General features: G+C 40.6%; 2 protein-coding genes and 1 pseudogene across 22 annotated transcripts; 1 reads left to right on the plus strand and 2 right to left on the minus strand.

Moving 5' to 3' along the window:
• Window positions 1-70,671: 70,671 nt before the first annotated feature.
• Window positions 70,672-147,938, minus strand: HMG20A (high mobility group 20A). Of its 6 annotated transcripts, XM_027570684.2 has the most exons (12): window positions 146,911-147,163; window positions 145,904-145,967; window positions 116,630-116,710; window positions 94,792-94,884; window positions 91,889-92,036; window positions 89,828-90,040; window positions 86,179-86,311; window positions 85,339-85,370; window positions 77,932-78,007; window positions 77,010-77,225; window positions 76,197-76,339; window positions 70,672-73,100 (listed from the first exon to the last, which is right to left on the minus strand). In XM_027570684.2, exons 4-11 carry the CDS (start codon window positions 94,878-94,880, stop codon window positions 76,203-76,205), a joined length of 1,044 nt encoding a protein of 347 aa, XP_027426485.1. In that variant the 5' UTR covers window positions 94,881-94,884; window positions 116,630-116,710; window positions 145,904-145,967; window positions 146,911-147,163; the 3' UTR covers window positions 70,672-73,100; window positions 76,197-76,202. The 6 variants fall into 6 exon arrangements, with proteins under 6 accessions (XP_027426485.1, XP_027426487.1, XP_027426486.1 ...); XM_027570686.2 differs by lacking the exon at window positions 145,904-145,967; XM_027570685.2 differs by lacking the exon at window positions 116,630-116,710.
• Window positions 147,342-486,966, plus strand: PEAK1 (pseudopodium enriched atypical kinase 1). 16 transcript variants are annotated; one of them, XM_027570660.2, is made up of 9 exons: window positions 147,733-147,898; window positions 196,406-196,469; window positions 199,583-199,680; window positions 295,999-296,080; window positions 308,791-308,955; window positions 407,052-410,323; window positions 430,563-430,756; window positions 458,891-459,636; window positions 480,099-486,966. In XM_027570660.2, exons 6-9 carry the CDS (start codon window positions 407,166-407,168, stop codon window positions 481,260-481,262), a joined length of 5,262 nt encoding a protein of 1,753 aa, XP_027426461.1. In that variant the 5' UTR covers window positions 147,733-147,898; window positions 196,406-196,469; window positions 199,583-199,680; window positions 295,999-296,080; window positions 308,791-308,955; window positions 407,052-407,165; the 3' UTR covers window positions 481,263-486,966. The 16 variants fall into 16 exon arrangements, with proteins under 16 accessions (XP_027426463.1, XP_027426461.1, XP_027426458.1 ...); XM_027570657.2 differs by lacking the exon at window positions 199,583-199,680 and adding an exon at window positions 219,278-219,410; XM_027570656.2 differs by lacking the exon at window positions 199,583-199,680 and adding an exon at window positions 219,278-219,364.
• LOC113909479 lies at window positions 211,798-212,382 on the minus strand (annotated as a pseudogene).
• Window positions 486,967-523,939: the final 36,973 nt, after the last annotated feature.

Consider the following 523,939-nt stretch of genomic DNA (forward strand, 5'->3'; position numbering starts at 1 on the left):
AGGCCTCCAACATGTCCTTGACCCCTTTGTGCCCCAGTTTCCCTATTTCTGTACCATGAAGGTGGGACTTGAATCCCCAAAGGATCTTCCTGCTCTAATATTGGAAGATAAATACCTGAGGGGTTCGGGATGTGCAGTGAATGCCTGAGTGGTCAAGGGGTCAAGGATGTGGGTCTTGCTGCAGGAAGGAGTGCACGTGAGCCAGGGCAGAAGAGAAAAAGCTGCAAAATCTGCATGCGGACAGCTGGGCCTCAATTTCAACAAATCCCGTTATTGAAAACACCAACTTTGTTTTGCTTCCAAATAATCTTCACTTAAAAAAAAAAAAACAAAACAAGAAAGAAAGCAAAAAATATAAAACTCCTTCTTGTCTCCTCTACAGGCAACCCTTATGAAAAGTTTGCCGTACATCATTACAGGCTGTTTCCTAAGTGTATCTACTCTCTATATTTTCATATACAGATTTTTTTAAAACGCAAAAATGGGGTCATGGCATCTATATTGATCAGTCACTTGCTTTTTCCCCTCACCAATATATCATGGACATCTTCCAGGTCAGTACATATGGATTGACCTCATTTCTTAATGGCTACAGGGTGTTCCAGCTACCACTGTTGATACCTCCGGCCCTGCATCATCGATGGACATCTGGGTTACCTCCAGTTTGGGGTTATATCGGGTTTTTTAGCACTATAAGTAATGATTCCCTGACAACCCCAAAGCTTAGTGGTTTAAAAAAAAAGAAAACATTTATTATGCTCATGAGTCTGGAAGCCGGCTGAACAGCCCCAGTCTGGGCCAGGTGAGGCTGATTCCTATAGGTGGGGCCACGTGGGCATCTGCAGTCAGCTGGAGGATCAGCTAGGGGCTGGCTGGTCAAAGATGGCCTCCCCTGAGACGATTCTCTTTCATGTGGTCTCTCATCCTGCAGCAGACCAGCCTGGGCTTGTCCTTATGTTGGTAGCAGGTTTCCAAGAGAGCAAATGGGAGCATACCAGGGCTCTTGAGGCCAACACTTGCAACTGGCACGTGATCGCTTCCACCACGTTCCATTGGCCAAAGCTAGTCAGAAGCCAGTCCAGATTCAAGGGGTGGGGAAGCCAACTCCACCTCTTGATGGAAAGAGTTGCAGAGTGGGAATGAAAGGGATACAGGAAAGTATGGGGGAATTGGGACATGTTCTGTAATTGATCTAAGGAAGAAGCTGTCACAAACAGTTCTGTGGTGGACACCTTTGTACCTACTTCTCTCTGCTCCATCAGGCTGGTATTTCTGCAGATGCCAAAGGAGGGATGATGGGATGGAAAGGCTCTCACATTCTTGGGGGAGGGTATTATTAACTACAAAGTTGTCCTCCAAAAGTTTGTACCAATGACCATTCCCACTAACTTTCAAAGCAGATAAATTGAGGGAAATGGAAACCTTTACAGACCCTTTCTGTCTCTACTGATTCACCCCAGGATCTGTTACTGACACTTACTGACCTCTAAATTCCAGGGGAAAAAGTAATGATTATTGTGGAAGACTCAGAGGGCCTGCCTAGGTGGTAATCTAATTCTCCTGCCTCCAGCCCCCAACACCATGGCCTTTCCCAGTCTCAGGCCTTACATTTAAGTCTTTGATCCATGTTGAGTTAATTTTTATGTATGGTGTGAGGAAGGGGTCCAATGGCATTTTTTTTGTGTGTGGCTATTCAGTTGTCTCAGCATCGTTTGGTGAAAAGACTATTCTTTATCCCATTGAATTGTCTTAGTTTTCTTGCTAAAAATCAATTGGTCATAAATGTGAGGGTTTATTTCTGGACTCTCATTTCTATTCCGTTGATCTCTATGTGTCTGTCCTTATGCCAGTACCACATTGTCTTGATTAGTAGCTTTGTAGTGAATTTTGAAATTGAGAAATGTGAGTCTGCCAACTTTGTTCTTTTTCAAGATTACTTTGTCTATTTTGGGTCCCTGGCATTTATTAATAGACTTATTTTTAAATAGACTTTAGTTTTGTAGTGTAGTTTTAGGTTCACAGCAAAACTGAGCAGAAGTTACAGAGTTTTCTCATATAATCCCTGCCCACACACATGCAAAGCCTCCCCCATGATCAACGTCTTGCACCAGAGTAATAATTTTGTTACAATTGATGAACCTACATTGACACATCATCGCTTAGGGTCCATAGTTTACATGAGGGTTCTCTCTTGTGTTGTACATTCTGTGGGTTTACACAAACGCATAATCACAGGCATCCATCATTATAGTATCATACAGAGTATTTTAATTACACTAAAAATACTCTGTGCTCCCCTACTTCCCCCCAAATCCTGACACCCATTGATCTTTTTGCTGTCTCCATTGTCTTGCTTTTTACAGAATGTCATATAGTTGGAATCATACAGTATACAACCTTTTTAGATTTTTTTCACTTAGTAATACGTATTTAAGATTCCCCCATGTCTTTTCATAGCTGGATAACTAATTTCTTTTTAGCACTAATAGTGCACTATCTGGATTACCACAGTTCATTTATCCATTTGCCTACTGAAGGACATCTTGATTGCTTCAAATTTTTGGCAAATATGAATAAAGCTGCTGTAAACACCTGAGGGGTGCCTGGGTGGCTCAGTTAGTTAGGTGTCTTCCCTAGACTGATAGCACAATGGCACATTCAGCAGGTGACATGGGGGTCTGTTGAGTCCTTCTCCCATTCCTGATGCAGGTGAAAAGTGCATCTTTAGGGTGCCTGGGTGGCTCAGTCGGTTAAGCATCTGTCTTTGGCTCAGGTCATGATCCCAGGGTCCTGAGATCGAGTCCTGTTTTGGGTTCCAGGGAGCCTGCTTCTCCTTCTCCCTCTGCCTGCCGCTCCCCCTGCTTGTTCTCTCTCTCTCTCTCTCTGTCAAATAAATAAATAAAAATCTTAAAAAAATAAGCTGCTATAAACACCAGTGTGCAAGTTTTTGGGTGGCCATAGCTTTCAACTTCCTTAGGTAAATACCAAGGAGCATGATTGCTGGATCATATGGTAAGAGTATATTTAGTTTGGTAAGAAATTGCCCAAAATGCCTTTCAAAGTAGCTGTACCATTTTGCATCCCCACCAGTGGCTTTCATATGAATTTTAGGATCAGTTTGTCAATTTTTGCAGTAAAGCCATCTGAGACTTTGATAGGGATTGCATTGAATCTGTACATCAATTTAAGGAATATTGCACCTTAACAATATTAAGTCTTTCAATCCATGAACATGGGATGTCTTTCCACTTATTTCAGTCTTCTTTAAATTTTTTCTGAAGTATTTTGTAGTTTCCAGTGTACGAATCTTGTACCTTCTCGGTTAATTTATTCCGAAGTAAATGTATTTTTTGATACTATTGTAAATGGAATTATTTTCTTAATTTCATTTTTCATTGTCATGTATAGAAATACAATTGATTTTTGTATATTGATCTTGTACCCTGTGCTCTTCATTGTTTAGTCCAATGTTTCCGAATGTATCTGACCATTGGAACTTTTATCTCAAGTAACATTGATCAACATCCTCCAGGACTCATGTTCCTCAAGAGACTGTTGGGGAACACGAAACCAGCCCTACATAATTACCTGTGCTTTTCACCATGATCCATGTGCTTTTAGGCCTTTGTTTATGCTTCACTCTCTCCAAGGAGTATCTCCCCACTTAGACTGCTTGGAAAACTCTGTCTACTTCTGAAGCCCACTCAAGTCTCTCTTGTTCTGTGCCTCCTCCCCTGATGCCCACTTCCCCTCCCCACCTTTGGACCACTATAGACCTCTACTTCATATGCTGCCTTGTCCTTGTTTACACATCTGTCTCCTTTCTGGGCTGTGGGTCCTGAGAGCCAGGCTCAAAGCAGGCAACAGTGTGTATGTGGCCTGAAAGATTGACTGATGCAAAGACAAGCAAGCAATGGGAGGCAGGTGCACAGCCCCTTTCTTTTCCCTCTCCCTCCTGTCCCTCTCTCTCCCTCTCCTCCTTGCTTCATGGCTTGCTCTCAGCCCACAGAACCCATGCAGGGCTTAGTACAGTCCTGCCCAGCTCAGCACCCTGTTCAAATCTGTACTCAGGCCAAACTTCCAGTTGCCTTTTGATCTGATGTCAGCTATCCTTCCAGCCAGCAGAAATAACTTACTGGGAGGGCTCGAGAAGCTTGCTCTTCTGTGACCATCAGTGGCCAACCTGGGAATTTGATTCTGTCCTCCTTGGCTCCTCTGAGCCTGCCCATGACCACTGTCTGCTAGTGTCAGCCTTGCCTGGTCCCAAGAATCTAGAGGGGGGCGTGGAGCACGGAAGATGTTGCCCATATCCATCAGACAGAAGTGGCATTCCGTGGGTGCCAGAGCTAGAAGCCCCAAGGCACAGGGGACAGGTAATGCGCTGGCCACATGCCTGGCACCCAACTCTTATGGGGTATTGGCACCAAATCCCCTCTCTGAGCAGGTTTGAGACCCAGCCTGGGGCAGGCATCAGGCCATCTGGGCCTTGAACACCTCTTCCTCTCCAACCAGGCTAGTCTCCTCCCTACCTCCTCACCATCCTGCCACTACTTCAGGGACCCTTCTTCTAGAGCCTGCCCTGATAAGACTGCCCCATGCACAGCCCCTCTGTCTAGCCTGGCCCATGTGCTTCCAGAAGACAAGGCTCAACTCCTTGCAGCCTCCCATTGATCTTGGCCTCTGCACTGGTCACACTGGAACATTTAGCAGTTACTGGTGGGATTTCATATGCCATTTACTGGTGGGATTTCATATGCCATTTTTGTGCACAACCGAGGATGAGACATTGTTTAGTTTGTATTCCCTGTGGGACAGACAGAAAAGTCTTATACTCATCATCTCATTTTAATCTGCACAACCATAAGTACCACTAGTGTCCCCATTTTATGAAGGAGAAATGGAGGTTCAGCCTTTGGGAGCCACTTGCCCAAGGTCTCACGATTATGCTCCCTTGTGGAGTGTGCATGCCAACCACCGTACCACATTCCCTTGGGACAGCCCATTTCACGCCTGGGATGCAACCAGCTAACACTGGAGGTCATGAAGGACTGTCCTCAGGAGGCACTCAAGGAGGAGAAATCAGATGACCACTTAGGTGAGATGATCTCTAAGTTCCCCTGTCTTTGGACCCTTATTTTCCTGGCACACCGTAGGTGCTCAATGAATGTTGACCAGTGAATGGCAGCATGAATGAAACCCGAGGGCCTGAGGCTACATGGTCCTAAGCCCGGGATGCGATGAGGCATCCAGGGGTGCAAAGACGGTGGGGCTCTGACTTAGGGTGGGGCCTGTACCCTTGCTGGCCTTATCAGGAAGGACACTGGGCTCCTGGGCTGCCTTTCCCAATCCAGATTAGCCCCAGCCAGCCAGCCAGCCAGGGAGATTGGCAGCCACTGAGGCTGGCCTCACTATCTCGCCTCGCTCCTCAGGAAGAAAACCTTTATCAGCAAAGCCTGCCTTTGAAAGCCCTAATTGTCAAGCACCGTCCCATCAAAGGGGTCACAAGGCAAGCTGCCCCTACCCCTCTTCTCCCCAGCAGGCGCTGCTGGCTCCCCACAACGGCTGGCGGGTGTATATTTTAAAATATCTAAATGCAGCTGAAAATAAAAATTATTTACACTCCCCAGCTGAGCTGGCAGGCCACTTTAAAGCGTGTGCTGACGGCGTCTCTCCCTCCCCGTCTCTCTGTTGCTGATAAAGGGCCATAAACAAGGCTGACACATTTATAATAACCTTTTTCTTCCTCTCCTTCCTCCCTCTCCTGGGCTCCCGTCTGGGCCTCTCACTCACACACTATGAGGGCTAATTTTTTATTATTCTGCCATTAGCAGAGAATAGAGAGTTTGATGGGGGGAATAAAATGTCAAATCATTTAGAAAGAGAGGGTGAGAAAACAAGCTGGTGACTTTTATATGGCCACGTCTGCAGCGCTGGTGGGATGTCACCATCATACACAGGTTGTGGAAATTTATTTTTTCATATCTTCCCAGCACTGTTTTATTTCTTACTTTCCTGCCCAAGAGGTCAGACCCACGTCCACTGGGGCTAGCTGGGTTTTCCCACCGGGTTGCTGATGGAGCCTGGGCCCAAGTGCAAGGTGGTACAGGACTTCCCGGACACGAAGCAGGGTGTCTGCTGTTTCTGCCCCAGGGGCCGAGCATGTCTGGTCGGCAGGTGTGGACACTGCGGTGTGCAAGCATCTGTTTCTAGGAGGAGGAAGGAGGGCAGCTGGGGGCTTTGGTCTCGTGGACACCTGGGGGCAGGGCTGATGGCACAAAAGCTGGAGTCCCAGGGGCATGACGGAATGGGAGTGAGGGGCTTGTAGATCGCCTTAGACCTGCCCAGCAACCCCTGGGCCCCTGGAAGGGGGGCAAGGACAGCTGTGGGGGCAGGAGGAGACTAGGTCGTGGGCACAGGATCAGGATCTGCGTTGCAGGGGAGGGGGGGCAGCAAGGTGCAGCGTGATCTTGCAGACTGTGGGCTCAGAGAATGTGAGAGGATCCTGAGTGCAGGAGAGGCCCCAGCGGAATGCTCCAAAACCACCTGAAGAGCATGCTGTGGCCTGGGCAGAGGAGGGGCTACTCCCTTTGCAGTGGCCGGTGGTCACCCACATGCTGGCCAGGTGGGACATGGCTGGGGGCTTGTGTTCTTTTGTTTTTTGTTTTTTTTAAGATTTTATTTATTTATTTGACACACAGAAAGAGAGAGAGAGAGAGGGCTCACAAGTGGGCAGCGGGGCAGACAGAGGGAGAAGCAGGCTCCCCGCTGAGCAGAGAGCCCGACACTGGGCTCCATCCCAGGACTCTGGGATCATGACCTGAGCTGAAGGCAGACACTTAACCAACTGAGCCACGGGGGGTTGTGTTCTATACGAAAAAGGCTTTAGGACGCCTGGGTAGCTCAGGTGGTTAAGTGTCTGCTTTCAGCTCAGGTCATGATCTCGGGGTCCTGGGATCGAGCCCCGCATCGGGCTCCCTGCTCTGCAGGGAGTCTGCTTCTCCCTCTCCCTCTGTGATCTCTCTTGCCATCTCTCAAATCAATCAATCAATCAATCAATCAATCAATCTTTAAAAAAAAAAGAGAGCAAGAAAGAGAAAGGCTTTACCAAAGAGGCTGGTTGAAAAAGGCCATAGGGCCCATGGCTTTCAGAGCCAGGATAGCTACACCAGGGGCCTTTCTAAGACATTTCCTCCTGGTCCTGGAACTGGAATTAAGAGCCAAGTCCTCTTCTTCAGCTAGATGGCCAGCCAGGAGGATGCTCTTCCCACAGGAACAGAAATCCGCCTTGGACCCACCTGTGGCCCAGCTGCTGCCTGTAACCCAGGGCCCCTCCCGTACTGGTGAGATGGGGCTCGGTCCCCTAGAGTGTGCCCTCTCTGCGGTGTGACGGTGGAGTGCAGGGGGCTGGCCCCCGCCGAGGGAGGACGCTGAGCCCTCTGACAGGAAGCACTCCTTCACCCTGGCACCTGGCTCTTAGACAGGACACCCGAGGGCTGCCACTACTCTCTCCAAGAGCTGGCTGCAGGCTTCCCGCCAGGGGCTGAGGCGGCCACGGGACTGGGGGGGGATCAGAGGGCTTTGGGGATAAACAGGGTGGATTTGGGCCACCGAGAGCAGGGGCAGGGACAGTGGTCAAGGCCCCAGTTCATCACAGATGTGCATATTTAGTGTGACAGTTTTCCGACAGGTGGCAGAAAAGCATCTGGAGGAAGTGCGCCTGTGGCTAATTCTTACAAAGTCATCCTAGGGCCTGAAGGTGGTCCAGAAGGCATACCAGGCAGGGAAGCCTTGTCAGCCAAGCAGAGGCAGAGCTCGGAGAAGCCCAGAGACGTACGGGAAGCATGCCTCACCCTTGCTGGACAGAGGGGGCCCACTGGGGCTGCAGGAGCAGGTCCAGGGCACAGCACATTCACTCCTCCGGCTGGCAAGCAGGTGGTGACGCCCTTCACCGAGGTGTCTTCAGGAGGTGTGGAGTGGCCAGTGCCCACTGAACCTACTCTGCTCTAGCTGCCACAGGACACAGCTCTGCCCCCACAGAAGGACTGGCCCACCCCTCATTTAGCCAGCAGGACAGTGGTCCCACTGGGCTTTGGGGGCCAGTGGTAGACCCCTGATTGGACGCCCGACACCACCCCCCTCGCAGGTGAAGACTCCAGTGCTGGCTCTGGATTCACAGTCCATTAGAAATGGAGGGTGTGACATCAGCGCTGGTCTCTCGCACCCCCTGGAGGGCCACAGGGAGGAGACTCCACCTCCCCCTGCCCCCTTCTGCATCCTCTACATGTAACATCTTTCTTCTTACCATCAAACGGACATCTGTCTCTCCCAGGGAGGGAGAGAGCAGCTCCTCAGAACACACTCTGGGCTTTGATGTACAGTTCAGCCAAGTGGCCAAGCCAGCAGCAGCCCTCCCCTCGCCATGGCCCCAGGCCCGCTGGTCCCTTCCAGCATCCAGCCTTCACACACTCTTCATCTGGTTCTCTCCTCTGAGCCCTCACCATTTGCTCTCCCAGCTCTGCTCCCTCTTCAGCCTTAGCCCTGGGATCAGCCCTCAGTCTGGATGCAGGGTCCCCAGCTTGCTTGTCCGTGTGCTCTCACTCTCCACGGGCTGAAGCTGCCCCAGTCCAAAACCCCCACTAGGCCCATTTCCCCATCACCTCACTGTTCTGTGCTCATGGGCATACATGCGTGTACATGCGCGTCTGTGTATAGGTGTGCATGTGTGTGTGTCTGTGTGTGTGTGTGTGTGTGTGTGTGTGTGTGTGTAGTATCAGCTGGCCTCCCACTCCCAGGACAGGGAAACCTCCAAAGTTAGGGCCCAGGGCCTCCCTGATTTACTCCACAGACAGCTGCCTGCGCTGTAAGGCCCCATTTGCTCTCTTGTTCCCCAGGGTGGGAATAAGAGGTGAGGAATCCTCATGAGGTCTCAGGTGGGGGGCAGTGAGTGGTCTGTGTCCACACATGTCCAGGCAGCTGGGGGCCCCAGGGACCCCCCTGGGGGCAGGTCCAGGGCCAATGGTGCTGGGCAGGGAGGTTCAGTGCTCCCAAGCACAAGGACATGTATCTCACATACACCTTGCACAATATGCATGGGAGTCACACACACTCCTTGCATACTCACTAGACACACAAACATGCCATGTGCACATAGACACACCGCCATGCTCGCGCAGATACATACAAACGCACACGAGCACACGTGCATGCCTGTACTTGCCTGCCATACATCTCGAAGCAGCACGATACACTATGCACACGCACACATGCACGCAGACACACAACACACACACAGAATGCCCTGTGCTCCCTGCAGGGCTCACACCTCCTGCCTTTGCCTATTTCCTCCTCACCATTCACTGGGCCTGAAGCAGAGAGCCCCTCTTCTCTGCTCCTCAGTCTGCTCACCAGCTGCTCCTGACTCAGCAGCCCCTCCCCTGCAAATTCCGTCCTCCCCCACCAGGCCCTGCTCAGCTCTGGGCTGCCCCTCTGCCCACACTGTCTCCTTGTGGCCACAGAGGACCAGGGCAAAGCACGGAAGGGCAGGGGCCTGGAGATGGGCAGGACAGCTCTCATTTCCTGAGGAGGCATTGAGGGTCCCGCAGGGCAAATGGGCTTTAGACATCCCAGATGTCTCATCCCAGATAGATGATCTGCTCATCCCAGATCAACCTTCTTTCTCTCTTTCTTTTTTTTTTTTTTAAAGGTTTTATATATTTATCAGAGAGAGAGAGAGCACAAGCAGGGAGAGCAACAGGCTGAGGGAGAAGCAGGCTCCCTGCTCAGCGGGGAGCCTGACTCGGGGCTTGATCCCAGGACCCTGGGATCCTGACCTGAGCTGAAGGCAGACGCTTAACTAACTGAGCCACCCAGACATTCCCAACCTTCTTCCAATGGAAGGGAAAGCCCAGGAGCCTAAATCCAGTAGCACGAGGCCCATGACCCCCTCCAGGAAGAAACAACAGGATGCAGCCATATCTGACCTGGGCCTTGGTGGATGGAGAGGATCAGAAAAGGTGGTGACGGAGGGGCGGTTCCTCCAGAAGGAGGTAACAGCTGAGAGAGGCCAGGAGGCGGGACAGAGCAAGGTACCAGTGACATCAGCAATCCCTGAGGTGTATAGCAGAGGCGCAGAAGGGGGCTTGGACAAGCTGACTGGAGCTTGAGCCTGCAGGGACCAGGAGCTCGGCTGAAACCCCCTCTAGGAGAGAATCCACCTGACAGCCTGTGCCCTTCAAGGCCTCCAAGAGCCAAGACAGGAGAGCAGGGTGTGGCCCGGGGTCAGACTCTTCCCGATGGCCCAGGCACTGCCGGCAGCCCAGACGCTACCCTGCAGGGGAGCCCCGCACAGACCACTCACCCGAGGCAGGTGGTAGTCCCCAGAGCCACCACATGCTTCGATTCAAGGACATCTTTGAGCTGGGCATGACTTTATTATTTGAGGATTGGTCACTGGCCACTTTTTCCATGAGCTAATGTGACTTAAGTGCGTCCCAAGAATGAGCACCAGGGAAGGAGGTGGGTCCTCTCCCTTGCTTGGCCACAGACCTGTTGAGAACCCAGGGTGGGGGGCCAGATGGGGACCCTCATTGGCTGAGATCTCTTATGGGCCTAGGGGTCCAAGGCCAGACCATTCTGAGGTCTGAGGATACTTTGCGGGACCCCGGTTCCCACATGTTTTGTGTTTTGTGTATTTCTTTATTCTCATCACTGATGCTCTGTTTGTGTCAGTCAACAATGTCCAGATCAGAAGATTCTGCAGATGAAGTGCTCCAAGTACAGTGTCTCACCCGAAAATGACCTGAAATGTTGGCACCCAATGTTGCTACCCAACACACACATATACGCAGGCGCATGTATGTGAGATGAGGCACATGAGGGCCAGTGCCCTGCTTCCTGCTCTGTCACCATGACTAGGCCCCAGGAAAGAAGAAAGGCCCAGTGGGCAGCAGGGAGGGAGAAGACTAGGGAATATGGGAGGTACTGAGAGCAGAGTGAGGGCCTGGGCCTGGGCTGGCAGCAGGACTACGCAGAATCCTGAGGGAGAGAGTGCGGGTATGTTGTCTGGATGTCAGAGACTAGCCCAGGCCTCACACGACCTCATGCTTCTCTGGGCCTTGGGCTCCCGAGAGGCCCCCAGTCCCTGGAGGCCCGGGCCTGGCGGTGCCAGCTGGCTCTGCTCTGTGGCAGGAGCTCCTGGGCCCCACAAATCGGCCTCCCTCAGGCAGGCAGATACTGGGGAGGGCCCAGACCAACTGGACAGTAAATGAAGCAGGGAGGCCCTAAATCCTCGTTCAGGAAACCAGCCCCACCTGGCTCCATGACGGCCACTTGAATTAACCACTGCTGTCACAACACCTTTGTGGGCCTGTTCGCCTGAGCCTGTGGGATTTATAGCCCCAGAGAGACCTTCTCAGGCTTCAGGCACTGGCCGAACGCCCAGCCCCTCCCAGCCCTGGACGGACCCAGGGTCAGAGCGAAGAGCCCCGCCTGCCAGTGAGGGTGCTGCAGGCCGGAGCAGACCCTCCGTCCTTTCCCTACCTCCCCCCGCCCACTCCACTTACACATGTCCCCTCTGCTGGTGGGGCAAGACAGGGTCTCGGAGACAGGCACAGATGGATGGCTCTGCCCGGTTCCTGTCCCTCCCTCATCTGCTCTGAGGGTCCCGAGGGGGCCCATCCTCTCCCTTGCCCTCCTGCCTCTCCAGCTTCGCATGGACTTCCTCAGAGGTGGGCGGCCCGGCTCACATCGGGTCAGAGGGCGGGCAGTTCCTTGACTGCCCCGCAGGCCTGGGGCCCGGAGCCGCCTCCTTTGGCATCCAAATGAATTTCTGCTGGGTCTGCTAATCTGGCTGGATTACCTGGGTAATCTCCGTGCCCCGTGGCTCTATGCCTGCTTCTAAATGAAAAATGATGATGTCTCCTGCCCCTGGGGGCCACAGAGAGCACAAATCCCGCTACCTTGCCCTTCCCCCCAAAAGCCGCCCAGACCCCTTACTGTGCTCCGTGCCAGGACCTCAGGCGGAGCCATGTGACATCTTGCCAAGTCCCTCATTATGGGCTTTGAGGCCCAGGTTCATGGGATCCCTTAGGGCTCCTATCTGGTGTGGGCCTGGGCCATGCAGGGCTTCTATTTAGAACCAGGAAAGCCTGAGGCTAACTCTCAGCTCTATCAGTTCCTCACCGTGTGACCTTGGACTGGGTGCTCAACCTCTCTGAGCCTGTTTTCTCATTTGCAAAATGATGACACGCTGGGAGGATCCTGTGAGGTGAGAGTAAAGTGTCCAGCCTGCAGTCGGCACATCAGAGGTGCTCAGTGAACATCGCTTCCTTTCTGAAGTCTCACAGAGCCGCCAGGTGGGCTGCCTCTGAGCTACGAGGCACCAGGGCAAGCGGAGCAGCCATACCTCTTCCCGATTCCCTGCAGCCTGGCTGGCAAGGCGGGCACTGCCACTAGCTTTCTGGGGCAGCCCTCCCCACCTGGGTGCGGGACCTGGGGGGGCGGGGCTGCAGCTGCTGCCAGTTTCCCCTGTGAGGCGGGGTCAGGGCCTGCAGGCCTCCAGGAAGCCAAGCCCTCCCTGGCCTCTTTTTGTCCACCTTCCCCCCATCCCGGTAGCTGGGCCAACCCCGACTGGCCTGGATGAGCGGGCTGGCCCAAAAGAGGCCCCTTGACGCTGCCAAGGCCACCCTGTCCAACTACCTCCAGCCTGGAGCCGCCGCCCCAGCAATCACGAGCTGATCCAAGACCAAGAACCTGAGTCAGCGCGCCCAATGGAGACATTCTAGCCCGGTCCCTACGGCAGAGATGGAGAGGTTGAGGCTCTGAGCAATCGTCCTCAGGCCTGGCACCTATGTAAGGCTGGATCATACCTGTTACCCAGGCCTGCATCTGCCCCAGCAGAGGGTAAGCCCTCTGTGGATGAGCTCATGGGCTCTCCTTGAGCCAACTTCTCCATCTGGCAGTGGACCCTTTTCCCTGTGGGTGTCCAGCCCTGTGCAGGCCGCTGAAGGAGCCAGAGGAAGGAGCAGACAGAATGTCCTAGACCCCCAGGGGACAGGCTACCTCATCCCCTGGGCAGCAACAGAAGCACATGGTGTGTGGGCCACAGTCAGGCTAGAGGAGCGGAAGCATGAGCACCCAGAGACAGACTCCTGGCTGAGTCAGACAAATACGGGGGACCAGAGAAGCAAAGGTTCCCCTCCTACAAGGATGCCAGATGCTCTTCATGTGGAGCCCCCCACCTTTAGGAAGTAACATGTAGTGGCCCCATACCGTGGATGAGGCCACTGAGATTCCTAAGGGTGAGTAGGCTGCCTGTCACACAGCTGGTTAAGGACACAATCAGGCCATCTGAAACACAGCCAGTGCAATGTGACATGTTGGGGTTCAGGCTAGAGAAGGGTCATCATGGGAGATAGGGCTGAGGGAAGGAGCAGAAATGAGGCAGGGGAGCTTAGATTTGCCCTTGGTGGAGAAAGCCTTGGGAAAGACTTTGGGGCAACAGTAGGACCTTATGCCATTGGTGATGGCTCCCTAGGGCCTGGACTCCCACCCCCACAACTCTGGGAGACTGAGAAGGAGGAGTTACCACAGCCCCTCTAATAGATTCCTCTTTGATCATGTTTTTGTGACCTTTGTAAAAGGCAATTTAAATTCTAATTGTCCTGTGAATACCAGAGGAATCAATTAGAGACAGGAGTAGCTAATTGTGCTGGGGAGGTGAGCCTGGGGCAGGAAGTAAAGGGAGGTGCAGTCCCCCAACACCCCCCCAACACCTGGTAGCCTCCAGTCTCCTCTCCCCAGGTTCAGGGTGCAGGTTGTCAGAGTCCTTGGGTCACAGTGCAGGCCTTAGAAAGCTGAGGGGGTAGCCCCCAACCCCACGAGTGCTGCCCTCCTAGGCCTCCAGGCCCACCCACAGCCCAGCCTAGAGGTCTCCCTACCTAGGAAGCTGTCGCCCACCACAGTGGCACTTTCTATCAGCCCCCATGGCCTCTGTTATGAGCCCTGCCCTGCCTGGGGTTATGGGATGGGATCCAGAATGGGAAACCTTGGCCAGCTCTGGCATACCTGCATTCCCAGGCACACACCCTCCACAGAGCTCTCTGGGGTATGTGGCACACTCACAGTCGGTCCTGGTGGTCACAGGTGGGCCTAGGGATGGGGGTGGTCCTACTTTCTCATACCAGAGCCCTGCTTGGTTCAAATATAGAATGATCACTGAGTAGGGCTCCTCAGCCTGGCTTTCAAGGCCCTTGCCCACACCCATGCCTCTCAGATCCCTCCGCCAGGCAGTGCCCTTGGTCCCTGGGTCCCCTGGGGCTCAGTCACACCTCCACTCACACCCCTCCCTCCCACAGAAAGGGCTCGGGCTTTTCGGTCCCACCCTTCCTGAGCAGGAGAGTTACCTATAAGATGGTCATGGTTCTCTTGTTACAAATCATCCTCTTGTGAGAATAAAGTGATAATAATGTGTGTAAAGCTCCTAGAGCAGCTTCTGGTAAACAGTAGGTGCTCAACAAATGTCATTTGTTAAATATGTTCAACAACCCCCCAGTGAATTCATCTGGACCACTTTCCCTCCTACATAGCCCATGCAGCTCGTGTTAGAATGGTCTCTCCACAGACAGTGGGCCCTCTGAGAGCAGGATTGTGGTCTTATACTCCCTGTGTCACCAGTGCCCAGCACAGAGTAGGCACCAATTGCCATTGAACTGTAATGGTCCATCAGGGTCTGAATACAGGCCTCCCTCGAGTGTTATGACCTCACAGTGTCAGCCTAGTATGCACCAATGGGCAAAATGATAGCAACACCTAACCCAAATATAGCACATGCCGTGTGCCAGGCACCAATTACTTCATAGGAATTAACTCATGTTAATCCTTAGAACAACTTCTGGGGTAAATGCTCCTATCGCTCCATTTTTTAAAAAAGATTTTATTTATTTATTTGAGAGAGAGAGATCACGAGTAGCGGGGAGGGGCAGAGGGAGAGGGAGTGGCAGGCTCCCCACTGAGCAAGGAGCCCAATGTGGGACTCTATCCCAGGACCCTGGGATCATGACCTGAGCCGAAGGCAGATGCTTCACCTACTGAGCCACCCAGGAGCCCCTCCTATGACTCCATTTCAGAGATGAGGAGACTGAGGCACGGAGAGGTGAAGTAACTTGTCCATGACCACATGCTGGGGTGGGCAGCCCCAGGATTTGGATTCCAGACAGTCTGGCTCCAGAGTTTGACTCTTCAGTATCACACCAGACTCACAAGGGAGCATAATGTTCCATCTGTGTCCAGCGGAGAGTTGAGCTGAGTGGGTCACAGGACAGAGTGAGACAGGAAATGACATCACAGCTATGGGACAATCAATGGCTCCATTCAAAGCCCACTCTGTCCTGAGGACCCAGAGAGCCCAGAGGTCACTGGAGGGTTTCACAGGACTCTGGGGGCCCTGATGCACAGTGGTGACTGCCAGGACCTTGCCGCTGGAGCCTTTAAAGTAGCTTTGAGTCTTTCGCCTTTTGCAACTATGCCACCAAAAATTCTTGTATTTACACATAAGCCGTGAACTCCTCCCAAAGCTGCTATTCCCTGGGCCTGCACACTGGTTGGGGTTTATCTTGCCTTCATTGCTATAGGCCTGCCCCTCTTGGTGCTACTGAGCTCCCTCACCTTCACCCCCACCCCAGGGGAGAGCCAGGGAAAGGGGAACAAAAAAAGGCCAATAAAACGTGCTCCTCAGACTGGCCAGGGTCGGGGCTCAGTGTGTGTTCAGGGTCGGGGCTCAGTGTGTGTTCAGGGTCGGGGTTCAGTGTGTGTCTGGGGTCGGGGCTAGTGTGTGTCCAGGGTCAGGACTCAGTGCATGTCCAGGGTCAGGGTTCAGTGTGGGTGCAGGGTCAGAGTTCAGTGTGTGTCCAGGAACAAGGTTCAATGTGTGTCCAGGGTCAGGGTTCAATGTGTGTTCAGGGTCAGAGTTCAGTGTGTGTCCAGGCTCAGGGTTCAGTGAGTGTCCAGGGTCAGGGTTCAGTGTATGTCCAGGGTCAAGGTTCAGTGTGTGTCCGGGCTCAGGGTTCAGTGTGTGTCCGGCTCAGGGTTCAGTGTGTGTCCAGGGTCAGGGTTCAGTGTGTATCCAGGCTCAGGGTTCAGTGAGTGTCCAGGGTCAGGGTTCAGTGTGTGTCCAGGCTCAGGGTTCAGTGTGTGTCCAGGGTCAGGGTTCAGTGTATGTCCAGGGTCAGGGTTCAGTGTGTATCCAGGCTCAGGGTTCAGTGAGTGTCCAGGGTCAGGGTTCAGTGTGTGTCCAGGGTCAGGGTTCAGTGTGTGTCCAGGGTCAGGGCTCAGTGTGTGTCAAGGGTCAGGGCTCAGTGTGTGTCCAGGGTCAAGGTTCAGTGTGTGTCCAGGCTCAGGGTTTAGTGTGTGTCCAGGCTCAGGGTTCAGTGTGTGTTCAGGGTCAGGGTTCAGTCTGTGTCTAAGATCAGGTTTCAGTATGTGTCCAGGGTTAAGGTTCAGTGTATATCCAGAGTCAGGGCTCAGTTGTGTCCAGGGTCAGGGCTCAGTATGTGTCCAGGGTCAGGGTCAGTGGGTGTCCAGGGTCAGGGTTCAGTCTGTGTCCAGGGTGAGGGTTCAGTGTGTGTCAAGGTTCAGGTTCAGTGTGTGTCCAGGGTCAAGTTTCATTGTGTGTCCAGAGTCAGGGTTCAGTGTGTGTCCCGGGTCAAGTTTCAGTGTGTGTCCAGGGTCAGGACTCAGTGCATGTCCAGGGTCAAGGTTCAGTGTGTGTCCATGGGCAGGGTTCAGTCTGTGTCCAGGGTCAGGGCTCAGTGTGTGTCCAGGGTCAAGGTTCAGTGTGTGTCCAGGGTCAAGGTTCAGTGTGTGTCCAAGCTCAGGGTTCAGTGTGTGTCCAAGATCAGGTTTCAGTATGTGTCCAAGGTTAAGGTTCGGTGTGTATCCAGAGTCAGGGCTCAGTGTGTGTCCAGGGTCAGGGTCAGTGTGTGTCCAGGGTCAGGGTTCAGTCTGTGTCCAGGGTGAGGGTTCAGTGTGTGTCCCAGGTCAAGTTTCAGTGTGTGTCCAGGGTCAGGGCTCAGTGTGTGTCCTGGGTCAAGGTTCAGTGTGTGTCAAGGCTCAGGTTCAGTGTGTGTCCCGGGTCAAATTTCAGTGTGTGTCCAGGGTCGGGGCTCAGTGTGTGTCCTGGGTTGGGGCTCAGTGTGTGTCCTGGGTCAAGGTTCAGTGTGTGTCCAGGCTCAGGGTTCAGTCTGTGTCCAGGCTCAGGGTTCAGTGTGTGTCCAGGATCAGGGTTCAGTGTGTGTTCAAGGTCGGGGCTCAGTGTATGGCCAGGGTCGTGGCTTAGTGTGTGTCCAGGGTTGGGGCTCATTGTGTGTCCAGGGTCGGGACTCCATGTGTGATGAGGGTCAGGGTTCAATATGTGTCCAGGGTCAAGGTTCAGTGTGTGTAGGGTTGTGGCTCAGTGTGTGTCAAGGGTCAGGGCTCAGTGTGTGTCCAGGGTCAGGGTTCAGTCTGTGTCCAGGCTCAGGGCTCAGTGAGTGTCCAGGGTCGGGGCTCAGTGTGTGTCCAGGGTCAAGGTTCAGTGTGTGTCCAGGGTCAGGGTTCAGTGTGTGTCCAGGGTCAGGGTTCAGTGTGTGTCCAGGGTCAAGGTGCAATGTGTGTCCAGGGTCGGCGTTCAGTGTGTGTCCAGGCTCAGGGTTCAGTGTGTGTCCAGGGTCAGGGTACAGTGTGTATCCAGGGTTGGGGCTGATTGTGTGTCTAGGCTCGGGGTTCAGTGTTGTCCAGGGTCAGGGTTCAGTATGTGTCCAGGTTCGAGGTTCAGTCCTTGTCCAGGGTCACGGTTCAGTGTGTGTCCAGGGTCAAATTCAGTCTATGTCCAGGGTCAGGGTTCAGTGTGCTCCCATTTTCAGGGCTCAGTGTGTTTCCAGGGTCAAGGTTCAGAATGTGTCCAGGGTCAGGGCTCAGTGTGTGTTCAGGGTCAGGTTTCAGTGTGTGTCCAGGGTCAAGGTCAGTGTGTGTCCAGGTTTAGGGTTCAGTGTGTGTCCACGCTCAGGGTTCAGTGTGTGTCCAGGATCAAGTTTCAGTGTGTGTCCAGGGTCAGGGTTCAGTGTGTGTCCAGGGTCAGGACTCAGTGTGTGTCCAGGGTCAAGGTTCAGTGTGTGTCCACGGTCAAGGTTCAGTGTGTGTCATGGCTCAGGGTCCAGTGTGTGTCCTGGGTCATAACTTAGTGTGTTATCAAAGTTGAGTTCACTCTGTGTCCAGGGTAAGTACTCAGTCCATGACTGGGGACAGTTTCAGTCAGGAGTCTGATCCTTAATCTCCTCATTCCTTTCCGTGTTTGATAAGGCAGGGCGTGTGGCCTGGCTCCCAGATTTCAGTGGGCAAATTCGGTATGAATGCTGGGCTCTAATGCCTCCAGTTGTTAATGCAGTGCCTGTCTTTCTCCCACAACCTCCCTGGGGTCCCATCTGTCACGGCGCACCGTGCCACGGGCATGCAGTCTCTGCCGCGCTCCTTGCCCCGCTGATAACCTGCGTCCTGAGTAGCAGGACCACAGACTGCCTTCAGGAATTGGATGAGTCACCTGCCTTCCTTGAGGGCTCCCTTTGTTCTTCTGAACATCTGGGAAAACACCTCAAACTCAACGCTAAAAAATGCACACTCCTTGCAAGGCTGCTTCTTCCTGATATCACCACTATCGTCCAAAGGGGCCCCGTGCCCAACTTGAATGGGCCATTATCCCAGAATCCCCACAAGGAAGCAGTCAATCCTCACACCTCCCCGTCCGGCGGACCACCCAATCCCCTCCCGCCACAGTCCTGAATATTCTCTTGCTCAGACTTAAACAGCCGCCTCGCGGGTTCTCCCGTACCCACCAGTGCCCTCTCCCACCATTCTCCACTCTCGGGGCCAGGCTTTCTTAAGTGTAGACAGAACTATGTCCTGCCCCGGCTTGTTCTCCATGAGGCTCAGGACTGAGGACTGACCCCAAATCCCAAAATGGTGCTTTGGGATCTGTTGACATTCACCATCTGAGAGAGGTGGGCTCCCCCGGAGACACAAAGTGAGAAGAAAGTGGAGAAGAGATACTTCTAGGGTGGGAGGGAAGACGCCTGCGAAGGAGGGTGAGGAGGAAAACCCGGAGCTAGTGCATCGTGGAGGCCGAGGGAAGAGGAGGCGTCAAGGCAGGTCCGGGGCCACAGGGGACCGTCCAAACGCTGCTTGCTGGGTCTGGCAGTTCAGAGGTTGCCGGTAGCTCAGTGAGAATCATTTTACCAGGGAGAAATCAATACAGAAGACAGAGAAGTGGGTCAGAAGTGAGGGACTACAGCAGTGAGTGTAGACAACTGTTTCAAGAAGATGGACTGGGGACAGGCAGAAGGGAGCCAAGGTCAAAGAAAGGTTTCGTTTTGAGTAAGAGAGAGCAGACCCACCCTCCGTCCTGGATCCACGGACCACATCTGGCCTCCACCTCTGTGTGCCTGGCTCACATCCACTTGCCCTTGAAGACTCATGGTGGGGGAAGTAGGAGGGACTGACATAAAACAGATTGTCCAGTCCAGAGGAGAGAGGCCCAGGCCCAGAGAGAGGCCGATCAGCTCAAGGTCATCCATATGTCAGTGACAGATCCGAAGTAGGGATCTTTGTCTCCTGCCCCTGCTCCCCTGCTTGTCCCCCACCTTCGTCGGGCTGGCAGCCTTTTTCGCGTGGCCTCAAGGAGAGGAGGGGCGGGAGGGGGCCAGAAGGGGGGCAACCCCTTAGGGTCGTGGAGAAGAACTATTTCTTCAGCCGTGGAGCCATCAAGGTGTAGCGCTGGGAAGCCGTGACAGTTTCTGATCCCAGACCTGGCCCCGCCTCACCAAGTGATACTGGGCCCTTCCCTGTCATGTCCCGTTGTGACAGAGGAGGCTAAACGAGCTGCCCCCGATGACCTTCCCGCCGCATCCTTGGAGAGGTCAGAGGCAAGGGTCAGCAGCTGCTCTGGGCAGGGAGGGAGCTGGGAGCCAGGGTAGGGCCAAGGTGGCAGGCGTCAGGCATCGCTGCACCATGTTCTAGCCCTTCTGTCTGTGCAGAGGACACGGCTGTGAAATGTAAGTAAAACTCAAGGCTAATTTCCTCGGTCAGAAGGAGGAGGCACTGCAGCGTTTTCAAACCCTAATTAAACCCACTCGGGCAGTGTAACACCAAAATCAGTTCCAAGATCAATATTGCTATTCATTTAGAAGTGTAACGAGGTTAGAGAGGTGAGCAAAGGAAATAATTAACTCATTTGCAGCCTTTTTAAACAGAAACAGTCATTTTAATCTCCAGGGTAATTGGCTATGCTCTCTCCATCAATCATGACCACGGCCATTATTTTAAGTATTTGATTAATCAAGGAGGATGGGGGGTCAAGCTACCCTCCCAGCCCCTGTTACTGGTCCCCTAAGTCAGGCATGACCCCTGACAGGCATGGGGAACGCTTTTCAGAGGGGCGGTCTGGCCAGTGCTGAGAGTGGCCGGCAGGGCAGGGCTCACCAGGCAGGGGCCCCCAGGTGAGGCAGGTCGGGCAGGTGAGGGAGCGGGTCCCTCTCTTGGCAGTCGGGTTCAAGAGGAGTAGCCGCACCCTGGGCTTGGAAGTGCTGGGGCCCAGGAGGCCCAGGTTCTGGTCCAGGTGCTGGCCCCTACTTTTTGCATGACCCCTAACAAGTCCCTCCCACTTTTTGGGCCTCAGTGTCTGTCTGTCCTCAGATGGGGTGGCTGCGCATTGAATGAACCAGAAGCTCACAGTTTCTAAGTACCCGGGGGGGCCTCCGGCCACTGGAGGGCAGCAGAGCCCCAGGGACCCCGAGCCCCAGGGCTGGGCTGTCCAGACCTGGGAGGCAGCTGAGACAGCTGTACCCTTAACAGCCTGGGTTCTGGCCGTTCCTGATGGAACACTCCGGTCTGGCCGACGTCTCCAAGGCTCACAGCACCCTGAAGAGACACCCCAGTGATTATTCTCCCCATTTAGCAGATGAGGAGCTGGGGCCTCCGAGAGGGTCAGGACCTACCCAGGGCCACACAGTGGGTGCTGGGCCCTCACACCCCACTCCCTAAGGCTCAGTCCTGAAACTCAGAGGGGCCACAGTGGGGGGCGAGGAGGACAAAGATGATCTAGATGACACGCTCTGCCTCCTTCTAATAGCCCAGACTTAGTCACCCTCGCCAGCCAAAACAGTCCTCAAAGACGACTGGCCCATTGCCCTCATGTTACAGATGGGGGAAACAGGCTCAGAGAGAGGCAGGGGTGTTGCTATATTGATTATCTCACTCAGCATTTGTGAACAAACTTGAGGCACAGAATCCCCGCCCTTGAAGATCTCATGGTGCACTCGGGAGAAACGTGTATACAGATGGTGACCACTCAGTGGGGTAAGAGAGCTAAACAGGCCGGCATGGGGGCTGGGGAGCCCAGCAGAGGCACCTGATGCGGCCAGGCCATCAGGGAAGTCTTACCGTAGGAGGTGAGCTCTGAGCCAAATCCCAGTGAAAAGGCAGAGAGGAGAGAAGAGCAAGAATCGGCTGGGCGAGTTTGGTGCGGCTGGGCCGTAGGTTATACAGGCCAGGGCAGGAGAGCCTGGAGGTGGTGCAGGGACCCAGTTCTGGAGGTCAGCCCCAAGTGTGAGCTGAGGAGTCTGGGAGGCAGGTGGGAGGCCTGGGGCGTCCTGCCCTGCCCTGCTGCCCCTGTTTGTGTCACTCAGAACTGGCTGTGCTGGGCCCCGGGATTGCCCTGTGGGTGGATGATGTACCCGAGAACCCCTCGCCAGTACCGTCCTGCCTCTCCAAGGCCCAGCTGAGAAAGGTGGAGCCTCCGGGAGGGCAGGAGTTGGGGGTTGGGGGCGAAGCAAGTGGGGATGAAAAGGACCGTGGGCGGAGATAGGGGCTGAGCCCTGGCTGCCTTCCTTCTTAAGCTTGCCAGGGTCAGGCTGCAGGGTCTTCACGGCCCCGGCAGCCCCGGCACGATAGCAGCATCAGCACCATCGGCCCTGGAAAGGCCTCTCCTTGCATGCCTCCAGTTCTGGGAAGCTCACCATGTCCAATAGCTCTGACGAGGAGACATTCCCTTGGCTCCTGAGTCTATGCTCTTCTCTGGGCCTGGGGTGCCCTTCAGAGCCTTGCCTGAGAGTCTTCCCAAGACATCCTATGGGTCCTAGAGCCTGCGGTACCCAGGCCCTCAGGCAGAGTATCGACGGTGCTCATCAGCAGAGGGGCAACCCGGAAAGGCCGGGGGCTTGGCTGGGCCACAGCAGGCACAGGGTTTGAGGGGAGCCTTCCAGCCCTTGGCAGGGTCTCCACAGGTGAGGGAAGGGGGTGGGAGGGAGAAAGGATAGGAATGAGGAAGCAGAAGGAGGAAGAGGAAAAGGCGGGGGGAGGGAGGAGGACCGGGATGTGTCTGGGAGCTCTGTTGCTAGGGGCAACAGCAGTGCACTCTGAGAAGGAGCCAGATGCTGAGAAGGGCGGCCAGAAGAGGGGACCTGGGGTCCAGGTGGCACATCCAGGGCTCTGAGGGCTTGGGGGTAGGGGTTGCCCAGGCAGCGAGGACCCCAGGAGGCCGTGGTGGGAGTTCCTCAGTGGCTGCTCTGACCGTGGGCCTGAAGGCAGGCGGTGGAGTGACAGCAGGGGGTGGGGAGAGCCGGGCCTGCCACATTTGTAAGCTCCCCACAGTTGCTCTTGCTCTCTGGGCTACAATTTGTCTGGGACTCCAGAGTTCAAGCAGTTGTAGAGGCTGGTGCTGGAGCAGTGCTGGGGAGGAATGCTTAATCCGGTGGCTGGCAGCCTTGCCCAGACCCCATGGGGCATGCCGGGGCACCAGCCTGCCCCCTCCTCTCCTCCCCGCCTCTAGGAAGGGAGCAACATGCACTTGCAGAAAAAGTACAAGCCGAAGGTTCCAGACCTGTGAGACTTGGGACACTCCCAGCTCCTCTGGGCTTCATTTTCTGTGTCTTTAAAATAAGGCAAATAACCTTGCCCTTGAATGTGTTTATCAACTGTTAGGGCTACATGCATGTGAGCATCCTTTGTTAACATAGCTAGAAATAGGGGCGCTTGGCTGGCTCAGTCAGTGGAGCATGGGACCTCAGGTTTGTGAGTTTGAGTCCCACATTGCGTGTAGAGATTACTTAAAAAATCAAAATCTTAAAAAAGTTTTTCTTAAAAAAACATAAGAAATAAAAGAGAGAAAAAACTGATTAAAGGGAGTCGTATTTTACCTTGCATATACTATGTGCCAGGGAAGAATCTGTACTCCCATTTTCTAGACCAACAAACTGAGGCTCAGGGAGAGCTGGTTAGTGAAAGCACTGGGAATTAACATAAATCTGTAAGACTCCAAAGCTCTCTATACCTCTTGGTGCTGCTCCCACCACGAGCTCCCTGATGTTGCCCTTGAAGAAACCTCCCATCCCAGAATTATCTCTGACGTTCACAGCTCTGCTCCAAACAACCCATCTTCCCCACTTTCATAGCATGAGCCCCTGCTCAGCCCATCTAACCTCCTCTGCCTGACCTGCATGCAGGGTAAATCTCACCCCTCCCTGGGGCATCTGGGGCCCTATCCCACATCCAGTCCAGTCATCTCCCTGTCCCTGCCACACGCCCACAGCCTGACCTGTTTTCTTCCTGCCTCTTCTGGATACCACTATTATTGCATAAGAAACCACCCCAAAATGTAGTAACATTAAACACTGACCATGTTATTAGGCTCATGGATTCTGTAAGTCAGGCATTTATGCAGGGCGCAGAAGGGACAGCTTGTATGTGCTCTGTGATGTCTGGGGCCTCAAAGGCTGGAGGTGACTTGACATTTGGGGTCTGGAATCATTGGGGGCTCATCCACTCACCTAAGGATTGATGCTGACACTGAGCTAGGAGCTAGGTGGGGCTGGGGGTAGGGGACAGGAACACCTACACGGAGCCCTTTTACAAGGCCTGGGCTTCTTCATAGCACGGTGGCCTCCGTCCTCATAGGACTTCTGACACGGTGGCTCTGGGCTCCAAGAATGAATGTCCCAGCAGACACAGTGGAAGCTGTGTTGCAATTTTATGACCCAGCCTCAGAAATCCCAGAGTGTCGATTCCGCTGTTCTCTACTGGGCCGAGCAGTTATGAGCCTGCTCAGATGTACGAGGAGGGACACAGAGCTGGGACTCCAGAAGCAGGTGGCAAGGTCACACTGGAGAAGTGCCCGGGGCGTGGGGAAGATCGCTGTGGCCATCTTTGGAAACTACAAGCTGTCCTGTGGCCTCTTCATCATTGCTGCCATGAATTCCCTTCCTCTTTAAGCCCTTGGTGCCCGGATACTATCTCCTCCAGGAACCCTGCCTAGATGGAGAGCCATAGCTCCCACACCCTGAAGGACAGAGCCACAACTGCATGTGTGCTTCCAAACGGACATCTGGTCTCCCTCGCTCTTCTCTGGCACTCTGGCTCCTTCTCTTCCTTGGCCACTAAAACTCACCCAAGCTTCCCGGGGCTCCAATATTGTCTTACGGGGGACTCTTCTGGGAGAATCCTTGCAGGACTTGCACCTCACTTTGCTGATGACCACCCTATCAGTATTTCCAGCTCTGCTTCTCCCCAGAAGACCAGGTGCCCTCACCTACCTGCCGGGGGGAGGGGGCGGGGGGAGGTTTCCGCCTCCCTGACACTCAGCACAGGCCCAAGTAAGCTCCTCTCCCAGGTTCTCTCTCTTCTCCAGGAAGGGCAGCCCCAGCCCACCTGTCACTCAAGCTGAAGGCCTTCCCCTGGGACTGCACCAATCCAACTCCAGGTCCCCTCAGCCTGGCTCCCAGGTCAGCCCCTCTTCCCCACTTCTGCTCTCATTCGGATGTTGGCAACTGCTCGTGGGTTTCTGGCCTTCAGGCTTTCCCCCCACCCAGTCCAGTCCCCAAACAAGCTCTTCCAACCAGGAAGGCTGACCTGGCTCCTCCCTGCCGAAAACCCTTCCAAGGCTTCCCAAACGCTCAGGACAAAACCCTAGCTCCTTGCCAATGCATGCAGCCCTCAGCTCCCACTGAGTTCTTTCTCCTTTCCAGCTTCGGTTCCCCTTCTTCCTTACACCTGTGCTCAGGGCTCCTGGACACACTGTGTCTTACTTCTAGGCCCGGAACTGGAGCACCTCTCCACACCTCCCTTACCTGGGGAGGGTCTGTTCATCCTCCATAGTGCTGTCCCATAGAACTTTCTGTGATGATGTAAAGGTCCTATCTCTGTGCTATCCAATATGGTAGCCACTTGAAATGTGGCCAGTGCTACTGAGGAAGCATTTTAAAATTTTACGTACTTTAAATTAATTAAATATAAATAGCCCCATGTGGCTAGTGCCGACCATATTGGATAGTGCAGCTCCAAGATGCCATCTCTTCCAGGAAGCCCTCCTGACTTCCCCAGCCTGGGCTAGATGCCCAGCTCTTGTGTTCCCATAGTATTCTGTTCTCTATCTCTCCACCTGGCCTGTGAGTTCCTTGAGTGGCTGCATCTTATTTGTCATAGTATTCCCAGCTCCTGGTTCTTAGTGTATACTCAATAACTGTTCAGAGTAAGTGAAATCTCTGGATCCAGATTCAGGCACAGAGTAAGCCTTATGTAATGACCAAATCCAAAATGTCTCTACCGTGGATCTGAGCAGGTGAATGTGTGTGTGGGTGTGTGTGTGTATAGTGAGTTCACATGCAGGTGTGTGTGCAGACCCACCTGACCTTGGCAGGACCTGGGCAGGCTCCCACCCAGCTGGGGATAGTTATCTCACACACAGATGTTGGTGTCCTTGGCTGGAGAGGAAGTGTGCTTCTGAATTGGCCTTTGTGAAAATCAAACCCTGTTTTCATTCTTATTTCTAAGATGATTCATCTGCATTGCAGATGAATCTTCAGGGAGTTTAAAAAGAAAAGCTTCCAGTTTTCTGTGTGGGACCACCTGCACTCTCAGCTCCAGACTCTATAAACAAGCCCTTGCAGGCGCAAGGGAATTTGCTATTTAAATGATCCTTCACCTCCTAGGTCCAAGATGCATTTCTTGGTTTATGAGGGTCTTGTGAAAGTTTTTATATTATTGGGATTTCTGCAGACGGGGCCTCAGGCTTCTGTTTCTTCCCCACCCCAAGCCCCTCTCCCCACCCTCCCTCTAGAACGTGGCTGTGCCTCCCCGTCTGGCAGGGAGGGGCTCTTCCTCCCCAGCTGTGCACAGTCCAGCTCTGGGGCTAAGGAGAGGAAGCAGGCATGGCTCCAGCTCCCCGAAGCCCCCTGGCAAGAGAGAGCATTAGCCGTCCTCCTGGCTCGCCTGCAATTCCCTACAGTCTCCTTACACGGCAGAACTTTAGAATTCTGGCCCTAGACAGTTCTCAGAGGCCTGATCCACCTTCCCACGGCACAGAGAGAGTGAGACCTGTGCAATGGACTGAACTCAGCCTCGAGGCCCCCATCCTCAGTCTGGGATTCTGGGAGCCACATGCCCCCCTTTTCTCTATGTGGGCTGCCCCGCGGGGACTCCTGCCTCTCTCCTGGGCACAGGCTGGTGACGAACTGCCTCAGCTACGGCTATGTTCCCCAAGGAGGACCCGTGTTTAAGCAGTAGTGGGAAACTTCACCCCTTCACAGGGCAGTAAACAATTCCCCAACAGGGAATGCAGTCCTTGCCAAGCCAGGCAGCAGGTGCCTCGACTACTGCCATTTTGTGCTCTGAGTCTTAACATGGCATTGAAAGGGCGCGTCAAGATCTTGCAGCCTGCCATGGGACCCCCCAGAGGAGTGAGAGGTAGCCACTACAGCAGATAAGTACATGACTCAGCCGGAACCTTCCAGAAAACTGAAGCACAGTGGGGAGGTTGAGAGGGCAGGGACTGTGAGCAGAGCCCTGGACCAGGAATCAGGACAGCTGGCTCCAGATCCCAGCCTGCCAGGCACTGTCTGTGGCCACACTCCATGACACTATGTCCCTGTTTGCCTTGGGGTGGCAAGAGGGACGGGCTGCCAGTGCCCTACCCGAGATATGAAAGGGGCCCAGAGCCCTCTTCTTCCCGTAGAGGCCCCTGCACCTGTGAGGCGGGCCCTTGTCCCCGAGGGCTCCAGCGGCCACAAGGAGATCCTCTTGCCCTGGGCAGAACTTCCACGTTTGTCCCCAGATTAGCCCTGTCTGCTTGGCCCTACATGAGGGCTCCTAGGAACTGAAATCAGAATGCTCGTTGAAGTGGAAGGAACTCTCAGAAGAAGGGGTCAGTATCTTCGTTTGTTTTAATAATGAGAGTGTTGGGCGAAGCCTCTCCAGCCCTACAGACGTCGGGAATGGTCTGCCGGCACCCAGACTCGGTCTCTCTCTCTCTCTCACACACCACACACCACACACCACACTCTCGTCCTTCCCACACACCTCTCACACGCACTCTCACGCATCCACACCCTCACATACACACCCCAGATACACACCACACACACACACACACACACGCCTTCACACACACTCATATATACACACAGCCTCACGTGTGCACACATGCTCACCACACACATGACACATGTATGCACCCTCACACACACCTCTCACACCACACACACACATACAGAACTCATACTACACACACACCTCACACCACACATACACCTCTCACACCACACACCACACACACACCCTCACACACACACCTCACACCACACACCACACACACACACCACACTCTCGTCCTTCCCACACACCTCTCACACGCACTCTCACTCATCCACACCCTCACATACACACCCCAGATACACACCTCACACATACACACACGCCTTCACACACATATATACACACACCCTCACGTGTGCACACATGCTCATCACACACATACACACATGTATGCACCCTCACACACACACACCTCACACCACACACACACCTCACACCACACACACCTCACACACACACCTCACACCACACACACACCACACCACACACTACACACACACACACCTCACACCACACACCACACACACATCTCACACCACACACACACCTCACACCACACACCACACACACATACCTCACACCACACACACACACACTCTCGTCCTTCCCACACACCTCTCACACGCACTCTCACGCATGCACACCCTCACATGCACACCCCAGATACACACCTCACACACACACACACGCCTTCACACACATATATACACACACCCTCATGTGTGCACACATGCTCATCACACACATACACACATGTATGCACCCTCACACACACACACCTCACACACACACACCTCACACCACACACACACACCTCACACACACACCTCACACCACACACACACACACACCTCACACCTCACACCACCCCCCCACACACCACACCACACACCACACACACACACCTCACACCACACACACACCTCACACCACACACACACCTCACATCTCACACCACACACACACCTCACACCACACACACCCCTCACATCTCACACCACACACACACCTCACACCACACACACACCTCACACCACACATACACACACACCTCACACCACAGTGTGCCACTACGAAAGGGTTCTATGACAAGCAAGCTTGGGAACTGTAGCCTATAACATCCCTGGCTTGACGGTTCCCAAAACTGGTTAGCCTTTAAAGGCTCTGGGAAATCCTGCAAGAAAGACGCTGTTTAACTTGGTATTTCTCAAGCTTATTTGATGGTGTTCTTTTTCTGGATAACACCCTTGAATCTATTAGGAATACATTTGCCTGTTGGTACCAGAGACCCAATTTTAATGACCTAAACAAATTAGTGGTGTCTAATACTCTTCCATATCTGGAGGTCGGTGGCCCAGGGTTGGTGTAATGGCTCCACCATGTCCTCAGTATCCCAGGTTCCTTCTCTCTCTGCTGGTTTCATCCTCAGCCCTGCTCTCTGCAGGGTCACCTCGTGGTCCAAGATGGCTGCTGAGCTCCACTGTGTCTACATTCCAGGCAGGAATAAAGGTGGGGGACACATGCATGCTCTTTGTCTCCCTATGACAGAACTTCCCCAGGGCTTCCACACAATGATTCAGATCTCATTGTCACTCCTGGCTGCAAGGGAAGCTGGGACATGTAGTGGTCTTTTGGGAGGCCACATTGCCCCCAGAACAGAGTATGTGTTCTGTTACCATAGAGAGAGGGGGAAATGAGTAGTAGGTTGACAAGTGCGGTCTCGGTCACTGCTTCTTGGTGTTACTGTGTTCTAGGGACTGGTCGGAGTCAGGAAGAGATGTGCCCAGCCCCTACTTCCTGTCTATGTTTACTGGCTGTGGACCTTGGATAAGCTTCTTTACCTCTCTCAGCCTATATTCTGGTCTTTAAAATAGAGGTTCTCATGCGGACCAAAGGAGACAATGTGCAGGCGTTTTATAAACTATGAAATGCTACAGAAGTGTTCATTTATTCCTCAAAATAGCCTTGTGAGGCAGACGGGCCATACTTCCCTCCCCATTTCACAGAAGAAACTGAAGCTCAGAGATGTGAATTGACTTCTATAATGATGCAGCCTTAGCCTGGTCTTGTTCACGGACGGAACCTTGACACTGGCCTGAGTCTCAGCCCTGACCTTGCTTATAGATGGAGACCTGATCCTAGCATTAGTTCAAGTTCTTTTTTTTTTTTTTAATTTTTTTATTGTTATGTTAATCACCATATATTACATCATTAGTTTTTGGATTAGTTCAAGTTCTGATCTTAGACTGAACCTTAATGCTGGTTATAGACTGAGCCTTAATCCCCACCTAAGTCTAAGCCCTGATCTTCACCTCTGAACCCTAATCAATAGAGGGGCCCTCTTGAACCATTCCGTAGTCCCCAGAGATGTGCACTGGGCTCCATAGGGGGGAGTAGGGATGAGGCTGATCCCCAAGCCCAGAGCTCTAACATCCCAGTGGACCGGGCTTTCTGTCATGTCATGGCTCATCCAGATCTTGCAAATTAGGGGAGAGAACAAACCAAGCCTGTGGGCCGCGGTGGGGAGAAGAGAACGGGTGTCCAGAGAAATAGGAGAAGCACACAGCCTGCTTCCCCCTAGTAATTTCCCCAGCCCAGACAGCTGTAATGGGGAAGGGATTGAAATTTAAATCAGAGCCCAGCCTAACCTCTCTGCCTGCCTGCCGCCCGCTACAACTGCTTCCTGTAATCTCAGGCTGGCTATCTCCTCCCGGGGAGAACGACAGACCAACTCGGGGAAAGTGATAAATTTTCAATTTTATTTTAAAATATACCAGATGGGGGATTTTATTGGAGCCATAAATATGTCAAGAGCAATGTTGGTGTGTGATGGGCAATGGCCCCTCCTTGGGGCCTCTCTCCCTATTTAGAAATTCCATCAGATTCTTAATAAGAGGCTCCAGTTGGACTGCAGCAAAATAGTCTCTATATTAAAGCAATTGAATTTCCATTTGCCAGACATCTTGTGCTTTAAGCTTCCAGGTTCCAGGGGTGTGGGGTTGCTAAGCCGATTCTAAATGAACCTAAACTAATAACTGTGCACAGCACGCTGGGGGCTGTGAAAGGCGGGGGAGGGAGGGCTGGGGGGAGGGCAGGGGAGGGAGGAGACGACAGCAATCACAGACAGGGAGGGGAAGGGCGCGGGTGGGACCACCCTCACCTCTCCTGCTCCAGGGCCAGCCTGGGATGAAAATCCCCCAAACAACTGAAGAGACGGCTCCCTCCATTCGCAAAGGAGAAACTGAGGCCCCGTAAGAGGGGTGATGCGGCTGAACACTGGCCCCTCTTCTCCTACAATTGCTTTCTTTGCTGTCTTGATTGATTTGATATTATGCTGGCCTTTGTGGGAGGCCAGCTGCTGTCGCCTGGGGTTTGTTGAGGGTGGGGCTGGGAGGAAGGCTGGTCCTTGCCCCCAAGACTCTCCCCGGCACAGGGACTCTCACCTTTGGAAGGCTGTGCTCCTGCCTGGGTATTTTCATTTGCTCTTGTCCGTGCCATTCCCCTTGCCCCCAGCAGGCCTCACCTCTGTCAAGTCGTTCCTTGCTCCCGCAGAGACCATAGCCTTTTACTCAGCCTCAAGCACCTGGCTCAGATCATAGACTCAAGGACATTAGAGGTCAGAGGATCCAAAACTGGGGAAACTGAGGCCCAGAGAGGGCACAGGGAGTACAATTCTGCTAGAACCGTCTAGGGTGATGCCTACCTACAATGTATCTACTCACCCCAACTTGAGACAGGTCTAGGGGACACCTGCCCAGCTTGACACAGGCCCAGACAATGCCCCGGTGGTGAGGGATGGAGCACCCCCTGACACACATGTCTTCACACACCCAGAGGGCAGTGACCTGCTTAAGATCACACAGCAAAGATACAGCAGAGGTGAGGCTCTGACCTATGTCTTCCAAGGCTGAATTCCTAGTCCCTAAACAAATAAACGTTACCCTTACTCTTCTTTGAGATGTACTGCATCCATTCATTTGTTCATTCATTTAATCCACAGATATTTGTTGAGCACCTACATTGTTTTTAGGCACTGTTCTAAGTGCTAGGGGGATGGAGGGCAGGATTTGATGTTGAACAAAATAAAATTCCCTGTCCTTCAAGAGCTCATATTCTAATGGAGGAGAAAGAGAAAACAACATTAAAAAGTCAATGACAAAGTTCCAGAGGTAATAAATCTGTGGAGTGGGACAGAGCAGGGTCAGAAGGATGGGGAGGGCTGGGAGGAAGCAGTCTGAAGTTGAGTGGTCAGGGCGGGCCGTGGTGAGAAAGTACAAATCAAGAGCAGAGACTCCAGGGAGCTGAAGAAGTCAGCCAACCATGTGGACCCTGGGGAAGGAGCAGAGTATTGAAGTGTTGCCAGTGCAAAGGCCCTGAGGTCACAGTGGACCTGGTATGCTTGAGTAGAGCAGGGAGGCTGTAGAACAGAGCGAGCAGGGGAAGAGTGGGAGGTGATGAGGTGGGAAAGGTGATGGAGAGAGAGGAACTCATCATGTAGACCATGGTATTAAATTTGTCATGGGAAGGCGGACCTCTATGGGTTAATCTGAAGATCCCACAAATGACGAAGTTGTGGGGTCATCCCAGTCACATGTGAGAGCCACTTGGGACCAGAGTGGGAGTGAGGACATCTAGCAAAATCAGCTGTGAGACATGACTTCTCATCTCCCCGGGGGAATCCCTTCCCTTGCTGCCCCTCGCTCCTGCTCTGCTTGGAATGTGTCCCCAGGGAAGCGAGGGCAGGGTGGGGTGACAGAGGAAAGTCAGGGCCTCTTTGTGGAGCCTTCCCAGCCCGGGAGAGGCTGGCTGCAAGTCTGAGGGCCTTGCAGCTGCCAGGACCTATAAGAGCACTAAAAACCACAGGGGGGCAGACAGAAGGATCTGGAGGCCCATTGAATCCCACTATGGAAACCTGTCGCTAGGTTTGTTTGGGATTTAATAAAGGGCCTGAAGCCCAGCTGCAGCGCCTTACCCACTTTCCACGCCACCCCCTCACTGCCGCCTTCTGCTTATCTGACCCTATCTGACCCACCAGCTCCCGGGAACCTGGCCTGAGCGAATGTGGGCCCCGGGGGGAGGCCTTATTTGTGGCCACAGGGCAACTCAAGGTCAAAGCCCCACAGTTCTGAGGCCCAGCTCAGGCTACCCTGGCACTCCATGGATAGAAGCAGCTTTCTGTGTCCATCACTGTGGGGCTAGCTAGCCACAGCCTAGAAGGGACTGCTCCCTGCAGCCCCAGCAAGGCGCCGTGAGCAGAGCACAAGCCTTACAGGGGAGGCTGAAGCCAGTGAGTTCTGGGCTTGAGTGTCTCCTCCTTTGCTTACTAGCTGTGTGACCCTGGAGAAGTGTCTTGACATTCCTGAGCGCGCGCACACACACACACACACACACACCGTTCTTTCATTTGTAACTTGAGCATGATGAGACTTCTCTCTCAGCATTGCTGTGAGGATGTCAGGGAAAGCCTTGTTCCCTCCCAGGGAGCAGCCCAGGCAGCTGCAGGGGCCTCTGGAGCCAGAATCTCTGGGTTCCCACCCTAGCCCTGCCACTTACCAGCTGTGTGGCTGTGGATAAGTTATTTGACCTCTCTGTGCCTCATTTTCCCAGCTGCAACATGGGGTTAATAACAGCCCTCCTTCACAGGGTTGCTGTGAAGATGAAAAGAGTTCATTTACTGAAAGCAGTTAGGCTACCACCTGGCGCAGGCTGTTAACCCCAACCACAGCATAACTCCAGGGGGGCGCCCCGTACTGCACCCCCCCCCCACTGACTGTTTTGTTCTCCTCTCACTGCCCTCCCTGGAGGTGGGGTGGATGGCTGGGGCGGGGAGATGGGGTTGCGGCCGGGCAGCCCCCGGGACTGGGTCCCCAGGGCAGACCCTGGCAGGCCCGTCCCTGAACTGAGACTGTCCCAGCAGCCATCGATCGCAGAGCCATGGAGGTGGTGAACCAGACGGCGCTTTTAACAGCTTTTTAATGTGATGGAGCTCACTGGGCTTGGAGAGCGGAGGCATGGCAGGGGAGGCCCGGGAAGCTTTCAAGGTCAGCTGGCCTCGGCCTGAGCTTGAAGCCTGTCCCCTCCTGGGGAACAACCCAGCCTGGTGCCAGGAGCGCAAGCCCAGGGGTTTCTGGGACTGGGACCTGGGAGTTGCTCAGTTGTCAAGGAGGCCTTGGGGGCCCGAGCTGAGGACAAGTACTTAAAAAAAACAGCCATGAGGGTTAAATGGATCAAAGAGGCAGGTGGCCAGGACTAGGAGCAAAGCCCAGCCAGGGACAGGAGCAGCGGAGACCTTCCTCCCCAGTGCTGTGTTGGTTTCCTCTTCCTCCCGGAGCAAAGAGCCTGGGAAGAGAAAGGACTTCCCCTTCATCTCCCCTCCTTCTCACAGGCCCCTCAGCAGGACACCGCTACTTCCTTTGTCCTACAGATTAATAAAAATCAGGGTCGGCTCCCTGAGAGATGGCTCAATTATCAGCTCCCCTCGCAGAGAGCCGGGCTAGCCTGGCAGCAGAAATCCGGCCCTGTGATGTGGAGCCACCACCAGCGTTCCCCCCCCCCCGCCCCCCGCCAGCACAGTGCCTCCACATTCCCTAGAGCAGGTGAGAATTCTCCAGGGCAGGCTTAGCACTGTCACCGTGCTCCCTGGGGCCCGAAGCAGGCCTGTCAAGGCCAGACCTCAGCCTCTCCCCAGCTGGGCTCTCTTGTTGGCCATTGGCCTCAGCTCCCATGTGTGTGCTGAGCACTTCACAGCTCACTCACGCTGCTCCCACGATGCTCTGGAAGGTAGGGATGGTCCTAAGTCCGTTTACAGACAAGGAAACTGAGGCATGGGAGGTGGGATGGCCTGCTTAGAGACCCTGGGCCAGGAGGCATGGGAGAGAGGAGCTGGAGTTCAAATCCAAGGGCTGGTTCCCAGACCGGAGCCCACTGGAGCCTGTCTGCCAGAGAGGAATGTGTAGACCTCTCAGCAGTGGGTCAGGTTCCCAGCGACCAGCTGGGCTCTCCAGCAGCCAGGCCACCAAGGGCACCCAAGGGAGAACAAGAGCAGGGGCGGCTCCCTCCCAACCCCCTTCTGCCCAGAGCCTGGGCGACAGGCCAGGGCACAGTGGGGAAGCAGGGCCAGGCCCCTTCCAGAACAAGTCATGGGAAACTCAGGGCTTTAGGAGTCCCTGGGTGTCCACCCCTCCCCAGCGAAGCCCAAAGGGATGAGGGGATCTCCAGCCCTGTGGACAGCTCCCTGAGCTGGGAACCAGGCTGTTTCATTTCAGTCCCTGCCCTGCTGTGGGCTAGGAGGGGGCTTGGACCAGTTCCTGCCCATCTCTGCCCTTAATTTCCCCACCTGTGAAGTAGGAGAAGACCCCTCCGGCTCCCATGCTGGAGGAGGGGGCCATCTATTCACTCTAACCCGGCCCAGGTGACACAGAGGCTGCAGAAGCTGAGCCCACGGCCCACAGTGTGGGAATCCTGGGACTAGGGTCTTGGCGGTGGCTGTGAGCTGTCGGCAGAACCCAAACTTTCCCACAGAAGCAGCTCAGCCCCCAGAGCAGGCCCCACAGTTCCCACTGCAGAACTTCCAAGTGGAAACCACAGTGCGTGCAGAAGCCAGGCAGAAAATAAACAGAAAGCGATGTCCCTAGGACCTTGGGGCCCTGGGCCCAGCCCTGAGGCAGCCCCATGGAAGGCAGCTATGACCAGAGCAGATTCCTGCCGAGCCTATCTGGACTGGCCTGGCCTGGGGCCCTGAGCGGGGTGGGGAAGGAAGCTGGGGCTCCTGCTAAGGGCCAAGGGGTTGGGGAGAGCACCAGGCGCTGGAAAGCAGGGCTGGGTGCCAAGAGATGGCGCTCTGGTCTGAGCCTCTGCTGACTCGCTGGCTGGGGCACCAAGCCTCACTGTCCCCATCTGAACAACCGACACAGCACATCTGCTGCTTTCTCAGGCCCTTCCCAAGTGCTGGGAGGGTGACCTAGAAGATGGCACAAAAAGGGAGAAGAAAGGGGGCAACCCCAGGGGCTCTATCAGAAGGGCCCTGCTCTGGCTGTTTTGGCCAGACCTCCCCACCACATACCGTTTACAGATGAAGAGACCTTACCCAGGCCCGCCGCACAGACACAGGAGCTGGGCTCTAAGCTCTGCCTCCAAGACCCTGAGCCCAGGGCCCTTAAGAAGGAGACTCAGGCAGGCCCTGGCAAAGCCAGACTAGGGGTAGGGAGGGCAAGGGGGTGGGCAGGATGTCCCCACCCTCTCCTCCCCCTCTCCCCAGCTTTTTATCATAGTGCCTGGCCTGGCCTCTGGCTTGGGGCCCCTGTCTGGTGGAGGAGGAGGCGAAGCAGGACAGGGAAGCAGCTGATCTGCAGGACTTGATCCCCTGGGGCAGTGAGCAGAGTGGGTGGGGCAGGATTCCTTCCACCTTCCCCCCTCCCGCACCACTGACATGGGCCCAGGGCCTCCAAGGGGCATACCAGGGACCGCCTTCTGAGTGGCACAGTCCCAGCAAGTGTCCCTCAAGTGGACAACAATGTTCTCGTCTCTCAGTCATCCTGTCTCAGAGGACACTCATTCCCCCTTGACTACGGGGAAGACCAGACTTGCCCATTTCGCAGAGCTTGTGAGTGAAGCCCAAGGTTCAGACTCTGGCTTTCTGACTCCAAGTTCAGGAGTCAAAATGTCTCCCCTGACCTGCCCCCCTTAGCCCAGCCTCTCAGAGAGGGAAGCACGGCCCTCTTCAGACAGCTTCGGGGTGTGTCTGCTTCGGCGCCCAGCTCGGGCCCAGCAGGCACGGAGAATGAGCTCACCTGGCTGTCTTCCCTCTCTCCTGCGGCCAACCTCGGTGTTAGCCCCCATCCGCACGGCCCTCCTCTCCCTCTCCAGCCCCCTCGCAGGGTCCTCCACCCAAGCGGCTGTGTTTCCCGATGAACGCCAAGTGTCTCTACCCTAAAGTCACAGAGCGGGTTCCCTGCCACCGGCACTGTGCTAAAGCCAGGCTGCAATCTGAGAAGCCTGGTGAGGGCCTCTGCCTCGCAGAGACTCCCCTTCCACCCAGGACTCAAAGCCACACTTGCTGGGCCCCGAGGCTCTTGGCCTCTCTGCCTGTGGTCTCCTTTGGCACAGGGCTTGGACACACATCCCTGAAACTGCTTAAGGGCCACCCATACCCCACCCAGACCCGGACTACCCCCCTCCCGCCCCGCCCAGGTGGCTCTCCTGAGGGCCTGCAAAGGCCATCCCACTTCTGCCCTAGACAAAGACCCTCATGCGAAAGGATTCTTGCCGACAGTCTGGATGGCCCGTGACACGGGCCCACCACACCTGTCACAATCCCTCACTTGGGATCTACTGATAACTACCCTCACCCACCCACCATCCCTGTCCAGATGCAAAAGGCTCTTGGGAAAGTTCTCACCTCAGCCTCCCCTCCCTCATCAGGACCCTCTTCCGGGGCTGGGACAGGAGGAAGAGGCACGGCAGAGAGTAACAGGACCTGGGCCCTGCCGCTAGCCTGGCTGGAGCGATCGGTGACTGAGCCCTGGACCAGGAGGCTGGGTTCTGGTCTCAGCTCTGCCGCTGACTTGCTTTGTGACAGTGGGCAAGGTGCCTGCTCTGTTTGAGCCTCAGGCTCTTGTCTGGGAAATGGGAGTGTGAACCGGTCCTCCTTGGGTTTTAGGATCTCTGTGAGACCCCTCCGGCCCCCCTACCTGGGCTCAGATCTCTTCAGGGCATCTCTTCCCGCCCACCTCTGCCCTCCTTCCTCAGAGGCACTCCTTCTTGGGCCCGTCCATGGCCCACATACCCCCCTCTCTAGGGAGGCTGCCACCAGCAGCTCTTATTTCCAGCCACAGCCCCTGCCACCCACGACTCAGGGCCTACGGCAGCCCACGTGGCCTTGTGGACACACGGAAGCGTGGCCACACAGCCACAGAACTGAGCACAGAGTCCTTCTCCCTGCTGAGCAGGCTAAAGCCTTAATCCCCTTACACAAAGCCCGCTGAATCCTTCCTGGGGGGAAGGCGGTGGGGGCACAAATTGGCTTATTCTACTGATCCAGAGAGAGGCTTGCTCCCATGAGGACCAGCAGATCCATCCCTGCGTGCGGCTGCCAGTGTGCTCTTGCCAACACACCGGCTTGCTGCCCCTCCCCCAATGCCTGGGCCTCCAGGGGTCCTTGTACTGTCAGGGATATGGAGACTCCCCAGGGGCCTTCCCCCCCTCCCCCGCCCCCGCTCCTTCCAGGAGAATTGTTGTGAGCAGACAGGGCTGGGATGCCAAGTTCCTAAATAGACCTGATGTGTTAGCCCAGGGATGGAGTGTCAGGTGTGAACTGCTAAGCAAGGCACAGAGGGGACGAGAAATTATATACAACTGGGAAAACAGTGAAATGGGGTAAGTTTCTCTGCATTCCCTTCACCCACTTTCCACAGCCCTATCCATGGACTCTCCTGGCCAGAAGGAAAAATATTTATTTATTTATTTAAGATTTTATTTAGTTGTCAGGGAGAGAGGGCACAGCAGGGGGAGCGGCAGGCAGAGGGAGAAGGAGAAGCAGCCTCACCAAGCAAGAAGCCCATGTGGGGCTTGATCCCAGGACCCTGAGATCATGACCCGAGCCGAAGGCAGACGCTTAATCTACTGAGCCACCCAGGAGCTCCCAGAAGAAAAAAATATTAGTAAACTCCCTTCCAATAAATTTCAGACCAGCTGGAGCTCAGGTAGCCTCAAAAGAAGAGACAGCTAATGGTGGAAACTCAGGCATTTTTAGAAGAGATCATTTGGATCAGGAAGCTTTTCTGGTATTCTTAAAAGCCCACGGTTATATGTCCACCCCTGTATGTGAGTGAGGTCAAGGGCAGAGTTATCTCCAGAGGGAGACAGGTGGTACCATGAAAACACAGGTCCCCACAAAGACTTACACAGGCATACCCATAGGTGCCTTATTCATAATAACCAAAAGCTAGAAACACCCCCGAATTCCATCAACAGGTGACCAGATAAACTGGTACAATGAAATACTCCTCAGCCATCAAAAGGAACGAACTGCTAATACATGCAGCTACATGAAGGAATCTCAAAGTAATCATGCTGAGTGAAAGTAGGCAGACAAAAAAAAAAAAAAAGGTCCATAATGGAACGATTCCATCTATGTGAAAATCCAGAACAAGCAAAACTAATCGTGGTGATAGAAATCAGAGCAGCGTTCGGTGCCTCAGGGTAGGAGCGGGGGATGACGGGAAGGAGGTCTGAGAGATGGGTTCCCACCTTGGTGTGGGCGGTGGGTTTTGGCACAATTGCCAAAACCTATCAAACTGTACACTTCAGGCTTTATGTAAAGTGTACTTCAGTAAATAAGTATGTAAATAATAATACAAACACGACAAATGGTATCATTCAGTCAGTTACTTAAATCTTTATTTTTAAATAATTGTAAATTTATAGAAAAGTTTCAAGACCAGCACAAAGAACTCCCATTTATCCTTCACACCATTTACCAACAATTAACGGTTTACTACATCTGTTTTACTATTCTCTTCGGCTCCCACTCTCTGTATGTTTGTATAAATATATGTAATGTTTTTATATAGTTATATACATACGGGTTTCTTTTTTCTGAGCCATTTGAGAGTAACCTGGTTGCTTTCATTTAACATAATTATCTTGGATTTTTTTTTTTTAAAGTAATCTCTACACCCAACATGGGGCTTGAACTCATGATTCCCAGATCAAGAGTCGAATGCTCTATCAACTGAGCCAGCCAGGCGCCCCTCAGCATAATTATCTGGGATTCATCTATTTAGTTGTATGTATCAGTAGTTCATTCTTTTATACGGCTGAGTAGTATTTCATTGTAGCGACATACCACCGTTTATCCCGTCCCCATGTTGGGGTTGTTTCTAGTTTGGGGTTGTTATGAATTAGCCTGTTATGCATATTACCCCAAAATATTTCAGTGTGTATTTCCCAAGAACGAGGATAAATTTTTTCGTTTCTGCTACCAAAATTGAGATGTTAACGTTGATTAAATATTATTATCTAATCTATAGACCTTCTTATTCAAATTTTGTCAATGGTGCCAACAATATCCTTTATTGAAAAACTTTTCTTTTTCCTGGTCCAGGATTTGATCTAAGATCACAAGTTGGCTTGGGTCGTCATGTTTCCGTATCTCATTTGATCTGGAGTCGCTCCTCAGCCTTTGTCTTTCATGAGCTTGACTTTTAAAAAGACAGGCTGGTTGTTTCAATGAATATTCTTTGGTTTAGGATTGTCTGATGTTTCTTCATGATTAGATTCAGGTTATTGATTTTTGGCAGGATTATCACAGAAGTGACATTGTGTCCTTGGTGTATCATCTCAGGAGTATATGCTGCCTCTTTGTCTATTACTAGTGATACTCACTTGGATCGTGGTGAAGGTGGAGTCTACCACTCTTGTGACTGTTTCCCATTTGTATTAATAAGTACTTGGGGGGAGTCACCTGAGATTATATAAATATCCTGTTCTCCATCAAACTTTTTACCCACTAATTGTCATACCCATTGATGATTCTTGCCTAAATCAGTTATTACTATGATGGTGGCCAAATGTAATTTTCAACCCCATAATTCCCTAACTAATAAATAAGGTATTTATTAGTTTCAATTCCACCATAAAGAAGAGCTTTTTCTCTCCCCCCCCCCCATAGTTATTTGTGCTCATTATATTATATCTGTGTGGACTCACGGATTTTTTTTTTTATGCAATGGGTTATAATCCATTTCTATCATTATTTATTTTGGTGCTTAAATTGCCCCAAATCTGGCCAGTGGGAGCCCCTTCAAGTTACCTCTGTGTCCTTTTGACATTTCCCCATCATTCCTTAGGCATTTGCTTACTTTCAGACTCATCATGTACTTGTCCTGGGATCAGTCAATTTTGCCAAGAAGCCCTTGTTTAGTTTAGCAGAAAATACTCTGGAAGTTAGAATACCCATAACCATATCTATGTTTATTTAAAAACCCATCACCTCTAACTCCTGTCCAATACCTAAAGGTGCATTCTTGTCTTCCCATTGCTATATTTGTAATTCAGTTCTCCAACTGTCAGAAACCTGGATCCATGATTTTCATCATATTTGCTCATTTGCTTGAACCTAGAATGCACAGAAAGTCATTTCAGAATTGCAAATCCATACCACTGCGAAAATCAAACCTGCTAACTAGACTATGAGATTTTCGTAGCCCTTTTTCCACCTTCACCTGGATGTCTATAGCCAAGATACTGTGTTCAAAACTTCCTTCTTTCCCCTTTTCATGTAGTTATGTTATTCCTTTGAAATACAGTCAGGTTTTGTTTATTTCTGTTTGTATTCCATTTAGGGATTCCATTTTAGGGATTTCCATCATATCTTATTATTGTTGTTATTATTTGAGTATAGAAAGCATTAACATGGTTCCAGGGGCGCCTGGGTGGCTCAGTCAGTTAAGCGTCCAACTCTTGGTTTTGGTTCAGGTCCTGATCTCATGGTGGTGAGATCGAGCCCTGAGTCAGGCTCCATGCTAAGCATGGAGCCTGCTTAAGATCGTCTTTCCCTCTCTTTCTGCCCCTCCACCTCTCTCCCCCACTCTAAAAACAAAACAAAACCAAAAACCTAGTTCCAAGAGTTCATACTATAGAACAAAGTTATACTCAGAGAAATAGTCCCCTCCTTCCCACCCCATTTCCATCCAACTTCTGTGGGCGACTGATGCCATCAGTTTCTTTCCCGAGTTTCTTTTTGCAAAGCTTTCCTGTAAATTTCCTCATTTCCCTCTCTTTCTTACACAAAAGGTAGCATGCTATAGATATGGTTTTGCACTTTGATTTTTCACCTAAGAATACATTCTGCAACCACTTTATCAGTTCATAGAAATTGTCCTCATTTTTTTAAGTTTACATTTTTACTGACAAATAATATACACAGAAAATGGGGTTAGAAATTGGGGATTTCTGGGGAGCTAGTTACATGAAGGTGTTAAACTAATTAGTTTTGCCTGGTTTGAATACTATATATAGTGGATTCATTTAATATACACTCTTTGGTGGATGCTGCTTTTGCTCAACATTATGTTTGTGCCACTTATTCCTGTGGTTGTGTGTAGTTATAGTTTGATCATTCGTATTGCTATTTAGTATTCTGTTGTATAAACATATCACAATATTTTTATCCATTATATTATTGATGGGCATTTGGGTATTTCCAGGTTTTTGGCTTTATGGATAGTGCCACTATGAATGTTCTGGTACCTAAGAGCGGATTTGCTGGGTTATAGGGTTTGTGTATGTTCAGCTCTAGTGTATGTGTTACATAACTTTCGCAAGTGTTACTACACCAATGCACATTCTCACCAGTCTTGTATAAGAGTTTTAGCTGCTCACTGACGCTGGATTCTGTTTTGATTTTTTATTACATCCTCACCAACATTTGATTTTCTTGTCTGTCTTATTTCTTTCAGCCATGCTGGTGTGTGTGTGTGTGTGTGGTGTTAGAATTTTAATCTGTATTTCCTTGATGAGCAAATAGCATTTTTCCCAGCATCACCACAAAATTGGCCCCATTCTGAGAAGCAGCCTGGTGTGATAAAGGGACTCTGGCCTTGGAATGAGAAGACGTGGCTCTGCCCACCCTGATCGGCTGAGTTGTGTGACTTTGACTGAGCTAAGCCTCAATTTTCTCCTCTGGACAATGGGACTAAAGCCCCCTGTCCTGCTTTTGCAGCAGGCACACAGTGGCATAGGAAGTGCTAGAGCCCCCAGGCCTCTTTCTGCCAAACCTGTCTCCCTACCTCTTGGGCACGCATCTGTACATAAGACGGGGTATCCTCACCCACACGCCAGTCTTCTCCCTGCCTCTGCCCCGCATCTCTTCCCTCCTTCAACAACATCTGAGGCTCCCTCCACCAGAAGCTTTCCCTGACCGCCTCCATCTTTCTTCTCTATCACCGAGGCAAAGCCTGGACAAGAAAGCCATGGATGGGCCCAGGAGAACGGTCATGGGCATTTGGCTTCCTCCGTTGCTGTGTGATCGGAGGCTGGGTTCTAGAAGGAAGTGGGCGGAGGCATCACCTGCAGCATCTCTGGGGCACTTTGCAAGCTGCTGTTGCAGGGCTCTTTTGGGCAGTGCCGGATGAGGTCATCCAAGCAGCTCAGCAGATGGGAGATAGACGAACTGTCTTTGTGTATTGAGAATGGCCAAAGGGAGGAGCAAACAGCCGCCAAGCTGCCTGTGTGCCAAGGATGAAAGCATAGTATCCTGGAGGGGAGCTCTGGAACTCCCCCCGGGATCCCATGGGAACAGTGCAGCCTCGCTTTTCCATCCTTCGGTACTGCTCCGATCTGGGCAAGGCTTGGGTTTAGAAGCCCAGCTCTTGTTCTCTCCAAGGAGACGTTGAGCCGTGGCCCTGTGCAGGCCACACTGGACGAGGCTCTACGGCGAGTGTCCTGGAGATGGCTCAGGCGTGGACCCTGCCACCAGATGCCTGGAGCCTATGGGGAAACACAGACGCAAACGACTGCAAAGTGTATTCCGGGAGAGGCCCAGATGGCCTCTAACAAGAAGGCTGATGAGTAATGGGGATAAGCCAAGGGTGAGGGAGGGTGTTCCAGACCCAGGTAACGGCCTGGGCACAGACACAGAGCGGAGGGCCTGGGGCAGATTCATGGCATGAATGATGACGGCCGAAGGGGCTAGATCACTAAGGGCCTTGACAGCCTGGCTGACGAGGTGGGATTTTATCCCATGGGTAATGGCTGGTGAGCCACTGGTGCTTTTGAGAGAGGTTGGGATAGGGGTGATATAGAATCAGAGTTGATCACAGATGCTCACCTGTGGAAGGCTGAGCCCACAGGGTCTCCCCGGCTGGCTTCTACCATTTGGACTCCCTTCTTTAGGGACCCGAAGACTTTTTCAGCTTCAAGAGCTTCCACCAAAGTAAAAACTCTGGATGCCAGTTCACACTGTGTTGGGACTAGGTGCTCAGCCCAAGATCCTGAGAAAGATCTGACTGCAGAGGGCAGGGCCAGACCATGTGTTTGTGAGGGGGGCGGAGGGATGGGGTGAAGGAAATATTTGCTAACCATCTATCAGTGCCAGACATTATGCTAATTGTTCTATGTTCAACATCTCAGTTACTGTGTGTAACAACTCTTATTAGAAAGGCATTAGCCTCATTTTATAGATGAAGAAACTGAGTCTCAGGCAGGCTAAATCAGCCACATGGTACATGACTCTGTCCTCGAAGCCTGAGCCTGTTCTCACGGTCCAGGCCACAGGCTTAGAACTTTAGCAACAGAGGCTTGGGGCGGGCAGTGATTAGCTGCTGCAGCTACGTTTATACCACACCCTCGCTTCCGTCCCTCAGTCTGCAGAGCCCTCTGCAGCCAGAAGGGTCTTTAAAATGCAGTGTGGGGGCGCCTGGGTGGCTCAGTCAGTTAAGCATCTGACTTTGGCTCAGGTCACGACCTCGGGGTCCTGGGATGGAGCCTGAGTAGGGGTGGGGGTATCAGCGCCCCGCAGGGAGTCTGCTTCTCCCTCTCCCTCTACCTCCTCCGCACCCTCTTTCTTTCTCAAACAAATAAATAAAATCTTTAAAAATAAAATAAAATAAAATATAATGCAGTGTGATCATGTCACTTCCTGCTTACACCACTTCGATGGCTTCCCATTGCTCTTGAGGGAAAATCCAAACTCCTTACAAGGAAAAAAATCCAAGCTCACTGCAAGGGCCTGGGACCAGGGCCGGCCTCCCTTCCAGCCTCTTTCCGCAAGCCCTCCTATTCTCGCCCCATACCATACACTTTCCTCACATTTCAGCTCACTACCCTCCACATTTCTTTGTGTGTGTTTTTTTAATAGGAAATACGGGTTTTATACAATTTACCATACACATCTTATGCTACACCTTGACTGATTTTTTTCTCCAATTTTTAAAAAATATTTTATTTATTTATTTGACAGAGAGAGACACAGTGAGAGAGGGAACACAAGCAGGGGGAGTGGGAGAGGGAGAAGCAGGCTTCCCACTGAGCAGGGAGCCCGACGCGGGACTCGATCCCAGGACCCTGGGATCATGACCTGAGCTGAAGGCAGACGCTTAATGACTGAGCCACCTAGGCGCCCCATCCAATTTTTTATTGCAGTATGATAGTTAACATAACGTTTACTATAGTGACCATTTCTGAGTGTACAGTTCAGTGGTATTAAATACATTCCTAATGTTGTAGGACCATCACCACCACCCACACGCAGGACTCTTTCAACAGGTAAATCTGAAACCATGTACCCATTAATCAGTACCTCCTCATTCGCCTGAACACCCCAGCCCCTGGCAGCAATCATTCTACTTTCTGTCTCTGACTGTGACTGCTCTAGGCACCTCATCTAAATGGAATCAAACAGTATTTGTCTTGCATGATGGGCTTATTTCATTTAGCGTCATGACCTCAAGATTCATCCAGACTAGAATAGGGATGGCAGAATTGCCTTCCTTTTAAAGCTGAATGATAGTCCGCTCTATGTGCATACCTGTTGCTCTTCCGCTCATCGGTCAGTGCACGCGTGGGTTGCTTCCACATTTTCAGTTTGAGTTTTACACACGTGAGCACCCGTGTGTATGACTCAGACTGAGACAGAGAACATTTGGGTACCCCTGAAGTCTTCCTCATGCTCCTTTCAGGCAGACCTCCCACTCCATCATTTGACAAATTGCACTGTAGTTCAGCTTTTTGTGTTCTTGACCTTCAGAGACATGAAATCATATACTGCGTGTTCTTTTGTGTCTCGATGCTTTTGCTTAACATTACGTCTGTGAAACTCATCCATGCTGTTGTGTGTGTTAGTATTTTGTTCTTTCTTGTTGCTGTGTAGTATTTCATTGTACAAAGACACCACTATGTATACATCCCACTGGTAATGGGCATTTGGGTAGTGCTATCGGCTGAATTGTATGTCCCCCAAATTCATGGGTTGAAGCCCTAGCCACGGTGTGACTGTATTTGGAAATTGGGTCTTTAAGGAAGTAACTAAGGTTAAATGAGGTCACGAGGGTGGGGCCCTAATCCAATAGGACTGGTGTCCTTATAAGAAGAGGAAAAAACACCAGGAATGCTGGCGCATCGAGGTGAGGCTCCCAGGATAGCCAGAAGGCAGCCACCTGCAAGCTAATGAGAGAGGTCTCGTCAGAAACCAACCCTACTGGTACCTTGATCTTGGACTTCCAACTCCAGGCCTGTGAGAAAATAAATGTCTGTTGCTGAAGTCCCCCCAATCTGTGGTTTCTGTCAAGGCAGCCTGAGCAGACTGACAACAGGTAGTTCTTAAACGCGGGGGCTAGGGACAAATACGCTGCTATCGATATTCTTCTACATGACTTTTGGTAGACATAAGCACTTATGTCTATTTAGTATGTCCCCAGGACTGGGACACACAGGAGATACATTGGTCGAAAAAAAGAAGAAAGAAAAAGAAAGAGAGAGAAGAAGAAGAAAGAAATTATCTTGGAACCATTTGAGAATAAGTTATGGCATACACTCTCTCACCAAAACCACATTACGACCAGTGAAATCAGGGCACTCTGTTACTACTGTCTAATCGGTAGACCCAATTCAATTTTGCCAATGATCCCAATCATTGCCCTTCATATCCAAAGGGTCCAATCCATGCTCACATGTTACACTTAGTTGTCCTGCTTCCTTAGCCTCCCGCAGTCTGAGGCAGTTCCTCAATCTTTCCTTTCCTGACTCTGACACTTATGAAGATCACAGTCTGCTTGTTTTGTAGAACATCCCTCAATTTGAGTTTATCTGATGTTACTCGTTTTTGGCAGGAATAGCACAGAAGGGACGCCGTGTGCTTCCCATGCATCCTAACATCTTGTACACAGTCAATATGTCCCATTACTGGGGATGTTAACTTTTAACACTTGGTTAAGATGCTGTCTGCCAGGCTTCTTCACTGTTAAATTAATTAATAAGTATAATGCACTTATCAATTTATAAGTAATTAATAAATATTTTGCAGGAAGAGAGTTTGAGTTTGTGTAAATATCATCTTTCTCATGAAAATTTCACCCAACAGTTTCAGCATCCATGGATGATTCTTGCCTGAATCAACTATTTCTACAATGGTTGCAAAATAATGGTTTTCAGATTCCATGATCTTCTCTCTAGTTTTCAGGTGACATTCTACTCTAAGGAAGAGCTTTCTGTTCTTCTCTTGTGTCTAGTCATTTACTTCTTCTTTTTTTTAAATTTTATTTTTAAGTAATCTCTACACCCAACATGGGGCTCGAACCACAACCCCGAGAACAAGAGTTGCATCAACTGAACCAGCCAGGCGCCCTATTCATTTACTTCTTTATGTTAATATGGACTAATGGATTCTATCACTATTTATTTTGATCCTCAAATTGTCCCAGACTTGGCCATCAGAAGCCTTTCAAGTTGACTTTTGTGTCCTCTAAGAACATATTTTTAATTGTAATAAAATACACATAAGATAAAAACCGATCAGCTTAAACACTTCAGTGTGCAGTTTTAGTGGCAACGAGGACGTTGGCATTGTGACGTCATATCATCACCATCCATCTCCAGATTCTTTTCATCTTACAAAATTGAAGCTCTGTACCCTTTCAATAATAGCTCCCTATTTGTCACTCCCTCGGTCCCTGGCAACCACCATTCTACTTTCTGTGTCTATGAATTGGACTCCTCTCGGCACCTCACAGAGGTGAAATCATTCAGTATTTGTCCTTTTGTGACTAACCTATTTCACTTAGCATACTGTCTTTGAGGTTGATCCATGTTACAGCGTATGTCAGAATGTCCTTCCTTTTTAAGGCTGAATAATATCCAGTTATATGTACAGACCTCATTTTCTGTCAATGGGACACCGAGGTTGCTTCCACCTTTTGGCTGTTGTGGATAATGTTGCTAGGAACATGAGCATACTTTGAGTTTGAGTCCTGCTTTTAATGCTTTTGGGTAGCTACCCAGAAGTGAAATTGCTGGATCATATAGTAATTCTATTTTCAATTTTTTGAGGAACCACCATACTGCTTTCCATAGTGACCACACCAACAGTGGAAAAGTGTTCCAATTCCTTCAATCCTTGCCAACACTCGTTATTTCCTGTTTTTTGATAATAGCCATCCTAATTCATGTGAGGCGGTATCTCGTTGTGGTTTTGATTTTGATTTCCCTAATGATTACTGATGTTGAACATTTTTTCCTGTGCTTATTGGCTGTTTGTATGTCTTCTTTTTTTAAGATTTTATTTATTTATTTATTTATTTATTTATTTATTTATTTATTTATTTACTTATTTATTTATTTATGAGGGATTTAGCACACGCAGGGGGAGCAGCAGGCAGAGGGAGAAGCAGCCTCCCCGCTGAGCAGGGACCCTGACATGGGGATCAATCCCAGGATCCCGGGATCATGACTTGAGCTGAAGGCAGATGCCTAACTGACTGAGCCACCCAGGTGCCCCAGGTGTTTGTATATCTTCTTTGAAGTAATATCTATTCAAGTCCTCTGCCTGTATTTTAACTGGGTCGTTTGATTTTTTGTCACTGTGTGTAGGAATTCTTTATATATTCTGGATAGTATCTTGTCTCCTGTCGACATGTCTCCATCATTCTCTGACTGCTTTCTGTCTGAAATGATAAGATGTTTCAGAGGGTCTACTTCTCCTGACCCAGCCCTGGCATTAGCCCTTTTTCCAAAGAGCTCTGGTTCCTTTTAGTGGAGAATGGCATTTACAAACAGATTTGGCTTCTAGGTTTGCTCATTGCTCTTGGGGAGGTTGTCTTCCCAGGCCCTGTTAGTGGTCAGAGCTATAGAATGGGTGTGTATGTACATATATTTACACATATTTCTATATATGTTGAAAACCATAAGTCACATCAATACCTCTATTTCCAACCCACCACCACAGGATTCATTCTAGCTTCTTCCCTTTCCATGTTTGCACCTTCCTTCTCCAATAGTGAGAAATCTGGCTCCTACCATCCTCGACGAGTTTACTTATTGCTCGATCCCTTTGTAAGTAGCCAATCTCTTGACCTCGTGGCCACCACTTCACTTGGCCATCTCCCTGCTCCATGCCAACCCTCTTGCTGCCTTCAGTATGTATTGGGGAAGGGGAAGGAGACCTAATGGCTTTAGAGTGAATTATTTAATTATTCAGGGAGGAAGGAAGCAAGTAAGCAAGGGCGGTGCTAGGTTTTGTAGAGTATGTGGGCAGCTTCTCTGCATTTCTGCCCTACGTAATTGGCTGAAAGCTCAGGGACTTGCCTTTAATGGCCCCCAGGACTGTGACTTCTGCCTGTGCTTCAGTGTTCCTGGGAAGCTCCTGGGCAGGCCCCTGGTGCAGGGATACACACCAGCCCATAATGAGCCAGTCTGTTCTGGCTCCACACTTGTAAGGCTAGACACCTGCTGGAGGCAGCCTTGCCATGCTGGGACCGCCCAGCACTTGAACCCTACCCAGAGACCCTGCACCTGGTGAGGTCAGGCATGATGCTGGGGCCTCGGGCCTCCCCACGCCAGCCTGGGGAAACTGGGCAGGTCTGTCCAAGGAGGTCAGGCTGGAAACTGGAAGAGATTCATAATTGATGTAGAAGCTCTTAACTGAGAGCAACCTCCTTACCCCCAATACATTTAAGCTGCACTTTAGCAAATGAGTTAGAGGTTTCCCTTCATCTCAGCCACTGGAGTCGGAGGGGTTTTGCCTGCCACTCTGTTCCAGGCCTTCCACCCACTCAGGGACATCCAAAAAGGGGACCGGAGTCTCTGTCCGAACGAAGCCTGGGCTTAGGTGCAGCACTGGGTTTCAGTCCTGCTTGGGCAGCCAGGCGACAAGAGCCCGGCCTGCCTCCCAGCCTGGGGAGGACTTAGGAACATGGCCTGGTGCGGGTGCGGAGGCTAACGTGTCCCCCTGGTTCTCCCACCTGTGCAGGTAACCCCACCTCGCTCTTAGAAACCCATGCCCCCCTGTGGTTCTATAGTGACTGAGGTCAACCCAATTCAGAGTGCTTGAACCGACAGGTATTTCCAGAATGGCTGCCACATAGGTGGGCCTGGACTGGATGCTGGGGAATCAGACCGATTCCTACCCTGGGAGCCTGAACGAACTGCTGTCACATTCAGCAAAGGGTGTCCACAGCCGCAGGAGGCCCAGCTGGAGCACCATGTGTATTCAGAGGAAGGAGTCATTCTGTCTGGTCATGGGATGGCTTCATGTTGAGGCTGGTGGAGAGGAAGAAAGCCCATGGCTCTTGGAAGTGAAGTGCACAACCCTTTACAGTGTATGAAGCATGTCAGTATGTATGATCATTCCCAAGAGCAGATGGGGAAGTGGAAAGTGGAAACTGCTGCATCCCTGATGCAGGGCACAAGCCTGGCCAATAGGAGGTACACCATTCATCTGTGCTAAATGAACAAACAGGTCCCAGGGGCAGAGGAAGATCTTTACTTAGGAGCCCTAAGTCCAGAAAAGAATAAGGTACCCCCCACTTCTCATGTGCAAATTAAAATAAAGCTAGTCCTAAACCACAAAATAAGAGTAAGGAAGTCCTACAGTGGTCTGAGTTTTTCCATTATGACTCTGAGATGATTTTTTTAAATGAATAATTTCTCCAAAACTTCTCATTTGGGTGTGCCCTGCTTTGCTGGTGCCCAGGCAACTACAGGCCTGGCCCACCCCGTCCTAGCTTGGTGCCTCCGCCTCTCACGGACTCCAGCATGGACTCCCACGGAAAGGTCCCAACTGTGGGGGCCCGCAGGCCTGGATCTGAACATGACACCACTGCTTAGTGGCCATGCCCACCAGACACTCGTGTCCTTATCTGAATAAAGGGCTGGTCGTAGCTACACTGTGGGGCGGGGCAGGAGGGAAACGAAATAAGGCGTGCAAAGGGCCTGGCACAGGATCTGGTGCCCCTCGGCCCTCGGGTGCTCAGAAGTCCCTACCGGGTCCTCAGCTTTCTGCAGCTCTCACCAGAAGTGGACCCTGACAGCACAACCCTGGCAGCCGCTGAATCAGACGTGGAACAGCAGTGGCCAAGCCTGGGAGCCAGGGTCTTTTCCCACGTGCAGGCTCAGCCCGAGTGCATGGCCTGAGGTGGGCCCTCTGACCTGGGACCTGCCCCTCTCCTCTGGGCCATTCTGAGCAGTGTAGTCAGGAAGTGTGCACAATGGGCTTATTGTTATTCGAGTAAAACAGAAATAGCTTTGGAACTGGAGACCCGGTGGGGGTGGGGCGCCAGGGCTGGGTGGTACTTGCTTTTTTAGGGAAGCTTTTTCCTGAGGAAAACTCAGACTCACAGAGGTGAGCTTTGGGTGCGCCACCCAAAGGCACTCAACCTGCCCCTCCCTCCTTCTGCCTTCCCGCACCCGGCACCAGCCCCCACGCCTTGCCTCCTCAGTTCTCCCTGCCTTAGTCTGCTCCACCCCCCCCCACCCCCCCCACCCCCGTCCCTTTACGCCCTCCCTGTGTTGGAGGCCAGCCCCAGGCTTCCAGAACCACTCTGCCTGCACCCAGCACAGGAAGTGCCCGGAGATCTACCGCCCCCAAGGACCAGCAGTGCAGAGCTGTCAACACCCCAGCTCCCTTGCCCCTGACTGGGACAACTCTGAGGCGTCCCCGGGGCTTCCCATGGGATTGGGCCAAAGTCACCCTCTGTGCAACTTTGCTGGACGCCACACTCTGGCTCGACTTCCTTTTCTTTGCTTCCCTGTCCCGTCCCACGTCCTCATTCTTCCGCTCTTCTCTTCTCCGTGGAGCGCATCCTGATGAATCACTTTCACACGATCCTTCCCTCAGCCTGCAGCAGGGGAGCACCCGCCCCAGGCCCAGGGAAGGGAGGTGTTGGGGAGAGGTCTGTCGTGGGACTGGCTTCCCCAGAGTTGGTTTGTGCCCCGCCTGGCTGGCTTCTGTCCCCCCGGAGGGGAAGGGGCAGAAGGAGGAGGAGGTGGAGGAAGGGGCCTCTCTGCCTTTGCCCCTCGGCAGCCCTGGCGCGGAGGTGCCCACCGAGCTCGCGGCTGGCGTAGAGTGGGCGCTGACCACACGCCAACGGGGGCCCGAGCCTGGCATCTTTAGAACACTTCCTCCTGCAGCAGACCAGTCCCGCAGGGGCCTGGGGGCCACCGCCTGGAGCGTCCAGCGGGTCACACCCATGCTACGGGTGGAAAATCAGAACACGGAGTGGGGGGGAGGGCACTCCACGTGGAGCTCTGCCTTGCAGTGGCCCTTCTCAAATCCTTGGCTCCCTTCCCAGAACTCCCCCTTCGGGGAAGAGAAGAATAAATTGTGTTCTAGATGTTCAGCAACAAAGGCAAAGTGGCTGAGTGGTGGTAATGAATAGCAAGAAAGAGGAGTCAAGAGGGCAGGCTCCCACTTCAGCCGGAAAGGAAGTGCAGGGACAAGAAACACCGTCTGGGCTCGGAAGCCGGTTCAGAGGTGAAACCTGGCGGGAGAGGCACCCTCTGCCCTGCTCCATCACACACCAACCCCTGGCTCAGAGGGAAGTGATCCTGCAGGGGAGGGCGGACGCCCGGCCGTGATGGGGGTTGGGGCTGCCCATTAAGGACTCCCCGACCCAAACTCGAACCCTTGGGATGTTCCTGAACCTTCTCCAGCACTTTCCAGAGAGGGCTTAGCCCGGATGGAAAGTGGGGTTTGCATAGGGTTACTAGATAAAACATAGGACACCCAGTTAAATTTGAATCTCAGAAAACAGCAAGGAATTTTTTTTAGTATAAACTTGTCCCCAATATTGCATAAGATGTACTTAACTAAAAAATTATTCCTTGTTTATCTGAAATTCAAACTTAACTGGGTGTCCTGTATTAATTAATTAACTAACTAATTACTTTTTTTGGCTATCTCTAGCAACCGTACGTGGGGGCCAAAATGGTTGAAGAAACGGGACATTTATCCCAGCGGCTGGCAGACTCCAAGGGACAGATGCCCTGGCTCTCAATTTCAGGAGAGCCGTCCTGGGAGCCAGTTAGAACCAGAAGATGGAAATGATTGCATTTGGAAATAGCAGCTCTATGGCCTGTTCAGGAAGAGAGCAAGTGGCAGGAAGGAGGTACGGGGCCATTGCCGGCATGGTTCTACCACCTGCTTCCGTGCAACCTCAGGCTTCTGCCTCCGAGCCTCAGTCTCCCCATCCGTGTCCTCCACGGACCTGCCTCAGACCCCACAGGCCCTGCAGCAGCCTGCTTTGTGTCCCTATTCCTATCATGTTTCTCTAGCTGGTGAATCCAGAGGAGTTGTCCTGAGTTTCTGGAACAATGGCCTGGTGAGGATGCAGAGGCCAGTGTGTCTCCCCGGTTCTCCCGTCCTTGGCTGTGGAAGCTGAGGGTGTGCTGGTGCACTGCCTAGCCCTAAGTCTTCGCCCACTGGGCTCACGGTGATGCACAGACATGGTCCTGCCGGGCCCTCACTCCATCTGGCCGGGCATCTGGGGCCTGGGCAGCCCTGAGCCCCTGCTTGGAAGGGAAATGCTTCTGAGTGGCCACTGGCTTCAGGAACCAGCCCCAGCAGAGGCTTCATCTTCACCCTGGCCCTGGAGGGCTCTTCCAGCATCAGCCCTGTTGGGGAAGACAAAATTTCTGGGTAAACTTCCCAACTGAGGCCTTGCTCAGTGTTCAGTGGCCTGACTCACGTGCCCTGTGCCAGGCCCCCCTATGAACTCGTAAGCCTCACAATAACTGGGTGGAAATGTTCCAGGCCCTGTGGCTCCGTTGCCCCCATGGACATACGAGACAACAGAACTCTCAGAACTGCAGAGAAATTGCAGAAGCCAGCAAGTGGCAGGCTAGCACTTACCCCCAGTTCTAACCCCACCTGCGGGTTAGCGGCTTCCTCTGTCCCCTCCTCTGTCAGTACGCCCAGTTCTCTGCTGCCAGTTTTCCCTGAGGCCTCCAAGGCTTCCTGCCCAGAAGTCCTTCTTCCACCCTCGCCCTCGGACGTCCCTCCAACACGGCACCTCCTCGCAGGCCTGCCTGCCACCCAGGACTCCTGGCATTTGCACAGCAATCTCTAGTTTACAGTGCTTTTCCCCGGATATTAGGTCGTGTTGTTTCCCCACCTGAGACTCCAGCCCCAGTGGGGAGCACCTGGGCCTCTCGGGCAATTACCTCTGAGAGGCCAGAGGAAGCGCCCATGTGCAAGGAGTTCCTTGCAAAATGTCAGACTATTCCAAGTAAACAGAAACAGGCCCCGAGCCAGCTCAGCTGCGGCAGGAAGGATCCTGGGAACGAGGCCTCCCAGGCTGCAGCTCAGTGCTCCTCTCGCCCTGCAAACCTCATCCTACTTCTCAGCACCTGCATGGAAAGATGCCCTGCTCATTAGCTGCCCGAGGATCTGCAGAACTGAGAGCCCAGCTGCTTCTCCTCATTCCTCCTGGCCCCGGATGGCCAGTAGGCTACGTGTGCAGTCCCTCAGCTTCTTCTTATTCCCGCAGGGCTCCCACACCGATGCTGCAAAAGGCCCTGGCTGAGGACTATTGGCCATACTGAGACTCCTGACTCAGTTTCTCTTTAGTAAGTCTTATCAAACTGTCTCTCCATCCCCAGGGACCCATGTGCCCTGAATAGAGGTGGTTTTTGCAAGGTCCTGTCTTAGCGTAGAGTACACAGTACTTTGAGCCCAAGACCTAAATTTAAGTCCTGGCTCTGCTGCTTTTGACTTGTGTGCTTGTCAGTGTTGCCATAGACAGCTGCACAGGTTGTACACTACCTTGCTATTCAAAGTGGGGTCCAGAGACCAGCAGCATCCATATCACTCGGGAACTTGTTAAAAATACAGAATTTGGGCCCCACCTCAGATTGACTGAATAAAAATCTGTTTTAACAAGATCCCCAGGTGATTCAAACATTAAAGGTGGAGATCCGTTGACATGTGAGGATCCCAGGGAGCACCATGCCCCAGGTCATGGTGTGACCGGCACTCCTGGGATCATGCGACAAACTGGCCCTGCTCAGGTGAATCCGCTTTAGGTGTCATCGCCTGGCCTCCAAATGGTGACAAGAATGTCTCTTCCTGAGAGGGGCTGTGTGTGAAATGGGGACCGAGCAGGGAGGCCTCGCCAGGCTGGTGCTCAAGCAGGCCCGGCTCGAGGCTGAGCTCGGGGTCTGTCGCCACGCCGATGGCTTTTAGGAGAAACAGGATCCTTATGTTTGGGAGCTAGAAAGAATTTCAGGGACTTCTCTGCTCAAGCGGATACCCAATTTTCCCTCAATTTTCTAGGTGATGAAGCGGATGAAGCGGAGATGGATAGCGGAATGAGGGAGGAGGGCTATGCGGGGGGGGGAGCTGGGGCCTTGTCTGCCTCACTGCCCCCCACCCGCACCCCTGCTCCCCACCCCCTCCCTGTCTTCAACACCTCCTGTAGGTAAACTAGAGGGGACTTATACACAATTTGCTTCTTCCTTAAAATAGAATACCTAAGTAAATAAATGGGGCAGCTCTTTCTCAGGCTTAAAGAGGGGATGTCAGGACAGATGAGAGCATTGGAAAAGAGTACGTGGACACCTACTTCTAAGCACTTACAGCGTTGCCAGGCGTTGTGCTGAGCCCTGGGTGCAAGACGAAGACACTGATCCGCCCTCACCTTGCTCCCAGTCTGGAAAGGACACGTGACTTCTGCTTCAGAAAAGCTAACAGTGAGGACGAGGCCCTGGGTGGGAAGTCCACTGACTTTATGTATTACTGGAGGTGTTGAGAAGAATGAGAAGTCACTGGGTGAAGGAGATAAGGAAGATTCTAGAAGATGCTGTATTGGAAAGGCCTGAGGGCAGGTAGGATTATAATGGAGAGGAACAGAGAGCAATGAGTACAAAGCTGGAAATTGCAAGGTACGTTTAAGGGACAGGGGATGGCTTGATGCATCCAGAGCAGGGGTATAATCCACTGGGGCTGCTACCTATCACAAAATTCCACAGCCTGGGCGGCTTATAAACAACAGAAATGTATTTCTCACTGCTCTGGAGATGGGGAAATTCAAGATCCAGCCACTGGCAGATTCTGTGTCTGATGAAAGCCAGCGTCCTGACCCAGAAATGGTCCTTTTCATTGTGTCTGCACATGGCAGAAGGGGTGAGGGGTCTTCTTTGGAGTCTCTTACAAAGACACTAATCCCAGGTTTCAGCACACACACAAAAACAACAACAAAAAGACTAATCCCATTCATGAGGGCTCCACTCTCATGACCTAATTTCCTCCCAAAGGCCCCAGCTCCTAATACCATCACACTGGGGGTTTGAATTTCAACATGCGAATTTGGGGGGATATAAACATTCAGACCATAGCAAGAGGTCAGCAGTCTTCTTCTGTAGACATCCACAGAGTAAATATTTTAGGCTCTGCAGGTCATATGTTCTCTGTTCCAAGTACTCAGCAGTGCCATTGTAGCTGGAAAGCAACCATAGATCATAAAGTACACCAAGGGACATGGCTGTGCTCCAGTGCAACTTTGAAATTTGAATTTCATATAATTTTCATGTGTCACAAAATGTTATCCTTCTCTTGATTCTTTCCAACCATTTAAAGATATAAAAATCATTCTTTGCTTATAGGCTGTACAAACACATGTGGCAGGACAGACTTGGCTGGTGGACCACAGTTTGCCCGTTTCTGGTCTAGGGGCAGGATGGAGGGTAGGCTGGGGCCAGACCCTGTTGGGCATTGGATCCCAGGTTCAAGAATCATTTTCCCAAGTCAGATGTAAGAAACCAGGATATTTAGACTTCCCTAGACTGGAGCCCTCTTCCAAGGCACCTTCTTCCTAGATAAGTTGCTCCCAAGATCCCAGGAAGGGGGCCCATGATGTTGTGCCTTTTACTGAAAGGGGCAAGACTGAGGGAGGAAAGGTTTGGGGGATAAAACTGAGAATCACTGTTAGCCTTTGAAAGTCCTAGATACCTAAGAATCAGCTGAGTGATTAAATGAAACCACACAGGTTGTTAAATATTTGGATCTGGAGCTAAGAGCTGAAGATGGAGGTAATATTTTATTTTATTTTATTTATTTTTTTTAAAGATTTTTTATTTATTTATTTGAGAGCGAGAATGAGAGGCAGAGAGCACGAGAGGGAAGAGGGTCAGAGGGAGAAGCAGACTCCCTGCCGAGCAGGGAGCCTGACGCGGGACTCCAGGATCATGACCTGAGCCGAAGGCAGTCGCTTAACCAACTGAGCCACCCAGGCGCCCTGGAGGTAATATTTTAAACCATGGGAATCAACATGCCCATTCAGGAATGGAATGTAGAGAGGGAAGAGAATGGAGCCAAGGACAGAGCCCCGCGGCACTCTGTTCCTGGGGGTCAGCCTAGGACCAGCAGGGCCTGGAGAGGCAAGAGGGAACGGCAGACTTCGATGCCAGAAGCCAAGGGGAAAGAGTGACTGAAGGAGTGAGTGGCCGGTGTGCCCAGTGCTGCTGAGCGCGGGGAGGGTGGGCGCGGAGCGTGTCTGGGGATCTGGTCATGGGCAGGTCTCTGGTGACCTTTGTAAGAGCAGATCAATGTGGATGTGGGCGTGGAAATCAGAGAGCGGAGGTGATGCAAACAATTCTTAGGAGACATTCTAACCTTTGCAAAAGGGATGAAATTAAGCATTCGTCATAGGAAGGGTGAGGGATTGAATGAAACTCCACACACTTCTTTCGCGTGCGTACTGTGTCCCAGGCACCATGGCAGGCACTGAGGATACAAATATGGGAAGGGGCAAGGCCTGAGGAACCGCACTCCAGTATGACTGGGGTCCAAATAGCCATAAACCACAAGCGGTGTTGGCGAAAGGGACAGCCGTGCACTCTCTGATCGGGCAGCAGGAAAAGCATCCCAGGGGAGAGGTCATTGGCCTGGTGCTTGCAGATGAGGAAGGACAGAGAGAGAAAAGACCTGCCAAGCAATGGGAAAGAGAATTTCAAAAAGGCACACTCGGGAAGGAGCAGGGGGTCTGGGGGACAGCAAATGATCTGATGTGGCCTGATGCGTGGTGGGAATGACAGGACATGGGGTGTGGCAGGAGACGCTTTTGGAGATATTGGGCAGCCTGATGGAATGGTCCTTTGTACCTTGCTAAAGAGACTGAAGTTTGTCAAAGGGGGAACGAAGGAAAAACAGTGGTCCACCTGCTGTGTGCCAGGCACCAAGCTAGCTGCCCTTTGAAAGTGGGTTTTGCAGTGTAAGACAGACGTGGGTTCAAATCCTGCTTTTGCAAGGCATAATAGCTACCTGGCCTTGAGCCCTTTAAGCTAGCAAATCTCAGTTTCAACTGCAAAATGGGGAGGATAATGCTTATCATCTGGAATTATCACAAGGCTTAAGTAAGACGATAAAAGCAAAAGCAACTGTCAGAATGATTCTTTAAATAGAGTGATAGTTGCAAGCTTAGATTTGCATTCTAGAAAGATTGCTCTTATCATGGCAGGCAGGACAGATGGGGGAGCTAGGGATAGGACTAAGGGGAGACCAGAGCTACCAAGGCCAGTAGGAGCTACTGCAGAACTAGTTAATAAAAAAGAAAAGCAAACCCAAGAGCTATTGTTGGAGCCCAGGGGAGAGCTGAGGGCTGAGGGCCTCACAAAGGCCTGGCCTGGGGATGGCTGAATCCGGGGTGTTCTGTGAATGAGGGAGGTGGGGGCAAAGCCAGGAAGAGGGTTACGATCCAGGGAGAAGCATGCGGAATGATTTCAGGTTCTCTAGCGTGAGTGGGCAGGGGAGATTTTAACTGAGCCGGCAGACACAAGAGAAACTGTGGGTTTGGGGAGACTATATCATTTTGGACAAACTGGGTTTGAGGATTCCGCAGAATGCCAGATGGGGAAGGCCTCAGAGAGCTGGCGCCAGAGACAAGGAACTGTGGATCCAGGAGGGACAGCCTAGCTCCCGGAGAGGGAACACCAAGCCAAGGTCCAGATGGGGTGTGAGCAAGGGGGTGGGGGTGGGGCACACTCTGGAAGGTCCCTAAGAATCCAGGTTTTCGGTCAGGTGGAAATAATCCAAGATGTAGTTCACACAGAACTTTATAGCCTATTAGAAACTGCATGGGCTTTGGGCATTTTGATCCAGACCCAGAGATTCAGAGCTAGAAGGGAGCACCTAGTTTTTTTTTCCTGTGTTCAGTACCTTTTAGGGTCAGGCCCTGCGAATAATAAATGGCAAGAAGAGAAAGCTGCTTCCTGAGAGGAGAATGCCCAGCAGTAAATGTAGCAGGAGTCCTCGATTTAAAGATTTTATTTATTTATTTGACAGAGAGACAGCGAGAGAGGGAACACAAGCAGGGGGAGTGGGAGAGGGAGACGCAGGCTTCCCGCGGAGCAGGGAGCCCGATGTGGGACCTGATCCCAGGACCCCGGGATCATGACCTGAGCCGAAGGCAGACGCTTAACGACTGAGCCACCCCAGGTGCCCCAGGAGTCCTAGATTTAGAACATCCCAGCAGCATAGTGAAGACACAGCCTTATCCGTGGACTTCATGGTCAGTACAGAATCTCCCCCGCCCCAGTTCTAGTGGAGAGAGGGTCGGGAGATGTCACCTGGCTTTCAAGCGAATATAGAAGTGGCCGGGTTGGGAGTCACAGCATGGAGGTCTTCGGAGAACCCACCCGAATGTTTTTGCACCATGTCATGGTTGTACGGCAACGGCCTTCCGAGGTATGTAGGGCCCAATTAAATCCCCATTTTACAGCTGAGAAAAACGAGTGTCCAAGAGATGAAGGGACCCGTCCCCCGTGCCAGCAGCGCCAGCAAGAGAGCCCAGGTCTCCCTGCTCCAACCACGGCCAGGCTTTCTTTGGCCACCTGAGCTGGAGGAGGGCAGGTCGCGAGGGCCAGATGGGCCTGGGGCCTGGAGCCCACTGGGGTGGGGGGTGGGGGGAGAAGCCCCGCTTCAGGTTCAAGTTGCTTGTTTTGTGGGAGTGCAGAATTACTGCACAAGTCCCAGAGAATAAACAGAATTAACACTCCATGAAATACAATGGCGTTTCCCAGAGCTTCAGATGGGCCACGAGTGAAACGAGCCGAGCAGGACATGGCCCAGGGGTGAAATGTATTGCACACACTGCCCGGACACCTTTAACAAAGAAAAACCCCCGCACAGGGAGAAGAAAGCGCCGGCAGTGGCTCTGCGGGCTCAGGGCTGAGGATCCGGTAGTGAAGTCTTTCTGGAAGGTAAGAAAGGGCTGTGTGCTGTGTGCTATTTTTAAACATGCTGGAGCAGCACATGTATCCCTGGCCCTCGCACTTTCTCCAGCAGAGGAGGGGCCCCGGGGGAATGCGGCCAGGAATTTAGATGCTATTTATCGTATTTCCTTTTATCAGTCAAATGATTTTCCTATTTCCCACATAGATAAAGATCTTCTGCTTACAGCTCCAGCTTGTTGACCTTGTCAGGACCGCTGTGCAGCCTGGAAATTGGTCCCAGACTGAGAAGGGCATTGTTGTTAGGGGTTTGCTCGGCGGGGTGGGTTTTTCTTCTCCCGGTAGGGAGGAGCTCGGTTTGCCAAAAATAGAGAAATTAATAAGTAAAAGAAATAAGTTAATTGAAAACCTTGCCCCCCCCCAACCAAAAACAGACAGTTCGGTGCCATTTTGCAAAACCGCAAGGTCATCCAAGCAGTGTTGTGGTTTGCCAGACTCCCCACGCTCCCACCTGAACACGTCCACGTCATCTTTCACCAACACTGCTCTCTGCCTCTCCCCCTCTCCCTCTGTCTGTCTCCCCTGCAGCCCCAGGCCAGGCCCTGGGGCCAGCGGGGGACCCACTGCTGTGTTGCCGCCTTGGCAGGCAGCGAGCAGAGGGGGCGGCAGCTCAGCCTCAGCTTGTAAACGGAGCTGGGCGCTTGGCTGTGCCAGCTCTGGAGGCCCCTTGGGGCTACCAGTATGCCTGAGTGGGGGTGGCGGCAACCTCCCCTCGGCTGAAGCCTTTGGAGCCAGCAAGGCCTCTGGAAGCTGCGTTCTTAGGCAAGGGTGTGGCCGGAGGGCCGTGGATGGGTGGGAGGTCTCTCCTGGGCAGGCTGCCCTCCTTGCCTCGCCTTGCCTGGGCCTGCTGGCCAGGTTCACTGGCAGCAGCCGCACCACTCTTCCGCACCTTCTCGGGAACAGGACCAGCGGATGCTGGGGGAGGCTGGGGTTTTATTATAAATCCTCTTCATTTCTGGCCTGTTCATAACCACGAAGCATAGAGAGAGCCAGCTAGGCGGAGGGAAGCCAGCTCCTTGCAGACTCAACGTTTGCCTAGCAGGGAGCCGCAGGCCCTCCTCAGAGCAGTGCGGGCCGGCTGTGGGCTTGATCTGAGCCGCCAGCTTTCTTGAGCCCCCAGGTCCCTCCCCACTGTTGTGCTGCTTCCTAGCCAGAACAGCAGAGGGCGCCGGTTCTCCCGAGGGCCTTCGTCCCGGGCAGCTCTCCCACACATCTGGAAATGGGCTCTACCACTCTCTTACGAAATGCTGGATGAGGATCTGTCCGTGTGCGACGTTCTGGCACCGATTGAGCGAGCATACACATCAAGAATTCCACTCTCTCATTAGTTCAGTTTCCCCCTCAAGAGAACTGGTGGAATGTGGGGAATTCGCCTTGCCAAGGCAGCCAGCACATTGGAGTCTTGGGCTCGGTTCAGCCTGGGTGGAATGCTTGGAGGGACCACCTCTGGTCTGAAGCCTTTGCCCTTCCCTCCCACGTGGAGGGGGGGAAAGAAAACAGAAGAGCAGGACCTCCCAGGTATTTCCCCCAGGGGAAGAAAGCTAAAGATGTTTGGCCTTGCCCCTGTGGGCTTCCTGAAGGAGCAACTGCCCACATTTCCAGGTCCTTGAGAAACAAAATCTAATTCTAAGAAAGCATCTTCCCAAATGACAAGCGATTAGAAATGCCAGTGACATTTGCCAACAATGGAGCTGGGAGAGGAGAGACTGGCCGGAGGAGGGTAGAGCCGGAGCCCGGGAAGGGACCTGGTTGCTATTCCCAGAATGCTCCCTAGACGTCCACAAGCTGCATGCATTTAAATGTCCACATTTTCCCCGCAGAAGCCAGCAATCTGTACTTCTCTTGGCCAAACAACACATCAGTCTAATATGGTGTGGGAGAAATGTGTTACATTCTTTTATGAACAGAATGTTAACACCACCTAGAATCAATATTTATATCCAAGGACACAATGAACTGGCTTGTTTTGTGCTGCTGCAGGTTTAAGAAAGGGACATTCGGGGGAAGCTGGAGGTTCCCCTTGCTCCTACCCAGAAAGGCAGGCCCACGGCAAAGCAACTGGGGCTCAGGCATCCAGAGGGTGTCCGCCTCTGAGACCCTGCGAGCTCCCTTCCTGCCCCTACTTACTGCCTTCTGTCTCCGGGGACTGTGAGAGGCAGCAAGTGGGGCAGGATGGTGCAGTGGGGGCCAGGACGGGAGACAGCATCCTGTCCACATAACAGTTTGGGGGAAGGAGGGTCAGGCTTGCAGGATGGTGCAGCAGGGGCCAGGACGGGAGGCAGCATCCTGTCTGCATGACAGTTTGGGGGAAGAAGGGTCAGGCTTGCATCCTGGCACTTTCTAGTGCATATCAAAGTGAGAGCTGACACAACAGAAATCCTTGGACGAGAGACTTCTGGGGGCTGGAGACCAAGGGACAGGGTGAGATGGCACTTTTTCTGGTGTCACACTGGTGATGTTTTTTTTTGGCCAGGCAGTCCCCCTCGCTGGAGACAGCCACGGGGACAGAGATGGAAGCCAAGGCTCCTCTCCTCAGAACGCTCTCTATTCCTCGGAGGTTTTTGGGAAAAATGTCAAGCTCCTTAGGCTGTCTTGTTCCTGAATGCTGTTTTTATTTGACTGCCTTTAGAAGTCTCTGGGCCTGCAGCCTGGAGTCAGGGCCTTGCTGCTAATACGTAAAGTTCTTTCCTAATGATAAAAACAAAAACAAACACCTTTCTCCCTCACCCGGAAGATTTCAGTTTTGCCTGCACCAGAGCATGTAGAAATGTGAGTGTCCTCTTCATCTTGTGGACTGAACTGAGGCCTCATTTTGCAGAGCAAGCAGGCCCACGTCGTTTCCAGATTAGATGCTGAAGGTTACCCCTTTAACAATAGCACTTGTCTCTCATTAAATGCCTGCAGCTCATTATGGTATTACCTGCAGTAAAGTCTTCCCTGCTTTAATAGACATGATCTTTAGAAAAGATCCTTCGGCTTATGTATAAGACCAAGACATGATTAATCTTGGCCCAATTTAGCCGTGGGTCAGATCTTCAGGCCGCAGTGAAACGTTTTTTGCATGATCACAATTTCGTTTTCTAAAATTTATAGCGCCTTCCCCTGTGTTGTTAGCATGTTTAGTCGTCGCAATTCCCTTGGTCTGTCCTGTTATTTTCTTCCAGTTCTAAGAAACAATCATATTTGCTATAAAATCGTCCGTGATAAAGAGACAGTATTTCACTGGAAGGCACGAGGCTGTTTAGCATCTTTATAGACGCAAAGTTCCCTCTGCAGAAATCGCACTTGAGAAACCTCTGCAAGGTAAATGGTCTGAACACCTTTAGGGATACTGCCTGATTTAAGCCGACTGGAAAGCTGCACCTGGGTCCAGATGCTGTTTTGGTATCAAGGGCAGAACAAAGAAATAGAGTTGACAGCAGGGCCAAGGATCAAAGAGTGAAATCTTTAGTGGGGATGGTAGAAGTTGGCAGGGTCTGACTTTGTGCCTGGAGCTCCGTGCCAGGATCTGAGAGGAAGGGGCCGACACTGAGTGCCTCCTTAGGGGTCTTTCGTAAATGTCACCCCAAGTCCAGACCCATCTTTAAGCTTTAGAATTGTCGCTATATAGATGCTTATTTAACACCTGCCCTCCTGCATCTCAAAGGAACGTGCCCACAGAGATCTCTGATTTGTAGACACTCCTGCTAGCCCGGTCTGCTCCTCTTCCAGACTTTCCATCCCAACAAATGGCGCCTCTGTGGGTCTGTTTGAAGCTGAGACTTGTGCACAGCTGCCCTCTCTCCCCCACCTTCCGACCTCTAGTTGTCACTCATCTTGTTCCTTCTACCACCCAGAGCTTTGTTGCATCCTCTCCTCCCCCCTGCATTCTCCTTCCGGCCTCAGTGGGAGCTCCCACCACCAGCATCTCTCCTGGGGTTCAGCCACAGCCAAACCTTCCCTCCCTATTTCAATGCTTTGCTCCCTACAACCCACTCTTCCCAGAGCAGCCGGGAGAATTTCTGAAAACCACAAATTGGATTCTATCACTTCCCTCTTTGATATCTTCAGTGGTGTCCCCTTGCACTCAATACCCAAAGTCCTTAGGATGGCTGAAAGACTTTCTGTGGTCTAACTCCTGTCTGCCTTTTGCCACCCTTCCCCTAGCTTCCTCTGCTCACCTCCCCTGATTTTCATTTAGCCCCTCTACAGCACCGACAGAGGCTGGGCTTCATGCTCTTTTCCTGACTCCTTACCTAAGTCCTACTCATTGTTTGATCTCATCTTAAGAGTCACTTCCTTGGAGAGGTCTTGCCTGACCCCACAGTCTAAAATAGGTCCTACTCCCTGCCAGCAGTCTCTGCAGAACCACCACTCTCTTCCTGCTTTTGAGCCCAACGGTGATAGCCTATGGACTTAGTTTTGCTTAATCATGTTCCCTCCACGAGACAGTAAGCTCCATGAAAGCAAGACCCAGGTCTGTTCGGCTGCATTCCTTGTGCTGGCCACAGAGGGGAATAAATACTAGTTGACCCTGTGAATGAAACTCTACGGCAACCTGGATAGTTGATGTGATGGTTTATGCTACTTTAACGGTTTATGCCTTCCTGAGCCTGTCTGGCCAGACCACGTGTTACCCCCAATTCCTCCTTGAGGAGTCCCTCACTGAGGGTTGGGGGAAACCAAGTCAAATTCCCAGATATCTCTTCAACCTGCTCCTTCGCCACCCCCACCACAGGTTCTTCTTGCTTCTTGTCCTGCCTATTTTAACAGCCTGCTAAACAGTCTCTCTCCACACTGCTTTGAATTCAGGAGTCCAGCAAGGACTAAGAACTGCAAACACGAACAGGGGAAAAAAGTTGCTTCTTGATTTTCATAAACCTCTGAAATTTTGCACTTTTTTTGGATTTTAAATGTTGGCAACGGAGCCCGGTAGTATTGGCAGGCCCTGTGACCTTGCCACCAGCAGAAACACAGATATTTTACCACATAACAGCTGTTGCAGATGTTGAAATACCTTTTATGATCATTACTAAAATTATGGTAGTTATTAGAGCTGCTGCTAGATTATGTTATTTAATCCTTTAAGAGACACAAGTATTCCTGTGTAACTCATTTTTAATATTCTGATAGCTGTATTTTGTTATAGTTGGTGTCCTTTGTAATCCTATGTTTTATTTTCTGCACCTAAAAACATTATTCTGAGAAGCGTCCACGGGCTTTATAAGATTGCAAAAATGGGTTCATGGCAGAAAACGTGTTAAGAACGTCTGGTCTAGTTTTTCTTCATCTCCTATCACTGCCTTGCAAAAACAGCCTTGATGTCTTGCCCTGGGCAAATAAAAGCTAAGTCCCTCAGTATGGCATTCAAGGCCCATTTATAATCCATTTTCAAAAAAGTCTTACCATATATATATTTTTATCAATACCCTGGATTCCTGTGTTCTAGGAATTACTTGAGTACAGCAAAAATGCACTCATATCACCAGTTCTACTTTTAGCTTCTCTTAAAGAACTACAGTTGACCCTTGAACAATGCCAGGGGTTAGGGGTATCAGGCCCCCGTGCAGCCGAAAATCCACACAGAACAATGACCTCCCAAAAACAGTTTTACTAATAGCCTGCTGTCGCCTGGAAGTCTTACCAATAACATAATCAATGGACACGTATTTTGTATGTTATATATATTATATGCTGTATGTTACAATACATTTACAGTACTATACTGTATTTATTGAAAAACATCCATGTAGTTCAAAGCCATGTTGTTCAGAGGGCAACTGTACTTTCTTTAAGGCCTAGCTCAAACTGTTATCTTGGTAAAGCTTTTTGACCTCTCCCAAGCACAACCTTTGTATTTTCCAGAACAGTTTGCTTACAGCCATTTGATAATTTATCAGATCCTACTGTAGTCAGCTTTCATGTTTATTCTTTGTTATATTGTGAACTTCTTGAGGAGACGGATGTCCTCAGCTTTATACCCCAAACACATAGTATGTATTTGGAAAATATTTGAATGAATGACTATATGTAAAATATTCATTCTCCTGAGAGGTGACTAAAATCCATAATGACAACACTAGTTTGTCCTCAAAAATGAGAACTTCTTTTGATGAGTGTAAGTCCACTTAAAAAATACAGCAGCCCCGAGGGCACCTGGCTGGTTGGAGCGGAGAGTGAGGCTCTTGATCTCCGGGTTGTGAGTTTGAGTCCCACATTGGGTGTAGAGATTACTTAAAAATAAAATCTTAAAAAAACCCACAAAAACCGAAATTAAAAAAAAAATACAGCAGCCCGAAGGAAAACAGATTATTATCTTACATTCCAGTGCCTGGACCCAGCTGCCTTGAGTTAATGTCTATCCTTGAAGATAGCAAAAGCACCCCTGGCAGGAACCCATTTGCTGATTCCATAAACCTTTTGGCTGTATCACTGACGTCTTCTCCCATTACCCTTCTTTGAATGACGCCAAGCATACTGGCCAGTCTCCTTCAAGCAGACGCTTTCCATTACTTGCCCCAGGATTTTCTAGCCATCAGGTTACGGTATGACTTTTATATCTTAGAACATTCAGCTGCTTTATGCCAACCTTAAACAAATGCAAATGCAAGATTTGAAAAATTGTTTTCCTAAGGAGCTTGCAGAATTAAAAAAGAGACCTTTCCTTAATTTCATTGTTCAACAAACAGCTTATGTAGCTGGATCTTCATGTGCATGCATGTACTGAGGCTAGAAGGAATGTTAGCAAACACTGACCTGAAATTAGACTCTCACAGAACCACAGACTGAAGAGCTGAAAGGAAACATTTAGTGGATAGCAGAGAGATCTAAGTGTCTTGCCCAGGGGCTAATCTGCTGGTTGACTCTCAGATTTAGCAAGTCCCACACAGAACTTTTGCTTTTTCCTCCATGATGTTCCATCCTTAGGCCTATTCCATCTCAGGTAATGGCACTACCCAGTTGCTCAAGCCAAAAAAATCTAGGCTTGATCCCAGGACCCTGAGATCATGACCTGAGCCAAAATCAGGAGTCTGATGCTCAACTGACTGAGCCACCCAGGCACCCTTCTTAGGGAGTTATTCCTAATTATTTTCTTTCCTTTCATTCTCCACATTCTCTTCACAACTTCTGTCCATTACACTTTGAAAATATATCCTAAATTTGTCTGCTCTTTTCTCTCTGCACTACCACCACTCCAGGCCACTTCTGCCTTAGACTCTGGTGCAATTTCCTTCTTCTTTGTAAAGATTTCTTTTGAGAGAGAGCGAGCAAGCGAGCACGTGCAGTGGGAGGGACAGAGGGAGAGTCTCAGACTGTGCTGAGCGCAGAGCCCAATGTGGGGCTCGATCTCACGACCCTGAGATCACGACCTGAGCCAAAACCAAGAGTCAGACACTTAACCGACTGCGCCACCAGGCGCCCCCTGTGCCAATCTTCTAACTAGCCTGATTCTGCTCTTGCCTCCCCAGTTCGGGATACGGCAGCCAGAGTGATGCCTGAGCAATATGAATCAGATCCTGCTGCATACTTGTGTAGAGCTCTCTTCACACACCACTTACAATTTAAACTCTTTACCACACCTTACAAGGCTCTACACGATCTCGATCTCGTATTGCCTACCTGGCAACTTCAAAGCCACTCCTCCTCTCTTGTATTCTGTTCCAGCCTTATGGATTTTTCTCTTCCTTGAAATCCCACAGCTCATCCCTGCCTCAGGATTGTGGCTGTTCTATTCCCTAAGTCCTCACAGGCTTGGCTCCTTGGAATCAGCCTGGTCTGTCTTTAAACATTACTTTTTCAGAGAAGCCTCTCCTCTATTCTTAGTTATTTTGTAGCATTTCATCTTGTTTTGGCAACTAGCTGAGGAGAGTTTGTTAGGCTGTTTATAGTCTCTTTTCCCCTAGCAGGATATAAACTCCATGGGGACAGGGATCTAGAGTATCTCCTGACAAAAGAAAAACATTCAGCAAATATTGTTGGATGAGTAGGTCTAATTCTCGTTCTCACACCCACCATACTACACCACTGCTCTGAACTCAGGTCAGTCATATTAAATAGCTCTAAGACAGTCTGGCTACAGAGGAATGTGGAGGCAGAACTATCTGGGTATAAGTCCATTCTTTGTCTCTTCCCAGATGCAGAGAGATGGCTTACCTGTAAAGTGGGTACAGTAGTCCTGCTCTATAATGTTGTGGTTAGAATTAAATGACATAATTTATATAAAAAGCAGAGGAGAGTGCTTGTCCTATGGTTTGTCTAATTGTTCTCATTTCCCTCGAATCTTTCACAAATTATAATAGTTAACATTTACGTGTATTCTGTGATAGGTACTAAATGTTTTACATGGATTAGCTAATTTAATCCATATAAAACTCTACACAATTGAAACTATAAATATCCCTGTGTAACAGATAAGAAAACTGACTAGATTAAGCAACTTGTCTAAGGTCACACAGTAGAAAACTGCAGAGCCCAGCAAACTGGAACTCAGTGATTCCATCCAATTTCAGAGGCAGTGAAACGTCATGGACTGTCTTTATTTTGACCCCTTGGTAAGAAACATATTTTACATTCTAACCTAGCACATGTGTATGAACTAAAGTGGGGAAAAAATTTTGCAAAATAATACTTACCCTTACTATATGTATTGACAGTTTCTCTTCATTTTAATTAATTTTTAAGTGGGCTCCACACCCAGTGCAGCTTGGAGCCCAATGTAGGGCTTGAACTCATAACTCAGATTGAGACCTGACCTGGCATCAAGAGTCGGACGCTTAACCGACTGCACCACCCAGGCGCCCCTCTGTTCATTTTATTTTTAAAAAGGTTTTTGACCGACTTGATTTAATGACCTATTAATAAGTCAAAAGCACACTTTGAAAACAATTCATCTAAGTTACAATTAATCCAACTACTCTTACTTTCCAGCTATCTCAACCTCTACTAGAAAAACTCTGATGGTTATCAGCTAGACTTTTATATTTATGTTTCAGATAAGGGTTCTATTAGTTAAGATGCAGATCCCTCAAGGCTCAGATCTACTCCCCATTGCCAACCCTCCTGTAATTATGGAAAAATCATCTGTCAGGTGAGATTCAAGCCATTCTTTCACTCTCCAAAAATTATTTACCTGTATCGAAGCTCTTAATACAAGGTGCCCCGTGTTAGAACTTTTTATGCAGTTTCCCCCTGTAGACACACGTTCCCATGAAAACTACACTGAAATGGTTTCTGGATGAGGGGATGAATGGACATTGACATTTTACCTGCTCTCTCAGTCCAGAGTTGGCACATGAGCTAGTGTTTATTTCTATAGATATTCTGAGTGCAGGGTATGTGTCAAAAGGCAAATAAATGAAACAAAGAAAAAGCCCTTCACTGGGAACTCTCAGTTGCAAGGTAGGAAATTCTTTTGGAAGGCAGGAAGTAGCTATGAGCTTTTCCGCCAAGCAATGCTTCAATTCCCCCACCCTCAGGGAAAGTTTATCCTGGTGTTGTTTTAATCCAGCAGATGCTGAGCAGTTAGAGAAAGGGAACAAACAACTGGGGGAAATACTACCACCTGTTTATGTTGACTTTTACCAAACAGGACTGGCCACCAGCTGTTGAGGGGTTTGGGAGAAGCTAAGGTGGCAAGAGGAAAGTTGAAACAGGAAACTCAGACTGAAACTAGTTCTCGGCTTTTTGCCTGTTTGGCGGCGGGGTTGGGGGTGGGGTCCCAAGGAAGTATAGGACCAATTCTCAGATGGCCAAGAGGCAAAGGCAATATAATGCACCCTGCTCACTGATATAGCAGGGCTCGCTTTGGTGCATGCACGGAGTAACACGTAACACGTAACTGTTAGTTGCTTACTCTGTATTCATTTTCCCCTTCTTCAGTGACTGTAACTCGTATATCATTGGGGGAAGTAACGTCCAAGGAAAGGTGACATTTCTTGGCCTCCTTTATAGCGAGCTGCTGTCACGTGACTGAGTTCTGGAAATGTTGAGTGTGATTTCCAGGAAGACTCTTTAAAGGGTGCTGACTCAGCTGGGTTTGCCCATTTTGTCCTCGCCCTCTTTTCTTCTTCATGCTGCCCGGAATTTCAAAGGACGGCTGATGGTCAAGTGGCTATTTTGGACCATGAGGTGACCCTAAGAGAGACGCACTTCTTGTTCAAGTTTTTGCTGATTTGGGTTTCTGTTAAGCATACAGTCAAGGCCCATCCTAACTAAGTTGGCTCAATAAATAATTCTCGGCACTCATGTAACAAAGTCTTTGTATCCTCCAAAGCATGGTCAGTTCTGTTGCCTAATTCTAGCTTTCCAACGACAGTGTGAGAGGGCTGTGGGGCATGTGTTCTGTCAGTTCTGTGAGAGGAGGAAACGAGCTGGAGCAGAGCAAGTCTTGGCCAACGCAACACCACTGGCCACTTGGAGAGCAGCAGGCTTTGAAAGCCAGGTTCTCTCTCACCTCTAGGATTTTAAAAGCATGGTGACAGATTTCCTTTAAAAATGATTTTGATTGGGGGCGGCTGGGTGGCTCAGTCGTTAAGCATGATCCCAGGGTCCTGGGATTGAGCCCCGCATCGGGCTCCCTGCTCGGCGGGGAGCCTGCTTCTCCCTCTCCCACTCCCCCTGCTCGTGTTCCCTCTCTCACTGTGTCTCCCTCTGTCAAATAAATAAATAAAATATTAAAAAAATGATTTTGATTGGTTAAGTAGTGGTTATTTTTAAAAGCAAGCATCTAAGGACAACTCATCTCTTCTGTCAAAGGGAAGAACGTCAGACTTCTTCCACGTTGCCTCCAGAATGCCACCGCTACATTAACATGAATTACGGCTCAGTGTATTGTTATGCCACATTAAAAGAGTTGAACTCTCAAACAGGCTAAGACACATTTTGAATAAGCAATTAGTAAAATGAATGTGTTAATGTTTTAAAAGCATAACAGTCTTGATGATTAATGTGGAGTTGACAAAGTCTTTAAGATGAAAAGGCAGAGGTAGGACTTTTTTTCATTACAATGCAGGGAAAATTGAATGAGGTGGATTCAACATAGAAAAGTTTTAATGAGGCAAGTGTCAAGCAAGCATATCAACTTCTTCAAAAACAAAGAAAATCTAAAAGTTTAATTACAAAAACACTTGTACAGAAAACTTGGCATTTTAACAGTTCCAAACACATGTACACAATTTTTCCCCTAAAATTTAATGTTGTCAGAAATAAAACACTTTGTCTTACTTTCCTCAGCTGCTCCTTGTGTTTTAATGAAAGAGAAAAAGAGATCTGTAACAGAATAGGCAACAAGTTATTTCTTGAGAAGAACCTGTAAGTGTGCAGGAGTATCTACAAGTTTACTGGGAAACATGAATTAGGTACCACGTTAGCCTGTAACCTCACTTACCACCTCCTAGTTGAGCAACACAGACCTGCTTTACAGAATCTGACAGTTTCGTGGCAGCAGAATCCCAGCCACCGGAGTCAGGCGTGTAGTTCCTGGGAGAGGCAGTATTTCAAAAGCAGGCTGCATATTTTGTGAAAATGGTTTCAGAGTGTAGGCTCTTGCAAGATCTGGGGCATTCCTGAATATGCTAATGTTTCAAGTCAATGTCAGATGTCCTAGCCAGAGTCTGGAGAATGATAATCTTCGGACCAAGTTATAGTCTTTCCTGCTCAACAGTGCTGCTAACAAAGGGGCACAAAACTGACACAAAAGAGAAACAAATATCAGGAGGAAAGAAAAAGGAGACCAAGTGTCTGGCAGAAGGCAGATACAAACTTCCAGAACTGGCTTGGCTGTCTTTCTGCCACACACAGGGTGTTCTAGCTTGGACTGAGCAGGCAAGGAGGCTGAGAGAAGTGACAGGAACAGCAGGTGAGGGCAGGAAAACAGGAAAATACAGAACAAAGCAGGCTAGGCTTATGGTGACAGATAATGCTGGGCTCTTATTCTAAGAAGTTGCCAAGCAGTGGTGTGTGGGCTTCAGTGCATGGAAATTCGATGTATGCTCACATAACATTTTTTAAAAAAGGTTGTTTTTGTTATTTTATTTCCTTTGGGCTAATAAAGAAATCAGGTAAGGAGATGCTGAGAAGACAGGATGGTGCAACAACACGACAGGGGGTTTCTGGCTTGTACCCTGGCTCATGAGCAGATTGTGAGGGGGACACACTTCCACCTGCTTCAGTGGCGTGGTGCCTAGACAATGGGCTCAGCATGCCCCACTTTGGTTCCAAAGATCTCAGCTGCAACTGTCAGCCTTGTGCTCTAGAGCATCAAAACAAAACACAACAAAACCCTGAGGTGAGACTCAGAAACCTCTCTTCCCCTTTGGTGTTAAAAGAAAAAAAAAAATCACTTCCTAAGAGGGGAAAAGGAAGGGAAGCCTGTCCTTTTGCCGTTGATTTGCAGTTGTGGCTGCAGAGAGAAGACGAATTCCTCTGTGCCCTTGCTTGTCAGCTCAAGAGACGCTTTTGAACATTCCACCTGTCCCTCTCCTTGCATCAGTATACCTAAAGCAGACAGGGATTCCCTCAGTTCTCACTCATGATAAACTTTGGGGTTTTTTTTTTTTTTCAATGCCAAATGAGAAACTACTTTTCCCATTCTCTCCTGTTTGCCAATGACCTTTTCCTTAGCAAAAATGCTCCACAAGACATCGCCAACAGATGGGAACAGAGAGCCTTGCTGGGGCTGGGACACGGTGTCTGTGCAGGAGCAATGCTCAGGAAACAGCAGGCAGTGGCAAGGAGGAAGGAAAGAGCATTCTCCTTCAAGGCAGCAATCACAAAGCCTTGGTGAGGGCTGGCACCCACTGAGCACTGTGTGGGGTCAGAAACACAGCCTCGCTCCACAGGGCACTGTCGACAAGAAGCTCCTTTCTTTGGAGTCACAGCAGGACAATGATGGGAGAAGCCTGGGCCTGTCCAATGAGAGAGGCTCTCCTTCAGAGCCCTGCTGAGCAACAGACCCCAGAGGTCAGAAAATGGAGATGTCAAACTTGGAGGGGGTGAAGGAAATAAAAAATCACCCCCAAAGATATTAAAAAAAAAAAAAAGTGACAGCTAGGTAAGAAAGCCGGAGCCACTGGGAAAGGGTCCCGTGTGAAGTGGAGCAATGAGAAGGCTTCCCTTCTGCTGCAGGAGTGGTCAGGGTCAGGGTGGCCGGTGGGCAGAATCTATGCAGACCCACTTTATCAGAAGGAAATGCAGATGACAGGAAACCGAAGACCCGGGAGAGTGGGTGTACGCTTTCAAAGCTGCACAAAGACGGTTCCACAGAAGTGCATATCCACGTTCCTCTAGCTGCTCTCTCATACGCTTCCCGGGGTGAAGGCATTGAACTCCTAACTGACAGTGCTTTCCCAAGCAGAGCAATTGGTACCCCCTCTCTGCCTCCACTCAGTTCAAATTTCCATGGATGGCTTCTCATTCCTCACAAGTAAAACCACTTACAGAACATCATGGAGCTCTAAGACCTGTAGGATTGGGAGGGAGAAAAACAATGAAGATACCAAAAAGGTAAGCACTGATCAGAAATGTTAGGGCTCTGGGTTAAAAAAAAAAATGCTCTGTTCTATTTCTGGTAGGGTTGAGATGAGGAGCAGGGTGCGTGTAAACAAAAGAGCTCATAAAGCTGCAAGCAGACAAGCTCACTGAGATGTTTTAGATAACATTTCAATGAAACATGGCCCAGCTCCAGTTCAGCGACAATGGGGAGGTAGGAAAATCGTCAGCCCAACACAGAAAAGCAACTATCAGGGCCAAATCTGATGATAGAAAATTAGTACTCCATTTTAGTCCAAAGAATGTATAACCAATCAAAACCAATTTTCTTCAAGCATAAATCTAAAAATCTTGGCATGTATATAGAAATGTATTGTGTGCACAGGATCAATATATTTTCTTACATTGCTAAAAAAGTAATTGCATAAGAAAGGGTTTTTTTTTTTTTTCTCAATTCCTCAAAGAGCCGAATATTTTTCATTTGGTTAAACGGAAATCAAGTAACATGGATTTTGACAGTTTATGTGACATGGTCACCTCACCTCTCAATGTGAAATTGCCCCCACGGTTTCCTCCCAGCCCTACTTTCTTCCTAAGCACCAGTTAGTCACAGAGAAAGGTGGCAGCTGGGGCAAGTCTTTCATTGTACGTCCATAAAAATGATTTTTAAATGGGCTGACCAAAATTTTATAACATTATAATTGTTGGATTTTAAGTTCTTCTGTTTGCTTCCTATTTATCTTAATGCTCACATTCCAAGGTTTTTTTAGTGCTTTCCCCTTACACCTGCCCCCACTCCTTATAGCAATGTTTTAGAAACCCCACTGAACCAGAATTTAGGTATATGCATTCTAGTCCTGGATTCTGCACTCATCTATTTAGATATTTTTCAGGCAAGAAATTTCACCTCTCTGGGACCCAGTTTCTTCGTATGTAAAATGTTGGGATTTCTAAAGATCCCTTCCAGCTCTAATATGCTCCTAAAACTGTAGGACACTGACTTCCCTTCACTCACTGGCTCCTGACAGTGGATGAAACCTTTGCCAAGCTCACGTCAGAGTAATTAATTGCACCACAAATGCTGGGGACATCAGGCCTATCTGTCTGTACATATTTGTATAATGAGACCAAGCTAGTATTAATCACAGTCTTAATAATTGTTTCATTTGACAGTTTCGAGGGGTGTGGGGAACTATCTACTCTTAGTTATGTTTGCGTGACTAGATTGTAAGAATCTGTAGTAATAAACACGGTTCCCATTTCAGGTATTGCTTTTTTCAAGAGCAAAATATAGGTTCTTAACATTCTAGGCTTTCAACGACACCTCTGAAAGCCGATACTACAGTTTATATCCTGAGATAGGCAAAGCTTTAGGAGAGTCTTACTGGCAAAATGCTCAAAATAGAAAACCACTTTTGACTCAAAACTTGCAATAACTGCCCTATACCTACGTGAGGAGACACATTATCAATTACTGTGTTCTTTCCCAATCTTCCACAGTTTCTCCGGGCTCTCTCTTTTCAAGCCTACAAGAGTGCTAATTGAAAACACCATGTGAAAATGAAAAGGATGATGAGCTTCTGAAAATCCCAGGCCTAGATTTACAAGCTGTTCCCTTCATAAACAGCAGCGGTAATGCCACTTCTTTATCCTGTAGGGAGTCCAGCCATCTCTTAGAAGTGCGGTCTGTTCCATCTGGCTACCCGCTAGAAGGATGGTAATCCTTCCCCCATCAGAACACGGCTGAGGCTAAAGTATAATCAATTGTCTTGCAGGGTTACCGTCCAATGGCATGGCCGAGGAGAGACTACTGCTTTTGTCTCTGCTAGCAGATGTTGCCTCATTAGACAAAGAACCATGGGTTTTATTTATTCTTACACATTTTGCTCAAGGTCCAAACCATGCTAGAATATGAATATGTATATGAGTGCACTCACGTACCTGCGGGACAAATAAATAAAGATTCAAACCCACGACTGGCCATTGTAAGGAGCATATCCTGCTGTCTACTTTTGGTTTTCTACCCATATATGGCCACCTCACCATATGGTCCTAGGATTTCCACGGTTTATATGTCTGTAGGCATTGACCTGCAGACCAAAGGGATGTCAGTTCTGTGGGATGGCATACTACAGGGCACCCTAGCTCTAGGAATTTAAGTGAACACATACGAGTTCTATTTAAGAAATGACACCTGATGACTCACCATTAGTAGCCAAAAAGTTTATATGAGCAGAGACTTTCTAGAAATGTACTTTTTTTCTTTTCTAAGAGGACATAACACATACTGCTAGTCATTTGTTGAATATATTTTAGAAGACTTATTTTCTCTCTCCTCTTTTTTGCTGTTTTTTAAATCGATTTAAAGTCTTTTTAGTTTTTATTTTATAAGTAATCTCTGGACCCAACGTGGGGCTGGAACGCATGACCCCAAGATCAAGAGTTGTGCGCTCTTCTGACTGAGCCAGCCAGGTGCCCCCATCCCCCCTTTTTTTAAAGTCTAAATCTCTTTAAACAGGGCAATAGCTGTTTCACTGTAAGGATACTCCACAGTGACACTGAACATACAATAGTTACTCTGATATTGAGTGCTGAATGTAAAGCTTCTTACTTACATAGGTTTATACACATGTGATGTCTCAGTGACTGCTGTTGTAAGTTATCATCAGTATCTTCCAGGGAAAAGGAAGCTTAACAATTAAGTGATATTTATTTTGTTCTAAGTGCTGTTTTGGGGGTGATTTCCTCTAAGCTTCTCATTCACTCTTCAAAACCCGTTGGGAAACTAACACCGGAGAATACAGCTAATAGCTAACGAAACTGGAATGGAAGTTCAACCACAAAAAAATCATGCTCTTTGCATTAAACCATGCTGAGGCATGCATGAGAAAGAACTCTTTTCTAACATTATTTACTACATTTAGTAACCATGTAACAGTAATTTTAATCAAGTCTCCAACTCATTTATTTGATGTAATGCCAGGGTTTTGGTAGCATTGAGAAAGTCTACTGCCTTCTTATTTTTGATGATGTGTTGGCACATACCTATCGCATCAGTGAGCACTCACCATTCCCTAACGATCAAGCCTGTTCACAACTTCTCGAACTGTAGCTATGAAGTTTTCATTGTCTTGGGGATTAGCTAAAATAATACTGTGCAGTCTGTTCATATATGAGTCAATCGTGTCCACTGTAGGTGTTTCTCCACTTCCTGAAGTGAGATAAGGAGAGAAAGTAAGAAAATCCTCCCTATTCAGTTCAAGCATAGGGCACAAGCATGCCACACTTGGTCTGCTCCACAGATAAGATTTTCATTTCAGAGGAGAGACTTTGAGACCTCAAAGCAATGAAATTAATCCATATATCCTGAATAAAAAGATGGGCTATGTAATTGTTCTACAGTATATACGAGTAGCTGCATATAACAAAAAGTTACACACTCTCCCTGCTTTCTGCTGTGATTATCCTTCACAGGAAAGAGGATATAAAAAATACTAGTGTTTGTTTTCCTCTTCCTTCCCATTAAATAACAAAATTACAAAGCGAGCAAACATATATAAGAAAAATGCTCTACTCAGGATTTATTACTCAGTTTCCATTATTCTGAATATCAAATTAAACTTAATAGAAAGGAAAGTAAATTACATTAAAATATAATTGGAGAAAATTTTAAATGACCAGAGAGCCCGAAATTTTGGATGTTGGCAGCCAATACTGAGATACTATTACAAGACCCACAGAAACCTCTGAGGGAAGAAAACCCTTATTTTATTGATTTTCCTCTTGGTGGGGAGCCTTCAGCCTCACCCCACTAATACCAACACAAGACAGCACCCGCTCCCTTCCCCACCACCGAAATGCTCAGGTAAGGGTGACATTACCAGGCAAGGGCATGCTGGCAAAGCTGCTGGTCAACACCTGCCGCAGGGTCTCCAGGTGCTGCTGTAACACGGTGTTGCGGCTCCGCTCCTGGATCACATCCACCTCCAGCTTCTCCACTGCTGTGCGCATGCTCTCCACGTGCTTTTGCAGGGCTGCATTCCTCTCCTCAAACTCCATGTTGGATTTCCGAAGCTGGCGGAGCTCGGCCTCCCGAGCTGAGGACACACCCCACCGCACAGAACACGTAGCACCAGGAGTCTCCGAGGATTCCCAGAGACTCTTACAAGGAAGTTCTGCTTAGCTGTCTCTAATTAGCTACCCCACCTCATCTCCCTATTCTCATTATAGCCTTCCAGATAGCAATTTCAGCAATAAAATGCCTGGTTCCCCAGAGCTATTTTAATTCTTAAAGCTGGTCATATTCCTACTTAAGATTGCAAGGAACAGTTGTAATTCTCGGCATTTCTGTTTATTTTGTTTTTTAAAACTGTGCAATGAGAAGGCTGAGGGGCTTTACAGGGGCATCCTGGGAGACTGTGCAAGCACAGCTGTGGGTCTCCATCTTTACTGCAATGGGGTCAGCTTTGCTTTTACTTATTTTATATTCTGGATGTCTGTGCAAGCTTTTGTTTATACAAAGGGTTTCAGGCTAAGAGTCTGAAAGCAACTGAATTAGTGATGCACATTTATTTCCCTTGATCCAGAGACTAAAGTAGCTTTGACAAAACTGGCCTAGCTTTCCTTCACTGGTTTTTGAGTAACTACCCTCACTACAGAGTGAAATGGGAACAGTTTTCTCCTTCCAGACCAGTCCTAAGGTCAGGAATATCAATACTGCTGCTTTTGAGCAATGAATCCCTCCTGAGAATGAAACCCCCTGTCACAAACCTGAGGAACACAAAATGATACTTTGGTAATTACCTTTGCTGTGGTTCAAGAATTCCTCTGTAAATATAGGAATGTCAAAAACAGACCGTTCCTTTACCTCTGTTTCTTTCTGTGAATTAAGAATAACAAGACTGTTAATTCTTTTTTCCTTTTTAAAGATTTTATTTATTTATTTAAGAGAAGGAGGGAGAGGCAGCACAGAGGGAGAGGGAGAAGCAGAGACCCCGTGGAGCAGGGAGCCCGATGCGGGAACTCGATCCCAAGACCCTGAGATCATGACCTGACTGGAAGGTAGACACTTAACTGACTGAGCCACCCAGGCGCCCGGTTAATTCTTTTTTCTCCCCTTTTTTATTGAAGTAGAGTTGACACACAATGTTACATTGGTATCAGGTATACAATGTAGTGATTCCACAAGTCTATACATTATGCTGTGCTCACCAAAGGGTAGCTATCACCCGTCATCATACAATGCCATTACAATACCACAAACTATATTCCCTAGGTTGTACCTTTTATCCCTGTGACCTATTCATTCCATAACTGGAAGATTGTACCTCTCACTCCCCTTCACCCACTTTGCCTATCCCTCTGCCCCCATCCCTCTTGTAACCATCAGTTTATTCTCTGTATTTAGGGGTCTGTTTCTGCTTTTTGTTTTTCTTTTTTTTTTAAGACTCCATGTATAAGTGAGATCATATGGTATTTGTCTTTCTCTGACTTATTTTACTTAGCATAATACCCTCTAGATCCATGTGTTGTCACATATAGCAAAATTTCATTATTTTTTATGGCTAAGTAATATTCCACTGTATGTATGTATGTATCTATATATAGGGGTGTGTGTGTATCTTCTTTATCCCTTCATCTATTGACGAACAGTTGGGTTGCTTCCATATTTTAGCTATTGTAAATAATGCTGCAATAAACATAGGGGCGCATATATCTTTTCAAATTAGTGTTTTCACAAAACTGTGAATTTTTGTTTTTAAGTAATCTCTAAGCCCAATGTGGGGCTCAAACTCATGACCCTAAGATCAAGAGTCTCATGCTTCATCGACTGAGCTAGGCAGGTGCCCTACAAAACAGTTAACTTTTTTTTTATATTTATTTACTTATTTGACAGAGAGAGAGAGCCCGCACAAGCAGGGGAAGCAGCAGGGGGAGAGGGAGAAGCAGGCTCCCTGTGAGCAGGGGAGCTTAATCCCAGGACCCTGGGATCATGACCTGAGCCGAAGGCAGACGCTTAATCGATTGAGCCACCCAGGTGCTCCCAAAACAGTTAATTCTTAAATAGAAGCTAAATTAAATAGGTAAGGACTGAAGGCCATGTCTTCCTTACAGAAACAGTTGGGTGAGCAGGAATCAGTTCAGGTGGAGGTGTGAGGGAAATGTATTCATCTTTTCATTGGAATCAGGCTTTCACAGAGCTCAAGCAGGTTAAGTATTCAGTTTTCTCAGGTGTACGATTGCTGTGCAATGAGAAACCTTAAAACAAACCTACATAGGGGCGCCTGGATGGCTCAGTCAGCTGAGCATTCAGCTCTTGATTTCTGCTCAGGTCATGATCTCAGGGTCCTGAGATCGAACCCCAAGTTGGGCTTGGTGCTCAGTGCAGAGTCTGCTTGTCCCTCTTCCTCTGCTCATCCCCCCCGTGCCTGCGCTCTTTTTCTCTCTCTTTCATAGATAGATAAAATCTTAAAAAAAAAAACAAACCTACATAGATTTCCCTAATGGAGAATTTGGAAGCCATTTCTTAACTCTGCTTTGAACAGTCAACAGTATACAGCTGTGCAAGTGGTTGAGGCAGGAATAGAAAAAGGGAATTTCTAGGTGTTTTTTCAGTTGCTTCTGTTATGCATGTAAAATGCTTTGAGATAGGGCTGTCCATTCTAAGTTTGCAGAACGGACAATAAGAACTCTGCCAACCATGAGCAATAATAATGGCATTCTATCGGCACTACCACTTTACTTATTTAGGGGGCAGCCTATATAATTGGGGATCTTTTAGATTTTCTTCAAACATAGGGAAAAACAAAACAAAACAAAATCAAGAAGTCAGAAATAAGTAGGCTTTAAAAATGAGAAAAGTGAGGGATTATGTGAGATAGAAAATAACAAAGCCTAAAATTAATTCGCCAATTTGGTGAATTTAAAATAAAATTTAAAAAATAAGGCCTCACAAAATTACTGCAAAATATATCCCACGATGACCCTTAAGAATAAAGTCAATTTCAAGATGCTTTGGCTGCCATTTCTACAGTGAATTTGAAGTTGAAAGCATTAGGAATATAAATCATAAGTGTACTGGCACAGTGTTTAAAATCTTGCATAATATAAGATGGTAAAGACAACAGTGGAAAAATGAGTATTGAAGAACTTGTTAGTGAAATCTGACGATTCCAAAACCTTTATAACATAAAGAAGAGTAAAAAAGCAAAACAAAACAAAACAAAAACTAAAGGCATTGCTATAAAAATATGTTTAAAGCCAGAGATAGAATATATCTTTCCTACTCTTGCCACCACTAGTCTCTTATCTTTGAACACAAATATGATCTGGTGCCCAGTAGAAAGCTAAGCAGTTAACAGTCTATGAGGGGATTCTGACGGCCAAGCTCCTATTTTCATATTGGCGTCTGCCTTGTCAGGGGGCTGGACTGTGTGAACAGCCTGCCAACAGCAGCTGATCAAGAGAGCCATCTAAGATGTTAAGTCTCAAAAACTATGTATTTACTTGAAGAAATTTTCTTAGCACTTAATTTTTATCTTTTTACCTCTTAAAGAAGGCAAAGTTTCCCAGAGCAATTTAAAAATAAACAATAAAATTATCAGTGAAAGCCCCAATTTCAACATGTAAAGCTCTACCTTGGGCCAGTTCCTAGTGGTTTCAAAGAGAACCAAAGTATGGGCAAGGAAAGTTGGTGCCAGAAGGGATACTAGACATATTTCACGGTGGCTTTCTCTTGATTCTGCAGGCTTACATACGCTTTAACCCTGCTACTGGGTTGCTAGAGGAAAACAGAAAACTTACGATGTACAATTTCAACATGAACAAAGTATAATAAATGTAAGGCCACAAATGACTTCATACAGTCTTCTGACTTTATCGTCCTACCTTTGTCAGTCTCCTACTTAACTGCACAGGCTCATATGAGATCAGTCACCTAGTCCCAGGTCTGAATATCCGCCCCTGAGATGGGGAGGGAGGGATGCTTGGCTCCCATTACCATGGTACCAAGAGCCCTCTCCACGTCCCCCGACTCTCCTCAGACTGGTAATGCTCTTCTCCTCTTTGCCAGAGTGGCCAGACCAAGCTAACTACATAAGCATAGAGAACAGCAGCTTGCAGGCACATTAACACACTGCCCCTTGGTACAAATTCTTAGAGTGCAAAATAAGAAACACGAAAGCAATGAAATGAAACGGTTCAGTCTCTGAAAGGCAACAGAAATTCTACTTAACGGAAGAGTGGTAATAAAAACCATCAGCACTCTCCCATTACTGAGTACATTACTCGGCATGGAGAGGATCCTCCTGGGGGCTCGGATATACTTAAGCCTGTTCCAAGGATCGCTCAAGGGATTAAAATCATAAGGATTTCATTACCTCTTCATTGAAAGGGTCTAATTTGTTCAGGCTGAGTGTCATTTTCTCATTTCTCATAAATTAAAGGAGAAACAGAATTATTGTTTCTATCTTGGTCCTCACTTGGGATGTAGACCCTTTCTTGAGAGTCACACTAGTTGACTCCTGTGTCTAGAGGGCTGGCTTTTGATCTGAGAGGAGCAAAAACGCTCTTCACTTTGGTTTTTCATTCTATATATTGAGTGGAGGGTAAGAGAACAGAGACTCTTTTGAACTGAACCTATTTTGCTGTGATCTAGAATTTCATAGAATGTGACAGGCTTCTCTCAAGTGCCCTTACTTAGGGAACACTCTCAATACCGTGTAGCAGGCTGAGTGCCCCACCGCCGTGCTCGACACCCCAGTGGCTCTCAGGTCAGCATTTCCTTAGCTTTGGCACACACCTGCCAGCACCTGCCGGGGTAGCAGTGTCTTAGGAATCCAAGTTCCAGTTAGGAATGTCATTGGTTTCTTTTCTGTATACAAACAAAATAATCTGTCTTAACTGGCAACAAATTTGGGGACATCCCCAGCAACCAGGCCCATTTTCACTTTCAACACCAGTTTGTTCCATGTAGCATGCATGTGCAACCAAGAATGCCAGACGGGGATACAGAGGCCTGCATTTCATTTCACTCACACTTCTGTCTCTAATTCAGTAAGTGATTCTGTGGAAGTTCTTTCCTGTCTTGGGCAAATCATTTTTCTCACCCGTAAAATGGGAGGGGGGGGTTGGTCAGTTCAGAGAATTTCTGATGTTCTTAGTATTTTGAAGTGAGCTGGAAGACTATTCTATGCTTGTCATTTTACTCCTAATAGGATAAGTAAAGGGAAATAAACACGTATTTAGAATTTGTGACGTTTTAGGCACTTTGCAAGATACTTGCTCTTTTATTAACTTACTCATAACTCTGCTCAAGCCATTTCACCAACCTCAAGGTGTCCCTCACAAAACCTGGGACATCTTTAAGGTCTGATTCAGTTCTTCCTTTCCATGGGCTTCCCTGTGGCTGCTTTTCATTCGTAGCGCTTTCTTATTTTTCTGAACCATTATGCTAAGAAATTATACGTAAGGAAATCACTGTGTAACTATGTTAAAAAACTCCAACTAGTTCTTTTTTAATTGCAATTGTTTTGAAATTACCTAGTTTAGGAAAGACAGTAGTCAACAAAAAATAAAAACTGATAAAGTGAGGGACATTAATTGGGTCAATAACCTTGATAAGAGAGCTTTATCCTGATGTGGGCATAGCAACAGACAGATTTACAGAGCCTACTGTATACACATTTGAGAAACTACTGTTGGCTCTCCATCTACTCTCTCCTTGTTTTCCTTTGATTTCACATGTGTCTAATCCTACGACAGGGAAATCACACAGAGACTGATTCCTTTTCATAAATCATAGGAATTCATACCATGCTAAAATCATGTAAATAAAAATAAGTTTCATTTAATAAATAAAAAGCCTCATTTAATAAAGAGCTTCATTTCTCAAATCATCAGCAGCAGCTTCTGTGACTGAGTAAATCTACTAAATCTTTCCTGACTAAAACTATCAGCCTTACTGAAGACAAAATGCCACATATAATTTGGCCAGCAAAATTCATAGTGATGAAAGGAGTTGTAGACTAGAAAATGTGAGATCTAATGTTTTAGATTATTGTCCAAATTCTCTTCTGTAACCATTAAGGATAGAGAAGTTATAAAGGATGCTTAATAAGGGAAAAAAAGAATATGGAAATCTCATGATATTGGTAGGCGGGCACAGACAAATAAAAGGAGAACTAAGTAATTATACAAGTATCTGGCAATATGGAAAGCTTGCAACAATATTCGATTAGGATTTTATATATAAAGTATACATACGGTTTCTCAAGTAAAAAAAAAAATCATAGTATTTCACCCTAATTAGACCACAGAGATGTCATATATCTACACTTACATAGGATTTATTTGAAGAATAAAATGCTTTTATTGTGCTTCTTACTTTCTAATTCATGGATCGTAATCAATCTATTTAACTTGTGAATCTAAATGTTTTCTCTGTTTTCAAGGTCACCAATGCTAAATTACATATGAGAAAACTACAGACCAAAGATAAATAAGTTATTATTTTGAAGAAATTATTTCTTTAAAAAAGTAAATGCACACAAGAGTACAGCAGAAAATTCTTTTTTGTAAATTTCCACTGATATTTCAGCAAATGGGTTTTGTGTAAAAATAAGTATTTATGGAAGACCTCCCAATGCAAGTGCATCATCCTAGGTGGTATGGGGCAGTACAAGATGGAAATTAGATCATGCTTCCTTCAAAAAGATTACAATCCAAGAGTGTGAATAATAGAAGCACTTGAATAACCTCAACACCTTAGCTAGATCAGCTAAGTATGTATGGGAAATATAGAGAGCTGTGAGGGTTAAAGGAAGTTGGAGGACACAGGAAAAGCTTGAAGGAGGAAATGGAACTTGAAACAGGGCTTGATGGATGGCTAGACTTTTGTGAGGCAGATGATGGGGGAGGGGTAGTGGAAAAAATGAGTGAGAGAGAGAAGTATTTTTGTGAAAGAAGGAATATGAATGCAGGCATGAGCCAGAAACGGATGGGAACTGTGGAAGACAGTGAGCAGTAAAGGTTTGTTTTTTTGTTTGTTTGTTTTGTTTTTTTAAGGATTTTATTTATTCATTTGAGAGAGAGACACATAGAACACAAGCAGAGGGAGAGGCAGAGGGAGAGAGAGAAGCAGACTCCCCACTGAGCTGGAAGCCCAACATGGGGCTGGATCCTAGGACCCTGAAATCATGACCTGAATGGAAGGCAGACGTTTAACCATCTGAGCCACCCAGGCGCCCGAGGAGTAAAGGTTTTTAATTACATAGATATACATGGGAAATGTGAGAGTTAAGGTGTTTGGAAAGGGAAGTTGGGACTTGATTACAGAAGACTCAGGGCGCCTGGGTGGCTCAGTTGGTTAAGTGACTGCCTTCGGCTCAGGTCATGATCCTGGAGTCCTGGGATCCAGTCCCGCATTGGGCTCCCTGCTCAGCAGTGAGTCTGCTTCTCCCTCGGACCCTCCCCCCTCTCATGCTCTCTCTCTGTAGCTCATTCTCTCTCTCAAATAAATAAATAAAATCTTTATAAAAAAAAACTCAGACTGCTGAGCTGAATGGGATTTGGTAAGCAATGAAAAGTCACTGAGCATTATAAAGCATGGAATTACCAAGAGTTTTATTTTCTTACAACCATATGTGAACCTTGGGCTACATAATATATTTAAAACTCTCTTTGCCACATAGTCAAGATGCACAGGCCTAAATCCTATTGGTGATAGGCTAAACAAATTGAGGGGAAAAGGCCAGTAAACAAGTAAGTGCCAGTGAGCTAGGAACCAAGATACTGTCCCTTGTGCTCTGCTGACACTTCAGTTGAATAGTTCATTTTAACTGAATGTTGGATTCCCTAAATCACAACTTTCTGAGAGTCAGAGTGAGGTAATCTGATGACGATAAACTACGACCAAGTTATGGCTTTCAGCTGGTCCTTATTTCTACACCTCACTCCAAATTCCAGCCATTTTTAGCATGTCAAGGCAATAAAATTCTTGGATCACAGGAAAGGACTGGAGTTAGGGGTTGCAGTTCAAGGACAGACTCATGATTAGTGTCTGCCATTTAGTAAGAATCTTTGAGCAAAAGCAACTCACCCCATCTGAATTATGGGGTAGGAAATACTCTGTCATTCATTAAAAAAAAAAGTCCGATAGCATGACAAACAGCAACATTATTCTAAATAGATACATGATACATAGCGAATTACCTCATGATCATGAGTGGCCTGCCGGGCCGCATCTAAAAATACAAAAGAATAAGAGAACGTTAATTTGAAGAACAAAACAAAACAATAACAAACCCAAGCAAATGAACTGTGCCACACTACAGTTAGTTATAGTCAGACACAAGAGAAACAGCAGACGCAGTTCCTACCTCTGAAGAGAATAGAGTGCAAGAGTGGACAGGAGACGCACGCCAAAGGCTGTTTGCACAGCAGACAAGCTGTGGGTGGGGCTTCTTTGGCAATGTCTCCTGAAGAAAGGGAGCTTGAAGCAATACTTGAAGAGTGTGATGAACAATTTTAACAGAGGACAAAAGATCCATGAAGACTGGGGTCTTGGCTATCTTGTTCACTGTTGCATCTTTAATGCCTAGGTGAAAGCCTGATGTATCTCAGGAGGTGCTCACTATGTACTGTTCGAGTACAGGAAATGTGAATGGATGAATGAGAAGGATGGTCACTGTGGGCTGGGAGAAATGGTGCATGAAGGCTTACAGGTGTTAAAGGAAGGCAGGTATGTAGTTTAGTAGACAGACTTTAGAGGCAGAGAAATGCCTAAACTGGGAATTAGAAAAAAACACGCAGGCAACTAAAAAGGGTCTTGGAACACCAAATTGTTTGATACTGGACATGGAAATCTAACTGAAATTTTTAAATGAGAGCAATGTGATTTTAATAAAATTCCAAGGTGCTGTTTGTAAGTGAATGTAGAATAGAGAAATGATGGAAACTTATCTTTTGTATTTATCACTCTAACAGTAGGCTTTGTGACACTCTATCATGCACAACAAACTACAAAAAAACATTTCGTTCTGGTTCTGGTACCTTGCCTATGAGATTTGCCTTTCTGACGGTCCTGGGTTTTCCTACTGAAGACCTTGTAGGCCTCAGTCTTCTGATACTGCTCCAGTTCCTTCATGTAACGCTCCTTATCTCTGTCTGCTTCATCAAGGTAGCGCTAGGAAAGAAATGTGCAATTATTTTCAAGAAACAGATCTTTATTTGGGTAAACTATCAGTGAACTCCTTGAAGACAAGAGAGGACAATTAGAACATGGAAAGTATATAAGGGATAAGTTTTAAGGGAGAATAAAGAAATCATATGGATAGAATAAAATATAATCTCTCAATTATAAAAGAAATAGGTGACTGTGATTCTTTAGACTATTTATTGCCTTTTCTAACTTAATGAAGACAAGTTCTATTGAGATCATTCTCATAAAATATTCACAAGAAGATATTACAGTTAGTCCTCTAATCTACACATGGATACTAGAGTCCTCAAGAGGACTGAAGACCATATAGACACACTTAGTCTTCCCAGGAGAAAGGATGGAATATTACTTTGTTTCTCTATCTCCAACCCATTCGGAGAATGATCTCATACATCATTTGGCCTTTTAAGAGCCAGAAGAGTGGAGCACTAAAGCCGGGAGACACAAAGAACATAAAAAGGAATGACCTCATCCTATGGACCTAAAATGGACTCCTATGAAAGAGCCTATATCTACATACTTTGTGTTATTAATTATTTAAACAAAGTCATTGATCTACCAGGATAATTTTGTTTAGTGTCTTGTCCTTTTCATTCATCAATTACATTTAAGGAATAAAGTATAAAAATAGTGCCTTTAAATGGACAAAAACTAGAGGCAGATATTATGTTAAAAACCTTGTCTTGCACAAGAGCCAGAGGGAGGCAACACCCCAACTGGCAAATCTGGGACAATTTAAGTACCCAAACACTGAAGTAGAGTAATAAAACTATAAACCATTGGGACAAAATAAATTAATATGCTCATACCAACCATAAATAAGTCACAAACAAATACATAAACAGGGGTGGGGCGGGCAGGAAGAGGGCGCTTGCTTAGGTTAGAATGCTAAGCACCAACCAGTAAATATGGAGGGAGTGTTGGAGTTGGAAAATTACCATTCTGCAGCCCTCATGGTAAAGATTAGATCAAGCAAAGGTTATTAATGGATGCTAAATCTAGGGGGAAATCTGATAAGGAACAGACTATTTGCATGTTCTTAAAATGTCTCTCCACAGATTGCTTATTAATTGTAAGGGAGAATAAGAAAACTTTATCAAGTGAGCAAAATTACCATTACCAATGAGGAATAAAAGGACACTGTGTGCCTGCACATGTGATCCTCGGAGAAGGACATAACACCACCTATGCAGTATTCTAAGAATGCATAATCTCAATCTAATCACAAGGAAACATTAGAGAAGTACAAAATGAGGAATGTTCAGTTAGAAGTAAACAAAAAGGAGGTGGAGGAAGAGGGAGGAATTGCATTCTTAAAAAATATCAATGTCATAAAAGACAAAGAAAGGCTGTGGAAACAGTTCAGGTTAAAGGAATCCAGAGATCTGACTACTAACTGTTATTGTGTTAATATAAAATTGTAAAGGTGATAATGAAACTACGGTGTAAGAGAATATGCCTATTTTCAGGTAACACACATTAAGATATTTAGGGGTAAAGGGCTATGAGGTATATAATTTACCCTCAAATGATTCTGGAAAAAAGTGTGTGTGTGTATGTGTGAGAGAGTGCTTGAGCATGAGTGTGCATGCACGTGTGTGTCAGTGGTACAGAGCATGAGCATACATGCATGTCTGTGTCAGTGAGTGATAGAGAGTGTATGGGTGTGAGCATGAATGCACATACACATGAAGCTTGCCCAGGGGAGTGTGGGTGCACATACAAATGGAGAAATGGGGTAAGTGTGTTAACTACCGGTGAATGTGGGTAAAGGATATTGGGTGTTCTTTGTACTATTCTGTGTTTGTAACTCTTTGCACATTGAATTTTTTTCAAAATAAAAAGTTAGGGGTGCCTAGGTGGCTCAGTCGGTTGAGCCTCTGCCTTTGGCTCAGGTCATGATCTTGGGGTCCTGGGATTGAGCCCCGCGTCAGGCTCCCTGCTCAGCGGGGAGCCTGCTTCTCTAGCTCCCTCTGCCCCTCCCCCTGCTTGTGCACACTTGCTCTCTCTCTCTGTCGAATAAATAAATGAAATCTTTAAAATAAATAAATTAAAAAAAAGTTAAAAACAAAAACACAAAAACCCTGCCCTACCTACCTAACAGCAGTTATCTCTGGAGAGGACTACTGTTACTTTTGCTTTTTTCTTTATGCACTTCTGTAACATCTAAAAAAATTTAGGGCGCCTGGGTGGCTCAGATGGTTAAGTGTCTGCCTTCAGCTCAGGTCATGATCCCAGTGTCCTGGGATCGAGTCCCGCATCGGGCTCCCTGCTCCTTGGGAGCCTGCTTCTTCCTCTGCGTCTCTCTCTCTCATGAATAAATAAATAAAATCTTTTTTAAAAAAAATTTAAACAATGAACATGTACTAATTTTGGGAAATTAAGAAATTAAAAAGAAAAGAGTAACCAACTGAGTACGTACAGCTCAGGATCCCTTTATACATTAGAGCTGAAACAAGGGACAATATGCATTGCTTTCTACTTGCTTGCTATCATAAAGAGCTTCAAGTTGCAACTTAATATAATCTCCTTGAAATATTCTGAATTCAGTTAATTCCCGAGAGTATTTTTCAATTTGGTTTTAGTCTGTTTGGAATCCTTTTTAAAGAGTATGAGACATAAAAGAAATACAGCTATCTTGTAGATGCTGCAAATGCTGGGAACTTTTAACCCCAAGCCACTCCCACAATCATTACAACCGCTCCACTTTTGTGGCATTTCAACCAATTTGTGGCTATCTTGTCCTTAATTCCTCTGAACTCTAACAAATGGATTGGTTTCAGTTTGGCAATAGTGTTAGTTTCTGTCTCAGAGAAGAAAGAATTCACATAGTAATTGCTTTGTTTTTCATAGTAGGCTAAATTTGCCAGAACTCTATAGTTAAAAAAATTTACAACAAAAATCTTATGTGAACAGCAGAATTTTATCAAATGACCTTTTCTCATTTAACTTAAAATCTAAAAAAAAAAAGAAAGAAAAGTCATAAGTTTTAGATTTTATTTATTTATTTTTTAACAGAGAAAGGGGCAGTGAGAGAGGGAACACAAGCAGGGTGAGTAGGAGAGGGAGAAGCAGGCTTAATGACTTGAGCCACCCAGGTGCCCTGACTTTTCATTTAACTCGGTGGAGTAAATTATGCTGATAGATTTCTTAATTTTGTAATATTGAATCACTTTTTACAAAATTCTTATGTGAAGTCTCAGTACATAAATCAAATAAGAGCGGAGCTACTTTTGGTTAGTGGGTGTCTGGGGGTGGAGCTCCTAGAGTCCCTCCTGCTTGTACCCCTGCAGCAGACCCTGAACAGTATAAAAACCACTGTGCTAGAGGAAAGAGCTATGGTCAATCCTGCTATTCTGTTCTCCTAGGCCCTGTGACAAAACTGAAGAACCAGCCATCCATCCTCTTTGCTTTTCTGAAAGAAGCTGTCTTTGAGGTAAAATCGAAATCAAGAAAAGGTTCAGGAATAGGAACAATTACCTGTTTTTCCTCAGGAGGCAGTTTACTCCATTCATTGCCTAACATCCTTGTGATTTCTGGAAATGGGACTTCTGGTCTTTTAGCTCGAAGCTGTTCTCGACGTTCATTCATGAACCGAACATATCCTGTAAGGGGGGATTTGGGTGCGTTGCTGTCTCGAAGAGGTTTCTTCCTCTTTCTTCCTTTGGACCAACCTCCTCGCTTACTTCTTTGCTACAAGAAAAAATAAAAAACCAAATTACAAAATCTGCCCAAATAACACAACAATAAAACAAAGGAACAAAACAGGACATGAGTTGCATTTTCGTACTATTAAGGGGCTGGATATTCAAAGCGCTCTAGATCTGTCATAGGTACAAATGATGGCCATGCAGTCTTCAAGAAGGAACTCCAGATGGTTCACTTGCACACCCTTTTATGTACCACACTACAAACTGTTACATTAAGGGGCTAATCCTAACTGATGAGAATAAGGGGTACCGTGATCACATAAGCTTTGGCCTTCATATGCACTTAAGAAGTCCTGACTCCTGGGGTGCCTGGTGGCTCAGTTGTTAAGCGTCTGCCTTCGGCTCAGGTCATGATCCCGGGGTCCTGGGATCGAGCCCCGCATCGGGCTTCCCGCTTGGCGGGAAGCCTGCTTCTCCCTCTCCCATTCCCCCTGCTTGTGTTCCCTCTCTCGCTGTGTCTCTGTCAAATAAATAAATAAAATCTTAAAAAAAAAAAAAAAGGCCTGACTCCTGAGAGGAGAATATTCTAAATGAGAAATGTAAAGCAGATGCCATCACAGTAGATCAGAACAAGATGTCACAAGCACTGGGCAGACAAAGAGACAAGCTGTAGTACAGGGATTAAAAGTCATTCGTGAAGGATGTTTTTCACTGATATCATTCAAAGACCAGTTCATTTCCCATAGCAGATAGCATAAAGATTTTTAAATTAATAGCTAAGTCTTAGAAATACTTCATTAAGTATAATATATCCAAAATGAATACTTAGTTCTTTTGGCTTGCTCCTCAAGATGTTTATTTCATGAAGTCAGAGGTCTTTATATGTTATTAGTTAAATCAAAAGATGAAATCACCTCAAAAAACTTTAAAGAAAGGTCTGAGGTACTACTAATGTTTTACCACAGCCCTTTTAATGAGATGCAAACTATATCACATTTCTGCTTCATAATTGTACAAATACACATGGCCTATCAGTTAATAGTTTTATGGATATAAGAATTCTTATTTCAGGGAAGAGAAAGATAAGCAAAATGGGACAAAAACATCTAAATATTAATTACAGGACCGTACTCCTCGAAATATATATATAATGGTGCAATAATTCACCAATGGGCAAGTGGTGTATTTGGTATCAGCTTTTTTTTTGTTTTTGTCTTATAAACTTAGTAACATTAAAGCTACTAAGGATTTTAAGATGTTTAAGAAGCTTCAAGCATTCATTATAATCTTTAAGGATGCCAACATGAAAAAAGCTCTTTTAGAACAAGAAAAAAGACAAAATTAGCGGTGCTACTCTTTTATGCCTAAAAAAAATGAGTGCCTTAAAACATGGACAATGGAATCAATCATTTGTGAGGAAGGCTGAAAGTCCAAAAAGGGCATGACTGACGGGGCCCCACTTGGAACCTCGTATGAGTTAGGAAAGACGCCCTCTAGGGGAAGGTGAACAGCCTGGTAAGTGGTGAGAATCCTTTCAGTACACATAGGACTCCACACTGCAGGGCTCGGTGTGCAATGTGTGGCCTTCAACAAGGGCATGGGGACTTCTCATTAATTACTTATTTAACTCATTCATTCATTCAACAAGCATTTGTTGAGCATCTAATATGATGTTAGGTGTAAATTTATTAAGTAGGGGGGAAAAGATTCTACTTGTCTCTGTCATTAAAACCATTAATGTGGTTCTAGGTGAAACCATAATTATGGTTCTTTGAAGAAAATTCTGCAGAATGTACAAAGGCCAGAGGATGAACACTTTGATCAATTCCCTTGCCAACTGCTTCTTCAGAAACTTCAGAGACTGGTAACAGGAAGAGATGCTTCACCTTACCTCATCTTCATGCCTCTGTTCAGGGCCTTCTGTTGTATTTGAGGCCTCATTCTGAAGCAACTGACCCTGGGAGAGATCCTCCACAAATTCTGGATTGTTGGTGGATGATGTGGCTCCACCACTATATGGAACCTCTGGGTGGGTTAACCTTAAGAATAATAGGCAGATGTGCAATGGTTCAGTTATCAACGGCATCAAAAATTCCTATTTACCAAGGTTCAAGACAAATTTCCCTGCCAGCAGAAGCAGAAGCCGGCTTTAATTCCCCCACCTCATTTGGGTAAATGAAAACAATGTCTCCAGAACAGTTACAGAGCAGTAAAAAAATAGTTTCAGTGCTTGATTGAACTAGATGTCAAATAAGATAGGCTAAAAAGTATCTGCTAAATTTGAAGACCTGAAGGTTGCTGGCAATTTTAGGGACTATAGTTTTAGTGGAATTATGGGAATAAAAACCAGATTACAGTGGGCTGAGAAATGAATGAAAGCAGCTGCAGACTGGCCTGGAAATGAAAGAAATTATACTTTTCTGACCCTTTCTAGAAAATATAATAGATGATTTTAAGCAGGAGTTTCCAACGTTTTTGAGGTTGTTGAGGTCCTTTGAAAAAGGCTAAGAGAATCTATGAACTCAATGCCAATCATGTTCTCTGAAAAGAGATGCCATCAGAAACCCAGTTCGGTCTTGGTAGCTGTGTTTTCCAGATATTTCAATTGTGATGTCTTCGGCAACTTGTTCTCTCACTGTCACTCTCATTGCAATGGTGCCATCAATTTTTAAGTTACTAATTCTTGTACACTCTTATTTCAGTAAAATATGGGCACTAGGTTTGGGAAAGCGTACCAATCCTATGAATCCTGACTGAAATGAACAGGAACCAGAGGAGAGTGGTCAGAGGCATCATATGCCTTGGAGATGGCAAGTTGGATAAAGATTGAAGAGAAAAAAAAAAAGGTTCTTTTGTTCCTATGAATGAACTGGCACGCTCTTAGTTAAAGTCAACAACCCTTCCCTTTGTGCCGTGGACCCCACAGTGTCTAGCCTACTCAAAGACAATTCTGCCCTCTCTGGCATTATCAATTCTTCCCTGTCTACTGGATCAGCCTAATCAGTCTACAAATGTGGCATTTTTACTCTTATCTTAAAACAAAGCAAAATGAAACAAAAAGCACTCTCTTGATCCCATTTCATTTTTCTTCTTTCTTTTATAAAATTATTTATCCAGGCAGTCCCCAATTTAAGATGGTTTGATTTATGATTTTTCAACTTTCCCACCTCAGAGTGCCAGTTAAAGTGCTTACTTTGACCTATAAGATCCTACACGATCTAGTCCCTTGATACTCAAAGTATGGGCCTCACATCAGCAGCATTGACATCGCCTGGGAACCTACTAGAGTGTAAAAGCTCTGGCCCTCACTCAGACTTTCTGACTTAAAAAGTGCTGATGTAGCCTTCTATTACCCTTCCCCTGGAATACTTTGCTCCAGACACACTGGCCTCCTGGCTATTTCTAAAAGGTAGAAACACTCTTAAGTCAGGGAGTTTTGCACTTACTCCTCCCTCTGCCTCGAATAATCTTCCCTAGAGAACTGTACTCTAGCTACCTTACTTCTTTCAGGTCTTTATTCAATCTACTTTTAAAGCCTTTCTGGGGCCAACGGTACCCCAAAGCCTTCTTATCCCTCTTCCCTGCTTTATTTGTTAATTCATAGTTCTTAACAACACAATATGTATTTTACTTATTTGCCCTGTTTATTGCCTGACGTCCCCAGGAGAACTTAAGCTCTATAGGGCTGGTATTTTTGTCTGCTTTGGTCATTGCGTAGTATTCAGTGCCTAGAACAGTGTCTGGCACATAGGAGACACTCAGAAAATTTTTCTTGAATGAATTGGATTTAGCAACGAGGCAGCTTTTAGAAAAGTCTTGGAGAGCAGTTTTATCTGAATAGTAAGGTCAAAAGGCAGATATTAATGAGGAAAGAAAGAAATGTGAAGGAAGAAAGCAGAATTACAAAGTGTAGTCTATTTTTAAAGAGCACTATAGAATGTTAAAATAATTCATCATAGAGATTAGCTAGCACTTCAATCTATTAGTGAATATATTTTTTCCATGGCAAATAACTTCTAAATAGAAAAGATAAGAATTCAAGTGGAACAGAGATTTTCAAGGGAAGAGGGACTACTGCTATTAGTCCTTTTTTATATTCCTTTACATATTTGTCCGAAAATACCAAAGAAAGGAGATTGGGGGAAAAAAAGGAACAGAAGTCAGTTAGAGCTTGCAGGCATCTTGAATAAAAGAGCCTTATTAAAAAATCTGATCTGGGGGCACCTGGTGGCTCAGTCGTTGAGCGTCTGCCTTCGGCTCAGGTCATGATCCCAGGGTCCTGGGATCGAGCCCCTCATCGGGCTCCCTGCTCAGTGGGAAGCCTGCTTCTCCCTCTCTCACTCCCCCTGCTTGTGTTCCCTCTCTCACTGTCTCTCTGTCAAATAAATAAATAAAATCTTAAAAAAAAAAATCTGATCTAAAAAACCAATCTGACCTTTGGGGGAAAAATTATTTCAATATCTGTGGCAATTAAAACAGAAAATGAAGTTGATTTTCAGAGCTGGCCCTGTGGTAGGTATTTACTTAATGGTGACTATGTAATTCTCTTAACTGTCAGGAACCGATGATGTTTCCTAGGTCCCCATACTGCTGTTCCAGTTCACAGGAACCAGAGCACGGCAGATGACAGTTGAATGCAGATTACAAAGCAGCTTACAATGGCTCTCACTCTCTTTGCAAAGCATAACAAACATACCTTCTATTTTTATGCTATAAAATGGTCTCTCTAGGACCTCACACATTCTGTTTTGAAGCCTAGGGAGAGAGGCGCAGTGTCCCAGAGCACCTGCTTACCCAGTTGTAGCCAGATCATTACTCTCCTTGGAGCCATCTTCATCTGCAAAAAGGGGTGGCAGGGTGGAGCTAGTCATCAAGGTTTCCATCTCTCTAAAAGGAAGAGAGGATAAGAAAGTAATGATAATGCTTTAATTACTTCCAGTTGAAGTTCCAGTAATTTAAGAGTCAGCCTTCCTTAAATGTACCACATCAGCAGCAGAACAGAAACTGACCTAAATATTTATTTTCTTGACTTGGACATGTCAATTTAAACTCTGGTTAATGGGTTCTTGACTTTGGTCTTACCGACCGACCAGACTAAAAACAGATTTTAATAAATGGGACACAGTTTGGAAATTCCTTTTTGTTCAATCAGAATATCTTCAAAAGCATTCTTCATTTTCTGTAAAAATTGTTAAGCAGAGTAACTCAGAAGCACTGTGACCCTGAACAAGTTATTCAATGTCTTTGAGATACAGTTTTACCAGCTTAGGCACAGACAAAATTGCTGACTTGACCCACAGGGTTATTGTGAGGATTAAGCTGAAAGAGCTTCATAAACAGAGAAAGGCTAAGATCCTAAGTGCTTTGAGGATTATTATATAAAGCAAGGTATTGTTATTACAGCATTACCAGGTCTCAGTCCCAGATGAATCATCCTTAGATTAAATGGTAACAAACTGAGCCCTCCAAAAGGAAATAATGTAGAGGAAGTGGAGGCTGGGAGGCAGACTGATGTGGTGCAGAGTTAGGCAACCACACTTCCAGGTCAGAAATATGCTCTGCATCCCCATGATGACCAACGGAAATAGCATGCACCTGGGTACAGGAAACTACTGAGCTCAAATGAAGGAAACCAAATAAATTACAAGAACTTGAGGTTATCAGATTGAAGGGCTAAAAGGACAGAGTGACAGAGAGTAATTTCATTTAGCATATCACTACAACGAAAGATTTTCCCTTTCAAGGCTTACCACTGAGGGCGTCACCCCATACAGCTAAAAGCTGCAGCCTCCCCTTCATCGTGAAAGTGATACTCACACAGAACGTTCAGTAGTGACCCCAAACTGTAGCCACTTAGGTGGAACGGCACACCAACCAAGACAGAGTGCCTCAATCAAACAGGGAGAACTGAGAAGCACATTATGAGAATTCACTTCGGAGCTCCCTCAGCAGTTATTTCAGGGGCTGCTGCTAAGGGGACCGAGTGAAACCGCAATTAAGGGGAAGGCACAGCAGGCCAGGCGGAGCTAGGAGTCATCCCATGGAGGAGGAAACACCAAGAAGGACGGATGACGCTGACACCAAATTCTAAATGCTCAGCAGAGTCCTATACTTCCGAAATGGTAACACTGACGGTTTACCTTTTTCTTATTCTTACTTATTTTCTTGTTTTTCCTTCTACATTTGTTAGTTAGCAGACCAAGGTTCCTACACAGCTTAATGTGGAAAAACGCATCTGTATGTCTCTTACCCATTGTGGTGGGTGGAGCATGGAAAGCAGAGAGGAACTTTAGACTCAATCAGGAGTTTATTCCACGTGCAGGGATGCTTGCTAACCCTTCCCAATTCCTTCAAACAGGGGGGTTTATGAGGGGCTCTAACAAATAACCACAAAATTCCATTCTAGATGTTTTCTAGAATAATCCTGACCTAAGTGTACTACATTTTAATTTTTTTTTAAGATTTTTTTTATTATTTATTCATTTGAGACACAGAGATACAGAGAGAGAGAGAGCATGAGCAGGGGGAGAGGCAGAGGGAGAGGGAGAAGGAGGCTCCCTGCTGAACCAGGAGCCCGATGCGGGGCTCGATCCCAGGACCTGGGATCATGACCTGAGCTGAAGGCAGATGCTTAACCATCTGAGCCACCCAGCTGTCCCCGTTTTAATTTAATTTTAATTCATATTATGCACAGACCAGATTAGAGCCTGGGCTTTAAGAGCTGCTAACATCACCTTATCCTGATATTCATCTGATCAAAAAAACCATTAATCAATTAGATGCCATACAGCCTACCTGTAAACCACGAGCACACATTCAAATAGCCAGATAATTACCCCAAAACTTTATAAGGAAGGACTCAGTTAGCTGGCTTCTTTCTAAACGTCTCCCTAAATGCAAATGGCCTTTCAAGAACTTTGAGATTCAGCATCTGAAGCTCCTGGCATCCCTCAAAACTCAAAGGCAATATATTATCTGGCAGGGGGTGAATGAAGTGTCTTGTCATTCACTATGCCAACATGACCCTCTTAGGGTGCTGCCCAGTTATCTCCTTCAGTCATTGCTGAGATATTGGGAGGTAGCTGGACAACACAACCTTAGTAACGTATAAACAGATCACATAAACAAAGGAAGTTGAAAGAACACAAATTTCTTGCTTTTTTTTCTTTTCTTAAGTTGGTTTTACTCAACACATATGGCTTCAGATATATTTTCTCTAGTGTTACAGAGTAGTCAAGTCCCTAAGAAATGAGTAATAAAGTGGGTGGAAGGTTAAGGGGCCAAGATCAACAAAAGAAGGAAATGAGGAAAAAGTCCAGTGAAACCCAAAGGCTTCTAAACTAGTCCAATAAGTTGGAAAAGAAAATGATTCCCAAGAACATGACTGGGATCCTGCAAGAATCTGCTTTCATATGGTCCGTGAGGGGGTGATTCAAACTGAATCACGGCTACCAAGCCAATGACTGCCAAAAAGCCTTCCAGTGTAGCATCTGTGTCTGATAATGTCCCAGTACAGAGGTCACAATGAACTTTGAAATTCTATGTGAAGCACTTAAGAAATGTAATGAATGCTGTTCTGGAAGGGGAAAGAAGAGAAATATGCACAAAGACAAAGCAATATACAAATCTGGTTCTCCACTGCAGTTACATAAGTAAGCATATCAGGCAGACGTTTCCTTACAGAAGGGACCTCCCAGTGAAGGCTTCTACTTGGAGGCCTCAAAAAATGGTATTACCTTGGGGCTTACACTTTGAACGAGGGTCTAGACTGTAGCTGTGAAAATCCAAAAATACCCTCCAACACTAGCCACTACTGAAAAAAAAAAATGATGTATAAAACGTGGTGCCAATTTAAGATATTTTAATGACAGTTATATTAAGCACATTAGATATTTATTGGCCAATCAACACATTTTCTCCCTGTAATAAATATGGGGAGCCAAATCATATTCAGAACATTGCTTTGGTCAATACAGGTGGAGTTTAAGAAATGTTCCTCAACTAAGATTTTCCTAGTAACCCTTCCCAACAAAAGGGATGATCTCAACAATGAGACTACATTATTCCACATGTGTTGGACAGTGCTGGAAGCCTGATTTGTACTTAGGTTTTCTGGGGTTGGCTCTTTTCAAGTGCCTTTTCCTTCCTTTCATATGTTAATCCCACTTCATTAAGTTCTTTCATGGAGAGGCACCATATTCCCTCCCCATTACACACCTCAGAGTTGAAAGAAGGGATTCTGCCCTCATTTTCCACACTAAAAGCCTAATGTTAAACTCCCAGTTCTTTTAAAAATCATGTCGTTTGTCCAACCAACCTCAAATTCAAGTATTTCTGACCACTATTCCCTATCATTTTGGCTCTCTCAATTACTTCTACTACAACTGACCTCTAACCACACCAACTTCTATTCACTGACCTTGATTTTCCCTTCTCTGTCCAGCTTAGATTCCGCAGCCACATTTCAAATATTCTTTTGTCAACACTCTCAAATCTTTTGCCTTGCTACTCCTTCTACACCTCAGATGAAGATCAATTCTGAGTTTTAGCTCAAGATGGTGTTGGAGAAAAATCACAAAACAAAGGGTGCTCCTATAAATTTATCCAACCACAACTAGGCCCTCAATGTTCTCAGCAATCATTCTACATTTTTTTAGGATCTTCCCCAACTGCCATATCAGTTCTGTCAAACTTTTCCAACCAATTCAAACCTAAGTCACCCAAACCCTCCCACTCACCCTCCTCTCTTCACATTCCCTATCCCTACTCACATCAAAGGCCACCCTAAGTTGCTTTATTTTTTTAAACATATAATTCACATACCATAAAACTCACCCTTTAAGTATACAATTCAGTGGCTTTTATATATTTACGAGGCTATACCATACAACCAACACCACAACTGATTTTAGAACATTTTCATCATCCCACAAAGAAACTTGGTACCCATTAGCAGTTACTCCTCATTCTCCCCTTCTCCAAGGCCTGGGTAACCACTAATCTCCTTTCTGTCTTTATGGCTATACCTCTTCTGATCATCTCATATAAATGGAATCATACACTACATGGCCCTTTGTGTCTGGCTTCTTTCGTTTGGCATAAAGTTCTTCCAGCTTCATCACACTATATGCATCAGCATTTCGTTCCCCCCCCTTTTTTTTTAAGATTTTATTTATTTATTTGACAGAGAGAGACACTGTGAGAGAGGGAACACAAGCAGAGGAAGTGGGAGAGGGAGAAGCAGGCTTCCCGCCCAGCAGGGAGCCCAATGCGGGGCTTGATTCCAGGACCCTGGGATCGTGACCTGAGCTGAAGGCAGATGCTTAATGACTGAGCCACCCAGGCGCCCCTCATTCCTTTTTATGGCTAAATAATATTCCATTGTAGGGCTACATCACATTTTGCTTATCCATTTATCAGCTGATAGACCTAGGTTGGTTCTACTTTTTGGTCACTGTGAATAATGCTGTTTATGAACATTTGTGAACAAGTTTTCTTGTGGACATGTTTTCAATTCTCCTGAGCATATACCTAGGAATGGAATTGCTGGGTCATATGGTAACTCCATATTTAACATTTTGAGGAGCTGCCAAAGTATCTTCCAAAGTATCTGCACCATTTTACATTCCTCCTAACATTTCGAGAGGAGTAACTCTCCTAATATATGAGAGTTCCAAATTCTCCATATCCTTACTACACTTTTTAGGAATGCTAGAGAAATATCAATTCTAGCCCTTGTAGCTTTCCACATGGACTAAGGGAAACATATAACTCTAGCTCTCTCCAAACATCCTGTCTCACCTAAAGGGAGAAAAAACCTGAGAAGCACTGGAGGTTATAGTCCAGGGGCACAGGCTCACCAAAAGACTGAAACCTAATTATAAGACTATAGAATGCTTCTCCCTCTACTCTTATCACTACATTACTTAAGGCCTATGTACCACAGTTCCTTTTATCTAGTATATCATGTATACTTTTCAACAAAAAATTACAAGGCATGCTAGAAGACAAAAAACACAGTTTGAAGAGACTGAACAAGTAATATATGCATGAATACTGAAGTCTTCAGACCAGAATATTTTAAAATTATATGTTAAGGACTTTAATGGAAAAAGTAGACAACATGCAGGAAGAGACAGATAATATAAAATATAAACAGAGAGATGGACATTCTAAGAATAAATCAAAAAGAAATGCTGGAGATAAAAATAACATAAATGAATATTTTTGATGGATTTATTAGACTGAACATAGCTGAGGACAGACTCTCTGAGCTTGATAAAATAAGAGAAATTTCTAAAACGGAAAAGCAAAGAGAAAACAGACTGGAATAAAAAAAAGGGACAGATTATCCAAGAACTGTGGAATAACTACAAAACGTGTAACATACATGTAATGGGAATAGCAGAAGAGAGAAAAGAACAAAAGCAATATTTGAAGCAACAGTGACCGAGAATTCCTCCAAATTAATGTCACAGAGGCTCAGAGAATATGAAAGAGGAATAATATAAAAAACAAACAAAAAACTATAGTAAAAAAAAATCATATTCAAACTTCAGGAAATCAAAGATAAAAAAATTTTGAAAGAAGCCAGACCAGAGGGGAGCCTGGAAAAAGGGTGGAGTAAGAGGACCTTAAGCTCACCCTGTCCCGTGGATACAACCAGATAACACTGGAGTCAGTGTAAATAACCCAGCAACCACTGCCCCCCCAGGTGGGGAGAACAGACTCCACAACTGAAGGTGGGAAGAGGCTATACTGAAGAGGGCAGGGAGGGCAGAGATGTGGTGGGGAGCCAAACTGCTGCTGTAGGCTGCTGGGCTGGCCAGGGGAAGGAAGCTGCAGCCTGGGAGAGGAAAAGAAACAAACTATCACTGGGAAGCCTGCATGAGGAAGAGGAATTCCTGTAACATTTGGCTTTCAAAGTGAGAGGGCCAAATTTCCTGAGTTCTTACAACCAGTGGGACTTACAGCATGGAATTAATTAAATAATTAATATTATGTTATATTAGTCACCATACAGTACATCATTAGTTTTTGATGTAGTGTTCCATGATTCATTGTTTGAAAGCACGGAATTTAGAAAATCAATGGGCTTGGTTCTGGGACAGCCCGGAGGGCAATAGGAAGCAGAGTCCCTGTCCTTAAAGAGACAGCAAGACAAACAGCCAGTGGAAATACAGCACAGAAGCAGCAGTTTAAAAAATGCTTGGGGCATATGAGAGGGAGAGTAATTGACTCATTCCTGAGTGTGTCCTAGAGGGCCAGGGATCACCAAGGAGCTTCTCCAGGAACAAAGGAGCTGACAGCAGCCGCACTCACTATTTGCTACCTAAGTTGTTTACACCAAACCCCATCTCCTTGTGCTTTGGTGGATCCACCCTTTCCAGTCAAGTTTGCCTCAGTCCCAGCACTGCCAAGTCCCCTCCCCGAGAAGACTGTGCCAACATTGCATCTCCCAACCCACCTCCCAATCCATGTGTTTTGCAGGGCCTCAGTCCTGGTGGTGGTGGAGGGCCTTGCAAGTCCTAGGTGCACCTTGTTAAAATTGCGTACCCCACCTGTGGACCAAACACTGGGCAAAACACACAAAGAGAGCTTCTCTAGACAACTAGACCGAAGGAAAAAGTGGCCAGGACACAATAGTGGGATGCATGCAACACACACAGGAGACACCCTTTGAAGTACCAGGTTCTGGTAAACAGAGGATACTGCACTGCACGGCACTACAGGCCCTCTTCTTCATAAGGCCATTACTTTCAAGAGCAGGAGACATAGCTGACTTTCCTATCACACAGAAACAGACACAGAACATTAGACAAAATGAGAGGAATATGTCCCAAACGAAAGAAGAGGACAAAACCACAGCAAGAGACCTAAGCTAAATGGATATAAGTAATATGCCTGATAGAGAATTTAAAGTAATGATCATAAAGATACTCGCTGTACTTGAGAAAAGAGTGGAGAACATCAGGGAGACCCTTAACAAAGAGATAAAAAAGAATCAGAGATGAAAAGCACAATAAATGAAATTAAAAATACACCAGATGGAATAAATTGCAGGCTAGAAAAGGCAGAGGAATGAACTAATGATCTGGAAGACAGAGTAATGGAAATTCATCATGTTGAGCAGATAAGAGAAAAAAATACACAAATGAGAACAGACTTAGGGAACTCAGTGACTGCATCAAGTGTAACAACATTTGCATTATAGGGATCCCAAGAGAAGAAGAGAGATACAAGGGGACAGAAAACTTATTTGAAGAAATAATACCTGAAAACTTCCCTAATCTGGGGAAGTAAAGAGATATCTAGATCCAGGAGGCAGAGAAATTCCCCCCAGCAAAATCAACCCAAGGAGGTTTACACCAAGGCATACAGTAATTAAAATGTAAAAAAGTAATGATGAAAATTGAAAATTTTTTAAAAGCAACAAGAGAAAAGAAGACAGTTATATACAAGGGAAACCCCATAAGGCTCTAAGTGGATTTTTCAGCAGAAACTTTGTAGGCCAGAAGAAAGTGGCATGATACATTCAAAATATTGAAAGGAAAAAATCTGCAGCCAAGAATACACTATCCAGCAAGGCTATCATTGAGAATAGAAGGAGAGATAAAGACTTTCTCAAACAAAAGATAAAGGAGTTCATGACCACTAAATCAGCCCTACAAGAAATGTTAAAGGGGAATCTTTGAGTGGAAAGGAAAGGCTATAAGTAAGAATAAGAAAGGTAGGAAATACAAAGGTAGTAAAAATAAGTATACCTGTAAAAATCATTCAAAAGATTCATAAAACAAAAGAATGTAAAATATGATATCATATAACTAACATGGGGGAGGGAAAAGAGAAAAGACTGGTTTCACACTTAGGCAACCATCAACTTAATATAGACTGCTATATGCAGAAGATGTTATATAAAAACTTAATGGTAATGACAAATCAAAAACCAAACACAGATACACAAAGAAGAAAGAGAAAGGGACCTAAGTATATCACTAAAGAAAGCCAGCCAACTGTGAAAGAGAGCAAGAGAAGAAAGGATCAGAGAAGAACTACAAAAACAATCACAAAACAAGTACCAAAATGACAATAAATACAGATCTATCAATAATTACTATGAGTGTAAATGGATTAACTCCTCCAATCAAAACACACAGGATGACAGAACGGATAAAAAACAAGACCCACCTGCACACTGCCTACAAGGGACTCGTTTCAGACCTAAAGACACATACACATTGAAAAGGAGGGGACAGAGGAACATTTATCATGCAAATGGATGTCAAAAGAAAGCTGGGGTAGCAATACTGATAAGGGACAAAACAGACTTTAAAACAAAGACTGTAATAAGAGACAAAGAAGGACATACATATAATTATTAAGGGGACAGTCCAACAAGAAGGTATAACAATTGTAATTCTTATGCACCCAACATGAGAGTACCCAAGTACATAAAACAGTTAATAACAAACATAAAGGAACCAATCAATAGTAATATAATAAGGGTAGGGGACATCAACACCCCACTTACATCAATGGACAGATCATCCAAAGAGAAAATCAACAAGGAAACAGTGGCTTTGAATGGCACACTAGACCAGATGGATATAACACATATATTCAAACATTCCATGTGAAAACAGCAGAATAAAAATTCTTCTGAAGTACACATGGAATATTCTCCAGAACAGATCACATATTAAGTCACAAAACAAATCTCAACAAATTCAAAAATATCCAAGTCATACCATGCATCTTTTCTGACCACAATTCTATGAAACTAGAAATCAACCATAAGAAAAAATCTAGAAGAGCACAAATGGAGGCTAACTAACATGCTACTAAATCATGAATGGGTCAACTAAGAATCAAAGAAGAAATAAAAAATTACATGGAGAGAAATGAAAATGAAAACAGGATGCTCCAAAATCTTTGGAATGTAGGAAAAGCAGTTCTAAGGAAGTTTATAGCAATACAAGCCTATCCCAAGAAAAAAGAAAAATCTCAAATAAACAACTTAACCTTATACCTAAAGGATCTACAGAAAGAACAACAAACAAAACCTAAAACCAGAAGGAAGGAAATAATAAAGATTAGAGCAGAAATAAATGATATAGAAACCAAAAAGACAATAGAACATATCATTGAAACCAGAAGCTGGTTCTTTTTGAAAAGATCAACAAAATTGATAAACCTCTGCCAGCCTCAAAAAAAGAGAGCACTCAAATAAACAAAATCACAAAGGAAAAAGGAGAAATAATAACCAATAACATAGAAATATAAATGATTGTAAGAGAATATTATGACAAATTATATGCCAATAAATTACACAAACTTAAAAGAAATGGATAAATTCCTAGAAACATATAACCTACCAAAACTGAAGCAGAAATAGAAAATTTAAACAGACTGATTACCAGGAATGAAATTGAATCAGTAATAAAAAACCTCCCAACAAACAAAAGTCCAGGACCAGACAGTTTCATAGGGGAATTCTATTAAACATTTAAAGAAAAGTTAATACCTACTCTTCTCAAACTTTTCCAAAAAACAGAAGAGGAAGGAAAACTTCCAAATTCATTCTGTGAGGTGAGCATTACCCTGATACCAAAATCAGATAAAGACACCACAAAAAAGGAAAACTAGAGGCCAGTATCTCTGATAAACACAGATGCAGAAATCCTGAACAAAATACTAGCAAACTGAATCCAACAATATGTTAAATCATTCACCACTGGGGCACCTGGGTGGCTCAGTCGTTAAGCATCTGCCTTCAGCTCAGGTCATGATCCTGTGGTCCTGGGATCGAACCCTGCATCGGGCTCCCTGCTCAGTAGGAAGCCTGTTTCTCCCTCTCCCACTCCCCCTGCTTGTGTTCCCTCTCTCGCTGTCTCTGTCAAATAAATAAAATCTTAAAAAAAAAAAATCATTCACCACAATCAAGTGGAATTTATTCCCAGGATGTAAGAGTGGTTCAATTTTCACAAATCAATCAATGTGATACATTGCATCAATAAGAGAAAGAATAGGGGCGCTTGGCCTGGCTCAGTTGGTAGAGCATGTGACTCTTGATCTTGGGATTGTGAGTTCGAGCCCCACATTGGATGTAGAGATTACTTAAAAATAAAATCTTAAGGAAAAATAAGAGAAAGAATAAAAAACATGATCATTTCAATAGATGCAGAAAAAGCATTTGATAAAGTACAATATCCACTTATGATACAAACTCTCAACATAACAGGTTTACAGGGAATATACCTCAATGTAATAAAGGCCTTATATGAAAAATCCACACTTAACATCTTACTCAATTGGGAAAAACAGAGCTTTCAACACTTTTATTCAACACTGTGCTGGAAGTCTTGGCCACAGCAATCAGACTAGAGAAAGAAATAAAAGTCATCCAAATTGGTGAGGAAGAAGTAAAACATTTACAATTTGCAGATGATATAATAATATATATATAGAAAATGCTAAAGACTCCAACAACAACAAAAATACTAGAACTGACAAATGAATTCAATGAAGTCACAGGATACAAAATCAATATATGGAACTCTGTTGCATTTCTATACACTAATGATGAAGCAGCAGAAGAGAAATCAAGAAAAACAATCCCATTTACAACTGTACCCAAAATAATAAGATACATAGGAATAAACTTAACCAAAGAGGTGAAAGGCCTATACTCTGAAAAGTATAAAACAGTGAAGAAAGAAATTGAAGTTGATACAAAGAAATGGAAAGACATTCCATGCTCATGGATTGGAAGAACAAATATTGTTAAAATGTCTATACTACCCAAAGCAATCTACACATACAATGCAATCCCTATCAAAATACCACCAGCATTCTTCACAGAACTAGAACAAACAATGCTAAAATTTGTATAGAATCACAAAAGACCCCAAATAGCCAAAGCAATCTTAAAAAACAAAAACAAAACTGGAGGTATCACAATTCCAGACTTCAAGTTATATTACAAAGCTATTGTAATCAAAACAGTATGGTACTGGCACAAAAACAGACACATGGATCAATGGAACAGAATAGAAAGCCCAGAAATAAACCCACAATTATATGTTCAATTACTCTTCTACAAAGAGGCAAGAATATGCAATGGGAAAAAGACAGTCTTTTCAACAAATGGTCTTGGGAAAACTGGACAACTACATGCAAAGAAATGAAAATGGACCACTTTCCTACACCACACACAAAAATAAATTCCAAAATGGGTTAAGGACCTAAATATGTGACCTGAAAGCATAAAAATCCTAGAAGAGAAAACAACAGGCAGTAATTTTTCTGACATTGGTCACAGTAACATCCTTCTAGATATGTCTCCTGAAGCAAGGGAAACAAAAGCAAAAATAAACTATTGGGACTACATCAAAATAAAAAGCTTCTGCACAGTGAAGAAAACAATCAACAAAACTAAAAGACAACTTATTCAATAGGAGAAGATATTTGCAAATGACATATCTGACAAAGGGTTAGTATCCAAAATATATAAAGATCTAATACAACTCAACACCAAAAGCCCCAAATAATCTAATTAAAACATGAGCAGAAGACATGAACAGACCTTTCTCCAAAGACATCCAGATGGCCAACAGACATATAAAAATTTGCTCAACATCATCATAAGTGAAATGTAAATCAAAACCACAATGAGATATCACCTGACATCTATCAGAATGGCTAAAATACAAAACTCAAGAAACAAGTGTTGGTGAGGATGCGGAGAAAAAGAACACTTGTGCACTGTTGGTGGGAATGCAAACTGAGCAGCCACCGTGGAAAACAATATGGACTTTCCTCTAAACATTAAAAATAGAACTACCCTGTGATCCAATAATCACACTACTGAGTATTAACCCAAAGAATGTGAAAACAGTAATTTGAAGGGATATATGCACCCCTATGTTTACTGCAGCATTATTGACAATAGCCAAACTATGGGAGTAGCCTAGTGTCCATCAATAGGTGAATGGATAAAGAAAATGTGGTATATATATACAATGGAGTATTATTCAGGTATAAAAAGAATGAAATCTTGCCATGTGCAACAACATGGATGGAACAGGACAGTATAATGCTAAGCAAAATAAGCCAGTCAGAGAAAGACAAATATATGATTTCATTCATGTGGAATTTAAGAAGCAAAGCAAAGAAGCAAAGGAAAGGAAAGAAAGAGAGAGAGAGAGGCCAACCCAGAGACAGACTCTTAACTATAGAGAACAAACTGATGGTTTGTTTGAGGGGAGGTGGTGGGGGGATGGATGAAATAGTTGAAGGGGATTAGGAGTGCACTTGATGAGCACTGAGTAATGTATGGAAGGCTGGGTCACTACATTGTACACCTGAAACTAATATAGCACTGTATGTTAAAATAAACACTGGAATTAAGATAAAATTGATCCATTCACATCTCCTGAGGGGGGAGAGGGGTAAGAAAGAAGCCAGCCCCCTAAAAATATCCAACCTACGGGATCAAAGATAAGAATTATATACAATCTCTCCTTAGAAAGTATGTAATCAAGAGAGGGGAATGAAATATTTGAAGTGTTGAGAGAAAAAAACCCCAACAGCCTAGATTTCTGTACCCTGTGATATCATCTTGCAAAAGTGAAGGAGAAATAAAGACTTTCACAGACAAAGAAAAATTGAAGGCATTTGTTTCCAGTAGACCTGCCTTGAAAGTAGTACTTGAAAGTGAAACAAACAAACAAACAAAGTTCTTCAGAAAGAAAAAAAAAACAATACCGGTCAGAAATTTGGACCCACATAAGGAAAGGAAGACCTCTGGAGAATGAATAATTGAGGGCAAAATAAAAATGTTTATTTTTCTTATTCTTAATTGATCTAACAGATAACAGCTTGTTTAAAGTAATAATACCAACAGTGTATTTGATTATGCATGCTTACACCCACATATACACACACACACATACACTCTTATGTGAAATAAATGACAGTAATGATACAAGGGATGGGAGAGAAGAATTAGGAGTATTTTGCTATTATATGGTACTTGAACTACCCATGAATGTAGCAGTGTTATTTGAAAGTGGACTTGGGAGTAGTTTTAAATGCATATTGCAACTCTAGGGCAACAACTTAAAAAAGTAAAAATAGAAAGAGAATTGATATGGTAAGAAGAGAGAGAAAATGGAATCATATAAAATGCTCATTTAAAACCACCAAAGGCAGAAAAAGTGTAGAAGACAAAAAAAAAAAAAAAGGAACAAAGAACAATGGCAACAAATAGAAACCAGTAACAAATATGATAAATATTAATCCAACTATATCAATTATCACCTTACATGTAAATGTTCTAAATACACCAATTAAAAGACAGAGATGGTCAGAATGAAAGAGTGATGAAACACAAGTTTCAACTACATGTTATCTATAAAGAACCCACTTTAAATATAAAGACACATATACATTAAAAGTGAAGGAATGGGAAATGATACTACATCAATTAAAAGAAAGCAAGAGTAGCTATATTAATTTCAGACAGAGCAGACTTCAGAGCAAAGAAAGTCATCAGGAATAAAGAGGGGCATTACATAATGCCAGGGGGCAATACTCAAGGAAGACATAATAATTTTTAATGTTTATATGTCTAACTACAGAGGGTCAAACATGTGAAGCAAAAACTGATCGAAGTGTAAGGAGAAACAGATGAATCCACAATTATAGTTGGAGACTTTAAAACCCCTCTAACAGAAATAGACATTTCAAGAAGATAGAAAATCAGTAAGGTCATAGTTGAACTCAACAGTACCACCAATCAACTGGATATAATTGATATCTGTAGGACTACTTCATCTAACAATGGTAGATTACACATTTTTCTCAACATGGCACATTCACCAAGATAGACCAAATTCTGGGCCATAAAACATACCTTAAATTTAAAAGACTAAAAATCATATAATGTCTACTTTCAGACCACAATGAAATAAACCCAGAAATTAGTAACAGAAAGAAGGCTGGAAAATCCTAAAATACTTGGAAATTAAACAACACACTTATAAGTAACACATGAGTCAAAGAAGAAACAAAGAGAAATTTAAAAATATTTTGAATTAAAAGAAAATGAAAATAGAACTTGTGAAAATTTGTGGGATGCAGCAAAAGCAGTGCTTAGAAGTAAATTTACAGCACTGAATGCATATACTAGAAAAGAAGAAAGATCTAAAATCAATAATCTAAGCTTCCACTCTAGGAGACTGGAAAAAGAAGAGCATATTAATTCCAAAGTAAGCAGGAGATAAGATATAATAAAAATTAGAGCAGAAATCAGTAAAATTGAAAATGGGAAATCAATCAAGAAAATCTACAAAACCAAAAGGTGGTTCTTTGAAAAGATCAATAACATTGTTAAGCCTCTGGCCAGGCTAAGAATAAAAAAGACACAAATTACCAATGTCAGAAATGAAAAGGGGACACTACTACAGATCTCATGGGCATTAGAAGGATAATAAAGGAATACGATGGACAACTTTATGCCCACAAATTTGATAACCAAGATGAAATGGACCAATTCTTTGAAAGATACAATCTGCTCAAACTCACAAAGTAAGAAATAGATTATCTGAAGAGGTCTATATCTAATAAGTAAATTGAATCAGTAATTAATAACCTTCCAAACCAGAAAGCACCAGACCCAGATGGGTTTACTGGTGAATTCTACCAAACATTTAAGGAAGAAACTATACTAATCCCCTACAACCTCTTTCAGAGAACAGAAGCAGAGGGAATACTTCCTAATTCATTCTGTGAGGCCAGCATTATCCTAATAACCAAAGACATCAAACACAAAAAAATATAGACCAATATTTCTCATGAACATAGAGGTAAAAATCCTCAACAGAATATTAGCAAATTGAAGCAAACTACATATGAAAAGAATTATATACCATGACCAAGTGAGATTTATCCCGGGTATGTAATGCTGGTTCAACATTCAAAAATTAATGCAGTCCATCACATCAAAAGGATAAAGAAGAACCACCACATGATCAGATACAGAAAAAGCATTTGATAAAATCCAACACCCATTCATGCTAAAAATTCTCAGCAAACTAAGAATAGAAGAGAACTTCTTCAACTTGATAAAGAACATCTACAAGAAACCTAGAGCTAACATCATATTCATGATGAGAAACTTGAAGCTTCTCCTCTAAGATCAGGGAAAAGGCAAAGATGTCCATCCCCCACCCCAAAAGCTTTCCAACATCATAGTGGAAGTCTTAGCTAATGTAATAAGATATGAAAAGGAAATAAAAGGTATACAGATTGGGAAGGAAGAAATAACTCTGTTCACAGATGACATGGCTGTCTATGTAGAAAATCTGAACAAACTGACAAAAACCCCTGAAACTAATAAGCAGGTATAGCAAGGCTGCAGGATACAAGGTTAATATATAAAAGTTAACTACTTCTGGGGTGCCTGGCTGGTTCAACTGGTTAAGCGTCTGACTCTTGGTTTTGGCTCAGGTCATGATCTTAGTGTTGTGAGATCGAGCCCCATGTTGGATCCATGCTTAGCTTGGAGTCTGCTCTCTCCCTCTCTTTCTGCCTCTCCCCCAGCTCATGCATGTTCTCTCTCTCTCAATAAATAAATAAAATATTTTTTAAAAAGTTAACTGCAGGGCACCTGGGTGGTTCAGATGGTTAAGCATCTGCCTTTGGACCAGGTCATTATCTCCAGGTCCTGGGATTGAGTCCCACATCGGGCTCCTGGCTCAGTGGGGAGTCTGCTTCTCCCTCTCCCTCTTCCCCTGCTCATGCTCTCTCTCTGTATCTCTCTGTCTCAAATGAATAAATAAAATCTTGAAAAAAGTTAACTGCTTTGCTATATACCAGCAATGAACAAGTGGGATTTCAAATTAAAAACACATTACCATTTATATTAGCATCCCCCAAAATGAAATACTTAGGTATGAATCTAACAAAATATCTGTAAGTCCTATATGAGAAAAACTATAAAACCCTGATGAAAGAAATCAAAGAAGTAATAAATAAGTGGAGAAATATTCTAAGTTAATGAACAGGAAGACTCAATATTGTCAAGATGCCAGTTCTTCCCAGCTTGATCTATGGATTCAACTCAATTCCAATAAAAATCCCAGCAAGTTATTTCATGGATATAAAAAAGCTGATTCTAAAGTTTATATGGAGAGGCAAAAGACCCAGAATAGCCAACTCAATACTGAAGGAGAACAAAGTTGTGAGACCAACATTACCTAACTTAAAGATTTTCTATTAAGTTACAATAATCAAGATAACGTGGTACTGGTAAAACATCACTGGAATAGAAAGAATAGAGAACCCAGAAATAAACCCGTATAAATACATTCAACCCATTTCTGACAAAGGAGCAAAGGCAATACAATGAAGCAAAGACTGTCTCTTAACAAATGGTGGTGGAAAAACCAGACATGCCAAAAAAAGAAAAAAGAAAGAAAAAAAAAAGAATCTAGACACAGACCTTATACCCTTCATGAAAATTAACTGAAAATGGATCAGAGGGGCACCTGGGTGGCTCAGTTGGTTAAATGTCTGCTTTCAGCTCAGGTCATGATCCCAGGGTCCTGGGCTCTCTGCTCAGTGGAGAGCCTGCTTCTCCCTCTCCCTCTGCCTGCCACTCCCCCTGCTTGTGCTCTCTCTCTCTCTGTCAAATAAATAAATACAATCTTTTTAAAAAATGGATCAGAGACCTAAATGTAAAGTGCAGAACTACAAAATTTGTATAGGATAACATAGGAGAAAATCCAGATGACCTTGGGTATGACAGAATAACAAAGGCACGATCCATGAAAGAAAGAACTGATAAACTGGACTTCATTATAATGAAAAACTGTTCTTCTGAAAAAGACAACGTCAAGAGAATGAGAAGACAAGCAGACAAGCCACAGATTTTGAGGAAGTATTTGCAGAAGCCGCATCTGACAAAAAATGTTATCAAAAATGTACAAAGAACTCTTCAATCTTAACAGTAAGAAATAAAGAACTCATTTAAAAAATGGGCAAAAGACTTGAACAGACTCCTCACCATAGAAGATATACAGATGGCAAGTATCCATATGAAAAGATGTTCAATATCACATGTCATTAAGGAATTGAAAATTAAAACAACAATGAGGGGCGCCTGGGTGGCTCAGTCGTTAAGCGTCTGCCTTCGGCTCAGGTCATGATCCCAGGGTCCTAGGATCGAGCCCCGCATTGGGTTCCCTGCTCAGCAGGAAGCCTGCTTCTCCCTCTCCCACTCCCCTGCTTGTGTTCCCTCTCTCGCTGTGTCTCTGTCAAAAAATAAATAAAATCTTAAAAAAAAATAAAACGAGATACCAACATATAGCTATTAAAATGGTTAAAATCCATAACACCGATAACACCAAATGCTGATGTGGAGTTAGAACAACAACTCTATTCACTGCTGGTGGGAATGAATGCAAAAATGATATAGCCACTATGGAAGACAGTTTGGTAGTTTCATAAAAACTATATTCTTACCAACAATTGAGTTGCTTGGTATTTACCCAAAGGAACTGAAAACGTACATCTGCTAAAAACCTGCACATGAATGTCTATGGCAGCTTTATTCATAACATTAAAATTTGGATGCAACTATGTCTTTCAGTTGGTGAGTGGATAAACAAACTGTAGTACATCCAGATAATGGATTGTTATTCAGTGCTAAAAATAAATGAGTTATCAAGACATGAAAAGACATGGAGTAAACTTAAATGACTATTACTAAGTGAAAGATGTCAATCTAAAAAGGCTACATGTTATATGACTCCATCCATATGACATCCAGATTAGGCAAAATATGGAAACAGTAAAAAGATGAGTGACTGCCAGATTAGAGGGGAGGTGGGGGTGAATAGACAGAACACAAAGATTTTTAGGGTAGTGAAAGTACTTTGCACAATACTCCAACTGTGGATACATATCTTACATTTGTCAAATCCCATAGAAGGTACAACACCAAGAGTGAACCCTGATGTAAACTAGGGTTTTGGGTGATGATTATGTCAATTAAGTTCACTGATTGTAACAAATGTATGATGTTGTTTGGAGATGTAGACAGTGGAGGAGATTGTGGCATGTGTGAGGACAGGGAATATGTGGGAATTCTTTGTACTTTCTGATTGCTTTTGTCATGAACCTAAAACTGCTATAAAATATAAAGTTTATTAATTAAAAAGTACCATAAATATTATATATTTAATATGTTATAATTATACAATTTATAATAAGATAGTCCTGTTATAAACATGCTTAAGAATAAATACAACTGATTTTGATATGCATGCAATTTAACCAGAGTAGGTGAAAGTACAAAGACTTACTAGAGAATAGTCTACCAGCTGTGAACATTAAGCTATGAGCAGTCAGCAGGCTGTAGGCATTAATCAATATGTTTTACAGAGGGAATGAGAACACTGGCTAATCCCATCAGGCAGTTAACTGGGGTTCAGTTAAGTGAAATTCAGTTAAGAACTCTTTCACTGTAGGTTTTGATATGGTAGATGAGAAGAAAAAAGATAATTACTTTCTTGGGTGGGGTAGTTAGTATGGGGGAGATAACTGGAATATACATATAAAGCTTAGGGTTACTTCAAGAGAAGGGCATAATGAGGTGTGTGTCTGGCTGGGGGTTAAGTGGCGGTGTGCAGAAAATATGGCTCTCTATTCTTAAAATGCAGAGCCTAGGCTCGTGTAAGTATAAATATTATTAATTTATATATATACATTTTTAAGATTTATTTTTTTTTTAGAGAAAGAGTGAGAACAGAGGGAGAGGGAGAACCTTCAGCAGACTCCCGGTTGAGTGTGGAGATGGATCTCAAGACCCTGAGACTGACCTGAGCCAAAATCAACAGTTGGATGCTTAATCGACTGAGCCACCCAGCTGCTCCTATTATTAATTTTTAAAAATTTTGGTAAGGTAGTGTAGGAATTATTTTTTTAAAAATTTAAAAAAGATTTTATTTATTTGTCAGAGAGAGAGGGGGGGCAGGGGCACAAACAAGGGGAAGCAGCAGGCAGCAGGAGAAGCAGGCTCCTTGCTCAGCAGGGAGCCCGATGCAGGACTTGATCACAGGACCCTGGGATCATGACCTTAGCCGAAGGCAGATGCTTAACTGACTTGAGCCACCCAGGAGTCCTGGTAGTGTAGGAATTAAACAATAAAGAAATGGATTCATTCACTCAACAAATATTTATTGAGTATCTAACATTCTAGGCCCTTCCTATGTACTGGGATACAAGTAGTGATCAAACAGGCCAAAATCCCTGCCCTCACACAGCTCACAGGACACTGGAACAGATAGATAAAAAACAAGATTAAAAACAAGTAAAATGAATAATGTCACACAGTGATGAGTACTAAGAAAAAACAGAGCCAGTAAAGAAGCCAGGAAGAGTTCAAGGGAAGAGGGTGTCTGGAATTTTAAATAGAGGCCAGGAAAGACTTCCCTGAGGCCTGAAGGAGATGCAGGAGAGAGCGATGCATGTCTGTGAGGATAGAGTGGCCAGGGTGGGGCGACCATCCAGTGCAAAGGAGGATACTGAATGTGACCGAAGGAGGCAAATGTGGCTGGACAGAAATAGGGGCAAAAACAGTAGATGAGGTCTGAGAGCTGACCAGGGACCAGACAGCATAGGGCTTTGTAAATCATAGTAAGGACTCTGGCTTCTTACTCTGAGATGAGAAGCCACTAGAGGTTTTGAGTAAATAAGACACGCTATCTAACATTTTTATAGGCCCACTCTGGCTGCTGTTTTGAGAAAAGAATGAAGAGTAGAGAGGGTCAAGGGCGGATTTGGAAATCTACTGCAATCCATCTGAAAGATGATGGTGGCTTGGATCCCAGTGGCAGTAGTAGAGGTGGTGAGAAGTGCTTAGATTCTTGATTTGAAGGTAGAACCAATTTCTCAGCTCAAAGTAACTGAAAAAAAAATTAGGAATAAAATCTATAAGCTGTGGCCTGCATATGTTTCAACTGTAGACTCATAACCTGTTTAGTGATAAAGGGTAGGGGCTATACTAGCAATATACTGCTTGCAATTTTTGTGAAGTTAAATATTATACAGTGTTTTTTGGGGCCACAAAGGACATAATCCAGCCTCATTTAATGCAAATGCGTGTAGAGTTTATATTTCACCAAAATATTTCTTGAGCACCTTTACTGTGTGACTAAGATTGTGCTTGGTGTCAAATGGTACATAGGTTTGCTTTATAGAATTTTACAGTCTCTTATGGTCCTTGGTCTAGAGAAACTATTCTCAAAACAACAAGAAATGGGGAGAAGAGGCCAGAATTAGAAACAAACATAAATCTTCCATCTCTGTCTGTGATTTTTTTGAAGTAAAAGTTTTGCAAACTTTTGAGTCAGATATTTTCTTTTAAAAACATGGAAGTATTAGATCATCAAAAGAAACCGAACACTGTTTAGATTTCCTTCTAGACAGTTTGATTACTGTATGTGAATTGTCCCCCCACAATGGAACCTTGATGGAGAACTGTTTTCATTAGGACACAATATGTGTTGTGAGAAAAAAGAAAACCCCAAACATCTAGAAATAGTTTCATATCGGGTGTAAAGCGCAGCAATAACACAGGGAAAATACCTCTTCCAAAGCAAGAATCTGTCATTTTACAAGCAGGGTGTTGCCTTTTGAGTTCACAGTCCACCTATCTGGTTTTTTCATGGTGGATGGTGGGTCCCAAGTGGCCCTTCCTACACAGGCTATCCAAGCACTGCTTTTATTATTAGTAAACAAGGAGATAACTGCCTAAGTAAGACAACTTCTGGCCCAGTACCGGAACTAAGAGTTCAAGTAATCCAATAAAACTTGGCATTACTTTCTCTGGGTAGAGTACTTTGCCAAACAATTTCCTGGGACACTTGGGTACTATGAAACAGTAAAAAGGTGGGTGTGTATGAGGTGGGGGGAGGAGGGGTGGGAGGAAGGTGGGGAAGAGGAACACCACAATGGGCATACTCCTGGTAGGAGGCCATATGATACACAAAAAGGTGTTTTCAACAACACGCAATGTTATAATCTAATTTTACATTTGGAAAACCAAAGCAATCAAGTATACAAAATACAGAAAGTTAATGTTCTTGTTTGGTGAAGACACATATTTTTTCACTTACTTCTTGGTGATTGTCATGGAGGGTATACTAGAATAGAGGAATTTTATGTTTATCAAGAGGGGAAATGAGTTTTAAACGAGTCTGAAATCAGTTTTAAAGCTGAAAAATAAGGTCTTTCACAGTTTATTACATGTAACTATGATATGCATTGAAGACACAGAGTTAAATAAGATTGACAAGAAATTCTTGTCCTTTTACAGTTCATTGACGTAGTGGGGGACAGATGGATAAATAGTAAAAAAATGTAAAGGTTGTAGCTGATATGTGTAAAGATATTTATTTAAATCTAAGAGAAAAACAGGGAAGAGACAGATGAATTGAACAGATGGAGTGACCAGCTAACTGCTCATTATCATAATAAATTCACAGATGCTCTGGAGATCTGAAGGCAGCAGAAAATACCAGCTAAGTAAATGCCTGGGATGGAACACTTAGCACAGGGTACTCACATGTTTGGAATCCAGTTTCATATCAGGGAGGTAGGGAGGGTTCCTTTCTTGCTCTAAAACAAAATGGTTCAAGCCTAGAATCTGAGGAAAGCAATATATGAGAGAGCAGAAGAAACAAAAGTCCCTAGTATTTTGACCCAAACAAAAACTTAGTAGTTAACAGTTCTAGAGGAAAGGTCCTTATTGGTTCAAGGAACAGTGCTCCTCTATTTTCTTATATTTTACACTGTTCTCTTCAGCTCAAACCTGCAGCTGCGAAACAAGACTGCAAAGAAGAGATGGAAAGAATGTTCCTTTCTATTACAGGCAACAACTCCCAAACCTTTTACCCTTTCAAAGCCGATGAATACTAAAAGATGACCTGTTTTGAGAAGGAAAATTGGAGATCATTTATAAAAACTATAGTGTAAAAAAAAAGGAAAGAGACTCCATCAAAGTGTTCTTCATTTTAAACAACTCACAAATTAAATTCTCTTCCTAGGAAGAATTCCTAAAAGAAAAACAGAGAGCTTTGGGTAGTAGGGAACTTTTCTTCAGCCAAAAGTTGAAGACAAAAAACAAAACAAAACCAAACCCCAAAACATTTTAGTTGCAGGGGGCCAAGCAGTAATAGCAGTAATAGTCTTCATTACTTTGAACAGTAAAATGAAATTCAGTTTTCCCCACAAAACAAGACATAATTGTAATGTGCTTAATAGAACAGTTTCAACTAAAAAGGAGAAAATTTAAAACAGAATTATATTTCTATATTTTGATTTTAAATCTTAAATCTTCACAATGCTCAGGGCTTCAGAAAGTAAATCAAATGGTCCCCAAATTCAACTTTGACATATTTAATGCTCCAGAAGTACAGTTTCCTAGGAACATTGTTCCTTTAAATACCCTACCCAATATGCTAAGGCTTTGCCCTTCATACACAGAACCTCTAGGCTCTCACCCACCCAGGCAATTCTGACCAAGTGTTTGGATGTTATCGTCCTGTGTTATTATAAGCTACTCATTTCATTTCCTTTTTTTTTTTTAAGATTTTATTTATTTATTTGTCAAAGAAAAGAGAGAGCACACGCAGGGGGAGCGGCAGGCAGAGGGAGAGGGAGAAGCAGGCTCCCCGCTGAGCAGGGAGCCCGATTCGATTTGAGGCTTGATCCCAGGACCCTGGGATCATGACCTGGGCCGAAGGCAGACACTTAACCAATTGAGCCACCTAGGCGCCCCTCGTTTCCTTTGTTTTTAGGTGAAAAAAGGGAAGCAAACTGAGGATTTCAAAAGGGACGGGGGTGGGAGGATGGGGTAGCTGGGTGATGGGTATCAAGGAGGGCATGTGTTGTGATGAGCACTGGGTGTAATACACAACTAATGAATCGTTGGATACTACATCAAAAACTAATGATGTACTATATAGGGGCTAACTGAACATAATGAAAAAATACCCCACATTATCAGGTGTCTGGGTGGCTCAGTTGGTTAACTGTCTACTTTGGGCTCAGGTCATGATCTCGGGGTCCTGGGACCAAGCTCCGCATCGGGCTCCTTGCTCAGTGGGGAGTCTGCTTCTCCCTTTCCCTCTACCCTCTCCCCCCACACCCTGCTTGTGCTTGCTCTCTCTTAAATAAATACATAAATAAAATTCTTTAAAAAAAATAAAACCACATTATCTGTAACTCTAATTGAGGAGTAACCAGACTAATTAAATCATCTCAAAGATTCTTGGTATGTATTCACTAAAATCTGACAAATCTGTATTTCCAGAGTTGCCTATTGCTGTGCAAAGACTCACTTGTCTAGTAAGGCAGGACTAGGTCTCAGGGGGTAAGAATGTGCAGAATGATTTATTTTGCTCTTCTTTCTGCATTAAATGCACCCACTTGTGTTAGTGCAAGTTACTTCTGTCAAGAACAGAAATCCACAGGATCACCAAGAAGACGCATTATATGATTATCTGCTTTCAATACCTTCATATGTAAAATGGGGCTAATACCTTCTCCATTTAACCCAAAAAGATGTGGTGAAGATCAAATAAATATTTCTTTACATGCTCTACAAACAATAAAAGAATGTGAAAGCTCTTTTTGCCAATCATGTTACAAAGTTTTCAAAGAAGTATATATGAGAAAGTATACTATACAGACTATAATTATATTAAAAGGCCATATACAAATGAAAAAAAGATTGGAAGGAAACACACCAAAATGCTCAAAGTAATTATGTTAGGGTGGTGGGATTACGAGTAATTACTTTCTACCTTTTGTTTTAACTCCCCGACATCCAGTCATACGGTTATGTTACTTTAAAGAAAGAGGAAAGTGCCATCAAGAATCATAGGCTTCTTAAACTTCAATTTAATTTCACACACAATACACGAATACAGTTTCTTTTTAAAGTTTGACTACACATAAAGCTAAAATTCTCTTTGACCTGATTCTTCCCACTCCCCTCTCCAGAAAATATACCATTAGAGGAGTTAACAGCTTATTGCTGAAAGGAGCCTTCAAGAGAATTTCTAGTGATATATTCATTCTCTCTCTCGCTCAAATCAGAATTAGCCCTACAGGGCAGAGAAGAGTAAACATGTCTAGCAGGAAGAGCACGAGGGCACAGTTTATGAACTTAGCGTTTTATATTAAAAAATTCATTTAAATTCTGCATTTAATTTTATAGAACAGTGTTTAACACATGAATGTTTGAAACTCCAGGAGACGAGGGGAAGGCATCTTGTACTCTTAAAACAATAATACCTTTCCTTATGAGTGCAATACCACATAGCACAGATTAGGTTCACCTTCCTGGCAGATAACGGACACATTCTGATACCGAGAAAAAGAAGTGTTGTGACTTTCTAGTGCTTCTCTACTATACAGCAGTATAATGAGAAATTCTACTATTGGCTAGAAATGTATGGTTAACTCAATTTATACTCTGTTATTTTTCCAGATAAAATTACATGACAATACACTGTAATTATCATACAAAAATCCCATTTAATTATGGGAAAATAGTCCATGACCATGAGTTTAATATAGCTTGGCATTTCCCTAAAAGGTTTAATTCTGAAAATTACAATACATCCGAGGTTGATCAATGTATATTCTTATGTCACTGGGAGAAAAAGTAAGAAGCTTTTTATAAATAAGTTATCATTTTACTTCTTGCTAATTTATCTTGAGATCTACTTCAAGCAGAATATACTTAATCCATTCCACTGTCATCTCTTTCCCTTCAGACTCCAAATCGAGTTAGATGGAAAAGCTCATCATTACAGTGTTTTTCCACAGAAGCATCTTCTCTGGAGGCATTTATTCTTATTACAAAGTCTCTCCAAATATCTAATTTGGTTCTGGGTGTTTAGTAACATTAGCATATTTAAAAGACAAAATTGATAACTTAAAATCAAGATGTGCCAATGTGAACTATGAGGAAATTCTATAACAAGTTCCCTCACAATTTTGGGGCAGGGGGAACCAAAGCACCTCAAATATTTGAGAAAGGATTTTGTGCCACATAATATAATCCTTTTGCTCAGGCAGGCAACCTGAGGTAGCAGAAAGAGCTCTGGAGTCAGGGAGTCTGGCTCTGAGTTCAGGCTATGACACCAAGTAACTGGTCTTCTGGATAGCTAAACTCCTCCAGCCCCAGTTCCTTCATCGGCTAATGAAGGACAAATGAATTCAAATTTGTTCGTCACACAATGACAGAACACCATGAGATAGTACATTCATTATTCATTAAATGATATGAATTAAAAACAATTTTATAAATTAGCAGAAAATAGGAATATATTAAAAATTCAATATAAAATCACAACAATGAACATGTATGTACATACACAAACACAAAGTTCTGGAAGCACAGTATGTATTTCTGAATTCTTCTATTAGTATTTTTTGCTGTCTGGAAGTGAGTCATGGTTAAACCGAAGGCCCTGAAATCAGACTGCCTGGATTCAAATGCCATCTTTTATTTTCACCTATGGAAGTTGGGCAAGTTAATTATCTCTGAACCTGTTCTCTCATCTGTCAATGAGGATAATAATAGTACCTACTATAGAAGTTACTTGAAGAATTAAGCCATGTAAAGCAGGTAGTATGATATCTATCACATAGTAAGGGCCCAACAACAACAATAACAGTAATAGTAGCAAGCACTTATTGAGTGTTTACTATGTAACAGGTACTATTCTAAGAGTTTTACATGTATTACCCCATTTAATCATCACAACTACCACCAGGTAGATACTATCATTAGCCCTTATTTTATAGTGAACTATCCACAGAGAAAATAAGTAATGTAACCAAGTTAACTGTGGTAGTCACTATAGCTACTCACAAATATTTTTAGTTTTCCTTTCAGGAACACAGTAAGATTACACCATGGAACTCAGAGGGTCAACTCATAGTAGCAAGAGTCCAAAAGCTATTTTCCATGTTCCTCTCCTCCATTACAGTGACTGTGGTATATCAATGGAGTTTATGTCCTTGCCTAACTGACCAAAAATAGCATAGCCCCCTGTTAACCCAGTTTGGACAAGTAGCATGAGTGAGAAAAAAAGTCACTGAGATCCTGTAGTGGTTTGGTTATCATAGCAATAACCAAGTCTATCTTGATAGTAAATTTCAGATTTGGTATCATAATTATCTACTTATTTGCAGCTAATGCTGAAAGTTTAAGATTTAAATTATGGGAGAAAATAATAAAATTCTATGCATTTTTTTTGATGTGTGAATCAATGAAAGTTTGCCATTATCTAATTTAGCATCAGAATTTAAGAATTATTGGTCAAAATGTCTTCATAATCTTGGGCTAGGCAAAGACTTTTTAAAGAGGAAGCAAAAAGCACTAACCAGAGAAGAGAAAAATGATGAATTAGAGTTCACCAAAGTTAAGAATATCTGTTCATCAAAGACTATGTTAAGAGTGAAAAAGTAAGCCACAGACTGGGAAATAATATTTGTAACACATATATCCCCTAAAGACTCATATTCAGAATGTATAAAGAACTCCTACAAATAAGTGACCCATTTTTTTCCCAAAGGGAATAAAAATAAGGCAAGTGCTTCATAAAAGAGACCATCCGAATGATTAACAACCATAGAAAAAGACATACTACAACATATTCACCAAAATGGCTAAAATAAAAGACTGACAATACACAGTGCTGACAAGCATGAGAAGAAACTGAAATTCTCATATGTTGTTAGTGGGAATTTAAATGTGCCCAATCACTCTGGAAAACTGTTTGGCAACAACTGCTAAAATAAACCTATCCTATGAACCAGCAACTGCATTCCTAGTAATAAATCTTAGAGAAATGAGTGCTGATGTTCACGAAAAGACATGTGATAAGGATGTGCATAGCCCCATTATTAAAAACAGCCTCCAGCAGGGAGTCTGCTTCTCCCTCTGACCCTCTTCCCTCTCGTGCTCTCTCTCCCTCAAATAAATAAGTGAGAAATCTTAAAAAAAAAAAGGGCGCCTGGGTGGCTCAGTTGGTTAAGTGACTGCCTTCGGCTCAGGTCATGATCCTGGAGTCCCGGGATCGAGTCCTGCATCGGGCTCCCTGCTCAGCAGGGAGTCTGCTTCTCCCTCTAACCCTCTTCCCTCTCATGCTCTCTATCTCTCATTCTCTCTCTCTCAAATAAATAAATAAGAAATCTTTAAAAAAAAAATAAAAACAGACTCAAAATGGAACCAACCTATGTTTTCATCAACAGTGGCAAGGTACATTATGACGTATTCCTACAATGAAATCAGTGAAACACTTGCACAGATTGAACTACTGCTACATGCAACATGGATGAACCTCACAGACAGAATGATGTCAGAAGAAGCCAGACCCAGAGAGTAAATATTCCATGAATCCATTTACATGATGTTTAAGTAAAGGTAAAACTACTCTTTGGGGGAAGAAATCAGCATAGCAGTTATCTGCGGTAGGGGGAGAGAAGGTACTGACTGGAGAAAATTATCCTGAAGTGCTGGAAATATTTGCAGATATATATGCACAAATTCATTGACTTGTTCACTGAAGATGTGTGTACTTTCCTGTAAATACCACAGTTTTAAAAAGTTAAAAGAAAAAAGGAAGCACTGGTTTAGGTAAGAATTCCAGTACTGAAAGTTCCCACAAAGATCACGAGGTCCAACTATACATCCAAGGCTCGGGTCTCAACCTGAATGTTACTCTTGGGAATGTCTGAAAAGCTCTGATCATTAGATTTTTCTTTATAATGAACCCCAAACCTATTCCCAAGGAGCTTCTACCCTTGGGTTCTCATTCTACTCTTTTGGGGACAAATAGAACAAGTGTGCTCCCTCTTCTAAATCATATTCTCTCAGTTATCCCAAAACTAATCTGATGCCTGATGAGATTCCTTTCAGCTCTAAAAATTCTAGAATTCTATATTTTTATTAGTCCACATTTCTTTCATTTGCTCTTTCTCTACATCTCTTTCAAACCTTTACTTTACTCTTTCAACCAAAGTATTCTCAAGTTAAGCTTCAACCTGAGTAGATAACCAGCTGGTAAATGTAAATTTTATTTTATTTTTTATTTATTTTTTAAAAATATTTATTTACTTGAGAGAGCGAGAATGAGAGAGAGAGAGTACATGAGAGGGGGGAGGGTCAGAGGGAGAAGCAGGCTCCCCGCTGAGCAGGGAGCCTGACGCGGGACTCAATCTTGGGAGTCTGGGATCATGACTTCAGCCGAAGGCAGTCGCCCAACCAAGCCACCCAGGCGCCCACAAAATGTAAATTTTAAATGAAGGTCAATATTTACAGTATATAGCTGGCCACATCTGTATGCTAATGAGAGCAGGAAGAAGGAACATCTCTCAATGCTTAATACATTAGAATACCAGAGTTCCTTATGAAAGATACCTAGCTCACTTGGATTTGGAGAATGCTTACCATTAAATGTTAAGGCTGGGAAGATGAGAAGTGTATTTCTTAGACAAAGGATAAGTCAAGTCAATGGTGATTATTTTGGCCAGTACATACCAAATAAGGATGAATATATGGAAAACACTGGTTATGCCTAAAGTGATGAATCATAGTGTGCTTCATGAACAAACATAGAAGCATTTCTCTAACCTCAAAGAGCCAACTGAAGTATTCACGGAATTGTGTATTTTAAGGCATTCAAAAGTCTCTACAGAGTAAAGTTTAGGAGATAAACGTAAAACCAGAATGAGATTTTTCTCACACTCAAGATAATGTATGTTCTGGTAGTACTCAGGCATTCTGTTTAAAAAGCACAACACTAAATGTATGCCTGTATTATCATTTCATACCTATGATTGCCCTTTTACACTGCTACAACCTCATATTCTTACCATTTTGTCCTTTATTTAATGGACTAGAACAATAACCAGGACAGACTCAAGATTATCTATAAAGTCTGCAATATGAATTATGCAAAATGAAATGTATTCATTTCATGACTATGAGGAAGTTTTCATGTAGAATATAAAGTAAGAACAAGAAGGAAGGCCTACTAATAGTAATGCTTTATTGTAATCTGGGAGAGGAACTCTTTTTTTTTAAAATATTTTATTTATTTATTTGACAGAGGGAGAGAGAGAGAGCACAAGTAGGCAGAGACGCAGGCGGAGGGGGAAGGAGAAGCGACGCGGGGCTCGATCCCAGGACTCTGGGATCATGATCTGAGCTGAAGGCAGCCGCTTAACCAACTGAACCACCCGGGTGCCCCTGGGAGAGAAATTCTTGCATGGCTATGCTCTTCAAGACTAAAGGTGCCCTGAAATTGATGGTTTTATGGAGTTGGCAGAGAAATATGGATGGATTAAAAGCCTGAAGGCAGTAAAGGTCATCTATCAGACTGAACCAGGGAAATCCTAAACACATCTAAAGATTCTCATCAACAACAATGAACTGAAGGCTTAATCTGCACACTGCTCAATGATGTACTGAACTATAAAGGAGAAAGCTAAATGTGCCAGGGTATCTGACTGAGTTTAGCATTTGACATCAAACTCTCACCCTTTTTTTTTTTTAAGATTTTATTTATTTGAGAGAGAGTGAGAGAGAGAGAGAGCGTGAGTGGGGTGAAGGGCAGAGGGAGAAGCAGACTCCCTGCTGTACAAGGAGTCTGATACGGGGCTTGATCCCGGGACTCCAGGATCATGACCTGAGCTGAAGGCAGACGTTTAACTGACTGAGCCAACCAAGTGCCCCAAACTCTCACACTTTTCTGAACTCTTCTGGAACTGCTGACTTTATTCATCGAATGCTTGGCACTTAAACTCTATTATCAGTAATCTTCCTTTAATGTGCTATAGGCAATTCATACTTAACAGCTATAAAACTGAATCCATAATCTTTTCCTCAAAATCTTTTCTATCCCCCATGTTCTCCATGTCAGCTGAGAGTACTCTACTCTGTCACTAAGGCTAAAAACCTGGAGTCCTTTTCAGCATTTCCCCTGGTCTTCCTGCCACAATGAATCCTTCACCAAACCCAGCTGATTCTGTCCTTTCTTCTGTGTTCCTGTTAATTACTGTCTCAGTTAAAGCCTTTAGTTTTCTTGATCTGAGTACTCCCAACAGCCTCCTGCCTGCCTGTCCCTCCTGACTCCAACTTGTTTCCACACAACTACCAGTGATCATTCTAGAATAAAAATCTAATCATGCATATCATTCCTTTTTAAAGTCATTCAAGAGGGCACCTGAGTGGCTTAGTCGTTAAGCATCTGCCTTCAGCTCAGATCATGATCCCAGGGTCCTGGGATCGAGCCCCGCATTGGGCTCTGCTTGGCAGGAAGCCTGCTTCTCCCTCTCCCACTCCCCCTGCTTGTGTTCCCTCTTGCTGTGTCTCTCTCTGTCATATAAATAAATAAAATCTTAAAAAAAAAATAAAGTCATTCAAGAGGCTACCCACTGTCTTTAGGTATTTTTACTTTTTTCATTTTAAAATTCTGTTTGAAAGCATAAAAGTCATGCTTGTTTTGAGCCTTTAAAAAATGTTTTACAATAAGGATACATTATTATATCATTAGAATAAGCAGTAACACTTGGCCCCGTAATAGGGAATGATCACCTTAAGCCAGTTCTGGGATCAGGAAAAGGAACATTTAAACGAAATAGAATGTAAGTTTATAGGGTGCTTGGGTGGCTCAGTTGAGTGTCCGACTCTTGATTTTGATTTTGGCTCAGGTCATGATCTCTGGGTTGTAAGATCAAGACCCTCGTCAGGATCCCCACTCAGCGGAGAGTCGGCTTGAGGATTCTCTCCCTCTGCCCCTCTCCACACTTGCACTCTCTTCTTCTCTCTCTAAAATAAAAATAAATAAATATTTAAAAAAAGTTTAAATTAAAACAATGTATTAAAAACTATATCTTCCCTACACTGAATTTATATCTTTAGTACCCTGTCTTTGTTCTTGCATGAAATATCTTACAAATTTATCCCCTAGGTTATAAGATGCATCTGGCTTGCTAATAAGACTGTCACATAGAGCTGGTAAATATTCAGGAAAAAAAAATGCAGCCCTGACCTTCTTTTTAAGTAAATAAAAGAACAATAAACTATATCAAGTAGCTTGTGTCCAGGAAATAAACGTAATTATGAAAAGATAAGTGAGTATAAGATTTAAAGCTCCATGTACATCTTTAGTCTTCTACCTATGATGGAGTTTACTCTTAGTTTCTGAACTGGGAAGATTATTTTCCACAGTATCATATTTAAACACACAGTTCAGCTCTTCAGATTAACAAATTATTCAGATAGAGTAATTTCTAGTCTCTCCCATAACCCTTTTTATTACAGTATCTGTGTTCTTTCCTGCAATACATTTCTGTTGCTATCAACTCCAAAATCTCTTGAGAGCAAATGCCATTCAGTATTATTATACATGCATTACCAAGAAGGTAGGAGAAGCTGTTAAACCAACTGAGATCCCATGATGCCAGTTTAATTTCAATCTGCCTTCCAGGCTCCCAAAACATGTCAGCACTATTGTAGTAAAGTAGGTTTTAAGTTTTGGGTGATGTGATTTGCTTGAAAGACAAACAGCAGAGTGTAGAGCAGACTATTATAGGTTATAGCAAAGTAAGTTCAGATCTGTAGCTACAATTTATTTTTTTTATTCATATTTACTAAGTACTGAAACAATAAACATGAAGCCCAGCTAAGAGCTGAACACTCCAGGTTACACACATGCTCCTAAGAGGGCACAGTTTAAAAAAAAAAAAAAAGGAAGGATTTAAATAATAATTTAAGTGCTTAGGAGGAAAAAAGCTCTCACAATCATTATACTATACTCATAAAATGATGCACCACTGAACTTAAATCCACTTAATCTATTTGAAAAACAGCATTTTGAATTTCAAATCTTTGAATTCAAGCCTCCTATCGGATGATGATCAACTGCTAACTAACAGGATAGTGTCCTTGATATAAAAATGGTTGCTGTACCACTGGCTAAGCATTTTCTACTTTTTAAATACAAGGATCCAATTACACCAATTCATCGTTAGTCTTCCACCCAGTCCCCTTAGAGCAGCAATATTCATTTGTAGGGTAGCACTCTAAGATAGGATGCAAATAGAGATCAATTCCAATTCTATGCACCAGGATTATTTTATTACATGACAGACATTAAGCTACACACAAAAATTGAGTTGTAATTTCTAGTGTGCTAAGGTTTTACTTATCTAAAAAAACATTAAGCTTTTTGCAGAAATGAATACAACTCTAGAAACAGTGACACAGGCATAAAAGGTAAAGATTGTAAACAATACATGTACTCTGCTCCTTACCAATGATAGTGCTAAACAAATCAGAGAAGACACATAATTAGTAATGGCTGAAAGCTAGAAAGACATACTTGGCCCAAGTCTTTCTTGGTACAATAAATGAATCTGTACACTACCCTCAGTATCATGTATTGCTAGAGAAAGATTTTAATTAAACGCCAGGGAGAAGAAATCTGCCAATTAGAATTTTGCAAGTAGTTTGTTTTGCTAGGAAATAAACGGCTAGCAGCTGACATTGTCTTTCTGGCAAAATAAAGCTGCTCTTTCCCCTTTTTTGAAATAAACATAAAAACCATTATGTTTATTTAATACACTCCCTAAATTGGCAATTAGCTTGGAAAGACTGTTTTTACATATGGCAGAGTTCCCTGTACTTAAATCTCCCCACCCCCTCAATAACCATAGTGTACCATATTTGTATGTTGCTATAGTACTATAAAAAGAAATTCAGTATTTCTCTAATATATTATTTCACTAGCTCTAAAGTCAGTGATCTACATTTAAAAATCAGAAGAAAAAGCCGGCAGTAGCAACCAGAAGATTGTGAAATTCAGAAACTTATTCAGTCATACTCAAGAGCAGACATTTTAAAACTCCTATGAGCCCTAATTTCATTGATATGAAAATAGCTATGAATGTTTGGTAAATCTGCAAATATCAATAAATAGATGAAACTCGAAAAATTATTTCACCAAGAGAGAATTAACAATTTTGCTAAAGGTAGAATAATGATGATGTTGATGGTGATGTCAGAAACTTGGCTTTTCAAAAGCATTCAAAATCCTCATTCTTGTTCTGTGCCCCTTCCCCACCATGGCCCTGAATCTGCTTATATGCACAATAAACATTTGGCATGTTTTTTTAATTTATGGGAGAATTCTAAGTATGGTATCTAGATCTTAGAAATAAAGAATACCTCATTTACTATACATTAAGAAATATGATAAATCCCTAAAACTGTTCCTTTTGAAATGATATTTATCTGGTCTAAAATTGGTAGTGAACAGGCATTTTTTAAATGGGTTTTTTCATGCTAGTGGCTTGAAAACTGCTTCAAATTGTTGGACTTAAGTCATTTTCTACCAAACATACAATGAAACACTTCATTTTACTGAAATTAGCTTAAAAACAATTAATATTTTAATTAAAAACTAAGTCTAAGATGAAGAGGGTAAACATAAGCTCTTACGAAAATGTAGAATATTTTGTAATATCAAATTATAATAGCTGTGTACAGCTTATGAAACATATATGAAGATATTAATATTACAAACTGTGGTCATTTTTGCCTTGTTGTGATTAAAAGCCATGTCATATACTTATTGTGGTTTCATTTCAACATACTTATATGACCAAAACAGCTAATAATCTTTACATGAACAATACTGTCAACCTCAGGAGTAAGCAAATGCAATTAGACCGCCTTTCCTTTTTAGTGCCCTAAGAATTAAAAGAAAAAAAAATGAAGTTCTAGAAAAGAAGACAAATTACTTTGCCAAGATTGCCACTGAGAACACTCTGCCTCTAGTTTTTAAGAGCTCCAATCTAAGAAATGTGGGCAGGTGTATTCTCTTTGGGGGCTTAAATAAAATTTGCCCACAACTGACAGTTCAGCTTAGCACATAAACTGTACATCACTGAGAAGCCTGACTTATCAAAAATGGTCTCCAGGCATTACAACGATTATGTGCTGCCTTTCTCAGAGAGAAATTCTGAAGAACAAAGGAGAGGAAACCAATAACCCTTTCATGCTTCCAGGGTACAGGCACACATATGAAATGGTTCCTGACCTATAATTTACCTAAGGTGTCATGCTATCTTTTCTCATTTACCATATATTTACTAAACATATAACATGGGCATTTAATTAAGATACCAGAACTACAACAGGGAGGAAAACAGTCTCTGTTGTCATGAAAGTTATGGTTTGAGGTGAAAGACATCAAGCAAATATACCAATAAACAAAATTTAAAATAAAAAAATTCTATGGAGGAAAACAGAATGCTATAGAATAACGGTGGAAGTCATTTAGACAAGGCACCTCTCTAAAGAAGTGAGCTGAATGTTAAATAGATACATTCCATGCTGAATAGAGGTGAGAAAGAACTTGGTGCTTTGGAGGAAGTAAGAGAAGGCTAGAGTGGGCTGTAGAAAATGATCAGGAGAGGAGGGCAATAAAGAGATAAGCAAGAACTAAAACCTGCAGAGAACGTGGGGCTATGTTAAAGGTTTGGGCTTTCTCCAAAGTGCAAGAGCAAACCTGTGAAGAATTTTAAGAAAAGGCATGATATATTTCTGCTTTTTAAGGGATCATTCTAACTTCTGTGTGAAGAATGGACTGACAATAAGAATGGATCTAGAAGGACCAGTTGAAGCTACTGCAATAGTCCACCACAGCAAGATGGTGGCTTGAAATAGTATACTGGGAGTGGAGACAGAGCATAGAGGGCGAATTCAAGATCTATTTAGGAAGCAGAATTGATAGAATCTAGTAGTGGTCTGGATGTATGTGTGTGTGTGTGCGCTCATTTTATGTATTTGAGAGAGACAGTGAGAGAGAGCAGGAGCAGAGAGAAGAGGGAGAAGCAGGCTCCCTGCTGAGCAGGAAGCCGGATGTGGGGCTGGATGCCAGGACCCCAGGATCATGACCTGAGCCAAAGGCAGATGCTTAACCAACTGAGCCACCCAGGTGCCCCTTGGTAATGAGAGGTCTTAAGAATGATCCAAGATGTCTAATTAGGAAGTTAGTAAATATTTATGGAGATAAGGTTTACAGAGATCAGGAAGATCAAAGATGTAGAAATAGGGAAAGAGCCAAGAGCTTAAGACTGAATATGTTCATTGTAAGATGCCTTCGAGATAAATACCACATTGGAAGCTGAATACCAGACCCTAGAGCTCAGAAGTCTGGGCTGGTGATACGACTTTAGGAATTTTCAGCACATATGATGGTTGGTATTTTAAGTCAAGAATGTAAGATATCCTGGGGAGAGATGGTAGAGTATGAAAGAGGATTGAGTCCTGAGGAATTGAACAATTAGAAGATGAACAGAGGAGTTTGCAAAGGTGTCTGAGAAGACATGAACACAGGCAGCTAGAGAACCAGGAGTGAATGGTGTCAGAGTATTTGAAGAAAAAAAGATAAACCCAAATGTTGCTGAGAGATTAAAATGAGAATGTGAAAGATGTCTGTGTTTTGATAACACAGAAGTTATGAGCAAAGACTCTTCTGATGGACTGGTAGTTGTAGATAAGCATACCATCTATGTGGTTTGTACGGGGGGGGGGATGACTAGAAAAAAACATAGCCTTTAAAGTCATTTGGAGCAGGTTAAGTAAACTAAGTTAGAAAAAATTATACAAATTATAAGTGCATAGCTTGTGAAAAGTATGACTTTCACCTACCCTGTAACCCCTCCCATTCACTAGCCCCATAAAAGTAACTAGTGTGACTTCTAACACCATAAATTTGTTTTGCTTGTTTTCAAACTTTATCCATACACTACATACTCATTTGTGTCTGGTTTCTTTTGCTCAGTATTATGCTTGATGATCATCCCATGTTGTTACAAGAAGAATTTATTCACCCTTTCTACTTTGATGGATGGTAAGGCTATTAATAATGCTACTATGAATACTCTTGTTCATTTTTGACTTTTGGTGAATGTATGTATAGATTTCTGCTGGCTGTACACCCCAGAATAGCTAGGTCAGAGGATATATGCATGTTCACTTTTAGAATATACAGCCAAACTGATTTCCAAAATAGTTTTAACGATTTACATACACAGCTACCAGTAGCATGTAAGTTTCAGTTGTTCCACATCAAGGTACTTGATATTGCAATCTTTTAAAATTTTAACCGTTTCTTAGGGTATGTAGTGGTATTTCATTGTGGTTTTGATTTGAATTTATTCAATGATTAACAATTATTGGCTGCATGTTGGTTTTTGGATAGTTTCTTTTGTGGAGCACCCATTCAAGTATTTTGTCCTTTTAGAAATTTGGTTTTTTTCTCTGATTTTTAGAAGTTCCACAAGTCCTTTATTGGATACATGGAATACAAAAATATATACTCTCACTCTGTGACTTGTTTGTCCACTCTTATAATAGTTATGTCTTCTGACGAATGTAAGTTCTTAATTTTAATAAGGTTCAATTTAGCAATCTTCTCCTTCCTTTTTGGATCCTCACCTATTCCAAGATTGTTAAGATATTTTCAGCTTTTCCCTAAAGTTTTATCTTTAACATTTAGATCTATGAACCAACTGGAATTGATTCTTGTTGTGAGGTAGGAATGAAGATTAATTTTTTTTCCTCCCCACATGACCCAGTACTATTTATTGAAAAATCCATTCTTTCCCTACTGTGCTGCAGTGCCTTTGCTGTCATAAAATTAAGTAATTACATATATGTTAGACTGTTTCTGGACTCTTTATTCTGTTCCATAGATCCACTTATCTATTCTTATGTGAAATATGACACTGTCTAGTTACTATAGCTTTATAGCAAACCCTGTTATCTGGTAATGAAAATCCTCCAGCTTTGTTCTTAAAATTGTCTTTACTCTTAGCCCTTTTCATGTCCATGTGGATTTCAAAACCAATTTGTCACTCCCTTTTTCTACTCTATATATATAAGCCATCTGGCATTTTATTAGGATTCTATTTAATCTATAGACCAATTTGGGAAGGAGTCAATTTCACAGTACTGAATTCCCCAATCTGACTACAGATTATTAGCTCTTAATTTCTGTCAAAGTTTTCTGTCAAAAGGTCTTGCAAGACTTACGTTTGATTTTTCTTGGATTTTATTGTAAATGGTATTGTTTTTATAAATTTAATTTTCTAACTTGTTGCTTGTATATGAATTAATTTTGTATTTTGACTTTGCATCAAGTAGTCTTGCTAAATTCATTTATTAATTCTAATAATTTGTAGATTCTTTTAGACTTTTTACATTCCCAAGTAATACATTTAGGTTCATGAAAGAAAATGGCCTGTAAATATTTTCTCTCAAAATGTGATGGTCAGGTCTTCAGCATCAAGGCTTTGCTGATTGCAGAAAACAAGTTGTATTCTATGGAAGAGTATGAATAAGATTGGGGTTATTACTTCTTTAAACATTTATAAGAATTCACCAGTGGGGCACCTGGGTGGCTCCAGTCGGTTAAGCGTCTGCCTTTGGCTCAGGTCATGATCCCAGGGTCCTGGGATCGAGCCTCATGTCGGGTTCCCTGCTCAGCAAGGAAGTCTGTTTCTCCCTCTGCCTGTCCTCCTGTTCCTGTTTTCTCTAATAAATAAATAAAATCTTAAAAAAAAATTCACCAGTGAATCATCTAGGTACGGCTTTCTTTGTAAATAAAATTTAAATAATGGATTCAATGTCTTTAACGGGTAAAAGCAATATTCAGATATTCTATTTCTCCATGTGCCAATTTTGGTAAAGTATGTTTACCATTCCACCTGAAATTTAAAATTTGCTTGCATAAAGTTGTTCATAATATCTTACCATTTTAACATCTGTAGAATATGCACAGAAATGTCTTCTTTCCATTGCTAATACTGTGTTTTCTTTTTTTTTTTAAATAATTTATTTATTTATTTGAGAGATAGCACACAAAGGGAGAGGGAGAAGCAGGCTCCCAGCTGAGCAGGGAGCCTGACTTGGGGCTCAATCCCAGGACCCTGAGATCATGACCTGAGCCAAAGGCAGATGTTTAACTGACTGAGCCACCCAGGCACCCCTCTCTTTTTTTCTTGATCAGTATTGCGAGAAGTCTATGCATCTGGTTTCTTCAAAGAATAAACTTCTGGCTTTGTTGATATTTCCTATTGCTCATTTGTTTTCTATTTCATTAATTTCTACTTTTTATAATTTCCTTTTTTCTACTTAGTTTTAATTTGCTGTTCTTTTCCTAATTTCTTGAGATTTTAAATCACTGATTTTTGACTTTTTTCTAATATATGTATTTATAGCTATAAATTTCCCATCAAATATAGCTTTAGCAGATTCACATATATTTTGATATACTGTATTTTCATTATCATTCTGTTGCAAATGTGTTCTAATTCCATAGTGCTTTCTTTTTGATCCAATGGGTTATTTGGAAATGTATTTTGGGGGGAGTTTGCTACCTACGCTTTTATAATCCATTTCTTACTTTGTTTTTTTAAAGATTTTATTTATTTGTTTGACAGAGAGAGAGACAGGAGAGAGGGAACACAAGCAGGGAGAGTGGGAGAGGGAGAAATAGGCTCCCCACTGAGCAGGGATCCCGATGTGGGGCTCGATCCCAGGACCCTGGGATCACGACCTGAGCCAAAGGCAGACGCCTAATGACTGAGACACCGAGGTGCCCCCCATTTCTTAATTCTATTGTGGTTGGATAACATATTCTGGATTAAATTTGTTGAGACTCTCTATGGCCCATCATATGATCTATTTTCATAAAAGATCTGTGTGAACTTGAAAAAACATTTTTGAAGCTGTACTACTAGATACATACAAACTTACAGTTCTTACGCTTTCCTGATTGACCTTTTTGGGATGTCTGGCTGACTCAGTTGGTGGAACATGGGACTCTTGATCTTGGCGTTCTGGGTTTGAGTCCCACGTTGGGGGTAGATTACTTAAAAAAAAAAATCTTAAAAAAAAAAGAATGACCCCTTTTTAATTATGAAATAGTCTTTCTTATTTCTAGTTATTCTTCTTGTATTCAAGTCTACTGTGTGTTGCTATTTATATTATATATATTTTTTGTTTAGTGTTTGTATGATATTTTCCATTCTTTTACTTCCAATCTTTCTGGGTCTCTACATTTCTGGTGTGTCTTTCGTAAGCAGTATGTAGTTGGATTAAAAACAAATCAATCTGGAACACCTGGGTGGCTGTCGTTAAGCATCTGCCTTCGGCTCAGGTCATGATCCCAGGGCCCTGGGATCGAGCCCCGCATCAGCTCCCCGCTCTGCAGGAAGCCTACTTCTCCTTCTCTCTCACCCTGCTTGTGTTCCCTCTTTTGCTGTGTCTCTGTCAAATAAATAAATTCTTAAAAAAAAAAATCAATCTGACATTTACTGTTTTGTTTTTTAATAAAATTTGGTTTCTACCTATTATGTTATTGTTTCTGTCTCATCTGTTATATGACCTTTTCTTTCCTTCTTTTGGATTAATCTAGTAATTTTTCTCCTAGCTATACATTCATTTACTGTTCTTTGATTGGTTATACAAGAGATTATAATATGAATCATTGACTTATTTTAGTCTAATAAAACATTAGGCATTCTACTTCCCAGACAATGCTAGGACCTTAGTATTTTCCATTTACACTGATCCTACCTTTTGTATTGTAATTATCATACGTTTTAATTTTATATATATTTAATATCCCAAGTCATTTTTATTATTTTTATATAGTCAATGTTAATGTAGCTGTATCTACGTATTTATCCTTTCTGTTGCTCTTCATTTCTTTTTTGAACTTTCAAGTTCCATCTAGGATCATTTTTCTTCTGCTTGAAAAATTACCTTTAGGTTTTTTTTTTTTTAGTGAGGGTCTGCAAGCAATTAAGTTGTTTTAGTTATTTTTCTGGTAATCTCTTTAGATCTCATGTACTTCAGAACATTTTCATTGGGAATAGGATTTTAGATTGAGTTATTTTCTTTAAGCACTTTAAAGATTGCATTCCAGTTTTTCTGACCTCCATCATTTCTGTTGAGAAGTCATATGTGTCTTATCATTGTTCCTTTGAATATGAAGGGTCTTTAATTCTATGGCTACGTTCAGCAGTTTTACTACAAAGTGTCTAAGTTTGGTCCTCCTTGCGTTTACTTTTTTTTTTTTTTTTTCCTCCTTGCATTTATTCTGCTTGGGGTTTATTGTACTTTTGAAATCCATGGCTTGATGTCTTTTATCAGTTTTGGAAAATTCTTAGTCATTATGTCAAAAGTTTAGCTAAGGTACTCCATGGTATTGCTGCCTTGGGTGTCCATTTTGTTTGGCCAAGCGGCCTGGGGGATGAGGGGGGGTGCTTAAACTGACATTTGCCCCTCAAGAAAGCACATGCCTTAGCCAACAGCCTGCAGAGTCACACATAAATTTAAGTTCCTGATGTGATTTACCCAACAGCTCCTGTGATAACAGTCTCCCCTATCTTCCAGGGCCTTCCCCTTGTGCACCCCCTAGGTAAGATCCCCTTGGAGCTTACCAAATTCTGTTCTTTTGGTTTCAATTGACCAGTCAAGCCTTAGCCTGGGAACTCCAAAGCACTTCGCCTGTGGAACCTCATAAAGGCATATGCCCTGGTCCTGTGACTCTCTGTATCTGCAACCTGCCTTGATTTTCCTGTGTGGTCCCTCAAGGTGTACCATGTACCTCCTCTAGAACCTGTGAGAAATAAATTTTTCTATTTTAATTCCCTTATGATTTTGTTGAACTGTGCTTCACCACTTGACACCCCAGAGCTCTACTTACCAAAGGTTAATTTAACAATTAATCACAGCACATTATCTTTTTAAACATTGCTTCTCCTAATTTTCTCTCTCCTTTTCTGGGACTCCAATTACAAGTGTATTAGACTTTTTCATTATATTTCTCAATATTTTCATATTACTGCTGTAACAAATTACCATAAAACTATTGGCCTAGAGGGGCACTTGGGTGGCTCAGTTGTTGAGTGTCTGCCTTTGGCTCAGGTCATGATCCCAGGGTCCTGGGATCGAGCCCCGCATTGGGCTTCCTGCTTGGGGGGAAGCCTGCTTCTCCCTCTCCCACTCCCCCTGCTTGTGTTCCCTCTCTCACTGTGTCTCTCACTGTCAAATAAATAAAATCTTAACCCCCCCCCCCAAAAAAAACTATTGGCTTAGAGTTATACAAATTTATTTTCTTACAGTCTGGATATTAGAAGTCTAAAATGGTTCCAAAGGGCTGGATTCGTCTGGAGACTCTAGGGGAGAATCCATTTCCTTGCCTTTTCCAGCTTCTGGGTGCTGCCTCCATTCCCTGGTTTATGGCCCCTTCCTCCATCTTCAAAGGCAAGAATGCAGTGTCTTCTCTTCTCTCTGACTTGTTTCTGTGTATCTATATGTGATCTTTCTGCCTCCCACTTAAGACCCTTCTGATTACACAGGACACATCTGGATAATCCAGGATAATCTTACCTCAAGATTCCTAATTTAGCCGTATCTGCAAAGTTCTTTTTTGCTATGTAGGGTAACATATGTACAGGTTCTGGGGATTAGGATACGGATATCTTTCAGGGACCATTATTCAGCCTTCCACATTATCTTATACATTTTCTTATATTTTCATACTTTTTCTTCTCCATGCTTCAGTCTGATATTTTCCAAGGCTCTATCTTCCAATTCACCTCTTCTGTTTTGTTAAATCCCATTAAAGGTTCTTAGTTTCAATCATTGTATTTTTTGGTTTCTATAACTTCCAAATGATTTTTAAAATAAATTCTACTTCTCTAGTGACATTTTCCATTTTAGCATCTATTTCTTTAAATATATTAGTCACTGTCTGTGTCTGATAACTCCAATATCTGTATTATTTCAGCTGTTCCCATTGTCTGAATTTTCTCTTAATCCTATTATTTTCATATGCCCGGTAATTTTTGCTAACAAGGTAGATGAAAAATTGTAGAAGCTTTGGATGATATTACTTCAGAGAGAAATCACCCTCCCCTCTGGAATGCAGCAACAGACAGATCATTTTATTTTATTTATTTTTAAATATTTTATTTATTTGACAGGGACAGACAGACAGCGAGAGAGAGATCAAGCGCACAAGTAGGGGGAGCAGCAGGTAGAGAGAGAGGGAGAAGCAGGCTTCCCATCAAGCAGGGAGCCCGATGTGGGACTTGGTCCCAGGATCCTGGGATCATGGCCTGAGCTGAAAGTAGATGCTTCACTGACTGAGCCACCCAGGCGCCCCCAGATCATCTTATTTTAATCAGAAACTGAGCTGATTTGAGGTTAGGTGGCAATTTTCTAAGGCTCTCTCTCTACCTCTAGTTTGCCTCCACTTAAAGGGTGTAGTCCTTTAACAGGAAATCCTACTTGAGAGTCTGGGATGTTTATAGGTCCTTTCCTCCTTGGAGGGACCTGATTTTTAACTTTTGCTTCTTAACATCATGAGATGGACAAAAATTTCACTGTTTTTCAGGGGTTTTCTGCTTAGCTTCTTAGCCTTTGACTCTGTGTAGCAAATACCCTAAGGGAAAAATAAATTAAAAAAATCATTTCTTGGTGCCTAACCTTTGCTCCTAGGATTTTGGCTCCTCAGTCCTGGCCACCTGGGGATCTCTAAACTCCAATTTTTGTGTACCAGCCCTAAACTGGCTCCTCTGCTTCTAGCAGAAGTCCTCTGCTAAGTTTCATAATTTCTTCTCTTGCACCATGAATTAAGCAAATTCCTAGAGGGGAAAAGAGAAGCATAGAACATAAGCCCACTTCTTTGAAGTTGCCTGTGCTCCATAATTTTGGTTTCTTAAGTCCTGGCTACCTCAGTAGGTCTCTGATGCCACTATTCTTTTCTTTTTTTGGTATGTTATCTGCCTTTTCATGTTGTTCTCAGCAAAAGCATTAGTCTGCAGCAACTTAGTCCTTCAGAGCCAGAAGTGGAAGTCACAGCAGAGTTCTCAGTCAAAACTCTACTGCTTATTAGCTGTATGACTTTGGCAAATTACCTAACCTAGATATTTAAAGATTCTGAGTTTCTGAGTTTCAATTTTCTTCTATGTAAAATGAATACTATCTTATAAAGTTATGAGGATGTGAAGATTAAATGAAATACGTTTGTAAAACATCTAGTAACAAAGAGGGCTTACTATGTGGCAGGCACTTTATGTGGATTTAATGATTTAATGGAGATATAGTTATTAACTCCCATTTCCTTTCCAAGGTCACATAGTAGTAAGTGATGGAGCCAGGATTTGACTCTAGAGCACTTTTCTTACTAACTACTCAATACTACTTCAATAATATTGCTTTTGTATCATGTCTAATACCAGTTAAATGCTCAATAAATGTCAGTTATTATTATACAGGAAATACAAATGCTTTAGAAATATACACTAATCACATCAGTTTTCCTCTTCTATTTATTTTTTCCTTTTCATTTTTGAAAAAAATTCTTAAAACATCTTCCTATGTATTTTAAAAGAAACTATTGTGAAAAATGTCTAATAGCTTACTGAATGGGGAGGTAATAATTTGCTTAACCATTACTTTATTGTTGGGTATTTGGAAGGTTTCCATTTTTTGTTTTTTTTTAGACAGTACAGATATCAGTACTATTAACATTTTGTGCCTTTAACTACTTTCTTCATTTGAAGTATTTTCTCAGAATAAAATCCTATCAATGAATTACTGGCTCAAGACTATGAACACTTTATTATTGCTGATATAACAGCTATATTGTTACATTGTTCCCCCAAAGAGTTGTAGTAATTGTGATACCATCAGCAACAAAAATGAAAGGTTTGTGTCAAGAGAATAGGTATTAAAGCTATGGAGTACAGGAATGAAAGAAATGTGGAGATGGGAAAGAGAAGAAAGATATACATTCTGAGGCTAAGAAAGAAAAAAGTGGAGTATCTGGATACTCAATTCTTGTGAAGGAGGGGTATTAGCTTCACTTAAAGGAGCACGGATGGAAAAAGGACTGGGCTGTGTTGAAAATTCAAATGCTTCAATATAAATATACATACATGCACATCATAACCTTTTATAAATAATGTTTCTATGATAAGTTTTCAAAAGATATGTTTCCCACCCTCATCAGTGCAATGTTGGATACAGAGAAATATTATTTAGGTGTAATGTACAGAGAGATTACCTGATACACCAGGGTTTAACTTAATCTTCAGTATCACTTATTCTAACTTAACATTCTAACATTTAGTAATCTGGTGTGTGGATCTCTATTATTGTTGTTTGAAGATACACAGAGAAATAATCTCTCTTGAGGATAACAAATTATAAAAACATTATACATAAAAATTACAAAATAACCACATGTGTTATTGTTTTCTTTTAGTTAATTTAGTAAAGCGTACTGGGAAGCAGGAGGCCTATGTTCAAGCACCCACTGTGTCATCTGCTTGGTGCATAATTTTGGGCCTTAACTGCCTTACCTATATATTGGGATTATATTTTATCTGACTAAAAACCAGTATTGGAACATGGCATCTCTTGTTTAATATTCCTAATCTTAAATATGTTTAGTGAGTATACTTGAATAAAAGTGAAAGAATCTTTTTGCTAATGCCTACCATGATTTGATTATCTCTTTTCAATTTTAATACCTTATTAACCTTATTACCAGGTTAGATTTGAAGTTATTATTTTAAAAGCTACCTTATGGGACTCTCTTAGGACCATTTGTCTGCTCCTACCATCAGATGAATCTCAATGTATATACTCAAAGGCAGTTGCTTTTCTACCACTGCCTTCCTCTTTTCTCTTGCTCCCATTGTAGATTTTGGGACAGTATGTACCTGCTCATTAGGGAGAAACAGAAAGGGCCCTGAAATTATGGGCTTTTAAAGAGAGACCCTCCTCTCTTTGTTTTTGCACTGTAGGCTCCCCAAGCAAAAAAAAAAATGAAGCAAACAAAAAACTGCTAACTGCTTCATTGTGTGCACAGGTAAGTGCCTGACTATCCAAGTTCCATTTCAGATTTTTCTTCCAGTTTCTGTTAGCTCCTAGAAAATTTTAGTAGTGATACCGAGGAATCATGGAGTATGAGAATAACTTGCCTGTGAGGCATTCAAATCCTGTCTCTATCACTTACTGATTAAGTGATTTTGGGCAAGTGACCTAAGCTCTCTAAGTCTCAATTTTTTCATACGTAAAATGAAGTTAGTAGATACTTAGAACACCAAATTTTAGAATTAAGTTAGTCAAATGGTATTTGGAATTATGACTATCTGTGGTTTGAATGTGAATATCATTTAGAAAATAAGGAGCGCCATTGAATAAAGTAGTTTTTAAGCTGATTCAAATTAGAGGCTGGTTTGATTTCTAGGGTCCTAAGAAATCGGTATCTTTTAAAGAATCCATTCTAGATGGGGAGCAAATATAAAGGCTTTGAATTCTTTCATGCTCCAATAGATGTCAATTCCAAGGTATAGAAAATGGTATATTAAAAGAAACAGCCAAAATGAAGAATAATTTTTTATCTATTTATAATAGCCAAAAACTTGCTGGTGAAATTATGGGGAAAACAACACACTCGTACATTGCTGGTGGCATCAAAAATTAGTACAACCTTTCAGAAAAATAACATAGTATTGTACTAAGAACTATAAAATGCGCATACTCTTATAATCCCACTCATAAGACTATCCTAAGACATTAATTCAAATAAGGATAATAGCTGGGACATAATGGGTACTCACATATTTCTTCAAATGAATACCTTTATTTGCATTGACCTCTCCAAATCACTGCCCTTGGTTCCTTCTCATTTATGATTTTCTATTTTAATCATCTCAGGATAGTTTTAGAATCAAATTCTTGTGTCTTTGTCTAGTCTCTGTTCTCCAACCTTCTCCATTAACTTCACTGTTGATTGCTATCAGACCCCCTAACCTTCTGATACTTTCAGCCTCTAAACTGTTTACCTTCACAAGGAAACCAAGTTGATGATATACTACATCCTTGACCAAAAAAAAATCTGACGCTTCCTTCAAAATACTAGGCTGTCTTTCTCCTTTGTCAACACCTTTCTAGTCTAACTGCCTGCTTCACTAAGACAAAAGATGGCCAGAAACCTTCATACCCATTCTCACCTGATCCTCACCATATCTCTGGTCTTGTACCTAGCCACTTATATTTCCCTGTTATCACCTCCTTGCTTCCATACTCTTGCTTTCTCCTTCTAGCTCCATCCAAAATCCAATTTCTTCAAGTTTAAGTATCTCCTTTTTTAAAAGATATAATTCACGTACCTCTTTAGTGTACAACTTCAGTGGTTTTTAGTATGTTGGTATACAAGGTATTTTAGTATCAAGACTGTACAACCATCACCATTATCTCATTCCAGAACATTTTCATTACCCCCAGAAGAAACTCCATGCCCATTAGCAGTCACTCCCCATCCCCCATCTCCAACCCCTGGCAACCTCTAATATACTTTCCATCTCTATGGACATCTCATATAAATGGAACCATACATAATGTGGCTTTCTGTGTCTGGCTTCTTTTACTTGAGTGTAATATTTTCAAGGTTTATCCATGTTATAGTATGTATCACTACTTCATTCCTTTTTATTGATGAATAATATTTCTTTGCATGGCTATACTTCACTGTCTATTCATTCATCAACTGATGAACATTTGGATTTGTTTCTATTTTTTCACTCTTCTGAGTAATGCTGTTATGAATGTCTGCATAAACGTTTTTGTGTGAATATATATATTATTTACTTGACAGAAAATGAGAGAGAGCACAAGCAGGGGGAGCAGCAGGCAGAGGGAGAAGCAGGCTCCCCGCTGAGCAGGGAGCCCGATGTGGGGCTCGATCCCAGGACCCTGGGATCATGACCTGAGCAGAAGGCAGATGCTTAACCCAGGTGCCCCTGTATTTTCAGTCTCTTGGGTATGCAAACAATGAATGGAAATGCAAGTTAAATACCTCTTGATACCCAAATCTATTGCTTCTGAGTTCAGACAGCTTGGGTTCTCTTTCTTTCTTTCTTTTTTTTATTCCAAAGATTTTATTTATTTATTTGAGAGAGGGAGAGAGATAGTGAGAGAGAGAGTACAAGTAGGGGGAGCGGCAGGCAGAGGGAGTGGGAGAAGGAGAAGCAGGCTCCTCGCTGAGCAAGGAGCCCGACTTGGGGCTTGATCCTGAGACCCCGGGATCATGACCTGAGCTGAAGGCAGACGCTTAACCTACTGAGTCACCCAGGCGCCCCTGGGTTATCTTTCACAATGCAAACAACTCTATACTGACCTCTCCATCCCACCTTCACTCAAACAGCTGAAGTCTTCAGAATCTACACATGTTAACTGCAACTTACTTCTTTCCAATTAAATTGAGGACAGGGATCAATTCTCATAGTTTTGATCATACAGTAGTTGTTTAATATATGCTTACTAATTCACTGACACCCTGAGATGCCCACAAATGTGAGAATGAGGACTTATTCATTCCTTCATTTGGCAGATATTTGGTTGTACACCGGTCACTGTGCTTAATGTTGGGTACAAATAGTGCACAAAAGTTAGTAAGTTCCATCATACCCCAAGTGCCAATTCAACTCCACAAATACGCACTGAATACTTATGATGTGAATAGCATTGTGTCAGGTATTTCAGCAGACACAGATAAGAATAAGATATAGTCTGCACCCTTTTATGGCAGTACACAAGCTCTACATACAAAAATAATGACAACAAAAGCAAACAGCAGCATCACTGGATGCTAAATGCCATAAGGCAAGTACAAAAGGCTCTGGAGAGTCAATGGTCAGAGCATACATGCTTGAAAGAGTGGAGTGAGAAGGATCAACATCAGAAAATACTTCTTGAAGTTGAAGGTGGTAGGGCCTCCAAGATGATGGCATTTTGATAGATAGGGATTCCTAGGAAAAGAAGTGTTTCAGGCGGAGGATAGCAAGAACAAAGATTGAAAGGCTGGGTACAGTACAGAATTTTTTTCAGAGACCAATCTAGTTAGGAATGTGTAGATGGGTAATGAGTGAAGGCTCCTGGATGTTAGGCTTAGTATTTAAATAGGTTTAGAAGAATCATTTGAAAGTCTTTCTGTAACAATTCAAATTACTTTGGCGATTCCTTAATCTTTTTTTGAAACTTTTCTATTATATACATTTTCTAAAGTGATCATGGATATTAGAGATTTCTCCTTCCAACAGGGATAAAAAATAAAATCTTTTTTTTTTTTTAAAGATTTTATTTATTTGACAGAGAGAGACACAGCGAGAGAGGGAACACAAGCAGGGGGAGTGGGAGAGGGAGAAGCAGGCTTCCTGCTGAGCGGGGAGCCCGATGTGGGGCTCGATCCCAGGACCCCGGGATCATGACCTGAGCTGAAGGCAGACGCTTAACAACTGAGCCACCCAGGCACTCCAAAAATAAAATCTTAATAGTCAAGCAGGCTGATAGGAGAAGGCATAATTTCAGTAATCCTGGCACTGCATCTCCATACTTTTGGGGACATGTAAGGCTTAAAACACACATGTAGGTAAATCCTAATGGCCAAAATAGCAGAAGCAAGACTGGAAATAAAATAATTATATTCATTAAGCTCCTAACACCAGGCACTGTGCCAGGTGATTTACCCAGAATATCCTCGATCCACCAAACAACGCTATTTAGGTTTATAGCAACTGAGGCTCAGAAAGGTCAAATAAATTGCTCACGGTAACTAAGCTAGGAAGCTCAGCTAGTAAAAGGTGGACATCAGTTTTGAAACCAGGCCTCTCTGATCCCCTATTTTCTCTATTGCTTACTTTTATTTGTTTTTACTATATAAAGGAGACCAGAATGGTAAGTTCATGATGCATGCATCGATGAAAAGGACTAAATATTTAACAGAGGGGCTTTAATGGTCTGGAGAAAAATTAGGCTGAAATATTCAAAACTGGTTTTAGAATGGCTTAGAGATCAAGATCAAGAGAGATGAAGTTTAGGGCTGCTTCTTGATCCAGTATGAACAAAGATTATACAACAGATCTTATTTAGGAATACCAAGGGAGCAATATTCTACTCTTCATTTGGAGACTAGAGAGTATGTTCCAAGAGAATAGGGCTGTCTGTACTCACTGATACATCACAAGTCCTTAGAACAGGGTCTATCCCACAGTAAGCACTCAATAAACTCTTCCTGACATAATGAAAAGTCATTAAGGGGTATTCTCATTTGAATACTCTTGAAATAGAGATAAAGAGACAGCAGAGTAGTAAGTTTAAAAACCAAGTTGTTAGGATACTCTCTTTAACACTTAACCCCATGGCAAAAACAAACTACCAAAACAACAAACATACAAAAAAAGCAATAGTTGTAAAACATTAGCATGATTTTACAATGAAAGGTGGAAAAAAGAAATTAAAAGACACTTTTGCATTTTATATAGCACCTAGCACTCTGTGGATAATCAAATTTCAGTGAAATGGAATCCAGAATTTTGACCTATTATTTTAATGTTTTAAACTTTTGTGAGCAGTATATCCAATGACTGTTTTTGGAAAAGAAAATGGCTATCTAATCTGAGTACCCTAAAAGTACCAACAATTTCTTTCTTACAGGTGGCAAGCAATGGAACGAAAATCTCAAAATCATTAACTCAAAGAAGTAGCAGAGTACACTTCCATAAGTCTTTATTTTTCTAATTTTGATACTCTGTTTCTATTAAAACATACAAAGAAAGCTGCAACAAAGAGCACAGAAAGAAAAAAAAGTCTTTGGAAGATAGCGATCCTGTCTAAAAAAACACTTTTAAAGATTTAAAGAGAATAAAAGCAGGTTCCGTGGACTTTTCCCTCTGTTTTTCACAAGCTTTTCTAATATTTCTTCTTTGATGGAACCAATGAATTAACTACCACTTATCACAAAACGTTTTCTTTCAGATATGTGCTGTATATATTACTTTCTTCGGAACAGACAGCTCTTCAAGCTGCTCAAGTCTTTCAGCTGCAGCAATTTTTCTTATTTCTGTTATACTGCAATTCTTCCACGAAATATCATAAAGACCCAATTAAAAAAACTTCTTTGCTCTCCAGTTTCCCAAAGGCAATACTACGTATCTCCATCAATATTTTAACTAAATTTTCTCTATCTTTTTCATTTAGTTCCACAATCTTTGCTTACTTCAATAACTCCTAATACTATAGTTTAATTTGTCAGGGTGATCATATCATATTTTCTTTTATATTACATTAATATGGAAGATAGTGAGCACTTTCTTTCTAATCAATTAATTAATACTTGCTTGAGGCAGTCTACATGTCCCTAACCTTCAATTAATAATAACATAGACATTATCGGGTCTTGCCTTTTCAATTCCTGCAGAAATTTTGTAGTCTTTTTAAAGATAACTCACAGATTTTAGGGTCTTAGATTTTTTTTTTAATGTTCACAGGTTAAAACATATACTTTTTCCTTACTGTAATATTTAGTTTAAAACACATTTTCTAATAAACTCTAAGTGAAATAACTTTTTAAAAGAACTAGAATTAAAACAACCACAAATTCTGAGAATAGATTATATAACAAATCCCAAAGGAAAAAATACACAGGCCTTATTCTTTTAAAAATCCTTTTAAAGACATTACAGTTCACTTGGTATTCTAAAATTACTAAAGTTGAGATTTCATAGGCTCCAGATTGATTCCTTCAGTACCCCCCCACACAGTGATACTTGAAAAGAGAAGCCAAGAAATCTAAATTGTTGAGTGTTTATTACCACTTTACATATTGTTTCTTATAAAACACTGAAAACATAGGAAAAATAAAAAGTTCTGTCTTACTCATCTTTTGTCCTTTGTGAGTCAAATGTCCTGCTTGCTTAAAATCTAGCTGAGCATCGTGATCCTTGCACCATGGTTTGAAAACACAAAGAGCAGATACCAGTTTTTAATCAGTGCTGAAATTAATTAAACTACAAAGGTAAAAATGTACCAATGCACAACTCTCACAAGTGCTACATGAAAGTTACATGTAAGAATTTTTAAGGTTGAGGAAGTTGTTTTCAGGCACAGGGCAAAAGCTGTAGCCTCACATCAACAACAGGTCTAAGAATTTAAGACACTAATCGTACCAGTTAAGGTAACACGAAGTATTTCAGTACTTCAGTACGATACTTCCACTCTTGTAGGGTGAAAATGCCTCATAATTTATGTAAAACATCGAGTCCTATAATAAACCACCTCCTTAAAAGAGTAGCTACAGAGTTCCGGTGGCATGCCAAGACAGAGAACACCACTATACCTCATTCAATCAAGGCTGGACTTGAGTAGGGGAGCAGAGGTGGACAATCCATAATTTCACAAGAAAGTAGGTCTTGTAGAGCTGAGTAATTTTAACAAGGGTCTTCGAATACTTTGATGAATGCATTAAAAAATATTTTTTTGGGGAAGGAAATTTTCCATCTTACACGTGGAAATAAAACTCATAAATTCTGACTGGAGGCTGGTGATTAGCACAACTTTGTGGAATAACCTAACTTTTTCACATAAAACACAATCCTAAAACTTTAAGATACCGTCAATGCAAATATCACCTTTTCCAGCCTTCGCCGGCAATGGAAGTGGGTTGGACACCCCCAAACCATCACCCTACCCCCACAGGAAATGAGTTCTATCTTCCCCCTCCCCCTGGACGGCCTTCCTCCCCTCCCCCAACCGGAAGTGAAGCGCCCCCATTCAGTCGGCCTCAAACCGAGACAAACCAGTAACAACAGCAAAAGAGAGATGATCTTCAAGGGGTGAAGGGCACCTCCACTGTGGCCACCCCGAAGCTCGCCTTGCTTACTGACCTGCTGACGATAGGGGCAGGCAGGGGCCTGGGGCCTAAAGAAAGTCCCTTGCACAGAGGACAATTCCCTGAGCCCCTCTCAATCGCCTTCACTCTTCTCACTCCGTCGTCTCACAGCATGGAAAAAATTCCTCCGCAGTACTTTATTTTGATATCCTTTCTTTCCCTTTACCTAGTCGCTTAACCATATTCCCATAGGTAACTTTTCTTATCGCAGTAACATTTAAAATTGTTCCGTGGGGGAGAAAAATGGAATATTATTCTCCATACCTTCAGAAAAATGAAGGGATTATTTTGTTCAAATGCGGCGAAGGACTACGTGATTACGCAAGGTGAGACTTACTTTCGCGGAGGTTTCTGGGAATTGTAGTTTTTTAAATTTATAAGGCCTGCAGAAAGGAATCGGTAATTACTATACACTGGAGTCCTTGGAAACACATGTTTTGTATTCGAGGGCAGGATGACCAGGGGACTTCGGCACCAAAAGGGCCAACACTCCCTTGCCCTCTTCCTCTGGAACTTAATGGAACCAAAATTTCCCTTCACTTTGGCCCAAGGTCCTGGTCGTACCGCCCTCTTCCTTTGGCCACGCCCTCGTCACCAGTCAGGCGCCCTCATAGGCTCATCCTCTGGAGGTAGGAACGCGAAAGGAGGGGCGTCACGGTGACTCCTCCCGCGGGGTCGGGCTGAGACTGGTGAGAGGGGCCGAAGGCCAGGGCTTGTGCGCGCGCGCGTGCTCGCTCCTCAAGGAGCGCGGCGGCGAATGTGAGCGCGGAGGGGTGGCGCGCTGGGCTGGGAGGAGGCTGGCAGGCTGGTGGGCTGGGCGGGCGGCGGGCGGCGGGCGGCCGGGAGCGCGCGGCAGACTCGGCGGCGGCGAGTAGTTAGTTACTTGTTAGTGTCAGTTGCTCGGTGGCGGCGGCCGCGGTCACCGGAAAGGGGACAGGACGGCCGGCGATGGTGGTCACCACAGCGGCATGTGCGCCTTTCAGGTAACAGGGGCAGGGCTTACCCGCGTCCCCTCGGTTCCCTTCTCCTCCGGCGCCGATTTGTGGGACCACGGTCGTCCTGGCGTGAGGGCGCTGACCTGGGGGAATCCGGGCGGGGCGGCGCGGGGTCGAGTGGCGCCGCCGCAGGGGCCCAGGCGGCCGGTGTGTCCCGCCTGGCGCGGGCTCTGCGGCCACCCCCGAGCCCCGCCGCCCCTGGGGCTCGCCGCGGCCGCCCCCGCCCCCTCCCGCGGCGGCGGCGGCCCCGGTAGGTCGGCGCCCCCCAGAGGAGGGAAAGTTGGGACCTGGCGAAGAGGGACGCCCCCGGGCGCGGCTGGGAGGCTGCTGGGGAAAGTGAAGCCTGTGAAGAGCTGGATGCGGGGAGACTGGGGCAGGAAGGGCTTCTCTCTTCTTGCTAAGTCTACACGGTCATCCCGCTCCAAATCCGGGAGGATCCGGTGCAGGCTCGCCAGCTGCGCCGGGACGAAACCCGGGGGCTCTTTGCCTGCTCACTTGGCCCTGCGGTTTGTGAGCCCGCTAACGTGCGGGTTTGCTGGGTTGTTTGGGAATTTTCGGTGTTTCGGTCGGTCAGTTTGTTTCTCCTCTGCCCTTTGACTCATCCGTTTTTGCTACTTTTCTTACCTCCCGCGTTGGGGACTAGCAGTCTGAATCCCCATCCCTCCCCCTCCCTGCACCATCCGTCTGGAGAATTTGATTTCGTTTTTCGTCCTTTGACAACGTTAAAGACTGCAGAGTGCAACAGGAAGGAGATTTCGCACCTTTAAATGTTACTTTCTTGCAATCCTTTGTTTTGTTTTGTTTTGTTTTCAAGATCCAAGTTTAGGAATTTGAAAGCTGTGGAATGGAGTTATTAGAAGGCTGGCGCTGAGGGGATAGTGACGAGTTAAAAGAAAACTATGATTTCATCTTTATTGGCTTTGCTATAGAAAACCTAATACATTTTTCTTCTGCCTCTGTTAAATGTGGTAAGATTAGACGTTGAATTAAATATTTGGAGACTTACATAAAAGGCTATTTTTAGGTCATTGGATGATGTATGTCAACAGCTTTTCACCTGAATTGGGTTTGCCTCGAGGTGTCTGTTTTGGGGCCTGCGTACTGATTTTTGTTAAGCCACAGCGTCTTTTTTCCCTGATAAATGAAATGATGTAGAAATGTGTGTAGTGGGAGAACCCATATTGCTCTCTGTAGTGTGGAAGTGAAAAACGTGAATTATGCACAGGGGTAAAACTTTCCATGAGCAGTCTTGGATACTTGCTTCATGATGGCTTCTTCTGTAATCTCAGAGCATTTCCAGATAGCTCAATTCGCTGACTACCTTAATTACTTTCTGAAGTGCCTGGCACCACTTCACTTCTCTTTGGTGACTCGTTTAGTAAGCTATAATGGCAGGTATGGTACATTTTTGTGCCTTCAAAGATGGGAGTTATAGCTTCCGCCCAGAGATTAATAGTTAACAATGGAAGCAGAATTCATACCATTCCTAGTGAGTTTTGGCTATGACCAACTCACAAACTATGTGAAAAAACAAACATCTTTCCATAGCTGTCAGAGGGGGAAATATTTTATCATGTCTTTATTTTGGAGACTCTAACTTGATTATATTATGTGGGAAAAATGTCAAATTATTTTCTTTGCAGCTTTGTGATGTGTGGTCCTCCTTTCCATCCTTTATCTCCCACTTAGGGGCTGATATTTATGTTTGGCTGGGTTCCAGGATGGGAAGAAAATACATATTTTTTTAAGATTTTATTTATTTATTTGACAGATACAGTGAGAGAGGGAACACAAGCAGGGGGAGTGGGAGAGGGAGAAGCAGGCCCCCCACTGAGCAGGGAGCCCAATCCCAGGACCCTAGGACCATGACCCGAGCCAAAGGCAGACGCCCAACGACTGAGCCACCCAGGCGCCCCGGGAAGAAAATATTTTGGCAAAAGGAAAAGATAAGATTGCTTTGAACTGTTATGATATTATGAGTGTTCATTTTACCCAGTGATAGTACAGAGACACTTCCTCGCTTAATGTTTGTACCCCATTAACATTCTGTCAGAATTCATTTTTAAGAGTCTGCTCTGAGGCCCATAAAGAAATAATGCCACTTCATAACTGTTTCTGACAATCACATTAAAAAATGTGTTCCTGGAATGCATTATATGTGTACTCATATAAACATTTATCTTTGTACATTTATGGTAATGTAAATATTTAAGTCTGAGAGCTTAAAAACTTTTATTTGCTTATTTGCATACATGTTTTTCAACATCTAGCAGTGCCAACTGTATTTGCCAAATAAGCATCAGCCATAAATTCATGCTTTGGCACATTTCATATAATAACTCTTCTAAATTGCTCCATGGTGAAGCATCATGAGATTAGCATTTGCTTCATGAGAGAGATTTGTTGTTGTTTTTAACTGTAATGATGTGCTGTTTAAGTGGAACAGGTGCTGGGCTCTAGCTGTTTGTATTGAAAACTGCCAAATCATGCTCTTTTGTTGGTTGGGTTGTTTAAGTAATTTAGGAACGAGACTGTGGCCCCTGGCATGCCAAGAGTGAGTTCAAGGTTCCATATCACTGCTGCAAATCCCTATTTTCATTCAAAGAGGCAGGTGTGTGTGATGAGCTTCACTTTCTCATTGCTGTTCTCTCTGTAATTCCTATTCCTCACCACCACCACAGTCCTTTCATTACTAGAGCTTTTTGGAAAGTCTAGGCTCCTTCACTGCTGGTTTGTTTTCCTTGTAGAACTAGAAATTCTAGGAACTTTCAGGGCAGGAATAGATCATATTTATTTGATGAATATTTTGATTGCCTTTTAAATGGTAGGCATGGTAGGCCCTGAGTGTAATGTAAGAATGATGTTCCTTCTTGCAAGCAGTGTACAGGTGAGGAGGAGAAGATAGTTGATAACTGATAATTAACAATGTGATGTGATCTATGACACAGGTATAAGTAGATTCCTATGGGTGGAAGCACCACCTGTCTGAGAATTGGGGTGGGGTAGGTGGGAGTAGTTGACTCAGACTTGGAGTAGTTGGGGAGGGGGAGTCGACTCAGGTAGGTGGGGTAGTTGACTCAGACTTGGGGTCTTGGGGAAGGGGAGTCCTGAAATGCATCCTCGTGGGTTACCTGAGCTAATCTTCAAGAGTAGGACTTAACTAGGTGCAGAAAAAGGCAAAGGACATTTTATTTTATTTTTATTTATTTATTTTTGATAAAAGACCAGTTTATTTTGCTCCTTAACCCATCTGGCCTCCCCCTTCCCTTAACCCTGTCACCTCGATATATGGGAAAGAACATTTTAGACTAGCTCTGTCCTATAAAAATGTAATGTGAGCCACAAATATGCCATATATATGTTTGAATTTTCTAGTAGATGCATTTAAAAAAGTGAAATTCATTTTAATATATTATTTAACCTGATATAGCTAAAATATTTCACCATGTAATCAATATTTTGCAAATATTGAAATATTTGATATTCTTCTTTTTATACTAAGTCTTCAGAGTCTGGTATGTATTTTAAATTTAAAGGCACATCTCAATTTAGACTAGTCAAATTCAAGTAATCAGTAGCCACAGGGGACAGCACAGTTTTCAAACAGGGGCCAGTGAAGTGCTAAGAAGCCAAATCATTGAATGCCTTATCAGCCAAGTTAAGGAGCTTTAACTTTATCCTGAAGGCTGTGAGGATTTAGTGGGGAAAATTGCTGTGATGGAATCAGGTTTGTGTTTTAGACCTACCATGTTGACAGTGAAGTGAATGCTGGATTAGAGAAGGGCAAAACTGGAAGCAAGATCAGTTAAGAAGCAGTTCTTGGTGAGAAAGGATGAGGGATAAAAAGGGGTGGGGTGGATGTATAAGAGATTGAGGAAGTGTTATTATCAACAGTACAGGGTAAATAATCAGATTATGGAGTTGAGGAAGGTTGAAGATTTAGGTTGTGAGCTACTGTATGGGGCAGGCAACTGAAGAGAAGCCATCCATCTGTGCCAGACAGACCAAAGATGAAAAAAGGAAACTGAGAGATTTGTCTCAGAAGCTGAGGAAGGAGAGAGTATTTCAAGGACTAGGAGTGGTCAACACTGTACCTGCCATGGAAAGGCCAAAGAAGATAAGGACTGATTAAGATGTCATTTGTAACTTGAGCTAGTGCAGGTAGCTACATTGTAATGCCTTTAGGGAGTTAATAGTGAATGACAGAAGCTTAGCTAATTCAGAGCTAATACAGTGTTTTCAAAAAAGAACTGAAAAAAAAAAAGAGTATAGGTGGAGGGAGATGCAAGGGATTTAGAGAAGTTTACTCCCTCCCCCTTTTAAATTAAGAGGATTTGGGGCACATTTATATGGGCTTGAAAAGAACCAAAGCTGGGGAGAGATGGGCAGGGAAAGAGGGGGAGAAAGGTGATTGATGAAGCCAAAGATTTGGGAAAAGTTTTCAATTAGCAATAATCGCGCCTTGGATAGAGATTTGGAAGCAGTAGGAGGGGATGGGATCCAAGGCATAGGTAGAGAAATTAACCTTGGGTAGGAGGTGATTTTCCATTCCAGTGAACAGAAAGGAAGGAGGTAAAGTTGGAGATAAAGTTTATAACTGACAGGGGCAGGAAGGAGAATGAGTTGATAACATGTATCGTTTTTGAATACCTGCTAAGAGAGAAGGAGAATGTGATGCAATAGGAGTTCTTAAAAAGAATATGTGAGTTGGGCGCCTGGGTGGCTCAGTTGGTTAAGCGACTGCCTTCGGCTCAGGTCATGATCCTGGAGTCCCGGGATCGAGTCCCGCATCGGGCTCCCTGCTCAGCAGGGAGTCTGCTTCTCCCTGACCCTCTTCCCTCTCGTGCTCTCTATCTCTCATTCTCTCTCTCTCAAATAAATAAATAAAAAAAAAAATCTTAAAAAAAAAAAAAAAGAATATGTGAGTTTATAACAACTTCCAAGGGAATGAGAGAGATAGAGAGAGAGAGAGAGACATGGAGGGAGAGAGGGGCAGACACTGAAAGAGACATGACTAGGAAAATGAAGGATTGTTAAGCAGCATTGAAGGCCCATTTGAGATTGTACACCTTGGATTTGTAGGGGTACCAATTTGCATGGTTGTTTGATTTTTTTTTTCCTCCAGCGTGATCACTCTGTGTATAGCTGAAGAAACTATTTAATACTCCCAGGAGCTCATAAGGTAGGTACTGTTAATCTCCTTGATTATAAGATGAACAGCTGGGTTGCAAAAACTGGTAGTTCAGTTCCAGAACCCAGGCTGTTACCCAGTGCTTTGCAGATGCCTGCTTGGTAGAGATTCCTGAAGGATAAGGAAATTATTGATATTGAGGATTGTGAGTGAATCAAAGAACTTTGGAGTCCAGGCTGGATCACAAACAGGAAGCCTGGAAAGGGTGATTCAGTTAGGAGAAAACAAAGGGCATGAAGGGCTAGATAGATGTTACTGTGAAGCTGAAGAGCTAGTGAGGAGGAAGCAATGATATTAGTTTTTATTTATGGAGTACCTACTATATGCTAGACACTTTACCACCTTATTTCTAACACTAACTCTACAATGTAAGTGTTATTAACTTTATAGTCTTCCCTTTGTCATTCTCCATCAGATGAAGAAACAGGATTAGAGAGGTTAAATAATCTGTCCAGAGACATACACTATCAAGTGATGAAACCATTATCCAAAGTCTATTCTTTTTTCTCCAAATCATATTCTTCTTCTTTTCCTAAAAGAGTTTTTGTTTTTAAGTAAGCTCGAACTCACAACCCCAAGATCAAGAGTCACATGCTCCATCAACTGAGCCAAACAGGAACCCCCAAATCATATTCTTCTTAAGGAGATAAGACAGAAAATGCAGTAGTGATGAAAAGTGGTTGAAAGACACTGGGATATTTAATTTAGGATTTCAGAGGTGTGTCATTCATTTAACAAATGTTTGTTGAGCATTTAGTACACGTGCCAGGCATTATTCTAGGTGCACAGGTTACAATAGCGAACCAAACACAAAAATCCTTGCCCTTATAAATCTTGCATTCTAGAGAGGATGAGACAGACATTAAACAAAATAAGTGAGAGTTATTGTTATATTAGAAGGTAATAAGTTCTGTAGAGAAAAATCAAGCAAGTAAGCAAGCAAGAGGGACAGGAATGTCACAGAGGCTGTGCACCTTTAAAGAGGATGTCTGGGAAGTACTTGGTGAGAAGTGAGCAAAGACTTGAAAGAAGTAAGGGGCATACTAGATAGAAGAAACATTTTGCATTGGCCCTGAAGCAGAGACATGCTTGGCCAGTGTACCTATACTGGACTGAATAGAAGAGAAGGTGGTAAGGTCAGAGAGATAGCTGGGTCCAGATCTCATAGAACCTGTAGGTCATTGTAAGCACTTGGATGTTTACTTTGTGCAATGGAAACTATTACAGGGTTTTGAGCAAAGGAGTGACATGATCGGATTTATGCTTTAAAAACTTCACTCTGACTTCACTTCTAACTTCACTTTAAAAACATGGGTCACTGTGTTGAAAGTAGCCTAAGCAGGTACAGAGTAAAATCAAGAAGACCTGTTGGGAGGCTCTCCTAAAAAATCCAGTTGAGAGATAGTTTTGGACCAGGGAATTGAGAAGTGACTGGATCTGTTAGATTTACAGAAGAGTTGCCCAGATAGTACATAGAGTTTCCTTATACCATGTTACTTAATCTTCCCATTATTGACATTTGTACTAGATAATCCTTTGTTGTGGGGGTTGCCCTGTACAGTAGGATGTTATGCAGCATCCCTGTCCTTTATCCACTAGATGCCAGTACCCTCTCCCCAGTTCTAACAGTCAAAAATGTTTCCAGACATTGCCCAATGGCGCTTATGGGACAAAATTGCTCCTATTAAGAACCACTACTGTATACCCTTCACTGTGTTCCCCTAATGTTAACTTCTTATATAACCATGGTACATTTATCAAGCTAAGAAATTAACACTCATACAATACTTCAAACCCCTGATTTTATTTGTATTTTACCAGTTTTTCCACTAATATCCTGTTTCCATTCCATTATTTAAACCAGGATATTACATTGCTTTTAGTTCTTGAGTCTCCTTTATCTCTTCTAATGTGTGACAGTTTCTTGGTCTTTTCTTTTATGACTTGATACTTTTAAAGAGTCTAGTTAGGTATTTTGTAGAATGTCCCTCAGTTTAGGTTTGTCTGATGTTTTCTTTTTAGAGTGAGGTTATGGATATTAGGGGGAGGAATACCATGGCAGTGAAGTGCCCTTCTTATCATGTCATATAGGAGATACATGAAACCAACATGACTTACCACAGGTGATCACTTTGTTAAGGTGTTTTCTGGCAAGTTTCTCCACTGGAAAGTTATTTTTCCCTTTCCATACTCTGTTCATTAGAAGCAGGTTGCTAAGTCCAGCCCACACTCAAGCGGGGGAAGAATTAAACACCTACTTCCTGGAGGAGGAGAATCAAAGAATTTGTGATACATATTAAAACCACCACAGTAATTGGCAAATATTTGAGGGGGGAATACTTTGAGGCTTTGCCAGTATCCTGTTTCTGCTCACTAATTTTAGCGTTCGTCAGTAGATCATGCTTGCAGTAATTATTGCTGTTGTGTTCTAAAAGTACTTCTTTATTTTCCTAATTTTTTCTTTATTTATTAATTGGAATTCTTTTGTAAGGAAGACTTGTCCTTTCTCCTCTGTTTTTCTGTCTACCTACGTAGTCATTTATATCAATTCCAGTTCACGGATATTTATTTTATTCTTAAGGTTATAATTCAGTGCTAGCATTATTTATTTTATTGACCAAATTATCCAGCTTTTGCCATTGGGATCTCTCTTTTTTTTAAAGATTTTATTTATTTATTTGACAGAGAGAGAGACACAGAGAGGGAACACAAGCGGGGGGAGTGGGAGAGGGAGAAGCAGGCTTCGCACTGAGCAGGGAGCCCGACGCGGGGCTCCATCCCAGGACCCTGGGATCATGACCTGAGCCGAAGGCAGACACTTAACGACTGAGCCACCCAGGCGCCCCAGTTGGGATCTCTTTTAGGTTTGACTCTGTGTCCTTTGCCATACTTCTACCCTTTCTTTGTGTGTATATGTGTATACTTCTCTACTCTCCGGTACTACTAGATCCTTCAGGCTCATCTTCTATTTTTCCTGCAATAGCCCTAGGCTCATTTTTTCAAGAAGCTGTGGCTCTTTTTATCAGAGAATGGTATTTTGAGGCCAAGATCTGGATGTTAGGTGTTGCTTGTTGCTACTGGAGTGTCACTGCTTCTAGGCACACTCAGTGGACAGAGCTAGGAAATATATGTATGTATACTAATCTACGTATCCACACATATCTGCATTTATTTCTGTATATAAAAGTAGGCCTGCATTTACGCTTATGTGACTCCAGTTGGATATGTTTTGATCCAATTATCTTTGCTGATGGATTGGATATAGAATGTGAAGAGAGTGGCCAAGGATGACTCCAAGGTTTTTGGCTTGAGAACCGGAAGGGTGGAGATGTCATTAACAGAGATGTGAAGACTGTGGGCAGAGCAGGTTTCTGGGAAGAGTTCAGGAATTCTTTTCCAGACTGGCTAAGTTTTTGAGATGTCTGATAGCTATGTTAATAGGGATATCAAGTCAGCAGCTGAACAAATGAATCTGGTTCAGAGGAGAGTTCAGAGGAGAATGGTCTAAATTGGATACATTTGAGTTGTCGGTATAGATGAGATTAATGCCTGAGGAATGAATGGTGATAGAGAAGAAGTTCAGGGACTGACCCCTGGAGCATACCAGTCAGAGAGATGAAGAGGAGCAGTTCTGCAAAATGTTAAGGATTGTGGTATAGTTATAGGGTGGATTCCATATCCATCATTAATAAACACTTGTTATTTTCAAGGCACTGAGCTGTTTTGGGGGTCAACCTTGCTTCCTTCCTCCATAAATTTACAATCTAGGATGGGAGAAATTCCAGACTTTAAAAGAGTATCAGTGGAAGGCAAATATCGAATAATATAGATACGACATCGTGGAGAAGCTTGTCAGAGGACATGGACAAAAGAGGCGAGCGGGAATTGTGCCGGCTACAGGGAAACATTAACGCAAGCATGTGTCAGTCAGGAAACTTGCCAGGGCTTCATGCACACAACTAGTAATTATCCACAAGCAGAAGCTCCTCCATATGTTGACCTTGGTTTCTTAGGTTGCTTCTGCTCTTGGTCCCCTGCCATTATAAGGCTTTGGGTTGGTAATTGTACCTATGGTCATTGGCTATCAATTAAGCCACTCAGTGAACTGGTTAGGAGGGTTTCTGCTGCACTTTACCTTTTAACTTTTGCCCTTTGCCACCTTTTCATAATCAGTGGGATTCAACTCAGAACTGCTTAAGATAAAATGTTTCCATGTAAAATCGAGCAGCAGTGGCCTTACCTTCTGTGAACATGCTTATTTTTTGACTGCTTCTTAGATGGTCTTCAACATTCCCATTTATCATTTGGTTATTAAGGTCGTGCCCAAAATACATTTAAAGAACTTTAAAAGTAATTTTAAACTTGTAACCTAGTAAACTGAGGTTTTAGTAAAATATTTTAATTTCATCTTCTTTGTACTAAAAATGAATAGGCTTTCATTGCCTGCTGATAAGAGGTAGTATAGAGTGGGACAGATTAATAGTACCTATCAAGTAATTATTTCTCAGTCACTTTTAAGGAATTGTAAGAAAAATAAGGGATTTATCTATTTTATAGAATAGGGGGCAGAGAATTTCAGGATTCCATTCTCAGTTATTCCACCAAATTGGTTGGCAAAGCTGTTATCCACTCTGTATACGGGTGTGTTGTATTTATTAGTTGTGAGAAACTTGAGCATATGCTGAGTGGAAAGAGACTCTGTCACTATGTCTTATTAGCATGGTCCCTAGCACATAACGGATACTCAAATGATTGTTGGGAAAAGGAAGTACATAAGGTGCTTGAAGACATGAAGATATAAAGTAAGACATGAAGAGTTACTTAGCTTGTTCAAGAAAAGTTAGGATCCTAAAACTTTAGTTGTCTAAATCAGAATTAGCGCAAAGTAAAATAAATCTGTATGGTAACATCCTCATTTTAGACTAAGCCAGACAAATAATACTACTCTCTAAAAACATGATCACTGTTTTTCAGGTAGCCCATAATCCTACCTTCCGGTAGTAGAGTTCTTCTAGTTCAGGAGTCAAATTGCTTGAATTTGAATCCTGCTCAACTACATTCTAGATGTTTGACATTAAGTTTGTTTCTTGACTATTTTTCAGTTTCCTCATTTATAAAATGAATATTTCTCCCTACTTTATGAGGTTGTCATGTGAAGTAATAGATAGCAAGCACATAGATGTTTTGGTGTGCAATAAGTGTTCAGTTAATTTTAACTATTACTCTAAAATTGCTGAGAGGCTGGTATCTTAAAAGTTTTTCATTTTCTAGAAAATCATGTATGCTGAGTAATAAAGGGGAAAAAACCCTATGTGAAAAAGGGGAAAAGGCTGATGGGAAGTATACTAATATATTCATAGTGATGTGTCAGAACTCTGAATAATAAGTTTTCTACTTTTTGCTATCTCTGTATTTTTCCTTTTAATTTGTTTACCAGATTTTTGTTAAGTATTTAACTATAAGCCAGAAATGGGCTTTCAAGAGTGTATTACTTTTTGAGAGTCAGCATTGCATTATGGTTAAGAGCATGGATTCTAGACCTAGACTGCCTGGGATTGAATGTCATCTCTGCCACTTATTAGCTGTGTGATCTTGGGAGAGTTACTTTATTTCTCTATGCCTTAGTGTTCTCATCTGTAAAATGGGGATAATGATAGTACCTAAGTCAGAGGGTTTTTAATGAGCTAATATTTACAAAGTGCTTAAAATAATGCTTGGGGCATAGGAAGTATCATGTATTTGCTGATAAAATAAAGGATGGTAGAAATACTACATTTAAAAATTAATGAAAGATTTTAGCTTTCCAGTGTATTTATGGGCTAATCCACAGGTTTTCCTCTAATTCTTCTATCTCACCTTCCCGAGCTGCTTTGGTTGCTTTGATGGTGGAGAAGCAGGAAAACGATTTTTCTCATAAATTCTTTGTATCACAGGAGCCTTTTTCATTGTTTAAAGTTAGGATCTAACCCCCTCACCCTCCCATAATTTTCCGAGTAGGTTCAGTTACTTTTGTTACTACAAGGAAGATGCCATGGTACACCTCTTAAATATTTTGGAATAGTGAGTTGAATATTTCAAAGGCTGAGAAACTTCTTCTTCCCAGGTGTGCAACAGTTTTTATAGATTTTATTTGGGTATGAAGTAGGAGTAATTGTGGGAGTTAGTGTGAAAGAAGATTTAAGGCATTGGAGAAGCAAGAAAAAAGTATTTTCCCAAAGCCAGTTCTCTCCTTGACTTGAAAATTCTTTTAGCAGCAATATCCCCAGACTGTTTTTCAGCATTTGCCTATTAAGGACTGGCTATATTCACAATGTTAAACCTTACAACTGAATTATTTCAGGTAGACTGACAGATCTTAATTCAGCTGTTTGTCCTGAAGTTAAAAGAGGTTGTTGGTTTCTAAATTCAGCGAGGAAGTTATAATATAAAAGTGATGAGAGGTCGGGGTGCCTGGGTGGCTCAGTCGTTAAGCGTCTGCCTTCAGCTCAGGTCATGATCCCAGGGTCCTGGGATCGAGCCCTGCATCGGGCTCCCTGCTCTGTGGGGAGCCTGCTTCTCCCTCTCCCACTCCCCCTGCTTGTGTTCCCTCTCTTGCTGTCTCTCTCTCTCTGTCAAATAAATAAATAAATAAATCTAAAAAAAAAAAAAAGTGATGAGAGGTCCAGAAGAGAATCCTGTGGTTTATAACCTTTTTTCTTCTATACAGTGTAAGAACAAGTTTACTCTGTTTCTTTTTTAAGAGTTAATTATTTGTCAGAGAGAGAGAAAGAGAGAAGGAGCATGCGTGCACACAAGCAGGGGGAGCGGCAGGCAGAGGGAGAAGCAGGCTCCTCACTGAGAGGACCCTGGGATCATGACCTGAGCCAAAGACAGAGGCTTAACTCACTAAGGACTACCCAGGCATCTCTGCTTTGTTTCTTGACCTAATTTTTTTTTTTAACATTTTATTTATTCATCTGAGACACAGAGATACAGAGAGAGAGAAGAGGAGAGAGCCTGAGCAGGGAGAGAGGCAGAGGGGGAAGGAGAAGCAGGCTCCTCGCTGAGCCAGGAGCCCAATGTGGGGCTCGATCCCACGACCCTGGGATCATGACCTGAGCCGAAGGCAGACGTTTAACCATCTGAGCCACCCAGGCGCCCCTTCTGCTTTGTTTCTTAATATACTCCTTTCTATACAAATGTAACTTGTGGTATGGTAGCATCAGTAAAATACAAATTACACTATCAGTAGCATAGAAGTAAGTTATAAATACAGTAGTTTCTAATTTAGGAAGCCGAACTTTAATTTTTTTTAGATTTTTGTTTTAATTTATTTGTAAGACACAGAGAGAGAGACAGAAAGAGAAAGAGAGAGAGAGAGAGAGAGAGAGGCAGGCTCCCCATGGAGCAGGGAGCCCCATGCGGGACTCGATCCCAGGACCCCGGGATCATGACCTGAGCCGAAGGCAGACGCTTAACTGACTGAGCCACCCAGGTGCCTGGGAGCTGAACTGTTATTAACTTAGATTTTACTTCACATGAATATTTTTATTAAACATATGCAAATAAAATTTGAATCCTATTATAAACGCAACTTGTAGTTCTGTTGTCAGTTTTATATTCCAAAAGTCTAACAAAAAATCTTGTCAATGAGAGAATTGTGGGTTTTCTTTTTATTATCTTCAGGTGTTGTTCCCCCCTTTTTAAAATTATTATGTTATGTTAATTACCATACATTACATCATTAGTTTTTGATGTAGTGTTCCATGGTTTATTATTTGCATATAACACCCAGTGCTCCACGCAGAACGTGCCCTCTTTAATACGCATCACCAGGCTAACCCATCCTCCCACCCCCTCCCCTCTAGAACCCTCAGTTTGTGTTTCAGAGTCCATTGTCTCTCATGGTTCATCTCCCCCTTCGATTTCCCCCCCTTCATTCTTCCCCTCCTGCTATCTACTTCTTTTTTTTTTTTTAACATAAAATGTATTATTTGTTTCAGAGGTGCAGATCTGTGATTTCAACAGTCTTGCACAATTCACAGTGCTCACCATAGCACACACCCTCCCCAATGTCTATCACCCAGCCACCCCATGCCTCCCACCCCTCACCATTCCAGCAACCCTCAGTTTGTTTCCTGAGATTAAGAATTTCTCTTATCAGTGAGGTCATATGATACATGTCTTTCTCTGACTGACTTATTTCACTCAGTATAACACTCTCCAGTTCTATCCACGTCGTTGCAAATGGCAGGATTTCATTCTTTTGATGGCTGAATAATACTCCATTGTATATATATACCACGTCTTCTTTATCCATTCATCTGTCGATGGACATCTTGGCTCTTTCCACAGTTTGGCTATTGTGGACATTGCTGCTGTAAACATCAGAGTGCACATACCCCTTCGGATCCCTACATTTGTATCTTTGGGGTAAATATCCAGTAGTGCAATTGCTGGGTCATACGGTAGCTCTATTTTCAACTTTTTGAGGAACCTCCATATTGTTTTTCAGAGTGGCTTCACCAGCTTGCATTCCCACCAACAGTGTAGGAGGGTTCCCCTTTCTCCGCATCCCAGTAAAAGGCAAATATAGGGCTTTGTAGCTGCATGAAAACTGTCTTATCAGAAAATCTGCTATCCTACCATCCAGAGATAACTGGTACCGATAGTTTGGTGCCTTTCCCCCCATTTTTCTGCATGTATATATATGTGCCTTCCCCCCCCATTTTTTGGTGTATATATATATATATATGTTTCAGAATACCTCATCGACATCATACTGTGTTACAGTCAGTGCCTTCCCCCCCATTTTTTGGTATATATATATATATATATATATATATATATATATATATGTATGTATGTTTCAGAATACCTCATCGACATCATACTGTGTTACAGTCAGTATAGTAAGCTGGTGAAAGACACATAGGAGCTGAGACCGGCCGAGGAGACAGATTCATGCTCACTTATAGGAGATACTTTGCTTTTAGAGGAATTAATATTTTTTTTCTTTTTCATATTGTTGAACTAAATTTGAATAACTTTTTTTTGAAGATTTTATTTATTTGACACAGAGAGACATAGCGAGAGAGGGAACACAAGCAGGGGGAGTGGGAGAGGGAGAAGCAGGCCTCCCGCAGAGCAGGGAGCCCGATGCGGGGCTTGATCCCAGGACACTGGGATCATGACCTGAGCTGAAGGCAGACATTTAACGACTGAGCCACCCAGGCACCCCTAAATTTGAATAACTTAATGCATGTTTGAAGCAGCTCCACTTTTTAATAATGTCCTATCCTGATTTTTTTCTTATAATAGATTATGGACATTTTCCTATGTCATTAAAAAATCTTACCTCTTCACCACCCCATGCTCACTTTCTGATAAAGGACTGACAATAAGATAGGGTATGATAGCTGAATAGGCCCTTGATAGTCTCAAAGAATATATCTCAAATCTCTTAGGCATATCTATTAAGGACTGGTGCTGTTTGATAGAAATAATGCATGTCACAAATGCAATTTCAGATTTTCTAGTAGCCACGTTTTGAAGAGTACAAAGAAACAGGTAAAATTAAATTTAATGATCCATTTTATTTAGTATAACTAAAATATCATCGTAACATACACTCAATATAATAAATTATTGAGATGTTTTGCAATTTTTTTTCTTGCCAAGTCTTCAAAATCTGATGTATGTTTTCTATTTACAGCACATCTCAATTCAGACTAGTCACATTTTGAGCGCTCAGGAGTCACGGGTGACTAGTATTAGCACAGTCCTGGAGCATATAATTTCTCCCATAAAATACAACAAAATAGCACTTTTCAGGTACTTTGGAGTAGGTTAGTATGAGAAGAAAACTACAAAGCCAGGTTGCACTGGGGATGCTGAGCACTCATTTTGGTGTCTTATGGAATTTTAAAACTTTGCCTCAATACAACTTATTCCTGTATTTATGGACCTTCATGTCACAGAATAATGTTAAATTTGTAGTCACATAAAGGTTTACTGTGCGTACTTACCTGTAGTTATTCTCAGAATAGTCAATAAGATCAATTCCATATTCCAAGGATTTTGGATAACTTAAGAGTTTACAAGTACACTTCATGGTTTAAGACCTGAGGACAAATGTATCCTTCCTTGTAGAGAGTGCTTTTATGAAGTGAGTAACAAACACGTATGCACATGTACATACATATACATATACAAAGTATGTATATTACATACACACATGCACACACATTTGTCATAATCCTCGTCATTCCTCTGAAGAAACAGTAGCAATTAAAATCAATCTTTTCTTTTTAAAATGAATCTGTGGCATGATTAGAAAGACGTGGCATGATCAGGAAGATCCCTAAGGTTAGTGAATATGTAATATATAACAGAAGAGTAAAGAACAAGTTTTGCTTTTAATTTAGCTTGTGATCATGTGAAAAATTCCTCAATATCTCTAAGCTTTATTTTGTTCTATAGGATGGAGATAATCCTGCCTTTTTCTTAAAATGATTTTGATTATCAAATGAATGGAGACTAAAGGGACATGTCTTATTCATCTTTATGTCCCCAGGACTTAGTACAGGGTTTGACACACTGGCACCCAATAAATACTGTATTCAAAGTCTGAATATATGTAAAAGAACTTTCTAACCTGAGGGTGCTGCAAGTGGAAGCTATTATGTTTCCTTGGTTTGTACTATTCTTATTTAATTTCTTGACTGGAATATGAGAAGTGTAATAATATTTCCTCACATACTCAATAAATAGGATTGCGTGTTGTGGTTGTATTTTTACTAACCATTATTATTTTATTTGGCAGATCTTGTCTATAAGTATATCTCTAAAATACGTTATAATTATCTTGTTTTAAAAGATGTCTAGCACTTAAATATCTTGATCCGTTTAGCATAAACAGTTAATTTTTTTGTTGTTACTATGAGATAGGACTGTTTTCTCTGTAATCCATCTTTATCAGCTTAAAAATCAGCCTGAGACACTAATGCATGCTTATTGGATGCCAAAATTGTTGAGGCAAAGTAGCGATATTTTAATTACCACACTGTGGTCTGGTAATCAGAAAATGTCCCCAGTAAGAATGGCTTTCTTATTTATATAATGGTAGGAGAAACTCCATCTTTTTCCTCCAGAAGGGATCTAGCACTTCATAAATGTTTAATGTGGAAGTAAAACAAAATTATAATGCAAGAGCCAATAATGTGCACCCAGAACAGCATTTCAAAGTGATCCCCATGAAAACATCAGCTTTTTCTAGCACCAGCTATGAGTTTCTGTAACTGCCCACTCACTGAGTCATCTGTAGCAATTGAAAATTTGGATATTTCCCATTTTTTAGGGTATATTTTTTGATAAAGTGGCTGCCTTTTATCTCTTATGAATGAAGTAAGCAGCCTCATGTAGAATAGCCTGTGCAGTGTGACAGTATGCCTCATTGTTTCCTGGGAATGAGGAACTTTAGGAAGCAGTTGAATATTGTCTGTGTCCTAGGACACCATTAACTAAATGATACTCTCCAGAAGTGGTTATATTATATTCCCCTACTTCTACCTTCCCCCAACACTTTTGGGTATCTTTGGATATTTAGTGACAGAAGGATAATCAAATCAAACTCGATTTCCCCCCTTTTTTTACCCATGACAGTAAATGTTAAAATTGTTGAAATCACAAATATATAGTACAAGGGTGCCTGGCTGGTTCAGTTGGAGGAACGTGTGGCTCTTGATCTCAGGACTGTGAGTTTGAGCCCTACGTTGGGTGTAGAGATTACTTAAATAAACTTATAAAAAAGAAACAGTACATATTAATGAAAGAGATCTATGCAGTGACAGTGCAGACCATTTGGCCAAATGAAAACTGAGTGATCTATTGATTGAATGAAATGATGGGCCTCAATTAAAGGCAGAGAAGAGGTTAACTTGATTTCTTTTCTTCCCTTGTTTGATCTTTCTCCCTGATGTCTAGGCTAGATGTGCATTTTAAAAAAGTGATTCTATTACAAAAAAATCCTCTGCTTATTTCTGTTCCATTCTTAATTTTACTGTTTGCTGTTGTGCTCAGACAAGGGAAAAAGGATTGAAATCTTGTCCTTTTTAATTCCGCTGTTGATGTATCTTGCATCTGCTCATTCTTAGCTTAGAAAATACTAATGATAATTGGTTAAAGAAGATGTTCATCTCATGACTACTTATAGTAATCTAATTCTGAATAATTTTTATTATTAGGCCCTTAAATATTCCAATCCCTATCAGCAAAAGCTCCCTAAGAAAGTAAAACTGGCACCTTTAATATAGACCAAATTGTTGCTCATGCATTTGACAATATGCTCTGCATTAACTTTTGGTTCTTTCTTTTTTTTTTTTTTTTAAGATTTTATTTATTTGACAGAGAGACACAGCCAGAGAGGCAACACAAGCAGGGGGAGTGGGAGAGGGAGAAGCAGGCTTCCTGCTGAGCAGGGAGCCCGATGCGGGGCTTGATCCGAGGACCCTGTGATCATGACCTGAGCTGAAGGCAGATGCTCAATGACTGAGCCACCCAGGCGCCCCAACTTTTGGTTCTTTCATGTCAGTATCTGATTGATGAAGTTCAAATGACTAATAATCTGTGGAAAATAAAAAGGTATGTTCATAGCTGATTTGGGAATTTAGTTGAGCCATGAGCTACAATTTTTGTGTTGTTTTTTTTTAAGCACAAGAAAAGGGACATGCTTTTGCTTGCATAAGTACTTTTCATACCCTTAACAATTATATTGTGACTAGTGCAGATTGCTTCTCACGTGGTATTTCAGTTTCTGGTCTTTGGGTATCATTTCAGGGAAATATTAAGAGAGCAAGAAGGCTGGGTATTTTTAAGGTTTAGTGCTACAGCTGAATGCTCACGGCTTGAATTGCCAGCAAATTGAACTTCTGGAGGAAAGGAAACGGTGTGTATAGCAAAACTTTTCTTTAGGGAAGAAAAAAAAGTTGCTCATGTTTGTAAGATAATTATTTTGGAGATAGTAGTTTGTAATTTGAGGATATTGTGAGCTGTTAATATGTAAAACACAGTTTTAATAAATGAGTTACAGGGTATGTATGAAAGCAGGGTTTATAGTATCTAGCCTACTTCCAGTGGCTTAGAATATACATTTTGAAAGTGTAAGATCTCTTTGTTCTGACCTACTCCTTTTAGAATTTAAATTTTCTGAGTTCATGTCATTTATTGTATAAGTGTTTTTTGGGTCTAAGTGCCATGTCAGTTATTCTGACTGTTCAAACAAGATTTTTGTTTGTTTTTTGTAGTGTTTAGAATTAAGGACCATATGCTAAATATTGGATATTTATCTGGTTTTAGAGATGGTTTCTTTAAAAATGTTCCTAATTAAACAAGTTACAGATGAATAATATCTCAAGAGAAATCAAACAATATAGCAATGAATAAGAAAGAGAAACCAAATTCCTTCTGCATATCTCTCCCTCTATTTACCTCCCAGGGGTGAATAAATAGTAAATCACTGCAGTCAGCTTGATATCTTTCCAGATCTTTTATTCTGTGTGTGTGTGTGTGTGTGTATGTGTGTGTGTGTGTGTGTGTAGTTTTATTTCATGTCTGTATTTTTCTAAACATATTCCATATGTTGATCTGCATTCTCTCTTCTACCCAATATGGAATATATCTTTTCATGTCAGTACAGATAGTTGTGTCTCATTCTTTAACTGCTACATAGTATTCCCTTGTGTAGAGTTTTCACAGTTTTAATTTATTCCATTAAAAAAAATTAAAAGCAGTGCTCTTACACTTATATTGCACGAGCTTACCATTTTAAATCTGGAAATGGTAAAGATCATTTGGTTTCTTCAAGTTTTCTGAGTAGGCAGAACACATTAAATTTTTTGTCAAAACTGTGCAAGGAAGCAAAAATTAATTAGTTGGATTATTTCAACTTTTAAAATGCCAGGATTGTGTTGTACTGTTCTAGGCATATGATTTAATGTAGTTGAAACTGTGTTGTGGTTGCATCACTCAACTCCCACTTGCAGTTGGGAAGAACAAAAATGATTATAGTTTTTCTGCAGTGAGATAGGATGGATAAAAGCAGCTTATATTTTAGGCTACACAGGTCTTTGATGACTGTACCCAGAAAGAAAGACGATCCCTGAGGGTAGGTGCCCTGTGTTTTTCTGTTCATTGTTAGCTCCCAGGCATCTCCCATTGTGCCTAGTGTGACAAAGACATGAAGATGTAGGCCTGAAAAAGTGGTACATAAAGGTCCTTTATGTGAAGCATGTGCATCTTTGGGCCATGAGTTGAAAATAACCTTGCAGTTAAGGCTGCAGAGATTGGCCTTGAATTGCATTGGTATTACCACATCTATAACACTGAGTACTTAAATTTCTGGTAATTTATCCAAAAACTTGAGTTGTTTTGCTGTCTTGTTATCTTTACTTTCTTGTATAAGTAGTGTTTCTTTTTTTTTTTTTTTCAGGTGGATTAACATTATCTAAGTTATTATCTGTGTTTCTTAGGAAACTTTGGCCAAACCATTCAAAATGAACAACTGTGTTGAGTAGTTTTTGGTGTGTCTCTCACCAGTGGTTCTTGTTTCCATATTGAGGATGCTTGCTGTTTTCACTTAAGTTAGGAAGCATTTTCTGAGTGCCTACTTTGTAATGGACCTGATGCTAGATGGTGGGGGTGCAGAAATCAATGAACTGCAGTCCTGACCCTCCTGCATCTCAGTGCCCAGAGAGAATAAGAGAGTGTCAGTGCTACATGGCAAGTGCAATTATAGGGGTATATGCTGGACCATAATTTTGTGCTTTGACATTAATTTGGCCATTCTGAGATTGAGACCGTCTGTTAGCTAGGAGTTTAAAGTATCTCTAATGCTTCATCATGCTTCATTTTCTGGCATTATTACTTTTTGGAGAACCTACAGCTGAACAACTAGTTTTTAGTATGTATGTAGTGTTCTTCCCTCTCTCTTCAATTTCTTGGATGTGAGCTGCTCTGTTAGAGCAAAGGACTGTGAACCATCTCTGGCCTCAGCTTCCACTTGCTGTTGGAAAAAACCTCTTCTCCCATAGTTGTTTCTTTTATTTGTGGTTGTACCTTTATAAGTCTATGTAGACCCATATTTCCATCCCACTAGAATGTAATCTATGGTTGTAGGACTTCTTACTCACTGATGTGTTCCAGCACTTAGAATAATAGTGCCTGGCGTTATTGCAGTAAATACTGTTTAATGAATGATATGTGACAACCCTACCTAGAAGATTGAGTGAATTTTTAATGCAAAGATCTTGTTTCAGAGCAAGGGGTTGTGTTCCTATTCTTTATGTGAATTCTTTATGTGATTCCAAGTAGCTAGGAAGCAGCACTTCATAACCTTGTAACCAGTATCATTTGTTAGGGTTACTAAGAAGATTCCTACTGCAGTGCTTACCCAGGGATAAGGAGAGAGGCCTTAAATGAAGTCATCTTCTGGGCCTGTGAGGCTGGGATCAAAGGTCCCTGTGACATTAAACTAAAATCTTGGTGGAAGAGTGAACCCTCACAGTCCTAGGGAGCTTTTGGGTGTATCCTGCGGAGGCAAAAGTTCTTATCTTTTTGGTTATGACGTCATGGGAAGAGTTCTTGGAATTCCCTGGGGCACTTATCCACTAGGTCATGCCCCAGGAAAGCTGAGAGGCAGTTTATTGTTGTGTTTAAGAGCTGAGGATCTATAGCCAAACCTCCTTTTTGGAATCTTGATATTGCCATTTCCCTTATATGTGATCTGCTGCAAATTACTTATTTTATATTTCAGATACCTCCTCTGTAAAAACCGGAATAAAATAGTAACTAATTCATAATGTGGTTTGAGGATCAGTATAGGCAAAGAACTTAAAACATGCCGGATACATAATACCAGTGCTCAGTAAATATTCATATTTACTTATTTGATACTGAAAAACAATTCATGCCTTTTTACTCATTTTTATTCTAGTGTGAGAAGGCACAGAGGTACAGCTGATGTTTTGGGAATTTCACATAGGTGGGGTGTGGAGGTCTGTGGAGGCTGGTAGAGGTGTGTTGAGCATTAGATGGCACATAGCATCAGCTTCTAAGGCCCTCATCCATCACCATGTGGAAAACAGGTGGAGAACCTTTGAGCTGGAGAGCTCTAATTATCTCCAAAGTAGGCCATGCTCAATTTGACAGTGTCATGATTTTTAATATTTGAAAGTTTTGGAATTGCTGCTTTGGGATATAACCCTTTCTTCTTCAACCTCTTTCCTGCTTTTTCTTATACTGTTGAGTGAATATGATACTCCACTTCCCGCACAGATACCCAAATAGCTCTGACTGCCAAAATATTTGTTATCTTACTTTCAGCACATAACTTGTTGACATGTTATTGGGTACTTGAAATTTTCACTATTACCTGGGTTTGAATCCCAGTTTTGCCAAGCTTCAGGTTTTTTTGTTAAATGGGATAAAAGTGTCCACCCCATAGGATTAATAACAAAACAGTGTAGTACTGGGCATGCAGTAAGTCTCAAATATTGGTTGTAAAGTTAATATATTGTCCTGATCAGCATGGTGGTTATTATTGTTCTGTATTTCAAATTGGCAGTGAAATACAAATTTACACTAATCCTCGTTTCTGCTTGGAACTGGAAGACTAAATGAAATGTAGCAGCTCTCTGCTTGTGCTGTAACCTTCCTTTTGCAGTCAAGGTTTTACTGCCTTCAAGGGCATACAGGAGTGCTGGACCAACTTGAGAGTTGGCTGTTCTGGTCCTGTATTCTAGTTCCTTTCTGCCGAAAGGTTGTAGTCCAGATTTTCATTACACACTCCTGTTGGTGGCTTCTCCAGTAAAATTGCTGTAATTTGATTTGCATTCTGTCCTTGAATTGAAGCCAGAATTAGGAAGTACATTCAGTCCTTTTGGTAGCAAAATTCTGTAATGGCCTATGAGATAATTATGTTGATAATAACATACAAATTTTTATGTATAAGCTCCAGTTTACCACTCACCCTAGATTTGTTGCATTTCTCTCCTTTAATTTGAAAAACATCCCTGCATGATAGGCAGTATCATCTCTCCCTTTCACAATTGAGAAAACCGAGGCTCAGAAAGTTTAAATAATTTGCTGTGCAGCTTAGGCACTGAACACAGTGAGAGAGTTAATTCACTCCACAACTTTTTCTTCTCAAAATTAGAAAAATGAATCCCCAAATTAGGGTCAAAATTTTTCCTGGAGAAATTTAGAAATGATTTGGCTACATACAGAACTTAGGTAAAAGAAAGGAAATAGGTGGGAAGAAGGTATGGAGAGGTTAAATTGATAAATGTGGACCAACTACAGAAGGTAAGAAGCAGAGAATATCATTCAAGCACTTTTGGTATTGAACCAATTCATAGAAGGCAGTTGCCCTGATGGAGGATTTTTTTTTTTGTTGGTAGTGTAACATTTTAACTCGGAGATTCAAAATTAAACTTAAAAATATATCTAGAAGAGAGGGTGAAGATAGTATTAGTGGAAAGGAAAATGTAGACAAAGAAGTGTTATGTTTATTTGACAGAAAAAATGATCCAGATGAAGTGTTAAAGACCTATGAGCTAAGTGGGGGTTCAATGTAGATATGGTTCAGAGAAGGCTAATTGCAGATATTCTTTGATTCAGGTAGAGAAGATTCAGATAAGCTTTCTGGACTTGTTGCCATAGTATTAAATTATGTCTTTTTTTTAAAGATTTTATTTATTTGAGAGAGAGAGAGAATGAGAGAGAGAGAGCATGAGGGGGGGAGGGTCAGAGGGAGAAGCAAGACTCCCCGCTGAGCAGGGAGCCCGATGCAGGACTCGATCCCGGGACTCCAGCATCATGACCTGAGCTGGAGGCAGTCGCTCAACCAACTGAGCCACCCAGGTGCCCCAAATTATATCTTTCTAGAAATGAGATCCCAATGTAAAACTTTCATTTATTTGGAACTTGTTTAGTCAGGGTGCATGGAGGTAAACACTGAATACTTACTGCAACTATCTGAGGAGGTATCTGGAATACACTTCTGGGTCTGATGTGAATTTCATTAGCTGTGTAAAAAGCCTGTCATACCTGTCACTGAAGCTTTAGCTTTTACCTAAGAAGCCTGCCTTATTTAGCATTTTCACTTGTTTAAACCCGTACAAGAGGCTCAAATTTTGTATCTTCAGTTTACCTATAAACTGGCTGCATATACTTAAGACATACTAAATATACCTACTTGCTAGCATTTGCTTCCACAGGATAAACTTGTCTTGCCTCCCTTCCCCATCAACCCACTCTTCTCAGACTTCTGAGTTGGTCGGGGAGGTCCTCATCTGAGCACAGTTGCCCAGGCACCAAAATGCTGAGGTCACTTTCGATTCATTGACTCCAGTCTTGCCAAATCTGGTAGTTCTTCATTTGGAATGTATGGTTTGTTTCTCTTCATCGCTGCTACTTGAATGTTTTTCCTTTTTCACTAGAAAGGAAAAGATCATTGTTTCTTGGATTTTTTTTTTTTTTTTTTTTAGAATTCCCATAAGGTGCTCCAAGTAATTTTGAAAGACATTTTCCTGGATAGTGCCTTTTCTGCTTCGCTTATTTTAGTTATTTAACCAATTTAGTTTTGCTGCTAGCGTATTCACTGGAGAGGTGGCTCCTGTTGGAACAGTAAGTTTCAGTTCTGCTGAAAGAGATCATTTGCATTAGCCAGGGTTGCAGAAGAGGAGTTGAAGCATCAGCTGTTAACAGTAATAAAATCACTTTCCTTGTATGATTGTTTTGAATTTGAACAACAAATTAATCTGTTTTGCCTTAAACAAAAGGTAAGATGTGTTTGAAGACAAATATTTGCAACCCACGATGAGGGAATGCCTACCCTACAAAATTATTTCAGGAACAAGCTAAATTATATTTATCCCTCGGCGGTGAACATCCAGTCATCTGAGGGGATGACAAAGTGTATGATCTTTCACTATTTTAAAAGTGTGTTGATGTATTTTTTTTTTTTTTAGGAAGAAAGAATTTTATACCATTAATTCAAGGGAGCAAATGTTTTGTAGAAAAGATTATCAGGAATGTAGTCAGGCCTTAATGGCAGTTTTCTTGCAGGGAGTATTAAAAGGGAGGAGATAATTTCTGTTTGAGACTTACTCTATGTTGAGAACACTGAAACAGTTCAGAAGTGCATTAGGAGGAGCATTAGTAAATGTGTATGTCTGCATTTGTTTAGTCAGCAAGTTGACTATGTTTTGTTCAGATAGTTGTTTAAAGATCTTTGGTAACCAAAGATACAAATGTAGGGACCCGAAGGGGTACGTGCACCCCAATGTTTATAGCAGCAGTGTCCACAATAGCCAAACTGTGGAAAGAGCCAAGATGTCCATCGACAGATGAATGGATAAAGAAGAAGTGGTATATATACACAATGGAATATTATGCAGCCATCAAAAGGAACGAGATCTTGCCATTTGCAACAACTTGGATGGAACCGGAGGGTGTTATGCTGAGTGAAATAAGTCAATCAGAGAAAGACATGTATCATATGACCTCACTGATATGAGGAATTCTTAATCTCAGGAACAAACTGAGGGTTGCTGGAGTGGTCGGGGGTGGGAGGGATGGGGTGGCTGGGTGATGGACATTGGGGAAGATATGTGCTACGGTGAGCGCTGTGAATTGTGTAAGACTGTTGAATCACAGATCTGTACTTCTGAAACAAATAACGCAACATATTTTAAGAAAAAAGAAAAAGAAGAAGATAGCAGGAGAGGAAGAATGAAGGGGAGTAAGTCAGAGGGGGAGACGAACCAGGAGAGATGATGGACTCTGAAAAACAAACAGGTTTCTGGAGGGGAGGAGGGTGGGGGGATGGGTTAGCCTGGTGATGGGTATTGAGGAGGGCACATTCTGCATGGAGCACTGGGTGTTATGAACAAACAATGAATCATGGAACAGTACACCAAAACAAATTATGTAATAGATGGTGATTAACATAACAATAAAAAATCTAAAAAAAAAAAAAAGATCTTTGGTAAAAGATTCCGTCCCCGACATATTTCTATTGTGCAACAACCTGTACATGTCTTTGCAGTTTAAGTATTACATTAATGAGGGGTTGAGTTTGCAGTTCAGTAGGAATCAGACAGAGGGGTGTAGTGGAAAGCTCTTCCTTCCTGCAAATGGTATACAATGGTGGACGATTTGCTGTGGGACATGGGGAAAGCCACACTTCTCTCTTGGCTTTGGTTTCCACTCTGTAGATTAAGAGAGTTAGACTGAGGAACCTCTCAGCTCTGAATTTCTGATTTTGTGGTGCCCCCCAAATCACATCTGAGCTGTTTTCTTACAGAAGGGGTGTTTGTCCCATAGCCTTTTCTGTTCTCTCAAAGCCAGCCTACATGTTCTGGAGTTTTGGAAATTTTTTTTCTCTGACTGAAGATAAGTGACCTAAACAGATAATGAATTTTGACAGTAGTGTTACTAGTTTTGTGCTACCAACAGCATTTTAGCAACAGAGCAGTATTGTTTCCAAGTTAGAAATCTATTAAAATTCAAATGTTGATGAAGAAGGGCTTTAAACACTTTGTTTACACCGAGCCATTCTTAGGTTACCTGGGATGCTTACTTAATAACAACAGCAATAAATAATGAGGTAGTTAAGAGCCTGGACACGGGAGCCTGTGCCACCTGGATTCACACACGTCTGACTGCCACTTGCTTTGCTCCTTTTGTGACCTTGGGCAAGTTATAATAATAGCACCTATCTAATAGGTTTGCTGAGGAATATACGCCTTACATGTGTAGCTGCTGCTATGAATTTATTATTTTTTACATTCTAGGGATCAGGTCTTCCTCTGATACCTCCTTTAATCATAATAATCCTGTAAAAGTAATACCATCATTATCCTCATGAAGAGACTGTTGACTAAGAGAGGTTAAATGACTTGCATCACATATGAAGTAGGTGCTAGAGTCATGATTCAAACTAGGTCTTTCTGACTCATTCTGAAACCCAGGTTCCTTCCTCATTCATATACAGTTGACCCTTGAACAATATGGATTTGAACTGCATGGGTCCACTTATACAGGGCTTTTTTCTCGATACAGTATAGCACTGTAAATGTATTTTCTCTTACGATTTTCTTAACATTTTTTTCTCTAGCTTACCTTATTGTAAGAATACAGTATATAATACATATAACATACAAAATGTGTTAATTGACTTTGTTATTGGTAAGTCTTATGGTCAACAGTAGGTTATTAGTAAAGTTTTTGGGGAGTTAAATTATACCTGGATTTTTGACTGCATGGGGGTGGGGGTGGGCACCCCTAACTCCTTCATTGTTCTAAGGTCAATTGTATACTGCTCTAAGTCCAGTTCTTTGGAAATTCTAAATGCTGTTAATTATTTCCTGGGCATTGACTTCAGGAGGCCCTTGGTGTTGGAAGACCAAAGGCTCATCTAGGATTTGAATGCCTCCTGTCACCAGGATAAAATGATTTAACTGCCTCTCCCTCTTTTTTGTATCTGAGGCCTGTTTTATATCTGGGTGTTTCAGGTCTCAGGGCTCTCCGTGAACTGTTTTCATACAATGTGATTTTTTCTTTCTTTCTTTCTTTCTTTTTTGTGTGTGTCCATCTCCTCTACAGACTGACCCAACATTGGTACCCAGTTCCCAGTTTCTGTGACATCAGCGTTGGGTTATAAAAGACTCCTTTTTTGCTAGGTCTACCTCCTTAATGGAGGAGAGTGAAAATTGTAACACACAATTATAATGTAGGTAATAACCTGAGCATCCACAAAACTCTCCCTTTATTCACCAGATATTTAACTGAATAGGTATATGACATTTTAATCTGGAGTTTAGCTCTTGTATTTTTCACTTGAAAATTCAAAAATGGCTCTATAGTGAAGCAACATCATTGAAAATGTAACATCAATTGTTACTTATTTACAAAACTTTAGAGTACATTCATTTCTTTTTTTAATTATGTTATGTTAATCACCGTACATTATATCATTAGTTTTTGATGTAGTGTTCCAAGGTTCATTGTTTGTGTATAACACCCAGTGCTCCATGCAGAACGTGCCCTCTTTAATACCCATCACCAGGCTAACCTAATTCATTTCAACTACCCATAGCCACTTTGTTTTTTTCTCTTGAAAATTCTTTCGTGTAAATGATGGTACACAGATAGGTGTCTGTCATTACTCAACCTTCTTATGACATTACCGTACTCAATGCTGAGTAATACGAATAAGGGTGGTGCTGGGTGTAGACATTTTGCATTTTGAGTTTGAGAAGGTTTTAGCTTCATTTGAGTTGCTGAGTCAACTCTGCTTTGTTCAGTATTTCAGAAAAGTATTTTATTAATGGGTTCCAAGTAGTATAATTCTAAAAAGTTAATTGCATTTAAGAAGTTCTAAGAAGTTCTGTAAGCACCCATCACCTTCATTTTGTAGTTAGCTGAACGTGGAGATAATGGTGAAGTAATTTTATCCATTTTATTTTGAAAAAGTCTTGGTGTTGGTAATTTTTGTCTGTAAAGGGCCAAATAGTAAATATTTTAGATTTTGTGGGCCATATGCTCTCTGTCACAGTTATTCAACTCTGCCAGTGTAGACTACAAAGCCATAGAAATGTAACTCTGTGGGCATGACTGTGTTTCAATAAAACTTTATTTATGTAGACCTAGGTTGAGACTCTTGATGCTGAGGGTCCAGTGAAGAAGTGACCGGTGGTGGAGGGTCCAGTGAAGAAGGCACTCATGTGATAAAAACAGCTGTTTAAGCTTCTGGCAAAATTGCCTGCTAACTTAGAGGAGTCACAATAGTGTTTATATAAAAATAAAAGCAGTGGTCTGAAATATCACAGACTACTAAGAACCACTCTCACAAGGAGTTCTCTTTCCAAAATGGCATGATTTTGCTCTCAGTGAATGCTAACAAGAGTCTTGCATAATGTATTACTAATTTAGAAGCTATTATTTGTTCAGCTACATGTGCATATTTTAGTTTTCTTTGACATTTAAAAATGATAAATGGAAAATTCAGTACCATTCAAGAGAGGAACTACTACTCAATACTTAAGCAGTTTTTTACCAGATCACATTTTGGGTTGAGTTTCTGTTTTTAACTGATATACTGCCTTAAGTTTGCCAAAACCGGATTGCATTTGGAAGGAAAATGGCATTGTTGCTATTTCCTCTGCATGATAACATCTAAAATAGGCAGCAGGCAACAGGGGAAGAGCGAAGGTAAAGGGCAAAAATATAATACTCTTTTGAGCTTGCATTTTTTTTTCCTGTGCCGAATTTCAATTCCAGTTAGATTGTGCTTTCCTTCACTCTGATCTTTAGAATACCTCATTTATTTTCTACATTACATAACCCCCCCAGGTAAATATTTTTTGTATTTTAATTAGTATGAGTTTACTAACATATCTTTATTATTGAGGTACAATTATGAACCATTTTGTTAGAATTTAACCTTTTTTTTAAAAAAGATTTTATTTACTTATTTGACACACAGCGAGCACAAGCAGGCAGAGTAGCAGGCAGAGGGAGAGGGAGAGGGAGAAGCAGGCTCCTTGGCCCGATGTGGGGCTCGTTGTGGGGCTCGATCCCAGGACCCTGAGATCATGACCTGAGCCGAAGGCAGTCGCTTAACCAACTGAGCCACCCAGGCGCCCCAGAATTTAACTTTCTGATTTGAGTTGACTAATGTTTTTATTTGCAATCTATGTTTTATAGTGTTTAATTCCAAGTATGTTTCGCCTCAGTGAGTACTTCTGTTTTAGAGCAGGAGTAACTGACATGAGGTGTACCAAGTGGCTTAGAAAACATTTTGAAATAGAAACTTTACAACTACATTTTAGAGCTTAAGAAATAGAAAAGGTTAAATAGATTGGCCAAAGTTCTTAATACCATATGAGTATTTTATTTTAGGTCACATTTTTGTGCTCTTATTAAACCATTCATTTGGTAAAATCCCTCAACCTAGTGTTATAAAAACATGTACTGTATATGGGGTTGCAACAGATTTGGGGTTTGTGACCAGTTTGAGGCTCTAACTGGATGGTGTTTTGCTCAAAACTTCCTTTATGTTTCTTTTACATTAATGGCATCAGGATGCCATGCAGCCCTCAATCTGAATCCCTAGGAGGAAAGTTTTGAACAGGGTTCTGAAAAGTGTGGTTATCAGATTGTGATGTATCTTTTTAACACTTATCCCACTTAAAAAGACTTATCCAAGACTTATCCAAGAGAATGTGGAATCAAATGTTGCAAATTTTAACTCTGATGTTTCTTTTCAAGGCAGATATTTCCTATTATGATGTGGCTGTCCTTCTCTACTTAAAATAATGAAATAAGATGATTTTGTATTTCAACTTTTCAATCATTCATAAGCTGTTTAATGAATACATTTTCCAAATAGATACAATGAACATACTAAGTAAAGATCTTTTTCCTTTATTTTAAGAGCATTATGACTATTTGTAAAAGTTCATTTTTTTGATCAGTTTGATCCATTGAGCCCTATATGGAAAACCTTCTATTTGTGTTTAATCTTGGTTGGATTCCCTTTCAAGAAGTTAGTAGCCACATTCTAAGTGTACTTAAAACTGTTAGGTTAATAGGAAGAACACTGAGGATTGTTAGACAACAAATCAAAATAGAAGAAGGAAAACCCCCAGCTGTATATCTCCCTAATGGAGTAGATTGAATACATTCCATAGAGAGAACACAGAACTGGGAATTAATGATCATTTTAGCACCTATAATGTGGCAGGCATTCACTTGTTTGGAAATTGATAATACCCTTTATTTTACCATAGAGAGGGGGAAATAAAGGACCCTAAATCAGACTTGGTGTCGGTTAGGGCGGAATGTGTTTCAGGGTCCAAGAGGGAGGGTATCAGGAGATTATTTCTAAGAGAAGAATGTGTGCTTAACATAGCCATTGCAGGCAAGGGAAAAAAGTTCTATTAAAAAAAAATACATTGAGCTATGGCATGGAGGTATGAGAGGATGTTAAACACTGGTCATCTCTAGGTATTCAATAGAAACAGTGATGAATAAGGAGGTAGAAAGTGGTGGTGTGAAGGATCAGGTTGGAAAGGATTGTTGGGTTTTAAATATTGAGGGCATTGTTTACCAGGCTATAGAGTCACAGCTTTGTTCTGATGATGGCAGGGAGTCCCTGAAGGAAGCTTGGGTTAGTATCCTTTTTGATTTATTAGCTGTGTCTATTACCACTCTCGCCCAATTAATGTAAAAGAAAAAGAGGAGGATGGAGTCTAGTTTGGAACTTCCATGAATTTTCTCATTATGTTAGGAAGAATTTTTTTTCATATTTTATCCCAAAGCAGAGAAAATATGAAGGTTATCTTAAAGCTCTGAGATAAGGAGTTTAAAACTTTTGGTTCTGATTGTGGTTTCTTTACTAATTTTGACAAAGCATCTAATCTCTTTTAGTCTCACTTCCAGGTCAGAGAAAATTAGGTTCTTGGACCTTTGTTTTTGCCCAGGCCCTTTTTATCAAGGTGGGGGTGAGGATGGGGTGGATGCACATGAAGGCAGGCAAGCATGCAAATTGACCTCAACACAGCAGTGGTGTCTAAATAAGTACTTTTGAAATTATTTTTTCTAGGGTATTTTGGAAGAAAATGCCAGGATAGTAGGGTGTTGTAATTGAACACGATGATTTCCTGGTGGTTGGATTTCAGGCACTCTGTAGCCTGGGTGGAAAATGAAGACCTTAGGACCCCACAAGTAAATTCAGGCCCCCTTTGTTTGGTGAGGCAAATTAAGAAAATGATTACTTGTATCCATCTTATTCCCAGGATGAACTGAATTTGTGATAGAAAAAGGTGAAATTTGTTGGCAGGGTCAGGTTTAGCTCTTTACTATTGCAACAATCATTGCTTTATTCTGTATGGACCATTTATTATCTTGTGTTGAGGTGGTCTCTTTGCTTTCATTATCTCCCAACTGCAGTCCCACATTATCTTGTCATGCTTATTAACCTTACAACACAATTTTCATCATGTTATTTCCTTAATTTAAAAATCCACAGCACCATTTTGCTGTCTGTTTGGGTTTCATAGAACCTCTGGAATATTCTCTGAATGGGGAGAAGAGTGCTTGGGATGTTCTGAAGATGTGTCTGACTTAGTAAGACAAATCAAAATCAAAATCTTTGAGTTTCCATTTGAAACACATGGTACTCAACCACTTTTATTTTTTTGGAGAAAGTGTTTGTGTGACCTCGGATTCTCACGCTGTTGTAGGTTGCTTTTTTCTTACACCTTGTTACCTAGCTGAACATGGTTAATTCATTGCCACTATAGCTTGGCACCCATTGGAGAGGTTTGCCATGCTTTTTGGCAAGGCCCATTTAAGCAGTTTTCTCTTCTCTCTCTGAAGACAAATCAGTTAAAATTCAAGATCATCTCAGCTGAGCTAGAGTTGTTTCTTGCAGATCAAAGAAAGATGAGGAGAGGAAAAGCAAAATCCTTAAACATACACAGTCTATCTCAGCAAACATGTTAGTGCTTGGGAACGGACATGTTGGTGACCTCTTTTCTATGAATAGTATGTGAATGAATCAATGGAATTCTCCATGGTAGCAGAGATTGAGGGTCTTTTTGTAGTTTGACCCAGATTTGGTCTTTGGGAACATTTAATAACATTTTAAATATATCTTGATTTATTTGCTTTCTAGTTGAGTTTTTGACATGTCTATTTTCTGGGGCCAGGGAGAATTGGCAATGTGATTTTTAAAAGGATTTATTTATTTCAACAAATAAGTATGCAATGGTATTGGCATTCCAAAAACCACTAAGGCATAAAATGTTATTGTTATAAATTCATACTGCACAGTAGAGTTAAAAATGCATTCAGAATGTCAGCAAAGGGAAAGATTTTGTTTTCCAGTAACTTTAAAATGCAGCAAATGAGCCCTGTATACCATAACCCTAATTAAACATGGCTTGTAATGTAAATAAGAGCTTGAAATAGCAAGATTTCAGGTGGTTGGATGATTGAATTCCATACTCTATAAGAAGCAAGAATTTATTTTTTTTAATTAAAAATTTTTTTTTCAAATTTTTATTAAAGTTCTAGTTAGTTAACATACACTGCAATGTTGGTTTCAGGAGCAGAATTCAATGATTCATCTGTTACATACAACACCTGGTGCTCATCATATCAAGTGCCCTCCTTAATACCCATCACTCATCTAGCCTGTCCCTTACCCACCTCCCTCCCTCACCCCTCAGTTTGTTCTCTAGTTTTGAGAGTCTTTTATGTTTTTTTCCCCTTTCTCTTTTTTCTTTTTTTCTCCCTCCCATATGTTCATCTGTTTTGTTTCTTAAATTCCACATATGAGTGAAATCATATGGTATTTGTCTTTATCTGACTGACTTACTCGTTTAGCATCATACACTCTAGCTCCAGCCATGTCGTTGCAAATGGCAACGTAACGTAATATAGCTTGAAACCCGGAATCGTGATGCCTCCAGTTTTGTTTTTCTTTTTCAAGATTGCTTTGGCTATTCGGGATCTTTGTGGTTGCATACAAATTTTAGGATTGTTTGTTCCAGCTCTGTGAAAAAGGCTGGTGGTATTTTGATAGGGATTGCATTAAATGTGTAGATTGGTTGGGGTAGTATAGACATTTTAACAATGTTTGTTCTTCTAATCCATGAGCATGGAATGCTTTTCCATTTCTTTGTGTCCTCTTCAATTTCTTTCATAAGTGTTCTATAGTTTTCAGAGTACAGATCTTTTATCTCTTTGGTTAGGTTTATTCCTAGGTATTTTAAGTATTTTTGGTGCGATTGCAGATGGGATCGATTCCTTGATTTCTTTTTCTGCTGCTTCATTATTGGTGTATAGAAATGCAACAGAATTCTGAACGTTGACTTTATATCCTGTGACTTTGCTGAATTCATGTATTCTAGCAATTTTTTGGTGCAGTTTTTCAGGTTTTCTACATAGAGTATCATATCATCTACAAATAGTGAAAGTTTGACTTCTTACTTGGCGAATTGAATGCCTTTTATTTCTTTTGGTTATCTGTGTTAAATAGTAATGGTGAGAGTTCCTGACCATAGGGAAAAAGCTCTCGGTTTTCCCCATTAAGGATGATATTAGCTGTGGGTCTTTTGTATATGGCCATTATGATGTTGAGGTATGTTTCATCTGTCCCTACTTTGTTGAGGATTTTTATCAAGAATGGATGCTGTATTTTGTCAAATGCTTTTTTGCAGCTATTGAGAGCATCGTATGGTTCTTATTCTTTTATTAATGTGGTGTATCACGTTGATTGATTTGCAAATACCAAACCAGCCCTGCAGCCTAGGAATAAATCCCACTTGATCATGGTGAATCATACTTTTAATATACTATTGAATTTGATTTGCTAGTATCTTGAGAATTTTTGCATCCATGTTCATCAGGGTATTGGCCTGTAATTCTCCTTTTTAGTTTTATCATCAAGGTAATGCTAGCCTTGTAGAATGAGCTTGGAAGTTTTCCTTGCATTTCTATTTTTTGGAACAGTTTGAGAAGAATAGGTATTAACTCTTCTTTAAATGTCTGGTAGATTTCCCTTGGGAAGCCATCTGGCCCTGGACTTTTGTTTATTGGGAGATTTTTGATTACTGTTTCAATTTCTTTCTGGTTATTAGGTCTGTTCAAATTGTCTATTTCTTCTTGTTTCAGTTTTGGTAACTTGTATGTTTCTATGAATTTATCTATTTCTCCCAAATTGCTCAGTGGCATATAATTTTTCATAATATTTTCTTATAACTTTTTATTTCTGTGGTGTTGGTTGTGATCTCTCGCTTTCATTTGTGATTATATTTATTTGGGTCCTTTCTCTTTTCTTTTTGATAAGTCTGGCTAGGTGTTTATCAATTTTATTAATTCTTTCAAAGAACCAGCTCTTAGTTTTGTTGATCTGTTCTACTGTTTTGTTGTTTCTATATTGTTTATTTCTGTTCTCATCTTTATTATTTCTCTTCTTCTGCTGGCTTTAGATTTTATTTGCTGTTCCTTTAACAGCTCCTTTAGGTGCAAGGTAAGGTTGTACATTTGAGACTTTCTTGCTTCTTGAGGTAGGCCTGTATTGAAATATACTCCCCTCTTAAGACTGCTTTTGTTGCATCCCATAAGTTTTGTATTATCATGTTTTCATTTTCATTTGCTTCCATGTACCTTTTTATTTCATCTTTAATTTTCTGGTTTTAACCCATTCATTCTTTAGTAGGATATTCTTTAACCTCCACGTATTTGTGGTCTTTCCAGATTTTTTCTTGTGGTTGAGTTCATGTTTCATAGCGTTGTGGTCTGAAAATATGTATGGTATGATCTCAGTCTTTTTGTATTGTTGAAGGCTGATTTGTGACCCAGTATGTGGGTCTCTAGAATAGAGAATGTTCCATGTGCACTCAAGAAGAATGTGTATTCTGCTTTAGGAGGAAATGTTCTGAGTATATCTGTTAAGTCCATCTGGTCCATTGTTTCCTTGTTGATTTTCTTTTTAGATAATCTGTCCATTACTGTAAGTGGGGTGTTAAAGTCCCCTACTATTATTGTATTATTACCAATGAGTTCCTTTATGTTTGTTATTAATTGTTTTATATATTTGGGTGCTGCTGTATTAGGGGCATACATATTTACAATTGTTAGATCTTCTTGATGGATAGACCCCTTAATCATGATATAATGCCCTTCATCTCTTGTTACAGTGTTTGGTTTAAAATCTAGTTTGTCTGATATAAGTATGGCTACTCTGGCTTTCTTTTGCCATCCATTAACATGATAAATAGTTCTCCATCCCTTCACTTTCAATCTGCAGATGTCTTTAGGTCTAAAATGAGTCTCCTGTACACAGCATATAGGTGGGTCTTTTTTTTTTTTTAAATCCATTTTGATATCCTATGTCTTTTGATTGGAGCATTTAATCCATTTACATTCAGAGTAGTTATTGAAAAATATGGATTTGATGCCATTGTGTTACCTGTAAAGTTGTTGTTTCTGGTGATGTTTTCTGTTCCTTTGTAATTTTTGTTGCTTTTGGTCTCCCCCCCCAATCAAAGAGTCCCCCTTAATATTGTAGGGCTGGTTAAAAACGAAGTCTTCCTTTGTGATCCATTCCCTTTGTTTCCCTCTTCTTTTAGTTCCATTATTTTCCATAATTTTATCTTGTATGTCACTGATTCATTCCTCTGGTTTGTCCATCCTCATTGTTATGTCATCCGTTTGGTTTTGCATCCCAGTTATAGCATTTTTAATTTTGGCTTGACTAGTTTTTAGCTCTTCTATCTCTGCAGTAAGGAATTCTCTAGTGTCATATGCTTTTTTCAAGTGCAGCTAGTATCCTTAAAATTGTTTTAAAATCTAGTTCAGACATCTTACTTATATCTGTATTGATGAAATCCATGGCCGTTATTTCTTTCTGGTCTTTCTTTTGGGGTGAATGTCTCCATCTTGTCATTTTGGAAGTTAAAAAAAAGCAAAACAAAATAAAGATTTAAAAACTTTTAAAAAATAATGAAGATAGATGTGTTTTGGTCTACTTGTTAGGAGAAGCTTGATAGAAGAAAGAAAGAAAAAAAGAAAATATTAAAAATTAAAAAATAATAAGGGGCGCCTAGGTCCTCAGTAGGTTAAGCGGCTGCCTTTGGCTCAGGTCATGATTCCAGGGTCCTGGGATTGAGCCCCATGTTGGGCTCCCCACTCATCGGGGAGTCTGCTTCTCCGGCTCTCTCTGCCTCTCTGCCTACTTGTGCTCTCTCTCTGTCAGATAAATAAAAAAGATCTTAAAAAATAATAATAATAAAAATAATAATAAAAACATAAAAAAAATTGGTCTTTCTGTATCCAAAAACACCAAAACCAAAACCAACCAACCAACCAAAAAACCCAAGGGAAACTAGATCCTGTTTCCCCTAGAGCTGAAGCTTTGGAGCACTCTATGATCATTAGACTTGGTGCTGGCAGGAGATTTGTTCTGGTCTTCTGGGGGAGAGTCCTGTTGCTCTGATTCTCCTGTGGACTTCCCCTAGTGGAGATGCACCTGCAGTACTCAGGGGGTTGGGGCTTGGTGTAGTGGCTCTGTTCTCCCCTTGGTGACGCTGTTTAGCTCACTGGGGTTGTTCAGTGCTGGTGGGAGAGGGGTGAAAATGGCTTCTGTCTGCTTTCTTGTCCCTGGATTGGGAATGTCGGGCCCACCACTCTTCAGGAAGCCCTCATAGATGCTCAGATAACCACCCCTCCTTTATCCTTGGCTTCTGTCAGATCACCGCCTTCACTCTGTCCTTGACTGAGCTGTCCGCCTGCCAGGCGGTATAGCACTCCTTTGTTTTAGCTCAGGTGTGGCTGTATCAGAACCCCATATTTCAGGGACCCCCACAGGGCAGCCCTGTGCTGATCCTTTGAGGGAGGGTCTTGCTGCACTGTGGCCGGTGCCAGCTTGTCCCAGAATACAGTTGCGCCACTGTGCAGCCTTTTGGAGTTTATGATATATCACAACACGCAGCTGGTGTCAGGGTTTGCTGCCCTCAGCTGCTGTGTTTATTCCAATACTGGTGAACAGGGCAGCTCAGTTGTGCCTGCAGGGTCCTTTGCTCAGTGAGAGGTCATATCATCTCTACTAAATGCACTCCAAGCAGGGGAACCACTTCTCCCTCTGTGACCCAGGGGATTCTCAGACTGTGCTGCCCACTACTGGGGCTCTACCCATCTTCCCCACTGGAGCACTGGGGCATACGACCCTATGACTCTGACCTCCAGAACTTAAGACTCTGCGCTCCACTGTTAGAAAAAACTGGCGGTATTGAAATCCTCTCCTTTTTCCCAGTCAGTGGTTTTGAGGAACAGTTTTCTTGTGCAGTCCCCTGAATGTGTTTTCATTACCCCCCGCCCCCCCCCCGCACTCTTTCTCCTTCTCCTTCTCTCTGGATACTCCCTGTGAGATCAGAGCTCCCTCCCCTGAGTAGCACCCGTGGCTCTTTTCTCCCAGGAATCAACTCTCCACAGTTCCTACCTTCCTCGGGTTGTCTTTTCTCTTTGTAGACATGCAGTTTTGTCCTCTAAGACTTCTGATTGATTTCAGAAGCAAGAATTTCTGTGGACCATTTCATTTAACCTTTGCCAATGACTTACATTTGTCCATATATGTCAAAGAAAGGGAGATCATCTTTTAATAGTTTGCTGAAGAAATGAGATACTTCATAAAACACTTTTGTGGCTGACCTTTTCACAAGTGAAATAGGATCATTTTTATGAGAATATGTATAGTATTGCTATACAGTGTAGTCCTTAGAAGCTTATAGTTTTAGGAAATAAGACAGGCAGGCAAATTTTTCTTTTTAAACTCTTATGTCAAATTATAGGCGAGTTGTTTGGTATATAATGGGGAGAAGAGGTCACCCTTGGTCTCAACTTGTCCAACCATAGCATTGGTGTGTCAGAGGACATATACCATGCACGCTTGTCCAGCCGTAGCATTGGTGTGTCAGAGGACATATACCATGCACGCTTGTCCAGCCGTAGCATTGGTGTGTCAGAGGACATATACCATGCACGCTTGTCCAGCCGTAGCATTGGTGTGTCAGAGGACATATACCATGCACGCTTGTCCAGCCGTAGCATTGGTGTGTCAGAGGACATATACCATGCACGCTTGTCCAGCCGTAGCATTGGTGTGTCAGAGGACATATACCATGCACGCTTGTCCAGCCGTAGCATTGGTGTGTCAGAGGACATATACCATGCACGCTTGTCCAGCCGTAGCATTGGTGTGTCAGAGGACATATACCATGCACGCTTGTCCAGCCGTAGCATTGGTGTGTCAGAGGACATATACCACGCACGCTTGTCCAGCCGTAGCATTGGTGTGTCAGAGGACATATACCATGCACGCTTGTCCAGCCGTAGCATTGGTGTGTCAGAGGACATATACCATGCACGCTTGTCCAGCCGTAGCATTGGTGTGTCAGAGGACATATACCATGCACGCTTGTCCAGCCGTAGCATTGGTGTGTCAGAGGACATATACCATGCACTGTCCTGACGTGTGCGAGCCCAGCAAGTTTTATTAGGTCAAGTAAAGGAGTTGGGCTCTAAGATGATGTTTGAATCAGCAAGTGATACAGTAGATGTGAGAGGTGATCACGAGGTTAAAGAGTTATAAATAATAGTTTTTGTTAAAAGTGCGGTTTCTTTAAAATAAAAGATACAAAATAACTCATGTAGCAATGTCTTTTGAAAAAAACCTCTTTTCAAATGGCTCCATCTTTGTGAAGGATGCCTGTGTTTTTCAAAATTAAAATTGTATTTGTGGTATACAGTATCCTTATTGCATCAGGGTTCCTGTATCAAAAACACTTAAAATTTTTCATTATGCTGATGAAACATTAATATTCAATTCAGAAAACCAGGAGAAACGGAAATGTTGGTCCTCATGATATCCTCTGGGTTGTAGATGGATTGAAAATATTTCTAGAAAGAGGCTGTTCATGGTAAGGGAAGATGTCATTTGGCTATAAGGCCTTTTAGGAGAGGAGGTATTTTGTGGGGGCACAATATAAGGAGGAGATTTTTCACCGGGGAGTTGTATTCTGAAATAGTAAGCACAGTTTACATGAGAAGGAGATTGGAGAAAGGTCAACTTTTTCCCCTTAGTTTTCCTTTTCTTCTGCATTTTCACTTTTAATCCTCATTTAGCCAAATTTTTACTTGTTCATCAGACATTTGTTTGTGTGCCTTATTAGTTAGCTGTGTAGTAATTTTTTACATATCAATTTATTTATGGTCAGTTTTTTGGGAAGAGAGATTTGAGATAACTGCCTTTTGAAAATCAGCAGTAAATTTTCTTTTCTTCTCTGTTACAGGTGCTCACAAAACCTGAGGAAATGTTCTTTTCCAGTACTTTTCTTTTCGTAGAACTCTCATTTATTTTTATTATCCTATTATCCCTCTCTCTCCTGTCATCCTATCTGTCCTGATTGAATTTCTGATTCTCTTGTTTATAATGACCATGGATCTTGGTTCTCATCTTTCTCTGTCATGAATGCTTATATCCCATTTAGAACTTCTTTATAGAAGATTCTAAAGGTATAAAAACTGGAGTCTCTTATTTGATTTTCCCCCTTCTCAGCATTTGACTACTTCTGCATCTAAATGTTTAGTAATTTTTATCATTTATATCAAAGTGTGTTCAATGAAGATAAGAGTTTTGCAACAGCCCATAAGCTGATGGCCACATCCTTGATTTCCCAAATCAGGGCCGGAAATATAGTTACTAAGTTATATTGTTTTCCTTAGACATTCAGCTGGGTATATCCATTGGGATACTAAACTTCATGACGTCTTAACTTCATCCGTTTAGAACAGCTAATATACCATAGAGCTTCATTACTAAATTGGCTTGCTCCAATCCGTTGAGACCATCTGTTCAGGCAGTGGGGTATAGCAGCCAGCACAGAGTGTATGGAGTAGTACTTTGAGTGTTTACTCTTCCACTTCCTCACTGACATTGGCTAGATTATTTCTAGCATGAATTCACAGTCAGTAAGGTAAGGATGATGTTACCTGCCTGGTAAGGTGGTTGTGAAAATTAGCCATCTAGGTAAAAAAGCTTGCATTCTGTCTGGTATAATATATAGATACTTAATAAATGGTAGCGACTGTTACTATTACTTGCCTATTTGTGAACATTTTCTGTTTAAACTCATATAATAGTGCTAATAGCCAAGGTAATTTACATGGTTGTTTCAAAGTAGAATTAGTGACACTTTCAAAGCTTTTGTTAAAATATGTTATGGTCTTTATTTTTCTCTTGTTTCTAATTTCTTGTCTCTTGTTTCTACAAAAGAAATCAGGCTGGCCTTCCTTGATTTGTTCTGAATAAACACATGATGCTTCTTGTTTAAGATTTTGTCACCTTCTAGAATTTTTCATTAGCACAGTGTGTAGTACAGCATTGTTTTACTAAAAATTGATGTTAGATTAATGGGACAGTGTTGAAATTAGATAATTAAGTTTCTTTTCTTTTTTTGAAGATGTTGCTATTATTGTTCCCTTTGTGGTTGGTTTTAATATTTTCATTGTATAGCTCTCTGAAACTCTCTATAGCAAGCATGATTGAAGCATGATTTTTCTACCAGAAAGTGAATAGCCTGAAATGATTAGTATATCACCAATTATAAGTTCAACATTCTGCGTATTCATCCTTCTTTCAGCTACATACCTTATCCTTCCCGATTTTTTTTTGTAAGATTTTATTTATTTATCTGAGAGAGTGACAGAGCATGAATGGAGGGGAGGGGCAATGGGAGAGGGACAAGCAGATTCCCCGCTGAGCACTGAGCATGACGCAGGGCTCAATCCCAAGACCGCGAGATCATGACCTGACTCGAAGTCAGACACTTAACCAACTGAACCACCCAGGTGCCCCATCCTTCTGGATTTTTAAAAGATTCTGTCACTACCTTAGTAGTGCTCTGTTCTGTGTAACTTGATTTTAATGTGATGTATATTTTATTGATGACTTTCAAAATAATTATCATGCACTATTGAATATTTAATCATTAAGTTATAAAAATGATAACTTAAAATCTGATTTTACATACTCAATAAATTCCTATGAGTAGAAAATTCTCTGTGGTTTTCTATTTATAATTAATATACCAACTAAAACTAATTAGAAGTATCTGAAGCCCCTAGCAAAACCTGTAATTAGACATATGATTCATAATTAACTGACTCTTTTCATTCTTACCTTTTCCTCTGTTTGAATTAATCATTTGTGTTTTTCCTTAGTGATACCTGTCCAAGACACTGACTGTAGTTCAGTGATCACTGTTGGTGGCATTCTTAAATTCTTTGGTTTTATAGGAACTTTGTTTTAATCTTCATTTAATAGCATAAAACATACTTGAATCTTGCACTGTATAAGTGATCACATTGGAGATTTTGGCCCACATTATCAAATTATGCATTTATTTTATCAGAGGCTAAAGGCAAGAAAATAGGAATAGGCAATAGGCAGACTTGTTTACTCTTCCTACCTTGTACTTAAGGACCTAGGTTTTTTTGCCAGTCTGATTATTGTTTTTGTATAGTTTTGATGGTATACCCACTGGCCTTAGATCATTGAATATCAAATGAATAATGGTATTCATTATTTTGACAAAGAATTAATAGTACATTATAGACCTGCTATAAGTTAGGTAGTATTCTAGGCTTTGGGCATAAAGAGGCAGGGGTGATTATTCAGTATTTAACGTTCACTACAACACAGGCACTGACCAATCAAGATGGCCATAGCACTGGATTCAGGGTCTTGAAGGACCCCTCCATCTTTTATACTGTATCGGGCTTTGATGCTTTTGTTGCTGAGTTTTGGTGGTGGTGGTAAGACTGGGCCATGGAGTTCAGGGCAGTGACTTCTTACTAGATATTATTTCAGAAGTATTTTAGTATTTCATCCATTAAGGCTGTGCTAGTGTGTACCAGCTGAATATTAACTCTGCCAAGAGGTGTTCAGTTCTTTGACTGTAAGAGTCAGAGTTAACCCAGTTTGAGAAGTCTTTATGGATGTATGTAGAAGGTACGTAGGGAAAGGATTGCACAAACCTTTTTTGGGAAAACCAGTTAGCAGAAATTCACCGTAGTCAGATTTGAGGAGGAGGTTCCTACCAAGCTGAGGGGAAAATATCATGTGCAAAGACATTGGAGCCTGAGATAGCATTGTGGATTCAGAGATTAACAAGTAGGAGAGAAGGAAGATGATGATGTTTTTCTCTGACCCTGGCTTTTTTTTTTTTTTTAAAGATTTTATTTATTTATTTGAGAGAGAGAGAATGAGAGATAGAGAGCACGAGAGGGAAGAGGTCTGACCCTGGCTTTTTAAGCTGAATAAATATATATTAAGATCACATTTGTACTTTGAAATTGCTCCATTTTTGGTAGAGAACTGCTAGACTGCTTAGTTTCTTCTACTATATCTGAAGTATTTTAGGCATTAGGTGTAAGAAGGGAGAATAGGAATTTGTTATAGTTCAGGGCTGTACTAAACATGGATAGAGCAAGAGTGCAATTAAAGCTCTCTCTCGATTCACTGAGAGGCTTCTAATGAGCAAACACAAATTCAAACAGATTGAGGATGGTAGTTCTTTTAATGACATAAAACTGTTGCCTATGAGGCTTTTTGGCTAGCATTATGAAACTAATTTTGCTTAATGGCTATGGAGGCCTACAAATTCAGATGTGCAGAAAATGCAGTAAATTACTGGCCTGTCAGATTCCTGTTGCCTGTCATCTTTTATCTCAATAGCAGCTTTTGTTTCCAGACTGTCAGGAGCAAGTATGGGGACCCCTTCAAGGTTGTATTTGTATATGCTTGAATAATTCAATTCAGAGCCATCTAAATATAGCAAATTGACAACAGTGAAATGATGTATCTTCTTATACTTGTGTAATTTAGGGAATACATGTATGGATCTCTCTTCTAATTTCTGAGAGCTCTTGAAATATGTCAAGTATTTATAGTGGTGTAAGTTCTGCTTTTCTTGCCAGAGTTGATGACTCACACCTTTGAAATATAATGAAGTCACATGGACAGCAGAGAAAATATTTTCTCTGTGACTATTCAACTCAACGAATGATTTGAAAGCATCCACTGTGTGCCAGGAATTGTGTGGAATACAAAGATGAAAGAAAACTGCATTTTTCTGGGTATCAAATTATGTGATTTTCTCCTTCAAGCTATGTTTGGTAAAAATGACTGTCTTGATGTGTGTGTGTGTGTGTGTGTGTGTGTGTGTGTAGTGTTACAACAAAGGGTGCAATTACAACAAAGGGTGCAATAAAGGTTTGACTTTTTTTGTGAGCAGTTTGCTTCAAAGATGGTTTTGAAATGTGGTTTAAGTTTTTGGATGGCTTCATTTTTACATTTTCAATTAATGTTATTTATTTTCTGTCTATTTTCTGTTACTCTGTATAATTAGAAAGGAGGAGTATTTTAAGTGAAATGTATATTTTATCCCAATATTAATTCAACAGGCATTTAGAGAGCATCTACTAGACCCTAGGCATGGAGTGAACAGAATAGCAAAGGTTGCTATTCATAGAATAAAATTACTCAGTAAAAAGGAAAACAAAATAATCAAAAAGTAGTAACTTCCAGCCCTTTTGGTGTGGTTAATTTTATGAAAATAAAATTCAGATTCAGCCTTAAATGCACAGAATTTATATTTGGTTTTGCAGAGTTTTGCTGTTGTTCACAAAAGTTATCTGAAAACTTAAGCAAGGCATGGACTGTCTACTTTGAGTACTGATTACCTTAACCAGCATATTTCCATCTGTAGATTTTGGTAACCTATACCCTATCATGGGTGGCCCCGCTACCTTAGCATCAAAGGACATTCTTTGCTGTTAATTGGCTAGAGGCAAATCTAGGGAAACAAAAAGATGATGAGAATCCTTTCCATCACTCATTGTCCCTTTTGTACCTTTATTAATCCGCTTCCTGGAATATCACCTTTTCCTCTCTCGGTCCTTTAGTGACTTTTTTTTTTTTTTTGAGTTTGGAATCTTGTGGACATTCATCTATCTAGCTGCCAGAAGTTAGGGGTTTCTAGATGTAGGCTGTTTTTATTTTATAGGATTTGATCTCCTAGGCAACTCTCTTATTATATTCACAATTCCCCACATTGCCTAGTTTTAAGGTACTTGTAAATGTAAAACCATTGCTGTAGGATAGGTATTTAGCTTTTACAATTTAAATTTACATTCAATTTCTTATAATATAAGCAAGTGCTTGCTCCCTGTACCATTATGATCTTGCTCTGTGGTCTAATTTTTTTTTTAATTGTGGTAAAATATATGTAACATAGAATTTACCATCTTAGACATTTTAAAGTGCACAGTTCATTGGGGTTATGTGTAATCACAATGTTGTGCAACCAATCTCAAAAACTTTTTTTATGTCTATTAACATCTTATTCAGAGGTTTTCCCAAAGGCTTAAGCTGAACATTTCCCTCAGAGGTTACATTTTACCAGAAATTTCTAGTTACAACTTTGGGGATATTTATCTTTTACATTTTTGTGTGTGTATCTGAACTGTGTTTCCTATTGGATTGTCTTTCTGAAGGTGTCATGTTTGTTGAATTGGGCATAAAGAATGGTAGGAATTTACATTAGTAGAGAAGGGAGAAGCTGCCCAAAGGAGAGAAACTGCATAAACCTAGGTCTTCAGGACCAAAATAACAAGATACTTTTTCAGGAATGTTATGTAGATTCATTTGCTTATTTTGCTTACATGAATAGAGTGAGAAGGAGATGAAGCTGAGAAAGTAGGAAATGACCCTTGATGCTGAGCTAGTCAAATATGAAGATTATCTGTGCCTCACTTTGGTCAATTGATTATTCTCAGGTAGGAGGGGCTCAGTGGAGAGCTGAAGGGGAGTGCACTTACTCTTACTGAACCTTTCTTTTATTCTCAAATTACCCCAATAAAGGGCCAGTGTTGTGATAGGATGTAAAGCACATTGAATTCAGGAGACAGTAGACCTGGAAGATTGTCATTTCTGGGCTTTAAGTTACCTTCTTTGTAACATGATGGGGAGGAAAGATGGTCTTAGCCGCCTTCCAGTTCTAATATACTGTGACACCATGGTACACTTTAAGTCTCTGGGTTAGAACCACCACTAAGACCGGTTTCACCCATTTATAAATTGTTAGTTCAGAGGGCAGCAAACTTTTTCTGTAAAGGGTGAGTTAGTAAATATTTTAAGTTTTGTGACTACCGTCTCTGTTGCATTTTATTTTTTGTTTTTTCACAACTTTTTAAAAATGTAAAAGCCATTCTTAGCTCAAAGGCCAGACAGAAACAGGCTTGGGCTGGATTTGGTCTCCAAGCTGTAGGTTGACCCTTAATTTAGTTGATTGGGGGCAGTTATTACTTAAGGTTTCTAGAATTTAGAAATCAAGACCAGCTTGGTGATAGTGTTTTCCATCTATTTTTATGGACTTCTTTTACGTTATATTTTCTAAGGGTCAGGAAGGTAGTATATATTAAGAAGTCTCCATTCTTTTTCTTACAGTCTAAATAATCTTGTGGTTCAGATTATGTCCTTTATTTCTTTTTTTTTCACCGTGCAGTATTTATTTAAATTGCAAACTTTTCAGCACAGAGGAAGTCACGAGATCTGTCATCGCATGGGGCACAGCACAACCTATGTCCTTTATTTCTAAGTGCCTTGAAAACGCTATAATATCTTAAATATTTTACTCATCTTTATCGTCTGTATTCTGATTAACACACATATATTTCCTGTGTTATATCCTTAACGTCTAAGGCTGTTTTACTCATATTTACTAGCTATTCTCTGATAAACACATATTGTTCTAGTACTCTTAATGGTTATTAGTATAAATAATGTAATTTATTTGTATCTTATTTTAAACTATGAACAGTTTAATGTGTTTTGGATACAACATATAAATTCAAACATCAGACCTGAGAAAGCAACATATTTAACAGTTGTAACTAAACATAGTGATTTAATCTCTGTGCCCCTTGCTTGAAAATCATTTCTGGATTAGACTCCCCTAATGTTCTTGCAAGTGTTTATCTCAGATCTTTTTATCATGAGAAGTTAGCGCATTTTTTGATTTGATTTTATTTTTTAGGGAGGTAGAGGGAGAAAAAGAGAGAGAATCTTAAGCAGGCTCCATGTGCAGGGTGGAACCTGATGTGGAGCTTGATCTCACGACCCTGAGATCATGACCTGAGCCAAAATCAAGAATCAGATGCTTAACTGACTGAGCCACCCAGAGGCCCCTAGTTTTTGATTTTTTAACTCCAGTCCCCACTGTCTTGAATTGCCATGCTTATTGCTAAAACAAGTATTTCCTGTGTTATATCCTTTCTTGTTGAATAAAACTTGTTAGTTATATGCCTTGGTTGTTTTTATTTGACTGACCTAATACTTTTTGTTCTTCTCTTTGCTTAATGCTTTGTCTTCATTGTCACATATATTTCTTTGTGTTTCACTTATATTTTTCTACAATTTCTTAGTTGAAGTTTTAGACACTTTAGCCATTTTTATAGTTGTGAAAAACCTTTAATCCTTTAAGTAAATGCTCAAAATTCATAAAATTTTTAATGATGCATATAATCTTATAAACACCTTCATATAATTCAGAATACATGAATTCAAAACACCAGATACATGTTTATGTTGTAGATGATACATGTTCAGTAGTAGAAATTTTAAGCTTATTTTCAGAAAGATTGGGTCAACAAATAATCACTAATGTAAATAGTTCTTAAAAGTAATCGTGACCTACCTGTTATTTGCCAATGTAAAGATTATTAAAAAATGGTGTGGTTTGTAGATTGTCGGTGCTTTTTACTGGCTACAGTGCCCCTTGAAAGCAGATCTAGCTGAACCATGGGGAAACAGAACCAGTGCAAAACCATACCTCTGCTGTGTAGGATGCTGTTTGTACATGGAGGCATGCAATAAATACTGAAAGAATAAATTAATAAAACCTCAGACTCATTCTAGGATCAAGCTCTGGTTCTCAATAAAATACTGTTAAACATAAAGTTTCTTTAAGTCTCTTTGCAGTCAATTCTTTCACATGACCTTCAGCTCCTGTAATAACTGATCTGCCTTCTGTCACTATAGATTATACGTATACAGAAAAATTGAGCAGACAGTACATAGAGTTCCCATATATGCCCCTCACACATTTTCCCCTATAAGTCCTTAAGCATTTTTGATATTTAATTTTAATTATTTCTTATTCTGATTTATTAACTAATCATTTGGACATTTAGTTTGTTATTTCCATTTCTTTGCCGTCATAAATGGGCTATGATCTAGGTCTTTGGATTTTTTATTTAGGACAGATTTCTGGAAGAGTAGTTACTAGGTCAGAGGGTTTGAACTTTTTATGGCTCTTGTGTATTGCTTTCCAAAGAGTTTACCAATTTATACTACCATGAGCAGTGTGCAAAGATGCCCATTATATTGCATTATTCTATTATTGTAATATTTGTTATATTGCATTGTCATTTGTAGCTGTCAGTATAATTTAGAATATGCTGTAGTAACAAAGACTCCCCCAAATCTCATGGTTTAATGCAACAAATTTTATTTTTTACAACAAAGCTCATGTTAATGTCAAACACATATCAGCAGGTGGTAGTCTCTCTTTGGAGTTATGTAGTGTATCAGCCTGATCAAAGCTGCTTTGGTTACTTGTTTCCATAATTACGGTAGTGGGTAGGTCTTCCAGTTGTGTACTGGTTCCTAAAGCTTATTCCTGCTGATGTTTCATATCACGTTTACGTACTTCTTAGTGACTAAAGCAAGTCATGTAGCCACACCTAAGTTGAAACAAGGGCAGTGAAGTGCAATCCTGTGAGTCTGGGAAGGAGAACTGGGACAGCACTAATGACTAGCATCTTACTTAAAAAACAACTCTAATTTCACTGATAGAAGATGATATCTTAATTTAATTAGATTTTCTTTGCCAATGTAGATAAACATTTTCATAGTTTTTTAGCCAGTTTTATTTAACCTTTCCTTTTACTTAAGCTTTATAAACATATACTGTTGTTTTACTTTTATATTTCCAGATTTTTGAATTCTGGTTTTGTGTTTGTTTGTTTGTTTGTTTGTTTGTTTTTGGTGAGGATGGGCAGTCATGATGGTGGGATTATTATAGGGAGTACAGACTTTTAGAAAATGCCTTTCTTTTGAAGACTTGAACTGGTGAAAGAAAAGTATCTTTCTTGGATTGATCTTCCCCTCATTCTCCCACCCCCATTAGTACAGTATATGTTTTGTTAAGTTTAATTAAAGGCAATAGAGGGACACCTGGGTGGCTCAGTTGGTGAAGCAGCTGCCTTCTGCTCAGGTCATGATCCTTGGGTCCTTGGGTCCTGGGATCCAGTCCCACATCAGGCTCCTTGCTCGGCGGGGAGCCTGCTTCTCCCTCTGCCTGCTGCTTCCCATGCTTGTGCTCTCTCTCTCTCTGACAAATAAATAAAATCTTAAAAAAAAAAAAGGCAATAGAGAGTCTGGCAGAATTAAGATTCTTGACATTCTACAGATCTGTAAAACACAACTTGAACACAAAAGTTTAGTGAGTAAATGGTCAAGTTAGGGTTCTACTGAAAAAATTAAGTTCCCTACTCAGATTTAGTTATATTGACCATGTCTTCTTCTTTTTCTTCTTCTTCTTCTTCTTCTTTTTTTTTTTTAAATTCAGATATCTGCCTGAACTGGAACTTATGCTGTAAACATTTCTTTGTGGATTCATCTAAAAACCTGAGGTGAGATATTTTTTGAATTCTTTTGCCTTATAAAATATATTTTATAATGAGAAAGAATTATTTTTGAAAAATTTAAGGCAGTGCCAACTGTCTTTTCCTCTGAGACTTTAATAGGTAAATATTATTTATTATAAAGCTGCATATGTAGCATGCTTACTTTTAGTTTGTAGGACATTTGATTGAAGGAAATGAAACGGGTTCTAGTGATTATAGTAGTTTTGAGTGAATTTTTCCATTGTAATTCCAAAGGAATTTTTCTTTTATACTCAAAGATAGAGTTCACACTGCTATTCTGACACACATTTGAGAATGATACTGACATTCTAATCTGATATTCCTGAAGACAGATCCTTAATTTGTTAAGTCATCAATTTCAACAACTGGTAACTATTTTAGTAAGTCAGTTATTAGGAGTTTTCTTCACTCTGTTCTCTTGGACTTGATTATTTTCTGTAGTTACCTCTGTTTGGGGGGCTTATAAAATAAGAACATATCCTTTAGTATGTTAGTAGTTGGTTTTTATAGAAAGAAAGTTTCCATAATAGCATTTTACTCTAAAGATAGGCTCATAGCCCTTTCTCTTTTCTGACGTGTCTGGGCTCCAGTTCTCTTCATCTTTTAATTTTTTAAGCAACCAGTCTGTCATCTGGTCTTTCCACCTCGAATCCAGCTACTCACTAAGCCATTCTTGTCACAGTCATGAGATTGCTTTTCTAAAAGATGAATGTTGTCATGTCCGTCCGAAACTCAAAATCCTTCAGTACCTTTACATTGCTTAAAGGATATTTTACAAACTCCTTTACAGAGCAGTAGAATCTCTTTACCCAGTTTTCCATCTCACTAGTGCTCTAGGAATGTTATGAACTAACATTTTTTAAAAAACAACTTTATTGAGAAATACTTTACATACCTTAAAATTTACCCATTTATTTAAAGTGTACAATTCAATGGTTTTTTAAGTTGTAGTTATGGAGTTGTACAGCTGTCACCACAATCTAATTTTAGAATATTTTCATCACTGCAGGGGTGCCTGGGTGGCTCAGTCAGTTGGGCATCCAGCTCTTGATCTCCGCTTGGGTCTTGATCTCAGGTTGTTGGGTTCAGGCCCCGTGTTGGGATCTGTGCTGGGTGTGGAGCTTACTTAAAAAAAAAAATTAAAAAAAAAATAGAATAGTTTCATCACTCCAAAGAGATATTGGCATGTGTTAGCAGTTACCACTCATTCCTCCCTCCACTCAGTTACTGTCAGGTACTAATCTACTTTCTGTCTCTATAGATCTGCCTATTCTGGATATTTCATATAAATGAAATTGTACAATATGCAGTCTTTTGTGACTCATTTTTTCTACTTAGCATAAAGTTTTCAAGGTTTGTCCATGTTTTTGCATGAGCAGTACTTCATTCCTTTTCATGACTGAATAACATTCCTTTTTGAGTGTCAGGTCAGGTGACCTGGCGATAGAGAGACCTGAACTTCCAGGTGTCAGTGTAGCTAATTAAAAACAGTGATCCAGCATAAAAGTAATAGTTGAGCCTTTATTCACTTAGTAAGATAGTATAAGCAAGAGGTTAAACCTCAAAAAGTGCAGTTGTCCCACTCAGGTGGATCAGTACAGAGGTGGGAGGTGGATCGTTTCACTGCAGTTTTATGGACCCAGGGCTGGTTCAAGAGTGAGGTGGAAGGGCTTGGGATCGAAAAGCACGGAGTCAGAGTAGAGAAAAAGTGTCTTCAGTGTTTCCTCCCTGATGAGAGGGCCTCAGCAGAGGTGCATGACGAAAGGCCTCAGCTCAAGGCCACAGGTAGACAGACTTCTGAATGAGGTCTAGGTCCTGGTCTAGGAATGTAGCCATGCTTAAGAACATGCTCAACCAGGGGGCCTGAGTTCCTGACTACAGCTGTCTTCAGAGACTGCAGTGCACTGGCTGTGTGCCCAGTCTGAGGTGGGTAGGACAGCTTTCCCATGTGAGGCCTGCCAGGTAAAGTCTTTGTAATTGCTTACAGTCAGGCTGGAAAATTACATACAGAGATTTTAAGTTTTTGGTGAGGAGCCAGACTCCTCAACACACACACACACACACACACACACACACACACGCACACACGCACGCATACACACCCATATTTTGCTTATCCATTCATCAATTGGTGGACATTTGGGTTGTTTCTGCATTCCTTCCTCCCCTCCCCCCACACACATTTTGGCTATTCTAACTAAGCTTTTTGCTATGAACTTGTGTGTGTAAGTTTTTGTGTGCATATGGTTTCATGTCTTTTAGGTGTATACCTAAAAGTGTAATTTGCTGGGTCATTTGGTAACTCCATATTTAACAATTTGTGGAACTGCCAAATGGTTTTCCAAAGAGACCGTATCATTTTACATTTCTACCAGCAATGTGTGGGGATTCCGGGTTTTCCATATCCTCACCTACATTTGTTACTATCTTTTTTTTTTTTTTTTTTAAGTTATAGCCATTCTAGTGAATGGGAAGTTGGGAAGAACCTCACTGTGGTTTTGATATCTATTTCCCTAATGAGTAATGATGTTGAATATCTTTTCATGTGCTTATTGGCCATTTATATATCTTTTTTGGAGAAATGTCTATTTGAATCCTTTGCCCATTTAAAAATTATGTTACTTACCCTTTTATTGTAAGAGTTTTTTAGATATCCTGGATACAAGTCACTTAAATACATGATTTACAAATATTTTCTCCCAATCTGTGAGTTGTCTTTTTACTTTCCTGATATTGTCTTTTGAAGCACAAATTGTTTTTAATTTTATCTATTTTTCTTTTGTTGTTTGTGCTTTGGGTGTTATATCTAAGAAACCATTGCCTGATTCAAGTTCATGAAGATTTACTCATATTTTCTTCTAAATATGAGCTCTTAAATTTAGGTCTGTGATTCATCTTGAGTTAACTTTTTTGGGGGGGGTGGAGGGAGAGGGGGAGAGAGAGAATCCCAAGCAGACTCCATGCCCAGTGTGAAGCCTGATATAGGGCTCAGTCTCCTGACCTGATACCATGACCTGAGCTGAAATCGAGTCAGATGCTTAACCAACTGGGTCACCCAGGTGCCCCCTTTTTGAGTTAATTTTTGTGTATTGTTTTAGGTAGAGGTTCAGCTTCATGCTTTTGCATTCAGATATCCAGTTGTCACAGACCATTGAATTATCTTGGCACCCTCGAAGAATATCAGTTGACCGTAAATGTAAGGTTTTGTTTGTGGACTTTCAATTCTATTCCAATAATTTATACATCTCTCCTTATGCCAGGAAGTTTTGAAATCATAAAATGTGACTTCTCCAACTTTGTGCTTCCTATTCAAGATTGTTTTGGCTCTTCCCAGATCCCTTGCATTTCCATATGAATTTTAGGATCAGTTTGTCAGTTTCTAGCAAGAAAATCCAGCTGGAATTTTGATGGGAATTATGTTGAATTTGTATTATGAATCTGTAAATCAGGTTGGAGATTTTATAATAGTATGTTCTCCAATCTGTGAACATGGAGGTTTTTCCATTTATTTATATGTTCTTTAATTTCTTTCAATGATGTTTTATAGTTTTTAGTGTATGTCTCCTACTTCTGCTAAATTTGTTCTTAAGCCCTTTATTTTTTGGATACTATTGTAAATGAAATTGTTTTCTTTAATTTTTGGATTGTTCATTGCTAGTGTATGGAAATATAATTGATTTTTGTATCATGCAAACTCACGGAACTATTAGTTCAATTACTAGTTCTAAGTTGTTATTATATTAGTGAGAATTTTTTATATATAAAATTATGTCATCTATAAATAGTGATAGTTTTATTCCTTCCTTTCCAATCTGGATGCCTTTTATGTCTTTTTCTTACCTAAGCATCCTAGCTAAAATCTTCATTACAATGTTAAATAGAAGTAATGCGAATAGACATCCTTGTCTTGTTCCTGATCTTAGGGGGAAAGCTCTCAAGTCTTTCAGCATTACCTGAGGGTTTTTTTATAACTGTCCTTTGTCAGGTTGAGATAGTTTCCTTTTATTCCTAGTTTGTTGACTGTTTTTGCCATGAAGGAGTTAACATTTATTGAGACTTCTATGTATGCCAGGCCCTATGCTCAGTGCTTTATATATAGTGTCTAATTTTCATTATAGTCCTGTGAGATAGAGACTGTTATTTTATCTTCATTCAGCTGGTAAGTGGTAGAATCAGATTACTGTTTTCAAAACTTGTGTGCTCAACCATTATCCATTAAATTCCCTGTACAAACTATGTTAATTTATACATGTGCCTTTGTCCATGTTGGTTTCCTCCTCCTTAAAATGCATGCTCCCTCTCTTTCCCCATTACAAACCTACCATAGTACTTTGTACCTGTCACTATCATAGTATTTTTTCCCTGTGTTGTGATTGTTTGCATGTATTTCTCTCATTTTAGAATCTGTGCTTGAAGTCGGGGACTTTGTCATATTTATTTTTGAATTTCCAGTACATAGTAGAGAGACAGGAAAGAGATAAGTCATAGGAGCCAAGGGATTAGAGTTTCAGAAGGGTGGAAGCAGTCAGCAGTGTCAGGTACTGCAGAGAGATGAAGTAAAATAAGGGTCACAAAATGCCTATAGGTTTCATCTTTTAGTGATTTCAGCAAGAGTATTTTTTTTTTTTAGTAGCAGTGGGGACTGAAGCAAGATTGTGGTAGGTTGAGCAGTGAATGAGAGATGAAGAGACTGCCTCAAGTAGAGACTGTCCCCACTGTTGTGAAAGTTTAACTGAGAAAGGGAAGAATGAGTTTAGGGTCCTACATAAAAGGGAATGTAAGGTATTTTTTTTAAAAGGGGAGGGGCTTGAACATGCATATATACAGAGGTGGTAGGAGAAAGGACAAGTTAAGAGCAAGCTTGTGGAAGTAGAGAGAGGACTAATAGAGGGAATAGGCTTTTGTGTAGAGACAGGAGATTGCCTAAGAACACAAGATTTTCCTGGAGTGGCCTCTTTCTTCTGAGGGAAGGAAGTACCCATGGATGTAGTCAGAGGTAAATATGTGGTCGTGAATTAGAAAATATAGGGAGTTCCCTCATTTCCCCGGAGTAGACAACAAAGTTGTTGGCTTTGGGTTGCGCCCCTATTTCTTGCCTTTTCAGTGTACTTCTGTATCTTGGAGATCTTTCCATATACTTAGATCTACTTCATTCATGTTTACAGCTGCAGGATATTTTGTAGATGAATATTGTATCAATTATGTAACCTGCATTTCAATGGATTACAGTGTTTACTCCCATAAAAGTCGTTGAATGAATAAATTCTACCTTTAAAAAGTAGAAAATCATTATAATACCTTAATTCTGTGCCTTAATTTTGGATTTATTCTGTACATAAACACACATTGAACAAGCTGATAATATGTATCTATCAAAACTGAGTTGTCTTTAAAATATAAAGATATCTTAAATATTCAGGGGTACTTGGGGTGGCTCAGTTGTTAAGTGTCTGCCTTCGGCTCAGGTCATGATCCCAGGGTCCTGGGATCAAGCCCCACATCGGGCTCCCTGCTCAGTGGGAAGCCTGCTTCTTCCTTTCCCACTTGCCCTGCTGTGTTCCCTCTCTTGCTGTGTCTCTCTCTGTCAAATAAATAAATAAAATCTTTAAAAAAAAGATATCTTAAATATTCAAAAGTGATACCCTTACTTATCATGGTCAATTTATTTCTGGGATTGAGTGATAAGTATCTTGTTTTTAGGCGTTTGCTGTTTTATACACTGATGTGAGAAACATTCCCGTATATTACTCTGTACATGTGGGAGAGATTCTCCTGTACATATACCTATGAATGGAATCGCTGGGTCATAGGGTAGTAAATCGTAAATTTAAAGAGATAATACAAAATTTATTTCCAGAGTGATTGGAAATAAATCACTGTCACTATTGTATAAGAGATCCTGTTTTACAGTCTCTTTAATAGAGTTTTCAGACTTTTAAATTTTGCTAAATGATCTAAAATAAAATAATATTGTGATCTTAAAAAACTAAAAATTGAGGTATAATTTTCAATTTTATGATAAAATGCATAGATCTTCTACAGTTTAATGAGGTTTGACAAATGCATTTACCTATGTAATCCACACCCGTATAACATGTAAAACATTTTTATTACTCTTTAAGTTCCTTAAGGCTCCTTCCTTGACATTCTGTCCTCTCACTAGAGCAAACCACTTTCCTGATTTCTGTCACTTTATTTTTTTTTTGAAGAAATTCATCTGGGGACGCCTGGGTGGCTCAGCTGTTAAACGTCTGCCTTGGGCTCAGGTCATGATCCCAGGGTCCTGGGATCGAGCCCCGCATTGGGCTCCCTGCTCAGCGGGAAGCCTGCTTCTCCCTCTCCCACTCCTCCTGCTTATGTTCCCTCTCTCGCTGTCTCTCTGTCAATTAAATAAAATCTTAAAAAAAAATTAATCTGTTCTCATCTCACCAACTTCTTTCTTACCATTCTCTTTTTTAATTTTTTAAGAAGTTGTAAAAAATAACACAAATTTATTATTTTAACCATTTTTAAGTATACAGTTCAGTGGTATTAAGCACTTTAAGAATGTTGTGCATTGGTCACCATCATCCATCCCCATAACTCTTTTTTCATCTTATAAAATATCTATATGCAATAAACAATAAATCCCCATTTTCCTCTACCCCCAGTCCCTGGCAACTGCCAGAACTACTTTCTGTCTTTATGATTTTCACTTATCTCAGTACCTCATGTGAGTAGAATCATACAGTATTTGTCTTTTGTACCTGGCTTTTTCATTTAGCGTCATGTCCTCAAGGTTCATCCATGTTGTAGCGAATGGCACAGTATTCTTCCTTTTTGAGGTTGAACGATATTCCATTGTACATATATGCCACATTTTGCTTATGCATTCATCTGTCAATGGATACTTGGTTGCTACCATGTTTTAGCTATTGAAAAATGCTTCTGTGAACAAGGGGTACAAATATCTCCTTGAGACCCTGCTTTCAATTCTTTTGGGTATATACCCAGAAGTGAAATTGCTGGATCATATAGTAATTCTATTTTTAATTTTTGAGGAACTACCATGCTGTTTTTTTTTTTTTTTAAATTTTGTTTATTTGACAGAGAGAGACACAGCTAGAGAAGGAACACAAGCAGGGGCAGTGGGAGAGGGAGAAGCAGGCTTCGTGTGGAGCAGGGAGCCCGATGTGGGGCTCGATCCCAGGACCCTGGGATCATGACCCGAGCCGAAGTCAGACGCCTAATGACTGAGCCACCCAGGCGCGACAGCAGTGGTACCATGTAACATTCCCCCAACAGTGCACAGGTCCAGTTTCTCCACATCCTCATCAGCACTTGTTGTTTTTCTGGTTTGTGTGTGTGTGTGTTTTAATACTAGCCCTCCGACTGGATATGAGGTGGTATCTCGTTGTAGTTTTGATTTGCATTTCCCTAGTGATCAGTGATATTGAGCATCTTTTCATGTGCTTACTGGCCATTCATATATCTTCTTGGAGAAATATCTATTCAAGTCCTTTGCCCATTTTTGAATTGGTTGGTTTTGTTATTGTTGAGTTTTAGGAGTTCTATTTTCTGGATATTAATAATCCCTTATCAGATATATGATTTGCAACTATTTTCTCCTATGTTGTGGCCTTCTTTTTTACTCTGTGGATAGTGTCTTTTGATGTGCAAGGTTTAAAAATTTTTGTGGGGTCCAGTTTGTCTTTGCTTTTGTTACCTGTGCTTTTGGTATTATATCCAAGAAATCACTGCCAAATCCAATGTTATAAAGCTTCTGTCCTATGTTTTCTTCTAAGAGCTTTATTGTTTTAGGTTTTACATTTAGATATTTGATCCATTTTGAATTAAGTTTTGTCCATGTTGTTAGGTAAGGGTCCATCATGGTGGGTACCCAGTTTTCCCAGCACCACTGTTGAAAAGACTTTCTTGTTCTCATTAATTACTTTGATGACTTTGTCAGAACTCAGTTGGCTATTATGTGTATGTCTATTTCTGACCTCTGTCGTCTGTTTTATTGACATTTTTCTCTTTGCTGATACTATGCTATATTGATTACAGTAGTTTAATAGTAAGTTTTGAAGTGAAATGGTGGAAGTTCTCCAATTTTGTTCTTCTGAAGATTTGTTTTGACTCTTCTAGGTCCTTCGTATATTCATACAGTTTAGAATCCACTTCTCCATAGGGATTTTAGGGCTAGCTTTTCATTTTTTACAAAAACATCCGTAGATTTTACTTGACACTGTGTTCATTCCACAGATCAATTTGGAGAGAATAGACATGTTAATATTGTAAACGTGATATCTTTCTCCATTTATTTAGATCATCTGTAATTTCTCAAGAGCCATAATTTTATTTTCTTTTTCAGTGTACAGATTTTGCACTTTGATTTTTTAATACTATTATGACTATTATGACATTTTAAAAGTATTTCATTTCCACTGTTCATTGCTAGTATGTAAAAATATAATTGAATTTTGTATATTGGCCTTTGTTAGTTCTAGTAACTTTGTGGGGTTTTTTTGTTTGTTTTGTTTTGTTTATTTTGATTCTCTAGGCTTTGTTATGTAATTATGATGTGTATGTAAGTAAAGATAGTTTTACTTCTTCCTATCAACCTGTATTTCTTTTCCTTGCCTCATTTTACTGACTAGAACCTCTAGTACAGTATTGAATAGAAGTTGTGAGAGCAGGTGTCCTTGGTTTGTTCCTGAATTTAGGAAGAAAGTTTTCAGACTTCTACCATGAAGTTGTTAGCCTCAGGTTGAAGAGCCCTTTCTATTCTTCATTTGCTGAAAGGTTTTTTTTTTTTTCTTTTAATCATAGATGGATGATACTGGATTCTGATTGTGGTGTTAAAACGATTTTTTTAAAGGATTTTTAAAAAGGGGTTATAATCATGACTCATACAGTTATAAAATGAACACTTGTCAAATGTTTAACTCACTAGTTAATGAGGAAACTGGTAAGATGTTAAAGTCAGTTCAGAGGCAAATTTGAAGAGTCACTCATTTGTATGCAGTAAAGGAATGCTGAAATGAATTTTTCAAATGGATGCAAAAACTGATCTATCCATTGGGCATTTATCACTTGTAATCCACTGGACACAACTAATTAGCTCTTTTATGCTCAAGAATAGTTCACATTATTATGTTTTCTACAGTTTTTAAATTTAAAAACTGCCCAAAGGCAATAAAAGGTAGAGGTAATGAATGTCTGAGCTAGAGAGAAATGTAGGTAGTCTTTTCTTTTTTGGTCTGTTTTCAAAGCTTTTTATTGTTTTTACTGACAAAGAGTTTTGCTTTGAATTTCTATGATCTCCAGTAGTGTTGAACATTGTTCATACATTTATTGGTTATATGCATATGTTCTAATGTCAAATGCCTCTTCAATCTCTCTTGTCCATTTTTCTGACCATGTTTTGGTTGTGTGTGTTACTGCTTTATATGTTCTTGATAATAATGCATAATAAGTTGGGTGTATCGTGAATACTTTCTCCTATTTTATAATTTGTATTTTCACTTCCTTTAAGGTATTTTTTGAACAGTTCTTAATTTTAGTACAGACTTCCTTGTCTTGTTTAAGAAATCTTTCCTTATCCTGAGGTTAAAAGATACTCATCTTTTCTACTAAGTTTTTCAAAGTTTTTGACATTTAAGGCCTTGATCCATCTGGTGTGATGGATTTTCATATGGTATGATGTTAGGATCAAACTTCACCTTTTTTTTTTTAAACATAGATGTGATGTACTGAGTGTTTGTGTCTCCCCAGCCTTTTTTTTTTTTTTAAGATTTTATTTATTTATTTGACAGAGAGAGACACAGCGAGAGATGGGACACAAGCAGGGGGAGTGGGAGAGGGAGAAGGAGGCTTCCTGCAGAGCAGGGAGCCCGATGTGGGGCTCCATCCCAGGACCCCGGGATCATGACCTGAGCCGAAGGCAGACGCTTAACCGACTGAGCCACTCAGGTGCCCCTCCCCAGACTTTCTATGTTGAAGCCCCAGTGTGTTGGTATTTGGGATAGGGCCTTTGGGAAGTACTTAGCGTTAGATGAAGTTGTGAAGGTGGGGCCCTGGTCTGATGGAAACAGTGCCTTGATAAAAAGAGATGTTAGAGAATTTGCTCTTTTTCTCTCCTTTCTCTGTGAGGACACAGCCAGAAGGTGGCCACCTGCAAGCCAGAAAGAGAGCTCTTACCAGAACCTGACCGTGTTGGCACCCTCATCTCAGACTTCTAGCCTCTAGAACTGTGAGAAAATATTTCTGTTGTGTAAGCCACCTGGTTTATGGCATTTTGTTATGGCAGCTTTAGTACTTGATATTTTCCTTTGTTAGATACTGCTTATGTAGGGAGGATTAGGTTTAATATTAGTCCCAGTGATATCAGGGGCAGGAGTTGGAGAGCCCCAGGCACTGCAGAGCTTGAGTCAGTCACTCCTCACCCCATACCATGTAACTTTAGGTCACTTCTTTACCTGTTTCTCTTGAGGAAGAAGTTGCCTTTAGGACAAGGCACTGCTGTGATTACTGGTGCTCAGCCCAAGGGCTTATGTTACAGGAGAAGGTGATGGAAAGAAACAGCCAGGGAACGTTATTTTCCTGAGGATTTGAGGTCTGAGTAATGCATATATGGGGCCAGGTTGTGTGCACGTAGGTGCTGGGGCACAAGAAAAGCAAAAACCAGAACTCAGTAGTTCTTTTTCTGTTTTGTTATCCCACAGCCTTGGTGAGCTGCCTCGTGCCGCAGGCCAAAGCCACCATTCCACACATACCAGTTGGAAAGGGGTCCTTGTCCCCCCAGGTGTTTCTCATCATTCTTTCCAGTTTTTCTGTGTACCTTCCCCAAGGGCCGATCTCCTGAGATGTGGTCAGTAGTGTTGCTAATTCAGCATCCTGGCAGGAATTGGAGCCAGCAGAAAATTTTTCTTAGCTTTCTTAGACTTCCTTTACATAGTTACAGATGACTTTAATCTGACAAAAAAATGAGTTTGTTCAAGATTCCTCAGTCATCTGCAAGACTTCTTCCATGCTGGGTCTGAAGCCTTCCACAGAGGCTGTGTAGAGGGAGGCTGGCTGTAGCAAAGAGTCCCACAGAATCTTTTTGATCATCCAGTGGTGTTTCACTGAATGTTCACCCAGCCCTGGTTGCCTTTTTGGATAGGTGGACCCAAAAGGTCCTTTAGGTGGGGTGACTTACTTCTAAGAGAGTCTCTGACTTAAAGTGGGTCTCCTTCTGCTTAGTAACATTACTTTAAATTCTAATTCCAGACAGTTATTCTTGCTCAAAACGACCCATGAATTTTTAAGTATTATATTGCATCTTTCATGTAAATTTTGTATTCTGCTTATAATGAATATGTTGATATTAAAATCTTTTGTTAAGTTACTTACATCAAATAAACTTGCTCCTCCAAGAGAATGTATTACATTTATTCTGTTGTTTTGCTTACTGCCTGCTGCATCTCCACCCCCACAAAAGAATTAGTCTGCCATACAATACTACTTTTCATGATAAACCCCAGTGTTGTACTTATTTTTCTTTTTATCCCTGTGATTCCAGAGAAGACGCAGAACCTGTTTCTCACTTAATTTTGACATAGGAAGGCTGGGTCTGAGGTCCCAGAGGGGGTCTCGCAGGACCAGCCAAGAAGGTCCTTGGCTTAGCGCAGGATAGAAATCAAATGCGAGCCAGGAGGAAGTGAGAGCAGAGTTTATTGAATAGCATAAGTGATAGAGTACAGCAGATGGAGTGTCTGGGAGTCTCAGAAAAGAAGTGAGTCTCCCCGCTGCTTGGGGTTAGGAGTTTATATTGGAAAGGGGTCAATGGTACGTGTTCCTTCAGGAATCCAGGGTAGGGTCTGATCAAAAGTAGTGTCAGGTGAACAGTAGGTATTATTCCATAAATCACCAAAGGTAATGGTAATGATGCACTAGCATCAACTGAGGTTTGAAGCCATTGTCCCGACACATGCTCGTGATCTCTTCTTAGATGTTATCAGGTGTATGAGGGCCTAGGACAGAATTCAGAGAATGGTTAACTTTCTTGCTTCCCCCTTGGAGTGGGATCATAGCGGCTTTGGTTTACTCAGATACAAGATGAGATACAGAGCATGAGTAAATGGGGCCAGGTAAACAGCAGACTGGGAGCCTTTCTAAAATGGAGTCCTTTCAGGTTCTCTATCTCAGTTTTGTTTGCCTAGCCCTGGCATAGTCCTGCCAGGTTTGCCACAGAATAGGTGTTCCATATTGTTGAATTAAATTAACACATAGCAAAGTAGTTAGGATTTATAATAGGAGTTGCATTCTAGATAGAAAAGTAGGTACTCATATCCACGGTGGGTCTTATATTTTGACATGGTTAGAATAAATAGTGTGTGGGGGCAGGTAGAATCTATAGAACTTGATGACTCTGCCCCTCCCCCCTCAAATAAAGAAAGAAAAAGAAAATAGAACTTGTGGGATGAGGTTTTTCTGAGATATTCAAATGGAGATGTGCAGATCTGTATGCAGTTCTTGGAGAGAGGTGGAGGCTTGAGAGAGAGATTTTGAGGTTAATAGTTTTTCGGGAGTGGTTGAAGAAGAAATTGCTCAGGATTGAGGACAGAACCCCTGGGTCCATCTAGTTTTAGCAGACAAGTACAGGGAAAGGCACTGGGAGAAAGAGATTGAGGAGAAACTGAGTGTTAACAAAGGATTTTATAGCAACACCCTTGGTTTCATCTCTGTCTAGAGACCAGATTTTCCTTTCAGCACCCTGTATTTGATCTTGTACCCTTTTTTTGTTTCCAGCATTCTCTGCTGGGAGAGATTGTGGATGAAAAATAGTTTTATTTTTGAACCCAGCAACGGCTGGTTTCTTTATATTTCCTCTAAATTTTGTTTGAAAACAAGACTTTCTTCTTTAGCTCATCTCTCCAGCTGCACCTTCTGTTACATGTGTAAAAGAAACCAGTTGACACTTTGGACATTCTGCTTAGAAATTACCTTAGCTAGAAGTAACAGTTCATTGCCAGCATTTTCTGCTTTTTTGACTTATCACAAGCAACAGTTTCACTAAATTTTCTGCCCCTTCATAATGGTCTTTTTTCCTCCAGCTTCTGATAACGTTTTACTCCCTCTCCTTTAAGGCCTTTCCAGTAGCCTCTTCAGTGCTCATCAGGCTTTTGCTGTGAGATCCTTGTGACCCCTTCCTGTTCGTGTCTACCACCCAATCCCACAGCGGGTGTCACCTCTTTTATGTTTTTATTATGTCAGCACTCCAGTTCCAGGTGCCAGATTCTGTTCTGGAAACTATCACTGTTTAGCAAACCGCCCCAACCTAGTCTCAGAACCTGCATCACTTTTCCTAACCAAGCCTGGGAAGTCACTCCTTGTCACTTCACCACACTCTTTTGGTTACAAGCAAGTTAAATGCCAGCTTGGATATAAGCAGGGAATCAGACTCCACATCTTTGTGGGTGAGCCACAAATTTACACCATAGAAGAGCATGTGGGTGGCAGGTATTTTTGTGGCATATTTTGAAAGTCTGCAGATGGATAAAATAAAATACATAGAATTACAAGGGAAACCAATTATATTAAAGTTTATTTTTTATTTTTTTATTTTTTTATTTGAGAGAGAACGAGAGAGCATGAGTTGTGGGGAGGAGCAGAGGAAGAGGGAGAAGCAGACTCCCGGCTGAGCAGGGAGCTAGATACAGGGCTCAATTCCAGGACCCTGAAGTCATGACCTGAGCCACCTAGGCACCCCTATATTAAAGTATTATTACCAAACTAATTGTAATAAAGTATTATGTGTTTAACACGATACACTGCAAGGTATAGTGGCAGGCTTATAGTAATTTAGTAAATATAGTATTAGTAATTTTAGAGGTTGGAGGAAATAAAGAAATAATTTATTTTCCCATCCAAGTTCATAGGTCTCCTGAGTTCTATCCACAGACCCTCCAGCCTCTAGATGAAGAGCCCTTGGATTAATGTAATGGTGTGAGCAGAGGTCACATTGCTGTGGCCTGGGGAGTGAATGTGGTGAGGGGAAGGCAGAGACTAAGGGGGAGGACACCATACAGTAAGTTCCATATACTAGCATTTATTTACCTTTTAATAAGCTAAGGGGTTTGTTGCTTTTTAGATAGAGACTTAAATATGTTTATGTACTGAGAGAAAGACACTAGTGAAGAGAGAAAGTTGAAATATAAGAAGGATAAAGGCTATGTAAAAGGTTTCTGAGAAGGGAGGAGAGGATGTGGTCTTGACGTTAGGTAAAAGCATTAGGGAGGGAGGAGCAAGTTAAAGGAATTATAGATGTTTGTGGGTGCTGTTACCAGGTCACATGACATTCTGAGAACTGTATATAAGTATGATAAATTTCAACACAGGGACAGGGGAGGCCAAGGCAGGCCCCAGAGAACATTAGAGCAGAGGTCTGGGGTAAGTATGTGAACACTGGGGATAGGGTGGGGAGAAAAAAAAGGTAATAAAGCAGGGACAGCAAAAAGTAACTGATATAAGAAGACAAACTTTGCCTAGTTTACAGTTTTGTTTAGTGCCTTCTTTTGACCAGTCATTCTCCTGACCATGGATATTGATAGAAAAGTGGAATGAGAATAAAATGCAGTTATATATTTGACTTCTGCTTATTTAGGGTTAACTTTTCCTAAATATCTTGTTTAGTATAACGTAATTAATACTTGTATTGCTCTTGCCACAGAGTAACATGAATGCCGAAGAGCTTCTTTTTCATGGTTATTTGGGGGTGATATTGAAAAGCAGTGCATGCGTTTGCTGCTTCCATGCTTACAGCTGGATGGAAATTGGCCTCAAAGGGTCCATGGTTTTCTTTGTCATTAGCCAACAGATGCTTGCTACAGTGTTTTGCTCACTGAGTCTTTATTTAATGTGAGGGTAATGCATCTCTGTACACTAATGAGCAGAGCTCTGCAATACAGTAGCTCATTTGTGTATAACAAATATCTGCCTTTGGCCACACATTGATCCTTTACTAAATGATTTTTTTTTTTAAACCATGCTGTTTCCAACACCTGGTTGGCATATCTATCTTCATATTGCTTTGACTTTCTAGTAAGTTGATCCTGAATTTAGTAGGTCTATCTTATAGGAGAAATATTTTTTTTCTGTTAAAGAATTACTTCAGATCTTCTTGAAACAATAAAATTTTTAAAACTTCAAGTTGGTACTATAAATCATAAAAAAACTTAGGTTTTAGGCACAAATAATCGTTTATACATGAGTATGTTATAAAATTGCTAATTCATGATATATATATTTATTTATTTTTACTGTGAAAGTTTTATTTAATCATTTTTATTTACAACTGAAACTCTGGGAACTCAAAGTTAACATCCTTGCCTGTAAGCTTCTTATAGACACCAGAAAAATTTTCAACCTTGTGTTCCACGTTGTTCTGCTATGCTTTATCCAAATGAACCTTGATCAGCCGGCTGCCATCCAGTTTCACACAGATTCTCTTGCCCACAATTTCACTTGGGAAAACCAAGTCCTCCAGGATCGCGTCATGCACGGCTGTCAAAGTGCGGCTCCTGGGACGCTTTTGCTTATTTTTTGTACGGCTTTTTCAAGTTGGCTTAGGCAGAATTCTCCTCTGAGCGATAAAAACAACGTGCTTCCCACTGAACTTTTTCTCCAATTCACGGACTAGCCGGACTTGGATTTTCTGGAAAGATTTCAGCTGAGGAACGGGAACAAAGATGATAATAGCTTTCTGACCACCGCCAACTTCAGTTTCCTTGGCGGCCGTGATATCCAGCTCCCTCAGCTGGGCCTTGAGGTCAGAGTTCATCTCCAACTGAAGGAGAGCCTGGGAGATGCCGGACTCGAACTCGTCCGGCTTCTCGCCATTGGGCTTCATGATCTTTGTGCTTGAACTGAACATAGCCTTCTCCTTGATGAGAGTGCCGGCCTAGAAGAGCTCTATATATTATTAATATTAGTACTTATATCCTAATATGTAAATATATATACTTATATATAATTATATATATATCTTACCACAATTAAAATATTTTGAAGTATATAAGTTATATGTAATATACATTACATATATAATATTGCAGATATACATGCATATATATCCTTTTTATTGTGGTAAAATGTCCAGGCTCTCTCCACAGCCCCCATCTTCTCTCAGTAGCTACCTGCTAGCTACCCTTCAGGTCTAGGGGTGCACACATCTGCATGAAGACTTGTCCTGGAAATGGACTCAGTCATTTGAACTAGGCATTCTGGAGTTCCAGGTAGGTGAAAAGTGGTCTCCGTGGGTCAGACCCAGCAAGACACTTTTTCTTGGCCCTTTGCATTGCTCATTACATAGAGAATGGTGTGGCCTCCTAAGGGCTAAATCTGTTGCTTTCATCTAAGGGTAGTAGTGATTTTAATCTTTTTTAAAAGTTTTTATTTATTTCTACACACAGTGTGGGTCTTGCACTCACAGCCCCAAGATCAAGAGTCACATACTTCTCTGACTGAGCCAGCCACGTGCCCTTAATAATCTTAATAGAACTACCAAACTTGATTGCTCCAACTTCATTCCTTCCTTTTGTTGTATATATGGTCTTTTAGGGTTCCCAGATTCAATTTCAGTGTCAGAGGCAGGGGTTCCAACACACAGCACCAAGCAATTCTCAGAGCAAGATTTCTGAGAATTCAACTCAATTCTGACACCATCTACCCAGAGATAGCATCAGATTTCACAGGTTAAGGGTTCAGTCCTACAAGACTGCCCTCACACTCTACTTCAGACACCAGTCACAAGCCCCAGGCTCTTACCTGTGCTCCTGACCAACCAGCTACATATTGTAGGTTCCAACAACCTCCTCTTTAGGTTCAATTAATTTGCTAGCACAGCTCACAGAACTTGGGGAAACACTTATTTACATTTACCAGTTTATTAAAGGATATGATAAAGGATATGAATCAATATCTAGATGAAGAGCTATCTAAGGTGACATTCCTAACAAAGGAGCTTCTGTCCTCATGGACCTGGGGGCCTGCTTCAACATTCTGGCCCTCCCCCCCCCCAAACGTGGAAGCTCTCTAAAAAGGAGGACTAAAAAAGCTGTCCTCTCAGGTTTTTATGGAGGCTTCATTACATAGTCACAATTGACTAAGTCATTGACCACTGGTTGATTCAACCTCTAGCCCCTCTCCCCTCCCCACTCTGGGGTGGAGTGAGGGTGATTGTAAAAGTTCCAAGACTAATCACATGGTTGGTCCTCCAGGCAACAAATCCCTGCCCTTTGGGTGCCCTTGGTCCAGAAGTCACCTTCATTAATAATAAGACATCCATTTCACCTTTATGGTCTGAAGTGTTTTCAGGAACTATGGATGCAGAGCAAATATTTCTGAGAAATAAATTTTGGTCATTCAGATGATACAAATCATTATAAATCATCATATCACATATGGCCAGAAGGATTTTTCTAAAGCCAAAGTCAATCACATTCCTGCTTGAAATTTTTTAAAAGTTTATTTATTTATTTGAGAGCGAGAAAGAGAGACAGATGGGTGGGTGGGAGAGGAGGAGCAGGGGGAGAGGGACAAGCAGACCCTCTGTGCTGAGTGCAGAGCCTGAGTAGGGCCTGATCTCAAGACCCTGAGATCATGACCTGAGCCAAAACCAAGCGTTGGACTTGTAACCACCTGAGCCACCCAGGCATCCCCCCTGCTTGAAACTTTTCAGTGCTTCACATTTTCGTTGGGATAAAGTCTAAACTTCCTAAATTGCCTTATTGAAGATCCTTTGTTTCCTATTCTGGTGATCGCTTATTTTTTCATCTTTATTTATTTTAGGGCTATGTTGTTACCATGCCAAACAAGTACTCTTTTCTAGCTACACAACTTTGCACAGGCTGTAGATCTTTCATGCTCCCCTTTCCTTGTGAACAACCTCTAATATATCTACCAAACTCCTTATAACACTCAGTGAAAAAATTAGGTAGTCTGACAAGCCTTTTTTCACTTCCTCAGAAGAATTAAGTTCCTTTCCATTTCTATATTTCCATTGTGATTTGTACACATTTCTGTTTTAGCATTTGTTTTATTATATAATATTGGCACATCTGTAAGCCATACCCTCTACCTCCAGAAGCAAGGGCTAATGTACTTCAGCATGGTGTTTCCCAGTATTTCCACTAAAAGTGCCTGGCACACAATAGGTGCTTAATAAATGTGTTGAATGAATATTATTTTTGTTGTTTTTTAATTTATTTGAGGCGGGGAGAGAGTGAGCACGCGTGAGTGAGCAGGGGGAGGGGCAGAGGGAAGAGGAAGAGAGAGAATCTTAAGCAAACTCCCTGCTGAGCATGGGGCTGAATCTCCAGACCCTGAGATCATGAAACCCGAGCCAGAATCAAGGGGCAGATGCTCAGCCAACTGAGCCAACCAGGCATCCCTGTATATTGTAATAAGTAGAATACTTTAAGTGTGAATTGCTCTAAATAGAATATGTTTATAGTAAGCTCTTGCATGTCCAAGGCAAGTGAGGAATGAAGTATTCCAATAGTTGATTATGCTATGTAATAGCCAACTATAAATTATCTTTAGATAATTTTAATACAAAAATAATGGGTTATACAGAATTTATCTGTCTTTATTATAAGGTGCTTCAGCTTGATCATTCTGAATTGTATGGCTCTTTTAAAGCTGTGGCTGAGGAAACTAAGAAATCGAATATGGTGCTTTGTCACAAGCTGGGTTTTTTTTCCAGTTGAGTTTCTGACACACTCATTCACTTATTATTTTGCTTACCTAAAGAGTTCACCATTACATTATTATCAAACGCAGTTTTAAAAATGCTCAGAAAACAGACAAGCAGTGTACTTTATGGTGTATGCACTGTCTCAGTTCACCAGACAACTTGCTACCTTTAGGCTGTGCCCTCTCCTCTATTCAGTGACAGTCCTTGCTGAGCCCAAGTGAAGTCTTATAGCTGAGCTAAGCAGTTAATTAGGTGGTGTTCTCTGGCCATGACTGTTTCAAGAGTGCTTGATCTCCACCCGAATTATATATTTATTCTCTCATTCATGTGCACGTAATGTGAGTGGCTGCAGCTCATTTGTGTATTAATGTAATGGTTCTCTTCTGCTCTCACCTGCTCAACAACAGTATTACCAATTATTATTTGCGAGACTCAGAAATTACTTTAATGCATGTGGCCCTGCATTTCAAAGCATTTCATATCTTTGAAAGTGACTTTTGACAGAGACCTCTTTGGAATAGAGAAAATGCTCTCAATGTACTTGCACAAATGATCTGAAAACCATCATGATGGCTGAGCTCTGACTTCCCACATTGCTGTGTTATGTCCTCTTGTTAAACCTAGAAATCTTGCTGCAAAGCTTGATCCTTTTCAAAGCAGATGTGTATTTTCTCAGTAATATCCAGAAACATATAAATATGACTCTTACTTAGTTACTGTATTGTTCAGTTGGCTCATCTCCATATGAGTCCTTTTCTTTTAATCAGTTTCCCAGTCGGTCTCTCCCTTTAGCTGCATAATCAGTATTTGTAACATAATTATTTATGAAAATAAATCATCTTGACTTAAGTACAAGAACTGATTGACCTAAGGGTTAACTTGAAAATCCTACATGAAAGAAAGTAAAGGATTGATGAAGTAATTTTTTAGGATGTGTTTATTAGAGTCATTAATTATAGAAACAATAGACTTCTTAATTGAGTATGATAAAATATTCAGCAACTCACTAACCCAGCTGTTCTGTTTAAATAATCTGTGAATAAACAATAAAAATACTCCTTGCTACCTTATATTAAGCCAGTATCAGTAGAGGTTTTTTTTTATCAGTAGAGTTTTTAATTTGGGAATATATCAAAAGACTTGTCTTTGATGTGAGAATTTTAATGTTAAGAAGCTGACTGGTTCTATTAAATACAGAATGCAAACATTTATGTCTTTATGGTATGACTTTAAAAATAATTATTACCTGAATTGGGGCACCTGGGTGGCTCAGTCATTAAGCGTCTGCCTTTGGCTCAGGTCATGATCCCAGGGTTCTGGGATTGAGCCCCACCTTGGGCTCCCTGCTCGGTGGGGAGCCTGCTTCTCGCTCTCCCTCTGCCACTTTCCCTGCTTGTGCTTGCTATCTCTCTCCCTCTCTCTCTGTCAAATAAATAAATAAAACCTTAAAAAAAATTATTATTACCTGAAGTAAAAAATGTGATTGCTTGCTAAGGCATACTTTTTTTTTTGTATAAGTCATGAGTGAGAAAGATTTTTTTTTAAGATTTTATTTATTTATTTGACAGAGAGAGACACAATGAGAGAGGGAACACAAGCAGGGGGAGTGGGAGAGGGAGAAGCAGGCTTCCCGCGGAGCCAGGAGCCCGATGCGGGACTCGATCCCAGCACACTGGGATCATGACCCGAGCCGAAGGCAGACGCTCAACGACTGAGCCACCCAGGTGTCCTGTGAGAAAGATTTTCAATCTCTATTTTAAGAGAAGCAGTATTCAGGGGCACCTGGGTGGCTCAGCCAGTTAAGTGTCTGCCTTAGCTCAGGTCATGATCCCAGGGTTCTGGGATCAAGCCCCACATCGGGCTCTTTGCTCCTCGGGGAGCCTGCTTCTCCCTCTCCTGCTCCCTCTGTGCTCTCCCTCCCTCCCTTTCTCTCTCTCTCTCTCTCAAATAAATAAATAAAATCTTAAAAAAAGAGAAGCAGTATTCAGTGTCCTAGGTTTTACTTGTGGTTCCATCATGAGCTACTAGCTGGCTATCTTTGGTAAGCCTTGGGCTTTTTCAGCAGTCAAATTAGTCAAAATAGTGAAGATCACTTGGGTCTTCAGTATGTGAAAGTGCTCTGTAAATGTATACCCTGTTTAGGAGTTTAAACAAGATTTTAGCCCCTTTTCTGCCTGCTTTTTGACTTGGGGCTTGTCACTTAAATTCTGAGTTTTTGCTTATAAGTAAAGCAGGAATTTGGCCTGTATATTCAACTCCAGGAGTATTATTTACATTGTGGGTAGCTCTTATAACGTGTAGTTTATGATTATTTGTCTTTTTTTAAAACATATATTTGCTTCTATTCCCCCTACTGATATGATGATTACTAATAATAAGACTGGAATGCATTAATCTTCACCTATTACATTTTATTTAATCTTTCGATTGTGAGAGTAGATGGTAGTCGCCTCATTTTACTGATGAGGAAGACTGAGGTTCAGGAAGTGATACAAGTAGGATTGTAGTCTCTGATGCCGGTGTTCTTTTTTATTAAAAATTAAGCATGCAGCTTATGTGAGGGCACATTGCCACATACTTCACCTAAAGCAAGCTTTTGATTTCCATTGTTTTCCTGTTTTTCTTTTTTTAGGTGAATAGTTAGAACCCTACCAAAATGCTTTTGTGGAAAAAAATGCATCTATTCAATAGCAGTAAGAATAGTTTGGGAATTTTAACATTATAGTACCATTACAAAAAATCTGGTTAGCATTATATAATGTGTACAGTATATCTGAGATTCTTTCAGTGCTAGAAAATAGTTTGTCCTTCAAATAGATGAGTTAGTTCTGTTTTAATAGGTATATTTTATTTTTAAAATATAGCATCATTTACTGTTACACTTTTAAACCTAAAGGCTTGTTTTGTGCTTGCTAGAGAAAGAAAACAGGTGATCTAAGTATTTACTGAATTTTTTTCTCTTTTTTAAAAATCCTAATTTATTTTGTGATTCCAGGAAGATGGTTACATGTGGCAAAATTTTCTAAAATTGCTAAAAATTTCTATTCTAGGAGGGTGTTGTTTTATTGTGTCTGTTTTTACATTTAAATTTTAAAAAGAAATCCTTGGACTCTCTGAAATGAGTAGGTCAGGCAGGGATTAGGACAAGCACATTCAGAAATACTCATTTCTCTCTAGAGTTCATTTATGAGTTCGGCATTTTAATACTTCCTTTATGAGGCTCAGATATCCCCTTGTCCAGGTATGCCAGTCCGGGACATTGATCTTATTTACAACGCTGTTGATTTGGGGGGTGATTGACAGCACTGTTTCAGCCAGGACTCTAGTGCTGATCCTTCCTGATTCAGAAACCTCTGCTCTTGTGACATTTGTTTGATTCATGTTTCTCTTTTTTCTGTTGAAAGTTTCCTGGTGGTCATTACTAGTCCAAAAGTGAGTTCCCATGAGTAGCTCATTGGTCACAGTTTTTATTTTTATCTTTCCGACTGATGACTTTGAAATGGCTGTGGCACTTTGGGGGAACCTGTCTGCTGCCATTCTTAACCCTGTTCACAAAACATGAGCCACCTCGGCCTCTTTTCTGTTCTGTGAATATACCAAGTTCATTCCAGCTTCAGGGTCTTCTACGACTTGTCCCTCTGTGGTGAATGGGCTTCCCTCAGACTGTTGCTTGGCTGTATCCTCCTTGACATTTAAGTCTCAGCATAGATGTCCCTTCTTCAAAGAGGATTTCCCTTGACAACTCACTATAAATAAGCACTCCTCCATCAGTCTTTATTTCATGGCCGTGTTTTATTTTCTTCTTCACACCTAATGATTGATTGAGAGTTATTTCTCTTTTATCTTCTCTGATGGGGACAGGGACATTATTCACTCCTATATTGCTAGCACCTAAGAACAGTGTCTGCCGTAGTAGGAATTCCAGTAAATACTTGAATGACCAAATGAATGCATACTTTTTCTCTTACCTATTTTATAAAATTCTTTTTTTTTTTTTTGGTAGTCAGGAAGGTCCAATTAATGTTTATGTACTTTTGACATTTTTGTCTTCCTTCACTGTTTTGTTTCCTAGTTGAATTCTTCATAGGAAGGGGGAAAGAGCCTTCTAGTTTTCAAACTCTTGAGATGTGACTGTTTCAGTTTATCTACTGCTTGCCAGGTGGGTGTGTGAGCTGGTGCAACCTAGTCACAACTGCAATTAACAGGTAGGAAAATTGGCTCCTAACAGCTGCTTCAGTCCTGCTTGAGTTGCCTCCTTCCCCAAGGGACTGTCTCTGTCAGCCTAGCAAAATGAAATTGCCTTCCCATAAATATTTTTTTCGAGGATTATAGAAGAGAAACAAATCTAGGTTTATAAAATGAGTTAAGTGTGTCCACACAATAGAACAGACTACTGACCTGCTGCAGCAATTTGAATTCTGAGGCACAGCAGCAGCGTTTATCTTTAGAAGAGTTGACATTGAAACTGTAGCACTTTTAGTTCTATCGAAATGACTTTATTATGCCAAAACGGTAGAATTTATTTATTGGTGTTGGTGAGGAAAGTGACAATTCTATAAAATACAATTTTTGACCCTCAGAGCTTTGGTTGGTAGCATAGATTTTGAGTCCTTGCTCCTTCATTTAACTCTATGTAAAGGGGCAGGTTTTGGAAAGAATGCAACTTGATCTCCTTTCCATTTCATTCGCCAGCTGTCTAATTCATTCAGTATGCATTGCATTTGACAGTGATAGAAGATGTTAACCATTGCTATGTGACCTAACCAGTATATCCATTTTAAAAGTGGATGTAAGTGGGTTTTATATGAATAGTATGCCAGTTCTGGGTTTTATATTGACATATGCCTCAATGTTAGCAAACATTACATTGGTCTGCATTGTTCCTTTTTGATAAAGTTTATTTTCATAATCTGAGCTAGTTGTGAAATGTGTTCCCCTTAAAAGTCACCTTCTGATCAATACTCCCTTCCTTTCATCCCTTTGTAATTTCTGGCTTTTCATGAAACTAAAAGAGTTTGTGTCATTAAATTCTGCTTTAATATTTGTTATAAAATAAAAGTTTCTTCTGTGAGGGTATTAACTTAGGTTTTGGATGAATGAGTGCCTTTGTTATGGTGATGTGGTGACTTATGGTGGTTCCCTAGACAGCTACAGGATGGGGTCTGGTCACGAGAAACAGCAACCACATGATTAGAGGGTTAGGACTTCAGGCCAGTCTGACCTCACAGGAGGTGGATAAGGTTTGGAGATGGAGTTCAGTCATGTGATCAGCCAGTGATTTAATCATTCATGTTTATTTAATGAAATCCCAATAAGAACTCTGGACACCAAAGGGGACCTTCTTGATTGGTGAATATATTGATATACTGGGAGGATGACACACACTGACTCATGGGGAGAGGGCATGGAAATTCTTCATTTGGGGATCTCCCCCCCTCTACTCCAGACTCTGCCCTGTGTGTTTCCTCTGTAATAAAACTGTAATTATATGTATAATGCTTTCCTGAGTTCTGTGAGTTGTCCTAGCAGATTATTAAACTCAGGATCATGGGAATCCCTGAATTTATGGTTGAAATGAAATGATGATTAGATGATTAGAAATGCTGGTGGCCTGGGGACCCCTGAAGTACACTTATTTCAGATGAAATAAGTGCAGTCTTGTTTGGAATAAAGCCCTTTGTACTGGAGGATGCTATAATAACTCTGGGTGGTTAGTTCCAGAATTGAACAGTGTAGTACACTCATTTAGGGTTGAAACAGAAGAGTGATATATATTTGTTATAATTAATGAACCAATATTGATACATTATTTTAAAGTTCATAGTTTACATTAGGTTCATTCTTTATGTTGTACAGTTTCATGGATTTTGACAAATTCATAATCTCATGGATCTATCATTACAGTTTCATAGAGAATAGTTTCACTGCTCAGTAAATCCCGTGTTCCACTTATTCATCCCTCCTCCTCTTGCTCCCACACTCCTGACACCACCACTCAGCTTTTTACCATCTCTATGGTTTTGTCTTTTTCAGACTGCCATATAGTTGGAGTTGAATATGATGTTGCCTTTTCAGACTGACTGCTTTCACTTAGCAATGTGCTTTTAGGTTTCCGTCATGTCTTTTTGTAGCTTGATAGTTCATTTATTTTTATTGCTGAATAATACTCCATTGTGTGCATTTATCACAATTTATGCATTCAGCAGTTGAAGGATATCTTGATTGCTTCTAAGTTTTGGCAAGTATGAATAAACATTTGTGTGCCGATTTTTGTATGGACATTTGTTCTCAAATCACAGCACAATTTTTGGATCATATAGTAAGACTAAATTTAGCTTTGTAAGAAACTGCCAAACTGTTTTTGCAAAATAGCTTACCATTTTGCATTCCTACTGATAATGAATGAGAGTTCCTGTTGCCCCACATCCTTGTCAGCATTTGGGGTTGTCAATGTTTTGAATTTTAGCCATTCTAAAAGGTGTATAATGTGGTGTCTTGTTCCAATTTTTTTTTTTTTTTTTGGAGAGAGAGTGTGCATGTGAGCGGGGGATAGAGGGGCAGAGGAAAAGGGAGAGAGAGAATCGCAAGCAGGCTCTATGCTTAGTGCGGAGCTGAATGCAGGGCTTGATGTCATGACCCTGAGACCATGACCTGATCTAAAACCAAGAGTCGATGGGGCGCCTGGGTGGCTCAGTTGTTAAGTGTCTGCCTTTGGCTCAGGTCATGATCCCAGGGTCCTGGGATCAAGCCCTGCATCGGGCTCCCTGCTCAGCTGGAAGCCTGCTTCTCATTCTCCCACTCCCCCTGCTTGTGTTCCTGCTCTCCCTCTCTCTCTCTCTCTCTCTGTCAAATAAATAAATAAAATCTTTAAAAAAAAGAAAAAAATAAAACCAGGAGTCAGACTCTTAACCCACTGAGCCACCCAGGCACCCTCTTGTTCTAATTTGCAATTCCCTAATGGCATTTGATGTTGAGCATCTTTTCATATGTTTATTTTCTGTCTTTAAATCTTCTTTGGTTAGGTGTTTGTTCAGATCTATTGTCCACTTCTTTTAAAATATTTTTTGAAAAGATTTATTTATTTGAGAGCGAGCGCACTTGCCCGCACAGGGGGAGGGGCAGAAAGAGAGGAAGAGGGCGCCTGGGTGGCTCAGTTGGTTAAGCGACTGCCTTCGGCTCAGGTCATGATCCTGGAGTCCCAGGATCGAGTCCCACATCGGGCTCCCTGCTCGGCAGGGAGTCTGCTTCTCCCTCTGACTCTCTGACCTTCTTCCCTCTCGTGCTCTCTATCTCTCATTCTCTCTCTGTCAAATAAATAAACAAAATCTTAAAAAAAAAAAAAAAAGAGGAAGAGAGAAGCTCAAGCAGATTCTGCATAGAGCGTAGAGCGCCATGCCTGGCTCTATCTCACGACCCTCTCATGACCCTGACCTCATGACCTGAGCCAAAACTAAGAATTGGTTCTTAACCGACTGTTCCACCCAGGTATCCCAGTCCACTTTGGGTTTTTTTTTTTTTTTTTTTTAAGTAATCTCTACGTCCAACATGGAACTTGAACTCAAGACTCTGAGATCAAGAGTAGCATGCTCCACCAGCTGAGCCAGACAGGTGCCCTTTTTGTCCACTTTTTAATCCTCTTTTTCATTATTGTTGAGTGTAAGAGTTCTTTGTATATTTTGGATAACAGTGTTTTTGTTTTTTTATTTCGAGAAAGAGGCAGGGGGAGGGGCAGAGGGAGAGGGACAGACAGAATCTTAAGCAGGCTTCATGCCCAGTGTGGATCCTGACTAAGCGCTCAGTCTCACAACCCTGAGACCATCCATGACCTGAGTGGAAACCAAGAATCGGTCACTTAACTGACTGAGCCACCGAGGTGTCCCAACAGTTCTTTATCAGATATGTCTGTTGCAAGTATTTTTTCCCAGTGTGTGGCTTGTCTTTCCATTAACCATGTCTTTTGTAGAGCAGAAGTTTTTAATTTTAATGAAGTCTCACTTATCAGTGATTCCTTTATTTCATGGGTCACGCTTTTGGTGTTTATCTAAAAACTCATCACCAAACCCAAGGTCACCTAGTTTTGTTTTGTTTTAGTGTCATCTGCTATAAGTTTGTAGTTTTGCATTTTGCATTTAAGTTTTTGATCCATTCTGAGTTAATTTTGTGTAAATACTGTTTTAACTTTTCAAAAAATTAGAAAATGTTTCACATATACACAGAGATATGAAAACTAGGTATAATGAACCACATATAAAGTACCTAGCAAATGGCTATATAAAACATTTAACACCTTACCTTATAAATCTACATTAAATCTTTTTAAAAAATTTTTTATTGTTATGTTAATCACCGTACATTACATCATTAGTTCTTGATGTAGTGTTCCATGATTGATTGTTTATGCATAATACCCAGTACTCCATGCGGACTGTACCCTCCTTAATACCCATCACCAGGCTAAACCATCCCCCCACCCTCCTCCCCTCTAGAACTCTCAGCTTGTTTTTCAGAGTCCATCGTCTCTCATGGTTGGTCTCCCCCTCTGACTTACTCCCCTTCATTCTTCCCCTCCTGCTATCTTCTTTTTCTTTTTTCTTAACATATGTTGCATTATTTCTTTCAGAAGTACAGATCTGTGATTCAACAGTCTTGCACAATTCATAGCGCTCACCATAGCACATACCCTACCCAATGTCTGTCACCCAGCCACCCCATCCCTCCCACCCCCCACCACTCCAACAACCCTCAGTTTGTTTCCTGAGATTAAGAATTCCTCATATCAGTGAGGTCATATGACACATGTCTTTCTCTGATTGACTTATTTCACTCAGCATAACACCCTCCAGTTCCATCCACGTCGTTGCAAATGGCAAGATCTCATTCCTTTTGATGGCTGCATAATATTCCATTGTGTATATATACCACGTTTTCTTTATCCATTCATCTGTCGATGGACATCTTGGCTCTTTCCACAGTTTGGCTATTGTGGACATTGCTGCTATAAACATCGGGGTGCACGTACCCCTTCGGATCCCTACATTTGTATCTTTGTGATAAATACCCAATAGTGCAATTGCTGGATCCTTTGGTAGCTCTATTTTCAACTGTTTGAGGAACCTCCATACTGTTTTCCAGAGTAGTTGCACCAGCTTGCATTCCCACCAACAGTGTAGGAGGGTTCCCCTTTCTCCTCATCCCCGCCAACATCTGTCGTTTCCTGACGTGTTAATTTTAGCCATTCTGACGGGTGTGAGGTGGTATCTCATTGAGGTTTTGATTTGGATTTCCCTGATGCCGAGCGATGTTGAGCACTTCTTCATGTGTCTGTTGGCCATTTGGATGTCTTCTTTGGAAAAATGTCTGTTCATGTCTTCTGCCCATTTCTTGATTGGATTATTTGTTCTTTGGGTGTTGAGTTTGGTAAGTTCTTTATAGATTTTGGATACTAGCTCTTTATCTGATCTGTCATTTGCAAATATTTTCTCCCATTCTGTTGGTTGTCTTTTGGTTTTGTGGACTGTTTCTTTTGCTGTGCAAAAGCTTTTTATCGTGATGACATCCCAATAGTTCATTTTTGCCCTGGCTTCCTGTGCCTTTGGTGATGTTTCTAGGAAGAAGTTGCTGCGGCTGAGGTTGAAGAGGTTGCTGCCTGTGTTCTCCTTTAGGATTTGATGGACTCCTGTCTCATGTTTAGGTCTTTCAACCATTTGGAGTCTATTTTTGTGCGTGGTGTAAGGAAATGGTCCAGTTTCATTCTTCTGCATGTGGCTGTCCAATTTTCCCAACACCATTTGTTGAAGAGACTGTCTTTTTTCCATTGGACATTCTTTCCTGCTTTCTCAAAGATGAGTTGACCATAGAGTTGAGGGTCCATTTCTGGGCTCTCGATTCTGTTCCATTGCTCTATGTGTCTGTTTTTGTGCCAGTACCAAACTGTCTTGATGATGACAGCTTTGTAATAGAGCTGGAAGTCCGGAATTGTGATGCCACCAGCTTTGCTTTTCTTTTTGAACATTCGTCTAACTCTTTGGGGTCTCTTCTGGTTCCATACAAATTTTAGGATTATGTGTTCCATTTCTTTGAAAAAAGTGGATGGTATTTTGATGGGGATTGCAGTGAATGTGTAGATTGCTCTAGGTAGCATTGACATCTTCACAATGTTTGTTCTTCCAATACATGAGCATGGAACATTTTTCCATTTCTTTGTGTCTTCTTCAATTTCTTTCCTGAGTATTTTATAGTTTTCTGAGTACAGATCCTTTGCCTCTTTGGTTAAATTTATTCCTAGGTATCTTATGGTTTTGGTTGCAGTTGTAAATGGGATCGACTCCTTGATTTGTCTCTCTTCTGTCCTGTTGTTGGTGTATAGGAATGCCACTGATTTCTGTGCATTGATATTATTTCCTGCTACTTGACTAATTCCTGTATGAATTCTAGCAGTTTTGGGGTGGAGTCTTTTGTGTTTTCCACATACAGTATCATATCATCTGCAAAGAGTGAGAGTTTGACTTCCTCTTTGCCAATTTGGATGCCTTTGATTTCTTTTTGTTGTCTGATTGCTGTGGCTAGGACTTCTAATACTATGTTGAATAGCAGTGGTGAGAGTGGACATCCCTGCCGCGTTCCTGACCTTAGGGGAAAAGCTCTCAGCTTTTCCCCATTGAGAATGATATTCGCTGTAGGTTTTTCATAGGTGGCTTTTATGATATTGAGGTATGTGCCCTCTATCCCTATACTCTGAAGAATTTTGATCAAGAAAGGATGCTGTACTTTGTCATATGCTTTTTCTGCATGTTTTGAGAGGATCATATGATTCTTATTCTTTCTTTTGTTAATGTATTGTATCACGTTGATTGATTTGCGGATGTTGAACCAGGCTTGCAGCCCAGGGATAAATCCCACTTGGTCGTGGTGAATAATCCTTTTAATGTACTGTTGGATCCTATTGGCTAGTATTTTGGTGAGAATTTTTGCATCCATGTTCATCAAGGATATTGGTATGTAATTCTTCTTTTTGATGGGGTCTTTGTCTGGTTTTGGGATCAAGGTAATGGTGGCCTCATAAAATGAGTTTGGACGTTTTCCTTCCATTTCTATTTTTTGGAACAGTTTCAGGAGAATAGGTATTAATTCTTCTTTAAATGTCTGATAGAATTCCCCTGGGAAGCCATCTGGCCCCAGGCTTTTGTTTGTTGGGAGATTTTTGATGACTGCTTCAATTTCCTTAGTGGTTATAGGTCTGTTCCGGTTTTCTATTTCTTCCTGGTTCAATTTTGGTAGTTGATACATCTCTAGGAATGCACCCATTTCTTCCAGGTTATCTAATTTGCTGGCATAGAGTTGCTCACAATATATTCTTATAATTGTTTGTATTTCTTTGGTGTTGGTTGTGATCTCTCCTCTTTCATTCATGATTTTGTTGATTTGGGTCATTTCTCTTTTCTTTTTGATCAGTCTGGCCAGGGGTTTATCAATCTTGTTAATTCTTTCAAAGAACCAGCTCCTCGTTTCGTTGATTTGTTCTGCTGTTCTTTTGGTTTCTATTTCATTGATTTCTTCCCTGATCTTTATTATTTCTCTTCCCCTGCTGGGTTTAGGCTCTATTTGCTGTTCTTTCTCCAGTTCCTTTAGGTGTAGGGTTAGGTTGTGTATTTGAGACCTTTCTTGTTTCTTGAGAAAGGCTTGTATTGCTATATACTTTCCTCTCAGGACTGCCTTTGCTGTATCCCAAAGATTTTGGACAGTTGTGTTTTCATTTTCATTGGTTTCCATGAATTTTTTAAATTCTTCTTTAAATTTCCTGGTTGACCCATTCATTCCTTAGTAGGATGCTCTTTAGCCTCCCTGTATTTGAGTTCTTTCTGACTTTCCTCTTGTGAATGAGTTCTAGTTTCAAAGCATTGTGGTCTGAAAACATGCAGGGAATAATCCCAATCTTTTGGTACTGGTTGAGGCCTGATTTGTGACCTAGGATGTGATCAATTCTGGAGAATGTTCCATGGGCACTAGAGAAGAATGTGTATTCTGTTGCTTTGGGATGGAATGTTCTGAATATGTCTGTGAAGTCCATTTGGTCCAGCGTGTCATTTAAAGTCTTTATTTCCTTGTTGATCTTTTGCTTAGATGATCTGTCCATTCAGTTAGGGGGGTGTTAAAGTCCCCCACTATTATTGTATTGTTGTCAATGTGTTTCTTCGCTTTTATTATTAATTGCCTTATATAATTGGCTGCTCCCATGTTTGGGGCATAGATATTTACAATTGTTAGATCTTCTTGTTGGATAGACCCTTTAAGTAGGATAAAGTGTCCTTCCTCATCTCTTATTACAGTCTTTGTTTTAAAATCTAGTTTGTCTGATATAAGGATTGCCACCCCAGCTTTCTTTTGGTGTCCATGAGCATGGTAAATGGTTTTCCACCCCCTCACTTTCAATCTGGGGGTGTCTTTGGGTCTAAAATGAGTCTCTTGCAGACAGCATATGGATGGGTCTTGTTTTTTAATCCAATCTGATAGCCTGTGTCTTTTGATTGGGGCATTGAGCCCATTTACATTCAGGGTAACTATTGAAAGGTACGAATTTAGTGCCATTGTATTGCCTGTAAGGTGACTGTTAACTGTATGTTGTCTGTGTTCCTTTCTGTTCTTTGCTGCTTTTAGGCTCTCTCTTTGCTTAGAGGACCCCTTTCAATATTTCTTGTAGGGTTGGTTTCGTGTTTGCAAATTCCTTTAGTTTTTGTTTGTTCTGGAAGCTTTTTATCTCTCCTTCTATTTTCAGTGACAGCCTGGCTGGATATAGTATTCTTGGCTGCATATTTTTCTCGTTTAGTGCTCTGAAGATATCATGCCAGTCCTTTCTGGCCTGCCAGGTCTCTGTGGGTAGGTCTGTTGCCAATCTAATGTTTCTACCATTGTAGGTTACATATCTCTTCTCCCGAGCTGCTTTCAGGATTTTCTCTTTGTCTCTGAGACTCGTAAGTTTTACTATTAGATGTCGGGCTGTTGACCTATTATTATTGATTTTGGGAGAGGTTCTCTGTGCCTCCTGGATTTTGATGCCTGTTTCCTTCCTCACATTAGGGAACTTCTCTGCTATTATTTGCTCCAATATACTTTCTGCCCCTCTCTCTCTCTCTTCTTCTGGGATCCCAATTATTCTAATGTTGTTTCGTCTTATATCACTTATCTCTCGAATTCTGCCCTCGTGATCCTGTAGTTGTTTCTCTCTCTTTTTTTCAGCCTCTTTATTTTCCATCATTTGGTCTTCTATATCACTGATTCTCTCTTCTGCCTCATTTATCCTAGCATTTAGTGCCCCCATTTTTGATTGCACCTCATCAATAGCCTTTTTGATTTCGACTTGGTTAGATTTTAGTTCTTTTATTTCTCCAGAAAGGGTTTCTCTAATAACTTCCACGCTTTTTTCAAGCCCAGCTAGTATCTTTAAAGTCATGATTCTGAACTCTAGGTCCGACATCATACTAATGTCCGTATTGAGTAGGTCCCTGGCTGACGGTACTACCTCTTGTTCTTTTTGCTGAGGTGATTTTTTTCATCTTGTCATTTTGTCCAGAGGAGAATAGATGAATGAGAGAACCAAATGCTAACAGGTTTACAACGTCCCCAGCAAATATACTGTATACAAATCAGAAAAGATTTGAAACCAGGGGAAGAGAAAGGGAAAGAATGAAAAAAGAAGGAGAAAAAAAAGAAAAAAAAGATAAAAACAAAAACAGAACAATACAAAAAAAGCAGAATATGATCAGGCTAGTGCATAGATCAGTGCCACACACTAGATTATGGGCGTATTTTGGTCTGTGAGAAAAAAGTGCCTCCTAAAATTTTAAAGGAAGAAAGACATATGTACAAAATAAGGGTTGATAGAATGAAGGGATGGAAGATGAGTGTAAAGATGAAAATTATAAAAGATTTTATAAAAGGACTTGATAAGAAGTTGTTTGAAAGAAGAAAGAAGAGTTAAGAAAAAAAGAAGGAAAAAGGGAGAGAATGTGATCAGGGAGGAGACTAGAACAAAGCCATACACTAGTTATTTAGGGTATATTTTTATCTGTTAGAAGAAACTGTATCTCACAGTTTTAAAGAGAGAACAACTTATATATATATGCCAAAAAAAGGGTAACTACTATGAAGGGATAAAATATGACTCTAAAAATGAAAAATAAAAAATGTTTTTTTTAAAAAAAAGGGATTAAGAAGATGTTGGTTGAAAAAGGGAAAAAGAAAAAGAAAAAAAGTTAACAAAAATTAACTTTGATGAACTAATGAATCATGGTAAAAAAGCACCATGAATTCTATGTGCAGTATTCCCCTAGCGCTGGAGTTCTCCCGTTCTCCTTGATCGGTAAACTTGGTCTTGGCTTGCTGGCTGTTCGTGCTGATCTTCTGGGGGAGGGGCCTGTGGCCGTGGTTTCCAAATGTCTTGCCGGAGGCGGAATTGCCCCGCCCTTGTCGGTCCAGGCTAAGCAAGCTGCTTGGGTTTGCTCTCAGGAGCTTTTGTTCCCTGCAAACTCTCGGTACAGCTTTGGAGGACCAGGGTGAAAATGGTGGCCTCCCAATCTCCACCCAGAGGAGCCGAGAACTCGGCGCCCCGCTCCTCAGTGCGCCCCCAGAGAAAAGTAGTCACTCCCGTCTCCCTGGTCTCCAGCCGCACTCCGTGCTCACCCGGCCTGTGACCGAGCGTTTCTATCTCTGGCACCCGACCCCGTGTGGAGTCTCCAAACCCAGCAGATCCCTGCGGTGCGTTCCCGCGCCGCTCCTCTCTGGGGAGAAAGGAGAGTCTCCCCAACTCTGCCGCTTGTGGGGTCCCTGCTGGAGGAGCAGTGGCCCGACTGGGCCGCGGATCATAGTTTATGGCCACCCTGAGCTGAGAGCCCGCGCCTCAGCTCCGTCTCTGCAGCCGGCTTCCCCGCTCCGGTACCTGGGAGCTCTGCCGCACTCAGGCACCCCCGGTCTTTCTGTGACCCCAAGGGTCCTGAGACCACACTCTCCTGGGAGGATTCCACCCCCCTGTTAGCCACTGCAGCGACGTCCCTCAGCGGAGCCTACTTCTAAAAGTTCTGATTTTGTGCTCCGCGGCTCTAGCACTTGCCAGAAACGGCCTGCGCCCTCCCCCGCTGTCTATCCTCCCGATCGCCTTGGATTCACTTCTCTGCGCGTCCTACCTTCCAGTAAGTGGTCGCTTCTCTGTTCAGAGAGTTGTTGCTACTCTCCTCTTCGATCTCCTGTTGAGTTCGTAGGTGTTCCGAATGGTTTGGTCCCTATTCAGCTGAATTCCTGAGACCAGACGAAATCTAGGTCTCCTACTCCTCCGCCATCTTGCTCCGCCCCCCGTATCATATGGTATTCTTACATATTATTTATACAGCATACCATATATACAATAGTGTATGCATTATACCATATAATACCATATATTAGTGGTATTGTTTTTCAAGTTTTAAAATAATCACATAAACATTATGTATATTACATATACTTTAGCAGCTTGTTTATCTCAAAACAGCATTGTTTTTATGATTTAGAGGAATTTTTTTACTATAGGAAAGAATATTTTAATTGAGAGGATGTAATGTTAAAGAATTAATTTATTATTGTTTGTAATTTTATCCTGGTTTGCCATATTAGCGTAGATAAATTTAGTTCTGACCTGAGGGTTAAATTTTTCAATGCTGGAATATTATATCTTTAATATTTATTATGGGACAGGGTTTTTAGAGGTCTTACTAAATTTCTAAGGAGCTATGTTTTTGTTTTAGGAAACTTTTTGGGTTTTTGTGTGAGGGAGGTTTTAGAAGGCACATATAGATGAGATTAGATCATTGGTAGGGTGTTTTGCAGCTACCTGTTAAGGATACAAGGGAAACCAGAAAAACTTAATTCTGTGTTGCTAGTTGGTGAGCGTACCTTTTATAGATTTATTTCTGAGGGCTCTTTTCAAGGTCTGGATTTTCTTTACTATAATCACCCGTATCTGAAGAGAACACTATTTGTAGGTTAAATCAGAAGATCTCTACAATTCAGGGTGGAGATAAAGCTGTAGCTTCCACTCCTAGCTTGAGGGAAGTGACTTGATTTCTGTAGGGGGAAGGAGGGTTGAACCTAATTATTTATGCTGATCTATCAGCCAGTTTCATCCAGTATAAGCAGAAGCTGTCCGTTCTTTTTAGAATTTTCTGTGGCCTAAGTTAAATCTGTGCCATACAAGATTGCCATCTTTAGAGAAATTACTCCCATTGTCTGCTGTGTTAATTGTGCATGCTAACCTGTCACTGTTGACTTGATTATTATTGCTCATTTTATAACCTTTAACTGGTGTATAGTTTGAGTTCTGTAGCAAAACAAGCAAACAACTTGAATTTCTACTGTACACATTTGAAAAGTAATGACCTCCCTCATCCCCCAAGATCATTTATTATTGGTCCCAGAAAGCTGTATAATAACATTTCTAATCCAGATTATCTTTGTATTGACATCTTAAAAATCTATTATGTTGTATAGCATCATTGGCAGATTCGGTTGTAATTTAATGAGAACAACCTAATATGCCAAGAGAAGTGACCTTCAAGTTCCTGCTCTTCCTACTCAACTCTTGCATTCTGAAATACTGAAATATTTTCTCCCCTTGTGTCCTCTTCAAGGATGAAATGTGTTCCAGATTTTGTCTCCTCACCCCTCTTCTATTAAGACTGTGTTCATATTGGTGCTGCTGTAGTAAAGGGGTACTGAAAAATGACTTTTTCCTAGTGAATTTTCTAGGGTTCATTTTTTGCATGATGCCATGGTTTTAGGTACCATCTTATTCAGGAATTGGTCTGTGGCAAATGTTTTGTAACATGATCTCTAATACAAGGGTATATTTTAAAAATTGAGTTAGTGTAGATTCTCTGTGCCAGAGTATAATGTGTTTTCTGGTTGGGATTTTATGTTCAGGGTCTTTATATTACAGGTAATGTACTCAGATTAATCTCAGGATGTTATAGACCTATTAATTTCAGACAAATAATAAAATTCTAAGTTAGGTCATGTAGTTACCTTACATTATTGATTATAATCTCAGTGATTATTCTTCCTTGATTTTTATTTTATTTTAATTAATTTTTAATTTTTAAAGATTTTTTTATTTGACAGAGAGAGAGAGAGCACGCATGCAAGCAGGCAGAGCAGCAGAGGGAGAGGGAGAAACAGGCTCCCCGTTGAGCAGGGAGCCTGATGTGGGGCTCAATCCCAGGACCATGGGATCATGACCTGAGCCGAAGGCAGCCGCTTAACCGACAGAGCCACCCAGGCGCCCCCATTCCTTGATTTTTAAAAATCAATATTTATTGAATTTCTCCTCTCTCAAATAAGTGAAATATTTCTGGCTTCTTTAAAAATAAATGATATTACTTTTGTCTTAGCATATGTAGAACAGTTTTGTTTTTTGTTTTTTTTAAAGTAGAGCTCTCATGACTACATTCTCTTGTCCCATTTGATTTTATTTGTTTTTTGTTTATTCCCCTACCTATTTCCCACGCTTCAGGAGTATATAGAATCATGCTTCTCACTGCTGGCATCCTGAGCATTAGACCCATCTCTTGATTGGCTATTTTGTTGTCTTTATCTTAATATTTCCCTATTGCTACTCAGTTTGCTTCCTCCCATAAATACCCACTATAATCTAGTTAGTATATGTATTTAGATATTTGTGTATCGTTGGAAAATACATAATGTTTTCTGTGTTGTAAGTTTGTAATTTTCATAAATGGCATTTGGGTGTACATCTCATTTTATTTTATCTTTTTAAATTCAGCCCTATATTTAAATGATCTATCTTTGTTGTTGTATGTAATTCTGGTTCATTACTTCTGACAGCTATCAAGTATTCTATCATGTGCATACTCTTATCCATGCATACTACATATCTGTCTTGCTTATATACTCCTCTAGTGGCATTTATGTACTGTAAACAATGCTGCAATAATAATCTTTATTTTATTTTATGGAGAGATATGCTGAAAAGTGGTATTGGTGGGTTGTTGGGAGTCCATTATGAAGTTTACTAAGTATTGCCAAATTGCTCTGTAGAACAACCAGTTTATACTCCTTTGAGCTGTATGTGAGGATTCAGACCATTTTCCATGTAAGCAACTCGGCAACCAAATTGGCCTGAAGAGTTGCTTTTATGGACATGGACATGATTGATAAACTCCCAAATTTTTTGTCTATGAATAAGGTAAAACCAAAGTAGGTTACGATCAGCCCTCTACTCAAAAGGTATCATGAATGGAAAAGCTGCCTTGGTTCCTGATAGAGGTCCCTGTAAAGGGAGATTTTTTTTTTTTTTATGAGCGAATATAAGGGTGAACCCTCATTGCCACATAACTAGGTCTGTTTAGCTCAGCAAGCTGTGAATGTTAGATTCTTTGTGCCCAGCATGGTTCTTGTAATACAAATGTGAATGAGGCAGAATCTTTGCTTCTGAAGCTCTTTGGTTGGGGGACAAGTGGGTACAGTACTTTGTGGTTATCTTTAGGGTGATTTCTTTGCTTCTTCTGTGAGAAGTTGACTCTGGTCATAGCAGCCCTCCTTGGGTCACTGTTATTCTTTCTACCTTGCTTTCTAAAATTAAGACTTACGGGGCGCCTGAGTGGCTCAGTTGCTTAAGCGTCCAACTCTTGATTTTGGCTCGGGTCATGATCTCAGGGTCATGAGATTGAGCCCCGCATCAGGCACTACACTGGGTGTGGAGCCTGCTTAAGATTCTTTTTCTCCCTCTTCCTCTGCTCCTCCACCCTGAACACATGCTGCCTCCCCCCTTCTCTCTCAGGAAAAATAAATAAATAAAAATAACATAAAATTAAGACTAATGGTACCTGTTCTATTAACTGTGACCATTCAGGATCCCACCAGTCCATCATCCTACCTGACCTGGTGAAAGAATACCTAGGAACAGATGTTGTTAGTGTGGTGTTTGCATGAAGTGTGATGACTGGGATGGCATGTTATAAGTCCCTTTGAATTGGTAAAGTGGAAATCAGAAAATATTATCTAGAAGTATGAATTAATTAAGTGTGGTAAGAGGCGACATGATGAATAATGGTAAGAGTACAGATAATAGTGTTGGGCAAAATACCAGACAACACATTTCCCAATCTTTATGCCTCTCAATTTCAATTGAAAAGACCAATAGATAAATAAATCGATGGGAAAAAACTTACGTATGTGTTAGAAACTGGAGCTTGATGCTGCTCATATGCCAAAAAACCCAGGATAATTTTTGGTAGGCAGTTCTCCAAGATAGGAAAACTCCTAACTTGGGAGGGGCAGGGGGCACCTGGCTGGCTCAGTCAGTGGAGCATGCAACTCTTGATCTCAGGTTATGAGTTCAAGCCCCACGTTGGGTGTAGAGATTACTTAATAAATAAATAAATACATAAATAAATAAATAATAAAAAATATACCGGAAAAATTCAAATAGATGTATTAACTTGAAGGGGCAAAATCTTGATGGGTGGTCTCACAAGTCACAATATTTAAATTTCTCTCTTGCCTCTTAGACCAGAAGTATTTGTACTTTGTAAATAGTATTCAGAGACCCAGAGTTTGCTGCTTGTATCTCCCTGGAAGGTGCCTATCCACTCTTTCCAGGTTGGTTAATCTCCCAATTAGCACTCTGGTGAGGTTTTTGTTCTCAGAAAGATTCAGTCATTAAAAGCTGTGAAAGCTGAATATCAGTTACAAGAAGAGAGCAATCTGATAGGATTGTAAAGGGATGGAAAATATAGTTACCAAGTTAAAATCTGCTATGGATGCAGTGAGTAGCAAATTAGACACTAAGAAAGACAAACTTGTGAAATCTTTTCCAGAGTATAAAGGCAAAAGGTGGGGAAATGAAAATGATTGGAAAATAAGACAAACGGAGGATAAGTCAGGAGATAAAATGTACAAATAGGAATTTCAGAAAGAGAGATGGAACAGATGCATTTTTCAAATAAATAATAGAAAAAAACATTGCTGACTCAAAATTAATGAGAAATATGAAAATATATTCTTCTGGACTTTTCAAATTTGGAGGCATTTCTGCTAGCAACAGTATGAAAGGAACTGAACTGATGGTGGCACAGAGAGCCAACCTAAATTCTCCCTTGAAGGAGCAGACTGCCTTGACTGTGAGTGGAAGAGATGCTGAGTAAATCCCACTAAATGTCCTCCACTTCTGAGGAACAAGAACAAGCAGGAACAGCAGGTAGAAAGCCAGCAAGATGGGAGGCCTTCTTCCAGTACTAAAGGTAGTCAAGACCCAAAAGACTGCATGGTGGGGCATAAGAAAGTGTTATTATTCACAGGTGGTATTATGATCAACCTAAAAATGGAAGAAAATTATTGCCTGAAAACCTATTTGAACCAATTAAGTATACTGAGATCAGTGATTTTTCAGTATTCTAGTAATATCTAGTTAGCAGCTATACTGGGAAAGAAAAAAACAAGTATTTTGTAAGAAAACTTGTATTCCCCCTCTCTCAAATAAATAAATGTAAAATCTTAAAAAAAAAAACGCTCCAGAGTTTATAAATCCAAGTGAATATTTATCTCTTCAAATAAATCTATTTGAGAATAGATGCCAGTGTGGAAGATGGTGCTTAGAAATAGCCACTATCATTAACTAATAAAATTTGTTTTCCTCAAGCTTTTCTATTAGAAAAAAACTTAGTAAGAATCAAACACATTTTTTAAAAAAGATTTTATTTATTTATTTGAGAGAGAGAGAGCGTGAGCCGGGAGTGGGGGTGGCAGGGAGGGGCAGACTCCCTGCTGAGCAGAGAGCCGGACACCTGGCTCGATCCCAGGACCCTGAGATCATGACCTGAGCCAAAAGCAGACCCTGGGCAACTGAGCCACCCAGGTATCCCAAGAATCAAACAAATTGAATGAAGTATTGCGTGGTGATCATGTCTTAATTTTTAGGTTCAGGAAACGTAATCAGCTCTTGTGTTTTGATAAAAAGACTCAAATACTCATTGTTGGTGAGGAGAAATACAGTCTTATATCACTAGGTGTAGAATAAATTGATACAGCCATTCTTTAGGACGGTTTAGAGGGGGAAAAAATGAGGATTCATGATCCACATACCTTCTGACCCAACAATTTTACTTAAAATAATTCATACTAAAGAAACTATCAGAGCTGTGCAAAAAGACACATATTCTAGGATATTGGTGTATAGACAAGGATATTTATGGTATTAGAAATTCAGAAACAACCTAAATATTCAAAATAGAAAATTGATTGAATTTATTATAGTACATATCTATAATGGAATACTGTTCAAAAATTCGGAGTGCTTTAACAGATAATAGTAAATCACAAAAGCTGAGTATACATTTTAGGCACACTCTAGTCCTAGTTACTTATATATTCAGTCATTCAGTCACAAATACTTAGTGACAACCCAGGCGTTGATCTAGAATCTAGAGATAGAGCACTGCATGGGGAAAAAATAAAACACCATTTCTTTGCCTACATGGAATTTACAGTCTAGTCAGGAAAGGCAGAACAAAAAATAAATAATTTGTCAATCAGTGATAAGTGCTTTAGGGAAGAATATGATAGGGTAAGGTAGATAGAGAGTATGAAGGGAAGGGAGGGGGGAAGTTGCTATTTTATATGAGGTGGGTCAGAGAAATCTGAAAAATGAAACTGAAAAAAGCTAAGGAGAAGAGCAATGTTTATATCTGGTAGAAAAGTATTCCTGGAGGGAATTGTAAGTCAGAAGACTTCAAGTGGAGATGTGTGTGTTCGAGCACGGTCCTGAAGGTTAGCGTAGTTGACACAGATAACTCAAGGGAGAAAGTGTGTGGGAAATAAGGGTAAGGAGAGTGGAGGTTGGTGGTGAAAACGCAGGGTCGTTAACAATGGTCTTAGGGGCCATTTACTCTGAGATGAGACGCCACTGTTGGGCTTTGATAAGAGGAATGAAATATGATTGGCATTTAAAAGAATTGTTTTGCTGTTTTGTGTAGGATAGAGTGGAGAGGATCAGGAATGGAGCACGGAGATCAGAGGTTATTGTAATAACCCTCTCAAGACATGATGGTAGCTTGGACCAATGTTGAGAAGTGGTTTGATTCTGGATTTATAGCACATAACCATAAACCCTTATTTGAAGAAATTATTGAATATGTATAGGAACATGTAAATAGTTATCTCTGCTGGGATTGCTGATGATTTGTATTTTCTTTATATACCTCTCTGTTTTCCAAATTTTCTGTAACTATTACTTTTAAAATAAGAAAAAAATATAAAACTGACTTCTGCTTTTACTGTGTTTTTTCCCCCTGATTTGAAAGTATTATATGCATTTAAAGATTGAAGAATTACGTTTCTTTCCTTTTAGTGTAAGGCATTCCCTCTGTCTGGTAATTCAGATGGTGAATAGGCCCAACCTTTAAATTAGAACCAAGATGTTAACTTTCTAGTGAAATTGATTGAAGAAGGAAATTCACCTTTTTTCAAGGTAGAGAGGACTATATTCAGCATTTTCCCCATCATTCTTGTTTTCCTTTGTGAGATAAACTTTAGAAACTTGTTTTATTACATCTTTGTTAAATTTGATGCTGTAAGGTTACATTTTTACTTACGTGTTCTGCTGTTCTTACTTCATTACTGATGCAGAATAATGCAGTGACAAAAAACTATACAGTGTAGATCAGTGGAATGGCCATGTCTCGGTCGTCTTTACTAACAAATGTGAGTTGTACTGCTGATTTCTTGAAAATCATTTGTACAAATCATTAGAATGTAGTACTAGGACTTTTCTCTCCTGAATTACCTTTCTGATTTGCTTGATTATACCATTTCACTCTAACCAAGGTGAGAGTTGTAGTGGTCCAGAGTGTACCGGTTGGCAGAGAGGGAAAAAAGAAAGTCAGACTGGAGTTCAGACTTGGCTATAGATAATCTGGGTGATTGAGTTTTTAAATGATAAATCAACAAAGTTCTCATTATCTGGAAGCGTAACTTGAGTTTTGTATTAGTTGAAAATAGTAGCCCTTGCTTTGGCAGTGTCTAGTTCTCTAACATTACCTAGAAAATGGAGATTTTGGCTTTGTGCTCTGAGAGTACCTTTCCAGGTAATGTGAGGAGCACACTGGCCAAGGTTAAATTTTGTTTTGCTTTATATTTTGGTTTGAAATCATGCTTTACTAGTGGGCACCACCTGGGTGGCTCAGTTGGTTAAGGACTGCCTTCGGCTCAGGTCATGATCCTGAAGTCACGGGATCGAGTCCTGCATTGGGCTCCCTGCTCAGCAGGGAGTCTGCTTCTCCCTCTGACCCTCTTCCCTCTCTTGCTCTCTATCTCTCATTCTCTCTTAAATAAAGAAATAAAATCTTTAAAAAAAATGAAATCATGCTTTACTAGTAAATTGCAAATCCATAGTCACACTTGTTTTGAGGTACCATCAGTTTCAGAAACAGCAAAATTACATTGTAGCTTTACTTTAGTCCATTAATAAAAATAAATGTGATTTCTTTCTTATTTTATAGAAAAAGAAATATTTTCTGTTAAATTTTAGATTCTGAAGAAATTTACCACATGAGTAGTTTTTGTAGTCTAAAAGATTATCTATACCTTCTGAATCTTTCTATGCCAACTCAGCAACTTGTGTGGTAAATAAATGTTGTTGGGGCACCTGGGTGGCTCAGTCGTTGAGCGTCTGCCTTCAGCTCAGGTCATGATCCCAGGGTTCTGGGATCGAGCCCCACATGGGGCTCCCTGCTCAATGGGAAGTCTGCTTCTCCCTCTCACACTCCCCCCCTGCTTGTGTTCCCTCTCTGTCAAATAAATAAATAAATCTTAAAAAAAATGTAATGTCTGACTTGGTGTGTTTTTTTGTTATTTGTTTATTTTTTGACTTGGTTTTTTGTTTGCCTAATTGGAATGTAGATATTTAGGTGTTTTCTGATTATCTAAAACCAGTGCTTTTTCCTGAATATTTAAGTGGAAATAATTCCGTTGCTTCAAAAATAACTGTTTTGCCTATAATGTTTATGTTTTCTGAATTTTTTACTTACTTTTGTATGAATTGTATATGTCACTGGAAAGAAAAGAGCCTGCCATTCAGACCCAGGTTGAATCCCAGCTCTGTCACTGAGTAGCTAGCTGAATGAATAGCTGTCAGAGCCTCAGTTTGCTCATCAATACGACTACCTATATTATTGACTTGTTGTGTTATGCCTCTAGTATTATGCCTAGTGTGTGGTATGCAGCCAGTAAGCATCACCTATTCTATTTTTTATTTTGTATTTTTTTAAAAAATTATTTATTTATTTATTTGTTTGTTTGTTTTAAAGATTTTATTTATTTGACAGAGAGAGACACAGTGAAAGGGGGAACACAAGCAGCGGAGGTGGGAGAAGGAGAAGCAGGCTTCCTGCTGAGCAGGGAGCCTGATTCGGGGCTTGATCCCAGGACCCCGGGATCATGACCTGAGCCGAAGGCAGACGCTTAATGACTGAGCCACCCAGGCACCCTTAAAAAAAAGCTTTAAAAGATTTATTTATTTATTTATTTGAGAGAGAAAGAGAGAGTGTGCGTCTAGGGTGGGACGATGGGGCAGGGAGAGGGGGAGTGGCAGATGGAGAGGGAGAGAGAGACTCTAAAGCATACTCCCTGCTGAACAGGGCTCAAAACCATGACCTAGAGATCATGACCTGAGCCAAAATCAAGAATCAAATGCTTAACTGACTAAGCCACCCAGGCACCCCTATTTTATAATTTAAATTTGGTTTGTGTCCTGAATAGAACCTTTAGTGATCTTGTTACAGTATAGTTTTTATACAGAGCACTTTTGAAGGCAGTAGGAAAAGAAAGAATATTATTTACTAAATTTGTTCTACATGATGTTAGATCTTTCACTCAGGTCTCATCTTTTTTTAGTCTTTTTAAAGAGGTTTACTGTTCAGTTTTATAGTATATTGAAAACATATGATTGTGCCAGATACTTTGTAAGATCCCTGTGCTAGAAGCTTTGTTTATATTGTCTCTCATCCCCATAACTGTAGATACACTTTTTTTTTCATTGAAGAGGAAACTGGGGATGATATCTGGAAGGCTTTTAAAAAATGTATATGTAATAATGGGCCTGTCCTTATGGATTAAAATCCATATGGTATATTGTAAAGTGATCTTCTGCCATATTGTTGAAGAATGAAGTTTCCATTATCAGACTGGAGTCATCATCTCCACTGGGACTGAATAGTAGTGGTCTTCAAGAAGCTGTGAGGGAGTTAAACTGTTGCTCTTAACTGTGATATTAAAGCATCTGTGAAATCAGTGTGGACTGTTACTGCTTGAAGGTCTTTCGTTTTCTCTCCCCGCCCCCCCCACCTTCCCATTCCTTCTACCATGCTTATCAATTAATTCTTAAATCTTCAAAGTGTGAGTACCTTCCTTAATTTTAGTCACTTTATCTTTGGCTTTTGTAATAACAATCCAGGTTTTTTCCTTAGAATCTTTACAAATGATTCTATCAAAAGGAAAATCTAGCATGTGTTTGGATTTTTTCTTAAGTTGATAAAGTGTTTTAGTTTATCAGGGTTCACATTAAAGAAACCAACAGCAATCTATACTTAGTATTTCTTTTCTGTTAAATAAGAATATTTCATTATGGTCTTAGTGCATTTTGTTATTATTGATATAATGTTCCCCAATGTTTAAAGTTAGTCAGTTATCACATATATTTATATATATATATATATTTTAAAAGGGAACCAGTTTCATAATTATCTGCCTCTTATTTATGAGGAATATGAGTGCTAAAAAAAAGGAGACAGATGTTTAGAGTACATTAGAGTCCAGTTTGAGTTTTTATCTTGTTGGCATAGGAATTTACAGTGATTCGTTGGGTTGTTTCTTTATTTAACTGGTTTCTTTTTTTTTTTTTTTAGATTTTATTTATTTGATGGAGAGAGAGGCAGCGAGAGAGGGAAAACAAGCAGGGGGAGTGGGAGAGGGAGAAGCAGGCTTCCCGCCAAGCAGGGAGCCTGACACGGGGCTCCATCCCAGGACCCTGGGATCATGACCTGAGCAGAAGGTAGACGTTCAACAACTGAGCTACCCAGCCTCCCCTAACTGGTTTCATTTTAAATGTATCCTTGCCCCAACAATGATTTACTTAATTTAGAACAGTATTCTGATGAGTACAGGGACTAGTTTAACTTAACATCCAAATTTCCGATTCTGTAGTTATTAAATATCAATATAAACAATATACCATTGTGTTAGTAATCATTTGGAGACATTTTTTAGTATGAAAATCTTTGGGGAGCCTAGGTGGCTCTGTCAGTTAAGTGTCCAACTCTTGATCTCAGCTCAGGTCTTGATCTCAGGGTCGTGAATTCAAGACTCCTTGTTGGGTTCCATGCTGGGCATGGAGCCTACTTAAAAAAATAATAATAAAAAAATCTTTGGTTATTATTTCTAAAATCCTGGTTACTTATTTTTGTTCTTTTCAAAATATAATTTGTCTGATAGTATTGTTAATTATTGTGGAAAACAAAGAGCCCCATCAGACATATTTGGATTTTCTTTTTGTAGTCTGAAGATTGGGATTATTTTGCCTGACTAAACATAATTTCTGAGGATTTTCAAAATACAATACACAGAATAATTTTTTTTCTCTCTGCCTACAGCATGAGCTCGTTTGTCACTGGTATTTTTTTTTTTTTTATGCATCCCACATGTCAAGTTGCTTCCTATGCAGAATAATATCAAGACTATAAACCCTGATTGATTCTGTATTTTGGGATAAATGAGGTAATATCTGATTCAGAACCATCTCAGCATCTTACGGAGTAGTCCTTCCACCATTGCTAGGATATTGGATGGAGGAGCCAAGAATGACTTTTTTCTCCTACATTACCAACCAGGCAGTTTCTATGGTGAGAGAAATATTCCCTGCATTCAGAGAATGCTGTCATCATATGGAAAGTATAACTTGAAACAAGGAGAGAGGGAGTCTCAAAACATGGCTCTCTAGCCATACATTTCATATATGCCAGGAGAAAGTGTAGTTTAATTTTCATTTTGATGAGCTAGGTATGACTTTATTTTGAAATAGTTCTGGCATTTCTTTTACTACTGGAGATATTCTGTGTCCTTTCTTCTGTTTCTCTTAATTTAAAATTTCTGTGTCTACCCTCTCTGTGTAAAAGATTGCCAAGACCCAGAGTAGTGTGGTTTTTGATGAGAGTAGTTGAAAGTGTTTGTTAATGATGTTTTAGAGAATCCCTTTATCAAAAATAATCAGCCACTAATGATGGAGTTCATTATGTCATTCTCTAAAATCCAAAGATGAATCTGGATGGAGAATGGGGGACAGGGAAGCAGGAGGAAGGTGTTAAGTGCTCAACATAGATGGCTGGAATGGCAGAGCAAATGGGAAGATTTTCTCTCTTATAGTCTATGGAGAATATTTTGAGATCTTATTTCTCTTACAATTTAGAACATTTAATAGACAAATTCAAACGATATGTTAGATTTCTAAACCACAGAAGTTAGCTTTAGTCTATGGTTACAGTTTATTTTTTATTAAAATTAGTGCCAATGTTGTGTTATATTCATACTATTATATTTGTAACTATTTTTTTATCTTAATCTGTTTTTCAAAACAAATTTAACAATATTTGTATTGATTGTATTTTAAGGTGAACCAAATTCATATCAAAGAATCTTAGTCAATGAGGGGGAGAGACATAAAAAAGCAGTAAGACATGGCTAGATTTTCAGATCCTGGTTTAGAAAAATCATCTTTTGACTGAAAGCTGAGAAAATTTGGTCTGTTTATTGTTGAAGGAAAGTAAATCCAAAGACCTCACAAACATCTTTTTAAGTCTTCCAAAATTGAAAGGTAGCACTTCCTCTTAGGAACTTAATTTGCCTGGAAAATGTAGACATTTTAAGGAGGTTAACTGCTTCTGGCTCCTCAGTGGCCTTATCTCTGCTCATTTCTCTTCTCTATATATAAAAGTACTTAACATCTCAACTTCACCTATTTTCATGGTCACACTAAGGCAAGGGTCTCTGAATATATTCTAGGCTACTTTTTAGTTTTGGTTTTGGTGGTTTTTTTTTTCTTTCCAGGTTTCACTCTACATGGGATTTAACAACTGAATTCAATTTGATGCATCACTGTTCCACACCAAATTGCCTTACAAACACTTGTGGGACAAATATTTCAAGATTTTTCTACATGGATTATGGGTACAAATTAGAAATTACTTTTAGCCAGTATGAAAAATACACTGTGGATCGATTTAATAATGCATTTACTCAGCAAACATTTATTGAACTCATATTCCATAACCAGGTACTGGGAGTTCAGAGATAAATAAGATGTGATCCCTGCCCCTGAGGAGCTAGCTCATTGTCTGCCTCTAAAGTCTTAAACTTGGGCACAAAGAAATAAGAGGCTCAACTAGCTGGTCTAGATAAGGTCGTTTAATTCCTGGATTTGAAAAATAATGAACTGTAGAGACAAAGCACAAATTGTTGGGTGTTCTATTTGTCTAGAAAAGCTTGAAAAATAAAATTCAAGTAAACAGAGTTGTTTTCCTCCAGAGGGTTTTGCAGTGATTATTAAATTTTAATAAACATTTCCCCAGGGCCTACTATGTGCAAGCATCATGCTCAACACTAGGGATATAAATGTACGAGATTAAGTGTTTTATTCTATAAAAAAACCATGAGAGAGAGAGCTATATGAATAATTACCATATGGTAGGGGTAGACATTTTATTACCAAATTTTGTACCAACTGATCTCTCTTGGTTGCAGTGACACTAGGGAATAAAGAGAGACTAAAACCAGGAGGCCAGAAATCACCAGATGACTGAGGGAAGCACCAATTTCTGCTTAGGAGAATCTTTCAAAAGCTCTTATTTTTTACACCATTTATCAGCAATTTCAATGATTAATACCAAGAGAAAAATCAAAATATGTCATAAAACATGAGAATATTTTTGTTATAAAGAGGCATTTTGGTTATTGTAACAAAACCTCATATAGTTGACCCTCTAAAGAGATTTTCCATTGGGAGCAACTTCCCATTTTGCAAATAAAGAAAGTAAATAAGGAAAGAGTAAAGGGCTCTCTGTAGTGATACTACCAGCAATGGCAATCCGTTTGCTCTACTCTAATTCGGTACATCTATAAATTTGGTTTTGGAAGGTCCCTAACATTAGGACAAATAGCCTTGTGGAATAGAACTGTTATTTGAGAGGGTTTGATGATGCACAGAATTAAGAAACAGAGGTCTAAAGAAGATACATACTTGCTGTTTTTATTTCATTCCTTAGCTAGTTGAAGAGGTTGGTGTTATCCTTTCATATTCCTTAAAACATCTTTTATTATTTTTTAATTTAATTTTATTATTTTATTTTTTAAGGATTTATTTATTTGACAGAGAGAGAGCACAATTAGGAGGAGCAGCAGCAGAGGGAGAGGGAGAAGCAAGCTCCCCACTGAGCAGGGAGCCCAGTTCGGGGCTTGATACCAGGACCGTGGGATCATAATCTGAGCCGAAGGCAGAGGCATCACGACTGAGCCACCCAGGCGCCCCACCTTAAAACATCTTTTAGAAAAATGAAACACTTGAAAGAATCCTTTGTGTCTGTGCTTTAGTTCTGTTTATGAGCTGCCATGCTCTTTTCAGTTGGTATCATAATCTTTTCCTAGAATCCTGTGCATCCAGCAAAGTTTTCCTTTTTGGCAATTACAGCCAGTTTTGGTTCCTTTTACTTTCTGTTATTTACAGACTTTCAAAATTGGTTATTAACTTTTTGGTTATTTCAGAGATAATAGTTTTAAGTATACACTTATTTTTTCCTATTTGAGATTTTCTTTGTTATGTATTTGTAGACTACTCAAAAGATTCAAAGCCTTGAATTTTATAAGTGGTACTTGAGTATGCTTTTTTGTTTTTAACTATATTTAGGGCAAGTTATTGCTCACTCCCATGTGCTAGAATTTCACCTATTATAGACCAAGAATTATTACTCACCTTTTCTGTAAGAGTAGTTTAAAAGGTGAGTCTAATTTATTTTAAGTGATATTGGTTATTAGATCAGAGTGGCTATTAAATTTTAAAGCATTATCATAGTGTTTATGATTATTGCTACAGTTGGAGGCAGTCTTCTCTGGAACATATTAGGTTACTAGTCTTCTTGGTTCTAGTGCAAGGTTTGGCAGAGCTTTGCTTTTGAATTAGTTTATAGTTTTGCCATCATCAGAGAGTTTATAGAATATTGACTGCATTGTTTGGAAGTACCAACTAAGACTGATTGGTAGTAGCTGCCTGGAGAACCTGTTGACAAATAGGAGGCTTGTGGGAGACATTTGTAAAGGAGTGATGCAGTCTAATATCTGACGTGATCATAAGTTGGGAAGGGATGGAGTGGGATTTGTGTTACCTATGCCATGTGTTTGCCAAATCCATACAGGGGCTTTAGAATAGGTATTTAGCCCCACATGTAAATTAATATGAGAGTCCTTCTTATCATATACCTTGTCAGAAAATCATCCCATTTTTGTTCAGATACTTCCAGTGGGGAGCTCACTGCCTCCCTGAGATCCTACTAAGGTGTTGGACAGCTCTGTTAGAAATTGCCCCCTGTAGTATCCTATTGTTATTACTCTGTATTGAAAGTTCATGAAAACCTAGTATAAAGGGTAACTATGAGGTGGGTTTTTTGGTTATTGTTTTTTGGTTTGTTTGTTTTTTGGTATTTATCATTTACCGCCTGTCTTTTTGCCCATTTCATAAAACTTTTAATTTCAAAATAGTTAAATATTCACAGGAAGTTGCCAAAATAGTACCGAGAGTTGCTGTGTACTCTTCTCCCGGTTTTCCCCAATGGTAACATCTTACAGGACTGTAGTACAATAGCAAAACCAGGAAATTGTATTGGTACAGTCCACAAACCTTATTCAGATCTCACCAGTTTTACCTGCTTTTGTGTGTGTGTGTTTTGTGTGTGTATTGTTCTTTGCAATTTTATCATTTATATAGATTTGGGTACTACCACCATACTCAAGATACAAAACTGTTCCACACCCATAAAAAGCTCCCTCATACTACCACTTTATAGTCACTCCCAATCCTCTCCCCTATTGCTAATCCCTGGCAACCACTAATCTGCTATCCATCTCTGAAATTTTGTGTTTTTTTGAGAATTTTATATAAATGGAATCATATAGTGTAGCCTTTGAGGTTGGTTTTTTTTCACCTAGGATAATTCCCTTGAGATCTATCTAAGTTGATTACATAGTTGAATACAATAGTTATTCTATTTTTTAAATCATTGTTGATGTCTTTCCTTAGGGCCACAATAAATATTTGTCTAACTATATCAACAACATTCAAAATATTATAAAAGCGGTTAATTTACATTTGTAGAGCTGTTAAATTTGAATTCACCTGTTACACAGTACATAAGAAATCTCAGCTTTGACTATTTGTTGCTGAACTGTTAGGGCTAATAAGGAGTGCAAGAGTGTCAGTAGATCCCTTTCTTCTCTCTGTTTCTAACGAGTCCTGGGATCACATACTCCTCATTCAGCCCCTTTGTGCTACTTCCTTTGTGGCCAAGGGCTGTCTACCTGAAAGGATGATTATGTGGATGAAATGAGACAGAAAAGTCAAAATAAAAATTTTTCTCTACCATGTCAAACCAAAATTAATTTGTAAGGTACAGGTGTTACCTGTGGTTGTGTCAGGTGTAATGAGACTGACAATTAGAGTTTTTATTTTTTTTTAAAAAAGAACTTGTCTTTATTTTCTAACTTTCCTATAATGCATGTATATTTTCTTTGTTTTTCTATGTATAAAAATAGTGCATACTCATTAAAAATTGAATCATGATAAAAACACATACACTAGAAAGTGAAAGCCTGCAGAAATCCCCCACCTAAAGTTAATTATTATGGGGGCGCCTGGGTGACTCAGTCATTAAGCATCTGCCTTCCGCTCAGGTCATGATCCCAGGGTCCTGGGATTGAGCCCTGCATCGGGCTCCCCGCTCGGCGGGAAGCCTGCTTTTCCCTCTCCCGCTCCCCCTGCTTGTGTTCCCTCTCTCGCTGTGTCTCTCTCTGTCAGATAAATAAAATTAAAAAAAAAATAAAAGTTAATTATTATGAACTGTTTGTTGTATGTTTTGTTTTTCTGTGCATAGAAGAAGCTTTTGTTATTATTACTAAAATAAAACCAGGGATTTGCTGTGCACATTGTTTTACATCTCTTTTATTAAGGTTTCTTGAATATTTTTTTCCTGTCTGTACACGTGACTTTATTAGCTGTATGGTTACTTCAGTGTGTACATTTACTATTCATCCACTCAGTTCCTCCTCATTGAATGCCTGCTGTGTTCAAGGCACCATGCTGGGGAAACTGATGAATAATACATGAAGCTTACATTTTAGAGGGAAGATAGACATTAATAGTGATTAATTTCTCAATTGATTACTTGATTACAAATGTCATATTTATTAGGAGAAAGAGTACCGAGAGCTATGCAGGTGCCTGTTGGGACACTCAGCCTGATCTGGGCACCAGGGAGGAGCTCCCAGAGAAAGTGACTTCTGAGCTGAAATCGGAGTATGGCAATGTGTGAATTAGGAAACGACTGGTGAAAGAGTAGTACATCGATGAATACTATTCATCTAGATACTCCAGTACGTGGCTGGAAGGCCATATATGGAAATGGCAATCATCTTTTTTTTTTTTTTTTTTTTGGTGGTGGTGGTGGCATTTTTTTAAAAATCTGTATTCTGATTTGTCTACAGTGAACATGTATTTATCATTTAGCTAAAATAAAAAGAAAAACCAGAAGTGCCGAGTGACCATATTGTACACCTGAAACTAATATAACACTGTATGCTAACTAACGGGGATTAAAAGCTTCAATAGGTGCACTTAAAAAAAAGAAAAAACATAAAACGTGTTTGATGTATCAATATAGATGCTCATAGAGGAAAACAAAACTGATAAAAGATCTCTCGTATTAATACTGTGGTGGATTATAGGTTGCTACTGTATTTTTAACAGTTTTTAAGAGAAGTATTAGCTTTATAGAAAAATTGAGAAGATGGTACAGAGTTCCCATACCATCCCCCCACACAGAGAATTTCCCCTATTCATATCTTACAATAATTTGGTACATTTGTTATAATTAATAAACGAATACAGATATATTATTATTAACTACCCATTATTTACTCAAGTTTCCTTAGCTTTTACCTAATACCCTTCCACGATCTCATCCAGGATACCACATTACCTATAGTTTTCATTTTCTTTAGGTTCTTTTTAGCTGTGACAGTTTCTTATATTTTTTTTTATTTTTGATGTCTTTGACAGTTTTGAGGAGTACTGTGTATTGTAGAATACCCCTCTTTTGAGATTTATCTGATGTTTATCTCATGATTATACTGCAGTGTGGGTTTTTGGGAGGAACCTGACAGAGGTAAAATGCCAGTCTCATCACATCATGTCAAGGGTACCTACTGTCAACATGAATTATCACTATTGATGTTAACTTTGATTACCTGGCTGGTAATCTCAAGTTTCTCCTGCATTGTGAAGTTACTTTACCATCCCCCTCTGTTTCATACACTGCTCTTTAGAAGAAAGTCTCTGTGTAGAGTCCACACTTAAAGAGTCAGAGTTATGCTTCACTTCCTTGAGGACAGAGTATTTACATAAATTATTAGGAATTCTTCTGCACAGGAGATTTGTCTTTTTTCCTCATTTTATTTATGTATTTAATCCTGAGTATGACCTCATGGAGATTTATTTTATCCTTTGAGTTTTAACCCAGTACTATATTTTATTGTTCAAGTTATTCCAGCTTTGGCCATTAGGAGTTCTTTCACTTGCCTCTTGTGCCCCTTGGACATACCCCATCAACGAGGTTTTGTGTTTGTGTTTTTTGTAAGCACTTCCTTATTTTCTGGCACTACAAGTTGCTCTAGACCCAGTGTGTGTTTTCTGCCACAGACCTAGAATCAGCCATTTTCCAAGGAGCCTTGCTTCCTTTTATTGGAGAATAGTATTAGGAACCAAGATCTTGGTGCTATTGTGTTTTTCTCTTACTATTTTTTTTTCTTAGTTCTGGTCCCCCCCTGCCCCCCTTTCTTCCCCTTAAGATTTCTGGTAGACCAAATATGAATTCCAACATGGCAAATTTAGGTAAGCCCTTTAAATACTCATTTCCAACCACCTTCTCCTTCCCTTCCTTCTTCCTTAGACCTCTTTCAACCTGGGTTGACCCTGTGACACATTGCTGGCCAGAGAGATATTCAGTACAAATCTCCTGGGAAGGGCTTCCTTTCCAAAACCAAGTCAAATCCTGGAGGGATGTATTTTTGGGCCCTTTAGCTTTCTTCCTGTCAGGAAAATGGAATTGATACCTGGATGTTCATCATGAATATGAAAGCAAATGCTAGGGAATGCACAGTAGGGAGAAAGAAGGGACCTTATTCCTTGATGTCATTGCTGACCTATATGGTTGAACCATCCCTGATCTGCCTGGCTCCAGACTTTTTTGCCTAAAATAAAATAAACTCCTGTGTGTAAACTATTGTTACTTGGTTTTTCAGTAATTGCTTCAGCTGAGCACACAGTCTTAGTCAATTAGGTATCAACTCGGTTGGCACAATTACTATTTATTTACTTAAGAAATATTTGTTGAGGGCGCCTGGGTGGTTCAGTTGATTAAGCGACTGCCTTCGGCTCATTTCATGATCTTGGAGTCCCAGGATAGAGTCCTGCATCGGGCTTCCTGCTCAGCCGGGAGTCTGCTTTTCCCTCTGACCTCCCCCCCTCTCATGTTCTCTCTCTCTCTCTCTCTCAAATAAATAAATAGAATCTTAAAAAAAAAAAAAATTGTTGAGGACCTACCATGTGTAAAGCTTCATAATACAGAGCAAAAAGAGAGGAATTCTGTTGGTATCATCCAGTTTCCATTGGACCCAGGTTTCATAATGGTATGCAGAATAAGATAATTACATGGGGAACGAGGATTAGAAACAGAATATTTTTCATATTTTGTCATTTGCTTGGTCACGAGTACTCATCATCTGTATCTGTCATGTTATCTTTCTGTATCCTCTGTGTCTGCAAATGGTTTGGCATTTTAGCCAGTTCCAGGACAGAAACCTAAGCATGGTCCTAGTCCCTTCCTTTTCTCTAACTCTTCACATCCATTCAATTATCATTTGGTAGCCTCTTTTCTTACCTTGTAAATATTATTTGTCCTATCATCTTTAATTTCTTTGCTTCTCCACTAGTTCTGACCCTTAGAAATTTCTCTCATATACATTACAGCCCTTCATGCCTAGTCCAAAAGGCAGATGAAATCTTGTTTCTCTTTTCAGTAAAATTATGTGCTGGCTTTGCATTGTTTCTAGTATAAAGTTCAAAATTTTTTCTCTTGAAAGCCTTGTAGGATCTTATCCTGCCTGGCTGTCTGGTCTTATTTTATGGCAGTGTCCCCCCACACAAATCACACTGCAGGACACATCCCTGACTTCATTCTAAACATTTAACTAATTTCATCTTTAGTTTTCTGTGTTCTTATTTATTTCAGAATATTTTTTTTCAACCAGAGATTCTTGCTACTCCCAATGCCTTTTAAACCTGTAAGACAGAGCTGTCTTTCAGAAGACTTTCTCTGATTCTCACACTATCACTCTCAAGGATCTCTGTATTCAACCTTTGTTATCACATAAACTGGCTGTTGGGGTGCCTGGGTGGCTCAATCCATTAATAGCTGACTTTGGCTCAGGTCATGATCTCAGGGTACTGGGATTAAGCCCCATGTCCCTCCCTGCTCAGCGGGGAGTCGGCTTGTCCCTCTCCCTCTGCCCCTCCCCTGATTATGCTCGCATGTGTGTGTGCTCTCTCTCTCTAATAAATAAATAAAATCTTTAAAAAAAAGTAAACTGGCTATTATATTTTGTTGATCTTTAAACTAAAACAGCCAGTTATTTTATCAGCCAATGGGTTTTTTTCAGGAATAGCAGAAGAATTGCAATTTGTGACATGCAAGCTATGACAAACCATAGACAAGTCGAGAGGTCCAAGGAGAGGAATGTTACGTTACAGAGAAAAGGAGGAAGTTGGGAGGGACTGCTTTGAAGGAAGGTCTGTTGTAGGAAAGTGAAAGTTCAGGGTGGTGATAGTTTCTCTTGGCTGAGTTGTGGTATTTTCTTACTGGCTGAGCTTGTTGCTGGGCCAGAAGAAAATTTTTCTTCTTGTTGAAGTAGCAAAGTAGGCTTCTTCCTGTTTGGAATACAAGGTATGTCTCTTCCTGTTGGGTTATAATTGGTGACAAGTAATGGGGCAGGAGAGCTTTCCTTTCTGGCCTCTAGACTCAAATTTAAATGAAGTTTCCCTTATTCAGTTTCACAGTTTGAAATCTCTTGAATGCATGTACTTCCATCTCCAGTACTACAACTTTGTTCTAGACTATCATTATCATAACCTATTGAAATGATCTCCCTGCTTCTACTTTGGTAACTTGTAAAATACGTGCTTTACTCAGTATCCAGTGATCTTTTCAAACTCCAGATCTGATCATTATGGCACTGTGTTTAAAAATCCTTCTCAGGTTTACTGATGATCTTAGCCTACAAACTAAATACTAACGTGGCCTGTAATGTATGGCATACATTGGTTCCTGTGTATCTACTTTTCTAGTCTCACTTATTTTCTTTTAGTTCTTTAAACATGCTCTGCTCGCTCTTATCTCAGGGCCTTTGCACATGTTTCTCCTATCAGAAACATTTATCATTTAGATACCTTCAACTCTCAACACTTGCTCAAGATATCCTCACCCAGATCTACAGCAGATTTGTTATATGTTTCACTTACTCTGTCTTTTGCATAAACTTGTAGAGTTGAGCAAGTTGGAGAGCATATAGTTGCATTTAATTTTCAAAAATGATTATAGCTCCTATCTTTAAAAGTAGCTTTTCTGCATCCACCCCTCTGGAAACCTTCATTCCTTGTATACAAACTGCTCATTTCACTCATTCCGTTAGATTCCTGTCCTGTCTGGACTTCATGATAAATTCCTTAAATACAGGTCTTGTCAGCACCCTAGATTCTTTTGTTCAGAGTCTTTTTTACAGCCCAGTTTTTTTCTCTCCCAATTTTTTAATTTTGTTTGTCAGTTTTTGGTAAGAAACCCACAGAGAAAGTTAACAATCGTTTGCTTTGTTTAGGAAAATTTTGAGTAGTATAAGCTGCGCTTTAATGGGTACTCTGACCACGCCAGGAACATAAGGGATTTTCAAAGGACTGATTCAGGGTCAGCGTTCTGTTCCTCACTTCCCTGACCCCCAGACCCAAACCTCACAGTTAGAACTTTGTGTGATTTCATGAACTGCTGACAAATACCCAGATTTCATCCTGACTTTAAAGCAGTCATAGACTCAAGAGACTCAAGAGTCAGAAGAGGCTTTAGAGGTCATTTAGTTTTAGTCCAGCCACCTTGCTGTTCAAGGTCATTTGGTTCCTGAGTGTTCCGTACCACCCACATATAAGAGCTTGTCTTTTATACAGTGAACCCAGACCTTCCTCGTTACAGTTTTCATCTACCAGTTTTAATTCTTGGCTCTGTTTGTGGAATGACAATTTGTATATTTGAAGACAGCTATCGTGTCTTTTCTAGGTAGCTTTTCTCCAGGAAGAACAGCCCCAGTTCCTGATGTATCATGGCTTAAAGTTCTTTTAACATCTTATTTGAATTTATAAAATTTTGCTTTTTGAGTGTTTTGGATTATTTGCCACTCTGTCCCCTTTCTATTAGTGTAAATGATAAAGATGATTGCAAATAAAACAAGTTGACAGACTTAATGGCAAATGCAAAATATATAAGAACAAATTAGTTGAGAGAACATGTGAAGTATAATTTGGTGTTTAGCTTACAGATCAGAAAAAGCTATTTATTCAGACTTTTTTGGTGGATTAAATAGCGGGTGGAGACAGAGGACATTTGGGTAATAGAAACTGGTATAGGGGATGATTTATCTGATGAGTGACCATTTCCTTTGCTTTATTATGCTATTACATTTGCATATCACTGTCATTTTCAATCTGCGATCAGCTGCTCAATTTCATAAGTACAGTGTTTCCAATTGGCATTTTGCCACTCAGAACATGTAGACTGCTGTTTTTCTGGAGCTGTAAAGGTGTTTTTCTCCCTGGCTGAAAAACACACGTTCTACCATGAATTATAACGTGCAGCCTTACATGTCATTCCTCCTGTCTGTGCAAAAGTATGGATTTACCATTCTCTGCCTGAACTAGGAGGGTTAAAAGTGGTGGTGGCAGCTGAACTTCCTATGAACTGCAAAGCCCTAAGATAATTTGTCAGGGATTTCTAAGGTTTTCTCTTTTAACTTTTCCTTTATCTTACTCTGGGATAAAACCCATATAAATTTGAGAAGACACATTCATCTTGATAATGACACAGAAACTTGTGCCTTTCTGATCTTTTGCCACTCAAGTGCTGAACTATTAATATCACATGAAAATTATAAAATGACTTTATAATTATTTCCAAGTAAAATTGAAAAGGAGCATTATCCTCCTATTATCTGATGTTTGTGGTTTTACCTGTACTCCTGAACTCCCAACATTTCAAATGGAATTGATATCTTTCCAAAGGACAGCTTTTTCTGGGTGGTTTTTGGTTTTGATTTTTTTTTTTAAGATTTTATTTTTAAGTAATCTCTACACCCAACATGGGGCTCAAACTTACAACCCTGAGGTCAAGAGTCTCGTACTCTACCAACTGAGTATCAGGTGCCCCTTGATAAGTTTTTTAAATAGTAAAACTTGTGCATGATCTCATCTTGTTGACACAGCTTTGAGCACCAGTTTAGTATTAATAGCATCTTCTCCAATAATTTAGCTTTTTTTCCTTCTTTCTCATTCTAATATTTGTTGAAAGTTGTAGGACCAAAAAAGGTCCTTGTGTAACATAAATAAGCTTTTAATTAAGGGGTAATGCCTATGGTACTGGAATATGTGAAGTGAAACAGAGGTGCTTAATCAGCCTCAAAAGCTATTTACTGCTTCGTAAACTTCAGTGCTCGGTGTCATAAATATTATTACTGTTCTAGGACTTCAGAAAAGCAATGCAATATCAAAACTGATTTTTTTCTACACTTAAAGTATGGAAGGTTTTCTTCCTAATAGAATTTTGTAATGAAGCTAATAGTTGGGAAAAGCATACATACCTGAAATTTTTAACTGAAGTGTCATCAGAAAGGACTTAGATAACAAATGAGGGATATGTTGAAATGAAGCAAGGAGGGAAAGGTTTTATCACTGTTAAGGCTGAAGTTATATTGAGGAATAAGTCACATAATATTGCCGTGTATTTATTGAGCACCTACTGTGGGGCATGGACTAATAGATGCTTTACATACATGATCTTTATTCATTATAGCAGCCCTGCACACTAAGTTGGTTCTAGTTTTAGAATGAGGACACAGAAACTCAGTGAGATTGTCACACAGTTGTATCTGATTACACTTTTACTTTCTCCATTAACTTCAAACTGCTTATCAGAAAGCTTACATTTAAATAGTAATTTTTTTCATATTCATTCTGTTGAATACCTACTAGTATACCTGAAAAGTTAAGTTATGCTATGTTAATTCTTAAATTTTTAACCTTTTATTTCTTCCATATTCACCATTTATTAAGCAGCTAGTATATTCCTAATACTTATTAAGCATTATGAGGGCTGTAACCAAATACGAAGACCTTATCTTCTCCCCCTCCCCCCAGAGTTTACAAACTGATAACTATTCCAGCCTTGTATACACAGAATTTTAAGGAGAACTCAAAGAGAACAAGGTTCTTTTTTGTAGTATTTTGTGACTGTTGGCTAGACCCCTTCCAAATTGTCCCCCTTCTGTTTAGATGAGGAAGTGCACATAAAAGCTAACAATCCAAATGATGTCTGTATGATCCAGTTTACATGGACAAATAAGGAAGGAGTTCATAGTCTGGTTGAAATGCTTTGATATAAAGGAAATCATGTGCCGCGAGAACCTAGAAGAGATAGTTAGCATAAGAACTTCTGAAGCAGGGAAGGTTTTACAGAAAAATTGTTATCGGAACCAAGACACACACACACACACACACACACACACACACACACACACGAAACAGCTGGTCAATACAGAATCTAAGGGAAGGCTTTTGTTAGGATTATAACATTTTATTAACCCAAATGTTTATATCTAGCACTTGCTTATACTGTTATTTCCTTTGTGAGCTACTGTGATTCTGTAGATCTTTTATTCCAGTAGTGTTTTCAAAAAGATCCTACATTCTATGTGAAAATGTCAGCAGTAGGAGTTAAAAAGTTTGGATAGTTGATGTTTGTTTAAGAAAATTTGCTGATCATCGTGTCTAGTTCCCGGGTTTTGCACACAAAGAAGCCAAGACCCACATAAACTGTGAAGTGCTTAATATCAGATACTTATAAGCCTCAGACCCGGGATTTGGCTTGGATTATAGTCATGGTTTTATCCTGAAGCTAAAGCTCTAGTTGAAAAATGCATGAGGTTAGTGATAGTTTAATAATAAAAAATAATTTATATTTCCCTTTATTGTTTTTTCTTCATTGGCTTTGGAAGAGAAGTGATTGAAGAAATGTGAAGTAATGGAAGTATCCAAGGTAGAATATAGATGATAATTTATTTAGGTAAAGCATGGGGAACCCTTACTTCAGAAAGTTCAGCTTTTTAAAGTGGAGTCACTTAATTTCTGAAGATGTTTATGTACATGCCATCTTTTTAATGTATAATATAGTGTGAAAATGGCAAATTTAATAAAAAACCTGAGTGTGTGAGGTAAGAGTGGCAGTAGAATTTGTAAGCTCAGATTTATTCATACATTCTTCTTTTAACTGGCCTTTTAACTGAAGTGAAATTGATGGGGAAAGCGTGAAGTTATGGAGAGTTTGGAATAGGGATGCCTTTGGTTGACTGTGATTATCATAATGTATTTCAACCTTGAAACTGAGCCCTGGATGACAGAGGAAGGCAGCTTAGACATAAGAAAATGCCAGAAAGACAAAATAACCTTCAACTAGTCTATAAAAGAATGATTAAGCAGTTCAAAATGTAAATGCCATATTCTATCACACAGCCATTTCCAGGGATTTTAAATGACCATAACTGTTCTTTTTCTGGATCCAGAAATGTACTTCAATTCTGAATGGCATAAGAAAATATTTGGAGCCTGCTGTCAGCCTTCTTCTAGTTGCTTTACCCAGGAGATAGTAGTTGCTTTACCCAGGAGATAGTGTGTCCAAAAGCCAAATTATTTCTGAAGAACAATGTAAATGATGTAAGAGCAAAGGATAAAAGATACCCTCAGAATTTCCATAGTTAAGTCCAACGGAGGGTTTAGACTTGAAGTGTTTGAGGTCTTACTGATTACATCACTTACTCCTTTAAACTCTTACTGACTAGTTACTCTTCCTTCACTTTTCTTCAAATGCTCAAAAAGAGAAAATGGCTAAACAAAAATGTACCTGATAACTGCCATTACAATTTGCCATATATGCTAATCTTTCCTGGTAAGAACAACCTACAGCGTATAAAAAATGAAGATGTTCGAGTATTTCTAAATCCCTTTCTTGTAAAATTCTCTCTCATCTATTGCAGTAGACTCTCATCTATTGCACTATTTTAAGTTCTACACATTTTCCATTGAATTAAACCCTATCTATCAATCAGATTAATTTCCAGAAAACTCTACATTAATTATCTACACCTTTGGCATTTAGTGGGTTTTCATTAAATATATAATTGAGTACAAATTCTGGTTCTAACTACCTTTCCTACCTATTTTTTATGAATCTTCCCCTCCTGCCTTATACTTGTTTAGTGATTTCTAATTGTCATATAAATTTTTCCATATATTGTCATTTCATTATTATAATAACCCTTTATAGTGATAAGTGCAGGAACTACTATACATGTGTACAAATAATCACCAAGTCCAAGTAGGTTAGGTGATTTGTATAACAGTTTTCTCAAACTTTTTAGTCTCAGAAAATCCCATTTAAAAAACATCCTCCATGGGGCGTCTGGGTGGCTCAGTCGGTTAAGCGTCTACCTTTTGGCTCGGGTCATGATCTCAGGGTCCTGGGATCAAGTCCTGCATCAGGCTCCCTGCTCAGCAGAGAGTCTGCTTGTCCGTCTGCTCCTCCTCCGCCTGTTCTCTCTGTCTCTCAAATAAATAAAAGCATCCTTTAAAATGAAATGCTAAGGTATAGATCTAAGAAAATGTATACAGATCTATAGGTGGAAAACTATAAAACACTGATTAAAAAAATCGAAGATCTCTATAAACAGGGAGATAATCTGTGTCTGTGGATTAGAATACTCAATATTGTTAAAATATCAGTTTTTTCCATTTTTCCATTTTAGTCTATAGACTCAATCCAGTCCCAATCCAGATCCCAGTAAGCCATTTTGTAGATAACATCATACTAATTCTTAAGTTTATATGGAAAACAAAAGACCTAGTAAGGCCAGCACAATACTGAAGATGAACAAAGAAAAGGAACAAATTTGGACTACTCACACTACCTGATTTCAAGACTCAATGTTAAGGCTACAGGAATCAAGACACAGTGGTATTGACAAAAGAATTACACATTAATTAACAGGACAGAATAGAGAGTCCAAAATAAATCCACACAAATCTAGTCAACGGATCTTTGACAAAAGAGCAAAGACAATTCAATGGACAAAGGATAGTCTTTTCAATAAATGGTGCTGGAACATATGTATTAATTTTGTGTATAACACAAAATCAATCATATACCAAATTTTAAAATGCAAAACTGTAGCACTTATTGAAGAAGCCATAGGAGAAAGTTGATATGACTCTTGGGTTTGGCAATGAGTTTTAAAATACATTAGTAATGGGATGCCTAGGTGTCTCAGTCAGTTAAGTGTCCAACTCTTGATTTTGGCCCAGGTCATGATTTTAGGATTGTGAGATTGAGCCCTGCATGAGGCTGGGTGTGGAACCTGCTTAAGATTCTCTCTCTTCCTCTCCCTTGGCCCCTCCCCCTTTAAAATTAAAAAATAAAAATAAATAAATAAAATAAAATACTAGTAATGTGATCCAGGCAAGAAAAGAAATGGATAAGTTGGGCTTAATTAAAATTGAAAACTTCTGCGCAATGCAAGACACTCTTAAGAGACTGAAAAGACAAGCCACAGATGGGGAGAAAATATTTGCAAAACACATCTGATAAAGGATTTGTATCCAAAATATGTAGAAAACTCTTAAAACTCAATGGTAAACAAATCAACTCTATTAAAAAAATGAACAAAAGATTTGAAGAGACATTTCATCGAAGAAGATGAATAGGTGGCAAATAAGTATATAAAAATGTTCAACATCATAGGTTATGAGGGAATTGCAAATTAAAACAATAATGAGATACTATTACATACCTGTCAGAATGGCTAACATTTAAAGCACCAACAAAAGCAAATTCTGGCAAGGATGTGGAGCAATAGTAATTTTCATTCTTTGCTGGTGAGAATGCAGAATGGTATAGCTACTTTGGAAAACAGTTTGATGTTTCTTATAAAACTAAATGTAGTCTCACCATATGAATCCGCAAACACACTCCTAAGTATTTACACAACTAATTTGAAAACTCGTATCTACCAAACCTGCACACATTTATAGTAGCTTTGTTCATAATCCAACCCCAAACCAGAAGCAGCCAAGTTCAGTAGGTGAATGAATAAACTTTGGTACATCCATAAATGGAATATTATTTGGTGATAAAAAGAAAAGAGCTATCAAACTGTGAAAAGACATAGATGAATCTTAAATGCATACTGTTGAGTTAAAGAAGCCAGTCTGAAAATGCTACATTCTGTACAAATCCCATTATATGACATTCTGGAAAAGGCAAAAATAAGAGTCAGTGAAAAGATCAATATTGCCAAGAGCTGAGGGGAGCAACAAGTTGGGGGGAAGGTTGATTAGGTGAAGCACAGGGGTTTTTTTAGGATGTTTTTTTTAAAGATTATTTATTTATTTGAGAGAGAGAGAGGAGAAGTAGGCAGAGCGGCAGGCGCAGGGAGAGGGAGAAGCAGGCTCCCTGCTGAACAGAGAGCCCGATGCGGGGCTTGATCCCAAAACCCTGGGATCATGACCTGAGCCGAAGGCAGACGCTTAACCGACTGAGCCATCCAGGTGTCCCTTTTTTAGGGTATTTTGTATAATACTAATACTGTAACGGTGAATATAAGTATTTATTAAAACCTAAAGAACTTTATAGCAGAAAGAGTGGATACTAATATATATAAATTTTTAAAACTTCATTTAGATGATCAGGGATCCTAGGATGGAGTGTAAAATGTGACAAAAGAATGTAAAAGTATTACGAATATATGAAACAATGTTGCTGAAAGGGGTGGAGGAGTAAAGTGCTGATCTAAGTAATTTTGGAAATGAGTGGAATCTGTAAGACTAAAAGGGAAAAGGAACCATATATGTAAACACTATACTCTCATACAGGGGGTTTCAGGGTAAGGGTTAACAATTTTGAAACTACTGTACATTTTTCTACTATTGTAGTGGGGTTATAGGTAAGCAAGGAGAAGAAGCTGGTATGATCCATGTGCTATTGGATTAGAGTTGGAGACAGACATTAATTAGTATGAACTCATGTTTAGCTTAATACAGATATGGATAATTACATATAGAAATGTTCATAGATATGTGTGTATATGCACAGGTTAGTAAACACAGTTATATGGCTCTGTCAGCTGAGAGGGCCTAGAAGCAATGAAATCCCAGTAACAATGACCACACCTCATGCCCAGATCTTGCTTGGTTTCTAATACCATTATCCAATGAGAGAAATGAGAGCTTCTTAGAGAAGTGACTGATTCTTGTGCTGGGGCAGGAAATATTCAAGGTGAGCACGGATCATCTTGTAGTGCCAAAAACTAAGAAAGTAGTTTAAAAGATGTATCTGCACACACATACACACGCGCGTGCGCGCACGCATGCGCGCGCGTGCACGCGCACACTAACAGGAGTGCACCAAAGGGACAGAAGGGCCAACTGAAAGATCTCCCAACGTCCAAACCTGGAACACTTTGAGGAACAGAATAAATAAAGTAGTATTGCGTTAAAACCCAAAGTATAAAGAAATATCCATTTGTCTTCACTGATATAAACAAATGATTAATGTTGATTCCAAGGGAGAATAGGCAAATCTCTGGTGCAGAAAAATGTCAAATAATTTATTTAGATACTCCACCCTCAAGGAAGTATAACTCTCCACCTCTTAAGTTGAACTCTTGATAGTGACTTTTTTTCAGAGAGTACAATATCATGGAGAAACCTGACAAACTCTGCCTCATGCCAGGTTATCAAGTTTGTACCCTTGATTTGATAGGATAAAACCGATACATTACCTGTCCTTCTCCTCCCTCAAACACATTATCCCAGTCTAATCATGAGGAATCAAATCACACTTCTATAAAATATCTAACCAGTAATCCTTAAAACTGTCAAGATCATTGTAGTAGGTTGAATGGTGATATTCTCCCCCCCGCCCCCTCCCCGTCCAAATATGCCCTAGTGCTAACACCTCCAGAACCTGTGAATTTGACCTTATTTGGAAAAAGAGTCGTTGCAGATATATTTAGATTAAGAATCTTACGAATCATCCTTGATTATCCTGGTACACTCTGAATCCAGTGACATGTTCCTCGTGAAACAGAAGCACAGACACAGAGAAGACGGAGGCAGAAATCGGAGGGACGTGCCATAAGCCCGGGGATGCCTGTGGCCGTCAGAAGCTGGAAGAGACAAGGAATGGCTCTCCCGGAGAGCTTTCTGAGAGTGTGGCCCTTCGGAGATCTTGATTTTAGGGTTATGACTCCTAAAACTGAAAGAGAATGAATTTCTGGTTTCTTTCCTAATTCCTGTAAAGTACAGTGTTACATTAGTTTCAGGTGTACATTGTAGTGATTCAGTTTTTTACATTACTCCATGCTCATGGCAGTAAGTATGTACTCTTCATTCCCCTCGCCTGTTGCACCCATCCTTCCCCCGTTCCCCCACCCCACCCCACCGCTCTTGGTCACCATCAGTTTGTTCTCTATAGTTAAGATTTTCTCTTTTGGTTTGTCTCTCTTTTCCTTTGTTCATTTGTTTTGTCTCTTAAATTCCACAGGTGACATCGTATGGTATTTGTCTTTCTCTGACTTATTTCACTTAGCATTATATGCTCTAGCTCTGTCCATGTTGTTGCAGATGGCAAGATCTCATTCTTTTTAATGGCTGAGGAAATATTCCATTGTACATATATATCACATCCTCTTTATCCATTCATCTATGGATGGACACTTGGGTTGCTTCCATATTTGGCTATTGTAAATAATGCTGCATTAAATATAGGTATGCAGATAAATTTTCGAATTAGTATTTTCATTTTCTTTGGATAAATACCCAGTAGTGGTATTACTGGATCATGTGGTAAATTTCTGGGTTTTTGTATTTTAAGGCATTAAGTTTGTTTAATTTGTTACAGCAGCCACAGGAAATTAATGGTCATCAAAGAAAAGAAAGTTCTAAGAAACTGTCACAACCAAGAGTAGCTTAACGATACATAATTACTAAATGTAATATGATATTCTGGATGGGATCCTCAAACATATTGAACATTGGAGGAAAACTAGAGGATATCTGAATAAACTATTAACTTTAGTTAATAATAATGTATTTGTATTGGTTCACTAATTGTAACAAATGATGACAGGAGGGAAGAGAAAAATTGTGACAAATGTATCATACTAATATAAGATGTTAATAAGGAAAACTGGGTGTGGGACACACGGGAACTCTTCAAACTATATTCATAGTTTGTCTACACATCTAAAACTGTTACAAAATAAAAGATGTAGTAAAAAAAGAAAGAAAAGGAAAAGGTACCTTTTCTGGGAATAAAATGAACCCAGAATATTCCACCTTCAGAGCAAGGATTTCCTTACTTTTGCAGCTATGTGCTGGGAGAAGTTTGCCTATTTTACAGGTCTCAGTTCCTTAAACTGTGTGTAGTCAGCCTTGCCATTCAAGCAGATAAGCTATTGGGGAAACAGACCAATTCAGTTACAGAGGAAATCAGGGCAAGTCACACCTTCTAAACAAAGTAGCACTTTGGCTTTCTTAGTGCTTTCTTTCCTTCCTGAATAATCAGTCCAGAAGTCACAGGATGGGGCCCAGGAAGGTAGGTGTCTGTGCTAGGACTCCTTGGAGAAATGGCTGATTCTAGGGCTGGGGCAGAGAAAGAATAGGACAAGATGTGCTGAACACATCTTCCTGTACCAAAATGTAAGGAATTGCTCAAAGAGGGGTTATATCTAAAGGATACAGAAGCGATCTTGAAGGGGAGTACTCACTGGCTAGTTTTTGAAAAGTTTGAGATCATATAATACTCATTTTATCAAATTATAGCCCACTGAATAAAATAGACCATTCATGAGTCTGTAGTGACGTAATAAATTAATGGAGAGAAGAAAAGGAAGAACAGAATTAGGAAAATGACAATTTGGGAACCAGTGTGGTATAATCAATTTTCCATGAAATATTGGTAGATGCCAAAACTAATGGGTGAAAGTTTAATGAGGAATGGGCTGTTCGTGTAGTCTCAAAGCATCTCCTCACAAAAATCTATTAATTACTAAGGAAGAAAGAGGAACTTCACAGTGGGAAACCTGGCAGATACTAACGCCACTCAGGTGATGACAGCTAATGTTAATAGTAATGGAACAAAATAAAATCATGCACTACCTGATAGGAGGCAGTATGAGGACCAGGAGATCATTTCTATGATTCTTCTACCAAAATCTATAACAAATCGAATTGAGGAAACATCAGAGATTTCCAAATTGAGAGACTTTCTAGAAGATACCTGGCCTATAATTTTCAAAATGTAAAAGATGATGAAAGTCAAGGAAAAAACTCAAGAACCAATTGTTCCAGAGTTAGAGACTATAGAAACGTGACAATTAAATGCAACCCATGATACTAAATCTGGACCTTTTGCTACAAAAGACATTAGTGGGATGATAGATGAAACTTGAATAGGGCATAGAGATTACAGGATATAATTGTTGATTTGTTGATTTTGATGATTATATCATGGTTATTTGGGAAAATGTCCTTATTAAAGGAATTACAAACCTAAGTTTTCAGGGATGATCAGACACAGTATCAGCAATTTACCCTGAAATGGTTCGGAAAAAAGATTCTTTATATTATTCTTGAACTTTTCTGTAAGTTTGAAGTTATTTTTTTAAATTATCTTTAAAAGTTTAAAATAAAAGCCAATATGGGGATGAGAGGAAGAATTTCTTCAGAATAGCTCTGATCAACTAAAGATCCCCAGACCTTGAGGAAAATTGAGTACATTAAAGGGAACTATTAAGATCAAGTATTAATTCTAGGAGAAAGAGTTTGTGGAAAGAATTTTTTGTAATAAAAAAAATCTTATAGTCTTGGAAACTTCATATTGAGTGAATTTTGGTAGTTAGTGCTTTTCCTTGGCTTGCCTCTTTGCCAAGGGTGGGGGTGGAAGTTTAGCTCCCTGCTGGGTCCTGCTGGCAGGGGGCTGGGTAGGGAAAGAAGGGAATAGAAGGGCCAACTATTACCACTTTGTACAATCTTGTCCTGCCTAGGTACTGCCAGGAATGTTTGAAGTTTAGCTCCGGGCCCTGCTAACATCACAGAAGCACATAGGAGGGACAGTATTGTAGAGGTATGGAAAAAACATTGACTGAGGAGAAACTACCAATGATGAGGAAAAGAGAGAAATTTTAAGATAGAATTTATAGACTACAGCTGTACCATTCTGCTACCCTAAACTGTGGTCCTTGACATCTTAAGGCATATGGTCTCCTTATGCTTTTTTGAATTAAGAGTTTTAGAAAAGATAATTTTAAAAGGACCATTTAACCCATTGTATTCCACCCAGCAATCAGTGTTTATGTAAGAAATGTGAAAAGGAACAGTTACTGGGTCTTCTCAAAGTTGGAATTAAAGATACCAAAGAACAGAAGCTGTAGTACTTTTTTCCTTAATAATAAATATGTTCGAAAGGCAGATTTATGGTTGTGACTGACCTGAAATAACTGTGTTTTTTTATTTAAAAAAAATGCTAAAGATGACTGTTCTCTCCTATGTGGCTAGTTAGATATGTAATCACTTCTAAACGAACAATACATCTTGGGTCTGTGTTAGTCTAGTTTAAAACTGAAGGTAGCTAGAATCTCTGACAATTATGGTATAGTTGTTAAACTCTTAAAATGGCTGAGTTTTCTTCATTTAAAAGTTGAAAGGCTAAAACATAACAATAAAAACAACAACTACCTCCTTGAAAATCATGTGATTAAGAGTACTTTAAAAATTTTGGGGCGCCTGGGTGGCTCAGTTGTTAAGCATCTGCCTTTGGCTCAGGTCATGGCCCCGGGGTCCTGGGGTCAAGCCCCACATCGGGCTCTCTGCTTGGTGGGAGGCCTGCTTCTCCCTGTCCCGCTCTCCCTGCTTGTGTTCCCTTTCTCACTGTGTCTCTTTCTGTCAAATAAATAAAATCTTTAAAAAAAATTAAAAATTTAAAAGTACTTTAACAATTTTAAATACAGTGCTTATATTCTTTGGATGATGGAAGAATTGATTAAAGTCCCTGAAATACATTAGTTTCAATAAATGTTTGCTGTGAAATGAATGTTGAATAATCTTAAAAGGTTGGAAAATATTGGCATTAATTTCTCATTGAGCGAGAAGTAAATGCCTTGCCTATATTATTCAATTCCTGTTCTCAATAGAGATTTCGGATGTGATGTAAATGAAAGATACCGTGTTAATCTTGAATTGAAATCACACAGCAAGGAGGAAACCTAATCATTAAATAGCAAAATCAATTTCATTTTCTTTCCCATAATTTAAAAAATGTAGCATGCACTGCATAGCTGTAGTGATCACTGCCCACTTTTGGGGACTTTTGAAATCTGTTACCATTTGAAAAACTGTTACTAAATCCACTGTGCTGCCGGTGGCTGGGGGCGAACTGAGAGTGATTGACATGATGTATTGCCTAGTATACTTCATAGGAGAAATCCTTCCCAGCTCACAGATTTTTTTTTTAATACTGTTAGATCCTGTGGCTGCCAGAAAAATAGAAAATTCTGCCTATTTATAGCAGAATTCCTCCTTTGCAACCAATTTTCTTTTTATTCAAGCTATCTTCCCCAATTCCACCGAAAGCTAATATTATAAGAAGATTGGTACATCTGAGCTTCTAAGATCTGAAATCTCTCTGCTTTGGGCTCATCCAGGTGCACAAATATCTTGGTTATAGGAAGTGACAGTCACGTCATGTACTAATTTCCTAGAGGTAGGATATTGTGCCATGTAAAGAAGAACATGGCAGAGAAGTTTTTGCTTTCCATGGGAAAGACTTCTTTACCTAAGAGGTCAATCATTAAAGTACAAGAGGCAGCAAGTACTCTTCTGGTAAATTATCTGCTAGGATTCTTTATGATTTGCAGCTAGATGACCTACTTAAATATTCTGCAGTTGCCCCAGTTTGTGATGAGGATATTGGTAAGCAAAAGTTGTGCAAAACTTCTGAGGAAATCTAATAATCTGTCATAAATTTTGTTTTTATTTAATGGTATAGATGAGAAAAAGGGGGTAAACTTTAATCATTGAATATTAGTAAATCAGCAACTGTAGGGTTTTAAAAATATTTGAATTGAAGGACCATTTTTTTCTTCAATAATATAAATTCAATCAATTTGTTTTCCTTACAAATATTAGTTATCTGAAACTTAACACAGACAAAAAAATAAGGGCCAGGAGTACAGGCATACCTTGTTAACATTGTGCTTTGCTTTATTGCACTTCTCAGGTAACTACTTTTTTTTTTTTTAAACAAATTGGAGGTTTGTGGTAACCCTGCATCAAGTAAGTCTTTTTTTCAACAGCGCCATTTTTCTAACAGCGTTTGCTCACTTCATGTCTCCGTGTCACATTCTGTTTATTCTTGCAAAATTTCAAACTTTCTTTATTATATTTCTTAATGGTGATCTGTGATCAGTGATTATAACTTGTTGAAACCTCAGATGACAGTTAGCCTTTTCTAGCCATAAAGTATTTTTTATTTTTAGACATCATACTATTGCACACTTAATAGACTGTAGTATAGCGTAACTATAACTTTTTTATGCACTGGGAAACCAAAAGAGTCACTTGACTCGCTTTACTGTGATATTGCAGTGGTCTGAAACCAAGCCCACATTATTTCTGAAGTATGTCTGTAATTGAAATTTGGGGTATACTTATTTTGTTAATGCTATTGGTTATAATGATATCCACAAATACTTATCCATTGTAATTTTCAAAGCATTACATTACAAACTACAAAATTTTGTAGTTTGAAAAGCAGTATCACTGGGACTTTTGAGGTAAAAACCTAGTCCATTTCTTCTTTTTTTTTCATTCTATCCTCAGATTTCATGTGCCTACAGACTTTTTTTATTTAAAAAATTTTTAATTTAAAAATTTTTTGAGAGAGAGTATGAGCATGGGGAGGGGCAGAGGGAGAGGGAGGGAGAGAATCTCAAACAGGCTTCTCATGATCTCATAACCCTGAGATCACTATCTGAGCCAAAATCAAGAGCTGGAAGCCTAACTGACTTAAGCCACCCAGGCACCCCAAAATTTATTTTTTTTTAAACAAAGAGTTTAAGTTTCAAGACATTTTAAGTTGACTTGAAGGGCAAAACTATCTAGGATTCATTTCTTTTCAAGTAATTTATCCCTATTTATTTATTTATTTATTTTTTAAAATTTTTTATTGTTATGTTAATCACCATATATTACATCATTAGTTTTTGGTGCAGTGTTCCATGATTCATTGTTTGTTCATAACACCCAGTGCTCCATGCAGAACGTGCCCTCCTCAATACCCATCACCAGGCTAACCCAACCCCCTACCCCCCTCCCCTCTAGAACCCTCAGTTTGTTTTTCAGAGTCCATCATCTCTCCTGGTTCGTCTCCCCCTCTGACATACTCCCCTTTTCTTCCTCTCCTGTTATCTTCTTCTTTTTCTTTTTTCTTAAAATATGTTGCGTTATTTGTTTCAGAAGTACAGAACTGTGATTCAACAGTCTTGCACAATTCACAGCGCTCACCGTAGCACATACCCTCCACAATGTCTATCACCCAGCCACCCCATCCCTCCCACCCCCAACCACTCCAGTAACACTCAGTTTCTTTCCTGAGATTAAGAATTCCTCATATCAGTGAGGTCATGTGATACATGTCTTTCTCTGATTGACTTATTTCACTCAGCATAACACCCTCCAGTTCCATCCACGTCGTTGCAAATGGCAAGATCTCATTCCTTTTGATGGCTGCATAATATTCCATTGTGTATATATACCACAACTTTTTTATCCATTCATCTGTCGATGGGCATCTTGGCTCTTTCCACAGTTTGGCTATGGTGGACATTGCTGCTATAAACATTGGGGTACACGTACCCCTACGGGTCCCTACATTTGTATCTTTGTGGTAAATACCCAGTAGTGCAATTGCTGGATCGAATGGTAGCTCTAATTTCAACTGTTTGAGGAACCTCCATACTGTTTTCCAGAGGGGTTGCACCAGCTTGCATTCCCACCAACAGTGTAGGAGGGTTCCCCTTTCTCCACATCCCCGCCAACATCTGTCGTTCCCTGACTTGTTAATTTTAGCCATTCTGACGGGCGTGAGGTGGTATCTCATTGAGGTTTTGATTTGGATTTCTCTGATGCCTAGCGATGTTGAGCACTTTTTCATGTGCCTGTTGGCCATTTGGATGTCTTCTTTGGAGAAATGTCTGTTCATGTCTTGTGCCCATTTCTTGATTGGATTATTTGTTCTTTGGGTGTTGAGTTTGATAAGTTCTTTATAGATTTTGGATACTAGCCCTTTATCTGATATGTCATTTGCAAATATTTTCTCCCATTCTGTCGGTTGTCTTTTGGTTTTGTGGACTGTTTCTTTTGCTGTGCAAAAGCTTTTTATCTTGATGAAATCCCAATAGTTCATTTTTGCCCTGGCTTCCCGTGCCTTTGGCAATGTTTCTAGGGAGAAGTTGCTGCGGCTAAGGTCGAAAAGGTTGCTACCTGTGTTCTCCTTTAGGATTTGGATGGACTCCTGTCTCACGTTTAGGTCTTTCAACCATTTGGAGTCTATTTTTGTGTGTGGTGTAAGGAAATGGTCCAGTTTCATTCTTCTGCATGTGGCTGTCCAATTTTCCCAACACCATTTGTTGAAGAGACTGTCTTTTTGCCATTGGACATTCTTTCCTGCTTTGTCAAAGATAAGTTGACCATAGAGTTGAGGGTCCATTTCTGGGCTCTCGATTCTGTTCCATTGATCTATGTGTCTGTTTTTGTGCCAGTACCATACTGTCTTGATGATGACAGCTTTGTAATAGAGCTGGAAGTCCGGAATTGTGATGCCGCCAGCTTTGCTTTTCTTTTTCAGTATTCCTCTGGCTATTCTGGGTCTCTTCTGGTTCCATACAAATTTTAGGATTATTTGTTCCATTTCTTTGAAAAAAGTGGATGGTATTTTGATGGGGATTGCATTGAATGTGTAGATTGCTCTAGGTAGCATTGACATCTTCACAATGTTGCTTCTCCCAATCCATGAGCATGGAACGTTTTTCCATTTCTTTGTGTCTTCTTCAATTTCTTTCCTGAGTATTTTATAGTTTTCTGAGTACAGATCCTTTGCCTCTTTGGTTAGATTTATTCCTAGGTATCTAATGGTTTTGGGTGCAATTGTAAATGGGATCGACTCCTTGATTTGTCTCTCTTCTGTCTTGTTGTTGGTGTATAGGAATGCCACTGATTTCTGTGCATTGATTTTATATCCTGCTACTTTACTGAATTCCTGTATGAGTTCTAGCAGTTTTGGGGTGGAGTCTTTTGGGTTTTCCACATACAGTATCATATCATCTGCAAAGAGTGAGAGTTTGACTTCCTCTTTGCCGATTTGGATGCCTTTGATTTCTTTTTGTTGTCTGATTGCTGTGGCTAGGACTTCTAATACTATGTTGAATAGCAGTGGTGAGAGTGGACATCCCTGCCGCGTTCCTGACCTTAGGGGAAAAGCTCTCAGCCTTTCCCCATTGAGAATGATATTCGCTGTAGGTTTTTTGTAGATGGCTTTTATGATATTGAGGTATGTACCCTCTATCCCTATACTCTGAAGAGTTTTGATCAAGAAAGGATGTTGTACTTTGTCAAATGCTTTTTCTGCATCTATTGAGAGGATCATAGGATTCTTGCTCTTTCTTTTGTTAATGTATTGTATCACGTTGATTGATTTGCGGATGTTGAACCAGCCTTGCAGCCCAGGAGTAAATCCCACTTGGTCGTGGTGAATAATCCTTTTAATGTACTGTTGGATCCTATTGGCTAGTATTTTGGTGAGAATTTTTGCATCCATGTTCATCAAGGATATTGGTCTGTAATTCTCTTTTTTGATGGGGTCTTTGTCTGGTTTTGGGATCAAGGTAATGCTGGCCTCATGAAATGAGTTTGGAAGTTTCCCTTCCATTTCTATTTTTTGGAACAGTTTCAGGAGAATAGGTATTAATTCTTCTTGAAATGTCTGATAGAATTCCCCTGGGAAGCCATCTGGCCCTGGGTTTTGTTTCTTGGGAGATTTTTGATTTCCTTAGTGGTTGTAGGTCTGTTCAGGTTTTCTATTTCTTCCTGGTTCAGTTTTGGTAGTTGATACATCTCTAGGAATGCACCCATTTCTTCCAGGTTATCTAATTTGCTGGCATAGAGTTGCTCATAATATGTTCTTATAATTGTTTGTATGTCTTTGGTGTTGGTTGTGATCTCTCCTCTGTCATTCATGATTTTGTTGATTTGGGTCATTTCTCTTTTCTTTTTGATCAATCTGGCCAGGGGTTTATCAATCTTGTTAATTCTTTCAAAGAACCAGCTCCTAGTTTCGTTGATCAGTTCTACTGTTCTTTTGGTTTCTAGTTCATTGATTTCTGCTCTGATCTTTATGATTTCTCTTCTCCTGCTGGGTTTAGGCTTTATTTGCTGTTCTTTCTCCAGCTCCTTTAGGTGTAGGGTTAGGTTGTGTATTTGAGACCTTTCTTGTTTCTTGAGAAAGGCTTGTATTGCTATATACTTTCCTCTCAGGACTGCCTTTGCTGTATAAAGATTTTGAACAGTTGTGTTTTCATTTTCATTGGTTTCCATGAATGTTTTTAATTCTTCTTTAATTTCTTGGTTGACCCATTCATTCTTTAGTAGGATGCTCTTTAGCCTCCATGTATTGGAGTTCTTTCTGACTTTCCTCTTGTGGTTGAGTTCTAGTTTCAAAGCATTGTGGTCTGAAAATATGCAGGGAATGATCCCAATCTTTTGGTACAGATTGAGACCTGATTTGTGACCTAGGATGTGATCAATTCTGGAGAATGTTCCATGGGCACTAGAGAAGAATGTGTATTCCGTTGCTTTGGGATGGAATGTTCTGAATATGTCTGTGAAGTCCATTTGGTCCAGTGTGTCATTTAAAGTCTTTATTTCCTTGTTGATCTTTTGCTTAGATGATCTGTCCATTTCAGTCAGGGGGGTGTTAAAGTCCCCCACTATTATTGTATTGTTGTCAATGTGTTTCTTTGCTTTTGTTATTAATTGCCTTATATAATTGGCTGCTCCCATGTTCGGGGCATAGATATTTACAATTGTTAGATCTTCTTGTTGGATAGACCCTTTGAGTAGGATATAGTGTCCTTCCTCATCTCTTATTACAGTCTTTGTTTTAAAATCTAGTTTGTCTGATATAAGGATTGCCACCCCAGCTTTCTTTTGGTGTCCATGAGCATGGTAAATGGTTTTCCACCCCCTCACTTTCAATCTGGGGGTGTCTTTGGGTCTAAAATGAGTCTCTTGCAGACAGCATATGGATGGGTCTTGTTTTTTAATCCAATCTGATAGCCTGTGTCTTTTGATTGGGGCATTTAGCCCATTTACATTCAGGGTAACTATTGAAAGGTATGAATTTAGTGCCATTGTATTACCTGTAAGGTGACTGTTCACTGTCTGTTGTCTGTGTTCGTTTCTGCTCTTTGCTGCTTTTAGGTTCTCTCTTTGCTTAGAGGACCCCTCTCAATATTTCTTGGAGGGCTGGTTTCGTGTTTGCAAATTCCTTTAGTTTTTGTTTGTTCTGGAAGCTTTTTATCTCTCCTTCTATTTTCAATGATAGCCTAGCTGGATATAATATTCTTGGCTGCATATTTTTCTCGTTTAGTGCTCTGAAGATATCTTGCCAGTCCTTTCTGGCCTGCCAGGTCTCTGTGGGTAGGTCTGTTGCCAATCTAATGTTTCTACCATTGTAGGTTACATATCTCTTCTCCCGAGCTGCTTTGAGGATTTTTTTCTTTGTCTCTGAGACTCGTAAGTTGTACTATTAGATGTCGGGGTGTTGACCTATTATTATTGATTTTGAGAGGGGTTCTCTGTGCCTCCTGGATTTTAATGCCTGTTTCCTTCCTCACATTAGGGAAGTTCTCTGCTATAATTTGCTCCAATATACCTTCTGCCCCTCTCTCTCTCTCTTCTTCTTCTGGGATCCCAATTATTCTAATGTTGTTTCGTCTTATCGTATCACTTACCTCTCGAATTCTGCCCTCGTGATCCTGTAGTTGTTTCTCTCTCTTTTTCTCAGACTCTTTATTTTCCATCATTTGGTCTTCTATATCGCTGATTCTCTCTTCTGCCTCATTTATCCTAGCATTTAGTGCCCCCATTTTTGATTGCACCTCATCAATAGCTTTTTTGATTTCGACTTGGTTAGATTTTAGTTCTTTTATTTCTCCAGAAAGGGTTTCTCTAATAACTTCCACGCTTTTTTCAAGCCCAGCTAGTATCTTTAAAGTCATGATTCTGAACTCTAGGTCCGACATCGTACTAATGTCCGTATTGAGTAGGTCCCTGGCTGACGGTACTACCTCTTGTTCTTTTTGCTGAGGTGATTTCTTTCGTCTTGTCATTTTGTCCAGAGGAGCATAGATGAATGAGAGAACAAAATGCTAACAGGTTTACAACGTCCCCAGCAAATATACTGTATAGAAATCAGAAAAGACCTGAAACCAGGGGAAAAGAAAGGGAAAGAAAGAAAAAAGAAAGAGAAAAAGGAAAAAAAAGGAAAAAAAAAGATAAAAACAAAAACAAAACAATACAAAAAAGGCAGAATATGATCAAATATGATCAGGCTAGTGCATAGATCAGTGCCACACACTAGATTTTGGGCGTATTTTGGTCTGTTAGAAAAAAGTGCCTCCTAAAATTTTAAAGGAAGAAAGACAAATATGTACAAAATAAGGGTTGATACAATGAAGGGATGGAAGATGACTGTAAAGATGAAAATTATAAAAGATTTTAAAAAAGGACTTGGTAAGATAAGTTGTTTGAAAAAAGAAAGAAGATTTAAGAAAAAAAAAAAGGAAAAAGGGAGAGAATGTGATCAGGCAGGAGACTAGAACAGAACCATACACTAGTGATTTAGGGTATATTTTGATCTGTTAGAAGAAACTGTACCTCAAAATTTTAAAGAGAGAACAACTTATATATATATATGCCAAAAATAAGGGTAACTACTATGAAGGGATAAAATATGACTCTAAAAATGAAAAATAAAAAATGTTTTTTTTTTTGAAAAAAGGGATTTATAGGTTGTTGGTTGAAAAAGGGAAAAAGAGAAGTAAAAAAAAACAGTCAACAAAAATTAACTTTGATGAAATAATGAATCATGGTAAAAAAAAAAAAAAAAGAAGCCATGAATCTATGTGCAGTATTCCCCTAGCGCTGGAGTTCTCCTATTCTCCTTGATCGATCAACTTGGTCTTGGCTTGCTGGCTGTTTGTGCTGATCTTCTGGGGGAGCGGCCTGTTGCTGTGGTTTCCAAATGTCTTTGCCGGAGGTGGAATTGCCCCGCCCTTGTCGGTCCAGTCTAAGGTAGCTGCTCCGGTTTGCTCTCAGGAGCTTTTGTTCCCTGCAAGCTCTCGGTACAGCTTTGGAGGACCAGGGCAGAAATGGTGGCCTCCCAATCTCCACTCGGAGGAGCTGAGAACTCGGGGCCCCGCTCCTCAGTGTGCCCCCTGAGAAAAGCAGTCACTTCCGTGTCCCCGGTCTCCGGCCGCACTCCGTGCTCACCCGGCCTGTGACCGAGCGTTGCTATCTCTGGCACCCGACCCCGCACGGAGTCTCCAAACCCAGCAGATCCCTGCAGTGCGTTCCCGCACCGCTCCTCCCCGGGAAGGAAGGGGAGTCTCCCCGGATCTGCTGCTTGTTGGGTCCCTGCTGGGGGAGTCGTGCTCCGACTGGGCCTCAGATCACAGTTTATGGCAACCCCGAGCTGAGAGCCCGCGACTCTGCTCCGTCTCTGCAGCCGGTTTCCCTGCTCTGATACCTGGGAGCTCTGGCGCACTCAGGCACCCCTGGTCTCTCTGTGACCCCAAGGGTCCTGAGACCACACTGTCCTGGGAGGATTCCACCCCCCGCTTAGCCACTGCAGCGACGTCCCTCCGCCGAGCCAACTTCTAAAAGGTCCGATTTTGTGCTTCGGGGCTCTATCACTTGCCAGAAGCGGCCGGCGGAGGCCCCTCCCCCGCCGTCTATCCTCCCGAATATCGCCTCGGGTTCACTTCTCCGCACGTCCTACCTTCCAGTAAGTGGTCGCTTCTCTGTTCAGAGAGTTGTTGCTACTCTCCTCTTCGATCTCCTGTTGAGTTCGTAGGTGTTCAGAATGGTTTGATCCCTATTCAGCTGAATTCCTGAGACCAGACGAAATCTAGGTCTCCTACTCCTCCGCCATCTTGCTCCGCCTTCAATTTATCCCTATTTAAATACAGATTGCCCTACATGTAAATAGCTGCATACAAAAAAAGGTATAACATTGTCCTTGGTTTTATTTTTTGTATTTTTTTAATAATTTTTTATTATGTTAATCACCATACATTACATCATTAGTTTTTGATGTAGTGTTCCATGATTCATTGTTTGTGCGTAACACCCAGTACTCCACGCAGAATGTGCCCTCTTTAATACCCATCACCAGGCTAACCCATCCCCCCACCCCCCTCCCCTCTAGAACCCTCAGTTTGTTTTTCAGAGTCCATCGTCTCCCCCTCCGACTTACTCCCCTTCATTATTCCCCTCCTGCTATCTTCTTCTTCTTTTTTTTTTTAAACATATATTGCATTATTTGTTTCAGAAATACAGATCCGTGATTCATCAGTCTTGTACAATTCACAGTGCTCACCATAGCACATACCCTCCCCAATGTCTATCACCCAGCCACCCAATCCCTCCCACCCCCCACCACTCCAACAACACTCAGTTTGTTTCCTGAGATTAAGAATTCCTAATATCAGTGAGGTGATAGAATAAATGTCTTTCTCTGATTGACTTATTTCACTCAGCATAACATCCTCCGGTTCCATCCACGTCGTTGCAAATGGCAAGATCACATTCCTTTTGATGGCTGCATAATATTCCATTGTGTGTGTGTGTGTGTGTGTGTGTGTGTATACCACATCTTCTTTATCCATTCATCTGTTGATGGATATCTTGGTTCTTTCCACAGTTTGGCTATTGTGAACATTGTTGCTATAAACATCGGGGTGCACGTACCCCTTCAGATCCCTACATTTGTATCTTTGGGATAAATACCCAGTAGTGCAATTGCTGGATTGTTTGGTAGCTCTATTTTCCACTGTTTGAGGAACCTTCATACTGTTTTCCAGAGTAGTTGCACCAGCTTGCATTCCCACCAACAGTGTAGGAGGGTTCCCCTTTCTCCGCATCCCCGCCAACGTCTGTCATTTCCTGACTTGTTAATTTTAGCCATTCTGACGGGTGTGAGGTGGTGTCTCATTAAGGTTTTGATTTGGATTTCCCTGATGCCGAGCGATGTTGAGCACTTTTTCATGTGTCTGTTGGCCATTTGGATGTCTTCTTTGGAGAAATGTCTGTTCATGTCTTGTGCCCATTTCTTGATTGGATTATTTGTTCTTTGGGTGTTGAGTTTGATAAGTTCTTTATAGATTTTGGATACTAGCCCTTTATCTGATCTGTCATTTGCAAATATTTTCTCCCATTCTGTCGGTTGTCTTTTGGTTTTGTGGACTGTTTCTTTTGCTGTGCAAAAGCTTTTTATCTTGATGACATCCCAATAGTTCATTTTTGCCCTGGCTTCCCTTGCCTTTGGCGATGTTTCTAGGAAGAAGTTGCTGTGCCTGAGGTTGAAGAGGTTGCTGCTTGTGTTCTCCTCTAGGATTTTGATGGACTCACATTTAGGTCTTTCATCCATTTTGAGTTTATTTTTGTGTGTGGTGTAAGGAAATGGTCCAGTTTCATTCTTCTGCATGTGGCTGTCCAATTTTCCCAACACCATTTGTTGAAGAGACTGTCTTTTTTCCATTGGACATTGTTTCCTGCTTTGTCAAAGATGAGTTGACCATGGAGTTGAGGGTCCATTTCTGGGCTCTCGATTCTGTTCCATTGATCTATGGGTCTGTTTTTGTGCCAGTACCATAGTGTCTTGATGATGACAGCTTTGTAATAGAGTTGGAAGTCCGGAATTGTGATGCCGCCAGCTTTGCTTTTCTTTTTCAACGTTCCTCTGGCTATTCGGGGTCTCTAATGGTTCCATACAAATTTTAGGATTATTTGTTCCATTTCTTTGGAAAAGGTGGATGGTATTTTGATGGGGATTGCACTGAATGTGTAGATTGCTCTAGGTGGCACTGACATCTTCACAATGTTTGTTCTTCCAATCCATGAGCATGGAACGTTTTTCCATTTCTTTGTGTCTTCTTCAATTTCTTTCCTGAGTATTTTATAGTTTTCTGAGTACAGATCCTTTGCCTCTTTGGTTAAATTTATTCCTAGGTATCTTATGGTTTTGGGTGCAATTGTAAATGGGATCGACTCCTTGATTTGTCTCTCTTCTGTCTTGTTGTTGGTGTATAGGAATGCCACTGATTTCTGTGCATTGATTTTATATCCTGCTACCTGACTGAATTCCTGTATGAATTCTAGCAGTTTTGGGGTGGAGTCTTTTGTGTTTTCCACATACAGTATCATATCATCTGCAAAGAGTGAGAGTTTGACTTCCTCTTTGCCGATTTGGATGCCTTTGATTTCTTTTTATTGTCTGATTGCTGTGGCTAGGACTTCTAATACTATGTATGTTGAATAGCAGTGGTGAGAGTGGACATCCCTGCCGCATTCCTGACCTTAGGGGAAGAGCTCTCAGCTTTTCCCCTCTGAGAATGATATTCGCTGTAGGTTTTTCATAGATGGTTTTTATGATATTGAAGTATGTACCCTCTAACGCTATACTCTGAAGAGTTTTGATCAAGAAAGGATGCTGTACTTTGTCAAATGCTTTTTCTGCATCTATTGAGAGGATCATATGATTCTTGTTCTTTCTTTTGTTAATGTATTGTATCACGTTGATTGATTTGCGGATGTTGAACAAGGCTTGCAGCCCAGGGATAAATCCCACTTGGTCGTGGTGAATAATCCTTTTAATGTACTGTTGGATCCTATTGGCTAGTATTTTGGTGAGAATTTTTGCATCCATGTTCATCAAGGATATTGGTCTGTAATTCTCCTTTTTGATGGGGTCTTTGGTTTTGGGATCAAGGTAATGCTGGCCTCATAAAATGAGTTCGGAAGTTTTCCTTCCATTTCTATTTTTTGGAACAGTTTCAGGAGAATAGGTATTAATTCTTCTTTAAATGTCTGATAGAATTCCCCTGGGAAGCCATTTGGCCCTGGGTTTTGTTTCTTTGGAGATTTTTGATGACTGCTTCAATTTCCTTAGTGGTTATAGGTCTGTTCAGGTTTTCTATTTCTTCCTGGTTCAGTTTTGGTAGTTGATACATCTCTAGGAATGCACCCATTTCTTCCAGGTTATCTAATTTGCTGGCATAGAGTTGCTCATAATATGTTCTTATAATTGTATTTCTTTGGTGTTGGTTGTGACCTCTCCTCTTTCATTCATGATTTTGTTGATTTGGGTCATTTCTCTTTTCTTTTTGATAAGTTTACCCAGGGGTTTATCAATCGTGTTAATTCTTTCAAAGAACCAGCTCCTCGTTTCGTTGATCTGTTCTACTGTTCTTTTGGTTTCTAGTTCATTGATTTCTGCTCTGATCTTTATGATTTCTCTTCTCCTGCTGGGTTTAGGCTTTATTTGCTGTTCTTTCTCCAGCTCCTTTAGGTGTAGGGTTAGGTTGTGTATTTGAGACCTTTCTTGTTTCTTGAGAAAGGCTTGTATTGCTATATACTTTCCTCTCAGGACTGCCTTTGCTGTATCCCAAAGATTTTGAACAGTTGTGTTTTCATTTTCATTGGTTTCCATGAATTTTTTAAATTCTTCTTTAATTTCCTGGTTGACCCATTCATTCTTTAGTAGGATGCTCTTTAGCCTCCATGTATTGGAGTTCTTTCTGACTTTCCTCTTGTGATTGAGTTCTAGTTTCAAAGCAGTGTGGTCTGAAAATATGCAGGGAATAATCCCAATCTTTTGGTACTGGTTGAGACCTGATTTGTGACCTAGGATGTGATCAATTCTGGAGAATGTTCCATGGGCACTAGAGAAGAATGTGTATTCTGTTGCTTTGGGATAGAATGTTCTGAATATGTCTATAAAGTCCATTTGGTCCAGTGTTTCATTTAAAATCTTTATTTCCTTGTTGATCTTTTGCTTAGATGATCTGTCCATTCAGTTAGGGGGGTGTTAAAGTCCCCCACTATTATTGTATTGTTGTCAATTTGTTTCTTTACTTTTGTTATTAATTGCCTTATATAATTGGCTGCTCCCATGTTCGGGGCATAGATATTTACAATTGTTAGATTTTCTTGTTGGATAGACCCTTTGAGTAGGATATAGTGTCCTTCCTCATCTCTTATTACAGTCTTTGTTTTAAAATCTAGTTTGTCTGATATAAGGATTGCCACCCCAGCTTTCTTTTGGTGTCCATTAGCATGGTAATGGTTTTCCACTCCCTCACTTTCAATCTGGGGGTGTCTTTGGGTCTAAAATGAGTCTCTTGCAGACAGCATATGGATGGGTCTTGTTTTTTAATCCAATCTGATAGCCTGTGTCTTTTGATTGGGGCATTTAGCCCATTTACATTCAGGGTAACTATTGAAAGGTACGAATTTAGTGCCATTGTATTGCCTGTAAGGTGACTGTGACTGTATATTTTCTGTGTTCCTTTCTGATCTATGCTGCTTTTAGGCTCTCTTTTTGCTTAGAGGACCTCTTTCAATATTTCTTGGAGGGCTGGTTTTGTGTTTGTAAATTCCTTTAGTTTTTGTTTGTCCTGGAAGCTTTTTATCTCTCCTATTTTCAGTGATAGCCTATCTGGATATAGTATTCCTGGCTGCATATTTTTCTTGTTTAGTGCTCTGAAGATATCATGCCAGTCCTTTCTGGCCTGCCAGGTCTCTGTGGATAGGTCTGTTGCCAATCTAATGTTTCTACCATTGTAGGTTACATATGTCTTCTCCCGAGCTGCTTTCAGGATTTTCTCTTTGTCTCTGAGATTCGTAAGTTTTACTATTAGCTGTTGGGGTGTTGACCTATTTTTATTGATTTTGAGAGGGTTTCTCTGTGCCTCCTGGATTTTGGTGCCTGTTTCCTTCCCCACATTAGGGAAGTTCTCTGCTATAATTTGCTCCCATATACCTTCTGCCCCTCTCTCTCTTTCTTCTTCTTCTGGGATCCCAATTATTCTAATGTTGTTTCATCTTATCGTATCGCTTATCTCTCGAATTCTGCCCTCGTGATCCTGTAGTTGTTTCTCTCTCTTTTTCTCAGCCTCTTTATTTTCCATCATTTGGTCTTCTATATCGCTGATTCTCTCTTCTGCCTCATTTATCCTAGCAGTTAGTGCCCCCATTTTTGATTGCACCTCATTAATAGCCTTTTTGATTTCGACTTGGTTAGATTTTAGTTCTTTTATTTCTCCAGAAAGGGTTTCTCTTATAACTTCCACGCTTTTTTCAAGCCCAGCTAGTATCTTTAAAGTCACGATTCTGAACTCTAGGTCTGACATTGTACTAATGTCAGTATTGAGTAGGTCCCTGGCAGACGGTACTACCTCTTGTTCTTTTTGCTGAGGTGATTTTTTTCATCTTGTCATTTTGTCCAGAGGATAACAGATGAATGAGAGAACAGAATGCTAACAGGTTAACAATGTCTCCAGGAAATATACTTTATAGAAATCAGAAAAGACCTGAAACCAGGGGACAAGAAAGGGAAAGAAAGAAGAGAGGAAAAAAAAGAAGGAAAAAGAAAAAGATAAAAACAAACAAAAACAGAACAAAACAAAAAAATAACAGAATATGATGAAATATGATCAGGCCTGTGCATAGATCAGTGCCACACACTAGCTTTTGGGCATATTTTGGTCTGTTAGAAGAAAGTGCCTGCTAAAATTTTAAAGGAAGGAAGACATATATGTACAAAATAAGGGTTGATACAATGAAGGCATAACAGATGACTGTAAAGATGAAAATTATAAAAGATTTTATAAAAGGAATTGATAAGATAAGAAGTTGTGTTTTAAAAAGAAAGACGATTTAAAAAGAAAAAAGAAAAAAAGAAAAAAAAAGGGAGAGAATGTGATCAGGCAGGAGAATAGAACAAAGCCATACACTAGTGATTTATGGTATATTTTGATCTGTTAGAAGAAATTGTATCTCCAAATTTTAAAGAGAGAACAACTTATATATATATATGCCAAAAATAAGGGTACTACTATGAAGGGATAAAAATATCACTCTAAAAATGAAAAATAAAAAATGTTTTTTTAAAAAGGGGATTGATAAGATGTTTGAAAAAGGGAAAAAGAAAAATTCAAAAAATACAGTTAAAAAATTAACTTTGAAAAACTAATGAATTATGGTAAAAAAACCATGAATTCTATGTGCAGTATTCCCCTAGCGCTGGACTTCTCCCATTCTCCTTGATCGGTAAACTTGGTGTTGGCTTGCTGGCTGTTCGTGCTGATCTTCTGGGGGAGGGGCCTGTTGCTGTGGTTCCCAAATGTCTTTGCTGGAGGCGGAATTGCCCCGCCCTTGTGAGTCCAGGCTAAGCAAGCTGCTCCGGTTTGCTCTCAGGAGCTTTTCTTCCCTGCAAGCTCTCGGTACAGCTTTGGAGGACCAGGGTGAAAATGGTGGCCTCCCAATCTCCGCCCGGAGGAGCTGAGAACTCGGGGCCCGCTCCTCAGTGCGCCCCCAGAGAAAAGCAGTCACTCCCGTCTCCCCGGTCTCCGGCCGCACTCCGTGCTCACCCGGCCTGTGACCGAGCGTTTCTATATCTGGCACCCGATCCCGTGTGGAGTCTCCAAACCCAGCAGATCCCTGTGGTGCGCTCCCGTGCCGCTCCTTCCCGGGGGAGGGAGGGGAGTCTCCCCAGCTCTGCCGCTTGTTGGGACCCTGCTGGAGCAGCAGTAGCCTGACTGGGCCGCGGATCACAGTTTATGGCAACCCCGTACTGAGAGCCCGCGCCTCGGCTCCATCTCTGCAGCCGGCTTCCCCTCTCTGATCCCTGGGAGCTCTGCCGCACTCAGGCACCCCCGGTCTTTCTGTGACCCTGAGGGTCCTGAGAGCACACTGTCCCGCGAGGGTTCCACCCCCCGCTTAGCCACTGGAGAGATGTCCGTCAGCAGAGCCCACTTCTAAAAGTTCCGATTTTGTGCTCTGCGGCTCTAGCACTTGCCAGAAGCGGCCGACGGGTGCCCTCTCCCCCGCCATATATCCTCCTGAATATCGCCTCGGATTCACGTCTCCGCACGTCTTACCTTCTAGAAAGTGGTCGCTTTTCTATTCAGAGTGTTTTTACTATTCTTATCTTCCATCTCCTGTTGAGTTCGTAGGTGTTCAGAATGGTTTGATCCCTATTCAGCTGAATTCCTGAGACCAGACGAAATCCAGGTCTCCTACTCCTCCGCCATCTTGCTCTGCCCCCGTCCTTGGGTTTTACAATGATAAATGAAAAACATTAAAATTCTCCAGTAGAACAAGGTATGGAAGGATTTTTATGTTGTTTTGTTGTTGTTGTTGTTAAACTAATTTACTGGAATCTAAAATGAGAGCTGAATGAACATGCCACCAATGGAGAAAGGGGTATTTTCACAGAACCAGTACTTTCCCCATCCCATCTCCATTTGACGTCAATCAAAACATACCATTGGCCATTTAGTTAAAGAAACGCAATACGAGGGGCGCCTGGGTAGCTCAGTCGGTTAAGCATCTGCCTTTGGCTCAGGTCATGATCCTGGGTCCTGGGATCAAGTCCCACATTGGGCACCCTGCTCAGCAGGGAGTCTACTTGTCTCTCTCCCTCTACCCCTCCTCCCTGGCTTGTGCTCTCTATCTCAAATAAATAAATAAAATCTTTTAAAAAATACAATATGTTTGTGCACATACACGGTTACTTTATGTACGATAAGGAATGGGGAAAATGAAAGAATAGAGAAAACTATACTGTAGTAGTCAGGATGTGGTGGAACCAAATTGTGGTTTTCTCACTGAGAATGCCTTCTTGGTCTGGAGGAACAGAGTTCTGTAGTCAAGTAGCAGATTCCCTTTTTAGTAAATACCTCCTGTCTCCTGCTGGAACACATCAATTGTATTTATCCTCCATTTCTAGCTGTGCAGGTGTGTCTGTTTCATTGATTGGCTGCCCATCAAATCTCAAACTGATCTGCCCCGTTGACAAACCCTGTCTTCACAAGGGTCTTAATCATTAGTTTACTAAGTGGTTAGTTTTACACTGCATCACAGAACCATCCTGCCCCACCACCTTCAAATCAATATGATCATTGTTCTCAGTCTTGACTCCTTCCTTGGGCTTTTGGTTGGCCATGGTGAGTGCCGGAGTCTCCCCAGCTGTCGCTTCACAAAAGGGGTACCAGGTCTCCACCAAGAGAGCACACAAGCAGCACCAGGAGTTACAAAAGAAGGAGGTGGCTGCCGTGAAGTGTGCCTACAGATTTTAAGGAGCTATAAAGACATCTTATTACACTAAAAGAATCCCCCGTGACAAATATTTTCACCTGCTTGACTGGGACTGTGTGACAGGGTGATTGAAGTCCTCCAAGGAGGATGAGCTGTTATGTCAGCTGAAGTGACACAAGCTTTAAGGAAGAGACAGTCACAGGTGTTAGTAACACATTACATAACTCTAAGGCTAATAGAAGTTTATAACAACATACATTTTTTGATTTGTAGCTTGGAGTGAGTTTGAAATTAGAATATTTTACTTCTGTTACTATTTGAAGCAGTGAAAAATGTTGATTTTAAGTAGCTACTGTGGGATATATGCCTTTTTTTCAGCAAATGCCAGTAGTACTTGCCCATAGCATCCGTCAAGTCAAGCTGCTCCAAGGAGCAGTCACGCTCTGGGTATATCCTGAGCCCTAACTTCAGCAAACAACTCATACTGAACTATTCCAAATTCAATTTGATATCCTAACAGGGAATGACAGTGGAACATGGGCTGGACCTTTCAGATTTGCATTTTTTTCTTTTTTTGCAGCTAATTACTTCTGATTAAGTCCAGTTTTGGTCACTTTAGACCAAGCTGGAATTTTATCTTTGATGTCAGAATATGACAGTGATTGATATCCCAGGGGCATTCTCTATGCTATAGTTACCTGGTGCTTTGGGCCAAAGTTCAGAGTGTGCTTCTGGGAGTATATATATGTGTATATGTGTGAATCCCTCCCTACCTCTTACTCTCTCCTAATCTACCTTCCTTCCTTTCTTATTTCCTTCCCCACTTCCTTCTTTATAATATTTCCCCCTTACTCATGACATTTAGATTCTTCTCTTACTCCCCAGTGGCCCATTTATTCCACTCATTACCCCTCCATGTTTTCTAATTTTTTTATTGTGGTAAAATACATTAAGCATAAATTTTACCATCTTAACCATTTTAGGTGTACAGTTGACATTATATACATTCATAATGTGGAACCATCAGCACCATCCATCTCTCTAACTCTTTTCATCTTGTAAAACTGCTCTATATTTACTAAACAATAACTCCCTATAGGAGTGATGCCAATACTGACTCCATCATTGGCCCTTCATCTTGTTTCTGTCCTCTCTGGGACCTCTCTTGGGACTACATATTCCAGGCCCCTTGGAAATTAGTATACATGCCTTAGAAATGCCCACCAAGGCTGGAATGTAGGGAGGATTGCTTTGGCTTTGGCCCTCTCTGTAAATTTGTTCAATCAAATAACATAGTCTTTCCTTCTCCTGATGCACAGATAGTGTCACAAGGTCTGTCAGTTAGGTGCATGCAAACCCTCTGAAATGCACATGAGCGTTTTGACCTCACTACAGTGCCCGCTATGTCCCCTTGCTCTATAAATCTGTAGACTAAGGGCCAGACTTTTTGGGAAATAACTGTGCAGGTCTGGATCATCATCCACTCTCTCCTCCCTGTCAGTTAGTTAACCTGAATAAAACTCTGTAAACTGTATGGCATTGCCTGCTTTGTTTTTTGGTCTCAAAATGCCTTTTTATTTTGGAGGATACTTTATATAGTCCCTCCACCTTCTAATACTCCCCATTCCCCTTTGCCCCCAGCTCGGTGGCATCCACCATTCTCCTTTCTGTCTCTGTGATTCTGACTACTTTAAGTACTTTCTATAAATGGGCTCATGCAATATTTGTCTTTTTGTGACTGGTTCATTTCACTTAGGATAACGTCTCCAAGGTTCATCTATGTTGGTAGCAAATGGCAGAATTTCTTTCCTTTTTGAAGCTGAATAATATTCCATTGTATTCATTCATCTGTCAGTGGACACTTGAGTGGCTTTCGCATTTTAGCATTGGTTAGTAGTGCTGCTGTGAACGGCATTGTATAAATGTCTCTTCAAGACCTTGCTTTCACTTCTTTTGGGTATAGACTCAGAAGTAAATTGCTGGGTAATATGGTAACTCTATTTTTAATTTTTGAGGAATCACCATTCTATTTTCCATAGCAGCAATTACCATTTTAAATTAACTACTATCGGTGTACAAATGTTCCAATTTCTTCACAGCCTCACCAGAACTTACCGTCTTTCTGTCTTTCCCTCCCTCCCTCCCTCCCCCTTTCTTTCTTTCTTTCCTTCTTTCTTTCTTTTCTTTCTTTTTCTTTCTTTCTCTTTCTTTTCTTTTCTTTCTTTCTTTCTTTCTTTCTTTCTTTTTCTTCCTTTCTTTCTTTCTTTCTTTACTCTTTCTCTCTTTTGGACTAGCCATTCTATTGGATGTGAGGTGGTATCTCATTATACTTTTGATTTGCATGTATGTGAAATATATGTGAGGGTTTATTTCAGGGCTTTTTGTCTTTTTTGTAGTGTCATTGTCTGCCTTTGACATCAAGATAATGCTGACCTCATAGAATGAATTAAATATTTCCTCCTCTTCAGTGTTTTGGAAAAGTTTGAGAAGGACTGCTTTTAGTTCTTTAAATGTGAAGCCACCGGGTCAAAGGCTTTTCTTTGTTCAGAGATTTTTGATTACTGATTTAATCTCCTAACTAGTTATAGGTCTATTCACATCTTCTGTGTTTTCATGATTTGGTCTTGGTAGGTTTTGTGTTTCTAGGAATTTGTCCATTTCCTCTAGACTATCCAGTTTGTTGATATATAGCTGTTCATAGAACTCCATTTTTTTTAAGATTTTATTTATTTGAGAGAGAGCATGTATGTGCATGCATGCATAAGACTAGGGGGAGGGGCCAAAGGGGAGGGAGAGGGACAAGCAGACTCTGCACTGAGTGCAGAGCCAGCTGTGGAGCTCAATTTCAAGATCATGACCTGAGCCGAAACCAAGAGTCTGACGCTCAGCTGACTGTGAGCCACTCGCCCCAATCTTTTTTATAATCCTTTTTATTTCCTGAGAATTGGTAGTAATGACTCCACTTTCATTTTAGTGAGTGATGTTAGTAATTTGAGTCTTCTCTCTCTTTTTCTTAGTCCGTCTAGCTAAAGATTTGTCATTTTGTTGATCTTTTCAAAGAATCAATTTCTGGTTTCATTGATTTTCCTCTATGGTTTTTCTGTTCTCTATTTCATTTATCTCTGCTCTAATCTTTATTATTTCCTCCCTTCTGCTGTCTTTGGGTTTAGTTTGTTCTTTTTTTAGTTGCTTAAGTTGTAGGGTTAGGTTGCTGATTTGAGCTTTTTCTTTTCTTTTTTTTTTAAGGCAAGCATTATAGCTATGTATTTTCCCCTTAACACTGCTTTCTCTGCATCCCATCAGTTTTGGCATGTTGTATTTTCATTTTCATTCATCTCTAAGTATTTTCTAATGTCTCTTGTGATTTCTTTTTTAATCCATTGGTTGTTGAAGAGTGTGTAGTGTAATTTCCACAAATTTGTGAATTTTCCAGTTTTACTTCTGTTGTTGGTTTCTAACTTTATCCTGTTGTGGTTGGAAAAGATATTTTGTATGATATTTATCTTTCTAAATCTGTTGAGGCTTAATTAGTGACTGAACATATGGTCTGTCCTGGAAAATGTCTTACATGCATCTGTGAAGAATATATACTCTGTTGTTGGGTAGAGTGTTCTGTATATCTCTTTTGGGTCTAGTTGGTTTATTATGTTTAGTCTTCTATTTCTTATCTTCTATCTGGTTGTTTTATCCGTTATTGTGAGTGGGATATTGAAATCTCTAACTATTATTGTAGAACTGTTTATTTCTTCCTTCAGCTTTTTTTAAAAAAGATATTTATTTGTTTAAGAGAGAGCACATGAGCAGGGGTGGGGTAAGGGCAGAGGGAGAGGGAGAAGCAGACTCCCCAACTGAGCAGGGAGCCTGGACTCCGGGCTTGATACCAAGACCCTGAGATCATCACTTGAGCTGAAGGCAGATGCTTAACAGACTGAGCCACCCAGGTGCCCTCTGCCTTCAATTTTGTCAGTTTTTGCTTCGTATGTTTTGATGATCTGTCAGTAGGTGTGTAAATGTGCATAATTGTTATATCTTCTGCTGTATTGAATCTTTTATTAATATATAATATCCTCTCTAGTTTTTAATGAGACAAAATCATGAATGTTTTAAAAACCAATGAATCTTTAAGTTAATATACTTCCTCCTCCATCTGAAAAGTTAAATATTTAAAATAGCTCCTCATTGTAATTATATCACTCACAACTTTTATTTTTACACGCATTAACAAATAATCTATTGTTTATTGCAGGTATGCCAAATTCTTTGTAGGAAAAATATTCACTGTTGAAGTTTTAGCTGATAAAGCTATGTATGCAGATAAAACAGGAAGAGAAACATTGTTTCTTCCCATTTAAAAACAAAAATTGATATATTTGAAACTAGGTGGATACAGCTCTAAAGCATAAATTCATTCTTACTATTCTAACATTTTGGTTTCTTATGAAATGGAGGTTCCTCCTGTAGAAATAACTGTAAGATCTACTGGGTATTTACCCCAAAGATATAAATGTAGGGATCCGAAGGGATACATGCACCCCAGTGTTTATAGCAGCAATGTCCACAATAGCCAAACTGTGGAAAGAACTAAGGTGTCCATCGACAGATGAATGGATAAAGAAGATGTGGTGTATATACACACACACACACACACATACACACACACACACACAGACACACACACACACAATGGAATATTATGCAGCCATCAAAAGGAATGAGATCTTGCCATTTGCAACGACGTGGTTGGAACTGGAGGGTGTTATGCTGAGTGAAATAAGTCAATCAGAGAAAGACATGTATCATATGACCTCACTGATATGAGGAATTCTTAATCTCAGGAAACAAACTGAGGGTTGCTGGAGTGGTGGGGTGTGGGAGGCATGGGGTGGCTGGGTGATAGACACTGGGGATGGTATGTGCTATGGTGAGTGCTGTGAATTGTGCAAGACTGTTGAATCATAGATCTGTACCTCTGAAACAAATAATGCAATATATGTTAAAAAAAAAAAAAAAGAAGAAGATAGCAGGAGGGGAAGAATGAAGGGGGGGAATCGGAGGGGGAGATGAACCACAAGAGACGATGGACTCTGAAAAACAAACTGAGGGTCCTAGAGGGGAGGAGGGTGGAGGGATGGGTTAGCCTGGTGATGGGTATTAAAGAGGGCACGTTCTGTGTGGAGCACTGGGTGTTATGCATAAACAATGAATCATGGAACACTACATCAAAAACTAATGATGTAATATATGGTGATTAACATAACAATAAAAAAGAAATAACTGTAAGATAAGTCTGATCCCCTATTGAAATTTTTCAGTTCTGCTTATGACCTACTGATGCTTTTATACAGTGCTCTGCTGGAATTTACTGGCCTACAATCTTGATGCAGTTTTTTGTATTAAGATGAGTCAGTTTTCAGTATTAGTAATTACATGGTAACCTACACGGAGACTAGTTTCTGCTTAAATGAATTAGGGAATGGTAAATCTTTAATAATAAGGTTAAGGTATCTGAATGTTTGAGAAGTGAGAATTAATTAAACATACTTGACAGAAGACCATGTTTTTCTTCAAAGCAGCTATTGTCTCCAAATCCAATAAAAGTGAAGATGCATAAAATATTGTTGTTTTTTTTTAAAGATTTTATTTATTTCACAGAGAGAGACACAGTGAGAGAGGGAACACAAGCAGGGGGAGTGGGAGAGGGAGAAGCAGGCTTCCCACTGAGCAGGGAGTCCCAGGACCCTGGGACCATGACCCGAGCCCAAGGCAGATGCCTAACAACTGAGCCACCCAAGTGCCCAGATGCATATAATATTCTGTAGAGATTCTCTTGATTTAGAACTGTCATTTTTCTCTTCCTTAGTATTGGTTACTGTTTTTTGTTGTATATATGTAATGCTTATTATAACATTCTTATAGGTTAGGAAATAGACAACTTATTAAAAATTTAGAAAACAGGCCATTGAAGTTACCATTTATCAGAAATATTTCTGACCCCCAGTGTTGCCTATATGTATGAGCCGTAAGGTCACCCTGAAGAGTATTCTTTATAAGCTTAATCAAGGTTTTTAAAGTCAGAGGAAAATTAATATTCAGTGCTTCTACTCTTATTTCTCACTTGATTTAACTTAGGACCTTGGCCTACTTTCATACTGTTCATTTATTGGTAGTAGTTATTAGTTGATGAATTGGGATTTGATGTCAACTATTCTGTATTAACCAGTTTGTTTATCATATCTTTTCAGTTTGTGGATATTGTATAATTGCATCAAGACACTTATTTTATTTTATAAAGCATTTTTTCCTTAGTGAGGTGTAAATGTGAGGTCTGGTTAGTTTACTTCCCCATAGTCACGAAAGGGCCAAATCCAAAAACACATCTAACCACGTTCAGCATCCATACTAGATACTAATAGTGTTTAATTTTTAATCCATATTATTGATGTGCCAGATGTGCCAGATGGTATATATCTTTATGCATACTACATAAGAACTGTAAGTTTCCTCTCAACACGTAATAGAACTATTGCATTTATAATACATGTGTTTGTACTGTTTTATACATTTCACTGTACTTTCATATCGTTTATATTTCCCTTATCCTCAGAACAACCCTGGTAGATAAATAAACATTATCTTTAAGTAAATTGAGTTTCATCAAGATTATTTTGCTGGACAAAAATTCAGGTCTCTTGGACTTTTTGTTAATCCTCTGCCTGGTCGCCTACAGAGAGAACAGTAAAACATCTCATGATAGTACATGTCAAACTACTGTAATACTAGTAGTTCCTTATTTGCACAGCATTGGCAATTTTCAGAGCACTTTTATTATTATTATTTTTAAAAAGAAAATTAGTAGAGTTCTTGTGTTATGCATACTATAATTTTCCTTTATTAGATTCGTATATTCATTAGATACAAAGTACCTCTATATGCTAGGTACTAGATTGCTTACTAAAGTACAAAAATAGTCTCTGCCTTCAAAGCGGGGGAATCAGGCCATCAAGGCACTGTTGGATGACTGAACAGCTTGTGGACAATGTATTACAAGCTAAATTTGCTGAGGGCACTGAGAAAACACTTTTTTTTCCTTTTAAAGAGGTAAAGGTGTGACTTGCACTATCTTTCTTCCAGCCTTGAATATAGAGATAATGCCTCCATCTACTGCAAGTGGCTTTGAAGCAACAAATCAACACACTTAATGGAGCAAAAAGAAAGAGACTTTGATGAGTCTTTGATGACCTTGAGCCTCTGTAATGACCCTAGACTAGTACCTCTGGACTTATTGTGGGCGGGGGGGGAAGTTAATGCCATATTTGCTTACGTTACACATAAGTCCGATTTTCAATTACCTGTAGTCACATATTTTCTCTCTCTTTCTGTCTCTATCTCTTGACTTTTTTTACTTTGTTTTTATGGAAATTTAGCATACACACTAAAATAGGCGGTAGTTTAATGAATCTGCATTACCCAGCTGCAGTAGCAATCAGTATTTGGCCAACCTTGCACATTCTTGTACTTCCTTAATAATTAGAACTCAAGGAATTTTGTAATAGAATTATGTGAAAATATGGAAGTACAGGGAATATAGTGACTAACTTGGCTTGAAGTGGAGGTAAAGGCTCATCAGAAAAGTTTTCATAAAGGAGGTGACATAAGCAGAGGCTTTAAGGGCAAGTAAAGAATGGAAGAAAGAGCATTGCTAGTGGAATTTCTAACGTATAAAGGGTCTTTAAAAGGCATGATATATTCAAAGAATGGGAAATAGATTACTGTGGCTATAGAGTTTATCAGAGATGAATGACAGTAGATGAATATAAAATGACTATTTGGTGCCAAATCATAACCAAGAAATTTGAAGCTCATCACATAGGTACCAGGAAGTGAAAGTATAATTACGTCTTAGAAAACTAACACTGGCAGTAATGCAGCCTGTGATTTTGGAGTCGAGAATAGAGAAAGATGATAAAACTGTGCCAATGGTCCAAATGATAGGCATTTAATGATAACTGTAGTGGGCTTGGGCAGGGGAGAGATAAACTTTAAGAGATACTTCAGAGGATGAATAAACATGATTTGGTGCCTGGGTAAGATGTGGAGAAAGGAGTCAGTCACAGTGACTTGAGTAGTAATGTACCAGAAGGCAGGTTTGGGGTAAGCATAGAAGATGAGCTTGGTGTGTTAAGTTTGAAGTGCTCATAGTACATTCAGGTAGAGGTATCCAGTATGCCAAGTGGAAATATAGAAATGGACTTTAGGAGAGTCTCATACTGGAGAATCCCACAACTTGTCTTTCCTGTCAGATAGTCATATGTCACATGTCGTGTGTGTGTGTGTGTGTGTGTGTGTATAAACATGCATTCATATATACATACACACAGGGATACACACAGAGTTGATCCTCATCATTCATGGCTTTCATTTTTGCAAATTCACCTACTTGCTAAAATTTATTTGCAACCCCCAAATCAATAAGGTGGTGCTTTCACAATCATTTGTAGACATACTCAGAGTGTTGAAAAAATGAGTTGCATGGGGGTGTCTGGCTGGCTCAGTTGGTGCAACATGTGACTCTTGATCTCGGGGTTATGAATTCAAGCCCCACATTGGGTATAGGGATTAATTTAAAAAAGTGAGTTGCCTGATGTGCACATTCTCAGCTGAGGTTGAATAAGGTTACATTTGCCTTCTTGTTTTAACTCTCATACTATAAACTAATGTACTTTTCTCCATCTCCTTAGTGCCACATTTTTCATATTTTTGTGCCTTTTTGGAGGTGATTATGCTGTTTAACATGTTCTACAAATATGCTGAAGTGTTGTGTAGTATTCCTAAATACAACATAGTTCCGATGTGCCTTATGGTGACAGTATTTATGTTAGATAAACTTCGGTCAGTCATGAATTACACTGTTGAGTTCGATTTTAATGAATGAACAATATAAATGTGTTTTTAAACAGAAATACACATAAAATAAACTTTATGTATTGATCAATTGATGAAAATGTTGTAATCAGAGGCTAACCCTGTATTTCCCATTTCCTAGAAGCAGTAGAAGTACAGTATTCACTGATGCAGTGTTTATGTTAACTGTATAGAATGTAACTACCACAATAGTGAGAATGGACTATGTATGTATATAAAATCTGCTACTCTATTATGAACAGTTCTTACATTTGTACAGTGCAGACATTAGCCCCAATTTATGGTTAAGATTATGGTCACAAGAAATATATAACTCTCTTTTCTTGTTGAAAGATAAATACATATCAGACAAAAACAGTTTGCTGTTTTAGATCAGATAGATGATTCTATATTCCTTCCCTAAGCCAGTGGGTTTTTCATAAAATGGAGTTTTGAAGAAATTCAAATGACATTGGATGACAGCATCTAAATGACCATCTACAGCACACTTGAGCATAACATGGTTGTCAACATCATATTCTTGGGCTGCCAGTTTCTTTTATAGTTTGGTGTTACTCTTTAGCAAGCTTGTAACATTTTCAGTCCCTCTTAGAGAAATTCATTTTACAATGGTGTTTATGTGTGAGGGGATTTCATAATCGAAGACTAGTGTTTGTGTGTTCATATCTGTCAATTTACTTGAATACAACAGCTCAAAAGGATTTTTTCACCTTTCATCATAAACGTTGGTTCATATCAGTGGGGGTATTTTAAAATGACAGGTATTATGCGAGAGTGAGAATTACCCATATCTTCTGACATGACATCGGTGTTATGTTGAAAATTAACATTCAGCATTATATCTCACTTTGTACTGTCTGCAAACCTGAAAGCAGGGAATTGGTATTTACAGAGTCAAGGACAAGAAGACATACAACTCCATGCAAATGACTTTTATGCTTCAAAGTGCATCTGTGCTTTGTCAGCATATATCTGTTTTCTAATCACCTTTCTTTTTGATATAGGAGATATGCCCTGGGTTGTTGTTGTCTTATGCAGCAATATAGTTAAATATATAAAATAAAAATGATACAGAACTCCATTTAGAGATGCTTCAGTTTGGGATGGCTGATTTACTTGTGCTGCTTAAGCTTCTAACTTGATTCCCTTTTGACTAATTGTGTGGTCTTCTAGCTAATGTATTAGAGTGAATGTTTTCTCTCTTTACTGCAAGCAGTAGATTTCGTCATTAAGTGTAGTTCAGAGATAACAAAACTTTTTTCCTCTTTTTATTCTTGGTAGATGACCTTAATCTTCACTCTTTATATGGGAATACCTCATAGATCTGTACGTTGTCTGCATTATGACTAGTGTATTTAAGTTTCAGGATTGATATTCTTTAATTACTCTGCATTCAGAGAACAAAATATTTATAGTTTAATTCCTCTGTGACTTGAATATTAAGCTTACTATATTTTCACTTTCTTCTTCTGACTTAGAATAATCTAGTGTTCTAATAATAAAGATTATTTGATAAGGTTGACTAGCCCTTGACCTACCTGAAAGAGTCTCCTGATTCCAATTCAGCAAACTGTCATGCAACATAAAGATATATAATAATTTCAGGATTTTATGTAAAGTTTTTCAGTACATGTGAATTAAGTAGAAGTACTTTCTTAAATCTATAAGATTGCAAGGGATTAACTAAAGATGAAAATATCTTCTAAACTAATATCTCTCTAATGGAAGTGTAAGGTAGTGTCTGTAAATGGCAACTATACCACATAGTTTCAGAGAAAATTATTTGAAAAGTCTGGTGATTTATTGGTTGTGGTCCCTAAACCTCTTTATGATGATGGCAACATTTATGAGTTTGTATTTGCTGTTTACTATCCCTCCAGCCTTACTATACACATTTCTCCTCTAAATGTATTCATTTCCATCTCTCTCTTTTACTCAAATGCTTTTATTTCCTCTCTTCCAACAATCTGTGAACAATTACTCCTCAGATCTTCAGATCAAGACTTCCTTTTCTCCAAAGAAACACTGAAATCCAACTAGTTTCCCTTCTCACTGGCTTTATTTTTGTAAATTAATTGCTGCTGTGTCATTAGTTCACTTAGTTTTATTTTTGTTCAGTGTAACAAATGTCTCCTGTGTGCTTGTTGTAGTGATGTGTGAGCTTGGTGGGGTAGGGGAGTATAGTCTGGGTAGGCTTCCCAGAGGCAGTGACCCTGGACCTGAATCTTGGAGAACAAGTCGTGCAAAAGGTGTTAAGGATTTATCGGCAAAGAGAACAGTGTGAGAACACATGGGGTTCAGTATGGCTGTGGTGTGGTAAAGGGGGGGGTATGAAGTGAAGCCGAAGAGATAGGTCTGAGCCAGGTCAATGAGTACTTTAAATGCCATACTGTCCATTTTTTCTGTGTATGAAGTGAAGCCGAAGAGATAGGTCTGAGCCAGGTCAATGAGTACTTTAAATGCCATACTGTCCATTTTTTCTGTGGGTGAACTTTGACTTCATTCTATGGATAATAGCCATGGAAGGGTCTGACATGATGGTGCATGCAGTGACAAGAGTTTCATTTTAGAGTGAGCATTTTGGCAGCAGTATAATAAATGATTCTGGGGTACGATAAGAGTGGACTGGTTGGATTACTAAATTGGTCATACTGAGAGATAATGTCCTGGATTTGGCTACTATTGATAGGGATGGAATTGAGAAAGTAGACTTGGAAAGCATTTAGAGTAGAAATCAATGAGACTTGAAGATGATTGGTGAACTGTGATTATTGCTAGACTTTTGGTGTGTCTAAATGGCTGTGGCACTGTCAACCCCAACAGGGAATTGAAGGAAGGGATGGATTTTAGGAAGAGACCAAAAGCTCACTTTTGAACATGTTGAGTTTTTACCTATGGTATACTTGGGTGGAAATATCCAAAAACAACAGGATGTAGGAGTCTGAGGCTCAGGTGAAAGGTCAGAATTAGGGGTTATCATGTGAGGGGTCCTCCTAGTCCTGATGGGAACCCAGAGAATGTATGCAAAAAAGCTGAACCCTAAGGGGAAAAGGAAAAAGAGAAACCCAAGACAGAAATGAGGAGAAAGCTCTGACTTTACCTAATACCTCTTGAAAGGACAGTTTTATCTTTTCTATATCCTCAGTAATACCTTGATTAGTATGTTATATAGAAGATTATCAGTAAATATTTGCCACTTATTTTGTTAAACCAGAAAGCATCTCATTTACTTAGAAACTTGTTTTATATTTTATCCAATTCCATGACTTGACAAGAAAATTTTTTAAGTATTAATTTTAAGAAATTTTAATTCCAGTATAGTTAACAGTGTTATGTTTGTTTCAGGTATACATCATAGTGATTCAGTTCTCTATATTACTCAGTGCTCATCATGATAAGTGTACTCTTAATCCCCCTTACCTCTTTTACCCATCCCCCACCCACCTCCCCTCTGGTAACCACCAGTTTTTTCTCTCTCTAGTTAACAGTCTGTTTTTTTGGTTTGTCTCTTTTTCTCTTTGCTCATCTGTTTTGTTTCTTAAATTCCACATGTGGGTGAAATCACATGGTATTTGTCTTTGATTTATTTCACTTAGCATTATACTCTAGATCCATCCATTTTGTTGCAGACAAGAAATATTTTTATTTCATATCATTTCATGAGCACCTACTGTGTACTAACCACTGTGTTAAATACTTTATGTGTGTTATCTGATTTTATCCCTAAAATAATCCTACACAGGTAGGTTTTATTATTTCTGTTTTGTATTTGAAGAACCTGAAGATAAGAAGGATTAAGTGAATTGATCAACTTTTTCAAATGTCTGCGAAAAACTCCAAGATTCATTCTCTTAACCACCACTAATGTTTGGGCCAAAAGACCATTTGGCAGTCTCCTGTTTGGGTTCCATTGTGAGAATTATTCTAAACCAAAGGCACTGATTTATACTAAATTCTGCATAGTCAGACTTATTGTGGATTAGCATAGTAATTGGACACCTCTGTTCCTGAGTACAGTAAGCCTTTACTTAATTCTTTTTAACTTTCTCGGCACTACTACTTCATTTTTCTATTAGCAGTTTTCATTAGATGATTGCTAAATTGCTTATGGTTCTAAAATCCTGTAAATCCACTATTTTGAATAACTCAAAAACTGTTCCTCAGAGTCTACTACCAGGTTTTAGAGATTCACAGGCGAGATGACTGGGTTTAATGTCTCAACTAAAATTTTATGCAAAATATGATTCATGTATGTGCATTTTGGGGGAGGTGCAATTCACAGTTTTCATCAGATTCTCATAGTTTTATATGTCTCACCACTCACCCTTTACCCAGAAGATTAAGAACTTAGTTTTAGAAATATTTTTGCATATTGTAATGAACTACAGTGCTTCATGCAATCCTATCCTGAGTACTTATCTTTAACAAAGGTATTGTTATTCATTAAAAATAATTTTTTTGAGGTAAGGTTACTTTTTTGTCTACTTAAACCCATAGTATTTCCTAAGCTAAAACACCTCATAGTTATTTGGCACTTAAAAACAAGTCCACTAAGTAGAACGAGTAACAGTTTGACTCTGCCTAATGGTAAATTAAAGAATGCTCACTTTTAAAGTATGATTCAAATAACCTTCACTAATATTTATTTTCCACTTTGCATCTTCCTGTAGGAAAAGAATATTTGAGGATCATTCATAAGGAAAGAAAAGGAAGCAATGACATAATGCCTAGAGTTGGAGCCAGTTAAACTGGGTTTGTACTTCCTTTTTTCATAATGTAACACATTATTCTAGTCTTGATTCTTTTTTATCAATTTCTTGCCTTATTCCAGCATCAAATCTTAAAATTTTGAGCCTTACCTTATTATGGAAGAGACAAAGATGAATAAGACATGCCCTTTTCATTTGCAATGTCTATGTGAATAGGAAAGACAGAATGATAAAAAGATAATAGTCTCATTTTCAGATAAGAAGCGTTGAGAAGTTTGGTAAATTGCTCAAGGTCAAATCTCTTAGATAGGCTATTATTTAAGCTCAGATTTGTTGACTCACTCCAAACCTCATTTGCCTTACATTAGGTCACAATGCTCCTCATTTTATTTAGGTTTAGTTGTTGTACAACTCCTGATAACTGAATCTGAGGACCAGGACCTCATAAATTTAATTTCAGGGATCATTCTGAGGAAGTAAAAGGAGAGCCCCACTTTGGGTATAGAGATTACTTTAAAAAAAAACTTGAAAAAAATAAAGATGAGGGGACTGAGGCTCAGAGAGAGAAATAAATTGCCCACAATCACATAGCTAGTAACAAAATCAGAATTAAAACCTTTAATTAGGAAAGATTAGATAAGAGTTTATATCATGCCCACTGACTTAAATATCACACAAATAGCTGGACAGTTTGATTTGATCCCCTTTTGCTGTTAAGTATTATTTGTAAACATTTTTAATTGGACCGTTAGCAGTTAAGTCATTTTCACCAAAATAATATTTATATCTTTTTATTTTATTATCGTTATTGTTTTATTTATTTTACTATTTTTAAAATTTACATCTTTTTAATGAGCTTTTCATTTTGTAACCAGTTTGAAAAGGTAGTTGTTTAAGCTGTGGTGAAGAGGGATTTTTAAGCTCACAGAATAGTGAGGAGCACCACATACCAGAGGGTATTTTGCAGCAGAGTCAGGTCTCAGTCCGGCCTGCCCCAACTTCCTACTGACTTCTCTGGTCTTTAGGTCCCTTAGCCTGCCTTTGGACTCCTTTTGTGAGATGAGAAGGTTGAGTTGATTGTTCCCTACGTCTCTTACAGCTATAAAGTTACTGTCTCAGTAAGAAGAGTTTTATGTGCTTCAAATGTAATATCAAAGAATTTTTAGAGATGGAAGGAAATTCCTTAGAGATCAGCTAATGGAATCCTCCCATATGACAGATGAAGAAACAGAGACCCTCACCTTTGTGTGACACTTTAAACATTCAGAGCTCTTTCACATACATTAACCTCATACAAGCCTCACCATGGTCTTGTGGATTAAATATTATTGTTATTATAGAAATGAATTCGTCCAAGGTCTCATAGCTGGGCCTAAAGTTTAACAGGTTTGCTTGCTTTAGTGGGATTAATTATATCCTGTGATGAAGTCCTGTTGTATGAGAAAGTGAGAATTCAGTGATCTGTGAAGCAAGTCCAAGCAGGAAAAGCAGACATTTCCCAGTATGAAAGTGGAATGACCTCAGCAGTATAAACAACAGAAACAAAGAGGGATGGAGGTGGCAAAAACTGAGGTCTATGAGCTGATTTAAACTTTGTTTCCATTTATTCCTGGATTAGGAGTAAGCATAATTGACTTTTAGTATTCTTATGTTTATCAATACTGTAGTATTTGAGTTGCTTTATCCTTAACAAAATAATTCAAATAGAAACCGTACTTTGTAATAAAAAAAAAATTGTAGGTGAGCTAGGGGAACTTAAAACAGTTCTTTTGAATGGGGATCCTGAAAAAAACAAATGAATAAGTTAAGTGTGGGAAGCTAAGGCTCACACACAGTTATTTAATTATTTCATTGCGTTTAGTGGTATGAGGGTTTTTTTTTTTTCCTCCTGTTTCTGCTCTGTAGTATGGAGGTATCCCTTAGAAATGTTACCTGTTTCTATGCCAGTGACCTGGCTGTGCTGAACATTAAATTGCTTTACCTTGGTTCCTTCCTTCTTTTCTTTCATTTATTTATTTTTAAGTTTTTATTTAAATTTCAGTTAGTTAACACACAGTGTAATATTAGTTTCAGGTATACAATATAGTGATATAACACTTGCATACAACACCCAGTGCTCATTGTAACAAGTGCCCTCCTTAATACCCATCCAATATTTAACTGCCCGCACCATCCACCTCTCCTCTGGTAACCATCAGTTTGTTCTCTATAATTAAGAGTCTGTTTCTTGGTTTGCCTCTCTCTTTTTTTTCCCTTTGCTCATTTGTTTTGTTTTTTAAATTCCACATATGAATGAAATCATATGGTATTTGTTTTTTTCTGACTTACTTCACTCAGCATAATACTTGTCTGTCTCCATCCATGTTGTTGCAAATGGTAAGATTTCGTTCTTTTTTATGACTGAGTAATATTCCCTTGGATATATATACCACATTTTCTTTATCCATTCATCAGTCAGTGGACACTTGGGCTATTTTCATAATTTGGCTTTTGAAGATAATGCTTCTTAGGTCTATGAGCTGATTGTGAGATGAGAAGGTTGAGTTGATTGTTCCCTATGCCTCTTACAGCTATAAAGTTACTGTAACTTTCTGTAACAATCTATATTTTTTAATTGGAAAGAAAATTGTCTTAAAACTTGTATATGAATGTTAGCAGTTTTTCTTTTATAGTTTTGGTCTCTAAATTGTCCTTCCTTTAAAAGGAGCTGATTTTTTTTGATTGCATGGTATGATGGTGCTTTCACTATGGATATTACAATTTCATCATTAACAAAATTTCTATTTTTCATTCTGTACTCGTTTTTTAAAATTATAAACTATATTCTATAGAACTAATGGAGCAGGATCTCTCATATGGTTCTAATCAAAAAGGAAAACAATAAAGGATGGAGTAAATGTAGAAAAAAGTTACAAAGCAACATTATAAAATTTGACTTAAATTAGAGAGGAGGAATGTTCTTGAAATCTTTTTTCCTTGAGAGTCCTTTTAAAGATTCTCTTGCCCAGCTGCTAATGGTCTTTCCACATGCCCTATCTTACCAAGCTCTGCCTCATAGCCCACTACCATTCTCACTCCATCAAAGACACATGGAATTCAGAGAAATGGCATTTGAAGATGATTTGAATAGACTGGTCTTTCTCAGTTTTGTGTCTGATTTCAAAACTTGTGCAAGGGTTTTTTTCAACTGCTGCTTTAAGGTTCTTTATTTTTTTAAAAAACGATTTTATTTATTTGAGAGAAGAGAGAGTGCATGAGCCGGGGAGTGGGGGAGAGGGGTGGAAGGAGAGGGACAAGCAGACTCCCTCCTGAGGAGGGAGCCCAATGTGGGGCTCGATCCCAGGATCCCAAGATCTTGACCTGAGCTGAAGGCAGATGCTTAACTGACTGAGCCACCCAAGCGTCCCACTTGTGCTATCTCTCTGTCAAATGAATAAAAAAAAAAAAATCTTAAAAAAAAACCCCAAAAAGGCCACTTCACAGTAATTGATACTTAATTTTTGTTTTGCTATAGCTCAGGAGCAAGTCTCCTAGAAACTTCCAACACCTGACATACACACTTTCATTAAATTGTGCCTATTATAATATGACTGTGTCCTGCTTGCCCAGACAATAGTGGGTTTTAAGGATTACAGTTAGCTTCTCATTGGCCAGCTGTGATTCAGGGGTCATAGTAAAGTTATGATATTTAGCCGAGAGCTTAGAATTTTTAAAGGTGACTGGGCTTTTTCCTGTGATTTGTGCTTCCCTTGTTTGGCGTTACTGCTAAAGAGCTAGGCTTCCAGGCTGGTGTCTCATTCATATTAAAACATTCTCTCTGTATGTATATGGTCCATGTGATTCAAAAGGAATGGTTTTAATAGATTAAGCCTTTTGATTTTTAAGCTAATTATTTCTATAAAGAAATAGTTGAAACACTTTTTTTTTCTGTCTTGTTGACAAGTCTAGTAGCACTAAATAAAGTGTTTTGCCAGATTTATTCAATATTAATATAGATTTGCTTTTTTCTATGGAATTTAGTTTCTGTGCCAGGGTACTTTCTAATATGAGATCAGTTCTTAATAGACATATGGAAATATGAGAAACTTTCAGATACTTTTTGATGTCATGTTCAGTAAATTTCAGGGTAACAGTGAGGGAAATACAAAGATGTTGGTTTGTGTGTGTGTGATCTAAACACCAAGGAAATGCAAGAAATTTATTTGATTTGCTGCTTTCTTCTTAAAGCTTAACATGGCAGTGAAGTTGTAAGAAAATATTGATTAGTTTTCTTTTTTCTAAATGTATTGCTACTTAACAAATATAACTAAGGACTTCATTTTATATCTTGATGTGTATTTTAAAGAATTAAATGAATTGATTCATATTTTTAAAAACCAGAAATACAGGTGATAAAGGGGAGTTACTGAATCTGTTGGCCTACATTTGTAAGATCAGTCCATTTGTCATTGCCTGGGTATTTGAATTTACCCAGAGAAAAACAGTATCACACAAGTATAATTAATTATTTGCTGGCATATATATGTGCCACCTTCATTTTTTTTTATTTCTCAAAGTGAGAAGATTGAATGTTTTTTATAAGTATTCAAAAATTATTCTGCTGGATGAAATTGAGAGTGTTGCTAATGATGTACTATATGTTGGCTAATTGAAAATAATAAAAAAAAATAACCATTTGATCTCTGGTCTTTTTTTAGAAGAACCTATCTCCAAGGAAAATTTAAACCAAAGCCATTAATTGCAATCAGATTTTCTATGAACACTGATTTTGAAATTAAAATTGTATAAGCTTCCTTGCTGACTTTGTTCATCCTTAAACATTTCAGTAAAAGATATCGTAGTCTGAAATGTTACTCGTCTGCAGGTCTTCTGCAGGAGATATGAAAGATTGCAAAAGATTTGGAGAACTCTAGATTTTCCATACAGGGTTTTAAAAAAAGTACTTTATCATATTATGTGAAACCATTAAAAATGGCTTACTTTCTATTCTCCAGTAATGCCAGTACCACATGTCTTATAAAATTAAAGATAACAAGCATCATTTTGGTAGTATGAATGCTGGTTCACAGACTTTTTTTTTTTTTTTTTTTTAAAGATTTTATTTATTTGACAGAGAGAGACACAGCGAGAGAGGGAACACAAGCAGGGGGAGTGGGAGAGGGAGAAGCAGGCTTCCCGCCAAGCAGGGAGCCCGATATGGGACTCGATCCCAAGACGCTGGGATCACGACCTGAGCCGAAGGCAGACGCTTAACGACTGAGCCACCCAGGCGCCCCTCACAGACTTTTTAATAGCAAAATGCAGAGAATGTCTGATGTGATAAAGGAAATAGAAATCTTATATAGTCCTTATAGTCTGAGGCTTGGTTATTTCAAATAGGGGAGAGTGCTGTAATCTAAAGATCATCTGCTTGAAGCTAGTAAGTAAGGTCAAATGTTCAGAGCCCTATAAAAAGATCATATAAAACCAATAGCAGAGAATATTGAAAGCCAGCCCACGCTGTCTGAAGCAAGAATTTAGAATCCCCTTGAGTGTGAAATATTTTGTGTTCCTTGTTAATTTGGGGCAGTAGAAATATAATAGAAGCATGGAATAGGAATAGGTTTTAGAATAGGGAGAGGCTTTGGAGATCATTTAATTATTTCCTTTCATTTTATAATGAGAAACCAAAAGTGGGAGGTTAAGTTACTCAGCATCAACTAAGTAGTAGTGGCGGGACGCCTGGGTGGCTCAGTTGGTTAAGTGACTGTCTTCGGCTCAGGTCATGATGCTAGAGTCCTGGGATTGAGTTCCGCATTGGGCTCCCTGCTCGGTGGGGAGTCTGCTTCTCCCTCTGACCCTCCCCCCTCTCATGTGCTCTCTCTCTCTCTCTCTCATTCTCTCTCTCTCAAATAAATAAATAAAATCTTAAAAAAAAAAACCCTCAGTAGTGGCAGTGGTAGAACTAGAATATTCTTTGTCTACTCAAATCATTGACAATGGAACTTTAAAAATTGTAATGGGAAATGATGGTTGTTATTATTGCTGTTAGTTTAAAAACTTTTACAAACAGTAAAATTGACTCTTTTATTTGTTCTGTGAGCTTTAACACATGTACAGATTTGTGTAGCTCCCACTACAAATAAGGTACAGTAAGTCCTGTCACCCCAGAAAATTCTTTTAAGTTTCTTCGTTTTGTTCAAAACCTCTCCCTACATCCAGTTCCTGGCAACTGTTGATCTGTACTACATCACTTTGGTTTTGCCTATTGAAGAATGTCATATAAATGGAACCTAATCACTATGAACTGTTGTGTGTGTCTTCTTTCAGTTTAATATTTTTGAGATTCATCCATGTTGTGTAGATGAGTGCTTCATTCTTTTTTTATTGTTGACGAGTATTCTATTGTAAGACTACATTAGCATCTGTTTGGTCATTCACCCATTAATGAACATTGAATTGTTTGCAGTTTTTAGCTATTATAAATAAAGCTGCTGTGATCATTTTTTGTTTTTATTTTTTTTTTAGAGAAAAGGGAGAAAAATTTACTTGTATATATCAAACGCCAATAGTTTGACTTCTAAAACAGGGTTTTCCCCTTCTTGCTTGAAGGAACTTTGTTGAAATCTTGGCCCCATGTCAGTTCTGAGAAGCCTTTGTCTTACAACTCCCTGGTAACTTTCTTTCCTTAGAAATTCTTGTTAGCTGGTCTAAAGAAAATTTACCCTTCTCATGTACAGGTTTTTATTTAGCTAAAAACTCTAGGGAACCCTCATTGGAATTACTGGAACTCTTTCTCTCCTCTTTGGAACTCTGCCCCATAAATTCTAGCCACCTTGGCCTCCTTGTATTTTTTTCTGTCTCAAGTCAACAAGATTGTCAGGTTCTGTCTGGGTTCCTCCTCCTTGCTCGGAAGTGGTTAATTGCTTCCTGGCTGAGAGGCTTGATGATGGTAGGCCTTGCCTTCTTTGTTTCCTTTTTTTCGGGGATCACAGTCCTGCACTGCCCATGTCTGAAAATAGTCCTTTCCTATATTTTATCCTGTGTTCTAGTTATTTGCAGTGGGAGGATTATTCTAGACCTGCTGAATCCCTCATGGTCAGAAATGGAAGTTGAATCATTCCAGAATGAATTTTTAATACTTAACGCCTCTACAAAATTCTGAAGCTCTCAAGCAGATTTTTTACCTAACATTTAACCATTGATTCACTTTTCCTCTGTATTGTTATAAATGATCTTGTATCATCTGTGGGAATGTTTATTTATTTTTCAATTCAGAGTCCATTACAAACTTTAAATCAGAAACTGATCCAAGGAAAATGATTTATCATACCTCATAAATCAGGAAAATGAATTTTTGAATATGCAAAAATTCAATATTATGGGATGGTCATTTTAAATATAAAATTATTATTTAACACTTCATTAGAAACATGAAAGATTGAATATACCATTGGGTAAGTACTTAAATGAACCATTTGATGTAATGTTTTAAAATATTAATCCTATCATTGTAGAGTATAAACATGTTCAGTATACTTTAGACCAGGAACCAGCAAACATTATCTATAAAGGGCCAAATAGTGTATATTTTAGACTTTGTGGGCCATATGGTCACAACAACTCTGCCTTTGTAGTACAATAGCAGCTATAAACAATATATTAAAAAATGAGCTGGCTGTGTTCTGATAAAACTTTATTTCTAGACAACAAAATTTGAGTATCATATAATTTTTATGTCTCAAAATACTCTTCTTTGACCTTTTTTCCCAACTGTTTTAAAAATGCAAAAGTTATTCTTACCTTGTGGGCCATACATAAACAAATGGCTGATCAGATTTCGCCCCTGGGTCATAGTGTGACAGTCCCTTCTCTAAATTATTAAAAAGCTCCCAGGTAAGCTGTAGGATCTTAGCTGATTATTGTGTTTTAATTCCAAGTGATATTTTTATTTGAACTATTGTCTATTAAATTAGCAAAGTAAACAAGATCACACAATATGGAGCCAATATAGCTTTGATAGATTTTGATTGATTAGTTGATTGACTTTAGAGATGGGGATGGTGTGAGGGAGAGGGAGAGAGAAAATCTCCAACGGACTCCCCCCTCCGCCTCAATCCCATGACCCTGAGATCATGACCTGAGCTAAAGTCAGGAGTCGAACGCCTAACCCACTGAGCCAACGAGGTGCCCTGCTTTGACAGATTTTTAATGTCAAAGGTTATATCAGGGGTTCCTCAGGCAATTCGCATAGTTAGTAAAAAAAAAAAGTTAAGAATTTAAAATTATTATTTTATTGTTGCCATTAAATAGGAATTAACAACATATTTTAAGAAAAAAGAAAAAGAAGAAGATAGCAGGAGAGGAAGAATGAAGGGGAGTAAGTCAGAGGGGGAGACGAACCAGGAGAGATGATGGACTCTGAAAAACAAACTGAGGTTTCTGGAGGGGAGGAGGGTGGGGGGATGGGTTGGCCTGGTGATGGGTATTGAGGGGGGCACATTCTGCATGGAGCACTGGATGTTATGAACAAACAATGAATCATGGAACAGTACACCAAAACAAATTATGTAATATATGGTGATTAACATAACAATAAAAAAATAAAAAAAAATAGGAATTAACAAATAGGTTTAAAATCAGGACAATTTCCACATTTTTAAAAAATTGGAGTTTAACTGGCATACAACTTTATATTAGGTGAAACTGTATATTAGTTTCAGGTATACAACATGGTGATTCAATATTCGTATATATTGCAAAATGATCATCACAATAAATCTAGTTAACATCCATCACCATACATAGTTACAGAATTTTTTTTCTCATGATGGGAACTTTTAAGATTTATTCTGTTAACAGCTTTCAGATATGCAACACAGTATTATTAACTATGGTCACCATGCTGTACATTACATGCCTATGACTCATTTATTTTATAACTGAAAGTTTGTACTTTCTGATCATGTTTTTTGACGGGTGTGGTATCTCTCACAAATTCTTGTTTGTTTGGATAATTTAGAAACTTTTTCCATGAACATTATAAGCTCATTCCTATCTCATGACATGTATGTTCTAAGTCTGGAACATTCTTCTAAATTATTGCATGTCTGGCTCATTCCATTCAGTTTTAACTTGAACATCATCCCCTCAGAGGCCTTCCTATCTAAAAGTATCTATACCTGCCCAATCTCTCTCTAACACCCAGTTTTATTTTTTTCAGAGCATTTATCACCATCTGAAATTAGTTCTTATTTGTCTCTTTCTATATCACAATGTAAACTCTATGAGAGAAGAGATCTTGCCTCCCTTATTACTTCTTTATCTCTCCAGCGTTGCCTTTCATATAGTAGGCCCTAAGTATACAATTTATTTGTGGTTGGAAGGATGAATAAATGAAAGTATGCTTAATGCATGATTTATAGAAATATTTGATATGGTAACATGTATTATGAATTGCTAAAAGGAAAACAATGAGGAACTTTACCTCAATTTATTTCACTACAGAACTACTTTCTCTTTAAGCGTATAGCTATATTGTGATAGGGTCTATTGATACTTTAGTTTTTCTCTCTTTAATTTGTAATAATTTGAAATTTACACACAAGTTGTAAGAAGAATAATTTTCCTGAATCATTTGAGGGAGTAAGTTTTTGACCTTATCACCTCTGAATACCTTAGAGTATATTTCCTTCCAAAGATGTTCTCCCAAATAACTAGATAAAATTATTGCAATCAAGAATTCAATATTAATAGATTAGCACTATCTCATACACAGCCCCATTCAAGTCCTTTTTTCTTCTGTTACTTTAGAAGAAAGCTGACTTTTTTTTCTTTTTGAAAGCTGACTTCTTAGAGCAAAAGTTAAAACCTTTTTACTATGGGTTTTATAATAGAAGTAGAGGTATGGTATATGATAACATTAACAAAAAGGGTTTGTAGTAAATGGAATGGTATCATTGCAAGGTTCTTATGCTTTGCATGATGTTCAATATTAACTTTAAGTAAACTGTGGTTATTTGAGGATGCATATTATAATTCTTAGATGTCACCCCCCCAGTACAAAGAAATATCCAAAGTAAAACATTAAAAGTAAAACATTAAAGTAAAGTAAAACATTAAAATAAAGTAAAACATAAAAACATTAAAGTAAAGTAAAACATTAAAAATATTTGATTAACTGAAATTAAGGCAGGAAAATGTAGAATAGGAACAAAACAAAACAAAAAGCAGAAAACAATAGAAATAGAAAACAAACAGCAAAATGGTAGTTTTGAACCCAGTCATTTCAGCAATCATATTACATATTGATGAACTAAACCCTCCAATTAAGAGTCAGAGATTTCAGACTGGATAAAAATATAAGACTCAACTCTATCCTGTCTACAGAGTGCACATACAAAATGCTAAGATTTGCTTAAACACTGTTTATGTCTCTTTATCTCTTACATTGTTGGGTAAGCTTTCAATGGCTATATTATGATGGAATACCTACAAGTCCGAGAATAAATTATCCAGAAAAAATAATTTGGGGGACTGTGAGTACAGGAATGTAGGATGGATTATAGGAAGATAATAGAACACTACTTGGGAAGAGAGTAAGGAGATCTAGGTTCTCATTTTAGTTTTGCCACTGGCCAAACACCTACCCTTAGGAAAACACTTTTCTGTTACTATGTACTTTGCTAGGTTACCAATATTTCTATACCCATGTGCTTAGTTTTTTTTTTCATATTCAGATTTCAAAGTAAAATTGGCATAAATTGCATTTTTCTTCTCGAAAGACTCCTCTAATAATGGAAAGAAGACTGAGTAATTTTGCCGCTGTATATGTTATCCTGGGCATCATTGTTCCATCTATCTATCTATCTATCTATCTTATCTATCCTTGATAATATTCCTTCTACATACCACTTAATGTTATTATGTGCCACATGAAGTAGAGGTGTAAGCACTGTAAAAGCATTGGGTGTTGTTTTCATCATGAATAACCCAACCGTGTTGGAGTTAGATATTGTTTGATGGTACACAAACAAAAACTTCTGTTTTAAAATGCCTTTCTGGTGTCTTAATATTTATTTATTGAAAGGTTCAATTCTGTAATAAGCACAATCAGGAATCAAAATAATTACATTTATCTTTCTCTTTCTCCCTAACTCTTATAGTTATTTTCCTTATATCTGGTATTACATAGAAAACAAATTAGGGATTGTGCCAGTTTGAACATACATATAATTGGTGCCTCAGAGTCTGAAATAGATAGGAATTTGGTCACTTAATTTTAGGTGATATCTTGTATACCAAATTATAAATATATTTCATACTTGAGCCTAATGTAAAACTGTGAAGTAGCTGGAGAAACTTTTGCATTTGGAGATACCTACTTTCATATTTTACCAAGGGTGTATCAGAATTGGACATTGTACTTATTTAGAATTGGATTTTAATAAAGATTAAGTAAGGTTTAATGTTTCTCATTCGATTAATGCTCTTACATTTGGCTCTTACATAGCCAAAAACAAGTGTTCAAAGACAATCAAATGAAGTCTTAGAAGGTATCAAGTGTATCACTGCTAGTTTGATTCTTTATTTTATTATGTTATGTTAATCACCATACATTACATCATTAGTTTTTGATGTAGTGTTCCATGATTCATTGTTTGCAATATAACACCCAGTGCTCCATTCAGAACGTGCCCTCTTTAATACCCATCACCAGGTTAACCCATCCCCCCACCACCCTCCCCTCTAGAACCCTCAGTTTGTTTCTCAGAGTCCATAGTCTCTCATGGTTCATCTCCCCTTCTGATTTCCCCCCCTTCGTTTTTCCCTTCCTGCTATCTTCTTTTTTTTTTTAACATATAATATTTGTTTCAGAGGTACAGGTCTGTGATTCAGCAGTCTTAACACAATTCACAGCACTCACCATAGCACATACCATCCCCAGTGTCTATCACCCAGGCACCCCATCCCTCCCACCCCCCACCACTCCAGGAAACCTCAATTTGTTTCCTGAGATTAAGAATTCCTCATATCAATGAGGTCATATGATACATGTCTTTCTCTGATTGACTTATTTCGCTCAGCATAATACCCTCCAGTTCCATCCACATCGTTGCAAATGGGAAGATCTCATTCCTTTTGATGGCTGCATAATATTCCATTGTATGTATATACCACATCTTCTTTATCCATTCATCTGTCGATGGACATTTTGGCTCTTTCCATAGTTTGGCTATTGTAGACATTGCTGCTGTAAACATCGGGGTGCACATACCCCTTCGGATCCCTACATTTGTATCTTTGGGGTAAATACCCAGTAGTGCAATTGCTGGGTCGTAGGGTAGCTCTAATTTCAACTGTTTGAGGAACCTCCATACTGTTTTCCAGAGTGGTTGCACCAGCTTGCATTTCCACCAACAGTGTAGGAGGGGTCCCCTTTCTCCGCATCCCCACCAACATCTGTTGTTTCCTGACTTGTTAATTTTAGCCATTCTGACGGGTGTGAGGTGGTATCTCATTGAGGTTTTGATTTGCTAGTGTGATTCTTATACATTACTTGGTTCTTAGGTGTGATAATGATAGTTACTGAGTGTGTAGGATTCTATCCATGTGTCCACCTAAGTAAGGAAGTTACTTCTTAAATGAATAAGACTAATTATAACTATTGAGTGAGAGTGAAATTAAGAGTACCCTAAAGGAAAGAAAAATGTCCAGTATATCTAAAACTAGTTTACTCTCCAATTTAGCTCTTTTTATTTTTTTCTCTTACAGTAAACATTGCAGTCTTCAGAAAATAAGTTAAGGAATGCAAGGCAAGGAAGAAATTAAATTCATCCTGGAAGGACCCAAAGCACTTTGAAATTTTAAACGAATGTAATGATAGCTGCTAAAACCACCTTTGTCACCATAATGGATGAAGTACTTCAAATTTAAACGGTAACCAGAATTCTCATACTGTGTTACACTTCCACCAAGAACTTTATATGACTTGAAAGGATTTCTTTTTAAGTTTAAATATTTACCCTACAAACACCAAAGTATAGATAAAGCTGATAATTTTATTACTTATTTAGCATAGTCAGGTCTTTGTTTTGGCCCTTAATGTTTGACCCTGATATTGCTCAAAAAAATTGTTTTTTTCCCCAGGTTATGAACTTCTGAACTTAGAAACAGATAAGCTTATTTGAGTAGAAATAGAGCCTAGTACTAGTATATTATAGGTCCATTCTTCACCAAATACCTTTCCTTTCATAGAAATAATGCATGAAGTGATAGCATATGCAGAGGTTTTTTAGTCTTGTTTTCTCAACTTTATTTCATGTTGTTTTTTAGTTTCTTTACTTGACATCTGATCTCTTGATCTTTTTGCCTTCCTATTTGACATCTTCTTTTTATTTAAACACTGTGTTCTCCTTTGCCCCTCCTCAGGAATTTAGAGTTATAAGAAACAAGAATCCAGAGTAGAAAAGAAAAGAAAAACTGGAAAAGATTACAAAATTATTTCTTCTTGTGATATTACAAGGACTGTTGCATTTCAAGTAGAGTGGAAAGCAATTGTAGAAAGAGTTAAAATTGCTTGTCAGTCTTCTTAAATCTCTTTGATCTTAGGCTGTAATTGTTTCAGCACGTGTTTTGTAAAGATTCAAATGTTTGTGAATTTTTTAAGGCATCTTAGTGAACAATTCATTGCTAGTGTACTAATTTGATTTTTACAGATAATCATTTGTTTGAGTCACTGTATCTTGGTAGTGAATGGGTGCAATTGACTGAAAACTAGGTTCCTGTGGTGAAGTGCAGATGTGAAAATCAATCAAATACAGTATCAATTGCTAGTCCTAATAATTCTAAGGAATACAGTACCTATTTCAAGGGAATTATTCAAACTGACAAGTGTAACCCACGATAAATAGTACCTAAAGAATGAATGTTCTCATTATTCTTTCCTGTGCTAACGTTAACCTTGATTAAAAAAAAAAAAACCTGAACGTCGATTTTTTAAAAACTCCAATTGTTGCTTTAAACCTCTACTTAGAGCATAGTTAGAACTTTTCCATGTTCTTCCCACTACCACCCATGTAGCAGCATTTAGCCCTTTCTAAATGTCCAGTAAATTCTTTCTACTTCTCAACTATTAAAAAATCAAGTTGAAAAAGGTAACTTTTGAAACACAACAGAAATTAAAGTGCCAAATGTTCACTTACACAGGTAAGGTAATATGTAGAAAGTCATCACATTTCTCTGTCTTTCTTGGCGATGATCTGTGTTTTCTTTACCCGTTTAATTATGTCTGAATCTATAATCTTATATAACCATAGTTTCATTAATGAAATTATTAATACATTAAACCTCAAAAACAAATATATTGTCAAAATTTTTACTCTGGTACTTTTACTACTCCTTATCAAACTCTTAATTCCATTAAATCCATCTCTCAGTATTTTTGGTAACCATGGATAGGATCATTGAAATCTATAGATAGTGGATATTTCCAAGTATTAATTTCTACTTTTTTCACTGTCACATTTTTTTTCGGGGTTATAATGTTATCAAGGAACAGACTAGGATAGAACTTGACCTCTCTACCAAATAAAAGAATTGCACTGATTCTCCCATCTAGCCGGTTCAAAAGTCATGTAACTCACATTCATGAGGTATATAGAATTAAAGAAGACCATTTGCATTTAGATGTTTAATTTTTCTGGCCTCATTCAAGCTAAGTGCCTCCAAAATCCCAAGTCTATGATGTTTGAAGAAGGAATGGAATTAGATTTCTAGTTTTGCGATTAACAGGATTTCAAACTTGCATAATTGGGAATTCACATTTCTAATTGTACAAACTATCATGGACACTTTGAAGAGGCTAATATTTAAACATTCCAGCAATGTAATGTTAAAGTGGAGTCAAACACCCAGTTTTATCTAAATTCATTTCATTATCTTAAAATTATGATTCTTGGGGTGAGGGGATATGTTCTTGAAGAGAGCAAGACACTCTAAATATATCCATCTAGAATTTTAAATTTATAAAGCTTGGTAGGCCTTTAGAACATCCTCTACAGCACCTTCATTTTGCAAAACTGTCCTTATGAAGGGAAGCCTATGTACAATTTGAACAGAAAAGAGGAATTAAAAATATTAGTGATTAATGTGTATTGAGTGATTACCATATGCCAAGCATTGGGATCAGGGTTTAATATGCATTATCTCAAGTTTCACAACTGTTTTTGACATGGGTCTTATTATTGAATATCTCCATTTTACATATGAGGAAACACGTTCTCAGAGAAGTTAATTGCCCTACATCAAGTTTGCTAGTAAGCTGTAGAGCCAGTTCTGTTTGACTCCACAGCCTGAGCTCTTAACCAGAAATGCGTTCTGGTTTACAAATACTCAGGACAGTGTGTTGTGGTTGCCTTTTTTTTTTTTTTTTTTTAAGATTTTATTTATTTGCGAGAGACAGAGAGCATGAGAGGGAGGAGGGTCAGAGGGAGAAGCAGACTCCCCGCTGAGCAGGGAGCCCAATGTGGGACACGATCCCGGGACTCCAGGATCATGACCTGAGCCGAAGGCAGTTGCTTAACCAACTGAGCCACCCAGGCACCCGCGGTTGCTTCTTTTTGTAGTTGAAGATAGCAAGTTCTTATTATTAGCAGCATGCCCATCTGAGCTTTGTGAAGTTATGCTCCCTTGAGACGGGTATTATGTTTCTTTTGCAGCATCAATTTCATTTTGTCAGTAATTTATCATTATTTTGATTGTTTTTAAAATGTTAGTTATTATATAAAAGATGATCCACTCCTAAGTAAAGGCTAAGTTACGTGAAGATGATCTCAGTAGACAGAGAAAGGTAGGAGACAGGGGTGGGGAAAAATGCAGACGGAACTGACCTCTGCTCAGCTGTCTTCCTTTGAAGTCTTATTTGCCTTTCTCTTTGTCACCAGAAATTTTTCATTGTTTTTCAGTCTCAGGAACCCTAAAGACTAAAATAGTAATGAATCCAGGGGCGCCTGGGTGGCTCAGTTGGTTAAGTGACTGCCTTCGGCTCAGGTCATGATCCTGGAGTCCCAGGATTGAGTCCCACATCGGGCTCCCTGCTCAGCAGGGAGTCTGCTTCTCCCTCTGACCCTCTTCCCTTTCGTGCTCTCTGTCTCTCATTCTCTCTCTCTCAAATAAATAAATAAAAATCTTTAATAAAAAAATAAAATAAAATAGTAATGAATCCAGAGACCAATTTATCTTAATGGCATAAATTTTTTGTTAAATTTACATATAGTCCCTTCAAATAGATACTTTGTATTCTAAGTGTAGAAACTATTAACCTTTCATCAGGGTTTAAGACAATTAAGCCTATCACCAGGACTCAGCATATTCAAGATACCAGTTTTCCCCAAATGTGAATGTATAGGTTTAACTCAGTTCCTAAAATCCCAGCAAGATTTTTCACATATTGTTTGCCATTTTCCACCAAGTTCTTTGTCCCCTCTGCATTATCACTGTCCCTCCTCCACCATAGGAATTGTAGTCAGTCCCCATTTGAGAACAGGGGTGGAATGAACTGTTTCAGCCAATTGCATGATACCCAAAAAAATATGATCAAATATTTTATAGCAGTTTTTCAGTCCAAGGTTTAGTGACTCTTAATTTTCTGAGATTTTGCTTAAATAAGAAGAGTGTTTCATGTCCCCCTGAAAAAAACTGTGTAATAGGAGGAAAAGCGAAAATAAAACAAGAAAAGCTATTTCATCCTTGCTTTCTAAACTGAGGCTATAAAATTCAAAATGATCCTGTGGATTCTTTTGGAGAGAATGTTGAGAGATCTTCTGGATTAACCTTAGCTTCTTGTGGAACTATCAATATACCTGACAATGGAGTGAACTTCATGCCATTTTGTATTACTGACTCATTCATTCATTCATCACATATTTACTTGGGAAAAGTAATACTTGCAGTAGGTAAAAATTTTTAAACTTTGTGCTAACATAGTGTCAAGTGGTTTGTATATATTACATCTCTCTTGGCTATAAGCATGTCGCTGTGGAAGGCACAGGGGATAGATAAAGAAGGGTATACGGTGCAGGGCCTGTCCTCAGTGGCTCACTAGCAGGGCAGGCAAACATGTAAATAGATGTACTAGTGTGTCAAGTGTTTAATGGAAATATGAGCAGAGAATTGTGACAGTGCTTTTCCCTGGGAAGAGTGTGAGGGAAGACTTCCCAAAGCACAAAGGTAAGCTTTGTGAGTGTTCCTGGATAAATAGGAGTTTACAGCCAGGGAACAAGCTAGAGAAAAAGAATTCAAGGCAAAGGGAATAACATGCACAGAGATATACTTACCTTTTCTAAGGGGAAAAAAGTCATAGACTTTTAAAATTGAAGAGGTTATCTGAGATATTTTATTTTGACACCTTTACATAAAAGGAAATGGAAGCCCTTGGAAACAAATGTACTTGCTCAATATTACTCAGAAATTAGAGTATCACTTTAAGTATTCTTTCAAACCATACACTAAAATATATAAAATGTATTTTGGTCAGACACTACTCCCAAGAAAAAAGGTTCTTCCTCATGTTTTCTTTGTTTATAAATCTGCTTTACATCCAAGCTAAAGCACAACCAGGTGTTATTTTATTTCTCTTAACAATTTTTATGAAAATTTCCAAGAATTAAGAAAAATTCAGAATAACTTAACAACCACCTATTCTCTCACCACCAAGAATGAAATGAATGTTAACTTTTTGTCATTCTTGCTAAAAGAAGTTAAACAATTTAGGAACAGTTGAAATCCTCTTTATATCACTCTCCAATCTCATTCCTATCCTTCCTTCTCCAGAGAAAACGCTCTATGAGGTTGGTAAAATATGTACTTATAATGTGTGTACTCAGGAACAATATGCACTATAAATAGTAACATTTTGCATTTGTACATTTGCATCTTTCATTGATGCAATTTTGTGTCTTTTGTTGATGTGTGATATTTATTTAATTGTATTTTTTCATAGGAGTTCAAAATAAAATAAACATAGTAGAGTAGATACTATAGTCAGTTGTGGAGATTTCGTGTTGTGTTGTGGCTTTCTTCTCTTCTTGCTACCCAGAGTGCTGCTGTCATCTTAGTAAATCTGCATTGCGTTTTGGAAGAATATAATTCCATCATTCTGTAGGTTTTCAAATATATTTTTAAAGACTTGTTGGGAAAACAATTATTTTTGTGGACTTACATCTGCTCTAATGTTAGATTTTTTGAAAACTCTTTACTACTGAGATTAGAAGTATTCTCTAGTATAGTCAAATGAGCAAGAAGTGACTGTGTCATGTGGTAGCAGTTCTCCCTCTACGCATGTACTACAGTTATGAAAATACTGTAACAAAATGACCCAGGGAGGGGATGTTTATCTGGACTTTGAGAAGAGCTTAGAAGTCCTTTCACCAAAGGTCTGGCCCTGGGTGAGGGATGATGGAGGGAGAGAGAGGAATCTGCAGCAATTGTGAAGGGCATTACTGTGGGTGTTAAGAACATAGTTTTACCCTTGGATTCATTGTGTCAACTGTAATTAGCAGTGAATGTTGTAAGTCAATGACAATCAGCTGGAATACCACTAAACATATGAGGCTTTTGAAGAACATAATAAATGCAGAGAGCCCCCTTGTTTCTGTTACTAGAAGGAAAATATACCTACCATGCTCTTATAACAGTGAAAAACTGGAAATCAGCAAAAAATGCTTATAACAGGCAAGCCAGTTATTCCCAATTCTACTGGTACTTTAAGTCTGAAGTAATTGACTCCATGTAGTAGCAACAGAATAGTGGAAGAAAAAATAGTATTATCATTCTGGCTTGTATGTTTTGAAGATTAACTAGCACATAGTCACAGGAAAGCTTATCTAAAATTGCCAAATTGTAAAAATGAAAGGAAACTATTGATCCCTAAGAAACTCAATCTTCTTGGAATCAGGCCCAGCTTTTGTTTCCTTCTGCTGGTTTGGCATATAGAAAGGAAGGAAAGCATAGAACATCCTGGTGCTATAGCACTCTCTGATGATATATAAAGGGCCATGTATAACTAGCAGATAAGTTTCACATGAAGAATGTTTAAAAGGAAACGATGCAGATGCTTTGTTTAGCTGCAAAATGGAACAGTGTAGTCAGTATCTTCATTTCCAGATAGATTTCTTAACTAGTATTTCTATCTGTTGCCCATCCACCAAGAATGGAAAATCACTAGGACCCTTGTACTCTTACATACATCCTCCCCAAATCACCAGGCAGGTGTCCAAGTTAAAAAAAAAAAAAAGTGTGCCAACCACAATGAGATAGGATGCCACATCCACAAGAATGGCTATAACTAAAGAAAAAAAAAGGGAAATGGCAGTGTTGGTGAGGATGTGGAGAAATTGGAACCTCATACATTGCTGGTAGGATTATGAAATGTTTCAGCTGCTGTGAAAGTTAGGTGGTCCCTCAGAAAGTTAAACATGGAATTATCATATGACCCAGGAATCTCACTCCTAGATGTATACTCAGAAGAACTGAAAACAGTCTCAAATGTGTGTATACAAAATGTCCATATCAGTACTATTTACAATAGCCAAAAGTTGAAAACAAACTAAATATCCATCAAGAGATAAAATATGAGCAAAACTTTGGGCCTGTATATTCAAAAACTTGAAAAATTTGGAAGACCCAAAATACCAAAGCTTTCAAGAAAAAGCAGATAACCTTGAATAGCCCTATATAATTAAAGAATTGAATTTGGAATTTAAAGACTTTCCACTAAAGAGAATTCTAGGCCCAGATGTCTTTACTGGCAAATCCTACCAAACATTTAGGGAAGAAATAATATCAATTCTGTACAAATTCAGCCAGGAAATGAAAGAAGAAAGAACACTTCCCAACAAATTTATAAAATCAGTATTATCATGACATCAAAACAAGCTAAAGATAAATACAAAATTGAAAACTATAGACACAGACTCAAAAATCTTAAAATATTATCAAATAAAAAATAGCAAAATGTAGAAATAATACATTATGATCTTTAAGTAAGCTTTATCCCTGGAATAGAAGGTTGTTTTAATCTTCAAAAATAAATCTGTGCAATTCACATAGCAACAAAAAAGAAAAAAACAATATGATGATCTCAATAGTTAGATACTGCATCAATTCATGATGAAGAACTCTCAACAAACTAGGGATAGAAAGAATTTCCTCGACCTGGTAAAGGGCAAATATAAATATCCTATAGCTAATATCATACTTAATGATGGAAAATGGAATGCTTTCCTCTTAATATAGGAATAAGGCAAGGATGTCAACATTGTACTAGAGGTCATAGCCAGTTCTAAAAGGGAAGAAAAAGAAAATGAAAGGAATACTGACTGAATAGGAAGAAATAAAGCTCTCTATATTTTCAAATAAAATAATTTTCTATTTAGAAATTCCCAAAGAATCTACCCCCCAAAAAATCTAATCCTACTACTAAGTAAATTTAGCAAAGTCACAGGATACAAAAGTCATTATATAAAATAAATCATATTTCTACATATTAGTAATTAACAATTAGAAGTTGAAATTTTAGAAAACACCATTTATAATGGTACTATAAAATATGAAATAGGTATAAATTGAATAAAAAATATTCAGCATCTGTCTGCTGAAAACCTACAAAGCCCTATTGAAAGAGATCAAAGAAAATTTTACTAAATGGAGAGGGATACTGTGCTCAACTATTGGAAGAGTCAATGTTGTTGACATGTTGGTTCCCCCAAATTGTTCTATAAATTGAATGAAAACCATATCAAAATCCCTGCAGGAACTGTTTTGTAGCAGTGGACAAGCTGATTCTAAAATTTATTTGGACAGACAAAGGAATAAGAAAAGCCTAAACAATTTTGAATAGGAACAGAATTGGAGGGCTATTTGATACCAAGATTTAGTGTAAAACTAAGGTACTCAAACAGTATATTACATGATTATTAAAAGAATAGGCACATAGATCCATGGAAAAGAATAAGCAGTTCAGAAATAGATCTATACAATGTGGTGGATTTTTTGACAATAGTACAGAAATAATCTGATGAAGAAAGATTAATCTTTTCAATAAATAATATTGAGCATTTTTAAAAATTTTATTTATTTGAGAGAGAGAGAGCACAAGCAGGGGTAGCAGCAGAGGGAGAGGGAGAAGCAGCCTCCCCGCTAAGCATTGAACCTGACACGGGACTCAATCCCTGGACTCCAGGGTCATGACCTGAGCCTAAGGCAGACACTTAACCGACTGAGCCACCCAGGCACCCCTGGTATTGAGCATTTAAAAACAAGACCAAAAAGAAACAAAAGGGCATTGGCTCTTGCCTTGATGAGGGCCTCAGAGGTGAATGAAAGAGAGGATGGTAAGAAGTAGAAGTAGAGAAAGTAATAAGACTGCCACAAGAATAGAAACATCAAAATGGTAGAAGGAATTATTGCAAACTTGCTTCATCATTTGGGAAGCATTATCCATTATAGGAAATGTGTATATACATTATGAATAAAGAAGGATTCATTTAATCCACTAGCATACTATTGACAGTGTTATGTTAGAATAAAGGGGCATTATATAGGTCCCTTGAGGGAATCCTATATAAACAAAAACAGAACATTGATAAGTGCTGTCACACTGGTTGGTGCCAAGGAAGCCCAGAGAAGGGGAGTGAGCTCTGAATCCACTGAAGAATGTTAATTGATTCACTTGTCCCTTTGAGGACTTTGAGAAATTGTTGTTAATTTGATAGCTAAAATCCAATATGGGATGTCTTCCATCTGCTGCCATTTGAATCTGTGATAATTACCTCAGGCTCAAAGAAAAGAAAAAGTGAAGGAACCTGATGTGGTTTCCTTTTATCTTTCCTTTTAGCTGTCATTTGATCTGCTTTAAAGTGGGTGGTCTTTCTCTTACCTCCAGTTGCTGCCCATTCTGTACAGTCTCTATCGTACAAGGAGAGCAGCAAAGGAATTTTTTCTTTTTTTTCCTGTGTAATTTTATTTTATTTTTTTAAATTTTATTATGTTAGTCACCATACAATACATCATTAGTTTTTGATGTGGTGATCCACGATCCATTGTTTCCCTATAACACCCAGTGCTCCACGCAGAACGTGCCCTCCTTAATACCCATCACCGGGCTAACCCATCCCCCCTCCCTTCTCCCCTCTAGAACCCTGTTTGTTTCTCAGAGTCCATAGTCTCTCATAGAATTTTTTCAAAGACTGCCAAAACTGTAGGAATGAAAGATCACTCTTCCATAAGAGTCTCCATGATAATCCACACACATGGAGAAGAGAAGTTGGAATTGCATATGATCACTTTGGGCAACCTTCTGTGGGTTTCTAATGTACGTTCTCATCTCTTTTGAAGGATTATTTATTGCAACTTGTACTCACACTTTCCCTAAAACAAGTACTCCTTTTATTCTCCCCCAGTCTTCTATCACTTAGCAAGAGCGTTGGTGGAAATTGCTTTTCCATAAAAAGAACTGTGCCACCTACTCTTCAAATGCCACTGATTAAGAAAATCATTGATTTTTTTTTCCCCTGGGGAATAAATTAGGCTTTCCCTTGAGAGTAGAAAAAAATAAATAATGGGATGTAAAGAATGAAGATGGCTGTGTGTTATGAGGAAAATGTTTATGCAGTTGCCATGGAAATAGCATGTAGGCATTCAAACCAGGAGCTTATGATATCTCTGTATTTGCCAAATATAAATCAGATATGACTAGCATTCGTTCTCATTCTTGGCTCAGATTTAGTCCAACGTGTGGTTATATAAAATATGCTCCTATTATAGCATATTTGCTTAATATTTGCAGGAAACTGCAATACCAGGTGCTGCCATCTTTTAGGATCATATATTTGAGGCATAGAGGTGGTGATTCCCAGCAAATGCTTCCTAAACTGCTATTTATTACAGCACTATCAGAGTGCCCACAGCTGGACTTTCCTATGACATTTGTAATTAGCAGAGCTGATTAGTTTTTTCTTAGTGAAACATGCACAATGTTGGACCTAATTTGTACTGGCTAATTATTTGTGAGTGATGTCAGATTCTGCAAATGCATAGTTTGAGACTTTGTTCTTAATGTATTTCACACGTGGAATAAAATGCAACAGGCACTGTTTCTGAATTACTGTTAAACTTTTCTGTCCACAAAGACATCAGTTAGCCTTTTCTTTTTTTTTTTTTTTAAGATTTTATTTATTTATTTGACAGAGAGAGAGAAAGATAGTGAGAGCAGGAACACAAGCAGGGGGAACAGGAGAGGGAGAAGCAGGCTTCCCACCGAGCAGGGAGCCCGATGCGGGGCTCGATCCCAGGACCCTGGGACCATGACCTGAGCCGAAGGCAGACACTTAACCGACTGAGCCACCCAGGCACCCCAGTTAACCTTTAACTTCATGTTTTATAAGTGAGGCATGATAGAAATCTAGAGAGGGAAATATGAATTTTGAAAATACAGATATTTGACATAATTTTCCACAGCTTTTTCACTAATTCCAAAGATACTGTAGACAATGCAAACACTACCTGCAGCCAGTGCCTTTTAATGGGCACATGACCCAGAATAGTAGGAAAATCTAAAAATGATTAGAACAGGCTCTATTCATGGAAGATGGTGTGTTACCTACTTAATTCCAGTACCCCATCCTTCTATGCCAACTTTGTTAGCCATTTCATAGCCCGTAAGTTTATCTTTACCCTGTGTATTTTCTCCTCTCTCAGATTTCCTCTGAGACATATATTACATACTTTGTAAGCAGATAGCCTAGAGGCTTACTTTCTTTCTTGTTTTTAAAGATTTTATTTATTTATTTGACAGAGAGACACAGTGAGAGAGAGGGAACACAAGCAGGGGGAGTGGGAGAGGGAGAAGCAGGCTTCCCCCTGAGCAGGGAGCCCGATGTGGGGCTCGATCCCAGGACCCTGGGATCATGACCTGAGCCGAAGGCAGACGCTTAATGAACGACTGAGCCACCCAGGCGCCCTGAGGCTTACTTTCTTACTAAAGCAGTAATTGCTTATATGGTCCAATACATATAACAGTAATTTAATGAGACCAAATAGTTACACAGATGGAACAGTGGGAAAGTACTAATCAGAGAGAGTTTTTCAGAGGAGATGAGTTTTGAGTCAGAATTTGAAGATAAAAGCCCTTTCCTACTCTGATTTTGACAATATATTTCAGAAGTTTTAAAAATAAAAGTACTTGTACTATTTAAAGAGATAACGATGTTTGCAAGGATTACATTAGGAGGATGTCTTCACTACAGCATGTTTATATTAGATAAAATGTGGAAACAAATATCAAAATATAAAGGAATGAATAATTCTAGGATAAATCTAGAAAAGGAAAACATGCTGCCATTTAAAATAATGTTATAGAAGAATACATATTGATAGGGAAAAATATTCATGATATGTTGTTCAGTGGGAAAAATAGGATTTTATTTGGAATTCTATCAAATCTGTAGATCATTTTGGAGAAAATTGGCGTATTTACTCTGTTGGGTCTTACAGTTAATGAAAATAGTATGTCTCTCCATTTATTTAGGCCTTTATTTCTTTCATTTGCATTTTATAGTTCTTAGCATACAGTTGCTATACCTGTTTTCTTAGACTTGTACACAAGGATTTAATTTTTCTGTTTTGCAGGGGGGAGCTATTCTAAAAGGTATTTCTAAATTTTGATTTCCATTTGTATATTGCTTGTGTATAGAAATGCAGTTAATTCTTGTATGTTGACCTTGTATCATGCAATCTTACCATACTCATTTATTAATTCTAAGAGGTTTCTTTATAGGTTCTTTGGGATTTTCTATGTATACAACTGCATGTCATCTGCAAATTGGCAGTTTTATTTCTTCATAATCGGTGTGCTTTTTATTTCTTTCTTTCGCCTTATTGCACTGTGTAGGACTTCCAGGATATTGTAGAATAGGAATAATGAGAGTGGGCATCTTTGTATTGTTCCCTATTTGGATGGAAAAGCAGTTTTTTTACTATTAAGTATGATGTTAGCTGGTGCTTTTGTAGATGCCCTTTAATCATGATAAAGAAGTTCTATTCCTAGTTTGCTCACATTTTTGATATAATGGGTATTGGGTTTTGTCAAATAAATTTTATCTATCAATTGGTATGATCATGTAGATTTACTTCTTTGGGCCATTAATATGGTGAGTTACATTGATTAATTTTTTAATGTTGAACTAAACTTACATTCCTAGGATGAACCTCACTTGTTTATGGTACATTATTCTTTTCATATATTACTGGATTCAGTTTGCTAATATTTTGCTAAAAGTTTTTTTTTTTTAAGATGTTATTTATTTATTTATTTATTTATTTATTTATTTATTTATTTAAGAAAGAGCATGAGAGGGGAGAAAAGCAGACAGGTAGGGAGGGGGGGAGAGAATCTGAACTAGACTCTGTGCTGAGCACAGAGCCCCACGTGGGGCTCGATCTCAAAACCACGAGATCATAACATGAGCTGAAACCAAGAGTCTGATGGTTAACTGACTGAGCCACCCAGGCGCCCCTTTGCTAAGAATTTTTATGTTTATGTTCATGAGGAATATTGGTCTAGTTTTGATAAATTGATTTTGGGAGTTGTGTGCTGTTTTGCTGGTTTTGGCGTCAGAGTAAAGCAGATCTCAAAAAATCAGTTGGAAATATTCCCTTCTCTTCTACTTTATAGAATACATTGTCCAGAATTGGTGTAATTTTCTTCTTGAAATGTTTTGTAGGAATAGAGCTTTATAAAACCATCTAGTCCTTATTTTGTTTGTGGAATGATTTTAACTATACATTCAATGTCTTTTATAGTTACAGGGCTATTTAGGTTATCTGTTTTTATCTGAGGTGAGTTTTGGTAGCTTGTGATTTTCAAGAGATTGATCTATTTTATCTAAGTTGTCAAATTTAAGTGTGTAGAATTGCTCATACTGTTCCCCTTTTATATTTTTTTAATGTATGTAAGGTATGTAGTGATAGCTTTCATTCCTAATATTGGTAATTTGTGTTTTCTCTTTGTTGGCCTCACTAGAAACTTACAATTTTATTAATATTTTTGAAGAATCAGCTTTAGGTTTTATTGTTTTTCTCTTTTCTATTTCAGTTGTTTCTGCCCTTAGCTTTTTTTTTTTTAATTTCTGTATGCTTTGGGTTTATTTTTGTTGTATTTTATTATTTTAAAAGATTTTATTTATTTGTCAGAGAGAGCACAAGCAGGAAGAGCAGCAGGCAGAGGGAGAGGGAGGTTCCCTGCCGAGCCAGGAGCCTAATGTGGGACTCGATCCCAGGACGCTGGGATCATGACCTGAGAGCTGAAGGGAGACGCTGAACTGACTGAGCCACCCAGGTGTCCCTAAATTTTTTTAAGATTTATTTGTTTATTTGAGAGAGAGAGAGAGAGAGAGAAAATAAGCAAGCGGGGGAGGGGCAGAGGGAGAGAGAATCCTCAAGCAGACTCCCTGCTGAGCGCAGAGTCCTATATGGGGCTTGATCCCAGGATCCTGAGATCATGACCTGAGCCAAAATCAGGACTCAATGCTTACCTGTCTGAGCCACCCAGGTGCATCTGTCGTACTCGAATTTTTTATGGTAGAATCTTAGATTATTAAATTATTAGTTTGAGACTTTACTTTTGTAATATAATCATTTAATACCATAACTTTCCCTGTTAGCACTGCTTTAACTGCATCCCACAAATTTAGAAATTTTGTAGTTTATTTTTGTTCAGTTCAAAATATTTTCTAATTTCCCTTTAATCTTTCTCTTTGAATCAAGGATTATTTGTTTAGACAATTTCCAAGTGTTTGGAGGATTTCCTGATATCTTTCTGTTACTTCCAGTTTTTATGGGCAGAGAACATTCTTTATGATTTCTGCTCTTTTAAATATCTTAAGGTTTCTTTAATGACCTAGGTTATGGTGTATCTTGGTAAATATTTCATGTACACTTGCAAAGAATGTATATTCTGTTTGTTGTTGGATAAAGCATTCTATAAATGTCAATTAGTTTCAGTTGGTTGATGGTATTGTTCAGCTCTTCTGATTCCTTACTGATTTTTTTGTCCAATGTTTGCTGAGAGAGGAGTGTTGAAGTTTACAGCTGTAATCGTAGGTCTATCTATTTCTCCTTTCAGTTTTGTCAGTTTTTGCTTCTTATATTTTGAATCACTCTTGTTAGATTCATATACATTTAAGAGTCATTATGACTTCTTGGTGAATTGACATTTTTATCATTATGTAAGGTTTCTCTTTATCCTTGTCAATTTTCTTTACTTTGAATTCTACTTTGATAATATAACCACTCCAGCTTTATTTTGATTAGTACTTTCATTTTACATTTTTCCTTCTTTTTACTTTTAACCTACCTATATCATTATATTTGAAATGAGTTTCTTGTAGATACCAAATAATTTGGTCATGATTTTTTGAAATCCATTCTCATACTCTCTTTTAAATGGTGTGTTTATACTATTTTATAGTATGCATAATATTTGCATCTAATGTAATTGACATGTTTGAATTTAGGTCTACTATTTTTTTCCTGTTTTTTTCCCCACTGTTTTATATCCTGTTTTCCCTTTCCTGCCTTATTTGAACATCTTTTGTTTTCCATTTAATTTACCTGTTGTGTTTTTTATTATATTTGGTTTTATTAAGATTTTATTTCTCATTTGACAGAGAGAGACAGAGGGAACACAAGCAGGCAGAGCAGCAGGCAGAGGGAGAGAGAGAGAAACAGGCTCCCTGCTGAGCAGAGAGCCCAGCACGGGGCTTGATCATAAGACCCTAGGATCATGACCTGAGCTGAAGGCAGATGCTTAACTGACTGAGCCACCCAGGCACCTCTACTATATATCTTTGTAAAAAAAAAAAAAAAATTAGTATTCTCTAGGGATTACGATGTACATATTAAACTTTTTATTGTCTACTCAGAATCAATATTTTACCACTTCAAGTAAAATGTAGAAACCATATCACCACAGGTGGCTTTATCCCCCCCACCTCCCCACTTTACACTATAGTTGCCTTATATATTACACGATATACATTGAAAACTCTGTCAGACAATATTATAATTTTTGCTTTTACCTGTCAAACATATTTTAAAGAATTCAAAAGGAGAATAGTCTGTTACAGTTATCCAGATATTTACCATTTCTCTTTCTCGTTATTTTTAAACTTCCAAATTCCATCTGATAACATTTCTCTTTCTCTGAAAAATAGAAAAAACAATTCTTTTGTAGCATATCTGCTGGTAACCTTTTCTCTTGGTCTCCTTCATTTAAAGTGTCTTTATTTGACCTACATACCTGAAGAACATTTCTGTTGAATATAGAGTTCTTGGTTGACAGTTCTTTTCTTTCAGCACTTTAAAAATATTGTGCCGTTTTATACTGGCCTCATGGTTTCTGATGAGAAATTCATACTCATTCAGATCAGTTCCCTAAAAGTGTTGTTTTTCTTTGGCTGGCCTCAAGGTATGTTTGTTTTTTGTTTTCATCAGTTTCATTAGGATGTCCTGGTGTGGATTTCTTTAGACTTATCTTCTGTTGAATTCAGTAAGCTTTTTTAATCTGTGGGTTTATGTCTTCTGCCAAAATTGGGAATTCTTTAGATATTATTTCTTCCAATGTTTTTTTATCCCCATAATCTTTTTCTTTTCCTTTTGGGATACCAGTAACATAGATGATCTACCTTTGGTTATTTTTCCACAAGTCTCTGAGGCTCTCTTGATTTTTTTTTTTTTTTGATTATGTTGTGTTAATTACCATACATCATTAGTTTTTGATGTAGGGTTCCATAATTCATTGTTTGCATATAACACCCAGTGCTCCATGTAGTACATGTCCTCTTTAATATCCATCACCAGGTTAACCCATCCCCCCACCACCCTCCCCTCTAGAACCCTCAGTTTGTGTCTCAGAGTCCACAGTCTCTCATGGTTTGTCTCCCCTTCTGAGTCCCCCCGTTTTGTTTTTGCCTTCCTGCTATCTTCTTTCTTTTTTTTTTTTTTTTAACATATGTATTATTTGTTTCAGAGGTACAGGTCCATGATTCAGCAGTCTTACACAGTTCACAGCGCTCACCATAGCACATACCATCCCCACATACCATTGGCTGCCAGTACCAGCCACCCATCCCTCCCCACCACCACTCCAGCAACCCTCAGTTTGTTTCCTGAGGTTAAGAATTCCTCATATCAGTGAGGTCATATGATACATGTCTTTCTCTGATTGACTTATTTTGCTCAACATTATATCCTCCAGTTCCATCCACATCGTTGCAAATGGGAAGATTTCATTCGTTTTGAAGGCTGCATGATTCCATTGTATATATATATACCATATCTTCTTTATCCATTCATTTGTCAATGGACATCTTGGCTCTTTCAATAGTTTGGCTATTGTGGACATTGCTGCTATAAACATTGGGGTGCACGTACCCCTTCGGATCCCTACATTTCTATCTTTAGGGTAAATACCAGGTAGTGCAATTGCTGGGTCGTAGGGTAGCTCTATTTTCAACTTTTTGAGGAACCTCCATACTCTTTTCCAGAGTGGTTGCACCAGCTTGCATTCCCACCAACAGTGTAGGAGGGTTCTCCTTTCTGTGCATCCCCACCAACATCTGTCGTTTCCTGACTTGTTAATTTTAGCCATTCTGACTGGTGTGAGGTGGTATCTCATTGAGGTTTTGATTTGGATTTCCCTGATGCCGAGCGATGTTGAGCACTTTTTCATGTGTCTGTTGGCCATTTGGATGTCTTCTTTGCAGAAATGTCTTTTCAAGTCTTCTACCCATTTCTTGATTGGATCATTTGTTCTTTGGGTGTTGAGTTTAATAAGTTCTTTATACATTTTGGATACTAGCCCTTTATCTAATAGGTCATTTGCAAATATTTTCTCCCATTCTGTCGGTTGTCTTTTGGTTTTGTGGACTGTTTCTTTTGCTGTGCAAAAGCTTTTTATCTTGATGAAGTCCCAATAGTTCATTTTTGCCCTTACTTCCCTTGCCTTTAGCGATGTTTCTAGGAAGAAGTTGCTGCAGCTGAAGTTGAAGAGGTTGCTGCCTCTGTTGTGCTTTAGGATTTTGATGGACTCCTATCTCACATTGAGGTCTTTCAACCATTTTGAGTCTATCTTTCTGTGTGGTGTAAGGAAATGGTCCAGTTTCATTCTTCTGCATGTGGCTGTCCAATTTTCCCAGCACCATTTGTTGAAGAGACTTTTTTCCATTGGACATTCTTTCCTGCTTTGTCAAAGATGAGTTGACCATAGAGTTGAGGGTCCATTTCTGGGCTCTCGATTCTGTTCCATTGATCTATGGGTCTGTTTTTGTGCCAGTACCATACTGTCTTGATGATGACAGCTTTGTAATAGAGCTTGACATCCGGAATTGTGATGCCACCAGCTTTGCTTTTCTTTTTCAAGATTCCTCTGGCTATTCGGGGTCTTTTCTGGTTCCATACAAATTTTAGGATTATTATTCCATTTCTTTGAAAAAAGTGCATGGTATTTTGATAGGGATTGTGTTGAATGTGTAAATTGCTCTAGTAGCATTGACATCTTCACAATGTTGGTTCTCCCAATCCATGAGCATGGAACGTTTTTCCATTTCTTTGTGTCTTCTTCAATTTCTTTCATGAGTATTTTACAGTTTTCTGAGTACAGATTCTTTGCCTCTTTGGTTAGATTTATTCCTAGGTATCTTTTGGTTTTGGGTGCAATTGTAAATGGGATCGACTCCTTAATTTCTCTCTCTTCATCTTGTTGTTGGTGTATAGGAATGCCACTGATTTCTGTGCATTGATTTTATATCCTGCCACTTTCCTGAATTCCTGTATGAGTTCAGGCAGTTTTGGGGTGGAGTCTTTTGGGTTTTCCACATAAAGTGTCATATCCTCTGCAAACAGTGAGAGTTTGACTTCTTCTTTGCCAATTTGGATGCCTTTGATTTCTTTTTGTTGTCTGATTGCTGTGGCTAGGACTTCTAATACTATGTTTAGTAGCTGTGGTGATAGTGGACATCCCTGCCACGTTCCTGATCTTAGGGGGAAAGCTCTCAGTTTTTCCCCATTGAGAATGATATTTGCTATGGGTTTTTCATAGATGGCTTTTATGATATTGAGGTATGTACCCTCTATCTCTATATTCTGAAGAGTTTTGATCAAGAAAGGATGCTGTACTTTGTCAGATGCTTTCTCTGCATCTATTGAGAGGAGCCTATGGTTCTTGTTCTTTCTTTTATTAATGTATTGTATCACATTGATTGGTTTGCGGATGTTGAACCAGCCTTGCAGCCCAGGGATAAATCCCACTTGGTCGTGGTGAATAATCCTTTTAATGTACTGTTGAATCCTATTGGTTAGTATTTTGGTGAGAATTTTTGCATCCATGTTCATCAAGGATGTTGGTCTGTAATTCTCCTTTTTGTTGGGGTCTTTGTCTGGTTTGGGGATCAAGGTAATGGTGGCCTCATAAAACGAGTTTGGAAGTTTTCCTTCCATTTCTATTTTTTGGAACAGTTTCAGAAGAAGAGGTATTAATTTTTCTTTAAATTTCGGTAGAATTCCCCTGGGAAGCCATCTGGCCCTGGGCTTTTTTTTTTTTTTAAGATTTTGCTTATTTATTTGACACAGAGAGAGAGAGAGTGAGAGCAGGAACAGAAGCATGGGGAGTGGGAGAGGGAGAAGCAGGCTTCCTGTGGAGCAGGGAGCCCAATGCAGGACTCGATCCCAGGACCTTGGGATCATGATGTGAGCTGAAGGCAGCTGCTTAACGACTGAGCCACCCAGGCGCCCCCTGGGCTTTTGTTTGTTGGGAGATTTTTGATTACTGCTTCAATTTCCTTAGTGGTTATGGTCTGTGTAGGTTTTCTATTTCTTCCTGGTTCAGTTTTGGTAGTTTATTCATCTCTATGAATGCAGAGAACAACACACACACACACACACACACACACATATATATATATATATATACACACATATATATATGCATATATGTATATGTATATACATATATACACCAAAAATAAGGTTAACTACTATAAAGGATAGAATATGACTCTAAAAATGAAAAATAAGTATTTTTTAAGAAGGATTGATAAGATGTTGGTTGAAAAAGGGAAAGCGAAAAATTTAAAAAAAAAAGAAAGTTGAAAAAATTACCTCTGAATGACTAAAGAATCATGGGGAAAAAGCCATGAATTCTGTGTGCAGTATTCCCCTAGCGATGGGAGTTCTGCCATGCTCATTGATTGGTAAACTTGGTCTTGGCTAGCTGTTCTTGCTGATCTTCTGTGGGAGGGTCCTGTTGATGTGGTTCCCAAAAGTCTTTGCCAGAGGTACAATTGCCCCACCCTTGCCCGTCTGGGCTACACAATCTGCTCAGGTTTGCTCTCCCTAGCTTTTGTTCCCTGCAAGCTTTCCATACAGCTTTGGAGGACGAGAGTGAAATGACAGGGCAGCCTCCCAATCTCTGCCCCAGAGGAGCCGAGAAGTCAGGGCCCCACTCCTCAGTGAGCTTCCAGAGAAAAGCAGTCAATCTCTCCCGTCTCCCCAGTCTCCAGCCGCACTCCATGCTCACCCAGCCTGTGACTGAGCATTTCTATCTCTGGCAGATGAACCCGTGTGCAGTCTCCAAACCCAGCAGATCCCGTGGTGTGCTCCTGTGCCGCTCCTTCCCGGGGGAGGAAGGGGAGTCTCCCTGGATCTGCCGCTTGTTGGGTCCCTGCTGGAGGAGCAGTTGCCCGAGTGTGCCACAGATCACGGTTTATGACAACCCCAAGCTGAGAGCCCGCTCCTTGGCTCCATCTCTGCAGCCGGCTTCCCCGCTCCGATACCTGGGAGCTCTGCCGCATTCAGGCACCCCAGGTCTTTCTGTGACCCTGAAGGTCCTGAGACTACACTGTCCCAGCGAGGGTTCCACCACCACCCACTCCCCCCACCCCCCCACCCCCACTTAGCCCCTGGAGCCATGTCCCTAAGCAGAGCCAACTTCTAAAAGTTCCGATTTTGTGCTCCACTGCTCTATCACTTGCCAGTAGCGGCTGACAGAGGCTTCCTCCCTCCCCCCCCCCCCCGCCCCATCTGTGTTCCCAAATATGGCCTCGGATTCACTTCTCCGCATGTCCTACCTTCCAGAAAGTGGTATCTTTTATGTTCAGAGAGTTGCTGCTATTCTTTTCTTTGATCTGTTGAGTTCGTAGTTGTTCAGAATGGTTTGGTAACTTCCTGAATTCCTGGGACCAGACGAAATTTAGGTCTCCTACTCCTCTGCCATCTTGCTCCTCCCGCTCTCTTTTGGTTTTATAAAAAATTTATTTCTCTGTATTGTTCAGATTGGACTGTGTAATTTCTGTTAAACAGTCTTCAAGTTAACTGACTCTTTCCTTTTATCATCTGCTCTTCAGCCCTCCTGGTGAATTTCTTCATTTAAAATGTATTTTTCAACAGAAACCATAGGTAAGAGTAAGAAAAATAGGAAGCCCAAAGCAAAAAAAAAAAAAAAAAAATTAAAGTATATCTGTAAAAATCAGTCAAGGGAAACGCAAAATAAAAGGAGGTAAAGGATGATACCAAATATGTGAGACATGGAGGGGAGAGGAATAAAGAATGAGTTCAAAATTAATCGAACACCAGCTGAATATATACTGCTATATGCAGAAGATGTTATATATACACCAAATGGTAACCACAAATCAAAAAAACACGGATATGCAAAACAAAGAGTGAGAAAGCCCAAGTATATCACTAAACAAAACGAGCAAATAGTGAAAGAGAGAATTAGAAGAAAGGATCAGAGAAATGTACAAAAACAACCACAAAACAAGTAACAAAGTGGTAATAAATACATATCGATTAATAATTCAAATGTAAACGGACTAAATACTCCAATCAAGGTGAGATAGAAAAATGAAATCCATATATATGCTGCCTACAAGAGACTCATGTCAGACTGAAAATACACCTGCAGATTGAAAGTGAGGGGATGGAGAAACGGTTATCATGCAAATGGATGTAAAAAGAAAGCAGAGTAGCAATGCATATATTGTGCCAAATAGACTTTAAGACAAAGTCTGTAAAGAGACAAACAAGGACACTGTATAAAATAAAGGGGACAATCAAAAAGGAAAATATAACAATTGTAAATATTTATGCGTCCAACATGAGAGCACCGAAATACATAAAATAGTTAATAACAAACATAAAGAAACATGAGAGCACTGAAATACATAAAATAGTTAATAACAAACATAAAGAAATTGATAGTTATACAGTCATAGTAGGGGATTTTAACACCCACTTACATTAATAGATCATCTAAACAAAATCAAGATGGAAACAGTGGCTTTGAATGACACACTGGACTAGAGGGATTTAGCAGATACATTGAGAACATTTCATCTGAAAACAGTAGAAAACACATTATTTTCAAGTGCATATGAAACAGTCTCCAGAATAGATCACATTTTAGACCACAAAGTAAGCCTCAACAAATTCAAAAAGATCGAAGTCATATACCACACATCTTTTTGACCACGATGCTATGAAATTAGAAATCAACCTCAAGAAGAAATATGACAAGACCACAAAAATACGTGGAGGTTAAATAACATGCTACTAAACAATGAATGGGTCAACTAAGAAATCAAAGAGGAAATCAGAAATTACCTGGAGAGAAATGAGAATGAAAACACAATGGTGCAAAATCTTTGGGATGCAGGAAGAGTGGTTCCAAGGGAAGTTTATAAAATACAGGCCTACCTCAAGAAGCAAGAAAAATCTCAAATGAACAATCTAACCGTACACCTTAAGGAAGCTAGAAAAAGAACAAATAAAGGAAGTAAGTGATAAAGATTAGAGTTTGAGACCCATGTTGGGGGCAGAAATTACTTTAAAAAAAAGATGTGAGCAGAAATAAATGGTATAGAAACAAACAAAAACAGTAGCACAGATCAATGAAACCAGAAACTAAAAAAATAATAGAACAGATCAGTGAAACCAGGATCTAGTTCTTTGAAAAGATTAACCAAATTACAAGCTACTATCTAGACCCAAAAAAAAAAAACCACAAGAGAGAAAGGACTCAAAAATCACCAATGAAAGAGGAAATGTAACAGCCAACACCACAGAAGTACAAAGAATTGTAATATTGTGAAAAACCATATGCCAACAAATTAGACAACCTAGAAGAAATGGATAAACTCCTGGAAACGTGTAACCTACCATAACTGAAACAGGAAGAAATAGAAAATTTGAACAGACTGATTACCAACAAGGAGATTGAATCAGTAATCCAAAAACTCCCAACAAACAAAAGTCCAGGACCAGACTGCTTCACCGGGAAATTCTACCAAAAATTTTTTTAACCAGTCATTTACAAAAGAGTTAATACTTATTCTACTCAAACTATTTAAAAAAAAAATAGAAGAAAATTCATTGTATGAAGCAAGTATCACCCTGAAACCAAAACCAGGTAATGATATCATAAAAAAAGAGAACTTCAGGCCAATATCTCTGATGAACATAAATGTAAAAATCCTCAACAGAATACCAGCAAACAGAATATGACAATATATTAAAAAGCATTCACCACAATCAAGGTGGATTTATTCCCGGGATGCAAGGGTAGTTCAATATTCACAATTTAGTCAACATGATGATTGAGTTGATTGATCAACACATCAATAAGAAAAAGGATAAGAACCATATGATCATTTCTGCATTTAATAGATGCAGAAAAAGCAATTGACAGAGCACAGCATCCATTCATGATAAAAACCTTTAACAAAGTAGCTTTAGAAGGAGTATACCTCAATATAATAAAGGCCATATATGAAAAATTCACAGCTAATATCCTCAATGGGGAAAAACTGAGAGTTTTCCCACTAAGGTCAGGAACAAGACAATGATTGTCCACTCTCACCACTTCTATTCAACATAGTACTGGAAGTCCTAGCCACAACAGTTAAACAACCAAGAGAAATTAAAGGCATCTGAATTGGTAAGGAAGAAGTAAAACTTTCACTCTTTGTAGTTGACATGAATCTGTATGTAGAAAACACTAAAGGCACCACCAAAGAACTGTTAGAACTGATACATGAATTCAGTATATTTGCAGGGTACAAAATCAATGTACAGAAATCTGTTGCATTTCTACACACTAATAACGAAGTGGCTGAAAGAGAAATCAAGAAAAGAATCCTATTACAATTTCACCAAAAATAATATAATACCTACCCCAACCAAAGAGGTAAATGACCTGTACTCTGAAAAGTATAAAACAGTGATAAAGGAAATTGAAGACAATACAAAGAAATGGAAAGACATTCCATGCTCATGGATTAGAACAAATATTGTTCAGATGTCTTTACTACCCAAAGCAATCTACACATTTAATGGAATCCCTGTCAAAATACCAACAGCATTTTTCACAGAACTACAACAAAATATCCTAAAATTTAATGGAACTACAATAGACTCCAAGTTGCCAAAGCAATTTTGAAAAATAAAAGCAGACCTGGAGGCATCATAATTCCAGACTTCAAGTTATATTGCAAAGCTGTAGTAATCAAAACCGTATAATACTGTCACAAAAATAGAAACATAGACCAATGGAACAGAATAGAAAGCCCAGAAAGAAACCCACAATTCTATTGTCAACTAATCTTTGACAAAGCAGGAAAGAATATCCAATGGGAAAAAGACAGTCTCTTCAACAAATGGTTGTGGGAATGCTCGTCAGCTACATGCGAAAGAATGAAACTGGACCACCTTCTTTAACCATACACAAAAATAAATTAAAAATGGATTAAAAACTTAAATGTGATACCTGAAACCATAAAAATCCTAGAAGAGAGCCCAGGCTGTGATTTCTGTGACATCGGCCATAGCAAAATTTTTCTAGATATGTCTCCTGAAGCAAGGGAAATAAAAGTAAAAATAAACTATTGGGACCACATCAAAATAAAAAACTTCTGCACAGTGAAGGAAACAATCAACAGAACTGGAAAGCAGCCTACTGAATGGGAGAAGATATTTACAAATGACATATCTGATAAAGAGTTAGCATCCAAAATATATGAAGAACTTAAGTCAACACCCCAAAACCAAATAACACAATTAAAAAATTTCCAGAAGGAATGAACAGCCATTTCTCCAAAAAAAACATCCAAAATAGACACATGGAAAGACACATCCAGATGCTCAACATCACTCATTGTCAGGGAAATGCAAATCAAATCTACATTGAGCTATCACGTCACACATGTCAGAAAGGCTAAAATAAAACCACAAGAAACAACAAGTGTTGGCAAGGATGTGGAGAAAAAAAGAACCCTAGTTCACTGTTGGGGGAATGCAAACTGGTGCAGCCACGGTGGAAAACAGTATGGAGGTTCCTCAAAAAGTTAAAAAAAAGCTACCCTATGATCCAGTAATCATGCTACTGTTCATTTGCCAAAAAAAAAAAAAAAAAAAAAAAATCACTAATCCAAAGGGATACATGCACCCATATGTTTAAAGCAGCATTATCTACAATAGCCAAATTATGGAAGCAGCCCAAGTGTCCATTGACTGATGAATGGATAAAGAAGATACACACATACACATACACAAAATGGAATATTATTCAGCCATAATAACAAACAAAATCTTGCCATTTGCAACAACACGAATGGAGCTAGAGAATATAATGCTAAGTGAAATAAGTCAGTGAAAGACAAATAACATACGCTTTAACTCCAATGTAGAATTCAAGAAACAAAGGAGCAAAGGAGAGAAAGAGGGAATCCAAGAAACAGACTCTTTAACTATACAGAACAAACTGATGGTTACCAGAGGGGAGGTGGGTGGGGGGATTGGTGATATAGATGATGGAGATTAAGGAGAGTACTTGTGGTGATGAGCACTGGTGTTGTATGGAATTGTTGAATCACTATATTGTACACCTGAAAGTAATATAACACTTTATGTTAACTATACTGGAGTTAAAATAAAATCTCAAATTAAATAAAATATATTTTTTAATTCCAAAATTTCCAGTTGGTTATTCTTTATACCTTCCATTTCTTTGCTGCAACTTTCTAGCTTTCCATTTGTTCAAGAGTTTTTACCCTTACTGGTGCCTGGGTGGCTCAGTTGGTTAAGCGACTGCCTTCGGCTCATGTCATGATCCTGGAGTCCCGGGATCGAGTCCCGCATCAGGCTCCCTGCTCAGCGGGGAGTCTGCTTCTCCCTCTGACCTTCCTCCTTCTCATGCTTTCTCTCTACCATTCTCTCTCTCTCTCAATAAATAAATAAAAAATCTTAATAATAAAATAAAAAAAAGTTTTTACCCTTACATGTTCAAGTATTTTTTTTAATAGTGACTTTAATGTCTTTGTCAGATATTTCCACCATCTTTGTCATCTTGACATTGGCATCTGTTGATTGTCTTTTTCCATGGGGTTCTTCACTTGTCAAGTAATTTTGAATATCCTGGACAGTTTGAATATTATGAGTCTTTATTATTAATACATTGTACCAATCTCCTGTTTACATTTCTACAGCATGCCCTTATCTGCAGATTTTGTTACCTAAGACTTGACATGATTTTTATTTGCTTCTCCCTCATTTCCCTCCCTTCTCAGGCACTTAGCGTCAGTTTTTTCTGATCTGCTAATTTACTTCATTCTCTGAATGAATGTTTGTTTAGTACTTACAATGTGCTAAGCACAGTTCTAGGCACTGAGGATTCATTAATGAACAAAACAGACAAAAATTCCTGCTTTATGGGGAACTTATTCTAGCAGGGGGAAACAAACATCAACAATAAAGCTAATAAGTAAGTTGCATTACACATTAGTAGGTGATAATCTCCTGTGGGCAAAAATATAGTATGATAGTGGGATTGGAAGTGGTAGACAGAGTTGGGGTTGAAATTTTAAATAGGTTAGTAAGGATAGGACTAATTGACAAGGGAACATTTGAACAAAGACTTGAACCCATTTATCTGCTTTCAAACTTCTAAAAGTTCATTAACATCTGTCATCTGATACTGTCTCCTCTCTTGTTCTTTATTCCTTTACTATTACTATAGTGGAATTTTGGAGCCAAGAAAAATTCATATAGCCAACCAAAAGTTCTATAAGTAATTCTATGGAAAGTTATACATAACAATATTTATGTGATTACTGGTTGTTTATTCCTCAAAATATTTTTTCTTGTATTTTCCTAAGTGAAATAAAAGGTAATTTTTTTGTAACACAACTGTTTTCATTTGCTTCTTATAATTAATTTTTTTTTTTTTTTTTTTTTTTTTTTTACTATGTGTGTCCTCTTGGGACAGGGCCCAGGGTAGGTTTAATAATTTTCCTTACAAGAGGCACCAGAAGTTTTCCTTACTCATTTATTTATTTTTATTGAGGTGAAAAATTGCCATAACAAAATTAATCATTTTAGTGGCGCCTGGGTGGCTCAGTTGTTAAGCATCTGTCTTCGGCTCAGGTCATAATCCCAGGGTCCTGGGATCGAGCCCCACAGTGGGCTCCCTGCACAGCGGGAAACCTGCTTCTCCCTCTCCCACTCCCCCTGCTTGTGTTCCCTCTGTCGCTGTGTCTCCCCCTCTGTCAAATAAATAAAATCTTTTTAAAAAAATTAACCATTTTAAAGTCACAATTTAATGGCATTTAGTGCATTCACAATGTTGTGCAATCTCCACCTCTTTCAAGTTCCAAAACATTTTCATCCCAGAACAAAACCCCTTATCCATTAAGCATTTATTCTCCATCTTTCCCCCAGCTCCTAATCTGCTTTCTATTTGTATAGTTTTACCTATTCTCAGTATTTCACATGAATAGAATCATACACTATGACCAATTGTGTGTGGCTTCCTTTATTAGAATAATGTTTTTCGGTTTCATCCATGTTGTAGCATGTATTGGTACTTCAATTTTACAGCTGAATGATATCCCATCATATGTGTGTAGTACATTTTGTTTATACATTCATCTGTCAGTGATGCTTGGGTTGCCTCTACCTTTTGGCTCTTGTGAATAATGCTGCTATGAATGTTTACATAAGTGTCTGTTTGTGCCCCTCTTTTCAGTTCTTTTGGGTGTACATGGAGCAGTAGAATTGCTGGGTTGTGTGGTAATTCCATGTTTAACATTTTGAGGAACTGCCGGTGTTTTCCACAGTGGCTACACCATGTTACGTTCTCACTAGCAATGTATGACATCTATATCCTTACAAATCCTTGTTGTTTTTCATTTTGATGATTATAGCCATCCTAGTAGATTGAAGATTTATCTCATTGTGGATTTGATTTCCATTTTACTTGTGATTAATGATGTTGAGCATCTTTTTGTTTGCTTGTCGGCCATTTTTTTATCTTTTTTTGAGAAATATATCCAATTCCTTTACACATTTTTAAATTGGGTTTCTTATCTTTTGTTGTTGAGTTGTGAGAGTTCTTTATATATCCTGGATTAAAGTGTTTTTATCAGATATATGATTTGCAAATGTTTTCTCCTATTATGTTGGTTGTCTTTTCACTTTCTTAATAGTGTCTTTTGATGCACAAAAGTTTTTAATTTTGAAGTAGCCTAATATACTTATATTTTCCTTTGTTGCTTATGCTTTTGATGTCATATCTAAGCATCCATTGCCAAATCCAAGATATCAAAATTTTCTCCTATGTTTTCTTCTAAAAGTTTTATAGTTTCAGTGCTTACATTTAGGTCATTGATCCATTTTGAGTTAATTTTGTATATGATGTGAGGTAGGGGGTCCTACTTTATTCTTTTACATGTCAATATTAATTGTACCAGCGCTACTTGTTGAAGAGATGATTATTTCCTCCATTGAATGGTCTTAGTACCCTTGTCAAAACTCAGTTATTTCTGGACTTCCAGTTTTTCTCCGTTTGTCTGTCCTTGTGCCAGTACCATGCTATTTTGATTACTGTAGCTTTGTAATAACTTTTGAATTTGGGAATTGTGAGTCTTCCAACTTTGTTTTTCTTTTTCAGGATTTTCTTGGTTATTCAGGATCTCTTCAGATTCCATTTGAATTTTACAGTCAGCTAGTCAGTTTCTACGTAACGCACAACTAGATTCTGATATGGATTGCATTGAATCACTAGACCAATTTGGGGAATATTGCCATTTTTAAAATATTAAGTTTTTCAATCCATGAACATGGGATTTTTTTCATTTATTTAGGCTTCATTTCTTTCATTAATGTTTTGTAGTTTTCAGTATGCAATCTTGCACTTCCTTGGTTTATTTGTAAGGGTTTTTTTGATGCTGTTATAAATGGAATTGTTATCTTAATTTCATTTTCAGATTGTTCATGTTTAGTGTATAAACATATAACTTTTTTATGTGTTGATCTTGTATCCTGTCACTTTGCTAAATTTGCTTGTTAGCTCCAATGGTGTTTGTGTGTATGTTCTTTAGAATTTTCTATTAATAAGATCACGTGATCTGTAAGTAAAGATATTTTACTTCCCCCTTTTCAGTTTGGCACTTTTTTTTTCTTGCCTAATTTCCCTGGCTAGAACTTCCAGGACAGTATTGAATAGAAGTAGTAAAAATGGGAATCCTGTCTTGTTCTTGATCTCAGGGGAAAAGCTTTCAGTCTTCCACTATGGAATAGCTGTAGGTTTTGCATAAATGTCCCTTATTGTGTTTTTCACTCTCACTTTTAAGGTATTCCAGTTCCAGTTACTCCACATCCTTTCCAGCATTTGGTATTGTTGGAGGGTATCATTTTAGGCATTTTAATCAGTAGGTAGTGGTATTTTATTAGAATTTTAATTTGCTTTTCACTGATGACTAATGACATTGAACACTTTGCCATGTGCCTTTGGCCATAGCATTTGTTTCTGAGGGGGTCTTTTACATTAAAAATCAATGTCTTATAGTTTACCATGTAAATTTATATTGAATACAGCAGGAGTTGGGCCCCCTTAATGTTTAGGCCCCTTTGTTAGTACTGCTATGGATCTACTTTTTAGTAAAGGTTTGAAAAATTTAGACCTATTATATAATGTTCATATGAACATTAAAAATTTATGAACATTTCAACATTTTAAAGAACAGGGAGAAAATAATTTTTCTTTATTGTTGATAGGTGAAAAATTATAGCTGTTAGACAGGTTAAAACTTTTTAAAGAATTCAGTTGAATATTACTTATCAAGAAGTTAGGTTATGTCAAGGGCATACTTGTTCTTCTGAATGATACAAATGATAAAGGTATGCACATTTACTTGTCAGCAAATGGGTATCATTGTGTTTGGCTAATTGCCTAAGCATTCCTGAAAATGGAGCTGTCTCCACCTGGCTGTAATTAGGGTTGGATATCCATCAGACACACTAAAATTGCTTTAATTCCTGGGTCCCACACAGCGTTCTAGTTATTCTGCTCATTTTCTGCAACTTCAAAGTGCTCATCCATTTCTCACAAGATATTTGAACTAATACAAACAGAAATATATAACCAGGTTGCCATATTATTAGCATTTTTACTCTTAGATATTGAAATGTAGGATTGGAGAATGGCTCAGGAACCTTGTAATAGCCTTGAGAGTTGTCCTTTGAAAAGAAATGCATTGAAGGATGATAAAAGAGCCCAGGGGGTACAATAAAATGTGACAGGAACACTGTAAATTCCATAATCTCTCTCAGTTTGGAATATGTGGCAGTGATTGTCTGCTCCTATGAAGTTTTGTGACATTTGGAATTAAATTTTAGTCACTGTAAGATTTTAGCATATGGAGGGATGTCCTCTTTTACTTGATGTGTTTTTTTAGTGGCATGATTTTTGTCTGCTTACTTATAAATGACTTTAGGAGAGCTAACTTTTTTTAAACATTTGTTATCTGCCTTGCATGGTGCTAGTCTCTCTTCTTACATCACCTCTAATCCTCACTATAATCTTGTAAACCCAATTTGCAGATGAAACAAAGTCTGAAAACATTATTTCTTGCCTAAAGTCACAGAGCACAGTTAAGTGGTGATTTGAACTCAAATTCATCTGATCCTAAACTTACAGTTTTTCTACTATACCAGTGGTTCTCACTCCATTCCAATTAAAATAGAATTTCTGGAATTAGACTTCAACGTTTGAGCAGCAATCCCAGGTTAATAATGTGCATTTAGGGTTACAAACCACTGAATAACATCCTGTGCTTACTATTATAAGACTATACTTCAGGAGAAGGGAGAGTATAGTAAAAGAACATGTTCTCCTTTAAAAATACATGCAGTGTTGTCCATTTATCTCTGCCAAAACGTATCTATTTGAAACTTCAGTGGTAGGTGGTATACTGAGAACATGCTGAAGCTTCCCTTTGCTACTTCACAGTTTTAAAAATAATCCTTCCTTCCCCTTCCAAAAATATACAGTATCAATTGAACAGAACTGTAAAAGGAAACAAAAAGAGCAAAACTGGCCAAAATTTATGAAGAACTCTTAAAAAATGGGATTGGAATGCAGATGAGAACCATAATCTGAACCACAAACAGGAATGTAATACTGTAAAATATATGAATATAAGGATACTTTATGTCTAGCTTGCTGGACAAGCAGACATACAGATCTACCTCTCCCCATCTTCATTCTTCCTTGGTGAGTATGATGCAAAAACAGGCCTTGTGGGTGTTTAAAAAGCCAAAGCAGTGCCCCAGTGTTGTCAATATCCAGAAAGGATAATGAACCCCCAAAATACTAGTTATCCATGTTTACTACCCAGTGGAAAATTTTGCCCCTTTCCTTAAAAAGAAAAAAATGTTGCTCTAATAACATACATCAGTCACAGACTAATAGGATATCTCTAAAGCCTACACAAAGATAAGCCTGTAACCCAAAATCACAAAATATTTAAAGGAAACTAATGTTATGAAGGAAGGTACCAAACTGTAGTAGGGGAAGGACTCAATCAAAGTTAATAGAGAAAGCAATATAGAACTTTAGAATAAATATAATATCTTCAGAGACATGCAGGATGGCACTGCATTCATTTTAAAAAGAAAATTTTAGAGCCTTTTGAAGTTAAGAACAGTTTAAAAGGAAGGACAGAGAATTGGGAAGGAAAACAGTAAATTGAGAAACATGGCGTTATCTGTTTATCTCTATTTGTGCCTAGAGAGATGTGTGGAATGATATTCAACTCACGTTAACACCTTTTCCTTCTGGGTAATGGGTATTGGTTGGTTTGTTGCTTACTATTTTGTAGTTGCATGTATTACTTAAATTTTTTATAGAAGCATTTTATAAAAATTAAGTTATTTGCTTAAATAAAATAAATGAATTAAACAATTGCGTTTAAGATATTTTTTAAGAATGATAAAAATCAAAGAAAACAAAGACCCAAATCAATAAGGATAAAATCAGAACTCCAATAGCAGTGTTGAATGATAAAAGAAACCTATAAAATAGGTAAATCTAGGCAAGTCTGAAAAAGAAAAAAAAAAGATACTGATCAATATTAGAAATGTAAAAAAGCATAACTAAAGACACAGATTTGTAAGGTTATAAAAACTCTCTATATTAAAGTTTATACTAATAAAATATGAAAGCCCAGATTCAATGGGTAATTTTCAGAAATATATGATCTCTTCACATTGTTACAAGAAAAGGTAAAACCTTTTAGTTAGCTAATAATTATGATAATAAGTTGACAAGAAATGTAAAGATATGGCTCAGGTTTTACAGGTGAGCTCTAAGAAACTATTCAGGAAATCTTATGTAAACTAGCATGCATAAAAAAAGATAGGGTCCTATCCAACTGGTTTTATGATGCTAATGTAACCCAAGCCAAAGAGGGATATAGAAAAAAAAAATAACAACTGTAGACCCATTTCACTTCTGGAGACAACACTAAAAAAAAAAATCATAAATAAAATATTAGCAAATTGAATTTACCAATGTATTATTTATGTAGAATTTGTCCCAGGAATGCAAGGGTGGTTCAGCATTATAAAATCTATCTTTGTCATTTATTTTCTTAGTTATTAGAGGAGAACTTGCAATCGTCTCAGTAATGTCCCCAAACCAGAAAGCTTTCAATAAAATGCAACAACATGGTTCTGGCATAAGGAAAGACAGCTAGATCAATAATATAGATTCTGAGATAGACCCATGCATATCTCCCAATTTAAGTGTGGTATTTTAAATGTGTATAAATGTGGTATTTTAAATCAATATTTAATGAATGGACTATTCAATAAAGGATATGCATTTAGAAAGATATATTCAATCTTGGGGCTCCTGGCTGGCTCAGTCAGTTAAGTATCTGACTCTTGGTTTTGGCTCAGGTCATAATCTCAGGATTGTAAGTGTGAGCCCCATGTCTGTCTCCATGCTCAGTGAGGTGTCTGTCTGAGATTCTTTCCCCCTTCTTCTCCTGTCCCCCCCTGCTCCCCCTCCTCTCCCGCTTGTTCTCTCTCTCTCAAATAAATAAAATCTTTTAAAAAAGATATATTAAATGTTTAATATCATTCACAAAAATTCTAACTGTAATAAAAATATAAGTATAAGAAACTCCTTACAACTCTTGGAAGCAAGTATATATGACCATGAGGTAGGGAAGGCCTTAATGACTTATCAAACTTAAAAGCCATTGAAAACAAAAAGATTAAAAAGTTTAAATATATCAAAATTTAAAACTTCTTTATAAGAAAAGACACTTTAAACAAAAGGATAAGTGCCAGACTTAAAAATTTTTTTCAGTGGACAAAACAGAGCAAGTATTTATATTCATAATATGAGAAAGACAGGAGGAAATAGAAAAGGGGGCAAAGAGTATGAACAGGGAATTCAAAGAAAATAGCCAATAAACATTGGGAAAGATGTGTATTCTTACTGATAGGGAAATGCTAATTTTAAAGACAATAAAATTGTTTTAATCTACCAGATTGGCAGAAATTTTTAATTGATATATCCAGTGGTAGTAAGTATGTGGAAAAATAGATACTCTCTTAGTAATTGTGGGGTTGTAAAATTGTAGAGCCATTACCTAGATGAATCTGGTAATATTTGTATACCCTTTAGAATTCATAAGGAACTCTGAAATACATTCTTAATTCTTCTTTAATCCTGAGCCTTGTACTTTGTCCTGATTTTACCTATGAGGAATAGAACTCAGAGAGGACAGACACATGGCAGGATTAGAACTTTTACCCAAGTCTCCTAATGCCAGTGTAGTGGCATTGTACTCTGTGATTTTCCTAGGTGAAAGAATAGCATGAGCCAAAGTTAGAGGTAGGTCAATACATGTCATGTCTGGGGAATGATTAAGTAGCCCTGCATGATTAGAGAGGGTGGTTGAAGGGAATGCCCTGAGAGATGTGACTGGAATAGATAAGCTGAGTTAAAATCATGAGTTTGAGTACCCTAACAAGGAGTTAGTGTTTTATTTTGTGAACACTGAAGATCCACCAAAGGTTTTTGAGCAGTGACTAATAGAGTGGCTTAGGAGAGAGATTTGAGGTAGGAAGACTAGTTAGATGGCTAAGGCAGTTGTTTAAGTGAGAAAATGAGGACTTTGAACTAGGTTGGCGAATGTGGGTTTGACAAGGAGAAGGCAGGGACAGGAGGCATGGAAGTAGAGTTGACCCAGCACAGAACCTGGCACCAGACACCTGAAAAGGACTCACTCTCAGCTTAACCTGGTCAGATTTGAAATATATATTGAAGGTAGAGCTAACAAGAGATAAATAGATGGATTGGATTGGAGAAGAGAGGGCAGAGAGTGAGAAAAAAAAAATGCTGGTTTTTGATTGAACAAGTGGGTGGATGGTGGACCATTCACTGACATTGGAGGACTTTGCAGGTGGAGGGATTAGATGTTAATAGTTCTGTTTTGACCTTGTTAAGTGTTAGATGGCTCTTAGACATCCAAGTGGAGATGTTAAGAAGGCAGTTGTATAAAAGGAGACTAGAATTTAAAAAAGAGAGCTATGAACTAGAGACAAAATTTGAGAGTAGTAAGCATCTGTCTAGATTAGGTGGTATCCAAAGCCATGGGACTGAATAAAATCACTTTGGGAAAGAGAATGGATAAGGAGTGGGAAAAAGTGTTAAGGGATATTCTTGGTCACTCCAGCATTGAGAGATGTAGTATCAAAGAAACCAACAAAATGGACTGAGAAGGAACTGGCCAATGAGGTAGGAAGAAAACCAGAGGAGTAAGGTATCCCAGAAACTAGAGAAGGAAGTATTTCAGAAGGAGGGAGTGGTCAACTGTATGAAATGCTAATTTAAGTTTTGATAAAGTGAGAATAGAGAATTGGTCAATGGCCTTGGAGGAGATAAAGTCCTTGGTGACCTTACTTAGCAGTATTTCAGTGTAGTGGTGGGAACAAAAACCTGAATGGAGTGGGTTGAGAAAATGGATGAGGGGAAAGACAAGGTATTCTTTGAGGAGATTTGTTCTGGAAGATAATGGAGAATGTGGGGAGGGATGATGAGATAAAATTCAACTGATCAGATCTATTTTCCCACTCAAGTATGAGGCCAGGTCATCAGGCTTAGAGTAAGCTCATGGTTGAGTTGGCATTTTAGTAGTAGAGCAATGAAAGGAGGGACAGGGGTGTTTGCAAAGTGAAAAACAGGATTGTTTATGGAATTTAATCTGGGTAAAGATGGAAGTGAGAATACCAATTACAATGATAAAGGCAATGATTTTATATCTTGGTGAGATCCAAGAATTGTTGGAGTACGGATCTGCATTTTAAGCGAGCATCCCAGGTCAAATATGATTCATGTAGGCTGTGGGCCACTCTTGAAGAAGCATTTGCAATAGCTTTGGGTCATAATGGTAGTCTAGTCTTAGAACAAATATCAGTTTTTCAAATTCCACAGTATATTTAAACACAGGCAGAGGTACTTATTTTAAAAAAGTGAATTTACGTGAGTGTGTAAGAAGATATTGGTCATTAAGACTTGTTAGTTTTAGGGGCGCCTGGGTGGCTCAGTCAGTTAATCAGCTGCCTTCGGCTCAGGTCATGATCTCAGGGTTCTGAGATCGAGCCCCACATGGGACTCCCTGCTGAGCAGGGATCCTGCTTCTCCCTCTCCTCCCCGCTTGTGCTCTCTCGCGGTCTCTTTCAAATAGATAAATAAAATCTTTAAAAAAAAAGAAAGACTTGTTAGTTTTAATTAGTTAATAGTCAGAGGAAAAGAGTATAATAATTGTTCTGTTACAAATTTAGGTTTTAGGGGCACCTGTTCAGTTGGTTAAGCGTCTGCCTTCGGCTCAGGTCATGATCTCAGGATCCTGGGATTGAGCCCTGGATCGGGCTCCCTGCTTGGACGGGAGCCTGCTTCTCTCTCTCCCACTCCCCCTGCTTGTGTTCCCTCTCTCCTGTCTCTCTCTCTGTCAAATAAATAAATAAAATCTAAAAAAAAAAACCCCAGATTTCGCTTTTAAAACATAAAATGAACAACTGTTGCATTGTATCTGCATATATTATAATTTTTCATGTAAAGTAATTATATTGCTCAACTATTTATTCTGTGTATTTCTGGCATTTTGAATCTGTGGGTGTATTTTAATTTCAATATTTTGCCCACACCTAAAAATAAAAATTATATTCTAAAAACCTATTTTTACTGCAAGAAAAGTCTGAAGTTCAGTTTAATTTGGACAGTTTCTCATACTGAAAATGCCATCTTTAATTCCCTGTGTTATGCTTAATTATGCAGTTGCAACTTGTTCTCAGTAAAACTTTGTCTTTAATTTTAGCTGCCTCCCTTTGCTTGGGAAGCTATTACAGTTTTCCTTTAATAAATTAAATTTGCCTGTGTTGGAAGACCTGATGAAAAGTGGACTGAGTTTGCTAAACCACTAGAGATTCCTTTTATACTGAAACTCACTTATATGTAGCTTTACACATACTTCTGAGCTTCACTGAAAGAAATGCCATAAGATCAGTAGGACCTATTAGAATTTTTTAAACTACCAAATTTATATTACAGAAAGGGTTAGAATGATTACCCCCTAATCTATTCTCTGTTAACTACAACTATTTAATAATGAATTTGGGAGGACTTTTTTCCAAGTGCCTTATATCATTGTATATTTACTGTAATTATTAGATGCATTTGAACAGGTGCCTGGGGATTATTGTACATTGTTGATACTTTTTTTTTGACAGCTTTAATCGATTACCAGATATTATATATATGACCAACACTGGGCTGGGCTATAGGGAACCACAGATAAAGTACAAAGTGAAGTCCCAGAAAAAAATAAATAAAATTTAAAAAATAAATAAAAATAAAAATAAATGAGTCTCGGATAATTAGTATTCCTTTTTGATGTTTATATTTAGCCCCTCCTTTTGCTTTTCACTTCTTAATACTAACTAGTACTGCATGTTTTAAACCAAATTATACTTCTTGCTGTTTTGTAAATATATTCGACACTGCTATTTCTGTCTTTGCTGTGCTGTTTCTCTGCCACCTTCTTCCCAGTTCTGAGTAATCTTTCCTCACTAAGACTCATTTCAAATGTTATATCCTGTGTGACATTTTTCCAGACACCTCCTTTATCCAGTAAGTATCTTATAGTGGCACTTACATGTTTGCCCTGTTTTAAGTGTTATCCCCCTTACTTGAAATTAACTCCTCGGGAGCAATGTCTTATTTTACTGATCTTCATATATACCATGTCATACCTAGCATATAGTAGTCACAAAATACTATTTGTTGAATTAAAGATCAGAAACAGCTAAAGAAAAATAACAGACCTGACAAAAATAGTCAGGAGTCAAACCTCTGAGGATAAGAGAAGTGGTAAATGTTGAGTTACCAGATAGGCGAGGACTTAAGCTGAGCCTCACACTCAGGGACCTTAAAGTAAAACCAGTCAGAGTGAGTGCTATGAGAATGATCAATTCCATTTTTAAATGGCATTAAAATGGATAAATATTGGGAGATTTCATAGTCGTTGAATTTCCCTGGTTACAATAGAGTTACACTTTCCTTCATTTTATGAATGATGCAGCCTTTTCACATGGTGAAATACTGGAAACAAAATCCTGTCTAGACTAGAAAACCCTTATAACATGTTCTTAGGGTAAGGATGTCTCTGTAGGTGATAACTAGCCATATTGTGAAAGACCATAAATCCTAATGAAGTGTTCTGCCTGATAGTCCTTTTAAATGCAATTTGGGACCCTAAAGGTTGTTTTCATTCCCAGAGACTTGCTGCTGATCTCTATTTATAACTCCAGATTCTCTAAAGGATTGCCTGGTTCAAAATGAGGAAGTAGGTGCTGAAGAGCTGCCAAATGAGAATCACTGAAGTATCCTGAATTAAAAAAAAAAAAAAAAGACAGCTTTCTGGGGGCCTGAGTAATAAGAGAAGCCACATGTATGTGTCTGTGGCAGAACCAAGACTCCTGGAGAAGAGTAAAACTGGTGTCAGGTGTCAAATGAAGGACCTAACACCAGGGCCATTTTATCCATGAGTACCCAGGGCCCATGAAAATATTTTAATGTCTTTTAAAATCAGAAGAAAAAAAATGAACTTCAATTGAACAAAATGTTTTAACATATTTGTCTTCATACAAGAACAGTCACAAAATGTCATTTTTGAATTTTTTATGGAGGAAGAGCCACAAAGACAAAAGTGTCCAGGGCCCACAGAAGTCACAGTGCAGCCCTGCCCAAGACCTACTCATTTTGTCAAGGTTGGTACTAGACTGTGAAAGAGCTGCAAATTTGGGCAGACATGTGATATTTTAATCTAGTTCTCCCTCTCTGCATCCCAGTGTCTTCATCTGTATAATGAGTTTGTTTTCTTTTTTTTAAGTATGGGTCATTTATTTATCAAGTAATCTCCACACCTACCTTGGGGCTTGAACTCACAACCCCAAGATCAAGAGTCATATGTTTTACCAACTGAGCCAGCCAGGTGCCCCTGTATAATGAGGAGTTTGGACCAGGCAACCCGTGAGGGCTTTTGCAGGCACACTCCCTTAAGTGAAATCCTGCATCAGACAAGTTCCAGGCCAAAGAAGGTTCTCTAACATGACCTTAATGTGAACTCAGGTCATGGGATAACCCACTAGACAGAACAGGGCTGATAACCCCCCTTTATTTTTTGTGTCAAGTTAGAAGTACTAGTTCAGAAATGGTAAGAGCATAAAGTATGTGATATTAGCATGCAACTGGTAAAAGATTAGAAGTAGTAAAATGCCTTTTATGTTTTAAATACTCAGTAAATATTTAATGGATATAATAATGATGTAGACTATTAGCTTGTTTTCTTAAGAGAAATCTGTATTTACCAGAAAAAGTATTAATCTGTGGGATTTTTTTTTTTATTCTCTACAGAAAAATACCTGAAAACATTTTGGGTTTTTGTTTTGTTTTGTTTTGGTTTTTTTGATGGGCAGCAAAGCAAAGTTATTCAGCTCCTGAAGAGGGAGGGGACCCAAGGGAGTTGCCCACTAAAAACATTTGGAGATGGTCATATCTAAAATATTTCAGTCTCATTTCTGCAAATTGTAAGATTCTGAAAATTAAGCTGAATTCTTTTAAATTGTTTTCTATTTATTTATAAGGTTTTATTCTTCTCTGTCTAATCTAAAACATGTGCTACATTAAGATATTAAAGCAATATGTCTCTTCTACTTCTATTTGTATGTTGTCCATTTTTAAGATTATTGTTGGAAAATGGCCAGTCCTTATTTGATGTTCTTTCTATAATAAATGGACCTCTATATCACGCTACTCCAACTTCCTTATTTTCTTAGGTGTATCATACTGATAGAAAACAAGATGTTTTAATAGATGCCTACAAAATATATAATTAGAAAGGTAAATTTCCTGAAGAACAAGTATTACAAATTGACAATGAAATTAAGTCTAGATTGCCTTGATTGTTTTTTTTCCCCCTGTCTAGTAATAACTACAACTACTTTGATGTATATCAGAAGCACTTGAGGGGCACCTGGGTGACTCAGTCGGTTAAGCGTCCTGCTCTTGATTTTGGTTCAGGTCGTGATCTCAGGGTCGAGTCCCATGTTGGGCTCTGCACTGGGTGTGGAACCTGCTTGAGATTCTCTCTCCCCCTCTTCATCTGCCCCTCCCCTCACTTGTGCTCTCTCTCCACCCCCCCAATAATGAATAAAATCTTAAGGAAAAAAAAAGAAGCACCTGAATTAAAGTAAGCATATCTGTGCACCATCTGAGACCTCCTGGTGTAGTATCCATGAGGATGTAACCCATGGATCTGTATTTGAAAAAGGTCCCAGGTGATCTTGACAGACACTAAAGGCTGAAAACTGCAGCACTATGTAGTCAAGTAGAAGGAAGTGTGGACTTTGCATTATTAGATAGATCTGAATCCAGAGTCCAGATCTGCCACAGTCTAGGTGTATAACACCAGACCTAGATCTATCTATGACCAGCTTACTTACTCTTTCTGAACTTCAGTGTCCTTGTCTATATAATAAGAATGGTAATTCTATTTTTTTTTTTTTAAGAGTGGTAGTACTTTCTAAGGCTTAGAACTTGGAGGGGGGAGGTTAAAGGAGATAACATGAAAAGTGCTTGACATACAGTAAGTGATAGCTAGTGTTGATATTCTAGTAGCATGGTGTTATCCTGTTTTCATCTTATGAAGATATGAGGTTTTTCTCACAATAGCTCTTTTCTGTATCCAAAAGAATATTTATGCAGCACTTCCTCCAGCTGTCTTTTAATTAAGCAGTTTTACTTTGGGCTTTGAACTTTCCTCCAAGTTTGCATTTGGACTACTCAGAAAACAGTGGCAGAGAAAATAGGTGGCATCTTGCTTTTCATTTTCCTTAGCATCCTCTGGCGTAGCTAATTATTTCTAGATCCAGTTTTAGAGTTATTCATTGTCTTATTTTAAGAACAGGTATATGGTATTTTTTGAAACATGAACTTTAGTTGCAAAACCACAGAATAATGGGGTTTTGTCAATGAAAGTACATATGGATGCTTTATTCTTTGTCCTGGCATCTCCATCCTCATGTGTTTGTATGGTTAGTTCCCTAGATCTGTAGATAATGTTTCAAATTTCTTTGAAACCTCTCAGGTCAGTTTTACTGATGGTGTAATAATGTTAGAACCACAAGAGAAAGAAGAGGAGAGAATACTGTACTTTTCCTAGTTATGGCCTTTTTGTCTCTGTAACATTACCCATTTATCCTTTTATTTTCAGTTGCTGTGATCGTGCCAGAATTATAAAGTATTGATTTCCCCCTTTTTTTTTCTTCAATAGAGCATAGTGCTAAGCATGAATATTTAATTTACATGAACTTTGCCTAGCATATAGCAAGGCTATGGCTAGGTACTTTTTCTCCTGAAATGTGCATTCACAATGCGTTCTCAGTGAAGGGGCTTCCCCTTTATTTACCTTGTTGGATTCATCATATGTAGAAAACAGTGAGTATATTAAATGTTGTTTCAAATTTAAAAATTGTATGTGCTGAAGATTACATAACACTATGCTTGATGTAGCCTTTCTACTTCTTTTATTCTAGGATTACCTTTAATATATCAGGAGTGGTCTTCCATTATGCCTAGTTATTTTATTGATTGATTGATTGATTGTAAGCCTCTGCTAAGAGTGCATCATTGCATATTTTCAGACCAGAACACCATGTAGAAAAATGTAATACCACAATAGTTTTTAGGCAAGAAAATGCAGAAACTATAAAAGATGAGGATATGAATAGACAAAAACTATTTTAACCACTTTATTTATTTTGTATGTATGTATGTAAATTCTGCCCCCAACATGGGGTTCAAAATCATTGCCCCAAGATCAGGATTTGCATGCTTTACTGACTGAGCCAGCCAAGTGCCCCTTATTTTAACCACTTTATACATTTAGAGATCTTTGACTGTAAATAGTTGGAACGTTGGCATTATAGTTGGCCTGAACAGCCATTCTGGTATAACACCAGTCAGTGAAGTATATTAAATGTCTATGCTGTATAGGCTCTGTGTGAACATACAAAAGAAATAGACTGTTTCAGAGAATAATGTAGTTGGGAAAATATGTGGAGACCCATAAATACAATTGCAAGGTAACATTCACACACTACACTCTTAATAAAGGCAATGTAGTGTAATGCTTGAGAGCATAAACTCTGGAACCAGGTTGCCAGGTCTGAAATCCCAGCTCCTTACCAACTGTGTGACCCCGGGCAGGTTATCTCAAAGTATTTCAGTTTTCTCATCTGCAAAGTGAGGTAATTGATAACTATTGATTTGAAGTGTGAAGGGTTTTGAAATCCAAGCTAAGAAATTTGGGTTTGACATGCCGAGAAATAGGGAGTCACTGAAATTTTTGGAACAGCAAAGTTACATGGGTGAAATTAATTGAGGAACAATATTTTAGTGACTGTATATGAATGGAGTAGGAGGGCCTAGAGGCAGACCCCAGCTGGGAGACTGCCAGAACCATCTAAATGTGAAAGGTATAACTGTAGCAGTGGAAATAGTGGGACAAGACCAAATATTGCTGTGGAGAAAAAAAAAATCATTCAGATTTCATGATGAATTAAATGTGTTCTTTTAAATACCCCACTCCCTCCAAATGGCATAATTCAGCAAAAGCTTAGAAAATGCTCGTGTGGCAGCTCAGAGGAAATCTCCTGTAAGTGCTGTCAGAAATTACAAACTCTGGAGACTCCAGCTGGTAGTGTGTGCATTCACTTACAGCTTCCTTTGCCCCTTTATACACTAGAGCACAACAGGAAATATGGCTTATCTCCCTAGGAAGTATCTCTATGGGAGATGCTTAGTGAACTGAATGCCTTTGTTTAGAACTAATTGACCTTTCTAAAGCAGCATTTTTTTTAGAGCTTACTCAAATTAGGGAGACTTTAACCATCTGATTAAGTCAAGAGACAAATCAGACCTCTCTTAAGCAAGGTCAACAATCATGTTGAAGGAGTAAAGAAGGAAGACACCATCAGTAAAAACTAGACAATTAAGAAAATTTTATTACAATCTGAACATTGAATTATATCACTAATCTTTTCCTACATCGTGGTATTAGCTGGTATAATAACCTTTTTTCAGTCCTTTTTGTTATAGGATGTAAGAATGTTAGATTTATAACATTATAAAGTAAAAGAATCTGGAATTAGAAAATAGTGTCTCGGTGTTTTGGTCTGAATTTCTTTTTCTTAAGGTAGAAAAAAAGATGCTACCTATTTTTTAAACTTTTTGAGAATTTTGACTCAGATATTTTTTATTATTATAAGTCATAAAGAATAGACCTGAAAAAAAAATAAGAAAAGGATTAAAATTAGTTTAAGAGAAAATTCCCTAAAAATATATCCAGAGGGATAGACAATCCTTATTGTTGTTCCATATAAGTACTTTATAAGCCTAACAAATACATATAATAAATAAGTTTTTAATTGATTAAATGAGGCTTTTGTTTTCCCTTTAAAATTAACTCGTTTTCATCTGGTCAGATATTTCCAGCTGTTGTTTTTAACTATCTGGCAGATCTATTTTCAGTGAGGAGAGGAATTTATCAGTAATGTTATGCCTTAGTTTATGTAGCAGGACAGTGGTAGTAATTTTATTTTATCATCAATTACTTAATGGATTTAATTAAGTATTCTCCCTATGATCAAATGCATTACCACTCTTCCCACTAGTATTAATGGTTTGGGAGGTGACTAGGTATGTAAGAGAAGAAATTTTTACAAGATCTTTTTTTTTCTAAGATTTTATTTATTTATTTGAGAGAGAGAGAGAATGAGAGATAGAGAGCATGAGAGGGAAGAGGGTCAGAGGGAGAAGCAGACTCCCTCCTGAGCAGAGAGCCTGATGTGGGACTCGATCCTGGGACTCCGGGATCATGACCTGAGCCGAAGGCAGTCGCTTAACCACTGAGCCACCCAGGCGCCCGCAAGATTGTTTGTCTTGACAAAAGAATCCATAAATCCTTTCCTTTAGCCACAGTATTAGAGTCCACTATTGATACAGAAAATTGCATTTTGTGGGGTAATATCCAGCTTGCTTGCTACTGTAGTTAAATCATAAGGAAACCCTTGGCTTTGGGTGAAGACAGCTGTTGCTTATAAATGCATTTCATCCCAGCAAATCATATCTTGGCCCTTTGGCCCTGCTTAAATTTTACTCTAAGGTAAAACTCTGACTAGGCATGTGCTGTTGCTTTGCTGTTGAGACTTGGATGTTAGCTGAGAATGAGTGGGCGAAAGGTGAAAGATGAAACAAGCTCTTACCAGGTAGGATTAAAAGAATGAAATAATGACTTCAAAATTTAAAACAAAAGTGCTCTTAGCTAATGAAGCAAAAGCTATTGTTTACAGTTTACAGAATTAATCAAATGATGGAAATGCATTAAATTATATCTGTTTTTCCTGGAGACATTGTTGGCTGTAGGCTAATTTCTACCTCTTTAAACTAGTTTTGGACATCATTTAGTTAGTACTGGCTTAATTATAATTAAAATCATTGCTTCTCCAGTTTTCATGACATACTAATCTTTTAAAAACAGATTCAGGGGGCGCCTGGGTGGCTTAGTCGTTAAGCGTCTGCCTTCGGCTCAGGTCATGGTCCCAGGGTCCTGGGATCGAGCCCCACATTGGGCTCCCTTCTTGGTGGGAAGACTGTCTGCTTCTCCCTCCCCCACTCCCTCTGCTTGTGTTCCCTCTCTCACTGTGTCTCTCTCTGTCAAATAAATAAAATCTTAAAAAAAAAACAACAAAAAAACAGATTCAGTAGGTCTGAAGTTAGTACTAAGATTGCATTTCTTTTGTTAAAAAAAAAACACAAAAAACGGATCCAGTAGGTCTGAAGTCAGTACTAAGATTGCATTTCTTTTGTTTTGTTTTGTTTTTTAAAGATTTTATTTATTTGACAGAGACACAGTGAGAGAGGGCACACAAGCCGGGGGAGTGGGGGAGGGAGAAGCAAACAGGCTTCCCGCCGAGCAGGGAGCCCGATGTGGGGCTCATCCCAGGACCCTCTCCATGACCTGAGTGGAAGGCAGATGCTTAACGTCTGAGCCACCCAGGCGCCCCTAAGATTGCATTTCTAACAAGCTCATAGGTGATACCAATGCTGCTGGTAAGTGGACCACGTTTTGATAGTAAGAGTCTAAATAATTGTTCTTACTGCCTGTAGCTCCTATCTCGTTATTCTGTGTTTGCCTTTTTGCCTGTAAGATTAGCTGTTTGCCCTTTATTTTGGGAGTTCAAACTCTTTCATAATGCTTATTTATTCAGTGACAAAATTGCATCTGGAAGACTCACCTGTTTTTAGTGGAAGCTTCATGGTTTGTCTCAGAGCTGTAGTGGTGTACCCCAGAGGAGTCTTTCACTGCTTCTGTGTGCAAGAACACTGAATCACTGAGAGCACTTGACTAACAGAGACCTTTCCATTTAACGGTGGTGATGTGGAAGGAGCATAGGTTTTAGAGTAGGACCTGGACTGTATGATCTTGGTCAGGTTACTGAATTTCTTAGGCTCTCAATTCATTATTCTGTAAAATGAAAATACCTCTATAAGATTGTTGGGATAGTGATTAGCAATAATATGAAGCACCTGATATAGTACCTACAGGGTAGTAGGCATTTAGTAAATAGTAAGCATTCCAGTCACTGAATGGAATGAAACAAACATTAAAACTATTTAATTTTCTTAACATCAGGTATTTTATTACCATTGTAACTAACAAGGAGACAAAAAAAGGTGTGGATTATTTTCTATGAAAAAAATAAGGGTTATGTTTTTTAAATTTTTTTATATTTCTGCTTGACTTCCTGTTTTTTAAAAAATAATCCATTTGATTTCTTTGGTAGACTTTGAGCCAAATCACTTTTCTGAGTATCTATTAGAATCGCTGTGGTTCAGAAAAGAAATTAAATTTCAGATTCTCAACTTTATTTTGAATAACAGAATTAATAATTCATTTATCCTGATTTACCTGAATTTTTGAGGTCAAGATATGCCCAAATAGTGGCATTTTCAAGGACTCATCAGTGTCCTTTCTCTCAGTATAGAGGAGAATCATCAGGAACAACACAGCTGGTACCTTGAGGAACATGACATAAAATTGGCATTGCCTGCTAAGCCTGAAAAAAGCCAACATTTGTTCAGCTACTAATCTTTTCAGGCAGAGCCTTTGATTTGGCCCCAAATGACTGCAGTTTACCATAGAAGTATTTTTATTTGCTGCCAAAATCCTTTACAAAACTTACTGCATTCTGAAACACAAATATATAGGCTATATTGGTTTTTTGTTTCTGTTTTTTTGTGGGGGTTTTTTGTTTTTGTTTTTTTAGTTTCCTTTTCCTCACTCACATTAGTTGGTGTCCTAATCTTGGCCATAAAATGTTTGCCCAGTTAGGTGCTTCATAACAGAGATTCTTTCCAAAAGCAGATGTGTTCCAGGATAACCTATTAGCTGTATTATATAATCGGTAGTGCTAGCTGATGGGGTATTCATCTGTAAGAAAATTTTCTCTTAGTACCCCTGGGCTTAGCAATATAGATCCTCAATATTATTTGTCTCACTTCAAAGCTAATTGAAATCAGCCAGCCTATGTTTCAAAATATCTACACATATTACCAACCATCTGGCTGCTCGCAAATGATGAAGACATTTAATATAAAACCTGGTTAATGCACTAGCTTCTCACCTTTAGAGAACAAATCTTGCCTAGGACACACGTACTCTTCTTTTAGTATTGGTCTGCCATAGAGGGCAGTCATTTGGGTCCCCAGACTCAACAATTTGATCTATTCACTCTCAGATGACTGACCATGTGATAGATATTCAGAATGATCTTTGAGGGATTCATTCAGAACTGCAGTGACAGAGCAGAAGTTTATGGATACCATCAGGGTAGAATATCTAGAGTACATTGTGTGCGGGGAAAGGGCATATGTGGCTATTTTTTTAGTAACTAAATGTAATTTTATTATGAAGGTAATGCTGAATGAATGTTTATATTAGAAAACTTATATACATTTTCCTTTAACATTTTATTTATTACTTTCAATTTTTAAATCAGGTTTATATGTGCATTATTTTTAGCACAACTGGGATTCTATATCTAGTTTGTATTCTTTAAACCTAGTTATAGGGGCGCCTGGGTGGCTCAGTCGTTAAGCGTCTGCCTTTTGCTCGGGTCATGATCCCAGGGTCCTGGGATCGAGCCCCACATCGGGCTCCTTGCTCGGCAGGAAGCCTGCTTCTCCCTCTCCCACTCCCCCTGCTTGTGTTCCCTCTCTCGCTGTGTCTCTCTCTGTCAAAGAAATAAAATCTTTAAAAAAAATAAATAAACTTAGTTATATTTTACAAACATTTTTCTTTTTTTCAAAGTTTTTATTTTAATTCCAATTAACATACAGTGTTATATTAGTTTCAGGTGTTTAATATAGTGTTTCAACACTTCGATACATCACCCAGTGCTCATCACAAGTGTACTGCTTAATCCCCATCACCTATTTCACCCATTCCCCCTTCCCCCTCCCCTCTGGTAACCATCAGTTTATTCTCTATAATTAAGACTCTGTTTCTTGATTTGTCTTAGGAATATTTTTCGATGTCATTAAATAACATATCCATTTCAATTACTGTCATATTGCTATACTGTCTTGAGTTACCAATGGAACATTTATTTTGTCTCTCATTTCCCTATTATAAATAACACTGTACTGAACGTCCAGTGGAAAATTATTTTTGCATATAAATTAATCATTGAATATATCATTGCCTTCCTATAAGGTAAATTGTTAGGAATTAATTGTAAGATCAAAAGACATGTAAGTTTTTAATATGCTGTATTTGTTTTATTTTGTTTCTTTGTTTGGGGGATGTTTTATATGTACCTCATCACACTTGAGAAAACTTGTACTTTTTTTTTGTACTTTTCTTGGTACTGTGTAAAATACCCCATCACCTAACCAATAGCTAGGCATGAACATATTTTTTCCATTGCTCACTTTAGAGCAATTTGATAGATGATTAACTGGTTCTCCAATTGTTTTAAATTTGAATTTTTATGAAGTTTAGTGAGGTAGCGTAACATAATTATTTTTGCTGAGTTTCAAGTAAATTTCTCCTATACCTATCCAAACTAGTCATATATTAATAAAAGGGAAGTATTCCCTATTCAAGTACCATATTCTATGTGGTAATAAGTAACAGAATCGCAGGTTTTTAAAGAGATTACATTTGTCCTGCTATCTTGAAGCTTCTGAGTAAACGTCATAATTTCAAATCAAACAAATCTCAATACTTAGTACATTTTTGTTAATCACCTCTCTAAAACCAAATAAATTTTAGCAAGATCTCCATCATCTTTTACCAGATTTCTCATGAAGAATTTCAACACTTTTCTTTTCACCGAACAGCATTACTTTTACACTTTTTCCTACTAGTTAATCTTGGCCACCTTTCTTCCTCCCACTGCCCTTTGGACAAACAGAAGTCCATTTATATTTTGCTTTTGTCATACTTAAGTTGCTAACAGCTATAAATGTGTTTATTCTTTTTGTGGAAGAGGTAGGGAGTGTGATGTCCACACTCTATTCTCAATATATAAGAAAAATACTTGCATATAGTCAAAAAGAAAATTAACAATTATAGTAACATTAAAGTATTGCTTATTAATAAATGAATTTTACTGTATAAATTATAGTATAAAATAGTAGATCTACTGAATTCAGTCTTAATTATTAATTAATGAGGGTAAAGTGCTTTGAAGATGAAGAGTACTTTTTGTTTTTATTTAATTTTTTTTCGTAATCTCTATACCCAACATGGGGCTTGAACTCACAACCCTGAGATCAAGAGTTAGATATTCTTCCAACTGAGCCAGCCAGGTACCCCTGAAGATGAAGAGTACTTTTTAGGTGCTTTTATATATTAATGTAGTTGGAGTTTTATTCCTTATGGTAGTGATGGCTTTTGAAAGCCATTTTAGTTTTTACACTCTCAATCAAGTAGATATTTTAGTCTTTTTTCAATCTTCAGTGCAGACTTTTGTTTTATAAAAGTGCTGATGAGATTGTAATATAGAAAGTACTGTGATTAAGCTTTCATTAATGGCAGCTTTACACCCTACTGGGAAATAGTTTTGGGAAATAAAGTTGATTTTCATTTCCCACCAATATATGAATATCCTGATTAAAGGATGCCTACTATAGGGGTATCTGATACCAGAGCCCATAAAACTACAGTTTATAACTATTTGTCCTTCACCAGATGAACCAGGATCATATGTCTAGAGAAATAATGTTACAGTAATTTGCTTCCATTGTGGTCCTCTCTATTAAGTAAATAATGAAAAGCTATACTTCCTGCCTGATAACAGTAAAACTTAATCTTTTTGTGATAATTCTGATTATTGAAGAATTTTAGGATCATCAATCAATCATTTGCTAAATCATCTCATTTCCAATCTCTTCTTTTTATATCATCCGCCACTAGCCTAGTTAAGACCTCATTACCTTCTACTTACACTACTAGAATTCCCTCCTAACTAATCTCCCTACTTCCGTTCATTCTCCATATTATAGCTAATTTTACTAGCGCAGATATATTAATCTTAATCTAAAATATAGATATGATTATATCTTTCCATCTGAAATTTACATTTTATTGGCCATACTCTTAGGCCCAGCTAGCATTCAATAATTTACATAATTTAATCCTAACTTAATATTACAGCATTATTTCCCATCTAACTGTGTCTCACTGTTTGCTTTCTTACCTTCATAACCCTACCTTGAATAGCTTAGAATGCCCTACATGTCTTTCTTTGTACCACCCCCAGAAATAACTCATACTCACTTGGAGGAGGGAAATGAGTATACAAATAAGGGCCATTCAGCCAGGGACTAAATGCAGTCTATACAGTGTGAAATGGGTGGCAGTGTTGCAGACACAGAAAACTTTATTGCCTTCTGGTTTGGTGAACCAGAAATGAGAAACTAGGAAAGTGGGTATGCCAAAGTGTGTGTAGCTTGCAAGGGAAGGAGTCAGACAGGAGATCTCTAGATTTTTGTCTGCCTGTATCTATGACTCACCTTTGAATCATATGTGCCCAGAATAGACTCAGATCAGCCTAACTAAAAACAAAAGATCTGCACAAGAAAAAAGTTTACACTTAGAGATTAGCTAAGAAAATTATCTACTAAAACGAAGGAAACAATACTCATTAAAGAAAAATAACAGAATCCAGAATCCCCACAACTCAAGATACAATCCCAAATTAACTTTATATACAAAGAACCAAGAAAATAGAACACATTCGCAATCGAAAATGAGCCAGGTAATGGCATTTACATATAAGGATTTTAAACCAGCTATTATAACTTATCAGTGAAGTAAAAGAAAACGGGTTTTCAGTGCGTGAAAATCTCAGCAGAGAAATGGAAAGTCTTGGCAGAGAATAGAAAAAACGAAAAGATCAAATTGAAGTTCTAGAACTGAAAAATATATTTTTGAAATGAAAAATTCACTGGATGGACTTAACAGGTGAGTGAACATCAGAAGAAAGAGTAAGTGATCTCAAACAGATCAATATTAATTGTCCAGGATAAAAGCAGGGGAAAAAAAGATTAGGGGGAAAAATGAACAAAGCCTCAAAGATCTCTTAGATGGTATTTAATAATTGACTTCTCATCAGAAACCATTGAGGACAGAAGAGAGTAGAATAGCATCTTTCAAGTGCTGAAAGAAATTTGTCAATCTAGAATTCTATACCCAGCAAATATATTAATCAGTAATGAAGGCTGGACTTATCACAGTCATCATTTTACCAAGTATACAGATATCAGATCATTACATTGTATATTGAAACTAACATAATGTTGTGTTAATTCTACCTCAATTAAAAAAGAATGAAGGCAAAATATATTTTTAGATAAAACAGGATTTTCTACCAAGAAACCTGCACCATAAGAAATGGTGAAGGAAGTTCTTCAGGCTGAAGATAAATGGTTTTAGATGGAAACGTGAATATTCAGTAAAGAATAAAGAATATCAGATATTCTAAATATCTGGGCAAATTTAAAAGACTAGTTTTTTGTTTTGTTTTTTTTTCCCTTTAATTTCATTATAGACTGTAACCATTGAAAATTAAAATTACAATATTGTGGGGTTTATGATGTATATAGAGGGACACATAGGCCTATAAGATTGCAAACCTTCTATAGTTTTGAAATAGTCCATTATTAACTATAAGTGAGCTATGAAAACATGGATATATAATCCCTGGGGACAACTGCTATTGAAAATAATGCAAACTATAATAGCTAAAAATCCAAAAGGAAAATTAAGCTGGAATTCAATAAGAACATAAAAAAACATAAATATATATGTACTCAGTAGCAATGCTTCAAAATACATGAAGCAAAAATCAACAGAATTCTAGGGCAAAATAGATAATTTTACAGTCATAGTTGATTTTAACACCAACTTCTCATCAATTGATGGAACTAGACAAAAGAAAAAATCCAGCAGACACATAGATTATATGATGAATACTGTCAACCACCTAGTCTTAATTGCCTTCATAGGACAGTATACCAAATACTGGCAATGCACTGTTTCAGGTGCACGTGGTATGTTTACCAAAGTAAATTACATCTGCATCAAAAACCAAATCTCATATTTAGAAAGGTTGGAACTACAGAGTTATCTGACCACAATGAAATTTAATTAGAAACAAACAACAATAAGATAATCAGAAAAACACATAAATGAGCATTGAGTCAAAGAAGAAATTACAAGAGAAATTTTTAAATATTTTAAACTGATAATTAAAATACAACATATAGGAATTTGTGGGATGCAGCCAATGTAGTATCTGGACGGAAATGTATAGCTTTAAATGCCTATATTACACAAGAATTAAGGTCTGAGATTGATGGTCTATTTGACAAGCTGTTCTAAAATTTATATTAAAACGCAGTGGGACTTGAAGAGCCAAAATGACATTGCAAAAGAAGAACAGAGTTGGAGGACTTAACACTGCCTGATTTCCACACCTAATAAAGCCTACAGTAATCAAGACAGTGTAATACAGTGTAAACAGAGACAAGTAGATTGATGGAAAAGAATAGAGGCTGCAGAAATGGACCAACCCCTATGTGGTTAACTCATTTTCTTAAAAAACAAAAATTCCAAGGCAATTCAATAGGGACAGGATAAACTTTTCAACAAATGTTTCTACAACAACTGGATGACTATGCACAAAGAGGAAAAAACCTCAACTCCTACCTCACACTATGTAAAACAATTAACTCAAAATGGATCATAAGTCTAAATATAAAAGCTAAGAATATAAAACATAAGGGAACATTTTAGTGACCTTGGGTTTGTTGAAGTTTTTTAAATTGGACACAAAGTGCTAAATATTTTTTACGAAAAACTAGATTTCATCAATTCAAAAATCTAAGTCAGAGGTCAGCAAACTATGTCCTGTGGGCCAAATCCAACAGCTCTTTTGTTTTTACAAATAATGTTTTTCAGGGGTGGGCACACAGTCATGCTCATTTTTGTACATGTTGTCTATGGCTGCTTTCACATTCTAATGGTAAGAGTTGAGGATAGAAATCATATGGTCTTTATTACCTGGCCCTTCTTAGAATAAGTTTGCCAAACCCCCATCTTAACTTATGCTTTAAGAAAGTAAAAAAAGGAAAAGTAATTTAAGCCAAACAAAAACAAGGAAATGACAGCAGAAATCACTTAAATTGAAAAAAAAAATGTGGAGGAAAATCAGTGAAACTCATAGCTGGTGCTTTTGGTGGTGGTGGTGGAGGCGGGAATTCATGACAGAAGATCCAAGTTAGCAATACTGGGAATAAAAGAAGGGACATGATGCTAGACACTTCTGACATTAAAAGGATAATAAGGGAATATACTAAGAAGCTTTATGCAATAAATTTGACAATCTGTATGTGATGGGCAAATTCCTTAATGACCTAGATCTCCAAAACTAGTCCAAAATGAAATAGAAAGCTTGCAACTACTTATATAGCAATTAAAGAAATGTAATTAATGATTTAAAATCTACCCAGGCCTAGGTGGCTTTACTGGTGAATTCTATAAAGTATTTTAAGAAAAAAAATTAATGTTATACAAACTATATCAGAAAATAGATAAGGAAGAAATACTTTCTTTTACATTTTATGAGGACAGTGTTACCCTGATTCCAAAACCGAAGAAATGCAAGAAAAGGGAACTATATTCCTTAGGAAAATAAGTGCATAATTCCTTAAAAATACTAGCTAATTGAATCCTACAATTTTTTTAAAAAATGGGTAACACACTTATTCTAGGAATGTAAGGTTGGTTTAACATCTGACAGTCCATCAACATAATTCATCATTTTAATAGAGTATAGGAAAAAGGGGCACGTGGGTGGCTCAGTTAGTTAAGCGTCTGCCTTTGGATCAGGTCATGATCTCAGGGTCCTGGGACCAAGCCCCGCATCGGGCTCCCTGCTCAGCAGAGAGTCTGCTTCTCCCTCTTTCTCTGACCCTCCTCCACTTGTGTGCTTTCTCTCTCTCTGTCTCAAATAAATTTTTAAAAAAATTTAAAAAAATATATCATTTCAATAAATGCAGAAAGAACATTTGACAAAATTCAGTACTTTTTCATGATAAAAATGTTCTTCAAAGCAGTATTGTAGGAAAATTTCCTCAACCCGATTGAGATTATCTACTAAAAAACCCTTACAGATAAGCTTCATACTTGATGATGAATGGCCCCAATGCTGTCTACCTAAGATCAGGAACAAGGTAAGGGTGTCCTCTGTCACCACTTTCATAATGATTTTCTAGAAATATTACCAGTGCAGTAAGGCAAAAATAAATTAATTAAAGGCATATGGATTGGAAAGGAAGAATCAAAACTGGCCTTATTATCATGTGTGGAGAAAACCCAAATTAATTTTTTTAAATAAATAAATTTATTGTGTAAGACTAATGAATCACAGACCTGTACCCCTGAAACAAATAATACATTATAGGTTAATTAAAACTTTTTTTAGAAAATAAAAAATTAAATTTAGCAAAATTGCAGTATACATAGTTAATATACAAAAATCAGTTTCTTTCCATGTACTAGCAGTACACAATTAGAAAATAAAAATTTAAAAACAATTCCATTTACAACAGCATAAGGAAACAAAATAATTACGGTAAATTTAACAAAAAATATTAAAGGCCTCTACACCAAAAATTGCAAAATATTGCAATGGGAAGCTAAAGGTCTAAATAAATAAAGCAATATACTGTGTTCATAAACCAGAAGACATTCATCCCCAAATAGACTTATAAATTCAAAGGAATTTCAGTCAGATTCTGGCAGGCTTTTTTGAAGATATTGACAAGGTGGCTTTAAAATTTATAGAGAGTGGTAAAGGAGCTAAAACAATTTTGATAACATATAAAGTTGGAAGACTTAAACTACTTGATTTGAAGATTTACTATAACGCTATAGTAGTCAAGACAGTCTGATACTGACAAAACGATAGATGTAGATCAATGGAACAGAATAAGAATCCAGAAATAGATCCACATGCATATGATAAATGGATTTTTAAGCAAAATTGCCCAGTTAATTCAATGGAGAAGTGTCTTTTCAAGAAATAGTGCCAAAACAAGTGGACATTTGTATGGCCTAAAATGAACCTTCATGTTAAACCATACTTAAAATTGGACTTAAAATAAATCATAAACCTAAATGTAAAAGTTAAAGCTAATTAACTTCTAGAGGAAACCATAGTAGAAAAATCTGTATAACATGGGTTAGGCGAATGTTTCTTTAAAAGAACATCAAAAGCATAAACTAAAGGAAAATATTGATAAAATGTACTTTATCAGAATTAGAAACTTGCTTTTGTAAGATGCTTAAAACAAGGCAAACCAAAGACTACAAGAAAATTTTTGCAAAACATATATTTGATAAAGGGCTTATATCCAGCATACATAAAGAACTTTTACAACTCAAGACAACTCAATTTTAAAATAGAAAAATGATCGGAACACACACTTCACAGTAGATTTATGAATGGTTATTAAGCCCATGGAGAGATCCTCATCACTTGTTGTCTGACAAATGCACATTTAATAGAAAAAGATCAATAATGCCAAGTGTTGATGAGGTTGTAGAGCAGTTGGAACTCTCATACATTGCTAGTGGGAATGCAAATTGGTATAGCCATTTTTAAAAACAGTATGGCGGTACCATATAAAGTTAAACATACATTCACAATTTGACCTAGCAATTCCACTTTAAGCTATTGACACAAGCAAACTGGAAACATATGCCCCCCCAAAAATGTGTTCAAATGTTTATAAGAGCATTATTCATAATAAATAAAAACTGGTGAGTGAATAAACAAATTGCCTTATATCCATTCCGTGGAATCCTACTTGCAGTAAAAAGGAACCAAATAGTAATATACAGAACAACTTGAATAAATTCATCTCCAAAACAAAATGCTGAGAGAAGTCAAACGTAAATACAAGGTTGACCCTTAAACAACACAGGATTAAACTGCGCAGGTCCACTTATATGCAGATGTTTTATAATAAATACAGTATAGTACTGTAAATATATTTTCTTTTCCTTACGATTTTCTTAATAATGTTTTCTCTAGCTTACTTTGTAAGAAAAATACAGCATATAATATATGTAACATACAAAATATGTGTTGTTTATATTATTGGTAAGACTTCTGGTCAACAGTAAGCTATTAATAGTCAAGTTTCAGGGAGTCCAGGGTTATATGTAGATTTTTTACTGCATGGGGGTTGGCTCCCCTAACCCCTGTTTTGTTCAGGTGTCAACTGTAGCATGTACTATATGATTCCATTTATGTGAAATTCTAGAAAAGGAATATCTATAGTGACTGAAAGCAAGTTTTGGGGGCCAGGAGTTGGGGGGAGAGAATTCAAGTGCAAAATGGGACAGGGAACTTTTTTGAGTGATGGAATTGGTCTGTATCTTCATTGTTGTAGTGGTTACACTACAAAATTAACAAAACTGCAATTAACAAAATGATCATACTCTACATTTAAAATTGGTGGATTTTATTGCTGTAAATAATGCCCTTAAGAAGAAAGAAAAATAAATCCTATTCATCCTTTAAGCCTAGGTTTATGCCACCTATTTATAAAAACTTCCTTTATTCTTTCTGTTGGAAGCAGTGTTTCACTTCTTGAACTCCCAGAACTCTCTGTAAATTTTAGGGTGCTATTTTCATTTTGTCGTTTTGTATTTTCAACTCCCCTGCTAGGCTAATTCTTTAGGGGCAGGAGTATTTCTAATTTTATCTTGGATCCTCCAAAGTCCAATTTTTGCATATCTTGTTATTTCTTTCTCTCGAAAGCAGTGGATAGAACATCATTCCATTTAATGAAGGGTTCCAGTTAATTGGATTTCAGTTTTTTCCGTCCACAAATGTACTACTTTGGAAATGCATTCAGCATAGGGAATTGTGATCTCTCACAACTTCCTTTAAGCAACAAATGAATTCCTCCCCCACCCCAGACTCCAAGTTTATGTGTTCCTTTAAAAAGTTTCTCATTGCTGATAAATGAAAAAAAATTATTTTTGCTAGCACTAAACTCTTGGAAAGAAAAAAATAAACTCTTGGAGATACTACATGAAGGGACATTGGGATAACTCAAATAACTTAGTCTGAGGCTTTGTAAAAGAGCTAGAAATGTTCTCTGATTAGATGTTGCTCATATTATTTTCTATAAAAAGTCAGATGTGTAACATTAAATTTGAATTCATTGGTGACCTTTTCACAGGACTTTTGGGATAACATTGCCCTGGTTTGCTTGATGATCTGCACATTAGTTTAGAGTTTAATGAAGGGAGCAGGTAACTAAAATATCCTGTTTGGCTTCTGCCAAATAGCAGCAAGCAGACTTTTAGAATAAACTGGATTTAATCAGTTTTTAATCAAATTCTCTCATGAGTCTTAGATATGCCTGTATTCTGTATTGTTGAGTCCAGGGAAAATCCACATACTTTAGGTGACAGAATTGTACAAAGAGCAAAATGGATATTTATAAAAAGCTTAGGAGCCTGATTTATCTTTTTGTCCAAACTTAGGGCTACTCCACTTCCCCATGGAAAGTACCTGAAGGCAGACCAATTTTTAATTTTCTCGGAAAGAGCTTTGAATCCAACATTCTTGAACATGTAGTCAGCTGAGAGACACAGTTCTGTATGAAATATGCAAAAGAAATCATTGAAACTGAAAATGTTATAAAATGTAGGAAAAGTAACAAAAAGAGAATTTTAGAGACTGAGAAGCCTGACCTAAAGTCCCAGCTCAGCTACCCAATACCTATTATGGTGTAACGGAGGGATGTTCACTTTCCCTAAGTCTATTTCTGCAGCTGTGGAAATGGAAGAGAATTCTTTGTTTATTTTTTAAATTCAGTGGTTATGTATTTTAGTTCCTGACAGTTTTTCACACCCAATAATTATTAGTTCCTTTCCCCATACTTGATCATAAAAAATACGAGTCTTGGGGCGCCTCGGTATCTCAGTTGGTCGACCGACTCTTGATTTCGGCTTCGGTAATGATCTCAGGATTGTGAGATCAAGCCCCTCATTGGGCTCTGCACTGAGTGTGGAGCCTGCTTAGGATTCTCTCTCTCTCCCTCTCCCTCTGCCCACCCCTACCCCCACCTTGCATGCATGTGTGCACTCTCTCTCTAAAAATAAAATGAATAAAAAAAATTTCTAACCCTCATTTAAAAAAAAAAATGTCTTGTAAAAGGTGTATAATCTCACCAGGATGAGGTACTCAATATTTTTTTTAATTTTTTTATTGTTATGTTAATCACCATATATTACATAATTTGTTTTGGTGTAGTGTTCCATGATTCATTGTTTGTTCATAACACCCAGTGCTCCATGCAGAATGTGCCCTCTTTAATACCCATCACCAGGCTAACCCATCCCCCTACCCTCCTCCCCTCTAGAAACCTCAGTTTGTTTTTCAGAGTCCATCATCTCTCATGGTTCGTCTCCCCCTCTGACTTACTCCCCTTCATTCTTCCTCTCCTGCTATCTTCTTCTTTTTCTTTTTTCTTAAAATATGTTGCGTTATTTGTTTCAGAAGTACAGATCTGTGATTCAACAGTCTTACACAGTTCGGAGCGCTCACCATAGCACATATCTTCCCCAATGTCTATCACCCAGCCACCCCATCCCTCCCAACCCCGACCACTCCAGCAACCCTCAGTTTGTTCCTGAGATTAAGAATTCCTCATATCAGTGAGGTCATATGATACATGTCTTTCTCTGATTGACTTATTTCACTCAGCATAACACCCTCCAGTTCCATCCACGTCGTTGCAAATGGCAAGATCTCATTCCTTTTGATGGCTGCATAATATTCCATTGTGTATATATACCACATCTTCTTTATCCATTCATCTGTCGATGTACATCTTGGCTCTTTCCACAGTTTGGCTATTGTGGACATTGCTGCTATAAACATCGGGGTGCACGTACCCCTTCGGGTCCCTACATTTGTATCTTTGGGGTAAATACCCAGTAGTGCAATTGCTGGATCGAATGGTAGCTCTAATTTCAACTGTTTGAGGAACCTCCATACTGTTTTCCAGAGGGGTTGCACGAGCTTGCATTCCCACCAACAGTGTAGGAGGGTTCCCCTTTCTCCACATCCCCGCCAACATCTGTCGTTCCCTGACTTGTTAATTTTAGCCATTCTGACGGGTGTGAGGTGGTATCTCATTGAGGTTTTGATTTGGATTTCCCTGATGCCGAGCGATGTTGAGCACTTTTTCATGTGCCTGTTGGCCATTTGGATGTCTTCTTTGGAAAAATGTCTGTTCATGTCTTCTGCCCATTTCTTGATTGGATTATTTGTTCTTTGGGTGTTGAGTTTGATAAGTTCTTTATAGATTTTGGATACTAGCCCTTTATCTGATCTGTCATTTGCAAATATTTTCTCCCATTCTGTCGGTTGTCTTTTGGTTTTGTGAACTGTTTCTTTTGCTGTGCAAAAGCTTTTTATCTTGATGAAATCCCAATAGTTCATTTTTGCCCTGGCTTCCTGTGCCTTTGGCGATGTTTCTAGGAACAAGTTGCTGCGGCTGAGGTCGAAGAGGTTGCTACCTGTGTTCTCCTTTAGGATTTGGATGGACTCCTGTCTCACGTTTAGATCTTTCAACCATTTGGAGTCTATTTTTGTGTGTGGTGTAAGGAAATGGTCCAGTTTCATTCTTCTGCATGTGGCTGTCCAATTTTCCCAACACCATTTGTTGAAGAGACTGTCTTTTTTCCACTGGACATTCTTTCTTGCTTTGTCAAAGATAAGTTGACCATAGAGTTGAGGGTCCATTTCTGGGCTCTCGATTCTGTTCCATTGATCTCTGTGTTTGTTTTTGTGCCAGTACCATAGTGTCTTGATGATGACAGCTTTGTAATAGAGCTGGAAGTCCGGAATTGTGATGCCGCCAGCTTTGCTTTTCTTTTTCAGTATTCCTCTGGCTATTCGGGGTCTCTTCTGGTTCCATACAAATTTTAGGATTATTTGTTCCATTTCTTTGAAAAAAGTGGATGGTATTTTGATGGGGATTGCATTGAATGTGTAGATTGCTCTAGGTGGCATTGACATCTTCACAATGTTGGTTCTTCCAATCCATGAGCATGGAACGTTTTTCCATTTCTTTGTGTCTTCTTCAGTTTCTTTCCTGAGTATTTTATAGTTTTCTGAGTACAGATCCTTTGCCTCTTTGGTTAAATTTATTCCTAGGTATCTAATGCTTTTGGGTGCAATTGTGAATGGGATCGACTCCTTGATTTGTCTCTCTTCTGTCTTGTTGTTGGTGTATAGGAATGCCACTGATTTCTGTGCATTGATTTTATAGCCTGCTACTTTACTGAATTCCTGTATGAGTTCTAGCAGTTTTGGGGTGGAGTCTTTTGGGTTTTCCACATAAAGTATCATATCATCTGCAAAGAGTGAGAGTTTGACTTCCTCTTTGCCGATTTGGATGCCTTTGATTTCTTTTTGTTGTCTGATTGCTGTGGCTAGGACTTCTAATACTATGTTGAATAGCAGTGGTGAGAGTGGACATCCCTGCCGCGTTCCTGACCTTAGGGGAAAGCTCTCATCTTTTCCCCATTGAGAATGATATTCGCTGTAGGTTTTTCGTAGATGGCTTTTATGATATTGAGGTATGTACCCTCTATCCCTATACTCTGAAGAGTTTTGATCAAGAAAGGATGCTGTACTTTGTCAAATGCTTTTTCTGCATCTATTGAGAGGATCATATGATTCTTGTTCTTTCTTTTGTTAATGTATTGTATCACGTTGATTGATTTGCGGATGTTGAACCAGCCTTGCAGCCCAGGGATAAATCCCACTTGGTCGTGGTGAATAATCCTGTTAATGTACTGTTGGATCCTATTGGCTAGTATTTTGGTGAGAATTTTTGCATCCATGTTCATCAAGGATATTGGTCTGTAATTCTCCTTTTTGATGGGATCTTTGTCTGGTTTTGGGATCAAGGTAATGGTGGCCTCATAAAATGAATTTGGAAGTTTTCCTTCCATTTCTATTTTTTGGAACAGTTTCAGGAGAATAGGTATTAATTCTTCTTTAAATGTCTGATAGAATTCCCCTGGGAAGCCATTTGGCCCTGGGCTTTTGTTTCTTGGGAGATTTTTGATGACTGCTTCAATTTCCTTAGTGGTTATAGGTCTGTTCAGGTTTTCTATTTCTTCCTGGTTCAGTTTTGGTAGTTGATACATCTCTAGGAATGCACCCATTTCTTCCAGGTTATCTAATTTGCTGGCATAGAGTTGCTCATAATATGTTCTTATAATTGTTTGTATGTCTTTGGTGTTGGTTGTGATCTCTCCTCTGTCATTCATGATTTTGTTGATTTGGGTCATTTCTCTTTTCTTTTTGATCAGTCTGGCCAGGGGTTTATCAATCTTGTTAATTCTTTCAAGGAACCAGCTCCTAGTTTTGTTGATCTGTTCTACTGTTCTTTTGGTTTCTAGTTCATTGATTTCTGCTCTGATCTTTATGATTTCTCTTCTCCTGCTGGGTTTAGGCTTTCTTTGCTGTTCTTTCTCCAGCTCCTTTAGGTGTAGGGTTGGATTGTGTATTTGAGACCTTTCTTGTTTCTTGAGAAAGGCTTGTATTGCTATATACTTTCCTCTCAGGACTGCCTTTGCTGTATCCCAAAGATTTTGGACAGTTGTGTTTTCATTTTCATTGGTTTCCATGAATTTTTTTAATTCTTCTTTAATTTCCTGGTTGACCCATTCATTCTTTAGTAGGATGCTCTTTAGCCTCCATGTATTGGAGTTCTTTCCGACTTTCCTCTTGTGATTGAGTTCTAGTTTCAAAGCCTTGTGGTCTGAAAATATGCAGGGAATGATCCCAATCTTTTGGTACAGATTGAGACCTGATTTGTGACCTAGGATGTGATCAATTCTGGAGAATGTTCCATGGGCACTAGAGAAGAATGTGTATTCTGTTGCTTTGGGATGGAATGTTCTGAATATGTCTGTGAAGTCCATTTGGTCCAGCGTGTCATTTAAAGTCTTTATTTCCTTGTTGATCTTTTGCTTAGATGATCTGTCCATTTCAGCGAGGGGGGTGTTAAAGTCCCCCACTATTATTGTATTGTTGTCAATGTGTTTCTTTGCTTTTGTTATTAATTGGCTTATATAATTGGCTGCTCCCATGTTCGGGGCATAGATATTTAGAATTGTTAGATCTTCTTGTTGGATAGACCCTTTAAGTAGGATATAGTGTCCTTCCTCATCTCTTATTACAGTCTTTGTTTTAAAATCTAGTTTGTCTGATATAAGGATCGCCACCCCAGCTTTCTTTTGGTGTCCATGAGCATGGTAAATGGTTTTCCACCCCCTCACTTTCAATCTGGGGGTGTCTTTGGGTCTAAAATGAGTCTCTTGCAGACAGCATATGGATGGGTCTTGTTTTTTAATCCAATCTGATAGCCTATGTCTTTTGATTGGGGCATTGAGCCCATTTACATTCAGGGTAACTATTGAAAGGTATGACTTTAGTGCCATTTTATTGTCTGTAAGGTGACTATTACTGTATGTTGTCTGTGTTCCTTTCTGATCTTTGCTGCTTTTAGGCTCTCTCTTTGCTTAGAGGATCCCTTTCAATATTTCTTGGAGGGGTGGTTTCGTGTTTGCAAATTCCTTTAGTTTTTGTTTGTTCTGGAAGCTTTTTATCTCTCCTTCTATTTTCCATGACAGCCTAGCTGGATATAGTATTCTTGGCTGCATATTTTTCTCGTTTAGTGCTCTGAAGATATCTTGCCAGTCCTTTCTGGCCTGCCAGGTCTCTGTGGATAGGTCTGTTGCCAATCTAATATTTTTACCATTGTAGGTTACATATCTCTTCTCCCGAGCTGCTTTCAGGATTTTCTCTTTGTCTCTGAGACTCGTAAGTTTTACTATTAGATGTCGGGCTGTTGACCTATTTTTATTGATTTTGAGAGGGGTTCTCTGTGCCTCCTGTATTTTGATGCCTGTTTCCTTCCTCACATTAGGGAAGTTCTCTGCTATTATTTGCTCCAATATACCTTCTGCCCCTCTCTCTCTTTCTTCTTCTTCTGGGATCCCAGTTATTCTAATGTTGTTTTGTCTTATCGAATCACTTATCTCTCGAATTCTGCCCTCGTGATCCTGTAGTTGTTTCTCCCTCTTTTTCTCAGCCTCTTTATTTTCCATCATTTGGTCTTCTATATCACTGATTCTCTCTTCTGCCTCATTTATCCTAGCAGTTAGTGCCCCCATTTTTGATTGCACCTCATCAATAGCCTTTTTGATTTCGACTTGGTTAGATTTTAGTTCTTTTATTTCTCCAGAAAGGGTTTCTCTAATAACTTCCACGCTTTTTTCAAGCCCAGCTAGTATCTTTAAAGTCATGATTCTGAACTCTAGGTCCGACATCGTACTAATGTCCGTATTGAGTAGGTACCTGGCTGACGGTACTACCTCTTGTTCTTTTTGCTGAGGTGATTTTTTTCGTCTTGTCATTTTGTCCAGAGGAGAATAGATGAATGAGAGAACAAAATGCTAACAGGTTTACAACGTCCCCAGCAAATATACTGTATACAAATCAGAAAAGACCTGAAACCAGGGGAAAAGAAAGGGAAAGAAAGAAAAAAGAAATAGAGAAAAAAAAAAGAAAAAAAAGATAAAAACAAAAACAGAACAATACAAAAAAAGCAGAATGTGATCAAATATGATCAGGCTAGTGCATAGATCAGTGCCACACACTAGATTTTGGGCGTATTTTGGTCTGTTAGAAAAAAGTGCCTCCTAAAATTTTAAAGGAAGAAAGACATATATGTACAAAATAAGGGTTGATATAATGAAGGGATAGGAGATGACTGTAAAGATGAAAATTATAAAAGATTTTATAAAAGGACTTGATAAGATAAGAAGTTGTTTGAAAAAAGAAAGAAGACTTAAAAAAAAAAAGAAAAAAGGGAGAGAATGGGATCAGGCAGGAGACTAGAACAGAACCATACACTAGTGATCTAGGGTATATTTTTATCTGTTAGAAGAAACTATCTCAAAATTTTAAAGAGAGAACAACTTATATATATATGCCAAAAATAATGGTAACTACTATGAAGCGATAAAATATGACTCTAAAAATGAAAAATAAGAAATGTTTTTTTTTTTTAAAAAGAGATTGATAAGATGTTGGTTGAAAAAGGGAAAAAGAAAAAGAAAAAAAACAGTTAACAAAAATTAACTTTGATGAACTAATGAATCATGGTAAAAAAAAGCCATGAATTCTATGTGCAGTATTCCCCTAGCGCTGGAGTTCTCCCATTCTCCTTGATCGGTAAACTTGGTCTTGGCTTGCTGGCTGTTCTTGCTGATCTTCTGGGGGAGGGGCCTGTCGCTGTGGTTTCCAAATGTCTTTGCCGGAGGCTGAATTGCCCCGCCCTTGTCGGTCCGGGCTAAGCAAGCTGCTCGGGTTTGATCTCAGGAGCTTTTGTTCCCTGCAAGCTCTCCGTACAGCCTTGGAGGACCAGGGCAAAAATGGTGGCCTCCCAATCTCCACCCGGAGGAGCTGAGAACTTGGGGCCCCGCTCCTCAGTGCGCCCCCAGAGAAAAGCAGTCACTCCCTTGTCCCTGGTCTCTGGCCGCTCTCCGTGCTCACCCGGCCTGTGACCGAGCGTTTGTATCTCTGGCACCCGACCCCGTGTGGAGTCTCCAAACCCAGCAGATCCCTGCGGTGCGCTCCTGTGCCGCTCCTCCCCGGGAAGGAAGGGGAGTCTCCCCGGATTTGCCACTTGTTGGGTCCCTGCTGTAGGAGCAGTGGCCCGACTGGGCCGCGGATCACAGTTTATGGCCACCCCGAGCTGAGAGCCCGCGCCTCAGCTCCGTCTCTGCAGCCAGCTTCCCCGCTCCGATCCCTGGGAGCTCTGGCGCACTCAGGCTCCCCCGGTCTTTCTGTGACCCCAAGGGTCCTGAGACCCCACTGTTCCGCGAGGGTTCCACCCCCGCTTAGCCACTGGAGCGACGTCCCTCAGCGGAGCCGACTTCTAAAAGGTCCGATTTTGTGCTCCGCGGCTCTAGCACTTGCCAGAAGCGGCCGGCGGAGGCCCCTCCCCCGCCGTCTATCCTCCTGAATATCGCCTCGGATTCACTTCTCCGCACGTCCTACCTTCCAGTAAGTGGTCGCTTCTCTGTTCAGATAGTTGTTGCTACTCTCCTCTTTGATCTTCTGTTGAGTTCGTAGGTGTTCAGAATGGTTTGATCCCTATTCAGCTGAATTCCTGAGACCAGACGAAATCTAGGTCTCCTACTCCTCCGCCATCTTGCTCCGCCCCTGATGAGGTACTCAATATTAATGAAGAAATGCTTTATGAAGGAAACAGTGTTTTATATTATTTTTAATAATTATCAATTTTAATATGAATTATTATCAGACATCACCCTTGTGATGTCTTAGTGGAGCCATAGAACCTGCCCTGTACAGAATTTCATCCGTATTTAATGTTGTATGCTACTTTAAGCCATAGTATTCCTTTATTTATGTGACATTCTTAAAACTTTGCTGAAAGATCATTTAAAAATGTTTTTTTGGAAACATTTTATAAGATAAATTGAGCTTCCATGCCTAAAGAGGCATTGCACCGGAACCCTGGGGTCAGCAAACTTTCTGTACATGGGCAAGATCATAAGTAGGTTAAGCTTTGTAGGCCAGTCTGTTGCACCTATTCATTTGTGCCTTTGTAGAAAGAAAGCAGCTGTAGACAATATGCAAATGATGGGTGTTCCTGTGTCAAATAAAACTTTATTTACAAAACTACAGTTGGCTGTCTAGATGTGACCCATGGGCCATATTGCTGATCCCTACTCTAACAAAATAGCAGATTTGGAGGTAGAAAACCTAGGGGGTAATCTATCTCTGCCGTGAATTGGCTGCATATTGATGATGAACCAAATCATTTAACTTCCTTTTGAATTACTCTTTTTAGTAGTAAAATAAAGGGGTGGGACTATAGTGATCTGTCTTCCTATATTAAATTTTCCTATCTTTTTTAAGTTTTATTTATTTTTTTTTAAAGATTTTATTTACTTATATGAGACAGAATGAGAGAAAGAGAGAGAGCATGAAAGGGGGGAGGGTCAGAGGGAGAAGCAGGCTCCCCGCTGAGCAGGAAGCCTGATGCGGGTCTCAACGCCAGGACCCCAGGATCATGACCTGAGCCGAAGACAGTTGCTTAACCAACTGAGCCACCCAGGTGCCCATTCTTTAAGTTTTAAGTACTAAAAAAACGTTTTCTGGTATAAAAGTCACCTTTTCCTGAAGGACAAAGAAATAACCTAAAGGGTGAAATCAATACAGAGTGTTGACTTTACACTGGATATAGAAACTGGGTTTAAAACAAATTACATACATATTGCTTCTTCCCTTTGGGAACTTTGAGATCTAAAAGAACTTCAGCCTTGCAGTCCATGGGAACAAACCGATGACCTCCATATCAATATATTACCAATAAATTTAGTGATAGCTGGCAGCTTTAATGCACAAAACTATGAGTTGCCTGTAGGTTTTGTAAAAGTAATTGCAATTTATTGCTCTAGTGTAGTGTAGGTGGTTAAAAAAAAAGCTAATTTTTTTAAAATCACTTAATAGCACTCAGCACTTAACCTATTTGATATCTATAACAACCTATAGTTGCTCATTTTAATCCCCATTTTACAGATAAGGAAACTAAAGTTCAGGAACATAAATGACTGGTTTAAGGACACAAAGCCAGAGTGAGTGTCAAAAGCTGAGATCGAACCCAGTGTATTAGTCTCCTATTGCTGTTGTAAGAAACAACAGACTTAGTTGTTTAAAACGGCATTGATTTACTGTCTTACATTTCTGGAGGTCAGAAATCTGAAATTAGTCTCAGTGGGCTAGAATCAAGGTTTTGGCAGGGCTGCATTCCTTCTGAAGGCTCTAAGGGAAAATTCTTTTGTTTGCCTCTTCCAGCTTCTAGAGGCTGCCCACAGTCCTTGCCTTACGAATCATTTCCATCTTCAAAGTCAGCAATGGCTGGTCAGCCTTTGTCTTATCACATCACTCAGATTCTGACCCTCATACCTCCCTCCTTCACTTTTAAGGACCCTTGGTATTACATTGAGCCCACCCAGATAATCCTGGATAATCTCTTTTAAGATTCTAATTTAATCACATCTGCAAAGCCTCTTTTGCTATATAAGGTAACATTTTCACAGGTTCTGGGATATGGATATGGATGTCTTTGTGGGTCCATTATTCTACCTTCACACCCAGTAAAGGAGAATTTTTTTTTTTTAAGATTCCATTTTATCCTCAGCATCTTGTAGAAAGGAGGACTTATTGTCATCCCATTGGACAGATAAAGGATTCTGAGGTGGAAGGAATCTGTGACTTTGCCAGAGTTTTTTAACTAGTTAGCTGGGGTGGGGTGGGGTGGGATGCTCTTTTAATTCCCAGTCCAGAAAGCTTTCTATTGGATCATACTTCCATAACATTTTTATCAGTATTAGGCATTTGATGCTAATATGGGTAAATTGCTTTCATGTCTCCAGATAATCAAACTTGAATTCAACCCAAATTAGACTTGATTCAATGCTCTTGCCATCTGTTAGCTTGTTTGATAATTTCTGGTTTGAAAAAAAAAAAACACTTTTCCTGAAGGATAAAGAAATAAGCTAAGGATATAATGGATGCAGAGTTTTGACTTTAATCAGGTACCTTGAATATCTCTCTTCACTAGGGTTTAGACTCAGTGGTTGAGGGTATATGGAATGGTTGAGGGTATATTTTACGTTAAAAAGAGAGAGATAAAACAGTTATCTTAGAATGGACTGTTTTTTAAGATCCAGTTTCAATTTATTTTCTATTTATAGAACTTTTTTCAACATGTATTTCCTGTCTATTATGCTAGTGAATAAGTAGTTAAATCTGTACTGTAAATTTACTTCCCTAGTCTGTAGATACTTAACTCTTTACTTTCTTTCCAAAATAGCAGCAGTGGAGAGGAGATAGTTCTTCAAAAACGAGTAACAATTAAAAGGACCTCTTTATAAAACCTGTGTTTTATAGTTGCTATATGAAGTAGTAAGGAGGTGGTAAAGGACACATACCTTGTCTCTTTTAGTCCATTTCTTCAGTTTTTCATCAATAGGTTAGTTCTCACAGTTAGATTTTTTTTTTAAGATTTTATTTATTTATTTATTTGACAGAGAGAGAGTACAAGCAGGGGGAACGGGAGAGGGAGAAGCAGGCTCCCCACTGAGCAGGGAGCCTGATGCAGGGCTCAATCCCAGAACGCTGGGATCATGACCTGAGCGGAAGGCAGATGCTTAACTGGCTGAGCCACCCTTGTACCCCCAGTTAGATGTTTCTGTCTTACCAAAACCTGGTATTTCCACACACATTTCACATATTAGACTTTAATTGTTCCATAATCCATCATTTTTATTTGTTCTGTTATTCTAAACAATGTTTGATTTTAAAGTCATTTTTCCAGCTTTTCTCCTTGGGCAGGAAGTAAAGTTTTTTACCTCTGTACTATATTGTCTAAAATTCATAGATCTTCTAGTTAATGCAAACAGTTAAACTGAAAAGAGTGGAAGGAGGGATGAGCACAATAGTTAACAATGACTAATATTTTTCACCCTGAGAGGAAGCTACTGGCGTGTCCAATGTGAGTCCCATGGAAACAATACTAGATTGGGGATGTCATTTTCCCAGAGCTACTGGTGGTTCTAACCAAGGGAGTAGCCAAGTACAGAGTAGAATGGGATGTGCTGAGATCAGAAACTAGAGAAGGGTTCCACCCACAGCAAAGAGGGGCATGTGGTGGTTATCAGAGGGTATAGAAACTATGATTTAGTAGAATTGAGTGGGATTTTGAAGTGAGTCAGGGCTGGGTTCAAGGCTTACTACTTCAGAGCTGTATGGAACTGGGCAGGAAACTTGATCTCTTCAATCCCCCACATCCTTATTCATTAAAATGATAATTGTTGCCCCTCAAGTTTATTGTATGAATTAGAGATATGATTTACATAGTAGTAGTATTAGCCTAGTAAACAGGAGCTATAATGATAAAAATCAATAGATAGAAGTTGTTAGGCAGATGTATAGAAGAGTTTATGTTGGATTTTTTCACTCTGCTTAAAAGTCTTAGGGGCAAGAACTGCACTCAGAGCCTTGTCTCTTACTTCAGAGTAGTACAGATCCAGTTTTGGCTTGACCTGGTTCAGCTTGGAGCTAAGGAGGGGCACTCTGAGAGTCCTGAAAGGAAACTTGAAAATATAACTGGAAATGGAAAATTAGAAACCCACTGTTGTCCCTGTTACCTTGTCCTCTGGCACCCACAGCTTGACCCCTAGGCTCCCTGTTGTATATCCCTGTTGTTGAGATAAAAACTCCCCTCTGCCTAGTCAATCAATCGGACAATACCCTTTTGGAAAACAAAATCCCTTTTTAAAATTTTCAAATTAAAAAAAAACTAATGTCCCTTATATAAATTCAAATTATCTTACTATTATACTAAACTGCGGAAATTTTCCATGCTTATAGTTAACCATTAATTAATTCTTTTTAAGCATTAGAGGTATGTATGCTCTTGATTTTATTTTTAAGTAATCCACTTTATTTTTTAAAGCAGTTTTAGGTTCACAGCAAAATTAAGTGGAAGGTATAGAGATTACCCATATATCAGCTTTCCACACACATACACAGCCTCCCACACCATCAACATCCCACACAAATGTAGTACATTCATTACAATCAGTAAACGAACATGGACACATCATTATCAACCAAATCCACTGTCTACATTAGGGTTCATTCTTTATGTTATGCAGTCTTTGGATTTTAACAAATGTAGAACAATGTGTAGCCACCATCATACTAATGTACAGAACAGCTCCACTGCCCCAAAATTCCCTGGGCCCCACCTATTCATATACCTCCCGCCCCCTAAATCCTTGGAAACCATGTCTCCATAGTTTTGCCCTTTCTAGAATGTCATATAGTTGGAATCACATAGTATATAGCCTTTTCAGGTTGGCTTCTTTCAATCTGTAATGTGTATTTATGGTTCTTCCATGTTTTCATAGCTTGATAGCTCATTTCTTTTTATCACTGAATAGTATTCCATTTTATGGATATACCACAGTTTATCCAGTCACCTATTGAAGGATATCGTGATTGTTTCCAAGTTTTAATGATTATGAATAAAGCTGCTATACACATTTGTGTGCAGGTTTTGTATAGACATACATTTTCAACCCCTTTGGGTAAATACAAAGGGGCAAGACTTCTCTTCATCAAACGTTGAGCATCTTTTCATGTGCTTGTTTGGTATCTATGTATATTTGGTGAGTTATCTCCTCAGATCTTTTGCCCATTTTTTTGTTGTGGTGTTCGTTTTCTTACTGCATTTTAAGAGTTCTTTATATTTTTGGATAGCAGTTCTTTTTCAGATATATCTTTTGCAAATGTTTTCTTCCACATTGTGGCTTTTCTTCTCATTTGCTTGACATTGCATTTTGCTGAGCAGAAGTTTTTAATTTTAATGAAGTCCAACTTATCAATTCTTTCTTTCATGGATTGTGCCTTTAGTGTAGTATCTTAAAAGTCATCATTAAACCCAAGGCCATCTAGATTTTTCTTAGATTATCTTCTAGGAATTCTATGGTGTTGCATTTTATCTTTAGGTCTTCTATTCCATTTTGAGTTAATTTTTGTGAAGGGTGTAAGGTCTTTGTCTAGATTCTTTCATATATATATATATGTAGATTTCTAGTTGTTTCAGTGTCATTTGTGGCAAAGACTACCTTTCTTCATTGAATTGCCTTTGTTTCTTTGTCAAAAATCAGTTGACTGTATTTGTATGCATCTATTGTTGGTCTCTCTCTTGTGGTCCACTGATTTATTTGTCTGTTTTTTCACTAATACCATACTGTCTTAATTATTATAGCTTTATAGTTAGTCTTAAAGGTGGATGATGTCAGTTCTCCAGCTTCTTCGGCAAAACTGTGTTTGCTCTTGTGGTTTATGCTCTTGATTTTAAGTCCATAGATTGTGCGATGAAGTACAAGAATAAAACTTCATGGTATTGTCCTTTAGCCACATATCCAGGGAACAATAGAAATGATTTCTTCATATCCTATTTCCCAGATTTTTATCATTCCCATCTTTTGTATATATTCTAAAGCCCACTACTCAAGAATGATTTGTGGCTCCAGACCCTACTGAATCAAAATCTTGACCTACTGAATCAGCATTTTTATAAGATACCCAGGTACCTTGTAAGCACATTAAAGTTTAAGAAGCCCTACTCTACAAAACAACTCTTATCTGATGTGAATATGGCATATAGTAGCTTCACTTTTTATAGTTTGAAAACCACGTTCAGTAAATGGGTGGTTTTTGTTTCTTCATTTTAGAATCTGCTCATTTCAAACTGACTGGTCAATTAGAAGATAAAATATAAACCAGAAAAATAACACACCCGATAGAAACTTTAATGTTAACAGATGCTTAAAAGATCTTACAGTAGAATCAAATGTAATTCACCTCATTCTGCTTGTTAATGAGGAGACATACCTAGAAAAATGTTGCTAAGGCCAATGTCAAAGAAATTACTGCCTATGTTTTCTTTTAGTTTCATGGTTTCACGTCTTACATTTGGGTCTTTAATCCATTTTGAGTTTATTTTTGTGTATAGTATAAGAAAGTGGTCCAGTTTCATTCTTTTGTATGTAGCTGCCCAATTTTCTCAGCATTGTTTATTAAAGAGACTCTCTTCCCTTTTGTTTTTATTTTGTTTTGTTTGCCTCCTTTGTCATAGATTGATTGACCATATAAGCATGGGTTTATTTCTGGGCTCTCTTCTGTTCCGTTGATCTGGATGTCTGTTTCTGTGCAAAACAGCACCATACTGTTTTGATGACTACAGCTTTGTAGTGATCTTGAAATCTGGGATTGTGATACCTCCAGTTTTTTTGTTCTTTCTCAAGATTGCTTGGCTATTCCAGGTCTTTTGTGGTTCCACACAAATTTTAGTATTATTTGTTCTGGTTCTGTGAAAAATGCTGTTGGTACCTTGATAGAGATTGCACTGAATCTGTAGGTTGCTTTGGGGAGTATGGACATTTTAAGGATATTGATTCTTCCAATCCATGAGCATGGAATGTCTTTCCATTTGTGTCATCTTTAATTTCTTTCATCAATGTTTTAGAGTCTTCAGGTATAGATCTTTCACCTCCTTAGTTAAGTTTATTCCTAGGTATTTTATTCTTTTTAATGCAATTATAAATGGGATTATTTTCTTAATTTCTCATTCTGCTATTTTGTTATTAGCGTATAGAAACACAACTGATTTCTGTATGTTAATTTTATATCCTACAACTTTACTGAATTCATTTATATTCTGCTTATTATTGAAATGGTTAAGTTTCTTGTTTCTTTGTACTTTTCTGGCAAATCAACTTTAGACAGTTATGACATGTAGAAATATACTTTACAATAACTCACCTCTGGGGCAAAATATATTATCTTTGCCATTACAAATGCCATTACTTTTAAGAAGCATAGGGTTTGGAGTCAGGACTGAGATCTAATATAAACTCCACTACTTCCTAATTTTATACCGTTGAGCATCAGTTTCCTCATCTGTAAATTGGAGGAGATACCTACCAATATGATGGCTAGGAGGATTGAATGAGGTGATATTGCATAAAGTTTCCAGCACAGTAACTGTAGTACCTCAACAAATGTTAGTTTCTTTCAAGACCCTGAGATTAAGAATCACATGGTCTACCAACTAAGCCATCCAGGTGCCCCGATAGGGAACAGATTCTTAAAAAGAAGTTTTACAGTAGTCTTTTCAACATATAGACCTGTATATTAGCCTCAGATTTTATTGTATAAATTGATAAGCTTTTGTGTGTAAATACCACTCTTTCCCCATTTCTATACATTATCTGTGTTTCATGAAGAAATTGATGAGTCTTGCCCCCCATTCATCAATCAAAGGCTCTTTCTAGTGTTGAGAATGCTTCATGACATCTAGCATATTCTGAATATTGTCTTTTCATTATTTCTGGCATATCATCTGGGAAAAGCTAATTCAGAGTCTGTTTTTATATAAATATATTCATGGCCCCTTTCCAAGGAATTCTAGGCACCTGAGATGCAGGATGCCATGTAGCTAGAGGCATAAATGACTAATTCAGAGTTGTAGCTTAAAGACAGAAGCAATAGAATCTCCAACTCTGACTGTGTTAGATGTCATACTTAGACCCTACGGGCTCCCTTTGTATGTCTCCTTTTGTGTGTCTGATTCATCTGCCTTCAAACTTGGTATTTATTTTATATTCTGATATTGTTCCAAATGAAGCTAGCTTTAATATTAATTCAGCCTTCTAGATAGAGCTACCTATAAAATAAAAGTGGGTGCAGTGCCCTTTTTCATGGAGTTTCACTTATTAAGCTATTCACATCCTATATGTTCAAGAAGCATTATGTTTTCTTTTTGCCTAGATTTGTGGGTTATTGACCAGTTGTGTTCTTCATAATTTACTAATAAATTATTTTTCAGAGTAGTCCAAGAGTTGTGTTAAGTCTGCTTACGTTGGTATAAATCAGTGCTTTCTCTCCAGTTAGTCGGGGTTCCAGTTTTTCTAACATGGTTGCTTTTAAGTGTTTGGGCTGGGAATTGTGGTTGGTTTTGATATCTTGTCTTCTTGAGTTTTGTCTTATCTCAGAACACAGGACTCTTAGAAGAACCCGTTTGTCTGCTGAACACCCTACCAAAATATTTTTTTAAGGGTGGTGGTGGATAGGAGCAGAACCAAAATTTGAAAAATAATAGAAATCTACCAGAAATTGTTAAAGTAATAGAAAATTTCAAAAAACTATTGAATCATTGCACAGAAACCTCTTGATGAAAATTTCTTATTTTTGACTTTTAATTATGTCCATATTAATTAAATTTGCTTGAATAATTAATTCTACCTCTCATTTTTAGGCAAGAGCCCAGGGAAAGTAATATAGTTTAAATGGTGTTTGCCATTAGGGAGGCTTTTCTAGTCTGTAACTACAAATTTTGTCACTTCTATTATTGGTTTACCTTCCCCTCTGAATTCTTTAGGGTTTTATTCTTTATTGATTTTAAGCAATAACCATTGCCATGCATCATAAACAAGCACCATTTTCTACTATAATTTCTAACTTCTCCAAGGATAACCATATTTAGACTTCTCTTAGATTTCCCTTTAGGTTGATTTTTTTAGTGAGCAAACAGAAATTTTCCCTACCATTTGTTATTATCTCAGAGAGGGAACTAACATTTGTCAGTGCCTGCTTCGTGCCAGATAACACCCGTGTCTCAACAACACTCCCTTCTCCATGGTCTGTTTTATCTGTACCTTGCTGCTGCTTCCCTTCCTTACCTCATCACCTGCTCAGTTTTCAGTGCCATTGACAAATCAGAAACCAGTCTTTGTCAATAACTCTAGAGAGATTTGGGGAATTCTCTATTATTAGAGAATTGTGGAATTGTGGTGATTCAAGGTAATATAAAATAGAGAAGTGATGAGTACGAGGAGCTAAGAAAACAAATAGCTTCTAGGATTTCTTTCTCTTTCAAAAAGCATACCTAGTAGTATTTTAAGACCTACCAGTAGATTATACCTTTTTCTCCAATGCCCACAATATTTAAAGAAAATCAGAGCATGGCAACCTGTCATGCAGGATTTCCATTTGCAATGTCTTATTCCCTGAGCTAGCAATGCTAAGGCTTTCACTGCCTGACAGACAAATTGCCGGGGGGGGAAGGGATTTGGATCAGGAGCTTCATTTGATCATTGCTCCTCACCTGTTGTCCATTTAACAAATAACCTTGAAGAGTTTGTATAATCTTTTCTTTGGTAGGAAAATGGTAGACCCAGAGTTCAGCTGGCTCTTGCTTACGAAAGTTAGACTATAGAGAAATAGCAAGGCTCACAGGCTGCTTATTAGCATGAAATACCGGCTGATCTGGAGGGAGATGCAAAATGATGGTATTGCTGCTGCAAACAATTGTGGGAGAAACTTGTGAGTATTGCACAGTAAAATCTGCACCTTCCGTGGGCACTCATTTAAGGGGAGGCTTCCTCGGGATGGGGCTTCTGCAACACATATCTAATAGGTGCATTCATTTTAATATGCTCATTCATTGAACAGGCCAGATTAATTAGTACATGTCACCATCTGGTACTTAGTGAGACTATTCATTTTTAAAATGTTGAAATTGCAGGGAATGGTGCACACCAATTAAAATCCTTTTAACTGGATTGTGTTGGTATAAAGTATACGTGTAGGAGGACTTCATTGGAATTCAGCATGCATCTAAGGGTACATACATCAGCCTGAAGTCAATTAGAACAAAGGAAGTCAAGAGAGGAGAAAATGAAAGAAGAGCTGTCCTTTTTCTAAATGTGTCTGCTCATAAATTGGGCTTTCTCTCTTTCTGTTGTTTTGTTCTTCCTCTCACTTGTCTTGATTGTTCTCCTACCTTTTATTTTGGATTCTTTCTTTCTCTTTCACCCTCCATTTTTGTTTTTTTGTTCCTCAATTTCTCGTCTCCTCCTCACCTCATCATTCTCCAGCCATACATTAAAAGAGAAGAGTTGGATGAATACTTTTATGTAGTGATACAGTAAAATCTTAGCTCTCTATGTCCTTTGAAAGAATGAGTTCTAATTGGGCAAATTTTCTGGGTAATTGTGAGCTCAAGCTCATGAAACATTAAAATGTTTTCAGTTAGAAAAATCATTTGGTGCTTATGTGACCTACATTTTTTTTTAAATGCAGACTAAGATTTGGGTATTTTTTTCCTTCTCTCTACCTTTGTTTTCCAAATTAGCTATAAAACATATTTATTTATAATTAAACAAATAAACTTAAATAATAAAACCATTTGTATGAAAATCTTCCCAAAATACCTTTCACACTTTTATTGTTTTCTTACCTCCTTAAACAGGATACTCAACATAATTAAACATTTTCTTGGTATCTTGCTATAATTAGAGTCAAGGTCAATCATTGCCATTCTGGAAAATGCAGTGATGCCCTTATGGGATCTGAGCTGTTTGCCCCACACTGAGATGCTTTCTGAGCTCTTAAGTTTGGTTTTTGTATTTTTCTTTCTCTCCATTTGCTGTCAGATAGTCCGCTTGTCACTTGCCATTTCTGTCTGAATGCTTCTGTCCTCTTCTAAGCTTTTGGTCTGTGAAACCAGATAATAAAGCATTATTTTTTTATCTGTTCAAGAAGCATATAGGTACCAAACCTGAATAAGAAGCTAAGACTAGCGAGTGAGAGAGAGGAAGTTGTATATAAACAGCCATAGTACCATGTGATAGGAATTATGAGGAGGAAACAATTAATTTTAAGAAGACCTGCAGCTTCACAGGGGACGTGGCATTTGACTGAAGCATGGAAAGTTCTATAGAATTTTGAGCAGTTGTTATATGGGTGGACATGTAGGAGATGATTAAAAAAATGGTAAGGCAGTATCAATCACAAAAGATATTTTGTTTTAAGGAGTTCAATGTATTATAGAGACAACTGAAAACCACTAATGGTTGCATGAAAAGGTAAGTAGAGTGGTAAAGATCTGTATTTTAGAGGAATTAAGAGACCACAAGATAGCACCCCAGTACCTCAGACAAAGAATGATGAAATCGAGGTCCTATGTGATGGCTAGAGTTCTCAGAGGAAGAGCACAGATTGGAGAGACAGGACCTGGCAACTAATTGGATACAGCATGAGAAGGACTGGGGCGGGAGGGGGGGTCAACCTTGACCCAGCCTGAACGTCTACCAATATTGTGATACCATTAACTGTTACGGCATCCAGAACAAGTGGAGCACATTTTGGAGGAAAGATAATTAGTTCTATTTAGAGAGGTCTAGTAGGCAGTTGGAAACTGAAGTCTGGAACATCAAACGACAAGAGGTACAGGCTCTTGGAGGTTATCCACCCTTACATATTTGGGAATACACAAGTTCACAGAAGAAATGATTAGAAAAGAGAGTCTTTTTAAAAGGGTAATGGTGGAAAGGGCATTTGGGCACCTTTGTGAGAAAGCAGTGGGAAGTACATAACAACACTCAAGTTAACATTATCTCAGCTCATAGTTAAGTGAATGGGGAATGTACAAATAAAGGGGAGCATGAGAGAGACCGTTAGAATTCATCAAATTATAAGTAGAGCATTCACTTTTATTTCTGTACAAACAATACCAACAAAACCATTCTGAATTGATCAAATTAAATTTGTCTAAAACAAGAGTAAAGAGTCTATAAATGAGACCCTAATGCTCTTTCCTACCTTGTCTAGTTTTCAGCTGTGCCCTGAATAGATAATCTTACCAGATAACTATTTCCATAGAGAAGAGTTGTTTTTTATTATATATGAGAAATGTTTTTAATTGTTTGAAGTTATTAAAGGACTCTGACTGAAACTTTATTTCTCCCACGGTTAAATTTGTTTGAATGATTCAAATTGGCATTTTAACCCAAGTTTGCATTTACATAATCTTTTGACTTGATTGTAAATTTGGGGACTTTAAAAAGGTATTCATGTTACCAGACAGCATGTTCATTGTGTTAAATATGTCTGTGTACCTGTGTGTGTACAATTTGATCTATAGGCAAAAGATTTGGAGGGATATATAGTAAGATCTGGGGCTTGGGGAACTCCTGGGTGGCTCAGTCGGTTAAACGTCTGCCTTCGGCCCAGGTCATGTGGGATCGAGCCCCGCATTGGGCTCCCTGCTCAGCGGGGAGTCTGCTTCTCCCTCTACCCCTCCCTGTGCTCATGTTCTCTCTCTCTTATGTAAATAAAATCTTAAAAAAAAAAAGATTTGGAGCTTCGGGTTTTGCTCGTTTGTTTGCATATCTTTATTTAATGATTGCTTTTATAATCTAAAGAATTCAGTTATTTTTTATTTAAAAAATATAAGGATCATATGCCCTAGAAGAGTTTGAGTGACTTGCATAAAGTAAAATTACATATCTAATCAGTAATGGCCTTGAGGGTTGTTCATTTTTGTCCCTGGGGTCAGTTCTGCTGATTGGTGGGTTGTTATTGATAGGAATGGAAATGCTATCCAGTACTTGGAGCAGCCACAAGGACCAGGGGCACAGCACTTCCTCAGGAAAAGCTGACATCCTACCTGTCACTTTTTACTCAGAGAAGCATTGGCTGTCTGTAGTGGTCTGATGGTACAGACCACAGGCAGGTATCTTTACTAATAAGAATAAAGACCCAGCATACTGTTGTAAGGATGATTTAGCTTTTCCTCTACCAGATTGTGGTCCAGAATCCAAGCTTCTGCTGTTTTCTTGTTGGTTTTTTTTTAGAGGGGGGTAGGGTCAGAGGGAGAGGCACAGAGAGAATCTTAAGCAGGCTCCACGCCCATCGTGGAGCCTAATGCAAGGCTCAAGCTCACAACCCTGAGATCAAAAACTGAGCCAAAATCAAGAGGTGGATGCTTAACTGACTGAGCCACCCAGGTGCCCCGCTGCTGTTTTCTTAAGAACAGCCCTGTGGAAGCCTTTTGGCCTGTGTTCATGCCTGTCTGGAGTGTATGAATCCTCTGGCCACAGTTCCTATCCTTCATGCTCCATCGCTGGCTCCATACTTTCAGTTATTCAGCCCAAGTTTGATTTTTCTGTGTTTATTTTGTAGTAAAATAAAGATAGCTAGGGAATTGTCACTTTACCTTTTTCTTTCCCTCCCCATCCACTTCATCCTCATTCTTTTATATTGTTCTCACCAAACCAGCACTCAAGATTTAGAGTCAACGTTATGTAAGATAATAGCAATTAAAGTATTTTTTAATGGGGAGAATTTTAGTCACTTACATGGTTTTAGACTATGTTTGCTATTTTCATTCAGGTCTCAATTTTCTCATTATTCCCTGCAGCAATGTAATGTAAATTATTGCTAACTTAATTCTCTACCCTTCTCAGTATGCCTCTGGGAAAATCATCCTTGATCTTCATGTAGAGACACCACAGAGTCATTGTCAGTCCCTGTCCCTTTCCACCAGTGTCCCACTGGTTGCTAAGTGTTTCCATTTGGCCTCTCAAATCAGCCCCTGCCCATTATTTCCTACGGCTGCTGTGTTAGTTTAGGGCCTTACCTGCTCTAGTATTGTAGTAGTTGAACTAGCCACATTGCCTCCAACCTTGCCTCCTGTCAATCTGCCCTTTTCCATGCTCACCTGAATTCTTAAAGTACAGGTAAGTATCACATTACCCTATTGCTCAGCAACTCCTTCCTGATATAATCTGACAGCATCTCTTAAAAGTAATGTAAAACACAAGTCCAAAATGGAATGCTAAAGTTTCTTTGCAAGTCAGTTGTTCAGAACTTGGAGTACATTTTCCCTGTAGAAATAATAAGTGGTAGACTGGTGTGCAAGTTAGCTGAAACTTTCAATTAAACCATTCATGGTAATTGAGGCCCACCAGCATAGTTACCACTATCTCCATGGAAATAGCATAGCCCAACTGGTATGTCAAGTGTGTACAGGTATGTGTGGATGGTATTGGAAAGGATCACTCCCCTTCCTGTCCTCCATTGATTTAGAGATTTAATAAAGGGGGAAAGAACTAATATTTATTAATCACTTATTATGAATCAACCTCTGTGCTCGGCATTTTATATAGTTTGAGATATAACTGACATATAACATTGTGTAAGTTTAAGTTGTGCAATGTGTTGATTTGATACATTTATATATTGCGGTATGATTACCACCATAGCATTAACTAACACCTCTATTATGTCCAATAAATATAATTTCTTTTTTGTGGTAGAACATTTGAGAACTGGTCTCTTAGCAACATTGAAGTATATAATACCATATTGTTGACTATAATCACTAAGCTGTGCATTAGGTCTCCAGAACTTATTCATCTTCTAACAGCAAGTTTGACCAACATCTCTTCAGTTACCCCACCCCTCAGCCTCTGGTAACCACCACTCTATTCTCTGTCTTTATGAGTTCGACTTCTTAAATTCTCCATATAAGTGATATGTTACAGTATTTGTCTTTCTCTGTCTGACTTATCTCACTTAGCATAATGCCCTCAAGATCCATTCATGTCACAAATGGCAGGATTCCTTCTTTCTCATGGCTGAATAATATTCCATTGTATATACCACATTATCTTTATCCATTCATCTGTTGATAGACACTTAACTTGTTTCCATATCTTGCAGATATCTTTTTGATACTCTGTTTTCATTTCCTTTGGATATATACCCAGAAGTGGGATTGCTGGATTATATAGTAGTTCTATATTTAATTTTTTGAGGAACCTCCATACTGTTTTCCATCTTGACCAAATCAATTTACATTCCCACCAACAGTGCACAGGATTTCCTTTTTTCCACATCCTGGCCAACACTTGTTATCTCATATTTTCCTTCTTTTAAATTTTTTTATTTATCTCATATCTTCTTGATGATAGCCATTCTACACAGGTGTAAGGTGATATCTCATGGTGGTTTTGATTTGCATTTTCCTAATGATTAGTGATGGGCATCTTTTCATGTACCTGTTGGCCATTTGGATGCCTTCTTTGGAAAAATGTCTTTTTAGATCCCCTGCCCTTTTAAAAATTTGATTGTGATTTTTTGTTAATGAGTTATATGAGTTCTTTATATATTTTGAACATGAACTCCTTATCCATTATGGTTTGCAAATATTTTCTCCCATTCTTTCTCATTTGATTTTGTTGATTATTTCTTTTGCTGTGCAGAAGCTTTTTAGTTTGATGTGGTCCCATTTATCAGTTTTTGCTTTTGGTGCTTGTACTTTTGGTGTCATATTAAAAAAAATTGTTGCCAAGACCAATGTCAAGGAACTTTTTCCCCTCTGTTTCTTCTAGGACATTTATGGCTTCAGGTCTTATGCTTTAAGCTTAATCATTTTTTAATTGATTTTTGTGTATGGTGTAAAATACGGATGCAGTTTCATTCTCTTGCATATGGCTGTCCAGTTTTCCCAATTCCATTTATTGAAAAGACTCCTTTCTCCATTGTATATTCTTGGCTTTTTTGTTGTGAACTAATTGACCATTATATATGCATGGGTTTATTTCTGGGCTGTTTATTTTTTCCATTGATTTATGTGTCCATTTTTATGCCAATACTGGACTCTTAATTACTATAGCTTTGGGTATAGTTTGAGTTCAGGAGTATGATGCTTCTGGCTTTTCCTTTTTCAGCATTGCTTTGGCTATTTGGGGTCTTTTGTGGCTCCATACAAATTTTAGAATTGTTTTTTCTATTTCTGTGATAACTGCCATTGGGATTTTGATAGGGATTGTATTGAATCAGAAAGGAAGAAATACAATTGATGATAAAATCATGATATGATTTTATGTATAGAAAATCCTAAAGACAAGTGAAAAAAAAACTGTTGAACTAATCAGTGAATTCAGTAAAGTCACAAGATATAAAATCAATACAGAAACCAGTTGTGTTTCTGTACACCAACAACAAAATATCTGAAAAAGAAATAAAAAAATCTCATAAAAATGAATAAAGTACTTAGGAATAAATTTAACCAAGGAAATGAAAGATACATATAATGATAACTGTAAGACTTTGATGAAAGAAGTTAAAGGAGACACAAACAAATGGAAAGATGGCCTGTGTTCCTGGATTGGAAAAATTAATATTGTTAAAATGCCCATGCTACTCAAAGCTATCTATAAGTTCAAAGCAATCCCTATATATTTTATCTTACTTCATTTTAACAGTAGTCCTGTGAGGTAGATGGTTATTATACTCCTTTAACAGATGCTTAGCAAATTAATAATGTAAATAAAATCACAAGAGGAATGCTTACCTGACATAAGAGAATATTGGTATTTTGTTTTGTTTTGTTTTGTTTTAAGATTTTATTTATTTATTTGTCAGAGGAAAAGAGAGAGAGAGCACAAGCAGGGGGAGCAGCAGGAAGAGGGAGAGGGAGAAGCAGGCTCCCCACTGAGCAGAGAGCCTGATGTGGGGCTTGATCCCGGGATGCTGGGATCATGACCTGAGCCAAAGGCAGATGTTTAACAGACTGAGCCACCCAGGTGCCTGAGAATATTGTTTTTAAGCACTACTTTCAAACTTTAGTAATTTATAGGCTCCTTTTAATTAGTAAAAAGCCGTAGTCTTTCACTATTGATATATATAATATTACAATTTTACTTAAATATGAACAAAATTAGATATAAATTCCTTATGCTTGTATTTCTCATTTAGCTCTAAACTGAAACAAACTTAAAAGTTAAGTACAAAAAGGGGCACCTGGGTGTCTCAGTCGATTGAGCGTCTGCCTTCATCTCGGGTCGTGATCCCAGCATCCTGGGATCGAGCTCCACATCGGGCTCCATGCTCTACAGGGAATCTACTTCTCCCTCTCCCTCTGCCTGCCTGCCTGCCTGCCTTTCTGCCTACTTGTGATCTCTCTCTTTTTCTCTGTCAAATAAATAAATAAAATCTTTAAAAAAAAAAAGGTGAGTACAAAAAGTCTATAAAACTAATGAAATGCAAAATAACAACATTATTTTAATACAATGATGATATTTTGCCAAAGCTGAATTGCGACTCACAACATGAGTATGGAGCTCTCTGCCATCCCAGGGGTGTCTTGGCAGCTTTCGTTACCATTGGTGCTCTTTTTCTGCCACATTTCTTTCGAAGATGTTGAAAAACCAGGATTGGTACAATGTACAGTCATTGCACCATTATTTCATTTTGGACTTTACTTAGACTGTATCATTTACCTCTGAAGCGAGCCTCCCTTTTTTCTCATTATTCCTTATAGTTAAAATAATGTGCTTGATGCCAGTTCAGATTAGAAAAAGAAATGTATATGTACATTTGCAATCATGTTGCAAATCATGTTGCTGAGCTTAGTTAATAAGTGGCCATTGCAATAATCCAGCATATGTTTATATTAATTTTAGATGTAAACTTTGTGTTCAGTTCAATATTAAAGTTCCTTTGGAAAACTCATAGACCCTTGAAAAGAGATCCTGGATTCCAGTTTGAAAGATACTCTTCCAATTTCCCACTATCTTTTTTTTTTTAACATATAATGTATTATTTGTTTCAGAGGTACAAGTCTATGATTCATCAGTCTTACACAATACACAGCGCTCACCATAGCACATACCCTCCCCAGTGTCTATCACCGAGCCACCCCATCCCTTCCACCCCCACCACTCCAGCAACCCTCAGTTTGTTTCCTGAGGTTAAGAATTCCTTGTTATCAGTGAGATCATATGATACATGTCTTTCTCTGATTGACTTACTTCGCTTAGCATAATACCCTCTAGTTCCATCCACATCATTGCAAACGGCAAGATTTCATGGGGGTTTTTTGATGGCTGCATAATATTCCAGTGTGTGTGTGTGTGTGTGTGTGTGTGTGTGTGTGTGTGTGTGTGTGTGTCTGTGTGTGTGTATACCACATCTTCTTTATCCATTCATCTGTCGATGGACATCTTGGCTCTTTCCATAGTTTGGCTATGGTGGACATTGCTGCTATAAACATTGGGGTGCACGTACCCCTTCGGATCCCTACATTTGTATCTTTGGGGTAAATACCCAGTAGTGCAATTGCTGGGTCATACGGTAGCTCTATTTTCAACTTTTTGAGGAACCTCCATACTGTTTTCCAGAGTGGCTGCACCAGCTTGCATTCCCACCAACAGTGTAGGAGGGTTCCCCTTTCTCCGCATCCCCGCCAACATCTGTCATTTCCTGACTTGTTAATTTTAGCCATTCTGACTGTTGTGAGGTGATATCTCATTGAGGTTTTGATTTGGATTTCCCTGATGCCGAGCGATGTTGAGCACTTTTTCATGTGCCTGTTGGCCATTTGGGTGTCTTCTTTGCAGAAATGTCTGTTCATGTCTTCTGTCCATTTTTTGATTGGATTATTTGGTCTTTGGGTGTTGAGTTTCATAAGTTCTTTATAGATTTTGGGTCCTAGCCCTTTATCTGATAGGTCATTTGCAAATATCTTCTCCCATTCTGTTGGTTGTCTTTTGGTTTTGTTGACTGTTTCCTTTGCTGTGCAAAAGCTTTTTATCTGGGATGAAGTCCCAATAGTTCATTTTTGCCCTTGCTTCCCTTGTCTTTGGCAATGTTTCTAGGAAGAAGTTGCTGCAGCTGAGGTCGAAGAGGTTGCTACCTGTGTTCTGCTTAAGGATTTTGATGGACTCCTGTCTCACATTGAGGTCTTTCATCCATTTTGAGTCTATTTTTGTGTGTGGTGTAGGAAATGGTCCAGTTTCATTCTTCTGTATGTGGCTGTCCAATTTTCCCAATACCACTTGTTGAAGAGACTGTCTTTTTTCCATTGGACATTCTTCCCTGCTTTGTCGAAGATTAGTTGACCAAAGAATGGAGGGTCCGTATCTGGGTTCTCGATGCTGTTCCATTGATCTATGTGTCTGTTTTTGTGCCAGTACCATGCTGTCTTGATGATGACAGCTTTGATATAAAGCTGGAAGTCTGGAATTGCGATGCCACCAGCTTTGCTTTTCTTTTTCAACATTTCTCTGGCTATTCAGGGTCTTTTCTGGTTCCATACAAATTTTAGGATTATTTGTTCCATTTCTTTGAAAACAGTGGATGGTATTTTGATGGGGATTGCATTGAGTGTGTAGATTGCTCTAGGTAGCATTGACATCTTCACAATATTTGTTCTTCCAATCCATGAGCATGGAACGTTTTTCCATTTCTTTGTGTCTTCCTCAATTTCTTTCATGAGTATTTTATAGTTTTCTGAGTAGGGATTCATTGCCTCTTTGGTGAGATTTATTCCTAGGTATCTTATGGTTTGGGGTGCAGTTGTAAATGGGATCGACTCCTTAATTTCTCTTTCTTCTGTCTTGTTGGTGTATAGGAATGCCACTGATTTCTTTGCGTTGATTTTATATCCTGTTACTTTACTGAATTCCTGTATGAGTTCTAGCAATTTTGGGGTGGAGTCTTTTAGGTTTTCCACAAAGAGCATAATATCATCTGCAAAGAGTGAGAGTTTGACTTCTTTGCCGATTTGGATGCCTTTTATTTCTTTTTGTTGTCCGATTGCTGTGGCTAGGACTTCTAGTACTATGTTCAATAGTAGTGGTGATAGTGGACATCCTTGCCGTGTTCCTGACCTTAGGGGGAAGCTCTCAGTTTTTCCCCACTGAGAATGATATTCACTGTGGGTTTTTCATAGACGGCTTTTATATTGATATCCCTACACTCTGAAGAGTTTTAATCAAGAAAGGATGCTGTACCTTGTCAGATGCTTTTTCTGCATCTATTGAGAGGATCATACAATTCTTCTTCTTTCTTTTGTTAATGTATTGTATCACGTTGATTGATTTGCAGATGTTGAACCAACCTTGCAGCCCAGGAATAAATCCCACTTAGTCGTGGTGAATAATCCTTTTAATGTACTGTTGGATCCTATTGGCTAGTATTTTGGTGAGAATTTTTGCATGCATGTTCATCAAGGATATTGGTCTGTAATTCTCCTTTTTGATGGATTCTTTGTGTGGTTTGGAGATCAAGGTAATGGCGGCCTCATAAAACGAGTTTGGAAGTTTTCCTTCCATTGCTATTTTTTGGAACAGTTTCAGAAGAAGAGGTATTAATTCTTCTTTAAATGTTCGGTAGAATTCCCCTGGGAAGCCATCTGGCCCTGGGCTTTTATTTGTTGGGAGATTTTTGATGACTGCTTCAATTTCCTTAGTGGTTATAGGTCTGTTTAGGTTTTCTCTTGCTTCCTGGTTCAGTTTTGGTAGTTGATACATCTCTATAGGAATGCATCCATTTCTTCCACGTTATCTAATTTGCTGACATACAGTTGCTCATAATATGTTCTTATAATTGTTTGTATTTCTTTGGTGTTGGTTGTGATCTCTCCTCTTTCATTCATGATTTTGTTGATTTGGGTCATTTCTCTTTTCTTTTTGATAAGTCTGGCCAGGGTTTTATCAATCTTGTTAATTCTTTCAAAGAAACAGCTCCTAGTTTCGTTGATCTGTTCTACTGTTCTTTTGGTTTCTATTTCATTGATTTCTGCTCTGATCTTTATTATTTCTCTTCTGCTGCTGGGTTTAGGTTTTATTTGCTGTTTTTTCCCTGGCTCCTTTAGGTGTAGGGTTAGGTTGTGTATTTAAGACCTTTCTTGTTTCTTGAGAAAGGCTTGTATTGCTATATACTTTCATCTTAGGACTGCCTTTGCTGCATCCCAAAGATTTTGAACAGTTGTGTTTTCATTTTCATTGGTTTCCATGATTTTTTTAATTCTTCTTTAATTTCCTGGTTGACCCGTTCATTCTTTAGTAGGATGCTCTTTAGCCTCCATGTATTGGAGTTCTTTCCGACTTTCCTCTTGTGATTGAGTTCTAGTTTCAAAGTGTTGTGGTCTGAAGATATGCAGGGAATGATGCCAATCTTTTGGTATCGGTTGAGACCTGATTTGTGACCTAGGATGTGATCAATTCTGGAGGATGTTCCGTGGGCACTAGAGAAGAATGTGTATTCCGTTGCTTTGGGATGGAATGTTCTGAATATGTCTGTGAAGTCCATTTGGTCCAGTGTGTCATTTAAAGTCTTTATTTCCTTGTTGATCTTTTGCTTAGATGATCTGTCCATTTCAGTGAGGGGGGTGTTAAAGTCCCCCACTATTATTGTATTGTTGTTAATGTGTTTCTTTGCTTTTGTTATTAATTGCCTTATATAATTGGCTGCTCCCATGTTTGGGGCATAGATATTTACAATTGTTAGATCTTCTTGTTGGATAGACCCCTTAAGTAGGATATAGTGTCCTTCCTCATCTCTTATTACAGTCTTTGGTTTAAAATCTCATTTGTCTGATAGAAGGATTGCCACCCCAGCTTTCTTTTGGTGTCCATTAGCATGGTAAATGGTTTTCCACCCCCTCACTTTCAATCTGGAGGTGTCTGTGGGTCTAAAATGAGTCTCTTGCAGACAGCATATCGATGGGTCTTGTTTCTTAATCCAATCTGATAGCCTGTGTCTTTTGATTGGGGCATTTAGCCCATTTACATTCAGGGTAACTATTGAAAGGTATGAATTTAGTGCCATTGTATTGCCTTAAGGTGACTGTTACTGTATATTGTCTGTGTTCCTTTCTGGTCTATGTTGCTTTTAGGCTCTCTCTTTGCTTAGAGGACCCCTTTCAATATTTCTTGTAGGGCTGGTTTCGTGTTTGCAAATTCCTTTAGTTTTTGTTTGTCCTGGAAGCTTTTTATCTCTCCTTCTATTTTCAACGATAGCCTAGCTGGATATAGTGTTCTTGGCTGCATATTTTTCTCGTTTCGTGCTCTGAATATATCATGCTGGTCCTTTCTGACCTTCCAGGTCTCGGTGGATAGGTGAGTTGCCAATCTAATATTTCTGCCATTGTAGGTTACATATCTCTTGTTCCAAGCTGCTTTCAGGATTTTCTCTTTGTCTCTGAGACTTGTAAGTTTTACTATTAGATGTCGGGGTATTGACCTATTTCTATTGATTTTGAGAGGGGTTCTCTGTGCCTCCTGGGTTTTGATGCCTGTTTCCTTCCCCAAATTAGGGAAGTTCTCTGCTATAATTTGCTCCAATATACCTTCTGCCCCTCTCTCTCTTTCTTCTTCTTCTAGGATTCCAATTATTCTAATGTTGTTTCATCTTATGGTATCACTTAGCTCTCGAATTCTGCCCTCGTGATCCAGTAATTGTTTATCTTTCTTTTTTCTCAGCTTCTTTATTTTCCATCATTTGGTCTTCTGTATCACTGATTCTTTCTTCTGCCTCATTTATCCTAGCAGTTAGCGCCCCCTTTTTTGATTGCACCCCATTAATAGCCTTTTTGATTTTGACTTGGTTAGATTTTAGTTCTTTTATTTCTCCAGAAAGTGTTTCTCTAATAACTTCCATGCTTTTTTCAAGCCCAGCTAGTATCTTTAAAATCATGATTCCGAACTCTAGGTCCAACATTGTACTAATGTCCGTATTGAGTAGGTCCCTGGCAGTTGGTACTGCCTCTTGTTCGTTTTGCTGAGGTGATTTTTTCCGTCTTGTCATTTTGTCCAGAGGAGAATAGATGAATGAGAGAACAAAATGCTAACAGGGTAACAACGTCCCCAGAAAATATACTCTAAAGAAATCAGAAAAGACCTGAAACCGGGGGGAAAGGGAAAGAAAGAAAAAAAAAGAAAAAGATAAAAACAAACAAAAAGAGAACAAAACAAAACAAAAAAACAGAATATGATCAAATATGATCAGGCTGGTGCACAGATCAGTGCCACACACTAGATTTTAGGTGTATTTTCATTTGTTAGAAGAAAGTGCCTCCCAAAATTTTAAAGAAAGAAAACTTATATATGTACAAAAATAAGGGTTGATACAATGAAGGGATGGAATATGACTGTAAAGATGAAAATTATAAAAAATTTTATAAAAGGAATTGATAAGTTGTTTGAAAAAAGAAAAGAGGATTTAAAAAAGGGGGGGAGAGAATGTGATTCAGCTGGAAACTAGAACATGGCCTCCACTAGAGATTTAGGGTATATTTTGATCTGTTAGAAGAAACTGTATCCCAAAATTTTAAAGAGAGAACAACTTATATATATATATATATATATATATATATGCCAAAAATAAAGGTACCTTAGTAGGTAGAAGGGATAGAATATGACTCTAAAAATGAAAAATAAAAATGTTTTTTAAAAAAGGGATTGATAAGATGTTGGCTGAAAAAGAGAAAGAAAAATTGAAAAAAAAGCAATAAAAAATTAACTCTGAAAGACTAAAGAATCATGGTAAAAAAGCCATGAATTCTATGTGCGGTATTCCCCTAGAGCTGGAGTTTTGCCACTCTCATTGATCAGTAAACTTGGTCTTGCCTGGCGGTTCTTGCTGATCTTCTGGGGGAGGGGCCTGTTGCTGTGGTTCCCAAATGTCTTTGCTGGAGGCGGAATTGCCCCGCCCTTGTTGGTCCGGGCTAAGTAATCTGCTCGGGTTTGCTCTCGGGAGCTTTTGTTCCCTGCAAGCTTTCCCTACAGTGTTGGAGGATGAGAGTGAAAATGGCGGCCTCCCAATCTCCGCCCCCAGAGGAGCCGAGAACTCGCGGCCCCGCTCCTCAGTGTGCCACCAGAGAAAAGCAGTCACTCCTGTCTCCCTGGTCTCTGGCCGCACTCCGTGCTCACCGGGCCTGTGACCGAGCCTTTGTATCTCTGGCACCCGACCCCGTGTGGAGCCTCCAAACCCAGCAGGTCCCTGCAGTGCGCTCCCGCGCCGCTCCTCCCAGGGGAGGAAGGAGAGTCTCTCCGGCTCTGCCGCTTGTTGGGTCCCTGCTGGAGGAGCAGTGGCCCGACTGTGCTGCGGATCAACGATTTATGGTAACCCCGAGCTGAGAGCCCGCGCCTCGGCTCCGTCTCTGCAGCCGGCTTCCCCGCTCCGGTACCTGGGAGCTCTGCCGCACTCAGGCTCCCCCGGTCTTTCTGTGACCCCAAGGGTCCTGAGACCACACTGTCCCGGGAGGGTTCCACCCCCCACTTAGCCACTGGAGCGACGTCCCTCAGCGGAGCCGACTTCTAAAAGGTCCGATTTTGTGCTCCATGGCTCTAGCACGTGCTAGAAGTGGCCGACAAAGTCCCCCTCCCCCGCCGCCTATCCTCCCGAATCGCCTGGGATTCACTTCTCCGCACGTCCTACCTTCCAGTAAGTGGTCGTTTCTCTGTTCAGAGAGTTGTTGCTACTCTCTTCTTCGATCTCCTGTTGAGTTCGTAGGTGTTCAGAATGGTTTGATCCCTATTCAGCTGAATTCCTGGGACCAGACGAAATCCAGTTCTCCTACTCCTCCGCCATCTTGCTCTGCCCTCACCCTGTGTCTTTTGATTGGGGCATTTAGCTCATTTACATTCAGAGTAACTATTGAAAGATATGAATTTAGTGCCATTGTATTGCCTGTAAGGTGACTGTTACTGTATATTGTTTATGTTCCTTTCTGGTCTACGTTACTTTGGTGGGGAAGATGAACCATGAGAGACAATGGACTCTGAGAAACAAACTGAGGGTTCTAGAGGGGAGGGGGTGGGGGGATGGGTTAGCCCGGTGATGGGTATTACAGAGCGCATGTACTGAATGGAGCACTGGGTGTTATACACAAACAGTGAATCATAGGACACTACATCAAAAACTTCCACTTTCTCTTCTTTTTCTTACCTTTGAATCTTGCACTGTCCTCTTGCCCCCTGTTTCCTATTCCCTTGTTTTGTTTTAAGGATTTTATTTTTTTTTTAAGTAATCTCTACACCCAACATGGGGCTTGAGCTTATAACCCTGAGATCAAGAGGTGCATGCTCTACTCACTGAGCCAGCCAGGTGCCCCTTTATTCCCTTGTTCGATACCAGAAATCACCTATTTTTTCACATCTCAGTTAGCCTAGAGTCCAGCTTTCTTCACTTGACAGTTGGCTCTGTGATTGCGGTCTGTGGAGAGGAAGAACACAGCAAGGCAACTTCTAGCAGCATCTCACCGTTTACTCTCAATAAGATACTTCAGAAGCCCTGCTAATTGGTGTGGCTCCTGAGAGACCATGCTTAATTTGCCTCAAAATATTCACCCTGAAGCACAAAAAGCACAACTTTGGGGCAGCCGTAGCTAATTGTATATGCCTGTTGGTTTACTCCTAGCTTGCTTTGCTGTAAGCACATGGACCTTACCCACCTCAGAGCTGAGCTGGGACCATGTGGGTGTGCCTACTTCTGACGCTTCTTTGCTCAAGGCAGAATTCCACTGTGGTGGGCAGTGCTGCTGCTGAGTGGACTGCCTTTTAGGTACCACCGAGCTTATGTCTAAAGCAGCCTCCAGATGCCCCAGAGAGCTACTGTTTATGCATACATGCATTCATTCACCCATTCATCCATCCTGACTGTCGCTTACTAACTGTGTGACCCCGGGCAAGTCTCAGTTTCTTCGTTAGTACAATGAAGCTCATGATAGTATTTCCCATCGTACGTTTTTTAGGAGAATCAAGAGTTTTCGTACGTAAACTGCTTCAAGTGGTACCTGGCACTTCGTAGTAAATGCTAGCTAAAATTATTATCATTCAGCAAGCATTTATTTAGTATCTAGTATATTCTAAGCAATCCAAGAGATATAGAAGTGAAAAAGACACAGCCTTGCCTTCTAGGGACTTAGATAACTACCATACAACATGGTACTTAGGAAGTCAGGTAAAGCTTCATCACACAGGTAAAATTTGAACTGGGTCTTAAAGGATAAATAGTTTTGCCAAATGAAACAGCATTAGAGGAAATACATTCCAAGCAGAGGGAGCAGCTTATGAACAGAATAAAACTGCAAAACACTGTGGAGTCCTTGGCTATTATTAGATAACATTTTAACCTCCTCTCTGATATATACCTTCTTAAGTAGGGGGTCTGAGGTCGGTTTAGTGTACATTTTGGAACTTATAATCTTATAACGGTAATTATTATTATTTAACTGGTTCATCAAAGAGTTTGAGCTTAAAAAATGAGTTGGGAGCTAAGCAGTGGCACTTCACAGTGGTGCATTTGCTGATGCAAGGCTCTTGTCCGGAGATGGCTACCATGTGACAGGAACCAGTAAATGGTTAGAAAAAGCTTGCTGTTAGAATAATTGGAAGTGGATGGGCTTCCTCCTTGCAACAGAGCTTTAGTTAAGTTTTCCAAATTAAGCAGGTTTTACTTTGCTTTCTTCTTTAAACAGGAGAACCTTGTCTTAAGATCTTGCCTACTGTTGTGATAGCAAAAAACTGTGATTTTTTTTTCTACAAAGGGGTGGGGAGGGGGTTAGATCTCAAATTAGGAAGGTTCCTTTTACTCATGGAATTTCCATTCGTGTTCCAAATTAAAGCTATGTTTTATCTCCTACAAAGCCTTCCTGCAGCTTTGCTTTCACTTCCTCTCTCCACCCTTTTAGTCGTATACTGAAGGATTTGGCAGCTGCTTAAGGTATCGGGTCAGCATTTTTCACCATGGAAGAAGGAAAGGTTGGGAACAATGACGTGGGGATATTTGTCACATTTTCCTTTCCTTTTTTATATAAGTAACCCACATGTTCCATTACAACAGCCTAATGAGAACCTGGACTTGTAAATTTTACCCTCGTATCCTGGAGATGGACTAACGTGTGGGATGACATATAGGCGATAGTTCCTCACTGCAAGTGTCCTGAAAGCCCATGTACAGCACTGAGGATTCTTGACTCTGTCTCTATGGCAATGTGACAGACTTTATGAAGAAAGATAATGGCCTCCGGGAGTCATAGGATTGGGGAAGGAGTTTAGCAGTGCATTCCCCATCCTCCTTTATTATTAACAGATTCTCCTTGGGTGCCTTTAGGAAATGCTCTATATGTGGTATTTAATATACCACCTACACAGTCTCCCCCCTTCACTGACTTGGAAATTACATCCGGCTTGAGGAGCTCCAGCTCTGTTTGTAGGCCTGTTTATTCCAAGATTGAAATCCAGTGTGGATTTAGTTTTTTGTATCAAATCTGCTTGAAACTGTTGGACTTGAAGCAAACTAATTATTGTCATTGTATAGCAGTAAAGAGAGTGAAAAACAGTAATAGGTTCTTAAAAAGCTGTCATGACTTGAAGTGAAATAGGCTACTCTTCAGTAGCTTCATCTGTAGCCTGAAGGGCTTTGGCCTTGAAAACTGTCAAATACGAAATCGGATTTTAGATCATGGAATCTCCGTTAGCTTCTACGGGCAGCTTCAGCCTTTCAGCTCTCTCATCGACCACTCCATCTGTAGGGTTTGCTTTGAGATTGTAAGGAATATGGAAGCAAAGGGGTTTTTCTTATCAAACACTCCATTGGGGAACTCCATATCAGACCTGTCTTGGCAAATAAATAGAAGACACCAGGCTAGACTGTCATATTTCCTTACGTGCCTCAGGAGGCACCTATTTTATTTCTCAAGCATAACTTTGGCGACTCGAGTTTCCCAACGTAGGGGTATAGTGTTGAGCAGGCAAAGCTGCTAGTTACTGAGTGCCATTGAAGTTATTTCACAAAGGCAGGAAAGCCCAAGAATTGCTCCTTGGATGGAGCTACATCTAATCTGGTAGAGCTTCTCTTTCTAAGAGCCTGTTACAAGTTAAAATCGTTTTGACAGTGTCTTTAAGTGCACATCTTTGTCTCCAAACATAATTAGTGTTGACAAATGAAGCCCTCATAGTTAAGGCTTTGTGGCTTAGACAGCAGCTCCATCTGGTGCTTGCTGAAGGTGTTTGCTTGCTTCGTCTCTTGGTTTTCACAGCAGCATGAATACAGATGTACACAGACTTTGTAAAGGACTGTCAAATCCAAAGTCTCCATTTTAGTGATGGCTTTCTGTTGCACACAGCACTGACATAAGCTAATTGTGTTCCTGGTGAATCCCATTTGTCTGTCCTGTTGATAATGTGATAGCTGCTAATCAACAGCCATCTCTTGACTGAATTAACTTACTAGCGCTCAACATGGGGAATTATTTTGACTATTTATCTACTAGGCCTGGAAAAAGAAAATATACTGTACTACTTTAAAAGAGAAAATTGAATCTCTCTCTGATCAGTGGTGGATTTAACTTTTAGTTAACAAGCTATTAGGCCAGGATGCCTTATTCTTTTATATTTAATGCCATAGTGCTAAGTAGACAGGGAATGTCTTTTTAAAAAAAATTCTTGGTGACTGACATGAACTGCCCCAAACTATTGATAGAAGTTACTTCCAAGTAATAGGATTACATGTGATTTCTATTTTCTTTTACGCTTTTCTGATTTTTCACAGTGAGCATATATAACAAAAGAAAAAATCTCATGTAACAAAAGAAAAAATAATTTAAAACAAAACATATGGTAGGTTGCTGTAGCCTTGAGTCTCAGTTCTTTCTCAGATCTTTTGTCGTTCACCTGTAGCCTTTTGGGGGGCCTTCAGCTTTCCTCAGCCATAAAACAGAAAGATTTAAATGGAGCCTGCCCAGTTTTAACATTCTTGGGTTTGGGATTATCTACCTTTTTCCTGTCTCTTCAGCCTCACACTCTTCTGTGTCTTTCTCCAATATTAATATTCATCGTGATCTCATTTTTGTCATCTTAAACTAAGGAAATCCTTTCTGGACAACAACACCACCTCCACCCCCACTTCTACCTGGCTCTTTCTTCCACTTCCCACCTAAACTTCAAAAAGTTATCTACATCAAAAACTAATGATGTAATGTATGGTGATTAACATAACATAATAAAATTTAAAAAAAAAGTTACCTACAATTACTCACTCTATCTTCTCACTCTGCAGCTGACCACAGTCTCCTTTCCATCCCCACTGCTACACCACATTAGTTAAAGCTAAAGTCACCAATGAGCCCATGTTGTCAAGTCCAGTGGGCACATTTAGGTCCTCATTCCTCATTAACTGTCAGCAGCATTTGAAATAGTTGGCTTCTCCCCCCTTAATGAAATCTCCTCATCTGGCTTCTGTATCATCACCGTTATGACTGTTTTTTTTGAGTTTTCTGTAGGGGTTCTTCTCTTCTCCCTGGTTTACCCACCAAGACCACCTCCTAGCTCACTCTGGTTTCTTTTTAGCCTAGATATTCCTACAGTAATTCCCAAACAGACAAGAACAGCAGAATTCCTTTCTGTATTCCAGACTTCTGAATTCAACTGCTTCCTCTATTATATGCTAACCTATTCCCTAAAAGTTACACCTCCTCCAACATTGTCTATCTCAGTAAATGACCCCACAAATCATTTAAATACATAACCCCAAAATCTCAACATCTATTACTCTCTCCAGAATCTAGTCATTCGTGCATCTACGTTTCTCTTCCTTCCCTGATGCCACATTCTAATTCAGATGCTCATCACACCTTATTTTGCCCACAGCAGCCCTTTGGACAGTCTCCTGGCTTCCTGTCCTGTTCTCCCCAGTTTATTCTCCATACAGCAGCCAGAGCTGTCTTTTATTTTTGAGTCAGATGTATTAAGGTTTGATTTATATACAGTAATAAATCTCTTTTTAGTGTAGAATTCTATGAATTCTGACAAATACATGTAGTCATCTAGCCACCACCACACAACATTTGAATTGTTCCAGTTTTTGCCTATAAACCTTTGTGTACATGCTTTAGTGTAAACATAACTTTTCATTTGTCTTGGGTAAATACCAAGAGGTGAGCCTGCTGGGTCCTGTGGGCTTACGTTTAACTTTATAAGAAACTGCCAATCTGTTTTCCAAAGTGGTTGTGCCATCTGCATTCCCACCAGCACCTTAGGAATTTCTGTTGTACCACATCTTCCCTAGTATCAGTTTTCCTGTTTGTTTTCATTTTAACCATTCTGGTGGATGCATAGAGGTAGCTCATTGCAGTTCTAATGTGCCTTCTGTAATGCTAAGGATATTTAGCATCTTTCACATGTTTATATGCAATCCATATACCTTTGGTGAAGTGTCTGCTCAAACCTTTTGCCTATTTTTTATAAGATTTGTTTTATTTTTATTGAATTTTGGAAGTTCTTCATATATTCTGGATACAAAGTCCTTTGTCAGATACGTACTTTGCAAAAAAGTCTCATCTGTAGGTTGTCTTTTCATTCTCTTATCAGTATCTTTGACAGAGCAAACATTTTTAATTTTGATAAAATCCAAATTGTCATTTTTTTAATGGATTGTGCTTTTTGTGTTGTATTTGAGAACTTGGACTAACTCAAGTTCACAAAGATTTTCTCCTGTTTTTTCCTCCTAAAAGTACTATAGCTTTACACTTTATACTTAGATCTCTGATCCATTTTGAGTTAATTTTTGTGTACGAGGTGTGAGGTATGAATTGAGTTTTACTTTGTTGCCTATGGATATCCATTTGTTCTAGCACATTTGTTGGATACTCACTGCTGTAGGCAAGTATCAGTTGCCTATATTTGTATTGTCCTATTTCTGGATTCTATTCTGTTCTGTGTCTGTTTTGATCTATATCAGAGATCAGCAGACTTTTTCTGTAAAGAACTAGATAGTAAATATTTTAGGTTTTGCAGGCCAAAAGGCAAAATTGAAGGTATTGTGTAAGTACTTGTATAATAAGAGAAAACAAATTTCCATGAAGTTTTCAAACAAAATTCAAAATGTAATAATTGAGTACAGTTTTCTGAAATGCAGTTCTACTAATCCAAAGAATGGAACTCTTTTTTGGGAGAGGGATAATATTTTGCTTAACTAGGTTGCTAAGTTAGTGCTTCCTCTCAGACTTTATTATAAAATTCATTTATTAATGTGAAATTTGCCATATTTTTATCTTTGAAAAATGTCTTTTCACATGGGTGATACCTGTAGCAGTAGAAATGCTGGTCTGCTCAGTGCTTGAATAGCACTGGGAAGTGATGCGTGTGCCACCACATGCAGTCTGTCCGAACCACTCAGCTCTGCATCGTAGCACAAAGCCACCACAGACAATATGGAGACAAATGAGCCTGGCTATGTTCCAGTAGAGCTTTATTTATGGGCACTCTATTTGGAATTCCATATAATTTTCACTTGTCACCAAATACCATTCTTTTGAATTTCGTCATCACTTAAAATTTTTAAAAGCATCCTTAGCTTTGGGACATATAAAAACAGGGGACAGGCTAGATTCAGCCTCCAGGCTGGTATTTGCTTGCTCCACGTCCCCCATTTATGTTTCTGTCCTTTGCCAATACCCTCTTGTCAGGATTACTGTAGCTTTATGCTAAGTCTTGAAGTCAGGTAAGGGGGGCATCCTCCAACTTTGTTCTTTTTTGAAATTGCTTTGGCTATTCTAGTTCCTTTGCCTTTCTGAATACATTTTAGAATTAGCTTGTTGATTTCTACAAAAAAAAATCCTGCTTGGATTTTGTTAGAATTATGTTGAATCTACAGAGCAATCTGGGAGAGATTGACACTTTAAGAATACTGAGAGATCTTGGTATCTCCATTTGTTTAAGTCTTTGATACCTTTTTATCAGTGTTTTATAGTTTTCTGCATAGAGATTGTAGATTTTGCACATATTTTATTAGATTTATACCTAAGTATTGCATGTTTTTTTGGTTAAAGCTGTCTTTTTAAAATGCAAATTGGATCATGTTGTTTCCCCTATTTAAAACCCTTCAGTGGCTTCCCACTCCTCTTTGGATAAACCCTGTAATCTTTAAAAGCCTAAATGGCCCTGCATGATTTGGACCCTGCTCTCCCTTTCAACCTAATTTTATGCCTTTCTTCCCCTTGCTCAAAACGTTCCAATCTCAGACTAGCAGGAAATGGTTTTATCAACTAAGGAATAGCTTTTAGAATATCAGAAAGACTAAATAAATGTTTTCAAACAAACACTTGAAAAATATATTTTAACCATGTTGAAAAGAAGCATTTGATGATCTCCAGCAAAGAATGGACTTAGGTTTTGGCCAGGTTGTTGTGCTCTCTTGTGTGGAACACTTTGATCTTTAAGTCTGTACTTCTTCCACTGAGGCAGAGTACTTTATGAATATTATTCACAAGGGACTTAGCTCTGTGTGTGCAGGTGTATGCATGCACACCTGTGAGCTAAAGAAAATATTCTTTCTTCTTTATACATGTGCTGAAGCTCAGCAAAAAGACTGCATTTCTGACCAAACCAAGGATCCTGTTGCTGTCCTTGTACATGAATAAAGTTAAACTCTTCAGCCATTAAAATAGTTCTTACATGTACATGCCCACTGCCAACTTTATTATAATATCCAAATTAGAAATGTAACACTGTAGTGATGTTCTGTGGGAAAGTCTGCAGCTGTGTGCCTAAGACAAAAGAGAAAGTCATAAGATTCGTTTTTTTAAATAAACCAGCACATTTAGTCAACCAGTATTTATTCAGCTCCTTATGCTAGACATATTGAGATGAATAAGATATAGCCCAGACCTTGAAGAAGCTCAGAAATTTGTGGGGAGACAATTAAAAATGAAAGTGCTTCTTCATGGAGGTTATGTCTAAGTGGCTTTGATAGTACCAAGGAGAAACAAGTAGCCCAGTGGGATTTACAGTGTAAGACTAGTTGATTGTTAAGACATAAGGCTAGAAGGGAGGCAAGGACCATATCATGAAAACCTAAGGGGCTTATATCCCATCCTGTAACTCAGAGGTTCCAACACCTTAATGCACATAGAACTTGTTAAAAAAAAAAACAAACCTGGAGAACTTATTAAAAAATCAGATTCCTAGACTCTTCCCTCGGAGATTGACTAGGTGGGTCTAGGGTGCTTCCCTGAGCGGTTCTTATTTAGCTGGCAACCCCTAGTCTGCACACTGACATTTGGGAGTCAGTGCATTAGGTAAGATTGAGCCACAGAATAGTTAAGCTAGGTAGTAAGTTGATCATATTAGCATTTTAGAAAGGAAAAATTTGATAGTAGTACAGAGAACAATAGAATCGCCTGAGAATCTCATTAAATATGAATTCTGATCCAGTAGATCTAGGGTTGTACCTGAGATACTGCATTTCTAACAAGGTCCCAAACGAGGCTGATATTTCTTGTCTGAGGACCACACTTTGAGTAGCAAATGTAAAGAGATTGGATTGGAATGGGCTGAGACTGCAGGCATGAAGACCGTTAATTAGCCTATTGCAGGAATCTAGGCAAAGGATGGTGAGTCTCTGAACTACTTGCGGGGGCCGGTAATGGCAAGAAAGAGTTCCAATGAAGTGTAATAGATCAAATTGGCAAGACTAATTTAAGGAGTTAGATACGGAGTTAGAAGTGAGGGAAGAGGTGTCAGTAATTGAGCTTAGCTATGTAAGTAGAGGATAGTGACAATAACTGAAGTAGGGTAAAGGCAGAGGAAGGAGGTGGCCTGGGGAGTAGAGGGGAGGGCTGGTCAGAGTAGAAAAGTTTCCCAGAGTTGAGAAAAGGGTTTAGCCAAAGGATTCATTTTGAATGCATCGAGATTGAGGAGTCTATGAGATACCCCATATCAAAAAGGTAGGTAGAAGAAGAAGAACCTTCAGTGGACTAAGAAGTGTCATACAGGTTGGTAGATATTAAAAAGAGCAGTTTCGGAGTCACTCCCAGAGGGCAAGGTCACAGTATCATTGCCACATAGACATCAAGGGAAAGATTATATATAGTTCAATGAGGGGGTACAAAATTACGGCTGCAAAACAAACTTTCCAAAATGCTGCTTGGCTAAAGGGAGTTCAAAAAGTGCCCAAATTAGTTTCTCCCTCAATTTTTTAATATAAGGAAAAGTTGAGGAGTGGAGCCAGTTGTTGTTAAGTCATCATGATATGCCTTATAGTGCCTTTTCCATTTAGATTTTCTTTTCCACCCCCCACAGATTGATCATACTTACAAGAGCTGCTGTGATGCCTAGGGGAGGTGAAGACTGATGGATGAAAGTTTTACCATGCACTGAAAGGGAAGCATTGTCTGTGAAGGTCCTTTTTTAAAAATGTCTGCTTGTAACACCTTTACTGAACACGTTTGGAAACCTGGTGAATGCAAGAACTGCTTCAAACCTAAAAGCTTGCACCAGCTTCCCCCAGACCCTGAGAAGGCACCCATCACCCATGGCAATGTGAAAACGAATGCCAATCACAGTAACAACCACCGCATGAGGAACACTGGAAATTTCCGTCCTCCTGTGGCTAAAAAACCCACTATAGCTGTGAAGCCCACTATGATGGTGGCAGATGGGCAAAGTGTATGTGGTGAACTTAGTATCCAAGAACACTGTGAGAACAAACCTGTCGTCATAGGATGGAACCGAAACAGGACGGCCTTGAATCAGAAACCACTTAATAACAATAATGAAGATGACATTGAAGGATTTAGCCATGTTCCTAAGCCTTATGGCAATAATGATAGTGCCAAGAAGATATCAAATAACAATAATGGACTAACTGATGTGTTAAAGGAGATAGCAGGCTTGGATACCACCCCTCAGGTAAGAGGAAGTGAAACAAACTCCAGAGAAATGTTCTTAGGAAGAATAAATGATTGCTATAAAAGATCACTGGAAAGAAAGCTTCCACCAAGCTGCATGATGGGCGGGATAAAGGACACTCAAGGCAAGCATGTGATTCTGAGTGGGAGCACAGAAGTGATCAGTAATGAAGGGGGCCGGTTCTGTTACCCAGAGTTCTCTAGTGGTGAGGAGAGTGAAGAAGATGTACTTTTCAGTAACATGGTGGAGGAGCATGAGAGCTGGGATGAGAGTGATGAAGAGCTCTTGGCCATGGAGATTCGCATGAGAGGGCAACCCCGCTTTGCTAACTTCAGGGCAAATACTTTGTCTCCTGTTCGATTCTTTGTGGACAAAAAATGGAATACGGTCCCCCTGCGAAATAAGTCTCTGCAGAGAATCTGTGCTGTAGACTATGATGACAGCTATGATGAAATCCTGAATGGCTATGAAGAAAACTCTGCAGCCTCCTGTGGACCAGGAAGCATTCAGAGCATGGCGTCATCTGACTCTACGTCACCAGGTTCTTCTTTAACAGAAGAATCACGTTCTGAGACAGCCAGTAGTTTATCCCAGAAGATCTGTAATGGGGGAATATCTCCTGGTAACCCGGGAGATTCTAAGGACATCAAGGAAAGGGAGCCCAATTGTGAAAATCTCTCTGGTAATAATCAGGAAAAGGACTCCTCACAGGCACCTAAAAGCTCAATAAAAGTTCCAGAAACACACAAAGCAGTCCTTGCTCTCCGATTAGAAGAGAAGGATGGCAAGATTGCTGTACAGACTGAAAAGCATGAAAGTAAAGCCTCTACTGATATCGCTGGGCAAGCAGTGACCATAAACCTCGTCCCTGTAGAAGAGCAAGCAAAGCCTTACCGAGTTGTCAATCTGGAACAGCCGTTGTGCAAGCCATATACTATTGTGGACGTGTCGGCAGCCATGGCCAGTGAGCACCTCGAGGGCCCTGTTAACAGCCCCAAGACAAAAATCTCATCTTCTACTCCAAACTCTCCGGTGACATCGCCCGCACTCACATCACCCACACTGACATCAGGACAAATAAGTGCCCATTTCCAAAACTCCAGTGCAATACGATACCAGGAAGTATGGACTTCCAGTACCAGCCCACGACAAAAGGTACCCAAGGTGGAATTGATTAGCGGTGGGACTGGGCCAAATATCCCTCCGAGGAAAAACTGTCACAAATCAGCACCTACTTCACCAACAACTACAAATATTTCCTCTAAAACTATCCCCGTGAAGTCACCCAATTTGTCCGAGATAAAATTTAATAGTTATAACAATGCTGGTATGCCACCTTTTCCAATTATCATTCATGACGAGCCGACTTATGCTCGGAGTTCCAAAAATGCCATCAAAGTCCCCATTGTCATCAATCCAAATGCATATGACAATCTAGCCATTTACAAAAGTTTTCTCGGAACAAGTGGAGAACTCTCAGTGAAGGAAAAAACCACAAGTATAATAAGCCATACTTATGAAGAAATCGAAACTGAAAGCAAAGCATCTGATAACACCACTGGCAAACCTGCTGAATGTCTCCAAGCCAAAGGGTTTTCCAACAGCACAGAGCGTAAAAGGGGCTCAGTGGCTCAGAAGGTTCAGGAGTTTAACAGCTGTCTTAACAGAGGTCAGTCTTCACCGCAGAAAAGCTATAGTTCTAGCCACAGCTCCCCAACAAAGATCCAGAGAACCACTCAAGAACCTGTGGCCAAAACAGAAGGCCCTCAGGCATCTCAGATGGTGAGCAACGGCAGCAGCACCAGGGAGAAAGCGAGCACAGTGCTTTCTCAGATTGTGGCTTCCATCCACCCGCCACAGTCTCCTCCAGAAATGCCCCAGTCTGGCCCAAAAGCATGCAGTGTGGAAGAGCTGTATGCAGTTCCTCCAGATGCCGATGCTGCTAAGAGTACACCTAAGAGTACACCAGTCCGACCCAAATCTCTCTTCACATCTCAGCCCAGTGGTGAAGCCGAAACCCCTCAGGCCACAGAAAGCCCTACTGTCAAAGTACGGAAAGATCCACTCGCAAAGCCAGGCACGACCCCTCTCTCCAAATTCGTGGCTAACCCCCAGAGTGAGCCACCACCTCCCTTTCCCCCACCTCGTTCTACTTCCTCCCCTTATCATGCAAGCAACCTTCTGCAGAGGCATTTCACCAACTGGACCAAGCCAACCAGTCCCACCAGGTCAACGGAAGCTGAATCGGTTTTGCACTCTGAAGGCAGTAGGCGGGCCGCTGATGCAAAACCTAAACGCTGGATATCATTTAAAAGCTTCTTCCGCCGCCGGAAAACAGATGAGGAGGATGACAAAGAGAAAGACCGAGAGAAGGGGAAACTGGTGGGCCTGGATGGCACAGTCATCCACATGCTGCCGCCTCCTCCAGTCCAGCGCCATCACTGGTTCACGGAGGCAAAAGGAGAGTCCAGTGAGAAGCCAGCCATCGTCTTTATGTACAGGTGTGATCCCACCCAAAGCCAGCTCAGTGTGGATCAGAAGGCCAGAGCAGACCAGGCAGCAGTCAGAGAGAAGGACGGCACAGAGGATGGGTTACTGCTGGACTCAGAGAAGAAGAAAAGGAGTCATTCTTCTCCATCACAGGTTCCTAAAAAAATTTTCAGGTATGTAAAATAGAATGGCAGAGTATGGGAATTTTTTAACACATTTTTAGGTGCTAAGGTTTTTACATCTTTAAGATAACATAAGAGCCATTTCTGTTTATAAGTAGCACTCAGTGGCCATCATCTATCTTTGTAACTGCATTCCAAGATTAGAGTATTATTAAAGTGATCTTATTGTACCAAACAAGGTTTATGGCCCTGGAGCTTTAGCTAAAGTAGCCTGCTGCATTCTGGTGAATGCAAAGGGGCTTGAACATAGAAAAGCAAATCCGTAATACCTTAATAGCAATAAATAATACGTTGCTTGGAAATGCTATGATAGTGTGAGGAAGAAACAGGATCAAATGAATAAATGGTGGTACTCTTCTTACCCTCACTGTAGATAGAATAAAGTTCCTTAAGTGATTCGTTTTGGTTTTCACCGAGGCGTTAGCTCTATATGTGTTACTTTGTTTTGAGGGAATATTTGGGTTTTTATTGCTGTCTCTGTCTTCTTTCCAAATATGGTGGAAAATGGGGGTGGGGGGGCTGCGGTGGAGACAGGGTCCAGCAGTCGATAGTTATCTAACACATGGGTGCTAGAGGAGAAGTGAGATTGAGACCCAGCCAGTAGCAGAATCCTGAGGACAGCCGGCCAATGCACACCCACCCACACCCACTCAGTTCTCTAGCTGGCCATTTCCTTTCATTATTAAATGACTCTTCGTGATCACCTACCCGGTGTAAAGTGCATTCCCGGGATCTATCTCCCATCCTTATAGCAGCCCTACAAATCGTTTGTATTCTTCAGATGAGGGAACCGAAGATGAGAGAAGTTAAGAATTAAGCAGATTCACGTAGCTCATCATGTCAGAGCCAGAATTCAAACTTGGTCTGTCTGACTCTAAAGCTTGTATTCTTCCTACAGTGTTGCATTACAAACACAAGAGCAAAGGAGATTTTTATATTTTCACTTGTAATCATTCACATAAACATTTATGTTTAGGAAGCTTAAGGTTTTTTGTTTCTCATTTGTATTGTAAGCAAAATTAACAAACCGCCAATAAAAACAAGAACTATTATCCCAAGTCTGTAACAAATGGGATGATTTCCTTATATCCCCTGTACTTTTTTTTTTAAGATTTTATTTTTAAGTAACCTCTACACCCAACATGGGGCTCGAACTCACAACCCCAAGATCAAGTGTCACATGCTGTACCGACTGAGCCAGTCAGGTGCCCAGTACTTTTTATTTTTAAACAAAGATATGCCCTGAATATTTCTTTGATTTGATTCTAAATCTGCCTCCTTCTTACTTACAGGAAGCCTTCTCTACCAGGCCTGGCCTTTTCTTTGGTAAAGACAGCAAACTCTTATGATAGGGCAGATCCTCTCACCAGGTTTCTGTTAGAACAGTATAAATAAAAATTAAGTGAACACTTAATGCCTTCACTTTTTCTAGCAAAATGTTAAGAAGTTTTATATATATATTCTTTACGAAAATAAGATTTTTACATAACCCCAAAATAGTTGTCAAAATGCTAGCAAGTTCCTGTTTTCCTTAAATCCGTATAATAGCAGAGCAAGTAGAATAGTGGTGATATATTCCTGGAAAGAGTAGTCTTGTCATTGGCAGTTGAAAGTGGATGATAGAATATCAGACTCCAGGAGTAATAAAACACATGTATTGCAGGTTACTGTTTTATTTAGGAAAAAAGCAATTTAAACTGCACAGGGTTGGACTTACTTATGTCAGATAGTTTTTGCAGATCAATAAATGGCTTCACTCCTCATTAAGTATGGCTGTGGTGTGTTTACCCGCATCCTGGAAGGAAGAGCCAAGCAAAATGATTTGGCCTCTTCTAAAGAATGAAATTCTCTACTTTGGCTGCATGCCACTGTATGTGGGCTTGAGAGCAGCCCAGGCCCTTGGCATGGCAGACCCCTTAACTATACAGCTTATATTTTCACAGATTTGCTTGTACATGAGCCAGTCATATCTTCCAAAATTCATCAGTTCTTAATAAGTAACTCCATGAGGGGTACCTGGGTAGCTCAGTCAGTTAAGCGCCCAACTCTTGGTTTTGGCTCAGGTCATGATCTCAGGTCCTGAGATTAACCCCAAGGTGGGCTGCAGACTCAGTGGGGAGTCTGCTTCCCTTCCCCCTCTACCTCTATTCCTACCCGCCCCCCACGTGTGCTCTCTTTCTCTCTTTTCAAATAAGTAAATCTTTAAAAAAAATCCAAACAATGCAGTTGGTTTGCCCCATTGGTTTCAGATTTAACCCTGCATCCTAGTAACTTGAGGGCTGTTAAAGCAGATTGCCGAGCCCCACCCCCAAAGTTTTTGATGTGGTTGTCTGAGGTGGTGCGGGCCCTGGTAGTTTGCACTTCTAACAAGCCCCCAGGTGGTGCTGCAGCTGCTGGCCCTGGGGCTACACTTGGGGAGCCACTGATCTCACTACCATTCAGGATCTAATGCTAATGTGCTGTAGTCTAAGTTAAGCATTTTTGAGGTATTAAGCTTTTCTTAGAGACACACTAGAATTGTCACATTTCATAATTGTCTCAGACTGAGGAGAAAAAGAGGTTTTAAATAGTTTTTTTTTTAACTTTTTGGAAAGTTTTAAAATAAGCATGATACTCATTGAAAAATATACATCATTTGCTTTTTCAATAATTACTTAATTTACTTGGATACACCATTGATATTTACTTGAAACAGCTTTGAAAGGGAAAAATGTTACTGTCAAATGTCAACATTTGTGTTTCCAGCTTGATGGCAGTGTAATCATTAAATTACCATCCCACGGCTGGCAACGCACTGCTGGAAGAAATGAAAATTCAAGTTTTTCAATAAGTAATGAAGATTCCAAATCCAAACTTTAAGAATTGAAAAATACTCAACTGAGGTCAGACCCTAAAAGATAAGGACTTTGTAGAGACTTTTATTATGGGATTAGATTGTTGTTGTTGTTTTTTAAGGGTTTTTTTTTGGGGGGGGTGCAGAGAGAGACACAGCGAGAGAGGGAACACAAGCAGGGGGAGTGGGAGAGGGAGAAGCAGTCTCCCCGCTGAGCAGGGAGCCCAGCCCAATGCAGGGCTCAATCCCAGGACCCTGGGATCATGACCTGAGCCAAAGGCAGACACTTAATGACTGAGCTACCCAGGTGCCCCGAGATTAGATTGTTATTAAGTTCATTTATTGGACTTTTCAGGTGACGAAAATGAGTATCTTAACTGTGCCGTATATGGGCCATAGGGACAGATGGGGGAAAGATCATCACGCTGCTGAAATAACAGGTTTAGGTTTGACTTCACTTCGGCTATTTGTCCGGTCCTTCAGTGGACAGTGATTGTAATGACACTTATCACATGGAGTTAGTTTGAGGATATAAAGGGAGAATATGTAAGAGACTTTGCACAGGGTCTGGCACAGGTTGGGTGCTTTAAGATGTCAGTAGCCCCTCTGCCTTCCATGTAATAAATGCTAAAACAATGTATGTGGGTAGTGGTACAGAAGCATAAAAGACAACGACTAGATCAGCTTAAAAGAGACTTCTCAGAAATGAAATACAAACCAAATCTTAAAAGACAGATAGGATTTTTCCCGCTGCTTGGGAAAGATATTGTAGGCTAAAGGAACAACATGTGCAGAGTCACAGAAAAGACGATAGCAAACAGAGTCCAGACAGGTGGCTGGAAAAGGACAATGACTCGTGGTTCTTCAAACATGGTCAAGGCAAGGTCAAATAGTGATCATGCAGAAGTCACCGTTTTCATAATAAGACATGATGCTTTTCACTGCATTGACATTTGTGCTGATGGTACAAAAACAATAGTAGGCAAAACTACTTATACCTTAACACAAGTCAAAGCCATGGCATAATAGTGTACAAATAGTTGAAAAAAAAAAAACAGTTTCACTTAAGCATGTCCTTGGTGAAGTAGTAAATTTTATTAAATGTCAGCCGTTGAGACTGTGTCCGTTTAAAAATTCCATGTGATGAAATGGGAAGTATACATAGCTTATTTCTGTTGCATACCAAAGTGTGGTGGTTATTGCAAGGAAAAATAGTTTGAGTTACAAAGCTGAACTAGCCACCTTTTTCTTTTTCTTTCTTTTTTTTTTTTTTTTAAGATTTTACTTATTTATTTGTCAGAGAGAGAGAAAAAGCACAAGCAGGGGGAGGTGCAGGCAGAGGGAGAAGCCAACTCCCCTCTGAGCAGGGAGCCCAATGTGGGACTCAATCCCAGGACCCTGGGATCATGACCTGAGCCAAAGGCAGATGCTGACCTGAATGAGCCACCCGGGTGTCCCCTAGCTACCTTTTTCATGGACTACCTTGAAAGAACAAGTGGCAGCCACTGTGGCTATTCAGACTTGAGTGCTTGTAAGATACTTTCTTAAGAATGAACATTGTAAGCCTATTACTTCAAGGAAAACAACTGACAGTATTTGTAGTCAATGATAAAAAGTTCAGGCCTTCAAATAAAAATAAGAATTTTAGAAACTTATATCTGTTACCATGACCTTGACAACTTTCTAATACTTAGAGATTTTTCTGATGAGTTTGGTAGTGGTGGTATTTGCATAAAAAGATTTTTAAATATATAATGTGTCAACATTTAGAAGATTGGCATAACTCAGTGAACTGGTAATTTGCAAATGACCCAATGCACAATATTACAAAATTATACATAAGTAAAAGATCCATTGAAACTGCAAGTTGGACAGATAGATTTTAATGCAACTGAGTCCAAAATGTTTATTGATACAGTTTCAGATTCCACATTGCAAGTAACCTTTAAGAGACTTACACTTATCAAGTTCTGCTATGGTACCAAGAAAAATATCCACAATTATCTAAAAGTCTACTAATATACTTTTTCCTTTCCCACCTATATATATGGATGAGATCACATTTTTTTAATATATAGTTGACCCTTGAACAACACAGGTTTGAATTGCATGGGTCTACTTATATATGGATTTTTTAATAAATACTGTACATGTAAATACTGTAAATGTATTTCCTCTTCCTTATGATTTTCTTAATAGCATTTTCTTTTCTCTAGCTTACTTTATCATAAGAATACAGTATATAATATATATAACATGCAAAATATGTGTTAATTGGGGGTGCCTAGGTGGCGCAGTTAAGGAGTCAACTCTTGGTTTCAGGTCAGGTCATAATCTCAGGGTCATAAGATCAGGCTCCTCATCAGGCTCCACAATCAGCGTGGAGTCTGCTTCAGATTCTCTCTTCCTCTCCCTCTGCCCCACCCGCTTGTGCTCGCTTGCACTCACTCTCTCTCTCAAATAAATAAATAAATCTTTAAAAACATATATATGTTAATTGGCTATAAGTAATACTTCTGCTTAATAGTAGGCTACTAGTAATAAGTTTTGGGGGAGTGAGATTTATACACAGGTTTTTGACTGCACGAGGGGCAGCACCCCAAACCCCTGCAGTTGTTCAAGAATCAACTGTACTTTAACCAAAGCAGCATATCACAGCTGATTGAATGCAGAAGCACATATGAGAATTCATCTGTCTTCTGTTAAGCCAGATATTAAAGAGATTTGAAAATAATGTTATTTAGGTTACTATTTTTAAAGGGTTTATTATTTTTAAATGAACTTATAACTATTTTTATATGTTCTTATTTTTAATTTCTAATACAATATCAGTAGGTAGAATTCACATAAACAAGAGCCCTTGCACTTCTCAATAATTTTTAAGTGTAAAGGAATCCTGAGAACAAAAAGTTTGAAAAGTGCTGAGACAAACTATGAAAAGGCTTGCACGATATGTTGAAATATTTGGCCCTTATCTTTAGATTTTGGGGCAGAAACCATTTTTAAGGGGGAAAGTGTGTGAATTTTTTTTTTAAGATTTTATTTCTTTATTTGACAGAGAGAGAGCACAAGCAGGGGGAGCAGCAGAGGGGGAGGGAGAAGCAGACTCCCCACTGAGCAGAGAGCCCAATATGGGACTTAATCCCAGGACCCTCGGATCATGACCTGAGCTGAAGGCAGACACTTGACTGACTGAGCCACCCAGGCACCCCTAGTGTGTGACTTTTTAAAAATTTTTATTTATTTTTAATTTTTAAGATTTTATTTTTTAAGTAATCTCTCCACCCAACATGGGGCTTGAACTCACAACCCCAAGATCAAGAGTTGCATGTTCCGCCAACTGAGCCAGCCAGGTGCCCTAACTTTTTTTTTTTTTTTTTAGTAAAATCTCTATTGGAAGTAGTGTTGAAAATGAGCTGGAAAGTGGAAATACTGGTGACAGGGATCCTAGTCAAATTTCGACTCAGAAATATATCCATAGGCATCATTTCTATCTGACTAGTGTGGGTCAAGAGAAGTTAATTTAATGGTTATTCTGGTCTATGATCAAGTGGGAATTCCTCCACTATTATTTTTAGAAGCACTAGCCTACCTACCATCTCTGCAACTCTTTGGTGTCCATAGCATGGGGAATAATATCACATAGTGAGAAAAGCACTGGAGTCAGACTAAGATTTGAATTCCATCTATACCGCTGGTAGTTGTGTGACTTTTGACTTAACCTCTCTAAGCTGAAGCTTCCCAATTTGTATGATAATGATAATAATACCTACCTTACAGAGCTACTATGAGGACTAAATTGATATCTATAAAGCATCTAGCACAGTATCTAGCAATAGGGTTGACCTCTTTATAAATTCCATTTAGGGCACCAGAATTTAAGATAATCCTTGCTCTATGTCTTACCCCTATAGTCTATTTTTAGAACAGCCAAGTGTTCTTTCTTAAACATAAATCCAGTCATATCCCCACACTGCAGAAAGTCCTATATATGTGACCTTTGTCAACTGTTTAATCTTATTTACTCTTTTACTCTTGAACCCCAGTTATTCTGGCTTCCTTTCTTTCTGAGTGCCTTGTTTATAATGTTGACCATGACATCAGTACTATAGGACTAATTTTAATGGCTACCATCTTAAAATGGGTCCTTTTATTTATTTTCATTTTAAAGTTCTTGTGAAATAAAGTTTTAAACATATACAAAAGTAGATAAATTAGTAAAACGAACCACCGTTTACCCCAAAACCACACTTCAACAATTATCAGTTTATGGCCAGTCTTGATTCATCTATACCCTTATTTCCTTCCCCCCCATTATTTTGAAGCAAATCCCAGACATTTCATATGTAAACGTTTCAGTAAGTATCTCCAAAAAGTGCATTTTTAAAATTTTCTATCATGAGCATATACCAGAAAGAGTTCTTTAAACTTTAATGGCTAACTCCTGGCTAAACAGCATCTGGTACCAAGACTTTAAATACTAGGGGCTCTTGGGTGGCTCAGTCAGTTAAGCGTCTGCCTTCGGCTCAGGTCATGATCCCAGGGTCCTGGGATCGAGTCCCACATCGGGCTCCCTGCTCTGAGGGAAGCCTGCTTCTCCCTCTCCCTCTGCCCACCACTCCCCCAGCCTGTGCACTCTCTCTCTATCAAATAAATAAATAAAATCTTAAAAAAAAAGATTTTAAATACTAGATATATTCTGATGACTCCATCCCTGACCTCCCCCACGATTCACATACTTACCCATTTGGTATTTCCACTTGAACATCAAATGGACATCTCAAATGAAACATGTCCAAAACAGAACTCTTGATTTTTCCCTACAAATCTATTCCATCCCAAGTCTTGCCTTCTTGGTAAATGGTCCCACCATCTATCCAGTTGCTCATCCCAGAAAAATAGGAGTCATCCTTGGTCTTTCTTTTCTCCTTGCCCCCTACATCCAAAATATCAGCAAGTCTTGGGGCACCTGGGTGGCTCAGTCGTTAAGCGTCTGCCTTCAGCTCAGGTCATGATCCCAGGGTCCTGGGATCAAACCCCGCATCGGGCTCCCTGCTTGGCAGGGAGCCTGCTTCTCCCTCTCCCATTCCCCCTGCTTGTATTCCCTCTCTCGCTGTGTCTCTCTCTGTCAAATAAATTAAAAAAAATATATATCAGCAAGTCTTATTAACTCAACCTCTAGAATATATCCCAAATCTGTTTACTTCTTTCCATATCTGCTTCTACCACCCTGATTCAAGCCACCATCATCTCACCTGATTTTCCTTTTCCATTTAGGAAAATTATTTTCCTAATTGATCTCCTTGCTTTAATCTCTTGCCCCTTCTAATCTAATTTCTCTAGAATAGCCAAGTACTCTTTTTCAAATCAAATCCCATAGTGTCAACACAGTGAAGGAAGTCTGTACATAATATGACCTCTGCCTACCTGTTTAATCTATCTCCTACTCATCCCCATGTTCATGAGTTTCTCACAATACAGTTTTCTTTCTTTCTGCTCTTCAAACATGCCAAACATAACCCGTTTTTTTATCAGCTATTCTCTCTGTGGAATGCTTTCTTCAGATCTTTGTATGGCAGGCTTCTTGTCATTCAGCTATCTATCTATTTATTTATTTAAGAGAGAGAGTGGGAGATGGGGGGCAGAGGAAGAGGGAGAGAGAGAATCCCAAGCAGGTTCCCTGCCCAGTGTGGAGTTGGATGTGGGGCTCGATCTCACGACCCTGAGAACATGACCTGCGCTGAAATCAAGAGTCAGACACTTAACCAACTGAGCCTCCCAGGGGCCCCATTCAGCTATCAATTTAAATGTCACTTCCTCAAAAGATTCTTCACTGAATGCCCAGTCATAAGAAACTTCCCCTACTCTCAGCCACTCCCAGTCACATCATTCTTTTTTTTATTTTAGATTTATTCACATGTTTGTCACTTTTTTTTTTCATTTCACTCCTCCCTTCTGGATTCAATTTCCTTTTTCCCGAAGTATGTCCTTTTAGTAGTCTTTTCAGTAAACAGTGTGGTAAATTTATTGACTAAAATCACCTTTATTTTATAATTGGTAGGTAGTATCTATTGCCAATCACATGTCCTTAAAAATTTAGTTCAAAAAATTTTTTCTAATCAATTAGAAAACCTTAGGCAATGTCTAAGAAAATAACTATAACTCGTCCAAAATAACTATAATACTCCCAGCCAAAGTTAAAGATCTCATTTGCCCACTGAATGGCAAACCTTTTGGCAACCCTTTCTAGCTTTTGGCAAACGTTTCTAGCTTCATCAGCCCTGAAACACCATGTTCCTAATTAGCAAAGACCCCCAGCATGTGTTTCTCTAGGACTCCCAGGAACGTCTCAGGAATTCATCTGTGCCTCACCCTGCTGGGATTCTAACCAAACTTCTGCCAACTTCTGTTTTGGACAGGCAGATAAGATTTGGCACACCTTTGCTCCCTTAGGAATGCCATTCATCTGTATAAGCCTTCCCTTTATCCTTCCAATATCTTTTTGACCTTAGAGTCCTTAGAACTAAGCTATATTCCTCAATAATCTAGGAGTCAATCCTAGGAGCCTTCTAATCCACTCCAAGTCTCAAGAGTATAGACCAAAAGTTGGAGAACTATGGCCTATAGGCCAATCCAACCTGTCATCTGTTTCTCTAAATGAAGTTTTATTGGAAAACAGCCATACTCAGCTACTTTGCACTAGAACAGCAAAGTTGGGTGCAACAGACACCATATGGTCTGTAAAGCCTAAAATATTTATTACTGACTGTTCACAGAAAAAGTTGACAAAGTCTCTGGACTAAGCTATAGTGTCTGATTTGTCTGTGGTTGTCAGACATGCTAGTGGCTGGTATTCATTCTAGCCAAACACTACACAGGTTTGCAACTCACTGAAGTACCCAGAGTCTGAGTCTCTTTATATTCATCTATATATGCACATCTAGTATGGAAAAAAAGACTGAGCACTTTTTAGACTGTGGTAAAATGTAATGTCCTTCTCTCTGTAAAGTTCAGTTAGAAACTTGAATTTTTTTAATGCTTATGCTCCAATTATATCTTAATTTGCATTATCTCTACTCTTTGCTAAGAGAATCCTATCAAAGTCATCTTTTCATGCTAAGGACCAGACTGGCCTCTGAAGATCAAATTCCTATTTCTCATAAAGAAAAAAAATTGGAGTCAGAAGCTAAAAGTAGCTGCTTGCTCTCCTGATCACATATTCCTTGCTCTAAAGAAACTTCTGGACTACAAGCATTTATAAAGATCACATCTATATTTGCTGACATATTTTTCCTAAAGTTAGATGAGTTCATAAAGCCCTTACTGTTGAAATTCTAAATAATCCTGTTTTACAAGAACTGATAAATATCTCACTTGGTCCTAATCACAGAATGATGCAGAATGGTTATGTTTATGTGTACCGTGATGGGATGGTCTTCAGATGGCTTTACATTCCTTTCCCTTCTGGAAGGTGATAAAACTCCAGAGAGGTAAACTACTTACTTAGAATCTCATAATGAATATATTCCAAGTGAAGAATCCATCTGAGACTTCCCCCACTTATTGGTGTGTTTTGTTTCCTTGTTCACCTAATGAATCTGAAGTTAAACACTACTATCTTACTGTATAATTCTTAAAACACTTTCACTCACATTATCTCCAGTTGTCCCAACATCTATGACAGTGCATCCTTCCTATTTTATAGGATCTTGAGAAACAGAGGCTCATCGACATTCCCAGGGCTGCTATGCAAATAGGTAGCAGAGCCAGATTCTGACTTCAGAGGTGTTTGGTCCCTAAGTGTTTTTTTGTTTTTGTTTTTGTTTTTGTTTTTTTACTCTTGGTGGTGATTGTTGAGTCTGTTGGTGTCTGCCATGTCTTTTATAAAGTCAGCCTCAGTGCAAGAAGGTGAGTCTGTGAACAGGAAGGGGTATGTACTGATTCACTGAGCTGTCGAGCAGTCTCAAAGTACTCGACATGGGCATAGTTAAACATAGTTGTTCACTCTCTTCAAAGCACTTTATATGAATTTCCTAATTAATCCGTACTCGTATAAATGTCCTATACTCATTTTATAGATGAATGATGGGAGGCGGGGGCAGAGTAGCAGTGGTGGCAGTGCCGAAATGAAATTTGAGTTTTGAAATGCCAGGCCTGTATCCAGACCTCTAGGCCACAGTTTCAGCCAGTGATTATTTAACATAACTGTAGTAGTTGGAGTTATCAGGTAATATTTAAAGGTTTAATTCCAGGACAAGCAGTTTGTTCTCAAATGGTGCCTCTATAACAGTGATTTGTCAATAGCAAGGAGAAAGGCTTGCCAAAAAAACCAACATGATGACAGCAGTGTGCACTAATCAGTCCCCTCACCCCCAGTCCTAGTTCTTTTGTAGTAGAAGAGCGTCCGGAATCAGTCTTTGGCCTTTCTGTGCTGCTGGCACAGGAATGAAGCTCCACTCTGCATCAGGGAGATGTCCTGCTCCGCATTGGAACCTGTCCTGATCCCGTTCTCCATGGTGGTACAGACCGAAATTTTACTGGGAGGAGTGCAGATACAGCTCCTTAGTGATGCCCTCTAGTGCCTTGCTGCCTAGATCCCACCTGATTTGATAACACCTATTTACTGAGTGTTTGCTGTAATTCTCAGTCCCTTTGTATTAGTCTGCTCGGGATACCATAAATAAAATACCATAGACTGGGTGACTTAAATAACAAAAATAGATTTGCTCACAGTTCTGGAGGCCAGAAGTCCAGGGTCAAGGTTCCAGTTGAATTGGTTTCTGGTGAGGGCTCTCTTCCTGGCTTGCAGAATGACCACCTTCTCGCTATGTCCTCACTTTCCTCAGTGAATTGTGTGCAGAGAGGGAGAGACAGCAAGCTCTCTGGTATTTTTTGTTGTGAGTACACCTATCCTATCTGACAGGGTCCTCCCACCCTTATCATCTCATTTAATCTTTTTTTTTATTATGTTATGTTAGTCACCATACATTACATCATTAGTTTTTTTGAAGTAGTGTTCCATGATTCATTGTTTGCATGTAACACCCAGTGCTCCATGCAGTACGTGCCCTCTTTAATACCCATCACTGGGCTAACCCACCTCCCTACCCCCACCCCTAAAACCCTCAGTTTGTTTCTCAGAGTCCATAGTCTCTCATGGTTTGTCTCCCCCTCTGATTTGCCCCCCTTCATTCTTCCCTTCCTATTATATGTTAAAAAAAAAAAAAAAGATAGTCACTTCATTTAATCTTAATTATTTCCTTAGAGCCCCATCTCCAAATATAGCCACTGGGGTTTAGGGCTTCAACATATGAATGGGGGGGGGCGGCAAGTGTTCATCCAGAACACCTGTTATGGGTGTTCAGAGAAGGAAGAGTCCCTGCAGACACAAAGATGTCTTGGGCAGTGTGAGGCCTGAGTAGTCTTTAATGACTGGCTGAGTTTGAAATAGATGGAGAGAAGGGAGGCAACTCTAGGTAGGGAAAGTAGGTTCAGTAAAGATGGAAAATATGGTGTGTCCAAGGGACAGGGAGTTACAATGTAGAAATACATTGGTTTGTGTGGAGCTAAAGGATTGTGTGTTGGAAAATTTGGAATAAGGATGGAAACATACATTGCAGCCTTATTGTGAAAGGCCCTGAAGACCTGCAGGTAGTTCAGACCTGACCTTGACAGGTCACAAGGGTGTGGAACAGAGGAACAGCAGAACAAAATAGGGATTTTAGGAAGAGAACCCTGGCCCAGTGAGTAGAAGGTACAGGTCCAAGGTCCCTCTTCTTGTAGCAGCTTTCTCAGTCAGAGGTGTCTGCCCTTTGTGCTCATCTCTGTCCTCTGTTGATACAGGGAATTGAGGTCGTGCTACATGTCAGGAGACTCGACCTATTGCTGCTGTCACAGATGCTGTTGCTTATTTTCAGAGGTGACTTTGTCCAGCCAGGGCTTCAAATAAAAATTGTAAATGTCATACTAAACCAAATCCTTGTTTTCTAACATTTTGTGAGTTTGTATAATTGTATTCTAAGAATAAACCTCAGAAGGTAAGCATTGGTTCCAAAACAGCCCCTCCCCTTTTTTAATAGCCCATTATGAATCTCCCATCTGTGACTACCTAAATTATTTTATTTCCCTTTATATCACTCCTGAGCTATATTACTTCTCCGCGATGCTCCTAACTTAAAATTTTCTTACTTTTTACACCCTGATCCTTTTTATACTTACTGCCCTGTTCTGTGGCACGGCAGTAAAAATAGTTTCTCAGAGCGTGGCCCTAGGACCATGTCAGAATCTCCTGGGGTGTTTGTATAATCAGATTCCTGGGCCATCCCCCAGAGCTGTTAAATCAGTCCCTAGAGGTGGGAGCCACAAATCTGCATCTTTAGCAAGTTCCCAAGGTAATTATTAGGCACATTACAGCCATATGACAATTGGCATAATATTTTAGAACATTGACTTTGAAGTCACTCAGACCTGGATTTGAATCCTACTTTCACCACTTATTAGCTCTGTCATCTTAGACAAGCTCTGCTTCAGGTTACCTCATCTATAAACTGAGGCAGAATAGTATATCTGTTTAGAGCACAGACCCTAGAGCTGAACTCCGGGGTTTTAATCTCAACTCCACCAGTTAGCAGCTGTGTTACCTGAGGCAAATGACTTAACCTCTCTGGACTCTAATCTCTTCATTTGTAAAACAGAGATAATAATCTGCCTAGGGCATTTTTGTGAGATTCAAAAGAATTTATGTAAAAGGTTAGAAGGGGGTAGATTTTGTGCCGCCCCCCGCCCCCCCCAGCCCAGGGCATTGCCAATGTTTGCAGACTATTTGGTCATCATGACTAGGAAGGAGAGAGTGGTTCCAACACCTGGGTAGAGGCAAGAGATGCTAGTGTGACCCTACTATGCACAGGACATCTTTTAACAGCAAAGTATTATCTGGTCCAAAATGTCAGTAGTGCCACTTTTGAGACTCGTGGCTTGGAACAGGCACACAGTATGTACTATGTAAGTTTTGGCTGCTGTCCTGATTCCCTGTTACAGGAATAACAAGCCTTACTTGTAGTGGTATTGGTAGGCGATGGATATTTCAGTACAGTACCGAGCACTCAGCAAATGTAGAGGCGCCGGTATCTCTAAATGCAGTCCTTCTGTACTAAAACAGCTCCTATTTAAAGAAATTCTTTTGCAATGTAAATAATTTGTTTAGAATTTTTCCCAAAAGTAGAACACATCTGTAATCATTAATAGCCTTTAATAATTTTAATAAGAGCTATATTCTTTTCAGAGCACTCTACTTCTTCATCTTCACAATCGAGCATTTATTGCTGAGTCTTTGCATTTATTGCTGAGTCTTTGCAACATACGAAGCTTGCCTTATGGTGCCAGTGTGGTGGATGTTAGTTTGGAGATGATCCAGTTCAGATGCGGACTTTGCTACCAAATTACCCTCGTAATCCTAGGCAACTCATTTCACTTCATTCGATCTCAGTTTCCCTATCTGCAAAACGAAAGCAACTGCCTCAACCTCCTGGAGAGTTTTGTGAATTAAGTGGAAAAGTATGCAGCTTGTGCAGTGTTGAGTAGGAGTGGGTTCTCAGCGGTTTGGGCTCCCATCCTCTCTGCGAGCCCTCAGTGTTTTTGTAGAGTTGAGTATACATAATCCTTTCCCTCCTCTGACTCTAGGGGCAGACAGGCAGTGGAGGGAGGTAAGAGGAAAGTGGAAAAGGTGTAGTGATTCGCGTCTTCAGTGCTTCTGAGCATGCATCCAAAGTCAAGGGCCCATACCCTCCCTTGGGTAGTCCTGTTGGAGAGACCTGTCTTTTCTTCTACTATCTTGCTTTTTCCAGGAAATATACATCAATATCTCACACCATATTCTTCAGAAGTGAGCCAAGCCCTAACTGGTGATGAGAAGCTTCTTCTGTAACTCTGTTTTTGAGAAAGGCAGCCTTCTTTTATTGCTCTTTTTCAAGATTAGTTTATCTTCTCTGTTAATTTGCACAGATACCATTCTGACTTCATATTTCCTAGGATTTTAAAACTGTAATTTTTCTTAGTATTATGAAGATGACAGTGATTTACAGTGGCCTGTGTTTTTATCTACTTTGCTGTCTTGCAGTCTGGTGCCTTAAAGACACTTTTAATTTGCTATTCACATCTGTTTAAAAAAAAAAAGTGAAACCATGCAGTGTCTGAAAATTAGAGTCTATTCAAGACCTTGCTCGTGGCTGCCAGTCTTCCCCATTCCAAGACCTAGCCACTTCATTCACACCAGTAAGAGCTACCTTTGTTTGACCAGCCTCTGTTAGACATATTAGGAAGAACTCATCAGATCTCAGTGAAAGGTTAATCTCAGTTCAGGAGAAGAAGTTTGAAGTTTTCAGGGAGACTACAGAAGGCTTAGTGGAAAATGGGAGACACTAAGATAGTGATAAATGGACACAACACTTTTCTACCTGAGAATGCTAGTTATTGGAAAATGTAGCAAAATCAAGTTGATGACCTGGAAACTAAGATAGGATTATGAAATGTCAGATTGGCAGGGGTTACAGGGACAGAAAGAGACAGAGTTTTTCCTCCTTCTGATAGATTAAAGGTGTGGGATTTGATAACTTTGAACTCTCCTTATGTGTTGGTATATATTCCATTTCTGTCCATCATCCCCAGCAACCCCAGAAATCAGCAGCTCTGAAACCAGTTAACAGAACTGTGATATGCTGTTTCTGATATGCTTTGATCTGAATTTTAGGGGTAAAAAGAGGTTTTAAAAATCACACATTTGTTAATTGGCTTTCTTGGGCAAATAGAGACAAAAGTTGTTGCCAAAGAGAGCTGGCAAATGGGAAGTTAGAATACCATTTGTCCAAAGAGGCAGATGGTCTCTGTAGAAGCTTCATTTACTATCCCTTCTGAAGCTGAGTGGAGGTGGTTGAATTTGAAGATAAAGTTGAACAGAAATTGCGGAAATACTTGGATGCATAAAGGACTCTAATGCAGAATTAATTTGCCTTTTTAAAAAGTACATTCAGACTTTTAACAGAATTTTTACAAAAATCTGTCTTGAATAAATTTGCCAGGAAAAAAAAAAAGATCATTTTCATTTGATGGTGTAATGATTAATCCTACCACCTGGGTAAGCCAAGTAAGCTTCCCACAGGAGACTGCTTGTGCAGATTTGAATTATGTATGAATGTTGCAGACTGATGAGAGATCACCTTACCAAGGGATTCGTTTGTATAACAGACAAATCTGTAACAATGTTACAGTTTCTTTTGAACACCTTAAGTTCATTCTCCACGTTCAGAAAATGAGATGTCTTCATGGAGATTATGACGTGATTTTTTAAGTGTTGGGTCAGACATTCCGAATCTCAATTATAAACTGGTCATTAATGAAAAAGTCAGTTGAAGAGTCTGAGGTACACTCACTCTTGTGTTGTCTTCCATTATGAAAACAGAGTGAATGCTGAGGGTCCAGGAAAATAGCAGGCTAAGTCAGGGTGTGACCCAGCCTGACAATTAAGGACCTAGATGTCAATGCCATAGTTACTGTAGACATTCTACAGAGCACCATGGAACTAGGGATTGTTTCAACATGAATTTAACTAGTAGAAATAGAAAAGCCATAGGGTCCTCTTTGTGGGACATTTATCGGTTAACAGTTCTGTTTTGTATCAATGAATATCAAATTGTACTTACCTGAAAAAAAATCTAGTTATCTTTGTCATATTTGTTATTTCAAGATGTGCTAAGATAGTATGTATTGGAAATTCTAGTAGCTTTCTTGTAATTTCATTTTAAAGATTTTTTTTTAACCCTCTGTCTCATAGATGAGGGGGAAATTTTCATTTTGTTCATTATCTCCTTCCTGATGCTGTCCTCTAGTTTGTACAGATGATCAAGGAATAGGGAATCCGAGCTGGGTTCTTGGATTCCCATTTTGGTGTTTTCTCCATTACCTTAAACATTTCTTGATGAAATACTGGTGGTAAACCACTTTGTTAGGAGATAAAGTCTGTATTTGAAAAGTGTCGTTTTATTATTTGGGAGGGTTTTCTGATTTCATATCTAAATATGGCACCAAAAATCAATGGTCAAAAATTATATTCCCGGGGCACCTGGGTGGTCCAGTCGTTAAGCGTCTGCCTTTGGCTCAGGTCATGATCCCAGGGTCCTGGGATAGAGCCCCCGCATCAGGCTCCCTGCTCAGCGGGAAGCCTGCTTCTCCCTCTCCCACTCCCCCTGCTTGTGTTCCCTCTCTCACTGTGTCTCTCTCTGTCAAATAAATAAATAAAATCTTTTTAAAAAAATTATATTCCCTTAAAAAATTAATATGCCTTAGATAAGTTGTCAGATTTTACTTCCTTCTTTCTTCCTAGATAATTTGTCTGTTGATAGTAGTGACTGAGTCAACCTTCTCCAATGCTTATCTCAGTTCTTTTTCATTTTTTAGCCATAGCATGTTATCACATCTAAGTTTGAACTCTCAAATCCTCTCCCTTTCCCACCTCTCTTTTACCATTTTCATCATACAAAGAGCTGTTCCTCCCACAAGCATCAAGACGTGACAGATCATTGATGCATTTTTCTTAAAAAATTCTTCCTTTTAGACTCTCCTGTCACTGCTGATTAAACATCCTAGCATCCATTTGCAATTCCTTGTGATTTTACTTTCATCAGCTCTCTTTGCATAGTTCTTTATAGTTGATGATTATTTTAATTGGTGATTTAATATACCAGTGTACTTATTTAAAATGTGCTTATAAAAACTAATCTTTATGTGGAATATAGGTTGTCCTGCCCTGATCCTCAAAGAGTTAATAAAACTAGTTTTCACTTTGCTTCCCAGAGGTAGTTTGGCACATTTCCCAGACCAAACCCCTAAGGTAAAGGTCAAGGTGCAGTAGATGATATTAAGGTGCAGAATTCGAAACTTGTATCTTACCCAACTTATAGTCCTCCTGAGCTCAGTGGGATCTCTGGTACATCAGAGCTTCAGAACATGATTAACAGACTGAAGAAGGCCTATAGAATATCGTTTAATGGGGAATTGTATGAGTGAGTACAGTGGGTGAGTCTTCAACATTTCTTGCTTTTTAGCGTCCGTATTGAGAAGCCCTTAGGAGCACAGAGCTGTGTTTCATGTATGTGGGGAGCAGGCCCAGGGAATTCCTCACGGTTTAATAGCAGCACCTCTTTCTATGGGTTTCACAATAGCTGAGGCTCATGGTAAATAGCCCATTGCTTGGGAAGAAAACAGACAAGAGGGGGTAGTCATGGTTTCTGAACCAATCTTTACCAATCCCTTTTGATAATGGAAAAGAAAGCTGTCTTTTAGTAATAATGAGGAGATTGGGGGAAAAAGGCAAGAGCAAGCTTGTGGAGGTTAGGAGCTTAAAAACAGCATTTTAGGAAACCTCTCAGATTAACTCTAAAATAAGAAGAGAATGGCACTTTATATTTATTGATATATAATTATATTATATATATACTTGTACTTTGAAATCAGAAATGGCTTACATTAACTTCTGCCCAATAAAGATCAATTTCCTTGATAATTTTAGTAGTTGATAAACTACTCAGTGATCTAGTCTTGACACTAAGTGGTGTCTAAGAGGGTCTCAGAAGTGTCACTTGGCTTTGTCTTTACTAATGCAGGGAAGTAAAGGCCCCTTCTTACCTTGATTTTATAATGCTCCATATTATGAGAAACCAGTTTTGTTTGGAGCCCTTCTTTCAGGTTGATGACCTAGGGCAGCCCATTAAGAGGCAGCATGCTTTACTGTGTGAGGCCTCCTTTACATAAAGCACCCTAGTGGCTGCTAGTGGAGTGGTTCCTTTCCACCTTACCACTGTCCTCGAGAGCCAGATACCAGAAAGGAACCTCCAGCTCATTGCTCACTCCCAGTATAGAGAGACCTCTGGCTCTGCCAGCTTTGAAAGAGTATTTTTGAAGTTGTATATCCAGCAGACCTCAAGGCTTATTTTTCTGTTCAGACACATGCATAATTTCCATAATGAAAGATTGCTAAGAAGGTACTCCTTCAGATCTACACCCTCAAATCCACAGGTGATGTATGTTCTGATGACACATGATCAAACAACGTACCACTTTTAAAGAAACTTGTAAATGCCATCATGCCAATTGAAGATCCAGAAATAACGTGTAATAGTATAAGATGTTTGCTTCTTTCTCTTTGCCCACATTTTTAAAAAAGGGTGGCTCAGTTGTTAAGCGTCTGCCTTTGGCTCAGGTCATGATCCCAGGGTCCTGGAATTGAGCCCCACATCGGGCTCTCTGCTCCATGGGAAGCCTGCTTCTCCCTCTCCCACTTTCTCTGCTTGTGTTCCCTCTCTCGCTGTGTCTCTCCCTGTCAAATAAATAAATAAAATATTTAAAAATAAACAAATAAAAGAAAAAGAAAAAACAAAAACAAAACAATTAGGAAGGAGGGTTGGTGAGGGTGTGACGGTCTAAGAACACTTTCAGAAACCATTAAAGATGCCTGATTTTGAATTTATTTTGTTGGCTAGCCCCTGAGATTTTCTAACTAGGCTAGTTTTCTCTACCAACATTTAATGACCATTCCATCCCCTTGTACTTATAGCAACAGAATTGACAGTTCAGGCGGGATGGGAAGTGGGGAAGATTGGAAGAGATAGCTATAAGCAAATGAGCAGGCAGCAGTGAAACAAGATTGAAAACACAAAGTAGTATGGATGCCATATTGTGGTATGTGGCCAACAGGATCTTTCAGATTCATTTTAATAGGTAAGATTAAATAGAATGCAGAACTTTCATTTCCATTCACTTTGCCTGCTGTATGCATGCAGGCAAAGGTTAATGATTCTGTCCTCCTGGCAACAAGACTTTCCTGGCCTCAGTTTACCTACTAAAGCAATTGCTTAACCTTATTTAGTCTAATCTCAACTTTATTCCTGATCCTTTACTAAATACTTCAGCATGTAGTAAAATACTAAATAAAGTTTATATAGTAAATTATTTGATGTTACAGTACTATAGGATAGTAAGTATGCTAAATACTTCACTAAGCACGTGTGTATTTTGTCTTTAACCAGTTAAGCATTCACCCTTCTCCACCGCTACCATGACCACCCCTTGCCTAAAAAAGTTTCACTTCTTACCTTCTTATTCTCAAGCTTCCTTCTGAGCTTACTGTACCTCCTCTACCAAACTGGATTCTTAGTATGTATGAATCAAGATAAATAGAAGGATCAGCCTATACGAAGGATTGCCCTGTATTCAGACAAGTATTTTAGGCCTTATTGCTGTGACTCTGGGGCTAGTTACTTCCATTTTGGGCAAGTATATGTATTCCATAAATCTAAATTTTAGCAAGACCTTTGAATGCCACTGTGACCACAGTCTGATTTGTTTCAGTCCCAAGACCCAGGAAGTGACAGAGGACTTTTCTCCACGGGATCCAAGATCCGTTGTTGTGAGGCAAGATGACGGAGGCTGCCCTTCTGTCCCAGCAGCGTTACCTCTCCCCGAACTGGAAAGGGAAGAGGAAAAAGAAGATGTTTCAGATACTATCGACCTGAATCCCTGTAGTGCAACCTACAGCAATTTAGGTAAGTGAAAAATTTCATATAAATAGTATTTAAACTTCGCCTTTTTAGGCACTATCCAAATGCTGTATTTCTCTTTAGAGATGGTTTTTGTTGCTGCATGGAGCAAAAGTTGGACAACGGGAGCCATAAATTTTCTTTTTTAAGTTTTTTTTTGTTTAATTCCAGTTAGTTATACAGCACAATATAAGTTTCAGGTGTACAACATAGTGACTCAGCACTTCCATACAGCACTGGGTGTGGAGCGATAACTTTTAATTCCCCTCAGAAGAAGTCCTGGTGTTTACTAAGAATATATTTTGAACACTTGACACCATGAGTCCTGTGCCATGTGCTAATGGTGTGACATGGTCCCGATATACACTTGGAATATTTTTTATATTATACACAACAGGGTGTCAAAAGATGCCTTCCAGAGGATAATTCCTGAACTGATTTATCTGGTTGACAGAGGGAAGGAAGAGTATTCCAACCCAAGGCAGCAACCTGAGCGAAAGCATGGAAATGTGAAACAGCGTGGTGCCTGTGGATACCACAACAATTCAGTGTTACTAAAATATGAACTGAAGAGGGTGTCTGGGTGGCTCAGATGGTTAAGCATCTGCCTTCGGCTCAGGTCATGATCCCAGGGTCCTGGGATTGAGTCCCACATCAGGGTCCCTGCTCAGTGGGGAGCCTGCTTCTTCCTCTCCCTCTGCCGCTCTCCCTGCTTGTGCTCCTTCACTCTCTCTGTCAAATAAATAAATAAAATCTTTAAAAAAATAAAAAAATAAAATATGAACTGAAGAGTTAGGATCATACATTTCAAGCTAAAACCTTAGACTTTTTTGCTCTTTGTCATAGTAACCCATCAAAAGTTTTTTTTTAATTTTTATTGTTATGTTAATCACCATACATTACATCATTAGTTTTGGATGTAGTGTTCCATGATTCATCGTTTGTGCGTAACACCCAGTGCTCCATGCAGAACGTGCCCTCTTTATTACCCATCACCAGGCTAACCCATCCCCCACCCCCGTCCCCTCTAGAACCCTCAGTTTGTTTTTCAGACTCCATCGTCTCTCATGGTTCGTCTCCCCCTCCGATTTACCCCCCTTCATTCTTCCCCTCCTGCTATCTTCTTTTTTTTTTCATAACATATATTGCATTATTTGTTTCAGAGGTACAGATCTGTGATTCAACAGTCTTGCACAATTCACAGCGCTCACCATAGCACATACCCTCCCCAGTGTCTATCACCCAGCCACCCCATGCCTCCCACCCCCCACCACTCCAGCAACCCTCAGTTTGTCTCCTGAGATTAAGAATTCCTCATATCAGTGAGGTCATATGATACATGTCCTTGTCTGATTGACTTATTTCGCTCAGCATAACACCCTCCAGTTCCATCCACATCATTGCAAATGGCAAGATCTCATTCCTTTTGATGGCTGCATAATATTACACACACACACACACACACACACACACACACACACACACACACACACACACACACACATACACACACACACATATACACACACCACATCTTCTTTATCCATTCATCTGTCGATGGACATCTTGGCTCTTTCCATAGTTTGGCTATTGTGGACATTGCTGCTATAAACATTGGGGTGCACATACCCCTTCGGATCCCTACATTTGTATCTTTGGGGTAAATACCCAGTAGTGCAATTGCTGGGTCATACGGTAGCTCTATTTTCAACTTTTTGAGGAACCTCCATACTGTTTTCCAGAGTGGTTGCACCAGCTTGCATTCCCACCAACGGTGTAGGAGCGTTCCCCTTTCTCTGCATCCCCGCCAATATCTGTCGTTTCCTGACTTGTTAATTTTAGCCATTCTGACTGGTATGAGGTGGTATCTCATTGAGGTTTTGATTTGGATTTCCCTGATGCCGAGCGATGTTGAGCACTTTTTCATGTGCCTGTTGGCCATTTGGATGTCTTCTTTGGAAAAATGTCTGTTCATGTCTTCTGCCCATTTCTTGATTGGATTATTTGTTCTTTGGGTGTTGAGTTTGATAAGTTCTTTATAAATTTTGGATACAAGCTCTTTATCTGATATGTCATTTGCAAAAATCTTCTCCCATTCTGTCGGTTGTCTTTTGGTTTTGTGGACTGTTTCTTTTGCTGTGCAAAAGCTTTTTATCCTGATAAAGTCCCAATAGTTCATTTTTCCCCTTGCTTTCCCTTGCCTTTGGCAATGTATCTAGGAAGAAGTTGCTGTGGCTGAGGTCGAAGAGGTTGCTGCCTGTGTTCTCCTTTACGATTTTGATGGACTTCTGTCTCACATTGAGGTCTTTCAACCATTTTGAGTCTACTTTTTTGTGTGGTGTAAGGAAATGGTCCCGTTTCATTCTTCTGTATGTGGCTGTCCAATTTTCCCAACACCACTTGTTGAAGAGACTGTCTTTTTTCCATTGGACATTCTTTACTGCTTTATCGAAGATTAGTTGACCAAAGAATGGAGGGTCCATTTCTGGGCTCTCTATTCTGTTCCATTGATCTATGTGTTTGTTTTTGTGCCAGTACTGTACTGTCCTGATGATGACAGCTTTGATATAGAGCTGGAAGTCCGGAATTGTGGTGCTGCCAGCTTTGCTTTTCTTTTTCAACATTCCCCTGGCTATTCGGGGTCTTTTCTGGTTCCATACAAATTTTAGGATTATTTGTTCCATTTCTTTGGAAAAAGTGGATGGTATTTTGATGGGGATTGCATTGAATGTGTAGATTGCTCTAGGTAGCATTGACATCTTCACAATATTTGTTCTTCCAATCCATGAGCATGGAACGTTTTTCCATTTCTTTGTGTCTTCCTCAATTTCTTTCATGAGTATTTTATAGTTTTCTGAGTAGGGATTCTTTGCCTCTTTGGTGAGATTTATTCCTAGGTATCTTATGGTTTTGGGTGCAATTGTAAATGGGATCAACTCCTTAATTTCTCTTTTTTCTGTCTTGTTGTTGGTGTATAGGAATGCCACTGATTTCTGTGTGTTGATTTTATATCCTGCCACTTTACTGAATTCCTGTATGAGTTCAGGCAGTTTTGGGGTGGAGTCTTTTGGGTTTTCCACATAAGGTATCATATCATTTGCAAACAGTGAGAGTTTGACTTCCTCTTTGCCGATTTGGATGCCTTTGATTTCTTTTTGTTTTCTGATTGCTGTGGCTAGGACTTCTAATACTATGTTGAATAGCAGTGGTGAGAGTGGACATCCCTGCCGCGTTCCTGACCTTAGGGGGGAAGCTCTCAGTTTTTCCCCTTTGAGAATGATATTCACTGTAGGTTTTTCATAGATGGCTTTTATGATATTGAGGTATGTACCCTCTATCCCTATACTCTGAAGAGTTTTGATCAAGAAAGGATGCTGTACTTTGTCAAATGTTTTTTCTGCATCTGTTGAGAGGATCATACAATTCTTGTTCTTTCTTTTGTTAATGTATTGTCTCACGTTGATTGATTTGCGGATGGTGAACCAACCTTGCCCCCCAGGGATAAATCCCACTTAGTCGTGGTGAATAATCCTTTTAATGTACTGTTGGATCCTATTGGCTAGTATTTTGGTGAGAATTTTTGCATGCATGTTCATCAAGAATATTGGTCTGTAATTCTCCTTTTTGATGGGATCTTTGTCTGGTTTGGAGATCAAGGTAATGGCGGCCTCATAAAACGAGTTTAGAAGTTTTCCTTCCATTGCTATTTTTTGGAACAGTTTCAGAAGAAGAGGTATTAATTCTTCTTTAAATGTTCGGTAGAATTCCCCTGGGAAGCCATCTGGCCCTGGGCTTTTGTTTGTTGGGAGATTTTTGATGACTGCTTCAATTTCCTTAGTGGTTATAGGTCTGTTTAGGTTTTCTCTTGCTTCCTGGTTCAGTTTTGGTAGTTGATACATCTCTATAGGAATGCATCCATTTCTTCCACGTTATCTAATTTGCTGACATACAGTTGCTCATAATATGTTCTTATAATTGTTTGTATTTCTTTGGTGTTGGTTGTGATCTCTCCTCTGTCATTCATGATTTTGTTGATTTGGGTCATTTCTCTTTTCTTTGTGATAAGTCTGGCCAGGGTTTTATCAATCTTGTTAATTCTTTCAAAGAACCAGCTCCTAGTTTCGTTGATCTGTTCTACTGTTCTTTTGGTTTCTCTTTCATTGATTTCTACTCTGATCTTTATTATTTCTCTTCTCCTGCTGGGTTTAGGTTTTATTTGCTGTTTTTTCTCTGGTTCCTTTAGGTGTAGGGTTAGGTTGTGTATTTAAGACCTTTCTTGTTTCTTGAGAAAGGCTTGTATTGCTATATACTTTCATCTTAGGACTGCCTTTGCTGCATCCCAAAGATTTTGAGCAGTTGTGTTTTCATTTTCATTGGTTTCCATGAATTTTTTTAATTCTTTAATTTCCTGGTTGACCCATTCATTCTTTAGTAGGATGCTCTTTAGCCTCCATGTATTGGAGTTCTTTCCGACTTTCCTCTTGTGATTGAGTTCTAGTTTCAAAGCGTTGTGGTCTGAAGATATGCAGGGAATGATGCCAATCTTTTGGTATCGGTTGAGACCTGATTTGTGACCTAGGATGTGATCAATTCTGGAGGATGTTCCATGGGCACTAGAGAAGAATGTGTATTCCGTTGCTTTGGGATGGAATGTTCTGAATATGTCTGTGAAGTCCATTTGGTCCAGCGTGTCATTTAAAGTCTTTATTTCCTTGTTGATCTTTTGCTTAGATGATCTGTCCATTTCAGTGAGGGGGGTGTTAAAGTCCCCCACTATTATTGTATTGTTGTTAATGTGTTTCTTTGCTTTTGTTATTAATTGCCTTATATAATTGGCTGCTCCCATGTTAGGGGCATAGATATTTACAATTGTTAGATCTTCTTGTTGGATAGACCCCTTAAGTAGGATATAGTGTCCTTCCTCATCTCTTATTACAGTCTTTGGTTTAAAATCTCATTTGTCTGATAGAAGGATTGCCACCCCAGCTTTCTTTTGGTGTCCATTAGCATGGTAAATGGTTTTCCACCCCCTCACTTTCAATCTGGAGGTGTCTGTGGGTCTAAAATGAGTCTCTTGCAGACAGCATATCGATGGGTGTTGTTTCTTAATCCAATCTGATAGCCTGTGTCTTTTGATTGGGGCATTTAGCCCAATTACATTCAGGGTAACTATTGAAAGGTATGAATTTAGTGCCATTGTATTGCCTTAAGGTGACTGTTACTGTATATTGTCTGTGTTCCTTTCTGGTCTATGTTGCTTTTAGGCTCTCTCTTTGCTTAGAGGACCCCTTTCAATATTTCTTGTAGGGCTGGTTTCGTGTTTGCAAATTCCTTTAGTTTTTGTTTGTCCTGGAAGCTTTTTATCTCTCCTTCTATTTTCAATGACAGCCTAGCGGGATATAGTGTTCTTGGCTGCATATTTTTCTCGTTTCGTGCTCTGAATATATCATGCCCGTCCTTTCTGACCTTCCAGGTCTCTGTGGATAGGTCTGTTGCCAATCTAATGTTTCTACCATCGTAGGTTACATATCTCTTGTTCCAAGCTGCTTTCAGGATTTTCTCTTTGTCTCTGAGACTCGTAAGTTTTACTATTAGATGTCGGGGTATTGACCTATTTCTTTTGATTTTGAGAGGGGTTCTCTGTGCCTCCTGGGTTTTGATGCCTGTTTCCTTCCCCAAATTAGGGAAGTTCTCTGCTATTATTTGCTCCAATATACCTTCTGCCCCTCTCTCTCTTTCTTCTTCTTCTAGGATCCCAGTTATTCTAATGTTGTTTCGTCTTATGGTATCACTTAGCTCTCGAATTCTGCCCTCGTGATCCAGTAATTGTTTATCTTTCTTTTCTCAGCTTCTTTATTTTCCATCATTTGGTCTTCTGTATCGCTGATTCTTTCTTCTGCCTCATTTATCCTAGCCGTTAGCGCCCCCATTTTTTATTGCACCTCATTAATAGCCCTTTTGATTTTGACTTGGTTAAATTTTAGTTATTTTATTTCTCCAGAAAGTGTTTCTCTAATAACTTCCATGCTTTTTTCAAGCCCAGCTAGTATCTTTAAAATCATGATTCTGAACTCTGGGTCCAACATTGTACTAATGTCCGTATTGAGTAGGTCCCTGGCAGTTGGTACTGCCTCTTGTTCTTTTTGTGGAGGTGATTTTTTCCATCTTGTCATTTTGTCCAGAGGAGAATAGATGAATGAGAGAACAAAATGGTAACAGGGTAACAACATCCCCAGCAAATATACTCTACACAAACTAGAAAAGACCTGAAACCGGGGGGAAAGAAAGGGAAGGAAAGAAAAAGATAAAAACAAACAAAAACAGAACAAAACAAAAAAACAGAATATGATCAAATATGGTCAGGCTGGTGCATAGATCAGTGCCACACACTAGATTTTAGGTTTGTTTTGGTCTGTTAGAAGAAAGTGCCTCCCAAAATTTTAAAGAAAGAAAAACTTATATATGTACAAAAATAAGTGTTGATACGATGAAGGGATGGAATATGACTGTCAAGATGAAAATTATAAAAAATTTTATAAAAGTAATTGATAAGAAGTTGTTTGAAAAAAGAAGAGGATTTAAAAAAGAGGGAGAGTATGTGATTCAGCAGGAGACTAGAACATAGCCATACACTAGAGATTTAGGGTATATTTTGATCTGTTAGAAGAAACTGTATCCCAAAATTTTAAAGAGAGAATAACTTATATATATATGCCAAAAATAAGAGTAACTTCTATGAAGAGATACAATATGACTCTAAAAATGAAAAATAAAAATGTTTTTTAAAAAAGGGATTGATAAGATGTTGGTTGAAAAAGAGAAAAAGAAAAATTCAAAAAAAAAGACAGTTAAAAAAATTAACTTTGAAAGACTATAAAGAATCATGGTAAAAAAGCCATGAATTCTATGTGCAGTATTCCCCGAGCACTGGAGTTTTTGCCGTTCTCATTGATCGGTAAACTTGGTCTTGGCTGGCTGTTCGTGCTGATCTTCTGAGGGAGGGGCCTGTTGCCATTGTTCTCAAATGTCTTGCGGGAGGCGGAATTGCCCCGCCCTTGCCGGTCCGTCTAAGTAATCTGCTCGGGTTTGCTCTCGGGAGCTTTTGTTCCCTGCAAGCTTTCCGTACAGTGTTGGAGGATGAGAGTGAAAATGGCGGCCTCCCAATCTCCGCCCCCAGAGGAGCCAAGAACTCGGGGTCCCGCTCCTCAGTGCGCCCCCAGAGAAAAGCAGTCAGTCACTCCCGTGTCCCCGGTCTCCGGCCGCACTCCGTGCTCACCTGGCCTGTGACCGAGCGTTTATATCTCTGGCACGCGACCCCGTGTGGAGTCTCCAAACCCAGCAGATCCCTGTGGTGCGCTCCCGCGCCACTCCACCCCGGGGGAGGGAGGGGAGTTTCCCCAGCTCTGCCGCTTGCTGGGACCCCACTGGGTCCCCAGTGGCCCGACTGGGCTGCGGATCACAGATCACAGTTTATGGCCACCCCGAGCTGAAAGCCCGGGCTTCGGCTCCGTCTCTGCAGCCGGCTTCCCCGCTCTGATCCCTGGGAGCTCTGCTGCACTCAGGCACCCCCGGTCTTTCTGTGACCCCGAGGGTCCTGAGACCACACTGTCACACGAGAGTTCCACCCCCCGCTTAGCCACTGGAGCGACGTCCCTCAGCGGAGCGGACTTCTAAAAGTTTCGATACTATGCTCCGCGGTTCTATCACTTGCCAGTAGCAGCTGACGGAGGCCCCCTCCCCCACCGTCTGTCCTCCTGAATATCACCTCGGATTCACTTCTCCGCACATCCTACCTTCCAGAAAGTGGTCACTGTTCAGAGAGTTGTTGCTCTTCTTTTCTTCAATCTCCTTTTGAGTTCGTAGGTGTTCAGAATGGTTTGATCCCTATCCAGCTGAATGCCTGAGACCAGACGAAATCCAGGTTTCCTACTCCTCTGCCATCTTGCTCCGCTCCCCCATCCAAAGGTTTTAAGCAGAGGAATAATGTTGATGAAATTTGTGTTTTAGAACATCCACTTTACAGGCTACCACGAGAGGATGGATTAGAGGTGAAGTATTTGGTAGCCTGAAATCTGGTAGTTGGATACTTTGGCAGGACCATGTCAGGAAATGAGAAAGGCCTCAACTAAGATAGTGGGAGGGGGAGCAGTAAACAAATTTAAGAGGCAAAATACATAAGGCTCAGTGGTTAATTTGATGTGAAAATCTATGATATATCTCAGATTTCTGGTTGGAGCAAGCAGACTCAAAGAAGTAAGATCTCAATTATTGTGGTGTTTAGGCAGAGGTTGAAGGGCCATCTCTCAGAGATGCAGTGAAGAGGAATCCTACAGTACAAAGAGGGCTGGACCAAGTTACCTCTAAGGTGTCTGCCAGTGCAAAGACTCTTCAGTTTTCCAATCATCTTCACTCTCCTTCCTTAAGTACCCAGTGACTTTCCATCTGTCTTCCTTCCTTGAGTGTCTCATAGTTTTCTTCTGAAAAGCAAAGCCTTGGGCTAAATAAGGATTTCTCATTGCTGTTCTCCCATGAAGTCAGGAGAGAGGTGAGTAGCATGAGTTGGACTACCACATGCACAGCACTAGCAAAATCCTTATGAACTCTGACCACCTCTTAACACCTGTTTGGAAATCAGTGGCATATAATAGAAAAGCATTCTTCTGCCTCATTTCTCATCTCTTTTTTTGTCTTTTCCCTTCATCGAGTCATAGTAAGGAAAAACTATTCTAAGATCAGCTAGTGTACTTGGAAATAAAGGAGTCCCTAAGAAGGCAAAAAGGTTGAAGTAATACTGTAGGAGAAATGCTCTAATACGTTCTTTTGGGAAACTCATCATAAAAATCCACATGCAGTTGAAAATACATTCTGTAAGGAAAAGACTTCCATTCTAAGTTCTAGAAGCTTTATGTGATCTGTGTGTTGGGGAGACCATATTACAGTTTACCCAAGCAACCATCTTGGATACCATTTTCCAGTTGGAATTATAGTCAAACAGCTTACTCAACTTCTCCCATTCTTTTATATTTTATGAAGCATCTTCTAAGATGCAAAAACTATTGTTAATTTACTATAGTATACTCTCAGCATAATATATTAGCATATCTTTCAGACATTCTTATTGTACCAACATTTCTTTTGTGATGTCCTCAGTAAAATATATCACTAATTATTACTGATTATGTGGCATCTTATGGCATCACTTTAAAAAATATTCATCAGCTGGGGTGCCTAGCTGGCTCAGTAGAGCATGCGATTCTTGATCTTGGGGTTGTAAGTTCAAACCCCACGTTGGGTGTAGAGATTACTTAAAAATTTTAAAAAATCTTTCAAAAAAACCATCAGCCAACATCAGTTAAAGTTAATAATTTTATCATATTTGTCTTCTCAGTTATGTAGATAATTAGTAAAAATAGAGCATTACTTCCATGAATATTCTAAGGCCTCACATAATATTAACTCATTTAATCCTCCCAACAACCTTCGCAATTTTGGTCCCCATTCATCAGATGAGGAAAGTGAGTCAGAGTGCCTTGCCCAAAGTCACAGAACCAGTAAGGATTGCACCAAGATTGGAACCCTGTCAGTCTTAACCATGACTATAATGATCATAACCCCTAAATTCTTGTAAAATACTGAGGAACTGCAGCTGTCTCCCATTTTTTTTAAGTCATCTACATTGAGACACAAAATTTAAGACTTTTTTCAAAAGATTACGATCACTTAGAACACAAAAAATATACTGTTATAGATGCCCCATCAGAAAAATAGCTTTTTTTCTACCTGTTGCTTTACTTTTAAAAGTATGTGATGCTCATAAAATGTTGCCTTGTTTTCCTTAAGTGCTTATGTGGCTGTACTTGATTGCATAGGGTATGACACATGGTTAGTTGCTTCTTTGGGAAGGTTTTACTATGTGAATAAAATAAAAACTGAGTAATAGGGTTGATGCCATGAGTTCTACAACTGAGGGGTTTTTAATTTTTTCTTTTGTTCTTGTTTTTTTCCTAGTGAAACAGGTATTTTAGATGGCTTTTGGAATTTACCTTTTTCAATAAATCATTTGCAGGAAATTTTAAACTATCCCTTTGGGTAATTTCTTGTGATTTAAAGTCTTTGGAGCTTATTATATAAAAATCTGTTTGTCTAAAAACTGAAAGGAAACAATACTTGTTAATGTAATAGCTTTAGATTCTTTTAAATAGTCTAAAACCATTCTATAAATACCACGTTCTTTCTTGTTTTTTCTTTTTCTTTTCTTTCTTTCCTTCCTTTTCTTTTTTTCTTTCTTTTCTTTCTTCTTTTTCTTTATCAAATGAGGCAGAGAATGGATTGACAGACCAGTGGAAGAAATTGAGGGAGGAAAGTTAAGGATTACCATTATTTTTACTGTGGAATTTATTTCTGAAAATTACATTGTAAAGTGAATGTAGGAGGCAGTGTAATATAGTAGAAAAAAACATAAGTTTGAGGGATCAAACAGATTTTTGTTCATATGGTAGCTGTGTCATTGTCCACCTGTATGATTGTAGTTCAACTGTTTAGCATGCCTGAGCTTCAATTTCCTCTTCTGTAATGAGGGAATAGTAACATCTGCTTTGTAGGGCTGATGGTAAAAGAAGAACTTGGTATATATAGAAGTGCTTGATAATTATGAAGTTCCTTTATTTCTTCCCAAAGATATGCTCCTTCAAATATGTTTGATGTGTTAGCCAGAAAATATAGAATAAAGTGGAAATAATTTAAAATGTTTATTAGAAATGTTGAGGGGCGCCTGCGTGGCTCAGTTGGTTGTGTCCAACTCTTGGTTTCAGCTCCAGTAACGATCTCAGGGTCGTGGGATGGAGTCCTGCATCAGGCTCCGTGCTTAGCGTGGAGTCTGCTTGTCCCTCTCCCTCTGCTCCTTCCCCCACTCATGCGCATGTGCACACTCTGTCTCAAATAAATAAATCTTAAAAAAAAAAAAGAAATGTTGAATAAGCAGAACAAAAAAATATAAATTCAGAAAGTTGTGGGTTGCCTGCACAACTAAAGACTGAAGTTGTAAATATGATACAGGATACAGGACCCCAAGGTCTGCTACTTATAGCAAAACAAAGGGACATGGTTTGGATTTGTTTTGTAGTTCCCACCCTTCTTAGATAGTTCTGAAAACTAATAAGTTAAAAGAAAAAACAACTCAGTTGGAATAGGCCTTGATTTCCCAACTGCAGAACCTCCCGTTAGATCTCTACCCTTGATAACAGCACCATTACTCCACTGTGGTATAACAAAAGCTGTTGTGATTCAACCATTCCCTCAAAAAGCTACTGACTTATGAAAACCATACCCTAGAACCATTTCTTTTTACCCTAGAGATCATTCTCCAGGGTTAATTCAGGTGGCTTTTTTCTTCTCTTTAACATAAATAAAGCAAACTTCGTTTTGTTTAAACTGGGTTCATTATTAGATTCTAGAGCTGCACTATCCTATACAGTCAGTACCCACTAGCCACATCTGGCTATTTACATTTAAATTTATTAGGGTATAAATAAAAATTCAGTGTCTTAGTCTCACTAGCAACATTTCAAGTGCTCAGTAGCCCCAGGTGGCTAGTAACTACTGCATTGGACATGCATATATAGAACACTTCTGTTGTCACAGAAAGTTCTGTTGTACAGCACTGCTTTAAAGAATCGGTTATTTGGGGGATTTGTATTGTCTCCTTTGGGCACAAAAATTATATTGGTCTTTATGCAACTTGAAAAATGATGATTTTACTCTGGGTGATGGTGATTTGAGGTCACTGAACAAACCCTGATGTAGAACATCTTAATCAACCCCAAACTGAATTTAGTAGGGTATCAGACACCCAAAATGATTTCCCAAAGAAATGACAGAATGTTTTTTCAATCATATCTTCAACATTTTCCCCACATTTCTATGTCTATCTCAAGATGTCTAGAAGAAATATTGCTAGTTTTTTATGTGGCACACCTGACTGCTTTATCAGCCTGCTAAAATCAGGAGCTTGTAATAACTTTTACTGTGTTAGAAATAAGTCGGTGACTTTAGCTCTCCTTCATTCACTTTGTAACTGAGTACTCTTGATGTTACTTTTTAAAAATATCTATCAAGTCTCCCTTTGCAAATTCTTGGCTTACCTCTCTTTCTGTGTGCCTACATCCTAGCACATTATCTAAAACATGTGGTAGGTACTAAGAACATGTTTGAATGAGTTAGCCAAAATAACTTTCACATTTGACTTTATAAGATTCCCAGATTAGGGAAGTTAAGCCCTCAGGAAAATTCATATAGGAAAGTTTCAGATCCCAGTTTATGTGTTCCGTTAATCAGCTGGCTTTTTTATTCTAATCTAGGCATACCCCAGAGATGTTGCGGCTTCAGTTCCAGACCTCCACAGTAAAGCGAATACTACCATAAAGCAAATCAAATTAATTTTTTGGTTTCCCAGTGCATGTAAAGTTTATGTTTATCACTATACTGTAGTCTGTTAAATGTGCAATAGCATTATATTTAAAAGACAATATACATATCTTAATTAACAGATATTTTACTGCTAAAAATTGCTAAGCTTTCAGTGACTCTTAATCCTTTTACTGGTGGAGGGTCTTGCCTAGGTGATGCTGGCTGCTGACTGATCAGGGTCTGAAGGCTAGGGTGGCTGTGGCAATTTCTTAAAATAAGTCAACAGTGGAGTTTGCTGCATCAATTGACTCTTCCTTTCACCAACAACTTCTCTGTAGCATGTGATGCTGTTTGATGGCATTTTACCCACAGTAGAACTTCCAGAACTGGAGCTGATCTTCTCAAACCCTGCCGCTGCTTTATCAACTAACTCTGTGTCATATTCTAAATCCTTCGTTGTCATTTCAACAATCTGCACAGAATCTTCACCAGGAGCAGTTTCCATCTCAAGAAACCACATTCTTTGCTCACTCATAAGAAGCAACTCCTCATCTGTTAAAGTTCTATCATGAGATTGCATCAGTTCAGTCCCATCTTCAGGCTCCACTTTTTTTTTTTTTTTAAGATTTATTTATTTACTAAAGAGAAAGCAAGAACAGGCACGAGTCAGGGGAGGAGCAGAAGGAGAGAATCTCAAGCAGACTCCCTGCTGAGCGCAGAGCCCGATGTGGGGCTCGATCCATGACCCTGAGATCACAACCTGAGCTGAAAACAAGAATTGGACGCTTAACCTGCTGAGCCACCCAGATGCCCCTTCAGGCTCCACTTCTAATTCCAGTTCTCTTCTTATTTCCACCACATCTGCAGTTACTTCCTTCATGCAAGTCTGGGATCCCTCAAAGACCTCCATGTGGACTGGAATCCACTTCTTCCAAACTCCTGTTAATGTTGGTATTTTGACCTCTTCCCTTGAATCAGAAATGTTCCTTTTTTTTTTTAATAATTTTATTTATTCAAGAGAGAGAGAATGAGAGAGAGAGCACGAGCAGGGTGAGGGGCAGAGGAAGAAGCAGACTCCCCACTGAGCAGGGAGCCCGATGTGGGGCTTGATATGGGAATTCCGGGATCATGACCTGAGCTGAAGGCAGATGCTTAACCGACTGAGCCACCCAGGCACCCAAATCAGAGATGTCCTTAATGGCATCTAGAAAAGTAAATCCTTTCCAGAAGGTATTCAATTGACTTTGTCCAGATCCATGGGGGAATCACTATCTATGGCAGCTGTAGCTTTGCAAAATGTATTTCTTAAATAACAGAACTTGGAAGTCAAAATGACTCCTTGATCCATGGCTTGCAGAATGGTTGTTGTTTTAGCACACGTGAAAACAACATTAATCTCGTATACCTCCATTAGAACTCTTGGGTGACCAGGTACATTGTCAACGAGCAGTAATATTTTGAAAGGAATTCCTTTTTTCCTGAGCAGTAGATCAAAACAGTAGGCTTAAAATATTCAGTAACATATTATAAACAGATATGCTGTCATCCAGGCTTTGCTGTTCCATTTAGAGAACACAGGCAGAGGTAATTTAGCTTAATTCTTAAGGGCTTTAGGGTTTTTGGACTGGTGAATGAGCACTGGCTTCAACTTACAGTCACCAGCTGCATTAGCCCCTAACAAGAGAGTCAGCCTCCCCTTGCAAGCTTTGAAGCCACGCATTGACGTCTCCTCTCTAGCTATGAAAGTCTGAGATGGCATTTTCTTCTACCATAAGACTGTTTCATCTACATTGAAAATCTGGTTGTTTACTGTAGCCACCTTCATTAATTATCTTAGCTAGATTGTCTGGATAACATACTGCAGCTTCTACATCAACACTTGCTTCTTCACCTTACACTTTTATGTTATGGAGATGGCTTCTATTCTTAAACCTTAAATATTACTGATTACAGATCACCATGACAAATACAGTAATAATGAAAAAGTTTGAAAAATTGCAAGAATAACTAAAACGTGACACAGAGACACAAAGTGAGCAAATGCTGTTAGAAAAATGGCACCGAATAGACTTGCTAGATAAGGCATTGCCATAAACCTTCAGGTTATTTAAAAAAACAATAACACAATATCTGCAAAGTGCAATTAAATGAGGTATGCCTGTATGAGGCTTAATCCAGAGGTTTCCTCAGGAAGGAATTATATAAGCCAGGCCTCAGCTTCCTTCTACATAGCCCCGCAAGATTACTTTTTTCTTTTAAGATTTATTTATTTATTTTAGAGAGAGAGAGCAAGTGCAGGGAAGGGCAGAGGAAGAGGGAGAGAGAAACTTTAGCAGACTCCTCGCTGAGCTCGGAGCCTGTCACAGGGCTTGATCTCATGATCCTGAGATCATGACCTGAGCTGGAACCAAGAGTTGGACACTTAAACTGTGCCACCCAGGGGCCCCAAGATTTTTTTTTAAGTAATCTCCATATCTAACTTGGGGCTGAAACTTTCAACCCCAAGATCAAGAGTTGTACACCCTACTGACTGAGCCAGCCAGCCAGGTGCCCCTCCACATTTCTTATCTTACTTATCTAGAGCATCTCCTTAAGGCTGTACCCTTCAAACACTGAAAGAAAACACCTGAAAGTCTTCTGTCTCCAGAACTTCCTTTGGCATTGTGTTATCATCAGTGTGAAATGTGAAGGGGTTTTTGAGGCACCTCGCTGACTCAGTCAGTGGAGCGTGCAACTCTTGGTCTTGGGATTGTGAATTTGAACCCCATGTTGGGTGTGGCGATTACTTAAAAATAAAATCTATTTAAAAATGTTAAGGGGTGAGTCTATTTAAAAGAGTGTCATTACATTGCTGGCCTTGATGTTGTAATTATAGTATAATGTCATCATAAATAGAACCTTTAAAAAATCATTCAGAAGGATACATTACCATTAGTTCATTTACTCAACAAATAATTATTGAGGAACTTCTATGGGCCAGGTATTATTCTACACAAGTTAAAGTTAACGATTTGAACCAAAGACTAAAGAATTGCACATTTTTAGATTATCTGGATCTTAAAGAAAAAAACTGAGATTGACCGCTTTGAACATTTGTTTGAGCATTTGTTGTACTTCCTAAAAATATAATTATTTCTATTTTAAAAGAAATCATACACTGTGTCCCTATCTTTTAACTTAGCTGCATTTGCACTTAAAAATAGTTTCCCATATACTAGCATTAGTTGGGGGAGTACAGAATTCAAATTACATAGATAACTTACCCCCAAATAAATAATCTCTGTTCTTGGAGAAGTTTTCCAATGATATTCTACAAAAATTGAGTCTGTCAGCTGCTACACCACTGACATCCTTTAAAGTGGTCAGTGTATCTCTTTATTTGAGGGTATGCCCAAAGTAGTCTTTGGAGGTCAGCTTCATTTTATCATTTGGCATGAAGTTATATCCCCTGGTGTTTGCCAGTTGGTGCTTCCATTTGACTGTGGTGGGACCCTTCTTCCTAAGCTGCTGAGGCCTGCTGCGACGAAATGATATAGTGAGTGCTAGGTTTAGCCAGTGAGTGGCCTAGTCACTTGACAAGGCTGGTGCACAGTGGTATGTGACATCTATATTTATAAACTGTTGTGCATATTTCCCAGTTTGGAGATGAATGTCTCTTCCTTTGTCCTCTCTTTTCCTATTCTCATCTATATTATTTGTCATGAGCCCTGGAAAAAAATTAGGGGTGAGATTACAATTTAAGTAGAAAAATATGTTCCACTTCTTTGGACTTTAATATGTTCATTCAGCAAACATTTATGGAACACCAACTATCGCCTGGTGCTGGAAATAGCAGTGCTGTCTTCAAGGACCTTTGGCCTTTGGGAAAGACAGACATGGGCTGGACTCTTAGGAGCCTGTGTGCTAGTTGCTGTGATGCAGATATTTAAAGGCTTAATAAAAGCCTCTGCCCGGAGGAGTCTAGGAGAGGGTCACTTAGAGTTTGAGGAGAGCTTGAAAGAAGGGTAGTTGTTTGCCAGATTGACAAGCAAGGGAGAACATTCCAGGCAGAAGGAAGAGTATGTATAAGGCCTAAAGCTTAAGAGAGCAATGAGTGTTCAGTTAGCTGCAGGTAATTACTCAGGGTAGCTTAAGTACAGAGTAAAAGGGGGCAGAGTCGGGGAGATGAGACAGAGTGGAAAAGTGAGGCTAGATCATAAATGGTATGTATACCTCACAGTGAGTATATCTTTTACCTATAGGAAATGGAGAGCAACTGAAAATTTTTGAATAAAAGGACATGATCAGGATTTTTAAAAGATTGTTCTGGGAGCTACTACGAGATAATTGGAGGCAGAGAGACCAACTAGGTAGGAGCCCATGACATTCCTGTCTTATGGGAATGAAGAGTTAATTATGCTCATTAGCATTCTGCTCCTGTCCAAATGTGTCATCATGAAGTGCCTTTAATCCCTAGCACCCCAAGATTATAATGATTGTCAGGTCTTAAGCAAACATTTGCTGTGCTTTGTCCCTAGTGTGTCTTCAGTGGTAGTGCCTTTCAGCAGATCTCTCTAACCATGGAGTTCTTATTTTGAGTTTTTCAATATGTGATCGTCTTTAAAATGTTGATTTTGGGGTGCCTGGGTGGCTCAGTCAGTTAAGCTTCCAACTCTTAATTTCAGTTCAGGTCATGACCTCAGGGTCCTGGGATCCAGCTCTGTGTCAGGCTCTGTGCTTAGCAGGGAGTCTGCTGGTGATTCTCTCCCTCTCCCTCTCCCTCTGCCCCTCCTGCTTGTACTAGCTCGCTCGCTCTCTCTCAAATAAATAAATAAATCTTAATGAATAAATAAACAAAATGTTGATCTTTAGAAATAATATTTTTCTTATTTCCTTTCTACTTTTCATACTACTCTTGTAAGTCTAAAGAGTCCTATATCAATCATTTTCCTTCCTGAGGAGTTTTAAACACCCTTTGGCTTCTTCAGAGTGTCATTGAATTATTCCCTTGTAATCCATCTTTCATCATTTGCTTTTCAGAACATGACATAGGGGCTTCTCTGTTAGTCCAAAGACAGGAGAGAGTGAAGAGATGGAGTAAGGAAGCTCAAAAAGAGGGAAAAGTAAGGTTTGAATGTGGTTTAGTTAAACGTATTTGTCCAAAAGAACTTTTTTAGTCTATAGCAAGGCAAGATTTAGAACACAATCTCTTTTTTTTTTTTTTTCTGTTTGGAGAGCTGGTATGCCACAAAAATGTAGAGTATGTGATGTTATATCAGGACTGCTGAAAGCTGAGCTTAGCGTCTGGTCCCAGAGGCTTGAGAGGAATGTACAGGATTAAAAGTTTAAAATAAAAACAGCCAAGATACCAAGCTTTTAAAACATTGACCCTGATGATTGGAATTCAGTTAGGAGAACTTGTCTTTCTTGAGGAAAAAAATAAGAACACAAAACACTTTTAGACGTGGGAGAATGGCTTGACCTATTTGCATGGGCTGTGGAATGCTCCTGGTTTCATCTAAAATTCCAACGTTTCTGATTCCCATGTGGAAATCTCCATAGCTCCCAGGAGATCATATCCTGCTGTTTGGAAAGAGAAGCCACTATTAATTGTCTTTATTTCCTTGCTGCCTTGGCTGTCCATTTTCATTTTGGAATGATGAGCAACTCTTCTGACTCTGTGTCCTTCAGTCTTGCAGCCGCTTACTGCCCACCTGCTGCGTGTCTCACACTGTGCCAGCTTCTGAGGACGTGTAAAAAAAATACGTACACACGTTATAAAAAGCTGAAAATGCTGTAATAGAGCAAAAGTGCTAAGAGAGCACAGAGGAAGAAGTGATGGTTCCCAATTTGGACGTGGGGACTAGGGAGTCTTCTGTGGAGAAGGGCCATCTGAGCTGGGCTTACGACACAACACCTTTACTAAAGCAGAGAGGTAGAAATAAAAATATGGAGCATATTAAAAGAACAGGAAGCCAGTGTTTCTGTGGGGGAGCTGATGAGAAGTAGTGGGAGATAAGACAGAGGCTTGACCAGCTTGCTGAGGAATTTGGACTTTATTCTATAGGTGGAAGAAAGTGGCGTGATTAGCCCTCTTTCACCTCCTCTGATAAGCACTAAAGAGCTGCTGACAGTGATAGACTTTGTCTCACTTGCCAGTTCTGAGGTAAGTTTTTAAAAAAAGCACTTTGGGAATCTGTTCCTTCCATGTCCGTGATTATTTTTGTTTGTTCTAATTTGGAAAAATGGGTGGAAAATGACACCCAGAAAGCCTCTTCTTTTTATTTTTTTTTAAGATTTTATTTATTTATTTGACAGAGAGAGAGAGACACAGCGAGAGAAGGAACACAAGCAGGGGGAGTGGGAGAGGGAGAAGCAGGCTTCCCACAGAGCAGGGAGCCCGATGCGGGGCTTGATCCCAGGACCCCGGGATCATGACCTGAGCTGAAGGCAGACCCTTAATGACTGAGCCACCCAGGCGCCCCCAGAAAGCCTCTTCTAGGGACCACATTGGAAAGGCCAAGAATAAGTTCGTGTTTCTAGTTTTTTCATTTATACATTAATACCTTCCTTCCTTTTGTTTTCTTCCTTTGTTTTTTCCTTCTTTCCTTCCAATCCCCTCAGCCAGACTCTTTGCTTGTTCCTGGGTATACAAATGAGACGCAATGTCTGCCCTGAATGAGCGACAGTAGTAGGGAATTTCGATAGGGACACAAATCAAGGGTTGTCAGTAGTAGGAGAGAAATGTTCACAACATATATATGAGCTCTCAAGGAGAAAGAGGCCAATTTTGGGGAGTGGAATAAGAAACACTCCTCAGAGGCAGAATGTTCAAAGAGGGGAGGAGAGGGAAACCATTCCTGGAAGAGGGTTAGCCTGAGCAGAGAAAGAGAACGTGAAGTAGCCAAGAGTGCTAAAGACACTGCAAGCAGGTTGGCAGTTCTGACAAGATGCAAGGTGAAATGCTCCAAGAAAAACAGGTACAGCCAGGGCTGGGTCATGAGACGCTTGCTTTTTGTGCTTGAGCCAAGAAAATTCTGTCCTCTGGATCAAATCCAAATTCTCAAGGACATATTTTTTAAGTAGAGGACTGCATGATCAGCTTTGGTGTTAAAAAAAAAGAAAAAGAAAAGAAATCTCTGTAATGACCAGTGTGTTGTGGGAGGCAAAACTGGAGACAGTGATAACAGGCGACTGTCACAGTAGTCAAGCAAGGATGATAAGGTGCTGGCACACAGTTCACTGCTTCTAACCTTCTCCATCACACTTCATCTCTGAAAGGTCTGGGTCAGCAAGTGGAAAATAAGGTTTGTTATAAAGCCTATTTCTGTCATGTTGTAAGTAAACTATGGTTCTGGCTTCTCACATTAGCTGAGGCAAAATAGGGCTGGGGTGGCTTTGGGAAACAGGCCTCATCATCAGAGGAAGAGTGCAGTTAATACCTAGCCCCTCCATCCTTGGTGATGGTAAGGGCACAGAGGAATGGAAGGATGTGACTAGAAACTGAATTTATGGTCGTTTCTAGGAATGGATTATTGATTTGCTTTGTTGTGATATAATTTACATACTGTAAGATTCAGAGGGTACAATTCTATGAGTTTTAGTATATTCACAGAATTTTACAATGATCACCAGTATCTAATTCCAGAACATTTTTATCATCCTAAACAGCAGTCACTCTCCATTTCCATTCCCCCCTATCCTCCAGCAACCACTAATCTACTTTCTGTCTCTAGGGATTTACATATTTTTGGACATTTCATGCAAGTGGGATCATACGATATGTGACCTTTGTGACTGGCTTCTCTCACTTAGCATAATATTTTCAAGGTTCATACAGGAGGTAGCATACATCAGTACTTCATTTCCTCTTAGAGCTGAATAATACTCCTTTATCCATTCATCAGTTGATGGACATATGGGTTGTTCCTCCTTTTTGGCTGTTAGGAATAATGCTGGGCTAAGAACATTTGTGTACAAGTGGACATATGTTTTCCTTTCTCTTGGATATATCTGTAGGATTGGAGATGCTGGATCATGTAGTAAACTTTATGTTTTACTTTTTGAGTAACTACCAAACTATTTTCCAAGGTGATTGCACCATTTTAGATTCCTACTAGCAATGTGTAAGGGTTTGAATTTCTCCGTATCCTCACCAACACGTGTCCATCTGTTTGATTATAGCTAGCTTAGTGGAGGTGAAGTGGTGTCTCTTGGTTTGCGTTTGCATTTATCTAATGGGGAGTGATGTTGAACGTCTTTCCATGTGCTTATTGGCCATTTATGTTTCTTCTTTGGAGAAATGTCTATGCAAATCCTTTGCTCACTTATGATGGATTATAAGTATCTTTTTATTGTTTAGTTATTTATAAATTCTGGATACAAGTCTCTTATCAGATATATGATTTGCACATATTTTCTCCCATTCTGTGGGTTGTCTTTTCACTTTATTGAAGTTGTTCTTTGAGGCACAAAAATGTTTAATTTTTATGAATTCCAGTTTATTTTTTGTTTTTTCGCTTATGCTTTTAGGTGTCATATCTGCAAAATCATTGCCTAATCCAAGGTTGAAAAGATTGATTCCTGTGTTTTCTTCTAAGAGTTTTATAGTTTTGGGGCGCCTGGTGGCTGTCGTTGGTGTCTGCCTTCGGCTCAGGTCATGATCCCGGGGTCCTGGGGTCGAGCCCCACATTGGGCTCTGCTTGGCAGGAAGCCTGCTTCTCCCTCTCCCACTCCCCCTGCTTGTGTTCCCTCTCTTGCTGTGTGTCTCTCTCTCTCTGTCAAATAAATAAATAAAATCTTTAAAAAAAAGTTTTATAGTTTTAGTTCTTATGTTGAGATCTTTGCTATATCTTAGTTACTTTTTATATATAGTATAAGGTAGGAGTTCAATTTCATTCTTTTGTATATGGATATCCAGTTGTCCCAGCATCATATGTTGGAAAAACTACTTCCCCATTGAATTGTCTTGGCACCCTTGTTGGAAATTGACCATAAAGATACAGGTTTATTTTTATACTCTCAATTCTAGTCCATTCATCTATATTTCTATTCTTAGTACACACAATCTTTTTTTTTAATTTTTAATTGAAGTATAGTTGATGTACAGCTATTAGTTTTAGGTGCACAACATAGTGATTCAACATTTATAGATATTACAAAATGCTCACCAGGATTGGTGTAGTTACCATGTCATCATAAAGTTATTACAGTATTATTGACTATATTCCTTATGCTGTACTTTTCATCCCTGTGACTTTATTTATTTTATAACTGGAAGTTTGTACCTCTTAATCCCTTCACCCATCCCCTAACACAGTACATACAATCTTGATTACTGTAGTTTTGAAGTAAGTTTTGAAATTGGGAAATGTGAGTTCTCCAATTTTGTTCTTCTTTTTAAGATGTTTTTTGGTTACTTTAGATCCATTGTATTGCCATATGAATTTTAGGATCCTCCTGTCAATTCCTGCAAGAATGCCAGCTGGGTTTTTGATAGGGATTACATTAAATCTTGACAATTTGGGGAATGTTTCCATCTTAGCATATTAAGTCTCTGATCTGTGAACATAAAATGTCTTTCCATTTATTTAGGTCTTTAATTTCTTTCAGTGTTGTTGGGTAGCTTCCAGTGTATAAGTCTTGAGTTAAATTTATTCCTAAGTACTATATTGTTTTTGATGATATTGTAAATGGAATTGTTTTTTAATAATAAGTTTTTTATTTTTCATTGCTAGTGTGTAGAAAATACAGTTGTTTTATGTAGAGCTTAGATCTTGCAAACTTGCTGAACCGGTATATTAGTTGTGACAATTTATTGTGGATTCCTCAGGCTTTCCTATATACAAGATTGTGTTATCTTTGATTAGAGATAGTTTTACTTCTTTTCCAATCTGGATGTTTTTGTTTCTTTTTCTTTCCTAATTGCCCTGTCTAGATCCTCCAGTGAAATGTAGAATAGAAGTGACAAGGGTGGAAATCCTTGTCTTATTCTTGATCTTACTGGGGAAGTAATGGAGTTTTTTTTACCAATAAGAATGATGTTCACTTTGGGGCTTTCATAGGTTCCCTTTATCAGGTTGAGGATGTTCTCTCCTTTTCCCAGTGTGTTCAGTATTTTATCTTGAAAAGGTGTTGGATTTTCTCAAATGCTTTTTCTGCATCTGTTATAGTGATCATGTGAGGTGTTGCCCCCCTTTATTCTGTTTGCATGGTGTATTCCATTGATTGATTTTCAAATGTTAAAACCAACCATGCATTCCTGGGACAAATCCAACTTTGTCACGGTGTATAATCTTTTTTATATGTTGCTAGATTCAGTTTGCTAGTGTTTTATAAATATTTTTTGTGTCTGTATTCATAAGGGTTATTAGTCTCTAGTTTTCTTGTGATGCCTTTGTCTGATTTTGGTGTGTAAATAATATTGGTTTCATAGATTTCAAGCTGGGAAGTGCTCCCTCCCCTATTTTTGGAAGAGTTTGTGCAGGATTGATATTAGTTTTTCTTTAAACATTTGGTAGAGGGGCGCCTGGGTGGCTCATTCGTTAAGCGTCTGCCTTCGGCTCAGGTCATGATCCCAGGGTCCTGGGATCGAGCCCCACATCGGGCTCCCTGCCCCGGGGGAAGCCTGCTTCTCCCTCTTCCACTCCCCCTGCTTGTGTTCCTGCTCTCGCTATCTCTCTCTCTGTCAAATAAATAAATAAAATCTTCCTAAAAATAAATAAACATTTGGTAGAATTCATCAATAAAGCCATGTTGCCCTGGACTTTTCTTTGTGGGAATATTTTAAATTATTAATTCAGTATCTTTTCTTGTTATAGGTACCTCTATAATTTTACCATTTATTCTTTTCCAGCTCTAATTGATACTTTTAGTCATTCAAGAAACTTTTTTTTTAAAGATTTATTTATTTGAGAGAGAGAGAAAAAGAGTGATGTACAACTGGGGGGAGGGGCAGAGGAAGAGAGAGAATCTCAAGCAGACTCCCTGCTGAGCACAGAACCCGATGCAGGGCTCAATCCCAGGACCCCTAGATCATGACCTGAGCCAAAATCAAGAGTCGGATGCTTAACTGCCTGAGCCACCCAGGCACCCTAAGAAACATTTATTGAGCATCTTTTATATCCAGGCCCTGTCTTGACATAGAGGACACAATAATGAATCAAGCAAAGTCCTGGCCCTCTTAGCATTCTCATATTCTTTGTCTCTCTCATTCTTATGCTGTACACACACACACACACACACACACACACACACACACACGTATTTTTTTTGTTTATATTTATATGTAATATAGCTCTCTTCCTTGTAAAAAATATTTATTTGCCAGATGTCATTGGTGGAGAAGGGTGGTCCTTAGGTTTGCTATATGTATTGTCATAGTTCTCTTCTCATTTCTAGGTGTTCTTGGAGAGAGTTGCACAAATAGGAAATGGAATATAGTGTTAGTACAATCACAGTTTATATTGGTGCCCACACTAGGCATTGCTACAAGGACATGATTTTAATAAAAACAAACCACCATCTTTATTCATTATCACCCTCAGAACCATCTGGTGCCTTCTATCTGACCATCAGTAGGAGCATGTGTTAGTTTCCTAGGGCTGCTGTAACAAAGTACCATAACCTGGGTGCCTTAAAACAAGAGAAAATTATTCTCTCAATAATTTTGGAGGCTAGAAGTCTGAAATCAAGGTGTTAGCAAGGCCATGCTTTCTCTGAGGCTCTGGATAGAATCCTTCCTTACCTCTCTCTAGCATCTAGTGGTGGCCATCAATCCTTGACATCCTTGGCTTGCAGCTGGATTATTCCATTCTCTGCCTCTGTCACCACATGGTGTTCTCCCTTTTGTCTCTTTTTATATGATATTTCCTCTTTTTATAAGGACACAAGTCATACTGGATTAAGGTCTACCCTAATGACCTCAACTTGATTATCTCTGTAAAGACTCTATTTCTAAATAGGGTTGTATTCACAGGTACCAGAGGTTAATGACTTCAGCATTTTGGGAGAGAGGACATAATTCATCCCATAACAGAACATTATACTCTTACTCTGAGATATTCAATAAAGCCTCATTTTAATAACATTACTAATTATAATAACTTTTATAAAAGTTCCATGGTATATTTCTCTGCCTTTAAAAAAATAATGTCTCTCCCCATTATACAATAAGCCCAAAAGATGTCATTGATCACAGGTGTATTTGTTTATACACTATGTGTTTACCACAAGTGTAGCTACCATCTATCACCATACATCACTGTTACAAGAGCATTGATTATATTCCTTTTGCCATGCCTTTTGTTCCATGACTTACTCATTCCATAAGTGGAAGTGAGGAACCTGCATACTGGTTCCCACAGTGGCTATACCAATTTACATTCCAACCAACAGTATATGAGGGTTCCTTTTTCTCTACATCCTTGCCAACACTTGTCATTTCTTGTCTTTCTTATTTTAGCATTCTAACAGGTGTAAGGAGATATCTCATTGGGGTTTTGATTTGCATTTCCCTGACGAGTAGTGATGTTGAGGATCTTTTCATGTGTCTGTTGGCCATCTGTATGTTTTCTTTATCTATTCAGGTCCTCTGCCCGTTTTTTAGTTAAATTGTTTGGTTTTTGTTGTTGAGTTGGATAAGTTCTTTATATATTTTGGATATTAACCCCTTATAAGACATATCATTTGCAAGTATCTTCTCCCATTCAGTAGGTTGCCTTTTTGTTCAGTTGATGGTTTTCTTTGCTGTGCAAAAGATTTTTGTTTTGTTTTATTTTGATGTAGTCCCAGTAGTTTGTTTTTGCTTTTGTTGCCTTAGGAGACATATCTAGAAAAATATTACTATAGCTGATGTCAAAAAAATTACTGTCTATGTTCTCTTCTAGGATTTCTTTGGTTTCAGGTCCCGTATCTAGGTCTTAAATTCATTTTGAGTTTATTTTTCTGTATGGTGTTAATAGGTGGTCCAGTTTCATTCTTTTACAGGCAGCTGTCCAGTTTTCCCAGCACCATTTACTGAAGAAACTCTTTTCCTCATTGTATATTTTTACCTCTTTTGTCATAGATTAATTAGTCATATAATTGTGGGTTTGTTTCTGGGCTCTCTATTCTGTTCTGTTGATCTGTGTATCTATTTTTGTGGCAGTACTATACTGTTTTGATTACCATAGCTTTTCAGTATAATTTGAAATCTGAAATTGTGGTACCTCCAACTTTGTTTTTCTTTCTCAAGATTGCTTTAGCTATTTGGTATCTTCTATGGTTCCATACAAATTTTGGTGTTATTTGTTCTAGCTCTGTGAAAAATAGTATTGGTATTTTGATAGGGATTGTATTGAATCTGTAGATTCTTTTGGGCAATTTAGACATTTTAACAATATTAATGGTTTATGGAATTCATGAGCATGGAATATTTTTCCATTTGTTTGTGTCATCTCCATTTTCCTTCATCAGTGTTTTATAGTTTTCAGAGTACAGGTCTTTCACCTTTTTGGTTAAGGTTATTCCTAAGTTTTTGGTCCAATTATAAATGGAACTGTTTTCTTAATTTCTTTTTCTGCTACTTTATTATTAGTATACAGAAGCACTACCGATTTCTGGGTATTAATTTTGTATCATGCAACTTTCTTGAATTCATTTATTACTTCTAGTTGTTTTTTGGTGGAGTCTTTAAGGTTTTCTATGTATAGTATCATGTTGTCCGCAAATAGTGACATTTTAACTTCTTCTTTACCAATGTGGATGACTTATTTCTTTTTCTTGTCTGATTACTGTGGCTAGGATTTCCATTACTATGTTGAGTAAAGGTGGGAGAGTGGACATCCTTGTCTTGTCCCAGATCTTAGAGGAAAAGCTCTCAGTTTTTCACCATTGAGTATGTTACCAATGGCTTTTTCATATATGGCCTTTATTATGTTGAGGTATGTTTCCTCTAACCCGACTTTGTCAAGAATTTTTATCATGAATGAACATCTATTAACATGAGCATATGATTTTTATCCTTTGTTTTGTTGATGTGGTGTATCACATTGATTTATGACTATTGAACCATCCTTGCATCCCCAGAATAAATCTCACTTGATCGTAGTGAATGATCTTTTTAATGTATTGTTCAATTCAATTTGTGAATATTTTGTTGAGGATTTTTGCATCTATGTTCATCAGGGTTATTGGCCTGTAGTTCTCTTTTTTGTGTGTGGTATCCTTGTCTGCTGTTGGTGTCAGGGTGATACTGGCCTCATGTTTATTTGTATTATCATGTGTTTGGAAGCTGTCCTTCTTTTTCTATTTTTTAGAATAGTTTGAGAAAAATAGGTATTATCTCTTCTTTAAATGTTTGGTAGAATTCACCTGTGAACCCATCTGGTCCTGGACTTCTGTTTGTTGGAATTTTTTTTTATTACCAATTCAGTTTCATTACTTGTAGTCGATCTGTTCAGATTTTCTCTTTCTTCCTGATTCAGTTTTGAAAGATTGTATGTTTCTAGGAATTTATTCATTTCTTCTAGTTTAGTTTGTTGTCATATAACATTTTGTAGTTTTCTCTTACATTCCTTTATATTTCTGTTGTGTCAGTGTTACTTCTCTTTTGTTTCTGATTTTATTTGGGTCCTTTCTTTTTTTCTTAATGAGTCTAGCTGAGGGTTTATCAATTTTCTTTACCTTTTCAAAGAACAGCTCTTGGTTTCATTGATTTTTTTTCTTTTTTAGTCTCTATGCCATTTATTTCTGCTCTAATCATTATTGTTGCCTTCCTTCTTCTCACCTTGGGTTTTGTTTGTTCTTCTTTTTCTAGTTCCTTTAGGTGTAAGGTTAGATTTTTTTTTTTATTCAAGCTTTTCCTTGTTTCTTGAGGTAGGCCTTTATTGCTATATATTTCCCTCTTAGAACTGCTTTTGCTGCATCCCAAGGACTTTGGATTGTTGTGTTTTCATTTTCACACATCTGCATTTTATTATCTTCTAAGTGCAAGTGCTAGAAAGGAAGCAGAGTAATTGATTCTATAACTAGGGCTTGTAAGAGATGTTCAAAAGCAGTATTGTCCAAATCACAGTTTATATACCCCCCCATAATAAAACAGAATCACGTAAGAGTTTGTGAAGGATGTTTGGAACAGCAGTTGATTGCTCATATATATCGTTCCCTTTATCCCAATCACAAGAATTTATACATAAACCAGTTTAAGACCAGTGCTAGAATCCATCTCTGTAGTGAAATAAAATAACATGGTTTATGGAATTGTATTCATATGTGTTGGATTGAAAATGACAAGTGCTATATACATTACAGTGTAACTTTGGAACAAAGTTAAAAGAACAGAAAAGTATCTTCTGAGCATCAGTCTAGTGGTCCTGTTGCTAGTTTCAATTTTTTAAAATGCTTCCAAGTATTTTTCTTAATCCACAAATGCTTTAATCTCTACTCTGTCACAATGAAATTATTTGAGTGTCTGTCACTCTTTCATAATCTAGTGGGGTAAATATAGCACTCTTGGAAGCAGGAATAGAGAATCTCAATTCTTTTTTTGAAAACAAAGCCCATTACCCTGTTCTCTGGCACAGAAATGCTGAGACATTGTTCACATTTTATTGCCCCCATCAAGTCTTTGGTTGCTTTTCTTCAACCATTTTGAATTAAGGCATTGACTTCTTATATTCTCATGGCCACATCATTTATTTCTCCTAAAGTTTCAGTTATGTAACAAGAATAAAAACTTAACTATTATTTTTCTTTCTTTCTTTTAAAATAATACAGGGCAATCTAGAGCAGCCATGATACCACCCAAGCAGCCACGGCAGCCTAAGGGAACTTTGGATGATGCCATTGTCTTTAGTGGGAAAACAGACCAAGAAGTACCTAATGCTTCCCAACCTACGCCACCCCCACTGCCAAAGAAAATGATCATAAGAGCCAATACAGAGCCAATCCCCAAAGACCTCCAAAAAGCCATGGAAACGAGTCTTTGTGTAATGGCTAATCCCACCTATGATATCGACCCCAACTGGGATGCCAGTAGTGCTGGCTCTTCCATCAGTTACGAACTCAAGGGACTAGACATTGAGTCTTATGACTCCTTAGAAAGACCTTTGCACAAGGAGAGACCTGTCCCCTCAGCAGCAAACAGTATCTCCAGCTTAACCACTCTCAGTATTAAGGATAGATTTTCCAACAGTACAGAGTCCCTGTCCAGCCGGCGTGGTCCCTCTTGCAGACAGGGACGAAGCATGCAAAAGCCACAGAGACAAGCACTTTATCGAGGACTTGAGAATCGGGAAGAAGTGGTGGGTAAAATCCGAAGCCTTCATACAGATGCCTTGAAGAAACTGGCTGTAAAATGTGAAGACCTCTTCATGGCTGGACAGAAAGACCAGCTCCGTTTTGGGGTGGACAGCTGGTCAGACTTCAGGCTAACCAGTGACAAGCCATGTTGCGAGGCAGGTGATGCCGTTTACTATACAGCTTCATATGCAAAAGATCCACTTAATAACTATGCAGTCAAGGTAAGAAAATATTTTAAATCTGATTTTAATCTTATCCAACACACTGTTATTGGGATGGGTCTGCTCTTCTTTCTTGCATTCCTCCATCCAGCAAAAAGTTATTGATCATCTATCCACCTTACACCCGATATTATAATAAGCTGTGACTGTTTGCAGAGGCTACCTGTACAAATAGGTCTGTTATGTGCCTTCCACTCTATGGTTCTGTCTTTATTCTCTAACAAATAAGAGACCCCTGTTTGCCCCTACTCTAGGACTCTTCTGCTTCTTGGAGAAACATTTTAATAGAGGAAAATAACCAGTATTTGTTGATGGGCCAGGAACATTATTGGTGTTACATAATTTGATCTTTATGAGGTTAAGATCTTTTTATCCATTTGACAGATGAGGAAAATAAAGCTCAGACAGGTGAATTGATATGCTTGGGGTTACACACCTAGCAATTAGTAGAGCTGGGATTTAAACACAGATCTCTCTGATTCCATAGCCTACACTTTATCCATTGTGTCACATATTAATTTCTTAACCGTATATTGCCCGTTCTAGACAAACCACTTCTTCAAGAAAGCTAAAACTCTTAACATCAAGAATTCTTGTTCAATTACATTCACTGTAAATAAGCCATAGTTTTCATCAATGTAATAAATAAAGCATGGACTTTGTTACATTTCCATTTTCATTTGTCTCAAGGTATTTTTTTATTTCTCGATTTCTTCTTTGACCCATTGGTTATTCAGTAGCATGTTGTTTAATCTCCACGAATTTATGAATTTCCCAGCTTTCCTTGTGTACTTAATTTCTAGTTTCATACCACTGTGATCAGAAAAGATGCTTGATAAAATTTCAATCCTCTTAAATTTATTATGTCTTGTTTTGTGGCTTAACATATGATCTGTCTTGGAAAATGTTCCATGTGCACTCAGAAGAATGTGTATTCCTTTGCTTTTGAATGGAATGTTCTGTGTATATCTGTTAAGCCCTTCTGGTCTACTGTGTCATTTAAGGCTGATGATTCCTTGTTGATTTTTTTGTCTGGATGATTGATCCATTGATTTAAGTCTCCTACTATTATTGTATTGCTATTGATTTCATCCTTTAGGTCTGTTAGTATTTGCTTTATATATTTAGGTCCTCCTATGTTGGGTGCATAAATATTAACAAATGTTATAGCCTCTTGTTGGATTGATCCTTTTATCATTATGTAACTCCCTTCTTTGTCTCTTAACACAGCCTTTGTTTTAAAGTCTATTATGTGTGATATAAGTATAACTTCTCTGGTTTTTTTTGGTTTTCATTTGCATGGAATATCTTTTTTGGTCCATTCACTTTCAGTCTGTATTTGTCTCTACATCTAAAGTGAGTCTCTTTTAGATAGCATATAGATGGGTCTTATTTTTTTTACCCATTCAGCCACTGTGTGTCTTTGGATTGGAGAATTTATCCATTTACATTTGAAGTAATTATTGATAGTTTGTGCTTATTGCCATTTTGTTAATTGTTTGGCCTGTTTTTGTAGGTCTTCTGTCTTTCTTCTTTTGATCTCTTCCTTTGTAGTTTCTTTAATGGTATGCTTACATTCCTTTATCTTTTGTGTTTTTGCCTTATGGTTACCATGAACTTACATATAACAACTTATATCTATAAAAGTCTATTTGAAATTGATTACAACTTAAGCTTCATTCCATTGTAAAGCTCAAAATCATTGCTCTTCCCTCCACACATTTTATGGTTTCTTTTTCATTTTATGTTTTTGACATCACAGTTTACATCTTTTTATTTTGTGTATCCCTTAACTAATTGTTGTAATCATAGTTATTTTTACGAGTTTTGTCTTTCAGTCTTTATACTAGCTTTATAAATGATTGAGCCACTAACTTTACTATATGTTTACCTTTCCAGTGATATTTATTCTTTAATATGTGTTCTTGTTACTAATGAGTGCACTTTTTTTTCAGCTTAAAGAAGTTCCTTTGACATTTCTTGTAAGGCCAGTTTAGTAGTGGTGAACTCACTTAGCTTTTGCTCGACTGAAAAACTCTTTCTCCTTCACTTCTGCATGATAACTTTGCTAGGTAGAGTATTCTTGGTTGGAAGTTGTTTTTGTTTTCTTTGTGTTTTTCTTGGGTTTGCTTGTGCGTGTGGTTTTTTTTTTAGCACTTTGAATAAATAGTACCACTCCCTTCTAGCTTGCAAAGTTTCTGCTGAAAAATCTGAGGGTCTTATGGGGGGTTCCCTTGTATATAACAAGTTGTCTTTCTCTTGCTGTTTTTAATATTTTCTCCTTGTCTTTAACTTTTGACATTTTAATTATAATGTGCCTTGGTGTAGGCCTCTAATTTAGAGTTCCTCTTATTTGGAATTCTCTGGGCTTCCTGGATCTGGATGTCTGCTTATTTCCCCAGGATAGGAAAATTTTCAGCCATTATTTCTTCAAATAAGATTTCTGTCCCTTTCTCTCTCTTTTCTTTTTCTAGGAGCCCTATGATGCAAACGTTGTCCATTTGATGTTGTTCTCTACATCCCTTAAGCTGTCTGCACTGTTTTTCTTTTTTGTTTGTTTCTGCTGCTCTGATTCAGTGAATTCCCCTACCTCATCTTTGAGTTGACTGATCCTTTCTTTTGCTTCATCTAGTCTGCTACTGAACTCCTATAGTGTATTTTTCTTTTTCTTTTTCTTTTTTAAGATTTTATTTATTTGAGAGGGAGAGAGAGAGTACAAGCAGTGGGGAGAGGGACAAGTAGACTCCCTGCCAAGCAGGGAGCCCGACATGGGGCTCAATCCCAGGACCCCGAGATCATGACCCAAGCCAAAGTCAGACACTTAACCAACTGAGCCACCCAGGTGCCCCAGAACCCCTATAGTTTATTTTTCAATTCAGTTATTGTATTCTTCAGCTCTGTGGCTTTTGTGTGGTACTTTCTTATATTTTCCATCTCTCTGTGTTCATCCATGTTTCTCCCCAGTTCAGTGAACATCTTTATGATCATTACTTTGAACTCTTTATCATGTAAATTACTTATCTCCATTTCATTAATGTTCTTTTTCCTTAGGGGGTTTTATCTTGTTCTTTCATTTGGTACATAGTCATCTGTTTTTTCATTTACCTTGAATCTCTGTTTCCATACAATAGATGATACAGCCACCTCTCTCAGCCATAAAGGAGTGGTCTTATGTAGATGAACCCTGTCATTCAACCCTACCCCAGCTCTTTGTCATCTCTCAAATTTGTGCCTGTTCAAGCAGTCTCTTATATTTCTAATAGCTCCCAGTAGGTGAGAATATGCCAAGACCTATCAGTGTCCCAAAGAGGAGAGTCTCAATACCTAAATTCAGGCTGACTGGAAGCCAGACCCTCAGGCATCTGCTTTTAAAAAATGCAAATATATACAGTCCTGTGGGACTGTAAGCATAGGCGGATCTGGAGGTGTCCCCTGGGAAGCAGTTACAGACATCAGGGCTCTAGACAAGGGTATCTTGTGTGATCCTGGTGAGCTGGAGCAAAGCAGAGAGAAAGCACCAAGATGGTATCCATAGCCTATGTTCCTTCAGAGCAGCTCCCTAGGCCACTAAATATGTGCCAAAGCTGAAGTCTGCCCCTCAGGCCAATGTTCCAGGACAAGCAAAGAGGCCTTCCTCACAGAAAGTCTAGGGAGTGTGCCTCAGACCACTCTCTATACAGTGCCCTGGGAGTGGAAGCCTGCCAGAAACTGTCTCTCTGCCACAGTCCTATGGGACCCAGGAATGCAGGCTCCCAGCCACCAGAGCCAGGTGATTTAGGAGCATCTTCTGGGCAGCAGCCATATAACCTGGGACACCAGACAAAAACCACAACACCGGATGTGTGTACAGCTCCCCTCCAGGAGACCCTGGCACTCTGGAGCTTGGCAGAGAGTAAGTGGAAAGATAGCACACTCTCTCTGAGGTTTTTGGAAGGTTTATAGTCAGCCCCATGGTTAGCTAATAGGCCTCCTTCACAGAAAGACCAAGCTCTCCTGGGGTCTGTTACCTCTTGCTCTGCCCTGGGGGTGGTAAGTTTTTAAGAAGTCTTTCTCCAGGGACGCTTGGGTGGCTCAGATGGTTAAGCATCTGCCTTTGGCTCAGGTCATGATCCCAGGGTCCTGGGATCGAGCCCCACATCGGGCTCCTTGCTCAGCGGGAAGCCTGCTTCTCCCTCTCCCTCTGCTGCTCCCCCTGCTTGTGCTCGCTCTCTATCTCTCTCTGTCAAATAAATAAATAAAATCTTAAAAAAAAAAAAAAAGAACTCTTTCTCCATTGGTTACAGTTCTGTGGGGCCCATGAGCATAAGCCTCACTGGCTGCTAGAGCCAGATGATACAGAGCTGTCCCCTGACAGTAATAACAAAATTCAGGGTGCCAGACAGGGGTATAAGTTTTTTTCTGGGTGATACCTTTTATTACAGTCCCATGGGACCAGGAACACAAACTCACCTGGCCTCCAGAGCCAGGCAATCAAGAGGTGTCCCCTAGACAACAGCCATAAAAATCAGGCCACCAGACACATAAAAGTTCCATTCTGTGGGATACTGGTGCCCTGGAGCCTGGCAAAGGGAAAGCGTAAAGGTGGTACCTGCTAGTCTTTGTCCCTGGAAAGTGTTCAGCAGGCTCCTAGATGTGTATGTTAAATTAGATGTCTGCCCCTCACACCAGTGCTTTAATATAAGCAGGTGAGCCTCCTTCACTTTAAGTCCAGGCACAATTGGCTGCCTCTTGGGTGGGGAAGTCCCAGCAGGTAGGTTCTTTAAGAGGGGTTTCTCAGATTGCTACAGTCTTGTGGGTCTCAGGACACAAGCCCTGTTGGGTTTCAAAGTTAGATGTTTTGGAGACTTGTCTCTCAAGTGTATGTCTTAAAGGTTGGGATACCTGATATAGCATTTAAACCCTTCACTCCTCAGGGAGAAGCTCCAGGTTTTGAGTTCTCTTCCTGTTATGGGATGCTGCACCAGGGGTGGAGTTTTTAAGATTTTTTATTTATTTTTTTGAAAGAGAGAGAGAGCAAGCATGAGCAGTGGTGGGGAGGGGCAGAGGGAGAAGCAGACACCCTGCTGGGCAGGGAGCTGGACGTGGGACTTGATCCCAGCACCCTGAGATCATGACCTGAGCCGAAGGCAGACACTTCACCAACTGAGCCACCCAGGCACCCCAGGCTTTGGATTTTCTTAAAAGGAAATTGTTCCATATGTGGCTGTAGACTCAGTGTGTCCATGAATCTTCCTATCTTGCTATCGCAAATTGGAACCCAATAAAGAATGGACTTTGAAGTCCGAAAGATCTGGGTTCAAGTCCTGGCTCTGCTCCTTAGTAGTTTTGTCACAAGTTGCTACTCTGAGTCTCAATTTCCTTAGCTTTAAAAGAGGATAATAATGGTACCGGTCTTTGGGGCTGTTTGGCTAAAGGAGAATAAAACATCCCTGACAAGGGGCTCCTGAGTGACTCAGTTGGTTAAGTGTCTTCCTTTGGCTCAGGTCATGATCTCAGGGTCCTAGGATCGAGTCCCACGTCCGGCTCCCTGCTCAGCGGGGAGTCTGCTTCTCCCTCTCCCTCTGCCTCTCCTCCTTCTGGTGCTTGCTCTCTCTCTCTCTCTCTCGTGCTCACTCTCCCTTTTTCTCTCAAATAAATAAATAAATCTTAAAAAAAAAATCCTGTTAAGTGTTCACTCCTTTCGCTCTCCAGTAGTGTCTTCCCTAGGTTACTTTAAGAGCCTTAATTTCCTCCTCTTTAAGATGTTTACAGTGATAATCTGTAGAATTGGGGTTAGGATCAAGGGATCTAATGCATGTGAGTTTTTAAAAACATGAAGTTCTAGGTAAACAGGTAATGTTCTTCATGCCCATAGTCCTTTTTTATTGAATCTATTTCCTGGTTCAAAACCAATTAACATATCTAAATGACTTTTACATGTTAATTTGCTTAGAAAGACAGATGGTGTCTTAGTAAATTAATGGATAAGGTAAACAATTGGCTTTACCTATCATGACAGAATACATATTTGGACCAGACCTTCATCTCCTCTCTGTGGTTGCAGCACCCACACCACTTAACTGTCTGGTGGCACTGGCAGAGTGACCCTGGGCCCCGGCCCACACTTTTTAAATTAAACTGAGGGATAGACTGCAGAGAGGGGAGCTGGATTCTAGTTAATACATTACTGTTGAGTCTAAAAAGGCATTTGGAGATTCTCTGTAGCACTCAAGAGCTGTTAAGTCAATTGGGGTTATGGTGCCTCATCTATCTTGGGCCTTTATTGCTACAAGATCGCCAATGCAGGATGAGTACCTATTTTAGAATGGGGCATTGAACTATCTGTTCTTTCAAAACAATTGAGAAGTAGGGCTTGACTAACTTTATGTATTATTGCCGTGCAATCTTGTCTCTTTCCCAAATCAATGGTCTAGTATTGATTTCTTTGCTTGTAATGATGCAGAAGCAATCTCCAAAGAACAGGTGGCGAGTGGTTATATACTGGGAGTTGTTGGCAGGTTTGGGAAAGAATGTTTTACACTAAATGGTGAATATAAATGTCTCTTTGAAGACCCTCTGGGTGTTTCTAGAAGTACCCAACTGATTGTACAACCTTAGAGGAATAAACTACCAGGACACTGTGAACCCTACCTTTGCAGATGTAAGCAAAAGAGAACAGCAGTTGGCTCACACAAACAAGTTTGTCTGCTTAAAATATCCCTTCCCATACTAATGGAATTTAGAGTAGGCTAACAGGTGTGATTGTCTCTTGAAGAGAATAAAAGGTCTTTAAAATGTTGCAGAAGGAAATCAGTGCTAGAATTTAGCAATTTGAAAGCCAAAGGATACTGCCCCCTTAAATGCCAAGTCTACTGCAGTGATAGAGTACTAAGGTCGTTACTTTGGGTGTACAAAATACCATAGACTGGGTGGCTTAAACAATAGAAATTAATTTTGTCACAGTTCTGAAGACCAGAAAATCCAAGATAAAGGTTCTGGCTGATATAATTTCTAGTGAGAACTCTCTTTCTAGCTTGCAGATGGTTGCATTCTCACCATGTCTTTAACATGGCCAAGGGGGGATGGAGGCTGTCTGGTGTCTCTTCTTATAAGGATACTAATCCATATCAGGGCCCCTCCCTTATGACCATTTCACCTTAATTACCTCTTTGTAGGCCCTGTCTCCAAATATGGTCCAATTGTGCCTTCCATGTGTTCCAAGACTCAATTTCCAATGTGGGGGGGTAGGGCATACTTCCCACACAGCACCAAGCAATTCTTGGACACCAAAAGGGTGTCCTACAATTCAACTCAGTTCAACTTAGCTACCTGGAGATGGCACCATATCTCACAGGTCAAGAGTTCAGTCTACCTGTCCCCCCTTACAAACATCAGACACCAGTCACAAGCCCAGGTTGTTACCTGTGCTTCTGACCAACAGGCTATAAATCAGAGGTTCCCACAGCCCCCTCCTTGGGTTCGAATAATTTGCTAGATCAGCTCACAGAGAAGCATCTTACTTACTAGCTTATTAGAAAAGGATATAACTCAAGAACAGCCAGATAGAGGAGATGCATAGAGCAAGGTAGGGAGAAAGGGCACAGAACTTCCATGTGCACCGCACTTCCAAATCTCCATGTGTTCACTAACTTGGAAGCTCTTCAAACTCTATCATTTTGGGGGTTTGTGTAGGCTTCATTTCATAGTCATGGTTGATTAAATCATTGGTGATTGGCTATTGATTCAACTTCCAGCCACTCTCCATCTCCTGAGGAGTTTGGAGGTCCGGGTGGGACTGCAAATTCCAACACTTCAATCAAGTGCATGGTTGGTTCCCCTGGCAACCAGCCCCCATCCCTAAGTGGGGTCCAAAAGTCACCTTATTAACATAACAAGAGACACCTTTGTCACTCTCAGTACTTAATGAAATTTCAAGGGTTTGGGTTGCTGTGAGTCAGGAACCATGAATGAAGACTAAATATATTTGAGAAATATATATTTGACCTTTTCTTATAAATCACAATATCTCAGGGGTTAGCACTTCAACATACGAATTTTCAAGACTCAGAATTCAGTCTGTAGCATTCTGCCCCTTACCTCCCCCATTCATGTTCTTATCACATGCAAAATATATTCAGTTCATCCCAATAGGCCCAAAGGTCTTAAATCATTCCAGCATCAATTCTAAAGTCCAAAGTCTCATCGAAATATCATCTAAATCAGATATGGGTGTAACTCAGTGTCTGATTCATCCTGAGGCAGATTTCCTCTCTAAGCCATGACCCTATGAAATTAGACAAGTTATGTGCTTCCAAAATACAGTGGTGGCCAAAGAAAATGAAAACACTAATTTGAAAAGATCTGTGTACCCCTATGTTTATTGCAGCATTATTCACAATAGCCAAGATATGGAAGCAGCCCAGATGTCTATCAATAGATGAATGGATAAAGAAGATGTATATATACACAATGGAATATTACTCAGCCTAGAAAAGAATGAGATCTTGACATTTGTAAAACATGGATGGACCTAGAGGGTATAATGCTAAGTGAAATAAGTCAGACAGAGAAAGACAAATACCATACGATTTCACTCATATCTGGAATTTAAAATCAAAACAAATGAACAGATGATAAAAAGACAAAAAAAAAAAAAAACTCTTAAATACAGTGAATAAACTGGTGGTTGCCAGGGGGGACCTGGATGGAGGGATGGGTGAAATAGGTGAGGGGAATTAAGAGTATACTTATAGTGATGAGCACTGAGTAATACATAGAAGTGTTGAATCATTATATTATACACCTGAAACTAATATAACACTATGTTAATTATATTTCAATTAAAAAAATGCAATGGTGCAATGGGATAGACAATCCCATTCTAAAAGGGAGAATTCAGAAGGAAAGAAGTGGTGATGGATCCCAAGCAAGTCCAAAACCTAGCAAGGCAAATTCCATTAGATATGAAGGCTCACAAATAATCCTCTTTGATTCAGCACTGTACCCTCCAGGCCCACTAGGGTGGCAGCATCGCTTCCATGGCTCTGCTAAACACCCTGCTCCTTTGGCTCTTGGTAAGAGCCCCGCCCACACTGCCCTCTGTGAGGCGCCATCCACATGGCTCTCTGCTAGGGTAGCCTACCACTGAGGTACTAGTCATCCAGGCTTTCCAAATCTGGAGAGACAGCCCTACCCTTTGAAACCCAGGAGGAAACAGCCTTGTCTCTTAGGTTTGTGATGGGAGTAATTAGCCCTGACTATCTCTGAAATACCTTCAGGGTCATTCTTCCCTTTCCTTAAAGAATAGTGCACTTGCACAGCTGAATAGCTCTGTGGACCAGTCCTGTAGAATCCAAGAAGCCCAACAGCTTTCCTTCATCCCATCCTGCTTTCTCTGTCCCTTTAGCTCAAACTGGCAGGGTCTTTGCTGGGAGAATCCTCTTTCTATTTCTTGCTTCTCCTGAGATGACTGATTAAGTCCATGAGTCACACCCCTGATCTCTTTAGACAAATGATTGTTCAACCATGCCTTTAGTATTCTTTTTAGAACTAGCTTTCTTGTTTATTGCAGTTATGGATAGGCTGAGAATTTTCCAAATCTTCAAGTCTTGGTTCTTTTTTGCTTAACAATTCCTTCTTCAATTTCTCTCTCCCCTTTTGCATTTATACTATAAGCAGTTAGAAGGAAACAAGCTGCTCCTTCACTTTGCTTAGAAATCTCTCTGCCAAATATACAATTTCATTGCTCACAAGTTCTGCCTTCCACAAAATACTAGAACAGTTTAGCCAAGTTCTTTGTCATTTGTTTTTTATCATTTCTCCAGTTTCTAATAACATGTTCCTCATTTCTGTCTGATTTGTCACCAGAATCACCCGTAATGTTCATATTTCACAATAGTCTGTTCATGATTATCTAAGCTTTTTCTGTCATGGATCTCAAAACTCTTCCAGCTTCTACCCAATTCCAAAGCTGCTTCTACATTTGTGGGTATTTGTTACAATAGTACTCCACTTCTCAGGACCAAATCTTAGTCAGTTCAGGCTGCCTGAACTGACCAAGTCCACCAACACCGTGGACTGACCAGATGGCTAGACAGCAGAAATATCTCTTCTCCCAGTTCTGGAGACTGGAGGACTCTCCTCCTGGCTTGTGGACAGCTGCCTTCTCGCTGTGTCTAATGCCGGGGGGGCGGGGGAGGGGAGGTGAGAGCAAGGGAAAGAGTACAGCACATTAGGGGTTAGGGCTTCAACATACAAATGTAGGGAGGACACAATTCAGTCCATAGCTTTATTCTGGTTTTCATTCAATGTGAATAGCTTTAGTAGTTGTATTGGTCTTAAACCAAAAGACATCACAACACATAATAAAGAAGAGTTGATTTGGAGTAAGCTGACATGGGTCCAAACTCTGAATCAATCTCTGTGTATCTCCAAGTAAGCCATGTAATCTCTCTTGGTTTTCACATGAATGGATACTAACTTCTCTACCTACCTCATAATAAGATTGTTATAATGTTTATGTGGTGAAACTCCTTTCCAATAATGGGAAATTACTGCTTAACATTTTTTTAGATCACTCATTATTCTTTAATATTAGGTACTGTTCTGAGTGTATTTAGATAGGTTCTGCACTTACATGCTTTCTTTCTCATTACTTCAAAGATGTAAATGTTTTTCCTTAAAAATATGAGAGAAAATTACTAAATGCTAACATCCTCAAGAATCTCAGCACTGCCAAAAATTGGTAACAAACTGAGTGTCTGATATTAAGGAAAATTTTAATAAATTATGGTAATGTCCAATGGAATGTTTGTGGCCATTTTTTTGTAAAATATCACATGAAAATAGCAGAACACCAAATAGTAGGATCATAACTTTTTTAAAAATTCACCTACAAAATGGTAATATGCAATTAATGCCTATGTTAGAGTAGTGGTAATTATAGGTGATTTTGATTGTTCTTTCAATTAAAAAAAAACAATGAATTGGAGATTTTAGATCACTTGACACTGAGCTTCTTGAGGGCAGGTATCCTTAGTTATTGATCCCTATAGTTTCGTCCTCTAGCACAAATTATAAATAGCTCCTATTTCATGCTACCCAGCCTTGCACACACTGGTTCCTCTCTCTGGACTGCACTTCTGGGAAGAGCACTGTCATGTACAGGTGATCTATTTCAGTATCACCTGAGGAGGGGTCCTCATTAGATATGTACCTTCCTCTGCTGCATCCCATACCTACAGAATCAGAATCAGTGAGGCCTGGGAAACTGCATTGTTAGCAAGCACCCTGGGTGGTTCCTATACCTTTTCTAAGCCCAGTATCTTTATCTGTAAAATGGAGAAAATCCATCATTCTTCTTAAAGCCATTGTGAAAAATCACAGGAGTCAATATGTACATAGTGATGTATATAGTGCTCAGAGCATCATTTGGCACAAAGAAAGCATTCAGTAAATGGTACCTATTTATTCCTCCACTCTCTTCTCATGTACCGAGAGGGCTCCTGTTTTCTTAAAGAATCTAGCTCTGTGAATTTTCTTCTCTGATGTTCTGAGAACATGTTGACAGCTCCTCTCTGGGTACCCATTCTATACTTAGTGGATTTCTCTATCACTGCACTTATCATGCTACAGTTGTACGATTCTATAACAGTACTATTATACAATTAAAATCACACGCCTCCCCTCCCCTCTGTTACACTTGAGCTTCCTAGTGGCAGGGACCATAGTTTATTAATGCTTATATCCTTGTTATATTGTTAATCTAATATATTTAGCATCAGTTAGCAGTATATACTATCCAAAATAGTACCGTGTACATAATGGGCATTCAGTAAATCTTTCTTGACCTTTTGGCAAACATTTACTGTTTAAAAAATTGTGATATTTGTGTGGGTTTACAGAAATACATGTGAATAAGAGAAAACCTCACCCTCAAGGGGAGCTTATATTCCAGTGGGGTGGGAGGAGACAAAGGCATAAATAACTCTTAAACAAGACAGATTATAATGAAGGTTCAGAGTGGTATGTGGAAATGTAAAGGTGAATGACAACTAAACAATGAAAAAAGTCATTGTTAACACTATCTCAGGACTTCACACTGTTTGTGGTGAATTGCAGTGCATGGAGAGAATACTGAAAAATTTGGCTATGGAAAGATCTGGGACCACATTTAGAGCTTTGAATGATGAGTTCAAGAAGTTAGACTTTAGTTTGTGTTTTATGGGAAATGACTAAGGATTTTTAAAGAGAGGGATAACATAAGATCAATGATTTTGGAAGAAAACTGTGGTGAAATGATTTTAGAAGAAAACTATGATGGAAGGGTCCAGAAGGGAAACCAGTTATGATGCTATTGCAGTAGTCCAGGTAAATAATAATGAGCCCCTGAACAGTGGGAAAGAAGGGGCAAGTAGTAAAAGAGCTGAAACAGGTGGTAGACCATGTCTGGTGAGAAGCTGGATATAGGATAAGAGACCACCCCAGGAGGATGGTGATGCCATTAAATGAAATATGAATCAGAAAAGCCAGAAAGATGAGCTCTCTGTGGAGCATGCCTATAGGATAGCCAATTCTAGAGAAACCCATAGCCAGATAAAAATGTAGGTTTGGTACTCAAAAGGGAGATCAAGACTAGAAATATGGTTACCCAGTCTTCTCATAGACTTGATTTAGTTCAAACTGGAAATGTATGTGATTATAGTGGAGAGTCTACAAAATCAGGAAAAGCCTTACCCATCTAAGTGACCCAAAGCAGGAACACTGGAAAAGACATAGCAGAGGGCAAGGACCGACAGATCAGAGAGTACAGGATTGCAGAAAGCTTGAACAGAATAAGGAGAAGGCAGGAGTTCAATCTCTAGTAAACCTCAAGAAAATGCAATCTTGGTAATAATGGGAACGGATACCAGCTGCAGCCAGTTAGAATATGGAACAGGAAGGCTGTGGAGGCAGTGCACACAGCCTATTTTTGTAAGTGTTTTGGTGAAGGAAAGGCCAAATTGATGCTCAGACAATATTTAACCTTCAACTTCTGTTTCTGTCTCATCATGTCTCCTTTTATCCCCTCATCATCACTTGGGGAGCCACCACCCAGCAGATCAAACCTGTCTCTGTGGGCTGCATACTGGCTGGCCTCTAGCCCTTAACTTCCCTGCTCTCTAAATAAAACTTAACACAGATTTAAGCATGCACTTGAAACTTCCCTGTTCTAAATAAAATCTACCTTGCTTTTTCCTCCTTTCAAAGAATCTGGGTAGCCATTGACCAAACACGTAATCCCCAAAGTACACTCAAGACAACTTTAGAAGGGCCAGCATTCATCATTCATCATCATACACAGGAGGAAACTGAGGCCAGAGAAGAGTAATTACTTTTGCAAAGGGTCATCAGCTTCATGGTGGGCTGCCTCTTGCCTCCTACATGGAACCTGCCCTATTATCTCATACCTGAGTAGTGGACTGGCCCTGCCGTGCCTCAGTCTTGTCCCTAAATGGACAAATGACGTTTGCCAATAAGCAGAGTGGCCAGTTGGTAAAGTTATGGCTCAGTCTCAATGGGACGTTCTTTATCACTGCTTTTATGAGATCGTTTTACAATAAATGTTGCTATGTGAGACTACATAAGAAATTTGGATGAAATTACTGTGAGGAAGATTATAAAAATCTCACATAAGCAAAAATTAGAAATTTCTGCCTTACTTTTCCAAGAGTTCCAAATTTGGGGTAGTACATATCTTCTCTTTTTGAAGGAGTCCAGGTCTTTGTTCTCAAGGAAAGAGCTCACAGAGCTTGGTAAAGATGGGCACTTCCCTGTTACAACAGTGGGCTGTTTCCTTCTTCCACCTATGCAAGTATCTTGTTAAAAGCTTATAGAAAGTAGAGGTGAACTGTGGACGCCCCATCTTTTATTGCATTTGACTTCAGAGTCTTTGTTTATCTTGGGTGGATGCTGAGAAAGCAAGACACTAAATGAAAAAAGTATTAACCAGGAATAACTGATTGGTAGGAGTTTACAACTAGTTCAGACTATCGACACAGGCAATTAATTACTGGCTTAGTAATAAGGAAAAAACTATAGAGGGAAAACCACTTCCACTTTCATAATTCAGTACAAATATGTTCCCATATTGAAACTTCACAGACAGCCATTCATCAGCAGCCAACTGTACATACTCGTAGCCATCATAGGTCAGTGTCCACTTCATTTCAAGGCTGAATGCGGACAGAAGTTCCTAAGAGTGTCAACTGGGAATTGGTTTAGGAAGGAAGGGGTTTGGGTACTCACGTAAATCTGGAATCAAAATAAATAGTCTTGTGGGAAAAGGAAGCCATGGCTCTCATGAATAAGGTGAGAAAACAGTTGGGAATTATAAATTGGGATTCAAATTAATTGAACTCCTATTCTGTGTCTGAGATGGTTATTGAACTGCGCTGTACCTCACTTTCTCTAACGTGAACATCCTGGGTGTCATTCTGTCAACTCCAATTACTAGCTCAGAAATACAAGTGATTTTCTTTTGATCCACATGCTGAGTGGGAGCATGAAAAGATTTAGTGGGTACAAGCTACAAATGAAATAGTTAAATCTTATACAGTTGCCTTTTTGAATTTCTCTCTAGACTCCAAAATGGGTTTCTTGGGCATGTGAACATTTTTGCAGCAATTCAAGCTATAAATTACCTGGCCTACCTGACAGAGCTCATAGCAGATTCCTGTAGCATGGAGTTCAGAGTACCTGGGCCCAGGTGGCATTTATATATTAAATACTTAATCCATTTTTAATATATTTGTAACAGCATTGAGTGTGTGTGGGTCTTGGCTCTGTAGCAGCAAGCAAAGCAATACTCCTAGGTCGATCAAGGAATTGAGGTCAAGGAGTGATCAGCCTTTATTAGTAGAGCAAGGTTGTACCAAGGTTGTACTGGATATCTGTTTCACATTTGCAGGTTTTCATCCTGTGCTTTCTCCGGTTTGCAGATGTGCTTTTGTGTAATGTGACAAAATGGTGCAGATGGTATGGTGTATGTGATCTTCAGTGTTTCTCACTTTTGACCCTCTACAATTCATTCCCTACAATATCCATCTCACTTAAGGTTCACTGAGGCACTGTAAAATGTGTAATGTAAGATGGAAGTGAGATTTCCTGCTGATTAAGTGGAAGTAGGCTGAAGGTGTACTAGGCTGACTGGGCCCATCAATGGAAAAACAAAAGACAAATGTGGAATATTTTTTAAGAGTTTTGTATTTTGTAATTACTGTTTTCTTTGGGGAAAAGGAGAGGAAATTGAATGGAATGTTGAAGAACATTGTCATTTTGTGTAGGGTTGTGCAGTGCAAAACCACCAAGCCTCTAGGGCAGCCTGGACTCAGAGGACAGCCCTCATTGTTCAGATTTTACTCATTTGCGTCGTCAGGTCATGAGTGTTCATTTCTCAGATTAGTCTGCCGATGCCCCCTCCCCATCACTGTTCCAACTTCCATCTGTTTCATAAAAGCTGTTCATATATTCTAGCTGCTCTGAGTAAATAAACCCTGTGGCTACACCAGATCAGATGTAGGCTTTCTCAGTATTTTGTACAGACGTATTGCACAATGTGCCTTGCTCTGTGGTAGGCCCTACTGATACAAATATCTGGTCCTCAGACAGACCCAAAAAGTGTGCTGTCTATAATAATAGAGATGTATGCAAGAAACACAGAAAGGAGGTTTAGGGTATTCAGTGCTTTCTCTGTTTGACAGAACTGACACATGATAATGGCTTTGAAAGAGTAACTAGAAATCCCTCAGGCAGATGAGGGGTGAAGAGAGGCCCCAATCAGAGAGCACACCTGGCGGTGGAAGCCAGGGGGCTGGCTGCTAGTAGTTCAATATGGCAAAAGTGAAAGAAACATGAGAAATAAGACTGGAAAGGGAGGCCAGGCCAGGCCTTTCTCCTGTGAAGATGGTGGGAGCCACTAGGAAGTTTAAACATTAGGCAGGCAGTATCCAGTTTTTTTGAAAGGTGGCTCTGGTGTTTGAGGGGAGTCACATGAGAGGCAGGGAAACCAGTTGGCAATCTTTTGTAGTACTCCATGACAGTGATAATGGTAGCAATAGAGGATGGAGACAGGATAATTTAAAAGTTATTTGGGAACAGAATCAATTAAAATGGTGATTGATTAGATGTAGGGAGTGAAGATGGAGGAGAAATCCAGAGTGAATTTGATTTCTTAGACAGATGTTGGGACAGATAATGGCGCCATTCACCAAGAAGAGGGAGCACTGGAAGAACAGGGGTTTTGGTGGGAAGAAGGGTTTGGGTTTGGTTATGTTGAGTTTAAGGGTCTATGGGATGGGACATACGGGGTAGAGGGGGTTCAAGTAGGCCATTGTAGAGATGAATCTAAAGCTCTAAGGCAAGTCTGGGTTACAAATGTGGAAGTCAATAATATATCAAGATGATCGAAGCCATGAGCTTGCTGAAGGGAGTGTGTCCATGAGAAAAGAGGACAAGAGCAGGCTTCCCCCCACAAACACTAGCATTTCAAGGAGCCTTTGGGAGAAAGAGTCAAATAAAGGAGAATGGGTAATACCACTCTGTTCGACAACTGATTTATTCCACAGCCACTTCCCTACTGTGGTGCCAGATGTCCGCCTTCTCCCCCTGCCTCCCCACTGTGTTGCCTTAACCCGAATATATGTCCCACTCCCCAGTGTTGAAAGGACTGCAAGATATATGGGCATCCTCTTTACAGGCTCCAGGCGTGTGGGCATTCTGGAAGGGTCGCTAGTATTAGACGCATAGGCTGTTGTCTTCTTCCCAGCTGCTTTTAATGGGGATTTACAGTCAAAGCTCCCCACACTCTGCTTTTTAAAGTTAGCTGTCTAGGTTGAGATGATGATTATTATAAACATAAATGCTTTATAATGGCAGATTTGACTCAAAGGTATGCAGAGCAGTTGCCATGAGCAACACAGAAAATGAGTCCCTGTACTGAAGGGAATGTTTGGAATTAAACTTTTCAGGTTGTGTGTGAGGAACAATTATCAGGCTGTTTCCCCACTAAGATCGGGTTGTGTAAGCATTGTGTGCTTTGACCTGGGTCTCGAGAAGGCCTCAGGAGAGGGCTCTGGCTCTGGAAGCATTTTTTTTTTCCATTTTCTAACAGGTGACTGATCGGTGGCTAAAGGGCTCCCCAACCCACTATATTTGGGGCTCTGGCTGGATCACTTCAGGATTTTTCACAGATGGAAAGTGCTAAGGAGCCATCAGATACTTGTTTGAATGCTCAGTTGCTACGAATGAATAGTTTTCCTTTTCCTTCTCTGTCCTCCCTCATCCTTATTAACTCAGACAACTCCGTTTCCTCGCAGGCCCCTGTTTTTTGTGGCAATGTTTTATCCATGTTGGTGGGTGTGTAACTACCCCTGGCTGGCTGTCCCTTTTGATGGGCTTCTGGCTTCCTCTGGAGAAGCAGCTCAGGGAGGGGGGCCGTCTGAGCGGGCAAGCAGGCCAGGGTCACTGTGCCCAGCACACGCATCTCTTCCAGTTTGTGCTCTTCACGGAAAGCGCTCCTGTTGCATGAATTTGGCATTGCCACCTTCACAGAACCAATAACTTGTCCAGAAAGAGGACCTATGGCGGATCATACAAGATTCAACCTTCCCCAGCCTGGTTTTGTTCTCTTGCTGCAGCTTACGTGGAAACGACTCCTGGAGGGTGATACTGCAGCTCCCTCTGGTGTCACCTTGGCTCAGTCTCTCACAGAGCTTTTCTTCCCTTGCAGAGAATCGGGCAGGTTAAATAGGTTTCTCCATATGTAGTCAGAATGACTATGAGATGATTTTTCTCCCATTAAAAAGAATCTTTCATGAAGATCCAGCTCCTGTTTTGTTCCTATTTCAAAATTTGGGGAAGCTTAGAAGTCCTGTGGAAATCATTCTTAGGGAGTGGAATCTCTTTGGAAATTCCTGCAGTTCAAGCCAGCTGCCCTTTTAGGAATGTAAATTCCTTTCAAGAAAGATAAATGAAAATGGGAGGCCCAGAAGAAGTCACTTTGCTCCCTGGTAGAGAAAATATCGGGTAAGGGAAGGAGGTCAAAACAACAACCAGCAGGAGGAACCCTGTCCATTTGTTCTGGAAAGAGTGGCTTGTTTTCTGAAATAACTTTTGGATGAGAAATTTATCATCTGAAGTCAGGTCATTTTGAGTTTCTTTTTTTAAACTAAAGGAGTCAAGTTATTAATATTTGAAAAATTGCTACTGTATGGTACATAGAATCATATAATACTCCTACCTAAATTAACATCATCACAAGCTCCATAATAAAGATTTATGAGATACTCATCATACAAGAAATCCTATTCTGGAAATCTTCATAGGTCTGTATTTTGATTATAACTATTTTCATGGTTGTGAACCAATTAGAAGCCCTCGTATTTTGTTTCCCTCTTTCCAGACTTCTCCCTTTTCCCTTTATCCCTTAAACTAGAATGGCCCGTTATTCTTCAGCCTGTCTCTATATTGTAAGATGGAGAGATAAGGAAGTGCCACCTGCTCAGGCTGGCTACCCAGGCAGGCCATTCTCCTTCAGAGCATCCAGAATGGTTGAACAATTTATCATTTCTCCTTTGTAAATCACTTTGAACCTTTATCTCAAGTTGATCTGTGAAACTAAACATAAATTCTTGTTGTAGTGTCCATGTTCTTGTCTACTCAAACAGCTCTGGGAATCTTACGAAAGTGTGTGGGCACACACCACCCGAATACCACGATGAGAGGAGGAGTCACAATTCAAACACCTTCTCCCCTTCTAATGCCAAACCACAGAGTGGCGAGTTGTTTTCAGTGCAGCTTAGCACAGTAGAAACTACAGAGTGGTTAGACACTTTCTCCCTCTCTCAGCTTTAGATTGGGCCTGTCTTGGACCAGAACATACCGCCAGTCTGACTTGTGGCCTGCGGGGTATTGGACTTTAGCTCTTCCTCTCCACCTGCCTCCACCAAACCCGTGGTCAGAGAGCCTCACTGCTGGGGCACATGGCTCTCAGGACTCAAAAGAAAGATGCATTTTTCTGTTTTGCTTTCTCTGTTTGAAAAAACATGAAGATTCTATAATATGACATCACTTTTAACATTTGCAGGTTGTTAATTGTCTTAGTCATTTGCAGTGTTACATTTGCGTAGTGTTGAGATTTATAGATCGACTCAACAGAGTTGATCTCATTTAATCCTCACAAGTGTCCTATGAAGTAGTAGGTTCCAGGATTTTTCTATTTTGTCTCCCTTTTTAGGGAGACTGAGAGACCCAGAGAAATTAGCTGAGATGCCCAAGGTTACACATTTAGTGGCAAGACCAAATCCCAAACCTGCCAAGTCCTTGGTGAGTGTCCTTTCTATAAAGTGACTGCTAGAGTTTAGCTACAGTCTCATTCAACTCAACTCAGTGGTATTTGACTGACTTTTCAAAGACTGAGTAGTTGGGACCTTTGAACTTTCATTCCAACCAGTGATGTGATATTGAGCAGGTTATTAAAATTGGAAATGGGTTTAATGGTGCCATGTCCTAGATCCAACTCCTATAGAACTAAAAGATGGCTAGTGTAGGATTTTTAAATACCTGCTGACACATAAATATGAAATATTGCCAACAGTACAGTATAGAAAGAATTCATGTTGTGATTGATGAGCATATGGGAGTATAATATATACTGCATGCAGAGAGACTTTGAGAGCTTTCCAAAGATAATATTTTCTGAGAGATATATGTTTGAACTTGAACTCAGCCTGGGGTTATCTCTGTTTCAAGACCAGAAGTTTGGTTAAAGAAGAAATGCTTAGTGTGCCCTCAAATTGATGAAGTAGGTGGTATAAGATTTGAAGAGAGGAGAGAGCGAGAGAGAGATTTCTTGCCAGTGAACCATGCATGCCTGAGTTGTGACAATGACATTCATTGAAAATTAGGAAAACCCACACTTTACCTGGCCAATATTTGTTACTCTCCTGACCAGTGACAAAATAAGGTATCCTGGCCCACTTTGTAGAGCTGTTGTATAAGTCTGGGCTGTAAGCCTCTACAGAAAGTAGGTAAAAAATTATTCTTGGTTGTTCTGTTTTCTAGATGACATACAAGGTATAGTAGAAAAAGCAAGCTTTGGTGTTAGACAGACTTGGGTTTGCAAGCTGGTAGCCCTGGGCTGTTTTGTTTTGTTGTTTTTTTTTTTTTTTTTTTTTTTTGTAATTCTTAAATCTTCAGCCTACTTTGAAGGGTTAGCGTAAGGACTAGAGATAATATACATAAAACAGCATGTAGACAGCCGCAAGAAATCGCTCCTGCCATTATTACTGTTACTCGGCACAGGACGACCAAGACCCTTTCTGAAGACTTCACTACAACATGGTTTGTTCCTAACCATTTCCCTTCCAATTAATCTTCCTTTACATATCTCAGCCTGCTTACGAAAGTGTGCGTTTTATGTTGTGTTATGTGCATTCTTCTTTCAGATCTGTAAGAGCAAAGCTAAAGAATCTCAGCAATACTATCACAGCTTGGCCGTCCGGCAGAGCCTGGCTGTCCACTTTAACATCCAGCAGGACTGTGGTCATTTCCTTGCTGAGGTCCCTGATCGTCTGCTTCCCTGGGAGGATCCCGATGCCCCTGAAGAGGAGGAGGAGGAAATGGAAGAGGCTGAAGAAGAGGTGAAAGGAGAAACAGATGGGAAAAGCCCGGAGCCCTGCTCTGAAACAGAGTCATCCCAGAAAGCAAGCCAGGGGGGCCTTAGCAGGAAGCAGAGAAGCCACGTGGTGGTCATCACCAGAGAGGTTCCCTATCTCACCGTGGCTGATTTTGTGCGAGACTCTCTGGGCCAGCATGGGAAAAGCCCAGACCTGTATGAGAGGCAGGTGTGTCTGCTGCTCTTACAGCTGTGCTCTGGCCTGGAGCACCTCAAACCCTACCATGTCACTCACTGCGATCTTCGTCTGGAGAACCTGCTGCTCGTCCACTACCAGCCGGGGGCAACCAGCCAGGGCCTGGAGCCTGCAGAGTCCAGCCCCACCTCGTCTTGTTCCACCAGGCTCATAGTAAGTAACTTCTCTCAAGCCAAGCAGAAGAGCCATCTGGTGGACCCCGAGATCCTCCGCGACCAGTCCCGCCTCGCTCCAGAGATCATAACAGCCACCCAGTATAAAAAGTGTGATGAGTTCCAGACAGGCATCCTCATCTATGAGATGCTGCACCTGCCCAACCCCTTCGATGAGAACCCAGAGCTGAAGGAGAAAGAATACACTCGAGCAGACCTGCCTCGCATCCCACTCCGCTCACCCTATTCCCGGGGCCTGCAGCAGCTGGCCAGCTGCCTCCTCAATCCCAACCCTTCCGAGCGGATCCTCATTTCAGACGCCAAAGGCATCCTCCAGTGTCTGCTCTGGGGCCCCCGGGAAGATCTCTTCCAGACTCTGACCGTCTCTCCCAGCCCAGCACAGAGGAGCGCCCTGCTCCAGAACTGGCTAGACATCAAGCGAACACTGCTCATGATCAAGTTTGCCGAGAAGTCCCTGGACAGGGAGGGTGGGGTCAGCCTGGAGGACTGGCTTTGTGCTCAGTATTTGGCTTTCGCCACTCCAGATGCCCTCGGCTCTATTGTGAAAACCCTGCAACACCGCTAGTCTGTCCTGCTTGCCGCTTTTCTTTCATTTCCCCCTTCCAGTTACCTGTGCGCTCCCCCTTCCCAGAGCTCCCACAGAATTCACGGAAAGGAGAGAGACCAACCTTGCATCCCTGTGCAGGAAAAATGCGTCCTCTCCGAAGGCTTACCCACGGCCCCGCACCGAGCATGAAGCTGGGTCTGTCTTCCTGTACGGCCATGCGGTTGCCTTCCATCGGAACACCTCTCACCCTAATTGTCCCCACATGCAGTAGAAAATGAAAATGTCCGTCCCGGAAGGCACAGCTCTTTTGGTATGAACTCAGTGAGCTATGTCCAGCTCCTGCGTAATTCTGAATATCACCTGTCTTTTTAACCACAAGTATTTATTCTCACTAGCAATAGACAGATCTGACTGGTCCTTACCACCATCCACTAAGCTCTCACAACAGATTGGTTTTTGTCTTTAAAGTATCAATCACTGACTCTCTTACCAGGCAGAACTGCCATCCTTAGCATCAGGCCAGTTTCGTGTCTGGGGACTCTATTCTTTGTTCCAGCAGATCGTCAGAAGACAAGGAGAGATTGCATCCCTTGGGTCATGGACGCATTTTCCCTTGTCCTCGGTAAGTGGGTGCACTGCACGGAGGGTGGCCCTGCCAGTCTCCCCTCTGCTGCCACTGCCTGATTCTCCTTCACTTCGACTCTTTCCCCACTTGCCAGTGAAGTTCAGGTTTATCAGCCACTTGTGGCCCCTTCCCAAACTGACCCAAGGTGGTGTCACCAATGCCTCCACTGGGTGCGTACAGTTCGGACCTGATAAAGAGCTGGCAGGACACCCGGAGATGAGTTTCCACACATGCAGTTCCCTAGGGCGCCCCCCCCCCCGGCGGGGGGGGGGGGTGATGGTTGAAGGTGCGGCCTTTGATTACTGTCAGAGCTGGCGGTGTGGATGGCCAGGGCTGGTGGAGCCCGGATCCCAGCCTTACCCTGAGCCGTAATGGGCCAGCTCCCTCCTCTCAGTAGCCAGTGTTAACTAGTCCCCCAGACGCTGTAGGCATGAGCCGTGAATGACACGGGTCAGCTGAGCTCAGAGAGCTGCCCGAAAGCAGGCATGGCTGCTGGCTGGGAGGGTGGCCCGAGGCCGGGGAGGGGAGAAGGCCGCTGAGGAGACGGCCGGCCTCCTCCTCAGAACGTGGACCTCGGCGGAGGAGGCTACCTCCCGGTGGCCCCAGCACATTGCTCCTTAGGACTCTCTGCAGTGGCTCCGGAGGACGGCTCGCAGAGGCTTTGATTGCTGAGGTGGGTGCCTGCGAGCCGTGCACCGCACATGTGGTCCATGCTCCTCTCCTATGAATATATGTGCAATTTTTGTATGTATTTTTTTAGCTGTATATTACAGTGTTTATGTTGCAATTTCACCTGAAGCAAGTTCTACAGAAATCCTCCCCTTCTTCCCTTGGCACATACATATTTGCGCTGAGATGAGAGTTCCTTCCGGGGGGTGGGGGTGGGAGGTGACGTGTGTGGGCTTGTTTTATTCAAAACTGTGAGTATCTGTTTACTTCAACCTTGAAATCCCAAGAGTTACTCAGACAGTGTGAGTGTGCGCACACACGGTGTGCACGTGCATGCTGGGAGCAGGGGCCGGGCCTCTGAGGGGGACAACCTGTGGCATGGTTGAGAGACGTGTTCCCTGCATCTTGTTGGCGAGGGGGCTCCAGGACCCCTCCCCTAGCAGTGCAGAGCTTCTGAAAGCCAAGACTGTGCAGTATTACTTAGATAGCACATTAGTGGCCTTTTGGAAATTTCTAAACTTTTAACATTTTTAACAGCCTTTTTCATATGATTCACCTAAATCAAAGAGGATCAGGAAGGGAGAAGAATGTATTTTATTGTGATCTTCTTTGTGTTTTGTTGTTGTTTTTGTTGTTGTTTTTAAGAAAACAGGCCATGTGAGGCTCCAGATGGAGGATGTCCCTGTCCTCCTGGCCAGCAGTACAGGACTCCCAAGGAAGAGAGCTCATTGGCCCACAGAGAGCCTTGCCCCCTCTAGCCAGAGTACAGGGCTTGGCCCCTGGGAATGGCCGCAGTCCGCTCCGGGTCCGGGTCCTGTGGCATGGCTGCGCCTCGCCTAGCGGACTGCTGTTTAGTTCACCTTAGCATAGCCCATGTGCACATAAGTCCTTGCCTAATTATACACTGAAGTAGCGGCACACAGACCACTGACCACGTCAGCCAGCACGTTCCCTTAGCAGTCCTCCCCGCCCTCCCCCAGACGGTTCGCAGACCGAGACACTTTCTCAACGTCATTCTCGTGGTGCCTTGCCCATGTAAATTTGAATGTTGACTATTTAATGAGGTTTCATATTTAATGAAGAATGTTCCCTGGTCCCTCTGTTTGTTCTCTAAGTATCCTTTTTCTTTTCTTTCTTTCTTTCTTTCTTTCTTTTTTTGTTCCCCTGTCTGACTTGGATCCAGCCTTCTTCGTGTTAACGCTATAGTATTCTAGGCACGGACACTCTCCACTGCCGCTATCTTAGAGCACTGGTAAACCGAGCACCTCCTTCGCACCAGATTTGTGTAGTACTGTTTTTATATTCAGATTTGTTAGGGGCAAAAGATGAATGCCACCTAGTCAGAAAAGGGCCTCAGGCTTCCCAGAGACAGGTGGCTACAATAATTTTTCTCTGAGGGGTGGCTGAGGAATGTGAGGTAGAGAGGGAAAAGGGTGTTACAGGTTAGAGCAGGATAGACAAAACAACTGTATCTCTACATCAGATGGTCCTCGGAATATTTTTCCAGAATAGTGAAATTCAGTCAGTCTAATATTATCACAAATATTTTTTTACAGTTCCATTCTAATTATAGTAGGAACTTTGAATTCATTCATCAACTGGAAAGAAACCCTACCTTCAGACACAGACGGATATATATATATATATATTTGAGTTTCGCATTATGACTAGGATGGCACTTTAAGTTCTCTCAAGTAACGTCAAGTTACTGAAATCATTATTTGGAAATTTTTTCTCTTCTGTTGAAGTCTATACTACAGATTCTTCCATTTATCAAGAGTTCGAACAATTAAGCCACCTTTGGAACTTTACCTTAAGCCACATGAGCAGGAACAATCTGACACATGTCGGTGCTAGAGAAGCAGGGACATGGGTGGAGGAACCAAGACCAAGCCTGAATGTATATATAGCAGAGTGCCTTGTTAGAGACAAGCTAGTCTTGGAAGGAAGAGAATCCGATGTCCCACAAAGAGGACTAGGATTAGGAGACTTCTCCCATGCCAGCCTGAGGGAGAGCCCCTTTGGGAAAGTACACTGACGTGATGCTCAGAAGCTGATCATGAAGAATAACTGCAGGATGGGAGAAAGAGCTGTTGAACCTACGGAGTCCACAAAAGAATCTTGAGTGAGTCATGAATGAGGCCTACCAACCCCTAGATGAAGTGAAAATTGGAGGCCAAGAGAACAGCAGTTAGTTTCACGGTTTGCCCTCTGGGGATGAACTGGGCGAGGTGTAGAGGGGGCACCAGCACCCACACCACTGACGTCGGGGGGCTAAAAGTAAACCGTGCTTGTGAGGATTTTAAGAGTCTGGGTAGCCTTTCATCGTCAGAGTAAGTGGAGACCAGTATTCCTTCCAGACTCAGAAGAAGTTTGTTAACATGGAAAACTCATAAGCCAGGAGATCTTTAGATATAGTATTAGTAATGAAATAGTAGTGACATTTCTGGAAGGAAAACTGTATTTTAAAGTTTCTAGTATTGCAAATGAAAGACCTTTGGGGCCTACTAAATAGGAAGGCCTGGAAGGATTGCACTCAACTTCCCAAATTTGAACTAAAAACACTTCAATGCTGGGAAGTAACCTGACTTGGTTTTGTTGGTAACCTGCAAATATAATATTTTTCCCTAGATTATACTGGCAGTGATCTGAAAAAAAATACAGACTAGTCCCAGAAATCAGGATGTACTCAGGATACTGCACTGTAATTCCAAACGATTCTAGATGTATGAATGAAGTACAGACATACTTGAGGATGAGGGAGAGAGGGACGTGGCTCCCCAGGCCGCCCCTGACATGTTTTTTACTTCCCTCACTAGTTGATGAGGATTGAAAATTCTGGTCCAGCCTAACAAGTGAACAGGATGGCTGCCCACGAAGCCGGGTTATTAGTCTTACCTCATTGAAGCTCATGTTCTCAAAGGCCCCAAGTGCCGTGCTGAGACAAAGCCAAGTGCTGCCCTTGCGGAAGTGTGCACTGAAGGCCAGCTGTCCGTGCTCATGGCAGTGCCGAAAGTAGGGATTCTGTGGACCAAAAAGAGATGCCGTAAGGGAAGCCAGGGAGCTACAATGCAAGATCCTAGATAGAGATGATACCAAAGAAGTCCAGCCTTTTTGTCCTGATGCTTCCGAGGTGAGGAGGTTGAGTTACAACAGGTGCCATCGAAGGAGAACTCACGTACATTCCATGTCAAGGGATTTGGCTGATAAAATAATCCATCCTCCAAAAAAGCACCTATTTTTCTTTTAAATAAGTCCATGTTGTCTATTAGGAAAAAAGAAAAAGAAGATGATGGTGATGATGAAAGCCGTGGGCCCCAGTATCTAAGGAGAAGGAACCAGTCCCTCTCCCCGTGACGTGACCGTGGCTGTTGCCATGACTTCAGCTTGGGAACATCGCATCCATGTGATTGTGAAAGCTGGGCAATTTTTTTCTGAGAGATGTGGTAGTTTCAGTAGGTTTGTTTAAAGAACTCCTGCGAGGTTTCTTAACAAATTCGAATCGTTTTTATAAAGCTTCCTACAGAGGTGGTTACCACTCGTCACCATCATTTAATATCTCTAAGTGCCCCGAATGTACAAGGTGCTATACAGCTGTTAACCATCCCCTCCCTGCAGCTGTTTGAAATTGGAGCACGTTTTTGCCTCAGCCACTGCTAGAAGCTTCCCCACCTAAGTGGGCTGCAGGGGCCTGCATTCCCGCCATCCCATCACATGCTTCCTACTCCAGAGAGCCTCTGGACTTATTCCAGCTTCTCGCCTTTACCCATCCCACTCACCCCCATGCTTTTTTTTAAATTAAGAAAGTTTCAGGGAATCAAAAGAGGTCGGAAATTTTTTAACCTAGCAGAAGTATAGAGTCATATATTTTGCTACGATTATTATTGTATTATGGAAAATCCACTTTGCCCGTATAGTGTGTGGAAAGTATGTGTGTGTCTGCACTCATGATAATTTGAATGTTGAACAGCCCTATATGGCTTCAGGGTAGCGTTTTTGAAGGATAAACCACACTGCTTCAGGAAGCTTGCTCCAAGTACTACTTGGTTATCCCTTCCCTTACCAGTTTTTTAAAGAGTTACTTGTGAACACACTGGGTTGGGATTTTCTGTTGCTACGCAGGGCATTTTGGCATGAGATCAGGGCAGAAGCAAGATGTCATCCTTCTTATTTGAATCATGGCAGTCCTCATTCCAGTCTCTCCTTAGTTCCCCGTGGCTCTGCCCACACCCTATATTTGAAAATCTTATTTCTCTTGCTCTTTCCTGGAGCTTCAACCCTCTACATATTTTAGAGTTGTATAAATCTACCAATGTAAGGTCCCCTCTGTCACCAGGTGGTGCCGCCCTTTGGTTTGCTGTGGTACTTTGCTGTGTTCTCTGTGGCATCATGTTACTGTGTAAATAAATTTGTTTTAATATACACTAAAAACCAGAGCAGCGCTTGTTTTTTTCAGTGACTTTCCCGTCTTGACACGCTGGGGAGGGTTTGGTTGCAGACGTGGTTGGTTTTGCGCCCCTCCGCCCCAGGGTTCATTCCCTCTTGGATCTTCATTCCCTGCTGACCTGGACAGTATTTCCTGTTCATTCCATCCCTGACCTAAGAAAACTCGGCCCAGAAGACAAAGTGAAGGCCTTCCGCTTTGCCCAGCGCCGCCCTAGGGCTGCCGGTCCGCTGTGTGAGATTGCCCCCTGGTGGCCAGTCTCCATACAGCCTTCCTGGGCTGCTTCTGCACGTTTGAGGGGCTTGCTTACCCGGCTCTCCACAGCTGCTCAGTGAAGATCTCAGAGCCGTGCAGACAGTATGAGCGGAGGCAGGGCCTTGTGCGGCATCGAGCATCATCTGCTGCAGAATTCACATACCTTTTGCCTGTTCCTTAAAGTACACACTCACAGGGTTCTCGCGAAGGCTGGCAAGCTCACACGCTGACACTTCCGTAGCAGAGAGGCCACCTGGCTTAGGCGGGGAGAGTCAGCCATTGGCCGTGGTAGCAGCAGCTGCCTCATTATTAAGAGTAGAACGGATGGAAATGCAAACATGTAGATTCTAAATTTAGACCAGGTTTTAGTTTTAGAGCTCTAAATCCTGTACGGTGGACACTGTCTCTAGCCCAGTGTTTCTGCTCCTCTCCACTAGCGATCACTGTGGAATTTGCAGATAATATTTAAGGCATATTGGAATACAGTGGTCGCCAGACTCGAGTTTTGTGTTGTCAAAGAGGCAAACCCACACTGGCGTGGACCTCAAACTTCCCCCTGGCTTGTCTGAGCCCGGGAGGAAAGGGTTACAGCAAAACCCAGGAGGCAGGCACGCCTACTTGCTGGGGCGGATCCAGGACTGCCCTTCCTAGCTGTGAGCACAGCACACTGGCTTCTGGGGGCAGGGGTTGGGGGGAGAGCCAACGGAAGAAGCAGGCCCCTGGGGCTGAGCAGTCGCAGAACCGGCGTGCACTAGGCTCAGGTAGCTGTCAAGTGCTCCACTGGCATGGGCGGCCCACCTGGGCCTCAAAGGATTTGGGCCTAGATGGCGGGACCAGTTCAGGGTTGCTCTAGCCAGACTCCAGGGTAGGCAGAGCAAGGCTCGAGAAAACTGGAGGTTCTGTTCTTCCAGTGGGGTCACTTTACCCAGCGTGGGCTCCAGGCCTGGGAATTCCACCAGTGGGTCCTCAGCAAGACCAGCATTCTGTTAGATTCTGGGTTATCCTGACATTTGGATAGAGCCTTTGGTTTCCATATGCCTGCAGACTGCTTTCAACTCAGATCCAGAGAATCTGGGTCTTTCCCATCTGGAATTAACTGGTATGAGTTACCCTCTGGGTGCGTGGGGCTGTGATCGTGCACCCTCCGCTCTGGGAGCTCTTTGCCTGCTCTCCAGGGCCCAGCCAATTACGCTTCTTTTTAAGCGAGCCTGTGCCCTACAAGGGAGGGAACTTCATTAGTGCCTTAGGAGCCAAGAACTGCGGTTGGCAGATAACATGTTGCCGTTAAGAGCGGCTCCAGGCAATTACAGCTGAAACTTAAAAATTGGATTTTACACGGTGGGGGCAGGAGAGAGTCGGATGCCAAGATCCTGTTCTCCCAAATTTGCAGACATCTGAATGGAAACGGGCTGCCTGGGCACAATCACTGACTTCCTGGAGATCCCAGGGAACTGTCTTGAAGGTAGCTGGAAGCAACCAGAAGGCGGAGTCCGTCACCAGTCTCTGCTGGAGATTCAGAGCTGGGCTTGGGAAGAGTCCAGGCTGCTGGGGAAGCCGCGCAGGGGGGACAGGGGCCCTGAGCGGAGGAGCCCGGCATGTCTCCAGCCCGAGAGGGCGGAGCTCGAAGCTCTATGTGGCTCTGTCGCCACCACCCCTCCACTCACCAGCCCACGCTGGAGCCAGCGTCCCAGAAACAAGGGGTGGAAGGCAAGACAGAGGGAAAACCTCCACGCCCGCAGCTCATCTTCCACTCTCCCTCACCCCAAGCACCTTGCCTCCCTGCACCACACTCTACCAGAGACCCAGGGGCACAGCTGAAACCAGCCCCCCCCCCCCCGCCCCAGCCTTTCCAAGCCCAGGCCCCACCGCTGCCCCCTGATGCTGGGAAGAGAACCCCACCTCAAGCATCAGCCTTCACAGGCCTCCCTCCCTCGGCACCTGGGCTCTGAGCTGCTCAGCTTCCCCCATCAACTCTTCTCTCTTTTCAGCCTCCTGGCCCTGGGCCTGGCCAGCAGGGCAGGGCAGCCGGCCTTTCCCAAGCTGCTCCATGTACCTGGCCTGGGGACTGCTCCAGAGAGCCCCTGGGCTCCAGCTGAGTGAGAGCAGTAACAGTAACAGTGGTTCAGATGCTCTGCAGTCCCTTGCCATCCTCACTTCCACCCCACGAGATGGTTCCATTCTGCCCATTTTTCACTCAACTCATCAAAGCCAGGATTTCAAAGCAGATCTGTGCAACTTACAGCCAGGTGCTCTTTCCTCCACCCCATTCCTGCCCCTTAAGTGTGGCCAGGACACTGGAGGGACGGTAGCGCTCGGGGCAGGGCTTCCTGGGGGTGGGTGGAGAGACTTCCTTCTTTCTTTCGTTAAGTACCACGTGCTGGGGACCCAGTGGCAGGCAAAGCCAGCAGGAGCTCGGCCCCAGTCCTGATGGGCTGAGTGGACAGAGAGGGTGCCAGCTGGAAGGGGAGCAAGGGCCAAAGGTGGCTGCTGGCTACTGTGTGCCTGGAGAACAGTTTGGAGGAATGAGACCAGGGTCTGGAATGAATCGTCTTCCCTGGGAACCGGAGGCCCATCTGCTGGGCCAGATATTTATCCTACAGACAACGCAAGGACCTCTGGAGGCCCACTTTGGGCCCCAGGGATGCCGTGTAGCCTTACAGGTGCTAGAGCCCTGCCACCAGTCAGGGCCAAGCAGACCACCAGTGTCCCTCTGAGTACGGCCCGGGGCTAGCCGCAACCACTCCCTGCCTCCAGGGAGCTTGCGTGCGTTCCCTAACCTCCGTGAACTCTGCTCACTTACAGACAAGGGGCCTCATCTGCCATCGCCTCCATAGCAGGAAGTGGGAGGATGGATCAGTGAGGTAACATTTGTGCACGTTTTAGCCTGACTTGTGAAAAAGCAGGGCACAACCGAGCCATTCAGAAGGAAGCTGGGGAAGGGAGAAAAGTGTTTTGAGGGTTCAGACAAAACGGATCATTGCCTGAGAAGGGCCTTGAAGAAATGCTGTTTGAGGATGAGGCCCTGCTGGCCCCATCTCCAGCATCTGCACCCCTGGTTTTGCCCAATCTCTTGACCTCCAGCCAACTTTGGGCCAATTCATCCTACCCTACAGAATGGGTGAGGGCTCAAGCCTAAGCACCTGGAAGGGGTCCCCTCCTCAGAATGCCTGTGTCCCCTTGGGACAGGCTCATCAGGGATCTATCTGAATGAGGTGTCAAGGAACCTGCTGGAGGGCAAGGTCACCAGGTGCCAGGGCAGGGGCAAGGTTGAATGTACTAGAAAACTGTGGCAGCGCCTTCCAGGTGAAGGAAGCTGGCTTCTCCAGAAAGCCAGCCCAGGGTGCTTCCCAGGAATCAGCTTAATTTTATATTCACACCAATCTTATGAGGTAGGTTCTAGAATTATCCCCATTTTACCAACGAGAAAACAAGAGGTTTTGTTTGCCCCGACCCCCAGTGAGGGACTGGGACTGTCCTCAGGCAGCCCGCCTCCTCCTCCCAGCTCCCCCAAGCCTTCCTCCCTCATCCTCCTGCTGACCCCCTGGTGCCCAACTACACATCCCAGGTCCCACCACCCAGTAGCCCTCCGTGCTGTCCAGACACCCACGCCAGCTTCCACCCCACCGGACTGGCCTCCTGGCCACCCTGTCAGACAAGCTTCGGGATTTTTCCAGGCCCACATTGTTCCTGTCCTTCTCCCTGTTCTGCAGGGCCCCATCCAGCCAAGAGGCTTTGGGGTGACTCCAGTTGGACACATTCTCTCCCCCATCTGAAATCTCCAACTCGTTCCTCGGGTTGGGCTCCTCCCTTCCTGTGAGCACCTCGGGGAGTCCTTGACTTCAGCTGCTCCCCCTGCTCTCCTCATCGGGCTCCTCGGATTCTGACTCTGACTAGGAGGAGGGGAGGACAGAACTGCTCCTGGTTTCTCCTGCGCACGGGCCCTGGGCCGGGCTTCCCCACATTTAATCCTCACCACGGCCCTATGACTCCCTTGCAACAGATGAGGACGTTGAAATTCAGAGTAGGTAAGGAACGTGCCCAAGGCTGCACAGCCGGTAAGCAGTAGGGCTGACTCAAGCCTAGCCAAGCTGACTGGGAAGCCGGTCTTCTCCCCACCACTTCACCAGCCTGTTCTTGTGCCAGTGGGTAGGTCTGGGTCATGCAGACACGCAATCCTACCGACCCAGACTGGGGCAGCCAGAGCAGGCTTCCTGATGCAGACAGAGGACGTGGGGAAGGGGACGAATCCAGAGGGGCCTGCCAGGCTGAGCAGCCAGCCCCCTGGCTCCTTCTAGAGACTGGCTGACCGGGACCAGGCATCGGCTGAAGAGAGGAAGGCACTGGCCACCTTCTGGAGCTTCCTGCTCAAAAGGCCCCCAAGCTGACTTGCCGCCCATCCCCCACCCACCTGCACAGGTGAGGAGGGGCAAGACTGTCAAAGTAGCAAACCCCAGGCTACAACCCTCCCCCCGGAAGGGGCCGACCAGGGGGGCCTCTGGACTGCTTCTGAAACTGAAAACACAGCCGAGTGACCACCAGCCACTGAAAGCCACTTTGGCACCTTTCTTCTTTCTTTCTTTGGGGAGGAGGGAGAGCTTCATAATCTGCCTTCCCATTCATCCACCGCCCCCCCCCCCACTTCGACCCTGTCGTGGTAGTCAGGACTGTAGAATGCTCAGCCCCACCCCATGCTCCTGCAGATATACACAACATGCGCACACAGTTACCTCCACGGTATGCACCATACTCTGTCGGGTGCTGCTCTCGTTTAACTCGAGGGCTGACCCCAACTGACATGATGGTCACAGCACTTCTTAAAAGGGAGATTCTCTCACTAAAGATGTAGTAGTATATAACGTACATATATGCAAATGTATTCTTATTACTTTGACTTCTCTGGGCATCCAGTCATACTTCCAGGGATGGCTGAACAATGAAATATGAGAAACTACAAAACTCTCCCGAGAACCACAGAAGGAGATGATAGAGAAATGAGCCATTAGCTTAGCTAGAAAGACCATGTCAATCTCCCCAGTACTTTAATGAAATTTAAATGAAAAATCTCAGTGGTTAGTGGTGGGTTTTTTTCTTTACCGTTATAATATTTCTCAGAATCACTTGGAAGAATGAATAAGTGAAAGAAATCCAGAAGCTGTTGAAATCGAGAGGCTACTTAAGCATAGGAGAAAGCTATGATCAATAAAATAGTGTGATATAGGCATAAGAAAATATAGTCTGTGTATCAAAACGGGTACCTAATAATGAAACTTAATATCTATAAAAATGTAACAAAGGATAAGTAAGACATGGCTGCATGGAAAGGAAAGAAGGTCTTAGCCAATAAAATGTTGTGGTACAATTGGTTAGTTATTTGGAAAGTAATTAATCTGTACTCTATAAACCAAACTAAATCCAAACACATCAAAGAGCTATGTGCCACAAAGAAGAAAGAAAAGAAAGCCTAAGAACTAGAAAGAATGCTCAGTCCCTATCTGTTTTATTTCTTTTTGATAAAAGACTTCCTGAGTTAAAAAGCAACGTAAAGAAGGCATGGGAACCGGGGGATCAATAGGCTGACTACGTGCAGACGGTAAACAGTCATCCACTGAAAGTGCGAGAAACAAGATTGAAAAGTAGATAACCAGCCAGGAAAACTGTCTCAAAAGTGTAAGGGACATAGGGTTAAAATCCTTAGTTACGAGGAACTTATTCAAATCATTAGGAACAGAAAATGCCAATAGATGAGAACAGGCAAGTCGAAGAAGACCCAGGTGTTGAAATTTTCTAGAAATAAGAGAAATGAAAACCTAAGATGGCATATATAAACACCATTTTAATAGCTTTTTCTGATTATAAAAGCCATGCGTGTTATGGTAGGAAATCCGGCAAATAAAACTGACCTGCTTGGTCGCCATCCAGAAATGACCACCATTAGCGTTTTTGCTGTGTGTCCTGCAAGTGGTGTGTCCTCTGACTTTTTCTTTTTTTAATTAGGGCCGTATTGTTGGCGTCACACTTCCTGCCTATCAAGTTAACAAAGGTCGTTTTTAAAGCTCCTACTCAATGCTGGCCACCGTATATAGCGTTCTGACAGTGTAGCTGCAGCTGAACTGGAAAGGGGCTTAAATCATCCTGTCCTTTGTCGGAGGCCACAGCTGGGCCCGGGTGTCAGGCAAGGGGTGACCCCAGGAGACAGGGTGGGTGTAGGGATTTCAATTGCCAAGGTCACAGCGCCACAGTCAGCAGGGAGTTTTTCAACAGGACAGACTCGGGGGCCCCACTCAAGTGCAGTGATTCAGAGGGCCCCTCTCCCAGGGCGCCCCAGGTATTCTGAGCTTGCCAGTGGTACCTCCGCCCCGAGTCTGGCTGTCCGGGTTGGGGTCGAGGATCTGTGCCTCGCTCGCCGCGGGTACTCAGGCACTCCCGGAGCCTTGGTTTCAACGGAGACTCCCAGCTCGCAGGGTCATCGTGAGGATGAAAGGGCAGAGTCCAGCAAATGCGGCTAGCCCACTGCCAGGCCACAGTACGCGCTCAGATAGTGTTAGCTCCAAAAGACAAACTCCAAATGAGTATTTGCTTTCTGCCTTTATAACAAAGGACTCATCAAGGGATTTTTGCTGAACAAAGGCACTGTGAATTCAAATCTTTGCCTCGTGAGAATCAGAAAACTGTTTGCAGCTTTTAAATGGCAGTTTCCCCAGCTTTCCAAATCTCTCCTGGCTAAACTTCAGAAAGCCCTGCTTACAGTCCTTTCTCTGAACACCTCCTACCTGGCTAAGGTGACACAGCACGTCAGAGGCAGAAATGGTCCCAGGCCCCTGAATCCAAGCCTGCCCTTACTTCCTCCCCAGGCTTGATCCTTTAATGCCCAGGGATGAGCCGCCGGGAGGGAAGGGGGGCTGCGGGAGGCAGGGGGAGGAGGAGGAAGGCCGCTGTAGGCAGCCCCTCGAGTTCCGGGCCTGCTGGCTCATGAGGGAGTCACTGTGCCCGGAAGCATGGCATCCCTCCCTGGACAAGGGGCTCGGGCCAGGCCCCAGCCTTCCCGGCCCCTGGCCTTCCTCAGAGTCCGCTGCCCACATCCAGGCTGCCATTTCAGCTCCCCTCACACACTGTGCCTGGGCATCCTAAATGCTCCAGTCGGATGTACTTTCTTTTTGGGAAAGTCATTAAATTACTTTTGTGGAAACATTTTAATTCAATTAGATTGTTTTCTGATTGTAATAAATGTTAATTAATTGAGTGGGCTGGCTGTTCTTGGATCTAGCTGGCTTCTCTCCGTTTAATTAGGAGGAGAGTGCGGACTTCTTTCTTTTTGCCATGACTCTGTGGTGTAAATTTATCTGTTGCGCTAATAAAGTGATCAGGGAGTACAGGGAGCAGATCATTTCTTCTATCTGAAATTTAATAGCCTGCTTCACTCACAGAGCTGGGTGGCAGCCCCTGCTTGGCGTCATCAGGGCGTGACCTTGTTCTCTCGTCTGGGCTTAATGAGGTTTCTCCATTTCTCTTGGGAAAAGAAAGAGGTTTTAAGTTCTGCAAACATCCCTTTGTTTCCCAAGAATACGAGTCACCTGGTTCCAGGGGTCGATATCGCCGATTCCCATGGGCACAGCTGACCAGCGAGGCAGGTGGTCGGCCAGGTAGCCGAGCCCCTCAAGCTTTTTGTTCACACCTGGGGGAGGCAGACAGGCCTGCTAGAGACCCTGGCAGCTTCTTCATTAAAGAGATGCAGAGCCTGGAGCCCAGAGAGGGAAGGAGCATGTCCAAGGCTACACAGCCTGGTTCTGGGACAGTGACATCTGTAGCCCAAGGAGTCTTAACTCGTAACAATTTCAGTTTGGTCCAACCAAGATTGACGTGATCTAGGACCTGCGTTAGGTTTGAAGGCAAAGATAGATCCAAGGTCCTCAGGGAGGTTGCACAACAGTGACTGTGATGATTGTGTAAACCAGGGACAACAGAGGGGTCCACACAACACAGAAGGCAACTCGAGGGACCAGCACGTTCCGTTGTACTTGTGGGGAGGAAAGGCAGTCTGGAGAGCCTTCAAGGGCAGGTGTGCCTGCACTGGGTTTTGAAGGATAAACAGGAGTTCCCCCAGGTGGACAAAGTATGGAGAAGGGCCTTCTAGACAGAGGCCCTTGTGCAAGGCTAAGTTCATTCTGACCAACATGAGAGTCACAGGAAGCTCTCAGAGGATGGACATGTTCAGATGTGCACCGTAGGAAAGATCCTTCTGGCAACTTCAGAGGAGGAGGGTCCAGAGGGGGAATCTAGGAACGGACAGCCAGGCGAGAGAGGCTAGGAGCTCCCCAGCTCTGCTCACTGCCACGGAGATGGAAGAGCAGGGCCAGACTCTAGAAATATTCAGGAGGTAGAGTCAAGAATTCCTGGCTTGGGCAACTTCCCAGGAGGTCAGGTCTCCCGAGGAGTCCCCTGGAGGAAGCAGGTGAGGAGGAAGGGAGTATTGACACCCTCCCTTTTGGACAAGGTCCTCTGCAGTGGAATGGTTTGTTCTTCCTCTGAGTGGTGCTTGGTGGTGATGAGACGTTATGATAGCAACAGCCGCTTCAGCCCGATGCCATCACCTGTGCTTTACCTGCACGGTGCGTGGAATCTTCAGGACAGCCCTGTGGCATGGGTTCTGTTCTTACCCCATTTCACCAGTGAGAAAAGCTGGGCACGAAGAGGGCCAGTGACCTTCCGAAGGTCACTGAGCTTAGGAAGTGGGAGAGTGCAGCTCCCCAGGCCGAGCCAGGTCTCCTCTGAACTACCCCAGGGAAATGTGTGCTCCACGTTCACATGAGGCTTAATTGGCTCTTTACCCAAAATTACCCATTCTAACAGGCAACAAGGGTCTAAGTTTTCCTTTGAGAAATCAAAAAACCTTCCTAGCACCACTGTGCCCTCCCCAGGACCAGACAGTGGCATCTGATTCCCTCCCCCACCCATGCCCAGCCCGTCCTGTCTGGCGGAAGGAGGGGAGGAGTGCAGGTTGGACTTCCCCCTCGAAGGTCCCACAGTACAGCCAGGAGGGCTTGGGCTCAAACACACTTACTCCCTACGTGCCCCTGGGCCAGCCCCTCTCCTCTCCAAGCCTCGGCAACCCACTGTGTCTGCATCAGCCCCTCCTGAGGCTGCATGGGGCCCCCAGGGCCCGGGCGCACAGTACTTGGTGGTTGCTGTGATTATGGCTGTCCCAGCCCTGCTCCTGGTTCTCTCTAGGCTGAGGTGGTCCGAGGACATAGGGCCACCCTCAGAAAAGGATCCTCACAGGGGCAGCCACCAACCCCAGAAACTGGGTCCCAGGCCTGCCACCCAGGAATCAAACTCAATGTCAGTGCAGCCTCTTTCTTTAGTAGATGCTCACCACTCAGAGAATCCTTGGGTAGTTTCTTTGCTGGGAGCCCCAGAAGCAAGCCCTTCCCCATCCACATGCCAATCCCAACCCTGTCCATCAGGATTCGGTTCACGCTTCAGGGCCTCAGTCTGCCCACTTCCTTTCCAACCCCGTGGAGCATCTCCCTGACTGCTCTCTGTCCACCACCCCCCCCGCCCCATCTGCCACTGGGCACTTGTCTGATGCTGCCAGCTCCCAGGCCAGGCCTCTGCCTCTGAATTGCCCCCAAAGCCTGCCGGAGCCATTGTGGAGGTAGCTCCAGCTGAGGGTTGTGGACGGATGGAGATGGGAGGGAATTTACCAGGATGACATTCTATCTGCTCCCCCCACCTCACACACACGCGCGCGCACACACACACACACACACACACACACAGGCATGCCCATACACACGCGTGCACACATATCACACAGGCCATATGCTATCTGGCCCACCTGCCCATTTCGTGGCAATGCGGGCCTTCCCTCTAGCCCTGCCCAGGCTGGCTCTGGGGCCTCTCCCCACTCCGCCCTTCTCTTCACTGGGGCCCCGGTAAGCATTCCCACCCCGACCTCCCTAGCATATATCTTGCCTGTGGGGCAGGGGCTGGCCTGAAGCAAGGTGCCACTCCACACCACGGTAGTCCTGTCGCTGGGAAAGTGAAAGGAACATGGCTTGGGAGCTGGTCATCTACCGGCCGCAGGAAACTCCCACAAAATCCAGGGAATAAGCAAACCTAGATCCTTCCCACTAAGGCCAGGAAAGTGGACCGTGAAAAGCAAAATTAAGAAGGTCTCCTTCTCTCTCCCCACTTGCTAGAGAGCAACGCAGCAAGGCCAACTGGTTCCCAACTGATGGGTTTCCTGTCAGCACCCACCCCCCCTGCAGGATGGACCAGCTGTTGGTGCCAGATTAATGGCCACAATTAAAAGCAAAATGCCCTTGCTGTGGCTGACTGTCCTCCCACACCTGTGAGTCTGGAGGCTGAGCTTTAAACCCTGGGAATGGAAGATTTGTAATGAAATCAGACAGGCCTCTTAACCGCTGATGGTATCAGGGCCCACGGGAGATGCAGACTTATTTCCTAATCTCCCGCGGAGCATCTGTCAGCCCCACCACACAGCAATGCCACTGCTGTGTGCAGCAAGGACCTCTCATGGGGCGGACTGTCAACTGCCCGCCTGGCTGCCCACCCGCCCGCCTCCTCCCGCCCCTCCTCCGGTCCCTTCCCCTTGCCCGAGCTCAGGCAGCGCGGACATTCACAAAGATCCACATGCACGCGCACACACACATATGCACACCAATCCATTCATGAGTTGGCTGCTCTGCTCCATTTGCATAGACGGAAGAAAGAAAAATAAGAATGGCTCTTTAGCAACACTGGGAAACAAGTGTCGACAGAGTAAACATTCTGAGAGATTTCTAGAAGCTGAGAGGCAAATGAGAACAAAATGAGAAACCCGTTGATGTCGGAGTCTGTGACCCACCAGACAAACTCTAGGGACTGGTTTCCCCACCAGAGCCCAGGGGCCCCCCAACTCTGGGCAGAGGGGCTGGAGGAGGCCTTGGGAGCGGCATCCAGCCCATCCTTTGTCCTCAGGATTTACTGGATAGGACTGTGTGCTGAGTCAGTGGGGTGTCCAGCAGGCCTGCACAGCAGAGGGGCTAGGACCATACAACCACAACACAGGGAAACCAGGAGGGGACTCAGCCCCGCAGTGGCAGCCCCTGCTATGCCAGAAACTTCTCTACTGCTACGAGCTATTACAGCCTACTCCCCTGAGGGGACCCTGAGGTCCCATTAGGAGGAGGTATAGGAGTGGGTGGATGGGAACAGGTGGCATATGGCCTGGATTCTGCCCTTCCCTGGCCCCAGTCTCTCAGTGGGGAGAGGTCCCCATGAGACCTAGGACGTGAGACACAAGGAATCCTGTCACTCCTGTCCCTCCATGGCCATTTGCTCTCAGTTCGTGCTCTTGGAAGAGAATTTCCTGTCCACACCACTTCCAACAAGGTTCACATCAGGTCAGGAAACCCTGTGGCCCGCATTCTCCTCTTGACATTCATAATATCCCTTACCTTGTTAAAGACTCTGAAAAGTCCTGCAGTAACTTTATTGTATAAATTACATTCCAGGCAGTTGCAGGTCTAAAGTGTGCAGTTCAGTGAATTTTCACAAGAGCACACCCCATATAACCTGCAGTCACACCGAGATTTAAAGCCCTTTCATTGCACCAGAATGTTCCCTCACGCCTGTTCTCATCACCCCATCCTGCCCCATCCCAACCGTAACAGTACATTAATTAATTAATTACTTAATTTTGCCTAAAGCTTCGTATGCCTGCGTTCTTATGCAGTTTGTGCCCTTTTGTGTCTGGCTCCTCTCCCTCAGCATAATAATTGCAAAATTCATCCATGTTGCTGCATGTGCCAGTAGTTCATTTCTTTGGCTTGTTGGTCATTTACAGTTGTCCACTGTAGAAACATGTTTATTACACTTTGCTTTTCTATTGTTATTCTGGTAAATATGTAGGGTTTTCCAATTTTTGCTTGAACAAAGCCTCCATGAACACTTCTCTACTAGACGTTGTGAACGCGCGTTTTGCACTTTTCTTGGGCCGTTATACCCAGGCACGGAGTTTGCAGGTATATGTAAATTGCCAAACGGTTCTCCAAACCACCAGTTTACACTTCCACCAGAAATGTGTGAGACTTACTGTTGGTCCATACCCTCACCATCACTTGGTGTTGTTTCTGCAGTAACTTTTTAATTTTTTTTTGTTTGTTTAACTCCTCACTTCCCACACTTATTAAACCACTGAACATTTTTTCCTACAAATCTTTCTAATATCCCATGGAACTAGGGTGCTGCAGAATTCACCATGGACAGTGAGGATCTAAATCTTCACTTATAAACAGAAGTCAAAACATTAGTCAGAACAACAAATCACCAGAATATGAGGAGCAAGAGAAGCTCAAAAGAGGGGATTGAGGCAAGAAGTCAGAAGAAAAGGCCTCCAGGGAAAGAGAGTGAGTTCAGTGTAAGTTGGTAAAAATTCTGGGATTCAAGAGGATGTCACATAGATAAAACTAGAACAGGCTACTATGAAAGAGAAAGGGAATCCAGAAATTACAAACATGACTGCCAACATGAAGGTCACTTCAGAAGCATCTAAAAGGAAAATGCTGAAAATACAGAGGGACATGGAGAGAGAACCAAGAGCTCAAGAAGTTAGAGGAAAATATCCCCAGAGCAAGGGGAGGCTTGAATTCACAGATTGAAAAAGCATACTACATGTCAGGGTGTGCTTGACAAAGAACAAGACCAATAGCGTTTGGTCCTGATATGTAAATGGACTAATTAAAGGGACAAAATTAAGGCCTTAGAAATAGACAGAAATAATAAGAGAATTTAGTTTAGGATAAAGGTGGTATTTTAAATCAGAGGGAAAAACTATCATTTACTAAACGGTTTTGGTACAACTGACCATGTATCTAGAAAAAAAGATGGCTTTCCATGTTCTTATTCTAAAACAAATTCCAGATGGATTTTAGTTGTAAAAATGAAATTATAAAAAGACTAGAATAAAACATGTATATTAGGTAAGGGGCTATACTAGGTAAATTCCAAAAATATCAGCAGCTTAGCACGAGAGTTTATTTTTTGCTCATGTGGAGCCTGCTTGGAAGAAATGGAGCAAGCTGGGGATCTTGATTCCCAGGCTTCCAGAGACCCAGGGTGAAAGAAACTCTGTCAACAAGGGGTCTCCAAGGCTGCCCTGAGCACTGACATCCATCTGTGAGTCAGAGAACGAGAGAGGATCACGCACGAGAGAGAGGATCACGCACGAGAGAGCACCCACATCCAAAACAGGAAAGGCAAGTGGGACTAACCTTTGAAACAGGGATTTTAAAACTGGCAAGAGGTTTCTCTCCATAATTCTATGTAAATAAATTTTGAAAAAATCTAGTTGAAATGGTGATTTTCTAGGAATAGATAATTTATCAAAACTGACCCCAGAAGAGAGAGAAAGTCTAAACAGATAAATCTTAATGAAAGAAATAGAGAAAGTTGTTCAAGAGCCAATCTCTAAAAAAATTTCAGAGGGGAACTCTATAAAGCTGAAAAAACAAGACATTCTCAATGCTCATTAAATTATTCCAGGGAATAAAAAAAAAATGAGGGCATGAAGAGACAAAGTGAAATTATCCAGCAAACAACTATGGAAACTCAGGTTGCCTGGTAGTAAGCCGAAACGTTCGCTGAGGGCTACCCTTACCTCAGCAGCCAAAGTTCAATTTTCCACCAGGCCACCAGGTGCCAGCAGTTCGTGTTCTAGACAACTCTGAAAAGCTGGTGTCTAAATTTAAATTGGACCTCCTCTTACACGACAGATTTGTCTTATTCAGGGGATGAATTATTTTCCATTTAATTCTGAATGTAAATAGGAAATTATATGTTCAAAGACATTTGCTAACAATTTGAAGATAAGCACTAATAATATGGATATGGGATATGGAACCTGAACACCACAAGAGGAACAAGGAACAAACAATAAAATACTTTGTCAACCCTACGAAATTCAGAAAAAGGAAAAAAAGAAAATATTGAACCAAAAACATGAAATAAAATGGCAGGAAGACCAAACATTTCACTGTTACATTATGACTGTGAATTAATTAAATTTCTTTATTAAAGATAAAGACCCTAATATTAGGCACGCACACACACACACATATTGTTGTATACACTCACACACAAAAATCTGATGATACACCAGTTACAAAATGCTCACTTAAAACAGAATGACGAAGATTAACATCAAAGGTCTGACAAAGATATCTCGGACAAATGCCGACCAACAGAAAGCAATGTATGGTATACTCATATTAGACAAGGTAGAATTCAAGGCAAGATGCATTAAACAACACAAATTTTTTTCCAGTAAAAAATACAATCTACCAAGAAGATGTGAAATCAAAACAGACTTTAACCAAACCATAGTCATATAGTGGCAGAATTTATCATAACCCAGAATCAAATTCAGTGGAGGAAAGAGAAGGTTTGAATATCACATTGGACAAGCTTCATGGGTAGCCCAGAAGCAAACTATCTGCTTTCTTTTCAAATTCTCATGGAATGATAGCAACAACTGACCACACACCAGGCGGCAAAGATCTCAGTAAACAAACAGTAGAAATTATGTGGACCATGTTCCCTGATCACAATGTAATCAATCTAGAAAATAAACAACAAAAAGATAACGCCTTCACCTCAAGCCTAACCACTTGGAAATTCTCAAACATTCCTCTAAAGAGCTCAGGTTAAGTTGAAAAATAAAATTAGGATTACAACCTGTCTGATTTCATATCAAAACCTAGATAATCTGACTGAAGATTTCCTCATAGCAGTGGTCAGAGCCTTAAACTCCTTTGGGTAAAGTCAGTGACTGACTCATCCATTACACAAAAGTTTTCTGAGTGCCTATTATAAGCCAGCACTGCTCCAGGTGCTGGGGATAAAGTAGTGATCAAAAGAAAGACGTTTCTCTTGGTGGAGGTTACATTCAAGGGGATAACTTAAGAATTATTGAAAAAACATCCTGAATATTCAATTCAAGAAGCTGGAAAGGTACAATATGCCCTCAGAAAAGTAAGGGAGAGGAGTAAGTAAAATATAAAAATTAATGATTTTGAAAGAAAAATAAAACAATTGATAAAATTAAGATCTGAATGGCTAAAATAAGAAACACAAGAAACGAGTGTGGGCGAGGATGTGGAGAAAGTGGAATCCTCTTGCAGTGTTGGTGGGAATGCAAACGGGTGCAGCCACTAGGGAAAACAGTATGGCTGTTAAAGTTAAAAATAGAACTACCCAATAATTGCACTACTGGGTATTTACCCAAAGAATACACAAACACTAATTCGAGAGTGTATATGCACCCCTGGGTTTCTTACATCATTATTTACAATAACTAAGTTATGGAAGCAGCCCAAGTGTCCATCAATAGATGAAAGGATAAAGAAGGTGTAATATATATATATATAATGGAATATTATTCGCCATAAAAAATAATGAAATCTTGCCGTTTGCAACAACATGGATGGATCTAGAGTATAATGCTAAGCAAAGTAAGTCAGTCAGAGAAAGACAAATACCATATGGTTTCACTCATATGTGGAATTTAAGAAACAAAACAAATGAACAAAGGGGAGAAAAAGAGGCAAACCAAGAAACAGACTCTTAACTCTAGAGAACAAACAGATGGTTAGCAGAGGGGAGGGGGTGGGGGTGGGTGACACAGGTGATGGGGGTGAAGAGCACACTCATCTCTATGAGCGCTCTGTGTAGAATTGGTGAATCACTATATTGTACACCTGAAACTAATATAACACTCTGTTAGCTATACGGGAATTAAAATTAAAAACTTAATTAAAAAAATTAAGATTTGATCAGACTCTTCCACGTCTGACTAAGAAAAAAGAGAGAAATCACAAATGTGTATCTTTAGACAGAGAAGGGATGATATGGCTGCAGATACAGGGAAGACTGTAAAGCTCATAAGCAAATAACGTGTATAAAACAATGTCAAAAAATGTAAAAACAGATAAAAGTAGATAGCTACTGTGGACAAGATGAATAAATTACTAGAACTGTATGAATTACCAACATTGACTCGTGTGGTGGAAAATTTGCATGGCCCAATAACTTCAGAAGAATTTGAAAAGATTGTTCAGGATCTACTCACCAAAACACATAAATACCTTCACAAATTCAAAGTAAAACTTGACAAACTACTGAGGTAAAGATAATCTTATTTAAACTATGTAGAACATAAAGATGGAAGGAGACTTTTGCAAGGCTGGCATACCAAAATCTGATCTACAACATAAACACTGGAATTATAATGACAAGAACAGAGGCAGGAAGAGCAGGAAGGCTGGAGCACAGACCGCCCTGAGGGAGAGCTGTCTCAGTGGAAGCTACTGTGTGTGTTCACTTGGACACGAGCGGCCTGTCACCCAAACGCAGCTGTAGGGACCTCCCAATCTGTGTTCCTGCCCTCCCCTCACTCCCCACCACAGTCCACATCTATGACTTCATGGGATGCTCCTTACACTCAGCTGGTCCACGGCAAGCAGACCACTATGGTGCTACAGTCCCACTTGGGGGTGGCCCCAAAAGATGGTGGGGAAGAAAAATCCTCTCAAGGACAGAATGTAGAACAATACATCTTCTTGACCACTTTCCCCAAAGGCAAGATGGCCTGAGCTACAGATTTCCATTGGTTCATGGACAATGGCTAGTGGTCTAGCTGGACAATTGGGAGCTGAGAAAGAACAAGGTTGGAGGTTGGTGACAAGGTGGTCTGGGAGGAGAATGTGAATGGATGTCTCAGAACTGGCCCAGAGGCAGAGACTGCTCTCCAAAATGTCCCCACTGGGAAGGAAGTTCTCAGTGATCAGGTGGACAAGATGCCCACCCAGTGGATGAGTGGATATCTATCAGCTTCTTTCCTCGGCTACCCATGGGCCCCCTCAGAAATGAAGTGGTTTTGGAGGCAAGAACAGAGACCACCTATCCAAGTAAGGACTTGACAGCCTTTCCAAAGCTGAAGCAGCCAATACCACAGACAAGACTCTAATTTCCAGCAGCGGAGACCAACTCGGCAAATATGATATACTGCAGTAGAGATGACCTATCAGCATTGGATAGCAAGCAGGTTACCCTGGACCCCTATCATGGAGGGCCAGTGATTTGTCCTCATTGGGATAAATATTTATATTGGAGCTGAATATACATTTTCTCTCCATGGTTCCATCAGGACCACCATTAGAGGACTTAATAAATACCACTGGAACAACCCATACAATACTGTTTCTGCCCAAGGAACTCACTTAAAAAAAAAAAAAAGTGAAGCAATGGGCCGATGGTCATGGGATTCACAGGGCTTATCATACACCAGGAGAGTTGGGTTGATAGAAGAATAAAATGGGCCGTTGAAGGATCAGTTACAGCACCCTGGTGGACGACATCTTGTGAGTTTGGGACACTGTCCTCCAAGACATGGTATGTGAATTCAACCAGCAACCCATGTATAGTGATCGATTTTGGCATTTGTCACTATCGAACCAAATAACCCACTTTCGAAAAATGTGCTTCTTGTTCCTGTGTCAGCTCTACATCTGCTGGTTTAGAGGTTTTAATATCCAAGGGAAGAAAGCTTCAATCTGGGGACATAGGAAGTTAATAGTACCAACCAGCCATTATGGGCTCTCCATGCCACTGGACAAACAGGCCCGAAGGGAAGTCATGGTGTTGGCTGGAATGATAGATTGTGATTTGTGCTGTCCAATTCTATAGCCACCTGTGGCTATTATAAATTCATTTAAATTAAGCAAAATTAAGAAATTCAATTCCTCAGTCCCACTAGCCACATGTCAGGTGGTCAGTATCTGCCTATGGCTATTGGCTACCAGATTAGGTGATAACATATGGCTATTGTCTACAGAATTAGGCAGAGCAGATGTGGAACGTTTCCATCACTGCAGAAAGTTGCATTAGACGGCGCTGATTTCGAAAACCAAAGGGTAATAAGGAGGTCATTCCGTGGGGCATGAAGAAACAGTGTTGCCTCTCTGGGACCCCTCTGCTCTACCTGCTGGCACTGGTATGAGTGGGGGTCAATATGGAAGGAAGACTACAACAAACATATTTAAGCAGGACCACCGGGGCTCAGACCCCTCAAGAATAATGGTCCAGGCCACCTCACCACGTAAAGAACCCTACCCACTGAGGCGTTGGCTGAAGGCAAAGTCAACGTGGAATAAATGGCAGAGGAGGGAGGTCATACACCTTCTCCAAGGCACAGAGCCCTATATTCCGCCCCCCATAGTTTCTTCCTTGCTCAGCCATGTGTATATTCACGTATTTTAATGAATTTCTCTTAGATTTCCCTTTAATCCACTACTGTATATATTGTTTGCAGAATACTGAAACAGGATTGGGACAGAATCAGAGAAGGAATGGACCTTGCCCCAGGGCCAGGCTCATCCCTCCGACCCCCCGCAGGGGCCTGTGGCTGCCATCCCCCCGGCCCCGGGGTGGGGGTTGCCGGCAGTGCCAACTCCAGTGGGTGCTGGTGGGGCCGAGGGGGCAGGAGGGGGCAGGAGGGGGCAGGAGCTCAGCTGTGGTCTCTGAGGTGTGGGTCGGTGCGTCTTGTCCTCTGGCGGCAGCAGACCCACATTTTGTGGGGCCTTAGGCTTGGATACGTTGGAGGACTTCTATAAGGAAAATAATAAAAATTACAAATACAAAATAAGGAACAAACATGAATATTACTTGGAATGAGAAAAGAAATCAAAACCACCAACAAATAAGGAAAATTGACATAGGCCAAATGTCACATAATCACCCCAAATAGCATAATAGTTTTAAGTGCCACACACATCTTTGTAATACCTTTTTTTCCTTCGTTTTTGGCTACATACCTTCTGGTCGCTTCTTCATATAATGATACTGTAAAGTACAGTGCATGACATTTCCTGTAAAGAGAATAGAAAAGATAAATTGGTGTTTCCTAAAAGGGAATAGAAAGATAATTCCTGGTGTGGTGGGCCAATTTGTTGTTTTGTTACTAATAGTTTAGGAGAATTCAGCTTCACAATTTGTCAATAAAGTTGGAAATTTTCAGGATTGTTCCCTAATTGGCGGAAACCTCTATCAAATAACTTTTATAAGTGAGCTCTAAGATTGCAGAGTGAGGACCAATCTTAAATGTTTGGAATTGACGGCTCGTTAACCAGAGCAATTCGGATGCATTCTGAAATCGCTGCTACAGTGCTTTTAGCTGCATAATTGTGTAATAAAATGACTCTTAACGCTCTATACACTGTAGTTATTGATGAGTATGCATAGCAGCTTTGTCACTGGAAGTTCCTCCAGGCCGTCTTGCTGTTGTTGGTGGAAATTTCATGTGCCCCTTCATCTGGAACTACCAAACCTCATCAGGACAAGATGCATCAGTTACACTGAGATGTGATTCCATATAATGAGACGCATAAAACATGCAACTTTACACAGAAGTACCTACTGCTTGTGGAACTTCTACAATACTCAAGCCCTGCAAACAATGGAATCCTGATACATTTTATTCTGCATGAATCCCATTACAAAGAAACAAAATGTGTGTTGCACGTATAATTGTATACACAGCATTACTGAGTATATTCTTTGAGAGGAGAGAATTTCCATTTTGACTGGGCATCCATGAGAAATGAGTCCTATGTTCTGATGGTGGAAGACATTTTCACCGACCCACTCTGGCTCTTTTCAATTCAAACCTTATTTCTCCTCCACAACCTGCCAGTACTGGGTGCTGACCCCATTCATATTTCAATATGACGTCTTGCCTGAACCTTCATGTCATGATAACAGGGGGGTTGTTATGGTGGGTATTGGTGGGTATGAGTATTATTGCCAGAATGGCTAGCAATAATTTAGGTATACAAAGGAGTGACTATAAACTACATACCTATATCCCACTAAACCAAATAAACGTATCTTCGGTTCAACTTCCCCTTAGCCAGATCCGAAAGATGTCCATGGCCATCCAACAGCATCCAACATGGTGGAAATAATGACAGGGAAATTATAGTGAAAGAGACAGTGGTCATAATGGAAACATTTTACTTCTGTCAGTTTTACAGAAACAGGTCGGATCCCTCCCAGGGCTTTGCAGAAGGCCTGTGTGAGTTTCTCTAATATCACAGTATACCCACCTTTGGCTTTGGCTCTCAGAGCAGGAGTGGGGGAACCAGGGAATAGTCCCATCAATCATTCCTCTCACTGAAAATCTCAACACAGTCCACACAACACCCCTCATGCTCACCCTCTACAACCTGTGGAACAGGTATTATCATTTTCCCAGGCCACAGATGAAAAGTGGAGGCCCAGAAAGGAAGGGCTCTTGGCCAAGGTCACATAGTCAACAAGCAATACAGCCCAACTCTTGTGCTTCGCCCAGGGCTCAGAGCCTACACAAGGCCTGCGCTGTCTCATTTAGTCCATGATCACTCTGACAGAGCGACGAGGAAGGGCTTATGCTTCCATTTTATAGAGGCAGTAGTTTTTATAATCATCCGTCATACCCGCACCTACAGGACAGTTGACAAGGCATTTGTATGCACATGAGTTTTATTTATAACTCTCAGGGCAACCTGCAAGGAGTGTTATCCCTTTTTCCGGTAGAGGAGACTGAGGCTCATTGGAGGTCATACGGCCTGATTAAGGCCCAAAAGCAAGTCACTGCAAAGACGCACTCCAAACCAGGATTCCCCACTCCTGGTTCAATGCTCTTTTCACTGAACTTGGCTCTCTTCCCCTTTAGAGATCAAAGGGACCCCAGAGCATCATCTAGTCCCATCCCCTCCAGCCACACAGGAGAAGCTAAAGCCCAGAGAGGGGGAAGGACTCCTAACCCAACAGTCGTTTGTCTCTCTGCCTCACTTCTGCAGGAGTCTTCATCTGCTCCCCCATGTCTAGGGGACCCCATTGCAGGCTGGATTTTGCCCTGACCTCTGAGTGACCCATCCAACAACAGCTTGTACCACGTAAGTCAATCACTGTCTTCCTCCCCAAACCCCTCTTCTTGGAAATAGTCTTCAACCCCAGGCTCCACTGAAGAGGGAGGAGAGTCTTAGGCAGCCGTAGATCCCGAGTAGCCCCGCCCCCATGGCCACAGCCGATTGGATGACGCCAATGAGGGAGGCCAATCCAGACTGAGGAGGCTAGACTTAGGCGCCAGAGCAGGTGAGTCTGAGCAATGGCAAAGGAGCCCAGACAAATGCAATTGCAGAGCCCCGCCACAGAAAGGCAGAAGCACAAAAAAGAGGCTAGGGGACCCCAGACAGAGCCTCCTGCCCTGTGAGTTTACCAATCCCATGATTCCCAGCAGTACCTGGGCCCAGGTTATTTTTCTGTGTGATACATTAGCACCCTCCCCACACTGAATCCCGTGAGTGGGTTTTGGTACCATGCAACTTAGACATTATAAATTATTTTTATTTTTTTTAACAAGTTTAATGGGTGATACAATCATACGGTTTGAACTCATATGTGGAATTTAAGAAACAAATGAGCAAAGGGGAAAAAAGAGAGAGAGAAGGAGACACACCAAGAAACAGACTCTTAACTACAGAGAACAAACTGATGGTCACCAGAGGGGAGGTGGGTGGGGGGATGGGTGACGTAGGTGATGGGGATGAAGGAGGGCACTTGTGATGTATGATGATGAGGGGTGATGTACTGAAGTGTTGGATCACTACACTGTACATCTGAAGCTAATCTTACACTGTATGTTAACTAACTGGAATTTAAATAAAAACTTTAAAAAAATACGTTTTTTAAAAAAAGTAGCACACTATATACACTGCTCTGTATCTTGCTTTTTTCACTGAATGGTCCTGGAAATCACTCCATACCATAAAGTGATGCATTGTTTTTGCAACCAAAGTCCATGGTTTATGTTTGGGATTTAACTGACCCGCCAAGGGGTGAGAAGGCCCCGCAGGCCTGTCGCTTCATTTCAGACAAAGGAGAGGCAGTATCAGGAGGCATTTCTGGTCTCTTAGCTGGTGGGAGAAGAGAGGGAGTGAAGCTTTGGCCAGTGTCTACAGGAGGCCGAGGCCCTGACCTAGGGCTTGGCCGTGGCAGGGATACAAGCCCATCATCATTATCTTAACCACAAGTCTTGCTGACTTCTGCCCCTCGGCTTCCTCTGGCTCCTCCCTGTGAGGTTCAGGAACAGGTTTCTCAATGACTTCATCATTCTGCCTCTTCTGCTCCACCTGCTGAGTCGGTGCCCTGGAAACGTGAAAGCTGCCAAGCTCCCTGGCTCTTCCCCCTCACCGCCGGTCTCCCCTCCTTGGAGGGGCTTCCTTCGCTCATGGCAGTGAGGGCTGTGTGTGCCTAGAACAGGCAGCTTCCCTCGCCCTCTGTCCCGTACCCCTGGCCCTGGCGGCGCTCTTTTGGGCTCCCCTGCCTGAGCTCTGGTGGCCTTTACCCTCTGCCTCCCTCAGGCTTCTCTGGCCCCGAGGCGGTACCCTCCCTATTGTTCCTGCCCTCTGCCCAGCACCTCACCCTGGGCGCTGGGGCTCCCCTGGACCTGCCTCTTGGAATCACATCTCCCATTTACTCTTTCTCCTTCTCCCACGCTTCTTTATTCTATTCTTCTGCAAATTGCTTTTGTAATTCTATTCCTGCTCTAATACTCACTTGCACTGAAAAAAAATGCGTTTTTCGAGACTTTCCAGCCTGCTCCAACACCCCGCCCACAATTTCCTGCTGGTCACCTCCTCTTGTAAGGGACTCCAAAGCGTTTGCCTCTCTTTCTTCTCTCTCCCTGCCCCTCCTCCTTTTTTTTTTTTTTTTCAGATGTATTGTTTAGGTCATGGAGCCATTAATTAGGGCCAGGGGGTCAGGATGTCTTTTCCACAGAGGAATTTTTGTTTCTGGCTCGCATAGGGCCATTCCACTGAGTTGGCGTCAAATGTCTCTACCGGAACGTTGGGATTATTTTATCTGTGTGCACATGCACTGTAGCCCACAGCCAGGCATGAGAACCCCGACTCTAGTCACTCCTTCCATCAGCAAACACTCCTGTAGCTTCCTGTCTGTGGGCTCTGAGCTGGACAGCGGGACACACATAAGAACAGGACATCCTCAGGGCACCTGGGTGGCTCAGTGGGTTGGGCGTCTTCCATCGGCTTGGGTCCTGGTCCCAGGGTCCTGGGATAGAGCCTCGCACCCACCTCCCTGCTCAGTGGGGAGCCTGCTTCTCCCTCTCCCACTCCCCCTGCTTGTGCCCTCTCTCTCTGTCCAATAAATAAATAAAATCTTTAAAAAAAAAAAAAAAGAATAGGACATGCTCGCTGCCCTCACAGATTCCCCAGTGTGTTGTGGAAGACAAGGCATGTGCAAGGATAACGGGGGTGCTACAGGTTGTATTTGTGCTGAAACTTGATCCCCTTTAGTAATTGTGAAGCATTTTTGAGCACCTGTTATGTGCCAGGCATTGTGCTGCTACTTCACTTACGTGGCCTCATTTCATTTTGACAACCACTTGCAAGTTGGGTATTGTTAACCTTACTTTATAGATGAGAAAACTGAGGCCCAGAGAGGTTGAGTCACTTACACACGGTGACATTGGAGATGCAGCGTCAGGATTTGATTCCAGGATAGTTTGACCCCAAGGCTAGGTTCCTTCCACGGCAGAAGCAGGCCTCTCTCAGCTCTGATAGCAAATAAGAGCAGCTTTCACACTGGTTCCCTACCTTGTCTCTTTTCTACCCTCAGTGTGACAGGTGGGGGATGTGGGACAGAGCTGGGCCCAGAGGACAGAAGAGGGCAATTGGCCCGCACAGGGTGGGGGTAGGAAGCAATGCTTGTCTGTCTGCACATGCGCAAGGAAGGACACAGCTAGCAGGCACGGTAGATCGTATGGGAGTAAATGAGGCTATCTTTGCCTTTTCCTGCACCAGCATCTTCATTTGTGTGGAAGCCTTAATACCATGAGAATCACATCTGATAGGTGCTCCCAGCCCAAAAGGAACTACGCTGTTCAAGCAACAAACCACGACTGGGGTCTTCCCTAAACGGGGCATGGGATAAAGAAAGAGATGCATAAGAAAAGGTCCTTGTGGTCCTTGCCACAAGCCAATGTGTCAAGTGGCCTGATGGAAGAATGCCTGGGGGGTGGGGGCTGCCAGAGCTCAGGGAAGAGGATTTCACTCAGCTAGAGGGGGTAGATCAGGAATTCTTCTTGGAGGCAATGACCGAGCTGAATCTTAAAGGATGAGCAGTCCTTCAAGATCAAGGCAGGTGAGAGAGGGCATTCCAGCACACGTACATGACATGTCCAAAGGCTGGGAGGGGGAGAGGGGCAGGGCAGTTCTGGAGAACAATAAATAGTTCAGTATGGCCAGAGCCTCTGCCAGGGGCTTTGTTACAAGAGGTCATTTAGCCAAGCTGGGAATTTGTCCCTATTCAGTAGGTAAAGAGAATGATTAAAATCCTTTAAGTGAGGGTAAGGTAGTCCAAGCTGCATTTTAGAAAGATCATTCTAGAAGATCTCTTATTCTAAATGGTGCCTGGAGAGCAGCCCCTATTGCAGCCTTCTGCAGTTCTCACACATACACACACACAAATCACAAAAATGCAAAACAATTCTGAAAATCAAAACTGACAATCAATTATGAGAATCTGAAAGACAAAACAATTGCTTGTCCATGCTTCCACTAGGAAATAAAGCAATCTACTCACGTAAATAAAGATAGAAATACACTTAATTCTCTTTGCCATCCAGAGACCCCAAATATTTAACAACTAGAAAATCGCACAGCTGTGCTTTTGCTATAAATGGGCTGCTTTTTTGAAGTAGCCAGTGCAGTATTCTCAAATTCCTGTCCCCTTTTTTTTAAGATTTATTTTTATTTTTTTATTTTAGAGAGAGAGAGAGCACGAATGGGAGGGGCAGAAGGACAGAGAGAGAGAAACCCAAGCAGACTCCACACCAAGCATGGAGCCTAATGTGGGGCTCAATCTCACGACCGTGAGATCAGGTCCTGAGCTGAAACCAAGTCAGTTGCTTAACCAACTGTGCCACCTAGGCACCCCTGTACTTTTTTTGGTGTGTATGTAAAGATTTTATTTTTAAGTAATCACTACGCCCAATATGGGGCTCAAACTCACAACCCTAAGATCAAGAGTCACATGCTCCATCAACTGAGCCAGCCAGGGACCCCATCAAATTCTTGTCCTTGTATCCACCTTTTTGCAACTAAATGAAGTTGCAATCCCAAAATAACAAAAGGAGAGAAAGTAGGGGAGCCTACTATGGCTGGCGCTTATCATCCTGAAAGGTGAAGAATCTCAAGGCAAAACACTGACATGAGCGGAGAGAAGGAAGGGAGACCTGGTAATGATGCGTGATGATGCACAGTTTTTCATAAACTCCACTGATCCAGAAATGGCAGAGAGACCAGACAACAGGAACAGAAGATGACCCCCACTTATGGAAGAAGAAGTTAGAAAAATAAAACAGAAAACTAAGCCCAAGTAAAGTAGAAGAAAGACATAATAATAAAAATGAGTCAAATAGGAGACAATTTATTAATTAAATTAAGCAATGCGGCTGGATCCACTCTCTATGAACAAAAGTCAGTAGTACTTCTACTAACTACCTACAATTAGTGAAATTCAAAAACAATATCATTTACAATAACATCAAAAAAGCAACGAATATCTAGGAATACATCTAGTGAAAGGCTTACAAGACCACATATATTAATGAGAGAAATTAAAGGAAACCTAAATCAAGGGAGGAAGGGATATACCATGTTCATAGATTGAAGGACTAAGATTATTCATACCAACGCTATTCTAAATAGCCTAAACTGGAAACAACCTAAATGTTCCTGAACAATAACAATGTACAAATTCATCATGCTATAATCATACAATTGAATATACTCAGCAATGAGAATGAATAAACTTCTGCCGCATGCAACAACCCTGATGAATTCCATAAAGATAATGTGGGAGGGAATGCACTGTGTGATTTTATTTATAAAAAATTCAAAAACATGGGTGCGCGTGGCTCAGTCACTTGAGCATACAACTCTTGGTTTTGGCTTGGTCTCGGTCTCCAGGTCACGGCACCATGCTCAATGCAGAGTCTGCTTGAGATTCTCTCCCTTTGCCCCTCACCCTGCTCATGCGCATGCTCTCTCTCTCCCCTTCTCCCACCCTCAAATAAAATAAATAAATAAATAAACAAATAAATAAATGAAATCTTTTTTAAAAAGTTCAAAAACAGACAAAACGTGGCGGGGCAAGATGGCGGAGGAGTAGGAGACCTAGATTTCGTCTGGTCTCAGGAATTCAGCTGAATAGGGATCAAACCATTCTGAACACCTACGAACTCAACAGGAGATCAAAGAGGAGAGTAGCAACAACTCTCTGAACAGAGAAGCGACCACTTACTGGAAGGTAGGACGTGCGGAGAAGTGAATCCGAGGCGATATTCGGGAGGATAGACGGTGGGGGAGGGGCCTCCGTCGGCCGCTTCTGGCAAGTGCTAGAGCCGCGGAGCACAAAATCGGACCTTTTAGAAGTCGGCTCCGCTGAGGGACGTCGCTGCAGTGGCTAAGCGGGGGTGGAACCCTCGCGGGACAGTGTGGTCTCAGGACCCTCGGGGTCACAGAAAGACCGGGGGTGCCTGAGTGCGGCAGACCTCCCAGGTATCGGAGCGGGGAAGCCGGCTGCAGAGACGGAGCCGAGGCGCGGGCTCTCAGCTCGGGGTTGCCATAAACTGTGATCCGCGGCCCAGTCGGGCCACTGCTCCTGCAGCAGGGACTCAACAGGCGGCAAATCCGGGGAGACTCCCCTTCCTTCCCGGGGAGGAGCAGCGCGGGAACGCACCGCAGGGATCTGCTGGGTTTGGAGACTCCACACGGGGTCGGGTGCCAGAGATACAAACGCTTGGTCACAGGCCGGGTGAGCACAGAGTGCGGCCGGAGACCGGGGACAAGGGAGTGACTGCTTTTCTCTGGGGGCGCACTGAGGAGCGGGGCCCCGAGTTCTCAGCTCCTCCGGGCGGAGATTGGGAGGCCACCATTTTTGCCCTGGTCCTCCAAGGCTGTACGGAGAGCTTGCAGGGAACAAAAGCTCCTGAGATCAAACCCGAGCAGCTTGCTTAGCCCGGACCGACAAGGGCGGGGCAATTCAGCCTCCGGCAAAGACATTTGGAAAACACAGCAACAGGCCCCTCCCCCAGAAGATCAGCACGAACAGCCAGCAAGCCAAGACCAAGTTTACCGATCAAGGAGAACGGGAGAACTCCAGCGCTAGGGGAATATTGCACATAGAATTCATGGCTTTTTTTTACCATGATTCATTAGTTCATCAAAGTTAATTTTTGTTAACTGTTTTTTTTTTCTTTTTCTTTTTCCCTTTTTCAACCAACATCTTAACAATCTCTTTTTAAAAAAAAAATTTTTTTTTATTTTTCATTTTTAGAGTCATATTTTATCCCTTCATAGTAGTTACCCTTATTTTTGGCATATACATATATAAGTTGTTCTCTCTTTAAAATTTTGAGATACAGTTTCTTCTAACAGATAAAAATATACCCTAAATCACTAGTGTATGGTTCTGTTCTAGTCTCCTGCCTGATCACATTCTCTCCCTTTTTTCTTTTTTTTTTTTAATCTTCTTTCTTTTTTCAAACAACTTCTTATCTTATCAAGTCCTTTTATAAAATCTTTTATAATTTTCATCTTTACAGTCATCTTCTAATCCCTTCATTGTATCAACCCTTATTTTGTACATATATGTCTTTCTTCCTTTAAAATTTTAGGAGGCACTTTTTTCTAACAGACCAAAATACGCCCAAAATCTAGTGTGTGGCACTGATCTATGCACTAGCCTGATCATATTTGATCACATTCTGCTTTTTTTTGTATTGTACTGTTTTTGTTTTTATCTTTTTTTTCTTTTTTTTTTTCTCTTTCTTTTTTCTTTCTTTCCCTTTCTTTTCCCCTGGTTTCAGGTCTTTTCTGATTTGTATACAGTATATTTGCTGGGGACATTGTAAACCTGTTAGCATTTTGTTCTCTCATTCATCTATTCTCCTCTGGACAAAATGACAAGACGGAAAAAATCACCTCCACAAAAAGAACAAGAGGTAGTACTGTCAGCCAGGGACCTACTCAATACGGACATTAGTACGATGTCGGACCTAGAGTTCAGAATCATGACTTTAAAGATACTAGCTGGGCTTGAAAAAAGCGTGGAAGTTATTAGAGAAACCCTTTCTGGAGAAATAAAAGAACTAAAATCTAACCAAGTCGAAATCAAAAAGGCTATTGATGAGGTGCAATCAAAAATGGGGGCACTAACTGCTAGGATAAATGAGGCAGAAGAGAGGATCAGTGATATAGAAGACCAAATGATGGAAAGTAAAGAGGCTAAGAAAAAGAGGGAGAAACAACTACAGGATCATGAGGGCAGAATTCGAGAGATAAGTGATTCGATAAGACGAAACAACATTAGAATAATTGGGATCCCAGAAGAAGAAGAAAGAGAGAGAGGGGCAGAAGGTATATTGGAGCAAATAATAGCAGAGAACTTCCCTAATGTGAGGAAGGAAACAGGAATCAAAATCCAGGAGGCACAGAGAACCCCTCTCAAAATCAATAAAAATAGGTCAACACCCCAACATCTAATAGTAAAACTTACGAGTCTCAGAGACAAAGAGAAAATCCTGAAAGCAGCTCGGGAGAAGAGATATGTAACCTACAATGGTAAAAATATTAGATTGGCAACAGACCTATCCACAGAGACCTGGCAGGCCAGAAAGGACTGGCAAGATATCTTCAGAGCACTAAACGAGAAAAATATGCAGCCAAGAATACTATATCCAGCTAGGCTGTCATTGAAAATAGAAGGAGAGATAAAAAGCTTCCAGAACAAACAAAAACTAAAGGAATTTGCAAACACGAAACCAGCCCTCCAAGAAATATTGAAAGGGGTCCTCTAAGCAAAGAGAGAGCCTAAAAGCAGCAAAGATCAGAAAGGAACACAGACAACATACAGTAACAGTCACCTTACAGGAAATACAATGGCACTAAATTCATACCTTTCAATAGTTACCCTGAATATAAATGGGCTCAATGCCCCAATCAAAAGACACAGGCTATCAGATTGGATTAAAAAACAAGACCCATTCATATACTGTCTGCAAGAGACTCATTTTAGACCCAAAGACACCCCCAGATTGAAAGTGAGGGGGTGGAAAACCATTTACCATGCTAATGGACACCAAAAGAAAGCTGGGGTGGCAATCCTTATATCAGACAAACTAGATTTTAAAACAAAGACTGTAATAAGAGATGAGGAAGGACACTATATCCTACTTAAAGGGTCTATCCAACAAGAAGATCTAACAATTGTAAATATCTATGCCCCGAACATGGGAGCAGCCAATTATATAAGGCAATTAATAACAAAAGCAAAGAAACACATTGACAAAAATACAATAATAGTGGGGGACTTTAACACCCCCCTGACTGAAATGGACAGATCCTCTAAGCAAAAGATCAAAAAGGAAATAAAGACTTTAAATGACACACTGGACCAAATGGACTTCACAGACATATTCAGAACATTCCATCGCAAAGCAACGGAATACACATTCTTCTCTAGTGCCCATGGAACATTCTCCAGAATTGATCACATCCTAGGTCACAAATCAGGTCTCAACCAGTACCAAAAGATTGGGATCATTCCCTGCATATTTTCAGACCACAATGCTTTGAAACTAGAACTCAATCACAAGAGGAAAGTCGGAAAGAACTCAAATACATGGAGGCTAAAGAGCATCCTACTAAAGAATGAATGGGTCAACCAGGAAATTAAAGAAGAATTAAAAAAATTCATGGAAACCAATGAAAATGAAAACACAACTGTCCAAAATCTTTGGGATACAGCAAAGGCAGTCCTGAGAGGAAAGTATATAGCAATACAAGCCTTTCTCAAGAAACAAGAAAGGTCTCAAATACACAATCTAACCCTACACCTAAAGGAGCTGGAGAAAGAACAGCAAAGAAAGCCTAAACCCAGCAGGAGAAGAGAAATAATAAAGATCAGAGCAGAAATCAATGAAACAGAAACCAAAAGAACAGTAGAACAGATCAACGAAACTAGGAGCTGGTTCTTTGAAAGAATTAACAAGATTGATAAACCCCTGGCCAGACTGATCAAAAAGAAAAGAGAAATGACCCAAATCAACAAAATCATGAATGAAAGAGGAGAGATCACAACCAACACCAAAGAAATACAAACAATTCTAAGAACATAGTATGAGCAACTCTATGCCAGCAAATTAGATAACCTGGAAGAAATGGGTGCATTTCTAGAGCTGTATCAACTACCAAAACTGAACCAGGAAGAAATAGAAAACCTGAACAGACCTATAACCACTAAGGAAATTGAAGCAGTCATCAAAAATCTCCCAAGAAACAAAAGCCCAGGGCCAGATGGCTTCCCAGGGGAATTCTATCAGACATTTAAAGAAGAATTAATACCTATTCTCCTGAAACTGTTCCAAAAAATAGAAATGGAAGGAAAACTTCCAAATTCATTTTATGAGGCCACCATTACCTTGATCCCAAAACCAGACAAAGATCCCATCAAAAAGGAGAATTACAGACCAATATCCTTGATGAACATGGATGCAAAAATTCTCACCAAAATACTAGCCAATAGGATCCAACAGTACATTAAAAGGATTATTCACCACGACCAAGTGGGATTTATCCCTGGGCTGCAAGGCTGGTTCAACATCCGCAAATCAATCAATGTGATACAATACATTAACAAAAGAAAGAACAAGAATCATATGATCCTCTCAATAGATGCAGAAAAAGCATTTGACAAAGTACAGCATCCTTTCTTGATCAAAACTCTTCAGAGTATAGGGATAGAGGGTACATACCTCAATATCATAAAAGCCATCTACGAAAAACCTACAGCGAATATCATTCTCAAAGGGGAAAAGCTGAGAGCTTTTCCCCTAAGGTCAGGAACGCGGCAGGGATGTCCACTCTCACCACTGCTATTCAACATAGTATTAGAAGTCCTAGCCACAGCAATCAGACAACAAAAAGAAATCAAAGGCATCCAAATCGGCAAAGAGGAAGTCAAACTCTCACTCTTTGCAGATGATATGATGCTTTATGTGGAAAACCCAAAAGACTCCACCCCAAAACTGCTAGAACTCATACAGGAATTCAGTAAAGTAGCAGGCTATAAAATCAATGCACAGAAATCAGTGGCATTCCTATACACCAACAACAAGACAGAAGAGAGACAAATCAAGGAGTCGATCCCATTCACAATCACACCCAAAACCATTAGATACCTAGGAATAAATTGAACCGAAGAGGCAAAGGATCTGTACTCAGAAAACTATAAAATACTCATGAAAGAAATTGAAGAAGACACAAAGAAATGGAAAAACGTTCCATGCTCATGGATTGGAAGAACCAACATTGTGAAGATGTCAATGCTACCTAGAGCAATCTACACATTCAATGCAATCCCCATCAAAATACCATCCACTTTTTTCAAAGAAATGGAACAAATAATCCTAAAATTTGTATGGAACCAGAAGAGACCCCGAATAGCCAGAGGAATATTGAAAAAGAAAAGCAAAGCTGGTGGCATCACAATTCCGGACTTCCAGCTCTATTACAAAGCTGTCATCATCAAGACAGTATGGTACTGGCACAAAAACAGACACATAGATCAATGGAACAGAATCGAGAGCCCAGAAATGGACCCTCAACTCTACAGTCAACTTATCTTGACAAAGCAGGAAAGAATGTCCAGTGGAAAAAAGACAGTCTCTTCAACAAATGGTGTTGGGAAAATTGGACAGCCACATGCAGAAGAATGAAACTGGACCATTTCCTTACACCACACACAAAAATAGACTCCAAATGGTTGAAAGACCGAAACGTGAGACAGGAGTCCATCCAAATCCTAAAGGAGAACACAGGTAGCAACCTCTTCGACCTCAGCCGCAGCAACTTCTTCCTAGAAACATCACCAAAGGCACAGGAAGCCAGGGCAAAAATGAACTATTGGGATTTCATCAAGATAAAAAGCTTTTGCACAGCAAAAGAAACAGTCCACAAAACCAAAAGACAACCGACAGAATGGGAGAAAATATTTGCAAATGACATATCAGATAAAGGGCTAGTATCCAAAATCTATAAAGAACTTATCAAACTCAACACCCAAAGAACAAATAATCCAATCAAGAAATGGGCAGAAGACATGAACAGACATTTTTCCAAAGAAGACATCCAAATGGCCAACAGGCACATGAAAAAGTGCTCAACATCGCTCGGCATCAGGGAAATCCAAATCAAAACCTCAATGAGATACCACCTCCCGCCCGTCAGAATGGCTAAAATTAACAAGTCAGGGAACGACAGATGTTGGCGGGGATGTGGAGAAAGGGGAACCCTCCTACACTGTTGGTGGGAATGCAAGCTCGTGCAACCACTCTGGAAAACAGTATGGAGGTTCCTCAAACAGTTGAAATTAGAGCTACCATTCGATCCAGCAATTGCACTACTGGGTATTTACCCCAAAGATACAAATGTAGGGACCCGAAGGGGTACGTGCACCCCAATGTTTATAGCAGCAATGTCCACTATAGCCAAACTGTGGAAAGAGCCAAGATGTCCATCGACGGATGAATGGATAAAGCAGAGGTGGTATATATACACAATGGAATATTATGCAGCCATCAAAAGGAATGAGATCTTGCCATTTGCAACGACGTGGATGGAACTGGAGGGTGTTATGCTGAGTGAAATAAATCAATCAGAGAAAGACATGTATCATATGACCTCACTGATATGAGGAATTCTTAATCTCAGGAACAAACTGAGGGTTGCTGGAGTGGTCGGGGGTGGGAGGGATGGGGTGGCTGGGTGTTGGACATTGGGGAAGATATGTGCTACGGTGAGTGCTGTGAATTGTGTAAGACTGTTGAATCACAGATCTGTACTTCTGAAACAAATAACGCAACATATTTTAAGAAAAAAGAAAAAGAAGAAGATAGCAGGAGAGGAAGAATGAAGGGGAGTAAGTCAGAGGGGGAGACGAACCAGGAGAGATGATGGACTCTGAAAAACAAACTGAGGTTTCTGGAGGGGAGGAGGGTGGGGGGATGGGTTAGCCTGGTGATGGGTATTGAGGAGGGCACATTCTGCATGGAGCACTGGGTGTTATGAACAAACAATGAATCATGGAACAGTACACCAAAACATATTATGTAATATATGGTGATTAACATAACAATAAAAGAAAAAAAAACAGAGAAAACGCATGTATGGTGTCAGAAGTCTGGAGAGTGGGAGATAATGACCAACAGAGCCTAGGAGAGATTTCAGATGTTGGTCATCTATTTCTTGACCTGGGTGGTAGCTTTACAAGTGTGTTCACTTTGGTACAACTAAAGTCTGCATTTATGGTTTGTGCACTTTTCTGAATATGTTTTAATTCAGTAAAAATTTTAATAAAAAAGGAATAATTTAGGAAATGGAAAATTGTGATAAAAGGACTTACAAGGCTTCTCAAATTCCATGATCCAGATGAATTCTGTGTCATGTGTGGATACTACACCTCCTCAAGAGAGCCGAGCACTTTATAGTTACTCATTTATTTAGCCCTCTCTGATTAAATAGTGTCCTGTGAAATAGGTATTATTCTTATCATCTACCCACCCACCCTCATTCTGAAGATAGTCACAAAAATCTGAAAAAAAAATCAGCAAATGTAATTTCTCATTTTACAGGTGAGAAAACAGGCCGAGAGAGTTTAAGGTAACTTTCCCAGAGTCACAAAACAACTAAGGGGTAAGGACTAAGTCACACCTCAGCAGTTGGGTCCCAGGACTCGCGCTCTCTGCCACCCCACAGAGTCGGCTTGTCAGCTGTTTTTCTTCTGTTCACTCCTTCCCCCATTCCTGGAACAGTGTTTCTCAAACTCCATAATTCATTTGACAATCTGTGTGGTGTCTTAGCCATGTTTGATGACACTAAGAACAATAGTGATTCCTACTGTGTTTCGGGACTTGCCAGTTATGGACAAACTTTTTTCAAAAATTGTTTTATTGTTATGTTAATGGACAAACTTTTTAAGAGCTTGGAACACTGTGCCAGGATAATGGCTGAACAAAATGTCTTCTGCACTTTTGTCACTAGAAGCAGAGTTGTGACGGGCGGCATAGTATGCATGTTCGCTGCCAAGACACTTGCATAATGATTTTCTGCATCTTTAAGGCCCTGAATCCATTACGGCTTTTTAACTGGCATTGAGTCACACAGCACATGCGTGGCAGATATTACCATAGACATTCCCGAGCTCCTCTTCATACCACCTTTCGTCTAGAGCTGCTAAAATTGCTCAGTTAACTATGCATAAATATGTGGAATAATCAGTGTATTCTCAGCTATGTAAAAATGCAGAAAAAATTTTTAGGAAATACACCAAATTATGAGCAGTAGTTATCTCTGGGTTGTAGCTTTATGTGTTGGTTTTTATTTTTATTTTTTTTATTTCTTGGTATCCTCAAATTTTCTACAACGAATATCATATAATTTTTTTTTAAGATTTTATTTATTTATCTGACAGAGAGACAGCGAGAGAGGGAATACAAGCAGGGGGAATGCGGGGCTCGATCCCAGGACCCTGGGATCATGACCTGAGCCGAAGGCAGACGCCTAACGACTGATCCACCCAGGTGCCCCCCCTTTTTTTAGAAACTGGGGGAGAGGCAGAGGGAGACAGATGCTCTTAAGCAGGCTCCCTGCCCATCATGGAACCAAACCAGGGCTTGATCTTACAACCCTGAGATCATGACCTTAGCTGAAATCAAGAGTTGGATGCTTAACCTACTGAGCCACCCAGGAGCCCTAAATCATACAATTTTAAAATCAGCTTAGAGTATATAAAGTTTTATATAATCATGTAATCATAACTATGTCAAAATACGTATATATAGTAAAAGACGGGAAGAAGTTGTTAATAGTAACTGTTTTCTGTATGTAGAGCAATGAGTTTTTTTCTTCCTTTAACTTTTTAGATTTTACAATTTTTCTGTAGCAATCATTGTATCAGTCAAGATTCTAGATTATAGGGGTGCCTGGGTGGCTCAATTGGTTAGGCATCTGTCTCTTGGTTTTGGTTCAGGTCATGATCTCAGGGTTGTGGGATCAGGGCCTCACGTTGGGCTTCATGCTCAGCATGGAGCCTGCTTGAGATTATCTGCCTCTCCCTCTGCCTTTTTCCCCCCTGCTTGCACATACTCTTGAAATAAATAAATAAACAAATAAATAATACTTTAAAAAAAGATTCTAGATTATAAACAACAGAAGTTGACTCCAGCCACCTTAAGCAGTAAAGGATTTATTGTAAGAACATTAGGTGCTTCTCAGGATCTTTTGGAAGCAAGGAAGGCTTAGTAGAAGAGAACCCAACCAAGGTCAAACCAAGGTGAATGGTTTGGTCAGGAGATTGTTGCTGGGACTGCCACCAGGCACTCCTAGCCAACATTGCTGCTGGACTCCTGGTGCCTGCAATACTATAACAAATATTCTGTCTAACTGTCCCTGTGTCTTTATGTCACTTTCTCATGGTCCAGATTTCCAGGCAGGATCATCTGATTCATTAACAATAATCATGTGCCCATGTTCTAGCTGCCTGAGCACAGGGAGGACTGTCTGGCTCTTGCCTGGGGTTCCTACAAGGTTCATACGGTAGGGATCCTTCCAAATTGATAGGGTGTTCAAGTGTGGGATAGCTCAAAAAAAGACAAATGTCCACTACACTCAGATGTTATTATTATTATTATTATTATTATTATTATTATTTGCAATGTCCCAAATCAGAGGGTAGAGCTGGTCTAATAAAGACACTAATCACCATAAGTAGGCATTGCTTTTATAATGGAAATAATAATTTTTTCCTTTTTTGATAAAACATAGACACTTTGTGTCATATAATGTGGATCAGAATGCATTTTACTTCACACAGTATGGATTAAAGAGCAGGGTTTATTGGGGGAAGTTATAAGCCAAGGATCAGTGAGAAAGGGCACAAGTACTCCATCTTCCCCTTGTCCCCCAGCCAGGTGTGTCATGGTCAGGGGCCACAGGACACACAGTGAGTCTGTGTTTCTGGGGACGAACCTCACCCCTCATTTGCTTTTTTTCTAGGTACAACTTTACCAGTAAAATCAGACTGCTTAAGAACTGGGCAGTAGGAACTTATAGAGTGCCAGGAGTTACCTGAGAAGGCTAATTTTCTAGAAAGGAGGAGTTTCCCAGTGGGTAGAAGGGTCAGCAAGGGATAGTGTGGGTCATGACACACTGGATAAGATGATGGGTGTGCTGTTCATTGAGCGAAATAACACAGGCAGAGGAGGGGTAGGTTTGGGGGAAGCGATGAGTTGGTTTGGGACACGCTTAGTCTGGAGAACATACGAGTCACCCCCAGACAAGGTCAGTGTTCCCGTTATACACACCCATAGCAGCCCGCAACTCTCCTTTGCATTGCTTATCCCAATTGCACTTCAATCAATAATCACAGAATTAGTATTGAATCTCCATTCCAGATTGTGAGCTCCTGGAGGTCTTGGCCCAGGTCTAACCACTTCACTGCTACCTCCCCAGCACCTGGCAT

Source organism: Zalophus californianus, chromosome 6 (assembly GCF_009762305.2).
Source record: "Zalophus californianus isolate mZalCal1 chromosome 6, mZalCal1.pri.v2, whole genome shotgun sequence".
Taxonomy (NCBI): Eukaryota; Metazoa; Chordata; class Mammalia; order Carnivora; family Otariidae; genus Zalophus; species Zalophus californianus.

Coding starts and splice junctions, on each gene's coding strand:
- HMG20A (XM_027570688.2), bottom strand. CDS start 94,880: ATGGAAACCTTGATGACTAGCTCCACCCTGCCACCCCTTTTTGCAGAT. Junction 90,041..91,888: donor AACAGAGGCATGAAGATGAG/GTAAGGTGAAGC, acceptor TTTTTCTTGTAG/CAAAGAAGTAAGCGAGGAGG. Junction 85,371..86,178: donor AGGCAAATCTCATAGGCAAG/GTACCAGAACCA, acceptor TTGTATTTTTAG/ATGCGGCCCGGCAGGCCACT.
- PEAK1 (XM_027570662.2), top strand. CDS start 407,166: ATGTCTGCTTGTAACACCTTTACTGAACACGTTTGGAAACCTGGTGAA. Junction 430,757..458,890: donor TGCAACCTACAGCAATTTAG/GTAAGTGAAAAA, acceptor AAAATAATACAG/GGCAATCTAGAGCAGCCATG. Junction 459,637..480,098: donor TTAATAACTATGCAGTCAAG/GTAAGAAAATAT, acceptor TTCTTCTTTCAG/ATCTGTAAGAGCAAAGCTAA.